The 576,716-nt window shown below is 35.4% G+C and overlaps 2 protein-coding genes, 1 non-coding gene and 1 pseudogene across 8 annotated transcripts; 2 read left to right on the top strand and 2 right to left on the bottom strand.

Annotated features, from left to right (window-relative positions):
* The first annotated feature begins 97,787 nt into the window (after nt 1–97,787).
* Nucleotides 97,788–459,011, top strand: PDE3A (phosphodiesterase 3A). The gene is given in 22 exon segments (XM_043969232.1): nt 97,788–98,603; nt 98,606–98,697; nt 98,699–98,755; nt 98,757–98,844; nt 98,847–98,942; nt 98,945–99,403; nt 99,406–99,485; nt 302,939–302,989; nt 369,531–369,788; nt 373,861–374,015; nt 380,999–381,114; nt 406,434–406,653; nt 415,169–415,254; nt 423,759–423,913; nt 429,353–429,493; nt 436,242–436,353; nt 440,831–440,944; nt 441,160–441,359; nt 444,983–445,186; nt 446,211–446,366; nt 449,589–449,841; nt 455,104–459,011. Coding segments are annotated over 22 exon segments (3,492 nt in total). The 5' UTR covers nt 97,788–98,446; the 3' UTR covers nt 455,346–459,011.
* LOC122730035 lies at nt 150,421–151,278 on the bottom strand (annotated as a pseudogene).
* Nucleotides 459,012–475,228: 16,217 nt separating the features above from the next.
* On the top strand, nt 475,229–576,496 carry SLCO1C1 (solute carrier organic anion transporter family member 1C1). Of its 6 annotated transcripts, none has more exons than XM_043968824.1 (16): nt 475,229–475,660; nt 500,125–500,251; nt 504,461–504,615; nt 506,502–506,643; nt 510,332–510,464; nt 513,080–513,201; nt 517,644–517,790; nt 522,502–522,600; nt 524,197–524,442; nt 525,108–525,272; nt 555,962–556,157; nt 566,988–567,153; nt 572,443–572,627; nt 574,012–574,076; nt 575,101–575,218; nt 575,755–576,496. In XM_043968824.1, the coding sequence occupies exons 3-16, from the start codon at nt 504,484–504,486 to the stop codon at nt 575,975–575,977; spliced, it is 2,139 nt and encodes a 712-aa protein (XP_043824759.1). In that variant the 5' UTR covers nt 475,229–475,660; nt 500,125–500,251; nt 504,461–504,483; the 3' UTR covers nt 575,978–576,496. The 6 variants fall into 6 exon arrangements, with proteins under 6 accessions (XP_043824759.1, XP_043824760.1, XP_043824761.1 ...); XM_043968825.1 differs by having other exon boundaries at nt 500,088–500,251; nt 513,086–513,201; XM_043968826.1 differs by having other exon boundaries at nt 500,088–500,251; nt 517,713–517,790.
* Nucleotides 493,436–493,542, bottom strand: LOC122730287. The gene has a single exon (XR_006353472.1). It is a non-coding gene; the product is annotated as a U6 spliceosomal RNA (small nuclear RNA).
* Nucleotides 576,497–576,716: the final 220 nt, after the last annotated feature.

Raw genomic sequence — 576,716 nt, 5'->3', positions numbered from 1 at the left:
AGGCAAGATCCCTGGAATTCTGATGAATATATATGGTATATCAAAAAAGAGCAAGCAGAGTTCATATTCTTATTTAATTAAATAACCATATGCATTCAAAAGTATAGTCAGGGTTTAAACTTTTTTAGACATTAAACTTTTTGTAGTAATTGGACGAGAGTGAAGGAGAAATGTTTTTCTTCCATACTTAAAAAAAACCAACACATAGCACTATGGAAATTCCAATACTAAAAATATCATTTAAATTAAATGTTATACATAAGTGGGTGGCATAGTGGATAGGGTGTGATCCTGGAGTCAGAAAGACTCATCTTCTTCAGTTCAAATATGACCTCAGGCACTTATTAGCTGTGTGACACTGAAGAAGTCACAACCCTATTTGCCTCAGTTCCTCATCTGTAAAATGAGATAGAGAAAGAAATGGCAAACCATTCCAGTATCATTGCCAAGAAACCCCAAATGGGGTCATGAAGAGTTGGATATGACTGAAAAAGTGACTGAACAACAACAACTATATATCCATATATACACATATATATGCATACTTATGAGAGAGACAGAGAAACAGAGAGAGACAGAGAGAAAGAGAGATTTCATATATTTATGAGCTCTCTCAACCTTGGTTTTCTCATCCAAAAAATAAAGAGTTAGGGCTTAATGACCCCTACTATGTCTTCTAGCCCTCTATATGACACCATGATCCTATGGTTCTGTGATTCTATGGAGGGGGAAGATTTTATATCATTGAAAGTAAATTCAACTTGAAACTTTAACTTAGGTATGAAAAACAGGTAGAAATAAATTATGGTATAATATCTAGAATTTTAAATAAAACATTCATAGGATAATAAATTTCAATTTGAAAGGGATATTAAAGGTAATCTAGTCCAGATAAGGGACTAAGGCCCACAGAGTTTAAATGACTTGTCCATGATCATAAAGGTAGTAAGTAGGCTAGCCCAGACTCAAACCCTAATGCTCTGACCTCAAAACCAGTGTTCTTTCTATTGTAATGAAACACCTCTTTTATTTTATTTTAGAACATTATTTAAAGGGCATTAGTTGGTTAAATTATGTTTGTTTTTCCCCCTCCATACTATGACAGTAACCCATTAGAGGAATGAAATTAATTATACCTATTTTGGCCTTGCCATAAGGTTTAAAATATATGACCTTTTTTGAATTTAATTAGTCACCTTTTTCCCCAAGTGGTTGAACCAGTGGATTTTATCTCTGGTTTTTAAACAGGATAGGTTATTACCCTTCTGTTGATTTATTCTTCCCTTTGATGTAAATATAATTCTCTCTTAATTTATTTGCTTTTAAAAAACTTTTCTCTACTAATATTCTAGAATAATAATTTGTCCCCAAGTCTTCAGAAGATAAAACTAATAGAAATATATACAAGACTGTACTCTATAAATTTCCTGTAGCTCCTGTTTAGATAATTAATTGTAATTCTAGAAATAACATTTAAAATATTTTCTCATCATTTCTGGCAACATTAAGCTTTTGCTTTATTATGAGACTTTTTCTTTATTATGAGAAATAACTAGATTTAATAGGGATATATCAGTACATGGTACAGAAAAGAGAATACTGATAGTGAAAAGATGGTGATATGAAAGGTTGTTATTTTTATTGGTATCTAGCCTTAATTTTTGAAGAATACCAAAGGCATCACAGAGTGATGTCTTGCATATGAATTGAATTTAAGTAAGGCAGTGTTACACAGAGTTGTCACCTTTATTTCTCTTCCAGAGTTATCAGTCTAGTAGCAAGAAAAAAGTCAATGACTGATAATGGCCCAGGATACCATCGATTACATTGGAATCTTTGATGTCTGACCAAGCTCTAAGTGCTCCACAGTGCCTGTTTCAGTCACGTTCATGGCCATTTTTTTTTGTTTGTTTTTCAGGGCAATGAGGGTTAAGTGACTTGCCCAGGGTCACACAGCTAGTGTCTGAGGTCGGATTTGAACTCAGGTCCTCCTGAATTCAGGGCTAGTGCCTTATCCACTGTGCCACCTAGCTGCCACATTCATGGCCATTGGAACAAAATATTCTCATACACCTTTCTTGCCAGAGGAAGTCTTCACATGCTTGGGGTAGGCAGGTTTGAGGTCTGTCAATCACTCTCAATTTGATTTAGCTTATCTACCAAGATAGTTTTACTGGAGTGTGGTCACTGTGCATGTTATAGCTTCTTGGAGCTGCAGATTAAAGTTGAGTGTCAGGTGGACACCAAAGGTGGATGAGCAGCCCTGAAAAGAGCTTGGCAAGCCCTCACACCAGAGGTGCTCAACATCCCTGAACATCCCAAAAACCCTGAAATGAAAGGTAAGGTTACAGCCGAGCATTGTTCCCCTGAATAATTCACCAGCAAATATCTTAACAGTCTCCAGATGAAGTAAAATGAAAGGAACTTTCCAGTAAGACCCACCATCCACTACATACATAAATGGATCTGAAAGTGTCCTGATAAAAGGGTCTTCCACAGTAGTCTGAAATCAGTTTGATCTTTAATAAAACAGGACTGAACACAGCTGGAATTAGGTCCCATTCTTTCAGAACCACAAGAAACAAAAGTAACTACTGGAAAAACAACAACATTAAAATTAATTTTTTTAAAAAGCACTGTGAAAAAACACAACAAACCACATAGATGACTCTGCTCTAGGCAAAGTCTAGATTTGGAGTCATCCAAGAAGTCTGAAGCAAGCCTAACTACTGATAAGAGATTCTCCAGTGAAACAGAGAGGCATTGTACCTGAAAACTATCCCTGTGTGGTGTCCAGAATCCTAAAACTGTGTGATCTCAAATATTCATTGACTGTACCAAATGATCAAAGAAACAGAAGCAGAGATTCCTCCAAATCCTCTATGAGGATTGAAGTCCTCATAATTTCCACTATTTGGTAGGGTGAGTCAGGGTCTCAGCAAAAAGAATATCAACTACCAGTTGGTGACTGTGCAAGGAGGAGAAAGAAGTAGGGCAATGACAATATCCTAAGTTGACCCAGCAGGAGCTGAAAGAAGAATCCAGGATTTGAGTCAGTGGGAAAAGGCTGATCACAGCTTTAACCTCAACTCCTTATCACTGGACAGGGCTATGAAGAAGGAAAGAAATACGAAACAACAGAAGATAATTCTGAATCCACTGGGGGAAATATATATACATACTATGGGTTAAGATAAGAGATAAACCCAGAAGAGGAGAGTAACTGCACAGTAACTTTGAGTAGCATATTGGAGGGGAAAAAAAAAGAATGGCTTGGCTATAAGGACTCCAACAGTGGATGGAAAAAATGAAGAAAATTTTTGTTTGTTTTGTTTTTGTTTTTTCTTTTTGTTGGGCAATGGGGGTTAAGTGACTTGCCTGGGGTCACACAGCTGGTAAGTGTCAAGTGTCTGAGGCCTGATTTGAACTCAGGTATTCCTGAATCCAGGGCTGGTGCTTTATCCACTGCGCCACCTAGCTGCCCCAGAAAAATGTTTTAAGATTAAATTAGAACTCTTAAGAAAAAACTTGAATGAAAATTAAATAGTTTAGAAAATATGAACCAATGAACCCTGAAAAAGAAAATGGGATACATAGAAATAGATGATTTTATCAGATAATAGCACAGTAAAAAATATAATTGACAAAAGGCATATGAAGAAAGGTTTCAAACTTAAATTGAGATCAAGTAACATAATATCTAAATTAACAGAACAAGAAACAGAGAATTTAAAAGCAGTGTGATAGAAAGAGCAATCAACCAATCAAGAGATAAACTCACCCCTCCAAAAAAACTCCCTCTAAACTAAATGGATTTTAATTGAATTCTAACAAGCATTCAAGAATAATTACTTCTAAGACTACATAAATTATCCATACAAATAGAGAAATATGAGATTTTATCAAACTTCTTCAATGAGACAGATAGGGCCCTGATATCTAAACCAGGAAGAGACAGAACAGATAAAGAAAATTTTGTATTGATATTTATAATAAACCTTGATTTTAAAAAATATGAATAAAAACCATAGGATTCAAGAGTTGGAAGGGACCTCAATGGCTATCTAGTCTACCTCATAAATGAAGGGGATACTCACAATAACTTTCCTCAAAAGTGGTTGTAGGGGCAGCTAGATGGTGCAGTGGATAGAGCACCGGCCCTGGATTCAGGAGTACCTGAGTTCAAATCCAGCCTCAGACACTTAACACTTACTAGCTGTGTGACCCTGGGAAAGTCACTTAATCCCAATTGCCTCACTAAAAAAAAAAATTAGTCCCTCTTCCACATGAAAATCTTTAAACATTAATTTTTTTTTTTTGCAGGGCAATGAGGGTTAAGTGACTTGCCCAGGGACACACAGGTAGTAAGTGTCAAGTGTCTCAGGCTGGATTTGAACTCAGGTCCTCCTGAATCCAGGGCTGGTGCTTTATCCACTGCACTACCTAACCGTCCCTAAAAATCTTTAAACATTTAAAGACATTTATTGAATACCATGAGTCTCTTTCTCCAGGATAACTGTGCCCAGTTTTTTCACATGATCCTTATTTATACTTCTTAAACTTGTGCTCAGACCTCAATATTATGCTCCAGATTTAATCTGCAGAGGGCAAAGAGACAACTGCAACATACTAAGCAGATTATACACTATGACTAGGTTGCATATTTACCAAGATTATAGAGGTCACTCAATATTAGGAAGACTATAAACATGACAAACAAAATTAATAACAAAAACAATAGAAATCATGTGTTTTATCAAGAGATTCATTAAAAGCTTTCAACTTAAAATACAGGAATAAATGAACCTTCCTTTATTGTGATGAAATACATTTATTGAAAAGTCACAGCAGGGCAGCTAGGCATCACAGTGGATAGAGCAACTGTCCCTGGAGTCAGGAGGACTTGAGTTTAAATCTAACCTCAGACATTTACTAACTGTGTGACCCTAGGCATGTCACTTAATCCTGATTGCCTCAGAGAAAAGAAAGAAAAAGAAAAGTCGCAAGTAATTATCTATAGTGCAGCAATTCTATAAGGTTTTCCATTAAGATCAGGGGTAAATCAAGTATGTTCATTGTCACTAAATTATTGGATACCATTTTAGAAATGCTAGGTAAGGCAAGATAAAATTGATAGGATAAGCAGAGGCAAAGATAAGAAAAAATTGCTGCTTTTCCAGATATGATATTTTGCTGAGTATCCAAGAAATTCAATTTAAAATTAATTTTTAAATTGACCGTCAAAGTTCAAAGAGACAAAATAAACCCATAAAAGCATCCACTTTTCTGCATATTTTAAATAAAACAAAGAAAGAAGAGTTATAAAAAAGTATTCCCATTTGAAATAACTACAAAGTGAATGAAATAACTTTGTCTACCTACCAAAACTCACATAGGACTTATACAAATACAGCAATGAAAAACTTTTTTAAAAAATAAAAGAAATACAGACAAATAATTGAAGAAATAATGGGCTGTGATAATATGATGAAAATGAAAAGGATCATGACTGTGTTATTTATTACTCATGACCATGATATGTCATATTCTTTATGTATAAAATGTTGGAATTGAATTTAATGATCTTTAAGGCCTTTTCCAACTTTAAATGTGGATCATTTACTTCTAGTTAAGAGAGAAATATGAAAGGCTTAAGCTGAGCTCAGGTCCAATGACAAACACTCCAGTAAAGATTTAAAAGGACACTTAATAAAACAATGACCAATAAAATCAAAGAAATAAGCAGAACCATGAAGATGATGGTCCTCTTACTTAGACTTCTGAAAATTTTCTTTCCTTCACTTTGGAAAGACCATACTCTCCTGGTACTTCTTTTTCTTCAATCTTACACTTCCATATGCATATATTTAACCTCCATAATAATCTTTCTATATATGTATCTATGAATGTATTTCTGTATGTCTTCAAAGGAACTAGAGCTGTTATTTCACTAGTATAGTTAACTCAGAGGTAAGGAAACTCTATTAAAGCAGGTCAACACATTCTCTTCAATTTATAGCCTTCAAGAGTTGCATAGAACAATTCGAGATTAAGTTACTTGTGTAGGATTACATAGCTAGCATAAATCAAAACCATAACTTAAACCCAGACTCTGAAGCCATCTCCCTATCCTCTTTACCCTTAGTATTCTGATACTTTGGATACAGAGGGCCAAAATCTTTAATGAGCTCTTGGAATGACAACTGGAATGGAAACAAATACTCCAAGGCACTAATCAATCAATATATAAAATTGTATTGTCTCTATTATGTTTCATGTACATGTTAGGTACTAAGAGTATAAATACAAAATGAGATAATTCTTGTCCTCAAGGATCTTGCATTCTATTAAGTGCAACCGTACAAACACACACACATATAGATATAGATTAGATATAGATAGATATATAGATATGTACAAACTAAATGAAAGGTAATTGGGTAGTGCAGGAATAATTTTTCCTAATCTCCCTAATGTGGGAGATCAGGAAAGATTTCCTGTTGAGGAGACATTGAGCTGAGCTTTGAAGGAAATTGTGGGTGCTAAAAAGTGGAATTAAGCAAAAAATTCAGACCAGGCATAGGGGACAACTTATTTAAATGTATGGGGACAGAAGATACATCATGTGAGGGTAACAGGAAGAACAGTTTGGCTAGACAGTAAGACATCCAAAGAAGACATTTTATAATGAGCCTAGAAATGCATGTGGAAGTCATGTTGTGAAGGGCCCTAGAGGCCAACAAGAGAATTCTGTATTTATTTTAGAAGTAATAGAGGGGCAGCTAGATGGCACAGTGGATAGAGCACCGGCCCTGGAGTCAGGAGTACCTGAGTTCAAATCCGGCCTCAGACACTTAACACTTACTAGCTGTGTGACCCTGGGCAAGTCACTTAACCCCAATTGCCTCACTAAAAAAAAAAAGGTAAAAAAAAAAAAAGAAGTAATAGGAAAGGAAAGAGCCAAGATGGTGGAGGAAAGACATTAAACTCATAGAACTGCTTGCACAATTACCCCCAAAACAGCAATAAAAGAACCCCTGAAGCATCAAAACCGACAAAAAGACAGGCTGAGATTATTTTCCAGCCAAAGATAGAATAAAGGGGGTCATGCTGGGCTTTAAACAGAGTCCAACCCGACAACTTCACCAACACAGACCCCAGGTATGCTGTGCCAGAAGAACTTAATCCCGAGCCTCTGAATCAGCTGCAGCACCAGTGTCTTCCAGAACTAAACTTATGGTCAGGTGAGAGGGCTGAACAGCTGGCCATGGGGGTGGGGTATGGGGTGGGAAATACAGGGATGTCTGTAGGACCCAAGGAGGAATTCGGTTATACCACCCCAGCAGGGAACCAGGAAAAAATTGTGTGTGGTGGGAGGCCCAGGTTGGGGAGGGACACAGGCTTGGCAGAAGCTAAGAACCACCATAGCACTATGCTGGCTGGTTAATTAGCAAGTTGAATTGAGGTCATCTTTGGACCAGAGAACAGGCCAGGTGAGAGGAAAAACCTGCCCTCCCTCAAACTGAAATACCTGTAACCCTCTGAAGCTTGGGACAGTGTAGCTTGGAAGTAGGGCCCCACCGTAAGAGAGACTTAAAAGTCAAGTAAAAAACAGCAAGACGAGCAAGCAAAGAAAGTTGAGGACAATAGAAAGTTTCTTTAGCAACAAGAAAAATCAAGACACACCCTCAGAAGAGGATAGCAACCTCAGGGCCCCTATATCCAAAGCTTTCAAGAAAAATATGAATTGGTCTCAAGTCATAGAGCTGCTCAAAAAGGACTTTGAAGAGAAAGTAGGAGAGATAGAAGGAAGATTTAGAGATGTGGAGGAAGGCATGGAAAGAGAAATGAGAGTAATGCAAGAGAGTCATGAGAAAAAAGTCAACAGCTTGAAAAGCCAAATAGAAAAGGAGATAAAAAAAGCTCTCTGAAGAAAATTATTGCCTAAGAATTAGGATTGAACAAATGGAAGTTATTGACTTTATGAGAAACCAAGATACAGTAAAGCAAACCCAAATGAATAGAAAAATAGAGGGCAATATGAATTATCTCCTTGGAAAAACAGGTGACCTGGAAAGTAGATCCAGGAGAGATAATTTGAAAATCATTGGACTACCTGAAAACCATGACCAAAATAAAAGTTTAGACAGTATCTTCCAAGATATTGTCAGGAAAAATTGCCCTGATATTCTAGAAGCAGAAAGTAAAATGGAAATTTAAAGAATCTACTGATCACCTCCTGAAAGAGATCCCAAAAGGAAAACCTCCAGGAATATTATAGCCAAATTCCAGAGATCACAGGTCAAGGAGAAAATATTGCAAGCAGCTAGCAAAAAGGAATTCAAATACTGTGGAGCTACAGTAAGGATAAAACAAGATCTAGCAGCATCTACATTAGAGGACCGGAGGACATGGAATATGATATTCCAGAAGGCAAAGGAACTGGAACTACAGCCAAAAATTACCTACCCAGCAAAACTGATTATAATCTTTCTGAGGGAAAAATAGGAATTCAGTGAAAAAGAGGACTTTCAGGCATTTGTGATGAAAAGACCTTAACTGAATAGAAAATATGACTTTCAAATACAAGACCCTAGAGAAACATAAAAACATAAACAGGAAAAAGAAATCATGAGGGATATTAAAAGATTAAACTGTTTACATTCCTACATGGGATACTTCTAACTCATAAGAACTTTCTAAGTATTAGGGCAGCTGAAAGGAATACATTTAGACAGAAGACACAGGTCTGAACTGAATATGAAGGGATGCTATCTGTAAAGCATTTATTTTTTGTTTATCTTTGTTTTTTGTGGGGGTAGTCAGGGTGAGGTGCTTATGTCTGGGACTGGATTTGGGCTTGGGGTCTCCTGGGTCCAGGGCTGGTTCTTTGTCCACTGTGCCAACTGGTTAACCCATGATGACATATTTAAAATAAAGTTAAGGAATAAGAGGGATGCACTGGAATAAAGGGAAAGGGAGAGGTAGACTGGGGAAAAGTAGCTCACATAAAAGAAATAGGAAAAAGCTTAAGGAGGGGAGGGGAAGAGGGGAAAGGAGTCGGGGATTCAGTGAACCTCACTATTGTCAGAATTAGCTCAAAAAAGGGAATAACATACATACTCAAGTGGATATAGTAATATATTTTGCCCTGAGGGAAAGTGGGAGGGGAAGGAGATAATGGGGAGGGGGGAAGAATAGGGGAAGGAAGGAAGGACAAATTGGGAGAGGGAGCAGTAAAAAGCAAAACACTTGAGGAAGGTGAAGATGTTCTGCATAACTGCACATGTATGACATATTGAATTGCTTGATTTCATAGGGAGGGTTGAGGAGGGAGGGAGGAAAAAAATTTAGAACACAGAATTAGCTCAAAGAGCTTAATCTTTTAAGAGTTGGCTCCAGGAGGGAATAACATACACACCCAATTGGGAGGAGTAATCTATTTAACCCTGCAGGAGAGTAGGATGGGAAGAGGATAAGGAGGGAAGGGTGAAAGAAGGGAGGGCAGAGTGGAGGAGGGGGCATTCAGAAGCAAAACACTTTTGAGGAGGAATAGGATAAAAGAAGATAAAAAATAGAGTAAATATCATGGGAAGGGAATAGGATGGAGGGAAATAGTTATGATGATTGATTATAATGGCAAAATATATGGTACCTACTTTGCTGAGCTATTGTGAAGAAAATTCTTTGTCAAGTTTAAGGTAATATATAATGGTTATGATAAACAGGAAGCTATCAGAAAAGCCTGGAAAGGCCTACATGAACTGAAGCAGAGTCAAATGTACTGTATACAAAAGAACAGCAAAGTGTAAGTTGATCTGCTGGGAAGTACGGGGTTATTTTCAGCAATGCAATGATCCCATATAACTCTGAAGGACTTCTGAAAATTGCAATCCATTTATAGAGAAAGAACTGATGGTATCTGAAAACAGATGGAAGCATTTTTTTTTGGACAATTCCTTAATCTGAAGGGTTTTTTTGTCTGTTTTCTTTTGCAACCTGGCTAATGTGGAGATGTTTTCCATGACTACTCATGTATAACTTATATTGAATTGCTTGAGTTCTTGGGGATGGGGGGTTGGAAGGGAGGGAATAAGAGAAATTGGAACACTTCGTTTTTATGTCAAAATTTGTTTTTATATGTAATTTGGAAAATAAAATTATCTTTTTCTTACCATATATATATATATATGCATATATATATGTATGTATGTATGTATTTAGAATTTTTCACCACCTTGCATGTAAAAACAAATTATAACATTGACTTTTATAACTTTGTGTTCCAAATTCTTTTCCTCCTGCCCTACCCTCCCTTAAGAACTCAAGCAATTCAACATAAGCTATATATGTACAGTCATGCCAAACATATCAGACAAAAAAGCTTTAGAAATAGGAACTAAAAACAACAAAATATAGTTCTGTTTGTATTAAGATAGCAGCATTTCTTTCTCTGTATATGAATTGCATTTTTTATTTTTAGTTTTCAACATTTGTTTTTATAAGATTTCTAGTTTCAAATTTTTCTCCCTTTTCTCCCTCCCTCTTCTCCCTCCCCCCCTCCCCAAGACAGCAAGTAATCTGATATAGGTTATATATGTACAATAACATGAAACATATTTCTGCATTAGTCATAAGAAAAGAATCAGAGCAAAAATGAAAAACCTCAAAAAAGAAAAACAGAACAAAAACAAAAACAAAATAATATGGTTCAATTTGCATCCATATTCCACAGTTCTTTTTTTTCTGCATTTGGAGAGCAGGAAAATAAAATTCTAAACAGAAAAAAGTAAATATCAACTCTTTTTTATATATAAATATGACCCACCAGAACTTTTTAAGTGCCTCAGTACTTTAAACACAAAATAATAATGACACTTATGGTAAGTAGACCACCATTTCAGCACAGTTTCCATCAAAATAGTTGTAATGGTTTGTCCCCCATAGTACTGTCTATTTAATTTACAGGGGGTGTTTTTGGTTAGCATCTCACATCCAGTCTACAATTTAACCTATCTTTGTCGACTGGCTGAATAGTATTACCAATTGTTAGAGTGTTTAACCAATCAAATCATTAAGTATTTACTATGGACCTGGTACTGTGTGACTACTTAATACTTTTCTAGTCCCATGAACTAACAAAAAGGATATAATACACAACACTCAAGAATCTTATGGTATCAATGGGAATGGAAGCTTAAATAAACTAAAACAGAGAATAAAGACTAAATTTTTTGGAATGAACTGCATTCCAATAGGAATTCAGAAAAGGGAGAAATCAGTATATTATACTATTATAGTCAGAAAGCTTTTCATGAAGAAAGTGGGATTTATGGAAGGATTTGTAAGATTGAAGGGGTGGAGGGAAATCTGCAGGCATTCTTGTAAGGAATAGCATTAAAAAAAGGCATGGGAGTGGGAATGAATTTGTAATGTATAAAGGACTGTGCAAAGATTGGCCTCAATGGAGGAGTGTTTATTAGGTACTAGTGAGAAATTTAGTTGGATAGTAAAGTGAGTTTATGGAGAGTTTTGGAACCTATGTAGAGGAGTAAAGACTATAGAGCTGCTGCTGCTGCATATAGTACCATAAGATTTGCTAAATGAAAATTGCAAAATACATCATCCCACTTGATTCTCATAACAACCCTGTGAGGGAAACGCTGAGGTATTATTAATTTTACAGATGAAGGAACTAGTATCTCTCACCCATGATCATATAGTGAATAAATGTCAGAAATAGGAAATGAATCTTGACCAAAAGTCAAGCATTTATTTAAATATACCACACTGACAGTGACATATTGAAGGTAGAATTTTTAGGAACATTAGTCTTGTGTACTATTCAAGATGTATTAGAAGGAGAGAAAATGGAAATTAGTTAATGAGGCTGCTGTAGTAATATATTTAAACAGTTTGATGATATACATTATTAAAGGGAATCAAGAAAAAAGTAAGAATCCAAGAGTCATCTTGAAAAAGGAAATGAAAAGTAATTAGCAAAAAGGGTAGAGGCAACTAACTGCTTTCCCTGATCCTACATTGTTTTCTTCATTGTCTCTCTGTGTCCTTTATCTCATTTTGATTATCTCCTGATAGCCACACCAACTCCATATTCCATTCAATTTTTGCAGTTGCTGTCCCTTTTTTAACTCTCACTCCTATAAATTGTGCTGGAAGCAAGTTGGAGATCTGCAGCATTACATTTTCCCTCATGCCAGTCTATGGCTATCTTGAGACTTTAGTTGGCTATAAAGAGTAAACTGCAACAATTTAATTTGGATAAACAAATTTTGTGCACGGGCTCTCTCCTTTTCCCTTTCCAAGCATAAATGCTGATTTATGAAGAAAAACAATAACAAAAAATCATTTAAAGTGTCATTTGATTAAAATGTAGAAATTTAAATTGATAAGAGAACCTGATCATTTCCTCTTTTCATTTTAAGAAAAAAACTAAATTCTAGAAAATTGATACTAACATACATTACAGTGCATTAAGCATTGGGCCTAGAATCAAGAACACCTAAGTTCAAATCCAGTTTCAGACATTAATAGTTGTGTCACCTTGGGTAAACCACTTAACTTTCACCAGCCTCAGTTTCCTTAACTATAAAATAAGGATTATAATATACTTACCTCCCAGGGTTGTTGTGAGGGTTAAATGAAACATTTATAAATCATTCAGCACTTTGCCTGGCACATAGTAGATGCTCAATAAATGCTTGCTTACTTGCTTGCTTGCTTCCTTCCTTCTTTATTTCCCTCCTTCCTCCCTTGCCTTCCTTCCATTTAAATCACAGTATACATTGATTTATAAAAATAATAGTACTCCAAGAACTACCTACATTTTATAGCATTATTTTTATGGGAAAATGTATTCCAATTTTCATTAGTCTGAATAATAAAATTTCTCTTTGTGTCAGGATGGGAGAAGGATGTGGAATACTGGGAGATTTTCTAGTATTATTGCTCTTGAGCCACAATGTGGTATGTTGACTCCTTACCAATTGCAAGTTAGTATCTCCTGACTGAATGGGTGTTACCTCAGATAAACAAAGAAGTGGGAAAGACCTTAGTTTAAAAAGGCCAAAATCTTCCACTGCATCTTGGGTAATCTCTAGTCATCCTGTTCTATGTCTTTTTTTTTTTTGCAGGCAATGGGGGTTAAGTGACTTGCCCAGGGCCACACAGCTAGTAAGTGTCAAGTGTCTGAGGCCAGATTTGAACTCAGGTACTCCTGAATCCAGGGCCGGTGCTTTAACCACTGTGCCATCTAGCTGCCCCTTGTTCTATGTCTTTTCACTGGACTTAGATAACTCTGGAGGAAAGAGTGAGTCTGCTGACTGCACAGCTCTGCCTCAATTAAAACCAATTCACTTACAAGTCAAGCCATCACCCTCCTGATGTCATTGGTTCTATTCAAGAATGAAGGACAAACAACAACAACGACAACAACAACAGCAATCTTCCCAATATATTTTCAACAATAATTATCAAATGGCTTTTGAAAAGTCATATTTAAACGAAAAGGTACAGCTAGGACTGAAGTACAAAACTTCCTCTCACATGAGGGTGCATTCTTCCCTCTATATATCTCAGCTCTTGGGGAGAGTGGACTTGAACTCAAAGCAGATACCACAAAATATTCCTACCCATCCAACCCAGGAAAGAGACTTCATCTCTTTAAGTATTTTGTATGCACATTCACTTTTGGCTCAATAGCCAATTGAAAGGCTTTTCATCCACATGTAGTAGCTAATAGGAACTTGTCATTGCTTTGAAGTGTGTGTGTGTGTGTGTGTGTGTGTGTGTGTGTGTGTGTGTGTGTGGTGTGTAGGGGCAGGTCCCCTCTATTATGCATGAGAAAAGTAGACTCACAAATTCTCACCATGTCTTGGTCCTGTGCAGAACCTATTGCATATTCTCTAATGACAGTGGCCCCTTGGACAGTTCTCACTACATCATAAGTATGTAGGATAGCTATCCTAGATGAGACTAAATCTATTTTACTGACTAGTAGACAAATCAAAAGGGCAACACTAAATTCATAATTATGAATTATCCAGATAAAAAGTGATAAATTCAGTCACAAAATTTTGGGAGAGTCATATAATATACCATACCTGGATATGTTAAAAACAATCCTGAATGGTTGAATTGTCACATAGATGTTTAGTACCTTGTAGACATAAAGAAGAAATGGAGAAGGGATGGGGAAAAGTAGAAAAAAGAAAGACTATACAGAGCAAATAGGGAGAGTCCATGAATTATAATTCTGAGTTCTCCTCTGCTGTAAGGCAATTTTCATAATTTTATTTTAACCTTATATTCAAGATGTATTTAATAACACTTATTTTGTGTAATGAGGCAGCATGGTGCAGGAAATAGAGTGTGAAGTTTGGAGATGAGAAGATTTTAGTGTCATAGTCTCTCCTTAACACATCAGTGTAACCATGGACAACTTATCTTCTATGTGTATTAAACAATTCCCCAGTACATATATGTATTGATAGAGGGAATTTACTACACATCAGTGAGGGAATCACATTTCTTTCCTTTATGGCTATGTTCAACATATTGTGCTAGGCACAAAGATTTTATTTCCTTATTTTTATTTTCTTAGGGGAAAAGATACAGTGAAAAGTGATTTCATTAGTGTATGGTACTTTTGGTGTGTAAACTCCTACTACTGATATGTCATCACTTCATTTGAAATCTATATTCTCAGAGTTGCCAGACACAATACCTAATTAGTTAAATCATTTTTTCTTTCTTCAACACAACTTTGTTTTTTTGGGGGGGGGGCAGTTGGGGTTAAGTGACTTGCCCAGGGTCACATAGCTAGTAAGTGTTAAGTGTCTGAGGTCAGATTTGAACTCAGGTCCTCCTGAATCCAGGGCCGGTGCTCTATCCACTGCACCACCTAGCTACCCCTTCAAGATAACTTTTGACCTCTTACCTACTCATGATTTTTATATCAGCAAAAAGTTGATTTTGAAGATAGGCTATGTAGACATAAATTAAGAATGGGCTATTCAGAAGAATAATAGCGGGGCAGCTAGGTGACAAAGTGGATAAAGCACCAGCCCTGTATTCAGGAGTACCTGAGTTAAAATCAGGCCTCAGACACTTGACACTTACTAGCTGTGTGACCCTGGGCAAGTCACTTAACTCCCATAGCCCCTAAAAAAAAACCAACCAAACAAACAACAACAACAACAAAAACCAGAAGAATAATAGCTAGCATTTATATTGCACTTTATGGTTTGCAAAATACTTTGCATATGTTAACTCATTTGATCCTCAAAACAACTCTGTCAGGAAGGTGTTATTATTACATTTTACAGATGAGGAAACTGAGGCACACAGGTTGTGTGGAGTCACATAATGTAGTTAGTGTCTGAGGTGGAATTTAAACTCAGGTTTTCACTTGCTGTCTGGCAGTCTATCCATTGCACTACTTATATACTCAAAGAATACCATGAAAAGTAAAAACAACACAAATATCCCCAAAACCTGAACACCATAATTTAGGAAATAATGCAAGAAAACTGGCTAGAATTTCTGAAAATAGAAAACAGGTCCCAATAAAAATAAATTAGAAATTACCTCTAAGAGAAAACAAAAACTCCCCCAAATCAGCCAACCTACCAACAACCAACCAACCAAACAGACAAACATTCAATGCACTTTTTTTTTTTTTTTTTTTGCAGGGTAATGAGGGTTAAGTGACTTGCCCAGGATCACACAGCTAGTGTCAAGTGTCTGAGGCTGGATTTCCTCCTGAATCCAGGGCCAATCCTTTATCCACTGCACCATCTACCTGCTCCCTCAATGCACTTTTAAAGATGACCAATGGACTCCTAATTGCCAAGTCTAATGATATTTGTTATAGTCCTCACTATCCATGTCTGTCTAAACCTAGACATAGGAAGTTTTAGAATACCAAGGTCCAGTACAAAATAATAAGGAGCTCACAACAAGAAAATGAAGTAAGCCAACATGGACTTTTGGAGCCTTTCCCTTCCTTGGTTTCAGGGACACTACCATTTCCTGGTTTTATTCATATCCCTCTGTGATAGGAGTGATATCCTAACTGCTCTTTCAATGCATGTTAGGCAAGTTAGTATTGAAATCATCCATAAGCCTTGGTTGGCTTAGGGTATTAACAGCTCAGTGTGTGGTCATCAATTTTGGTCACCAGAGTTCAAAACAGTTTTAAGTACCTCTCTGGTGTTGATTGGTGTTTCACAATGATCATTCAAGAAAAAGGAACTTTGCTTACCTGAATCAAATCATTGTGTCCCCAGTGCTTTTGTTGAATATTCTCCTATGCTTAATTAAATTTCCTTTTGCTAAGTATTGAATAACCTACAAGTGTCTCACTTGTTCCAATATCAAGCCTAAACCACAAAGAGATTGACCTGAGTTAGGCCCAGCTTGGGATATTGCCAAAGTGCTTCTTTTCCATATACTTCACTGGTTTGTTCTCTTCATGATAGCTTTTGGTACATGTTTCCCAAAGAACAGACATCAATATGGACTTTATGGCTGAACAATTAACTTCCAAAACAAGATGACCAAAGGAGTCTAGGAGGCACCTCAACTAAAAACATCTGATCTCTTTGCCAAGCAAGTTATATGGAAGCCAAGGGCAACAACAGTTTAGAACATAAACTCATTTATAAAATATTACAAGAGAATGTCAGAAGATTATGAACAATAGTTACCTCATAAAATATCAAGAAACAGCAGAGGGAAAACATGTTTATAGAAAGCTTGGCAAGAGACCTAGTTAAGCAAAAGCATCCCAAGTACATTTGAAAGGATGAAACTAGATGGAGAAGACAACGAAAAGACCAAAAATGGAAAAGAGTTGTAAAGTTTTTTTTTTACCATTAATGAAGTAGAACCACACATTTGGAATCAAATATTATAGTCTCAGGTATGCTGTTATGACAAAACAGAAATGTCATTAAAGAAAACAAATGGACTACAGAGAGTAGATCCATTTCCAGCAATATCTCCAACAGTTTCATTTTTTTTGGGGGGGGGGTCTACTTTGCCAGTCTAATGGATTTGAGGTAGAATATCAGAGTTACTTTCATTTTCATTTCTATAGTTTTTAGGGATTTAGAGTATTTTTCCATATGGATGATGATAGCTTGTTTTTATTCCCTTGAAAAATGCCTTTTCACTTCTTTTAACCTTTCATCAGTTGTGGAATGTAATTTCTGTTTTTATTTCTTCCTGCTGGACTTTGTTGATTATAGATAGAAATGTTGCTGATTTAGATTTATTTAGTTTATATGCTACAACTTTGTTAAAATTATTTAAATTTAATATAGTTCATTCTTTGGGGTTCTTTATATAGACCCTCCTATTATCTGCAAAAGTGATAATTTTGTTTCTTCTTTGCCTGTCATTACCCTCATTTTTTTCTTGTCTCAGTGCTATAGCTATAATTTCTAATAGTATGTTGAATTGTAATGGCATTAATGACATCCTTGCTTTACCCCATTCTTGTTGGAAAGATCTATATCCTTTTTCCACTACATATAATGCTGGCTTATTTCTTTAGATAGTAGTATTTATAATGATGAGGAAAAGTTTTTATTTTTATGCTTTCTAATCTTTTTCTTTTTTAACAAAATAGGTATAGGATTTAGTCAAAAGCTTTTTCAGCATTGATTATTATAACCACGTGATTTTTTATTATTTTTTTGTTAATGTGCTCTGTTATGACTATTATTTTTCTGATATTGGACCAACCCTGAATTCCTTGAGTAAAGGCAACTTTGATATAATGCATACACTTTTTATTGTCATAGCTTATTTGCTAATATTTTATTTAAAATTTTTGTCAATATTGAAGATTCTGAACAATGTAATGACACTCCATCATTCTAGAGTCCTGATGATACAGTATGTTATCTGTCTTCTTTCAGATAAGTGATGGATTTGGGTGTGGAATAAGATCTATATTTTTCTAATATAGCCACTGAGGGAATTTGTTTTGGTTGATTATACATATTTGTTACAAAGAATTTGTTTTTCTTTCTTTTCCTATTGTTACAGTAGGTAAAAGAGAAAATTAACCATTAATTAAAAAAATAAAATTTAATTCTTTAAAGGAACATATTTATATCATAGAAAGAGTTTAGAAAAGACCCTATTTATCTTATTTTACAGCCAGTTTATGCAATATTGTAATTAATTATTTTTTTAATGTTTGATAGAATCTGATTTTATCTTAGGTCAGGATCTTTTTAAAAATTCAGAGTGCATTTGTTATTTAATTTCCTTCCTTGATAATGAGATATAAAGTTTAGTGTCATATAATTGGGGAAACTTGCTAATTTCCTTTATTTCTTCAATTTTTGTGAAATTTCTTAATTTTTCATATGAACAATTGATATTCCTTCTCTTTTTTAAAATCAGAGTAGCTAAATGTAAAATGTTTATCTATTTTGTTAGTTTGAAAAAATAGCTCCCCATTTTATTTGCCATTTCAATGACTTTTATTTTATTTTATATACTTTAAAATTTTTTTAATCAGGTATATTTTCAGAATTTCAGGGGTGATTTCAGATTTTTATTGAGTGGTATTGGGATTTTTTTTTTGTAGTTGCATGTCTATTTCAATGTCTTCTTTCTTTTTAATGCTGATGAAAATGTTTAGAAGTATAAATTTCCTCTTAAATACTGTTTTGGATGCATCCCACAAATTTATGGATAATTGTCCCATTGTTGTCATTTATATTAAAAGATTTTTTTTTTTTACCATTTCTATGATCTTTCTTTGACCTACAGGTCCTTTAGGATTGACTTACTTACTATTCAATTGCATTTAATTATTTCTTCAAAGGCTACTCAATATAAATTTTATTGAATTAGCAAATGATGAATGATGTGCTTAGTATTTCTGCTTTTGTTCATTTTTGTGTTATTTTTATGCACCGATATGTGTCCAATTTTTTTCAAGGTACCATTCATGACTATTAATTTTATAAAATTTTTTCAGTTCCAGTATGTAATTGCCAGATATCTATCATCTTTAACTTTTCTAAAGTTCTAGTTAGAGTTTACTTAAATTTTGGTTAAATATGTATGTTAGAAAGGGAAATATTAAGATCCTCCACTAGTTTTACTGTTTAATTTCCTTACAACTTGATAGCTTTTTGTTTAACTATTTAGGCTCAATGTTATTCATTATCTTTAGTGTCTTTAAGTATAATGTTATTTGCTGCTTATTTCTTTTATGATGTTTATTTTTACCACAGTTTTATATGACATTTGATTACTACCCCCCCCTCCCTTTTTAGTTGACCAGCAACAAGAAGAGTTTTTGGTTCAATTCCTCAGTTTAAATCTATGTGAGTATATTTCTTGTAAACAATCTATTGATGCCTTCTGCTTTTTGATCTATTTTGCAATCCTTTTCCATTTTATGGGTGGGTTCATCCCATTCACATTCATGGTCATTATAATTTATTATGTATTTCTTTCCATCCTGTCCTATGGACTTTTCCTTCTCTTTACTCTTATTCCCCCCCTCCCCCATGCAAAGAAGGTAGAAAAAGAGGAATTTGGCTAATACTTGTGATATATGTGTAAGGGGCTTTCCCTAAACATAGCCATATCATCTAACATGGAGGCATCCCCTGTACCTTGCATTTTCCTATGAGGTGGAGGGGGGAAGGGAGGATAGCCTCCTTGGAATGGCTGCATAATCAGAGCTAGCTACATCTTTAAAATGGACAAATGGGGATAATGTCACCCTCTTTCTTGTTCTTTCCTGTCACTGCTTTTCAGCAGGTGAAAATAATTCTCACACACAGTATATGATCACAGCACCATGACCTGAGCAGGGGGTGAGAAGATTTAGGGATACCTTTTACCCCTTAATCTAGCTCCAAGAAATGGGCCTGAGGTCTCTAACTGTTCTTTTTCCTTTGTCTTTATCAGTTTCAGGTGGCAGCCTCTGAGTGATCCCCATCAGAATGAGGTGTTTGATATATGAGGGCCTTAGAGCTAGTATTCTTGGTGGATGTTGCAGTCAACTAGTCAAAGAGAGAAGCTCCAAGAAGCCAGGGTGCATGTGATTCCAGAATGAAGTGAGGTATTGGACTTGGAATTTGGAACTGTTCTCTACAAGAACTGAGTTAAGCTGTGATACTAATCACCTTCCCCTCCCCAGAGGTTGAGTTAGTATGTGGAAGGGAATTGATTATACCTCCTATGTTTTATGGAGTAAATTTCTGTGTTTGTTATTATACCTTTGAAGTAAATATCTATTTTTAAAAATTTAATATAATTGTTAAGGGGTTAATGGAACTGGAGTTTAGGGCATCACCCTCGACAATCAAGGGACACCTTTGGAATGAGCTGAAATCATTTGCAATGAGCTCAGCTTACCCAAATCTTACTTACAGCAAATATACCCAATAACCTTTAGGGTACCCAAGAACCCTGGGGGAAGATTAAGACAACCTGTTCTTCCCAGGAAGTGGAGGATAATGTTGGTCAGTGATACATCTAAGGCCTTGTCTGATATAAAATCGGGCCCTTTGCTTTTGTGGAAACCCATGGAAATAGTCTTTGCCCAGGAGTTTTAATTCTAGCTACCCTAGACTGTGAAATCCTAGAGAGATTTGGCAAAAAAAAAAAAAAAGAGGATATAAACATATAATTGATTGTTTTCCTTGTGTGTGTTCCCTCACTTCAGTACCTTTGATATAATTTTACATGCTTTTCATTTGTTGATCACTTGGCTATTTAAATACACAGTAATGGGAGGATGAGACTAGCACTTTGGGAATCAGGAAAGACCTCTTTAAAAAATATGGCATTGGGGCAGCTAGGTGGCACAGTGGATAGAGCACCGGCCCTGGAGTCAGGAGAACCTGAGTTCAAATCCTGCCTCAGACACTTGACACGTACTAGCTGTGTGACCCTGGGCAAGTTACTTAACCCCAATTGCCTCACTGAAAAAAAAATATGGCATTTGAGCTAAGAAGTGAAGGATCATATTCATTCCAAACATGATGACCAGTCTGTGCAAAGTCATGAAAGCTGGATATGGATAATAATTTTCTGGTATCCTAAGTAGGGCAATTTTTCTGGTGTATAGTGAGGCTAAAGGTTAGTGATGTGTAAAACCCATTTAACAAATCAGAGAAGGCTTCCTCTTGTGACTTCATTAACATATGAAGGTCCCAGATAAGGAAACTCCCTCTGTTGGGGTAGGTAGGCATCTTCTTTTCAATTTATATTCTTAGAGATTTGCCTAGGGCATTGAGAGGTTCAGTGACTTGCCCAAGATCTCAAGTCTTCTGGCTCTAAGGTCAGCTCACTATCCATTATTTCACACTTCCTCTCTATATGACAAGGTATTATTTTTTAAGCCTTGACATGGCAATAACAATAGATACAATTTATTATTCCTGAAACTATATAGAAATTTTAAAAGGGAATAAAATTTCTCACGTCTTTTTTTGGGCATAACTTTGACATTGCCAATGTTGACCAATTGCCTGTAGGTTCTGCTGCACTACACAAAGAAAGATTATTCTTGTGGAGCTTAAAGCATGCAACCTAAAAAGGAAGCATTGCCAGAGGAAGGGAAAAGATAGGAAAGAGAGTTCATTTGTCTGACGTGTTCCAGATCATCCTGGTATGTTCTGAAAATCTAGAAGCAATTATAATTGTTTACTTTATTCATCTTTTTTACATAATACAAAGTAGGATAACTTTCATTATGGTTTCATGTTATATCTTTTGGATGGAGCATTGACTGTAGAAATAAAACATGAGTTCAAATCCCACTTGTCATACTCACTCACCATGTGACTATGGGCAAATCCCTTTACTTATCTGAACCTTAATTTCCCTATCTACAAAATAGGAATAGCACCTACCAATAATGTATTTTTTCCCCAATCATGTCTGGAGTTTTATTGGTAGACATAATGGAATGGTTTGCCATTTCCTTCCACAGCTGGATGAGGAACCAAGGTAAACAAATTTCAGTGACTTGCCCAGGATTGCAGTTTATAAATGTCTGAAACCAGATGGAAACTCAGGACAAGGAGTCTTACTGAGGGCAAGCCCAGCAATATCCACTATGCCACTTAGCTGCCCTAAAAAGGAACTCATCTTCCTGAGTTCAAATCTGGTCTCAGATACTTACTAGTTGTATGACTCTGGACAAATCACTTAACCCTGTTTGCCTCTGCTTCCCTATCTGTAAATGAGCTGGCAAAAGAAAAGGCAAACCATCCTGGTATGTTCACCAATAAAAAATCCCCAGATGAGGTCATGAAGAATTGGATACAACTGAAAATACCGAATGACAACAAACAAGGTTTTTGTGAGGATCAAATGAGGTAAGGCATTTAAAGTTCTTAGCAAATCTTAAAGCACTATTTAAATATCAGATACTTTTGTTATTTGCTTGTTTCTATTTTAAATTTATCATAAATATACTCACTTTCCCAGATGAAAGAAATAAAGCCACAAAAATGACATTATCAGTGTTTACTTAATTGTGTTTATTTGAAGAAATCATCATACCAAATAACTAAAGAATATTCCTACTGATGTGATTTCAACTAAATAGAATTATTAAAATTTTTAATATCCATTCTGATAGATGATAATACATTATTGTAGAAACATATTGTTTTTCTTTCATTTTAACAATTTTTGAGGTTAAACTGCTTAATCATTAAACACAAATCAGCAAAGCCAATGATGTCTGTCTGTTTATTTCTTCTCTCTCTGGTTTACTTTCCCTTCCATTAGTTATTTATATAGAGCTTATCACTACAGTATTTATGCCTCATTAGCACAAGCCAAGAGAGAAAGGCATGTATTGAGAAATAATATACTCTGATGACTCATTTAAAAGAATATTACAATACATGGGGTCAGTTTTAAACTGTACGTAGAAAGTTCTAACTTATTTCTATTTCTTAAAAATTTCCATGATATGATCAGGATCTACTAAATGTGAATAAGTAGGTTTTAATTATAATTATAGTTACTGAATTACTGTCAAACATGATTTTGAGAGCAATGGATAGATTATCCCCTCTATTAAAGATGTACCATTTAAAGGATAGTATTCCAAGTTCATCTTATAACTACTAATTCTTTTACCTTTTTTATATGTGCATTGAGATTACTGATAATGCTACGATGAAGGAAAGTGCAGGCTTTCACAAATTATATTTCCCAATAGACTGTATCATTACCATCACACAACTGACTGAATTATACAGAGAATACCACATCTTAGTATGCTACTTGGTGACTATAAACAAACAAACAAAAACCAAAACATTTTATGTGATAAAGCAAATTTACTCTTTGAACAAGATTTCACTTATAAAGCATATAGCACTAAAGCTTTTGCGATGTTATAAAATTTAAGAATTTATATGTAAGCAGTGTCCTTGGTCTGGTATTATCAACCTCTGGATTCCATTGACTCAAAGATCATATCAAAAGAGGAAGTATACTCAATTTAAAAAAAAAAAACCTGTGGACTGTTAAATAGATCATTGGGAGAAATATCTCTTTATTATTCAAATGGAAAGAAGATGTGTCCCTTAGTTAATCAAGGATAAGATCAAAAGTAATGTCCCTTTTTATTTTCCATAGATCTAACCAGATGAGGAGACTGTTACTTTTCTGGGAATGCAGATATTGTCCAATGATATGTAGTGGCATTAATGTTGACCTCATTTTTAGTAACCCTAAATTAATCCATATACTATATTTAGTCATTGAAGTGGAATTTATTCATCTTTTGCTTTATTATTAGTACATTATTTGGAGCTGCTTGAGGAGGGAGGGTTTTTGTAAGTTAGTAAGAGGAATTATTTTGGTCAGAATTCTATCTCTTCAAGTGGACAGTTCATGCATTAATAGAAATGTGACAGGTTTGGCTATGGTTTTTTTTTTTTCTTTCCACAAACCTCTGCATGTGTCATGAAAGATACAAAAATAGAAATAATCCTGTTCAACAAGTCTCTCATCATTAATAACAAGTGAAGCATTGCACCATAACTTGTATGCTTACCAAAGGTTCTTCTTTTTTGTTGTTTTGGTTTTTTTTGTTTCTTTGGTGGGGCAATGAGGATTAAGTGACTTGCCCAGAGTCAAACAGCTAGTAAGTGTTAAATGTCTGAGGTTGGATTTGAACTCAGGTCCTCCTGAATCCAGGGCCAGTGCTTTATCCACTGTGCCACCTAGCTTTCCCCTTACCAAAGCTTCTCACAAAAATCAGGAAGGAATTCAGATTCCATGTCAAAGAACTCCTTATATATAAGAGGTTCTTAAACTGCAGCATGTAAACTCATTATATAAATATATGTGTGTGTATATATATGTATATATATATATATATGCTTTTCAATCTAATTGTTGCTTTTGTAATCTTATTTAATATTATGCTTTCAAAAACAAATTATCAAAAGGGGCATCAGACTGCCAAAGGGGGCCAAAAATGATTAAGAACCCCCTGGTATAGATAGCAAGACCTTTCAGATGTTTGTGGGTGACAATGCCTTTGTATAAAATACGAGAACATTTAAAGGCCTCAAAAACAAGATATATATTCTTTTTCAACATTTATTCCCATAAGATTTCCAGTTTCAAATTTTTCTCTCTCCCTCCCCTCCCTCCCCCCTCCCCAAGACAGCAAGCAATCTGAAATAGGTTATATATGTACAATCACATTAAGCATATTTCTGCATTGGTCATGCTGTGCTAGAAGAATCAGAGCAAAAGGGAAAAAACTCAAAAAACAAAAACAAAAAAAAATAGAAATAGTATGGTTCAATCTGCATCTAGATTCTATAGTTCTTTTTTTCTGGATTTGGAGAGCATTTTCCATCATGAGTCCTTTGGAGCTATCTTGGACCATTGTACTGCTGAGAAGAGTCAAGTCTATCAATTGATCAACACACAATGTTGTTGATACTGTGAGAGTTGGAATGAAGCCCCTGCTGGGAGGAACATTGTGAGCTCTGGCCTGAGGGGAGACCAGGTGGCTTGGAAGGTCAGTTCTTCTGTGTCAGGAAGTGATGTTTGCTTGTGGGTGCTTTCGATCAAAGTTGCCAGCCAATTAGCTTGGGGCTGTGAGTGTGGATGGCCCTGTTTCAGGTTTAGAGGGAAGCTTCGGGCGTAGTGCGGGAGGAGAGGTCTCTCTTTCGTCCAGGACCTTGTATGGAATGGAGCAAAGAGACTGGCTCCCTTAGATAGATAAATGTAGGCATCTTGGCCTTTTTCTCTCTGATCACTAGATTCTAATGCACCTTAATAAAATGTTTAAAAGTCTAAACTCTTGCTAAAGCTTCTAATTTGGGGTGACCACTCATTAGATTTTAGACATCATAGCTAGAATTTTAGCCCTCACAATACTGTGTACAATGTTATCCTGGTTCTGCTCATCTCACTCATTATCAGTTCATGTATGTCCTTCCAGGTTAAAAATAAGATATATATTAAACAAAAAGAATTTGGCCTAACTATCCACAGAGGAAAAATTAAATGGATAAAGAATGCCTCCTCTCTCATCTCTGATATGAGGTTAGATGGAAAACCTATAGAGTTCATTCTTTAGTACATATGTTTACACATCTATATGTATACACATATAAGTGTCAAGTGTCTGAGGCTGGATTTGAACTCAGGACCTCCTGAATCCAGGGCCCATGCTTTATCCACTGCGCCACCTAGCTGCCCCAAAGATTACTTTAATAGTGTCAGAGAGGCATGTGGAAGGGACCATTCTGTAATACATTGCAAAAATGAATTATAGAATAAAGCACTGGCCCTGGATTCAGGAGGACCTGAGTTCAAATCTGGTCTCAGACACCTGACACTTATTAGCTATGTGACCCTGGGCAAGTCACTTAACCCTCATTGCCACACACAAAAAAGCAATTATGGAGGTGAAGTTGTATAAAGGATATCATCAAATGATTGTATGATAAAATCCAGACTGCTAATACAAAGGGATATATATCCAGTGGTGCTCCATTGTTATCATCACTGTATCAAGGAAGGCTCCTAGTATGTTGAATGCTAACTCTATGGTGAACTTATGGGAGGGAGGTCATGTATGGCAGAAGCATAGAATGGGGAGGAATGATTAGATTGTGAATAATATTGTTAGGGAGAACAACTGTGTCAATGAGACTTCAAATCCAATGGCATATTGGTGTATTGATATATTTGAAGTTTAGCTTTCAGATTCAGTGTATAACTCTTTATCCTGATCATTTGGGGAACTTAAATGGTCATTTTCAGATCTTGAATGTAAATCAGAACACATTTTTCTAGTTTCCTAATTTTAAAATTAATATTTTTTAAAAATTAACATTTACTCCCCAAGGAATCTATGATGTCTATGAATATTCTCTCTATAAGTAAAGACTGCAATCCATGTTTCTTACTCAATGAAATTTTTGTCTACATTCTTGCATAGATCCTCAACAGAAGATTTACACAATTTCCTGGAGGCAAGAAATGTGTTTTTACATTTCAAAGGTACATGTGTATCACTTCAGATCATAACACTATCAAATGATACATTTCCTTAATGATATTCTTGCAACATTTCTTGAACATGGTAATTTATTGTAAATCTGGTCCAGTTTACTTGTGCCCACCATGTGCTTTGTAATTATAATTCTTTGCATATTATAGCACCCTTCAATTAACCACCATAGACCATCATTTGGAGAGGATTTGCATTGCCACTGTCTCTCCACTCAACTCTCACTGGATAGCATTTGGGAAGTATAAAAACACTGTATAGTTTCCCAAATAAATTTTACCCTACTCTCCTATTTGATTCAGTTCTGTGCCCAAATTATTGTTAGATAGTAAACCTTAAAAATTTCAAAGGAATTAAGGTCTTTGAGCTAATTCTGTATTCTAAATTTTCTTCCTCCCTCCCTCCTCAACTCTCCCTATGAAATCAAGCAATTCAATATGTCATACTTGTGCAGTAATGCAGAACATCTTCACCTTCCTCGAAGGTGTTTTGCTTTTTACTGCTCTCTCCCCCAATCTGCCCTTCCCTCCTTCCCCTCTTCACCCCCCTCCCCCTTATCTCCCTCCCCTCCCTCAGGGCAAAAATATATTACTATACCTACTTGAGTATGTATGGTAATCCTTCTTTGAGCCAATTCTGATGATATTATGGTTTACTCACTTCCCAATTCCTTCACCCTTTTCCCCTCCCCTCCATAAGCTTTTTTCTTATTTTCTTCAAGTGAACTACCTCTCCCCAGGCCATCTCTCCTCTTTCCCCTCCCCCAGTCTATTCCTCCTACACTTAGATATCATCATGGGTTAGCTAGGTAGCACCGTGGACAATGCACCAGCCCTGGACCTAGGAGGCCTCAAGCCCAAATCCGGCCCCAGACATGAGACACCCCACCCTGTCTGCCCCCAAAGAACAAAACATAAATGCTTTACAGATATCATCCCTTCATATTCAGTTCAGACCTGTGTCCTCTGTGAATTCCTTACTGAGATAGTTCTTATAGGGAGGGTTGATGAGGGAGGGAGGAAGAAAATTTATAACATTGAATTAGCTCAAAGACCTTAATCTCATCAGAGTGGCCTCATGGAGAGAATAACATTCACACCCAATTGGGAGGAGTAATCTATTTAACCCTACTGGAAAGTAGGAGGGGAAGAGGATAAGGAAGGAAGGGTGAAAAAAAGGGAGTGCAGAGCGGGGGAGGGGACAGTCAGAAGTAAAACACTTCTAAGGAGGAATAGGTTAAAAGAAGATAGAAAATATAGTAAATATCATGGGAAGGGAATAGGATGGAGGGAAATAGCTATGGTGATTGATTATAATGGCAAAAGGTATGATACCTATCTTCCTGGGCTATTATGAAGAAAATTCTCTGTCAAGTTTAAGGTACTATATTCAGGTTATGATGAACAAGATACTATCAGAAAAACCTGGAAAGACCACATGAACTGAAGCAGAGTGAAATGTATTGTATACAAAATAACTTCTATAGTGTAAGATGATCTGCTGGGAAGCATGTGTTTATTTTCAGCGAGGCAATGATCCAGTATAACCCTGAAGGACTTATGAAAATGGCAACCCATCTACAGAGAAAGAACTGAAAGTATCTGAAAACAGATGGAAACACATTTTTTCCCATTTTTTTTTATTCCTCTTTGACAATTCCTCAATCTGAAGTTTAGGGTTTTTTGACTGTTTTCTCTCACAACCTTGCTAATGTGGGAATGTTTTCCATGACTACTCATGTATAACTTATTTTGAAATGCTTGAGTTCTAGTGTGTGTGTGTGTGGGGGGTGCAAATGGAGGAAGAAGAGAAGTTGGAACACAAAGTTTTAAAAAATTGATGTTAAATTTTGTTTTTACTTATATTTTAGAAAATAAAATTCTATTCAATAGAAAATAATTTTCAATGGAATAATCATAATTAGAGTTATTTCTTTGAATACCTTACCCATGCAGGAGCCACAGCAGTCTGAGTAGTGTAATTATATATGCTGGACTACTTTGTGTTCTCTAGAAGAACTTCCTAGATCTCAGATTAAAGTATATACAAGATAGAACATTTATTAAAACATTTTTTTTTCTGATTCTGTTTTTTAATCAATGGAGTAAAAGGAATTTTAGATGTTGAGGATGTTAGTAATTAATTTTAAAACTACTAAAAGAAATTATAATTTATGTGTAGCTGCTATGTTAATACATGATGAAAAACTCATTGGACTCTTCTGTGTGGTCAGGTTTAATGTGGATCTAGAGTCTGACCACATTCACTTGCAGTTACCTAAACTCAATTTGCCACTCGACTCATTGCTATATATTTAATTCCATCCTTCTGAGCTCTATGGTGATCTAGGGCTATGCTGTTTTAATTTATTTCTCAGTACCATAATTTTAATATTTACTTGAAGTTCTTCTTATTATTAGTTCAAGCTCCTTCTCCAATTTGTCATATACTATTTAATAAACTAGTGAAACCTTTCTCAATAGTAATTATGTCTTTTTCTATAATTAGACAGCAGAGTAAACTCCCTCCCCACCCTCAACCAGCAATTTTGGATGAACATCAAGTCTATCCAATAAGCAACAGCTCTTGAAGATTTGACTAGCCATGATTGTTTATTCACTTAAAGACAAAAATATACAATATGCAATGCCAGTTCAACAATTCCACAATACTTTAAAGTATACCACGATACTTCAAAGACATACTCAATGTCAGTGCAACACAATTATACACTGGTTTCTTGAACAGATTTGCCTATATTTCTTCTAGTACCTGCTCTGAAGAAAAGAAAAAAACAACCTAGCTACCAAAATAGAGTTGTTTTTTACAAAAAGAGAAAAAAAAACTCCATGGTTTCCTAACTTAGAGAATATGGATAAGAATCATGCATGATGTTATATAGATGGGTTTAAATCTGTAACAGTGTAAAGAATAGCCACATTAATTATTCATATATTTGCAATAATCATGGTAGTGAAAAGAACAGTGGAGTTTAGCTCAAATCTGTACTCTCCTATTTTTACCTTTGTGTCCATGGCTAAGTCACATAATGGCTCTAGGTCTCAGTTTCCTCATTTGAAAAGTTAATGTCCAGAACACAGTGTGTCATAATGGATAGAGAACTGGTTTGGGGATTGACAAAATTTTAGTCCAAATCCATTTTCTGTCACATATTGACTGTGTCTTTGCCCAAATCATTTAATCTCTCAGAATCTCAAGCAACTTTCTAAGATTTTAAGCTGCAAAGTAGATACAAAATTGTATTGGTAGAGGGAGTTTCTTCACTGGAAGTTCCAATACAATCTCAGGTGCAGTAAAAAAAATAGAGATCAAAACTAAGTAATATTTGAGGACTTTTCCAACTCAAAATCTATGATCTTATGATTTTAGATTAATTGTTGGCTCATTAGAAAGCTGATTTATTGCTGATTTTTTTCTATCTGATAAAACCCATGGAGAAGTGGAAATTACCCTTTGGGCTAATAGGCTACCACTAAGATCATTTCTACATGATTCTGCAACATCTAGATGAAAACAAACAGATTTAATTTCTTAAACGTTTGTCCAAATGATATACAACACATTTGTCATCTCTAAAATAAAACATTTAATTTGAAATAGTGTTTAGTTAATTTTAAGTTCATACCATAAGTCTTTTATTGTTGATGCTGGTCTTTCCTTTTATGTCTGCCACCCCCAACTCCCAACTTCTCTCTCCATTGACGTAATAAACTACTGAATGGTTTCCAACTATCTATCTCTTCCCTTCTACATATCTCAAACTTCTCCCCCAAATTCCTTTTCGAAAACCACTCCACCTCTTCTGGCATTGAAAAATGCCTTATCCAGAGGAGAAGAGTTTTCCCAACATGCCAGTTCAAATCAAGGGAAGGGAGATAGCCTGGCATCAAGCCCAGTGAATATTTTATCCAAGTCACATGAAACTCTAAGTATACAGAACTATTATAGTGCTGAAAGCTGCTTATCATAGTGTACAGATTGAGAAACATAAAGAAAAAAAGCTGCAACTGTGAACAAGTAAAATGTCTAATACTAATTTACATTGATTTTAGGGGGAAACATTACTTACTACTGTATGTGGATGGCAATATATGGGATGTCCAATGATGGAAAAATCTCTTCAGAAATGTTTGCATGATTTCATAAAAAGGCATTGAAATGTAAGGATCATATGAATTAGGTAAAACTAAGGAAGTATTATATCTCAGACTATAATAGCACAAAGAGTTCTCAAACTGAGTGACAAATGAGAAGAGAATATCCATTTTTCAAGTAATCAAGCCCAATTAAGTAATTACAAAATTTTTATGGGGGCACTTTGACTTATTTTTATGTGTATAAGGTTTTTCTTCTTAAAACACATGGTACTTGACTCTCTCAGATGTGACAAGCATAGGAAAGCTTAGATGGATAACACTTTATTTTTGTTTTGTTTCGTGTTTTTTGTTTTTGCAGGACAATGAGGGTTAAGTGACTTGCCCAGGGTCACACAGGTAAAGGTAACACTTTTTCAAAAAATTTTTTCAGTGATGCAAGAAATACTTTAAGAATAATAAAAACAATGAGCATAATCAACAATATAAACAATAAAAAACCAAAAGGATTTTCTTTTTTGGCCAAAGAAACAGATATTCTTGTATTTTTGCTGTGGTTTCAGAAAGCCTAAATCCCAGTTTCCAACACCACCTTCTCAATCAGCTAGTAGTTAATTTTTTTATATCCTATTTTCTCATGTAAGGTTCTTACCTTAAGAAGGCAATAATATATCTTTTAGTGTCCTATCCAGGACTTCTTAGCCCCTAGAAATTCTTTAAGAAGGAGAAAACAGCACCTTTTAACATTTTTTTATCAGTCATTTCAAACGCATGTCCACCCTATGCATTCAACCTCTCTTGTCAAGAAGGAAGGACATAAGCACTTTTTTGGGGGCCAGTGATGGTTAAGTAACTTGCCCAGGGTCATGCAGCTAGTAAGTGTCAAGTGTCTGAGGCCGCATTTGAACTTAGGTTCTCCTGAATCCAGGGCTGCTGCTCTATCCACTGCGCTGCCTAGCTGCCCCATAAGCATTTTTTTAAGCTCCTATTTTGTGCCAGGAAGCAAAATAATCCAACCAAAATAACCACTGCAGAGAACACATCTCACAGCATACACAACATTTTGTCTAGCAGTTCTCCATCTCTGCCACTAGGAATGAGATGCTTTTGTTTATGTATCCATTTATCATTAGTTCATCCACCTATGTCTTTTTACTAAAGCACGTCACTTAACTATTTGCAAAAACTTTTCTAGCCCTTTTTAGTTGCTGTTTGTACATGAAAGCAATAAAACATTATTCCTTTTAAAATAAAATTACACACACACACACACATACTATTTCCAGAAATAAGACATATCATTTTGGTCTTTACACATCAACATCTTTCCACATGAACAAATGTTTTCTGAAATCCAAATCTGCCTGACCTTCAGTAGATTAGCATTTACTGAGCACTGACCATGGGCTAGGTACTATACTAGGATCTGAGGAGGCAAGGGCAAAAATGAAGCCATGCCTGTCCTCCAGGGGTTTACATTCTAGATGATGGATCCTGAAACTATGATGATATAGAAATTTCCAGAGGAAAGTTTCAGTGGCAGCTAGGTGGCATAGGATAGAGCACCGGTCCTGGATTCAGGAGGACCTGAGTTCAAATTCGGCCTCAGACACTTAACACTTACTAGTTGTGTGACCCTGGGCAAGTCACTTAACCCTAATTGCCTCACCAAAAAAAAAAAAATCATAGTTTCAAATCATAGATTTAGTTAACAAGTTTTGCCAGAACTGCTACTCAAAGGAGAAGTCAAATGGCATGTGTGATGCCTTTGTTCCACCAAATGTACCCCCAAATTCCTAGTACTAGGAAGGGAATTCTGGCTTGGGATTCAGCAAAGGTCCATAGCTAGTTATGGGATATATCTGCTTTCAGAAATTAGTCTGGTAGTTAGAGAGAGAAGAATATAACCTTCCTTTACTCCCATGTAACATTCAAATTTTACAAGGCAAACAAGATTATTTCCCTAAGTGTGATCTATAGATCCTGGATGTCCCTGATATCCTTTCAGAGTGTTCAAAAGGTCAAAACTATTTTCATAATATTCAGATGTTCTAATTTCTAATAGAGTAAACATCACAAGAAATAACCTACATTAACAAAAGCTTTTGGTGGTGCTCAATAATATTTATGAGTATAAAAGGGCCTGCAGATTAAAAAATTATTGATTCAAAATGTAAACCAAAATTGGAAAAAAAAAGGACCAGTAGGTAAAGTGCATCTCTCACCTCGGCCTATATGAGGTTGGTCTTAAGAATACTGAGAGAAGGGATGCCTGCTAAACATCTTGACTTAGAAGGGTGGAGTTGCAGGCATTTCTGCTAATCAAGAGAAACCCAATTCAATAAAATTTCCAGAAGCCATTAAGACTAGGATCTATAATGCCACCGATTCAGAAGAAGAAAAGTGTTTACCATATACAAACATACACACATACACATGTATTGATTAGGTTTCTGTTAAGTGTGGGGATATGGAGGTTTCATCAAGGATACCTTACCTTTAGGTAGAGTTGACCTGAGCTTCTAGATACCTAGTCCTTTGAAGGAGTAACCAGGTGAGTAGTAATTGACTCATCCATCGACTTAGCAACATCTCTTAGTTATGCTTGTTACCCATGGTGTCTAGAATTGAACAGGATTTGGGCTTTTTTGCATTATTTTATAAACTGGGGATCTCATTTTCATGAAGTGGGTCAAAGAGAACTCTGTCAGAGAACCAGAGAGAGAACAACCATTTCTTTGAGGTAGTACTAATGAGGCTCATGATCCTTAGCCTCCATTTGTATCTGTCCAGAGTTCTGATATGCACACAAAGTACCAGCCCTAGACAATGTCATTTTTAAGTTGGCAGTAAACTTGCTAAAATTCTCTCTTTTGGCTTGTGACATATAGAATATGAAAGCTATAGGCTCTGACAAATTTCTCTTCTATGAAACATTTCTTCAAATATTTTATGACATTCATCGTGTTTCAGCAAATATTCTTTATATGTTTTGTATATACTGTTTTCTCCTACCTCATACAAAATAAGTTCCTTGAGGGTAGAGATTAATATTTTTTGTCTTTGTATCTCCAGAAGCTAGCATAGTGCAGGCACACACAATAGTTGCCTTATAAGTACTTGATTGATTAATTCCTATCTTCCCAACATATCTATTACTCTTGAAGCTACTAATATTTTCCTGGTTACCCAGGCTTTACATCCCAAATTTATCCTCAACTCCTCACTCAAACTTACCACCCATATCCAATATGTCTTCAAGTTTTGACTTCAAATTTCAACATTCACAACATCTCATAGGTTTCCTTTCCCTTCACACATCTGCCACTGTATTGTGGGCACTCATCATCTCATGCCAGGCCTATAGCAATAGCCTCTTGGTTACTTTTTTCTGTTTCATGTTTCTTTCCACTTCAACCCAACTTTGACCCAGATCCCAAAGTGATTTTTCTAATGTGAAGACCTGACCATGTCATACCTTGCCCCTTGCCATCTCCCTACTCATCAAACTCTAAGAACTTCCTATTACCTCCAGGATCAAATATAAAATGCTCTGTTTGGCATTTAAATACCTCCTCAGCCTGTCCCCTACCTATCTTTCAGGTGTAATACTTTATTCCCTTCCATATACTCTAGAATTCAACTATACTGGCCCACTTGCTGTTTCACCCACACAACTCTCTATATCTTTTTACCTTATACACTTGTACTGTTTGTCCCCCATGTCTTGATGTTCTCTCTCCTTGTCTCTATCTCTGGCTTTCTTAAAGACTCAGCTCAAATCTAACCTTTTACAAGAGGCCTTTCCTAACCACCCCCTCCAACCCTCCCTCCAATCACTAGCACTCTCCATGATGACCTTCCATTTATACTGTATATACCATCTATGTACCTAGTTATTTGGTACTGCCTCCCTCACTAGAAAGTGAGGTGCATGAGAACAGAAACTTTGATTTCGGCTTTCTTTCTTTTTCTCCCCAGTGCTTAGCATAGTGCTTGGTACATAATAAGAGCTTAATAAATCCTTTTTTTTTTCTTTTGGTGAGACAATTGGGGTTAAGTGACTTGCCCAGGGTCACACAGCTAGTAAGTGTCAAGTGTCTGAGGCCGGATTTGAACTCAGGTCCTCCTGACTCCAGGGCCGGTGCTCTATCCACTGTACCACCTAGCTGCCCCTTAATAAATCCTTCTTGACCAACTGACTGACAATTTCTTCAATTAATTTGTCTGTGACAGAGTTTTTGCTTTCTTTAGTATCGTGGTTTCGCTCATCCAGACACAGTGCAATTTGTCAATATCTTTCCTAAAATATGGCAACCAAAATTACATATGATGATCCTTTGTCTGGATAGTGTAAAGTATACCTCTCTTTTTGTGGATAATATCATAACCTGTGTTCAAAATAGGAAAGGCTGTGTGGCATAATGGATGAAAAGACTGCAACATATTCAGGCAGACCTCACTTTGTTTTATATCTGACACACCAAATCTCAGCATGGCCCATCCCAAGTAACTTACACTTTCAGACAAGTCAACAGTTGCTGATCTGCATGGATATAGAACCTTTCCTTATGGGGAGTTTGAGTTCCCTATTTTCACAAGTCTAGATAAGGAAAAAACACATTCATTATATTATTTTTTTAATGTTTTCCTCACCACAGTACATTGTTAATTCATTTTGAGCTTGTCTCATTCTTTCTTATATAATTTTGACATCTCATATATTTATCATTGTTATGGGGGAAATTGGTTGGTGTGGGGGTATTTAGGAATTCCTCTTTAAAGAATTATACCCTCATGCACAAATCCAATTGGAATAAAATAATATAATATTTCATTTAAGCACTAGAGAAAGGAAACCTTGAGAACTGTTTCATGGGGAGATAGATCCAGAGACATGGTTCTCTGAGAAAACTATCTCCTTGATAAGGAGAAAGGCAAAAACTTTTAAAGAGGATGGATGGTGGAGGGACTGATAGGGTGATCATCTGACTGTGTAAAGTTCCCTTATTGGGGGTGATCACCCTAAGGTGGGATGCTCCCCCACTGGTAGTGGGCTGGTAGAAGTTGGGCGAGAGGCAGTTCTGATCTCTCAAGCCATCTCCATCCCACTGGTGACACTCAGGCAGCAGCCTCACCCAATGGACTTATCTCTCTTGCTTCAAAGTGTGCCTGTCTTCTCAAGGAGAAAATCTGTGTCAGCTGGCCAGTTTAAACTTTAATAGTCCTAACCCCATAACAATCATCATTCAAATTATTCTTCAACCAAAAGAAAGAACTTTACATTTATCTTTAGTAAATTTCATCTTATTAGATCTATCTCACTGGTCCAGGCTGTTGAGATCTTTTGATGCATCATTTCTGTTATCTGGATTAGTTCTATCTATCTCTCCTAACCTCATGTCATCTTCAAATTTAATAAGTATGCTATCTTTGCCTTCCTTTTTATGTTTTATTGACCTTATTGTACCATTGTTACTTCACAATAACCCCAAGCACAATTCCCACAGGCTCCACACTTCTAATGAAAAAAAACAAAACAAAACAATGAAGCAAAACCATCACTGTGACTGTATTGGAGCGAAAATGTCACATTATGCACTGGTGACCTGACCTCTGAGGGAAGGAATGTTTGTTTTGCCCTCTGTTCTGCAGAACAGATTTTTTTCATAACAATTTATCAGAATTAAGTTGACTTTCAGTATTCCTTCCTTTTATACCACTGAAGTCATTATGTACATTGTTTTCTTGGCTCTGCTTTCTAATTCTCTCTTAATTCATAAATGCTTCCCCATGTTTCTCTAAGTTACTAATTTCCATAATTTCTTATGATGTAATATTTTTCATTACTTTCATATACAATAATTTGTTCTGCCATTTCCCTAATCAATAGGTACCTACCTCGTTTCCTGTTCTTTGATATCACAAAAATGTTGTTAAGGAGATTTTGGTGCATATGGGATCTTTCAGCTTTTGACCTCCCTGGGGTATATATATATATGCAGTAGTTGAAGTATTAAATAAAAGTGCATAAAAACAAATGATCCTCCTTGTATAACTCCAAATTGTTTTCCAGAGCATATTTGGACTAATTAAAAACCCTACCAATGGAAACCTGTAAGGACTTACATGAACTGATGCTGAATGAGATGAGTAGAACCAGGAGAATGTTGTACACAGTATAAACAACATTGTGTGTTGATCAACTGTGATAGACATTTATTGCTAGCATTTCTAGCAATAAATGAAGTAATAGTGGAAATAATGGATACCAACTTCTCAGCAATACAATGGCCCAAGATAGTTCCAAAGGACTCATGATGGAAAATGCTCTCCAAATCTAGAAAAAAAGGAACTATGGAATCTAGATGCAGATCGAACCATACTATCTCTATTTTTTTTTTGAGGTTTTTCCTTTTTGCTCTGATTCTTCTAGCACAGCCTGACTAATGCAGAAATATGTTGAATGCAATTGTACATATATAAACTATATCAGATTGCTTACTGTCTTGGGGAGGGGGGAGGGAGGGAGAAAAATTTGAAACTAGAAATCTTATAAAAACAAATGTTGCAAACTACCTCTACATGTAACTGGAAAATAATACTTTTATGGAAAAAAAAACCCTCTACCAATGGTCTCTTAGTGTGCCTTTATTACCACAATTTCAAGCATTTTTCAAATAGTTGAATAAATGAATGAAAAAGCTTTTATTGAGCATCCATTCTATGCCAGACATGTATTAGTTTCCAAGGAATGTGAATAAAAAAATGAAACAATTCCTATCCCCAAGGAGTTTACATTCTAATAGGGAGAGACAAAACATATAAAGTGGCAGCTAGAAGCCTGAGTTTTGCTCTGGAGACTCACAAGGATTAAGAGCAATGGATTGTAATACCCTTTCCAGAAGCAGTGGTAGTATTGTTTTAATTTTTCCAGAGGAAGAAGTAAGGAAGAGGATGATGTGTGTGTGTGTGTGTGTGTGTGTGTGTGTGTGTGTGTGTGTGTGTATGTAAACAGGGCAGATGGCAAGATCGGTGGCTGAATGGGATGTGAAAAATGGTTTTCTGTTGGTTAGTGGATTAAACGAGATTGCAATCATTCTCTCACTAAGCAAGAAAAAGTCCCAGATCACAATAAGGATTAGCTAGAGTGAGAATTTTGATCTCCAGGAAGGACGAATGGAACAATAGCAGGTGAGATTGCATATTGCCCACAAATGGCTAATGTGATGATTGTTTATAGTTGTGATTTCATATTTTAAAACTTCATGTCTTTTTATTCCTCTTTTGGAGAATAGAACTTGGTCTTACATTTTTTTTAATCTCCTGTATATTTAGAGTATCTAAAATACAATGAAAAGGGTTTAGGTGTGTGTGTGTGTGTGTGTGTGTGTGTGATTTAAATTGAGTAATTTTAATTTCTAACTTGAATGGAATAATGCTCTGTGAATTCATTTTATTCCACAATATCATCTTTTTATATTAGTATAGCCTAACAATGAAAAAGGATGCTTCTTATTATGCTATATCTAGTTCTTTAAAGGCTATTTTAGCGGTATTTATATGGCTAGAATATATTTGTTTTGATTAGCATATTCTATATATTGTATAAATATTGAATGAAATCTCTTTTTTCCCTCTTAGCTTTTATTAGTAGCCTACATAAAGTCTAATGATTTTAAATCCTGTTATGTTACTTCAGCTACTATTTTCATCTTTAAAAATTGAATCTGTGGAGTTGCTAAGTAAATCATGTTATTATCTAAATGTGAAGAAATTGTTATCTCTTCTTTACTTTGGTTATAACATATCTTGTCATAGTTAGCATTTCTAGCAATAAATGAAGTAATAGTGGAAATAATGGATACCACAGCTTTACCATTGGTTTTTATTGAGACGGTTCCTAATGCTCGATTTTTAATAATAATTTTTCCTGTATTAAAGAACATCTTATTTCTAAGTTCAGAATTTCTAAACATATTTTTCTCCCAGCAATTCAGTTAATTACAGTCTAAGAGCCTTATTTGGGGGCACTGAAAGGGTAAATTACTCAGGATGGGCCACACTGAGATTTGGTCTTTCAGATATGAGACTTGAAACCAGGTCTGTCTTTCTGTCAGGAATGACCAAACAAATTATTGTATGTGAATGTAATGAAATAATATTGCAACATAAGAAATAATGGAAATTAGTAACTTAGAGAAACATGGGGAAGTATTTATGAATTAATAGAGAATAACAAAGCAGAACCAAGAGAACAATGTGCTTAATGACTTCAATGTTATTAAAAAAAGGAATACTGAAAGTAAACTTAATTTTGATAAATTGTTATGAAAAAATCTCCATTCTGCACAACAGAGGGCAAAACAAACATTCCTTCTCTCAGAGGTCAGGTCACCAGTGCAAAAGTGTCCTATTGAAGGCATTTTCTAAATCTTTTGAGATAATCATGATTTATTATTTTTATTCTTTTTAATTAATTAACTAAGCTACAAACTTGGTAAATACTTGACTTCTTAAAGACCCCCAGGTAGCCTTCAAAGACAATTAATTGCAAAGCAGTTGTTAGTCTGTGTTGCTGGGGAGAATTTACTCATTGGGAATTTTCCACACCAATGAAATCACAGGTCTGCTATAAGATTTTTTATTTTTATCACTCTTTTCCCTTTTCGTTTTTTTTTTTTACCTTATTGGCATGACTTCAATTTAGGCGAAAAAAATAATTTTTGAATATGTTGCTGCAGATGGTTAATATTTTATTCAGTATTTTACATCAATATCCATCAGTGATATTGGTTTGTAATTTTCTTTCTGCTTTATGTTTTCCTGGTTAGAATATAAAGACTATATTTGTCTCATATTTTCTTACAGAGGACATTTTTTGAAGTACAGGGGTTATTTGTTCTTAAGGTCCCAGGTTCACTTGTTTGTTTTTCATTTAGAAGTTCATTTGTTGTTCAGTTACTATTTCTGAGATTCGTTTGTGTAGACATAATGAAAACTCCCCTATATATTAAAATATTCATAATAGCACTTATATAGTATTGATAACCCAGAAAATGTATATGCCTCTAAATTTGTGAATGGCTGAACAAAATGATGTATATGGATATAAAGGAAGACTCTTGTACTGTAAGAAATAATGAATATGAGGAATTAAAAATAAATTGAGATTTGTATGGAAAAGTTATGTGAGAAAACAATTGAGACCCAGATTTAGTCCCTTTTTCTCCCTCCATTTAAGAAAGTCCAATTCTTTACTAGAATCTCATTTGGGTTGAACTCAATGGTACACTAGGAATGGAGACAGATACTTTTGTCTAACTCATTGAAGGACTGATCAGATTAAACCACAACCTAGATAATGGACTTTGCCTTGAGCAACATAGGGGATGTTGTTTTTTTTGTTTTGTTTTGTTTTGTTTTGTTTTGTTTTGCACACTTCCCCCTTATGTCACCTGGTGGAGTTCATTTTAATTCTGACCACCCTCAAGTCATGTGAACCAATGGAATTGAATGATGCTAACCAATTAGTTTTGATCAATGTATAATGACCTGCCTCTATCAAAAGATGATAAAAATCCTTGATCACTCTTGTGCTCTTGGCTAAAAATTCTGTCACTTGGTGTGCGCTCTCCTCTTAGGACAGTGTAGGTAATGTAGGTCTTCTGAACACTCCTTGAGATCATGTACTATTGCTCTGAGAGACAGTATGGATCCTCTGTGGCTATTCTACTTGTTCTAACTGCCATGCAGTCAATTCTTTACTAATATATAATATTAATTAATAATAAATGCTTTCTGCCAAAATGGGTGCAATAGCCATTAATTTATAAGTAGCAATAATTTTTAAAAGTACAATTTAGCAAAATAATTTAAATAACACAGTAATCAGGGCATGAGAAAATATATCCTTTTTTACAATAATGTAAGAAATAACAGTCAATTAAACTAAAATTAAATGTAATTTTCAATCTATCACAGAGGAAAGAATGTGAAATATATTTCTTTCAGTAGAGAGGCAGTGCACTAAAACAATATAATTTTTCATAGGCTTTTAGACATGAGTCAGATGTAGTTAATTGTTTTTATTGTCACAGGAGGTATTTCATTGAAGGGAATAGGTGGGTACTTAAATAGTAAGGTTTCCTTCAGAAAGTGATTGGTGTATACCTCTTCTAGTAGAGCAGTTTTTGCCTCTTATGATTTCATGAAGTATGATGTCCAGAGTTTTTTTTTTATCATAGTTTTTGGATCTTAGTGCAATGACTTTTAATTACTTCATGTAAGTTTTTTGATGAGAGGTGCCTTAAATTTTTCATTTTTTTCAATCTTTTGACTATTCTGATATGTCTTCTTGTCTCATGGATACATTGACTTCTGATTAGTTATTAAAATTTTCAAAGACTCTATTACTTGGCTAAGTTATTTTTAAATTTCTTGTGCTTAGCTATTCTTCCAAGTTTTTTCTCCTGAGCTCCCATATCTTTTTCAATTCTTTCCTCTATTCCTTTAATTAAAAAAAAATTCTTTCTAAAACTCTTGTGTCATTGCTTCTAGGAATTCTAATTGACCTTATGGTCAAACTGTGTTTTTCTTTGAGGTTTTGTTTTTAGATTTTTTTTAGTTATTCCCTTCTTTTGGGCTTTTGTTTTAGAGAGGGGAGGTCCATAATAATTCCAAAATAGCTCTTTATCATTGCAATCCCTTTTGGTTTACACATTCTTCTAGCTTATTTCTAAGATTGTGTTAGGTCCAGGTTATACTTACTTCTAGAGGGAACAAATGCCAGGGACTTATTTGGCCCTAATTTGCAGTCTCATCAGTTCCACTGCTGTTTTCTCTGGGTATTGAATATTGTGTTTTTCAAAGATCATTGGGTCAAGTAGGGCCAGGGAGCTGTCAACTTTCAGTAAGCCCTAAGTGGTCTAATGTAGGATACATCCTGGTCATTGTCCTCCTGGACTTCTGAGGATCCAGAACCTGCTTTAGGTCTAGGGAACACAACTATACACTTGTCTCCCAATAGTGCTCCAGTAAACAGTTGATGTTCCCAACCCTTGCCAACTTGCTGCATATAACCATCCTATAACTGTACTCCCTTCCTCAGTCAAATGCCTGGAAATAGTTGACCATAGTTGCTACCATTTTCTTATATCAACCCCTCAATTTAGCATCTGATCTCATCACTCAGCTGAAAATTATTTCTCTAAAGTTACCAGCGATATCTTCATTGCCAAATCAAGTGGACTTTTCTCAGTCCTTCACTTTTCTCAAGCACTTGATGCTATTTATTACTTTGCATCCTCCCTGGGTTTTTATGACATTGCTTTGTACTGGTTCTCTGCCTTCTAGCTCTATGAAAAAGAATTATTTGTAGTTTGATTGGTATGGGACTGAATAAGTAAATTAATTTAGGTACAATTGTCATTTTTATTATATTAGCATGGCTTACCCATGAGCAATTGATATTTTTCATTTGTTTAGATCTGATTTTACTTGTGAAAAAAGTATTTTGTAATTGTGCTCATAGGTTTCCTAGGTTTACCTTGGCAGGTAGACTTCTGAGTGTTTTATATTATATAGAGTTATATTAAATAGTACTTTCTTATCTGTTGCTTCTGGACTTTGTTGGTCACATATAGAAATGCTGTTGATTTATGTGGGTTTGTTTTATATCTTGAAACTTTGCTAAAGTTCTTAATTGTCTTGAGGAGTTTTTTAGTTAATTCTTTATTAAAGAATGACAGTTTTGTTTTTTCTTTGCCTATTCTAATTCCTTCAATTTCTTTTTCTTCTCTTATTTCTAAGGCTAACATTTCTAGTACAATATTGAACAATAGTGGTGATAATGGACATCACTGTTTCACCCCTGATCTTATTTGGAACACTTCTAACTTATACCCATTATATATAATGCTAACCAATGGTTTTAGATACTATTTATCATCTGAAGGAAAGCTCCATTCATTCTAGTGTTTTTAATAGGAATGGGTATTATATTTTGTCAAAATCTTTCTTCGCATCTATTGAGATAATCATGATTTTGGTTAGTTTTCTTATTGAAATTATGTCAATTATGTTGATAGTTTTCCTAATATTGAACCAGACCTGCATTCCTGATATAAATCCCACCTGGTCATAATGTATTATCCTGGTCATACATTGTTATAATCTCCTTGCTAATATTCTATTTAAATTTCTTGCATTTATATTCATTAGGGAGATTGGTCTATAATTTTCTTTCTATGATTTTGCTCTTCCTGGCTTAGGTATCAGTGCTATATTTGTCTCAAAAAAGGAATTTGATGGGAGCCCTTCTTCACCTATTTTTTCAAGTAGTTTGTGTAGTATTGGAATTAATTGTTCCTTAAATGTTTGGTAGAACTCACTTGTAAACCCATCTAGCCATGGAGACTTTTTCTTAGGGAGTTATATAAGGATATTCTTTCCTCTTCTGTTAATCTGGGCAATTTATATTTTTTAAAAACATTCATCCATTTCATTTAGATTGTCTAATTCATTGGCATATAGTTGGACAAAATAACTTCTAAATATTGCTTAAATTTCCTCTTCATTGGTATTGAGTTCACTCTTTTCATTTTTGATACTGGTAATTTGGTTTTCTTTTTTTGAATCAAATTAAGCAAAGGTTTATCTGTTTTATTTTTTTCCGTAGAACCAGCTCTTAGTTTTATTTATTAATTTTATAGTTTTCTTACTTTCAATTTTTATTAATCTTTCCTTTAATTTTCAGTATTCTAATTTGGTATTTAATTGGAGATTTTAAATTTGTTCTTTTTCTAGCTTTTTTAGTTGCATGCCCAATTCATTGATCTCTTTTTTCTATTTTATTTATGTAGTCATTTAGAAATATAAGATTTCCCCTAAGAACTGCTTTGGCTGCATCTAATAAGTTTTGGTATGTTGTCTCATTATTGTCATTCTCTTGCATGAAGTTATTGATTGTTTCTATGATTTGTTGTTTGACCCACTCATTCTTTAGGATGAGATTATTTAGTTTCCAATTAATTTTAGGTTTATCTTTCTATGGCCCTTTATTACACATAATTTTTATTGCATCATGATCTGACAAGGATGTATTTACAATGTCTGCTTTTCTGCATTTGACTGTGAGGTTTTCATGCCCTAATATATGGTCACTTTTTGTGTAGGTACCATGTACCACTGAGAAAAAGATATATTTCTTTCTATCCCCATTCAGTTTTCTCCAGAGGGCTATCATATCTAATTTTTGTAAAATTCTATTCACCTCCTTAGCTTCTTTCTTATTAATATTGTGGTTATATTTATCTAGTTCTGAGAGGAGGAGGTTGAGTTCCCCCACTAATATATTTTCACTCTTGTTCTTTCTGTAGCTCAGTTAACTTCTTTAAGAATTTGGATGCTGTAACACTTGGTGCATATGTGTATAATATTGATATTACTTCATTGTCTATGGTATTTTTTAGCAAGATATAGTTTCCTTCCTCATCTCTTTTTTTTTTTTTTTTTTTTTTTTTAGTGAGGCAATTGGGGTTAAGTGACTTGCCCAGGGTCACACAGCTAGTAAGTGTCAAGTGTCCGAGGTCGGATTTGAACCCAGGTACTCCTGACTCCAGGGCCGGTGCTCTATCCTCTGCACCACCTAGCTGCCCCCTTCCTCATCTCTTTTAACTAGGTCTATTTTGCTTTTGCTTTATATCAGAATATAAAGATTTCTACCCCTGATTTTTTAAAACTTCAGATGAAGCACAACATATTCTGCTCCAGCCTTTCACCATAACTCTGTGTGCATCTTTCTGCTTCAAATGTTTTTCTTATAAACAACATATTGTAGGAGTCTGTTTTTTAACCCACTCTGCTATCTGCTTCCATTTTATGGGAGAGTTCATCCAATTCACATTTACAGTTATGATTACTGTGTATTTCCCTGCATCCTATTTCCCCCCTTGTTTATAGTTTTCTCTTTCCTTTCCCCTGTCCCTTCTCACCAGTATTTTGCTTCTGACCATCACACCTACATCAATGTGCTCTGCCTTCTATCAGTCCCACATTCTTTTTGTCCTTTTCCCTTTTGTGTCCTAGCTTTGCCCCGCCTTCTGTCAGCCTCACTTCCCTTTTTCTTTCAGCTTTTGCATATGAGTTTTACTTTCCCTTCTATTAGCACCCCACCATTTTCTTTCCCATTTCCCCTCTTTCTTCTCTATAGGGGAAGAAAAAACAAGTAAGTGTGTATATCATTCCCTTTTTAAGCCAAATCATGTGAGAGTAAGGTTGAAATAATGGTCTCCCCTCTATTCTTTCCCTCTATTGTAATAGGTCTTTTGTTCATCTTCATGTGATGTGATTAACCCCATTCTGCCTTACCTTTCCTCTTCCAGTATAATCCTTTTTGTAACCCATTAAATTTTTTTAATATCATCAAATCAAAATCAACTTATATCCATACCCTCTATTTATGTATACTCCTCCTATCTTTCCCAATAAAGAGACAGTTCTCAAAAGTTACAAGTATCTTCTTCTATTTAAACCTTATTGAATAACATGCTTTACATTTTATTGTTTATCTGTAGCCTTCTATCTGTAGATTGAATTTTCTGTTCTATTTTAGTCATTAGGAAGGTTTTTAAGTCCCCTATTTCATTGAATGTCCATCATCTCCCCTGAAAGATTATAATTAATTTGCAGGATAGTACATTCCTAGTTGTAATCCCAGTTCCTTTGCCCTCCGGAATATCATATTACGAGCCCTCTGATCCTTTAATGTTGAAGTTTCCAGGTCCTGTGTGATCCTGATTGTTGCTCCTTGATATTTAAATTGTTTCTTTCTGGCTGCTTGCCAGGGGCAAGGGAGAGCAGTATTTTCACCTTCATATGATAATTATGGAGTTGGCTATGATATTCCTTGGAGTTTTCCTTTTAGAGTCTCTTTCAGGAGGTGATTTGTGGATTCTTTCAATAAAAACTTTTTCCTCTGGTTGTAAGATATTGGGGCAGTTCTTTCTGATAATGTCATGAAATATGCTTTCGAGACTTTTTTTTTTGACCATGGTAATCATGTAGTCCAATTATTCATAAATTGTCCCTCCTGGATCTATTTTCCAGGTCTGTTGTTTTTCTTGAGATATTTTACATTTTCTTCTACTTTTATATTCTTTTGATTCTGCTTTACTTCTTCCTGTTATCTCATTGAATCATTAGCTTCCATCTCCCTAATCCTAATTCTTAAGGAATTATTTTCGCTAGTGAGGTTTTGCATGTCCTTTTCCACTTGGCAAATTGCATTTTTTTAATGAGTTGTTTTCCTCAGTCAATTTTTGTCCTTTTTACAAACTATTCTCTCTTGCATAACTCTCATTTCTTTTCCAAATTTTTCTTCTACCTCTTTTATTTGGTTTATAAAATCTTTTTTTTTTTTGAGCTCTTCCAAGAGGGCTTTTTGGTCTTGAGACCAATTTTTCTTCCCCTTTATGACTTCATATGTAGGCATTTTGACATTGTTGTCCTCCTCTGAGTTTATGTTTTGATCTTCCAAATCACCATAGTAATTGTCAGTAGTGAGGGTTCTTTTCTGTTTCTTTTTTTGTTTGTTTTTGTTTTTGTGGGGCAATGAGGGTTAAGTGATTTGCCCAAGGTCACACAGCTAGTAAGTGTCAAGTGTCAGGCCAGGTTTGAACTCATGTCCTCCTGAATCCAGCCTGGTGCTTTATCCACTGCACCACCTAGCTGCCCTCCTTTTCTGTTTCTTATTCATATTTTATTCTTATTTATGCCTTTTAAGTTTGACTTCTACTAGTAGGGTACATCACACACTGTCCCAGGCTCCTTTTGCTGGGGGTTAGGGGCTCAGTCACTGACTTTCTGCTATGAGATCTCAGCTTCCTGCAGCTTGCTCAATGCATTTGAATGGCCCATCCTAGTTGTGCATGTTGGGGAGCAAATACCCCAGCTGGCAAATTTCCTTCTGTGTTGGGGATGGGATCCTCACAATTGGCCTGCTGTGACCCTTGCTTGCTGAGCTAGGACTGAGGGTACTTAGCTACTGACCTATGCTGTGGCTGAGTCTTTTGATGGCTTGCCCAGACACCCTCTGTACTGAGCTATGCTCCCCTTTTACACGGATGAGACAGATCTTTCCTGAAGACCTTCTAGGTTATCTTAAGACAGAAGACTGTTTCACTCTGTCTCTTTGCAGGTTTTATAGCTCCAGAATCCATTGAGTGGCTTAATTTGATGCTGTTTCTGAGGGAAATTTGACAGAGCTCAGGCAGCTTCTTGGCTTCAGTCTGACATCTTTTATCTGCCTTGGTTGCTATGACTTCTTAACTCTACCTTTGAAGTCAATCCCCTTCTCTCCACTAATATGATTACTACACATCATTTTGTATTCCTCAAATATATTCTCCTAATTGGTCTTCATGCTTCTAGCCTTTGCCCTCTTTGATCTATTCTTTTTTTTTCTTCAGTTTTTCAAGTTTTATTGCAATGCTGTGGGGGACCACAGGGAGAGAACCAGAATATTGGAAAGGTATCTCTCAAATAAGGAAAGGAAAGACACTTATATTTATAGTATGGATAAATTGATTATCAGTCTCATTATAATAGTCTCCACCTTGGAGAGGTACAGGGGAGGACCTGTCCTTCTCATTATAATATTCTCCACCTAGGGGTGTTACAAGGGAGGGCTTATCATAATTTGGAATTCCTAAAACAACCGCCGAGGCAGGTACCTTTTTCAATGGAGGTGTGTTTTGGGGGTTTATATGTCATAAGGTGAATCTGGGGACAAATTTGTCCTTTCCTGTGCATGTCTCTCTCTGATTCCCATGGCTAGTTTCAAAACATATTCATTTTTCATTAGAATTCCTATAGGTTGGGGGCAGCTGGGTGGCACAGTGGATAAAGCACCGGCCCTGGATTCAAGAGTACCTGAGTTCAAATCCGGCCTCAGACACTTGACACTTACTAGCTGTGTGACCCTGGGCAAGTCACTTAACCCCCATTGCCCTGCAAAAAAAAGCAAAAAACAACAGAAAAAACAAACAAACAAAAAAGAATTCCTATAGGTTGTCTTTTTCCTTTATTGTTATTTTGACCTGACCCGCTCTGGTCTGTTATGGATGTTGTTCACTATGGGTACGAGAACCTAACACAAGTTATTCATTAACTGAGATCTAACTCCCTTATAGAGCTAATATCTGAATTAGAGCTTGGGTCTTGGGTTTTTTCTATTAACCCTTTTTTGCCTCCTACATCATTCACCCCTTTTCATATACCCTGGGAAAAAGGACAAAGATCATCTCTTCTGTTACTGCTTCCTGCTGGGTGGGGGCAAAGTAGGGACCCACTGTGGCTTTATGAATTGAGGGAGATGTAGGAACCAGTGTTACAAATGCAAGAACCACAACACAAAACACAAATGATTTACAAACAGACCAAGGGGCAACAGGGACACTAATACAGAATAAATCTAAGAGTTCCATGAAAAACTGGACAAAGCAAGTAGTTGTGAACAGTTTCAGCCATCCAGGTAATCTCTGTATGGCAGCTCAAACTTCAGGAGGTGTTCTGAACCATACAGACTCCACCTCAGTCCAGGACCACATTTGCTAGAGCGTTAAAGCACTCTTCCAATTCTTGTAACCCTAATGCAGTAAAATTAGAAATTTATTACATTACCAAAGTTAAATTTGTAAGCATAGCTTCATGTTCAAGTTACCAACGAAAGGAATAGTAAGGGCAGCAGTTTTCCAGACCCACCAAAGAAAATTATCCCAGGTTCCTCTTCTGACTTTAATATGAGAAGAGGCAGTAGCATTTTTACTCTATAATCCAAATAGCCCAAGATAACATATGGGTTTAAGCAGTTGGTAGTTAACCCTAAAGACTTGTAATCTCCAACTTGTTATAGGAAGAGGAAATACCTTTGGGGAACAATAGGATGCAAGGGGACCAGGGCTAGAGTTGACAAGTGATTGGATTTAGCAACTAATCTGGCAGCAAGGTCTGCCCTGTAATTCCCTTTTGCTATGGAGTTGGTAGCTTGGTACCTTTGGCAGTAAATAACAGAGATCTGACTGGGCAGATTTATGATAAAACCTGAAATGCATAACTATGTTTCCTAGTTACCACCCTCCCTCATCTGCAATGGGAAAGAATTTCACTTTCTTCTAAACCAGAAAAATACCCAGTTAATTTAACCTTATCATAATACCATGTAAGCATTAGCAGGCAGATGACAAACCTGAATATAAATATACCTTGTTGTTTGGCATAAAAAGTGACCACACATTTAAACTGAAAACAGTAAGATCTTATATACTTGCATTGTGCTCGTTTCTTCTACTGACTACTTGCTCTGATTATAGAAATCTGCTATAAAAGAAAAAGCAGGGACGTGATTATAAGGCCAGGATAAAACATCCTTAGCTCTGTTTGATTTCAGGTAAAAGTTACAAGTGATCACCAGTCATACAGTAACAGCCAAATTCAGGGATAGCCAAGTGGGGAAACTTTCCCTATTCAGTAGGAACACAATGAGCCAGAAGGAGCCTACCTCAGATTGAGTCTGAAAATTATCCTCGGCTTTTTCCCAGATACTTCCACCTGTAAGCAACACAATTCCTCTTGTGGCATTGATTTGTGGCATTCTCTCCAGTACTTGGATTACTGGCTTAACCATCCAAACAATTATACCTGAATTCAAAACTCAAAAGAATATAAATTACTGTCCCAAAAATATTTTATCTTAAATAAGAAACCTCTATTCTCATGAAATTGCAATGAGAAAAAAAGATTTACCAGGACACACACACATGTTGCTTGTTTTTTTTCCTTCTTCTTAGGTTTAAACTTTATCCTGGTGTAAAGATCAATTATTAGAAATTACTTCTATGCTATTAGCAACCTTATAAACCCTCAGCAAAACCATTCCTTGTAACCAACAAGCTTACAAATTAAAAAAAAAGTCTAGAAGATCCTTTTCTATGTTATGATTTACCAGCTTCCAATGCTTTCCCCTGTCTTAGAGGAAACAACTAATATACCTATTTTTGTTAAAACCATCAATTGCTTTGTTTCCAATTTTAACAAAATTGCAAATTTAACACAATTTTAACACATATATATCAATTTAAAAATAACTTTAAAACTTTAACAGTACTCTTTGGTTTCTTCCAGAATTCACAAACCTTGAAATGGCAGGTGAACACTTAAAGTGGCAGTGCACCTTAAATATACTCCCCTTTTTTCCTTTTTCAAGATTCCCAATTCTTTGAACAGTCAGTACAAAATGACACCGTTTTCTTTCTATTTTCTTTTACCAATAATTTAAAATACCCTGGATAGTTTTTTAAGATTTTCTAAACATTCTCTCTCACCCACCACTCCGCTCCAGTGCTGCACAGCCAGCCAGCCAGCACCTGAAAAGGGGGGGGGGGAAGAAAGCAGTGGCACAAGTCATGCTTCACTAACTTCTTTAAAACTCTTACACATTACAAATAGTTCCTGATTTTTAACCATTCCACTACAAAAGATTTCAAAGTAGCAGCATTTTTCAAACCACCTTTTACAATGTTCATCTAAGGCTATGAATGCCTAGCAAAGAAGTTACATCCCAATTCTAAATTCAAACTCTTAAGTAGACACACACCTGTACAGATATCCAGAAGTCAGAGACTTCCCTTCCCTCACCTTCAGAGCCTGGCCATCACTCTGAAAGGCTACAGGGGTACAACCAAAAATTCCCCACAGGTTGTATACAACACAATTACAACATTTGACAGACATAAATGCACAAGACAACAAGCAGGCTAGCAGCTGCACAGAGACAAGCAAACAAACAGCCATACCTTAAATCTTTCTCTTGCAAATAAGTCCTTTTCACCCATGTCCAATTTTTTCCCTTTTTCCAAATTTGTAAGGATACACCCAAGGGGTCATGCAGAATGTTCTCTCTCCCTTTCCCTTTAAGGTGGGTTGGGCTAAGACCACACCTGTGAAAAATCCTACCTCAGACCTTGGGGGCCCACCCAATGTGACTGAGGTTTCTGAGGCAACAGAGGGGAAAAACACAATGCATACTCCATCCCAAGGAACACAAGAGCAGAATGAGGGGTTTGCTGTGGTCAGACAGTATTGCAATAAAACACCACCTGCTTTCTTTCTCAGGTCAGTGCTATCAGACTTGTCCCAATTTGTCCCTTAATTTTCCTTTCTCTTAAAGTCATTTGCTTCTTTTTGGCTACATACAATTTTCTCCTTACTCCCTTTTCCCAATTTGTCAAAATTTCCTGACCCATCTGTAACCTCATGGTGGTTACCAACACGTACCTGCGTCTACATGGGTGTCCATTAAAACAGCAAAGAACCCAATCCAGGGCATCCCACAGACTGCTGGGTCTTGCCAACAGGGCAATTCCTTTCTTCACTTTTCAGGAAAAAAAAGAAATCCCTCAGGGTAAATCGCTTGATTCTGGATCAACAAGAAATACCCCCACTCACTTTGGTGAGCAAGCTGGAACTCCCAAATGAGCCCAAAAACATGGTTGCAGGAGTTAAAGATAGATCCCAAATTTACCTTAACAAGATCTCAGCCCACTGAGTCTGGGACTTGAAGTCACAAGGGGCACCAATTGATGTGGGCTAGAATTTAGGGGTCAAATTGATAGCGAGTCGTCCCAAAAGAATTACAAGACTCAGTGACTCAGTTTTCCAAGTTTTATTGCAATGCTGTGGGTGACCACAGGGAGAGAACCAGAATATTGGAAAGGTATCTCTCCAATCTATTCTTCACACAGCTGCCAAACTGATATTCTTAAAGCTCAAACTAACCATGTTTGGGAAGCTCCAGTAACTCACATTTACCTTTAAGATAAAATAAGAGCTCCTCTATTAGGCATGTAAATCCCTTCATAGTCTTGCTCTAATCTATTTCTCCAAACTTATTTAACATTTCTTTTCTTCATATATGGCAGCTAGGTGGTGCTGCAGATAGAACACTGCACCTGGAGTCAGGAAAGGCCTGAGTTCAAATCTGAGGGTAAATGCCTTTTAGCTATGTGATCCTGGGCAGGTCACTTAACTTTTGTTTGCTTCAGTTATGCATTCTGAAAAACAGAGATAACAATAGCATCTACCTCCCAGGGTTATTGTGAAGATTAAATAAACTAATAATTGTAAATTGCTTAGCTCAGTGCCTAGCACATAGTAAGTTATACATAAATGTTAGGTAGTATTATCATTATTTCATACACACTATATTCCATTCAACCTTGTCTACTTTCTGTTCTTTATAAATTACATTACTTCTCTTATTTTTATGCTTTACATAGCCTCCCATTTCCTATTATTGGAATGTACTTTCTCCTTACCTCTGTTTCATAAAATCTGTAGCCTTCTTAAAAGCTTATTTCAGTTATTCCTTTTATGATACAAATGTGATCTGGAAGCTTGAACAAAAGGGAGATAAAGCAGAGAAGAAATGCATTCCAATTTCATTAATCAATATGATCACAAGGACTAAATAAAATCTAAGCAGAGAAACTATGATATATGTATATATAATGTTAACTATGACTGATTTGAATTTATATTAGGATGCAAGGATGAATCAACATTAGGAAAATAATTATCACAATTAATCATATAGACAGCAAAAAGCACATGATTATAAAAATAGATGCAGAACAAAACTTTCAAAAAGGCAACATTCATTTATATTTTAAAACTCTTTAAAATAGGCATGAAAAGGCCCTACTTTAATTGATCAAAAATACATATCTAAAATTAAACATTAGGGTTATTTTCAGTAGAAAAGCATTGCTCTAATATTTGTGATATAGACACCATGTTTTTGTATAGTCGGTAAGCTTGGGACCTCCCTAATTTTTTTTTTTGAGGCAATTGGGGTTAAGTGACTTGCCCAGAGTCACACAGCTAGTAAGTGTTAAGTGTCTGAGGCCAGATTTGAACTCAGGAACTCCTGACTCCAGGGCCAGTGCTCTATCCACTGTACCACCTAGCTGTCCCTGGACCTCCCTAATTCTTATTCTTATTCCATATTTTCCAACATATCTCCTGCTCCTCATTGCCCATCTTTTATTTGAAATCATCAGTCCTCAAAAAGTATATGTCAACTTAAGACAGATTAAATTGCATTCTTTAGAGAATTTCTTTATCTTCTCATCCTGAGCAACAAATGTTGAACAATCATCAATTGTGTTGATGGTGGCCATTCCCCCCACCCCTAAATCCTTATCATAAGCACTACAAGGCCAAATATCCCATGAGATTATTTTTCTTATTGTCTTTGAATGTCTGAGAAAAACCAACTCTGCCAATTCCTTTATTTATCTTCCCAAGGAGAATGTGTGAGTCATTTTACCATTTAGCTGTAACTTCCTTTTGTCTTCTGACTTCAGTTATAGTGAGTATGTCAACATAGAGATGACTTAGCTCCTCTTATAGTAAGCCCAATTTCTGGTCAATGGACACAGATCTCACATTTAGAATACAAATACAAGTTATTATTTAGAGATGGTCTAAAATCTGTAATTATTAACACCTTTTCCCCAGCCTGATACCATAACTGAAGAAGTAGAAGGGGCCACACTAGACCTATTGCCATTTTGCTTAATTACTTGTTTCATTATTTGTTATAGCAAAGGATTCCAAGTGTCTATGTACTTAGCCCAGTTTCTTCGCAGAAAAAGACATGTACTATTGATGAGACTGTATGCTAAGTTTTTCTTACATGGTAAAACCCAGCATGTGCTCTTCTGGTACAAGCTTTGAAAAGAGAGAATCCTTTGTTCCATTTTCACATGGCAATGAACCATCAGGTTATAAGGTATAGAATGGCTAAAACTCCAAAAATCATCAATAAAATTTGGAAAATAATTATTTAGTCATTTTGCAAATTGCTTTATCTTCTGATAAAGTTTAAATATCATACTCCAAAAATTATGACAACCATTCTAAGTTATAAAATACTGTTTTAAATTTGTCTTGGTCAAAAGCATTTGTATTAGTGTTATATGTTTGTCATTCTTTTCGTTTGTAGAAAAAAACCCTACCTAATCTGTACTTGATTTATATTGTTAATTTTCTCTTTTTTACACTGAACTCCACTTATTAGAAAAAAACATATTTGAACCGTAATTTGATTTACTATAATCAAAATGAACCCCACAGTGCTGGGATAGGAAATTGAATGAGCTGAAAACTAGAACAGGAAGCCTAAATCTTCATCAGGGATGAATTTGATGTTGACTATTACCAGAAGACTTTTACAAGAATGGACAAGAAGTCACAAAGGTCAGTATTTATTAATATTACTTTTTCTTTCTTTCTTTTTTCTTTCTTTCTTTGTTTCTTTCTTTCTTTCTTTCTTTCTTTCTTTCTTTCTTCTTCTTTCTTTCTTTCTTTCTTTCTTTCTTCTTTCTTTCTTTTTTTACAGGATAATGCCTTATACCAATGAAATGACCATTTGACATTGTGCCAGTTAATCTTTTAACTAACCATTTAAAATTGATTAATGTCTCATTCTTATGAAAAAATAAGACATTAATTTTGATGACTAACAGTCATTTCAAGTAATACATTGTTTGAAATGGATCAATGAAATTATTAACACTACATATTAAAAATAATTGTTGATTTAATGAAGTATTTCTTAAATAATTTTTTTTTTGGAAATGATAAATACTGATTTTTTCTTTGCAGAGACAAACTCTATCCTTTAAACATCAGTGTTCTCCTTGTGTTGATGTATGGCTAAAGATCATGGAGTATGATAGAGTCTACAACAGAATTTAAGCAAAAGGGAGGCACATAGTTAGTATAAGGAGACTGTGACATATAACTAACAATGAATTGCATTGTAGAAATTATGACATTTGTGTTATTCAAATTAAGTGGTAGACAACTTTTTTTTGAGGTTAGGGAGTTGTGTTTGCTAAATTATTGGGGGACTAGGTTGGGTTTCCTAAAATATTACTAAATTATATATTAATGGCTATTACAGCAGTTTTAGCAGCAAGCATTTATTATTAATTAATATCACATATTATTAAAGTATTGACCATGTGGCATTTAACACAAGCTGAACCCCTCCCCCAGTTCCATATTTCTAAGAGAGAGAGTACATGTTATAACAGCATACCCTATATTAAGAAGGGAGTGCTCACCAACTGAACAGCATGTCTAGACCAAGAGTTGTGATCCAAAGTGGCACTGACCCAGAGCCTCGTGTGTTCTTTCCTTTTATCCTCTTTTGATAGAAGTGTGGCACTACACACTGATCAAAACTAATTGGCTAGCATCATTCAATTCTATTGGTTGGCATTACTTGAGTGTGGTCCATATTAAAATAAGCTCTACCATGACCTCAAGGCCTAATAGGAGAGACTCCCTGAGGGGCAAAGTCAAAGTCCAGATAGGTACAGCTTAATCCTGTCAGTTCACTGAGCTAGTCAAAGAGTCTGTTTTCCACTCCTATTGTACTCACCCTAAACAGGAGTAAGCCCTAAAAGAGATTAGATTCTGAAGTGGGGGGGTGTGGGAGGTAAAAACTGGGTTCCTGTGTCCCCAAGAAATTGGCCATTAATAATCATTTTTTCATACATTCATGAAATATTGGGGGTGATGGCAGAGCCAAGATGGCAGATTAGAAGTAGCAATCTAGCCAAACTCTCCCAACATTTTCCTCCAAATAATTTTAAAACAATACTTCAAATAAAATTTGGAGTGGCAGAACCAACAAAAGCTCAGGGCAAGACATTTTTTTTCAGCCTAAGACAACTTGGAAGGTTGACAGGAGAAGTCTATGATATAAGTGTAGGGATGGCTCAGAGCCCACATGGAGCAGCACCATCAGTGGGTCTTGGAGGGGGTTGCAATACTAGCAGCAGCAGCTTAGAGCCCAGAGATAGTAAGGGGATCTGAAAGCTGTTCAGAAAGATATTACAGAGGACTCTTTGCTGGCACTCAATGTACCTGACACTGAACGAGAACCCTATTGCTTATATATAGTTCTGTGTGACAGTTCCAGGGCAGAGAGGAGTGCTTGTCATCAGTCACAAGGGAGCAGGGACCATGGTCACAGTTCCAAGATAGAGAGGAGTGCCAGTGCTTGTAGCTGCAGGAGAGAAAGAAACCTGGTCATAGTTCCAGGTTCAGGAGGAGTGTTAGTGTTTGTGACTGCAAGGGAACAGGGGTCCTTCCTGGGTAAGGATCAGAGCACAGACCAGCAGAAAAGTGACTACATATCTCACTGGATCACATGACCTTAGAGGCACTGAAAACTTTTAGACCCTCAGAACTTGCTTTGAAAACTGAAGCACAAAAAGCCTTAAGCTCGGGAGAGTTCCTCTCCATCTCCAGGGGAGCAGAACCCCACTTTAACATAAAGTTCAAAGTGAAGAAACAGGTGGGAAAAATGACCAAACAAAAGCAAATAATTTTACAGTAAAAAACTACTATGGTGGCAGAGAAGATCAAGATATAAATTTGGAAGAAGACAACAATGTGAAAACATTTACAAGCAAAGTCTCAAAGAAAAAAATGCTAATTAAACCCAAGCTGAGCAAGAATTCCTGGAAGAGTTAAGAAAATAAAAGAAGTTAGGAAGAGAAATGAGAGTGATGTAAGAAAATTATGAAAGTAGAATGAACATTTTGGTTAAAAAGAAAGGAAAGCACATTAAAAACCCTTTAAAACAGAGTTAGCATAATACTAAAAGAGTCACAAAAAATCATTGAAGAAAAGAATTCCTTAAAAAACAGAATTGTCAAAATGGCAAAAGTATAGAAGCTAACTAAACACAGTAATTCCATAAACTTGGAATTGGGAAAGTGGAAGGTAATGACTTCATGAGACATCAAGAAACAATAAAACAAAATTACAGGAATGAAAAAGAAGAAAATATGAAATATCTCATGAGAAAAACAACTAACCCAAGAAAAAGATCAAGGAGAATCATTTAAGAATTGTTGGACTCTCCAAAAAACTTCAAATAATGCCATAAGACAATTCCTGGAGCAGCAGAAACCACAAAGGATGAATTCAGACCATTTTCCAGTCAAAGCCATGATCAAAGAAAGAGCTTAGAAATCATCTTCCAAAAGTTTTTCAGGGAAAATTGCTCTGATATTCTAGAAACAGAAGGTAAAATAGAAATTGAAAGAATCCACTGATCACCCTCCTGAAAGAGATCTCAAAATGAAACTTCTAGGAATATTATAGCCAAATTCCAGAGCTTACTTTGCTGGGCTATTGTGAAGAACATTCTTTGTCAGGTACAACATACTATCTAATATATCTATTACTGTTGTTTCAATAATCAGCCTCATGGGTGTATTGTAAAGAAATCTCTCTTTAATGTACTATATAAATTTAGTTATTATAAAAAACGATGAGCAGGATGCTATCAGAAAGACCTGGAAGGACCTGCATGAGCTGATGCAAAATGAAATGTAGTGCATACAAAATAACAACAATATTATGAGATGTTCTGCTTTTAATGACTCAGTTATTTTCAGCAATGCAATGATCCAACACAACTCTGAAGGTCTTATGAAAAATGTGATCCATCTACAGAGAGAGAACTGATGGCATCTGAATACAGATTGAATCATAATTTTTTTTTTAGTTCCTTTATCTGAAGTTTTGTTGTTGTGTTTTCTTTCACAACCTGGCTAATGTGGACTGCTCATGTATAACATATTGAATTGTTTGAGTTCTTGGGGGGGGGGGTGAGGAGGAATGGAGAAAGGGAATTTGCAACACAAAGTTTTTAAAAAAATGTATTTTGCATGTAATTTGGGGAAATAAAATTCTAAATATAAAATTAAAAAAAAAAGAATTGTTGGATTACCTGAAATATTTTTTTTTTGTTTTTTTTTTTTTTTGTGAGGCAATGAGGGTTAAGTGACTTGCCCGAGGTCACACAGCTAGTAAGTGTCAAGTGTCTGAGGCCAGATTTGAACTCAGGTCCTCCTGAATCCAGGGCAGGTGCTTTATCCACTGTGCCACCTAGCTGCCCTCTGACTACCTAACAGTTATAATAAAAATAGATCATTTTTCAAGAAGTTTATTAAGGAGAAAATGTCCTGATATCTAAGATCAAGAGGGTAAGAAAGGCATTTTTTTTAAACGACAATAACTTCCTGAATGAGATCCCCAAATGAAAACTCCCAGCAATATTATACCAAGTTCCAGATCTCCCAGGTCAAGTAAAATTATTTGCAAGTATCCAGGAAAAAAATATTCGAAGATCATGAAGACACTGTCGGGATCACATAAGATTTCACAGCTTCCATGTTTAAAGGAGTGGAGGGCTTAGAATATGAATTCTGAAATGCAAAGTAGCTAGGATTACAACCAAGATAACCTACTTTACCAAAACTAAGTTTAATCCTTCAAGGAAAAGAAGAATATTTAACAAAATAGAGGACTTTCAGACATTCCTGAAGAAAAGACCAGACTGAATAGAAAATTTGACTTTCAAACACAAGACTCAAGAGAAGCATAAAAAGGTAAATATGAAAGAAAAAATCATGAGACCCAATAAAGTTTAAACTATTTACATTACTATTTACATTCCTATATATGAAGATGATACATGTAATTCCTAATAACTTTATCATTATTAGGGAAGTTAGAAACAGTCTACATAGAGGGCACAAGTCAGAGTTGATTTTATTGAAATGACCTAAAAAAAAATTAAAACTGAGAAAAAGGGTTGTACTTGGAGGTGGGGGAAGGGAGAGGTAAAATGGGAGAAATTATATCACATAAAACAGGAGCATAAGGAAGAAGTTTTCCATTAGAGGGGGAATGATGTGGGGTAAGGTGTGGTGGGCAATGCTTGAACCTCATTCTCATTGTAATTGGTTCAAAGAGGGAAGTATATGTGTGTGTGTGTGTGTCTATACACACATACATACACATGTACATATACATACATACACCAAGCAAAAGAGATTTGAAGTGGGACAGGATAAAAAGAGAGAAGGATAAACAGAAGAAAATAGAATAGTGTGAAATACACAGTTGGTAATCATAACTGTGAATGTGAACCAGACAAACTTACCCATAAAATGGAACTGGATAGCAGAATAACTAGAAATCAGATTCAAAATGTTTTCAAGGGCCACAGTTGAAATAGAAAGACACAGACAAATATAAAGTTAAATAAGATGTTTGTAGATTTTTTTTCTTAACTTGGAAGCTCTGAAGTTTGGTTATGACATTCCTAGGTGTTTTCCATTTGGCTGGGTCCTCTACTTGTTTACAATTTTCTGCTTTCCTCTGTCAATTATGATTGGACAAGTTCAATCTCTCCTCCCAAGTAAAAGATAGAGGCAAAGATGAGACTGGATAGGTTTCTGGAGAGGAACTTGGAAGGGCAAAGACAGAACTCACTGATGTTGAAGTTACAAAAAGGTGATCCTAGTAAGATGGTAATGCTGATAGGTCTACATTAGGGTAATGGTTCATAATAGAGCTTCAGTTATTTTTCTCTATTAAGAATTATATTATAGGGAAGTATTTCCTTTCTTTTCTGTTATACCTTTCATACCTTATATGGTACATTTCTTTTGTTTTGAGGTAGAAGGATAATGTTAGATTGAGTCACAGTTTTCTTTTCCCACTACTCCTGATTTTTTAAAAATTATTTTCCTCTTACAGGCTACCTATTATGAACAATATGAATAAAATTTATTCCAGAGACAGGTTGATGAGAGTGAGAAGGGGAAAAAACCATGACCTTGGTTGTGGAGAACCTCAGTTTGGTATATTTTGGCAAACCATACATGAAATATTTCAGCTGACTGGATAAAATCCTTTCTTTTAGCCAACTGCACCATGCCAGAGGATTGCTTACTCTGGGAATAAAAACACTTACATAGCTTTCCCCCCACCCACAATAGTCAATAAACATCTATGAAGCATGTGCTTAGTATGTGCAGTACTGAGGATACAAAGGAAACAAAGAAGCAAAAGACAATCTCTGCCTTCAAGGAGCTCACAATCTGATAGAGGAAATAACAAACAAGCTTTGTAAGGATAAATAGGAAATAATTAAAAGAGAGAAGGCAGTACAAGTAAGAAGAGTTGGGGAAAGATGTCTATAAAAGATTGGATTTTAGTTGGGAGTTAAAGGAAGCCAGTAGCAGGAAATGAAGAGTGAGAGCTTCTAGGCATAAGCAACTACTAGAGAAAATGCCCTGAGTAGAGAGATGGAGTGCCTCATTCAAGGAACAGCCAGGAGGCAGTGTCACTGGATAGAAGATCATGTGGTAGAGAATGAAGGGGTAAGAAGACCAGAAACAGATGAAGGACTTTGAATGCCAAACTGGATTTCATGTCCTGATCCTGGAAATAATAGGGAGCCATTGGAATTGATTAAGTAGGGGGTGACATGATCAGAAATCACTCTGATGGCTGAATAAAGGATGGTTGGAGAGGAGAGAGACCCACCAACAGGCTATTGCAATAATCCAGGCATGAGGTGATGAAGGCCTGCATCAGAGTAGGGGAAAGTGTTAGAAGAAGAGATGACTTTTTCAAGAGATAAAATTGCAAAGGTGAAAATACATACACACATTTTCTTTTTATATTTTTTTTCAAAACTACTTCTGTGTTTTTTTGTCAAGAGTCCATGTTCCTGGATTTCCTTATATTGGTATGCTAGTTATAATTATTTCCACAATATATTTCCACATTATAATTTAAATATAATGATACTTATAAACTGCCTTTGGCCACATGCAAAGGAGCAAAGAAACTTGGGAGAAGAGACTGACTCATTTAGCAGTTCCTGATGAGTTTTGAATGAAAAGTAGGTTACTTGGTGTGTTTGTTTCTTCCCTTCTGTCTACCAACTGGATTTAATTCAAAGCCCTAATTTCCTGCTGGAGGAAAGGAGAGTTATTGCTCCCCTTTCTGGTCAGTAGGGAAAGAAGGAAAGATGGAGACAAGTCTATCCTGGACTGCCAGGAAAACAACTAGTGCTCACAGTTTTGTTTATCTTGTGTAATGGAATTAATATGCCTACAATATATATTAGAAGGCAAGCTTTCTCCTTTTCTCCATCAATAGTGATTAGCTTTCCTCCAAAAGAAAACAAAGCAGTCCCTGGGACTTGATCAACCTTCATTTCCTTGACACAACCTCTGTCAATTGAAAAGTATAAAAAGTCCATAACCATGAAGAGAAACTAGGGATGCCACATGTGTATTATTGTTGTTGTTACCAACATTGTTATTATACCTGGAACTCCCTTTCACAGGAGCACTCTTTTTAAACGTATGTGCATATTATAGGTCTAACTCAGCCTAAACTGCTTTTACAAATGAAAGTTCTCTCACCTAGGCATATAGCTGAGTTGCTCATCTACATTATACATAGGAGTAGTACCAAGAAGCAATGCTATATACCAACAACTCAATTTGTTAAGAAATCTATCTAAATTATTTAGTCATGTTTCATCAGTGTAGAGCAAAGAGTTCCACTGAAGCTAAATCTTTATTTCAAGATATATGGTTACATGGACGATATCTCTTCAATGTATTATTATTCAATTGCTTTCAAACATGTACATATTATAATTTATAGTCCTTAATCACATTTCTGATATTTTTTCACTTTGTATAAAGTCGTACTCTGATACTTCATCATGGTATGAAGGTGATATTGAGCTCCTGAAGACTCTTCAGTTAAGCTCCAAAATTGGTAGTTTCAACAAAACTGCAAAAGCTTCAGCTGTGACCCCAACAACTAGACAGATGAGGACATGGCATGTAAGAATTAGCCTAAATTAGAAAGGCTCATCATCAGAGGGTTGGACATAAGGCAGTGGTCACAACAACAATTAAAACATGGAAAGGGTTTTTTTTTCTGCATTGGTGGAGGCAATAGTCATACAAATTAGATCAGGGATCCTGAAATCTTGAAGAAGTATATAATCTGGGCAGCTGGGTGGCACAGTGGATAGAGCACTGGCCCTGGATTCAGGAGGAACTGAGTTCAAATCCGGACTCAGACACTTGACACTTACTACTTGTGTGACCCTGGGCAAGTCACTTAACCCCAATTACCTCACACACACACACGCACACACACACACACAAGTTTATAATCTGAAGATGCATTAGAGAAACAAAATCGGTTTTTTTCCTTCATCTTATGTAAGATTTTTCTACTTAAATCTAGGTCTTCCTCTCCTGGAAACTGTCACATAAATTAAGATAACAAAAATTTGCATGCCCTCCTTATGAAGCTTTTTCTGACCCTAGAATTCAAATAAAAACTCTTTGGTATTAATGGAGCATAAGACTTGGATCAGGAAGAGCTGAATTCAATTCCTCCTGCAGAAACTTATTATTTGTGTGACCCTGAGCTGGTCTCTTAATCTCTCTGTGCCTCTTTTCCCCTCTCTATAAAATGGCAATAATAATAGCACCTATTTCAAAGAGCTGTTGTGAGAGTTCTATGAGGCAATATATGCAAAATACCATGTGTTATTGTATTTAACTTACAAAAGCATTGTAATTTAACTTAGAAATGAAGAGGCAAAATTTGTAAAAAAAAATACAATTTTTTTTCCGTAAAAGGGCTAATATTCATTGCTATTTAATGCTTACTATATCTTTATGTAGGTTGGTTGTTATTCTGTTTTAATAAATTGTTCAAATATAGAGAAAAGTCATGCATTTATTTTCTAGTGCTTATTTCATCTGATACTGTGCTCATGTTTCAAGTATGGTGACTTCTTGGGAATTATGAAGCACTACCTTTATAGGATGATTAATTTCAGAATGAAAGGAACAAAAACTCTTTAAAATGATCACAACGGATAATGTTAATTGATGAAGCACTGATATCCTTGTGGCATATCACGTAATTTTCAAAGAGGGTTAAGTAAATTATATCTAGATGTCATGATTATTTTAATAAAAATGTAATTATTTTAAGAAATTGAGAATTAGTATTAGATTATATTGCTTTATTATGTGTGACAAATATGGAAATAATAAAGTGGCCAAAACACATTTAAACTTCTTAAAATGATTCTAACAAAGGTCAGTAGATTTTCACCAGCTAATTAATAGAAAGATTCTACTACATCAAGACCCATTCTTTGGTGTATATTAAAACAACAGAAACTGAAACCATTATACTGCTGGGTTGGCTATATTACAAAATTCACCTCAAAAAGAGGAGGCTGAAACTCAGTGAGGCTGAATCTCATAGCACATTTCCAAAAGCTTAATATCACTTCCTCTACAAAATATGTAGATTTGTAGACTTGGACCGAAGCTGCCTCAGAAATAGGAGTGTTGTAGGGCAGGGTGAGAGTCCACTCATCACAACTGGAAAAGTCAAAGTACTTACCCGTATGATGATTTAGTATCATTTCTGGGTACAAGACCAAGATAATAAATGGAACTATAAGATTGATAGACATCACCAGCACCTTGAAAGCAGTTTTAATACCAGACTTATACCTAAGATGTGTGCATATTGAGTACACACATATTCTGTACTGCTTAATTTGGATATATTAATACATATCACAGGCATATCACATGTATACCTATATCTATATGTACAAATACATAACATATATTAATAGTATATTCAAATTGTAAGAAGTTACCAACAGATGAAAGTTTGTTATATGGTTACATATATCACCATGAAACTTTTTTTTAAATGAATCACTATTTTCCTTTTTCTAAATGCATTTTACTGTACTTATAGTGGTCCTAACATTAGGGTTACATGTGTAATGAACCTAGTGGTATACTTAGCAATCTTTGGTTCCAAAGTGAACATTTCAACCAAGTATCTACTTTTCTAAATTGCAGACAAAATTCTGTCCAATCTACATGCCCTGCAGAGGGTTATTCTGGTGGGATTTATGTCTATGGAAAGAAACAAATGGGAACAATTTCCCAGGGGGCTTTCTCCCAGCTTAGATTCCCATTTCATCATTATTCCTTTGAACTTATATTTAGCAAGCAGCAAATTCTTGATAATTCAAGTGATTTAGATGAATTGAACATTTATGAAATCTTAAGGGTGTCGTGATACACTCTGTTTTCATTAAAAGCAATAGATAGAGCGTACTGTGACTTTTGAGCTTGTTTTCTAGTGGGTCTGTCAGGCTTTGGGACCATATACCACACCAGTGCTTATCTTTAACAAGATGGCAAACAACTAAATGAGCTGCTGGTCCCATACAGCCTGCTAGCTAATGTTAAAAAAAAACAGATCATTGACATGGATTAGTGTGAGGAATATTTCTACACTGCCACATATTTACTTTAAAAATATGGTTTAGCTGTTTGCCTCAGTATGCCACACTGACCAACATTATGTGATCTTGAAATGAAAATCCTTGCCCGGGTATTAGGGCTCTGCCCTCCCAAAATTATCCATGGGCCTTCCTAGTGCGACCATACTGGGAAAGATGAAAAAAAATTGTCCTTAGAGCAAGCTGGCTTGTATTCATGACCTGCTATAGAAAAGTAGAACTCCTAATTCATTATTTAGTGAAAAGGTTCAACACCTCTATCTTAATTAATCAACACACATAGGTTTTGAAAATATATAAACAGGATTGTCTTCACATTGTGATTCCTTCATCAAGTATGAACTCCTCTTTAATTTAGTCAAGAAAGGACAGTATGATTTTATTAACCAAACAAATGAACCATGCCACAGAGTGCTTTAAATAGTGGAGGAACTTCAGAAGTCAGCAGTCAAGTTTATTTCCCATGTCAGTAGTGGAGAATTTCATGTGGAAGATTACAGGTGTTATCAGTAAAAACTGGATCAGTAGTAGATACAAAGCATTAGATCAAGAGCAACATGGACACAGGTAGATATAGAAAGTGAGCCACTTAAGGAAGGAATCACTTTCAAACAATATGTTTCTTTTCACTAGAGAAAAAAACACTGCTATTTTAGCTGAAAAGTGTCTTTTCAGTAATTAAAAGTTGTGAACTTACCTATGTTCATTACATATGTATATCATCACCATCATACTCCAAATCTAAGCCCATTGCTCTTTGGAATCTGTGTGCATAAATGGAGATTGTGCTCAGGTGAATAGTGCTGTTATTTTCATCTGGGTATACACATATCTATACATATTGGTAGAGGAAAAGGGTTCCTAGTAGAACTTGAAATTGAATAATATTTTTTAAAAAGTTCTCACTCTTATTTCTTTTCCCAACAGCACTTGAACTCTGCTCTTGGGACCCTGGCCTCTGATAAATCCTCCTCTCCCTACTTCTAGTTACCTTTTTATTGTTCTGTTTTTCTCCATGAGAATATAAATTACTGGGGGCATCTAGGTGGTGTAGTGGATAGAGGCTCCAGCCTTGGAATCAGGAGGATCTGAGTTCAAATCTGGCTTCAGACACTTAAACACTTACTAGCTGTGTGACCCTGGGCAAGTCACTTAACCCCAATTGCCTCACTATATAATATAGTTATTACTTGAGAGCAGGGATTATCTTGTTTCCTTGTCTTTGAATAAGCAGCACTTAATTCTGTTCCTAAGACATAGTTAGGCATTTAGCAAATGCTTTTCATTCCTTCATTCGACAGCATCTGAAGTACTAGTTGGGTCAAAGTACATATAGTTTGGTCTTATCTAAACTCACATTTTTAGATAGTTTCAAATCATTACCATGGCAGTTACAGCTACTTTTATTTGGTGACCTACTAGTCTTGATTTTATTTTCCAGAAATAGATGTTCCAGTTACTTAGCACCAGAAACAGAGATGAAGTGATAAAGGTAGCCACACCACCACATATATCGACACATATGCAATGTATGTATGTTTAGTATATATATAGATAATAGCATTACAATGCTATTATATGTTTACTATGCATCATGTTATTATATAGAACATTATTATGTTATTATGTTTGGGATGAAAATAACTATGTATATACAAGATATATACAATGACATTTGAAGGTCATTTTAGAGGGAAGAATGAAGCAGTGTGGGGACAAGAAAGTTATCCTACTCAAAGTGGAAACTGAGTGAATCTGAAGGAAACTGTGGATGTTAGGAGGCAGAGGAGAGAAAGGATAGCAATTAAGGCATACAGGACAGCCAATGAAAATGCATAGAGTAAGAAGAAGGAATGCCATGTGTGACGAATAGTAAGTTATGCTAATGGCACGGAATGAAGAGTTCATGGATGGAAGTAAAGTTTAAGAAGACTGGAAAGTAGGTAAAGGCAGGTTGGCTTTAAAAGATAGAGGGTTTTATAATTTATCCTGGAAGTAAATAGGGAGCGACTAGGATCTATTGAGAATGGAGGGATGTTACATGGTCACACTTGTGCTTTAGGAAGATCATTGAGGACAGCGATTAGGTTATTACAATAGTTTCAGGAGAGATGTGATGAAATCCTATATAAGCGGGGAGCCTAGGTGAGAAGAGAGTAGAGGATGCATATAAGTGCAGGTTGTGAAGGTATAAACAACAACATTAGCAAGAGATAGGCATTATGGGGTGACTGAGACTGAAGAATCAAGAATAATATTAGAGGGGGCAGTTGGGTGGTGCAGTGCATAAAGCACCATCCCTGTATTCAGGAGGACCTGAGTTTCAGATGTGGTCTCAGACACTTGACACTTACTAGCTGTGTGAACCTGGGCAAGTCACTTAACTCTCATTGCCACCTCTCCCCCTAAAAATGATATTAGAGTTGTGAGCTTAGGTGACTAGCAGATGGTAGTTTACTTAATAGTAACAGAGAAGTTTGGAAGAGAGGAGGGATTTAGAGGGAAGTATAATAATGACTTCTGTTCTGGTTATATTGAGTTCAATGTGTCATGGAACGTTCAGTTAGATATCTTGAATAGGAAAATTGGTGAATACAAGACTGGAACTTAAAAGAGAGATTAAGATGAGATATATAGATCTGGAGTCAATCTGTGTGGAGTCAATCAGTGAACATATAGGAGATAATGAGATCACCAAACAAAATAGTACAGAGGAAAAAAGAAAAGAGAGTTGAGGAAAGAACCCGAGGAACACTCAGTGGGTGTGATTTTGGATGAGAATATAGCAAGGAGAGTGAAGAGAGGTCAGGCAGGTAGGAGGAGAACCAAGAGAGAACAATGTCATGGAAACCCCGAAAGGAGTGATTATTCAGGGGGGCATGTTTGCCAAATCTGCAAAAGACAAAAAGCTGAATGGTTTTCCAACATACTGGATTACAAAGTCAAAATAAAAAAATCAACACTTAGAACAATGGACTGAATCTAATAGAATGATACTTTACTTGGGATAAATGTTAAGTTTTACACCTAGGTTCCAAAAATCTAGGTCACAAGTACAAGACAGAAGCCAAATCTAGGATTGTAAATACAATATGAGATCAACAGAGTGATGAAAAGAGCCAAGAAGAATAACAAGAATTTAAGCTTCATTAAAAAAGACAGACCAACCAGAAAAAAAGATCATCTTTCTCTATTTTGTCTGATTCAGCTCTTCACAGAATATTCTGGATGATTCTGAGAGTTGATAAGCTAGAGGATGTCTCCAGAAGGGCAATCAAGGATGGGTGAAGAATCTCAAATTCATGCCATATGAAGATTGTTGAAGAAATGAGAGATATTTAGTCTGGAGGGAGAAATGATTTGGCAAGGGACAGTGATAATTTTCATCAAGTACTTAAAGGACTTCAAAAAAGAAAGTTATTCTCATTTTGCTTGGCATCGGAACAAAGAGGAATGGATAGAAGTTTCAGAAGAAGCCAATTTAGACCAATCCAAAAGTTAATTGGGCTCTCCAAGGAGGTTGTATGTTCCCCCTGAACTGTAGGTCTGGCAACAAAAACTATATTGTGTATGAGATCCTTTTTTCAGGTATTTACACAGAAAGAGATGTGCTACTCACTTAGCCACCAGAAACTGAGATGGGATATAAAAGAAGGAGTGAAAATAACTATGTAATTCCATGTATATACAATATGAATTGGAGGTAATCTTAGAGAGAAGGACATGGGCAGCATGGGTAAATGATAAAGGTAGTCCTGCTAAGAAGTCTAGGATAGTTAATTTGTGAAGTGGATAGTACCAAGCTGTAGAGTCATAAAGGCCTGAGTTAAAATTTGGGCCTCAGACATTAACTAGCTGTGTGACCCTGGGCAAGTCACTTAACTCTGTTTGCCTCATTCTTTATCTGTAAAATGAGACAGAGAAAGAAATGGCAAAACCACTCCAGTATTCTGTTTGCCAGAAAATCCTAAATTAGTTCATGAAGAGTCAAAAATCACTGAAATGACTGAATAACAACAACAGCTGAAAGTCCAGCCTATGAAGATAGCCTTGCAAAGCTTGTGATTCTGATTTACTGGATATGGATATTTTTGTATATGGATATATATGTGTGTATATATATATATATATGGATAATTCTGTGTGATATAGGGTATTTATAGACTATATTTCAAAAATGACATCTCCATTTTTAATAATAATGTAAATATCTTAAGTACTTGACTTTTTATGTCTGCACCATACTACTCACAGTTCAGTGATTATCTTTTTTTTTTTTTTTTTTTTTTTTTTTTTAAGTGAGGCAATTGGGGTTAAGTGACTTGCCCAGGGTCACACAGCCAGGTAAGGGTAAGTGTCTGAGGACCGGATTTGAACTCAGGTACTCCTGAATCCAGGGCCAGTGCTTTACCACTCTGCGCCATCTAGCTGCCCCTCAGTGATTTTCTTTATCTGTCCACCATCACAACTTTGAATTGTACCCCTGAGTTCCCTAGGTTTTAATGGATGAGATCTTTATCTTTCAGACAGCCAAGACTCCATGCCATTTTCAGGATATTTCTACCTCATGCCCACATGCATATCATTGCTTTCTATCTGCCCTTGAAGGTTCTCTTCCTTTATTGGAATGTAAGCTCTTTGAGGGCAGGGATTGATTTGTTCATTTTATTTTGTATTGTAAGAACTTAGAAGAATGGCTGAAACATGATAACTACTCAAAAGCTTTATCTTTCTACATTTAAATAAAAGGATCATAGAGTTAGCAACTGGAAAGAAATTTAGGTCATTTAGTTCATTTTAAAATCTCATTTTGAGTTCCTCTCCTTGTTGACAGTTAAGGTGAATGATGTAATGGGGAAAGCACTACATTAAGAACCAAAATTTAATCCCATTTCTGTTGTAAATAATCTATATGACTATTGGCAAGTCCCTTAATCTCTCATGCAAAAATAAGTAGTGTAATATATCCACTTTAGTCCTTCAAGTTTCTAAAATTGTTGATATTGCTTAGTGTACTAGGTTTTATGTCTTTATATACTATCTAAATTTTTGGTAGGGTAGTAGAGATGAGAAAACATCTTTCTAAAGAATCCATAGACTATAATACAATAGAATATATGTTCTCTTCAATTAGACGTAGTTATTTTGCTATCATCATTGACCATTAGACCTCAAAGAATACTACTACTTGAAAAGAAGAGACATTAAAAAAGTACCTTGTTATCTACCTCATGCAAGTCAAGACTACAACTGCAAAAGGTCCATGACGGATTGTTGGTAATTTTTTGAAAGTAATATACATTTTTATTTACAGTTTTGAGTTTCCAATTTTCATCCCTCCTTCCCTACTCCCTTCCCCTTTCTCTGAGGTGATGATCAATCAGATATGGGTTATACATGTACAATTAAGTAAAACATTAGATATTAGTCATTTTATACAAAGAAAACTTGAATTGTAAGAAAAAAAACAACAGAAGAAAAAGGGAAAAATAGCATGCTTCATTCTATGTTTCCATCAACATCAGTTCTTTCTTAGGAGGTGGATAGTATATTTCATCAATAGTCCTTTGGGATTGTCTTGGATCATTGTATGGTTGAGAATAATTGTCACTCACAGTTCTTCATAAAATTATTGCTGTCACTATACTGTGCACAACATTCTCTTGATTCTGCTCACATCACTATACATCAGTTCATACAAGTCTTTCTAGCTTTTCTAAAATCATCCTGCTTGTCATTTCTTATAGCACAATAATATTCCATCACCATCATATACCATTAACTTGTTTTAGCCATTACCCAGTTGATGAGCATTCCTTTGATTTCCAATTTTTGGCCACCACAAAAAGAACTACTATAAATATTTTTGTACAAATAGGTATTTTTCTCTTTTTGGAGATATCTTTGGGCTGTAAACCAAGCAGTGGTATTGCTGGATCAAAGGGTACACACAGTTCTATATACCTTTGGGCATAGTTCCAAATTGTTCTCCACAATGTTTGGACCTTTTCATAAGTACATCAACAGTGGATGCTAGTCCTAGCTTTCCCATATCCCTCCAACATCTAATATTGTCCATTTTTGTTATGGTTGCCACTCTGACAGGGGTGAGGTGATTCCTCAGAGTTGTTTTAATTTGCATTTCTCTGATCAGTAGTGATATAAAGCATTTTTTTTTTGCGGGGGCAATGACAGTTAAGTGATTTGCCCAGGGTCACACAGCTAGTAAGTGTCAAGTGTCTGAGTTCAAATTTGAACTCAGGTCCTCCTGAATCCAAGGCTGTGCTTTATTCACTGCATTACCTAGCTACCCCCTAGAGCATTTTTTTCATATGATTATAGATAACTTTGATTTATTCATCTGAAAACTGCCTATTCATATCCTTTGCCCATTTATCAGTTGGGGAATGACTTATATTTTTATAAATTTGACTCAGTTTTCTATAAAATTGAGAAATGGGTCCTTTATCAGAGATATTTGTTTCAAAAATTCCAGTTTTCTGCTTCTCTCGTAATCTTGGTTGCCTTAGTTTTGCTTGTGCAAAAACTTTTAAATTTTATATAATCAAAATGATCTATTTTACATTTTGTTTTACTCTCTATATCTTGCTTTGGTCCTAAGTTCTTCCTCTGCCCCTACATATAACATAGATAAATGATTCTTAATTTGCTTGTGGTATTATCCTTTACGTGTAAATCATGTCCATATTTTGACCATATTTTAGTATACAGTGTGACATGTTCTATAACTAGTTTCTATCATACTGTTTTTCCAATTTTCACAGCAGTTTTTGTCAATTAATGAGTTTTTTCCCCAAAATATTGAATTTTGGGGATTATCAGATACCTACTTACTATAGTAATTTACCACAGTGTAATTTGTACCTATTCTATTGCACTGATAACACCTTTCTATTTCCAGTCCAGTACCAGATAGATGTAGGTAATTAATATGTGATTAGAAAGAGAAAAATAGAGACAGAGACAGAGAAAGAAAGACAGAGAGAGACAGACAGGGACAGAGAGAGATTATTGGTATATGGAATAAGGTTTACTAGACCTTTTTAATACACAGGATAGTGCTTTATATGTGAACTCAGAGGACCCAATCATTACTAATTACCAATCAAAATGATATAATTGAATTGTAAAAAAATTCCATTTTGTTTACTCCCCAAGTATATCTAGAAACAAAGAGCAAACAAAAATTTCCTCTAATATGCGGACCAGTACTCTAGCCCAGGAAGTGATGGGGAAATACAAAGGAAAATAGATACTATTTATCAATCAACAGACATTTATTAAATGCTGATATATTCAAGCACTGTGCCACTCTTAGGGAGTTTATTGTATATAATAAAGTAACATGAGGCAAAATTGATGAAAATATAAGTAAAATAGAAAAATAGCTATAATATAGGGGTGGCTCACAGTAATGGCACACCTTTGGGGTGGAATCTTTGTCCTTCTAGATGTCTTACTGGACCATAATAACAGTGCTTTGAGACACTAGGCACTCAGTAGTAGGTCATGTGACCTCTGTGTTAGGGTATCACTGTATGCCATATAAATATATGCAACATACATGAGGGAGGTATACACTTTGCTTGTGTCTCTCTAATAGGGGGTCAGTGTAGAGGAAGATGGTGGACAGTGATTCAGAATATCTGGCAGTCCAGATCCCTCCCTGAGATTCTGGGCTTCTGATTGATGAGCTTTCACCATATTTAGCCCTTACTCAAACTTACCATGCTGCTCTCTGACACTTCTGAATTGAGCAGAATTTAATATTTCAATTGTTTAGTCATTTTTCAGTCATGTCTGACTCCTTGTGACCCCACTTGGAGTTTCCTTGGCAAAGATATTGGAGTGGTTTACCATTCCCTTCTCCAGATCCAGATGAGGAAAACTGAGGCAAACAGGGTTAAGGGACTTGCAAGTATGTGTCTGAGGTCAGATTTTTTTTTCTGTCATAAAAGTATTTTATTATTTTTTATTACACGTAGAGATAGTTTTTAACATTTGCTTTTATAATATTTCTAGTTCAAATTTTTCTCCCTCCTCCTCCCCAAGACAGCAAGCATTCTGATACAGGTTATACGTGTACAATCACATTAAACATATTTCTGCATTAGTCATGCTTTGAAAGAAGAATCAGAGCAAAATAGAAAAACCTCAAAAAAGAAAAAAAATAGAAATAACATGTTATGGTTCAACCTGCATCTAGATTCCATAGTTCTTTTTTCTGGATTTGGAGAGCATTTTCTATCATGAGTCCTATGGAACTATCTTGGACCATTGTATTGCTGAGAAGAGTCAAGTCTATCACAGCTGATCAACACACAAATGTTGTTGATACTGTGTACAATGTTCTCCTGGTTCTGCTCATCTCACTCAGCATCAGTTCATGTAAGTTCTTCCAGGTTTCTCTGAACTCCTCCTGCTCATCATTTCTTATAACACAATAGTATTCCACTATACTCATATGCCACAACTTGTTCAGCCATTCCCCAATTGAGGGCATCCCCTCAATTTCCAATTCCTGCCACCACAAAAAGAGCAGCTATAAATATTTTTGTACATGTGGGTTATTTTCCCCTTTTTTATGATCTCTTTGGGAAAAAGACCCCAAAATGGTATTGCTGGGTCAAAGGGTATACACAGCTTTATAGCCCTTTGGGCATAATTCCAAATTGCTCTCCAGAATGGTTTGGATCAATTCACAACTCCACCAACAATGCATTAGTGTTCCAATTTTTCCACGGCTTTTCCCAACATTTATTATTTTCCTTTTTATCATATTAGACAATCTGATAGGTGCTTGACCATGATTCCAATGTAGTAATGTATAATTCTAATGCCTGAGGAACATGAACTCAAACCCCTTCACTATCCCTGGTTGATCTTGAGGTACTCTCTAGTTTTGTTAATGCCATTCTTTATATCATGACTCCAGAAATAAACAAAATTCTGTAGATTCTGAGTGGATCAGAGTACAGCAGGACAATAACCTCTTATTCCTGGATGTTATTTTTTTTGATTAATGAAGCATAAGTTTTCATTACTTCTATATCACACTTTTGACTCATGTTAAGTCACTCTAAGCTCATTTTTACCCGAATTGCTGCTTAGAATTTTCTTGATCTCTCACTGCTGAAGTTAGTCTTTTGAACCCTAATGTATAACTTTCCATCTTTACCTATTAAATGACTTTCCTATTAGATGTGGCCTAATATTCTAGACAAGGTCTTGGCAAACAACAGTCCAAGGATGAAATCCAGCCCACCACTTGCTTCTATACAAACCACAAACTATGAATAGTTTACATTTTAAAATAGAGTTTTGTATCTAAAATTATTTTGAAATAAGTATTATTGCACTGTATTTTAGCTATAGTTTACCAACCCCTCTTCTAACCTGTTGTCTTTTTATTGCTGACTTTTTTATATAGTATGTTGTCTAAAGCTATAAGTGTTCTGTCATCCAAAAACTTGAGAAACATATTAATGGTTTTACCCAAGTCATTGACCCCAGTGTGGATCTGTGGGGGAACTCTACTACACAGCTTTTGTCAAGTCAACAGTGAAGAATTCTTTGAATTTGAGTATTCAAATACAAGTAATTATACTATCATCTAGCTCACAGCATTCATTATTTCCCACAAAAATAGCCAAATAGACTTTGTCAAATGCCTTCCCTAAAATCTAGGCACAGTATATCTACAACATTTCCTTTATATAATAGTTTAACAACCCTATCAAAAAGGAAATAATATATTTTACTGCAATGACTTGCTTCTTTTTTTGTAGGGCAATAAGGGTAAGTGCCCAGGGTCACACAGCTAGTAAGCGTCAAGTGTCTGAAGCCAGATTTGAACTCAGGTCCTCCTGAATCAAGGGCTGGTGCTTTATCCACTGCACGACCTAGCTGCCTCCACATAGACTTGCTTCTTTCTGATGAAGCTATGCTGGCTCTTTTAATCACCACTAAATGTTCACTAGATATTTATCTATATCTTTTGGATACTTCCAAGATTTGAAATCAATATTATTAGCCTATTACTTATAGAATGTTTTGTCTTGAAATTTAAGAAAATCTAAACAATATTTGCTCTCCTGAATATTTTAATTTCAATCTTATTCTTCACAATTTTCAGTATTGTATACATTGCCATGGTCTTCATCTCTGCCAGTTCTTTGATAACCCTGGGATGGAACTTATCAAGGGCAGTCACTGTCTTACTGACTCCTTACTTATCTGGGATATAAACTTTCTAATAGTAATTTCCCCCCTATTACTGCTAATCAAAACATCATTTTTTCTTAGGGAATATTGGCTTATTCAGTATTCTCTTTCTGAGATTAGGTATTTGTACCATATTTCCTTTTTTAAATTCTCACCTTTAATTGATTATATTTGGTTATAGTCGTTTCTAAAATTTTCTTCACTCTTCAATATTCATTGTGAACTTGTCTCTTCAATTTGGCAACTTGGTTTTCAAAATTTTTTTTCTCTTTTCAATACTGAATGCTAATGGTTATTGATTGTGTTAATCTTTGGAAAATAGCTCTTTGTTTTGTTCATCAGTTCAATAATTTTTTTGTATTGCGTTTTTTTTCAATTTTATAAATTCTAACTATAGTCTTGTTGGAAATAATAATTTGTTACTTTTCTAGTTGTCATATTTCAATATTCAGTTCAGTATCTCTTTTATTAGTACTATCAGCAATACAAATTTTCCTCTAAGAACTGATTGAGGAGGCAGCTGCTGCACTGGATTAAACACTGGTCCTCGATTCAGGAGGACCTGAGTTCAAATCCAGCCTCAGACATTTGACACTTAATAGCTGTTTGACCCTGGGCAAGTCACTTAACCTTCATTGCCGGCCCCCTCCAAAAAAAAAAAGAAAGAAAAAAATAGAAATGATTGACCTGTTCCCCATATGTATTCATATTATCTTACTGTAATCATACTTTTTAAAAAATTCCCATTTTTCTCTATATCTCTGAAACATTCATTATTTAGCCCATCACTATTTGGTCTCCCCTTAGATCCACATTCTTTGTTAGTGTTTCCTTTATTAACCATTTTTGTTATGATCTATAAAAGATATATTTTATTTGCTGCTTCTGCCTTTCTACATTGTGAGCGTATTACATAATCAAATTTTGTAAAGGTACCATGAGACAGAATCCATCTGAATGTTTGTTTGTTTGTTTTTTGCAGGGCAATGAGGGTTAAGTGATTTGCCCAGGGTCACACAGCTAGTGTCAAGTGTCTGAGGCAGGATTGAACTCAGGTCCTCCTGAACACATGGCCAGTGCTTTATCCACTGTGCCACTTACCTGCCCTAAAGTATTAATTTTGATAATTTTTTCTGTCTTTAAAATTCAACTCAACAAAAGTTACTGTGCTATCATTCAGTTTGAAATCTTAAGCATAAACCAAAAATGTTTCCCAAGTATAACCTGATTCAGGACCTCTGAAATTTAAGCACCAGGACTTTATAGATAGGAAAGGACCACTGTCCACTCAGGCTTAATATACTCATTTTCCACAATCAAGGCGCAATTGAAATAGAACTGTTCAGAATGCCCTTGTTCCCACTAGTGGGGAGGCCACATTGGCCCAACCACATTGGAACAACTACTACTATTTTCATTCAGAAGCAGCAGAGGAAATGTATCCCCAAGCTTCCCCCTTATGATTTCTGGCAAAAACATGTCCTTTCATTCACTAATTATTAGGGAAAGTTTTTGTGTGTGTGTGTGAGGATAAGAAGTTATGAGAATTTTTTGAAAATAAATTTCTACCTCCATCATCGGGGTGTTATAAAGATTACTGTCTGTGGCAAAAACCAAAAAATCTATAGACTGATTTGAAATCCCCATTGGAAAGGGTGCTTTAGAAATCCAAGTCATAAAAATTTAATAACAATTCTGATTTTGACAAATAAAAATAAGAAGATAGAAATGTAAAATGTGAAAGAGAAGGCTATAATGCTGTGATCCCTTCAGAAATTTTGAATTTTAACAGGGGTGGGCCTAGTAAGCTCTTGGACGAAAGGTGCTGCAGGATGTGGTGTTGGTGATTCAGCGGGTGGCACTCTTCCATCCCAAGATGGTAATGAGCCAACTGCCAGCAGTGGATTATGGAAGCTCTGTACAGCAGGAGAGGCCATCTTTTGGACGAAATGTAAAACTGAGGTTCTGACCACTTCTGCTCATTAAAAATTCCAGGGCATTTTTTACAAGGTTAAAGATGTACCCTAGTGTTCTAGAATCTAGGTCCAATTGTGAAACTACATTGACCTCATAAGTAAGGACCAGATGAAGTGAGGATATGGAGATAGATGGAAAGTTTATAATGATGATTGTTTGAAATACTTTTATATTTCTTTACTACAAATATGAACACATCAATTTAATTTTTTCTCTGTAGCTGTATTTTACTCTGAAGCTTAATCAAGTCTCTTTGAGTAATTTCCTTTGTTGAATAAGGAGTATATACTTGGGTATTGAAGTGACTGCTTGCCTTCACCCCTGATTTAAAAATTAATTGAATAAATATTAACTTACAGGACTTCTCTAAGGTTTCCTTTAGTTCATTCTTGTTTCATTTAATTTAATGAATATGACATATTTTCAGTATATCTTTTTATTTCCTTCATTTTCTTATGTTACATTGCACTATTCATAGAAATGAATGAACTCTTGTCTCTTCTCTTTTTTCCTCTTCCTGTATCATCACCTAAAATTACCTGGGATCTGTTACCTCCTTGTATTTGTTTATAGTGTGTTATGAAAATAATAACAGTTCTTAATATTATAGATATACTTTGTGGTTTCAACAGAAATAAATACAAATATGTTAAGTCAGGATTTCTCAGGTAACAAATAGGGTAAAGGAGTGATGACTGGTAAGCAAAAGAAATTTTCATGTTTTAATTTACCTCTTCTCTGATACTGAAGGGACTACATTTATTTGACCTCTGAGGTTACATTTGAAAGAGAAAATGGTTCCCTTATAAACTAACAGTACATGTGGGTTTTGAATATTTCTCTACAGGGGTAAGGGACCACAACAATGTTTACATAGACTACCTGCTGCCTTCTTCCACATAATAATAGCTAAAATTTATATAGTGCTTCTATGTGCTAGACACTGTGCATTCTATCTGCACTCAGATGATATAGTTCTTTTTTTGGGTGTGGAGACCATCTTCCACCATGAGTAATTTTGGCATTGTCTTGGATCATAGTATTTCTGAGAAGAATTAGGTCTATAACATCACACATACTGTGATACAATGTTTTCTTGGTTCTGCTCATTTAACTCAGCATTCAACTCATATAAGTCTTTGCAGGTTTTTCTGAAATCAATCTGCTTATCATTTCTCACAGCATATAGTATTCTATTACATTAATATACCACAACTTGTTTAGCCATCACTCAATTGATGGGCATTCCCTTAATTTCTAATTATTTGCTACCACAAAAAAGAGCAGTTATAAATATTTTTGTACATATGGGTGCTTTTCCTTTTTTTTGATCTCTTTGGAATATAGACCTAGTAGTGGTATTGCTGGTCAAAAGGGTATGCACAATTTTAAAGCCTTTTGGCATGGTTCCAAATTGCTCTCCATAATGGTTGGATCAGTTCACAGCTCCACCAATAGTGCATTAGTGTTACAATTTTCCCACATCTTCTTCAACATCTAGCATTTTCCTTTTTTCATATAAGCCAATTGGATAGATGTGAAGTGGTACCTCAGAATAATTTTAATTTGCATTTCTCTAATCAGTACTGATTGAAGCATTTTTTTCATATGGCTGTAGATAGCTTTACTTTTATCATCTGAAAAATACCGGCTCATATCCTTTGGCCATTTCTCAATTGGGGAATGATCTTGTATTCTTATATATGTATTCAGTTTCTATATATTTTAAATATGAGACTTCCTCAGAGACATGGCTGTGAAAATTGTTTCCCAGCTTTCTGCTTTCCTTCTAATATTGTTTGCATGGGTTTTTGTTTGTGCAAAAGCTTTTTAATTTATGTAGTTAAAAAGATCCACTATGCATTTGATAATGTTCTCTATATCATTTTGGTCATAAATTATCTTCCATAGATCTGACAAGGTAAACGATTCCTTCGTTTTCTAATTTGCTTATGGTATCTCCTTTATATCTAGATCTTGTAACCATTTTGGCTTTACTTGGTGTATGGCATAAGATTTTCATCTATGGTCTGGTTTCTGCCATACTATTTTCCACTTTTCCCAGCAGTTATGTCAAATAGTGAGTTCTTATCCTGGAGGCTAGAGTCTTTGGGTTTATCAAACAGGAGATATACATTTTACTGCTGTGTTTTTTGCTCCAAACATATTGTACTGATCTATACTCTATTTCTTAGCCAGTACCAAATAGTTTTGATGATTACTTCTTTAAAATATAGTTTTAGATCTGGTACAGCCAGGTCACCTTACTTTGTATTATTTTATTTATTAATTCCTGATATTCTTGACCTTTTGTCTCTTCCAAATGAATTTCATTGTATTTTTCTAGCTCTATGAAAAATTATTGGTAGTTTGGTATGTTCTGACTAAGTAAATTAATTTATGTAGAATTGTCATTTTTATTATATTAACACAGCCTATCCCTGACCAATTTATATTTTCCATTTGTTTAGATCTGATTTTATTTGTGTGACAAGTGTTTTTTAATTGTGTTAATAGAGTTCCTAGGTTTGCCTTGGCAGGTAGACTCCTGAGTGTTTTAATATTGTCTACAGTTATATTAAATGGAATTTCTCTCTCTGTTGCTGCTGAACTTTGTTGGTCACATATAGAAATGTTAATGATTTATGTGGGTTTGTTTTATATCCTTCAACTTTGCTAAAGTTGTAAATTGTTTCAAGTAGTATTTTTAATTGATTCTTTAGTATTCTCTAAGTATTCTATCATTTCATCTGAAAAAAGTGATAGTGTTGTTTTTCTCCTTGCCTATTCGAATTCCTTCAATTTCTTTTCCTTCTCTTACTGCTAATGCATAACATTTCTAGTACAATATTGAATAATAGTAATGATAATGGACATTCCTGTTCCACCCCTGATTTATTGGGAATGCCTCTAACTTAAACCCCATTGCATACAATGCTTGCTGATGGTTTAAAACAGAGATTGTTTTTCATCATAAAAAATGATCCATTTATTCCTATGGTCTCTAGTGTTTATAATAGGAATGGATGCTGTATTTTGTCAAAAGCTATTCCTGCATGTATGGAGATAATCATATGATTTGGTTAGTTTTTGTTATTGATGTGGTTAATTATGTTGATAGTTTTCCTAAATTGAACCAGCCCTGCATTACTGGTATAAATCCACCTGGTCACAGTGTATTATCCTCGGAATAAATTGTTGTAATCTCCTTTGCTAATATTCTATTTATTTTTTCCATCAATATTCATTAAGGAGATTGGTATATAATTTTATTCTCTGTTTATGCTCTTCCTTCTTAGATATCTGCACCATGCGGAGCAGCTAGGTGGTGCAGTGGATAGACCACCAGCCCTGGAGTCAGGAGTATCTGAGTTTCAAATCCGGCCTCAGACACTTAACACTTACCTAGATGTGTGACACTGGGCAAATCACTTAGCCACATTTGCATCACTAAAAAAGAAAAAAAAGATATCTGCACCATTTTTGTCTCAATAAAAGAATTTTGTAGGATTCCTTCACAATTTTTCCAAATAATTCATATAGTATTAGAATTAATTGTTCTTTGAATATTTGGCAGAATTCACCTTGTAAACCCATCTGGCCCCTGGAGATTTTTCTTAGGGAGTTCACTGATGGCTTGTTCAATTTCTTTTTCTAAAATGGATTTATTTAAGGATTTTTTTTCCTCTTCTGTTAATTTGGGCAGTTTTATATTTTATTTATATTATATTGGGCAGTTTAACATTCATTTAGATTGCCAAAATTTATTGGCATATTGTTGGGAAAAAAATAGCTTCTAGTGATTGCTTTAAGTTCCTCTTTGTTGGTATTGAGTCCACCCTTCTCATTTTTGATACTGGTAATTTGGTTTTCTTTCTTTTTTAAATCAAATTAACCAAAGGTTTATGTATTTTATTATTTTTTCATAGAACCAGCTCTTAGTTTTACTTATTAATTTTACAGTTTTCTTATTTTGAATTTTATTAATCACTCCTTTAAGTTTCAGAATTTCTAATTTGCTGTTTAATTGTGGATTTTTATTTGTTCTTTTTCTAGCTTTTTTAGTTGCATGTCCAATTCATTGATGTCCTCTTTAGCTATTTTATTCATGTAGGAATTTAGAGTTAAAAAATTCTTCCTAAGAACTGCTTCGGCTGCATCCCATAAGTTTTGGTATGTTGTCTTATTATTGTCATTCTCTTGCATGAAGTTATTGATTATTTCTATAATTTGTTGTTTGACCCACTCATTCTTTAGGGTGAGATTATTTAGTTTCCAATTAATTTTAGGTATATCTTTTCATGGCCCTTTATTACAGATAATTTTTATTGCAGCATGATCTGAAAAGTATTCATTTACAATTTCTGCCTTTCTGCATTTGACTGTGAGGTTTTTTATGCCCTAATACATGGTCAATTTTTGTGTAGGTGCTATATACAACTGAGAAAAATGTATATTCTTTTCTATCCCCATTCAGTTTTCTCCAGAGTTCTATCATATTTATTTTTTCTAAAATGCTATTCACCCCCTTAACTTCTTTCTTATTAATTTTGTGATTAAATGTATTTAGTTCTGAGAGGGGAAAGTTGAGGTCCCCACTAATATAGTTTTGCCATCTGTTTCTTCCAGTAACTCACTTAACTTCTCTAAAAATTTGGATACTGTACCACTTGCTGCATACATGTTTAGTATTGATATTATTTCAATGTCTATGATACTTTTTAATAAGATGTAGTTTCCTACCTTATCTCTTCTAATTAGGCAATTTTTATTTTGTGTTATCTAAGATAAGGATTGCCTACCCCTGGTGGGGTTTTTTGTTTTGTTTTTTACTTCAGCTAAAGTGTAATATAATTCTGCTCCCACCTTTTACCTTTATCCTGTGTGTTTCTCTCTACTTCAAATGTGTTTCTTGTAAACAACATATTTTAGGATTTTGGTTTTTAATTCACTCTGCTGTCTGCTTCCATTTAGAGGAGAGTCCCATCCCTTCATATGACAGTTATGATTACTGTGTATTTCTATCATCCTATTTCCCCCCTCATTTGTACTTTTTTCTTTCCTTTCTCCATGTGCCCTTCTCATTAGTGTTTTGTTTCTGGCCACTTTGGTCTACCCTCCCTTCTATCATCCCCACTTCCTTTTTGTCTTTTCCCCTTTCCCTTCTAGTTTTACCCTCCCTTCTACTAGCACCCAACCCTTTTCTTCCCTTTCTCGTTTTTATTCCGTATAGGGTAAGATAAAACTCTATACCCAATTGAGAGTTTATGTTATTCCCTCTTTGAGTCAAATTAGATGAGAGTAAGGTCAAAACAATACTCACTCCTCCTTTCCCTCTGTCTATTGTAATAGGTCTTTTGTGCCTCTCATGTGATGTGATTTACTCCATTCTGCCTTACTTTTCCTTTTCTCCAAGTATATCCTTTTTGTTACCCCTTAAGTTTTTTTTTAATATCATCACATCAGATCATCTTATATCCACACCTTCTTTCTGTTTTTATTCCTCCTATCTTCCTTAATAAAGATACATTCTCAAGGGTTACAAGTACCTTCTTCCTGTGTAGGGATGCAAATATTTTAACCTTATTAAGTAACATGTTCCCCCTTCCCCTACTTTGTACCTTTTCATGTATCACTTGAGTTTTTAATTTCTAGATTAAATTTTCTGTTCAGTAATGAGATTTTCATTAGGAAAGTTTTAAAACCCCCAATTTCATTGAATGCCCATCTTTTCCCCTGAAAGATTATACTTAATTTTGCTGGGTAGTAAATTCTTAGTTGTAATCCCACATTTTGCTGGGTAGTAAATTCTTGGTTGTAATCCCAGTTCCTTTGCCCTCCAGAATATCATATTCCAAGCCCTCTGATTCTTTCATGTTGAAGCTGCCAGGTTCTTTGTAATTCTGATTGTTGTTCCTTGATATTTAAACTGTTTCTTTCTGGCTGCTTGCAGTATGTTCTCCTTTATTTGTTAATCTTGGAATTTAGCTATGATATTCCTTGGAATGTTCCTTTTGGAATCTCTTTCAGGGGGTGATTTGTGGATTCTTTCAATGACTACTTTTTCCTCTGGTTGTAAGACATTGGGGTAGTTCTCCTTGATAATGTCATGAAATATTCTGTCTAGGCTTTTTTTTTTTTTTGATCATGGTAATCAGGTAGCCAAATTATTTGTAAATTGTCCCTCCTGGATCTATTTTCAAGATCTGTTGTTTTTTTCAAGAGGCATTTTACATTTTCTTCTACTTTTATATTCTTTAGATTCTGCTTTACTTCTTCATGTTGTCTCATTGAATCATTAGCTTCCATCTGCCCAATTCTAATTCTTCTTCTTCTTCTTCTTTTTATTTTTGGGTGAGGCAATTGGGGTTAAGTGACTTGCCCAGGGCCACACAGCTAGTAAGTGTCAAGTGTCTGAGGCCGCATTTGAACTCAGGTCCTTCTGAATCCAGGGCTGGTGCTCTATCCACTGTGCCACCTAGCTGCCCCCACCCCCCAATTCTATTTCTAAAGGAATCTTTTCCCCAGCCAACTTTTGCACTTCCTTTTCCATTTGGCCAGTTGCATTGTTAATGGGTTGTTTTCCTCAGTCAGTTTTTGTCCTTCTTTTCTAAGATATTTCCTCTGTCTTGCATAACTTTCATCCCCCCCCTCCATTTTTTCTACCTTTCTTATTTGGCTTATAAAATTCTTCTTGAGCTCTTCCAATAGGGCTTTTTGGGCTTGAGAACAATTTTTCTTTTCCTTTAAGCCTTCACACGTAGGTGTTTTTATCATTGCTGTCCTCCTCTGAGTTTATGTTTTGATCCTCCCTGTCACCATAGTAATTGTCAATGGTAAATGTTCTTTTTGTTCTTATTAATATTTTAGCCTCTTTTGTGCCTTTTAAGGTTAGGTTCTGCTCCTGTGGTACAGAATATACTATCCCAAGATTATTTTGCTGTGGACCAGGGGCTGGGTCACCAGCTTTCTATTCTGAGGTGTCAGCAGCTTGCAGCTGTTCACTGCACTGGGTGGCCCAGCCTTGTTGGGACTGTGGGAAGTGATAACCCAGATGGCAGATTCCCTTCTGTGTTGGGACTAGAGATCTCTCAACTGGACTGCTCTGCCACTAGCTTGCTCAGCTAGGATCGTGGGTCCTCAGCTACTGATCTGTGCTGTGACTAAGAGTCTTTGGCTCACTTGCTTCAGATACCCTCTGTGCTGAGCTGTTCTCCCCTTTTACTCAGATAAAGCAGACCTATCCTGAAGATTTTCTAGATTATCTTAAGTCAGAAGATGTTTTCTTATTGAGTTCTGAGTGTTTTGCCCTTCTCAATAGAAATGTTTCCTTTGTTTATTCAGAATTTTTTTCTTGAGAGTTTCCCATCTATACTGGGCTTATTCCCTATATAAATTTGATATATGTGCTCCAAACTATTTTCCTTTAAATTCTCCTTTCCCAAATCTAAGGTCAATATCAGACTATGCCACTTGTCTCTCCTCTATTATAAATCCTAGGAGAGGGTTTTCATTTCTCCTTAAGGTTTTATAATTTCCTCCCCAACAACTAGTTTCTCCCTGTTGGGGAAGATCATATCTAGAACACAAATTCCAATTATTAGTTCTTGCACTTTTTAAGGATGAAATTATCATTAAAGTGAGTAAAAATATTGTTAGGTGAACTGCTGAAAGAAAAAGAGAGACAGAGACAGAGAGAGAGTCAGTCTCTGCTCTCCAGGATCTAAACTCCCCTCCTTCCTTCCTTCCTTCCTTCCTTCCTTCCTTCCTTCCTTCCTTCCTTCCTTCCTTCCTTCCTTCCTTCCTTCTTTCCTTCCTTCCTCAGTGCTTAACACAGTACTGCCACATAGTAGGTGATTAATAAATGTTTATTGACTCTTTCTTTTTCACACATATATAAATATACGTGAAGATGCACATAAACACACACAGATACATACATATTTAAAGAAATCTTTCATTCACATTGTCTCCTCCATTATATTGTGGGCTCCTTGAGAGAAGGGGTTGTCCATTTGTCTCCCCAGTGCATAGCACAGTACTTTCAACATAGTGAGCACTTAATACATTCTTAATACATTTAATTCAGGAAGGACTTCTTTTTGACAAAAATGCTAGAAAATGGGGAAACAGTTTGGATACACACACACACACACACACACACACACACACACACATGTTTTCCCTTCCCTCATACTTTTTTTTAGTTTAAAGCTTTATGGTTTGATGTGTAAGACACTAGGTAAAAAAAAAAAATTCTTACCAATCTGTGTTAACTACATTGCATTTCTGCCAAGAATATGTAATTTCTATATTTTTTAACTGTGGTTCAAAAATCCAACTCTCATTGTCAGGCAGCTTTTTAGTTAGCTATCTGTTACTTCTCAAATAGTTTTTTCCCTATTCTAAATCCCTTTCTTTCTTCTGTTTTTTTAATCCCTTTCTTTCAATGGTCAGCAATGAAAGAAGAACTGCTGTTTACCTTCTTCTCCTCTTTGTCCTTCTTTTTCTTTTCCATCAAATGCTTCTTTATATCACTCCTATTTTAGCTCAAGTTATTCTCTTCCAGTTTGTTCTTAAATTCTCTAAAATTTTTCATTCTTGTATTCAATCACTGGCTTTCTCAGGGGCAATTCATGGTAGGTAGAATGGATAGAGCACCGGGCCTAGAATTAGGAGGAACCACATTTAAATCCAACTTAGACACTTAATGGCTCTATGATCCTGGAAATTCACTTAAACTTTGTCTAAGTTTCCTCAACTATAAAATGGGGATGATACCTACTTCCTGGCGTTGTTGTGAAGATAAAAAAGTAATATTTGTTTTTTAAAAAGTGCTTAGTAGGGGGCAGCTAGGTGGTGCAGTGGATAGAGCACTGGCCCTGGAGTCAGGAGTACCTGAGTTCAAATCCAGCCTCAAACACTACTTAACACTTACTAGCTGTGTGACCCTGGGCAAGTCACTTAACCCCAATTGCCTCACTAAAAAAAAAAAAGTGCTTAGTATAGTGTTTGGTGTATAGTAGGCATTATACAAATGATTTTTCCCTTTCCTTTCACAATTTACATGAAATCATCTTTATGAGTCTCCTTCTTCTTCAGCTCAAGTCCTTGCCTCTTTTTCTGTCCACTTCTCCTAATACCTACTTTTATAGAAGTTAGAAGTAGAATATGTTTTTTAACATGAATCTAGAAGGGCAAATGATAGTAATCAATAAGAAAAAAAATTGAGGCAAAAACAGAAGTTAAGAGATAAAACCATCATTTTTACGTTGCATGATGATTTTATTAGAAACTCCAGAGAATAAACAAAGACAATTGCTAGCTTCAGTGGAGTCATAAGTTACAAAATAACTCTACAATATATCATCATAACACTAGCCAAAACCAATTTACAAAAGCAGAATAGCAAGAGAAATGTCATTCAAAATAACATTAACTTACAAAAAAACCTGTGAGTCAACATAAATACAATTATGAAAGACTACACAAATCAAGAAAAATAATAGAGCAATATTCATTGCTCATGGTTGGCTGTACAAATAAAATAAAATGACTATACTACTGAAATTAATTTACAGATTTAGTGTTCTATCAACTAAACTGCCATGGGATTAATTTATAGAACAATATTAAATAAATATATGGAATATACTAGATAATAAGAATCAGGAACAATTAAACTTAGAAGACAAGTATGAGCTAAGCCCAAGAACAGAAACTACTTCAAAAAACTTTCCATGTGCATTGTCTCCCTCATTAGAATGTGGGCTTCTAGAGAACTGGGGTTATTTTACTTTTTTTGTATTCTCAGTGCATTGAACAGTGTTTTTAATGTAGCAGGAATTTAATAAATAATTATTCATTCACTGATTCAAGAAGCAATGACTTATTTGACAAAAAAAAATCCTGGAAAAGGGGGAAAGCAGTTCTGAAATAATAGATTTATAATAGACAGCATTTTATAGCACATACCATAAAAAGTTTCAAATATATGCTCCATCTAAATATAAAATGTCAAAACAGGAAAAAATAGACAGGAAATGGGAGGATTAAAGGAGATAACTTTCACAACTGTAGTGAAGAGGAAAAGTCTTAACCTAAATATGGATAGAGATTATTGCAAAAGATAAAAATAAATAATTTTGAGTATATTACTTTGAAACACTTTTTTTTTTGTGAGGCAAGTGTGGTTAAGTGACTTGTCCAGGGTCACACAGCTAGTAAGTGTTAAGTGTCTGAGGCCAGATTTGAACTCAGGTCCTCCTGAATCCAGGACTGGTTGCTCTATCCACTGCACCACCTAGCCACCCCTTGAAACACTTTGAATGAACAAAATCATGTGGGTAGTATAAGAAGGGAAACTTTCAGGTGTAGGGAATTTACATATCTTTGATAATGATGGGCTAGCCATGATATAGATGAGTATAACACAAATGCATTTATGTTGTATTCCTTATGTAGTCAAATGATTTAAACAACCGGTTTTCAAAGAACAATAAAACTTTAATAACAATATGAAAGGCATCAATTAAATCCCATCACCTTTCACATTACACCCTGCAAACTGGGGGAGAAGACAACGAGATAGAAATAATACATTTTGGAGAGACTACAGTAAGACAGCACAGTTAGTGGAGGTATAAATTGGTTCATATCTTCCAGAAAACAGTTTGAGATTATGCAACTGAAATTATTAAACTGTCCATATCCTTTGACCCAGAAATTCCCTTGTTAGATAAATACCTCAAGAAGGCAAAAATCAAAGAGAAAGGTTCCAAGTATAGCAAACACACCAAAAAAATACCCATCTCACAATAATACTTTCTGAGGTAGCAAAGAACTAGAAATAGAGTGCTCATTGATTCAGAAAGGGCTAAACAAATTGTCATATATGAATATAATGGTACATTACCATTCCATAAGAAATAACAGATAGGAGGAATTAAAACAACTTATATGAATCAATGCAATGTAAATTAAACATAACAAGGAAAACAATATGTAGACTATACAAGGTACATAAAAAGAATGATATGATGAATCTGAATCATCATGACCAGTCCTAATTTATGGAAGAGTATAGGAAAACACATCCTCCTTTCATAAAAAAGTTGAGGACCATGGCTATGGAATGTTGCCCATGTTTTCAGACTTGGTCACCATGTCAGTTGCTTTTTCTTATCATTTTTTTCCCTTCATGTTTACAAGGGAAGTGTTATGGTCAGGTGGGGAGGGGATGCTGAGGAGATCAGTGAGATATATCTATAAATTACTGTAAAAACAAAAGGGATCAATTAAACTTACAAAATTACAACAAAATAAACAAGAGACTACTAGCAAGATATTTCTGGAACCAGATAGGAAAAACTAGGTTTTCAGCAAGCAATTCATGTGAAAAATTTGAGGATACAGTTTAGTTTACTTTGGTCCTTCCTAAAGTACTCATGCTGTGGAGGTGACCCTGGATTCTCAAAGTCTTTCCAGCTGGGTACAAGTACTATCAAACTTGAAAAGCTTGGGTCTGAGCCTGGATTATATGGATGGATTATATGCCTATACCCTAAAGACTGAAGCCTGTAGATATTTAGAGAGGTGCATCACCAGGATTGCTGCAAAATGATAATTTTTTTTTTTGGTGATGGAAATTTATCAAAACCACCTACTAGGTTATAGAGGAGTTGTAATCTGCATTGGTAACACTGGCAATCTATAAATCCTTGAAATTTTGAAATACAATTAGAACTCAGACCAATTATGACTTTAGATGTCTGAGAGAGTAAATGCCTCATGCCTCTTTGCAAAATGATGATGGAATGGGGCAGCTAGATGGCGCAGTGGATAGAGTACCGGCCCTGGAGTCAGGAGGACCTGAGTTCAAATCCGGACTCAGACACTTAACACTTACTAGCTGTGTGACCCTGGGCAAGTCACTTAACCCCAATTGCCTCACTAAAAAAAAAATGATGATGGAATGACTTTTAGTACCAAGAGGCATATGTTTGCACACAATGTGTTGACTTATTTTGTTTGCTTGGTCTGTCTTATAAGGAAGGGTTTGGTTAAATGGTGAAATAGCAACAACATAAAGAAGAAAAGAGCATTAATAAAACATTTAAAAGAAAAAACCATGTAAAGTACAAGTCAAATCTGAGCAAATAGTGTGATGTAGCTTAAAATAATTCTAGGGGACAGCTAGGTGGCTCAGTGGATAGAGCATCAGCTCTAGATTCAGGAGGACCTGAGTTCAAAGTAGGCTTCAGACACTTGACACTTACCATCTATGTGACCTTGGGCAAGTCACTTATCCCTCATTGCCCTTCAAGAAAAATAATAATTCTAACACCACATTAAATTACAATGATATAGTATCTTGATCAAGAAAGTTTACTTGAGTTTTGTATTGTTTAGAACTTTTCTTAAACATTGGGTTCACCTTGCGGACCACATTTTAATACTAACTAAAATGAGTTTAGAATTAGGATAGTTTGAAGTCTATGAAGACCAGATAAGGGAAATGGGACATGAGGATGTTGAATTGAACTGTATTGCCTGGTGGGACACTTATTCAATTCACAGTGTGAGACTCCAAGACAAGGAATAACAAGTTTGAGTTTCCTCTATGGGTCCTCAATACATTTAAAACTATAGCTCATGAACCCTCATCTATGTTTTTCTCTTTGTAGATCAGTGAGATGGAACAAGTAGTTTAAAGTAAGGAAATTTCATGACATTGTGTGGTACCAAATGTAAAGATAAATTATATCCCTTTAAACTTGGAATACATTTTACCAATAATACACACAACATTATTAGGAAGAGCCAATGCACATGTGGAAGATATGTGGCCTTGGCACACATGGAAAGGCAACACATAACATAAAATGTCTTTTGGAGATGCCATCATGCTGTACCCTATAGAAGAAATATTTTAAAACTACATGTACTGTGAGTTTAGGGGAACCATTTCTCTTTCAAAACTAACCTCAGAGGTCAAACAAATGCAGTCTGAAAGGTCATTTAAATATAGATTCCCTGTCTTATTCCACTACACTTCAGGACTCACCCAGACATTCTGATGAGAATAACTAGAGCTACTGCCCTACCAAGATGGTCTGATGAGATTATTTATAGGGAAACATCTTTGCAACAACAGTCCTGATTTTGGGGAGACACCAAGTTTACCCCAATATTAAAATATTTCCTTCCTGTTCTTTTTACTCAGCCTCCCAAAAAAGTGGCTAAACAGTCTCACCTGATAGTCTCCTTTTGCCTTTTTACAAAGCCCAAAGATTTGTAAAACTATAAATGTGTTTGGAGAGGATGTGGGAAAACTGCGATGCTAATTCACTGTTGGTGGAATTGTGAATGGATCCAATCATTCTGAAGAGCAATTTGGAATTGTACCTAAAGGGCTATAAAACTGCATACCCTTTGCTCCAGCAATACCACTGCTGGGTTTCTATCCCAAAGACATCCCCCAAAAGAGAGAAAGACCTATTTGTACAAAAATATTTCTAGCAGCTTTTGTGGTAGCTAAGAATTGGAAATCAAAGGAATGCTCATCAATTGGGGAATGGCTAAACAAGCTGTAGTATATTATTTTAATGGAATATTATTGTGCTATAGGAAATGACGAACAGGATGATTGCAGAAAGGCCTGGAAAGACTTGTATGAACTAATGTATAGTGAAGAGAGCAGAACCAAGAGAACTGTGCACAGAGACAGTAATATTGTTTGATGAAGAATTATGAAAGATTTAACTATTCTCAGCATACAATAATCCAAGACAATCCCAAAGGACTATTGATGAAACATACTATCCAACTCCAAAGAAAGAACTGATATTGATGGAACACAGACATGCTATTTTTCACTTTCTTTCATTTTTTTTCTTTTATTCAAGTTTTCTTATACAAAATGACTAATATGTTAATGTTTTACATAATTATAAGGCATAACCCATATCTTTCCTTTTTTGATCAAATTAACCAATAGTTTATCTATTTTATAGTTTTTTCATAAACCAGCTTATAATTTTATTAGTTCAATGGTTTTCTTACATTAAATTTTATTAATTTCTCCTTTGATTTTCAGAATTTTCAATTTGGTGTTTAATTGGGGATTTTTCATTTGTTCATTTTCTAGTTCTTTTATTTGCATGCCAAATTCATTGATGAAAGCAGTTAGAGGTATAAATCTTCCACTTTGGCTGCATTCCATTAATTTTGATTGTTGTCTCATCATTATCATTTTCTTTCATGAATCATTGATTGTTTTTATGATTTGTTCTTTGACCCACTTGTTTTTAGGATCCCATTATTTAATTTCCAATTAATTTTTGATCTCTCAATCATCCATTATTGAATATAATTTTATCGTATTATAACTGAAAAGGATGTGTTTACTATTTATGCTTTTCTGCATTTGATTGTGAGGGTTTTTATGTCCTAATACATGGTCAGTTTTTGTGTAGGTCCCATGTACTGCTGAGAAGGTATATTTCTTTATATTTCCATTCAGTTTTCTCTAGAGTCTATCATATCTAACTTTTCCAGAATTTTTTTTGATTTCCTTAATTTTTCTTGTTTTATTTTTTGGATTATTCTCAGAAGAGATGGTTAGGATCTCCCACTAGTATAGTTCTATTGTATATTCCTCCTGTAACATTCAACTTTTAAAAAAATTTGATGCTGTACCATTTGGTTCATCTATGTTAAGTATTTATATGACTTCTTTGTTTATGGTACCTTTCAGGAAGATAGTTTCCTCCTTTATCTATTTTAATTAGATCTATTTTTGCTTTTGCTTTGTCTGAAATCATGATTACTAACCTTTTCTTTGCTTCAGCTGAAACATAATAGATTCTGTTACAGCCCCTTATGTCTAACCTGTGTATACATTTCTGCTTCAAATGTATTTCTTGTAAACAACATATTGTACAATTTTGGTTTTAAATATATTCTGCTATCTTCTTCTATTTAATTGGTGAGTTCATCCCATTCATAGTTATAGTATTATAACTGTTTATTTCTCTCCATGCTATTTTTTGCTTGTTTATCCCCCTCCCACTCTTAGCCTCCATCTTTCCCTCCTCACAAGTATTTTACTTCTGATCACAGGGTTAAACTTAATCATGACAGTTATTCAGCATTTGCTTTCTTTTTTAATATTTCTATTTACACTGATGTAGTTTCAGTGTAGTTAATTTACACTATATATATATATGTATATATATGTGTATATATATATATATATATATATATACACACCCATATGTGTGCATGTGGATAGTTTCTATTTCTCTTTACTTTGCACCAGTACAAATAAGGTCTCTCATTATTTTCTGAGTTCCTCTTAATCATAATTTCTTACACAGCACTAATATTCCATTACATTCAGGCACAATCAGTGGATAGCTTTTTTTTTCCATTTTTTTTTTGCTATCACAAATATTGATGCTATAAAGATATATAATGTCTGTTTTTAACCTTCTTAGAGTACATGCTCAAAGTGTGGTCTCTGATTCAAATGGCTTGAAATCTTGACTTTTTTTAAAAGCATAATTCCAGATTGCTTTCCAGGTATTCCTGACTTCACAGACTCTCCAGTATTTGCTTATTTCTTTCTCTTTATTAGCCCTTTGAGTGAAAGGTAAGAAGTCAGACCTATTTTGATGTACATTGATATAGTTATTAGAAACTGATAAACTTTTAATAAGGTTATAAAGAGTGATATTTCTTTTGATTGTTGAAAAATAGTTTTCAAAAGAGGATTTGGAAGATGGTGAAGAAGAGAAGCACTCAGGTAAATTCTCCCAATGATTCTCTCCAAACAATTTTAAAATAATGCATTAAATAAAATTCTGGAATAGCAGAGCCAACAAAAGGTGTGAGTGAGACATTCTTCTAGCCTAAGACAACATAGGGGGTTAGAAAGAAAGATTTATAACATCAAGCAGGGGCTAGTCCAGAGTTAGTGGATGAAATGCCAGCGGTGGGACTAGGAATGGAGAGAGAAACAGCAGTAGCTTCAGGAGCTCCTAAACCAGAGATAATCATACCACCTCGGAAGCACTGAAAACTTCCAAAACCCCAGAACTAGGTCTGAAAAACAGGAGTGCAAAAATGCCTGAAGCTTGAGACAGAGTTTCCCACCCACCACTGGGAACCACAACATTAACATAAAACCCCAAATCATAAAACAGGGTGGACAACTGAGCAAACAACAAAAGAACCTGACCATAAAAAGCTACTGTGGTGACAAGAAAGATCAAGACACAAAGTCAGAAGAAGACAGTGAAGGCAAAACAAAAACAAGCAATGCCCAAAGGGGAAAAAAAAGTGTGAATTGGACATAAGTCCGACAAGAATTCCTGGAAAGAGCTAAAAGCTGATTTTCAAAATCAAATAAGGGTGGTTGAGGAAAAAATTATACAAAGAAATGAAAGCGAAGGAAGAAAATATAAAAAAGACAATAACAGTCTGGTACAAGAGGTACCTTAAAAACAAATTGGTCAAATAGAAAAAAAGTTACAAAAATTGAATGATGAAAAGAACTCTTTAAAAAGCAGAATTTTTCCAGGTGTAAAAAAAGGTAGAGAAGTTCATCAAAGAAAATAGCTACTTAAAAATCAGGAATTGGGAAAGTGGAAGCTCCATGAGACAAAAGAAAAAAGAAAAAAAGTAGTAAGTCTGAAAAAAATAGAAGAAAATATAAAATATCTCATCAGAAAAACAATTGGCCTGGAAAAGAAATTGTTTAGAAATAATTTAAGAATTATTGGATTACCAGAAGGCCCTGATCAAATCATCATATTTCAAGAAATTATGAAAGAAAATTGCCCCAATATCCTAGAACCAGAGGGTAAAATAGAAAATAAAAGAATCCAATAATTACCCCCCTGAAATAGATTCCAAAATGAAAACTACCAGGAAAATTAAAGCTAAATTCCAGAGCTCCCAAGTCAAAGAGAAAATACTTCAAAGCATGACAGAAGAAACCATTCAAATGTTGTGGAGCCACAGATAGGATCACATAAGATTTAGCAGCTACAATGTTAGAGGAATATAGGGTTTGAAATATGATATAGCAGAAGGTAAAAGAGCCAGGATTACAACCATATTAAGAAAACTAGCAGCATAATTGGCCACGTCAGTAATAATAACAACAAAAGTAATTTATGACCATATCAAAAGATGCAGAAAAATCTTTTGACAAAATAAAGCACCTATTCATTATTTAAAAGTACTAGAAAGCATAGGAATTAATGCAAATTTTCTTAAAATGATAAGTACCATTTCTCTGAAACCAAGAGTAAGCAAGTATGTAGTGAGGAATAACCAGTCTTTTCAATAATATTAAGAGTGAAGCAAGAATGTCTATCATCACCACTATTATTCAATATTCTACTAGAAGTGAAAGGTACAGCAATAAGAGAAGAAAAAGAAGTTGAAATAAAAATAGGCAATGAGGAACCACAACTATCACTCTTTGTAGATAATATGATGATATAGAGAACCTAGAGAATCAACTAAAAAGTACTTGAAACAATTAATAACTTTAGCAAAGTTGGAGGTTATAAAAATAAACCTACATAAATCATGAGCATTCCTATATACAAGCAACACAACCCAGCAGGAAGCAATAGAAAGAGAAATTCCTTTTACAATAATTGCAGATAATATGAAATACTTGGGACTCTGTCTGCCAAGACAAAGCCAGTAGCTATATGAACACAAATTATCTGACACATTTAACACAATAAAGACAGACCAACAATTGGAGAAATAGTAATTGCTCATGTATAGGCCAAGCCAATACAATTCAAACGACAATTCTACCTAAATTTATTTATTTATTCAGTGCCATACCAATCAAACTACCAAGAATGATTTTATGGAGCTAGAAAAAATAGTAACATGTGAGGTGCATTCAGAGTACCTAGAAGGTAGTTTTAGAGGGGAAAGTTCTAGTAACTGGGGGCCCAGGCAAATGTTCTTGTAGAATTTGCCTTTGAACTCAAAGCTTCTTGAAGGAAGCCAGTGATTTTAAGAGGTAAGGAGGGAGAGCATCCCAGGTACTGGGGACAGGAAGTCTGAAGACATAGAAATGGACAGCAAGGAAGCCTGAATTGATGGATCAGAGAATATATGGAGGGAAGTCAAATATCAAAAGACTAGAAATGAAGGAAGGGGCCAGACTGTGAAAAAGTTTTAAATGCTTGTTGTTGTCATAATTGTTAAATAGACTTTATATTTATCCTGGAGGAATAAGGAGCTACTAAAGTTTATTAGAAAAAGCTTTTGACATGGTCAAAAGGGAGAAACTTGAGGCAGGGAGATCAACTAGAAAGCTATTCTAATAGTCCAGTTGAGAGGTGATAAGGGCCTGAAGTGAAGTGGTGGCTTTAAGAGAAGGAATTTAGGAGAGATATTGTAAAGGTGGAAAAGACAATTCAGCAAAAGGTGGGTTTATCATTGGATTGGATATGTGGAGTGAATGCTAGTAAAGAGTCAAGGATGACATCAAGGTTGCAAGCCTGTGTGGCTAGGAGGGTGGTAGTGCCCTTAACAATAACAGAGAAGTTCAGAAGTAAGAGGGATTAAGGGAAAGAAGAGTGTTTTTTTTGGACATGAGTAGTTGTGGAGAATCAGACTGCCTGAGTAATTTTTTTGAGGAGTACACATGCTTCCAAGTGAGAAGAGATGCCTCAGGTGTTAAATGTTTCCTTTCCCACATTAGGAAACTTATCCTCCATCTCTGAAAAATTCAGTTAGATAATTACTAATTTCCTTTTTTTTTTTTTTTGCCTAGGGTCACACAGCTAGTAAGTGTCAAGTGTCTGAGGATGGATTTGACCATAACTACTTTTTTATGCTTTTGTTACCAACCTTAAAACTTGCCCATAACATGGAATATTCTTAACATTTAAATGTCTCCATTTTTGGGGGGGTGCCCAAATGCCTATTATTTGATATTGTTTTTCCTTACTAAATCCCAGGTGGGTAGCATCTGAACGAAGCATATACAATGGAAACCTACAAATATGTGTGTGCATGATAGGGGGCTCATTTGTCTTTGGCAAGGACATTATTGCTCCTGTTACCTTAATTATTAAACAGATGGTACCTCCCTTCATTGACGAGCTGCCCTGGTTGTTCGCCACATGACATGAGTTCTGCATTTCTGGCTGAGACCAGTTGTAATGTCACTGATTCTAACATCTATGTGTGCCATTATCATTATAAACTCTGACTAATAGCAAAAAGGTGTATAAAGCATATAAGGGAACCATTCGTTCAATAAGTTCATATTTAAAGTTCTAATTTCACTTTTGTTTGCAAATCTATACGTCTAAATCAGAATAAACATGGAGTAATGAAGCAATTACCCAGATCCTGCTGACTAAACATACTTTCACCTGAAATATGAATTTAATTAGGCAAAAGTCATGTATTCATTATTGCCATCATTGTTCCTGTGGGGTTGAGTTCAATCAAAGAACATGGGAATGTTTTAGAATTGCATTCAAGTGCCCTTGCTTTGTCTATCAATGAAAGCCTCAGCAGCAGAAGGGACTACTGAGGGTCTGGCACACACTCACTTAGTAGCTTATTTGTGTTGTTGTCATAACTGTTAATCATCATAACCAGTACTTGGTTTTATTTAGAAATTGCCATTAGTTTCTAAAACACCTTGTCATTTTTGTATGACATCATTGCCACCCCTTCAAATCACAGATGTGATTACAGTACTGATTGATTTATTACAAGGTTTTTGGTGTCAATGTGAAACATCTTTTTACAGGGATAGCAATTTGTTTGACATGGTCCAGTCTACCCTGTGGAGGAACTGATTGTTTAGAACAACTCTAAACTCCTTAACCTGAAAAATCTAACCTCAAAACCTAGTTTTGCTTTCAATAGTCAATAGTCAATGTATAAGGTATTTTATTTTTTCCGTTACATGTAAAGATAGTTCTCAACTTTTGTTCATACATGCTTTACAATTTCAGATTTTTCTCCCTCCCTCCCCTCCCTCCCCCCCTCCCTAGACAGCAGGGTAATCTGATATAGGTTATATCTATATATCTCTATACATATAGATATAGATATATATATACACACACATATATATACACATAATAACATTAATCCTATTTCTGCATTAATCCTGTTACAAGAGAAAAAATCAGAGCAGTGATGCAAAACCTCAAAATAGAAAAAAAAAACAACAGCACCCAAAACAAAGAAATAATATGGTTCAATCAGCATCTATACTCCACGGTTCTTTCTTTCTTTTTTTTTTTTTCTTGGATTTGGAGATCCTCTTCTATCATGAGTTCCCTGGAACTCTTCTGTACCATTGCATTGGTGAGAAGAATATAGTCCATCACAGTAGGTCAACACTCAATGTTGATGATACCGTGTACAATGTTCTTCTGGTTCTGCTCATCTCACTCACAAGGAATACTCTTGACTCAGAAAATCTTTGTTTTGTTTGTGACAAAATTTCAAAAGGAAAGGAAATAATACTTCCAGGAAAACAAGCCTTCATCTTCACAACGATGATGATAATGGCCCTTCTAACTTGTGAGATTGTCCATCATTTATACCAAGGACCACAAAAAGTTTTCTGTTAAAAAACAAAAGAAAACAAAACAAAACTTTTTTTCCCTTTAAAGCAGGTTCAATTAGAAGTGCTTCTTGAATTTGGTTTGCTGCTTAAACTGATTTGTGAATGAATGTATGGTACTTCTTCAAAAGAGTGAAATTGTGGTTGATTTCTTAATTTCAAATGACAGAAGGGAGTGAGTTGGCTATCCAGCGCCCTCCCTTCTTTTAGGGAGCGAAGCAGCATTCCTTCCTCCAAACGCACCTAAAAGTTAATACCAACGGGAAAGCAAGCCATTTGATCCCACGTTTCTGAACTAAAATATTTATTGGTTGTGAACAGAGTTCAGCGTAGCGGCTTCTGCGCGTTTATTGCGTAGGTCCCAGTCAAGGGGTGAGGAGCAATACAGAATTAGCGCCAAGAGCAGCGCCTCCTCGGGGGTAGTGGTGAACACTGGGAGGAAGTCTGTTTTTCAGAATTGCCTTTTTAAAAAGAGGGGGAAAGGGAAAGAAGGAGAAATAAAGGCGAATAAGAGACCGCTAATTTCTGGCTTTTTGGTTATAGGATTACTTTGCTAACGGATTGCCTTGATCGAAGTGTGCCTTTCCTCAGGCGCCTGCATCCGCTTAGTTTACAAAACTGCAAATCCCGGGACCAACACTGCACCAAAAAGCAAAAAAGCACATCCCATTTTCCCTCTTACCCTCCCTTCCTCTTTTCCTTTCTCCCTTCCTCCTTCCCTCTAGCTGTTTTTGTCTGGAAGGTTCTGTTTCTCTGACTGTGTTTAGCAACTTCCTAATTATTATCGCATCCATCCATCCTCCTCCCCTTTCTTCTTCCTCTCCCGTCCTCTCTCCACTTTTCAATTTCTTCCCCCCCCTCCCCCCAACTGAGACCTGAACTGGCGCCCCCCACCCCCATCCCACAGCCCAGCTTTCCTCCTCAGCTTGGGGGAATGGCGATTCGTGTCTGGCGGTGGTGCTGGAAGGGACTATAGCGGGAGAGGAAAGAGTGATAGAGAAAGGGCAGGGAGAAGAAAGAGAAGGGAGGGGGGGGCTCCATCTGTTTCTGGAGCTCAGCTAACGGCTGGGGCCAGTACCAGAGTGAGCTGCAAGGAGATGGCCTAGAGATTAACTAGCACTTTTGACTTGTCCCTCTACGGCTCCTGCTGCTGCTGCTGCTGCCGCTGCTGCTGTTGCGGTTGCTGCTGGGGCTTTGACTCCCGCCCTCCACTACTACGCGAAGGATGCGTTTCACAGTTTTAAAAGATCTCGAGTAAGAAGCTACCCGGGAGGATGTGTATGGGTGAGGGAAGAGACTTTGGAGGGTGGTTGTTTAAAAGCTCAAGAAAAGAGAAGTCGCGTCGTTTTCGCCCATGTCAGCTTTGAACTTTCAAGAGCCCTTTTGGTAGCATCGCCTACTCCCACCCCCTCCCCATCTTTCCCCTCCTCCACCTCTAGTAGCAATTAATTGCTCATCGTGGAGCTGCAACTTAAGGCGATTTGGGGAGGGGGATGTAAAAGAAGAAGAAATCAAGGCAGTAGGAGCTGGTACCCCCATTTGGCGCTTTGGTTAGTAAGGCTAACCAAATAATGGCCCCGACCGGAGAGGTTGCATCTGATGTCAGGGATGAACCCAGCAGTGGCAGGGAGGCTCAGCGTCAGATCCCAGGGTCCGACTGCAACGGTTACTCTTGTAAAGCCAAGCATTTGCCCCTGCGCCCTGCCAGTCCCTCGAGACCGCTCCGGGACCGGGCTGCCAGGTCAGCTGGAGAGACTTGGTCTTGAACAAGCTCCGGAGCTCCCGGAAACTTTCTTCTGCGCTCTGCGCTGGCTCGCTCTCTTTTCCTGCTGGCGGTGGTGGTGAGACTGGTCCGAGGCGAGATCAGCTGTGACCTGGAGGGAGAGTCAGGAGGAGGCGGAGGCAGCGGCGGCGGCGGCGGCGGCCGCAGCAGCGGAGGAGGAAGCTAGCAGCAGCAGCAGCAGCAGCAGCTGAAGGGGGGCGTCTTAAATCTGCCTCGGGGAGGTCGCTGAGCGGGCGGCTGGCAGCTCAGCGCTGGGCTGCAGCCCGCGGCGCTGCTCTTCGGTTTCTGTGCGCCTTCTTTTGGATGGGCTTGTACTTGCTCCGCTCTGGGGTCCGACTGCCTCTCGCACTCTTGCTGTTGGCCGCCTGCTGCGGGGGGGAAGCAATTGTCCACATCGGGCTGGGAGTCCACGAGGATCACTTGCTCTCTCTCCCTGCCACCGGGGTGGTGCTCAGCTGCTTGGCTGCCGCGACATGGCTGGTGCTGAAGCTGAGACAGGGTGTCCTCATGATCTTCTTGATTAGTGCGGTCAGGACCGCGTCCCTGATTTCCTTAGAGAGGGTCAAGGTCGCCTGGAGGCCGTACCTGGCTTACTCAGCCGGGCTGGTGGGGCTGCTTCTAGCCAGGTACCCGGAAAAAATCTTGCCCCAATCGAGAGAAGAGGCCCGGAGAAAGGATTTTGGCACCCCGCTGGTTGTAGGGACTAAAGAAGAGGTCTCGGTGTTTAAGAGGAGGAGGCGGTCCAGCTCATGATCTCCGCCGAGATGTCCGGCTGCGGCAGCAAGTCTCATCGCAGGACCTCTCTTCCCTGCATACCTAGGGAACAGGTAAGGACTCACTTCTCTCGCGTCTGAAACTCGGCTGGGAGGTTGGGGGGAAGAATCATAGGCAGGGCGGAGAGAATTGGAGCGCTGTGAGCCACAGAAATAAATAAATGGTAGTTGCAGCAGGAAGGGACAGAGACTAGGAAAAAGAGACACATCTTAAAGACTTGCAGATGGGCATCGGTTTCTCTGACCCCGAGTACCTTGTCACTTAAACAGCCACCAAAATGGATTCAGATCAAAAGAGATGATCTCTAAAGGGTTACTCACAGATGTTGCAACTTTTAAAATTTCCTGCACCTGGCTAAGTCACCCACTCTCAAACTCTTTAAAATGTGTTGACTTCCCTTCCTTATTCTGAAGTAATATTTTGAACTAATGAAGTTTGGCTTTAAGTGGTGGACGTTCTTTTCAAAACGTGGCCTGTATTTCTTTCATTTTTCTTATACAGTGACATGGGTGGAATGACTACGACAAGGCTTGTTTGAATTAGTGCTGTCAATATAAGATTAGGGAACTTTTTGCAGTTGTTTTACTGTGAAAAGAGGATATCTGAGGTTGGCCAATAGGTTATAACTATTTTGGAAATTGGATTTTATTTGGGGGGGGGGAGGGAGTAGATATTGTGTAAGCTGACACTAATTAACACTCATTTGGGTAATCTTGCATTTGTGAGTTGTAGCATTTTGGAAACAGATCAATTGTTAATATAGTTTTATGGACAGTTTGATAATGTATCCAAAGACTGGATTAAAACATTTTGTGCATCTTTGCAAACTATGTACCATAGGTTAGAGGAAATGTTTGTCCAGGATTGCATTTAATAGAATATATAAATTCCTTTTAAGTTTAAAAATCGCACAGCAATTAGCTTCCGTAGATCAGTGAACCAGGAATGTTCTTGGAGCACTTGAAAACTGAACTGTATAACCTTATTTAGGAAAAAAAAACTTTTAAAAGTAATTTAATTAGGAAATGATTGTGCATGCTTTTGTGTAAATGTCATTCTGACAACCTCTGAAATTATGAGTAGTTGAGGACAAAATTAAAATCATTAGGTGCTTCTTGGGGGCCAGTGTCTTCATTGTAGTTCTAAAGAATACAGCAAACATTTCCTGTAACTTGAAAAGAAACAAACTTAATTTTAAATTGTGATTGTTTAAAAGCAGTGGTTATTTCAATATTCAGTATTGCATTTTGAACAGGTTTGATGCAGTGTCAAAAAGGGAAAAAAGGATAAAATAGGGAATTCTATTTTTCAACTTTTAAGACTAAATGATAGTTAATGTTTGGTTGACTATTGACTGATAGATTATTCTAAAATGTGAAAAAATAATACCCCACCTCCCCTTACTATCTAGTTGTTCAAGTAATTAAGCATTTTCTGAGTAGTGGAAAGTCACCATATGGTGCAGTTAGCTAGTTTTGATTCTGGAAATGAATTGATATGTAGATATATTTGTGATTGTTTATATTGTTATTTGGAAGAATAGTTAAAAATTTTGCACTTCATGTTTGTTTTAACATTAAGCATACTTATTTAACATATTGTCTAAATAAAATAACTATTACTCTATGAAAGTAAGTTCTAAGACTGTGGTACTACAACCCAAACTGACCCTTTCATTCTTAAAATGAATTACTGAAATCCAAAGGGAAGATTAAGACAATTAGATAAGGGGAAGACTAGCATCATTTTTTTTTTACAGGCACATGGAAGTATATCTTCCTACCTCTGGCATAACTGTCTAGCATATATGCTCCTTTCATTTATCAGATATTTGGAGATGAACAGCATATAAACAAGCCATATATTTCTTTGATTTCATCATACACATTTCCTCTCCAATGCATTTCATTTAGATATTAAATTTAAATTCAAGAGGTTTCATGTTTCCATTTAGAGGTCAAAGTTCTATTTTTCTCTACATAAGATATTGAGTGGATTTAAGATAAGTAATGTGTCTGAGTAAATTGTGGTAAATTTTTCATTACTTTTTTTTCTTGTTTTTATATTTACATTGATAGGTGAACAATTTCAGTCTTATTTGGAGAAAATTGTTGAGTTTTAAGGCTTTTAAAAAATGTTGATTCTTGGAAAGAGTATTATGCAATTCTTGTCATGTAGAATGAGTAATTAAATCATTCCAAATTGTTAACCTTATTTGGTTACTATTTTAAACTGTATTTTTGGTAAAAAAAAATGATTGTGTGCAACTTTATCAATGATGGTTCATAACAAAACAAGGATTGCATTTAAGTGAAATTCAGATCCTTGAACAGTATAAGAAACTTTGATAAATGTAAGAATCCATGTTTTTCTTTTCAAAGAGAATATAAGTTGCTTAAGTAGAACTATGTATGTATATATACATATAAAATTAATAAAATACAGTGTGCTTCATAAACAGTGCTAGAATATTCTATCAGCATAGGATTTAACCTCTACCAATGAAATTTTGGGTCCAAACATTCCCCCACCCTCAAAAAAATTGCCCAAAGATTTGGAGTTGATGAGGAAGCACATAATAAATGACATGCACAGAAGGCAAACATATGATTTATGGTGCAAAGTGTACTACTGTCTTTGACACTTTTTTATAAAACCAGTAATTGGCCCTTCCAAATAGGCCTCTTCTTGTTAACTATTAATAATTCACTTCTGGAACAAAATTTCTAACATTCAAACTTGAAAAGGATCACAAAACATCAAGTAATAAATTGGACTTAGCCAGGAACTTTCAATGACAGTATATAGGAAAGCAGAGTCCTATGATAAACTTGATAAGTTATTTGGACCTTGACCATCATAAGTTGTAAGAGTTAAGGTGAGTTACAGCATACTCTTCTCCATATAACTTAAAGTGATCTTGCAGTTCCTTACAAAATCTCCCTGCCTTCCTGCCTGCCTGCCTGCCTGCCTGCCTTCCCTCCTTCCTTCCTTCTTTCCTTCCTTCCTTCCCTCCTTCCTTCCTTCCTGCCTGCCTGCCTTCCTTCCCTCATTCCTTCCTTCCTTCCTTCCTTCCTTCCTTCCTTCCTTCCTTCCTTCCTTCCTTCCTTCCTTCCTTCCTTCCTTCCTTCCTTCCTTCCTTCCTTCCTTCCTTCCTGCTTGCCTGCCTGCCTGCCTGCCTGCCTTTCTGCCTGCCTTCCTGCCTTCCTGCCTTCCTTCCTTCCTGCTTTCCTGCCTTCCTGCTTTCCTGCCTTCCTGCCTTCCTTCCTGCCTGCCTTCCTGCCTGCCTTCCTGCCTTCCTTCATGCCTTGCTTTCTTCCTTCCCTCTCTCCCTCCTCTCCTATCTTCCCTTCCTCTGTCCCTCCCTCCCTTCCTACCTTCCTTCTCTCCCCAACTGTCCTAAGCCTTTAAAGAACTAGGAGACTTTAAGACAAAAGTCATAGCCATCAATTTAAAGGGTTAAGGGCTTTTTAGGAAGTATAATGCAATGGAAAGTGTGCTGAATTTCAATTCAGAGGATGTGGTCACAGATCCTACCTCTGATGTTCATTACAATTTTGGGCCTCAGTTGTCTCAGCTGTTAAATGAAAGAGTTGGACAACTGATGCTTGAGGTTTCTTCCTGCCCTAAATCTGTGATCCTATGGTGATGATCTGGGACCACTTTTCATTTTTCCAGATAATGGAATCTGGGGCCTCGACAAGTTTAAGTGGCTTGTCCAAGGTCACAGAAGGAATAAGTGTTCAGAGCCAGGCCTCTAACACGGGTTTTTAGATTCTCAATCCAGATCACCTTTGACTGTACCATACTGCTACCTTTTTCTTATAGCAGAAACCAATGGTAGATTATATGGCATGCAGAACAGTGCCTTGGCATGTAGCTTTTAAGAAAGTTTGTGTTTTTCCATCAAACAATGTCTTTATTTATTTGGCATATAGCATAGTTGCATTTGAAAGGAAATTTCCTTGATTCACTTAAGCACTAAAACCACAAAGGTTTTGAAATTACATGTGTATACATACATGATACACACATATATGTGTATTTATAGCTGTAAAGCTATAAAATATTTTGATAAATTGAACATTCGGTCAAATTCTTATGCATGAGCTATAAACAAATAGTACATCTTATGTTTTAATTGTAAATCTTTTATTGATGCATTCCTTTAGCATTTGGACTTTGTGTGTGAAGTAGGGTATCCCTTTTGTCTTTACACATCAAAGAAATGATTTACCAGTAGATCACTGATTACCATGAACACTTTGTATTCATTAGAAATACTATTGATTTTCTTGAAATTGTGATTTTTGACAGAAATGTATATTGTAAGTGACAGACATGTGCCCCCTTTCCATTTTCTGTATGTATGTACACTTTTTTTCATATGCACAGGAGGATGAATTTGTCATTGAACTTGGATTAAAAATATATCATGATGGACATTTAGGTAAAAAAAAAACTTTAAAAGTTCAAATTGTTTATACTTCTTATTAGCTTGTAAATTTTTATTTAAAAAATCCTTGGGAAAGGTGATGGTGATGGAGTTAAATTAAAAGTTGATCAAAACTTGGAAACATTTGAAGCAAGTATGTAAATTGTTGAAGCAGAAATAGCTGGAAATTTTTCTAGTAGAAAGAGGAGGGATACAGGATTGGCTGAACAGATGATATCCTCTTGCAGTTAGTGTTTTTGAAATTAACCTACGCAATGGTCCTAATTTTTATTTCTCAAGGAAAAGAACTGTAATGGTAATATTCTCTGTTTATATTCACATGTATGATTTTATTTCAATCATAATTTAGGAGATATTGTAGTACTAGGTTGTTTGTAGTGGTACAGTAGTAGTGATGAGCTTATTTAACCTTGGTGACAAAATGAAATATGAATGTCAGTGTCATTAATGCCAACTCTTGAAAACAAAAAGGTAGAAATCCATTTTTTTTCCTAGCAGAAGTAAAGAAGAAAACGTTTTTTTTCCTTTCTTTCTCTTTTATTGGTCACATATTTTATAATTTCACTTTCTGAATTTAGATGTTTAAAGTGTGATTTAAAAAAGTTTTTACTGACAAGTTAGTGAATCTATATAAACTTATAGAGTATGGAAGTAGTCAAAACAAGAAATTTGTTCATCTGTAGTGAAACTAAAGTGTAAAAAGTGAAAAGCTATGTTACTGAAAGAAATTCTGTGTATGCTGGGCTGTCATGTTTAATTAAATAAACAGGCCAGAACAGTGACTCTGTGTATGAAATACATTTTGAAAAGCCTAGGGGGCTTTGAAAAGCTAGGGAAGCGAGAGGGAGCAATATTAGCATGAAAAAATATTCCTTACATTTGTAATGAGTGGCATTTGTGTGAATTTGTCAATATTAGCTATTAAAGAATATAGTCTGTAAAAAGAATGGTTGATGAAATCCACTTTATAAAATTAAAAATTCTTTTCTTGTTCTAAAGGTAAGGCACTAAGAACTTTAAATCTTGCCTCAAACTTTTTGCCCCTGGGAAAGTCTCTTAAACTTTGAGCCTCAGTTTCCTTATCTATAAAATGGGGATGTTAATAACACTTATCTAAAATCATGTGAGATAATGTTTGATAATTTTTTACTGACTTTAAAGCTATATAAATGTGATCTATTATTATCATGTTATTGACAGAGGCAATATTGTAGAACAGTATCTTTGTGTTACCTTTCTGAGAGGTTTGTACTAAGATGCCTTCCAGTTCTAATAACTTGATCTTATGACATTTCAACATATGACATAACAGGTATAGAAATTATCTCTTTGAATCCCTTCATTTTACAGATGAGGAAACTGAGGCCCAGAGAGGGTGATTTATCCCGAAGAAAGGTAGTAACAGGTCTAGGATTTGAACACAGATTCTATGACACGTACTTCAAAGTTCTTTCCATTAAATCATACAACATCCTTCTTAGTTTTCATCAAAAACAAATTGCATCGACTGAAATTTGTTCTGCATTTATTTTTATTAAGTAATAATTACTTATTTGTTGGAGTCTGAAAAATCTTGAGAAAATAGGGAGCATGTTAAAGAAACTAAAATCAAACCAATATGGAATTTTATTTTGCGTAAGTTATCCAAATTTTATTTGATAGAACAAGATAATAACAGAATCTGAGGGGAAATAACTTAAAAAAAGTAATGCAAGAGACTTAGCATCCCCTTGAGACTGGTGAAAAAATAGAAATGGACCTGTGTCTGATTCATCGCCTTCGAGTATTTGCTGTCTTCAAATGTGTGTGTGTGTGCATGCACGCATGTGTGTGATTTTAACAATGCTTTTTTGCTTTCTGATCAATAATACAATTGTATTTTAGGTTTCATATGATCTTTTTTCTTAGTCCTTTATTTTACTTTACTATTTGCAAGAGAATATGAAAAAGTCAATGCTAGAATTGTAGCATGTCATTTTTTGTAGAGCAAGAATGTTTTTTTCTCTAACATTTGTGAATAGTGATACTCTAAAAATTTGAATATTCACCATTTGCATGAAACAGTGGTATCTGTCTGTCTCTTCTTAAGGTGCTCTTTAGTTTCTAGGTTAACTTTAAAAATAATAATTTCCTAAGTTTTTACAGATGATTTTTAAATTACACCACAATCACAAATACTGTCCCTTTCATCCCAACCTTCTGACAACAAAAATTTTTTAAAAGTAGTTTAGTAAAACCAATTGACACACTTACCATATCCTGAGAGTATCCAGCCTTCCTCATGCATGGTCTCCCTTTTTTTTTTTATTAAGAAGGTGTCAAGAATCATGATCCACTTTCCATTATCAAGGTTGAGCATTATAACCATTGAGTTCACATGCCTTTTATTATACATTTAAAAATTTAGATTATTGTAGCATATTATTATTTTTATTCTTTCCCATGTTTCTCCAAATACCTCATATTTTCCATTGCTTATCATGCAGTAATATTCTATGACACTCATGTACCACAATTTATTCAGAGATCCTCCAATTGATAGGTACCCTCTTTGTTTCTAGGGTTTATGGCCACAAAAAGTACTGCTATGAATATTTTGGTATATATGGGATGTTTCTTTCTGCCTTTTGATGTCTTTGGGCTGTGTGCCCAGTAGTGGAATTGCAGGGCAAAAGGGTATGAACAGTTTAGTGACTTTTCTCACATAGTTCCAAATTGTTGTCCAGAACAGTTGGACTGGTTCCCAGTTCCATCAACAGTAGATTTGTGTGACTGTCTTCCCACCCTTCCCCAACATTGCCTACTTCTGTCTTTTATCCTCTTTGCCAGCTTGAATGTGAGGTGAAACTTTAGAGTTATTTTAATTTGTACTTCCTTTATTAGTAATTCAGAACACTTTTTCATATGGTTATTGATAGTTTGCATTTCTTCTTTTAAAAACTAAGCATTTATATATTGGAGAATGTTCTTTGGTCTTATAATTTTATAAATTCTCTTTAATCTTGGATAGCAGACATTTATTAGAGATATCTAAGATATCTCTATTAATATCTATAAAATAGCTATATATTTTATGTTCACTTAAGAGGTTCTTTTCTTAATGCAGCTGTAAGGATTTTTTTCATTCAAAATCATTTTAATGTAATATAAATTAAATATTATATTTTATCATTTATGATCAATTCTATCCTGGATTTGGTTAAAAGTTCAGTCCCTATTATCAGAATTGTTTAAAGTATCTACTTCTGTCTTCATCTTGCTCCCTTCAACTTGTCTAATATGAAAAACACCTACTTGGTCCAAGAGCCTGGGTGATTGTGTCCATTCCCTTCTCCATTAAGAGGCCCCTCTGATCTGGACTGGGTTTAGTCCTGGGAGAGACTGACTGCTAATGAAAGGAATTAGGCTGCCTTTTCTCACACTCTCTGACTCATGTCTTCTACCCTGGTGCCCCAGAGAAGATATACATACAGCTAGGCTGTGGTTCATATTTAGGGTCTCTGAAAGTATAAAGTGGAAAGATACTACACATACAATATGTATCATGTGTCAGACAAGTATTTGTTTCCTACACATAAAAGAAGTATCAAAGGACACAAAGCTTCGCAGTGCACATGGACAGGGTGACTTAAAACAGTATCCAGTAACATCATCTCTCAGGAAGTTGATTGTTTTAAAAAAAAAAATATATATATATATATATATATATATATATATATATATATATATATATATATATATTTTTAGTGAGGCAATTGGGGTTAAGTGACTTGCCCAGGGTCACACAGCTAGTAAGTGTTAAGTGTCTGAGGCCGGATTTGAACTCAGGTACTCCTGACTCCAGGGCCGGTGCTCTATCCACTGTACCACCTAGCTGCCCCTAAAATATATTTTTTAATGATAGGTTTTGTTTTTACATCATGTAGATTTTTGTCTGCATCCTTTTCACCTTCCTCCCTTTCTTTGTTTGTTTCCTTGTTTCCTTTCTTTCCTTCTCTCTCTCTTTCTACCAAATGGGGTTAATGACTTGCCCAGGGTCACACAGCAAATAAGTGTCAAGTGTCTGAGGCTGGATTTGAACTCAGGTCCCCCTGACTCCAGGGCTGGTGCTTTATCCACTGTGCGACCTAGCTTCCCACACACCTCCCTCTTTCTTGAGAGCTATCCCTTAGAACAAAGAATTTTCCTTTAAAAACAAAGGAAGAGAAAAAAAAATCAGCAAAACCAATCAATACATTGAAGGAATCTCACATTATATGAGAAGTTTCATACCTCTGCTACCCCTCCTCCACTCCTTGCAAAGGATGTCTGCAAAGGATATTCTCATATCTCTTTGAGACCAGGGTTATTCACTAAAATTTTGCCACATTAATTTTTCATTTTTCTGTGGATTGTTCTTTCCATTTCCATTGTTGTCAATGTATATATTGTTTGACTGCATCTTCTTTACTTTGTATTATTTCATGTAAATCTTTCCATGCATCTGTGTAATTCGTCATATTCAATGTTTCTTACAGAAACATCATATTTGAGTGCGTTCATGTACCACAACTTTTTTTTAGCCATTCCTCAGTTAATGGGCGTCTACTTTGCTTATAGGCATGTACTATATTTTTAGTTCTTTGCTACCACACAAAATACGGCTATTATTATTTTGGGAGTATATGAATCTTTTCTATTTCTCAGTGATCACTTTGGATTACATAAAAAGTGTAATTCTTAAGCCTCATCTGAACATATAATAGTTTGTGGGTCCAACAAATAGGTAGTCCTCATTTTATCAAAACTCTGCACTGCCCAAACAACTTCTAGCTCACTGAGGAGCAGATTTGATAGAGGGTAGGGAATGAGTGGAGAAGTGTGTGTTCCCACACCTTCCCCACCCCCCTCACCCCGGAAATCTAGCAGCAAAAAGGCTTTTTTTCTCCATGGGAGAGTCAATGAACTAGATAGCTTGAAGCTGTCTCCTTTTTATTTATTTACTTATTTATTTACTTATTTATTTATCTATCTATCTATTTGTTTGTTTGCTTATTTATCTATCTATCTATCTACCTATTTATTTATTTATGTGTGTATGTATTTATTTCAATTAATTAATTAATTAATCAATTAATCAATCAATTAATTTATTTTATTTTATTTTATTTTTTGTGGGGCAATTGGGGTTAATAGACTTGCCCATGGTCACACAGCTAGTAAGTATTAAGTGTCTGGGGCCGGAATTGAATTAAGGTCCTCTTGAATCCAGGGCTGGTGCTCTATCCACTGCGACACCTAACTGCCCCATGTCTCCTTTTTAAAAGATGCAGTACCCTCCTCTGTCTGTCTCCCAATGCTCCTCTCATAAAGTGAGCGTGAGGAACAAAGGGCTACCCAAGGTTTTCAATACCATATCAATGCTCCAAGTCTTCTCAGAGCTGAGTATCATTTGTAAATGACTGAAAGAAACCAGGAGCTTATCATCCCCAAAGTGGCAAGCCCTCTTACCTCTGAATAACAGACATGTGATTGGCTGGAGGCCTGTTCAGTGTAACTCCCTGTTACATTGGAATCACTTTCTTCTTTGTAGTGTATTTCTTTTTATGCTGTATGGTGTAAAATTCTGTACTTAGATAATTTCACTAAACTTTTCTAATTGTCCAAGGTAATCCAGGCTTTCCCCTCCTGTATAGTGGTAGCTTCTATATATTACCTGGATTTTGGCTATAATGCTCCTGTGATTTTTAGTTTTTAAATTTCTTTCAGGAAGAGAGTGGTGGATTCTTTCTATTTTTCTCTTAATTCTATGAACTCTGTGCAGTTTTCTTTTAAGATTTCTTGAAATATGATATCTAGGGGCCTTTTTTTCTTTCAGGGAGTCCAGTGATTCTTAAAGGATCCCTTTGGTCTATTTTCCAAGTCAGTTATCATTGCTATGAGATACATTACATGTTACTTTATTTTTCAGTCTTTTGAATTCATTTTAATATTTCTCATTGTCTCATGGAATCATTTCATTGACTTCTATTGGGTCCATTTGGATTTTTAGTGAGTTTATTTATGGGGAAGTTTTGTATTTTTTGTACCAATTTTAAAATTTCCTTTAAAATTCTTTCTTCTATAGCAATCGTTTCATCTCCATTTTTTCTCGTGTTCTTATTTCATTTACATAAAATGTTTTAACTCTTTAAAAAATCCTTGCTTCATCTCTTCCAGAAATTTGAGTAGAACTTGTGCCCAAACTATGTTTTTCTTTGAGGCTTTATTTGTCATTATTTTTCTATCCAGTCTCCCCTTATGGGTTTTTGTCTTGAGTGTCCCTGTCATCATCGTAGCCTTAATTTTTTTTAAGTTTTTATTGATATTTTCTGTTTCTTACATCACTATAGTATCCCATGATTCTCTTCTTCTAGACAGCCATCCCACAGGACAAATAATATTTTTAAGAGAAAAAAGTCAACATTTGATAAATATGTTGAAAAAGTCTAAAACATGTAATGTGTAACACCTGTAAAACTCCTATTTCCACAATTGGGTAGGTTAGGGGGATGTCTTCTCAAATTTTTATTCAAGTCCTTTTTGAGCTTTATAATTTTGTTATATTTACTTTTGATTTTTTTGGTGGTAGTGTTCTTTCCACTTGGGTTTTTGTAGTTATTGTGTTTCTTTGTTTCTTTTTTTTTTCAGGGCAATGAGGGTTAAGTGACTTGCCCAGGGCCACACAACTAGTAAGTGCCAAGTGTCTGAGGTCGGATTTGAACTCAAATCCTCCTGAATCCAGGGCCGGTGCTTTATCCACTGTGCCACCTAACTGCCCCCTTTTGGGATTTTTGTTTCTTTTTTTGTAGTTATTGTGTAAATTCGTTTCTTGGTTCTGCTTTCTTCACTCTGCATTAGTTTACATAGATCTGTCTATACTTTTCTATATGCATCACACACACATCACAACTTACTGAATTGTAATATTCTATGGCATTCAAGCACCACAATTTGTTTAACCATTCCCCGATTGATGGACTTCCACATTGTTTCCAATTCTTAGCTAAATAATAACCATTTAACCAGGGATTAGTTTCTTATATGTCTGCTCATTCTTTCAGTTTTATTTCTGACTTAATGAATGTATGCTATGACCATGCTTTATACACTTTTGGAGGAAATGTCTGGATAGGTCCTGCTCCTGCTGTCTAGGTAATCCCCACCTTTTCCTGCTTACTCCCATTTCCCAGTGTCCATTTCTTCTCCCTGTGCCAACCTGGGTGAGCAAATAGATTCATTGTGACTTTTTTAAAAAACAATTTCTGTGGGGAAGCTAGGTAGTGCAGTGGATAGAGCACCGGCCCTGGATTTAGGAGGACCTGAGTTCAAATCCGACCTCAGACACTTTACACTTACTAGCTGTGTGACCCGGGGCAAGTCACTTAACCCCAATTGCCTCACCAAAAAAAAGAATCAATTTCTGTATTAGGATGCAATCTAGTACAATTTTTATACCTATTTGAAGGAAGTATGAGCATGTTCTAGACTTTTTAAAACATAATTTTCTGCTCAAGTTATTGATCCTTTAAAAATTTTCTTTATATTATCCATTTAAAATTTTGTTTATATTTTTCCTTTGTTAAAAAAAAAAGATACAACTAAAATCTCATTGAGGCAGCTAGGTGGCGCAGTAGACAAAGCACTGGACCTGGATTCAGGAGTACCTGAATTCAAATCTGACCTCAGACACTTGACACTTACTAGGTGTGTGACACTGGGCGGTCGAGTCACTTAACCCTCATTGCCCCACTAAAAAAAAAAAAAAGATACAACTATATTTTTCCTATGTTGCTTCTCTCAGATTTTATAGTATTCCTTTTTGTTGTCATTTACTTTACATATATAGTTTGCTTCTGTGACTTTCTTTTTTGACCCATCTATTCTTTGTCCACAAAGCACTTAGTTTTCACTTAATTCCATATCTTTTAATGTCCTCTATATTCCTATTTTAGTGTTTTGTGAGATTTAAAGGGAATAATGAATCATTTTGCATTTTTAAATATATCAATTTCTTAGCTCATGCATGATCCATTCTTTTCTTTTCTTTTTTTTTTTTTTTTTTTGGCAGGGCAATGAGAGTTAAGTGACTTGCCCAGAGTCACACAGCTAGTAAGTGTCAAGTGTCTGAGGCTGGATTTGAACTCAAGTCCTCCTGAATCCAAGGCCAGCACTTTATCCACTGTGCCACCTAGCTGCCCCTTTGTTGTTGTTGTTGTTGTTGTTGCTGTTGTTGTTTTTTTGTCGGGGCAATGAGGGTTACGTGACTTGCCCAGGGTCACACAGCTAGTAAATCTCAAGTGTCCAAGGCTAGATTTGAACTCAGGTCTTCCTGAATCCAGGGCTGGTGCTTTATCCACTGCACCACCTAGCTGCCCCATGATCCATTATTTTTATTTTAATACATATCATGAGAGGCTATAGTCTTTAATTTTCTAATATAGAAGATGCTATCTTTCAAATTCAATCTTCCTGGAAATCTATTTAGCTCTTAATTTTTCCCTTTTAATTTTTTCTTTATTATCTGATTTCATTAGTTACCTACAATTATCATTAATATACTTTGGGGTAAGTAATTTAAATTTTCCTTTATGAATTTAGTCAGTAACTTAGTGGGCAGACATGACTTAGGTTGATTTGGAGATTTACTTTTAATTGTTGCCATATTTGGAGTCATGCTTGCCAATCTTACTTTTTTGACTATTTCCTACAACCTAACAAACTTTCTTTTCATACCTTCAGTGATGGCTTTATCTTTTGGGGGAGCACTTTTACTCAATGTGTCTCTCTTGGTTTTCTTACCTTTCTCCTTTCTTTTATGTTCCAGTTACTTTTCATATGAGGTCCTATCTTACATCTTTCCCCCTCATCCTTTACTGTTTGGACTCTCCTAGTGATTTTCAGTTGCACAAATAGTCACCTGAAATAAACTTTGAGACACAGATCTTTTGGGGTGTCAATGGCCTTGGGGCCATTCTTCACATAGGCTTCTGCTGTCGTTTAAGAAGGTTTTTATTATTTCAGGTGGAAGGTCTTCTTTGTTCCCCTCTCCCAAGTAATTACTATATTTTGCACTTTTGGGGAATGTTTTATAGTGGTTAGGGTAGCATTTATGATGTGAGCTCCTCATTCTTCTGTCTTTACAGAAATATTCCTCCATAGAGATTGATAATTTTATTTCTCATATTTCTACAGTGTAAGCCAACATTAATGTTTTCCTTTCTGGTTTCTTTCCCACATTTTGCATTTAGAATAATGAGTTTGAATGATATCCCTGATTTTTGGGGGGAATTTAATTGTTCCAATTAGAATGTAAGATGTTTTTAGAGAAGGGGAAAATATGGACCCCAACAAAATAATGTAATGATTGTTTGAGTTGCTATATCAGTTATTTAGACTGTGAGTATGCTGTCATATGGACAAGTAATAAAATTATTCCTTCAATATATTCATCTTAAATAATACTACAGATGAGTCCACATTTGAACATAAAAGAATTTGCTGAACTTTTTTACCTTTGGGAAATTGTTTTGGGCTTTTTCTGAGTCTCTTTAAACAAAGGCCTGATTGATGGTCTCTATTACTCTCTTCACAACTTCTGTCCAACTCTTGTATTTTTTCTTTTCTTTTCTCTTTCTTCTTTTTCCACTTCTCTTTCAAAAGAGGACCTCACCTAGTAATTTTCTGAGAAAATTGAAGCCATCTTTCATGAATTCTTGATTCAGGATGGACTTTTCCCCCCTATTTTCTCTAGTCTTTGAGAGGAGGCATTTTTCTTTTTAAAATTTTTTTCTTTTCTTTTATTATTATAAAAGTATTTTATTATTTTCTAGTTACATGTAGAGCTAGTTTTCAACATGTGTTTTTATGAGATTTCTAGTTTCAAATTTTTCTTCCTCCCTTTCCCTCCCCAAGACAGCAAGCAATTTGATATAGGTTATATATGTACAATCACATTAAACATATCTCAGCATGTCATGCCGTGAAAAAAGAAACAGAGCAAAAGGGAAAAACGTCAGGAAATAAAAAGAAAAAAAGTAGAAATAGTATGGTTCAATCTGCATCTAGTTTCCACAGTTCTTTTTTTCTGGATTTGGAGAGCATTTTTCATCATGAGTCCTTTGGAACTGTCTTGGACCGTTGTATTTCGGAGAAGAGTCAAGTCTATTACAGTTAATCAACGCACAATGTTGTTGATACTGTATACAGTGTTTTCCTAGTTCGGCTCATCTCACTCAGCATCTGTTCATGCAAGTCTTTCCATGTTTCTTCACTTGCTTATCGTTTCTTACAGCAGAGAAGGTATTTTTCTTACCAGAGTTTCCGACTCCCATCAATCCTCCCTTCCCCATCTTCACTCCTTTTATTTATTGGATCCTCTCTTACTGCCTACATGCCCAAGTTTTACCCAACCTTTAACCTTCAATTGAGATACATTTCCTCAATGTATCTCTGTTCATTGCCTCTAGTTTTTCATTGTCAAATTCTCAGTCCATTGAAATTTGATGTCAAATCCCATCATTTGACAAAAGTGTGTTCTCTCCAAGGTTACCAATGGTCTCAGTATGTGACACTTTCAGCTACTCCTTTGAGCTTCACTTCACTAACAAAAATTTTCATCCTTCATAAATTTTTCCATTTGTCATTGTCTTTGTAGCTTACCAGTTTTCTAGGATGTTTTCTTTTTATATATTCACTTTTGGGGACTTCAGCATCTGCAATGTGTTAAAATATCATTTGTATGGACATGACTCTCAAATCAACATATCTCTCCCATATCTACTAAAGATATCTGTTGCATTTCTTTGCCTGGTTGTCCCATAGACATCTCAAACACAATGTGTTTAAAACAGAAGGCATTATTTTTTCTCAATAAACTGCTGTTTAAGCCAAACTTCCTTGTTTCTATTGTGGTTACCATCAACCTTTGAGTTATCCAAGCTAACAATCCCATAATAATCTTTCAGCCTTCATTCTCATTTATAGCCCATAACCCATGAGTTTTCAGGTTTTATTGATTCTATTTCTGCAGCTCACTTCTCTATCTTCTTCTTTCTATAAACATTATAATCACCACCCTAGTTCAAGTCCTTGTCACCTGTACAGTTCCAATATGATCCCAGTTTCTTTCCTCTCTAATCCATACTCATACAAGTTTCCAAATTACTGTTCTTAAAGCTTGTCTACCTATGTTTTCCTCTTGTTCAAAAAAACTTTAGTAACTTCCTATTGTTGTTGTTATTCAGTTCTTTCCAACTCTCCTTGACTCCATTTGGGTTTTGTTTTTTTTTGGCAAAGATAAGGGAGTGTTTTGTCATTTCCTTCTCCAGGTCATTTTACAATTGAGGAAACTGAGGTAAACATGGTTAAGTGACTTGCTCAGGGTGACACAGATCTAGACTTAGGAAGATGAGTCTTCATGACTCCAGGGCTGGCACTATATCCACTGTGACACCTAGCTGCTTCAACTTCCTATTAGCTATAGGATAAAAAGCAAACATTTTTGAGATTTAAAGCTTTTCTTTATTGTTCCCTACCCTCTTTAAATTTTTTTCTATCTTCCCCTCATTTTACATTATAGTTAATGTAACTTAATTTCTATTTCCCGTGCAAGTATTTTTTTACCTGTCTCAGTGCCTTTGTACAGGCTGTCTGTATCTTCTACTTCTACTTCTTGTAATCTCTTGCCCCATTCAAGATTCAATTAAAGTACCCTCTCTTCCAAGAATGCCTGTCTGAAAAAAATTCCCTGGCTTTCCAGTTAATACTTCTCTCTCAAAATTACTTTGTCTTTAATTTATTTGTATTCTAGGTTACCTTTTAATGATGTCTTTCCATCTCTCCCTTAACATATAAGTTTGATAAGGAGAGATGTGTTAATTTTGTTTTTGTATCCCTAGTTCTTATAATGTGGAAGATGCTTAATAAATATTTAAATTGAATTGAATTTTACTTTTTTTTTTGGTGGGCCAATGAAGGTTAAGTGACATGCCCAAGGTCACACAGCTTTAAGTGTCAAGTGTCTAAGACCGGATTTGAACTTGGGTCCTCCTGGATACAGGGCCGGTGCTTTATCTATTGCACCACTTAGCTGCCCCCTGAATTGCATTTTTAACAGTGGTATTTTCCTAGTAATGTCATATTACTACAAGTCATAGACAGTCACAGTCTAGGATGAATTAAGGTTGATGGTCATCTAAATGGCAATGGTGTATATCAGGTCATGGTATGTATTAAGTTGAAACATATCATTGTTTAAAAGAAATGATACAAAGTTCCCCAACAGAGAGGGGAGCAGGATAAAGGCTATAGGGGGGTTCCTTTGTGTAAGATTTGCTAGAGGACGTGAATGGAAAAAATAATAATAGTATTATTATCAAGCATTTTACATAATGCTTTAAGATTTGCAAAGTACTTTAAAAATGTCATTTGATCTAAACAACAACCTTCTGAAGTAAGTGATATTATTATCCCCATGTTACAGATGAGAAAACTGAAGCAAAAAGAGGTTAAGTGACTCTCCCAGAATCACACAGATAGTAAATTTCTGAGGATTTGAACTTGGGTCTTCCTGACCAGAGGTCCAGTGCTCTATGTATTGCACCATTAAAAGTAATTCACCTTTATGAAAAGGTATGGGTAGATAGTGATCTATGTCCATGAAGGGACACACCCACATTAAGACTATAGATCTTTTGATAGATTTATTACTACCATAAAGTATTAGACACATTTTATACCTTGGCATGGTTGCTTAAAAAAATAGGGGTCGCATTTAAACAAAACAGACTTTAAGTAATGCTAACTTTGGAAAACTAAGAATTTAACAACAAATTAAGGAGTAGAGTTCTACAACTGTTATTGTTACTGAGACAAAAACCTGTACTGTAGAAAAGTTATAGTTGAGTGATAGGGATGTGTTTTTTTTTTGTTTGTTTGTTTTTTTAGTGAGGCAATTGGGGTTAAGTGACTTGCCCAGGGTCACACAGCTAGTAAGTGTTAAGTGTCTGAGGCCAGATTTGAACTCAGGTACTCCTGACTCCAGGGCCGGTGCTCTATCCACTGCGCCACCTAGCAGCCCCAATGTGTTTTGTTTTGTATTACTTGTGAAAGCTTTTCAAAGACTATGAATTTTATGTTCTATTGTTACAAGGATTTTGCTATTCTGACTCCCCATAAGTTCTTTTAAAAGATGATCTTGGGGCAGCTGGGTGGCGCAGTGGATAGAGCACCAGCCCTGGAGTCAGGAGTACCTGAGTTCAAATCTGGCCTCAGACACTTAACACTTACTAGCTGTGTGACCCTGGGCAAGTCACTTAACCCCAATTGCCTCACTAAAAAAAAAAATGATCTCCCCTGATGATTTCCACAGGAAAAACTTAGATGGTCACCTATCCATTTTCCCTTATAGAATCACTTCAGACATAACGCTTTTAAAAATTCATTTTAAAAAGTACCCAATGTGTGTAGAACAATTTTGTATGGACTTGGCAAGATATACTTTCTCTTAATTTTTTAAACATGTACTGCACATGTTGACTATAAATACTTGGGTTAGATCTCTGCTGTTCAGCAATATATGGATAGGGGTTCTCAGATAGAATTTTGATTGCAGTATAACAATATTTTTCCATGCTGCCAAAATGTTATAAAATGGGCTCAAAAAAGGTTTACTTTCTTCTTCTTTTATCTTAAATTCTTAAAGGTATTTTCTGAGCCTGGCACTACCTCATATTCCTCCTTCCTTTTCACATGGGCTTGGTCATTATATATATACATACACACAAACATATATAAAGTATTGTTTAAAATTGGTTCGTGAAACATAGTCTTGAGGAATTGGATTCTGATTTGTCACTATACCAACAATCAAATTAACAACTATCTGACGAATACCTATCATGTGCCAAAGCGCTATTGCTGATATAAACAAATAGAAGACAGGATTCCTATCCTTGCAAGTTGACATTGGTTCATTCTTTGTGTTTTAATGCACAGTGTCTGGCACATAGTAGGCTCTTGATAAATGCTTGTTAATTGATTTCTGCCGTTTAGTAACCTGCCACTTAGCAGTAGGTAGATGAGATATAGGCAAGTGCCAATAAAATAAAAGATTTAGAAAACATTACATGATACTTCATTGCTAATAGGCGGACAGATATTTTATTTATCAGAACTAGAGATAATGGCAAAATAGCACTTATTTGATATTGAATATAATGAACCATGAATGCATGTTTAATGTTTTGTCTTGCTATCTTTATGCACCATTTTTGAGACAGCTTAAAGCCAGATGTAAAATTATTTTAAGTGTTTAATTAAACCATCTGATGTAAGTAGAGAGCTAGTAGTCATCCTGACATTTTCTTCTTCCTTGAGGAATGAAATTGAAGGACAACTAAACTTTTGCTGTAGTGTGATAGCTTACATTTATGTAGTACACCCTACCGAATTTGATCTTCATAAGCTCATGAAGGTGGGCAGCATGAATACTTTTATCTATTTAAATTAAGAGAAAGCTGGGGGGCTCCCGAAGGTTAAATTAGATGCCCAGAGTCAGTAAGTGGTAGTTTATGTGATTTTGAACCAGCAGTGACCATCAGGAGAGTCTAGTTCCAGTTTCTCATTTTAAAGATGAGGAAACTGAGCCCCAAAGAAGTTAAATAACTTGCCCAAGGTTTCAAAGATAATAAGTAGTAAAAGTAGGCCTTGAACCCATGTCTTCTGACACATCTGGCACTGATTCTGTTAGAGCATTTGGCCTACTTCCAATTATCTTCCTGGACTTTGATATGCTGCTGGAGTAAAGTGAGATAGGAAGAAATTCAGGCTAGTTTTGCTCAAGTGCGAAGTCTGGATCCTCAGTTAGAGGTAAAGGACAGAAGACAGTGCCAATTTGAGAGATGGATGTCATTAGATTGCCTTAAAAAAACCAACCTCCAGCAGTATATCCTCCTTTCATCAGATTGTACCTTGGTAACCTCTGGAATGTATGATTTTTTTGAACTTTAGTTCTTTACATAAAATAAATGTTAATTGCATTCCAAAGTCTAGCTTCATGCTGATCAATCAGATAAAGACTAAGCAGAATATTAAATCCCTGTCTAAAGAATCATAATCATTTCATTTTAGCCTTTTACAACAAACTAAGCTTGTGTCAATTATCAAAACAATTGAGGGAGAAAAATCTTTCCTCTCCAAAATTACTTTTCAGATGCAAGTACAAAAATAGCCTTGGGTGTATTTGTTCATCTAAATCATCTTATTGACTATTGATGCATTCCTGAGTGAATTGCCAGCATATGATGCAATATTAATATAGTTTCTAATAAATCTTACCACTTAGAAGCTTGAAAGCTTAACTTTAAGAAATTATGAAGCAACTTTCCTCTTGTAGTTTGTTACGTACTGAAAAGTTTTGAAGTGTGTGTTTTTTCAGGTGTGTAAGCTAAAATGCATCATTTATGTGGAAGTTCTCTCCCGTAGTGCAGATTGCAACAATCCAGGCTTGCCCCATCTCTGTGACTTTTTTCCATGAATTCACCATAAGATGTCCCCTTAATGTGCAAGGGACCTTCTAAACTTCTTTGTGACACGTAAAATAACAGTGGGACCCATGGCTTGTCCAAAATTATCATTTACTCTTGCTTCATGACTAGCTCATCTTTTTTCTTTTAAACTCAGACTTTTTTGCACAACTTTTCCTATGGTTCTTTATAGTTCCTTATTTATTTGGTGAGAATGGCTGCAACGCATAATATGTATTTCTCCATTGACCTCTGATTGCTGATACCCATTCTAACTCTATAGGATATTGTGGGGCAGCTAGGTGGCACGCTAGATAGAGCACTGGCCCTGGAGTCATGAGGAGATGAGTTCAAATCTAGCCTCAGATATGACACTTATTAGTTGTGTGACCCTGGACAAGTCACTTAACTCCAATTGCTTCAAACATCTGGGATCATCTCCAATTGTTCTGATGTATATCTTGCCACTCCACTGGTCCCAGATGACTCTGGAGATAAGAGTGAGGATGCTGACTTTGCACAGCCCTCCCTCCCTTAAATCTAATTCACTACAAGTCATGACATCACTTCCTGATGTTATGATCCTATTCAAGAATGGAGGACAAACAACAACAACAGGATATTGTTCCAGCACATTCATCTATATTACATTACTTACTAGTATAATAATGGTATTTAAAAGATGTACCTTAATTTTGGGGAAAAGTTTGAGATAATTTAAGGAAGCCAGTGAGTCAGCTATACTATTCCTATTTAATTCTGGACTTGATTTGTCCCATTTTCATTGTCTGTTCAAGGTATATATACTGATTGGCATGTTTTATAGGTTGTACATCTAACTATATGTCTCACACTGGAAAATCAACATTCTTTTTTTTTTTTTTTTTTTGCTTTTCCTGCACGGATGGTTGAATCAAACTCTAAATGCTTCTGGATTTCTTCCAGGTGACTCAGAAACATTATGTGACTTGATTCAACAACAACTACAAATAGGAACATCTAGAGAATCTAATAATCTGTAGGGAATTTTTCTTTAACTTGGACTGTACTCTGTCTCCTCCATAGGATTGATGAACACTTTTGGCAAATATATATTTCCCTATTTTATGCCTTGTCTGATGTTAATGATCAGAAAGTTGTTGAATAAAGTTCTCTCTTTTCTTTAAAGAAATATAACATGGTTTGGAGAGACTTTAGACAAGTATTTAATATTAATTATTTTAATAACATTTAATAAACAAATAAATTAATGAATAATCACTTAATATTTTAATATTTAATAACCATATGAATTGTGATCTTTTGTGGAATATCATTGCAAAATTCTATCTACTCCCCAATAATACCCTCATCAGGGATGCCATTGATAAACACACATATATGTTCCCATAAAAATTTATATAGGTGAGAAAAATAAACATCGAAATTAGATAGTGGTGGTTTTTGTAGCTTTTCCCTTCTTCCCCCCCCTTTTAAATTAAAAAAAGCCACCCCCATGCATTTGGGATCTTACAATTGTGTCACATTCTCACAGTTATTTGGCTTTTCTATAGAGTTCTGCTCTATGTATATTTGGTGAGCTTCAGTGTCAAATATTTTGCATCTTTGTTCTCTTAAATGCCATTTCTACCTCTTCGCTTACCATATACAGGATTATGACACTACTTCATATTTTAACTCCTTTGAGAGTGAAAAGAGTTCTTTATAAAAGTATTTTTTTCAATTTTTTCCTACCTTTCTTCTCTGCCTCCTTCCATCTTTACCTTCAAGTTTCCTCAAAATGGGTTTTCTTAAGTTGAATCTCTCATCAGGATTTCTTTAAAATTGATCTTGCCTTCCACTGCTTCTTTCCCTCTAATGCTAGTCTTCTCCCATAATTCACTGTCTTCTATATTTGTACTAATGTTAATCTTTTATTTTTTTGAAAAGTCTGACTGTACATAGACAGGTGATTAAGGAATGGCTACTTCAGTAATGAGTTGTTTCCTGTCCATTATATTTAATTTCATCTTTGTTCTCTCTTCATGCCTATGGATTCAGTTTCTTTTCTAAAAAATGTGGTTAATGATGTATAGGTATGAGACTTTGGTGCAGTATATTAATATTGGGTCCATAGAATTTTTATTCTTTTTTTGTTTGTTTTTTGTTTTGTTTTGTTTTGTTTTTTGGTGAGGCAATTGGGGTTAAGTGACTTGCCCAGGGTCACACAGCTAGTAAGTGTTAAGTGTCTGAGGTCGAATTTGAACTCAGGTCCTCCTGACTAAAGGGCTGGTGCTCTATCCACTGCACCATTTAGCTGCCCCAGAATTGTTTATTCTTTATCCACATCTTCCACCATTTTTTTCTGCCTTCATGTATTTATTCTTCTCTTTGTTTTGAAGTTGTAGAATATTATGTTGGCTTAATTTGCACAGTCTTTTCAGTTCTTTATAGACTTATATACCTTCCCATTCTCTTCAACAGATGCTGGTACATGAGCCACAATTATTTTCATTTTAGGTTTTCTGCAAATATTTATTATTAGTATTGCAATATAAAATTACCAGATATCCTATGAAGTAACACTGCTGTTAGATGCATAATAAAACCAATAGCTCAACTCCTTTATTTGACTTTCTAAAGGGATTGTATGAGCCATTCTTCCATTTAGCTGTCCCTTCTTTCTGTCTCCTGGTTTTGTGTAGTGAAGATGTCAAGATTTCTGACTCATTTCCTATAGTTGTGTGTTCATTCATTTGGTCACCAGAGAAGTATCTTTCGCTATCAGAGTATTGGTAACTAAATTGAAATTAATGCCTTTCTAAAAAGTTCCTGGTTTTTAAGACCTTGTTTGCCCTTTTCTATCACCCTAAGAGTTGAAGGAGGTTGAATGAAAATAAAGCAACTTATGCACTTTCCTTTGTATAGACAAAGACTCAGACTATATGGCCAACATGCTGGTGATGAACCTTTATATACTTAGCTAGACTTGTTCTTGGAAAGCACACCCAGACTACTGGCAGGAGTCTGCTTGAAGCCTTTCCAGCATGGTAAAACTGGCCAAACCTTTTACATAGTTTTGGAGAGCCCAGAGTCACCTCCATGCTATGGTGAAACACCACACAGGAGTTTCTTGAGGTAAACTAACTTTCCATGAATTTTTAAAAATTAAGTTTTGAAAACATGACAACTTTTGTGCCTACTACATATATCTCTAGTTCTTACGACAGTGTGTTGTACTTATCAGGGCACACACATTTTTTCCCTCTTATTGTTTAGCAGTAGCATAAACATACATATTCCTCTCATGAAAGAACTATAATTGATATGATAGAAAAGGGAATGATGTTGTCATCTCTGAAAAGTTTTAATGACTACTAGGAAATTTCTTTTTGTCATTTCTGTGGAGTACAATAGTACCTATTAGCTACTTCATGATGAAATTGACACTGGAACATTATTTACGTTAAAGAAATTTGAGAGAATATACAGTCCTTTTGGCCCTTTCAGTTTTAAGGCAAGTTCAATTTAGATCTTTATCACAAGATTTCTGTGTGCAAGGTGCTATGCTAAGAGATGGATAAAGTAATCTAAAACAATGTCTACTCTTAAGGACAGACTAATGGATTTTTTTTTTTACCACTAATACTGACTTTAAGAATCAAAGTTGATTTTCATAGATAATATTTATAAATTTCTCTATTTCCCCAAAATTCTGGTTGGAACCTAGAGAATGCATTTGTAGCAGAGTCTCTAACCCACAAGCAAAATAGAATCTCACATTACTAGAGTGAGGAAGGCTATATATCCACCTTTGGAAGTGGATAGTATGCTTCATCATTACTCCCTTGGGATTGTCTTGAATCCCTGTATTGCTGAGAACAGTTGTCATTCATAGTTCTTCATCAAACAGTATTGCTGTCTCTGTGCACAATGTTCTCTTGGTTCTGCTAACATTAGTTCATACAAGTCTTTCCAGGCCTTTTTGAAGTTATCCTGCTTCTCATTTTTTATAGCACAATAATATTCCATCACCATCATATACCACAGTTTGTTTAGCCATTCTCCAATTGATGTGTATTCCTTTGATTTCCAATTCTTAGCCATCACAAAAAGAGCTGCTAGAAATATTTTTGTAAAAATAGGTCTTTTTCTATTTTGGGGGATGTCTTTGGGATATAATCCTTTGGGCATAGTTCCAAATTGTTCTCCAGAATGGTTGGGTCTTTTCATGACTCTACCAACAGTGGATGCTAGTCCTAGATTTCCCACATTCCCTCCAACATCCAATATTTTCCATTTTTGTTATACTTGCCACTCTAATACGTATGAAGTGATACCTCAGAGTTGTTTTAATTTACATTTCTCTGACCAACTAGAGCATTTTTCATATGATTATAGGTATCTTTGATTTCTTTGTCTGAAAACTACCTGTTCATATCTTTTGCCCATTTACCAATTGGGGAATGACTCGTATTTTTATAAATTTGACTCAGTTCACTATGTAATTGAGAAATGAGGCCTTTATCAGAGATATTTGTTTAAAAAATTCTCAACTAGTGTTTTCTACAGAGAAAGTCATGTAAAACAACTTTGTCTTCTTCCCACTCTTCTTAAGGGCCCCCTTTTCAAAGCCTATCAACCCTAGACATATTTCCATTTTTATAACTGAACATTAATGAAAAACAGGTTTTGGTATACTTAATTTTGTTTTAGATTCAGCTTTCCCAGAATCACTTTATTACCTAACTATAAGATATATGTCTGTAAAAGTCTGTGCTGGGGGGCTGCTAGATGGTGCAGTGGATGGAGCGCCGGCCCTGGAGTCAGGAGTACCTGAGTTCAGATCCGGCCTCAGACACTTAACACTTGCTAGCTGTGTGACCCTGGGCAAGTCACTTGACCCCAGTTGCCTCACTTAAAAAAAAAAGTCTGTGCTGACCTAGTGCCCTCATTTTTGTGTCTTGTAAATCTTATTCTTTCATTATTCAAAATGTTTATCTTTGCATTCCACAGTGAAAACTGTGATATGCCCAGAATTTTTTTTGTTTCATTTAGAGAAAAAGAAGTATAAGGCTTTAAGATCACAGAATTAAAACAAAACTAAGATAAAACAAAACTGAGCCAAAGTTGTTGAGTAATGAAACTATCTTAACATTTTAAAGTCTAGATAACTAAAATAATAAAATTTAATTAACATGCATTAAACTTAAAGAAGTATCAATTTTAATCATTGCTGCAAAATATGAATTTTGTTGACTAGAATGAGCCATTTTCCTTAGATTAATTTTTTGAATCATGAATTCTCTTGCTCTTGCCTTTTTCTTCTTTTTCTCTACATTTTAAATATATTTATTCAGACACCTCCCCCACGTGACAACGCTAAATTGAACTCAGCATTGAATACATGCCAGGAGTTTGTGCTTTTACCTTAACCGACTTTTAATTATAAGGGGCACTTCATCCCCGAAAGCTTCTGCTGAGTGAAGCATGTGATGCTTTTAGGTTAGGGGATGGACAGTAGCAGCACATCTAATAAGAAGTTGGATATTACTCTCCTGAGGAATGAGGGGTGGGACATTTCAACCGAGAGCAGAAACAGGAGAGAAGAAAAGAAAATGGGAGCTATATACCTCGAGTTCCATCATTCTGAGGAGACTTGAGTGATGACTCTTGCAAGAAGCAGCACTCATGATCTGCTTGGAATTTCAGTTATGTTTGGTTGCTACTGCACCCAGAAGCCTGTCTTCCTAGGTTATAGCTTTGCTGTAAAGCCACAACTTCCAAGATTATTGCTGCTGTGTTGATAGGCAGGTAGGTGACTGAGCAGAGAGGCTATTCTTCACATTGATGTTTTTTTTAAAGACCTATCCATGAGTACTGGTATTTTGTTCCTATTGTGTGTTAGTGGAGGTTGTTTGGGGGGGATAGGGGAATTGATGAAGTGGTTATATTCTGATTTTAATTTTTTAATTTACCTTGGCTCTTATGTTAAAGGAAATGTACATTTTGATTTGTAATGATTTCACATAATTTATTCTATCTTATAGGGTGTGATTGTGTGAGAGTAGAGATGCAGAAGAAAAAACAAAACAAAACATTGAATGATGTGTGAGCAAGCACTTAAATAGATGTTGAACTCAAAGTTGTCCTAAGAGCAAGATTGTGACTGAGTAAACATTTCTTTCTGTATTTGGTGTAACTGACTTAAGGAAATGCATCACATAGTCGTTTGAATAGAATATGTTTATGAAAAGAATATGTTTAAGGAAATTATTTGTTTAAATTACTGATTCCCATGTTGGTGTGTTCACAAGCACTCAAGACTCCTTGAAGTAAATAGTGGGAGTTTCAGATACCAAAGTTAATAAGTGTTGTAAACTCCCTTAAGAAGTAGCATTCTTTATGTTAGCCTGAAGAGTTACCTAGAAGGTTGTAAAACTTCATGACCTTTGCCTTCCGAAGGTGCCTGTTTTTAAAAGAATTTTCAGCTTAGTATATCTTTCAATTCAATAAGCATTTTAAAAACCTACTATGTATTTATCTTCAAGGCCTATCAAAGAAGAAAAATGTCATAATTCTTATCACCAAGGCATTTGCAAGCATAAGCTGGTGTACAATGATAAGGAATGTAGTAAGTAGGAGAAATCAGAGAAGGACAAAACATGACAGAGGGATCCCTTCTAACTAAAAGGGACTTGAGATCAGGGAGGGAGCAAAGAACGCTTCATGGAGAAGAAAGTACTGATAGAGCCTGGACACAAAGAGAAGGATTTCAATATGTGAGGATATGAAGGGACTTTGTTCTGAGTATGAAGGCAGCATATGAAAGTGTATAGATTTGGGACAGAAAAGAATAGGCTGGAGACAGACCACAATACACAGAAACCCAGGCTATGAGACTTTATGTTTGGTTTTGGTTTTTAATTTATAAAATTATGTATCTAAGAGAGACTTTGGTTTCTTTGGTTATGTATCCTATTAGGAAAGGTCCTGCTGATGTTCCTGTGTCCCTCCTGGAGGATTTGCTTTGTAGCTTAGTAGTTTGACAAAATTCATTTACAGATTGATTGAAACTTACCTATGGGGAAATTGAACTTTGGCCTTTCCCTGCTTCAGGTGAGATTATTTCTCTTTAAGACTATAGGGATGATAAAACCAAACCAAAACAAAACCAAAACAAACAAACAAAAAACCTTTTAACATACTGGAGATGAAGAGTCCTTAAAAGTCATCTAGTCCAACTCCCTCATATATTTTCTCCTGTATGGAACAAAAAGTGAAATAACTTTCCCAAGGTCACAAGAGGACTGAGTTGTACAGTTGGATCTTAAATCTATGTCTTCCAATATAAACTCTATGGTTGATTCTATTATTACTGCCTTTGAGGATTTTATTTCCCTTCTAACCCGGTATAAATAACAATTAGGATAGCTAACATTTATTTAGCACTTTCACAACAACACTGAAATAGGTGTTATTATTTTCTCCTCTTTCAGAAGGGGAAACTGAGGCTGAGAGAAATTAAGTGACTAAATAAGTGTCTTTCTGAAATAGGATTTGAACTCAGAATTTTATGACTCCCAAATCCAGTATTCTATATGTCCATTATACTACATAACTATTTAGATAGGATGAAAAGGAAAGAAAAATAAGTTTCTGACATAAGTTAAATAGGAAATGGAACTTTTATTTTTAGATCATCTTTTCCTCATCTGGTGATTTAAAAGTCTGAATAATGTCCTTGAAATTAAACCTGCAGAATATTTTTAATTAAAATCTGATTTTTAGAAAAACTAGTATTTGCCTCTCCCTATTGATTTTATTTATGTAGTTCTCCTCAGATGTGTTTGTACTTTTGTCTCTGTTTTCCTCATTTAGAATCACTTCACACTTCATGTAAGTTTTCCAATAGTTCTCTGAATTTTTCCGATTTTGTGATACCTTAAGGAGCTGTAACAATGATATTCACATATCATAATGGGTGTGGTTATTCCCCCAATCACTGGGAACATATTTTATTTCTAGGGTGTTTTTTGTCTGTATGTTAGAAATAATGCTGCTATCAACATATATATTTTTTTTGCATATGTCCATCTTTTCTTGCTCACTACTTCCTGAGCATACAGCCTCAGGAAGAAGGAATTTTTTTTTTTGTTTTTTGGGTTTTTTGGTGAGGCAATTGGGGCTAAGTGACTTGCCCAAGGTCACACAGCTAGTAAGTGTTAGGTGTCTGAGGCCGCATTTGAACTCAGGTACTCCTGACTCCAGGGCCGGTTCTCTATCCACTGCACTACCTAGCTGTCCCAAGAAGGAATTTTTAATGAGACAAATATAAAGTTTTAATTCATAAATACTAAAATTGTGCTTGGTAGCTTATGAGCCTATGGTTGTCTTATTCATTTGCTTGTCCTGTTTATTTCCAACTTTAGAAAGGATACATACATAATATTGGCCTTGTCCAGAATAAACTTCAGTATGGACAATTTCATTACTCCCTCAACCCCATGAATTAATTTAGGTATGCTTAACATCATGAATCTTGAATTGTAAGAGACCTCAACCATTTAGTCCACTTCCTTAATTTTACAGTTTGAGGGAACTGAGACCCTGGAAAACTAAGTGACTCAGTTGAGATAACAGGGACTAGGTTTTACAGGCAGGATCTGAATCCAGGTGCTATACATACAAAGCAGTTCAATTCTTACTATTTTTAGGTGCTCATTGAGTGTTGTACAAGCTTACTAAACTGATAATAACAAAGTAAAAAGAAATTATGTGATTACCTGAAATCATGATTTTCACATTAATTTAAGAAGTAGTATAGTCCTGCATGTTTTTTGTTTTTGTTTTTTGTTTTTTGGTGAGGCAATTGGGGTTAAGTGACTTGCCCAGGGTCACACAGCTAGTAAGTGTCAAGTGTCTCAGGCTGGATTTGAACTCAGGTACTCCTGACTCCAGGGCCCGTGCTCTAGCCACTGCACCACCTAGCTGCCCCCTGTGTGTTTTAAAGAGATATGTTAGTTGAACTTTTCAAAATGCCAGTATCTTGTCTTTCAGCATTCTGTAGGGCTTTACCAGTTTTTCAGTCTGGTTCTTTAAGAAAAAAGAGCCATGACAAATCCATGATCCATGATAAAAGAGACACCTAGAGTGTGGTAAAAATCCTCATTCATTGAAAGTTTTATTTCTGTTTTTGGTTTCTAATTCATCTAGTTTTAAATGCATTGATTCTAATTAACATTTTTCCTTTGTTCTAATTCTTCTATTATTAGCAATCTTCTTCTTCTTTTTTTTTTTTTTGGCTTGGCCTGCACTCTTAAATCCCAACTGTTAGTAGTCTTGAATGGCCACTCAATTTATATTTCTAATCCTTGTTTTCTTGTTCTGCTTTGCACTGTTAACTGAAACTTTCTTGACTCCTCCTCTTCTTCTAACAAGTATATATAAGAAATTTCTCCATTTCCCATATATTTTTAAAATAAATCAAATGCTTTTTCCAAGTATACATTTGAATAGTTTCTCTCATTCTTGAGCAAAGTATATATTGACCTTACCTAATGAGAAATAAGAAAGTGGTAAACTTAGAAGGCTCTGTGTGTGTGTGTGTGTGTGTGTGTGTGGTTATCTTGTATTTTTATTCCATTACTTGAATACTTCATTTTCCAGATAAGAACAATTTCATTTTGAGTCTACTATTGACGTCAGTTAAATGGGAAAATTCAAATAAAACTGGATTAGATTTTTTTTCTGATGTTAATTAACAATATGAGCTTTTTGCAGATGTCTTATTGAACAGGACTGCCATATATTAATACTATGGTAATTAAAATTAATCTGGCATTTTGGTTTTAAGGTAGGTTTTCCCCTTTTTTTAGATTAAGAAAACAAACAAACAAATACATCATTCATTTTAGCTTCTTGGGAGGGTTAGCACAGATGGTTTTTGATGAATAAACTATGGCATGCTTCTGTTTTGTGAGATATAATGATATGCCTGGGTACAGATGCTGGGAAGAGTTCCTAGTACTCATATACCTTTCTACATTTTCTTATGGAAAGATGTTGACAGTCTATAATACTGCATTGTTTACATCTCATTTTGCTAGTAATAGTCTTCACAAAATCATAAGGTTGGGAAATACCAGCCCTTGCCTTATTTTCATAGACTGTACTGTCACAGAAAATGGAACTAGTCAGGAACCCTATCTTCAGCTCTCCATTTCTACCAGTTATCTTTTTTTCCTTTTTTTTTGTGAGGCCAATTGAGGTTAAGTGACTTTCCCAGAGTCACATAACTAGTGAATGTTAAGTGTCTGATGCCGGATTTGAACTCAGGTACTTCTGACTCCAGGGTCGGTGCTCTATCCACTGTGCCACCTAGCTGCCCCTCTACCAGTTATCTTAAAGTATTTTTTTAAGTGACTTGTTAATCCCTAATCCCAATTACCTGTAGAAGTGAGCAAGAATGCAAAAAAAAAATCAGTTCTGAATGGAGCAGAATAAAAAACAAGAACAAATTGAACGTTTTTGCTCAAGCAGGTGGTGGACTGGATTTAATCCATAGGCATAGTTTGTCAATTCCTAGTTTAAACCAAAGATGTGATCTGCTGTAGAATATTATGTGTGAAAATCTTAAATCTTTATCAAGGTTATTTTTTCCTCGTTAGATTTTAGACATTTTGAGGATAGAGACAGTCTTTTCTATTTTTTGTATCTCCATAACTTAATACAGTGCTTGACACATAGTAGGTCCTTAATAACTGTTTATTGAATTGTATTGTCTTCACTGCATGTGTAGGACATGATGATAAAGATTTAATAACCATGGAAAATGGGCATATGGTTTGGTAGTTATTGATATCCTCTTCAATGCCTTTTTGATAATAAAAGATTATTTTTTCCACTAGTTCCTGAAATCCTTCTTTTTATATATTGATTCCTCCTTGGTATACTCAAAATCAAGTCATTTCTAGCATAGACATCTTCTTTGAAATCTTGGTATGTGCTTTTTCCATCGTGTGTGTGTGTGTGTTTGTGTGTGTGTGTGTGTCTACTTACATTTCTAGTTACTAATGCATTTCACTGGGGAACATGATGTTAGATTCTAAATGTAATGACTGCAGTGTCCTTGATAAAGAAAATGTTTTGTTATGGAACTGTTGCCAAATCTTTTCAGTTATTGGGTTTGTTTATTATCCTTCCATTTTACTCTTTGGAATGATCTGGTTTTGTTGAGCCACTTATCATGCTTTCTCTAAATCTACTTTTTTACTCCATGGATTATTATTTTATGAGGTGATAGTGCCTCTAGTCTTCCACAATTCTCTCCCTAAAAAGAAGTGGCAGGTCATAGTGTGTTGAATGCTGAACTTGGAGTCAGGAACACATGGGTTTAACCATTAGAGAGCTACTATTTGACCCTGGACAACTCACTTAACACTTCTCAGCCTCATCTTCCTCATATGGAAGATGGAAATGATAATAGTACCCACCATCATAGGACTTTTCTTGGGAGCAAATGATATCATATTTGCAAAGTACTTTGCAAGCCTTAGCTTACTATGCAATTGTCAATTACTTTACAAAGTTGTATTTTGAGCCTGTGTTGCCCTTATTTGACACATCTTTGTGAACAGAAGGGAGATCACATTTTTATTTCCTGGAGCAGTTTTTTGGGTTTCTGCTTTGTGGAAAGAATTTGTGTCAGTTAAACTTGCTTAGGGAACTGATCGTGTTGGTCTATTCTTTTATTCTTGCCCCATTTATCATTAGTAGATATATCTTGTTTAAATAGGTCAATTTGGAGTTTCCTAAAATGCTTACCATATGTTCTCATTGTATTCTTCCAGTATAATAGTGATTTTGGTCTTTGCTTTAACAAGTCAGTGGTCTAATTATGTACACAGGCAGTTGATTTGGAAACGACTCCAAGGCAACGTGATACACCAGAAACAAAGCTGTATTAGAAATCAGAGAACCTGAGTTCTTATTCTATTGCTCTTACTACTATGTGACCTTAAGCAAGTCACTTGATCTCTGTGGGCTTTAATTTACTAGATAGATGGTTTATGAAGTCTCTTGAAATTTTAAATCTATGATCAAATTGTCCCCTGATTGATAGGAAATCATTCTGTTCAATAGATAGAGGGTGAGTAGAAGATATGGTTTTGTACTTAGAGTCAAGGAGACAGTCCAAATACCCCTTCAGATACTTAGTAACTGCATGGCTTTAGAGAAATTACTTACCCTCTAAGCCTAAGCCTAAGCCTCAATTTCCTTACCTGTAACTGAGGATAATATTAACATCTACCTCACAGAGCTTTTATGTGGATTAAATAGGGATATATATATATATATATACAATATACATGTGTATATGTATCTATATATGCATAAATATACACCTTCATAAATGTGAATTGATATAATTTCCTCCCAAACTTTCTTATGTAATTTGTTTTTATGATGCTTCTTGGTGCTCACTATGCCTTCTGACTCTCCTCTTAGGTTAAAAAAAGTATTTATGGTAAATTCATGTGAGGCTTCTATATCATCTATAATTCTTTTAGCCTCTCATTTCTTACCTGTGAATCATGTTTTCCAAATCTTCCCCTCCCTACTGTATTCCCTAAGCAAAGGCATTGATGTCACTGAGTATTAAAGCATGTTTTGATTTAATTTGAAGGGTTTATCCAGCTCTTAATTTTTCTCTCTCCTTATCCTCTGCAACAGATGTTTGAACATAAACCCTCATTATTTTCCTGGTGATTTTGCAAATGTGAATCACTGAAAACTACAATAGGATATGACCAAGTGCTCCAGGAAATGATTTCTTGTTGCCTTTTGACACACCATAAAACTGCCTCCAATTCTCTTATTTGCCTCTCCAAGAAGAACCTGTGAGCCATTTTTTTTCTTGATTTCATCTATTTAAAAATATCTTATCTCATATATATTGAAAATACCAAGGTTGTTATGATGTGGTTCCTCTACTAGTATGCATATTTGTTTGTCACTGGGAAAGACATCTCACAATTAAAATACTGACAGTGAAACTAGTGTTTATAGATTGTCTAAGAAATGGATGATTCACAGAATTCTTCATTAAGGTAAATGAGTAGCCACTCTATTTCTGGCATGGGCAAGATTAGGGAAGTCATTTTTTTTTCCTTTCATCAAAGTATTTTATTATTTTCCAGTTACATGTAGAGATAGTTTTCAACATTTGTCTTGTAAGATTTATAGTTTCAATTTTTCTCCCTCCATGCCCTCCCTTCCCCCTCCCCAAGACAGCAAGCAGTCTGATATAGGTTTTATATGTACTATCACATTAAACATATTTCTGCATTAGTCTTGCTCTGAAAGAAGAATCAGAGCAAAAGGAAAAACCTGAAAAAACAAAAATGAAAAAAGTATGGTTCAAGCTGCATCTAGATTCCAGAGTTCTTTTTTCTGGATTCGGAGAGCATTTTCCATCATGAGTCTTTTGGAACTATCTTGGACCATTGTATTTCTGAGAAGAGTTAGTTCTATCAAAGTTGATCAACACACAATGTTGTTGTTACTGTGTACAATGTTCTCCTGGTTCTGCTCATCTCACTCAGCATCAGTTCATGTAACTCCTTCCAGGTTTCTCTAAAATCCATCTGCTCATCATTTCTTACAGCACAATAGTATTCAATTACATTGATATACCACAACTTGTTCAGTCATTCCCCAATTGATGGGCATCCCCTCAATTTCCAATTCCTTGACACCACAAAGAGAGTAGCTATAAATATTTTTGTACATGTGGGTTATTTTCCCTTTTTATGATCTCTTTAGGAAAAAGACCTAATAGTGGTATTGCTGGGTCAAAGGGTATGCACAGCTTTATAGCCCTTTGGGCATAGTTCCAAATTGCTCTCCAGAATGGTTGGATCAGTTCACAACTCCACTACCAATGCATTAAGTGTTCCAATTTTTCCACAGGGGAAGTCATTCTTTAAAAAAAAGACATCAGACAATTTGCCCTTCATAGCCTGGCTGGGCCTCCTATAGTATATGATCTGTTTGAATAACTTTCAGGAACCTAGGGTCACCCTCATGTCACAGTGGGATATTAGAGTAATGTTATGTATAAATTTAAGGCATTTGGATGCATTTTTATTTTTTTGGCCTTAGATTTGTTTTGCTAGTAAATGCTTATTTAATAATTATTCATGGCTTTTAGAAAATGCTATCTAAGAACAGATGATATAGTTCTTGACTTTAGGTATAATATAGTTTGTGTATATCTACACACTTGGGATTCCCTTTTACTCTTATTACTAGATTATAAAAAGCACACATACTTAAAACAATAATATCTTTTGTTTGAATACTAATCATATAACACCCCCACACACACACACACCAATTTCCATCATAGCAAAGGAAAAAGCAGTTAAGGAAAAGCAACTTAAAAGGGATTAAGGGTAAAAGATACCACTGGGAGCAAGATAAATCAGATTATAATCATATTTGGGTGACCATTATGTGGTATAGTATCATAAGGAAGTTTGGGGATTTTTAAAAATTTTGTCTCAAGGGACGTGTTTGTTAAGAATTTTTTAAATAATAAACATTTTTAAAAGTTTTGAATTCCAATTTTTATCTGTATTTCTTCCCTCCCCTTCCCCTCCCTGAAGTGGTAAGCAATCAGATATAAGTTATAGGTTATAGATGTGCAATTATGTAAAACATTACCATATTAGTCATTTTATATAAGGAAACTTGAATAAAAGGAAAAAATGAAAGAAAGTGAAATATAGCATCCTTCAATGTGTGTTCCATCAATATCAGTTCTTTCTTTGGACATGGATGGTATCTTCATCATTAGTCCTTTGGGACTATCTTTGACCATTATATTGCTGAGAATAGTTAAGTCATTCACAGTTCTTCATCAAACAAGATTGCTATCACTGTGCACAATATTCTTCCTGTTCTACTCATTTCACTATACATCAGTTCATACAAGTCATCCCAGGCCTTCCTGAAATCATCCTGCTTTTCATTTCCTAGAGCACAATAATATTCCATCACTATCGTATAGCACAGTATAAGAATTTTAGTGACAATATTTTACATTTTCTAAGCTTTTTACCAATTAATTTATATCTCTAATCATAATTTGTATTCTATCTTATGTAATAATGGCTATGCTAACTTTATGGATATAGCATTTTATAATTTTAAAAGTGCACCCCCCCCATATCTCCCGTACACACCTTGTCTTCCACTAGACAATTCTTCCAGAGGTGGGGTGGTGCTTTATTCATCTGTCAATAAATAGTTGAGTACGTTAAGGATACAATGGGTGAACAAAATGCATTGAAGACGCAAGAAGGGAAAGCTATAAATGAGTTATATCTACAGATATCTTGATGACATTACTTTTAATAAATTCATTCTGGCATAATTATATCCACTTATCCACAATAATTGTATCCCTTTAATTATATTTCACTTATCTGCTTTTTTCAAAGTGGTTGAATGCATACCTGGGCGACCTTGTATGAATCATAGAAACTTTTTGGGGCAAGCATTTCTTCTTCTGGAAAATGACTAACTTTATACTATTTAGCCCAAATTCTCCTCATATATCTCCATTTTTAAAAATCACAGTTAAAACTTTTCAACTAACAAAAATCTATTTTCTCTCCCACTTTCCTTCATCCTATTGAAAAGAAAAATAATATAACAAATCCCTTGTAACAATTATACAAAGTGAAACAAATTCTCACAGTCTAATATGTGTATATGTTTGTAAGCATATGTGTGTGTACATGTATACATGCATGCTTTATCAAAAGTCCTTGACTCTCATTATTGTACTGATGAGAGTTCTTAATATTTTTTTTTTGCGATTTTTTTTTCGGGGCAATGAGGGTTAAGTGCCTTGCCCAGCGTCACACAGATAGTAAGTGTCAAGTGTCTGAGGCTGGATTTGAACTCAGATCTTCCTGAATCTAGGGATGGTGCTTTACCTACTGCACCACCTAGCTGACCCAATTAAATCTTTTTAAATTGCTTGTTATTAATATGTTGTTAATATAAAGACTGTTTTCCTTTAACTAATTTTACTCTGCATCTCTTCATATAAGTCTTCCCATGTTTCTCTGAAACAGCCCTCATCATTCTTATAGAAAAATAGTATTTCATTATATTTACATATTGTAATTTGTTAAGCCATTCCCAGTTCTTGGACATACCCTCAATTTACATCACAAAAGAACTACTATTAATAGCTTTTTAAAAAAGGGTCATATCTTCTATTATTTGATCCTTAGTATGTAGTCATAGCAATGGTGTCACTAGATCAAAGGGTATATATGTACAATTTAATGACTTTTTCAGTTTAGTTCAGAGTGGCTAGATCCAAAGCTCTGTTTTTCAGAGAAAATAGGCAATGGCTGGCGAATGGCCTCCCCGCCCTTTTATTTTATTTTATTTTTTAAAGCATTTAAGATTAAGTGATTTGTCCAAAGTCACACAACCAGTAAGTGTCTTGAGGTTGATTTGAACTCAGTCCCTCCTGACTTGAGAGCTGGTGCTCTATTCTCTGTGCCAACCAGGTGCCCTTGAACAACAGACCTTCTTAACAACTACTTGTGGCCCAGAAAAGTTATTCTGTTATTTACTACTTGAAGTCACTTAGTTGACATGCTTAAAGGGTGTTTTTGTAGTAATGGGAAGGAAATAGGCAAAAGCATGCAACCTATATTTTACAGCAGTCTGTTAACATCCTTATAGTCACACAATTGGTGGGGATATATAAGGAATGCAAGATTATACTATACTTATTGGCTACAAAAAATGAATTCAGGAAAACAAAATGTTGCCTTAAAGGCTTTCTTCCATTTTGGTGTATCTCATACATACCTCAAAATCTATGTTATTCCTTGACAGGTGTGATAATAGAGATTACTTTGTTCAATGACCCACTCAATATCACATTCCTTTAATACATATTTATTAAACACTCTGTATGTATTTATATATTTATCTGTTTCTATATGTATACATAATATATACTTACATTTTAATGTAGAATGAGTTTCATAAAGAAGCACACTTTAAATATGATACCAAATTCTTTATTAAAATTAATTACATATTTTCTGCTTCTACTCATGAGTGACTTCCTTTTGAATTGGTTTGTACTGTCCTACTAGAATCCTAGTTGATATGTAGGTTAAATTCAAAGTCCTTAATCTGGAGTTGGTGAACTTTAAAAAAACAACAACAACATTTTGGTAACTATTTAAAAAGAATTGATTTTCTTTGTAATCTTATTCATTTAAATATATTATTCTGAGAAGGAGGTCATAAGCTTTTCCAGAGAAGCCCATAACACAAAAAAGGTGAGACCCCTTAATCTAGGAAAAGAAAAAAGCTGAGCTCAATACAAATATTAGTGTTGTTCAATAGTTTCAGTCGTGTCTGACTCTTCATGATCCCATTTGAGGTTTTCTTGGTAAAGATACTGGAGTGGTTTGATATTTCCTTCTCCAGCTCATTTTACAAATGAGGAAACAGAGGCTAACAGGGTTAAGTGACTTGCCCAGAGTCACACAGCTAGTAATTGTCTGATGGCGTACTTGAACTCATGAAGATGAGTCTTCCTGATTCCAAATCTAATGATTTATACCTGGCTACCCATAAATATTAGTGATACACTGGAATTCAGCATAACTATAAATTCAACTAAACTTGATCTTCTTGGTTTAAATGGAAGATAGAAGTTATATGGGCTATTCCACAGCCATAATATACTCTATTGTTTTGTCTTCCCTTTTGATACATCAGTAATCACCCTTAGAACCACAATATGTGTATTAGAAAGAGAAAGTGATTGAAATAGGTAGAGTTTGGTAATTTATTATAGTGTATTGTACCAAATCAAAATAAAAAGCAGAACAATAAAATAGAGAACTTCTTACATATCTTCTTTATTTAATTTTAGAACTGGAAAGTTAAGGAAATTTCTGTTCTTAAATAACCTTTAGGTACAATACAACAAAATATTACAGAAACTGAAGCACTCAAAACACCTTGAGGTAGCAACATAATAATTATAATAATAACAATTAATAATAATAATAATAATGACTAGCATTTTATAAAGCACTTTAAGGTTTGCAAAATGCTTTATAGTGATCTAATTTTATCCTCACAGTAACCCTGGAAGGAAGATTCTTTTAACAATACAATTTTACAGATGAGAAAAATGAAGCATACAGAGAAATATGAAGAAGGAATGTAACTCTTGATGACTTATAACAAGTGAGTTCCCCAGGGTCACATAGTTATTATGTATTTGAGGCTTGATTTAAACTCAGATCTTCTTAATTCTAAGTTCTATGCCACTTAGCCAAGCACATCCTTATCCTGTTAAGTTCCTTAAGTATAAGTCAGAATATACTTAGCTTATATACTTATGCAGAAAATGTACTTAAAATTAGCTTATGTGCTTATACAGAAAATAAGTATATATATTTATACATAAGATACCCTAGAGGAAGTCAATTTATTTACATTTATGTTATGTGGAAAATGGATAACATTTAGCATCTCTGACAGTAGTACATGTATATTTGATGAATTTTGAAATTTAACCCATAGGAAATAGCCATTTATCAGAAGTTATAAATTTTCCTTCCTTTTTATTATTCCCTTGTAAGCAAATACAAAATACATTGTATTCTTCGATAAGTCATATGCATATGTTTGGGGCAGCTAGTTGGCTTAGTGTATAAAGTGCTGGGCATGGAGTCATGAAGACTTTTTTCCTGAATTTCTGTCTGGCCTCAGATACTTACTAGCTGTGTTACCCTGGGCATTTTCAGGGTCTTGCCTCAGTTTCCTCATCAGTAAAATGAACTGGAGATGGAAATGAAAAACCACTCCATTATCTTTGCCAAGAAAGTCCCACATGGGGTCGTAGTCATACACAACTTAAAAATGATTGGATCGAATACATATGTTTGGGCATGCACATGTGACTACTTAATAACTTATCCTGAAGCCAATTTAGTCTTTTCATTTGAAAAAGGTTTGTACAAATGCTTGTGTTACTGCTGATTCATTTTCATCTCCTTCCTTGTTGTCCATCATAGCAATATACTCTCAAATAATAAAATCAGTAGCATGATAATCTATAGCTTCTGGCATATTTTTCTGAGAATTTTGTAAAAACAAATTAATTAATTCTAGCATATTTGTACTTCAGTTTATTCTTCCTCTTTTTCCATTTTGCCAGAGTTGGTAGGTGTACCATATTATTGCAATAAAAACATACTTTTTTCTAGAGAGTAGAATTTATTCAGTTAAATAGTTTTCACTCTATAATAGCCTCATTCAAGAGGAATGTGAGGAAGGAATGTGACCCCTGACAGCTTATGATCAATCAATTTTGTATTTTTTTCATAGTGTTTTAGAACAATTTATGTTTTAATTATCTTTAGTCTAATCCCCCACAGCCAACTTATGATGGAATTTACTTGTCTTAAAAAAATAAACAGTAAATTGAAGATTTCTAAAAATGTGAAGTGAGCAAAATGATATGATTAATCTGAGTTTAACAGGAGCGATCATGGAATCCCCTATCAGACAGTTCAAACTGAATATCCTATATTTCATGCCCAAAACACAATTACTCTACTTCTACCTCCCTCTTCTAAATCTCCTTATTTTTTTTCAGGGCAATTGGGGTTAAGTGACTTGCCCAGGGTCACACAGCTAGTAAGTGTTAAGTGTCTGGGGCTGCATTTGAACTCAGGTCCTCCTGACTCCAGGGCCGGTGCTCTATCCACTGCACCACCTAACTGCCCCTCCTTATTACTTTTGAGGGCACTATTATCTTTCCAACCACCTAAATTTGCAACTTCAGTATTGTGCTTGAGTCCTCACTTTCACTTATGTGTTATGATGAAGGTTATTTCATAGAATCATGGGATTTTAAGTTTTCAGGGACCTCAGAGTTCATACAATCCAACCTGCAACATTCTTTTTAAATCGCTGTCACTCTGCAACTTGAAGACCTCTGCTGATGGGGGCTTGCTGCTTTCCAAGGAAGCCTATTACATTATTTGCCAGCCTTATTTGTTAGGAAATTTATTCTTTTCTAGAATTGAAATCTGCCTCCGCAGACTCCACCCATTGTTCTCTTCTTCTGAGGTCAGATTGAATTTAAGTCTGATTCTTCTTCCATGCAAAAATCCACATATTTAAATATATAAATTATTGTTTGCCCACATTTTCTCATCTCTAGCCTAAATATTAAATTTAAGTCAAATACCATTTATTGAGTACACCACATTGCTAGGGGCTGGGGATGCAAAAAGAAAAATGACATTGATGAGATCTTGTTTATGAGGGTAGATCTGAACTTGTTTCAGGCAGATCAAGGAATAAAAAGTTGTATATTTTAATTCTAGTTACAATACTGAAGGCCCATGCATTGAAATAGAAACTTTTAATTATACTTAAAATAACATGCAAAGAATAGACAAACTTTTATTCTCTCTTGAGAAGTTCCTGAAGGGCAATTTAAACTTGTCCACTTATAAGTAGTGATAAATTAGCATTCCAGTTAGAGTTTTATTTGGAGTCAAGCAATTATTCATTACTGAATAGTAGTAGCAAAGAATTGGAAACAAAGGTATGTATGATTGTGGAGTAGTTCGATAAATTGTGGTATGTGAACTAATATTTTTGACAATAAGAAATTATGACTATGAAGAATTCATGTAAACAAAGGAAGACTTATGTGAACTGATTCAGAGTGAAGCAGAACCAGGAAAGCAATATACATAGTGAATAGAATAACAAAATAAAATTTACACCTACGTAATTATCTTGACCAAGTTTGGCCTTTGAGGACAGAAGAGAAAAGGTGCCTCTTTCCCTTCATTATGGAGGTAGGGGTCTATTGATATGGAATATTGTGCATACTATTAGACTTCCCTGATGTACTGGATTTGCTGACTTTTTTTTTAAACTTTGCAGTTACAGAAGTCTTGCTTCTATGGAAGGGAAGTCATGGAGAGACATTCAGGAATGGATATAAAGTGAAAACAAAATGTATTAGTAAATTTTAAAAAATGTAAATGAGATAATGAAAACTTTTAAAGGACTGGAATGCTATTCCAGCAGTAGATTTTTCAACTTGACATATTGTAGAAGTAGCAATTTGGCTTCTTCTTCTCAAATTGCTTTACCACTTCTAACTTTACTTCCAAGTTAATTCTTCTGCTTATTTGGCACCTTTCCTATCCTTTCAAGTAACCCACTGGCTAGTTTCCAGAAAATTCTAGCTATCAGTATTTATACAGTTTTATTATGGTATCCATGAACAGGAAGAAGTAACAGGAAAAGCTTGAGAATGAAATAGCTAATTTGTGCACTGAACTATCCCACAAACTGACTTGTGTCTGGCAATGATTTACTCCCCCACTTAAGAATAATAATAGCTCACATTTCTATGATGTTTTAAGATTTATAAAGTTCTTCTGCATAGTAATCCTGTAAGGTAGGCAGTGCAAATATTATTATGCATATTTTATAGGTAAAGAGATAAGACTCTCAAAGGTTAACGCATGGCCATACAGCTAGTAAGTTTCAACCCCATGCCACCTTACTCTGAAGTTAGTAGCATGGCCTCATATGTAGTCTACCACATTCACTCAAGACTCCTTTGCTGGACCTCTAAGACCTCTGTTGCCTGCCTTTATCCTGTCTTTCTCCAATCTCATTTCCTAATATAAAATACTTTAAATTATTCCAGCCTCTACTTAAGTTTGATTTCTTCTTTTAGAAATATCTTTGCTTTCCTGGACACTGTAGTGTGCAGAACCACTCAAAGATGAGGAAGAGAGAATTAATTTGCTTTCTGAAAGCTAATGAACAATGCCAATTGTACACTCTTCTTCTAAATCTCTGCATACTTGTCTGTCAAAGCATAGCTTGAGTATAAATGTATCCGCAAAACGTTTCACCATATTTCCCCCATAAGTGTTTTTCCCTCTTTGTTATTTTCCCTCCCTCCTTCTTTCTTTCTTTCTTTCTTTCTTTCTTTCTTTCTTTCTTTCTTTCTTTCTTTCTTTCTTTCTTTCTTTCTTTCTTTCTTTCTTTCTTTCTTTCTTTCTTCTTTCTTTCTTTCTTTCTTTCTTTCTTTCTTTCTTTCTTTCTTTCTTCTTTTCCTTCCCTCTTTACCCCACTGCCTCCCTTTCCCTCCCTTCCTTCCATCCTTCTTTTCTTCTTCTCTTCCTCCCTTTCTTTCCCCATCCTCCCTTTTCCTTCCTCTCTTCCTCCCTTTCTTCCTTCCCCTATGTGATTGCTCTTTTAACATTTAGTATAATCATTTGTATTTATGTACGTGTTTTTCCTCTATTAATAGTAATCAGTTTAAAAACATTGGTCCTGTCTAATCAACATTTTAACATCCTGGCCTTAGTGTAATACTTTTTCATAGTTACTATTTTTTTTGCAGGGCAATGAGGGTTAAGTGACTTGCCCAGGATCACACATCTAGTAAGTGTCAAGTGTCTAAGGCCAGATTTAAACTCAGGTCCTCCTGAATCCAGGGCTGGTGCTTTATCTACTATGCCACCTAGCTGCCCCAGGCTAATACCTTTTACTATTATACCTTCATAAATGTTTGTTGGTTTGAATTAAATTGATAGACTTATGAGCTGTGGAAGAGCTGGGAAACCAGCCACCCAGAGTGGAATAAGCAATTCATATTTCATACAGCTGTCCAAATAATCTTCCTAGTGTATAGGTCTGCCGTTTCACAGTGTTCAAAAACCTTCATTTAACAAGTATTTCTTAAATCTCTACTCTGTTGAAAAAGATAAGCTGCTTTGAAAAAGATTCTATTCTATGTGGTGGTGGTAGAGATACAACCTGAACACAGATAAATAAATATAGTTTGTTTATATGCACATGCATATGTGTGTTTGTGTTTGTATTATATTTATAAGGGAAAAGGTAGTATTAGCAGCTGGTGTGGGAGTGGAGAACAGGCCATGTGTGGAAATGGTTATGTGCCTATACCTTGATGGAAGGTAGTGATTTTGTAATTCAGAGGTGGGGAGGAGATACAGACTAGGCTTTGGGGAGAACCTGTGCAGAGGCATGGGAACCAGAGATGGAATATTGTTTATAAGACACAGTGAGGAAGCCAGCTTAGCTGGAGTGTAGATTGTATGAAGGAAAGGAATATTAAATAAATCTGGAAAGATGTCTTGGAGCCAATTTATGAAGGACTTCAAATGAGTAACAACAGTTAACATTTTTTTTTTTTTGCCTAGGGACACTGGAGATTCTTTAGGATTTTGTCAGGCCTATGCTTTAGAAATATCTATGTAGAAATTATGCAAATGATGAAATGGGCAGGGAAGAGATAATAAGGGTGGTGCCCATGTGGGCAAAGAGAAAAAGATAAATGTGAGAGATGCTAAGGAGGGAGAATCATCAAGATTTGTCAACTAATTGGTCTCGGTCAAGAAAGAGTTAAGGATGATATTGAGTTTGTGAACATAAGTGACCAGAAGAATGGTAGTGCCCTTGACTGGAAGTTTGGAGAAAATTAATTACCAGGTTGTTGGGTAGCCTACGTCAAAAGATGTCTATTTCAGTCCATTTATCTTTATTGTACAGATAACCTCTGATTTATGAGTACAAAATGGATCCTGGAATTTGCTTTAAAATTACCCATTTTTATATGTTTAAACTTCCTCTAATTTTGGCATTGCAATGTCTTCATACTTTATCTGTAACAAATCATTAGTATAGGAGTTCTGTTCCAAAGTTCCAAAATAATAGTTTGTTGGTAGTGGGAAAATTGGTGGTGGTAAAAATAATGATAGCTCATGTTTACATACTGTGTTAGAGCATCCAAGAGGTTTTCTTCACAATAGCCCTGAGGGCAGGTAACACTTATCTTTGCTTTATAGATCAAGAAATAGAAAGATGAAGTGACTTATCTACTGGGTTCACATAGTAACAACGCAGAGACTTGAAGATGGGTTGTATTGTGCTAGGATTTTACCAAGTATTGGAGGAATAGGACTGGAGGGAAAAATAGGATAGTTTTCCTTTTGTCTCTTTAGAAAAACCTAGTGGACTTTCTCTAGCCCATTGGGAGAAATTGTGCTTACATTGCAATGTGAACAGACATAGGGAATACCCATATGAATAAGACAGAGAGCCATTAAAGTTTTGAATAGAAACTAAAATGGACTAGAAGGAACCTTAGAAGTCAGCCAGTACAACTCCTTTATATTATAGAAGAAACGGAGTCCCAGAGAGGTGAAGGGACTTATTTAAGGTTTTGTTGGTAGGAAGTAGTACAGCTGGGATTTAAATCTCGATATTTCATCCCCAAGTCTAGCTTTCCCCACTATACCATGCTGCTTCCTCTATGCTATTGTGAATACCTATTTTCTAAAATCATCGGACAAGAACTGAAGACATCATTCACTTTGTCCCCTCCCCCCAACCCCTCCATTATACAGATGAAGAAAACAAGGCCCTTTATACAGTTGAGGAAAATGAGGCAAACCAAGTGATTTGCCTTAGCTCAAATAGCTGGATAAACCAGGACTAAAATTGGTTTCCCAAATGCCTATCCATATGTTCTTTCTATTATATCCCATTGCCTCTTTTTGGTCTCTTGTCTGTATTGGGTTGTAAATCCTCAAGGAATAAGGATTCAGTCTTTTTATATTATGTATACCAATAAGCAAGTCAAATAAAGTGTCAAGTATTCATTGTTAATTGTATTGAATTAAAGCATATTTCCCCTAAATTAAAAAAATATTTTTGTAAAATGGCAATCATTCCTGTCTCTTTAATTTTTTTTAATTAAAAAAATTAAAAATTAGGTCTCTCCATCTCATTCATGCAGAAGTGGAAGGGCTACTTATGGGCCTGATCCCACTACCAGTCAGCAAGAAAACTTGGACCTACTCTATGTTCTGACTTAGGTCAGTTCATCCCTCTTTAGGCTAACTGTTGAGCTCTTTTTCTTGGGGTTCACAATACTGATACCAAACTTTGTGAGGACACTTGATCAGTATAAGCTATCTCAGCTCGGAATCATAAACTGAAAAATATGCTAGCCTTAATTTTTGTGGTGACTGGGATTTGCCCATAGCCATCCTTTTCTCTTTTGAATTTTTCCAACAATTTCCCCTGCAACATACAGAACTATCCTTTCTTTGTCCTTTTCTTTGCCTCCTGCTTCTTTTTTATTTTTGTTTTTGTTTTTTGGTGAGGCAGTTGGGGTTAAGTGACTTGCCCAGGTTCACACAGCTAGTGTCTGAGGCTGGATTTGAACTCAGGTCCTCCTGAATCCTGGGCCAGTGGGCTATACATTGTGCCACCTAGCTGCCCCTTGCCTCCTGCTTCTTCACAAAAAGTTTAGAATTAGGAAATATGTGAAAATACAGGGTGACTTTTTTAAAATAAGGAATTTATGAAGAAGTGAAAAATGATTCTATCTCAACAGTACTGGAACCACTGAACAATAATCCATGTTTCTTAATACCTAAAAGAACTTTTATTTTAAATAATAAGAACTTGAAGAAATATATACAGAATGACTAATATGGTTAATGTCCCTGTGATGGCCTTTCCTTACCTCAAATCAATATCTTTTCATTAGAATCTTAGAATTTATAAATAGTTATGTACTGTTTGTGTCCTTAAAATAATCCTATAGACATTTCCTTCTTACCCTAACTCACATACTTACCTCACACTTTGTATGTGTATATGTGTATCTTTTTTTGTCATTCCTAACTCTCTGCTCGTGTGACAAAACATGAGAATGATTTGTTGTTATTGCCAAGCCACCCTTCATCAGAATTTTTCTCCTATAATTCCAAATGCAAGGTGATTGTTTTGCATTAAATGTACCTTACAATTTAAATAAGCCACCAGACTCCTTGATATACTTCTCTTTCTTCTCTGCCCTATAGAATGCTAAAAGCACAAGAAACATATTAAGGATAAGAAAGCAATGAAAGAATAGTTCTTTTCACTAAATTACAAAGCAGTGATCAGCACTACGTGGTACTAGACATCAAGTCAGGGGTATATGGCTTCAAATCTTTCCTCTCTCTCTCTCTCTCTCTCTCTCTCTCTCTCTCTCTCTCTCTCTCTCTCTCTCTCTCTCTCTCTCTCTCTATATATATATATATATATATATATATATGTGTGTGTGTGTGTGTGTGTGTGTGTGTGTGTGTATGTGTGTGTGTGTATGTGTGTATGTGAGACCACGGGTAAGCATGAGTCTCAGTCAACTCTCTAAGACTATGGGGTGTAGACAGGTTCCATTTGCCTCACTAAGGGAGATTCCTATGTATAAAATCACCAGATCATATATTTAGAACTGGAAGGAATCTCAGAGGTAATGAAAACTCTAACCTTTTCATTTTACAGTTGAATCAACTGTGGCCCATGTCCTTGATCTATTTATTGATATAAATTTTGAAGATTCACCATTGACTTAATAGGGCCTGTATTCAATTAGGACTCTAAGATTCCCAATGCTAATATTTGAAAGAAAGGTCAAGGGAAGAAAGTTGAAGGGATAGGTGGAGAAGGAATGATGAGTGGAAGTTAATAAAGGCTAATAAACCACTCACTCTCAGTGTATAGTAGATTGTATTGTAGATGATAAAAACTCAATCAGGGTTTCCTTTGCCATATCACAATAATAATTGACATTTAAATGTTGATTTACAGTTTAAAAAGTACTTTACTTACGTTATCTAATTCAGTCCTACTGATTATCTTGTGAGGTAAGTGTTTTTATTCCCATTTTCCTAGCTCAGAGTTGTTAAGTGACTTGGAGAAGGTCACAAAAATACTAAATGACACAGCCAGAACTTTACTCAGGTCTGGTGTCTTGATCTCTTTGACTTTATCTGTCTGTCTCTGCCATTGTCTCTCTCTGTCTCTCACCGACTGACATAAATTCAAGCTCTTTCCTGCTTAGAGTAAGATGTCTGAGATATGAAAGGATTTCAGATATTAACCACCAAGCTTCTGAGAACCTCAAACTCATCAGGCTTTATGGTTGTAAGTTCCTAACTTCTCTTTCCTGGAAAATTGTTAGACACCTGGGAAGAGGACCATCTAGTACATGAATGCTGTACTGAAATAATCAATTCTGAATGAGATCAGAATTATATTTCACAATCTTTGGCCATAAACAGATAAAAACCCAGGATGACAAGAAAGAAACCAAAAGTGCTTTTGACAGACTACAGAATAATATTTTTTTGTCATTCAACTACCAAACAAATATTAATTAAGCATACACCATTGTGGTAGGCCTTAGGAGAAATACAAATTGTGGAAAAATAGTTACTTTCCTAATTATGTATTGTCCCCCACATGTCCTGTAAGCTCAAATGCAAGACCATAAAACACTATCATATCACACAGTAAGTGTTCTAGTATGGGAAAGCAAAATACTAAAGTGAGAGGCCATTAACAATCTAGGGGAAGGAAGAAGAGAGTCAGTTATGATCTAACTAATGCCAAGGCTATTGCCATAGTCTTCTGGTTGGTATCCCTGCCTCAAGTCTCTCCCCACTCCAATTTGTCCTCCATTCAGCTGCCAAAAGGACTTTCATTAAATTCAATTCTTACCCTCTCACCCTCCTGTTCACTAAACTCCAGTGACAGGTAATAAGTTACCTATAGGATCAAATATATAGCAACTCCTCTATTTAGCATTTTACACTCTTCATAACCTGACATCTTACATTTGTACTCTGATTACACATTACTCCTCTTTATATGCTCTAGGATTGTCCAGGTAAGACTGGCTTATTTGTGGCTCCTTGAACATTTCACCTTATATCCCATCTTTGTGCTTTTGCACTGGCTGTGCCTGATGGCTAGAATGCTTTGCCCCAGCTCCTTTCTCTTTTGATTTCCCTTCCTTCATCCTTCAAGATTCAGCTCAACTCCCACTGTCTGCAAGATGCTGTTTCTAATCCACCCCCAGATGCTAGTGGCTCACTCTCTAAGAACTTCCATCTACTCTCCATATAGTTTGTTCTTATCTATTTACATGTTGTCTCTTCCCATGAGAATATGTTCTTGGAGGGCAGGAACTCTTTTTGCCTTTCTTTGCGTCTCCATAATTTAGCATAGTGCTTGCACATGGAAAGCATTCAGTAAATGACTGTTGACTGACTGACTAGTACTGACTGGTTGATTTACCAAGAAAAATGATCCTTGGTCTATACAAACCAGAAGATAAATAGCTAATATGGAAGCACACTGAGACCTAATTACCCTTAATGAGTTCCTCACCTGGCCAAGATGAATTAAATGCTAAGTTAATGAAAGAGCTGTCAGATTCAAGAAAAGGAGAATTGTAGAAAGGTAAATGTTGGCCTAGTTTTCAAAAAGCGGAAGAGAACAGTCTGCAAACTTATTTTTTATTCTTAGTAATTCTAGAAAGTGATTTTTTTTCAAGCCAAAGTCTGCCACACACAATTTATTAATTTATAAATATTCCTTCCTGGAGAGAGGTCCAAATGGGCAGAATTTCTCCTACTAACTGGAATCTATCACCCAAGCAATTGATTAAAAAAACCAAAACTATTTTTCTTGATATGATCTTGATAACTAGCAATAAACATGGGCATTTCTGTATACAAAGAGCAACAGAAATCTATGAAACTCTGAATCTCTATTATATATAGCTTGTATTTTTAAAAATATATAACTTAAAAACTTCATTTTAAAGGTATATGGCTTGTCCCTTACTGCTCGTCTTCTGTTTTCTTTTCTGTATTAAAAATGCTTCAGTGACACTTATCTTTCTTTTTTGGAGTGGCTATTATTAGTGTTGTTATCTCCTCTGCAAAACAAACAAACAAACCCAACAAACACCAAATAAACAAAAAACCCCAAATAAACAAAAACAAAAAAACACAAGTCAACAAAAGTAAGGATCTTTTTTTGGGGGGGGGGGGCGGCAGGGCTATGGGGGTTAAGTGACTTGCCCAGGGTCACACAGCTAGTAAGTGTCAAGTGTCTGAGGCCGGACTTGAACTCAGGTACTCCTGAATCCAGGGCCGGTGCTTTATCCACTGTACCACCTAGCTGCCCCCAGGATTTTTTTTTTTTTAACAACTAAATATAGTCAAGTAAAACATATCTGTTTAACCATGTCTGAAAATGTAGTTCTCACTCTGTACCGCCAGTTCATCAGTTGATGGGTGGTGGTGAGGAAGTGCTTTATCACTGGGTATCTGGAGCTGTAGTTCTTCATTGTATCAATCAATTATTGTCTTTTAAAGTTGCTTTTCTTTACAGTATTGTAGTCAATGTATAATTGTTCTATGGTTTTCTTCGCTTTATTCAGTTTTACTCAGTAGCATTTAGCAATTTTCCTAAGTTACTCTGAATCTATCCCTTTCATTATTGAAGACATGATATTCTATTCTATTAATATGCTATAATTTGTTCAGCCATTCACCTATTATTGGATACCATTTACCTCAATTTTTAATTATCTATTACAATAAAAGTATTTTTGTGATTTTTTTTTTTTACATATGGGACCTTTATTTTTCTTTGATCTTTTGGGAGTATGTACTTAGTAGTGGCTACACTGGGTGAAAAGGTATATGCAGTTTGGTGATGTGTATAGTTTCAGAATTATTTCTATAATAGCTGTACTAATTCACTGCTTTACAGACGTTATTTTAATGTACCTGTTCTCATATGCCTTTCAACAACTGTTATCTTTGCTAACCTGAGTATGAAGTAAGTACTCAGAGTTGTTTTAATTTGTATTTTCTAAGCATTTATTTGGAGCATTTTGAAAAATTATGATAGCTCTAATTTCTTCTCTTGAGAACTGCCTGTTCATAATCGATGATTAGATGCTAGGGAATGGTTATTTTTAAGTATTATTTTTATTTTAATAAATATTTCCCAATTCCATGGAAAACATTTTTAACAATTGTTATATATATATATATATATATATATATTTGGCGGGGCAATGGGGGTTAAGTGACTTGCCCAGGGTCACACAGCCAGTAAGTGTCAAGTGTCAAGTGTCAAGTGTCTGAGGCTGGATTTGAACTCAGGAACTCCTGAATCCAGGGTTGGTGCTTTATCTATTGTGCCACCTAGCGGCCCCCAACAATTGTTTTTTAAACTTTTGAATTCCAAATTATTTTCTTCCTTCCCACTCTTTGGAAAAGCAAGCACCTTGATTTTGATTGCACATGTGAGACCCTGTGAAACATATTTCCATATTAACAATATTATAAAGAAAACACAAGCAAAACAAAAAAATAAAGTTAAAAAAGTATGTTTTAATCTTCAATGCATTCAGAGTTCATAATTTTACTCTTTGTTTTCCACTTTTCCAAGCAGTTTCTGTTAATTTTGAATTCTAGCCTCCAAAGCTTTCATATTTAGGTTTCCTATGACCATTTACTACTGTGTATTGTGTACCTAATCTATGCCACTGATCCACCACTCTATTTCTTATTCAATACCAGATTGTTTTGATGATTACCACTTTGTAATATAGTTTAAAATCTGGAACTGCTAGGCTGCCTTCTTCACATTTTTTTTCATTGATTCCCTTGACATTTTTGACCTTTTGTTCTTCCAGATGACTTTGGTTACTATTTTTCTAGCTCTATAAAACATTATTTTGTAGTTTAATTGGTATGGCACTGAGTAAGTAAATTAATTAATGTGGAATTGTCAATTTATTATATTGCCTTAGCTTACTCATGAGAAATTCACATTTCTCCAATTGTTTATATCTGTCTATATTTGTATGAAAAGTGTTTTCTAATTGTGTTCATATAATCCTGGAGTTTGTCTTGGCAGGTAGACTCAAGTATTTTATCTCATATGCATTTATTTAATTTTTTTTTGTTATTTCAAATATTTTAATAAGAGTTCTCTGACAGGCATTTAAAACGCCAGTTTGTGTGGATAGACTCCGCTGGAGAGAGAGAATACAGAACGCAGGTAGCCACGTAGCTGAGGAATCTTCTTGATTTGGGGCAGGATCTGAGAGTCCACTGCTTTCTGGTCAGCCTTGTGCTGCTCTGTAATCTCATATTTCTCTTTTTCTGTGTCAAAAATCTCTCCTTCTTTGTGTCTAGGTTTACAGAGCCTCTTCTTTTTGAAGTAAGCATCAGTAAGATGATTTGGAATTTTCACACCTGAAAGGTTAACCCTGGTAGAAGTGGAAATGACAAATTTCTGATGGGTTCTTCACAGAGGAACACGGTTAATGGTCAGAGGTCCAGTCACCAGTAACAAGCCACTAGCCAGCTGCTTTAGGAAAACTACTCGCTTGCCCTTGTGGTGGCCAGTGAGCATGATCAGAACCGTGCCTGGGGTGATGCTAGATGGGAGTCTCCTCACGTGCTGGCTGAAGGGCTTTTTGCCATGACTGAGCAGCTTTCTAGGCACATCCTTAGTAGGGTAATACGTAGGCATTTTGCGGATCTTCACCACTCGGTTTCCTCCATTCTTATCCTCACCAACTGGCTTTGAGATGGTAGCAGGTACCTTCTCTTTCTTTTTCCTTTCAATCCGGGTTTTGGGTGCAGTGTACTTGCGTTTGTACATGGCCCGCCGGGAATACAAGGCAGACCTTGAGTATCTGCGGATCCCTCTGGCCAGGACTGGGTTGTGGCTGCAATGCTTTCGAGGCTTTTTCTCCACCTTCTCAGCAGCATCTTTCTTTTGGGTCTTCTTTTCCTTTTTTTCTTTTTTGACCTTTTTTTCCTTTAGCTCCTTTGGGGGGTTTTGGTCCGCCATTTTGAGAGACGGGAAAGAGCATGCATTTATTTTAAAGGGAATTTCCCTTTCCATTACTTCCTGCTAGTATTTTTTTTTTTTTGCTAGTATGGAAATGCTGATGATTTCTGTGGGTTTATTTAATATCATGCAATTTTGCTGAAGTTGTTAATTGTTTCAAATAGTTTTTTAGTTGGTACCCTGGGGTTCTCTATGTATGCCAGCATATCACATGCAAAGAGTGATAATTTTGTTTTGTCATTTTCCGTTTTCACTGTAGGTAGCATTTCTAGTGCAATATTGAATAATAACGGTAATAATGAACATCATTGCTTCACTCTTGATCTTATTGGAAAGACTTCAAATTTTACCCCATTACAGATAATGCTTGCTCAAATTGTTTTAGATAGACCCTATTTATTACTTTAAGAAAGGCTTCAATGATTCCTATGCTTCTTTTTCTTTCTTTCTTTCTTTCTTTCTTTTTTTTTTTTGGTAAGGCAGTTGGGGTTGTGACTTGCCCAGAGTCACAGAGCTAGTGTCAAGTGTCTGAGGTCAAATTTGAACTCAGGTCCTCCTGAATCCAAGGCCGGTGCTTTATTCACTGTGCCACCTAGCTGCCCCTATTCCTATGCTTCTAGTGTTTTAAAAGGAATGTGTGTTGTATTTTGTGAAGGGCTTTTTCTGCATCTAGTCATATAATCATATTATTTGTGTTGTTATTTTTATTAATTATGCTGAAAGTTTTCCTAATATTCCTGGTATAAATACCATATGGCCATAGTGTATTATCTTTGTGAAATATTGCTGTAGTCTCTTTGCTAGTATTTTATTTCAAACTTTTGCATTGATATTCCTTAAGGAAACTGGTCTATACTTCTCTTTCTGTTTTTGTTTTCCATCGTTTAGGTATCAAAAATATATTAGTTTCATAAAAAGAATTTGGTAGGACTCCTTTATCTATTTTTTCAATTAGTTTATGTAGTATTGGGATTAATTATTTCTTAAATGTTTGGTAGAATTCACTTGTCAATCCATCTGGTCCTGGGGATTTTTTCTTAGGGAGCCCATTTATGACTTGTCCAATTTCTTTTTTCTGAGATAGGGTTATTTAAGTATTGTGTTTCCTCTTCTGTTAATCTGAGCAGTTTTTAAAAAATATTTATCCATTTCACTTAGATTGTCAGGGTTTTTTTTTTTTTTGTTTTGTTTTGTTTTGTTTTGTTTTGTTTTGTTTTGTGGGGCAATGAGGGATAAGTGACTTGCCCAGGGTCACACAGCTAGTAAGTGTCAAATGTCTGAAGCCAGATTTGAAGTCAGGTACTCCTGAATCCAGGGCTGGTGCTTTATTCACTGCACCACCTAGCTGTCCAGATTGTCAGTTTTAATAGCATATAATTGGACAAATTAATTGCTACTAATTGCTTTAATTTCATCTTCATTGGTGGTATATTGACTCTTTTCAACTTACATATTGGTAATTTGGTTTTCTTTTTAAAAATTAAAATTAACCAATGGTTTATCAATTTTATTGCTTTTCTTAAAACCAGCCCTTGGTTTTATAAATTTAATGGTTTTTATTTACTTTTATTAATCTCTTCTTTGATTTTCAGAATTTCCACTTTGCTTTTTAATTGGGCATTTTAAATTTGTTATTCTAGGTATTTTTAGCTGTAAATCGAATTCATTGATCTCTCTTTTATTGATTTACATATTTAGATTTATACATTTTCTCCTAAGTAATGCTTTGGCTCTATCCCACACATTTTGTAATGTTGTCTTATTTTGTCATTCTCTTTAATGAAATAATCAATTGTTTCTGTGATTTTTTTTCCTTTGGCCCACTCATTCTTTAGGATTAGGTTATTTAACTTCCAATTGTTTTTTGTTTTTGTTTTGTGAGGCAATTGGGGTTAAGTGACTTGCCCAGGGTTACACAACCAGTAAGTGTTAAGTGTCTGAGGCCGAATTTGAACTCAGGTCCTCCTGACTCCAGGGTCGATGCTCTATCCACTATGCCACCTAACAGCCCCGCAATTGGTTTTTAATCTCTGCTTCCATAGCCCTTCAATAAATGTATTTTATTGCATTATGGTCTATTTTTGCTTTTCTGCAGTTGGTTGTGAGGTTTTAATACCCTAAAACATGGTCAGTTCTTGTGAAGGGACCACTTACAAGGTGAGAAAAAGATATGCTCCTGTCTATTCCCATTAAGTTTTCTTCAGAGGTATATCATATTCAAGTTTTCTAAGATTCTATTCATTTTTTAACATCTTTCTTATTTATTTTATGGTTAAATTTATCTACTATGAGAGGGTAACATTGAGGTTCCCAAACTTGTATAGTTTTAGTATCTATTTCCTCCTGTTATTCAATCATTTAAACCTTATGCTTTTTGGTGCATATATGTTTAGTTTTGATATGAATTCATTGTCCAAGGTTCCTTTTTACAAAAATGCAGTTTCCCAACTTGTCCCTTTTAGTTAGGTCTATTTTTGCCTTTGTTTTGTTTGAGATTGTGATTGCTACCCCTGCCTTTTTTACTTCAGCTGAAGCATAATAGGTCCTGCTCCAGTCTCTTATTTTAACTCTGTGTGTATCTCTATTTCAAGTAATTTTTTTGTAAACTACATAATGTGGATTTCTGGTTTCTAATGAATTCTGGTATTCACTTCTATTTTATGATTAAATTCATCCCATTCAATTTCATAGTTATAATTGGTAATTCCCTCCATCTTATTTTGTTCTGTTTATCTTTCTTTTTATCCTGTCCCTTCTCTAAAGTTTGTTTTGCTTCTGACCACTGCCTTCTATTATCTTCCCTCCCTTTTATTATTTCCCCTTTCTGTCCTACTTTCCTCTTGGCTAAAATAGATTTCTCTTACCAATTTTGCATGTACGTGTTTTCTTTTTGAACCAATTTAGATGTGTGTGAGGTTCAAGTATTGCTTATCCCTCCCACCATTTTCCCTTCCACTGTAAAAACATCCTTTTTTGCCTCTTTCATGTAACATAATTTCCCCTATTTTTTGTTTCTTCCCTTCTCCCAGGATATCCCTCTTTCTTATCTATTCATGTTATTCAATAAGGTCAAAATATTTGAATCCCTACATAGGAAGAAGATACTTGTAACTCTTGAGAACTATATCTTTATTAAGGCATATAGGAGGAGTACACACAGACAGAAGGTGTAGGTATAAGTGGATTCTGATGCAATGACTCTTATTTTATTTTGAAAATCATTTTTAGTTCTCCAAGGAATTCTTGTTGGGTTTGTGTACAATTCACATTAAAAAAATATTTTCCCCCATTAGACATAAAAATTTAACATTTTCTTTCATTTGTTTTGGAATTCCAAATTCTCTCCCCCCTCTCTCCCTGAGATAATAAGCAATAAGATATAGGCTATAAATCGCAATTTTTTTTCCCTTCAAGGCTTTGCTTGTGCTCCTTTGAGATCATTGTCTTCTTCTGAGTTTATAAATTGATCTTCCCTGTCACCAGGTTACCTTTTAATGGTCAAATTCTTTGTTCTTGTTTCATCATTTTTTCTACCCTATTTCTTGATTTAAAACTTTGTTATCGTTGGGTTCTGTTCCCAGAGTTGGTGGCAGAGGGGTTCTGCTTCAGACTTAAGGGTTTTTTTTCCCCACTGCTGTTTTCAGATCTAGTTCTGGAGACTTGGATGTTTTTGGTGCTTTCAAGGTGGTATAATCTGGGATGAGATACCATCATCGGTATTTTTGTCTTTTTTCTGGTCCTTATTCATAAAGGAAACCTGATCCTTTGGGATTGCAGTTGATACTGCTCCTCAGGGCTCCTCCTCCCTTAGGACAGGAAATGATTCTATTTCTCAGTGTCTTTGATCCTTTAAGACTGGAAGTGATGCTGCCCCTCAGGGCTTCCACTACTCTTGAACAAAAATACTCTACTCTGCCCTTGACCTGTGACCCAGAAGGTTTAGGCCATGGCACTACCAAACAGTTGTACTTCAGAGCTCCCTCTCTCTCTTGACTAAAAGTGGTTCTCTCTGCACTTGAATTATGACCTAGAGGTGGGAATATGCAATGGTGTTGCCAAACAGAATTTGTGTCCAGCCCTAGCACAGGGGTACTCTGTAATCTTTCTAACCAGTTGCCAGGTCCCCTATTGAAACTGCTGCTACTGGAGGCAGCTAGGTAGCACAGTGGATAAAGCACGGGCCCTGGATTCAGGAGGACCTGAGTTCAAATTCGGCCTCAGATACTTGACACTTACTAGCTGTGTGACTCTGGGCAAGTCACTTAACCCTCATTGTCCCACAAAACAAAAAACAAACAAACAACAAGCAAACAAAAGAAACTGCTGTTACTTCTCTCTCTGCCAACTAATCCCACCACTGGTATTTCATCCATGTGGTCTCTGGACCAGAAAAGGTAGGCTTTGTGTCCATTTGACATTGATTGTAGTAGGTGATGTGAGAAAATTGTTTTAAATTTAATTTCTTCTAGATTGGTTTCCAGTTTTCTTAGCAATCTTTGTCAAAGTCTTTGCTCAGAAGTGACTTTAGTGTCTTATGTACCTACTTTGTTCCAATGATCAGCTTTTCTTCTTTTTAATCTTCTTTGGTAATCCAAAGAGTTGCATATTATAGTATAGTTTGATGTCTGGTTGTGCTAAGTCTTCTTGTTTCCTCCTTCTTTCCTTGAGATTCTTTATCTTGCGTTTCCTCAGGTAAATTTCATTTTATCTAGTTTTACATGGCAATCATTTGATAAATCGATTGATATGTCAGTGAAGAAATGAATTGATTTAAGAAATATGGTCATTTCCATTATATTGTCACTTTCTATGAGTCATATGAATTCCTTTACATTTATGCCAATCTATTTTATGTAATAAATATTTTTATAGAAAAATGGAGAAAAGAGTAAAATTTGATGGATTTGAAATTCATTAAATAACTGGACTATAAGGGTAGCCATTAATGTTTCAATTAGCTTGGAACAAGAAAACTTTGGGTGGGACAAATATGTTTTGAATAAAAATATCTGCTGTTATAAATAATGGTATACTGAGGATGCTTCAGCAGCAAGCTTGTGTCATTTTGGGTTTGTTTTGCCTGCTAGGTGCTTTTTTAACGTGATAAGTTTGTACCAGGATATTGTACAATCAGTGTAATTCTGGTACATAATGCTGGTACCTCTAAATGTATAGTCTCTGTCCAGTGAGATGATAGGTGGTGGAAAGTAATGTCTGGTGATTCAGAAAGAACTATGAAATTAATTTCCATTTAGGTATTAATCTATAGTATTTTTACATCTGTGTTTGTAGTTACTTGTGGGGAAAATAAATATCTCAATTTCTCTCAGCAGAGGGGTATGTCCTAAAATAGATCTTCTTGTTCTTTTTGTTAGGTTTTTATTAAGAATAGAAATACTATATATAGACCTAATTGGCAAAGAAAAGCAGAGGTTTTGAGGAGTTATTAGACTAACTCCATATATAGTGTTCTTATGAGGACCTAGGTTTATCCTGACTCCACGGCTTTATATGATTAAGAATCTAGAACTGGAAAGGGACCTCAGAGGTCATAGAATTGAACTCCCTCATTTCATAGATGAGTCATGTGAGGCCTAAGAAGGTTAAATAACTCGACCAAAGACACCTGGCTAGTAAATGTTAAGAGCAGGGTTTGAATCCTTTGACTCTAAAGCCAGTGCTCTTTCCATTATATCATACATCTCCCCTTTCCCCAATACATACACTTAATAGCTTTGTAATCTTGGGCAGGTAATTTTCCCTTTCTGTGCTTTAGTTTCTTTATATAAGTGAGATGAAAAAAATCTATGTTCCTTTTCAGACCTAATTTTTACCATTGGATCAAGTGCAATTTTTAACCATATGAAAATAGGTGAATGTATAGTATGCTTATCTTTTAAGCAAAATGTAAAAATAAACATGAAGCCTTCAAGTTAATGCCAAATACAAGATCTGTGGACTATAGTAAGAACTTAGATTTTAAAAAATTGAAGCAAAAGAAACAATTTTGCCATGGTAGGGTCATCAAAAATGCATTTTGGATGACTCCATTTACTGGTTTCTAAGAGAGGATTTAAAAGAATGAAGAAAGTCATTGTTTTTTCTGAAATATTTTTTAAAAAACTCACTGAAGAGTTTTGTAAAAAATTTTAACTTGGTAAGGATCATCCTAAAAAAATGAACTTGTAATTTTTTTTTAAATATACATCTAATAATAGACTGCCGGTTCTCAAAGAACTCAAAGGTTTATAGGCTACAAAGAATCTTCCTCCCCCACCCCCCAAATATCATGAATACTTTTAAAAGAAAAGTCAGGATGGGCAGCTAGGTGTTGCAATGGATAAAGCACTGGCCCTGGATTCAGGAGGACCTGAGTTCAAATCTGGCCCCAGATACTTGACATTTATAGCTGTGTGGCCTTGGGCAAGTCACTTAACCCTCATTGCCCCACCAAAAAAAAAAAAAAAGAAAGAAAGAAAAGTCAGGAAACATTGAACATGGCAATTACTGAACAACACCATAAAAAGGTAATGTTTTATATCTTAGTAATCATTAACCAGCATTTATATAGCGCTTTAAGGATTGCAAAGTGCTTTACATATATTCAGTCATTTTATCTTCACAATAAATTAGTGAGAAAGGTGCAATTATTCATATTCATATATATACATACACACACACACACACACACACACATATATATATATGTGTATGTATGTATATAGTAACTGAAGTGCATAGAGGTTAAGTGACTTGCCCAGGGTAATATAGCTAGTAAATGTCTGAGCCAGGATTTGACCTTGGGGTTTTCTGACTCCAAGACATTTATATAAGAAAGTAGAAATAGATCTAAAGAAAACAATTATGACTAAAACGGGTGGAGCAGACTAAGTATTCATAGGAGAGATCTGTTCTTGAAGACAAATGTTTTTTCCTATTAGTTTTAGAAAAAAAATTGATCCATTTTTGGTTGTATATTACTATTACTTCTGAATTTATGTCTCTCCTGTCAATCATGAAGTGAACCATCCTTTGTGACAAAGAGAAAGGCAAGGTAAGCAAAACTATACATCAGAATAACTGAGTCTAATGGTATATACAATTTTCTTTATACTCAAAAACTTCTATCTTTGCAAAGAAGAGAGATACATTTTCTCAACTCTTCTCGAGGATCAAGATTGGTTACTGTGTTTATACAGTGTTTAGTTGCCTTTTGTTATTCTTTTCATTGACATTATTGTAGTCTTTACATATGTTATTATGTATGTTGTTTTCCTGGTTCTGCTTATGTAACATAGTTAATCAAAGAATTTCTGATTTGGGGGACTGGAGCTATGTATTAACTTTCTTCCCTTGCTAAGGGATATCTGCCTGACCGGCATAATACAACTCCCAGTTGGTCCCTGACGTAAAAGAAGAGTAAGAACTGCAAAAGCAACCCAATGCAGAAGGGTCCAAAAGAAAATTCCCACAGTATCCTCAAAGCTTTAGTATAGTTTTTAGATTTAATAGCTTGATAACTTTAATGATTTGAGAAAATAAAAGACTTGTGGAAATTGCATATTGAAGAAATCCTTCATAAAAATATGAGAAGGGAAGAGACTGGCTTTTGGATATGATACTCTAAGAACCACATCTTTGTAGTTAGGCAATTCATTGAAAAATGCAAAGAACACAAGATCCTGCTGAGTTTGTTTGCTGACTGTAAAAAATACACATTTGATTTATTAGAATAAAATGCAACTTAAAGTCCACCTTTCAACAACGTCTTCTATCATTATGTTAAATTTAAACAAGGACAAGACCATATAAAAGTGACAAAATCTCAGCACCTTCAAAAGTGGAAGGGATCTTAGAGTGTATTTTGTTTAGAATGTTGCTGAACAAGACTTTACTTTATACTTCTCATGTATCTGACTTTTACTTTAAAAGTTTCCCTCAGAGGAATGCACTATTTAGCAAGGCAGGTCATTGCACTTTAGGAAGCCCCCCCCCCCCCATTTCCTTAAACCTCTTTTTGCTTCTTTAAGTCTTCTCATACCATTTGTTCATAACTCTGCCCTCTGTGGCTAAGCAGAATGGCTGAATCTTTCCATGTGCCAGTCCTTCAGATACACAAAGACAACTATAACATCCAATTTAAATTTTCTCTTTTTTCTAGGCTAGACCATTCCATTTCCTTCAACTGATTTTCATCACTAACTCAGTTAACATTGGGATGCTTTCAAGGTCATCAATGTCAATCATAAATATGAGGTCTAGGACTGAAGGAAATAACCAAGATATAATCTCACTAGGGCAGAGTATAGTAAGACTCTCACCTCTCTTGTCCTGGATACTGTGATTCTCTAATGAAGCTTAAGACTTGTAACATTGGGTTTTAAAAAAATATTTTAAAATTATTCATTTTTAATATTATATTTTAAAATGAATTTCAAATCCTCTCTCCCTTAAACTCCTCCTCCCACCCATCAAAAAGGTAACTAATATATCAAGTATATATATATATGTATATATATATGTGAAATCATATAAAACATTTCCATATTAGTCATGTTTTTAAAAATAGCAAGAAAGCAAATAAAAAGAAAATCTACTTCAATTTTCAATCAATTCAGTCATTCTTTGTCTGAAGGTAGGTAGCATTTAAAAACCAATGCAGGCAGCTAGGTGGCACAGTGGATAAAGCACTGGCCTTGGATTCAGGAGGACCTGAATTCAAATCCAGCCTCAGACACTTGACACTAGCTGTGTTACCCTGAGCAAGTCACTTAACCCTCACTGCCCTGAAAAAAAAAGAATAAAAAATAATGATCAGGGACTTCTGGGGGTGGAGCCAAGACAACTGAGGAAAGACATTAAACACAGAGAACTCATGATACAATTACTCCTAAAACAGCAATAAAACAACCCCTGGATTAGCAAAAACCACAAAAAGACAGGCTGAGATTATTTTCCAGTCAAAGATAGATTAAAGGGGCCCTTGCTTGGCTGTAAACAGAGTTCAACCCCTCAATTGCACTGACATAGACCACAGGCACGCTGTGCCAGAGGAACTAACCCCTGAACCTCCGAATCAGTTATAGTACCAGTGTCTTCTGGAACTAAGCTAATGGTCAGGTGAGAAGGCTGAATGGCTGGCTGGGTGGGGTGGGATACAGAGGTGTCTGCAGGACCTAAGGAGGAATTTAGCTATCCCACCCCAGCAGGGAAACAGGAAGAAATGTTGACCAGTGGGAGGCCCTGGTTGGAGGGGCACAGGCTTGTCAGTGATAAGAAGCACCACAGCTCAAAAAGTTTTGCTGGCTGGTTAATTAGCAAATTGGCTTGAACTTATCTTCAGACCAGAAAACAGGCCAGGTGAATGAAAAACCTGCCATCCCTTTAACTGAAATACCTGGCACCCTCTGAAGCTTAGGACAGTATAGCTTGGAAGTAGGGGCACACTGTAAGAGGGAGTTCAAAGTCAAGTAAAAGATGGCAAGATGAGTAAGCAAAGAAAGTTGAGAACTATAGAAAGTTTCTTTAGCAACAAGGAAGATCAAGGTGCACCCTCAGAAAAGCATAACAACCTCAGGGCTCCTACATCCAAAGCTTCCAAGAAAAATATGAATTGGGCTCAGGCCATGGAAGTGTTCAAAAGGGACTTTGAAGAGAAAGTAGGAGAGATTAGAAGGAAGATTTAGAGAGGTGGAGGAGAGAATGGAAAGAGAAATTATAACAATGCAGGAGAGCCATGAGAAAAATGTGAACAGCTTGAAAAGCCAAATGGAAAAGGAGATACAAAAACTCTCAGAAGAAAATAATTGCCTAAGAATTTAGGATTGAACAAATGGAGGCTAGCAACTTTATGAGAAACTAAGAAACAGTAGAGCAAATCTAAATGCATAAAAAATAGAGGACAATATAAAATATCTCCTTGGAAAAAACAGCTGACCTGGAAAATAGATCCAAGAGAGATAATTTGAAAATCACTGGACTACCTGAACAAAATAAGAGTTTAGATAGCATCTTCCAAGAGATTGACAGGGAATATTTCCCTGATATTCTAGAAGTAGAAGGTAAAATAGAAATTGAAAGAATCCACCAATCACCTCCTGAAAGAGATCTCAAAAGGAAAACCTCCAGGAATATTATAGCTAAATTCCAGAGCTCCCAGGTCAAGGAGAAAATATTACAAGCAGCTAGAAAAAAAAAGAATTAAAATACTGTGGAGCTCCAATAAGGGTAAAACAAGATCTAGAAGCATCTACATTAAAGGACCATAGTGCATGGAATATGATATTCCAGAGGGCAGAGGAAATGGGACTGCAGCCAAAAATCACATACCCAGCAAAACTGATTATAATATTTCAGAGGAAAAAATGAGAATTCAGTGGAAAAAGGGGAATTTCAGGCATTTGTGATGAAAAGACCTGAGCTGAATAGAAAATTTGACTTTCAAATACAAGACCCTAGAGAAGCATAAAAAGGTAAACAGGAAATAGAAATCATGAAGTATATTAAAAGATTAAACTTTTTACATTCCAACATGGGAAGACAATACTTCAAACTCCTAAGAACTTTCTCAGAAAGGAATTCACAGAGGACACAGGTCTGAACTGAATATGAAGGGATGCTATCTGTAAAGCATTTATTTTTTGTTTATCCTTGTTCTTTGTGGGGCAAGCAGGGTGGGGTGTCTTATGTCTGGGGCTGGATATGGGCTCAGGGCCTCCTGGGTCCAGGGCTAATGCTTTGTCCACTGTGCCACCTAGCTAACCAGATGTTGATGGGTAGGAGAAATGCACTGGGGGAGAGTGAAGGGGATAGGTGGATTGGGGAGAAGTAGCTCACATGAAGGAAACAAGAAAAAAGGTTATGGAGGGGAGGGGAAGAGGGGGAAGGAATGGAGGAGTGAGTGAACCTTACTATCATCAGAATTGGCTCAAAGAGGGAATAACATACATACTCAAGTAGGTATAGGAATATATTTTTGCCCTGAGGGAAAGAGAAAAGGGAAGGAGATAAGGAAGTGGGGGAGAAGAGGGGAAAGAGGGACGGGCAGATTGGGAGAGGGAGCTGTAAAAAGCAAAACACTTTTGAGGAAGGTGAAGATGTTTTGCATAACTGCACGTGTATGACATATTGAATTGCTTGATTTCATAGGGAGGGTTGAGGAGGGAGGGAGGAAGAAAAATTTAGAACACAGAATTAGCTCAAGGAAGGAATAACATACACACCCAATTGGGAAGAATAATCTATTTAACCCTACAGGAAAGTAGGAGGGGAAGAGGATAAGGAGGGAAGGGTGAAAGAAGGGAGGGCAGAGTGGGGGAGAGGGCAGTCAGAAGTAAAACACTTTGGAGGAGGAATAGGATAAAAGAAGATTAAAAATAGAGTAAATATCATGGGAAGGGAATAGGATGGAGGGAAAGAATTATGATGATTGACTGTAATGGCAAAATGTATGGTACCTACTTTGTCGAGCTATTGTGAAGAAAATTCTTTGTCAAGTATAAGGTACTATATAATCCTGATGTACAGGATGCTATCAGAAAAACCTGGAAAGACCTACATGAACTGAACCAGAGTGAAATGTACTGTATACAAAAGAACAGCCATAGTGTAAGATGATCTGCTAGGAAGCACCTGGTTATTTTCAGCAAGGCAATGATCCAATATAACTCTGAAGGACTTAGGAAAATTGCAGTCCATGTACAGAGAAAGAACTGATGGTATGTGAAAACAGATTGAAAGAAATTTTCTTTTGAAAATTCCTAAATCTGAAGTTTTGTTTTTATCTGTTTCCTCTCACAACCTAGCTAATGTGGAGATGTTTTCCATAACTGCTCATGTATAACTTATATTGAATTGCTTGAGTTTTGGGGGGGTGGGAGTAGGGAGGGAGGAAGAGAAGTTAGAACACTGTTATTGTTGTTCTGCTCACTTTATTTTACATCAGTTCCTATGTCTTCCTGAGCTTTTTTTTCAACCATTCTACTTTTCATTCTTATAGCACAATAGTATTCCATCACATTCACATACCAAAACTTGTTCAGCCATTCTGCAATTGATGAGCATCCTCCTCAATTTCCAATTCTTTGCTACCACAAAAAGGGGTGCTATAGATATATGTACATATAGTTCTTCTTCCCTTTTCTTTTCCTCCTCTCTCTCCCCATGCACTTGGAGATGACTGTCACATAGTCATTTATATTAGAATTGGAACATGAACTGAGATGTTCTTCAATCTGAGACCAGTTCTTTATGCCATGGTTTCTCTTATCTATTAATGTCTATGTATTTATCCAGGTCATTGGTTAAAATTGTGAAATAATACAGAACCAAGCTTGGATCTCTCCATGAAACATCAGTGGTGCACTCTGCTGTAGATCTACTTTTAAGCTGACATGCAACTATTAATCAATTAACAGACATCTATTGGATACCTATTGGATACCTATTGGGACTCAAATACAAAGAAGAGAAGAGTCAACTCAAATCAATAAGCATTTACATTCTATTTGCCCGGCATTGTACTAAACACCATTAATACAAAGAAAAGTAGTCCTTCCTCTCAAGGAACTTATATTCTAATTATTTAGTCTAGCCACTAAACCAATTTTGGATTGACTAACTGTATTAGTCTTAGTAAATTGCTGTATCCTCCTATCCAAAATGTTATTACTTTTTGTACAGTATTCTAGTGAACAACCCGTCTCCAAGCTAGTAATACCATGATACAAGTATAAAGTATTTTTGCAGCCATCTATCTGAAACCTGTATAGCTTGGAAGGACCTGCTATACAACTTGCTTTAAAGTGTAAAGTTGGTTTAAAGTACCCAGATTTTCTGTCATGAGGGATAGGAGTAGTAATGAAGGTCAAGGTCTTCAGAGTGTTACTCAGGCTTTGGAATTTACTTCTGAATTCAGTTTTATTCTTTATTTTATCTTCCTATCTTCAGTTTTCATTCAGGTACTGGTTGAGGTTACCAAACTTCGGCCATGTTTCCCCTTTTCCACCCATATCTTTTATTTGGCAAACATTTTAAGTTCTCTTTATATTGATTTAAGTATTTTTTTAATGTTGCAGAATTTTAAATGTACTTAGAACATAATGTCATTAATTTTTACAATCACAATTCTGTATTTAAGTAGAATCTTAGGAAGTATTTTTATCCATTCAATTTTTATCCTTTTTTCTTTTTATGTGTGACTTTAATGTCTGTTTGTTTCTGTTAGCTCTATGCTGATCATCAGGAGAGTTGCTATTTTTTCTTCTGTAAATGCCATTCCTGAATGAAAAATCTATGTTTGTACCATATAATACAAGGGAGGAGCTATAAATGCTCTATGTAGTAAGAAGTTTATTGTTTTAATTGCAACCAGGATGATTTGTAGTATTTAACAATTCTGGTGCCATTTATCTTGCATGTTTATAACTCTGGGACTGAATAAGCAAATAGATTATAACTCTGTACCTGAATGCACTACTCCTCAGTTTTATTGGTAATAAAAATGAATGCTGACTCTTTTGGGAACTGATTCTGTTTTTACCTTCACTATTGCTGAGAGGGAGATGAAATGAAGCTTGTTTTTCATGGCTCTGTAGCTCCTACTCAGTATTCCTTTGGGCAGCATATTTGGTTTTCTTTTCTTTCTACACTATTGGTTCTTTGGATAGCTGCTCTTCAAGACACAAATAATCTAGAAGTTGGTGGCAGTGCAATGAGTATGTGCAATTGGTAAATAAAGATAACAGTATGAAATAGTCAAGTCACCACTTTCACTCTATCACCTGACTTGAACCTAGAAGGAAGCTAGGGTTTCCAAGAGGTGAGGTTGAAGAGAGAGTGATTTCCTAGCATGAGAGACAGCTTGTGTCAGACTGAAGAGTTTGCCTTGAGTCAATCAGGAGCCAAATGAGGGAGAGGAGTGATGTGTCTAATCAACACAACAGCCATTTATTTATCACCTCCTGTGTTCTTGGTACTGGGCATAACAAAAACAAAAAAAATTAACTACTCCTGCCCTCATTGAACTTATTTTCTATTAGCGGAGAAAAAATTTACACCTATAAGTATATACAAAATATGGGTTTTTTAGGAGAAACACTGGCAACTAGGGGAATCAGGAAAAGCCTTGTGTAGGTGGCATTTTATTTGAACCCTAAAGGAAACCACAGATTCTAAGAGATGTAAGTGAAAGGGGAATGCTTTGTAGTTATGGGGAAATAATCTATTCAAAGGAATGTTCTATGTATAGAACATCAACAGGGCTAATAATCTATGACTTTAGGAAGGGGAGCAATGTCCATTATGACTGGAAAGAGTGGTTGGAACTAGGTTGTAAATGATTTTAAATGCCAAATGCTGGAGTTCATGTTTAATCTTAAAAGTGATATGGAGGTGGCACAGTGGATAAAGCACTGACCCTGGATTCAGGAGGACCTGAGTTCAAATATGGCCTGAGACACTTGACACTAGCTGTGTGACCCTGGGCAAGTCACTCAACCCTCGTTGCCCTACAAAACAAAACAAAAAAACCACAAAAGTGATAGGGAGCCACTGCAATTTTATTGAACAGGGTAGTGATGTGGTTATACTTTTGGTTATGATGTGGTTATACTCTGACCCTTTAGGAATATCACTTTGCTATTTGTGTGGGAACCTATTTCAATACCCCAGACCAAAGGTGTTGAGAATCTGTATAAGTAGACAGAAAGGTGAGAAATGCTAGAGAAGTTGTACAACTGTGGATAATTATAAGGTTGTAAACCTAGGTGACTGTAAACATTAAAGTATACTCAGGAGAAACATGGAAGTTTGGTGGAAAGGTGATTTTGGAAGGAAATAAATTTTGGACACATTGAGTTCCAGATGGCTATGGGAAGTATGAGTGGAGTGGTCTAGTAGTAAACTTTTGACTGAGATGGTCTGGAGTGCAGTGCTGGAAATAGAGAACTGGTAGCAATCTGGAAAGAGGTGATAATTGAAGTCCAAGGAAGTGCTGAAATTACCCAGAGAGAGTAAATAAAAGAGAAGAGTGTCCTAGACAAGTCTTGGGGGATATTTGATCCTAAGGAATGGGGAAATAGATGAAGATTCGGCAAAAGGCATTAAGAAATAGTTATCAGGCACTTAGGAAAGACAAGAAAGATCAGTCATGGGAAGAAAGGAAGCTAGGATTAAGCATCAGGCCTGGAGTCAGGAAGACCTGAGTTCAAATATGACATGGAAGTTAGCCATTGAAAGATCACTGATGACCTTGTAGAAAGCAGATTCATTGAAGTGGGTTTGTAAGTCAGATTGTAAGGGTGTAGAGACCTTGTCCCATCCCAGACAACCATTTTTACTGCTTTAAGCAAAATGTCCCTAACCCTTCAAATATGCAATTAACATAACTAACAAAATATTCTCTGCCCTGATAAGAGGGAAATACATCTCTGAATTATAGAATTAATCAACGAAAGGTATGAATTAGGTGTATGTTAAATAAAGGTAGATGGCTTCTACATGGAAAATGTCTTGTGGTTAGTTGAAGAGAATCAGCCATTCCTTATATGACTTGAATAAAACTTTAAGCCAGTTTGATACCTCTATTCCAATTGTGGGCCAGCCTACTATTTATTCATCTCAGCTGGCAGGCTCAGTTCCAGCTAAGCCAGTGAGTGGCAATTACCTGGAGGCAGAGGTAGGGTGGTGACAATGGGGACGTGGGCATGATTGAGCCTAATTCCCTTCCTAAATACCCAGAGAATGACCTTTAGGTGATTTGGGCTTCCCACCAATGTTGGATAGTTGAGATTTACAGAAGTGTTTGCTTTGGGAACTGAGGACAAACTAGTCAGACTGATGACAAGTGTCAGGACTTTATAAGATCATTGATCTTTGCAGCCTAGAAGAAAAGCTGCATGCACTGTAGGGGAAATTCCTGAGGAATCCACAAAAAGAAGAAAAGAACTTCCAAAAACCAGGACCTGTGAGTTACCTTTTGGCCATGTGTACTCTCCAAATTTGAGGTACCCAGGTACCTTGGTTATGCAAGGGGAGAATGTGGCATTGACTCTTGAAGAGATGTTTTTATACCAACTCTTCTTACTATACCATCTCAATAAATATGTCTTTCTAAAAGCCAATTAAGTGTAACAGTTGTCAGCTACTCTCTATGGACCTAGCCAGCCAATACAAATGGTAGTTGGGAGAATGAGCCCATAAAGGATGTTGTGTGACAAAGAATAGATAATGGGTAATGGAAGGAACAAAACAATTCAATAAAACTAACTAATATATCATCTGGATTGGACATTCTGCCCCCTGTCTCTAACATCTAAGAAAAGAGGGAGGTATTATAATTTCATAGTAGTTGATCTTCATTTGTTTGTTCTTTCTGTTTACATTGCTGTATTGTTTGACTATTTTGTTTTCCTCCCCCTACTTACTTTTTATGTCTCTGATGGTTTTTAAAATTAAATTAGGAATAGTGCAAGGGAAAAAGCACACTTCAGAAAATTTCCCTTAATTTATTACATCCATATCTCTGACCTTTAAATAATTGATCTTTTGAAATAAAAGTAATACCTCTTCCCTGAAAACCTTTTATATGCTATAAAGGTTACTAAAAGTGACATTAGTTAGAAAATCTCCTGATTTTCTAGCTTTAATGATATTTAAATACTTTAACATACATACACATACATACACACACATATATACATATACATACATGCATATACACACATATATACAATACATATATACACATATATACATATACACATATATATAAATATAAAAGAAATCTATCTTGATGATCTGAGTTTATACAGCATGAAATGATATACAGTTCTCTTACGAATATTTCTGTATTTAAATTTATTGAATATACATAGGCTTAAAATAGAAATCTATGAATTTAAGTTTGGGTATTTGTGGATATTAAATGAAATTTATAGAATTAACTGTAAATGTTAGTAAAACCAAATTGTATATTTAAGTAAAATTGTATATTTCTACACAATAATTAATCGATTTTCATCAGATGTTTTTTGAGATATGTTATTGGTAGACTTTTTCCTCAAAAACATTAATCCACAGTAAACTTTGTAATTATTTCAGATTAAGTTTGATAATGGCTATGGTTATATTTTTTATTCATATTCAGTTAGTGCTTTTGAGGCTCTTTTCCTGAAACAGAAACAAATAACCTTTGGTAAAGCAAAAGTTTTTGTTGAAGAACATTATTTTGTAAAAATATTGACTGAGAATTCAGTTGGCCCTTTCACATGGGGTCTCATAGAAACTTATCTGTATGTGATTCTGATAATCCTTTCCATCCCTATGCTGAGGAGGTGTAGTACAACACTGTGGACAGTTGCTGGTCTTGTAGTCAAGCCATCTATGACCCTGTAGTCACTGTGTAACTACAGTCATGACAATTAACCTCAGAATACCTCAAATAGATCCCTAGAACTTATTCACCAAAACATAGACCTTGGTGATCACTTAATTGAGGGAGCTACTCATCCTGTAGAAATCAAATATCTTTTCAGGATTCCTGAAGCCAAACTACACTGCCCTTGTACAGTAAGCTAGTAAGTATTTACCAAGTGCCTACAGTATGCCAGACATGGCAAAAAACAGCTCTGGCTCTTAAGGAGATCATAGTCTAATGGAAGAGACAGAATGAAAATCACTATGTAAAAACAACCTAGGTACAGGATAAATGGGAAACAGTGAACAAAGGAAGGGCACCAGAATTAAATGAGATCAGGAAAGGCTTCTCCTAAAAAGGTGGGATTTTAAGTGAAGCCTAAAGGAAGCCAGGAAGAAATGAGGAGGGGGAAAGTATTCCAGGCATGGGAGATAGCTAATGAAAATGCCTAGAGTTGGGAGATGGAGTTTCTTGGATTGAAGAGTATATTGGGTGGAGTTGGGGAGTAAATGTAAGAAGAGAGGAAAGGTAAAAAGGAACTAGGTTGTGAGAGGCTTTGGATACTAAACAGAGGGTTTTGTATTTGATCCTGGAAATGATAGGAAGGTACTAGAGTTTATTAAGTTGAAAAGAGTGGGGAGGAGTGGTATGAGAAGGTTAGATATAAGCTTTAGGAAGAATAATTTGACAGCTAAATGAAAGATGGACTGGAGTTAGGGGGGGTGATGAGGCAGGTTCTCATCGAGCCTGCTTCTGGAGAAATAGAACACAGATTCCCAAACAGCTACTATGCAACATCAATATAATTTCATAGTTTCATATTTAGTAAGAGAAGAAAATATAAATTCTTGCAACTGGCTTTAGAAAATGAAGTGGTAAGGATACAATGGGGGAAGGCTATATTCAGACACCATTTAGAGTAACAGGACCTATTCTGGGTACTGTGTGTTTTTTGTTTGTTTGTTTTTGCAGGGTAATGATGGTTAAGTGACTTGCCCAGGGTCATACAGCTAGTAAGTTTCAAGTGTCTGAGGTGATTTGGACTCAGGTCCTCCTGAATCCAGGGCTGGTGCATTATCCACTGTGTCACCTAGTTGCACCCCCGCCACACACACACACACACTGTGTTTTAGAAAAGTCATTGCCAAATGGGAGGATGGCAAAGAAGGTGAATGTACCAAAAACCATGTGAATTTTTTTTTGGTGTTAATCCAGGGCCCATGCTCTGTCTACTGTGCCACCTAGCTGCCCCTTTAAAACATTCTAAAATTAAATACTAAATATAAACATTTACATATATCAAGCAGAACAGAGAAAGAGGATTATACTTAAAACTAAATGTAACAAGTTTTCCCTTTTCGGTGTAGATGTATAATGGATTCACCACATATTTCTTAAAACTATTATTTATGTCTTCTTCTGTTTGCTTCGTTTTTTAAAAACAAAAATGCTTCAATTACCCAATTTTATTTTTCTTCTTTTTTGGCAGCCTCATCTTCTCTCTTACATCTCTCCTGCTCCTCATCTCTCATTCCTCACCTCAATTTTTTGGAAAAAAAAGAAAACAAAATATTTGTAAGAAATATGCATAATCAAAACAAATTTCTACATTACTCATGCCCCAAAATGCCTCATTTTGCACCTTGGATCCTGAACCATCACCTCTCTGTCAGGAGATGGGTGTATATTATACATCTTTGGTCATTGCACTAATCACAGTTCATAAGCCTTTCAAAGTTTGTGTGTGTGTGTGTGTGTGTGTGTGTGTGTGTGTATTTGGACTATGTTGCTTATATATAAGTTGTTCTTCTGATTTTGCTCACTTCAGTCTGAAGTAGTTCATATAAGATTTCCCAAGTATCTTTTTTTTTTTTTTTGCGGGGCAAATGGGGGTTAAATGACTTGTCCAGGGTCACACAGCTAGTGTCAGTTGTCTGAGGCTGGATTCGAACTCAGGTCCTCCTGAATCCAGAGCCAGTGCTTTATCCACTGTGCCACCTAGCTGCCCCTCCCAAGTATCTTTGAAAACATCCCTTCCCCTTTTTTTCTTATGGCATCATCAGCATTATCATAATGATAACTAACATTTATATAGTGCTTACTATATGCTAGGCACTATGATAAGCAGTTCAAAAATATTATCTCATTCGATCTTCAGAACAACCCTGGGAGGTAGGAATTATCTCCATTTTTAGATGAGGAAACTGAGGCAAACAGAGATTAAGTGACTTGCCCAGGGTCACACAGTTATTAAGTGTCTGAGACAGATTTGAACACAGTTTTTCCTGATTCCAGGCCAAGGACTCTATCCACCATAGTACCCAGCTGCCTACATAGCATAATTTGGTCATCTATTCACCAATTTATGGATGCCACCCTTTCTTTTAAGTTCCTAGCAATAATAAAAAAGAACTTCTATAAATATATTTGTGCATAAGGGTCTTTTTCTACTTGGCCTAGTAATGTAATATCTAGGTCGAAAAGTTTGCACAATTAAGAGGAGTATGTTGACTCTGTTTGACTTGACGTTTTGGCCATGGTGGCAAATTGTTTACCATAATGGCTAGAACAACTCACAGTCCCAACACCGGTTCATTAATGTGCCTCCTTTGGCCCTGCCCTGGCCTTGGTCTGTCCCTGTCTCCTTGTCGCTCTTGTGAGTCTTGTGGTTCTGCAGGGCTCCCTGGACTTTAGTCTATCTCTTTCTTGGCCTTCTCTCCTGTTTCAGATGGGCAGGGGGCTCCCTGGGTGCTGTGCTCTCTGTATGCTCTGGCTTGTCTTTATGAAGACACAGGTTTTCAGAAGGAAGCCTATTGCCAGTTTATGTTGACTTTCATTTTCATTGTTCCTTCTGGTTCATTATAAGTGTTACTTATTTATCGAGGATCTGGGCTCCTTGGGATCTTACCATGGTGCCATTTTAGCTAGAATTGTCCATGTGAGAAGTCATAGAGAGATAAAGTGGTTTTTATTTCAGAGAAGAAAGAAAAAGATTAGAGGGGGCATGCTGGTTATCCTCAAATATGTGAAGTTTTTTTTAAAATGAGAAGTTAGGTATGTTTTGCTTAGTTTTAGTGATCATAGATAAAACAAATGGATTTAAGTTATGACCAAAAAACAATGAACAAGTATTTAGTGCCTACTCTATCAGTCATTGTCATGAGGAACAGCTATACAAAGAATGCCATAATCTCTACATAAATCGGCCCTTACATTACAATGAGGGATATAAGTAAATTTATAAACACACATAGCAAAAATATGAAGTGAATAAAATGTATACACACAGATAGGAGTTAAATACTAGATAATTTCAGAGTCAGGGCAATAGTAGTTGGGGGACTAAGAAAGGCTTCATGAAGAAGATAGTTCTTGAGCTGTGTTTTAAAGGGGGAGAAGGGAGCTAGGTGACACAGTGGATAGAACACTACCCTTGAAGTTGGGAGGACATAAATTCAATCTCACCTCAGACACTAGTTGTGTGACCCTAGGCAAGTCATTTAACCCCAATTGACTTAAACATCCAGGGCCATCTCCAGTAGTCCTGATATATATCTTGCCACTGGACCCAGATGGCTCTGGAGGAAAGAGTGAGGCTGATGACTTTGTACAGCCCTCCTTCAATTAAATTCAATACACTGCAAGTCATGATATCACCTCCCAATGTCATGGTCCTCAACAAGAACAACAACAAAGGAGGAGAGGAATTCTCTGAAATGGAAGTAAAGAAGGAATGCATTCCAGGTATGTTGGAGAGCCAGTGCTAAGGCAAGGTGAGAAGAGATGGAGTCTTTTGCATAAGGAGCAGAGAGAAGGCCAGTTTAACTAGATTATAGAATGTGGGGTGGGAGTTAGAGATACTGCTCACTAAGTAGGAAAAGATAGGTTGGGTCCAGGTTGTGAAGGGCTTTAAAAGCAAAATAAAGAACTTTATATTTTCCCTAGAGGCACTAGGAAGCCACCAGAGATGATTGAGAAGGGGAAATCACCTGATCAGGCTTCTGCTAAGAAAGGAAGATTATTGGCATCATCAACAAATGGAAAGAGTCCTCAAAGAGAGGATGGTTACTTGTCAGAGATGCTTTAGTGGGGATCCATGTTTTAGGTGGAAATCACTAGGATTAATGATCTCTGAGATACCATTCAACTCTGAACTTGTGATTCTAACTATTTGTAATCTACTGGTTGTTCATGGTACATGACTGTCTATTATGAAACATGGTAAATGACTATTAAGGTGATGCACACTTTTATCTGAGCAGATCATCTGACAAGTGGGACAACAACAAAGCCTATAGAAAGGGCAGGTTGCACAGTAGTAACACAGCTGGAAATGGCCAGAGTGCTATGGACCCCCTGGGCTTAGTGTATGAGTAGAAAAGTGACAGAATCAAAAAGGGGTAATAAAATACTGATGTCCCCAGTGAACAGATGATAGAGTGCTGTGCTAAATCTTGGAGAAACAGAAATATCAATTAAAATAGGCTTGTCTAGTTCACAGCCTAGTAGACTTGTCCCGTTTTGTTCCAGGAGGTACAACCAGTGGCTAGAATGAAAGTCATAGGAATTACAATATCTTGACTCAAATTTGAAAAATCTAATAACAGAATTTTTCTTCCATGGATTTTGAGGGCCTTGTGAGATAATCATGTAGCCTCTGTTTTCTTGAAGGCATGTTATAAAATTGATTCCTGTACAGGATCAGTTTTATAGATACTGCTATAGTCTGTTTCATGTATAAGAATTTACTGTAGGATTCTGATGCCATTATGAAATTGCCATTAGTAAGTGTGAATGAAAAGAAATTAATTGAAATATTTGACTACTATTTGAAAATATTTGTTGTTGTTGTTAGTCATTTCAGTTACATCCAACTCTTTTTTGATCCCATTTAGGGTTTTTATGAGCACAGGTACTGGAGTGGTTTGCCATTTCCTTCTCCAGCTCATTTTACAGATGAGGAAACTGAGGGAAACAGGGTTGCGACTTGCTCAGGGTCACAGAGATAGTGTCCAAGACCAAATTTAAACTCAGGAAGATATTTTCCTCCCTCCAGATTGAGCACTGAGCAACCTAGCTGCTATGTATTTAAATAAATGACTTTATTAATATGGTCAAATTAGTCTCAATTATTTCCTATCACCAGAAGAGTTAATAGGAAAAATTCTCAGTTTTCCACAGTTTCATTTTGTTACTGTATTTTTATGTGTTGTGATTGAAAGTCCTCTACTTTAACAAATAAAGTTAAAATTAAGTTATTTAACAACATTAAGTTTTAAATGTATAACATTTGTAGAGTTTTCTTTAAAGAGAACTACTTAAACCTAATTCTGAATCATAGTATTCATTGCCTACTATGTAGAGAACACTGGATTATTTTTATTTTCTGATAGGTAAATGTGAGGTAGACTTTTATGTCAGACATGCAGGGTTAACATAGCATATGCAGCTTTCAAGGCAATAAATTGTAGGTGAAATTAAATGCATCTGAGGGATGCAAAAAGAAAATAAGTGCAGAGAAAAGTAGAATGGATATATAATGATCTTTAGTCCTCTTCCTTACCACTTAAATGGTCAGTACCGTGGTTTAGGTCCTCATCTCTTCTTTCTAATTGGTAATCTTCCCTTAACTTTCTCCTCTTTCCAATTCAGTCAGGCTGTAAGTATTTATTAGGCTCCTACTATGTGCCAGGGAATGTGTTAAGCACTGAGGATACAAAAAGAGGAAAAAGTCCCTGCCTGCCCAGAACTCACAGTTCCATTCTGCATAGTTTCCAAGGTGCTATCCCTATAGCATAGGACAGATCATGTCACTCCCTCGCTCTTTAAACACCAGTGGCTTCCTATTATGATTGTGAGATAATAGATCTAGAGTTGAAATCTTAAAATTCACCTGTCCCAAGTTCCCTATTTTATAGCTACATAAACTATATTGTAAATTCCTCTGTTGCCCTTTAAAAACCTTCACAACTTGGTTCCCGCTACTACTTCCCCTTCCAAACTTTATGGTTCAGTCAAACTGGCCTTTTGCTGTTCCTCATGAGACATCCCTTGTACTGTCTCTGTCCCTTTCAACAGCCTGTCCCCTTGCCTGGAATGCTCCTTTCTAAACTTCATCTCTTAGAATCCTTAGATTCCTTTGAAGTTCAGCTCAGATATCACCTATTAATGAGTCCTTTTCCATTTCCCCTGCTCTCCTTGCCCTGCCATGTCAAATTACAATGCATTTATTGTATATATACTTTTTTTTGGTAAGGCAATTGGCATTAAGTGACTTGTCCAGGGTCACACAGCTAGTAAGTGTCAAGTGTCTGAGGCCGGATTTGAACTCAGGTCCTCCTGATGTCAGGGCCAGTGCTTTATCCACTGCGCCATCTAGCTGCCCCTATTTTATATATACTTTTATGTGTATGTGTTATGTTCCCCAGTAGAATGTATGCTCCTGAAAGGCAGAGACTTGTTATTTTTATCTCCATATCACTAGTGTTCAGCATACACATAGGACCTGGTATATAGCAGCAAATAGATATTTATTGATGGAGTAGTATAAATTAGGTTGTCCTACATTAGGGCTTCTTGACTTGGGGGGCATAATTTTTAACATTTGGGTAACTATTTCAATAAAATTGTTTCTCTTTATAATTCTATACATTCAATTTAATTTTATTCATTTAATAGCATTTTTCTAATAGAAGTTCCTGATATACCAAAAGTTAAGACTCCCTGGCTTAGAGCCATGGCCCTTTGAGTACAGATCCACTTTCTGAAAACTATACTATATTTAGATAGAACATTTTCAATTAATGTGAGTACGTGTTTTATTGTCATTACTGCTGTTATCACATAGTATCATGGATTCAGAGCTGGATGGGACCTCAGAAGACATCTAATCCTGAATCACTCATTTGGTAGAAAAGGAAACTCAGGCCTAGAGAAGTTAGGTAATTTTGTCCAATGTCAGACAAGTAACAAATGACAGAGGAAGGATTGAAAAAAAAAGTGTCTTCTGTTTCCAAATCCAGTATTTCTTCCATTGTACTATTATTATTGCTTTGTTTTCCTTTTTTTGAAAAAAAAATTGTTGTGGGGTGGACTGTATTTATACATTTGATTTTATATGGTAGTATTGGTCTATTACTATTTTTCATATCAACTTTAATAGCCTAATAAATCCATAGGATTATGAGACAGAATGAGGGAGTATAAAGTTGTTGTTTTTCAGTTGTTTCAGTCATGTCCGACTCTTTGTGACCACATTTGGGGTTTTCTTGGCAGAGATACTGGAGTGGTTTGCCATTTCCTTCTCCAATTCCTTTACAGATGAGAAAACAGAGGTAAATGGATGAAGTGACTTGTCCAGGGTCACGCATTTAGTAAGTGTCTCAGGCCACATTTGCACTTGGAAGATGAATTTTCCTGCTCCAGGCTTAGCACTCTATCCTCTGTGCCACTTAGCTGCCCAAGTATTAAGATGAGTGATCTAAGTTCACAATAATTGAAAGCACATGTCCGTCCAGTTCATGTTTTCTGGCTGTGGAGTGTTCTATGAAGAAATCCCAATGTAGCCAAAGCTTCTATTCCATCAAACTATTCAAATATATGAGTTTTTCCTTCTCTTTCCTGGAACAGAGAAATGGGTGTATTCTCAGGGGTCATTCTTTCAGTCCCATTTACATTGTAATACTTGGCTAGGATGCACCTGCTGTTATTCTAAAGTCTAGATTCTTCGAGTTTGATTCAGCAGCATGCTCTCTGCTATGGATCTTTCAGTGTTAGAGTAAGAATCAGTAAAGAAATGTCACAGAAGCAATCTTCAGTATGTATTGAAGGTACATTATTTGGTGTTTCTCAGGTCAGTCATAATAAAGACATTTAAACTGTCAAAGTAGGCAGAGAAGAGAAATTAGGATTTCTCCACATTTTTTATGTATAATAATACAACTTTTTCCAGTACACTACATACTGTTAGGACAATACTGGGTGTGTTGCAAGTAACATTGAAATTAAACTGGAAGCCTGAGCTGAATCATGTTTAATGGCTCTGCTTATGACCTTGTTGGAAACTCATTTTAACAAGCTTCTTTGCATTTCCCTCAGTATGTAAGGTGGGTTTGTCTTGGACTCTATAAAAGGCAGTATAATTACTGACTCTTCAAAAAGGATTCTGCTCTTAAGTTAGTCTTTCCAATAAGGCTGAAAGGATCCAGAGACCTTGTGGGAAAACAGGACAATTGTAAATTGTGACTATAAAGAAATAAAAGTGTTATATTTCTTTTAACCTATGGATTTTGGGAGTAGTCTTTTTCCTACTAGGTCACATTCCATTTGGATGTCTGAAAGGTGATACTGCTTATCTTATCAAATAATGGCATATGAATATTGTAGTAAATATTTCTGTGTTTCCCAAGCTTCTGACATCTTAGGGACCTAGACTAATAAGAACAAGTACCACCACCCTAATAGTTTCTGTGACTGGGGGAAGACTTCAGTCTCCTGAATTTCTTGCCAACTTTTCTTACGATTTGATCTTCAGTTTTGTTTAAATTAGGTAGGTTCCATTACATGTGTCAGTTTTTCAAGGAGGTTAATATTTTAGCATAAGACTTGATGCTTCATCATGCTCATGTGAGTAATATTTTGAAAGTGCAACACTGCTGTTTGGCGGATGTTTGCACTTATCATTTAAAAAAAAATACATCGGAGAGCAGATGTGATTGGGGGAGGGACACTTGAGGGTATTATTACCAGCCAAAAGCAATTCTAATTCAGCTGAGTGAACAGTCATAAGGAATTTTGTCTGCTCAGTTCGGAAACAAATTTCAATTAAATTTTTTTTTGAAGATTGTTATGTGTAAGACACTGCAGAGTTCAGTGGGATAGCATATAGATAGAGCATAGACATTTAGAAAATTAGTAGAGAGTGCAGCCTCTGTGAAGGGCTTGATTTCCTTTTAATTTTTCCTTCTATTCCAAAGCAGAAATCTGAACTGCATGTTGTATACATGCTACGCTGACTCTTTTATGTCATTTTGGCAGTCACCCAGCACCCAAGCACCAACATCTGCTGTATTCAGCCTCCTAGTTGAAAAGGGCTTGCACTCTGAAATGCCCCCAAATGTTTCTGAAATTTATTTGTGTAGATTTTCAAAATAGCCTCGCTTTGAGTTTTCAGTTTTATGTGAACTGTAGTTAAACTCCTTTTTTTCCATGACTTGGAGCATATGGTATTTAACTATTTGTTAGTATCATTTTTCTGAATAAACACACTTGTAGAAAGGCCTTTCAAGCTATTTACAAGAACTTTACCAAGGTGCTTTTGTTTAAACCCAAGTTTCACTTATGGCTTGCATTTTTAATTAAATTTTATATACTTTGGGTTTCCGCCTCCCCCCCTGTTTTGGGGCTTGAAAGTATGGCACATTTTAAGTTTCAAAACAAAATAATACTTAAACTTTGCATCCTATAAACTCTACCAATGATAGAGGAAGAATCCAATTTGAAAATTACCTCAGACATCGTTTGGTACAACCTATACCTGAAAAATAATTCCTTTTTGCTCCATATATTCCAGGTGCGAGGCAGCTCATTCCAGTTATGGATATCTCTAATTGATGGAAAGCATTTCCTTAAAAATGTGCCTCTTTGTAACATCCACCTATTGCTCTTAGTTATGGGGTCTAGGGGCAAGTAGAAAAAATAGAATTCCTCTTCTAAGAAATAACCCTTCAAATGTCTGAAAGCAGCTCTTATGTCCCCACTGAGTTCAGGCTAAATTATCTACAGTTCCTTGAACTGATCCTCATCTAGAATGCACTTGAGGTCTTTTACAATCCTAATTGCCTTACTCTGGACTCCTAATAAAATGAGTAAACATTTTGGGTCTCTGAAACCAAATTTTGTATTTCTTTAAGTTAAACTTGGACAGCTAGTGGTGCAATGTATAAAATGCTTGGCCTATAGTCAGGAAGACTTGAGTTCAGCGCTAGCGTCAGACACTTACTAGCTGTGTGACCCTAGGCAAGTCACTTAACCCTGTTTGCCTCAGTTTCCTCATCTGTAAAATGAGCTTGGCATACTACTCCAGAATCTTTGCTAAGGAAACTGCAAATATGGTCATTAATAGTCAAATATGACTGAAATGACTGAAGAAGGACAACAAAACTAAACTTATGGTAGTGTTGGATCTTTGCAAGAAACTAGGGTGATAGCATATGACAAAAGGGCTTCCAAAAATAAGTTCTGTACTCTATTCCTGCCATGAACTACTGATCAACCAAATTACTCACATCTTTGGATCTCTAGTACCTCAAGTCTAAAATGAGGTTAGGTCAGAGGATCTTTAAAATCCTTTCCTTAAAGTTCTAAGCATATCTTTAGTAAGGTTTAGAAGTGGTTTGAGGTGATATAGTTTATATTACACCCCATAAAGCCAAGAATAATGAAAACTCTTAATTGTATCTGTCAGAAGGTGGTTGTATTGAATGGAGCTCTTAGGTGCTTTCCTGATATGGAAAGGGAAAAATAAGATAAAATTGTCAAGAAATAAAGAAGTCAGAAGATTACTGAGTTTGTCCTAAAAGATTGAGGCATTATGCTGTAATGGAAAGAGTGTGGGACTTAAAGGTACAAAATCATTAAACGAGAGCTGGAAAAACCTCAGATGCCAGTCCATTTTCTACCCTTATTTTCAGAAGTGAAGTGGATTCTAGTCCTGCCCCAGATATTTACTGGCTGTGTGATCATAGATGGGTCACTAAGCTCCTCTGAGTCTTAGTCTTCTTGTCTGTAAATCAGGGATATCTCTAATACTAAATAAAGCTGTTGTAATAATGAATGTAAAATGCTTAAGAAAGCTTAAACCATTATGAAAAGTCAGCTACTGTGATTGTTTTTAGGTATTCTACCCATAGGGAAGACTCAATGCTAAACACAACAGCTTATTCATCTAGTTGGTTTATGTCCTTCATTGCCAAGAGGATCAAAATAATATCACTATGTCAGGGTCAAGGTACTGCATGTCCAACCGTGGTTGATTAGAACAATATGAGCTTGGACAGGCTGTATCATAGGTTGGGCACAAATGGTCCATATGGAAATTTGGAGTGGCGATTTCTCTAAATTTGCACACAGTTATTCATCTAGAGAAGCAACAAAACACCTCCCTTTTGTATATCATTTTGTATCTTCCAAAGGATGTCCAAACAGTGTTAGGGCAGTTTTAAGCTTTAATATGTGAAATATCATGCCTAAATATGCTTTCTTGTAACTTCTACCAGTTGTTCCTAGTTATGACACCTGGGACCAGCAGAAAAAAAGTAGAATTCTACTTCTAGGGGAGAGTCCTTCAAATGAGAGTTATAATAGCTTACAAGTATATTAAGACTTTGGGGGCACACTGTATGCCATTTTGAGGCCAATCAATTGAAGACATATAGAAAATTACTGATATAGTTAGTGTGTCTAAGAGATGTGAATCATACTGGTTATTTTACAAGATGAAATAATGACTACTTTTTGGCAGAAATGGTAATGGAGATGATCAATTGGTTAACTGCAGAATCACTTGACATCCATTTCTCCTCTACTTTTTAGAATAATGAATTTTGGGGAGGAAAATTATTTAGAAGAGGGGAACTTGTTTTGATTACATAGATCCTCTCTTATCAGTGCTCAGTGAATAGCCAAATCAGGAAAGCTCCTCATTGGTTTTCATATCATACTTCCTGAACTGTGTTCTCTCTTGCTCATTTTCTAAATTCACTAGTTCTAGTCTTTTGTTTCCTTAATACTGATAATCAGTAGGAATGGTTGGAATCTGGACTCTCTCTGTGATAGTGTGTTGATAATGGAGTTTGAGTGTATGGAGGAGGGAAGAGTTTAGTGTTTGCTTTGAATTCTGACCAAACAATTGATGGACCTAACTGTGTGGTAGATGAGAGAACATCAGTGAGTGTATGAGCCATTGTTTTGGGGTTTTTTTTTTTGGGGGGGGGTGCATGTAGCAGGTCATGGAAATCTGGATAATTTACAGGTGCATTTCAGCCTTCCAGGTGCAACACTTCAGTGAGCTTGGGGAATGTGAAGAGAGGGCATGATAGGAATGGGAGAAGCTGAATTGCTCTGTTGGTACATTTTAGGATATAGAGAGGCTTTAGGAGTTATTTAATCTAGTCGAAAGTGAATGCACATGAGAATTTAGTGGTGGACATGGGTGAAAAGAAAACAAGAATTTATTAAGTGCCTACTATTGCTAAGTGCTGTTCAAATATCTTATTTGATTCTCATAACAACACCTTGTGATAGGTGCTATTATTTCTCCCATTTCACAGAGAAATCGAGGCAAAAAGCAGCTAAGTGACTTGCGCAAGGTCACAAAGGTAATAAATGTCTTAGGCTTTATATGAATTCAGTTCTTCCTGACTCCAGGCTCAGCACTGTATCATATTGAAACACCAAGCTTCCTAGGACCTTAGTAGCAGTAAGTGACAAAGAAATGAGTGCATGTGTCGAATGGGTAACTCGGTGCTGGAACCAATTTTCTCCCATTCATGGGGGATGAGGAGAGTTCAAGAAGTTCCACTTGAGCTTGGTGAATCTGTGTCCATAGGCCCTTGGCTGGCTTATGTAAATCTCGGCACAATTTTGAGCCCTTATCAGTTGCCCTTGAGAAAACAGTTATCAGGCTTCCACAAGTAGAGGAAAGAGTTGTGTTTTGAGGGAGGGGGTTCTATGTGAATGAAGTAGATGGTGCTTCCTCACTAGGAATTCACTCTATCAATTCATCCCCACCCCTTTGGTAGCACACAAGTTCCCTTGGGCTGTTTATATGTCAGCCTGCTCCTATCACACTATTACTAATTAAGAACAGATTCTTCTGACTTGTTATCATAAAATCAGTATTATAATATTAATAATAACTAAGATAGGGAATAACTAATTCCTTTTCTATATAACCACATAAAATGTTTAAATATTTTCATAAATGTACATATATACATATATATGTGCACATATAGATTTATATCCATTATATTTTTATATATTTATATTATATATGTACATTTATATACATATATATACCTATACACAATACACATATATATTATATATATGAAAATTGCTTCTGGATCATAATATCATTTAACATTTCTTTGCAGTCTAATCCATATTTTTTCCTTATGGCTTCAAATAGTTTGTCCTAAATCTATTTCTCTATCTTGTTTCCTAACTCTACAGAAATGTAAATTAAATAACAACAGCAACCTCCACCCACCATTTCCACCACCTTCCATAAACATCACCACCACCAACATCAAGGAAAGAGTGGGCACAAAACCATCTTACCCCATTATGGATTCCAGAAATTGATGCCAAATATGGTTCACCTGCTCACCCCTTAGGAAGAACCACATTAAGGGGTGGGGAGGAGAAATCTCTACTTCAGCCTTCATTTTTGCTGGAGGATTTAGGATTTCCCATCTTCCCATTGAAGCCTTAGTGGCATCCCTACATCAGATGATGGCATTGGGTGCATTGAAAATGAGACAGACACAGATTCACTTCTAGGGGACCTCCCATGAATGGGGAAAAATGAGTTCCTTCTCTGGATCGCCCCTTTGACACATTCACTGATTAAGCTTGAGTTTATATTCCCCTAGACTCAGTATGTACTTGTGGGAGAGGATATTATAGACTTTTCGGGGGGTATTTTATACCCAGTATTTATATTATACCATGTTATACCCAAGACTGGCCTGCTAAATTGACTCTCAACTGATGAACTTGAGGGGAAATACACAAATGGAATTTGGAGCCAATGGCATTAGAGCAAACTACCTCAGTACCTCTAGAACCCCAATGGGACACATAGCTTTTCTGGCTCTGGCAACTCACATCATCAGTGGGAGTATATGCTGAGATAAGGTTCATTGGAACTTTCTTGGGATATATTAGCTGAGGCTTATATAATACTTAAAAGTTTGTAAAGTCAGTCCATAAGTGTTAAGCACTTACAATATATCAGGCACTGTGCTAAGTGCTGGAGACATAAATAAAAACAAGTACTTGGTCTAGGACCTCCAATAATTCACATTCCCATGGTAGAAACTACATGGAAACGATTATGTACATGTAAAATATATAACCTGTAAATTGACAGTAGGGCACCTAGGTGGCACAGTGCATAGCATGCCAGGTCTGGAGGCAGGAAGATTCGTGTTCCTGAGTTCAAATCTGACCCCAGACATTTATTAGTTGTGTGACCCTCAGTTTCTTCATCTGTAAAATGAGCTGGGGAAGGAAATGACAAACCACTCCAATATTTTTGCCAAGAAAACCCCAAATGGGGTCACAAAGAGTTGGATGTGACTGAAGAATAACAAAACAGGCAGCAATCTCAGAGAGGGAAGCCTTAGAAATGAAGGGGGTGAAAAAGGCCTCTTTTAAAAAATTGGGATTTGAACATATTCCAGGAAACAGATGCTAGGAGTGATAGTATTTTTGGCATAAGGACATGGCAAAAGAGATGGGAGATGGACTGTCCTGTTTGAACAGCAAAGATGTCAGTGTTGCTGGATCATAGACTATGCAGAATGAAGTATGGTGTAGGAAGAGTAGAAAAGCAGTGGAGGGTCAGGTTGTGATGCCTCTAAAAGTTAAACGGAGGATTTTATTTTGATTCTGAAGGCAATAGGGAGCTATTGGTTTTTAGGGGAGGGGGAAAGGGAGCAGGATGTGTGTGTGTGTGTGTGTGTGTGTGTGTGTGTGTGTGTGAGTGAGAGAGAGAGAGAGAGAGAGTGTGTGTGTGTGTGTGTGTGAGAGAGAGAGAGAGAGAGAGAGAGAGAGAGAGAGAGAGAGAGAGAGAGAGAGAGAGAGAGTGAGACTGTCAGACCTGTGCTTTTGAGAGATCTCTTTGGCAGCTGAGTGAAAGATAAACTGGAGTGAAGGGAGAATCGAGACATGGGGACCAACTAGAAATTATTACAATAGTTAAAGTATGTGGTGATAAAGGCTTTCCTCAGGATGGTGGCTGTGTAAGCTTCTATTCTTGGCTATGTTGGTTTAATTTATACAATAAAATTTAAAATAATCGAAATCATCCATTTTACCTTTCAACAATGAAAGAGAGAAGGACCTTTAAGAGACATGCTGTGAAGGTAGAAACAGCAAGGCTTGGCAACAGATTGGGGCAAGTGGAGTGAGTGTAAATAAAGAGTCCTGGATGCCACCAGGTTGTGAGCCTGGGTGACTAGGAAGGTACTGGTGCTCTTAACAGTAAGAAGGGGGCAGGTAGGTGGCACAGTGGAAGAGCGCCGGCCCTGGATTCAGGAGGACCTGAGTTCAAATCTGGCCTCAGACCCTTGACACTTACTAGCTATGTGACCCTGGGCAAGTCACTTAACCCCCATTGCCTCACCAAAAACAAAAAACAAAAAACAAAACCAACAGTAAGAAGGAAATTCCGAAGAAGGGAGGGTTTGGGGAAAAAGATAATAAACTTATTTTTGGACATGTTGATTTTGAGATGTCTATGGAATATGTAGTTTGAAATGTGATACGAGCCTGGAGGTTAGCACTAGATAAATATATCTGAGAATCATTTGCATCAAGATGATAATAGAACCCATGGGAACTTATAAGCTCATCCAGTGAGATGGTACAGGAGAAGAGGGCCAAGGGATGACCCAAATCTCTTTATTATAGTTTGTCATTTGATCCTCACAAATACTCTGTGAGTTATGTGTTTTTATTACTTTCATTTTGCGGATGAGGAAACTGAGGCTGAGTGAGTTTTAAGTCACTTGCTTAGTGTTACAAACTGGACCAAGGTAGGATTTGAATGCGGTTGTTCCTGGCTCTAAGCCCAATGGTTACACAACCATCTAGGATTATTTTTTTTTTTTTTTTTGGTTAGGCAGTTGGGGTTAAATGACTTGCCCAAAGTCACACAGCTAGTAAGTGTTAAGTATCTGAGGTCAGATTTGAACTCAGATCCTCCTGACTCAAGGGCTGGTGCTCTATCCACTGCACCACCTAGCTGCTCCTCCAGGATTTTTATATCATATTCTCCTTCATGTACTGTAGGAGTCTAGCCAAAGTAGCCTTCATGCTGTTTCTCACGCATAGTATCTCATCCCTTGTCTCTGTACCTTTGTATAGGCTGACTTTATGTACTACCTTCTCTCACCTCTGCTTTTTGTAACCTCTACTTTCTTTCAAAGAGCAGCTAGTTGCCTCATTGGATAGCATGACCACCTTGGAGTCAGAAGGACCGGAATTTAAATCTGGCCTCAGACTTAACCCTGTTGGCCTCAGTTTCTTCATGTATAAAATGAGCTGGAGAAGGAAATGTCAAACTACTCCAGTATCTTTGCCAAGAAAAACACAAATGGGGTCACAGAGAATCAGTCATGACTGAAATGATTCAACAATGCCAACAACTTTCTTTCAAGGTCCCTGGGCCTAGATGTTAGCATCCCTCACCCTTCTAAAAATAACTTTATTTATTTTACATATATATACATACATTATATATACACATTATATATAATTATATATTATGTTATCCATGACATATGTGATCTTATATATTATATGTATATATTGTGCCTGATAAATACTATGCTCTTAATAAATGATTATTGATTGATTTAATAGATTTACTTAAATCATACAGTTGACCTGCAATTATGCAATTATAAGGCAGGATACATGACTCTAATAGCTTGTGATGATGGAGGTGCTCTTTACCTTCCAGTGTCTGATTTTGCTTGTAAAACAAGGCATATGCTTTTCTTAAAGGATCATTCAAATATTTGGGGACAAAAACTATGGGAAGGACCCATTTTACTTAGACAATACTAGGCATAATCTTCACAACTAGTTGCAGTTATTCAATGTTCCAGCACCAAGGGAAGGTGAGCAACTTTTTATAACAGTAGACCAACAATGTGCTTCAGCCTTATTTTCCATTGACAATCCCTTGAGGCCACCAGTGTCCAAAAACATGTTACCCTAAGATTTATGTGGTGCTGAAGTCAGATTCTCTATCTTTATCATAACAACAAGAGACCAAAAATAATAATTACTGGTATCTAGTATTATAGGTTGCTAGGGATTGGGGTAGAGGAAGGAGGAGGGATTTAGTCAGAAGACCCAAGACTTTATCAAGGCATTCATTATTTCATAGTTAGCTGCCAGTTGTACTATTTGAACAGTTCAAGATGCTTTGATAAAAATGTTTTAATCCTATTCTGATATAAAGGATAAATGGATAGGGAAATTGAGATATAGAGGGGTTTAAAGACTTAAAGCTAACACAGTTATTGAATCTTAGAATTTGAAAATGGGATTTTAAATCCTTAACAAGGTTAAAAGAATTAAACCTGAGATTGTGTATAACAGTAAACAGACCGCAGAGAACAAATACAATTGTAACTGGAACTAATTAACATCCTTTTTCCAGTTTTACTAGATAGGTGCAGGACTGACAGAACCAGGAAAATTGTATAAGCAAAAGGAAATAGGATTCTTTTGAATAATGAATCATTATGATAGGTCTATACTACAACTTTAGATTTTATGTTTATTATACTGACAGATTTTATGTTTTCAGTCTCCTGTACCCTTTGCTTAAATGCTAAACTGAGGGTTTGGGATGTTAGTATTAATTATATTAGACTGAACTACTAGAGACTTGATATTGACAGGGTAGTTATGTACCTGACAATGTTTGTATGTTGTGACAGATGGCTTTTCCTCTTCACAAGACCATGGCAAGAGCTATTGCTGGTGTTTCGGCTACTGTTTTCTGATCTATTTGATCATAGAAAAAGATAAGATGGCAGGTAGACAGTTACCAATTTTATTTTGAGACTTTAAGATAAATGTTTCCTGAGACTTCAGCAAACTGAATGTCAGGAAGATCTGAGTTCAAATCTCTCCTCAGATAATTACTAAATGGAGGACCCTGGGCAAGTCACTTAACCCAGTTGCCTCAGTTTCCTCATCTGTAAAATAAGTTAGAGAAGGAAATGGCAAAACACTCCAGGATCTTTGCCAAGAAAATCCCAAAAGGGGTCACGAAGAGTTGGACATGGCTGAAAAATGACTAAACAACAACAATAGGTACTAGATCTTTTGATATACATATGAAAAACTATGATTTTTGGTCTTTATGGATTTTTGATTTATAATTCAGTAGATCATTATTTGGTGTTAGCAACTTGTTTCTCATGTTAAAGCTTTCCCCCCACCATTAACTCAGCACATTCTAATTAAATTAATATTTTAATGAGTTTAACAAGAAAATTAGATAATCATTTCCTGCACCCAAGTTGGAACCTTACAAAGCATTAAGCAGCTTTAAAAAAGACAAACATTTTAATTTTAGAGAGCATAGAGGTCTCCTTAGCTTTCTCTGGTTAGTCTGGCTCCTCCTGAGATGAAAGCTCTTCTATTTAGGAAAAGAAGAGTGAAACATGTCTGTTCTTTTAAACAGCATCATGTTTGATGTTGAATTGCAAAGATACTCAGGATAGCCATATGAAACAGCAAAATTGTGCCAAGGATTAACTGAAAGTGAAACAAAGGCTTAATTTTCTTCCATTAATTTCACACATTGATATTATTAGAGCATCCTATTAAAAGAAGTAACTCAAGTATATTTGACTTCCTTAATATCCCTTTGAGCTTTAATAGTACAAGAATTTTTATTACCATTTTCCAAGTAAAAGGGAAGTTGATCAGGGGAGTTCATCAAATGATTAGGTAAGTTTACAGGACAGTCATCCTTTGTTTGGGACTTTTAAAAACACATCTCTCTATTGAGTATTTATTCACCTGTCCACTGACAATACTTTATGGGCACAGAAATGTCTGGGGTAATGTCAAAATTAATTTGTTGTTTTTGTGTTACCCTTTGTTGTATCCGACAGGATGGATTTCAGGGATGGAAGCTGCCCTTTGGGTGAATTGGGTGTTTCAGAATCTTGGAATGGCATATTCTTTTGGGAGTAGTCACCCCTTTTTGTTGACACATAGAAATGAGTTGGTATATAGAAATGAGAAATGACATGCTCCTGCTCCTGCCTTCCTTTTTTTTTTGTTTTTTGTTTTTTAATATTTTCCCATTTTATTTTGTCAGAAAATTCCATGAAGTGATAGAGTTAATAACAGATCTAGGTTCTACAGGGAGGTGGGAGGAAGGGGGAACTTTTTGCTTTTTAGCAGTCTTCCCCCCCACCCCCACCCTTATTGGGATTGAAGCTTGTGGAAGATGTATGTTCTCACCTATGAAGTCCTAGTAGTTCTCAAGAGTAGACTTGCCTAGTCAAGAGATTGTCGCAGCCAGCACATGGGACCCAAATATGCTTACCTCCATGGCTGAGGAAAAATCACAATGTTCCTGAATCCCTGGTATGATAGAGATAAGGGAGGAATTTTGAATATTATAGTTGAAAAGGAAGGTTTTCTTTCTTTCTTTCTTTCTTTCTTTCTTTCTTTCTTTCTTTCTTTCTTTCTTTCTTTCTTTCTTTCTTTCTTTCTTTCTTTCTTTCTTTCTTTCTTTCTTTCTTTCTTTCTTTCTTCCCTCCCTCCCTCCCTCCCTCCCTCCTTTCTTTCTTTCTTTCTTTCTTTCTTTCTTTCTTTCTTTCTTTCTTTCTTTCTTTCTTTCTTTCTTTCTTTCTTTCTTTCTTTCTTTCTTTCTTTCTTTCTTTCTTTCTTTCTTCCCTCCCTTCCTCCCTCCCTCCCTTCTTTCTTTCTTTCTTTCTTTCTTTCTTTCTTTCTTTCTTTCTTTCTTTCTTTCTTTCTTTCTTTCTTTCTTTCTTTCTTTCTTTCTTTCTTTCTTTCTTTCTTTCTTTCTTTCTTTCTTTGGATAGTCTACCTTTGAGGGTTTTTGGGAGAATAATCTTTGCTCAAAAGTTTAGAGAGGCAGCCTTCCAGAGAAAAATGGGAGATCCTGAGTAATATATCTCTTAGAGAGAAAAGCTAAGTTTCTCTGTGGCCTTTGTACATAGAGGATCATGAAGAAACTAAAGCTCTCTGAGAGTGGTCATCTTGCACTGCTCCTCACCTTCCTCTCCACCTTCCCCACCCCCAATTAATGGAAACTATTCAGTCATACTGGTCTGATAGGAGGAATTTGGTATTTCAGTGTCCATCTGTCCTAAAGTACGAGCCTAGGTTTGAATTCCAGCTCTTTTTCCTTTTACATGTGTGAATTTGGGAAAGTCACAACTTCATTTTTAAAATGAATGTCTTTTGCAGGATCCCTAATGACCCTTCCTGTTCTAGATATTATGGGGAGAAAAAGAACAAAGAGGATAGACTGTGTGCTTTTATGTGCAAACATCTCCACTATTTCTGAATCATTTAAAATACTCATCATTGGATTGTTGTAGTAAGGTTTCTCTCATAATATTGAACTCTTTGAGGACAGAGGTGTATCATTCATTTTATTTTATCCCTTATAATGTACCTTATGGATGGTAGTTACTTAAATATTTTTTAAAATATCAAATGAATGAGTTACAACATGGGAAACTAAAGTCCATCCCAGAGAAGTTATGGTCTTTGCAACCCATTAGTGCCTGAATCTTCATTAAAGACTGTATAGCCCCTGACTCTTTAATCCTTAGTATGCTGCCTCAAAGTAGAAGAAACTATGAAACTATGTCATGGCAGAAAATGTAATTCAGCTGTAATAAAACACTACAGAGCAACAACGATTCCTAATCCATGAAATCATAACCCTTCTGTCTCTCTGAGATGGAGTGATTACTGGCTGGATTATGAAGTTCTGCAAGTCAGAATGGAATTCTACTTGCTTTGGAGGGCAGAAATCTTGGGAACTGCAAGGACTCTCCACAATAGTGTGGGAAGTTGTGTTTTCATTTTAGGTTTGTGAGGAACTGGACAGATATGGGGGTAGTGCTGCGGGGAAGCATTTGCTGTTGCTCTCATGATTTAGGGAGCTATTTCAGAGAGAGACTGTGATTGCTTGAGTCTGCTGAGGGCTATGTCTCTTTACATGTCTCTTTACATACCCTCCTAGGGAAAGAATGAGTTCATGTTCCAAAGACTGTTTTCCTGTCCTTGAAAGTTCATTTATGCTTTCTGTTTTAATTAGCACTGGTGTTGGCTTATACTACATCAAGATTTGACCAAGAATAACTGTTCTTGTTTGCATGCCTTATTATTTTTGAATGAGGAATTACAAAAAAAAGTCAGATCAGGGGCTGACAACTTTTGCATGACTAGAGGATGGATTTTCTCAGAATTACTTGAGTGGAAGGAGTTTTCCTGCCTCTTTCCTCTTCCCCTTTTCTGAACATGTGGGGTTCCCCTGACCTATGAGAAAGAATCCTATGTGTATATAGTATATGTGTGTAAATGTGTATATACAAATATATACACACATATTTAACTATAGTGTATGTCATTGTATGTCCTTTGTTCTCTCAGAGGACCATGACATCAAGGCAATGTCATGACTTTCAGTGAATTGGATTTAAGTGAGGGAGGGCTGTGCAAGGTCTCCAACCTCACATTCTCCTCCAGAGCCATCATCTGGGTCCAGTGGCAAGATTATATTTATATGTGTGTGTGTGTGTGTGTGTGTGTGTATCAGCTTTATAGTGAAGTGAGCAGAACCAAAAGAATGTTGTGTGCAGTAACAACAGTATCGTTTGATGAAGAAGTGTGAATGACTTAACTATCTTCAGCAATAAAATGATCCAAGATAATCCGAAAGGACTAATAACGAAGCATGCTATTCACCTCCAAAAGAAAGAACTGATATTAATGGAACACAGACTGAAGCATGCTGTTTTTCACTGTCTTTAACTTTTTTCTTTTATTCACATGTTCTTATATAAAATGATTATTATGATAATGTTTTACATAATTGTACACGTATAATCCATATCTGATTGCTTACTGCCTCAAAGAGGGGGGAGGAGAGGGAGGAAAAGAAGGATAAAATTTGGAATTCAAAACTTCAAATAAAAATGTTTATTATTTAGAAAAAATACACATACACACATATATGTTTATATATGTATATATATGTATATATCAGGATGACTTGGAGATGGCATGTGGAGGTGTATATGGTATATGTACACGCACATATATATGCATATAGTCACACAGGTTTCTATAAATACTGAAGTGGTCTAAAGGCTTTATCTAGAGTTTCTTCAAAGGCAAATTTCAAAATGAATACAGTTTGGCTGCCTTGAGGGGTTGGGAATGGCTGGGCTGGGGACTCATGATGCCTTTCCCATGGTCACAAATGCTCAGAGGATTCACTCTTTAAGGGTTGAGTACTGAGTAGCACCTAGTAGGTCTTTATAGCCCCAGGAAAAGGTGGTTGGCTAAAAATGACTGTTAATGCCCACGTTTTAAAGGGTGGTGGACAGAAGAATGGGTTAACCCCAGACAAAAGATTTTAAATTAAGACTGGAGGGATTTAGAAAGACTTGTTTTGAAGGATTAGGATGAGTAGAAGTATGGAAAGCTCTCTCAGGAAATCATTACATTGCCATTACTTTTATACATGTTCATAATTGCCTATCTCCCATATTCCTTATTTTCTTTGTCAATAAAATTGTGGAAATTAGCATTTAACATATTTAAAATATGGAGAAAAATGATTTTTTCATTATGACCCATGAAGTGTGTAATTTGCCATATTTGTTATACTTTATAGAAGAAAACCATGAGGTTTTTTTTCTTCTTCTAAACAAGTATAGTATAATTTAAAGTTTTCTCTCTCTGGCTTATAATTTATGGTATTTGAAAAAAAAGACTGGAACAGTATTTTGAATTTTCACTGACTACTTATCTTTAAAAGCCAGACTATTTGGATTTTACAGTACTGGAAATGCCGTGGGAAGAGGTGACTTTTCTCTATTTTTTACTACCAAATGTGTATCTCTGTCTTCATCATGTAACTTTGCAATACATACTTCAAAACTATTTTCAGAGTGCAGGAAGTTTATTATATTTTTGTAACTATCTGTTTCGAATTATATGTTTAAGAAGAAAATGGGACAAGCTCTCCCCTTTACCCTAGAGACAAATTTTCCATGACAGAATACATTTGAACATCAGGATATTGCATAAGTCAGTCTGGGAAAAATAGGAACAGACATCTAGAACTACCTAATACAGTTTTGCCTTGGAGATTTTTTTTTATTAAGAATCATACATAAAGTAGATATAAATTGCCTGCATATTTAGAAAGAAAATTGTTAAATTATTGTTTTTGTTTTGTTTTTAATGCTTTTCATTTGTTTTGAAAATGTAGGCAATTGGGTGCAACTAAGCTAGATAATGCTAATTAGACATAATTAAAGAAAGCCTTGAGTGCTAAAATAAAAACTACTCTTTTTGAGAAGATGCTTGGAGTAGTGGATAAAGAACTAACTGGCTTTCGGGTCAAAAAAGACCTAAGTTTAAAGCCTGCCTCAGGCATATACTAGCTTTGTGACCCTGGACAAGTCCCTTAAGTTTTCAATGCTCTAGGCAAGTGTCAAACTCAAATAGAAATGTGGGCCACTACATTTTACATAAAGATGCTTGCAGGCCACATATTGACTTAGATTTAAAATGTAATATTATCTACATTATGTTGCACTGTAAATAGATTATTAAATATAAATACATAGATGATAATTTTTCTAATTTACATTTTATTCTGATTTAGGCTGCACTCAACACTGTTATGGGCAATTTGAAGCCAGGTACTTAGTGTTTGACACCTCTTCTCTAGGCCACTCTCTCTAAGAATATGTTACAGAGAAGGTAACAGACTGCGTTGATATCGATCAATCTATCAATTAAATGGTCCTCATCAATTGGCTGTCCTAAATCCCTAAAGAAAGCATTGAATGGACTAAGATGAAACCTTTCTTTGACTAGTTTGGAAACTCTTAAAATCTGAGTTATTGAAGTTTGAAATATTTTTTATTTTTACCATATAGACTGGTTGGCTTTTGCCATTCCATGGCATTTAGAGGGAGTATTCTGGAAAGGACTAGGGCAGAAAATTTCTGTAGGAAGGACAAAGATCAAGACTTGGCCTCCTGGCCTAGCTGAATTGAGAGAATCATAGCAAGTAGGGAATACTCTTCTAGATGTGACTTCTTTCTATCATATTATTTGTTTTCCTTGTCTTGCCGGAAAAGGCCTGAACAAAAGAGACACATAACCTCTGTGTGTGTGTGTGTGTGTGTGTGTGTGTGTGTGTTTTTCACAGGTTTACAGAGATTATACTCTAGGGCTCAGTTGACTTTGAAGTGCAGATCTGTTTCTTAGTAAACGAATACACTTAAGACAACTCATACTGTAACTGCTTATTTACTGAGCTGCAGACAATGGGTATCAGGAAACACTTGGTTTACCAGGGGGTCAGAATTGGGGAGAAAACATAGTTTTTCAGCAGACAGTTGTTTATTTGGAGTTTTATCTGCCTTGTGACGTCTTTATAGTGGTTGTAGTGAAGAATGTTATCTGACAAATTGTGAGAGATTAGATTTCTTCCTCCCCCCACTCCCCAGCCCAGTCAGGAATGAGAGTAAATGTGAGCTTTGTGTTAGGGATTGTTAAACTTGGCTTCAGGCTCTGTCACTGATTTATTGTGCTATTATGGACAAATCACTAGGCTTATCTGGATCTGTTATTTCTTATCTATAAAAACCTGGGAAAAGAACCCCCAATTTACTAAACCCATAAGTTGTGAGGATTGGGGGGGGTGCAACTAAAATCCTGTCTCTTAGTGCTGGTTTTCTTTTACATTTTAAGGTGTTTGGGGATGATTTTTAACTGATCACAAAAGAAACAAAACCTCTCTGAATTTAAAAATTGTTTTAATGTAGTTGGGGGAAAATATATTAAAATTAAAAAATAAGAAGAAATTAATTTAGTTTTATGTCTGAAAAAATATAGGTAACAGACTTTCCCCTAGGATCTGTGTGTGTGTGTGTGTGTGTGTGTGTGTGTGTGTGTGTAAGCTATTAAGTAATACTTCCTTGTTATCGAATCCACTTTAATGAGGTATCTTGGAGAACATTTCTTTGTAGAGCAGTTGACATAACTACATAGTCTGTTCAGTGGGGGTTATTGTTTTAATGATAAATTCACAATCTTTGCAGTAGCTTTAGTTGATACAGAATTAAATACTGTTCTTTGGGAACAGAAGCCAGTATTTGACAACAGCAACTGGGGGCAGCTAGGTGGTGCAGTGGATAAAGCACTGGCCCTGGATTCAGGAGGATCTGAGTTCAAATCCAGCCTCAGATACTTGACACTTACTAACTGTGTGACCCTGGGCAAGTCACTTAACACCCCATTGACTTGCCAAAAAAAAAAAAAAATTGAAAAAAAATAAGAATGAAGACACATATCTTAAAAAAAGGGGGGGCAGCTAGGTGGTGCAGTGGATAAAGCAACAGCCCTGTATTCAGGAGGACTGGAATTCAAATACGGCCTCAGACACTTGACACTTAACTAGCTGTGTGACCCTGGGCCAGTCACTTAACCCCCATTGCCCCCCCCCCCCCGCCCCAAATACCCAAAACCAAAAAAACAAGACAATAGCAGCTAACATTTCTTTTTCTTTTCTTTTCTTTTTTTTTAAAGTAAAGTTTTGGGTCCAGATAGTCTGTTGAGCTTTTCTTTTAAATTCTCTTTTAGTTGATGTCTTTGTGTGACACCTATTTTCCCACCTTTCCTAGTTGGTTTATATTTGGAAAATGGCATTTTATTGATGAAAGTATTTTTATTTGAAGGAATAGAAATTAATTTATTTGAAATGTGGTAAGTAAAGAATTGAATTATAGCCTAAAGAATTCTATTTAAAGAAATTAATACACTAAAATAATAAAATACTTTTACTCAAAAGAGAAAAAAGAAACTAATACACTGTTATTAATGGTATATTTTTTATTTATTAATATTGTTACATTAATGTCATTTGTTATTTTTATTAATGCAGAGATTGTGGGTAGGTCAACCATTTTGGGAAATAAATGAAAAGCTATTTTTTTTTAACTTTTAGTGATGTTTGAACAAAAATGCCCATTTACAATATAACTAGAACTCTGTTAAGTACCAAAGGAATGCGAATTTATTCTCTTTTCTAGATATATGTATTATTGAAATGAACAACATTTTGAATTTTTATTTTCAGAATCCCATTTTTAACACATGGTCAATTGTGAATGAACTGGTGTTTTGAATTTTCCTTTTCAAATTAATGTGTTAAAAAAATCAGAAAATGCTGCCATTTATTTTGGTTTGTAAGATAAAGAAGACAAAACATGAACTCCATAATGCAGCTTTTAGGGTTTCACATTCTTGAATTGTTTAAAAAATGTGCAGTGGAAATTTTTTTTTTTGAAATCTAGTTGTAAAACTTCTACGCAGCTAGAGTTTAAATGCTGGGTTAAGATATGAGGTGAGATTTTTACACTCGTTTATCTTACCCCTGTAACTAAGGGTTGATCCAGAACCTTTGGAAAGGTACCCTCTCTGATTCCAACTAACCACTGTATGTTTAGTGATTGGGCCTTTTGAGAACAAAAAAAATCCTGCTGCTTCTTAATATTAGTAAATGAGGATTTAAATACTCTCGGACTTTGAGATGACAAAACATCTCTTTTTTATCCCTGATTAGAAAAAACTGATGACCATGTGGACCTTTAGAAAGGCAATGAGTGAATCTGCCCTAAGAGGCTAGCAGTGCTCTTTGAATAGACTTCTCCTGAGAGGGTATGTAGAATTTATTTTCTCTACCCTGGGCCATGTGATGACTGCTTCCAAGAGACAGCTAGAGGAAGTGGATTCGATCAGGAAAGCTTGAGCTTGGTTTCCATGCTCCCTTTTATGCTTGATGTTCCCTTTCTTGAGTAGGTTAAATATCAATCCTGAGTTAGACAGATATAGGCATGGATGCAGCTCTGTGAATTTCTTGGGTCCATTGGATGGGACCAACTGGTTGTTGAGGAAGTTTCTGCATCAGAGAAGATTTCCACTGACAATAGGAGAGGTCCAAGTCTTGGCCTGGCTTTCTAGTAGGCATGAACTTTGAGGGAAAAGCACATAGGCAAGGGGAAATGTAACAGTACCTATTCAGGAGGCCTGAAAAACTACTTTATGTTCTGATGAGGTTTAAGTATCAACCTTTAGGAATGTATAACTGTTATAAGCTAATCCTTTAAAAAATCTTTTTGTTAATGAGTGCTCATGAATCTTTTATGTTGCACATTTCTTTATTTTTGTGAGAAGTAAATAGCTGTCCCATATCTCATTCATATTACACAGTGAGAATATCTTTCCACTCCCCCCTTTGGGTAGATCCTAGACACAAGCCAAAATCTAAGATTTAAACAATTTTTCCTTGGTGTACTGAATTGGGGAATGCAACAGGCCAAAACGTGTGAGAAAATGGAGTCGAAATTTTATAGTAGACTCGGTCTCCCTAGGACTGAATTCAACCTGGACTGAATGCCAGCGACCCAAAGAGAAGTTCAATTAGAGGAGATGGAGATGGCATCACACACTTGAATATATTCAAACTAAACCTGCCCAAACAGAAGAAAACAACTTGCTTCCCAGTTTCTTGTCTGAGAAGAAATTGAGCCAGTTAGGAAAATAGGATGGCCTCCATTATAAAATTTACCATGTAAAAAAACCACTCTGACCCAGTAAAAATACAGAATCTGTCTTAATTGAGGAGTGCAGGTTAAGGTCAGAATTAGACAGTTAATTTACCTGACATTTGGGAAGGCATTTTAAGGATTTTTACTTGCTACCTCTGTGTTCATCCCCTATTTAACTTTTGCAAAACTTGATCGCTCCCAGACTTGATCTATATTTATGCTAAAATCTAGTAAAAAGAAAGTCAATTTCAGCTTTTTTATCTATGTGCTAGTGGTTTTTTTTTGTTTCATTCATTCACTCACACTCATTTATTCGTTTACTTGCTTGTCTATCTACTTATTTTATATATATATATGTGTATATATATATATATATATATATTATGTCAGTCATGTTCCCTGAACTACTCTGTCTTCTTGACTCTTTCCTTGTAAAAAGACAATATTTAAGAAGAAACAATTACCCCAGTTACTGGGTTTGCCAATGCATACATGGTTAAACACCTTTCTATGAAAGAGATAAATGTGTTTCCTGATTTAGTTCTTCAGGATTGTTCATTACAATTCATTAGAATTTGGCTGCTTATTAGTGCTGCTTAACATTATTGTCAAAGTTTATATTCTCTCAGTTCTGTTTTGTTTAATCTATGTCATGTCACTTCCTTTTTCTGAATTTTTTTCCTATGGAGTAAGAGTATTTCATTTTATTCATATGCAATAATTACTTATTTCACAATGACAGATTACTAATTTATAAAATAGTTTGAGATTTGGTAATACTATGGTGTTCTCTTTATTTGCAGTAAAGACCTTTTTTCATTTAAGTTTCTTCTGCTTAGGTAAATTTACCACAGATCACTAATTCAAGGTTTCTTTCACAGAAAGATGTATCAGCAGGTGGGGGAAATTGTGAATGCTTGAGAGCATTTTAAGATTCAGGTCAGTTTCTTGTGCAGAAAATTTCTTACCTGAAGTAGTTTCATTACAAAAATGGGCTAATGCTTATTTATTCAGACTACATCGGGTTAAATGAGATAAACCTAAACTGTGGAATTATTCACTACTGTAATTGACATCATAAGATCACATTTATTACAAGTCTTTTTTTATCACCTACCCTGCCATCTTGTGAAACTTTGGTAATTTGCTAGTGAAACGGGATGAAAGCCTTTATAAACAGGGGGTTTGGATGCAATTAAAATGGGAGAAGATGCTATTAAGTTATTTAGGAAATAACTCCTTACTTTCCAGAAATATTGATTACTAACAGTGCAATCAAGTAAACAGAAAAATAATTTAAAATGGGTAGCTTTTAGATTTAAAAAATATTTATTTGATACTTGTGACCAGGATATAACATTATACACTTGAGGCAGAGCAGAAATGTAATTATACTCGATTAGCTCATAGACTACTTTTCTTAATCTCCAATAGAAAGGCAATGTGTCCCATAAGTCTCTACTCTTCCACATTCACAGGACAAAGGCACCTAACTCACTGTTACCACATAGTTTACTGAGTATAACAAAAATGAGCCTTGGTTGTAGCCTTTGCCTTTAGTTATCTTTTGAAACAATCCCCCATGTCCATGGGTCATGGACAAAAAGGTAAAAGAACTTACCTAGAACCTTTGCAAATGGTTCTGGATGATAACATGGTGGAGGAGAGGTCTCTGACTTTCCATCTTCACTAGTTGATAGGATTTTCAATGGCATACAGTCCTAATAGCCCCTGTCACTCCAGTTTCTCCTCTATTCCAATAATCTCTTAGGTATTGGTCTCTTGGTACAGGTCACGGTCTCACTTCCTCTCCAGCTGATCACAACAGCCAGCAAAAATAGCCTTGGTTTGTGCTAGTTTCTGGTGGTAGCCACAGTTTGGTAGTCTCCTATCTCAAGTTGAAATACAGCTTACTCTAGTTATTTCCATGACTAATAGGAGTTGTGAACCCCAGGGGCTTTGTGTGCCTTATTGAGATAGCTTTTGCTTCCTTTGCCATGAATGGCATGCAGAAAATGTCTCTTAAAAGCAACAAAAAGAAAAGGGAAATTCTTCCACCTGTATACCTTCCTGTAGGTCTCTCACAAATTTTATTTCCTCTGTGGAGGGACTTTTAGGGCCTCATCACTCTATAGAGATACAGTCAAACTGTAGAAATTTTCACTAAAATAGTAATTAATTGGAAAGCTGTTTGTATGTAATTATTTGGGTTAAAATATAGCACTTCCCACCTTCAATAATAGCTGATACTCTAAAATGAATTTTTTTTTAAGTGAGGCAATTGGAGTTAAGTGACTTGCCCAGGGTCACACAGCTAGTAAGTGTTAAGTGTCTGAGGCCAGATTTGAACTCAGGTACTCCTGACTCCAGGGCCAGTGCTCTATCCACTGCGCCACCTAGCTGCCCCTAAAATGAAATTTTTGAAAGGAGCACTAATTATGGTCTTCCGTTGTTGTTGTTTAGTCGTTTCAGTTGTTCCTAACTCCTTGTGACCCCATTTGGGGTTTTCTTGGCAAAAATACTTGGAGTAGTTTGTCATTTTCTTCTTCATCTCATTTTACAAGTGAGGAACTAAGGCACACAGGGTTAAGTTATTCTCCCAGGGTCACAAAGCTAGTAAGTATTTGAGGCTGGATTTGAACTCACAAAGATGAGTCATCTTGACTCCAGACCTGGTGCTCTATCCAGACTATACCACCTAGCTTCTCAGTTTTAGTGACTAAGGTTTGGTGACAAAATTGCATGCCTAGATTCACAAAAATACTTTACTGGAGAGTAAAAATTAAAACAGCATACTTCATTTCTTATGTCTGGGTTGAATAGGTTCTGAACAGGATCCTGGACAGATTTTTGGATTTGTAAGAGATGAAGCAGGATGAGTTGAAAATTAAATGTATAAAATATATTATTACTTATCCAGTAAAGTAATAATGAATAGTTTCTCTATTCTATTATTTTCCATTTAAGTGCTTTACTTACAGAAAAATAAAATGTTTCCTTGTCTCTCATAAATCTTAATTTATTTGCATCTTTGAAAAATTTCATTGGACAATATCTTCAAATCTTAAATATGTATACATTAATTTCCTATATATGAAGAAAATTTCATATATACATACAGAAACATACATATACACATATGAGAAAGATGTTGACAAATGCTTTAATTGAACAGGAAGAAATGGAGGAGTTGATTTCAATGGAGAGGTATACAGAGCAGCTTGGAACCAGAAAACTTGGTCTCTGCCATTCATCAACATTGTAACTTTGGACCAAAGTCCATTAAGTGAGGATAATATTGGTTTTTGGTTTCATTTTTTACTTCACAAAGTTAGTATGTGATCATCAAATAAAATTATAAAACCAGAGCTGGAATTTACCTTACATATCATCAAGTTTAGTCCCTTATTTCACAGATGAAGATTGAAATGTAGAGAGGTTTTGTCTTACTTTAAGACACCTGTGTAATAAGGTCTGAGCCAGGATTTGGCCCCAAGTCCTCTAATTACAAATACAGCATTTTTTTCCATCATAAAGTTCTTTGTAATCTCTAACAAAATTCTGTTAGAAAAAAATTAATTGGCAAAGTCAGGAAAAGAAAAGAATAAAGGGAGAAAAACCAATAATACTAATTCTGGAGAGAAAAGTGAAGTAGAAGGGCCCGATTTGCCTTTGCATTTTTTAAAACTAATTTTTATTGATATATTTTTGTCACCTATATTTTTCCCTATGTCTCTTCCCTGCCTCCTCCTAGAGAGCTATCCTGTATATCAAAGATTTTTAAAAAGAAAAATAGGAAGAAGAGAAAAAAAACAACAAAAGAAATTAATATATTGAAAAATCGGACAATATCTGCAATACCTGTAGACTTTTCCTATCCCCCACTTTTCCATGGGCATTGGGGGGATGTGTCTTCTCATATTTGTTCTTTGGAACTTTCTTTTCTGTTTTAATCATACTACTCATTTCTTGCAGCACAATGTCCCTTTATATTTGTTTAGCCAAACTATGTTGACAGGAATATACTTGCTTTCCAATTCTTTGTTCCTACCAAAAGTGCTGTGTATGAGTCCTTTATTTTTATCATTGACTTCCTTGTGGTACATACCTAGTACTGGAATATCTGGGTCAAGGGGTATGGACATATTAGTCACTTTACATCATTTCAAATTGTTTTCCACCAATAGTGAATTAGTATCATTAAGTCACCAAACATTTTATTAAGCACCTACCACTGTGAGAAGTATTGAGGATACAGAGAAAGGAAAACAATTTTTTGCTCTCAAGAAACTCACAGTCTAATGAGGGAGAAAACATACCAACAAGTGTGTACAAACAAGCTATATGTAGAATAAATTGGACATAATTAATAGACGGAAGTTAGAAGCATTAAGGGAGATCAGAAAAGGCTTCCTGTAGAAAATGCAATTTTAGTTGGAAATTGAAGGAAATTAGTGAGGCCAGGGGTCAGAGATGAGGAGGGAGAGCATTCCAGGCACAGGGGGACAATCAGTGAAAATACCTGAAGTGTGGAAATAGTGTGTCAGGAGGACCTGAGTTCAAATCCGGCCTCGGATACGTGACACTTACTAGCTGTGTGATGCTGGGCAAGTCACTTAACCCCAACTGCCTCACTAAAAAAGAAAAAAAAAAGAAAAAGAAGGTGACGTGGGAAGATCTGATCTTTCAGAAGATTTATTTGACAGTCAAGTGGAGGATCGACTAGATTGTGGAGAGATTTGTGGCAGGGAGACCAATCATCCAACTGTTGCAAATCCAGGCATAGCCATTTTACATAATTCCAAATTATTTTGGATGATAAGGGTCTGCACTAGGGTGGTGTCAGTGACAGAGGAAATTATCTATCTCTATCTAAATGTATATCTAACTTTAAATGTATATCTAAATCTCTCTCTCTCCCCATACATATATACATGCACACATATGTGTGTGTGTACACACACACACACACATATGAGCTTATGAAGGTTACATTTTGCATCATAATGGACATGGCAGGAGAGAGGGAGAGAGAGAGAGAGAGAGAGAGAGAGAGAGAGAGAGAGAGAAAGAGAGAGAGAGAGAGATCGATCGATTGATTCTAGGATGACTCAGGTTGTGTGAGTCTTAGGGATGACAAGAATAGGGAAATTTGGAAGCAGGGAGGTTTTTGAGGGAAAGACAGTGACTTCAGTTTTGGACATGCTGATTCTGTAGGTATGATAGGCAGTTGGATATGTGAGACTGGAGTTCAGGAGAGGTTAGGGCCAGACAATGAATTTGAGATTCATCTGCATGAAGATAATAGTTGAAAGCACAGGAGCTGATGAGACCACCAAGTGAAATAGTATAGATGGAGACGAGGGCCAGAACAGAGGCTTGGAGAATATTCACAATTATTGGGTAGCATGAGGATAAAGATTCAGCAAAGAGACTGAGAAGGAATGGATACACAAGTAGGAGGGGAAACAGGGACAAAAATGTACAGAAAAGGGAGCATCAAAGAGAAGAGTGTGATTGACAGAATCAAAGGTTGAAGAGAGATCAAGAAAAATGAGGATTGAGAATAGGTCATTAGATTTGGCTATTAAGAGATCATTGGCAGGGGAAGCTAGGTGTCACAGTAGATAAAGCACCAGCCCTGGATTCAGGAGGACCTGAGTTCAAAATCCAGCCTCAGACACTTGACACTTACTCGTTGTGTGACCTTGGGCAGGTCACTTAACCCTCATTGCCCTACCAAAATAAATAAATAAATAAAATAAAAAGAGATCACTGGTAACTTTGGAGAGGACAGTTTCAGTTGAATTAAAGTGAAATGGGAAGCCAGACCTTAGAGAGTTGAAATAGAAGCCCTGATGGTCTTTTCAAGGACTTTAGCCCAAAAAGAGAAGAGATATTGAACAATAGCTAGTGGGGATCAATGTATTAAGTAAGGGTTTTTTTTTGTTTGTTTTTGTTTTGTTTTGAGGAGGGAAGATACATGGACATGTAGGTAGCAGGAAAGCAGCCAGTAGAAAAGGAGAAATTGAAGATAAGTCAGAGGGTAGAATGATGGAAAGGACAATCTGCTGGAGAAGATGGCATGTAATGAGATAATTTTACACATAAAGGGGTCTGCCTTGGTAAGGAGAAAGGCCACATCTCCATGTAATACTGGGATAAAGGAGGAGATAGTAGCAGAAAGCATCTTGGTGATGCAGAATGAGGAATGGAGAAAGAGGAGCTATTGGTAAATAGCCTCTTTTTTTAAGTAAAATATCAAGCAAGTTTTTCAGCTGAGAAGGCAGGTAGTCGTGAAGATTTGAGGATGAAAAAGTTCAGAATAGGTGTTCTGTTGAGGGGGATAATAAAATATGATGATTATGATTGTTAAGTATTAGTTGTTGTTGTTGTTCAGTCATTTCAGTCGTGCCTGACACTTCGTGACCCAATTTTGCATTTTCTTGGCAAAGATACTGCAATGGCTTGTCATTTCCTTCTCTGACTCATTTTATAGGAACTGAGTCTAACAGGGTTAAGTGACATGTAGCTAGTAAGTGTCCAAGGTCAGATTTTATTTCGGATCTTCCCGAATCCAAGCACAGCACTCTCTCTACTATGCCACCTAGTTGTCCCAGTAAATTATTTAGGGAGGTGTGCCTTGCCATAGTGAGGGCCCATTTTGAGTTTGTGACAGAATTGTAGTGGATCCAGTCAGCAGTTTCATGATTTTCTCCAGTATCATTCAGCAGAATGTATGTAAAAGTGAATATAGTGGATGGTGGAATTGATCCTAGGTTGAGACTTTATAGAACAAGACTGTGTTATGATAAGGAGGCAAGGGCTAGAGTAGAATGGAGGAGTAGGTTATGTGTCATGAGTGAGTTGAAGAACTGTGAGATAAGGGTGTTTGAAGGGATATTGGTGTATATATTGAATTCCCCTAGTATGAGAGTAGAAGTTGAGGAACCCTGAAGACCCTGAACTCCTTGATGACAGAAGAAAAGTATCATAGAGGCTGGCAGACAATAGGTACCAGAACTTTGATTTGTTGGTAAACCTTAAAGGAGGAGAAGTGTCAGTGGGGAGCAAGGAGTTTTCAAAGTTCCCCCACCTTCCCTGTATGGTGGGGAATGAAGGAAAGGGCAAACAGTGCTGGAAAGGGAGGTAATGGAAGGTGTGTCTTCAGGGGGGAGTCAGAAGATGGAAGGAGTAGGAAAGGGGAAAAATGAAGGTAAAATCAAGTTAGTTGGGGGGGAAGCTAGGTGGCGTAGTGGATAAAGCACTGACTCTGGTTTCAGGAGGACCTGAGTTCAAATTCGGCCTCAGACACTTGACACTTACTAGCTGTGTGACCTTGGGCAAGTCACTTAACCTTCATTGCCCCCCCCCCCGCCCCACATACACGCACAAAAATTAAAAGCAAGTTAGTTGCCTATGGAGCAGGTATTTCAGAGCACAGTGGAAGGGAAGGGGATCTTGGGGCCAGTAGGAATGCTGAAAGTGTCAAATCACAGGGATGTGGACGATATGATCAGGTGGGAGTTCGTTCATCATTGGGGAAAAAATTCTTTCATAAGTAGATTTAGTTGTTCATAGAGGTTTGGCGTTAGGCCTTTCAGGTGAGGGGACTGGTGCTGGGAGCTGAAGAAATGGTATTATTCACCTTCCTCAAAGGGAAGACTGGAGCCTTGAAGGAATGACTCTTTGTTTTCTCCCAGGAAGGGAGAAATCTGGCAATTGATGGAATGGCATTTCTCCTCTTCTCTAGAAAGGCACAGGGTAGCTTTATTGAATGTCCTTTTCTTCTTTTACCCACAACCTCACCAACAATAACTGTTCCTAACCTAAAAGCTGTGTTCTTCATGGAGCATCTTCTGCTCCACAGGTAGCACCACTCACCCAGTTACACTGCTCCTAAGCAATTATTTATTATGATAGTTATGCTTAGCCCTAGTACAGTGCTCTTTCCACACTACCTGCCTCCTGCAACTGAGTTTAAGCTCGTTAAAATGTTTCTCAAAAGTGCAATTTTGGGTTCAAATAGCTACAGATAAAAGCCAACTGTGAGCATGTTATAAAGTCTGTGTTAAAATGTGAATGACAGTGCCTTTGACTTCAAACCATAATGCTTCATATCAAAGATATGAATTAAATAAATGTAAATTTCTTTAAAAGTTAAATTTCTGGAAATGATCAAGAAAAATCTGATCTTTGATTTGTCCTCTTCTATTTTTAAGCCTATAAATTATTTCCTTCCTTTGTTTGTTGTTTCAACATGATATTTGAATACTCAGCCCATGGAGAATATATTCCCCCCACCCCATGTAGATAGAAATAGAGTGATGACGCCTTATGTTCCCTGAAGTCATGCATCATTCATACCTTACTCCTTTCTAGGTCATGCAGCTTTTCACAAAATCAGCAGCAGTAGCATCATGTGAGAAGATGAATGTGACCCCCTTGCTTTTACCTCAAAGCAGGGCCTTTGATCAGAGGCAGTGATGGATAAAAATATAAAATTCATATGGTCTGTTGGTATTGTTAACTATTGTTCTAGCTATTGTTAACTAGATAATAGATATTCTAAACAAATAATTTTAATGATGATTGAGGACTATTTCCTTTACCATCTCTTTTCTGCATGTCCCACGCAGGACAGAAGTATAGCTAGAAATATCTTTCTTGTATATGAGCTGACTGTCCTCTACACTTCTCTGATAAATAGATTCAAAGCATTGGAAATAGATTGTTCTTCCTACCTTTCCACAAAAATTTTAAAAAAGAACCAAATTTCTAGTCAGTTAACATTGAATATCCATTCATCCTTGCTCCTTCCCTCCCTTCTTTCCTCATGAGAGTAATTGCTATTAAAATATGAGGACACAAACACAATATAAAAGTAGTCCACAGTATAGCATACAAAATAGAGTATAAAAAATATTCATTCTTTCACAAACAGTAGCTTGAAGCTCTTTGCATCATGAGGTTTTTGGCTTGACTACAAAGGACAGCAAACTCTGCTTTTTATAAAATTGATACTATAATGTTATTGGATGCTAAAAATTGAAGCAATAGAGTGTGAGCATGTGAGGCAAAAATAATTCAGTTTTAGGCTAAATATGAGTTCATGTTATCTAAAAACATTGAATGACACTCTTAGTTGTAAACTACACATTCACAAAGATGTTTTAATTATTTTCAGAAATAATATAGATGGTATTGTGGAATTAAATTGAGATGACATAATTCCCAGTTTTTATCTTCCAAATATTCAACTTATCTTTTTTGTGTTCCTTTTTCACATTTGCCTCTTAATTTTCAGATTTTGAAATAAACCTTCACAATAGATCATCTTCCAACTTTAAGTTATTCCATTAGTACAAAAAATAAAGCAGTGCATTTGAGAGTTATTCATGGGATCCAGTACGTGGTGGGGGGAAGTTTTTTGAATTAAATAAAGCAAAGTAGCTAAGTAAATCTAACATTTTGTTGGTTATTAAATAAGAACTTCCAACTTTTGATTAAATGTTATGTATGCAAGGTTGATTAATTATGCTGGCATTCTGGGAAGGTTCTAGTTCATCATTTTCTGACACATGTCATTTATTATACAGCAGTTTAAATTCTATGTCAAATTCAAGGCCCCAGAGTAAATAATTTAGCTCTTAGGAGCTCAGTAATGCCTCAGTGTTTTAAAAAATGTATCTAGATTATATAAGCATTAAATCAGTACTACTGAAATATATACCTTGTGATTTCTGATAGATATATCTTATTTCAAATTAACTGAATGGCAGAAATATTTATTAAGGAGGTCTTCAACCATATTGAATTTTTATGGAAAAATATTGCTTATTTTTGGCATTATTCTGCTTCAAGTTTGTAATAAAAATCTTTTCACTTAGGTAACCAGATTAGGATACCAGGATTCCACACACTACAGTTAGTTTTCCTATTAGGTATTTTGTAAATTAGGGAAAACCTTAGCATTTTCTAAATTAAATACAACATAATTTAGAATTATTAAACTCTAAACTCTGGGGGAAAAATTGGATGCTGCCTTGGGAGGATAGAAAGTGTATCTGGCAAGAATTGTTGGTCCTTTATTCACTAGTCCTTTTAGGCATCTAGGTGGCAAAGTACATTGAGTGCTGAGATTGGAATTACTTAGTAATACCTCACTTTGAATTATACGTTAGACACTTACTAGTTGTTGACCCTCAGTGGGTCACTTAACCTTTCTATACCTCACTTCCCTCATTTGTTAAATTGGGATAATAACAGGACCTACATCTGTCCCAGAATTATTGTAAGGATCAAATGAGATAACATATGTGAACTTTAAAGGGCTATATAAATGCTTATCGTCATCATCATAGATCATCCATCATCATCAATAAACTACCTTTTTTTTTTTTTTTTTTTTTTTTTAGTGAGGCAATTGGGGTTAAGTGACTTGCCCAGTGTCACACAGCTTCTAAGTGTCAAGTGTCTGAGGCTGGATTTGAACCCAGGTCCTCCTGAATCCAGGACTGGTGCTTTATCCACTGCGCCACCTAGCTGCCCCCAATCAAATACCTTTTTGCCATTATTTCTACTTACAGAAAAGGGAGATAAGCAGAGAGACCCCAAGACTTTATAAGTAGGTCTTGTTCCTAATGTACCTCTCCCTATGCTTTGTTCCTTTTGTACACACAGAAGCAAAGAATTTCTGCCACTTCTACTGTGGTTTCCCTTTGCTTTGTAGGCTAAGCAAAACAAGAGTTTCTAGGAAGAGTGCTCTTGATAATGTATAGTTCTTATCCTGTTTGCTCAGTCTGGGTAGATTTCTCATTTTTATGGCAATATTTATGTATCACTGTATTATCCTTTGAATTCTTTTTTCTGTCAAGTTATTCCTATGAAAAGGTTTGGTTTAACTTTAGTAAACTAACATCCCCAAAGAATGTTTTATTTAGGATTTTGAATGTTGCCTTGTGAGTTAGTAGGTTATTCCTCATTGGAAACCTTTAAGAAGACACTTGATTCTTATAGCGAGAAGTCTTTCATACATACACACACACATATACATATATGTATATGAAATTTATAGAGGGATGCATATATATATGTATATACACATACACATGTACAGACATGCACACATACTGATATATACATATACAAATATACACATTTACACATACACACAAACACACACACACACACACACACACACACACACATATATATATATATATAACATAAGTTGGATTATGTGGCTTCAGAAGACCCTTTCAAGTGGCAAACCAGTCTAGAAGAAACGGCATGATACACCAAAGAAGAGACAGCAGGCAGAATTTGCCAGGCAAATCAAATCATTGCTGTTATCTTGATCACCATCACACCCTTAAGCCCTGCTAGAGACAATCCAGGATTCTGGACCTGAGTCTTTGGAACAGCAATACCTTCAGCAAGACATTCTGGAAAGCAATCCCTACGGAAATGTAGTTTCCCTATTGTGTATTCCAAATATGTATTTTCTTTCCTGGCAACTACTTCTGTAATTGTTATAGCCACCTCTTTTGAAGACCCAGAAAAGAACTCTTTGGCACTGTGAAATGATTCTGTACCATAAACTTATATGATTTTGTCAGTGGAAATAACTTTGAAGGGGCATCACCATCTTTTGCTTCTGTTCCCTGAGGACCATTAAACCTTTCCGTTTGACTTGCATCTGAAATCTTCCATATGAGTTGTCTCCCCCATTACAATATGAGTTCTTTGAGAAAAAGAACTCACATTACTCTTCTGTTTCTCCTTCCACTGCTTTCTACAGAATAGAATATCTGATGCTATTTTCAGGCTGTCATCAGTTGCCTACTTCCATGTCACATTTAGATTTCTTCTCCCCAAAGTGTACCATATTCCAAAATTACTTAATTCCTTTCTCTTCGCATTTGGGTTTAAGAGGAAACCAATTCTTATTTGTTATTTGCAAAAGAGTGGACCTGGTCTTTTTCTTCTCAGTCTTACCTAATTTTGTATGTGACCCTGGACCTGAATTGAGTTGGAAATAATAATTGTTGTTCATGACTACATCAGAGGAATTTAATGAGAATGGATAATTAGTGAAAACACTTTGTATATAAAATATTATTTAAACCAAAGACATTATCTTCCATGGATTTATGATGTTATCATAAATTATTGTTACTCCTGCTATCACAACCCACCCAAATCTCATTCTGTGTAACTCTTGTCTCTGTTCTCCCATAAATCTACCACAGAGTGGATGCACTCTATGCTTTGGGTGTGAGCTTGACATTGTGTGAATAGTTGTGCCATGTGTTTACTACTTGACAAGCCATATTTCTCCTTGATGTTCCAAGTCAATGTAATGATGCAGGATTAATATTTATTGCTCATATAAATTTGGTCTTAAAACAGTGTGAGTTGGTTTTATTAGCCAAATATATTTAGATTATCCTTTCTATGCATATCATCTGCTGATATGACAAATACCCCAAAGTATTGCTTCCTGAATTGATACAATATGATATAGTATCTCCAGTTAGAGATGTATAATTAGTGTGCATCCCCAGCCTATAAAATGACTTTATATTGATGGTTTTCTCCACATTTGTTTTCACTTCTTTGCTAGAATCACATAGATGTCTTTTTCTTTTTCTTGTTTTGTTGTTGTTTTGTTTTTTTGCCAGGCAATGAGGGTTAAGTGACTTGCCCAAGGTCACACAGCTAGTACATGTCAAGTGTCTGAAGCTGGATTTGAACTCGGGTCAATTCAGGTCCTCCTGAATTCAGGGCCGGTGCTTTATCCACTGTGCCACCTAGCTGCCCCCATAAATGTCTTTTCCACATAAATATTGATGCACATACAATTGTTTTAGTACACCAGTGTATCTGAATAATATATACTCAGGAGAATTGAAAGTGAATATATTACATAGGAGACAAAAGAGAAGTACATGGTAGGTATGAGAAAACTGCAACACATTACAAACAAGGAATTAAGAAGGAGAAGCAGGATAAATAATTTTATTAAAGAAATATATGAGGGGGCAGAAGAGAAACTGATCATGTATTGAGCATGAGGATAGTGTGGATAGGCTCTGTTATTTTCATGATAGCAAGAGAAAACAAAACTTCTACTTGATTGAGTGAATCCCCTGTAATGAACTTAGCTTTTGAGGTTCTTTCTAGGTCTATGATCCTAGGGTTATATTAAATAGTATATTCATAGTTTGAAATCATTTACACACTCCAAAAGTACAGTATATATTCAGATAGCTGCTTCTTCATTAACTGACCTAGCATTTGACAGGGGAAGTAGTAAATGCATGATGCTTTTAGTTCTTAGCATCAAGTATATTTATTTGAAGCAACTCAGTTACCCCTAACTCTTCTAATTCTCATGTAGATGTCCCCCCCCACACACCAGCTGCACAAGTTCAAGGTACTTTATATGTATCTAACCTCAAAACCATAGTTTTTGAGTCTCTACCAATATATTTATTTTTATAAACCAGCCAAACGGCATGATTATTTCAAAGAAAAGACATTTGATGAAATAATATGATAACAAAAGTAGCAATAGAATTTTTTCCTGTAAATTTGAGATATACTCAAGCGGAAAGAGGGGGAAACATGGAGAAAAGGATGCGCACATGACAGGTAATGTCTTCTTACTCCTCCTGTTGGTCTTGCATGGTGTGAGGTCTCTGTTAGCCAGTTAGTCAGCTGATGTTTGTCTTTTGGAGTCACTGTTCTATTAGTTCCGTGGTCACGACTAGTGACTGCTAGCTGTGGCTTTTCTGCTTTCACTTCCATAAATAGTATTTTGACAACCCTCAAAGCCATAGCAGTGACACACACTTCCTTTCCAAAAGGAGAATACCATCCAGAAGCTTGTTGGAATGTATAATGGATAAGTGATGTCTGCCAGCATCAAGTTTGTTTTTAACCTGCTCACAAAAGAAAGTGTCGCTGAGTTAATGATAGAAAGTCACTATGAACTCCCTACTTAATGTCCATTTGTCAAACTATACCTATACAACAGCATTTTAGAGGTAGCTTTTCCAACTAGCTACTAAAAGGCAAATCAAGACAAGTGCCTAAGTAGAACTTCTTTCATTTATACTTTGTTTCAAATTCTTACCTGTACGTGGCCAATCTCAAATTTTGCTATGTTTTGAATGAATCACACTTCACATTTTTTTCTGGTTAGTTACTTTGGGCAAACATAAAATGATGTATATATAAAGCACCTTAAAAATAAAATTATATTTAAATGTAAGTTGTTATTGTCATCATGATCATTCTTGTCAAGGTTATAGTGATAAGAGAGTTAGTGGTAATATAAAGAAATCTAAGACTTACAAAGGTAATTTAAAATATCTGTAACATTAAATTTAAACTTACTGACCAAAGCAGGATTACTTTCAGAACCTATTTTCTTCATTTCTAAACTTTTGCTACTTTTCATGAGTAGACATGTGTGTGATGAGAGTTTTCTTTCCACTTGAAAACACAGAAGTGCAAACAAATAATCAGGCAAAGAATTACTTGGCATATATGGCTATAGATATTTTTGTAGAGTGTGATTATTTCTGACCTGGTTGACTTTTCATGGATTATAAATGCCTAAACTCCTTGTGAGGAGGGATGCTTAGCATAGTTCTTAGAACATAGTAGGGGCTTAATAAATACATGTTGATTGGTTGACTTTTTTGCAGGGCAATGAGGGTTAATGCCCAGTGTCACACTGCTAGTAAGTGTCAAGTGTCTGAGGTCAGATCTGAACTCAGGTCCTCCTGAATCCAGGGCCAGTGCTTTATTCACTGCACCACCTAGCTGCACCAATTGGTTGACTTTTAAAGCACTATGTTCTGCTATGCTAAATGAAGATTTTTTTTCAAGAAAATGTTTTATGTTTTCACTCCATTAGCTATATCTCATCTATGTTTTCACCCTGTCTGATTTTATATTGAGTGGTTTCTTAAGAAGTATTTATTTCGTGCTTGTGATGTGCCATACAAAGAAACAAAAGTGAAAAAAGTCCCTACTCTAAAGGAGTTTAGACATACACACACACACACACACACACACACTATATATATATATATATATATATACACATATATATATACACACACACACATATATATATACACACACATATATATAAATATGTGTGTATATTATATGCATATACACACACACATATATATATAAATATGTGTGTGTGTATATGCATATAATATTCCTAGTTACCTAGTTATTGACATATTTTCTCCCCCATTATGATATAAGCTCCTTCAGGGCAGTGACTACTTTTTTTCTTTAATTTGTTGTATTTTACATACTAAGCACTTAATAAATGATTATTGACTACTCAACATACACATGCATGCATATATATACATGCACATACATACACACATGAATATATACATATATACATACAGTAGATGGAAGGTAATGCATTAGAGGGGAAGGCATTAGTGATAGAATCTTGAAGGAATCCAGGGCAGTTAACAAGTAGAGGTAGAGAAGGAAAGCATTCTACACTTGGCAGATAGGTTATACCAAGGCACAGAGACTGGAGATGGAATGTAATTTGTGAAAAACCCCAATAAGGCCAGTGTACCTGAATCATAGAGTGTGCAGAGAGGAATAAAATGTAAGAAGACTGAAATCATGAGAGGACAGGTTGTGAAGAGCTTGAAATCTAAGCTAAGCAGAGGACTTTTCTATTTGGTCCTGGAGGTATAAGGAAGCCCCTTAAAGTTCATTAGAGTGGAGGAATAAGGTGGTTAGACTTATACATTAAGAAAATGACTTTGGCAGGTAAATGAGGGGTGAATTGCTGTGGATAGACTTGAGACAGGAGATCAATTCAAAAGCTATTGTAGTAGTCCAGTAGACCTTGAACTTGGGTGGTGGTGATATGAATAGAGAGAAGGGGTCCTATTTGGGAGTTGGGAAAGTTGATATTATGACACCAAATGATAATGTTTGACAAATATATATGGAGAAAGTGAATTGAGGATGACAGTTTCTTACACGTAATTGAGTGAGAGAATTGTGGTACACTCAATAGCAGTAGAGAAATTCAGAAGAAAGGAGAGTTTTTTGGGAAAGACAATATTTGTCTAGAAAGGGGAAGAACATTAAAAGGTTTCTCCCTATGACAAAATGACCCAAAGAGGCAACCTAGTATGAGAAAAGCATCCTGGTGCAGTGGACTGTTTTAAGTGCAGGTTTTTCCACATATTCTGAGTGACCTTTATCATTTAACTGCTCTAAGGATCCTCGTAGCAGTTAAGTAACAGTGAACAGATTGCTGGTCTTGAAGTCAGGAAGAATCATCTTTCTGTGTTCAAATCTTTCCTTAGTCACTTACAAGCTTTGTGCAAGTCACCTCACCCTATTTGCCTCAGTTTCTTCATCTGTAAAATAAGCTGAAGAAGAAAATGGCAAAATAATCTTGTATCTTTGCCAAGAACATTCAATTGCTCAGTAACAAAAAAGGTCCTCTGTTTCCCTTAGGCTAAAGGGAGAAAATAAAACCTTTCCTGCTTACCCCAAATCATAAGTTTGTTGAGAGAAACAAATGAGTTAATATCTATAAAATGATTTGTAAATTTAAAGTGTCATAGATATGAAATTTACTGTGTTACTTCAGGACATCCTGGAGGGCAGTTCAGAAGTTCTTGAAACAGAATTGCATAAAAAAGAAAAACTTGCAGTATAATGAGATTGTTAAATCATAGATAAGATTTTTTAAAAAGGATATACATGAAGGCATAAAAAAACAACAAAATAATTCTGAAAAAAAATGATAATCTCACCCTTGCTAAAGGATCCTTCTTAGTGCTCCCTGACTTACTTGCTTAGTGACATCTCAGACTGTCAAACAAAATATAAAGTTGAATTTGCCTTAGGTAAATCTATATTTTTTGAAAGTTATGACTAGAAGGCAGTATTGTGTTTGTGAAATTAGAACAGTGAAAAGTTTTTTGGCTTCATTTCAGTATGTCTATTTATGTGCATGAAACATACCCATGCCCACACATGCATACACATGCATACACACTGTGAGAATATTATTACCAGGGACCCCCTGCTGAGAGAGCATGGGTTGACCTTTTAGTTTTACCCATCACAACACATATGTATATACACACACATACACACATACACACACATACAATATTGTACATCCAAAGAGATGCATTCCCTTTCAAGGCAGCTGTGTATCACTTCATGCATCTCTGAATGCAAAACTCCCAAGGCTTTTACTCCTGACAGCCCAGCCTTCCCCAGGAAAATCATGATCTGAATAAACTATGGTATTTTACTGTGTTAACAATTAAAAATGGCTTGCAAAATATTTGGCAAAGTTCCAGAGCATCCTCTATGCCATATGAATGATTGCAGCACAAATGCCCAAAGTGTTGGAACTCTGTAACCCCCTTCCCCATATTTTTTTTTTCCTCCCAGCAGAGAACAGATGGTTTCTGGTCTTTGGTGGTTGACAGATTAAATCTTAAGGGATTTTTTAGTTGAAGAAAGCATTATAATACTGGAAATTACTTTGCCCCCAAAATGTTATTCAACTTTTACATAGCCATTTTGGCTTTGTGGATCAATATGAATCTATGTTTAAATCACAAGTGGCAGTATCTATTGCTTAAGGTGATTAGATATTGAAGTAAAGCAGCAGGTTAAAAACTAACAGTGAATCCTATTTAGTTTCCTATTTTAAAGGTTTTTTCTCCCCCTTACAATCCCTTTCTAATGCATGTGTTCTAGAAATTTATGCAAATGGATTCTAGAGGTTTTGAGTTCCGCCCTTTTGTACACCATTATGCAATATGGAAATTACTGACAGTCCATTTACCTGGCTGCTCCTTTGCTGGAGTTAAAATTTCACAGAAAAAATGGGGACTCCACAAACTGGGAGTATGGTGGTATCTTTGACAGAATTAGGGAAGTTTGGAAGAGAAGGAGGGTTCAGGGGGAAAGATAATGGCTTCATTTTTGATTATGTTAATTTGGAGCGTCCCGGAAAATCCAGTTTGAAATGTCTAATAGGCAATCGGTGATGTAGGATTAAAGCTCAGGGTGTGTGTGTGTGTGTGTGTGTGTGTGTGTGTGTGTGTGTGTGTAAGAGAGAGACAGAGAGAGAGAGAGAGAGAGAGAGAGAGAGAGAGAGAGAGAGAGAGAATCTGCCTACAAATAGTTAAACCAATGGGAATTGATAAAGTTGCAGAGAGAGAGTATAGAGTCACAAGAGAAAAGGGCCAAAGAAAGAAATTTGGGGAACATCCACAGTTAGGGAACCTGATATAAATGATGAATTGGCAAAACAGAATGAAAAAAAGTGGTCAGAGGGATAGGAGAACCAAAGCAGAGTAGAAAGGTTAAAAAAAAAGTCCTTGCTTTCAAAAAACTTCTAGTCTAATGAGAGAGACAACATACAAAGAAAGCATATGAAGGGTGAATTCTGTCCAATTTCAGAGGGAAGGCACTAAGATTAAGAAGGGCCAAGAAGGCTTCTTGCAGAAAATGAGTCTTTAGCTGAGACTTGAAGGAAGCCAAAGAAGCCAGGAGGCAGAATTGAGGAGGGAGAGTACCTTAGGCATGGAAGACAGTGAAAATGCTTGGAGTTGGGAAATGGCAGTGTCACATGAATGGAAGCAAAAGAAGCCAATATCATTGGTTCCGAATACATGGAGGGGGGAGTAAGCTGATAAAAAAAATAAAGGACACATTGGGCATGTCTGAAAAGATATGTTTCATTCTATACCTATAATCCATCATCTCTCTTTTTTTCCTTTGGTATTGTGGTCATGGTATAAATTGATCTCTCTCTCTGTGTCTCTGTGTCTCTGTCTCTGTCTCTCTCTCTCTTTTGCTTACCTCTTTCAGCACCACTTCATACAAATTTTTCTTCTGTTTTCCCCAAATGCCTTATATTGGTAATTTTTTCTAGAATATTAATATTTCATTAAATTTATGTTAGATTATTTTGAGCCAGTCCTCAATCTATGGGCATCCACTTGTCTTCCAGTTCTTTGTTGCCATAAAATAGACATCTCTAAATATTCTTCCTGTGTTTTTCATTTTCCTCTAGCTTTGATACTTTTGAGCGATGCACTCCATGATGGGAAGTATGGGATAGTGAGTAGAGCTAAGAGGGAGTGGATTGTTAATTCAGTTTTTTATTCAGTTTTTCCCCCAGTAAGAAATATCTTTGGCAGAAGTATTTTTTCTTGTCTTGTTATAATTTTTACCACTTGATGCGTGTCTTATTTTTTTGAGGTTCTGAGGGTGGGAGCGAAGCTGCCACATAGTCTTTCTTTCTGCCATGTCTCTGGAAGTCTGTTTAGTTTTCAAAGAAGCAAGATTTTTCAGATACAATTGAGCTGTGCTAATTAAGTTTATTACTGGCCTGAAATGCTCAGTTACTTGATTCATTATGGCATTTCTTTTTTTATTTGCAATCAATTTGCATGTCTGTTTTTAAAAATTACACCTTAAGCTTTTTATGAATTTTGCATTTATTATTTCACTTTAAACAATGTGTCATAGGAACAATCACAACCACCTATTTTCTACAATTTCTCTTCATTACTGTTGTTCCTTTTTGACAGTGCCACTGAGAGGCATCTTGTTGAAAAGAGTATAAAGATTCTACGAGAATATGAATTTCACTGATGAGGAAGGCATGTCAGTGTTTTAGGTCACTCTGATCATGTCTGCTCATTTTCCCCTCTTGCTGTTTGGCAGTTTCAGGCATACCAGACTTAGGAGAATTACTTCACGGTTGTTTTTATGACTTTTGACCTAACTACTGGTGAGAAGAATTAAGAAGGAACATTTAGGAAGTGGTTGTATTTTTCATGTTAGTGGTGGGTTGGCAAGAGTTGTAATTTGATTTTCAGAAACTTGTTTTTGTTGTCAAGATCAACTTCTGCAGACAAGGAATTGACTGGATATTCTTTCAGGAAGTTATAAAATCAGGAATAGTCACGTCAGGCAAGAATATTGCTTTATCAGGTTTTTTCCCTTTTTTTTTTCTTAAAACAGGGTAGAGTTTGAATCATATAGTTTTGCTGAATTAGTCCATGGCTATTATCTTTTGCTCTCTCAGTTTAGGAAGTCTAAAGGCAGCATGTAATCACTTTCTGCCTCCATTGCTTGAACTGTCACATTAACCTTGTTGAAAAACAAAACAAAAACCTCCAGACCTGTTTATAAGTCCCTTCTACACTCAGCAGCAGCACCAGTCTATCATATGTCCTAGAAGTGAGTATTTAAAAATAACAACAATAAAAATAATTGTAGGAAAGTAAATTACAGAATAAAATCTTTATCAATCACTACACTTCTCTTTTTGTCCGGCATTGGTGACTACGTGTTTATGTGAATGGCCTCCCAGATACTCAGAATCTTAAAGCTGACAAGGACTTTAGAAGTCACTCATCCTAACCTCCAATCCTATGCAGGAATTCCTGCTATGCAATCCCTGACAGTCAGAGTTCATATGAGAATAAACAGGGAAGGCCACACCAATTTTGTATTTCTATATTCTCCCTTCTCAAGTGGAAAATATTTGTAAAGCATTTAGCACAGTGTGAAGCATGTCAGAGGTGCTTAATAAATGCTTGTTCCTTTTCCTTCCCACCTTCCCTTCTATTCCCTTTTCCTTGTCTAGTATTCCTTCTGCCTAACCTTCTTTCCATATCAAAGTAAAAGATTTGAAAACATTTAAGCTTAAATTCATTCATACAAATGTTGAAGTTATTTGTATTTTTTAGGATTTTATCTTTTATTGTAGAGTTAGCCTAGTATATGAAAAATAGGGAAGTGATAATCCCACTATACTTTCTCCTGCTCAAAGCAAACCTTTAGTATTGTATTTAATTCTGAGCACCACATTTTATGAGCAATGCTGATTGAAAAGCTGAAGAATGTTTGTAAGGGTGAACAGGATAGTGATTAGAAGAGAAACCTTTCCATATAAGGATTGGTTAAAAAAGTTGGGGAATGTTTAATTTGGATAAGAAAGGACTGAAGAAAGAATATGATAGTTATCTTTAAGTACTTAAAGGGCTGTTATGTAGAAGAGATGCTAGAATTGTTTTGCTTGGAAGCAGAAAGCAGAACTGGCAACGGTGGGTGGAAACAGTCATTGATGGTTCTATATCATCTTGGAGGGATGTCTCTAATGGAATGTCCAAGGGATAGATTTTAGGCCCTGTGCTTTTAAAATGTTCAGGGCAGCTAGGTGGTGCAGTGGAGAGAGTGCTGGGCCTGCTGTAAAGTAGTTTCCTGGATTCAAATCTGGCCTCACATGCTTACTAGCTGTGTGACTGACCCAATCACTTAACTCTGTTTGCCTCTGTTTCCCCATGTGTAAAATGGGCTGGAGAAGGAAATAGCAAACCGTTCTAGGATCTTTGCCAAGAAAACTCCAAATGGAGTTAAAACGAGTCTGAAATGACTGAACAACAAAACTTTTTAAAAAGTTTTATGAATAAGTTGGATGAACCATAAATAGCATGCTTGACAATCTTCAGATGACACTAAGCTACAATTGATGTTCACCTAGCACAAACATAGGCACTTGATAAATACCTGTTGGTTGATTGGCTTTGTGTGAACATGAATCATTGGTTAGATATGGCAAACATGAAAATTAATTTTATAATAAACCTCTTTGAGAGGCACTGTATTCAGGACTAGATCAGATACAGTCCTCCTATACTGTGGCCTGGTCAATCCAAACCCGGAATATTATTTTTAGGTATGTACACAAGATTTTGGGAATGACATGGATATATTCCAAATACTGTATCTCATAATAGTTTTCTTTCCTTTAATTTGATTGACCACATTTCAACAGAATAATGAATTCAAAATTTGCAATGCACATATATTTCAGCTTTTTTTCTGTATGTTTCTTAGACTTTTCCCCATTTTTCTATAACAATAAATGATTTCCATAATGCACGTATAACCCTAATCCATATTATCATAATCTGTAATAGATTTGATAAATACTAAATATCTTTTAGCTAACCGTTTTCCTTTAAATTCTTTCAGTGTTTATTTTAAAATAAAATGTCTACCACTTGATGTAGTAGTTTTATTATGGCAACTTTTGGGAAATGTAGCTTTTGCAGATTCTTGCTTTGCCTCTCCCTTCATTTCTACAAACGCTACAACATCCAATCATTAAGAAACGTTTGGAAACTATGAGACAGAAAGAAAAACTAGAATTTTTCCAAAGGTAAAACCACATTGTTGGTTTTTTAACTCTTGTGCATTTGAGTTCTTACTTCACTCTTGTTCTACTTAACACAGATTCTTGAAGTAAATTACACTGACCATTTTCCTATGATAATATCAATATATTTTATACCATTTCTTCAGAAACATAAATAACATGACTAGTAAATAAGTTTTGAAAAGTTGTTTTATTTTAACTTATGGTTTTTGCTTCTATTGCAGTGGAGAGTTGAAATGGATGTATTATAGTCATGTTTAGAGAATTCTAAAATTGTTATACTTAAAGGATAATATTTTGAACAACAAAATATTTATAAAGCATCTTTCAAGTATGGGCTTTCAGAAATACTTTTTTTTTTTTTTGTGGGGGCAATGAGAGTTAAGTGACTTGCCCAGTCACACAGCTAGTAAGTGTCAAGTGTCTGAGTCTGCATTTGAACTCAGGTCCTCCTGAATGTAGGGTCTGTGCTTTATCCACTGTGCCAGCTAGCTGCCCCAAAAACACTCTTTAAGGAATTCCTTTACATCTTCTAATGTAAGGTATAATAGGGAGAACATGTATGAAATTGATCTTGATCTATCTCAACATGAATCTATAGTACTTTTTTAGAACTGGATAAGTATTAGAGTAAAATTTGATGGATAGAATATATATGCAGCAGATGAATCTGTGACATTTTAAATAGCCTATTGTTGAATATAGACTTCTTCATCAAATAGATTTAACTAATAAGTGATGGTATTATTACCTCTGTGATAGAAGTCTATGGAAGATATATGAAAGATAATGAAGCAAGATATACTTGAATGCTCTCAGATGTTTATTTTTTTTCTTTTTGAAAGGAATGACCTGCTTTTGAAAATTCTTTACATCTTTTGGTTCTCCAGCAGCACACCCACTCATTTGACTAGTGAAAAAACTCTAAGCAGTAAACATAAACCATATCTAGTATTTCAAAGGGAAAAAGGAAATTCCTTTGATTTTGTTTTGAAATATATTACTTAGACAATGACATGTGTATATGTATATGTGCATGCATATATGTATGCACATGAACATACAACACATGTATAGACACACGTGCATGCATGCACACATGTGTCTATACACATGCACACAGCTTATACATGTGTGTAGGCACATGTATACACATGTTTGTGTGCGTATATGCATATGTATATATCTTTCTAAAGAGATGGGGGCACAGGAGAGCAAAAATTCTTACTTGAAAGAAGAAACTCAGTGGGAATTAAAGGAAGCTGATGTCAGGCAAGTATGAAGGCAAACATTTGTAGTAAAGGAAATCAGCCTGAAAGACATAGGTAAGAGAAAATTATTTCAATATTTAAAATCTGTCTTTTTGTTCATTCTAGGGATTATTGATTTTATAAATCATGGCTTTTAGTATTTAAAAATGCCATAGACATTTTTGCAGATAGTTGAAGCCATCTGTTGTTTTGTTTTGTTTTGTTTTTGGCTAGTCTTTCAAGTTAATCATTTGGCTAATCTAGTATTTAGTTTTTGTTATTGATTTTGTTATTGATTGAGGATAACAAAGAAAAGTACAGTATTGCTATTGATTTTCTAAAAATATTTTATTTTTAATCTATGGAATAAAACAAGCATTTATATAATGTAGTATAATAAAAAAGGTGATTGCACATGAAACTACAAATCTCCTGTGTACAACTTGCTATTCCTTTGAAACATACAACAAAATTATCTTATGAATTTGTTTTCCATTTTTTCTTCCCTAGCCCCCATCTTAGAGATGCCTACCATTAGATACAAATAGGTATTTGTAAAATTATTCTATACATATTTCTATTGATCAGTTCTTTCTTTGGATACAGATAGTGTCTTTCCTCATATGTCCTTTATAGTTAATTGTTGCTATTATTTTAAAAGTCTATAAACACAAGCAACTTATTATATATTTCTATTATAATTTATTTTAAAATCTGAATATTGCAAAATTCCTGTGATCTAATAAAACCTGCAAGGTAATTAAGAAAAAAACATATATATATATGATCATCATTTGTAGGTCAGAGCTTTATTTTTGCCCTTGAAGAATAAATTTGATGGCTGTCACTACATTAATAAATTGAATTTGATGGTTGGCATATTTTGAACATTTAATATTATTTTTAAAATTGTCCTAAGTAACAAATGTGAAAGCACATGGTTAAAATTTCAAGAATCTTGCTATAGGCACTTGGATTTCATGTAAATGTTGAAAATCAAAAATTTATAGGTAAATGAAACCTTATAGAATGTAGGTCAACTTTCTCATTTGCAGATGAAGACACTGAGACCTAGAAAGGTTGGTACTTGACCAAAGTAATACATCTAGTTAGTGGGAGAGCTTTCTCCATCTTGGGCCTTCTGTCTCCTGGTCTATTGCTCTTTCTCCTGTACATTATGTGGGTCTCTGCTGAGTATTCATTAGCTATATCATGCTTTATCCTTTGCCCTTGTTATAGGAGGATGTAGTTGGTATTGAGAGAGTAGTTGTTAAATCTGATCATCTAAACCCTTTAGGTTTGGCTATAGAGCTATAAGCATATGCTCACATCCACAAGGATTCTAACCAAAGCCTTGAGGTTTGGCTGAAGAGTCCTTTTCCCTATGAGCAAAAAGATATGTCAACAAAATTATATCCCTTGTTAAATTACATCAAGTTCTTTCAAATCTGAGGGCTGAACATGTCAGTACTTTTTAAGCTAGACATTGAAAATAATTAAACCATATTATTTGTGAAGGTCCCTTATTCATAGCTGTCATTAGTGATGAATTGGTTAGCTGAGCCTTCGTTGTTGAAAGAAAGTGCAAATAATAAACAAAAAGGAACATCATTTTTATTTCCTAGAAAAGCCATAACCTTGGAGATTTAGAACAAAATTCTACTTATCCTTTCTCAGCTAAATGATGTTTTTGGGGTTCTAGGTATGTTGGGTAGCTTTTATAGGGGTCTTAGGAGAAAAGTGTTTCTAAATTCACATTTATAGATTTTTCATTGCATCCTAGAGGTGCAGGCATTGGCTCATGATTTGGTCTTCTTAACCCAAATATTCTCTTCCACAAATCTTAAATTTGTTCTATAAAATAAGGTGAGGAGTTAGAGCAAGTGAATTCTACCTTTCTGGTTAGGGCTGGTATAAATATACCATTGTTAAGCATAGTTCATTTTTTCCACTTCTTCTAAAAAGGTCCCTATTGTTTTCTTCTGAATCTTCCATTAGGTACCAAAGCAATGGAAAATATGGGACTGAGTAGCTTGAGGGAATTATGGTAAATGGAATGAGAGGTCATATAAGATGTTATATAAAATAGAATCTTTTTAAAAGCACTTTGAATTTCCATCCAACTATTAGGACTTTCTCCCTTTTTCTCAGAGAGTGCTGTCTCACTGTTCTAGGTATCTGAGTTTTGTACTAGTTGTTGTGTTGTTGTTGTTGTTGTTGTTTGTCCTTTGTCTCAAAGAGGTCCATGACAGTGGGGGTGATGTCATGACTTGCACTGCATTGTATTTAAATGAGGGAGGGCTGTGTAAGATCACCAAATGATTGAGGATATGAATAGAAGGAAACTGTCTAGCATAAGATAGAACTGAGCAGCAGACACCCTTCAGACTTGACAAGGATTCTGTTGACTGGAAATAGGCGGGTGGGCAGCATAGCATCAGCAATTATACCTCATAAGGAAACTCGGGGAAAGACGTGATTGTGAATCTTTAGCAGACTTACCTTTTTGTGGCTAGGAGTTCTGGTAGTATTTTATAATAGGAAGGCCTGACTCAGGCTAGGCCCCTGTTAGTTTAGGTTCAGGGTTGGAATGAAATGAGACACTCAGGTAATTCAAAAGTTAAAAAAGCAGAATTTTATTTTGACGTGAAAGCATATTTAATAAGGATAAATTAGTACTTAGCAAGGCAGGGGAAATGACATAGAGGGCTTCAGCTCCATGAGGGTGGCCATTTCAAGCTCTTAAGCAACCAGGAAGGCACATCAGTTTGGCTAGAGGCTACCAAGAAGGGATACAATTCCTAAGCTGTAGCTGGACTGATCAAGTCTCAGTGACAGCTTTGTCACCTTTAAGAAGGAAAGACAAAACAAAACTGCTAAACCAAATCTTGCCTTATCAACATTGCAGGGACAGCCTTGGTAGGGAATGAACCTATGACACTGCTCTTACAATAATAGCCAGTCAGTAAGAGTGAAGTGTGGCAAGCTGAGGAAATTCATTTTATACCCTTTACTTTTGAGACCAAAATGATCAGAGGGAGATTGGACCCTACCAATATAGTCTTTGTAACTGTAAAATACTAGTAGAAAAAGATGAGAAAGTAGGGGAAAGAGAGGTTCCTCTCAGAATTTTAACTATATACTCTGTATAGTAACTATATACTTTTTTTTTCTATTTCAGTGTAATAAAACCTATATCTGTATTTGAATGAGTAATCCTCTTAGGGTCATTGAAGGTTAGGAAAATGATTAAAATTGTGGAAATTGGAATGAATGGCATATTCAGAAATTATGATTTATTGTCAGAAATATTCATAACCTTAGATTAGAGGAAAGTTCAGGAAGACCCTAGAAGGTAAAATACTAAGGAGGTAGGCTCAAGCAGATCTAGTTCATCCATGGTTAGTCAGTAGTGATTAGACAGAGGAGCTATCCATGCATATGTGGTTATGAGTCAGTAGTTCATGGATTGAAATGCCATCTGGTGGCTTGCCCAGATAGTTATAATGGTAAGTTATGTTGGCACATGCACAGTGGAAGCGAACTGGAGCTGATTGATCTTAGACCACCACCTGGTGGCATGCATAGATATTGCCCTCTCAATAGCTTTCCCAACCATACACTCTTCCTGCCAGTGTACAGTGGTACCCTAATGTGTGTGGGTACATCATATGTCTTTACATAGGCAAACACTTTTCTATTCTTGTAACCTCAGAGACATCATTGACAATTTATCTTCCTTATTCCCCATATAACATCTCAGACTCCTTGCTCATCACTCCCCCCACCCATTCTATTCATTTACCTTATCTTGTTGATTCTGCTTCTGTGCTTTTGGTGTATCCTTACCCATTCCTCTACTCATAACTGCTCTAGTTCAATCCCTTATCACCTCTCAGCTGGATAAATGCAACAGCCTTCTAATTGGACTCCTATCTTCGAGATTCTCTTGTTTACAGTCTATTCTCCACAGAGCTGTCCAAAACATCCTTTTTAAAGCATGTCTAACCATGTCATTTTTGTTTGAAAAGCTTCAATTATTCCACACAGCATTTACGGTAAAGTACAAATTCCTCTATTTGACATTTCAAGCTCTTTGCAACTAGGTTGTAGTCTCCTTTTTCCAAGCTGATGACTGATTTTCCCTTTCCCCATGCATTATTTTTGCCATGCACTCTTTAAAAAATAAATTTATATTTATTGATGTATTTTGCTTGTATTTCATCTATATTTCACCACTATATTCCTTTATAATTATGCTACATTCAGTTTTTATTGTTTTCTGGTGGGTTTTCTATTTCTATTAACTATAGCATCATGTATACTGCATTTTGTGCTTCTGCTTACCTCCTTTAATATCAGTTCATATAAAAATCATTCCATACTTCTACATATTCATAATATTCACTGTTTCTTACAAGTTTCTAATCCATTCTCCACTCAATAGACATCTGCTTTGTTTCCAGTTCTTTGTTATCACAAAAATTCTGTTATGAATATTTTGTTGTATATGGAGCCTTCTTTTTGTCATCAACCTTTTTTGGGGCAGCAGTGGGCTCTGTGGATAAAAGAGCATCAACATATTTAGTCACTATCTTTGCATAATTGTAGATTGTAATCTGGACTGATTGCACCATTTTGCAAGGTATTCAGGTAGTAAGGCCCAGCTCACTGACATGTGTAAGAGAGCAGAAGGAAGTTTAGCAGATGATAGTTATGACCAAGAGAAGTTTGAAAGAAACATAAAGGGTGGAACCTTCATGATACATCATGAATGGAAAGGGTAAAAATGAAGAAACATGGAACAAAATATAGTATGTCAATACAATGAAGAAAGTTTATGGATTGATAGAACCTTATTATAAAAAAACAATTTTGGAAAAAAATAAATAGAAGCCTAGGAAAGAGGACTGTTCAGCCACGACGACTTAAAAGATTAAATAAAAGAGAGAGGAGATAAATATAGAACTTGTTATTACATTGGTGTAAGGAACATCTGCACGGGAACTTTCTCTCTCAATGTGGTATTAGACTTCTCCATGACACTAGAACATTGAGAGGTTTTATGACTTGCCTGAAGTCACACAGCCATTACTGTCAGAGGAAAGAGCACCCAGGACATGAGAAAGGACTTAGCTGGAGAATACATGGTCCAGAATTGAAGCTTGAAAAACATAGACAAAATAGTAGTTACCAAGAGAAATAGAACGAAGGAACTAGAAACACAAACACACATACACACACACATTCCAAAACAAAACAAAATCTTGATAATTAAAAAAGAAATATTAGAGTAAAATCAAATTACTCCCCAATTCCTTCTCCCCCCAAATGGAAGATAATATGAGATTTTGTTGTCGTGTTCAGCCATTTTCAGTTGTCTGACTTTCCATGCCCCATTTGGGGTTTTCTTAGGAAAGATACTGCAGTGTTTTACTGTTTCTTTTTCAAACTCATTTCACAGATAAGGAAACTGAGGCAAACAGGGTTAAATGAGTTGCTCAGGGTCACCCAGCTAGTAAGTATCTGGGTTCAGATTTTAATTCACTCAGCATAATTACCCTAGAAAATAAACGTGAAGAAAGAATATTAAGGATCTAATGTTCCTTAAAACTTATTAAAACTTATTAAATTCCTACCCAGGATGTATAAGGTAACTTGAAGGTTGGATGAAAGGGGATACAATAAATAAAAGCCAGTCCCTGCAGTGAAGCAGTTTAACCTCCACTTGGAAAAGGGAAGCAGTCATTGTATTCTAGAAGAAAGGAGATTCATTAAAAGAATCCTTTTACAACTCAAACCTAAGAAGTAAAGTGTTACAAAGAGTAAAAAGTATCATGCAGACCGATACAAGTACTATTAAAGATTTAAGATAGACAGGTCTTGCTAGCTGTTTCAGTATTCTTTCCTCTCCAAACTCCTTTCAACTAGAAGAATATATCAAACTTCCCATGGCTTTCTCTCTCCCCACCTTCTCCCTTAAGAATCTTGCCTCAAAATGGATGATTTTGATTACATTAAATTAAAAAGGTTTTGTACAAACAGAAGCAATGCATCCAGAATTAGAAGGGATGCAGAAAGCTGGGAAACAATTTTTATGGCCAGTACTTCTGATAAAGGCCTCATTTCTAAAATATATAGGGAACTAAATCAAATTTATAAGAATCCAAGTCATTTTCCAATTGAGAAATGGTCAAAGGATATGAACAAGCAGCTTTCTGATTAAAAAATCAAAGTTATCTATCCCTATATGAAAAAATGCTCTAAATCACTATTGATTAGAGAGATGCAAATTAAAACAACTCTGAGGTACCACTGACACCTATCAGATTGGCTAATGTGACAAAAAAGGAAAATAACAAATGTTGGAAAAGCTGTGGAAAAATTGGAATACTAATGCATTGTTGATGGAGCTGTGAACTGATCCTATCATTCTGGAGAGCAATTTGGAATTATGCCTAAAGGGCTATAAAGCTGTGCATACCCTTTGACCCAGCAATACCACTTTTGGGTCTTTTTCCCAAGGAGATCATCAAAAAGGGTAAAGGACCCACATGTTCAAAAATATTTATAGCTGCTCTTTTTGTGGAGGCAAGGAATTATTATACTAGAGGACCAATGATGAAAAATGCAGGAAGAGTTGAGTCCAAATATGGCCTTAAATGTGTGACCCTGGGCAAGTCATTTAATCTCAGTTTCCTCATCTGGAAAAGGGATAATAATAGCACCTACCTGTTATGGCTGTTGTGAGGATCAAATGGGATAAGAATTGTAAAATTCTTAGCACAGGGCCTGGCACATATTAAGCACTATATGGTATTAGATTCTTCTAATTATTAATCTATTATGCTACTCATCTCCTCAGGAGAGAAGTAATGGATTTAGGAAGCAGAATGAGACATATTTTTGAATATATACAAAATGGTAATATTTTTTGCTGACTATTCATATTTTTCAAGGGTTTTTGTTTACTTTTCCTCTCCAATAGGGGAAAGCAGGTGGGAAGGAGAAAAAAAAATGCTTATTTGGAAAAAATAAAATTGAGTAATTTTTTTTAATTAAAAGGTAGCTGATGTTAGGCAACCATTTTAAAACACTTACCTGGAGTCTGATATAAGTGAGTTACCACATTAATTATCATGGGGACCAAATGTGAATAGTCAATAAATACTAAAATTCTACCTACTATAGAATAACACTGAATCTTACTTGCACCTAAGGCCTGATTTTTTTATATCTAAATATCCTATGTCTTGTTGTCTGTTATACTGTGAACAAACTCATTTCTCTACTCTTGAAGGTCATTGTTTTAGGGGTAACAGTATCTTCCTGGTTTGCTCTATACCCAATTTATGTATTGTAGCTATCAGGATGTATGGGGAGAAAGTATAAGTGGAGAAAAAGGATTTTTAGTTGTTCATCATGTTTAAATAGTTTCTAGGTCCTTGGAGCTTGTGTCCAAATGTGAGCACATTTTGTAAAATGTGTATTTTTTGGCTTGTATGGCACATTTTGTGGTTGGAAGGGGATTCAAATGACAGTGAGATAGCTTGGACAAGAGGCTATAGCAGCTGGAATTACTTAGTAGATTCTCACCACTGCTGTTTCCTTTTGAAAATTTCTGCATACTAATAGTAGAACATCAGATAACACAATATTAAACCAATTTTATAAACATTGAAACTAAAGCAGTTGAAGACTGAAAAAGGGGAGAGACCAATAAGTTTAAAACCCTAAAAACCTCAAGCAATTGAATGATGAATATCCTGGGATAGGCAAGATTTAATTATTAACAAATGAACAAAAAGGCACTTCTTAAGTGTGCAAAGCACTGTGGAAAGAACCAGGCATCCAACTAATTTGGGAGCTCACATTTTAATCAGGAAGACAGTCTATGTAGGAAGTCTTAGCTGCAAGTCAGATGGAAAAGTCCAGTTTTCCTTAGGATATATTGGCAAAGTAAATAGTAATGTATCTTTCTTTAATGTCATTTCCACTGATAAAACTATATCTATCTGATGTTAAATAATTTGCAATTGCCAAGGATTTTTGTGGGAACAACTCCCTAAGAATCCCTCTCCCAGTCCCCACCCCCATTCTCCCTTCATCCCTCCCAAATGTATACACAACATTTTAGTACTGGCATTGATAAATTAGAGGGATGTCTGAGGTGAGCTGGATGGTAAAAGGCCTTGAGATCATGCTTTTGAAAGAACTGGGAAGATATAGAACTGTCTAAGTATTTGAAGAGGTGTAATATAGAAGTTTGTTTGTCACATTCACTTTGTTCTTGTTCCCAGAGGACGGAACTCAGAACAAGGCGGGGAGTTAGTTACAAGAAAGCAGATTCTGGTTTGATGTAAGGAAAAAATAAACAACTTCCCACTAATTAGAGCTGTTAACCTATCTCAGGATGGAGAGGACTCCCTCTCTGTACAAACTGTCATACAAAAATTGTCTGGTAATAGATCTTTTAGAAGGGAACTTCTTTAGGCATGGGTTGGATTAGATGGGTTCTGATGTCCTTTCCAACTTGGATATTTTTTGAGTTTTGTGAGTTGACCTGCCAAAGGAGCTTTTGCTCTTGCTTCCTGGCCCAAGTAGACAGCAGTTGTGCCAGACCCCTGACTATCTTTCCAAGGAACATGTTGGTTCTTTCTGAAGGTTGGGGAGAGGTGAGCAGAATCAGTAGACAATTTATAAAACAGATGATGTAATTTGTGATATGGTTATAAAATGACACATGTAAAATAATCAAAATATAGAACTCCAGCCCTATATCTCCAATAGATGTCTCACTAACCCCTGAAATTCCACACATGGAGAGTTGATCTCTTACCATCATCTCCTTTCCTCCAAAGCGAAAAAAGGAAAAGAACAACAAAATGCTTACCCATCCTCCTTACATTATGTCTATCAATGTTGTCAGCTTAAACCATTTACCAAGGTTAAAAGTCTTGTAGTCATCTTCACCTTCTCCCTTTTTCTCATCTCCCCCTTCTTTTAGGGAGGAAGGGTAGTATGTGGCTGAAAAGTAACAGCATGGTGAGTCTCAGTTGGGCTTAATTGGGCTACTTATGGTAAACACCAATCAGAAGCCCAGGCTTACATGGCAGCTGGAGTGACAGGTTAGAGGTGGAGGCTGGAGCATGGAATGATGCTGGTAATAAAGTGTTTAAAAAACAAATATAGAAGAGCTTACATATATATTCACAGATTCATGATTTATAGCCCTCCTGGTTCACTGATTCAATATGTTCATCACAAATACTACAAAGTGCAACAACAAACTTTTACTAAGTACTTATTGTTTACAGAGAAAGGTGCTAGGCACTGAAGTTATGTACACAATTTAGATAAGGCAGTTGAGATTTCAAAATCAATCTATTTGCAGAGCTATAACTAGCATAGGGAGATCAGGATTGTGGTTCAGGCTGCTGACATTGGGACAATGTTGGGGGGGGGGCAGCATGCTGAGAAGTGGAGACATATCTTCTCTCAGAGAGTGCATGCTTCTTGCCTGTGGCAACTGACTCACCATGAAGTTGTCTGGCTAGTTTGCAGCACAATTGCCTTCTGGTTGCCATCGCTTGTTTTGCCATCCAGTCACCATGACATCTCTGTCTGTCTTCCTCCCCCACTCCTGGGGGGCACAGATTGGACTCCCTGGGAAAAGGCCACCTCCTCTCCCAGGAAGACCATGTCTGAACCTGAATTTGGACTTCCACCACCTCTTTTCTGCTAACTGAATTTGCCTGAGGGAAGAGCATTCCTAGTTAGAGTTCTGTCTACTTTCAAAGGTGAAGAAAGAAAGGTGTTGACTTTTTGCATGGTACCGTTTAATCCTCTAGATACAAAGAACGATATAACAGATCTTGGGATCAAAGAGCTTACAGAATATAATAAGAGCATAAGAAAGATCTGGGCAATGAACTATGGAATTTTTAAAATTAGACTTTGCTTTCATGATTCTGTAGTTGGGAAAGCATCATAGAGGAGGTGGACCTGGAGGAGTTTTACCTGAAAGAAATGGAAAAGGCTTGAACAAATGGATGTGATATGTGATGGTGGGTTTAGCCAGGAGGAGCACATCCCAGACATTATGGGCATAATAAGGAAAGGCACCAAGACTGAATTAAGGAATTTGAGACTTGGGAAGGTCCTCAGCAGACATCTAGCCTAATTCATACCAAAAAGACATACCCACAATTATATATTTGAAGTCTTGCCTCATTTGAAGATTTTCAAAAAGGGGGAGCCCACTGCCTCTTGAGCTGGGTGATTCCATTTCTGGATCCCACCACTATAATTGTTAGTTTTTCCTAGCATCAAACCAAGATTTCCTTCTTCGCAACTTCTTTCTGCCCATTGTTCTCCTTTGGCCCTAGGCCAAAAAGGACAAGTGTCTTCCTTCTTCCATGACAGCCTTTCAGATATTTGAAGACAGCTATCATTTTTTCCACCTGAGTCTACTTTTCTCTAGGCTAAACATACCCACTTGAACAAATCCTCATATGCTTAGCATAGTGTAACTGCTTAATAAATGTCTTTTTGTTTATTCATATGCCCATTGCACTCAAAGTGCTTTATCAACCTAATTGACCTCCTTTGGATACTCTGACTTATCAGTATCCTTTTTTTTTTAATAAAAGTATTTCATTATTTTCCAGTTACATGTAGAGATAGTTTTCAACATTTATTTATATGATTTCCAATTTCAAATTTTTCTCCCTCCCTTCCCTCCCTCCTCCCCTCCCCCAGATAGCAGGCAATATGATATAGGTTATGTATATGTATATATGATAATATTAAACATATTTCTGCATTAGTCATGTTATAAGAGAGGAATTAGAGCAAAAAGAAAAAAAAACTCAAATAAGAAAAACAACAGCACCAAAACCAAAATAAATAGTATGGACAAATCAGCATCCATATTCCACAGTTCTTTTTTTTTTATGGATTTGGAGAGCCTTTTCCATCATGAGTCCTTTGGAACTTTCTTGTACCATTGGATTGGTGAGAAGAATCTAGTCTATCACAGTAGATCACATAATGTTGATGATACTGTGTATAATGTTCTCCTGATTCTGCTTATCTCACTCATCATCAGTTCATGCAAGCTCTCCAGGTTTCTTTGAACTCCTCCTGCTAATCATTTCTTACAGCACAATGGAATTCCATTACATTCATATACCACAACTTGTTCAGCCATTTCCCAGTCAACAGGCAACCACTCAATTTCCAATTCCTTGCCACCACAAAAAGAGTTCATGTGGGTCCTTTTCCCTTTTTTATGATCTCTTTGGGAAAAAGACCCAAAAGTGGTATTGCTGGGTCACAGGTTATGCACAGCTTTATAGTCCTTTGGGCATAATTCCAAATTGCTCTCTAGAATGGTTGGATCAGTTCACCGCTCCACCAACAATGCATTAGTGTTCCAATTTTTCCACAGCTTCTCCAACATTTATTATTTTCCTTTTTTGTCATATTAGCCAATCTGATAGGTGTCAGTGGTACCTCAGAGTTCTTTTAATTTGCATCTCTCTAATCAATATTGATTTAGAGCATTTTTTCATAGAGGAATAGAAAGCTTTGATTTTTTCATCAGAAAACTGCCTGTTCATATCGTTTGACCATTTCTCAGTTGGGGAATGACTCGGATTCTTATAAATTTGATTTAATTCCCTATATATTTTAGAAATGAGGCCTTTATAAGAAGGCCATAAAAATTGTTTCCCATCAGTGTCTTGTTAAAACCATGATGGAACAGGAAGAAACTGAGAATAGAGAATGGTCTCCTTTAGGGAGAATTTAAAACATACAAAAGGGAATGGTCTGAATTAAAGTTTGAAAGGTAGGTTGGGACAGTTAAAAAGGACCCTGAATGCCAGGGTAGGGACTTCATACCTAATTTGGTATGTGACGGGGGAGTCATTGAAGATGTTGAGTAGAGAAGTAACATAATGAGAATTGTGCAGGAAGATTAATTACTTGGTCAGCAGTATGGAGAATAAGTTGGTGAAAGTATCAACTTAAAGCAGGAAGAATAGTTAGGAATTACCTCTTAAACTTTGAAGGAACCTATTTAATAGTGTTGGTAAGAAGATGCAAACAGCTGATCTAGGGCAGTGTAGTATCTGTGTAAAGGAATATAGATAGATGTGAGAGTTAATTGCAGAGAGCATCAATGGGACATAATTACCATTGGGATTTGAGCAGGGGATGAAGCAGAAAGGTTACAAATCTTAGAGATTAGTACTGCCATCAAATGAAATACAGGCATTCAGAAGGGTAGCAGATTTTGAACAGGACCTTGTAGGGCTTGCATATTTTTGATATGTAGGCTCTTTGATACATTTTTATTAATATAGTATTTTATTCTTTTCTAGTTACATGTAGAGATAGTTTTCGACATTTGTTTCTATAAGATTTCTAGTTTCAAATCTTTCTCCCTCCCCCATTCCCAAGAGAGCATGCAATCTGATATAGGTTATATATGCACAATCACATTAAACATATTTCTCCATTAGTCATGCTGTGAAAGAAGAATCAGAGCAAAAGGGAAAACCCTCATAAAAGAAAAAAAGTAGAAATAGTATGGTGCAATCTGCATCCATATTCCACATTTCTTTTTTTTCTGGATTTGGAGAGCATTTTCCCTCATGAGTCCTTTGAAACTATCTTGGACCATTGTGTTGCTGAGAAGAATCAAATCTATCACGATTGATCAACACACAATATTGTTGATACTGTGTACATTGTTCTCCTGGTTCTGCTCATCTTGCTCAGCATCAATTCATGTAAGTTCCTTCCATGATTCTCTGAAATCCACCAGCTCATCGTTTCTTTACATTCATTTAAAAAAAACAAACCTTTGTGTTCAAAGTTTTCTTCCTCCCTTCCTCCTCAACCCTCCCTATGGAATCAAGCAATTCAATATAAGTCGTACCAAGCATCTTCACATTTCTCAAGTTGTGAAAGAAAATAGACAGAATAACTTTTACAAGAGGAACTGTTGTGGGGTCGGATCCGGAGACGATAGAGAAAGAAATAATCAGGGACAAATCTTACAAGCAAGGAGGCATATTTTATTGGCAGCCGCCTGCTCCACAACCAGCGTGGGCCTATCTATCCCATGATCAGAGTTCATCATTAGCTCCTAGAGAAGTGCTCTGTTATCCTCCAAAACTGACAGTATTTGAATACAGATTAAAGTATAATTTTATTTGTTGTACTTCAATGTGTATTGAAATACCATCAGTTCTTTCTTTGTTGATGGTTTGCATTTTTCATATGTCCTTCTGATAGCATCCTGCTCATTATTTCTTTCACAGTTGCTATTGCTAACTGTATTACCCTTCATCCTATTCCCTCCCTTTGATATTTACTCTATTTTTTAACTTCTTTCTCCCTATCCCTCCTCAAAAGTGTTTTGATTTTTACTTCCCCCTCCCCCAATCTGTCCTCCCTTCCTTCACCTCTCCCTCCTTTTCTCCTTCACCATCCAACTTTCCCTTAGGGAAAAATATATTACTATACCCACTTGAGTGTTTGTTATTCCCTGTTTGAGTCAATTCTGATGAAATTAAGGCTCACTCACTCCCCTGCTCCTTCCCCATTTTCCTCTCCACTCCACAAGCTTTTTCTTGTTTCTTTTATTTTAATTACTTTACATCCTTGCACGTCTCCCTTTCCCTTTCTTCCAGTGCATTCCTCTTACCCCTTAACTTTATTTTGAAGATGTCATCATGGATCAGCACAGTGGACAAAGCATGAGTCCTGAACCCAGGAGGCCCCAAGCCCAAATCCAGCCCCAGATATAAGCCACCCACCTGCCTGCCCTACAAAAAACAAGGATAAATGCTTTACATATATCATCCCTTCATATCCAATTATTCAATTCACACCTGTGCCCTCTAAGTATATTCTTTTCAGCTGCCCTAATACTGAGAAAGTTCTAATGAGTTGGAAGTATTATCTTCTCATGTACAAATGTAAACAGTTTATCTTTTTAATGTCCCTCATGATTTCTTTTTCCTGTTTATCTCTTTATGCTTCTCTAGGGTCTTGTATTTGAAAGTCAAATTTTCTATTTAGTTAAGGTCTTTTCATCACAAATGCCTGAAAGTCCTCTTTTTCATTGAAGTCCCATTCGCCCCCCCTCCCGTAAAGATTATAATGAGTTTTGCTGGGTAAGTGATTTTAGGTTTTAGTCCCAGTTCCTTTGCCCTCCAGAATATAATATTCCATGCCCTCCAGTCTTTTAATGTAGAAGTTGCTAGATCTTATGTTATCCTGACTGGCTCCACACTCTTTCATACATTTTTTTTTTTAGTGAGGCAATTGGGGTTAAGTGACTTGCCCAGGGTCACACAGCTAGTAAGTGTTAAGTGCCTGAGATTGGATTTGAACTCAGGTCCTCCTGACTCCAAGGCTGGTGCTCTATCCACTGCACCACCTAGCTGCCCCTCTTTGGTACATTTTTACAAGCTTATTATATGATTTTTGTTAATGATAATTATCTCAAATTTCAATCAAGGTATAAATTTCATTGAAGGGAAGGTAGAAAAGTGTTGATATTAACACAACTCTCTATTGTGACAAAAGTTTTGTCTAATTTTTTCCTCAAGAGGAGATAATTATTTAACTTTTCTTTATGAAAATTGAAAAGTATAGTAATTACATTTTTGTAGGCCCTTTACTTTTTGTACCCCCCCAATCCCCCTAACATAGAACCTACTGCATATATTATATTGGTATTAGTTTAGAGGAGAGGAAGATTATGAAGAATAGTTTGATATGTGTAAAGCTTTAAGTCAATTCAATCAATTCAATTCTGTTTTTTTCTCATTATAAGATTAAGTAAAACATTACCATGTAGACATTCTATAACTTAGGCGATTCATTTGAAGATATTTTAAAAATCAAGGTCTTCTTGTGGGGAAGAAGGTCAAGGAGGATTTAATTTGCAACATAGTGTGGAATACCTTTAACTTATTATCAGAATATCTGTTATTTTGGTCCCTGAACTATTATCTTTAGTTCTCCTGTTATTTTAAAGGGGACACTAACAATCTTGAGCCCTTCCAGGAAAGAATAAATAGGACCTGTAATGGGAAGTAAAAATGGTGGTGCATAATGCAGAGTTAAAGGAATTAAGGGGTTAGCAAGGTAAAGGGATGAGTTACTAGAGGTACAACCATCTTCAAATTACAAAACAAAGTATATAGAGTTAACATGACAAGAGTAGTACTCACCATAAATTCAAGGTACAGTGAAACATAGCAATTCAATTTATAAAGGGATTAGAGGGTAGAAAATAAACCAAAATCAAGTGGATAGAGCACTGGCCCTGGAGTCAAGAGGACCTGAGTTCAAATCCGGAATCACACATTTGACACTTACTAGCTATGTGACCCTGGGCAAGTCACTTAACCCCAATTGCCTCACCCCAAAACAAAAACAAAAACAACAAAAAAAGAAAATAAACCAAAATTTTCTTCCAAAATTGAACTTTGGGAAAAATCTATAAACTTCAAAGAATCATAGGTAAGATTCTCTTAGTTATATTTTTTAAAAATCAATACCAATGGGGCGGCTAGGTGGCGCAGTGGATAAAGCACCGGCCCTGGATTCAGGAGTACCTGAGTTCAAATCCGGCCTCAGACACTTGACACTAGCTGTGTGACCCTGGGCAAGTCACTTAACCCCCATTGCCCTGCAAAACAAACAAACAAACCCCCCCAAAAAATCAATACCAAAAGTTAGCTTCAACATTTAACTTGTTAATGGGCAGTAATAACTTCTGCCCTATATCCTATTCATCAATAAGAATCAGAGCCTTGTCCAGGCATTGTACCCTACAATAGGGGTGGAAGATGGAGGGATAGGCATAGGGCACAGAGGGAATGTGCATTTATATTGTGTCTGCCATGTGCCAGGCACTTTATTAATCACTTTTTAAAAATAAATATTTAATTTGATCAAGGGGTGCTGGGGAAAAATGCTAAACTACTTATGGTCCTCTGAACGCTATTTCACATCTCTTAGTTCTGACAGTACTTGCTTCTTTAGGATAGGGATGTGCACTGTAGATATCTATCCAATTAGGAGATTGCTAGAGCCTGTCATCCTCCTCCCTTCATGCTGTATTTCTTTTTTTTTTTATGTATGAGGTATTTTATTTTTTCCGTTACATGTAAAGATAGTTCTCAACTTTTGTTTATACAAGCTTTACAATTTCAGATTTTTCTCCCTCCCTCCCCTCCCTCCCCCCCTCCCCTAGACAGCAGGTAATCTGATATAGGTTATATCTATATATCTCTATACATATACATATAGATATATATATATACACACACACATATATATATATACACATAATAACATTAATCCTATTTCTGCATTAATCCTGTTACAAGAGAAAGAATCAGAGCAGTGATGCAAAACCTCAAAATAGGAAAAAAAAAACAACAGCACCCAAAACAAAAGAAATAATATGGTTCAATCAGCATCTATACTCCACAGTTCTTTCTTTCTTTTTTTTTTCTTGGATTTGGAGATCCTCTTCTATCATGAGTTCCCTGGAACTCTTCTGTACCATTGCATTGGTGAGAAGAATATAGTCCATCACAGTAGGTCAACACTCAATGTTGATGATACTGTGTACAATGTTCTTCTGGTTCTGCTCATCTCACTCATCATCAGCTCACGTAAGACCCTCCAGGTTTCTCTGAACTCTTCCTGCTCATCATTTCTTACAGCACAATAGTATTCCATTGTATTCATATACCACAACTTGTCCAGCCATTCCCCAATTGATGGGCACCCCCTCAACTTCCAATTCCTTGCTACCACGTAAAGAGCAGCTATAAATATTTTTGTACATGTGGGTCCCTTTCCCCCTTCCATGATTTCTTTGGGCAAAAGACCTAAAAGTGGGATTGCTGGGTCAAAGGGTATGCACAGCTTTATTGCCCTTTGGGCATAATTCCAAATTGCTCTCCAGAATGGTTGGATCAGCTCACAGCTCCACCAACAATGCATTAGTGTTCCAATTTTCCCACAGCCTCTCCAACATTTATTATCTTCCTTTTTTGTCATTTTAGCCAATCTGATAGGTGTCAGGTGGTACCTCAGAGTTGTTTTAATTTGCATCTCTCTAATCATTAGAGATTTAGAGCATTTTTTCATATGGGAATAGATAGCTTTGGTTTCTTCATCAGAAAACTGCCTGTTCATATCCTTTGACCATTTCTCAATCCTTCATGCTGTATTTCAATGGAGCTTACACACCTGGGCATTGCATAATGGTTAATATAACAAAATCCTGGTTTTACTCTATAGGGTCTTTACTGGGACCCATAGACTCAATAGTAATGAAGTAAACATATATTAAAACTATCACACAGGGCTCATGCCTGAAGGTCCTCTCAGAGTAAACTAGTCTGTTCGCATGTCTCAAACCCACAATCCCATGACACAGTTCATTCACTTGACTATTCCCATCCAATCTAGCATACAGTCATTTTTTAGGTATTTGAAAGTATTCATGGTATAGGAATGAGGTTATCCTGCCTTCTCCAAACTGTGGAGGGACAGAAAAGTGTTTACAGTTCTTGATGCTCAGAGCAAAGCTCTGGTTCCTCTACTCTTTTTACAACTCTGAACAACAATATGTTTCCGGTGACATTTTTATGGCTGAAAATCATTGCATACCACAGCTTCTAAGGAAGTAATTCAAGGTTGCAGGTCATCCAGAGGTCAATTAAAAATGTACAGTGAGCATAAATAGGGTACAGCACATTACCATTGATGAATTAGACTTCTAGGGTGGTCAGAAAGGTATCATCCTAGAACTCTACTACTGGAAAAGGTAATTCAGTTACATAATGAAAATGGTAGACTCCATTCCTAGCTCCACATGATGTCAACAGAACTAGAGGAAATCCCCTTGTATTTTGGGGTCACTCAATTTGAAGGATGTATAGGAACACATAGGCAAAAATTTCAGAGGATAAAAGTCTTTTCCTTTGTAGGAAATGATCACACTGATAAAATCAAAGATTCATTTGTAGTAGTGATATTATGGCAAATTTAAGGGATGTAAGGGGTATATTCTCACACACAGATGTAGCAAAGTATAAAAAAAACAATGTTTTTGAAGACAAGTTTATATCATCAAATACTTAGAGTTGGAAGATACTTAAAAGGCTATCTTGTCCAACCTAATTTTCCAGATAAGGAAAGGGAAGCCTTGGGAGGTTAAATAACTTAGCCAAGTTCATATGTGTAGTTAAGTATCAGAAGTGGGATTAAAGCCCAGGTCCTCTCACTCCAGCGACATTGATTATTTTACTGTATGAGGCTACTTCTTACATTTATTAATATAGCCACAAAAATCTTTACTCTATTTGAAAGGGTTATAGGATTTTGGCCATTGTATAAAAGAAAGATGAAGATACATGGGAAATCAGTTGAGAAAATCAAGTTACACCTCTTGGACCAGCTAAAAAAATTAGTACACCAGTTGAGAGCTGGACCTCCAAGCACTAAGCCTGTTTAATGGTAGAGGGGTTCTAGTTCAAGAGATTCCAGTTTAAGTAGAGACCAAGTTCCTGGGAAAGAATTGCCTTTAGCAGCAGAAGGAGGAGGGGGTCTCTCTGTTTATCTCTGTTCCCCTTTTTTTCCTCTTTTTCCCATTCTTATACTCTACCACTGACTGACCCTATTATCAGAAAGATGGAACTATAGCAGATAAAGCGATAATCTTGGAGCGATAACTAATTAGAAATAATTTTCATAGGCTTTGTAGTTGATAGGAAACTTAAATCTTCCTGCTTTGCTCATTCATTCAATTATCTGTTCATTTATTTTTTATTCATTCATTCATTCACTCATTTTTTCACTCATTTGTTTATTTATGCATTCATCCATTCATTCATTTAGCTATTTATTTACTTTTAATTGATTTTATTTTTATTAAGGTTGGGGAATCACATGAAAGACTGTACGATTACATAGATATTTTATAATGAGGAGCTGATTGGTATCTTGTTGAGTCATTTTTCAGTCATGCCTAACTCTTTGTGAACCGTTTTGGAAGTTTTCTTGGCAAAAATCCTGCAGCAGTTTGCCATTTTCTTCTTCTGCTCATTTTACAGTTGAGAAATCTGAGTTGCCCAGCTTCACACAGCTAGTAAGTGTCTGAGGCCAGATTTGAACTTGGGAAAATGAGTACTCCTGCCTCGAGGCCCCACATTCTATACACTATGCAACCTCACTGCCCCAAAGGATACTTTATCCTGGGCTTTAATGAAGGAAGAAAAAGAGAGCTTAAGTGAATGGTGAATGGGAGATGGAGAAAGAAGAACCCATTTCTGGCACACACAGCACAATGTAATTTTTTTTTTCCTTTTGCAAAATAAATTAATATGGATATATTTTAATCCCTTACATATTTCTGACCTCTTTCCCTCTCAGAGATCCATCCTTCAAGATAAAGATTAAAAAGAGGAAAAAAATCAAACATAACCAGATGTCGCATGCAGTGTTTTACACAAAGAACTTTTTATTACAATCTCAGTTCTACCCATTCAGGAGTAGCATCAATATGGAATGGATAGTGAGCCTATCAATCCTGCCTCTCACTTATACAGGCAGTGTGACCATGAACAGGTCCCCAAACTTCTTGTCCCAGGCAAATTTTACTATTATAATTTGCAGAATAGAAGGTGATCTGCATAGGTAGAGGAAGCTTGCTCGCTGTGTGATATCTGCACTGAGGTACTCACAAAGCCAGGGGAACTTACTCTTTTTGTTTCTCAGGCTAGCTGTGTCCCACTGACTCTAATATTCAAGCTAGCCTCAATATGAATGATTCAGATCAAGATATGATGCAAATGGAATCTCTTCGGGCAAAACTGGTACAGAATTTGTGACAATCAAAAAATATTTCTCTGCTTCTGGTGTAAAAAGAGAAGTGAGAGTTTATATGATGGAATGTGTTCAAGACCCATATAGAGCTAATATCCACTGAATCAAATGTCACTGTTTTTGAATGTTTTGTTGTTTGATGCAAAGAATGTACTTTTAGTTCTTCAGCAGCTGCTCTTTTAAATGTGTGCAGCTGTATTACAGATTTAATTGGCAGCTACTGCCTAATTTTTAGGGCGTTGCTTCCACTCCTTCCATGTGGTTGAAAAGGGAAAGCCTTTTTTTTCCTAGAAAGTGAAAAAAGATATTGTGAAGTAGAAGTTCGGTAAACTAAGGTCTAGGATTGATTTTATAATCCACAAATGGTATCCTACCTTCCTAGATCATTCCTTTCATTTTTTCCTCTCTTTTCCTTTGTATTTCATTTTAATAAATGGCATTGGGTATTTTATATCTCAACATGCTTATATTAAAATATAAAACACATTTAATCTTTTCCTTATCTCTAAATTACTCTGAGTGGTCCATTTATTTCTAAATCTCTTCAACTGTTATGGAAAGCTCTTTTTCCCCTAAATGTCTTTGATTTAGCTGCTTTTTTAAAAATAGTAAACAACAAAAAAAATTAACACTTAAGAGACATATACTACCATAAATTGGAGCTATTAGACATATCCTTGGTCTTCTCATTCTCTCTCCTCCTATCCCTAAAGCAAAACTGCAAGTACAATTGCAGTGGAATTAAAACAAAATAAAATAAATCTTGGAAAGACCTCAACTCTTTCTTTATTTGAGACTTCAAAACATCTCAAGGGAACTCTGAATTTTTAGGCATGGTAATTGAAATCTCCCAGGTCTTATCTGTTCTTTTACTCTTTTCATTCCCATACTTGACTCATAGTTTAGTTATGAGTACTGCCTTTAGTTCTGCCTTCCTTTTCTGTGCTTCTGTTCTTTTCCCACACATTTCCTAACATATACCAGAGCCTTGCTAACTCCATGGTGCTTCCTGTCATTTCCCCATAGCATTAACTGACAGATCAAATTCTATAACTACATTTAAAAGTCAGCCACTCTTTTCACCTTCTACCCCTACTCACATTTTCTGGTTGTTGCTCCACACTTTGATGAGTTTGGATTGCATGATTTTAATGACTTTAAGTGCTGGAATATAATAGAATTCTTGTGAATATCATAGAAATTAAATTTCATATTTATTTTTCTGCTTGCTTTTCTAAAGATGTATGTAGTATATAGTATATATAGTATGTATATATTATAAGGTGGCATATTATACACACATATATACACACATGCATACACACAGTTCATTTTTTCTGATGTCTTTGTCTAACAGTAATTCTCTTCTCATTTACATATAAACAATTGTTTTATTGAAGTTATAATTTGTTTATTTTTAAATAACACATTCACTTTTCCACTGTAATATCCTATCTTATATGAAACAACAGCTAAGAAAATGAGCTAAGCAAAACTGACCAATACCAGGACTGACCATATATATCATTCCACACCTGTACCACATCCACTTTCCCAAGAAGGAAGTGTGTTCTCACAGCAGTCTTCTGCAATCAACTTTGGTCATTGCATGAAGCATATTTGTTGTCTTTTAGTCTTGCCTTCTTTTATATTATTAAAGTTGCATCATTGTCCTCCTCAATTGTGCTTTTGTCATTTTATATCAGTTCATAACATCTCGTGTTTTTCCTTGATTTCTTCATAGTTATCATCTCTTTTGGCACAAAAGTCCATAATTTTAATACTCTGCAGTTTGTTTAATCTCCCAGTTTCCTAACCATGTCACAGTGAACTCATAGGGGTGTGGCCGGATGTTTTAAATTTTCAAAGGAAACCTTTTCAAATCCTGTAGGACACTGCAATTTCAACATTAGATTGTACAACATTCCTTTCAACGCTGTTCTTAGATGTTTGAGATATGTTTTTGTTTAATTGTACTTTTGGCTAAAACATTAATTTCTCACACTTTCTTGTTTATGGCATATCTTTGCAAAGCTATTCTTTTTCTGGGAAGGCTGCTGTGATTAAAAAGTAAGTTCTGTTTAAAAATTAATGTGGTGGGGGCAGCTAGATGGTGCAGTGGATAAAGCACTGGCCTTGGATTCAGGAGGACCTGAGTTCAAATCCAGCCTCAGACACTTGACACTTAACTAGCTGTGTGACTCTGGGCAAGTCACTTAACCCTCATTGCCCTGCAAAAACAAAACTAAACTAAAAATTAATGTGGAACAAAAATTGAGGGTGGTGTTCATTATGTGTCAGATACTTTGCAAAGTGCTAGGGATACAAGGAAAGGCAAAAACTAGTCTCTTCCCTCAAGACTCATATTCTTTTTTTTTCTTTTGAAATTTTTTTTAATAATAAACATTTTTATTTATAGTTTTGGGTTCCAATTTTTATCCTTCCTTCCCTCCCTTTCCTCCCCCCTCCCTGAGGCAAGAAATCAGATATACATTATACATTTGCCATTATGTATATTATTTTTTAAATTAATTGACTTGTTAGAATATAAATACATATTAAGGTGTTTGGACCTAAATTGTTAGGTACTTATTTTGGTCTAAGGGCACAACAAAATAAGTTACTGAGACAAGAGGGCTCTGTAAACTATGAAAGTTAGTCTGTTTAATCATTTCTAAAGCAATAGGTGCCTAACATAGTTAGTTTCTACTACAAAAGTGCTGATGTGAATATTTCATTATACATAGCACCTTTTGTCTTATATCTTTTTGAGGCATATGTCAAATGTTGAGAAAGCTGAATGAAAGGATATGAATCATTTAACTTTGTAAAATTCTAAATCATTTCACTTTTCATGATATTGATTTATGATCTGTTTTCTGCTTTCTCACTGTTTTCTAATACATTGATATTTTCAAAATTAACATTTTCACAATACTTTGTTATTATCAATGACAATAATAAATGTAAATATATAAATATAAGTGCTTTTGTTTGAAGAAGAGATTTGGCATCTTTAAAAACATTGAAGTTCTCAAAAGCAATCCAGCTCACCACTCCTGTTCAAATTTGGGCCAAATTCAATGTCCATATATGTTGCCTTTCCAAGATCCATCTACTGGGGGCAGCTAGATGGTGCAGTGGATAAAGCACCGGCCCTGGATTCAGGAGGACCTGAGTTCAAATCTGGCCTCAGACACTTGACACTTACTAGCTGTGTGACACTGGGCAAGTCACCTAACCCTCATTGTGCTGAAAAAAAAAATAAGCAGATCATCCATTGAGAATTTAAAGACAAAACTAGGACAGCTAATGAATGCAAAATGGGAAAAGGATTTGTTAAAGTTTTTATATCATTTCCCCCCACTCCATCAGGAATGACAGAGCTATCTCATTTTGACCCTAGCACCATAGTACCTAGTATGTTAGGTGAAGAAGTAGACATCACAAAAACAAAACAAAGAAGCAAGGAGCAGCTGGATCAGATCAATTATAGACATAATGAGTTCTATGTGGGAGGTGATAAAAATCTGAGGGCATTGAGGGATTAATTTTCAAGATATCTCAAAGAGGGGAGGGCACCAAACTTTTTTTTAATCCAGAAGCCTTACTTAGACCAAAAATAGATGATCAAGAACATCTCAATAATTATGGCTCCAGATGACTACTTTTCTGTCTATAAAAATAATTAATATACACACATTGATTTTTTGGTGGGGAGGAAACAAAAATTTGCACAATGTTCTACAATAGATTACATTTTATTTTTATCATTTCAATTAACTGAAAGGTATAGAAATTTACAAGATCCTACTCTTGTTATTATTTGTTGACAATTAACAAACATTGATTTGATATAATAAAATGTCTCCTTAAAATTGCTTTTCTAGCCTTGTGTTTCCCATAGGACATAGGGAATATTCTCACAGGTAGAGCTTTCTTGAAAGAATTAATAGTTTTCTTTCACAAGTGATATCACTACTAAGCAGATGCCTTTAAGAGGTCAAAGAAACAAGGAACATAATCCATATTTGCAAAATTATTTATAGCAGTATTTTGTTGTTGATGTCATGAGAATGGGAAACTGAGTGGGGGCCTTTGCAGAATGTTTTAACAAATTGTGGCATGAGAATGCAGTGGAACATTATATTACACACAAAAAGAAATAGTGAATGTGATAGATTTAGAGAAAATCATCTAGACATGTATGAATTGATATAGGATGAAATGAACAGAACTAGGAGGACAATTTACATGATGACTCCAATAATTCAAAGGAAAACCTCTTTGCTACCATCAAAGGAATGACTAACATAGAGTACAAAATGAAGAGATTACCTATAGTTGGTGAGATCCTATAAGTACTAGTATTTACTTATGACATTTGTGCTTATTGTAGTGATCTCTGGATTTTTTCATAGCCACCAAAATGGAATCCATAATTGCCCAAGGGACCTTCTTCTAACTATACTCAGACAAAAACACAGTGACTGAAGATTGCCTTTTGTCTAGACTATGATATGCAGTTGTGTGGTTAATCCATAGAGGTGATCTATCAGAATTTCTCTTTTGAATAGAGCCTTCAAAAACCCGGTATTAAACAGGAAAATATGAGCGGGTTTGATTGACTTTGGGAAATTATGCAGTGCTTTAAAAAAATTGAAGAGTTTTATTTAAAGTTTTGAGTTCCAGATTCTCCATCCCTTTCCTTCCTGCTCCTTGAGACAGTAAGCACTCAGAAATAGGTTATACATGTACAATTATGTAAAATATTTTCATATTAGTCACGTGAAAGAAAATGAAAAATACAATGTTTCTTTTTCTTTTTCTTTTTTTTTTTTTGGTGGAGCAATGAGGGTTAATTGACTTCCCCAGGGTCACACAGCTAGTAAGTGTCAAGTGTCTGTGACCAGATTTAAACTCAGGTCATTCTGAATCCAGGACTGACACTTTTATCCACTGTGCCACCTAGCTGCCCCTCCCCCCATGTTTCAATATGTATTCAGATAATATCAGTTCTTTCTCTGGAGGTGGATAGTATGCTTCATCATTAGTCCTTTGGGATTATCTTGGATTCTTGTATTGCTGAGAATAGCTAAATCATTCATAGTTCTTCAATACTGCTGTTACTGTATACAGTGTTCTCCTGGTTCTGTTCACTTCATCATGCATAAGTTTATGTTAGTGTTTCCAGTTTTTTTTTCTGAAATCATCCTGTTCCTCATTTCTTATAGCACAATAATATTGCATTACAATCATATACCACAGCTTATTTAGCCATTCCCCAGCTGATGGGCATGCCTTTGATTTCTAATTCTTAGCCACCACAGAAAGCTACTATAAATATTATTTGTACAAACAGGTTCTTTTCCCTTTTTTCGGATGTCTTTGGGATATACACCTAGCAGTGGTATTGCTGGATCAAAGGGTATACATAGCTTTATAGATCTTTGGGCATAGTTCCAAATATGCAGTGCTTTTAATGGCCCCAAACTGTTCCTTAAAACAAAATTCTATCTTTTTATTGACACTATTCTTCCAGTGATGCTGTATTACAGCAAGTCAGAATACCAAAATGTCTTAAGAATTAGTCAAGGATCACCAAAATGCCAGTGGAAAGGTTTATTATGGTGACCTCTTCTGTGACTTTTCACTGACTGTCCCTTCCAGGATTGTGCTATTATTCTTCTTTACCTCTGCCTCCTGACTTTCCCAACCTTGTTTGAGACTGAGCTCAAATTCTACCTTTTGCAAGAGGCCTTTCCTTATTCTTTTCCCTCATCCCTTTCCCTATGTCATTACCCTTTATATCTTGTATATGCAGTTATTTGCTTATTCTGGGCAGCTGGGTGGCACAGTTGGGCCTGTCGTCAGGAAAATCTGAATTTAAATTTGACTCTAGATACTTAATTTCTGTGGACCCTGGACAAGTTAATTAGCCTTGATGTGCCTCAGTCTTCTCAGTTATAGAATGGGAATAATAATAACACCTAGTTTACAAATTATAATGAGAATCAAGTGAGATATTTATATATATACTCAGAAAATTATTATTTCTTTCCTCTTCCCTTGCTATTGTTAATACCCCATTAGCATGTGAGTTTCTTTTGGACTGGGCTATGTATTTGCCGTTCTTCATATCCCTAACACTTAGCACAATATCTGGCATACGGTAAGGGCTTAACTAGAGAAGGAAATGGCAAACCACTCTAGTATCTTTGCCAAAAGAAACCCCAAATGTGGTCATGCAGAGTAGGCCATGATTGAAATGACAGAACAACAAAAGGACTTAATAAATGCTTGTTGACTGATTTGTGGGCATGAATAGACTGCAACATATTACCAATGAAAGATCGTTTGAGGGAAGTGGCATAAAAATACCAGTGGAAAAGGAGGTGGGTTGGTCATATAACAATAGTGATGGATATCAAGTATAGAGCCAATAGCACCATTAGTATCCATTAAATGTTGAGAGATCTAGAGGAAGAATCTTAGCAAGTTGGTTGGATCTTCTGTGGGATAATTTGAGGAAGGACATGGACAAATTACACAGGTAAAGGTTTATGTGAGTGGTGAGCAACATCCCCAAAGAAAGTACTCATATTGATGAAATCACAGGTCCATCAAAGTGTAGTATTTCTGTCTGCAGCAAAATGAACTGAAATTCTGTGTTGAAATTATTCATTCAGAAAATATTAAATAATGCCTCTATGTATCACACTGTCCAGGGAGCTTTTTACCTTATTCTTGTCTTCAATGTCATGATATGGTATTGGTATTATATGAAAAACAAGAATTGAAAGTAATTTTGCTCATCTGAACAGATTAATTACTAATTTAAATAATATGCATATCAAAAATCACTCAAGATATTTCTTTGTTTTCTTTTTTGTTTTCTAACTAATAAGCACAGTGATTTCCAGTTTACTAGCTATGGCTTCAAAGTAGGCTCTTTCTTTGTTCCTTCCTTCCTTCCTTCCTTCTTCTTTCCTTCCTTCTCTCTCTCTCTTTCTCATTTAGGTTAAGAACCTTTTATTTATTTATTTTTTAAATTACAGGTAAAATCAACTTTTTGACTTTTGTATTTAAAATTTTTGATTTCCAGATTCTATTCTTCCTTTTCATTCTCCTTACTGAAATGGTAAGCACTTTGATATAGGCTATACTTCTGGAATCATGCAAAATGTATTCCCATATTAGTCATTTTGTGAAAGAAAACATAAACTAAAAAAATCTCAATAAAATAAAGTAAAAAATGTTTTGATCTGCATTCAGACTTCATCATTGTTCTCTGGAGACTGATAGCATTTTTATTTTACTTTATTATTTTTTTTTTGCGAGGCAGTTGGGGTTAAGTGACTTGCCCAGGGTCACACAGCTAGTACTTGTCAAGTGTCTGAGGCTGGATTTGAACTCGGGTCTTCCTGACTTCAGGACTGGTGCTCTATCCATTGTGCCAACTAGTTACCCCAGGTATAGCATTTTTAAACATATGTCTTTTGGAATTGTCCTAGATCATTGTATAGATAAGTCACTCACAATTGATCATCATACAATATTGCTTTTATTATATAAAAAAGTCTCCTGGTTCTGCTCACTTCAGTTTGTATCAGTTCATGTAGATCTTTCCATGTATTTTGGAAAGCATCCTGCTTGTCATTTCTTATTAGCACACTATTCTATCATAGTCATATATGACTTTGCATGGCTCTGCCTCACTTAAATCCAATTCACTGCAATACAAGACATCACTTCCTGATGTCTTTGGTTCTCTTTGAGAAGGAAGGATGAAAAAGAACAACACAACTTGTTTAGCCATTCCCCAATTAATGGACATCCCCTCAAGTTCCAATTAGTTACCACCACAAAAATAACTGCTATAAATATTTTGTATAAATATATATGTTTCTTTTCCTTTTAAAAAAATCTTTGGGATACAGATCTAGTTGTAGTTTTGTTGGGTCAAAGGGTATGCACAGTTTTATAGTTCTTTGGGAATTGTTCCAAACTGCTCCCCAAAATATTTTGATCAATTCACAACTTCACCAATAGTGGATTAGTGTCCCAATTTTCCCACATACCTTCTAACATTTTTTCTTTTCTGTCATATTAGTCAATCTGATAGGTGTATGGTGTTACCTCAGAATTGTTTTCTTTTTCCTTTAATAAACATTTTCATTGAAAGTTTTGACTTCCAAATTCTATCCCTCCATCCCTCCCCCTCTCCCTTCAATCCCCAATTATATATAGGTTATGCATTTTATATTCCATAATGTACTCTATTTCTTATTTGGTCATAAATTCTTCCCTTAGCTACTAGTAAACTATTCCTTGCTCCCCTGATTTGCTTATGGCATCACCCTTTATGTTTAAATCATGTAATCTATTCTGCTATTCATTTCCATTTTATGACTGAGTTCATACCATTCACATTCACAGTTATAATTGCTGTGCATTTTCCTCCATCTTACTTCTCCCTCTCATTTATCCTTCTCTCTCTCCTTGCTTCTGATCAGTGCCTCCTTCCATCTGTCCTTCTTTCTACCACTCCCCTTTTCTCTTATGCCTCCTCCCATTGTATTTACCTGTAGGGTAGGATAATTTCTATACCCAACTGATTCTGTATGTTATTTCCTCTTTAAGATAATTCTAATGAGAGTAAGGGTCCAGCATTGCCTGCTGTCACCCTATTTTCACCTCAATTGTAAAATCTCTTTTACAAATCTTTTATGTGAGATAATTTGCCCCATTCTCCCTCTCATTTTCCCCTTCTCCCAGTGCATTTTTTATCACTTCATTTTATTTATTTAGAATTTTTTCCCAAGTGACATGTAAAAAATAATATTTTACACATTGATTTCTTTTTTATTTTCAACAAACATTTATTTTATTTTCCAGTTACATATAAGGGTAGTTTTCAACATTCATTTTCTTTTTTTTTTAAGTGAGGCAATTGGGGTTAAGTGACTTTCCCCAGGGTCACACAGCTAATAAGTGTTAAATGTCTGAGGTCGGATTTGAACTCAGGTACCACTGACTCCAGGGCCGGTGGTCTATCCACTGCACCACCTAGCTGCCCTCAGCATCTATTTTCATAAGATTTAGAGTTCCAAATTTTTCTCCCTCCCTCCCTCCCTTTCCTCCCCCCTCCACAAAAACTTAACCAGGTTATATATGTACAATCCACAAGTGTTCTTTTTATCAGTTCTTTCTATAGGGGTGTATAGTAAGCTTCCTCATTAGTTCCTTGGGATTATCTTGGATCATTGCACAGCGGAGTAACTCATTCACAATTGCTCATTGAACAATACTGCTGTTACTATGCACAATGTCCTTCCAGCTCTACAGGAAATGACAAACAGGATGATCCCCCAAAAACCTGGAAAGGTTTTTGGGGGATCATCCTGTTTGTCATTTCCTGTAGCACAAGACCATTCCACTACAATCATATAGTGCAGCTTTTTCCATCATTCTTCAATTGATGGACATTCCCTTGATTCTCAATTCTTAGCCTCCGCCAAGAGTTGCTATAAATAATTTTTGTACAATTTTTCCCTCTTTTCTCTTTTTCATGATTACTATTGTTACCTGTTTCCCTTCCATCCTATTCCCTTCCCCATGATATTTATTCTATTATCCATCTTCTTTCATCCTATCACTCTTCAAAAGGGATTTGCTTCTGTCTGTCCCCTCCCCCACTCTGCCCTTCCTTCTTTTGCCCCTCTCTCTTTATCCCCTTCCCTTCCTATTTTCCTGCAGGGTTAGAGAGATTACTCCAACCAATTGAGTGTGTACATTATTCCCTCCTTGAGCCAATTCTAATGAGATTGAGGTCTTTGAGCCAATTCTGATGAGTGTTATGCTCATTTACTGCCCAGATTAAACAAATTACTACACCCAGTTGGGTGTGTCTGTTAGTCCCTCCTTGAGGCAGCTCTGATGAGTTTAAGGTCTTTGAGTTTATTGTCCACACTGTTTTTGCCCTTTAGAAGGATAAAAGTCTGTGACCACTTTTGGTACTATTTGAACACCTTCTGAACTATACCATCTCTTCTGACCTGGATCCCTATGGAGTACTGTCCAGACTCACATCCTCTGTGATGGTTCTGCTATGACATCATCTATGGGGCTTTGTAGTTAGTCCTTGGATATTTAACCTGTGAGGATTTTAGCTTCTGCCCCTGGCTGGATAGGTTAGAAGAGGATCAAGGTTATGTGTTATTGCTTTTGTTGATTTTATAAAAAGAGTAAAGGACAACATTTGTTGTTGTTTTACCTAAAAGGGAATCAAGGCAAACAGGGTTAAGTGACTTGCCCAGGGTTCCACAGCTAGTAAGTATCAGAGACTATATTTGAATTCAAGTCTTCCTGACTCCAGGGTGGGCACTATATCCACCGTACCCCCTAGATGCCCATTATCCCCTTTTATGGAAAGGCAATTCTGTTATTTCAAGGTGATAGATAGAAGGTTCAATAAAATATAAGAAATGGTGATTATAATCTTAAGTATAATTAGAAGTTTTAAGGAAAATGTTATTAACCTCCACAAATTTTGTAGGTTTTGTAAAAAAAATTAAACTATTGTAACCAGATGTTGCCTTACAAAATTAAATGCTTGTTTCTTCTTTTATGGAACACTAGTAATAGAATATTGTACAAGGGGAAGTTGGATTCAGGAGGACCTGAGTTCAAATCCAGCCTCAGACACTTTATACTTACTAGCTGTGTGACTTTGGGCAATCATAACCCTCATTGCCCTGCAAAAATAATAATAATAATAAAAAATAAATAAAAAGACACTTAAAATAGAATATTGTACATATTTATTCTCTCATTTTAATCTAGTAACCTTTTATTTTTGGAGGGAGGAGTATACATAATGCTTTTTCCAATCAGGATTTAGAGTGTTAGAGTACCATAGGGTCTAGGAGATCATTCTGATTGAATAAATATGGACTGATTGTTACCATTTAAATAAATGGATTTGTGCTGCCCCTGTTCTAAAGGGAGGTGAGCTAGGAAATGGAAGGTTTCTGAGACAGAAGCACTTTGAGAACCATTTGGCATTCCTCAAGTACTTTCATTCACTGGGTGGAAGGACTATATTCCCTATGGTGAGCATGGGACTTGCCCAGCAGTGATCCTTCCTCTTTGACTGGAATGTGCTTAGTGGCAATAAGCAATACACTGGTGAAATAGGAATGTCTTGACATAGAAAATCAAAATTATAATTAATCCACATTTTGCGCAAGTACAAATTTACAGAATTTATTATTTCACTTCAAATTACATTCATTTGACTAATTTTCAAATAGAGATAAAAGCATCAATTTTCAGTGCAATAATGACAGAATGATTTTACAGTTGAGTCAAAACACTGCAGTTTAATTATATTTTAATATTAAATAAAATAATAAAGTACAGGAATATCCTTTTAATGGCAGTGTCCATAGAATCTCTTCTTATCTCCTCTTTCCCCTTATTTTATAATTGCTATATAAAAGAAACACATAGACTTTTTTCTTTGTCTAGAAAATTTGGAATGCTTAACGAATAGTACAAACTGATGGGAAAAACTATAGAAAGGTTGTTGTTAGTCCCAATTAAACCAGATCATACTGAGAGTATTTAAAGAGGAAAATGGAAGACAATAAATTTAAAAAGTTTACTTCTACTAAAATGTAACTCATAATGAAAAATGTAACTTGGAATGTAACTTATAAGGTAATAAATCCCTTTGATAAAATAAGTGGCAGTGGAGGCACACAAAATTGTAACTTGGTAGGGATGTTGTTCTATTTTTAAAATATACTGGACAGGTATGGATTTCATTGCCCTTAAGTTGTCACTTCTTCATGATAGGATCCACAATTTAAAACTATAAGCATCTTCTCTTTTTCTTTTAAAGCCTTTCATTACCTTGACCCTTCCTACTTTTTATTCTTCTTAGAACTTACACCCCTTGTAACATTTTGATCTGGCTACACCGTTCTCCTTGCCCCCACTTCATTTCCTGACTCTAGATATTTTCCTTCGTTGTTCAGTGTTCCTAGAACTCTTTCCCTCTTTTTCTCCATCTCCTGGCTTCTTTGAAGTCTCAACTAAAATTCCACTTTTTGCAAGGTCCTTCTTCATCTTAATGCTTTCACTCAGAGACCATCTCTAAATCATCCTGTCTGGATCTTGTTTGTATATATTTGTTAGCATGCTGTCTCCCTCATCAGACTATGAGCTCCTTGAGAACTGAGACTGTTGTTGCTGTTTTCTTTTTCACTCTCTTTCTTTGTATCCCCAGCTTATTAGTACAACGCCTGCCTCATAATAGGCCCTTAACTGTTGCTTGCCATTGTTTGTTGAATTGACTTATGGGAAGTAACACAAGGTATACCCCATACTAGATAAATTTGCATGGTTGGGGATGAGGCAGAGAGGAGGAAGTTATGGTTAGGTGAGGAGCAGTGGGAGGGAAGTAGTTGAGCAGAAATAACATTACGTATGTGAGAAAGAACCATTAATTTTTTTTTAATGAACTGATATTCTGTGTTTTGTATTACAAGTATTATATAAAAGAAGAAACAGCTAGCTGTGTGACCCTGGGCAAGTCACTTAACCCCAATTGCCTAACCAAAAAAAAAAAAGAATAAAAAAAAAGAAACAGAAACATTTTCTTTAAATTATTTATTCATTTATTCCTTTATTATTTATTTATTTGCTTATTTATTTATTTGCAATGCAATAGGGGTTAAGTGACTTGCCTAGGGTCACATAGTGTAAGGATTGGAATGATGCCACCTGTTGGAGACTTTCTGTAGAAAAGCTCTGCCATGAGGAGAAGGCCTCTGAGTGCAAGCCATGCTGTTAGGGTCCTTAGCGTCAGGAAGTGTCGTTTGCTTGTGGGTACTGTCTATCAAGGCTATCAGCCAATCAACTTGAGGAGCCTCCCATTTCTGGGAGGAGGACAAATAGGAAGGGTCCACTGGCGGAGAAGTTCGTTCTCTTTTTGGTTTCTGACCTCTCCATGGTGGGTCGGATAATAGGGTCTCTTAGAAATAGTTCGATTTTTACCTTTCTCTCTGATCCTAATGCTCTTTAATAAATACTTAAACATTTAAATACTCTTGCTAATGCTTATAATTTATTGGTGACCACTCATTAGATTTTAGATAGTTTAGCTAGAATTTTAGCCCCTTACAATAGCTAGTAAGTGTCATGTGTCTGAGGCAGAATTTGAACTCAGGTTGTCCTGTATCCAGAGCTGGTGTTCTATTCACTGCACCATCTAGCTGCCCACAACATTTTTTTTTCTTTGCAGGGCAATGAGAGTTAAGTGACTTGCCCAGAGTCACACAGCTAGTAAGTGTCAAGTGTCTGAGCCTGGATTTGAACTCAGGTCCTCCTGAATCCAGGGCCAGTGCTTTATCCACTGCACCACCCAGCTGCCCCACCACCACATTTTATTTTTTAAAAAAGATGGAAAGGGAAAACATCTGGTCATAATAGTCTGGCATTGATTAGAAAAAAAAATCCTCTAATCTTTGTTGAGGTTAGTAAAATTTACCTCAAAATGTCTAATTATACCAAAGATTGCAATCAATAATGCCTACCATTTGGACATCACTATATGCTAAAGACAATGTCTTAGCTGAAAAGTAATGTCTTTTAAAATAAAACTACATATTCTTTCAGAGCATAAACTTTTAAAAGAGAAAAGCCCGTGCAAGCTCTTCTTAGCTTATTTTTCTGGATTAGTTTGCTTTCCCAATTCCAGTTCTATTTTTATTAATTTTTTTTTCTTTGTTAAGGATGATGAGCCACTAACAGCATTTCAGCAGTCTAGTTTGGATGTTGTTGGGAGGTATACATGCTTCCTAAGGTTTAACGCTCAAGCATCTTTAATTGGAAAGCATTATGAAATTAACTAGAAAGAGTTTTTGAATTTGGATATCCTTATTTTCATTGTCCTGTGTCAGAAGCAAACATGGTTAAATTACATGACTTTTTTTTTTGAGGGGGGGGGCAATGAGGGTTAAGTGACTTGCCCAGGGTCACACAGCTAGTGAGTGTCAAGTGTCTGAGGCTGCATTTGAACTCAGGTCCTCCTGAATCCAGGGCTGGTGCTTTATCCACTGTGCCACCTAGCTGCCCCCAATTACATGACTTTTAAAGAAGAAGAGGAAGGCATATTATGTTGATAGTGAGGTTCATATGTTTATCTCTATCATTGACCCTCCTCTGAAGACCTTCAATTCAAGTTTTCCTATATTTTTTACTACTTCCTGATAGAAATATTCAGGATCAATATCATCTATGCTATATTAATAACTGTATGGTTGTTTTATCCTATAACTTCTCCAGACACCATCCCAAAGCTTTATGTAAAATTTATCTGACTTCTAATTAATAAGTACATGATTTAACCTTGATTTTTAGTTTCCACCGCTCCTATTCTATCACATATAATATAGTTCTTTTTGTTTTGTTTTGTTTTGTTTTCTTGAGTTTTTTTTTTTTATGAGTGCAGAGAAAGGGTCAAAGGAGAGAAAATTTTGGTCATTTTTTTTCATGATTACTATAGAAAAGTTTCACTGAAACATCGAGCCTTACTGTGATTCTTTGAGTCAAAGTAACATAACTAGCAATGTTGGCAGTCAACCTCATAGCAATATGAGCTTCCCCCGAGGGGGCCTGAAGAATGACTCTCTTTGCTTGTGCCAGAACCTTACTACCAAGCTGAGAATGAAGCTGCTCTTTGGTTTAATGGGAATTAAACTATTCCAGCCTTGAAAGTGTGTATTCCTAGTATGTGATTATATTGAGAATATAAGTTTATCTTGCAACCATTTACTGCTTTTAAAAAGGAAAAAGAAGCCCACAGCTAAAATTCTATACGTTTATTAATGTAAACCTGAACTTTCCCCCCCATGTCCCAAAGATAAGAAAAAAAAATTAAATGTGGTTTTATATTTATTTCCTACTTCCTCATTCACATACTAACTAAATGGAATAAACCCCCCAACTAAATAGCTTAAATCCTAAGAAACAAGAATGAAAATGATACACACAGATTGAGATGGTAATGGCAGATGGCCCTTATTCAAGGCTAACTAACATGTATGACATGGAGGCACCGGTGGTTAGTATTTATATTCTAGTAATGTCTGACCTGGCTTTTTCCCCACATGTTTTGGAAATCCAGGACTATGGAGGCATTGATACCATTGACAGTGGAAACTTTGATTTAGACTGTATACTTTTTCTGGCTAGCCTTTATTAGTAAATTAGTTTCCTGTGCCCTGTAGCCATTTCTATCACCTCAGGAAGAGAGAAATCAATAATTACAGTGACATTTAGAGATTTTCTTTTCTTCAGGGTCAAAAGTGTGTGTGTGTGTGTGTGTGTGTGTGTGTGTGTGTGTGTGTGTCTATGTGTCTGTGCACATGCGTGCGTGCACTCACATGTGTCTCGACTTTTGGGTTTGTTTTTTAGAAAATAACCTTTGTTATTGGCAAATTAACAATTCTAGGTCAGGAAACATAGAATACAGATAAATACGATATGATTCATAGAGAAGAAAGTTTTAAAGTAAATTACCCTATCAGTGAACTTAAAACTTCTCCATAACAGTGAAAGAAAAGTTACATAGCTGAAATCTATGCATTTGAATTGTATGCCATCTTTTATACTGATTTAACTAGTTAAATATTAGTGTCTTTTAATGTACCCTTCCTGAGATCAAGGATACATTACTACATCTCTTACAGTGTTTCCCATGTGCTATATATATATTTTTTTTTTTTTTTGCTGGGCAATGGGGGTTAAGCAACTTGCTTAGTTAAGCAACTAGCACAGCTAGTAAGTGTTAAGTGTCTGAGGCCGGATTTGAACTCAGGTACTCCTGAATCCAGGGCCAATGCTTTAACCACTGCGCCATCTAGCTGCCCCCCCCATGTGCTATATTTTTAATAAGTGTCTAATTTAAGTTGGGTCTTTAAAAACTTCTTAAACTATATATCCTTAAAGGAGATCCTATTTCTAAATTAGCTATCTCAAATGGAAAGAGAGATTCCCTTTACCTGTGAAGGGAACATGTGAATTAGAGAAGGGATTTCCACTCTCTTCATTTTTTCCTCTCTTCCCTGCCCCCAATAACAATTGATGAATTGATTGAGGTCCAGAATGTAATCACAAGATAATAAAGTTTTAAACTTTGGTTTATGTTCTAATCCCTTGAAGAGCTACTAAAACCCTTCATACTGATTCAGGAAGACAACAGTGATTAGTTGAACAAATTAGCCATGCACCTGAAGTCTTGAAATAGTTAAAAGCTGGATGAATTGTAGCTAGGAGAAAGTGGGAGAGATTATAGACCAGTAGCTGACTGGAGCTGGACATGACTGTAGAAAGATAGTTTCTCCTGGTAGCAGCAAAGTAGTTGGCCAGTGGTGAGTAGACCCTTGGAACTTAGCCGAGTAACCTGCCCAGCAGAGACTGAACCTAAGGGGAGTTGTGTGAGAACTCTGTGAAGAGAGAGCACACTTCCAGGAGCTGAGTTGCTTTAGTTACAGCTGTATCCTATATATATGCCTCATCACTATGGTACTTAAAGTTGGAGAATACTTTTCTCATGGCTATGTGTATGTATTCTTGGGAGTGTGCATCCTAGGTTTTTTGGGAGGAGTGCCAATAATGACTAACTGTTCAACAGTAAGATTTTGTGTTAGGAGTATTCACCCAGAGTCTGAGGTAGCAGTTGTCTTACAGGGCACCTAGTACAAGTTGGAGGATTATTCCAACAAGGGATGCTAATATGTGTGTGTATAGGTATGGGTATGTATAGGCATGTGTATACATGTATGTATAAGTATGTGTATGTATGTATAGGTGTGTGCATGCATAGGTATGTGTATGTATATAGGTATGTGTATTTATGTGTGTATGCATGCAAAGGTATGTGTGTATATATGCATATACACACATATATGTTTACTGTTCAATAGATAAAATTAAGACATTTTAGTAAACTTAGTTCTTAAGCAAAATTCTGTGTTATACTGTATTTTTCTGTTATGTCTCTTGTAAAATAAGTCATGTGCATGATAATATGAAGGGAGTTGGGTGGAGTGAGCACTATTTGGAAAGAGAGAAAAGTACAGAGACTTCTCACTGTGGTTGAGTCATGGGGTGAATTAAAGGAGCAGTATCTTCTTGCTTTATATCTGCTGAAGCATTGTTTAACAAAGTCACTTCTGTGGTTGCATCAGTCATGGAATCTTTGGGATCATGAGAAGCAACTTTTTTTTTCTTTTAAGAAGGGTCCCCAGGGCAGTGATTTACTTCATGAAGCCAAGTTTTTGTGTGTGCAATCAACTGCATTCTTCATACTTCTTTACCTCCTCTTATGCTGTTCTCTATTCTTGGTAACTATTTTGCATCCTTCCTCCAATATCACCTCCATCCCCTTTACCTTTTGAATGAATGAAGAATTATTTATTAAATGCTGATTATGTACAAAGCACTATACTTGATTCTGGGCATACAAAGAGAAAAGTAAAACACTTCATTTCCCTTCTCAAGGAACTGGATTTTGATAATGGGAGACAACAAAAAAGAGCTTTAATTCTAATGAAAAGAGACAAAAGAGGTTTCAGTTACAAGCCAGATGGAAAGGCCTATTGGTCCTTAGGGTGAAATGTCAAAGCAGATAGAAATAATCGGTCTTAGGGTAATTTCTATTAATAAAATCATAAAAGATTCTGATATTGAATCATTTGGTTCTGAGGTCTTTGGCAATAATACCATTCTTTTCTGGGACTACTGTGGATGTTGAGAAGGTAGGGGCTGGAACACCTGCAGAAGTTGTTGGCCTAATATATACCGTTTCTAGCCTAACACACCACCTCTTACCTGGAGCCTACTCTTCTCCTTCTGCTCAGTAATGATTTTCTCTCTTTATCCTCTGTTTTGCAGGTGTCAAATATACCTTTGTAAGATAATTATCTGGTGGTTGTTTGTTTGTTTGTTTTTTGGGGGGTGACAACCTAATATTAGACTTACATGAGAACAGAAACATTTTGAATTTTATATTTCTATGCACACCCAATGCTATTTTCTGAACAAATGAAAGCTGAATAAATATTGATTACTTGAATGTATGAAGAAAAAAATTATTAATTATTCATGACTTCCAAAACATTTGAAGGGGAGACTTGTGTACAGGTAGGTAAGGACTCTCTGGAATACTTCCCAGAAGGTAAAGACTATGTTCATTTAAAAAAGGATCCCAAATGGACTTTTCAGGGAACTTTACATGAGGCACATGCCATGAAGCCTTTTTTTAAAAAAGAACTGAATGGCCTAGAGGAAGAGAAAAGATCTAGAAATGTTTGGGGGGAAGTTGTCTTTCAAAGACCTTTCCTATGAATTCAAATGTTTGAGACCTATTCTTCATAGAAGTGATAGAGATAGGCAGGCAGTCTGGGAGCAAGTGAAAATATTCTGCAAAACAGTGGATGTATCAATCATTTCCCATTGCTAGTTAAGGCCCCAGGAATTGCAGCATGGGTTTTTGTGATCCTCATTGAGGAATTTAACTACTTTCTCCGCCTTCCCCAGACAGAATTTGGAGAGCTCAAGATAAGGGGAAGGCAACAAAACTGCTTGCATTCATTCCTTATTTCATGAATGCAGAATGAGGAAAGTGGAGGAATTGAGATTTCAGCTGGGATTGAAGAATGCACTTTGGTATTAAAGTTAAAGTTTTCTATAGTTTGCTTCTTGATGCTTTATATTTCAAAATAAGTTGTTCTTTTTGCATGAGCCAAGAAGTCATGTGATCCAATGGCAAAGTGTCTAAAAAGGGATATTTTGAGGGTAGGGATTCTGGGCCATTATTGTGAATAGTTTTGAATCTAAAAACAGGTAGCTTTTTAGGACATCAGGTTAGGGCACTGTGATATTAATAAGTTGCATAAGTTAAGTAAGACAAGACACTCTTGTGTCATCTAGTACAATGATTGATACTAATTTTAATTACTCATGGAACAATAGCATATTAGTGCTAGAAAGGAATTTAGAGATGAACAGTTTTGCATGGTTGGAAAATGGCAAGGTTAGTAGTCAGGAGAGACCTGAATTTAAGAGACCTGAATTTAAAATCTGCCTCAAATACTGTGAGAACAGAACAAGTCACTTAACTTCTTGCATGGTTGGAAAATGGCAAGGTTAGTAGTCAGGAGAGACCTGAATTTAAAATCTGCCTCAAATACTGTGAGAACAGAACAAGTCACTTAACTTCTATAAAATGAAGATAATAATAGTTGTAGTATCTACTTCCTAGCCTTGTGAGGGTGCAGTGAGATAATGTAAGTACAGTGTTTTGCAAATACTGTGCTACATAAATTTCAGTAATTTATCTTCTCCTTTGAAATCTGCTTAATTGTCTTCTTCATTTCCTTTTCATTATTATTATAATTTAGTCCATTCACCCTGGCCATTTTACTTTTTATTATACAGTGGAGGAAGTTGAGGCTTAAATGAGTTGTGACTTGTTTAGGTAACATTAGTACTAGGACCATGTCTCTTTTTTTTCTTTTTTTGGTGAGGCAATTGGGGTTAAGTGACTTGCCCAGGGTCACACAGCTAGTAATTGTCAAGTGTCTGAGGCCGGATCCGAACCCAGGTCCTCCTGATTCCAGGGCCGGTGCTTTTATCCACTGTGCCATCTAGCTGTCCCTGGACCATGTCTCTTAACTTCCATTTTCTCAGGGATACTTCAGATGACAACAGCAGCAAAGAATAGATGTGTTTCTCCTTCCTATTTCAGCACTCCAGAATGTCAGAAACCAGTCTTGCTCCAAAGATAAGCCTAGATGAATATATCAGCATAGTATCATATCTGTTCAGGGGTTAGAGGAGTCGAGATAAAGTCAGTAGGAAATCTCGTCTGAAGTTTTCATTTCTTTGCATAAAATCTCCTGATCCCTAGATGCATTTGTATTTACAATCTACCACATATAGAATAGATTCTTGTTCAAGTCTGTGCCTGTTGAAATTTTTTTCCATTCTAGATTGTTTATGTTCAAGGGTTTATCAAATATTAGACTACTGTTTTTAGCTGCTTCTGTTTCTTATCTAGTCTATTCCAGTTATCTACTTTTCTGCTTTTCTAAACAGTACTAAATAGTTCTGATGACTACTGTATTATAGTATGGTTTGCGATCTGGTAATGCCATACTTTCTTCATGTGTACTTTTCCATCATAAATTCCCTTGAGAGTTTAAATCTTTTCTTCTAAGTATATTTTATTGTTGTTTTGTCTAGTTTTATTATATCACCATGACAATTTCATTTGTGTAGCACTCAACATATAAAAAAATAGGATTGTCATTTCTTATTTTATTGGAACAGCCTAACCATGAACATTGAATCTCTCCTTCATTTCAACATATAGCATTTCTAGTTATATTTATAGAAAATTTGTATGTGTCCTACTTGACTGATTCCCATATATTACACATTTTATAGCTATATTAAATTGATTTTTTTCTTATTACTCTCTAGCTTTTGTAAGTACTATATAGAAATGCTGTTTTTAAAAAATTTATCTGTATCCTGCTTAATTGTCTCAATTTTTTTTTTCACTGAATGTTTTTTTTGTTTTTTTGTTTTTGTTTGTTTGTTTGTTTTTGTGGGGCAATGAGGGTTAAGCGACTTGCCCAGGGTCACACAGCTAGTAAGTGTCAAGTGTTTGTGGCCATATTTGAACTCAGGTACTCCTGAATCCAAGGCCAGTGCTTTATCCACTGTGCCACCTAGCTGTGCCCAAATGTTTTTTTTTTTTAAGATATGCCATCATAGTATTTGCAATAGTGTGACTTCTATCTAATTTTCACTAGTACTTATAGCTTTCATTTTATATTCTTGCCTTTTTGCTATAGCTAGCATTTCTAGAACTCTGTGAAGTAACAATGAAGGTACCTTTGTATTTGTCCCTTTTGGTACTGGGCAAGCCTCTGGTGGGTAAACAATACTAGCTCTTGGTTGCTTTTATAATGATGATAGCAAGCATATATATAATATTAAGGTTTGCAAAGTTCCGTACAAATATTATGCCATTTTATCCTGAAAACAGTGCTATGATCATCCCAGTTGTATAGATGAGACAAGCCGGTTAAGTGACTTGTCCAGAGTCACAAAGTTAACGTGTCTGAGGTGGATTATCTTGTATTCAGCTACCTTACTGAACTTATTAGTTATTTAATTTATTTTCTTTGCTGATTCTATGCCGATCATATGATGGTTTACTTAGAAGTGCCAAATAGGGATGATTTCATCTTTTTTTTTTCTGAGGTTTATTCCTTTGATTTTTTTCTCTTCTCTTACAAATATCATTAGCATTTATAGAAGAATGTTAAATAGTAGTGGGGAGAGGAAACATTTTTGTTTTATTTCTGTATTTGCTGCAAGAAACTTCTAGTATTTTTCTATCATAAATAATAGGTTTGGGGTTTAGATATATTGTTAAGCATGTTGAAAAATGGTCCTTCTAGGGGCAGCTAGGTGGTGCAGTGGATAAAGCACTGGCCCTGGATTCAGGAGGACCTGAGTTCAAATCTGGCCTCAGACACTTAACACTTACTAGCTGTGTAACCCTGGGCAAGTCACTTAACCCCAATTGCTTCACCAAAAAAAAAAGAAAAATGGTCTTTCTGTAATCCTATGATTTAAAGGGACTTTTAAGTGAGGGGCATAAAGAAGTGTTATATTTTATGAGATTTTTTTCTAAAGTATTGATATAATTATATAATTTTGGTTCCTTTGATTCTTACACTTATGTTCCTTATTGAGTGAGAGGTAATATTGAGTAATATATAGAGAACTACTCTTGGAGGCAGAGAGATCTAGGTTTGTCTTGCTATACTTGCTATATAGCAGGGCTGCTCAATTCTTATTTTTGCTCCTTTTTTCACAAAGAAGAATGATTTCTGGACTTGAAAGGACATAACCAAAATAGTTGAGGGAGTTTTAATAGTCAGAATATGTAATGTGATAGGAAGTATCTACTTTTTGACTATAATTACTTCGTCACTGGCCCAAATCAATCAATAAACATTTATTAAGCACCAGCTACTAAGTGTTTAATGTGGTACTATGTGCTAGGTACCATGCTAAGTGCTGGATGTGCAGCTGTACCAAGCGAAACCTAATCAAGTCAGATGAACTTAATCACTGGGTGAAAATAAATAATTTAAAAATAAACTGGTTTGGGGCAGCTAGATGGTGCAGTGGATAGAGCAATGGCCCTGGAGTCAGGAGTACCTGAGTTCAAATCCGGCCTCAGACACTTAACACTTACTAGCTGTGTGACCCTGGGCAAGTCACTTAACCCCAATTGCCTCACTAAAAAAAAAAAATAAATAAAAATAAACTGGTTTATTTGATTTCTAGGGTTTTGTCAATGATATCTGAAAAAGAGCCAGTCCACAGCATTGGTGAAGGGAATTTATTGCACCAAGATTCAGAAAAGGGAGGAGAATACAGACTCCAAGAGCAGTGAACTTGACTACAATTCATAATGTCCTCTCCTCCCCTGCCATGATAGGATTGTGGGGGCACCATGGATAAGCTACCCATGATAGATCAGTGACAAGTTAGTTTTGTGAGATTTAAAATTGGATATTAGATCATAAATCTCCCCTACTTAACCTTTCCCTTAATTTATCTCCCAAACTAGTAAATGGAAGCAGGTTTTGGTTTTCTAGATAGACCTTTTTATTTATAGTTATGATAGTCACAAGGTGATGTTGGTTAGAAGGATAGGAAAGTAGAAACACAATACAAATCGTCTTAAGTCTAAGATTAGTCTATATTCCTTATAACAACTCACCAAACCGACAAGGCCACCAACCGACAAGGCCACCAACCGACAAGGCCTCCTTTGGAGAGAGAGAGTCCGTGCCGCGCCGTCAGGAGTCCCGCCAAGCAGGCAAAAAGGCCTCTCTCCTTTTCTCCACCCCGGAAGTAAAAAAAAAACCCGGCAGGCAGTCTGACATGCGCAGCAGGCGCACTGTACCTGGCAGGCAGTCAAACTTTCATATTTTACCACAGTTTCATTCTGCATTATAAAAGTAATCATCATTATTTGTGAACTCATTAATGTGCTCTTAATTAGAGCTATCTAAAGGGGAATGGGCTACTTTATGAGATAATGGTTTCTTATTGATTGAAAGTCATATTGCAGGAAGTAGTTCTTTTATCAGACATGTTGGCCCTTGAGGTCCCTTTCAGCTCTAGAGTTCTCTTATGCTCAGAATATTATTGCAAATCACTTTTAGCCTCTTATAAAGCTAAGGGTAATACAGAATATTTTTCTAGGCTGTCCTGGTGAAGCCTCATGTGTATTGTTATGTTCATTTCTGGGCATCACATATGAGGAAGGGCTTTGACTACTTGTTGGATCCATTTGTGAGCTTACTGGATCCAGCTTGAACCAGTGGTCAAGAGCCAATTATTAAATTTTCATTTTGAATATATACAACTCAGATTGTCAAATGCTCTAAATCAGGGTTTGTTATTGTGTTGTTGATTGTCCAAACTAAAGAAAGTGATAAATAAAATGTTAATAATGCAGATTAAATTTAAGTGTGGTGTGCATACATTTTGTTGTTGTTGTTGTTTTCCCAGAAAGCCATTTGTTAGATATTTTCTAGTACACCACTAACCAGTAGATGTATTGTGGTGGGGATTCTTTTCTGTATATGGTTTATTCCAAATGTTTGCTGGTGTTGCTTTCAGCACTGAAATTCTGTGATCAGTGATTTAACTGTATATTAAAATAGAGTAACTTTTTCAGTAAATAATATAAGCTGCATTTTGGGTTTTTTCCCCAGGTAGCTTTTAACATGTGACACCAATCTTCATACCTTTTAAGTGTCCATTGAGTAAAGTTGAATTCATTGCCTTAATAATTAATACTAAATCCTTGACTATACCATCTTCTTCTTCTCTCACAACATTATATATATGAGACAATTGATCATTTAAGTACACACATTCTTGAATTATTTATTATTGTGAATATTTGGCTTATTTAGCCTTTCTTCCCAATAAGACCAAGTTGATTGAAGGTATATATTATATAGTTTATACTTTTCTATCCCCATGTATCATCTAGTAAAACACATACCAAACATTCAGTAATAATTCAGTAACCCCAAACCAATACTATAGTATTTATGGAAAGGTAGGCTAATGGTGGAAACAAAACATGACCCCACAGAATAATAGATTTAGGACTAGAAGAAACCTTGAAGATTGAGTTCAACCCCTTCATTTTACAAATAAGGAAATGGTAACACCCAATATATTCTTGTTGAATAAACAATCTTTTATAAATACATATCACTTAACAGATGACCCTAGAGAATTCCCTAACTAAAAAGTACTTAGTATTATTAAGGCAATGAATTCAAGTTTATTCAATGAACACTTAAAAGGTGTGAAGATTGGTGTCATTTATGTTAAAAGCCACCCCCATACACCTAAACATATATACATATTGAGTTTGTCATTATTGTAGAGGAAAGGAAGGTAGGAAGGAAACAAGTCTTTTTTTTTTTTTTGGCAGGGCAATGGGAGTTAAGTGACTTGCCCAAGGTCACACAGCTAGTAAGTGTCAAGTGTCCGAGGCCGGATTTGAACTCAGGTACTCCTGAATCCAGGGCCGGTGCTTTATCCACTGCGCCACCTAGCTGCACCAGGAAACAAGTCTTAATTAAGGGCCTGGTATGTGTCAGACTCTGCTAGGAAAGTAAGTAATGGGAAACACTTGCAAAGGTGAGATTGGGTGTTTTAGGTACTTGAAATTACTTGATTGAGGGCCCCATATGTCAGTCTCATTAAGTAGGAATTCTGAAGTCCTCCAAGTTCATGCCCTGAACCCGGAAAGAATCATTCTTGGGTCTGGAGAATAAAAGTACCTGCCCTTTCTCTAGTATAAAACCAGATAGCAGCATCTTAAAAAATGTTTGAGCCTCTACAGAGATTACATGAACACTAGTGCATACTTTACCTTTGAACCTTTGTCCACCCCTTTCAAACTCTAGGCCCATAAAACTCCCCACTGTGGCTCTAATCAGATTAAAATATAATTGTAAGGGGTAGCTAAGTGGTGCAGTGGAGAAAGCACCAGCCCTGGATTCAGGAGGACCTGTGTTCAAATTTGGCCTCAGACGCTTGACACTTAACTAGATGTGTGATCCTGGGCAAGTCACTTAACCCTCATTGTCCCATGAAAAAAAATAATAATAATTGGGAATTGTTTAATAAATTAAATAAAAATGTAATATAACATAGATAATATTGATTTGTGTTTGTCAATATGCTGACTGAGGGATCCATTTATATTTTATTTTGACACCCCTGGTGTAGTAGAGCACTGGATTTAGCATCGAGAAACCCTGAGTTGAAATCCTGCTTCAAATACTTACTGATTGCACAACCCTGACCAAGTTATGCAACCTCTTTTGGCCTCAACTTCCTCATCTACAAAACGAGAATGAAAATAGTACCTACTTCACACAGTTTTTATGAGTATGAAACTAGGAAATATACATACACAGACACAGACACACACATATATATTTATAACACTTTGCATATCTTAAAAATGTTATATCAGCCTTAGTGATCTGATGAATTTCATATGTTGACTCAATATTATTTTCTTTGACATATTTTGTTTCTGTTTCTTTTTTACCCACCAGTTTTGATAGGTTATTAAATCTCTCTTTAGGTCTGCAAATTTTACTTGTCTTCTCTATTGTCAATATTATTATTTTTTGCTTTATAGATCATAAAAAGGATGAGTTTAGTATTCTGGGTTTTTTTTTACATTTAGCTATAATTTTTATACATTAGCACGTGGCCTGTTTTTGTAAAGATATAATATGGTTCTGAGAAATATGTATATCCTTTCATACTCCCATTCAGAAGATATTATAATTCTTTTTGATATAACTTCTCTATTAACATGTTCAATTTTATGTTTGCATTTTTATCTTTCTATTAGGATTATTAGAGAGGAATATTGTCATAATCATTTTGTTACCCTTTATAATTTTACAATTTTATTTTCCTTTATGAATTTTGATGCTATGCTATTTCTATCACTGTCTAGTGCTTGGCACATGGTTGGTACTTAGTAAATTTTTAAAATAAACTTTGTGCACATATATTGAGAGCTAATACTGGTTCATTGTCTATAGTTCCTTTAAGTTCACTATAGTTTTCCTGTTTTTTTTCCTTTCTCTTGATATTTATTAATTTATTTTTTATATTCTCTGCATGATTTCAAAGCCTAATTTTTATAATCACCTGTTGCATAGTAAATTGTATTCTAGCCTTTCATTTTTCATTCATATCATTTTAAATGTATTTCTTGTGTATAAAAGATTGTTGGCTTCTTGTTTTCTTATCCATTCTGCTATTCTTTCAATTTATTGGCATGTTTAATTCATTCTCATTTTAAGTTACACTTGTTAGGCTGCTTCTATTAAGTCAGTTATTTATCCCTGATATTAGTTTTGCTTAGACTAATGCTACTCGGTTTGTACCAAATGTTTCTCCTTGCCTATTTCTATTTGCCTGCCTTTATCCTATCTTTGAATTTACTTAAACTGCTATCTTTTTGTTTTTATTTGTTTCCTTTTCTCTCTGTCTCTGGCCATCTGTCTTTTGACCCCTATCTTTTCATGCCCAGTTATACAAATAGTTGATAATAATCCCACTCACCCCATTTCTTTCAACATCTCATTTCAACTAATTTTCTAGTGCTAACCTCTTTTCCCAGAAGTTTTCCTTTGCTTTTTCTTGCTTATTAATTCTCATCCTGTCTGGTCTATTAGAATTAGTAGATCTTGGGCAATTCTCATTCTTTTGCTCTTCCCTTTTCAACTGCTGCAAGGTCCTCTGAGGCTGAGGTGCTAAGTGTATTCAGTGTCTTCTACCTGAAAAATATTGGGGTCAACATAGATGCCCCAAGTAACCACTGAAAGGAGAGAGAGCTGGCTTCAGCTGGGGTTCCAGTTTTGTGTTCCTCAGGTGTGATGCTGGCTCCCTTCTAGGTTGTGACTTTGAGTGTTTCATCTCTCCCTCCTCAAATTTCTGCCCCTTTCCTTTTTTTCTTCTTCTTACTATTGCTAGACAGAATCAGTGTTCATTGCTTCTTACAAGGTGTGGGGTTAGGGAGGTCACTGTCATGAAGGGATCTCTATAACTGTACCCTGTGTCACAAATCTAACAGTGTTCTTGTGCTCACTTGTTGCAGAAAACTATTCTAGTCGCAGAATCTTTCTCCACATGTATAAAGAGATTGATGGGTTAGTGGAATTGACCATACATTTGATTTTTGGAATGGCCTTAAGAGGATTCTCTGTTATTTATAAATTGGACTAGCTTTGTTTCTTTCTAGCACTGAGATTATATGTTGTAAATAATATTTTTAAACTAGAAAATTTTGCTTGTTATTAGGTTTCACTGAGCATATTTCTAAGTATTCAATAAAAAACTGGAAACATTTTGTATCTGTGATACAAAGGATTTCTGGAAGATTTTTAGTCTATATCACCTCCTTCTCAGTATTTAGCCAACTCTCTAAGACTATAAGTTGCAGAGAAGTGGCCAACCTTTATTGCTGTAAGGAGTGTACTCATCTAGGAGCAACCCACATGAGGGAAATCACAGGTCCAGAACCTATTCCCCATCCTATTAATTCTCTCAGGCAATTATATAACATATAGTAAATTACTACTCTACTTAAGATTGATCTTTGAGTCAGAAAATCTGAGTTTAGTTTTTCATTCTGCCAATTGCTGGCAATAATGTGCTTTGAAACCTCTTCTTTCTCTAATGTAAAGTAGGAAATCAAATGAGATAATGGAAATGGAAACAATTTGTGAATTATTGAGCACTATATAAATGTAAGATGATTATTTTTATTGCTACTTCAATATCTTAAGAAAAAATAAAGACTCATTGTTGGTGGAGTGAGTGTTGGTGGTAGTGGTGGTGGTGGTGGTGGTACTGGTAGTTGTAATAGTAGTAGTTTACATATTGTGCTTTCTATGTGCCAGGCACGTTCCTCATTTGATCTTCACAACCATCCTAGAAGGTAGGTGCTATTATTATGCTCATTTTCCAGATGAAGAAACTAAATAAAAAAGAGATGAAATGACTTACCCAAGGTCATACAGTTACTAAGTGTCTGAGACCAATTATACCCAATAATATGGGAACTGATCATTGGGAGAATCTGGGTCCATATGTATTAATATCATAACATTTTATAATAGTCATAGTTTATACATATAAAGAATATATACACATATATATGTATGAATATGTTCATATAAGTATCTTTCTATATATTCACTATCATTATTAGTTTATGCAGAATTACTGTTTAATGAAAAGAACCAATGATACCCCATGGATTTTATCAAATTAATCCACCTTTAAATTCCATATAGTCACTTTTCCATGGAGACTATTAGATACAAACTCTAGGACAACGTGAATAGTATCTACCTTCATAAGTTTTACAATGCTTAAAGGTGTCCCTTAAGTCTTCTAATCCCATGAATTGTTAAGAACTTCTAAAGGGGTAAAGAACTTCATCTCTTCTTCTCAGTAGTGTTCTATAAAGTCACAGATACAGCTCAGAATGCTGAATTGATAAAATGTATATTTGAGTATTGATGTTTGGAACTCATTACTAGATAATATCACCTACAGTGGCATTTATTTCCTCAGTTTACTACTGCTTCAATACAAATAAAATTTCCATCCTCGATCATGTCCCACTCTGACCCATTTCATCAAACCACTTGCAATAGCAAGTTGAATTCTCAGAAGGATGGTTATTACTCTTACTCAAGGTTATAGGGTTAATGCTGAGGGGCTTTACACTTAATACTATAACTCTTGAGCCTTCACTGGTGTTCTACCCATCAGCAATCATCACTTGATTCGATTAGTTTTTAGAAAAGGGATTTATGGGAATTGCTGCCTGGGTGTTTCCCTTCCTTTATGTCCTATCTCCAATAACCTCCTAGCACACCATCTATAAGGAGTAAAGCCTGAGGCAGATGCAGCCTATGGGTTCATGGGGAAGAGGTAATAGCAGAGTTTAATGACCCTAATAATGTCTGAAGACAAAGGAATTTATGCCTTCCCAGAGTCTGAGCATCTCTTCAAATGTATTGGGATCATCACATTGGACAGTTGAGACAGTATATAAAGAACTGAGGTGCAAGTCATCCCTGCAGTTCCCCACTGGCAATCCACATAATGCTTCCAATTTGAAGTCTGTCACCCTTATTTGCTTTTTACTGACTCATTGTGGATACCCCTGGCAGTGTCTGTTTGGACAAACTCAAGGACAAGTAGTCAACTGTATTGGATGTCAAGACTATTCCACTATCTACCCAGAGCCTACTGGGAGAATCCAACATTGAAAGCTCAGCTCATTAAAGATACCCACTGTTGAGCTCTGGACAAAACCTGCAGTCTTCAAAATGTACCTGTTGGAAACCTAAAGAAAACAGATGACTAGCCAAGAGTTCTGATCTTGTCTTCCCAGCCTCAGTTCCTTTCATCTTTTCCCGTTCCCATGACCTGTCTTATTCCTCTTCTCTCTTCTGTACAGAATTCTGTGTAAAGACCATTTTCATTTCCTTGGGTCTCTTTCTTTTTTTCTTCCTCTTCAAGAAGTCTCTAAAAAAAGTCCCTGGGGCAGCTAGGTGGCACAGTGGATAGAGCACTGGACCTGGATTCAGGAGGACCTGAGTTCAAATCCGGCCTTAGACACTTAACACTTACTGGCTGTGTGACCCTGGGCAAGTCACTTAACCCCAGTTGCCTAAAAAAAAAAAAAAAACCTAAAAAAAAAGTCCCTAAGTCGTCCTTGTTAATGTATAAACCAAGGAGTATACATATATACATACACATACTTATACACATATACACATACATGCACATGTACAAATGTACATACATGCCTATATACATAAATATGTACATACATATATACATACATACACACATTAACTCTGGGAAGAGAGAGCTTAAAATTAAGGTATTATGGTAATGAGAAACATATGTAGAGAACATATGAGGCAGAGAGTATCTCCCACATCTTACCCCTGGAAGACCTTTTTTTTTTTTCCTGGAAGTTTCTTTTCCCAAGAAGGGGCTGAATCTGAGATAATAAGCATTATATCCTTGTCAAGTATACTTTCTTTGCTATGGCCAAATCTTTTATTAACCGTTGAATGACCTATAAGTTTCATTTCAATCTGATACTATACTTTACAATCAGATTAACCTGTATCACACTGCTTGAATTAAAACTAGGCTGGGAATATCTGTACATGCTACATGGACTGGCCCTTGTGGGCCAGTCTATCCCTATTACACATGGAATATTCTTAGATTATTTCCTTTCCCCCTAAAGCATAATATTGATTCTGGTAACCACAAAGTATTTAAAAGTTCCCCTGCTCTCTTTCATAAGGTATGGTAACTCTAGAACTTATATAAAATACATTGAAAATGAGGAGTGTTAAAGCTTTGAACAAGTGACGTGGTTTTATTTCAGGAAACTAAAGGGTGTTTTTTGTTTGTTTTAATGTTTTTTGCCCACCATCCTTTAATTGGTAGTGTTTTTTAATTCTAAAAATGCATCTATTCTGTTTTTAGCAATGAACATATAAAGACTTGTGGTATCAGAGCAAAGGCCTCAACATTTTCTATTCCTCCAGAGATTTTTATATTTTGGCTTCCTGAGTAGCTGTAACTTCTGCTTATTTTATATGTAGATTTCTTATTTTTATCAATATTCAATTGCCCTGTTTGAACCAATTGTTAATTTAACAGACTGTAGGATCTGTATGAATATCCACTGAATATATCTTGTATGGCTCTAGATATGAAAGCATACCTTATATTGATTTCTTATCTGTGTCAATATATGCAAAAATATTGTAGAATGGCATGTTTGTTTTAAATTCCCTCATGGACTCTGTAGATTAGAGTTAATGACTCATATGCATGTTCCACTGAAATTTTGTTTTAGAAATATCCAAGGGGCAGTTAGGTGGCACAGTGGCCCTGGATTCAGGAGATCCTGAGTACAAATCTGGCCTCAGACCCTTGACACTTACTAGCTGTGTGACCCTGGGCAAGTCACTTAACCATCATTGTCCTGCAAAATAAATGAATGAATAAACAAATAAATGAATAAGTAAATAAATAGACAAACAAATAAATAGAATAAAAGAAAATAATAAAATAAAAGATATTTGAAAATAGTTATTAAAAAAAGAAATATCCAAACATGTTGTATCAACATGAGACTATTCAACAGTTATAGAATTTCAGTAGTATGTGAATAAAGTGATATGAAGGAAAATCCCTCAGTTATGTTAATGTAAGTATATATTTCACCACTATTTTATATTTTGAAAAGTCATCTGTTACCAAGTAAAAATTGCTGTCAGTTCTTTTAAATTTTTTTTTCAGAATTGCCACTTTTTCTTCTCCCTCTGGAGTTTTTCATGAAGAATTATAGTGAAATTGAGAGGTTTTGTATCATTGCAGTGAAAAGTTAGAATTATCAGAAGCTAACCTGGTCTAAAAATAACATCCGAATATAAGCTCCTTGAGGGGAGAGACTACTCATTATTTATATTTGTTTCCTCAGTGCCTAGCACAATATCTGGCACATGGGAGGTGCTTGATAAATGCTTGTTAATTAATTGAATAGTAATATTTTACTCTACTTCCTAGTGGATAAGGTTTTAGATCAGTACCATATAACTATCTAATTTTCACTCAAGGTCAAAAGAAAAAAGAAGAAAAAAAACCTTTGTCCTATCCTAAGGGCATTATGACCTTGAGCTAGTTAAGCTGAATTTTCCATATTGTTCTGTGCTTATCCCCTTTGTATACCTAAGGCTCCATTTGACCACACTTGTTATGACTGACTCCAAATCCAGCCATCTCTATACTAAAACATCTTCAAGGATCCAGTATTGAATCCGAATTCTGTTACCAGATCACCATATAATTTTTCTCAAGCTAAGCTTTATTTGGGGGGGGGGAAGACTCAATTTCTCCATTTATAAAAACAAATTAAAGGGATTGGGCTAGATCTCCAAATCCCCTTCTATTTCTAACCTTTCTAATCTAAAAACGGTTGCTAAGGAGTTATAGATTCCCTTCCCAAAGTAGTTTGAGAAATAAACACGATTTCCATGAAATTTCCCAACTTCTGCAGACCATAACATAATTTTTATTATGTTATATTAGTAATATGGGGAAAAGAAGCAAAAATGAAGACCTAAATTGAGATTTAGTAGTGATATTCTAAAAAATAAGTGGACCAGAGAAGAAATCATGCAAACAATTAATTATCATTAAGAGAATGAACATACCAAATATAACAACAACTCTAGGATGTTTCTAAAGAAGTGTTCAAAGTCCCTCAGGTCATATATTAATATTAATAGAAAAATGGAGCATTAATGAACTGAATATGTAATTTTTAAAAATTAGGAACTCAACAAAAAATTGGCAGAGAAGAGGAAATTGTGAGTTAAAGAATTAGCAAAATTCAAAAACAAAAGTCTATAAAACTGATAAAACTAAAAATGTTTAAAATGAAGAGTGTACAATTAAAACAGATGAAATAATTCATAGACTTACTATGCATACTTACATGCCCTAAACTGAGAATTTAAAAATAGAGGGTCATCTTCAAAAAATAAACTATCCACATTAAGAAGAAATGGAAATCTTAATACAATTTCAGAAAAGAAAATTGAATTAGCTGGAAAGAAACTATCAAAGGGCTTTGGAGAGACAAAACAAAATAACAACCTTGGCCCAGATGGATTTACAGGAGAATTATTTCAGTTTTAAAAAACAATTAATACCTATAAGTTACATATTATTTTCAAAAATTGAGAAAGAATATACCAAACTACTTTTTGTACAAATCTTTCCCCATCCTCATTCCCCTCTTCTTCCTCCTTCCCCTCTTCATCTTTCCCCTCTTCTTTCTCATTTTTCCTTCTTTCTTTCTTCTTCTGCCTCCTTTCCTCTTCCTGTTGGTCACCAGTCTCTTTTTGGTTTCCAAGGTTTATAACCTTGCAGTTCTTCTGGGCACCTCATTCTCTCTCACCTCAGAAATTCAATCATTGCCAAAGCTTGACATTTCTATCTTCATAACATTTTTGCAACTAAATCCTTCCTTCTGCTCATACAACAGACACTCTAATTCAGGTCTTCATCACCTCTCACTAAAATTTTACAGCATCCCACGTGTTGGTCTTCCAGTCTCATGTCTTAAACCTCTCTAATACATCCTATACAATGCTGCCAAAGTGATTTTCCTTTTGTTTAGAACTATGTCACTTTCCAACTGGAAGAATCCTTGTAGCTTTCTACTGCCTCTAAGATAAAATATAAACTTCTCTCTATAGCTTTGAAAGGCACAACATGGCCCCAAACTATCTCTCTAGACTTATTGGCCATTCTTCCCTCTCCCCTCCTCTGCAGTCTGTCCAAACTGGCCTTCTCTTTGTTTATCACACATATCACTCCATTTCTTTCATTGTTCATCTCACATAACTAGAACACACTGCCTCCTTATCTTTGCTTAACAAAATCCCTGTCTTCCTTTAAGACACAGCTCAAGTAACCATCTTCTGCATAAAGTGTTTCGTGGTCCTTTCAACTGTTAGTGCCCTTTCTCCCACTGTTCTCTGTATTTAACTACTTTGATTTTATTTATATATTCACTTTTTATTTATGCTGTATATTTATTTTATATGTACTTGTCACCTCCCCCATTAGATAACACTAATCCTTTTGAAAGCATTCCTCCATCTACTCACAGCTGCCTAAAAGCATACTCTCCTTTCCCTGTTTCTCCTTTAAACAAAAAACTATCTCTCTTCCCCAAACACCTCAGTAACTTGGGTGACTATGTTTCTGCTTCCCCTCCCTGTGTTGATGTGTACACTTCTTCACTTGCAGGCTTAGGAGATATTTCCTTGCCTAACCCTTGGCTAGTCCAAAGCACTTTTTCCCTCTCTGTGGGTTGGGCGAGGATCCAAGTGCTGAATATGAGCATCAGGTGAGCGGGCGGGTCTCTGGGAGTCAGGGTAGGAAGAGAACAGGCAGACATGGTTCAAACTGCACACATTATACAGAGCTATGAGCAGCTGCAAAGCCTACCTCAGGTGCAACAGCTGCTTGTGGGAGGCGTTAGGAACAGCAGCATTAAAAATAGAGGAATGTCAATATTTCCCATGAAATAGACTGAGGAACTTTAGAAAGTATTCATAGAAGGTCAGGAACAGATGCTGATTTATGTTGTACTTGAAGTTGATTAGCTAAATAGCTTTTAATAAATGATTTATTTTATATTAATGTTTATTAATTTTATATTAATATTATTAATTGTTATATTAATGCTTATTAATGCTTAACTTGAAGGTTTGTAGAATTTTGATTACTCAATAAACACTTATTAAGCCTGAGCTTAATAAGGCAGCTGGTGGTGCAGTGAATAAAACACTGGGTCTAGAGTCAGAAAAACGAGTTTAAATTCAGCCTCAGATTCTTGCCAGCTGTGTGACCCTGGGCAAGTCAATGTCATTTAGTGGTCCTAAATGTTTTCAAAGTGAGTGATATATTGCATCTGCAGAGTATTGGGTTTTATGTATGGAAGGTACTGTGGTTTACTGGAAAGGGTACTAGGCTTATAGTCAAAAGAGACCTGGATTTGAATTTTGCTTCCGAATATTATTAGATTTTTTTGTTGTTGTAATTTGGATTTTTTAGTTTTGTTTTTGCAGGGCAATGGGGGTTAAGTAACTTTCTCAGGGTCACACAGATAGTAAGTGCCAAGTGTCTAAGGCCAGACTTGAACTCAGGTCCTCCTGAATCCAGAGCAGGTGCTTTTTCCACTGAGCCACCTAGCTGCCCCCTGAGTATTATTAGTTTTGTGACCGTGGGCTCTAAAACATTTAAATTCAGCATTTTGGTGCCTCACTTTGCTCACCTATAACAATACTACTTTTAATATTTACATTACAATGTTGAAAAGAATTGCAGTCTTAAGAGTTGTAAAACACACACACACACACACACACACACACACAATGATCATCCAGCTTTGGCATAAAGACTTCTATTTAGTCAAAGTTGCTGTAAGGCTTTTTTTTCCTTTAATTTACCTTTTCCCTAGTTTTACTACCCCAAACCAAACAGAACAAATCTAGTCATTCTTCCACTCTTATCTCTCAATTACTTGAATACAGCTACTGTGTCCCCAATATGGTTCTGACCCACAGCTTTCTCCTCTCAAGTCTAATCACGCTCATTTCATTCATGCAGTTCTATAGCTAGACTCAAGGCCCTTTAGCATTCTGTTTGCCTCCAACTTGACACTCTCCATCTTACCTATGTCCTTCCTTAAATGTACTGATGATAAGAGAATTTCTGGTTCAGCTTTATTACCACTATGTACTTAAGACTAGCAAGTCATGTAACTAACTAGGGTCTACATCATCAAGCTAAGATGTCAAACTGTTAACAGTTTGCAAGTTCAATCTATATCCTCTGCGTTTACTGACTACTGTTTTACCTGATATAAATCTATCATGTGTAATGAATTACTTTTCCTGTCTTCTATAAAATTACATTGTATCCCTCCTGCCTACGTAACTAAAACCTTTATAACAGTTGTTGAAACTGTTATTTAGGACTCACTGATTTTGGTAAAAAGTGAGCCCATGCTCTGAGTATATAATAAGCCATTTCCCCATATTTCTTATGGTTGATACTTATGATTGGCAGCAGTACCTATCCCACAAATTGCTGGACGATTTCTTTCATGTACCTATAACTGGACATAGTCCTCCAGATGTAGTATTAATAGGACAGAGTATAGCTGGATGATTACCTCCTTATTCTTCGAAGCTATTTTCCTCAATATAGCATAAAATTATATTCTTGGGTGGCTGCCAGATCATTCTGTTGACTAACTTAGAGATCACTAAAAACATTCCATCTTTTTTTCAGAAAAATAAAAAACAAAACTGCTCTCTAACCAGAACACCCCTTCCCATCTTAAACTTGTGAAATAGTTAATTTGATTCCCAAGAGCAAGAATTTATATTGGTTCCTAAGAAATGGTTCAGATTAGCAATGTTAATTAACGTTTTGTTTAATATTTATATATGTATATATGCATATGTGGTAATATATGTAATTCTCTATATGTCTTAGATATCATACTTTCCTTGGGGATGTTTAATTCAAAAATAATTTTTCTTCTTCCTCCCCAGGAAGTAGTAGTTCTCCTTTCATTGGAGCTCTTCAAACAAAGACTGGGGGACCACTTGGTTGAATATATTGTAGAATACTTTCTGAGTCAACTTCTGGGTTCAGTGGATGATTGCCGATATAGCTTCCAACTAGTGAAATAAAAGTATGCAATTCAACAGATTTATTTGTAGAGATGAAATGCAAGCTATGTTCAACCACATAAAAATGTTGCTAATCACCATTATTAAGATATGATAAATTACAATACATTTCACCTTATATCTATCATATTATTCAGACTACCAGAGATATACATTCTAAAAGTTCTCCCAGTGAATTAAATGAGGCAAACTTTGAGTGAAAAAAATGCTTAGTCCTATAGTCAAACTTTTTCTTCATCTAGTTCCATAGGATCAATGTAACAAACAGGTGCCTGGTCCCACAGTGATACAGTTGGATGTAACTATTACTTATCATTAGTGACTATTATTATACATGTTCATTTGACTCAATCATAATGCATTTTGTTCATTGTTCACATAACAGTTCATATACTATAGAATTTCTGGTCCAAGTGGAGGCTTGACATAAGTACAGATAATCAAAACATGTACTACATTTTCTTGAAAAATTATGTTGGCCGCAGCAATGTTGCTCAGAGTTTGCCTATATTTATTTTTCAAATTTCTGAAATTCTGCTACCCCTGTAAAGGAACATATGATCTACAGATGGCATTCAAATTGATAGTGTTATGAATAATATCCTGCATGTGGCATGTTAAGGTTTTCAAAACACCTTAAATATATCACCATATTTCATGCTCACAATGACCCTGTAAAGTATTATTGTCCCACTTTTATAGATGAGGAAATTGAGGCTCATGAAAATGAGGTATTTGTCCAAAGATATAAAATCAAATAATGGTAGAGATGGAATTCAAACTAGATTTCCTATGACTTCAAGTTCAGTACTCTTCTTCTTCCAACTAACTGGGAGCATTTTTATTTTTTGTTACTTAAAACAACTGACAGAACAATTGCTTGTGTGTGTGTGTGTGTGTGTGTGTGTGTGTGTGTGTATGAGTACAGTTTGTAGCTGAATTCAGTGATGCCTGGAAATTGGTTTGAGCTTACTACTCTTGGCTTCCTTTAAAATGATACCATTTTAGGAAATGAGTACTTTTAAAGAAGAACAAAATGATAATTTACCTTGGCATGAAAAAGCATAAATGAGTAGCTAAAGTAGAGTATGTTCTGAATCCACAAAATTGACTTTTTATATCTTTATTTCCAAAGACTATTCTTACACTCCCATTTCCACAACACCCTCCTTTTTAGAGCCAAACTTCTTGAAAAAGTCTATGCTCATAGCCTCTGCTTCCACTTCCTAACCTCCCACTCTCTGAATTTCTAATCTAGCTTCTGACCCCACCCTTTGCAGACATTGGTCTTTCTCGCTGGGGTTGGTTTATTAATTGTTAAATATGATGATACTCTCTCTCTCTCTCTCTCTCTCTCTCACACACACACACACACACACACACACACACACACACACACACACTAATGAATAGCTTTTGATGTCATATACCTTCCTTTCTTGGATTTTTGTGGTATGACCTTCTGCTATTTTTCCCCTGTCTTACTACTCAGTCTTCTTCACTGAAGCAACTATATTCTGACCTCTAAATAAACTAGGAGTGCTTCTAAAACTCACACCTGGAATTCATTTCCTCTTCACTTCTGCTTTGAGGCTAGGACCCATTATCTTGTCTGGCAGAATTGAACAGATTTGACTTTATAACTCTTGCCCTAGGGACCTAATGTTCAGACTGACAAGTGCTTGATAATAATAGCTAACATTTTCAATAATGCTTATTATATGCCATACACTGTGGTAAGCATTTCACAGTTATAATCTTATTTGAACCTCACCACAACCTTGGGAGGCAGGTGCTGTTATCTCTATTTTACAGATGAGGAAACAGAGGGAAACTGAGGTTAAGTGAATTGCCCAGGGCCACACAGCAAGGATCTGAGACCAACTTTTCACTGGGCCTTCCTGACTCCAGACCAGTGCTCTATCCATACCATGTTTCCTAGAACATGCTGTCTCAACCCAGTCTAACTCTATACATGCTTTATATTACTCCTCTCCTATCTTGCTATATGCCTATTCTCTGCACCTTCACCCCTTGTAGTATTATGTGCATAGTTAAACAAAGACTGCCATTTCTACTGGAAAGGGCCTCTCAGTGAACTCTTCTATGCCTCCATTCACTATTCTTCTAACTTTCCAAGACAAAATCCTCCTCCTGCCAGCTGCCACTCCCCTTTATATGTTGTTTCCCCTTATTATATTATAAGCTTCAAGAGAACAGGAATTATCTTTATTTTTGTATATATTTTCCCAGCACTTGCTGGGTACAAGGGTAATGATTAACAAATTCTTAAATGCTTAAATGCTTAATAATTTCATTCCTTCATAGAATTCCAATTCCTCACTTCCTTTAAGATTCACCTTAAAATATGTTGAAATTACATGGTCAGAAATGGTCAGAAAGTATTTATGCATGTGCTTAGCTATCTGTTTTTCTAAGGAATGAGAGGAGAAAAGTGAGGAAGAATTATCTTGCCCACTGTTGAAAAACTTTTAAAATCCACATACATCTTTATGGTCACTGTCCACTGAATGATTTCATATGCATACATACATGCTTCCACAAAAACATGTTCACATATATGTATTTATTGATTTATGTGTATATTTTTCTGTGCATATATGTGCACAGTGCATGAGTTGTAAAGTATATGTTTGCGATGTGGGTATATGTCATACACATGCATATATGCATGTATGCATTGTGTATGTATATATATATATATATACATTCACTATTCTTGTGAATATAACATTTGTGAAAATTAAAATGCATATGTGTGTGCACATACACATATAATCATATTACATATGTGTGGATGCATGTGTATATACATGCATATATACATGTATGTGTGGAACAGATTACATATATAATGCATATTACAAATAGACTAAATTATTGAGAGTTGACTTTTAAAATTTCCCCCAGTAAAAACTTTGCTTCTGATATTAAGTGTGCGAAGACTAAGCACAACAGCTATGAGTTTAATATACACTTTCCTGTTCTTTAGTCTGTGTTCTGTCCCCTACCCAACCTCCATTTCTTGGCTTCCTCTAGCTGTTCATTTGTTGGAACTCTGATGTAAATGACTCATAGTGAGTGACCCCCATAGCAAACCTGTAAAATATTATACAGTATGAATAAGAAGTTTCTTATTAGATCCACAGCTGGTTGGATGCAGACATATGGCAGCAGGGATGTTTTGGAAGAAAGGCATTGCTTGACAAAGAACCCAGTCTTTTGAATAAAGGTTTATACTGGCACCTTTCTGTATTTATAATATCCAATGCCAGGGGCAAGTTTTTTTATTATATTGTTATTTTACTATTTAAACGCAATCATTTCACATGTTGAAATGTAGAAACAGAAGTTGTATATATGTATGTGCATACATATGTATGCGTGTGTATGTAACTTAAAGAAAAATAAGACAGCTCTTTCTCAGGCTGGGTCTACGCAGCTGGAAGTATTTGAAGGCCCAGACTCAGATTTAAAATGAATGAATGTGCCAGAATGGACCAAATACTGCAAAGGTAGGATTAAAAATGATAAGGTCATGTTGTTTCTATAATATTCTGACTACTTTAATGCTGTTTTTTAGAGGTTGTTCTTTGTACCAGGGATCAGTAACTTTCTTTAGGGACTAAAATTTTAAATTGAAAATAAAATTGTTACATTGATATACATTACACTTGTATTCACAATTTCTTTCCTTCCTCCCTGCCCCCCCCCTAATTTTTCATTCTTATTTATAATTTTATGTGGAATGTGGTAATGTTTGGTAGCTCTGGGTTTCTCTATGTAGACTTGTATTTCATTTTCCATATTATGTTCTGTAATGATATGACCACAACACAGTGGTAACTCCATGAAGAAAAATATGATTTTGAAATTCTTGGACCAACATAGGATCAGAAGTGTTAAATTTATTTTAAAGGTTAATGCTTCCCAACTAAAACTTCAGCTTTTGCTGGGAACCTTCCTCAACTGCTCTTAATTTTAGTGCCTTCCCCCATTAATTATTTTCTGCTTATCCCATATAAAGGTTGCTTTGAATTTATATGTTGCATGTTGACTCTTACATTAAATTGCAAGCTCCTTGAGGGCAGGGACTGCTTGTTGCTTCTTTTAGTATCCTCCATACTTATATAGCATCTGGGTAAATATAGGTGCTTAATAAATGTTGATTGATTGGCTAAACTAAAACTATTTTGTTCTTTGTATCTTCAACCCCTAGCAATGCTAGCAACATGGGTACACACAATAGGCACTTAACAAATATTTGCTGGTTGACTGACTCATTGAAGTATAAACTATGTGAAATGGTTCTAGATACCATGTATTTTGTCAATATCTTTGTATCCTACAGAATGACAGCATATAGTAGATGCTTAATAAATATCTGTGTGGTTAATAGGTAGGATACAAATTACTGAGCTTGTGTCCTAAAAGCTAATAAAATGGTATACCATCCAGAACATAATAGAATTATAGAATGAAAGGATTTATGTATGATAGACTTATATTTTGAGATAGTAAAGGAGAAATTTGTGGAAGTTATTTTGAATATGGTATTTGAAAGAATTGTATTCCACAGTGGTTCTTTTCCTTTTTTAATCTTTATATCAATTAGTATTCCTACTGGTTGCATATTGACTTAGTTTTAAAGTATAATATTATTCAGGTTTTATTGTATCTCCATTAATTCATTCATTTATTCATCCATTTGTTTATTTATTCATTCATTCATCTATCTGTTCCTTCCTTTGTTCATTTATTTATTTATTCTTTCATTTGTTTGCTTGTTTATTCCTTCCTTTGTTTATTTGTTTATTTATTTAAATATTGCCCAATTATATCTTAATCTGGTTCTAACTGTGCTTGGGAATGTTTGAGGTATGCAGCAGCTGGGCTTTTGAAAATTCTGGTTTAAAGTCCCCAGTCTGGGGGACAAATCAAGATATGCCAGTAGATCTCCTTCCTCTTGTTCCCTCCCCTTCTTGTTCTTTCCCTCCATTCCTGGCTGCTTTTACAAAAGAATATTTCCTTTCAATATATGGCAAGAACAAAAGTAAAAATATCCCCTTACCATAATACATATATCCTGCCTCTATGCCCCAAGTAGCAGGAACACATTTTCCCTTATATCACTTTCATCTCTAGGGAGAGTGGGCAATCATAGCTTATTGTATATATCTTTGTTTCCAACACCTTCCCATCCAAATACAATACCCTGGGGTCTAGTAGATAGATAGCTTCCAAGCTACTCAGGGCATTGATGCTAAGCAAATAATAATAGCTAAGATTTATAAAGTACTTACTATGTGCCATGAACTGTGTTAAGAACTGTACAATTATTATCTTATTTGATCCTCACAACAACCCTAGGAGGTAGGTGCTATTATCGTTCCAATTTTATGTACGGTAAAACTGAGTCAAACAAGGTTAAGTGACTTGCACAGCAATTAAGAGTCCGAGACCTGATTTGAACTAAGATTTTCCTGACTACAAGCCAGACAGACACTCCATCCATTGGGCCACCAAACTATTGTTTTGCTGGAGTCAAAACATGATATGGACCAGACTCGAACTCCTAGACTTCAGGTACTTAGAACTCTTAACCCCTTGAAACTCACAAGGCCATAACTTCCAGTCCCTTCATCTAAAATTAAAAAAAAAAAAAGCTAAGGTAAGCAAAGACAGGCTACACATCATCCTGGGAGAGAAGGGGAACTTGGAGTTTCTTACTTTACAGAAATAATTCTCACCAGAAGCTATCAGCTACAAAGAAGTCACGTGAAGAATAGGGATCAAACCAAGCCCCATTAGATACTAAAGCCTTAGGTGTTATGTCTACTTTATGATTGCTTCTTCCTCCTCCTGGAGGTTTTTAAGAATTTTCTGTAGAGAGGTGGTTCAAGCCAGTGGTGATACCCCAATCAAGACTTAGCAACTTTTCTTTCAGTGTCTATCTTTCTTCCCTACAGTAACTTTAAGATTTCATGGAAATTAAATAGTTGGTACATTTTAGGGTTGAGGAGTCTAGGGGCTAGGTAGATAGGTAGTGACAGAGCTCTGATCAGAATTAGCACTCTTGATATCCAGCTTAGCTCCCTTTTTTCTACCTCTTATTGTTTCATTAAATGCTTTATGAAGCTTTTCTATTAGATACATTTTGTTAAATTGTGAAAAATGACTCATATTTTAAACATGTTGCATTATTTCCTGTTTTCATCTACATTTTTGCTTAGGATGAATTCCAGGAAACTTTATATTGCTTGTTGCCAAGATTGCCTAAGTGAAAGAAGCATTACTGGAAAGGTAGGGGTGATGTTGCTAATCAATTTGATGAAGTTCTGAATCACTAAACTAATGGTTAGTGATGAGCCTGGAGTCAGGAAAACCTGAGTTGAAATCTAGCCAGATGACCTTGGCCAAGTCACCAATCTCAATTTGCCTCTGTCCTCATCTGCAAAAGAGGGACACCACCTTCCTCCAAGACCTGTTGTAAGGACCAAATCATTGTAAAATGCTTAGCAGAGTGCCTGCCATATAATAAGCACTATATACATGTTAGCTGTTATTTGTGTTGTCCTTGTCAAAAGAATTTTCCTTTCTTTGTTGGTGTCCAAGGGCCACCTCCCCATGGACTTTACTAGTGGTGCCTGGATGAGAGAAGGCACAGGAAATTCTTAATGACTGGGGTTGCTGGCAGTCAGGAGGATGGACTGGTGCTGGAAGAATCCCCCTTATTCCTCTCAGTGGTTTATAAAAGTGAGCTGGTACATCAGCTTACTCTTTTGGACTTCCTTTGAACTTGCCCCTTTTCAGAATGTAGACCAATACACTATGGAGTATACCTGGTCCGGATGGGAAAGCAATTTCTACGCATTTTATCCTTCCTCTTCCCAGTTTCTCCCCATGAACACATTTCTGAGCATTAGAAATGCCTGCCTTGTAGGGGTAAGAAGTAAAACGTCTGTGAGGAGGAATAGGGTGAAAGAGGGGCAAGGGGAAGTACAAAGGGGATAAATAGAATGGAGGGGAATAGACAGTCAGTAATAATAACTGTGAATGTGAATGGGATGAACTCTTCTATAAAATGGAAGCGAATTGCAGAGTGAATTAAAAACCAGAATCCTACAATATGCTGTTTACAAGAAACACATTTGAAGCAGAGAGATACACACAGAGTAAAGATACAAGACTGGAGTAGAATATATTATGCTTCAGCTAAAGTAAAAAAAGCAGGGGTACCAATCCTTATCTCAGACAAAGCGCAGGCAAAAAATAGATCTCATTAAAAGAGATAAGGAAGGAAATTACATCTTGCTTAAAGGTACTATAGATAATGAAGTAATATCAATATTGAATATGTATGCCCCAAGTGGGTATAGCATCCAAGTTCTTAAAGGAGAAGTTAAATGAGTTACAAGAGGAATTAGACAGTAATACTATACTAGTGGGGGATCTGAATCTCCCCCTCTCAGAATTAGATAAATCTAGCCAAAAAATAAATAAGAAAGAAGTGAAAGAGGTGAATAGATTATTAGAAAAGTTAGACATGATAGATGTCTGGAGAATATTGAATGGGGATAGAAAGGAATATACCTTTTTCTCAGCAGTACATGGCACATTTTCAAAAATTGACCATGTATTAGGGCACAAACACATCATAGTTAAATGTAGAAAGGCAGAAATAGTAAATGCATCCTTTTCAGATCATGATGCAATAAAAATTACATGTAAGAAAGAGCCAGGGAAAAGTAGAATGAAAATCAATTGGAAACTAAATAATTTCATTCTAAAGAATGAATGGGCCAAACAACAAATCATAGAAACAATCAATAATTATATCCAAGAGAATGACAATAATGAGACAACATACCAAAATCTATGGGATGCAGCCAAAGCAGTGCTTAGGGGAAAATTTATAGCTCTAAATGCTTACAAGAATAAAAAAGAGAAAGAGGAGATTAATGAATTGGGCATGCAACTTAAAAAGCTAGAAAAAGAACAAATTAGAAATCCCCAATTAGATAGTAAACTAGAGATCCTGAAAATCAAAGGAGAAATTCATAAGACTGAAAGCAAAAAAACTATAGAATTAATCAATAAAACTAAGAGCTGGTTTTATGAACAAACCAATTAAATAGATAAAATATTCGTTAATTTGATTAAAAAAAAGAAAGAAGAAAACCAAGTAACCAGTATCAAAAATGAAAAGGGTGATGTTACCACCAATGAAGTGGACATTGAATCAATAATTAGGAATTATTTTGCCCAATTGTATGCCAATAAATTTGAAAATCTAAATGAAATGGATGAATATTTACAAAAATACAAACTGCCCACGTTAACTGAAGAGGAAATAAAATCCTTAAATAAACCCATATTAGAAAAAGAAACTGAACAAGCCATTAATGAAGTCCCTAAGAAAAAATCCCCAGGGCCAGATGGGTTTACAGGTGAATTTTACCAAACATTTAAAGAACAATTAATTCCAATATTATACAAATTATTTGGAAAAATAGGTGAAAGAGTTCTACCAAATTTGTTTTATGACACAAATATGGTGGTGATACCAAAACCAAGCAAAGCAAAAACAGAGAAAGAAAATTATAGACCAATTTCCCTAATGAATATTGATGCTAAAATCTTAAATAAGATATTAGCAAGGAGATTACAGCAAGTGATCACCAGGATAATACACTATGACCAGGTGGGATTTACACCAGGAATGCAGGGCTGGTTCAACATTAGGAAAACTATTAACATAATCAACCACATCAATAAGAAAACCAACCAAAATCATATGATTATCTCAATAGATGCAGAGAAAGCTTTTGACAAAATACAACATCCATTCCTAATAAAAACACTGGAGAGTTTAGGAATAGGGGGAGCTTTCCTTAAAATAATAAACAGTATCTACCTAAAGCCATCAGCAAGTATTATATGCAATGAAGATAAATTAGAGGCCTTCCCAATAAGATCAGGGGTGAAACACGGATGTCCATTATCGCCCCTATTATTTAATATTGTCCTAGAAATGTTAGCTTTAGCAATCAGAGAAGAGAAAGGAATTCAAGGAATTAGAATAGGCAAGGAGGAAACAAAACTATCACGCTTTGCAGATGATATGATGGTATACTTAAGGAATCCTAGAGAATCAACTCAAAAATTACTTGAAACAATTAACAACTTTAGCAAAGTAGCAGGATATAAAATAAATGCACATAAATCATCAGCATTTCTATACATGACCAACAAAGTCCAGCAGCAAGAGATAGAAAGAGAAATTCCATTTAAAGTAACAGTAGATAATTTAAAATACTTGGGAGTCTACTTGCTAAGACAAACCCAGGAACTCTATGAACACAACTGCCAAACACTCTTCACACAAATCAAATCAGATCTAAATAATTGGAAAGATATCAATTGCTCATGGATAGGCAGAGCTAATATAGTAAAAATGAAAATACTGCCTAAAATAATTTACTTATTCAGTGCCATACCAATCAGACTACCTAAAAATTATTTTATAGAGCTAGAAAGAATAATAACAAAATTCATTGGGAAAAACAAAAAATCAAGAATATCCAGGGAAATAATGAAAAAAAAAATTCACAGGAAGGTGGGTTAGCAGTACCAAACCTGGAGCTCTACTATAAAGTGGCAGTCATCAAAACTATCTGGTACTGGCTAAAAAATAGAGTAGTAGATCAATGGAATAGGCTAGGCTCAGGAAATGCAGTAGTAAATGACATTAGTAATGTAGTGTTTGATAAACCCAAAGACTCCAGCTTCTGGGATAGGAACTCAGTATTTGACAAAAACTGCTGGGAAAACTGGAAGATAGTATGGCAGAAATTAGGCATAGACTAACATCTTACACCTTATACTAAAATAAGGTCAAAATGGATACACGATTTAGACATAAGAGGTGATACCATAGGTAAATTAGGAGAGAAAGGAATAGTCTACCTATCAGATCTTTGGAAAGGAAAACAGTTTTTGACCAAACAAGAGATAGAGTATATTATAAAATGCAAAATGGATGATTTTGATTACATTAAATTAAAAAATTTTTGTACAAACAGAAGCAATGCATCCAAAATTAGAAGGGAGGCAGAAAGCTGGGAAACAATTTTTGAGGCCAGTACTTCTGATAGAGGCCTCATCTCTAAAATATATAGGGAACTAAATCAAATTGATAAGAATCCAAGTCATTCCCCAATTGAGAAATGGTCAAAGGATATGAACAGGCAGTTTTCTGATGAAGAAACCAAAGCTATCTATTCCCATATGAAAAAATGCTCTAAATCTCTAATGATTAAAGAGATGCAAATTAAAACAACTCTGAGGTACCACCTGACACCTATCAGATTGGCTAAAATGACAAAAAAGGAAGATAATAAATGTTGGAGAGGCTGTGGGAAAATTGGAACACTAATGCATTGTTGGTGGAGCTGTGAACTGATCCAACCATTCTGGAGAGCAATTTGGAATTATGCCCAAAGGGCGATAAAGCTGTGCATACCTTTTTACCCAGCAATACCACTATTGGGTCTTTTTCCCAAAGAAATCATGGAAAGAGGAAAGGGACCCACATGTACAAAAATATTTATAGCTGCTCTTTATGTGGTAGCAAGGAATTGGAAGTTGAGGGGGTGCCCATCAATTGGGGAATGGCTGGACAAGTTGTGGTATATGAATACAATGGAATACTATTGTGCTGTAAGAAATGATGAGCAGGAGTTCAGAGAAACCTGGAGGGTCTTGCGTGGGCTGATGATGAGTGAGATGAGCAGAACCAGAAGAACATTGTACAAAGTATCAACAGCATTGAGTGTTTATCTACTGCGATAGACTATATTCTTCTCACCAATGCAATGGTATAGAAGAGTTCCAGGGAACTCATGATAGAAGAGGATCTCCAAATCCAAGAAAAAAAAAAAAGAACAGTGAAGTATAGATGCTGAATGAACCATACTATTTCTTTTGTTTTTGGTGCTGTTGTTTTTTCTATTTTGAGGTTTTTCATCATTGCTCTGATTTTTCTCTTATAACATGACTAATGTAGAAATAGGATTAATGGTATTATGTGTGTATATATATGTATATATATATATATATATATAATCTATATCAGATTACCTGCTGTCTAGGGGAGGGGGGAGGGAAGGGAGGGAGGTTGAAAAATCTGAAATTGGAAAGCTTGTATAAACAAAAGTTGAGAACTGTCTTTACATGTAATGGGAAAAAAATAAAATACTTTTATTAATTTTTAAAAAAAGAAAGAAAGAGTATTACTTGTTCAGCATCCCCAAGGTGATTTTATTTTCCTTATGGGAGAAATCTAAGTATTGGTTAAACACTACAGTCCTGTGATGGACTGTGTAGTACACTATGACAGGGCTAGGGATCAACTAGGTATGTCAAAAAGTTGCCCTTCTAACAAGCCTAAGTTCAGGTCCCTTTCAAAGAGAGTTGATGGATTTTCTGAGAGCCATATGTATTTCTACATCTGTTAGAATGGCTCTTTTGAGTCTTTTTTCAAATTTTGAATTTTCTGTGGAGTGAAATAAAGGTTGAATTACTCATATACACTATGTCCCAGTGCAGGTATGTGACTTAGGATTCAGTTACCCACACTTGGGGAAAACTAGATTCAAGCCAAATGTAAGCCATATTAAAAGATTTTCTTGGAGTAAGTTGAGGTGAGGGCAATGAACCAAAAGAAGAAAATTATATTTAAGGGTCAGCCCAGAGATCAGATCCCATTCTGTGTCTCTGTGTGACCAAGAGTCCTTAGGCAAGGGGTATTCGGGCCAAGCTTATATCTTGGGGCTTGTTCAGAATGTAAGGATTTTTTTTTCCAATCAGTGTCAAGTGCCTAATTCTGTTTTCTAGTCCCTCTCCTCCATCTTTGGGGCTCATCAGTGTTTATTTTGGCTATAACAAATCTAAAGATAGAAAGAGATTTTAGAGTCCACCTTGTACAACCTGCTCATTTTGCAGATGAGGAAAATGAGCCACAAGAAGTACTTAAGTGACTTGCTCAAGGTCATAAAGGTAGGAAGCCCCAGAAATGGGATTTCAGTGACTCCTCTTTGACTCCAAAGCTAACGCTTTCTTTGCACAGTACTATGCTGTTTCCTTTTAAAAAAATTTTTTTTGAGATATCTGCATGTATACAACTTACCTAGTATCTTTCTATACTCAGAATTAATTGGAAGGGGATTGTCTGATGGCCTAAAAACCATAAATGATTTTCCCTTTTTTGAAGAAGTTTTTTTGTTGTTGTTTATTTTGTTTTGTTTTGGTGGGGCAATGAGGGTTAAGTGACTTGCCAAAGGTCACACAGCCAGTATGTGTCAAGTGTCTGAGATCGGATTTGAACTCAGGTCCTCCTGAATCCAGGACCGGTGCTTTATCCACTGCACCACCTAGCTGCCCCTGAAGCTTTTTTTTTAATCTGAGGGTAAAAAGGTAACTTCCAATTCAACCCCAATTTACAAATCTCTGTTGGGAGAGCATTACATGCATTTGGGAATAATCATTCCTCTCTAAGATGAGAAGTTTCCCTTGCCTCCCCATGCCTCTCTTTTCTTTTATCATTTTGTACATTAATATTTATTGTAATGCATTATGTTTTTCCATTTCCTAATTATTTTGGGTTAGTGATGCCCCTTAGGAGAAACCAAGGCAGGCATTTCTTCTTTTTTTTAAATTAATAAAGTATTTTTTTTTCCATTACATGTAAAGATAGTTCTCAACCTTTGTTTATACAAGCTTTACAATTTCAGATTTTCTCCCTCCCTCCCCTCCCCTCCCCCCTCCCCTAGACAGCAGGTAATCTGATATAGGTTATATATATATACACACACATAATAACAGTAATCCTATTTCTGTATTAGTCAGGTTATAAGAGAAAAAAAATCAGAGCAATGATGGAAAACCTCAAAATAGAAATAAAAAAAAGAACAGCATCAAAAACAAAAGAAATAGTATGGTTCATTTAGCATCTATACTCCGCAGTTCTTCTTCTTTCTTTTTCCCCCTGGATTTAGAGATCCTCTTCCATCACAAGTTTCCTGGAACTCTTCTGTGCCATTGCATTGGTGAGAAGAATATAGTCCATCACAGTAGAACAACACTCAATGTTGTTAGAAAGGTATATTCCTTTCTATCCCCATTCAATTTTCTCCAGACATCTATCATGTCTAACTTTTCTAGTAATCTATTCACCTCTTTCACTTCTTTCTTATTTATTTTTTGGCTAGATTTATCTAATTCTGAGAGGGGGAGATTCAGATCCCCCACTAGTATAATATTACTGTCTAATTCCTCTTGTAACTCATTTAACTTCTCCTTTAAGAACTTGGATGCTATACCCACTTGGGGCATACATATTCAATATTGATATTACTTCATTATCTATAGTACCTTTAAGCAAGATGTAATTTCCTTCCTTATCTCTTTTAATGAGATCTATTTTTTGCCTGCGCTTTGTCTGAGATAAGGATTGGTACCCCTGCTTTTTTTACTTTAGCTGAAGATAATATATTTCTACTCCAGTCTTGTATCTTTACTCTGTGTGTATCTCTCTGCTTCAAATGTGTTTCTTGTAAACAGCATATTGTAGGATTCTGGTTTTTAATTCACTCTGCAATTCGCTTCCATTTTATAGAAGAGTTCATCCCATTCACATTCACAGTTATTATTACTGACTGTCTATTCCCCTCCATTCTATTTACCCCCTTTGTACTTTCCCCCTTTCTTTCATCCTATTCCTCCTCACCAATGTTTTACTTCTTACCCCTGCCTCCCCCAATCTCCCCTCCCTTTTTAATCACCCTCCTCTCTTTTATTTACCCTTTTCTCCCTTGTTTTTGTCCTCTCTTCTATCAGTCCCCCGCTTTCCCTTCCCCTTTTGCTTCCCTAAAGAATGAGCTAAGTTTCTTTATCCCAATGAATGTATATGTTATTCCCTCTTTGAATCAAATCTAATGAGAGTAGGGTTGAAACAATGTTCACCCCTCCTTTCTTTCCCTCTATTGTAATAGGTTTTTTTTTCACCTCTTCATATGATATAATTCATCCCATTCCACCTCCCCTTTCCTCTCCTCCCCATAGACTCCCTTTTTAACCCCTTAGTTTTCTTTGTATCATCACATCAAAGACAATTTATATTTATACCTTCTGTGTAATGTCCTTCTCTCTGCCCAAATACATTTGCAGTTCTTAAGAGTTATGAGTATTATCTCCCCGTGTTGAGATATAAACAGTTTAACCTAATGGAGTAACCTTTCTTTTTCCCCCTCTGTTTACCTTTTTAAACTTCTCTTGAGTCTTATATGTTAAGATCGAATTTTCTATTCAGTTCTGGTCTTTTCACCAGGAAAAATTGAAAGTCCCCAATGTCATTAAATGTCCATCTTTTCCCCTAAAAGAGAATGCACATTTTTGCTGCACATTCTTGGCTGCAATCAAAGCTCCTTTGCCTTCCGGAATATCATATGCCAAGCCTTGCAGTCCTTTAATGTTGAAGCTGCCAGGTCCTGAGCAATCCTGACTGTAGCTCCATGATATTTAAATTGCTTCTTTCTGGCTGCTTGGAGTATTTTCTCCTTCACCTGATAATTCTGGAATTTGGCTACAATATTCCTTGGAGTTTTCCTTTTGGGGTCTCTTTCCGGAGGTGATCAGTGGATTCTTCCAATGATGATTTTATCCTCTGATTCTGTGATATCAGGGCAGTTCTCCTTAATAATTTCCTGGAATATGGTGTCTAGATTCTTTTTCTGGTCATGGCTTTCAGGCAGTCCAATGATTCTCACATTGTCTCTCCTGGATCTGTTTTCCAGATCAGTTGTCTTTCCAATGAGGTATTTCACATTTTCTTCTATTTTTTCATTCTTTTGATTCTGATTGACTGATTACTGGTGTCTCATGGATTCCTTATCTTCCAACAGTGCAATTTTAATTTTTAAGGCATTGTTTTCTTCAGTGAGATTATGCACCTTTTTTCTATTTGGCCAAATGAATTTTTTAAGGCATTGTTTTCTTCAGTGAGATTATGCACCTTTTTTTTTCCATTTGGCCAGCTGAATTTTTTAAGTAATTGTTTTCTGCAGTCAATCTTTGTGCTTCCTTTTCCAAGCTGCTGATTCTTTTTTCATAGTTTTCTTGTTTTGCTTTCATTTCTCTCCCCATTTTTTCTTCTACCTCTCTCAACTGATTTTTAAAATCCTTTTTTAGCTCTTCCAGGAAGGCTTTTTGTTCTTGAAACCAATTCACCTTCCCTCATGCGGCTTCACATGTAGGCAATTTGAGGGTATTATCCTCATCTAAGTTTGTGTTTGCTTCTTCCCTATTGATACAGAAGCTCTCAATGGAGAGGGCTCTTTTTTGCTTCTTACTCATTATTGCAGCTTATTTATTTATTTTTTAAGTTGAGGTCTGCTCTGGGGGCACCAAGGTCCCTGTTTTGGGCTTCTTGTGCAGGCATATAGGTGCTGTGTGACCGGCTTTTCACTCTGAGGCCTTTATAGTGGGTGCAGTTAGCCCCCCTGCACTTCTTGTCTAAGTGCCCTGCGTCTGTGTGCCAGGTCGCGCCTATCCTGTTCATGGCCCTACTGCTGGCAACTTGCCCTCTCGGCTCGTGCGGGTAGGTTTTTCCACTGTCCTTCTTGGCCACCATATTTTTTGAACCAGGTTCCAGGGGCCTCAGTTCTTCGGCTGTGGCCCACAGGGCACTGGGCTGCTGCCCTGAGGTGGGCCTCCCTTTTGCCCAAGTCAGACTGACCTTTTCCTGAAGTCTTCTAAATTATCTCTGGTTGGAAGACTGTGTCTCTCTGTCTCTTTGCAGGTTCTGTAGTTTCAGAATCTGTCCAGAGGCTTGATTTAATGTTCTTTTTGAGGGAACAGAAGGAGAGCTCAGGCAGCTTGCTGTTTCCTCTCTGCCATCTTCACAAGTAATACTCTTTCAAAAGAGTGTATGTTTGAACAACTCACAAGCTTTACTCTCCAAGTAGAACTGATTCTATTCAGACACTGTGAGGATAATTGTCTTTCTCCAAGGTGCTTGCTGTATTTAAACAAAGAAATTAATCATCTGTGAAGAAATCTCCACATCTAGCATATACTTCTTGGGCCAAATGGGCACCCACATGTCTGTTTTTTACAAAAGAGGAAATGAGGGAGGAGACATGAGGGATATGAGAAAGGTGAGAAGGGTATGAGAGACTTGCTTTCATTAACTCTGGAGAAGAGCATATGCTTTGATGAGTCCATCCTCCTGAGTCTTAGAAATCAGTTATTAGTTGATTGTGTCCATACCCACATTCTCTATTGGGAGGTAATCAGAAACATCCCAACAGAGGAACATTGCTTGTAACCTCATTACATTGATTGGGGGAATAAATGAATAAATGAAAATAATATGTACTCAGTACTGGGGATACTAACAAAAAAAGTGAGAAAGTCCCTACTCAAAGTATTCCCATTCTGATATGGGAGCCAAAACAAATAGAAGAATTCAATTAGATGGTGAATAGAAAGTTCTGATGGGCCATAAAATCCCAAAGCAGGGTAGAAGGCAAATCCCAGGGGTCATTCAGGGTCAATGGCAATGCCCATACATCTAGAGGGCATGGTGATTGATCAGATAGAAAGACCTGGTAGGAAACTCCCCTGATCAATCCCTGCCTCCTTTATATATAGAAGACCAATTTTGATTAGGCAAGAAGAGTTACTTGAATTTATTCAAGGTAATAAGGTATTTTTTGATGATTCCTGTTTCAGCTATAAATTCTAGAGAATAAGTATAATCATTCCTGTTTAGCATAAATCTTTTATATATTTATTACAAAGGGCAGCATTTTGTTTTGTTTTTATGAGTGATGATCAAACATTTATCAGGGATTCGGGACAAATTTGAACAGGGAAACTGTAACTACATATGGTATGTATCTGTATATGATGCAGCTAGTTGGCCCAGTGAATATAGCACTGAGCCTGGAAGACCTGATTTCAAATCCTGCCTTATGTATTTACTACCTGTGTAACCCTTTTCAAAGTTACTTAATCCTCTCTGCTTCAATTTCCTCAACTGTAAAATAGAAATAATAATAGGAGCATCATTGTGAAGATTAAATCGGGTTGCTCATGATAGGTAGTTAATAAACATGGGTTCCTTTCTCATCTCCAATTTTTCACTTTCATTAGGCAATTTAAAAAGAAGCAGATTGAAAGGGAGGTGATTTTGAGGTATGATTTATCAGTGAATACATTTTCAGATTTGAATGACCCCACATTATTTGTTAGGGATTATATTTTATTTTAATTGTATTTTTTGTGACAGAAATTCAAAAGAAAGAGAATTCATAAAAATATTTTAAAATACAGGAAAAAAGAGAGATGTATAAGAGATCAAAGTTTATAGGAAATTTTGATTTCATATAATTCCCTCTTCATATTTTGAGTTAGAATTCATGATTATATTCAAAGGAATTCTACACACAAATCATAAATATTTTGTATTTCCTGCAACACATCAAGTACTTCCTCTGCCCCCCATGCTTTGTTCATTTATATACATTGATTATATCCATCTTCTATGCTATTTGTTGTTGTTTTTATAGTTGTTTTTTAAAGGTCAAGATTTTGAAATGCTGACAGATCTCTAGGTTATGTTTGTACTTCATGTGAAGATTTTATATAATAAACCAGAATTGTAACCCAGAGGAGGAAAAGACATTTCATGTTGCCTTGTTCACATTCCTTCCAAGATAAGCATAGGCTCCTTTGTGTATTCAGAGGTGTAGTCCAGACTAAATGTCATACATGGTCAGGCTTCTGTAATACCTTGTGAACTAACTTTGATTTCCTCTTCTTAGTTTCATTTGATCACTCCTAACCCTACTCATTTTGGATGCCCTTAGTAATTCTTTTCCTTTCCTTTTCTATAACTCTCATATACCATTGTTCCTCTTGTTAGAATGAAAACTTTTATCATCTCACTCAATACTCAATAATATTTGCTTGTGTATGCTTTAGGCAAACAGGGTTACACTTCTCATAGGTATCTGAAACTAGATTTGAACTCATATCTTTCTCTCTCTAGGCCCATTGATCTATCCACTATACCACCTAGCTGTTCATTTGAGTTTCTGAGGTCATTTAAAACATTTTGTCTTTTGTGGAGGCAAAGAACTGGAAATTTCAGGCATGCCCATGAATTTGGGAATGGTTGAATATGTGGTATGTTATTATCATGAAATACTACTATGTTATAAAAATGATGAGCTCAGTGATTTTAGAAAAACATGGAAAGACTTGCATGAAATAATAAAGAGTGAAAGGAGAAGAACCAAGAGAACATTGTATACAGTAACAGCAGTATTGTTTTAAAAACAACTTTGTGTGAATAAGTCATTTTGACTATCATAAATATCCAAATTAGCTACAAAAAATATATGAAGAAAGATACCACCTGCATCCAGAGATAGAATTGATAAATAGAAGTATGTATAAAATAATTTTGCGCACACACACACAAACACGTGCACACACAATTTGTGCCTAATTGGAGACATCTCTAGGGTGGGAGGGAGGGAAGAAAAAATTTACAAGACAATTTTGTTGTATATTTGAAAGGTGTAGCAAATTGTGCATAGTAGATTTGCAGTTTCATGTCCAATCATCTTTTTTGTTGTACTTTGATATGGAAATGCTTGTTTTATTCCATAAGTTAAACATTTTTTTCAAAAAAACATAAATATTTTAATTGTCTTTTAATTATGTTGTAGTTTGGATAGAAGACACCACTTATCACTAAGACTCTATTCAAAGCTTTTCCAGCATGGTAGAATCTGCCAGAGTTTGTATTCTACTGGCATAGTCTTTGAGAACCAGGATCATTACAATCACTGTACTTTGGTGGAGTGAAAGATATTTTTGAGGCAATACAAATGTGTTTGTACTTGTAAGTATCTTTTTTTGCCCAACTTGTGACCAGAGTCTTTATGAATGCCAGAGGATTCAAGGAGTAAGAGATTTTGTGAACATACTGTTAGAAGTTCTGTGTCATATTACAATTAATGAGTTTTAGAACTGGAAGAGACACTAAAGGGAATGTTGTCTAATTGCCTCCTTTTATAAATCAGGCTGCTTTGGTTCTGAGGATGAGTACTTGCCATCTCCCAGTCTTGTAATCACGACTGCCAGGCCTGTAAAATAATTTGGACACTTAGGATACGGACACCTTATGTAATTTTATCTGTCACTGTCAGAGGTGAGGCTCTAATGCCATCACCCTTTTATTTTAAGTTTGATGTTTGTACAAAATGAGGTAAGCCCACATCCTTGAACTTTTAAAATAACTAGGCTTACTTTGTCCAATATAATAACCTTAGGCAACAAGGATTCAATGGCTCTTAGCTCTTCTGGATACAGATACCCTTATTTCTGTATGGAGATCCATCTGGACAGCAGGGCCAAAGATGATTATTTACATGGGTTTTAGATATCCACCAAGTCTAAGTGGCCTATATTCCATGTGGAGAAGATTTTTTATACCTTTAGATGATCACGAAGTCACTAACATTCCAGGGTGTCCTGGGCCTTCCCTCTGAGGGGGAGGTGAAGAAGGAAGCTGTGTTAAAAAAAAAAAAAAGCTGGGCTAAGGGCAGCTAGGTGGAGCAGTGGATAAAGTACTGGCCCTAGATTCAGGAGGACCTGAGTTCAAATTCGGTCTCAGACACTTGATGCTTACTAGCTGTGTGACCCTGGGCAAGTCACTTAACCCTCATTACCCCAGGGGTTGCGGGGCGGGGGGGAGAGAAGCTCGTCTGATCATATAAGCCAACCAGGTCTTGGGGGCAGCTTGATTTTCTTTTAGATGAAGCCTCCCTATGGACGTGAGAGCAAAGGAGCAATATCAGGGAAATGCTGGTCCTATCATAGCCACTTAGTGTTACCCAGCCAAGGAAAGTGGTAAGTGTAAGCCCTAAATCCAACTTAACTCTTTTCTTTTAGGGACATAATATCTATTGAACTCCACTCCGAAGCACATGAAGATATCCTCACACATTTTCTTTTTCCCAGCATCCAAATATAATTGAACTCTCAGTGGGTAAATGACTTTTTTTCTCTACTCTATCTTCCTGATTCTTTAGCACCTATCTTTGGACATGGAAAACTTCCTTATGCTATGAGGTTTTATATTTTTTTACCTCTTTACAGCATCTTTGCAGTGGTCTCATCTCCTTCTATTGTTGGACTTTTGGTGCCCTGCTTAGTACCTGTTCAGACTCAATTTACCTTTAGGGCAATTTCTTTATCAAAAGTGGAATTTTTAGTCAAACAAAGAAACACTGTTTTTAAAATCTTTAAGCTTGGGGCAGCTAGATGGCACAGTGGTAAAGCACCGGCCCTGGATTCAGGAGTACCTGAGTTGAGATCCGGCCTCAGACACTTAACACTTACTAGCTGTGTGACCCTGGGCAAGTCACTTAACCCCAATTGCCTCACTAAAAAAAAAAAAAAATCTGTAAGCTTAATATTCTATAATCAGCTATCTCTCAACCAACTCCTGTGATTTTCTTATCTTTTAGGAGAGAGTTCCTTATGAAAATCCTGCTGTGCTATTATGAGGTTAGAATATACTGTTGGGGGGGCAGCTAGGTGGCGCAGTGGATAGAGCACCGGCCCTGGAGTCAGGAGTACCTGAGTTCAAATCCGGCCTCAGACACATAACACTTACTAGCTGTGTGACCCTGGGCAAGTCACTTAACCCCAATTGCCTCACTAAAAAAAAAAAAAAGAATATACTGTTGGCATTATATTCAGTGGTCAGCATTAAAAACAGAGCAGGAGGAAGGTCATGCTGGAATCCTTTGGAACTATGTAGCGTCTGGAAGAGATCCCAAACACGCACCGTAGCAAAAGCCTCATCTCTTTAACACCAGTATTAATTTAGTGATATCATATGGTCTGGTGCCTTATTCTACTTTTCTTAAGACTTTGGTCTTTAAAGGGAATATGAGGAGCACAACAAGGGACAATTACTACTTACCACTTTTCAAAAATATTATGTTCAGTGATGACATATTGATATTATTTGGGGCTTAAATTTCACTTCTCTTTAGTGTCCTTTACTCTTGGATATGGAGATATTCTTCCTTAGAAAACTAATTTCTTTCAGATAAAACAAACTTCAAAAATTCGATGATGATGATGATGGATGATTGATTGATGGATGATGATGATGATGATGGTGGATGACATGTATATACACAGCCAGGCAATGGGGTGGCATAGTGAATAAAGCACCAGGCCTGGAGTCAGGAAGACCTGAATTCAAATCTGGCTTCAAATACTAACTGTGTGACCCTGGGCAAGGGTCACTTAACCCTGTTTGACCAAGTTCCTTCATCTGTAAAATGAACTGGAGAAGGAAATGGCAAAACATACCAGTATCATTGCCAAGAAAACCCCAAATGCTCTTATGAAGAGTTGGACATGACTGAAGTGACTGAACACCAAAGATTTACACATCACTTCAAAGAAATAATGATATTTGATCTTTACAACATCCTGTGAAGTAGGTGCTATCATCATGCCTACTTTACACATGAGGAAACAGTTCAAATGACTTTTCCTGGGTTGCACAGTATCTGAGGAAGGATTTAAACTCAGGTCTTCTTGACTCCAAGTGTAGCCCTCTAACCACTATGCTGCCAAAAAAAAAAAAGCAAAAAATACAATAAATATTTTTGAAATTCGTGGTGAGAAAATATTTTACCTACAGAAACATACTTTTAATTTTCTTAATTTCTCATAGTATTATTAAAATATTTGTGCTTGGAAAAGCCCTTTTGTTTCCATTACAACATTTTGTTTATCCCATGAACTTTTTTTAATCCTATGTTTGGCAACAATTTTGTTTTCCTTGGAAGTGAGTCCAGTGTAACATACTATGAGCCAAAGGCTGTAGTGTAGAATTTTATTAAGAAGAAGAATTTATTCTATAAGGATGGCTAGGCCTTGGATAGTGGCAATAAAGTTACAAATTAAAAAGTAGTTGCATTTTAGATGAACTGAAATAAAATACTGTTGTTTCTTGAGATGCGTATTTCATCTCAAAGAAAGATTACTATATATCAAGTATTCTTTCACCTGGACCTGGGAAGGGAAAAGGGATTTCCTGTATAAGAAAATTATTTCAAACCCCTGGAAGCATTTTCCCTCATTTGTGGCAAATGCTTTATATCCTGTCTCTTCTGTGATATATTGTAAAAATATCTTTATAGCAAGCAGGTATTAATAGCTAAGCACTCAAATGAATATATTTGTTGGTCTGAAGAGAGTGGTGATGGAATGGCTATGGGATAAGTATATTTCACTTTGAATCAAGGCTTGTGATGTTGTAAAATGTGAATGTTAATTCATAAAACTTTGGTTATTGAGAGAAGGCTGTTATACTAATGTTAAAAAAGTAATCGATAAAACTTTTTTTAAAGTTTTATCTTAGGATATGCATTTTTGAGAGGTGGTCAATCTTCATTGGCAGAGAGAATTTCCTCACCTGAGAGTTGCCTATAGCAATTAAATCACAGGTCCAGTTCCTACCTCTTTACTTAAAAACTTCTTTGATCATGTTTGAGCTTATACAGTTTCTAATATAAATACACTGAAAGATCAATGTCAATAAACTTTCTTATTTAGAACTATTTGATATGCTGTTACACGTCTTTTGTGTTTATTGATTGAAAATAGGTCAATCCTGGGGATTCTTAACTGTATTGTACATACATAACTCAATACATTGATTTAGAAATCTTCTGGTTTTCTTAATATCTTGGTGTTACCAGTATACCAATTGGTTTGTTAATCTGTTGTTTCCCATTCTTATATGTCTAGCCAATACTTTTTTCCCAGGCTTGTATGTTCTTGATAATGTCTCTTGTTATTTTTAATTAACTAGTAATTATTGTTATTGCATTACAACCTACTTGTCTACCATAAATCATTATTAGCTTTTAGTTTATTTCTAATTATAATTTTTCTTAGATTATGGTATTCTAGAACTCAGCCATTTGTCATTGCTAAGATATTGCTGGCATTGAAGATATAGATTTTTGTATATATATATATACAGCTTTGGATTTTTAAAATCACATCAATATTTCCCACAAGTTTAATTTTCTTTATCTTTCCTCTCAAAGACTCTCCCCCCACCCCCCACGCCATAGCCCCAGGCACCAGCCCTGGATTCAGGAGGACCTGAGATCAAATCTGGCCTCAGTTACTTGACACTTACTAGCTGTGTGACCCTAGGCAAGCCACTTAACCCTCACTGCCCAGTACACACACAAAAAAGATTGAGGACCCCAAAGACTCTCCCCCCACCCCCGCCTGCCTTTTTGTCTTCCTTTTTCTAAGTCCCCACTATCCTTCAAGGCTCTCAAGTTCGTAACTTCAGAATTTTCCTTGACTTCTCATTCTCCCTCACCCCACATATCTGGTAATTTGCCAAATCTTCCTGTTTCTACCATTATAATATCTGTTGCATCAACCCTTTTTCTCCACTCATACAACCGACACCTTAGTTTAGGCCCTCACTATTTTTTGCCTAGGTTATTGTACCAGATTCCCAACTGGTCTCTGTGCTCCAAGTCTGTCACCACTTTAGTCCATCTTCCACATTATTGCCAATGTGTTATTTTCTGAAGACGTGATTTGACAATGTGACTCCTCTATTCAACCAACTCTAGTGAATTTCTATTTTCTCTAGAATAAAATATAAATTTTGTTTAGCTGTTTAAACCTTTAACAACCTACTTATCTCTCCAGACTCACTGTGTATAACTCCCCCTTCTATACTCTTCAATCTAGCCAAACTTGGCTTCTCTTTATTCCTCACACAATCCTTCATTAACCATTTCCATGATTTGTACTGACCATCCCATATGCTTGTAGGGTCCTCCCATCTTATATCCAACTCATAGAATTCCTATCTTATTTTAAGATGCAGCTCAAGTATCATCTTTTGGATGAAACCTTTACTGTTTCTTCTAATCAATAGTGCTTTCCCCCCAAAACCTACCTTGTTTCCAAGTAATTTGTATATATTTACATTTATTCTGCGTCACCAGCTCCCATATCTCACAATGAATTCTAAAGTTCCTCAGAGAGACCTTGAAAGTGTCTTTATAATGCTTCTTCTGACCTCTGTGTGAGAGCTTGTGTTATGTGAGTTCTCTGTAAAATAATCTTTTAAGTAAACATACATTTGGCATTCGAACAATGTGGCCAGCCCATCAGAGTTGTGTTCAGTTTGAATGCTTGGCAGTTTAGATCAAAAAAGGACCTCAGTGTCCAGTACCTTATCTTGCCAGGTGATCTTCAGAATCTTCCTAAGACAATTAAAATTAAAGAAATTCAATTGCCTGGCATGTTTCTCGTATACTGCACAGGTTTCACAGGCTTACAACATGAAAGTCAGCACAACTTCTGTATACCATTTTTTAAATTTAGAATGTCTATTCTAATATATTACATGTAAAAACAAATTTTGACAACAATTTTTAAAACTTTGTGTTCCAAATGCTCTTCCTCCCTCTCCAGCCCCCCCCCCAAAGACTCAAGCCATTCAATATAAGTTATACATAAGTATTCATACAAAACATTTCCACATCAGCCAAGTTGTGAAAGAAAATAGACAAAAACAAAACTTAAGATAAAGGAACTAACAAAAAATCCTTCAATTTGTATTCAGATGACATGATTGCATTTTATAAGTCCTTCAAAGTTGCCTTGGATCGTTGCTTTGCTGAAAATAACCAAGACAATCACAAGCAGATCATCTTACCATATTGCTGTTATTTTGTTTACAATACATATTTCTCATTACACTCAGCTCCTGTAGGTCTTTCCAGGTTGTTCTGATAGCATCCTGCTCATCATTTTTTATAGTAAACTACATCTATATAGTACTTCAAAGAGAGATTTCCTGAAAATTAAACCTATGAGGTTCATTATTGAAACAACAGTAATAGATAACATTTTATATAGAGCCTAATGCCTCTTTTCTCCCACACTTTGCTCTGGAGTTTCCCAAGACTGAGCTCGCTCTGGCAATGCATGATCAACCTCATAATCTATATGTATGTCCCTGGAAAGTATATTGCCAAGTTAAGTGAATTTATCCATAGTGCCTCTAAACAATGGTTTCATGTATGGACGGTATAGTGCTGCCTGGTGGAGAACCTGTTTTCTTGGTGTTAGTTGTCAGGACAGAATTAACACAAGTGGCAGAGAATTGATCCATACTCTTTTGTATTTCATTAAGTATACAATTATCTGCAAACAAATGTTGCATACCAATCCTCCCCCGCACCCCCGCACTTTAACTTGGCATGTAGGCCTTTAAGTTTATACTTTCTAAGTAGTAATTGCTAAGTACTAATTAAAGTATTACATATTGATAATAGTTATAATATTTTGTGCTGTTTGATCTCCAACAGGAGTTTCTGCATTAAAAAAGGTTGGAAAAGTTTAGACTTTAGTAACCTTAAAATACTGATACACAAGGGCAATAATTTACCTTTTCTTGAATGGTGGTATACAGCATGGCAATTGTGATATCAATGAAAAATAACAATTTAGGAGCAAGATGTTAAGGAGGTGTTTATCTTTAGAAAGACTTCAAAATAATTTGATTAATGTGGTTTGCTTTAACATCTATATACACAGAACACACATTTGCACACATGAAATACCATATAAATGAAATATGAACACATATACATAATCAAATGCTTTCTTTTAAGGCAAATAATCTATTACATTAAATTATTTCAATAATCAGTTGTATAGTAGACATATATTAGGGTTTTTTGTTTGTTTTGGTTTTTTTTGAGAGGCAATGAGGGTTAAGTGACTTGCCCAGAGTCATACAGCTAGTAAGTGTTAAGTGTCTGAGGTCAGATTTGAACTCAGGTACTCCTGACTCCAGGGCCAGTGCTCTATCCACTGCGCCATCTAGCTGCCCCTCATAAATTAGCTTTTACTGGCATGTCATAGTGAAAGCATATTGCCATTCAATCCTTGGTATTTTTCAACCTGATAGTGGAATTTTTATAACTTATGCTTCAGTATTGAACTGTGATCTCATTGACATGGGTATTGCCAGCCATGCCTTCTCATCCTTCTACTGTCTATCTAATAGGAATGCATTTGTTCTGATATATTTGTGTTAATTAGGTATATGTCTTTGATGTCACTTATTCAATAATTGTTAGCAAACATATTTTCTCAACAAATGACTTCTTTTTTATTATAATTCCATTGGTGTTGTATGTACAAAAGATTTTGAATATTGTGCAATTGAAATTTTCTATCTTGCCCTTTCCAATGTCCTCTGTTTTTTGGTTAAGAATCTTGAAGATCAATACATGATTAATTTTTTGAAAAAATAATGTATCTTAGAAATATCATCTAATATTTAATTTACAACAGCCTTTTTGCCCTTTCAGCTCATGGGACATTCTGAATGGGACCACAAACGAGGGTACAGAGGGTCACAGGTCAGTCATTGATATTTCTTTCTTTTCTTATATTTTCTTAACATTGTAGTTGTAGGTGGTGTTTTCCTAATGCTCAAAGATTAACTTTTCTTGCAACTAGAGTTTAAAGGAAAAAAATAGGAAGCATTACAACATCCCGTGGTAGACAAAATATATTAATAATAAGAGTGTTGTGGTACTCATAATGGATATGACTACATTTCTTAATCATCCTGGTGTCAGTCAACCCAAAGTGAAGTGACTATACTTAGGCTAATAACCCCCAATCTTCTCTTTCTTTAAAAAGAGGCATTTTATTGATGCCTGTTTAAATGTATAACACAATCATTTCAAGGCCAGTAATCCTCTATAACCCTATAATTCTATATTGAATCCTTCTACATGACAATTAAGCAAATAGATTTGAAACAGTAAACATTTGAGAGTGTATATTATATTTTGTTCTGATAGTCCCCAGCTTCTCTGTCATCCACAAGGAATTCCATCAGCTTTTTAATCACGTCAGCATTGATTTCTTTATAGTGGTTTTCTCACTTATACTTTTTGCTGTCATCCATATTATGTTGGTTCTGCTTTTTTTTTTTTTGCTCTACATCAGTTTGTACAGATTTCCCCATCTTTTTCTCAATTCTTCATTCCATTGCATTTATATGCCATCATTTTTAGCCTCCTCCAAATGAACAGGTAAAAAAGCATGCTATACTATGAAGATTCTGGTATATATTGCATTGTTTCTTTGTTTATTTCTTTGCCTTCCTGGGCCTATATAATCAATAGTAGAGACATACTTCCTCTTTTAACTTTATCAGTAATTGGCAGTTTATCAAACTATATTTTTTAGTCTTATTGGTTTGAGTCAAAAGTATTAAAAGACAAATTCATAGGGGCAGCTGGGTGGCACAGTGGATAGAGCACTGACCCGGAATCAAGAGGACCTAAGTTCAAATCTGGCCTCAGACAATTGACACTTACTAGCTGTGTGACCCTGAGCAAGTCATTTAACACCAATTGCCTCACCAAAACCAAAAAACAAATGCATAATCCCCTAAATTAATTAGTCTGTCCTAAGTTAATTATTAATGGAACAGAGAGATGGAAAAGGATCCTATTATCAAAAAAGAAAATTTTCTACCTTACTGAGTTATTTTCATTGTTTTGTTTTACAACCTAACCAAGAGGAAAAAAAACAAACACAAAAGAAAACCAAATACAAAATTTATGACATATTTTTGCTTTTTAATAACCTGATTTTGAAAAAAATTAAAAAGGTTTCATTTTACTTTTATAAGTATTTGACATAAGACAATCAAGGTTCTGTTTTAAGTAGAGGGACATTTGATCATTTCTGTTTCTTATATTAATTGTTCAAAATATTTATTTTTGAAATGATAGACCAAATAAAATTATGCCAGTAAAGGCACCCCAGAAGGGATGGGAAACTCTCAAAAATCATAAAAATTAAATCTTTAAAAAAACAGAGAGAAACCATAAAACTAAGGATAAGAAAAGTATATATTTTTTCTTTTGATATATGCCATATTTAGGTGTGTGCTGGATTGTTATATTTTTTAGTGTGAGCATTTGCACCTTGGAAATTGGCAAATGCTACAAATGAAGGCTTGATATATTGCTTGTTTAGACTTAAGAAAGTAATGGAGATAATGTTAATAATGTAGGTTAAATTTAAAAGTGTCACAATACATCCCACCCTATCCCCCACCCCCACCCTGAGAGCCTGTTATTCAAACATTTACCACTCCATCCCTGGATATATTGGAGATAAATGAAAGGAAGGAACAAAAAACCTACTCAGACTTAGGAAAAGGAGAACTTATGATATAACTCATAGATGCTGAGTTCTTATTCTTTTCTTTTCTTTTCTTTTTCAAAGAAAATTACTTTTAGAGTGCAATGAAAGAACCAACAAAAATGACTAATGGGTGACTTGTTAGCCAAGATGAATATGAAAGTATTAGCTACCCCTTTTGCTTTTGAGTCACCTGGCCCTGATGAACTACATTCTCTGTTACTGAAAGAACTAGAAACTAATAATTCAGTTATTGTCCATGAAATTTATACATTTATGTAAAATTTGAAAGGTCTACAGGATTAGAAAAAGGAAAATGTGGACCTGATTTTGGAAAAAATAAAGGAAGACAATGACATATGCAAGCTAAAGCCTAATGAGTTTGATTTTGGTGCTTAGAAAAAATTAGATAATGTACCATTACCAAGATAGTTAATGAACATCTGGAAAAATAAATGGTGATCGTAGTGATTTGCCATGTGTAAACATTTCATCTGTTATGCTTATTTGGAAAACACAAATTTGTTCCTATGCAATTGATGTATTAGGGAACAATTTGAGCATTACTTGAATTTTGTGTTTGCTTATGTGTGTGCATATATTCAAGAAACATTGAGAATGCAGAAAATGGTACCATTTCATATAAGTGGAAACTGTCCCAAAGACCCCTTCCACAAGCAATTTCAGGTATTTTTTCAAGGTAAAGTACCACATATTTATTGTATATCTCCTGGTGCAGTAGGAGTTGTAGGCAGAGGAGGGACAAACTTCATCAATGCAGTCCACCTCCACTCCTACCCTCTACCTTGGCCACATGCCCTACCAAGGCTGTCCTCATTGACTTTGCTAGCCTGGTCAATGGAAAGGAACCAGGACACAGGCTGGCAAAGGAGTGCAAGGTTGAAGCATGTAAGGGCCTAAAATTCTAGTTATGATGTCTAAAATCTAATGAGTGGTTGTCTTAAATTAGAAAAGTAGAGCACCAATCTTTCGGCATTAAGTATTTATTAAAGTATATTAGGGGTTAGTAAAGAGAAACACGTGGATAAAGAATTAGATCTGGGGGCAGCTAGGTGGCGCAGTGGATAGAGCACTGGCCCTGGAGTCAGGAGGACCTGAGTTCAAAGCCAGCCTCAGACACTTAACACTTACTAGCTGTGTGACCTTGGGCAAGTCACTTAACCCCAATTGCCTCACCAAAAAAAAAATAAAAGAATTAGATCTGCCTGCTCTCCCTAATCTGCCTCCCCTGCTCCCAAACCGAAGTCTCCAACCCTCAAAAGATCAACGCTTCAGTGGTTTCTCCCGAAGCCTCCTGAGAAACCGGATACAGGGCCATCCACACACACAGCTCCTAGCTAATTGGCCAGTAGGTCTGATTGACAGGTCCCACAGATGGTTCTATAGATGTAACTTCTGGATGCCGGACAACTTCCAGAATGCCGGGTAACTTCTGGACTCTAAAGTCACATGATTTCTAAATCACATGCTTTCTCCTCATGGCAGAGCTTCCCTGCATTATCTTTCCCAGCAGGGGGTGTCATTCCAATTCTCACAAGCACCAACAGTATTTATTATAGTATTTATATATTTCTTAACAATTTAACATGTATAAACTGTGCTATCATTGTTACTAGGTTCCTATCCTTTTTTATGTGTCATTGACTAAGTTTTTCAATGTTGCTCTCCTAACCCCATTTTCCCCATAAGCCCTGTGGCTTTTGTTGTGCCATTTTGCACAGCAGAGGTGACTCTATTTAGATCATGCCAGACTAACCTCCTAAACTCATTTTCTTTTTTGGCAAGGTTATTAAACTGAAATATGAGTTGAATGCTGTAGATTGGGTTTAGCTAAATTCTGTGTAGCTCAGATAGTTCTATGTAGAAGGATTTCTATAGCGCATTGCCCAAGGAATTTGTCTTCAACAGTGTGCTGTTTCATACCCTTATCATTTGATTTGTCACATATTAAGATGATATAAAGCTAGAAGGGATAGATAATAGAGAATGACAATTGAAATTCCAAAAGATCTTGACCATCTAGAACAATAGATCTAATCAAATGAGATGAAATTTAATGGAGCTGAATATGTATTTGGTTAACTTGGGCTTAGAAGATTTATTTCATAAGTACATTGACCCTCATACCAATTATATTTGGGGCATTTTACCACATATAGTTCATACTGAGTATATCTAAAACAGGAACTTATCTGTCCTCCAAATTCTATTCTTCTTCCTGACTTCCCTATTTCTGTTGAAGGAACCACTCTTCAACCTAGTCACCCAGTATTGTATCCAGAGAGCTAGGCCTGACCCTTTACATCCAGGCATTTTCCCTAGCTGTGCCCCATATGTAGAATGTTCTCTTTCTTCATCTCTGCTTATTACCTTCCCTGAAATTTTTCAAGTCCCAGCTAAAATCTCACCTTCTGCAGAAAGACTTTTTCAATCCCCCTCAATGCTAATGACTCCCCTGTATTAATTATTTACAATTTATCTTACATATAGTTCATTTGTACATCATTATTTATATATTGTCTTTTTCGATACACTATAATCTCCTTGATAGGAAGGATCATCTTTTGTCTTTCATTGTATCCCAAGCACATATCACAGTGCTTGCTGCAACATAAATACTTAATTTGGGAACTGACTTACATTAAATTCAGTCAGATTGCAAAACTTGTTGAATCTATGGCCATGATATCCTTTGCATCCCTCTCCTTCTTTCTACTTAGATGCCCAAGCATTATCCTCCATCCCCAGCCTGGGGCTTATTTTCTAAAAAATATACAAAATATCTATGTAGGTTAAATAATGTTTTCTTTTATATAGGCCTATAAACATAGCTGATTCTTTCAAGCAACCCACAGTGTTTCCTGTATAGTGTTAATTGTCTTCATCCTATTGTTAAATGCCCTAGGAAAATTCCTTACAACTTCATACTTTGTCATTATGTTCTGGGTCCTCTGCGACTACCTTAAATAGACAGGGAAATTGCTCCATTCCCTTTTCAGTTGTATCTTTTGAGCTTCATTGCCCATTCATAGTTTATACATAATAAATGCTTATTGAATTAAACTAAATCTCAAACTATTTATGGAATGAGGATAGGAACTTTTAACTTTATCTTTAATAACAGCAATTTGCATACAATAAATGTTTAATAAAAGTTTTTTGAATTAAATTTTTTGAATTAACTGAACTCGGACATGAACTTAGGTCAAATATCTTTCTTCTTCAGGTCAAAATAATGGAGGGAGACCAAGTTTGATCATTCAGTAGACCTGATTGCTTGTGTCTGGGGAGTTTCTAAACTTAACCCTGAAGACAGCAATGTAGTCTCATACAATAAGATGACAAATCTTCCACTTCATTCTTGTCAGCCTCTGCTTTTTACTGTTATTTCAAAATTGGCATGATCAAGATTTATCTTTTAGTCTTTCTTTGCTGCCATGTAACCCATTTTTGAGTTATCTTAGTATCTGATTGTTCTTTACTCTCTTGCTGTCCAGTCATATGTACTGATAACAATGCCACATGGGGAAGTAAAAAATTGGTTTGATTACAACTACCATTTCACCTTTTTTCCTAGGATATATTTCATAATTTTGCAAAACACAGACTTTTTGGGAAATGATATACCACATGAGTTAAAAATAAATGTTTCATCTCTGTTACCTGTATGTTATACATGCTTATATTCCATGTACCATTAATGTAAAGGAAATCACCAAGAGGTAGAATAAGGAGAATAATACAGAGAAACAATTTTTGGGATGAATTCTTTCACTAAGGGGAAGAAAGAAGGAAGAAAAAGTGAGTTAGGAAAAAAAGGTAGGAAGGTACATAAAGAACATGGATAATGTAGAGATGACATCAGTTGTGGGACATGTTAGCAAAATCACAGCAAAAGGGATATGGGAAACACCGAAGATAAATATTACCTACTTTATATTTTTGTTTAGTACCTAAGGCCACGGGGTTGATTCAATGTGTGATTATGAGGTCATTTTCAATTGGCAGGAAACTTAGTTAAGGTAGGATGATATGAGAAATGTAGTTAAAGAGCCTTAGCTCCTCATCCATTTCTACTTATACTTTTCCCCCCATTTATTTAGAATTTTATTTTTTCCCAAATTACATGTAAAAACAAATTTTGCATCCATTTTAAAAACTTTGTGTTCCAAATTCTCTTCCTCCCTCCCTCTGTACCCCTTCCAAGAACTCAAGCAATTCAATTTAAGTTATACATGTGTAGTCATGCAAAACATTTCCACATTCATCAAGTTGTGAAAGAAGAGATAAAAAACCTTTAGAAAAATGAACTAAAAAATATGCTTCAATCTGTATTCAGACACCATTAGTTCTTCCTCTGGAGATATATTGCATTTTTCATAAGTCCTTCAGTGTTTTCTTGGATCATTGTATTGCTGAAAATAACTAAGTCATTCATAGCAGATCATCTTACAATATTGCTGTTATTTTGTATACAGTACATTTCACTTTGCATCAGCTCATGTATGTCTTTCCAGGTTTTTCTGATTGCATCCTGATTATTATTTCTTATAGCACATAGTGTTCCATCATAATCTCATCCCACAATTTGTTCAGCTATTCCCCAATAGATGGGCATCTCCTCAATTTTGAATTCAACATTTTTTTAATCTCTTTTTTGTATACCAAACTAATAGTGGTATTGCTAGGTCAAAGAGTATACATGGTTTTATAGCCCTTTGGCTATAAAATTCCAAGTTTTTGGCTATAAAGTTCCAAATTGCTTTACAGAATGTTTGAATCAGTTTACAACTTTAACGAGAGTGTAATAATGTCTCATTTTCTCCATATCTCCCTCAACATTTGTCATTTTCCTCTGCTGTCCTATTATCCAATCTAATAGGTATGAGGTAGTCCCCCAGAATTGTTTTGACCTGCATCTCTCCAATCAATAGTGAGTTAGAGCATTGTTTTCATATGGCTATAGGTAGCTTTGATTATTTCATCTAAAAGCATATATTTTGATCATCTGTCAAATGGGGAATGGCTCTTATTTTGACAAATTTGGCTCAGTTCTCTATGTGTTTGAGAATTGAGGCCTTGTCAGACAAACTTGCTTCTAATTTTTTTCAATTACTATTGGTAACTGTATTTCCATCCTATTCCCTCCCCATGACTTTACTCTATTTTCTATCTCCTTTCACCTAATGCCTCCTCAAAGTGTTTTGCCTCTGACTGCACCCTCCCCAAATCTGCCCTCCCTTTCACACACACCCATTCCCTTCCCCTCCTACTTTCCTGCAGTGTAAGATAGATTACTATACCCAGTTGAGTATGTATGTTATTCCCTCTTTGAGTCAATTGTTATGAGAGTAAGGCTCACTCACTCCCCTGCACCTCCCCCATCTTCCCCTCCGTTCCACAAGCTTTTTCTTGCTTTTTTATGTGAGATACTTTACCCCATTCCACCTCTTCCTTTCCCATTCTTATGGTGCATTCCTCTCAACACTTAATTTTATTTTTTTAAGATACTATTCCTTCATATTCAACTCACGCCTATGCCTTCTGTCTAAATATACTCCACCCAACTGCCCTAATAATGAGAAAAGCCTTATGAGTTACAAGTATCATCTTCCCATGTAGGAATGTAAACAGTTTAACCTTTTAACATTCTATCCACTGCACCACCGTAATAAAAATGAATGCAGTTGATATGACACTTTGGTCACTAAAGCACTTTCATATAGTCAACAGCTCTGTGAATAAAGTACTGCAAATATAATGCCCAGAAGAGAAAACCAAGATTTAGAAAGATTATGACTTTCCCGTGGTCACATGGATAGTGGGCACCAGGGTTGTAATTTTTTTTTTTTAACGAGGCAATTGGGGTTAAGTGACTTGCCCAGGGTCACACAGCTAGTAAGTGTTAAGTGTCTGAGGCTGGATTTGAACTCAGGTACTCCTGACTCCAGGGCTGGTGCTCTATACACTCAGCGTTGTAATTTGAACTCTGATCTTTTCTGATTCCAAAGTTTAATCCTTTCTCCAGGGTACTTTGGTTCCTCCAAGATAATGCCATATAAGAAGTTAAGAAATACATCGAGAGACATAGCATTGAGCTGTTTCTTTGTTACGTGTAATTTATGTGGAAAAGCACACACTATACTTTTTTGCTTTTCATAAAAAAATTCTTGATGTCTACTTATATGTAGACATTAATTGTACATTCTTGGCAGCAGCACCGTCTGCATATTTGCCTGTCATATTTGCCAGTTCATTTTCAACTTCCTGGCTGTTTGATTTGTTTTCTTACTTATGGGGAAAAAGTTCCATGCTATGTTCCCAGCAGTAATTGACCATCAAAATATTGAACAAGGAAACAATACTACAGAAACACATAGAACTTCTCCATATATAACATTTGTCCCAAAGGTACAGGATAAAATAGTAAGGAGAGGAGGAGAAATCTAAGCAATAGATTCTAATTCTTAAAAATTATGAGGTAGTAATAACTACAGAGGATGCTCAAGTGGATACTGGTGCTTTGTGTGTGTGTGTGTATGTGTGCTTAATTCTTTTTTCTTTCTTTTCTTTTCTTTTGTTTGTTTGTTTGTTTGTTTGTTTTTGCAGGGCAATGAGGGTTAAGTGACCTGCCCAGGTTCACACAGCTAGTAAGTGTCAAGTGTCTGAGGCCGATTTTGAACTCAGGTCCTCTTGAATCCAGGGCCGTTGTTTTATCTACTGCACCACCTAGCTGCCCCGGTGCATAATTCTTAAAAGCAAACAGTGATAGTTGTAATTTAGAGGAATCTGTAATTCCCTTCATACTCTGTTGTTAGGTCCTTGCTTATATTAGCTGTCCTTGAAAATAACTAGCTAATAGCTATTCAGTCAGGGGCATAAAACTTTGTCCAGAAGAGTGGCAACTAGGTGACACAGTATATACAATGCTGGACTTTAAGTCAAGAACACTTGAGTTTAAATCTTGTTTTTGATGCTTATTAGCTGTGTGACCCTGGGTAAATCACTTACTTTCCCTGACCCATAGGTTTCTTTTATGTAATAATAGCACCAACATCTCAGAATTGTCATGAGGATTAAAAAAGATAACATGTAAAACTCTTTGTAAATCTTAAAATTTATTATTAATATTGTCATTGTTATCATCAACAGTATATCTTAGGAATGAATGGTCCTCTATCTTTAGGTTGATCAGATTGAGGAAATGACTCTCTGTCATTAATTAAAATCTTCCGGATTCTAAACTGACACCTCCCTTGGAAAAGCGGTTTGGGGAGTAGCGTCAGAAATCATCTAATCTTCATATATAACAGATCAAAAAAAAAAAATTAGCTATTCCTTCCAGGTCTCAAGAGGGCAGAGCTGAGCAGGCCTAGATCTGAAGATGTGACCTCATTTAACTAAAAGTAGAGGGTAGTGCTTTAACATACAGGTCCTATGATCTGTCTTTTATATATTCTATTCCTTTATCTTCTTTTCTCTCTCTCTGCCTCCTGGGCAAAGGAGCATTGCTTGGTCCTTTTTTGTTTTCTTTCAAAAGTCTATGGCAAGCACTCTTAGGCCTAGGACAGGTATTAATTGCTAATTCATTATCATCTTCCTTTCTGAAATGATTGTCCGTCTCACATGATTGAAATTATTGTTAAGAATTCTTTTATTATACAGAAATTAAAAAAAATATTTTTGGACTGAACTAGAAATTTCCTATTGAGAGCCCTTTTGCTTGTTAGTCGTCATTAAATACCACTCTCTCAAGCAAAATTGTTTATTTAATAAGAGTGAATTAGTATTCAGCCTACTGGGTGGTTTGTTAACCATTGCCAACAAAGGTCTCTAGGTCAAAAGAATACTGGGCTTTAATAGCATGTTAACTTTTTTTTTTTTTGGTGGAAGAGTGTAAATAGGCAAGAAACTAGACAAAGAAATTAGGGAGTCTTAATAGCTGATTATACAAGTAGGAAAGAAAGTTCCTAAGTTTACAAGCTTATACATTTTTATTCTATTAATTGTTGATTGGTTCACATTCTGATATGCAGTTGGGTAAGCAGCACATAGACTGAGGAACATTAGGAACTCCAAAGGGACCTAGAACTGAGCAGTGAGTGGGGAACAATTCGGATTGCCTTTGGGAAATTATACAGTGTCTTGAAAAGCCCCAATCTTCTCTTTGAAACAAAGGTTCTTTATTTTAATACCAGTATTATTCTGGCTATTCTATATTTGTTTGAGTGCATGAATACCAGTATTTAAAGAATTAAAGTTGAAGGTCACATAAAGAACAATAGAAAGGTGCATTATATATATTCAGCAATTTAGTAGAAAAGAGTCAGATGAAGTTTCTTAGTTGATATGGTCAGAGATCTATAACTGAAGGAAAAAGGTAAGGCACCCTACCTTTTCTATTGACATCCATTCAATGGCAAGAGTACTAAAAGAGTCCCCAACCCAAGTAACTTGGATGATAACCATGTGGGGGTTTTCCAAGCTTATATAGGCAAGTCAGACAGCTATCATATGTTGCCATCTTCATCACAGGAAGAAGTCCCCACATTGCTGAGACCACAAATTCCCTTAAGTAGCATTTTAGTGCATTAGGAACCAGGTATTAATGACCAATATTAAGAAACTGTCATGGTCTCTAAATTGTAAATATATTTGTTCTTAATTTGTTATCTTGACATCAGTTGCATCTAGACCCTATCCATGTCAGTCATTCCTTATTTTATCTAAATGTTATCACCCTAGTGCCCAACTCAGTGCTCTCCTTATAATGTAGGCACTTAATTCATGTTTGTCGTATTGTATTTGCTTGCTGGATAAAAATAGGATTTTAGAGGTAGGAAGACATCAGATAATTTAACCCAATTTCCTTATATAGAGGAGGAAATTATGAGAGACATTGTAAATTGTCCATGTCCAGGATGGGGACTTATATCTGAGTCTGTGAAAACTAATCCACTTAACCTGTTATATTTGCTGCCTAGGCACCAGATGCTACCCAAGCATTATATCCCATGAAGATGTCCATACAGGCCATTTTATCATTTTTCTACCTTGTTCTTTCACACCAGACCTACACCCTGGACCTTCATACCTAGGTCTCCCTGAATCCATGTCCCAGTCCTTGGAAAAATCATTCCACTCATCTTTGGGGCTCCTGCCTCAAGATTTGACCTAGTTGCTCTGATCTATGACTGAGTGTGTACAAACCAACCCAATTAGCTAACTATAATTACTGGCTGGCCTAGATATCACACAGTACTTTTGATTTATATCTCTTCCAGACCTCCAGATACCCACCCTTTTTACTCTCCTAAAACTTTCTTTACCCTAGAATAAAACTTTCTTTTCTGGTCCCCTCATCCCTAATATTGGCTTTCTTCCCCTATCAGAAAATAAATCCTGGAGGACAGTCATAATGTCTTTCTGTCTCTGTCTCTGTTTCTGTCTCTGTCTCTGTCTCTGTTTTTTTCACATCTTTGTCTTACCAGTGTTTGGCACATAGTAAGCACTTAATAAATGTTTCTCATTCATTCCCAGAACTAAGTGATAGAGCCTGTATTCCAAGAAATGGTTTCCCAAAATATACAGATAGTCAGATGAAAATTGAAGTCATTTATATTCCTTAGGCATCCAGTTTACTGGATCATGAATTGTGACCTGCCCACTGATATATGTCTCATATTTTTGCACATAACTGGAATTCTAAAATTGCAAAAATTCTATAATAAGCATCTGAGAAGTCCAGTTAACTTTTTGAGCATTATTTTAAGCCTGAAGGAGGATTATTGATGGGAAGTCCTTTTTCTTGACTCTCCTGTCTACTTAGGAATCTATTCAAGGAAAATGTGTTCATTAATAATAGTTACTGAAGATTATTTCTCTAAACACATGCTTAGTAATATTCTGAGCTGGTGACAGATTAAGATTTTCTGAGATGAGTAATTCTTATTTGATTATGTATAGTGGGGAGTTATTTAAATTCTTCAGAATTTTTCTTCTTCCAGGCTTACTTATAAATTCATTGAAGTGTCCTTTTTAAATACATTTTTAAAGAAGAGATAGAAGGAAAAAACAGATTTTCCCAGGGCTTTATTCCATGGGATTAATTTGGTCATTTTGAGGGTTCAAATCTATTAAGCTCCTGACATTCCGAAGGATTAATTTAGGCCCTTAGAGAGGCTGGCTTTGTGACTCACTTTTTTTCCAGGAGTAATGTCTTTTCCTTGCTTTTCCTCTCCTGTTAAAAATATTTTCAAACATCATTTCATATAAAACAATTAACATTTTTCCTAGAAATTTTTCTAAATTATTATTTCAATTTTGGTGTCTATCAATGGATTTTTTTAAAATTATGAAAATATTTTATTATTTTCCAGTTACATGTAGAGGTAGTTTTTGACATTTGTTTTTATAGGATTTCTAGTTTCCGATTATTTTCCCTCCCTCCCCCCTCCCCAAGATGGCAAGTAATCTGATATAGGTTATATATATACAATAACATTCAACATATTAGTCATGTTATAAGAGAAGAATCAGAGCAAAAAGGAAAACATCAAAAAAGAAAAAAACAGCAGCACCAAAAACAAAAGAAATAGTATGGTTCAATCTGCATCCATATTCCACAGGTTTTTTTCTGGATTTGGAGAGCCTTTTCCATCATGACTACTTTGGAACTATTTTGTACAGTTGTATTGCTGAGAAGAATCAAGTCTATCACAGTTGATCAACACATAATGCTGATGATACTTTGTACAATGTTCTTATTTCTGCTCATCTCACTCATCATCAGTTCATGCAACTCCTTCCAGGTTTCTCTGAAATCCACCTGCTCATTCTTCTTACAGCACAATAGAATTCCATTACACTCATATACCACAACTTGTTCAGACATTCCCCAATTGATGGGCATCCCCCCAATTTCCAAATCCTTGCCACTACAAAAAGAATAGCTATAAACATTTTTGTACATGTGGGTCCTTTTCCCTTTTCTATGATCTTCTTAGGAAAAAGACCCCAAAATGGTATTGGTGGGTCAAAGAGTATGCACAGCTTTATAGCCGGTTGGGCATAATTCCAAATTGCTCTCCAGAATGGTTGAATCAGTTCACAGGTCCACCAACAATGCAATGGTGTTTCAATTTTTCCACAGCTTCTCCAACACTTATTATTTTCCTTTTTTGTCATATTAGCCAATCTGATAGGTCTCAGGTGGTACCTCAGAGTTGTTTTAATTTGCATTTCTCTAATCAGTTATGATTTAGAGCATTTTTTTTCATGTAGCAATAGATAGCTTTGATTTCTTCATCTTAAAACTGCCTGTTCATATCCTTTGACCATTTCTCAATTGGGGAATGTTTTGGATTCTTATAAATTGATTTAGTTTCCTATATATTTTAGAAACGAGGCCTTTATCAGAACTACTGGCTATAAAAATTGTTTCCCAGCTTTCTGCCTCCCTTCTAATTTTGGGTGCATTGCTTCTGTTTGAACAAACCCTTTTTAATTTAATGTAATCAAAACCATCCAAACCAAACCATTTCATATTATTCTCTATCTCTTGTTTGGTCATAAACTGTTCTCCTTTCCCAAAATCTGAGAGATAAACCATTCCTTCCTCTCCTAATTTACCTATGGTATCAACTTTTATTTCTAAATCATGTACCCATTTTGACCTTATTTTAATATAAGGTGTAAGATGTTGATCTATGACTAATTTCTGCTATGCTATATTCCAGTTTTCCCAGCAGTTTTTGTCAAATACTGAGTTGCTATCCCAGAAGCTGGAGTCTTTGGGTTATCAAATAGTATATTACTAAAGTAATTTGCTACTGTGTCTCATGTGCCTAGCCTATTCCATTGATCCCCCACTGTATTTCTTAGCCAGTACCAAATAGTTTTGATGACTGCTGCTTTAAAGTAAAGCTTCAGATTTGGTACAGCTAGCCCACTTTCCTGTGCATTTTTCCATTGTTTCCCTTGGTATTCTTGACCTTTTACTTTTTCAGATGAATTTTGTTATTATTTTTTCTAGCTTTATAGAAGAATTTTTAGATTATATGAATGGTATGACACTAAATAAGTAAATTAATTTAGGTAGAATTGTCATTTTTATTATATTAGCTCAGCCTTTCCATGAACAGTTGGTATTTTTCCAGTTATTCAGATCTGATTTGATTTGTGTGAAAACTGTTTTGTAATTGTGTTCATAACGTTCCTGGGATTGTCTTGGCAAGTAGACTCCCAAGTATTTTATATTGTCTCCCGTTAACTTGAAATGGAATTTCTCTTTCTATCTCTTGCTGCTGGACTTTGTTGGTCATGTATAGAAATGCTGATGATTTATGTGGATTTATTTTATATCCTGCTACTTTGCTAAAGTTGCTAATTGTTTCAAGTAATTTTTGAGTTGATTCTCTAGGATTCTCTAAGTATACCATCATATCATCTGCAAAGCGTGATAGTTTTGTTTCCTCCTTGCCTATTCTAATTCCTTGAATTCCTTTCTCTTCTCTGATTGCTAAAGCTAACATTTCTAGTAGGCTATTAAATAATAGAGGTGATAATGGACAACCCTGTTTCACCCCTGAACTTATTGGGAAGGCCTCTAACTAATCTCTATTACATATAATGCTTGCTGATGGTTTTATGTAGATACTGCTTATTATTTTAAGGAAAGTACCACCTATTCCTAAGCTCTTTAGTGTTTTGATTAGAAATGCTTGATGTATTTTGTCAAAAGCTTTCTCTGCATCTATTGAGATAATTATATGATTTTGGTTGGTTTTCTTATTGATGTGGTTGATTATGTTAATAATTTTTCTAATGCTGAACCAGCCCTGCATTTCTGGTATAAATTCCACCTGGTCATAGTGTAATATCCTGGTGATCACTTGCTGTAATCTCCTTGCTAATATCTTATTTAAGATTTTTGCATCAATATTCATTAGGGAAATTGGTCTATAATTTTCTTTCTCTATTTTGCACTGCCTGGTTTTGGTATCAACACCATATTTGTGTCATAAAAGGAATTTGGTATAACTCCTTATTTACCTATTTTCCAAATTATTTGAATAATATTGGAATTAATTGTCCTTTAAATTTTTGGTAGAATTCACTTGGAAACCCATCTGGCCCTGGAGATTTTTTCTTAGGGAGTTCATTAAAGGCATGTTCAATTTCTTTTCCTGATATGGGCTTATTTAAGGATTTTATTTCCTCTTCACTTAACCTGGGTAGTTTGTATTTTTGTAAATATTTATTCATTTTATTTAGATTGTCAAATTTATTGGTATACAGTTGGGAAAAATAGTTCCTAATTATTGCTTTAATTTCCACTCCATTGGTGGTCAAATCACTCCTTTCATTTTCGATACTGGTAATGAATGAAAAAATAGCAGAATATGTGAAATACCTCATTGGAAAGACAACTGACCTGCAAAACAGATCCAGGAGAGACAGTGTGAGAATCATTGAACTTCCTGAAAATCATGATCAGAAAAAAGAGTCTGGACACCACATTCCAGGAAATTATCTTGGAAATTATTAAGGAGAACTGCCCTGATATTATAGAATCAGAGCATAAAATCATCATTGAAACAATCCACCAATCACTTCCAAAAGGAAAACTCCAAGGAATATTGTAGCCAAATACCAGAATTATCAGGTAAAGGAGAAAATACTCCAAACAACGAGAAAGAAGCAATTTAAATATCATGGAGGCATAGTCAGGTTTGCTCAGGACCTGACAGCTTCAACAAGTTGGGGGGCAGCTAGGTGGTGCAGTGGATAGAGCACCGGCCCTGGAGTCAGGAGTACCTGAGTTCAAATCCGGCCTCAGACACTTAACACTTACTAACTGTGTGACCCTGGGCAAGTCACTTAACCCCAATTGCCTCACTAAGAAACAAAAAAACATTAAAGCATCACAAGGCTTGGAATATGATATTCCAGAAGGCAAAGGAGCTGGGACTGCAGCCAAGAATACCCAGCAAAACTCAGTGTTCTTTAGCTCAATCCTAATGGACATTCAATGAAATAGGGGACTTTCAGGGTTTCCTGATAAAAAGGCCAGAACTGAATAGAAAATTCGATCTTAACATACAAGACTTGAGAAGTTTAAAAAGGTAAACTAGGGGAAAAAAGTTATTCAATAAGGTTAAACTGTTTACATTCCTACATGAGAAAATAATACCTATACTTCTTGAAAATATATACCTATATATATTTGGGCAGACAAAAGGATTATACACAGAGGGTATAAATAGAAATTGTCTTTTATGTGATTATATAAAGAAAATCAAGGGGTTAAAACCTATTACAATAGAGGGAAATAAGGGAGGGGGGAACATTGTTTCAACCTTACTCTCACTAGATTTGATTCAAAGAGGGAATAATATATACATTCATTTACATAAAGAAACAGCATATTCTTGAAGGAAGTAAAAGGGAAAGGGGTAAAGGAGGGATGATAAAAGGGAGGGCACATTGGGGGAGGAAGGGGTAAGAAGAAAAACATTGGTGAGGAGGAATAGGGTGAAACAAGCGGGGGGGGTAGTACAAAGCGGATAAATAGAATGGAGGGAAATAGACAGCTAGTAATAATAACTGTAAATGGGAATGGGATGAACTCTGCCATAAAATGGAATTGAATAGCAGAGTAGATTAAAAACCAGAATCCTACAATATGTTGTTTACAAGAAAGACATTTGAAGCAGAGAGATACACACAGAGTAAAGTTAAAAGTTTGGAGCAAAATATGTTATGCTTCAGCTGAATTTAAAAAAACAGGGGTAGCAATCCTTATCTCAGACAAAGCGCAGGCAAAAATAGATCTTATTAAAAGAGATAAGGAAGGAAACTACATCTTGCTAAAAGGTACTATAGAAAATGAAGAAATATCAATACTAAAAATGCATGTACCAAGTGGTAAAGCATCCAAATTCTTAGAGGAGAAGTTAAATGAGTACTTGAATTGTTTCTTTCTGGCTGCTTGCAATATTTTCTCCTTGGCCTGGGAGCTCTGGAATTTGGCTACAATATTCCTGAAAGTTTTTATTTTGGGATCTCTTTCAGGGGGTTATTGGTGGATTCTTCCAATTTCTATTTTGCCTTCTGTATTTAGAATATCAGGGCATTTTTCCCTGACAATTTCCTGGAAGATGATGTCTAAGGTCTTTCTTTGATCATGGTTTTCAGGTTGTCCAATAAATTTCAAATTATCTATCTTGGATCTATTTTCAAGGTCAGTTGTTTTTCAAGGAGATATTTTACATTGCTTTCCATATTTTTTATTCATTTGGATTTGCTTTTTTGTGTCTTAATTTCTCATAAAGTCATTTGCTTCTATTTGCTCAATCCTAATTTTTAAGTAATGATTTTCTATAGAGAACTTTTGTACCTCCTTTTCCATTTGGCCAATTTGGCTTTTCAAGATGTTGCCTTTTTTATGATTCTCCTTTATCACTCTCACTTCTCTTTCCATTTTTTCCCTCTATCTCTCTTGCTTTTCCCTCTACCTCTCTTACTTTATCTTCAAAGGCCATTTTTAGTGCTTCTATGACCTGAGACCAATTCATATTTTTCTTGGAAGCTTTGGATGTAGGAGCCCTGATGTTGCTATCATCTTCTGTGGATACACTTCAGTCTTCCTTTTCAGTAAAGAAACTTTCTATGGTTTGCATCTTTCTCTATCTGCTCATCTTGCCTGTCTTTTACTTGACTTTTAACTCCTTCTTAAAATGGGGCACTACCAGGATGTATTCTCCAAAGCTTCAGGGGTTCTAAAGTGGAACAGTTTAAGGAGGGGCAGGTTCTTTACTTACCTGGCCTGTTCTCTTGCCTGTATGTAACCCCTGGCCAACTTGACAATTTACCAGCTAGCAAAACTTTGTGTGTTGTGGTAGTTAGCTCTGAAGTGCCTGCACCCTTTCCCCGACCTGGTCCATCACCATTCAAGCCTACTTCCTGGTTCCCAGCAGGGGTAAAACACCCAAGTTCTGCCTCAGCACCAGCGGAGACCCCTGTAATCTCCCCCCAGCCAACCATGCAGCTCTCTCACCAGACTGTGAAATTAGTTCCAGATGACACTGTCACTGCAGCTGATTCAGAGGCTCTGTGGTTCTCCTTCTCTGGCTCAGCCTTCCTGGGACTAGATCTGTGTCAGCATGACCATGGGGTAGGGCTCCACTCCCACTGTGCACAGAAGCCTCTTCCTGCTGACCTTCTAAGTTGTCTTTGCCTGGAAAATGGTCTCAGCCCATTCTTTTGTGGGTTCTCCTAACCAAGGAATTGTCCTATGGCATTATTTGGAGGATTTTTGGAGCAATCAAATCATGAGTTCTGAGAACTTACTGCCTATCCTCCACCATCTTGGCCCTGCCCCAGAAATCCACAATCATTACTACTTTAAAATAAATTTATATATTATATATATACAAATATGTATGTATAGAAACAATGACTATTAACCATTTAAAGCATGACAGTTATTCAAATGTAATTTCACCATGATTTCAGTATAATTTAATTTTACTACCTTAAATTCACTATCATTTCATAAATAATTTCACTTTAGTTAGAGTCATTTAGAAATGCAAATAATAATGCAACAATGCATATTGTTATTTATTGTCTTAAGATTCTGATAAGGTTATGTTAATCCAGGTAATGTTTCTATAAATTTTCATTTGCATTTATGGTGTACAAAATCAGCAAAAACAAGGTGGAAACATGAGGTTTAAATTCCAGTTGGATGAATTTATAGATAAGGACTGGACATACGATTTCACCTGAGGACTCCTTAACAAGGAAAATTCCTATGCCAATGCAAGTCACACTTCTCTGAAACTTCAAGTCTCAGGGAGTCATCTGAAATGTTGAGATATTAGGTTGACTTACCCAGGATTGCATAGTCAACATAGGGCAGGAGGAACTGCACGTGGGTCTTCCTCAAATGCTAGCACTCTATCCACTCCACTCTACTGTCTCTAAACTAGAAAACAAACAAATACTTGGTGCCCAAAAAGTATCTGATTCTCATGCAAAAAATCCTTCACAATATTGATGAAAAATCCAAAAGGCCTCATTTAGGTAAAAATAGCAGCAGTTAACCTGATAATTGGCTAGAGGTAACAGATCTGTTTTTCTTCTTTGAACATTTTAGCATTTCTCAAGGTAAATAGTCAGTGAAAATGAAATTATTTTTTGTTCTCATAGTAAGATAACTGTAAATCAAAAATAATCAGGGGCAGCTAGGTGGTGAAATGGATATAAAGCACCAGCCCTTGATTCAGGAGGACCCGAATTCAGATTCGGCCTCAGACACTTAACACTTACTAGCTGTGTGACCCTGGGCAAGTCACTTAACCCCAATTGCCTCACTAAAAAAAAAAATAAATAATAATCAATAGCCTGTTCGATAGAAAGCAACATTAAAGTAGTATGTTTGGGTATGTATTTATAAATATATTCAGTTGTAATGATAATAAGTACCTTCTTTCTTCTTTCTCCTCCTCCTCCTCCTCCTTCTTCTTCTTCCATGCAAGCTAGTAAGTGTCAAGTGTCTGTGGCCGAATCTGAATTCGGGTCCTCCTGAATCAAGGGCTGGTGCTTTATATCCATTTCACCACCTAGCTGCCCCCGATAATAATTACTTTCATGGAACAAAGGGAAAATTTTATACATTGGGAATTTCTAGAACCTGAGATTCACATAAGGCAACTAGCTCCCTGGGATTCTTGTCTTTAAGCAAGTAATCAGAAAACATTTATTAGGTACCTAGAGTACCAGGCACTTTCCTTGTTCTTTGTGATAAAAAACAAATGAAGTCATTGTTGCTTTTAAGGAGCCTATATTCTCAGAGAAGACATTTATAAAGATATTAACATAAATATATTATGAGGTTCAAATATTTCTCATAATTGCATTCTATAAAGGCCATGTTTTATCTAAATCTAAAGTATTTGATAAACTTGTCATATTATTCAGTCTTTGCTGACAGATGTAAATTTCACATATAATTTAATTAAGCAAAATTATTAAACTCAGATTCCATGTGTATAGCACTCAAATCTAGAATCAACAATTTGGTCAATGTATGTACCATTATAGCATCTGTCTTGTGCTCCATTTATGGAAGATTTCTTAGACATTGTAATATAATTTCCTTATATGTAGAATTTGCGGTTCTCCCAAGTATATCATATTGCCAACGAAACCGTATTTCATATTTATGATGACTCACAACAAACCCTGGCCAGTGAGAATGTATCTATAACTTTCCTAAACATTAAAGGAGCAATTTCAAAGGCAAGTGGTGTTTATATTTAATATGTAGACAGGGAATTCTGAATAGAACACAGAAAATTCACTTTGCTCAATATCTGAAAATTAGTTTGTACATAACAATCCTAGTACAGACATCAATTTTACATCAAATGTCATGCTTCCAGATTCAAAGTTGCAAGGTATAAATTCTTCTCTAAAGAAGGCCAACTTGCAAAGGATGCTGTTAAAAATTCTGCCCTTTCCCATTTTCCTTTCATATTTCCATTTTTTTTTCATTTTCCTTCCCCTCCCCTCCCCAATCCTCTCCTCTCCTCTCCTCTTCCCTCATCCTCTTATCTGGAATATAGCAATTAGAGATTGCTGTAACTTTCAGCCAACTTGCTTCTTCCTCAAACAACTAGCAACTACATTTCACATAACTACTTTGGAAGAGAGAACTTTTAGTTGTGTTTCTACATGTTTGCTTTCTGGGTTTGCATCCCTGACTTATCTAGGGCTTGTGCATTTCACTTATTATTAATCAGATTGCTTGGCATGTTTTTACCTTACCTGTTTCTCCAGCAGTTCATGTTCATCCTGTCACTGTCTATGAGCCTTATTGATTTACCTCTCCTAAAGTCATTAATTTATAAAGCATTTAACCATATTAGATAAAAGTTGATAGCTCAAATATTATCTGTATGCAATATAGGTATAGAATAAATATTTCTTGAATCCAGACCCTCTGAAAGGTGGAAACTTTTTCCAGGTTGGAATCAATTCCTTAACCCTAGTTGCCACTACTTGCACTAATCCCTGGGTCATGGGACATTAAGGATTGATATGTCTCCTAACTACCTCAGATCCCAATTAAACCAAAGCTGAATGTGTGCAATTAACATCACTAAGATAAAAGACTATAGAAACTATGGTTGTCTTTCTTCATTGTGATTGCATTGAAAGGTGAGACTGCAAGGGCCCTTACCTCTTTCTCTTCACCTTATTCTTACTTTATTCCATTTAGTCCTGGAATAGAATTTGATGTGTTTCTCCATGGAAAAGCAGCTCTATTTGTTACTATCATCCTTTCAAAAGCAAATGACCTAAGGAAGAAATGTGAACTGCCACATATAGGGGTAGCTAGGTGATATAGTGGATAGAGTGCTAGCCCTAAAGTTGGGAAGACCTGAGTTCAAATTTGACCTCAGACACTTACTAGCTGTGTGACCTTGGGTAACTCACAGCCCCAATTGCCTTAAGCATATAAGGCCATCTTTAGTTGTCCTGATATAGATCTTGCCACTGGACACAGATGGCTCTGGAGGAGAGAGTGGGGTTAATGACTATGCACAACCTTCCCTCACTTGAATCCAATTCACTGCAAGTGATGACATCACCCCAATGTCATGGTCCTCCTTGAGAATGAAGGATAAACAACAACAACATAACTGACAATATTTTTCTCTCAATCTCCTTGGAAAGTCGGTACCCCAGGGATGTTTTATGCATCTGTTATTCTCTGTGATGTGCATAGAACCAGATGATTCAAACCACGTTTGTTATATCCCTCATTCATAGGACCAATGATGAGATGTTTCCAGATAATATAGTATTTAAAATATAATATTTATGGCCTCGAAATGGCCATAAGGGCAAGATAAAATTATAAAATCTGAATTATATCAATAATGAGTAACATTGCCTTCTATCGCACACTCTAAAAACACCTATTTATTTGAAATAAGTTTATTTTTTTAAAGATTCTAATGATCAGACATTTCATATTTCCAGAAACTGTTTTTTGAATATTTGATATGGCTTTTTCAAAGAGATGATGCCCTTGTCCCAAGAGAACCTGAAAAAGTCTCTTAGGAAAAAACAGATGTTTGTACCCTAGTAGTCAGTGCCCAAGATGTTCAAAGCAGCAGAACAGCCTGCATAAGATGTTATCAAGAGATTTCCCAGGGTCATCATCAAGAGCTAGAAGCTTACAAAAAGGACTCAATGTCATGCTAAATATGGTTGTCATCTCTCTTTTTTTGAGAGGGAAAAAAGCAAATGAAGTATGCTTCAATATCTATTAAAAGTCTAAAGAAATTATACCTTTGCTAATGCCTATAAATTTTGTTTTGTTTTATTTTGTTTTGTTTTTGTTTTTTGGAAATCACAAGTATTCTGTCAAAATAAGTAGAACTTAGAGTAATTTCCTTGCTAACTCTGCTGGGGTGATATTTTTGTTTGTATGTTTGTTTATGTTTTTGTTTTTGTCTGTCTGTCTGTCTGTTTGTAAAACGTTTCTCTACCCAAGTTTATCAATAGGTTTTCTGTGGTGATGCCTAATATTCAGCATTTGTCAAAGGACATCCAAAGTTCAGTGTATGCAGTATGCCTGTTAAAATTCATTTGAATTTGTCAAAAGATCATCAATTTAGAGATAAAAAAGACTTTAAATAGCTAATCCAGGATTTCATTTTGCATGAAGCCCAGAAAAGTTTGAGTTACCCATTGTACCCCAGAAACAAAAGAGCCAGCATTCAAACTCAGATTATTGGACTTCCATTCTAGTTCCTTTTCCTTATATTGCAATCCCTCAGTATCTTTATCTTCCTAGATTAGAATGCAAGATTCCCCTGGGCAGAGCCTATGCCTTACTCATTGTCTTTTCCTATGCTCTTGTGCTCCTTATTAGACACTTATTCCATATGTGATTCTTTTAACTTGCCTTTTCTATAAAATATTTTTAAATTTTAAGTATCACAGTTATTTCAACAAGTCACAAATCAATGAACTAAGGAATTGAAACCCTAATGAACATATCCAGAATTTTCATTTTTTAAAAGAATCTAAACTTTGACAAAATAATAATTTGGTTTTGCCATACTGTATGGATACTTACAAAGTTTTGTTGTCTTATTCAATCATTCTTTTACATTCTTGAATCTGTAATTTAAGAGTACTTCATGGAGAATCTGGTTTCTAGGCAAGTTCCTTTATAGGAATGGATTTTAATGATTTTTCTAATCATTGAATGATCTTCCAGAAAGTCCAGAAAGTCACATTATTTAGACATATTACGTATCCAAATAAAAACAGAGAAATTGAACTTTGCATTTTATCTTGGATCTGGTTAGGCAGCCATACTAATGCTTATTAGATTCATCTCATCTGAGAAATGAAAACTTAAAACACCGGATCTATCTGGCCATAAAAACAAAGAAAGATCTTACGCCCTTAAGTAGCTATTAATTTAATCACTTTTGTTTTCTTCACAAAATATAACCATTTCTGAGCACTTGAATATCAACTGGAAAAGAGTTAATTTGGTGAAACCAATGTGACAGGAGGACTTATTTCTTCACAGCACAATGAAAGCACCTGAGTACATCTTTGCACAGAAAATACAATTCTGTCTGTTAATAAATGATAAAAATGAAAAAACAGCATCTCTTGTGTTGTATTCTCCACACCAGAGGTTTGTTTCATAACACTGCATTGCTCAAGTACAAATTCCTGGGTAACAGCATTAGTGGAATAATGTCAGATTCTCTAGAAAATCTGGAGATTACCAAATCAATGTCAGGATTGTTTCATTTCCAAATTCTGTGTTCTTGTCATCATATGTTCATTATTAACAGTTCCTAGAACTAGAAAAAATAGTTCAATAATAAATGCTTATAACAAATGTTCTTTTCATATCGATTTAATAGTGAAAACCTAGAAAATTCCTTCCTTAGTATAAATAATAGTGAAACAAATTTTAAAAAGCAATAAAAATAATGAGTTTAATGGATAACCTTAAATCTTTCATGGTTGAAGACAAACAAATGAAATTGAATTTTCATGGACAAACATGGGAGCCACCAATTCTTTGAATCGCTACTGGATTGATTAAAGAGAAATATTAGTAGCATTTATATGGTGTTTTAAGGTTTATGAAGAACTTTATAAATAATTTTATCATTTCATCCTCTCAACTACCTTGAAGGTAGATTCTATTATTATCCCCATCTTTTGGATGCTGAAATTGAAGCAAATAGTGAATAAGTGACTTTCAAGGATCACAGATAGTGAATGTCTATGGTCAGATTTGATCTTGGACCTAACTCCAGGACCAAAGCTCTATCTACAGTGCTATGTGAAGAAACAATATTGCAAAGGATAATCATGAAGTCTATGAGTGGCAATCATATAAAGTAAAGATGGGAGTATAGCCATTTGTATACCACACTACCTGTATGATATGAAGACAGACTAGATCTGGTTTTTATGATTCATGGATTATGACTTTAGGTTGACAATTAAGGGCCACATTATCATAACTTGATACCTTATTATGTTGATGAGCCTCTTTCCCCCTTCCCAACAGCCTACGTAGTACAGTTTAAGTTGATTTGACTAATGTTAATTAATCATCATCCAGGTTAAAGTTACCAGGGATACAAAGACAAAATTGAAACATCTGTTAACTTGAAAGACATTAGATTATATTATACCAGGGTAAAGGAGGCAGATGATACAATCAGTAGATAAATAAGTAAGAAATGGGCTTTAAAAAGCTTTAAACAGTTATATAAATATTTGACAGTTTTCATATTTCTACAAGATAAATTGACAGGAAGAGAGCATTGGCAACTGGAGGAATAACAAAAATTATTGTATTAAAGAAAGAAGTTAAAATGAGTCTTGAAAACAGGCATTCTGAAAAACTTGCAGAGTCCAACACATTTATAGCCTGTGCAAAGAAACAGAGGAAGGATATGAAATAGCAAGTTTAGGGAAAAGCTAGTGGTCTAATTTTGATGAAACTAAGACTGTGTGAAAAGGAGTAATGTAGAAGAAGAATGGAGAGACAGATTGGGCTGGGTGTTTGTAACATATTCTAAAGGCAATAGAGAACCTCTGAAGATGCGCGAGTATGATGGTTGTACAGTCAGAACTGGAGTTTTTGGGGGTTTTTTGTTCTGTTTTTTTTTTTGGTGAGGCAATTGGGGTTGAGTGACTTGCCCAGGGTCACACAGTTCATAAGTGTCAAGTGTCTGGGGCAGGATTTGAACTCAGGTCCTCCTGAATCCAAGTCCAGTGCTTTATCCATTGTGCCCCCTAGCTGTCCCTGACCTGGAGATTTTTAAAGAGATTAGAACTGAATATATACAGTTGGTAGTTACCTATGCAAGATGAAACTATATAGAGAGTAAAGAAGAGGACCTAGGATAGTCATTTAGAGAGACAGAAGATAATTGCAGATCTGGCATGGGGGGGGTAGTAAGGGAATAAGCATTTATTAAGTACCTTCTATGCCATTTCCTTCTCCAATGGATTAAGGCAGTTTCCTCATCTGCAAAATGATCTTGAGAAGGAAGTGGCAAACCACTCCAGTATTTTTGTCAAGAAAACTCCAAATGGGGTTCTTGGAGAGTCAGACACAACTGAAATGACTGAATGACAACAAAAAGGGCAAACAAGTTAAATGACTTGCTTAGCATCACACAGTAAGAGTCTGAGGCAGGATTTGAACTCAGGTGTTCATGACTCCAGGTCCAGTGATCCATCCAATGAACCACCTAGCTGCCATATATACATTTTTATATATGCATATATGTGTGTGTATATATATATATATATGTTTGTGTGCACATATACATGTAGTAGTGACCAATTAAATATTTTAATGGTTTTGTTTGATTTAGACCTGTGATTTCATTGATAATCCTTAGTAAGCCTCCTTTTACCTATCAGTTACAGATCAGGAGTTTCTCTGAAATTTAGTCTTTGAAAGTCTCCTGGAGTGATAACAAGATTAATTGACTTGCCCAGTAATGTTAGTATGTGTGGGCACCAGAATTGAGGGAGATGGGCCTTGAACACATGTTCTCTGTCTTCTCGCCTGGTTCTATCTATTAGCACACACTGGCTTTTACTATTTAGTGTGTTATTTATAGTGGTGAAATTTAAGAACTTAACAGTTTTAATATTTTTAAATAGTTATACAGGTACTCTTTCTATTTATGTCATGAAATGTTTGGAAATGTTAATTTCTAGAATATAAAATAAAAGGACTGTGAGGAACAATTTTTCTCCATCATGCTTTCAAACATTACCATTTCTAAATCATCCCATTATAATGAGACACTACACTTAAAAAAAAAAAAAAAGAAAAGAAAGGCCATGAAGATATTCTCGGTAACTCATATCTCTATAGCCTTTGTTGTTGTTCAGTTGCTCAATCATATCTGCCTCTTTATGACCCCCACAGACCATAGCATGCAAGGCTCTTCTGTCCTCCACTGTCTCCTGAAACCTGTTTCAGCTCATGTTCATTGCTTCCATGACACTATCTATCCATCTTATCCTCTGCCATCCCCTTTTCCTTTTGCTTTCAATATTTCCTAACACCACTGTCTTTTTCATTGAATTCTGTCTTCTCATTACGTGGCCAAAAGATTTAAGCTTCAGCTCCAGTATTTGTTCCTTCCAATGAATAGTCAGAGTTAATTTCTTTAAGTATTGATTCATTTGATCTCCAAAGGACTATCAGAATTCCTGCATCCCTTCTCCATCACCTCAATTTGAAATCATAGGTTCTGCAGTACTCAGCTTTCCTTATTGTCCAGCTTTCACAGTCATATGTTGCTACTGGAAAAAAAAAAAACTAGAACACTGAGTTTAACATACCTTTGTCAGCAAGGTGGAATCTCTGTTTCTTAGTATACTGTCCAGATTTGCCATAGTTTTCCTTTCAAGGAGCAAATATATTTTAATTTCATGTCTGTGATCGGTCACAGTCTGAGGTCAAGAATCTAAAATCTGATATTGTTTCCATTTTTTTCTCCCTCTCTTTTCCAGGAAGTGATGGGGCTAGTTGCCAAAATTTTAGTGTTTTGTTTTGTTTTGTTTTGTTTTGTTTTTTCGATGGCAAGCTTCAAACCAGCATTTACACTCTCCTCTTTCATCCTCATCAATAGGCTTCTTAATTCTTTTTTCATTTTCTGCCATCATAATGGTATCAGCTGAATATCTGAGATTGTGGATATTTCTCTTGGCAATCTTAATTCCATCTTTTAATTCATCTAGCCTGGCATTTTGCATGATGTATTTTGCATGTAAGTTAAATAAATAAGGTAAAAAATATAGAGCCTTGTTGTACTCCTTTTCTAATCTTAAACCAATCAGTTGTTCTATGTTCAGTTCTAACTGTTGCATCTTGGCCTGCATACAGGCTCCTCAGGAGACAAGTAAGATGATCTGGTACTCCTATCTCTTTGTGGACTTGTCACATTTTGTTGTCATCCATACAAAGACTTTAGTGTAATAAATGAAGCAAAAGTTGATATTTTTGAGAACTCCCAGCACATATTGGTAACTTGGCCTCTAGTTTCTCTGCCTCTTTGCCTGATCTTTTGGTAATTCTCCATTCACATATTCCTGAAGCCTAGCTTGTAGAATATTAAGCATAACCTTACTGGTGTGTGAAATGAGTACAATTATTCAGTAATTTGAATATTCTTTGGTTTTGCCCTTCTTTAGTCTCGGGACTTAAACTGATCTTTTCCAATCCAGTGACTACTGTTGAGTTTTCCAAATTTGCTGACAAATTGAGTACATCACTTTAATACCATCTTTTTTTTTAGGATTTTAAGTAGCTCAGCTGGAATTCTGTCACCTCTATTATTCTCATTGTTAACAATGCTTCCAAAGACCCACTTGACTATATTCTTCAGGATATCTGGCTCTAGCATACTATCATAGTTATCAGTGATGTTAAGCTTTTCTTGTGTAGTTCTTCTCGCCACTTCCTCTTAATCTCTTCTACTACTATTTTTGTTTTTTATCATGCCATTTTTGGATGTAATGTTCTCTTGTTTTCTGTAATTTTCTTGAATAGATCTCATCTTTTCCATTCTATTGTTTTCTTCTATGTTTTGCCTGTTCATTTAAGAAAACCTTCTTTCCTTCTTTCTATTCTCTGGAAGTCTGCCCTCAATTGGGCATATCTTTCCCTTTCTCCTTTTACTTTTTGCTTTCTTGCCTTGGCTAGTTTTAAAGCCTCACTAGAGCCATTTTGCTTTCTTGCTCTTTTTTCCATTGGATTTTCTGGATGGCATCATATATAATATTGTAAACCTCTGTCCACAGTTCTTTAGGCATTCTATCTACCAGATCTTTATCCCTCAAATCTATCTGTTACTTCCCCTTCATATTCATAAGGGATGTTATTTAGGTCATAACTATATGGTCTGATGTTTTTCCATACTTTCCTTAAGTTAAATCTGAATTTTGCCATGAGAAGCTCATGATCTGAATCACAGCCAGTGCTCTCTGCAATCAGTAACAAAGGATATACTCAATCAGGCAGCTAGGTGGCACATTGGATAGAGATCCAGGCCTAGAGTTAGGAAGACCAGATTCAAATCTGGATTTACTAGCTGTGTGACCTTGGGCAAGTAACTTAATCCTGTTTGCCTCAGTTTCCTCAACTGTAAATGAACTGGAAAAAATAAATGGTAAATGCCAAGAAAACCCCAAACAGGGTCATGAAGTGTCAAACCCAATTGAAATGACTTAACAATAACAACATATAATCAATCTGATTTCATTGTTGACTATATGGTGATGTCAATGGGTAGAGTCACCTTTCAAGTTGTTGAAAGAGTGTTTGCTATGACTGATGAGTTATCTTGACAAAAGTCTATTAGTCTCTGCCCTGCTTCAACTCCAAGGCCAGACTTATCTGTTATTCCATTTATCTTTTGTTTTCCTACTTTAGCATTCCAATCTCCTATCATAAATGTGACATTGGTTTTATTTCTAAGTGTTGTAGGTTTTCATAGAATTGATCATCTTTAGCCTCTGCATCATCAGTGGTTGGAACATAGATTTGTATTACTCTGTTGATAAACAATTTGTCTTGGATTCAAATAACTATCATTCTGTCAATTTTGAGACTATACCCTAGTCCTACTTATAGTTGTCCTTTGCTCTTCCCCAGTAATGTGTTGGACACCTGCTGAACTGAAAAAATCTTCTTCTGGTGTTATATTTTTTTTTATTTTTTTGTGGGGCAATGAGGGTTAAGTGACTTGCCCAGGGTCACACAGCTAGTAAGTGTCAAGTGTCTGAGGCTGGATTTGAACTCAGGTCCTCTTGACTCCAGGGCCGGTGCTTTATCCACTACACCTCCTAGCTGCCCCACCGTGGTGTTATAACTTTTATCATTTTAATACAATCCATGGGGTTTCCTTGGCAAAAATACTGGAATGACTTGCCACTTCCTCCAGTGGATCACCTTTTATCAGAACTCTCCATGATGCGCTGTCCATCTTGGATAATCCTGCATGGCATAGCTCCTAGTTTCATTGAGCTATGCAAGCTCCTTTGCCATGCCAAGGCAGTGATCCAGGAGGGAATCAAAACCTTTATTGCAGGGAATATCTTCATTTGTTAGTGTCAAATGTATTTTTATTAAGCAAATTACTAATACATTCATTGAATTTAAGAATAGAAAAATGTGTGTGTGTGTGTGTGTGTGTGTGTGTGTGTGTGTCTGTATGTGAAATTAGGTTTCCAGGACCACAAGGAGAGAAGAACTTGACTCAGGAGATAGCTTCTTTCTTCTGCTGGCTTCCGCCACTCACTACCAGTAAATAGTTACATTTTAAACTCAAGAGAAATTTTGTCTCACGGAACTGAAACAGCTGAACTTTATATTAGTATTTTAATAGAAACGTATGACACATGATGTGAATGAGATTTTCATTATATTTTGCTATTTATTTGGCTTAAAACCAGTGGAACAAACTGAACTTGGCATTACTATTTCTGTTCAAAAAAGATGAAAAATATATCATCTCATTTTTTCATACAGTTTGGCCTTGGCACTGTAATTCTGTTTATGGGAAAATAGAGTAGCAAAACATTATGAAATGATAAATATTAATATAATATGATATATGTCATAATATACTATATTATAATATAATGGATAGCATAGTGTGACATAACATAGCAAGCTGGTGGCTAGAGAGTTAATCTTGAAATCAGGAGAACCTTGAATTAAATCCTGCCTCTAACACATTCTGTATGTTCTGTGACTTCAGAAAGTCATTTAACCTCTTAATGCCCTATGGCAACTTTCTAAGACTCTATGTAAGTTTGAGGAGAGTTACTCATCTTCATTGATACAAAGTTAATTTCCTCAACAAGAAGTTCTCAACCACAGTTACAACCACAGGTCCAGATCAGATAACATACACACATATTATATAAATATATAGGGGTGTATGTCTGTATAATGAATACAGATAAAAATTAATCCATGTCTGTCAAACCTAAGTGACTCCTCTCCCCATAAGGTCACCACAGATTTCATTTAATATGTTGGGAGCATCTGTCACTTTATCTGGACATCACTAAGGTGCTAAGAGAACACATAGCAAATGTGTCAACACTCAACTATCTTTTTTTAAAATTAATTTCCCTCATCACATAGTTTACTCCAGTTTTCATCCTCTCCTCCTCCTCTTCTCCTTCTCCTCCTTTTTCTCCTCCTCCTCCTTCTTCTCTACCTCCTCCTTCTCTTCTTTGTCCTATTCTCCTCTTCCTCCTCCCACCCCCTTCCCTTTCCTCCTCTTCTTCCTTGTACTTCCCTTTCTCCTCCTCCTCCTCCTCCTCCTCCTCCTTCTTCTTCTCCTTCTCTCTCTCTCAGGTATAGCCTGCTTACATCATATACCATGTACTTCTTTGCTACATAGTCAACAATATTCTTTCATCTTAATTTTTCAGAAACTGTACTAGGAGTTCCAAACATACATATCATCAGTGGAATATTGGTATTTGAAATATGGGCTTTTGCTGCTTATAGAAATAATGGATTATTCTGGAGTTTTTTGGAATTTTCCAGAGGCAATCCATTTCACTGTCTTTCTATTCTTTTGAAATTCTGGGTCTAATTTATTGTCAGATTTTGGTGTCTATCTAATATAGTCTGTTGGATTACCTCTGTAAATTATCCATCTAATTGCATGTTGTGGTCTGGGCAAGAGATATTCTTCATCCACTTATTTTTTTCCTGTATCCTTAGTGACCCAATTTTTTCTTTGTTGCTTGGTTTATTTGTGGGTCTAGACATTATCCAGGAGTCTTTGTAGTGTTCTAGAATTTACTACAACCAACATCCCTAAGTAGGAGTGTCTGGAGACTCTACTCTTACCATCTCTAGGGGAATCTTTCTTCAACTTGAATTTTGCACTGGAACTCCTCAATGACAGTGACGGACTTTTTTGGGTTCATGTCTCTTCATTTTATGGCATCCTTGAATTAACCATCACAGGGCTATTGAACATAGGGCACCTCTGTTATTATATTTTAAAGACAATATTTAATAATATTGATGTGTGAAAGGGAGACAACGCTTTGGAAAAGAGCTTTTAAGACAGAGTTTTGCTTTACCAAATGCAATGTTTTAATAGTCAACTAATATTATTGACAGTGTAATCTTGTATTTTCTAAACCTTTCAGTCAATTGTGTAATACTAAGAATGTGGAATACTCTGGAATATCACTTGCAAAAGCCTTGCCTGTTTCCTGCTTGTACTCTCATCAAGGATGTCTTTGATTTGAACATAAGTGATTCTAATCAGTTTTCCGTATGTGGAAAAGTAAGCTTTTAGCTTGTAGTTGCTGATATCTTCTTAGTTACCCTTCCCCCACTTTTATTGGAATCAATAAGGGCTTGATTTTTTTCAAGTCTTTAGTATCTTTCTTTTCATGAAATACTTTGTGAGTCAATCCGTCAATGCTCTTACAATTGTATTGATTCCTTCTTGTGTCTCCTCTATGTAAACTTTGGCTAATCTAGATGCTTTTCCCATCTTCTTTCTACCTTCTACCTATTTTAGCAAATCTAAGACTGTGATGTGAGGCTCTAAGTATGCTAGTGCTACTCTCCTTGATAGTAAAAGGATATGTTATAAAAATTTTTGCAATCTTTTTCATCTTTTCTTATGTTATTCTGTTTTCATTTGTGTCCTTAAATGCCCTTAGGGATGACTGCTCAGTTGGTTCTCTCAAATATATTCTTTAAAATGTTTTTCTTTCCTCTGCTATTTTTTGTTTTGTGAAAATATAATGGGGCAGCTAGGTGGCGCAGTGGATAGAGCACCAGTCCTGGATTCAGGAGGACCTGAGCTCAAATCCAGCCTCAGACACTTAACACTTACTAGCTGTGTGACCCTGGGCAAGTCACTTAACCCCAATTGCCTCACCAAAAAAAAAAAATTAAAAATTAAAAAAAAGAAAAGATAATGATCATAATGTTCTAGCCTTCTTTCTCTGTGTACTGTATCTACAAACTAAGGTGATTTTAAGCTCAGTTGACAACTATGTTATGAAAATTAATGTACATCAGTGAAACTTCTGGATGATGATGTAGTTGATACCAGTTCTTTTCTTATTTCCACATACCATTTTCACTATCATAAGCATGTTTAACTAGGAGTTATTTTAATTCGTGATATTTTTATCACTTAATTTTTTTAGCTTTGAACTAAATTTGATCTTTTCTCTGAATAAGTCAGTAGTCTGATTACACAAAATTAGAAGATACAGTAGTGACTCTCACATCAGTAACATGTTATTTCCTGACTGTTAAATAGCATTAATATTATTTTCGTAGTGCTATTTGGTCCTTACCATGTCTAGCATCTTCTGATTCCTTTCCTGAAAGAAGTCTTCATAATCTAGAAGCATGAGGCTTCTCTTTTGTACAAGTAGCCTGATACATATTTAGCATCAAAGTTGTGTGGTATCATAGTGGATTTTTATTTCATTCGGAGGGTTTTATTAAGGTCTTTGTAAGATTTCTCTAACCTGGGGCAGCTAGATGGTGCAGTGGATAAAGCAAGAGCCCTGGATTCAGGAGGACCTAAGTTCAAATCTGGTCTCAGACACTTGCAACTTACTAGCTGTGTGACCTTGGGCACGTTACTTAACCCTCATTGCCCTGGGGGAAAAAAAAAGATTTCTCTAACTTTTTATCCTATGTAACAGTTATTTGTTCTCAAATACCATTTATTTTCATGGTAGTCTTTTCATAAATATGAGTATGATGAGTATAGCAATAAAATGAGTATAATAAAATTATGAATGTAGTAATAAAATGAATCAATATCCTATAAATTATGTTTAATGTTGCACATATTAAAATTAACACTGCCAATTTCTTTGTCTCTTTCTTTGATAAGAACCCATAAGCCATCTTTCCCTTTAGTTCCTATTTTCTTGTTTTGTTTATACTGAAGATATCAAGATTATATTTTTAAGTTCCTCTAGTAGTATGTCCACTTCGTCATTAGAAAAGAATCTCATATTGAAATTTTAAAGCAAAGTACATTTCTCAAACTCTAATTCTAAGTACACAGGGCATACTTACTCCCCTTTAATGCCTTTCTGCCTGAAAAATATGGAAAACTTTAAAAAACCCAAGTCCATTTTGTATTTTGAAATAGTTTTCATTGTTTCATGGCTTTCTATGACTATGGAATTCATCACTAAACACTGAAAGGATGAATCTGTATTTATGTAGAGTAGTCCTCAGAAAGTAGACATCATATATTGGCAGGGCTATATATGAAATCCTTCCAATATGATGGAACCTGCCAGAGTTTGCATTTTGTTAGAATAACCTTTGAGAACCTAGAGTCATCTTCATGCCTCCATGAGGCTCTGGAATAGGATTTTGTAGTAGATGGATCTTTAAGGAGCACCCCAAAACAGGTTTGTTAGACTATCACAATAATAACTTCATAGTGGTAATAGTATCAAGAGTGGTTTCTTTGCATATGAAAAATTTAAATTCTTTTTCTTTAAAAAGTAAAATTTTTAGACTAGTTGGAATAAGATAAAGCTTCATCAAATTGCTCATCTAATTCTTTCAATAATGAGTTTTTCCATCTCTAATAGCTTTATGAGTGAAGCATAATAATGCCCAAAAGTTTCTTTGTAAACTTCTTCAATCATTAGTTATTTTGGCCACTTTTCATGTGATTATTGAAGGGTTCCCCACAGTGAAAATATTACAGGATTTCACATATTTGTGTTATTTTTATAATTTTCCTAATGTTGAACCACACTTGCTTTGTTCCAAAACGAATCATCCCATACTACTTTAAATATGGTACTGTATGTACATCATAGCTCTAGAAGTATTTGAAAAGCTGTCTCATGTGGGAGATGTCATACACTTGTTCTGCTTGGTTCCAGAAGTGTCAGTCTCAGATTTTGGATTGGTGTAAGGAAAAAGCTTTCTAACAATTAGTATGGTTAAAAAATATTATTGTTGGGCAGCTAGGTGGCACAGTGGATAAAGCACTAGCCCTGGATTCAGGAGGACCTGAGTTCAAATCTGGACTCAGACACTTGACACTTACTAGCTGTGTGACTCTGGGCAAGTGACTTAACCCCAATAGCCTCACGAAAAAAAAAGATATTAGTATCTCAAGAGCATATGTATTTTTCTTCACTAAAAGTCCTAAAGAGGTTTGTATAACTGCAATTCAGTTAAATTGTAGAGTGGATTTTTGTTCAATTATAGGTTTTAATAGATGGCCTCTATAATATATACCAGTTCTGAGATTCTCTGAAAATGACTTCAGAACTATCTCATATGAAACGCTACTTATTATTTCTGAAACACAGTAATATGGGGATCCTAGTAGCAAAAAATAGTAATTCTTGATTATAAATAGGGGGCAAGACTTGAACACAGGTCTTCCTCATTGGGAGGCCAAATCTCTCTCCTTTCTACTATGCTACCTCACACTTGAAGAGATAATTATGAGATTCAGCTGTCAAAGTAAGCACTTATCCATATATTCAGGACAAATGAAACTCAATGGAATGAGCCTAAAAGAAAGTTAATGCCACTTTATTTTCATTTGCTGCATTATTCTTTGTTTACTAGTCATGGAATCTATTTATGAACAAATTGAATCTATTGGGAGGTTGCCTATGTTTTCTTAGGAGAAATTCAGAGTATTGAGAGTAAATTACATGCAAAAGATGGCATAATTTTGTGAGAAGTGGGCCATAATTCAGGCTTTTCTGACTGAATGCTTTTGATACTCATAACTTGTTCTATCCTTGCTAAACTTTTTAATGTTTTAAATAATTAGAAATCCTCAGGTGAAAGCAGGGCTTGAGACAAGAGGAAATATTAGGACTAAAATATAGTACCTAATTCCTCTCAAAAACCCTGATTATGTACATGTGGTATGTACAGAATATTAATTTAGAAAAATGAAATAGAAAAGGAATTCTGAAGTCATTTGCAACTGTTCAGAAATAAGGAGTTACACTAAAGCTTCTTGAAATGCTTGAGTGAAAGACCTATCACCTAGTTATCCTTTGCCTCAACTTTTGGGGCAAGGAGGAAAAGCAATAAATTCAGCTGGTAATGATTGAGCATTTACTATGGGCTCAATATAATGCCAGATGCTATGAGCAATACACAGAATTGCAGTTTTGGGAGCAGAAGGTAAGGAATTGGGAGACCTGAACTCTAGAATTAACTTGATTAATAGGAAGCTTGATATCTTTCTCTCAAATGTTCTATTTGTAAAATGAGAAATTTGGAATAAATCATTCCATTTGCAGGTCTAAAATTATATAATGCACTAAGATGTGGTCCCTTCTTTTAAACACACTACAATTCCTATTTGAAGATAAAACTAACATATGAAATTATTCATAGGACATATAATAAAGATATCAAGTGGACTAGCATCTGTAAAACAAGCTATGTTTGGTGGGTACATGAATAGCTGATTTGATCTCGTGGGCCAGGGCAAAATACTATCGTTATATACACTAAATTAGGTATCACTAATGTTGTATGAATACTAAATAACATTGTAATATTTAATGTGTAGATATTTTAAAAGTTCCTCTTCCAGTTTTGTAATTTGAGTATTTCAGTCAAAGGTGCTGATTGGTGGTACGTGCCTATAATATCTGGTACTGCTGAGGTTGAGGCTGGTGAATATCTTGAACTCTGGAGTTCGGAGGTGCAGTAAGGCTAAAAGTTGGTTTGGTGTTCATGCTAATTCTGCCACCAATATGGTGAGTCCCCAGCAGCAAGGTGGAATTAGTTGGCTTAGATCCAGTTTCATAAAAAAGAGAGGGAATCCCAGTTTCATAAAAAAAAAAGTTAGACAAAGTTATTAATTTCACAATTCTGGCTCTCCTTTTTAATTTTAAAAGGTTATTGGGGGGGGGGAGAAGCTAGGTGGTGCAGTGGATAAAGCACCTTCACTGGATTCAGAAGGACCTGAGTTCATATCTGGCCTCAGACACTTGACATTTCCTAATTGTGTGACCCTGGGCAAATCACTTACCCCTCATTGCCCCACAAAAAAGGTTATAAGTATTAAAATAAATTAAAACCAGACATTATGTCAATGATTAAACTAAATGTTAGTTATTCACAAACTCTATCTTCCAAACCCCAACTTGATCCCATATTCCATTCGAACAAAATAAAACAATAATATCCCTGTATGTGATTCTTGGAACTGACATTTAGACCTCATATCATTACAGTTACAAATGTATGTTGTATCAGTAGTGCACATGTTGTTATTGTTGTCTTCAGTTGTTCAATTATGTCCAACTCTTTATGACCCCATGGACCATAGTACTCTAGGCTCTTCTGTCCTCCAGTAACCCCTGAAATCTGTCCAAGTTCATGTTCGTTGCTTCCATAATGCTATCTATCCATGTCATCCTCTGCCATCCCCTTCTCCTTTTGCCTACCATCTTAACCAACATCAGTCTTTTTCAATGAGTCCTATCTTCTCATTATATATCCAAAATATTGAAGCTTCTGCTTCAATATTTGTCACAGTTAATTTCCTTAAGTATAACCTCATTTGATTTCCTTGCTGTCCAAGGGACTCTCAAAAGTCTTCCCCAGCACAATTCAAAATCATCAATTCTGTAACCCTCAGCTTTCCTTATATAGTCCAACTCTTACAGTTATGTATTGCCGCAGGAAAAATCATACCTTTGCCTATATGCACCTTTTATTGGCAAGGTGATATCTCTGTTTTTTAGTATGCTGTCCATATTCGTCATAGCTTTTCTTCCAAGGATCAACGTCTTTGGATTCACCATCCACAATAATCTTTGCTACCAAGATGTAAAATCTGATACTGTTTCTATTTCTTCTCCCTTTATTTGCCAGGAAATGATGGGACCAGATACCATCATCTTAGGGTTTTTTGTTTGTTTTTAAATTTTTGCAGGGCAATGGGGGTTAAGTGACTTGCCCACGGTTACACAGCTAGCAAGTATCAAGCATCTGAGACCGGATTTGTACTCAGGTCCTCCTTAATCCAGGGCTAGTGCTTTATCCACTGTGCCACCTAGCTGCCCCTGGTTTTTTGTTTGTTTGTTTGTTTGCAGGGCAATGAGGGTTAAATGACTTGCCCAGGGTCACACAGCTAGTAAGTGTCAAGTGTCTGAGGCTGGATTTGAACTCAGGTCCTTCTGAATCCAGGGCCGGTGCTTTATCCACTGTGCCACTAGCTGTCCCCACTTCCCCTGTTTTTTGTTTTGTTTTGTTTTTTAATTTTGGGGGGTGGGGCAGTGATGATTAAGTGACTTGCCCAGGGTCACAGAGCTAGTAAGTGTCAAGTGTCTGAGGCTGGATTTGAACTCAGGTCCTCCTGAATCCAGGGCCAGTGCTTTATCTACTTGGTTTTTTTAATGTTAAGTTTCAAACCAGCTTTTCCACTCTCCACATTTACCCTCATCAAAAGGCTTCTTTGATACTTCTTCACTTTCTGCCACCAGAGTCATATTATCTGCATATTGGAAGAGATAAGTTTATATCTCAATCCTAAAGGAAGGACACTGCCAAAGAACATTGAAACTATTGAATAATTGTACTCACCCCCCAGTAATGTTATGCTTAAGATTCTTCAAGCTAGTCTTCAGCATCATGTGAACTGTGAATTATTAGAAGTTTAGGCTGGTTTTCAAAGAACTAAACTATATTGGCACCCAGGAACTATATGAAAACAATTACAAAATACTTTTCACACAAACAAAATCAGATCTAAACAAATGGGAAAATATAAATTGCTCATGGGTAGGCTGTGCTAATATAATAAAAATGACAATTCTGCCTGAATTAATTTACTTATTTAGTACCATAGCAAACTACCAATTTTTTTTTCGTAGAGCTAGAAAACAACAGTAACAAAATTCATATGGAAGAATAAAAGGTCAAGAATATCAAGGAAATTAATAAAAGAAATGCAAAGGAAGGTGGCCTAGCTGTACCAGATCTAAAACCATATTATAAAGCAGCATCCATCAAGACTATTTGGTACTGGCTAAGAAATAGAAAGGAGGATCAATGGAATAGGTTAGGCACACAAAATACAGCAGTCAATGAATATAGTAATCTCCTGTTTGATTAAACTCAAAGACTCTAGCCTCCAGGAAAAAAACTCACTATTTGACAAAAACTGCTGGGAAAAACTGGAAAATTGTATGGCAGAAGCTAGGCATAGACCAACGTATTATACCATACACCAAAGTCAAGTCAAAATTGGTGCAAGATCTAGACATAAAGAGTGATACCATAGGCAAATTACAAAAGAAAGGAATAATTTACTTGTCAGAACTATGGAGAAGGGAAGAATTTTTGACTGAAGATGAGATAAAGAACATTATGAGATGCAGAGTGGATCATTTTGACTACATTAAATTAAAAAGGTTTTGCACAAATGAAACCAATGCAAACAAGATTAGAATTTCTGGAAAGCAGAAAGCTGGGAAACAATTTTATAGAGAATATTTCTGATAAAGACCTCATATCTAAAATATATGCAGAACCAAATCAAATATATAAGAATACAAGTCATTCCCCAAATGAGAAGTGGCCAAAGGATATGAACAGGCAGTTTTCAGATGATGAAATGAAAATTCTCTTCAACTGTATGGAAAAAATGTTCTCAATCACTACTTATTAGAGAAATGCAAATTAAAACAACTCTGAGGTACCACCTCATCCCTATCCAATTGGCTAATATGACAGAAATGGTAAATGATAAATATTGGAATAGATATTGGAAGATTGGAATACTGATGCACTGTTGGTGGAGCTGTGAACTGATCTAACCATTCTGGAGAGCAGTTTGGAACCATGCCCACAAGGCTTCAAAACTGTGCATACCCTTTGAACCAACAATATCACCACTAGGTATATATCCCAAAGAGATCATAGAAAAAGGGAAAAGGAGACACATGTACAAAAATATTTATAGCTGCTCTTTTGTGGTAGCAAAGAATTAGAAATTATGGGGATGTCATCAATTGGGGAATGGCTAAACAAACTGTGGTATATGAATGTAATGGAATTCTATTGTGCTGTAAGAAATGATAAGCAGATGGATTTCAGAAAAAACCTGGGAAGACTTACATGAATTGATGCTGAGTGAAATGAGCAGAAACATGACCATATGTTACACAGCATCAACAACATTTGTGGAATCATCAACTATGATACACTTAATTCTTTTCAGCAATACAATGATCCAAGACAATGCCAAAAGACTTATTGTGGAAAATACTCTTCGCATTCAGAGAAATAGCCGTGGAGTCTGAATGCAGACTGAAGCATACTGTTTTCATTTTTGTTGTTGCTTTTTTGTTCTTGTTCTTGTTTCTTGTTTCTTGTTTCTTGCCTTTTCCCTTTTGTTCTGAGTAATATGGAAATATATTTAACATTATTGTAACATATAAGCTATGTCAGATTGCTTTGCTGGCCTTGGGAGGGGGGAAAGAATGGAGAGTAGGAGAAAAAAATTGTAATTCAAAAAATATCATTACATGTAATTGAGAAAAAATAAAAATAAAAATTTAAATTTATAAAACCCTCTTCTTTTTGGCAGTGGCTCTGAGGTCAAAATGAAGTTCAGTCCTTTTATGACATCTGACCTGGGCAAGAAGTACAAGAGGCACTGCAATGCCCTTTTGCACATACAGAGGAAGATTATATCTTCTCCTCTTTTGAAGGAACTGAGGCAGAAGTACAATGTCTGTTCCATGCCCATTTGAAAAGATGATGAAGTCCAAGTAGTTCAAAGACACTACAAAGGACAGCAGATTGGCAAGGTAGTCGAGGTTTACAGAAAGAACTATGTGATCTGCATTGAGCATGTGCAGTGGGAGAAGGCTAATGGCACAACTGTCCATGTGGGCATTCATCCCTGCAAGGTCTTTATCACAAGGCTAAAACTGGACAAAGATCGCAAAAGGATCCTTGAACAGAAAGCCAAGTCTCACCAATTAGGAAAGGAAAAGGGCAAATATAAGGAAGAAATGATTGAGAAAATGCAAAAGTAAAAATTACATGGCTGTAATTAAATCTCTAGAATGGACAAACCCCTCCCCCCACAAAATTGGCAATATTTGCTGGATTATGGAGAAAGCAAGGGAGTCCCAGAAAATATCTACTTCTGTTTCATTGACTACACTAAAACCTTTGACTTTGATTATAACAAATTATGGAAAGTCCTTAAAGAGAACGGAGTTCCTGAGGAACCTGCATATGAATCAAGAACCAACAGTTAAGACCAAACATGTAAAAAATGATTGGTTCAATATTGGGAAAGAAGAGGGAAAAGAACCAAAATGGTGGAGAAAAGGCAAGGATTTGCCTGAACTCTGTCGATTGCCCTTCCACACAACTTTAAAACAAATCCCCAAAATAAATTCTGTAGTGGCAGAAGCAACAAAAGGATGGGCCTAAACAATTTTCCAGCTGAAGACAACCTAGGTCAGCAGGAAGTGTCTATCTCAACAGGGTGAGATTAGAATTCAGTTCATCATAGGTAATGTCCCAACAATATAGCAGCAGACCACAGCTCAGGAAGTCAGTAGTAGGCTTTGGGGGCAACTGTATCTCTAGCAGTGGCTTCTGGAGTACTCAGCCTGCAGATGGGAAAGGGATCATATAGCTGGTCAGAAAGAGATTGAAGGGATCCCTTTGCTGGCATGGGGTGTAGGACTCTGTTGCATTGCTGGGTCTCAGTCCTGGGTCTGCGTTCCTAGGAGACAAGAGGCACTAGAATAGCAGAGCTTGTGGTCACAGGGAAACCAGGACCCTGATTACAGTCCCAGGGCAGAAAAGAGTGCTTTTGGTCACTCACAGATCAGAACACAGGCCAGGAGATGAGTAAACAAGCCTCTCCTTTAGTCATACCACCTTGGAAGAACTGGCAACTTATAGACACCCAGACCTAACTCAGAAAACAACTGCACAAAAAATCTAAAGCTTGTGGGCAGTGCCCTCTCTAGACCAGGAGTAGAACCCAACTCTAACATAAAGGTAAAAGTCAAGAAATAGGCTGGGAAAATTAGCAAAGGAAGAGGAGGAGGAGGAGAAAACAGCTTTTATATTGTTCATCTAAGGTTATGAATGCCTAGCAGAGAATTTACATTACAATGCCAAATTCAAATGTTGAGCTTTCCCCACCTTCCCAGCCTGGCCTCAGCTCAGGAAGGCTAAGGGGTTAAGAATCAGTTTTATGTCTTAGAACCAAAAATTTTAATAGCTTGTACACACAATTACAACATTTGACAGACATAAATGCACATAAGACACATATAAGACATAAAAAAAGTAACAACTGTGAGATAGTGGAAATTAATTCTTTCTGTCTAGCCCATTCTGAGTGTGGTAGGAGCTGATCAGGAGGCCTGTCACCTTAATTCTCCTCTTTCCTGCAAATAATGGACATTTGGTTTTGCAATAGAAAATCATTTGTTCTTTTCGCCTAAGTCCAATTTTTCCCAATTTTTTAAGGATACACCCAAGGGTTGAAGGTACATGAAATGCTCTTTTCTTGTCCTTTCATGGTGGGTTGGGCTAGACTGAACCAAAAGATGACTGCACTTTTGTCCAAGTGGGTGGTGACAAAAACCCAAGGAGGAGGAGCATTTCTCTAGGTCAGGATGTCTCCTGACTATAGAGAAACAAAGATCTGGACATAGAGTCTGAACTCAGACATGGGAGCCCACCCAGCTCTGTCAACCTGCTGATCACCTAATCCCAACTCATTGTCACACAATTTCTTGTTCAGTAGAATTTTAAATCCTTCACTTCTCATTTCTACATGCATTCTTCTCTCTCTCCTTTCAAAAAACAGAGAAAAAATAGGAACAGAAACCAATCTTACAAATAATTTTCAACATTGTATAAAGCTCTCAAAAATCCTACTTTGCGGTTTCAACTTTAAGTTTAATACAATTTCCATTGGTAAATCATAAAGATGAGGGTGGAGGTAGGAATTGGTAGGGTGAAACTGTGACAAAATTTTGACTTTTCTTTGAATGTAAATGCACTTTTGTATTTCCCACTAAAATAGGGTCAGTTGGAATAATAGGTGAATATGAATATGTGGTCTTTTGGTTTAGTATCTCATAAAAAGGACATCAGTAACCTATACAAATATAAGGGAGACATTAACATGTATAATTTGATAGTTCCTATGATTTGTTACTTTATTAACTGATTAGACTTTGTAGGGTCTTTATGATGCTATTTATTCAAGGTTTGTATTATGAAATTTACATGCTGCTTTCTGAAATTGGAAAGATGAGAGGAAAGGAACAAAAGATCCTTGAGTGTCCTTCGAGGTGGTTATGAAGTTAAGATAAAAATAATTAGACATCTGTATTTTAAAAACAAGAAACAAAGTATAGGGATAAGTAGGATGTCACTTGAGAAATAAAGTTAGGGTGAAGGATCCTCCAGGGATCAGTGCCAAGAATAGACTTCTTTGACATTTTCCATAAATGATCTAGAAGAATGTGAATTCCTCCAAGTTTGCTGATGCCTTTAATCAGCTCTTTCCAGAAGTGACATGCCATGTTGAAAAAGATATATTTCATGAAACTATCACAAACTTATAGATAGCACAATGTAAGGGAAAGCTTATAAAGAAAAATTAAAATCCAGGAAAATGAATACTGAATTTTCTTAGGGATAATTTAAAAATGTAGTTTCCAGGGTTCATCATAATGTGTCAATGACTTCAGGTTTTCTTTGGTTTTCTCTCAATGGACTTCAAAATAAAAATAATGTAACTAGGAATGATCTAAAAATGAGTAAAAATATGATACTGGTTTATGTCTGACTCCTCAGTCTATAAGATAGGGCTAAGAAGAAGAAAAAAAATTACTCATGAGTATTTTGTTGTTATTTACTACCTATCTAATTCCATGTTATTAGAACTTAGAAAAACATTGTAAAATTTCAAGTAAGTAATCTTAATAAAAATAAAATGCAGTGCAGTAAACCTGCTTCCAATATTATAATTCAGTATTTCTCAATAGAGTACTTTTTTTTTTTTAGCAACAAACATTTATTTTATTTTCCACTAGTTTTTCCCTCCCTTTCCTCCCCCCTCCACAAGATCATAATCAGGTTATATATGTACAATCCACAAGTGTTCTTTTTATCAGTTCTTTCTATAGGGGAGCATAGTAAGCTTCCTCATTAGTTCCTTGGGATTGTCTTGGATCATTGCACTGCTGAGAGTAGTTAAGTCATTCACAATTGCTCATTGAACAATACTGCTGTCACTATGCACAATATCCTCTCAGCTCTGCTCACTTCACTATACATCGATGTTCATTAATCTTTCAAGGTTTTTCAGGGATCATCCTGTTTGTCATTTTCTATAGCACAAGACCATTCCACTACAATCGTATAACACAGCTTTTTCCCTCATTCCTCAATTGGTGGACATTTTCTTGATTCTCAATTCTTAGCCTCCACCATGAGTTGCTACAAATATTTTTTGTACAATTTTTCCCCCTTTTCTCTTTTTCATGATTACTATTGTTAACTGTTTCCCTTCCATCCTATTGCCTTCCCCATGATATTTATTCTATCATCCATCTTCTTTCATCCTATCACTCTTCAAAGGGGATTTGCTTCTGTCTGTCCCCTCCCCCACTCTGCCCTTCCTTCTTTTGCCCCTCTCTTTTCATCCTCTTCCCCTCCTATTTTCCTACAGGGTTAGAGAGATTACTCCACCCAATTGATTGTGTACATTTTCCCCTCCTTGAGCCAATTCTAATGAGATTGAGGTCTTTGAGCCAATTCTGATGAGTGTTATGCTCGTTTACTGCCCAGATTAAATAGATTACTCCACCTAGTTGGGTGTGTCTGTTAGTCCCTCCTCGAAGCAGCTCTGATGAGTTTAAGATCTTTGAGACTTTTCTGATGAGTGTAAAATTCATTTACTGCCCTGCTCCTCTCCCATCTCTTCCCCCACTCTATAAGCCTTTTCCTGTTACTTTCATGTAGGATTTCACTTCTGTCCTTCCCCCTCCCCCAGTGAATTCCCTTCACCCCTCAATTTAACCCTAAACATGTTATCATCTAGCTAAATGACACAATGGATAAATCATCACCCCTGGACCCAGGGGGATCCCAGCCAAAACCTGGCCTCAGACACAAGACAGTTGCCCACTGTACGACCCCAGGTATATCCCCCAGCTCCAATTATTTTATGGTTCTCTAGGGTCTTGCATTTGAAAGTCAAATTTGCCATTCAGTTCAGGTCTTTTCATCACAAATATCTAAAAGTCTTCTTTTTCATCAAAGTCCCTTTTTTTCTGCTGAAAGATAATGCTGAGTTTTGCTGGGTAGGTGATTCTTGGTTGTAATCCCGTTTCCTTTGCCCTTTGGAGTATCATATTCCATGATCTCCAGTCCTTTAATATAGAAGCTGCTAGATCTTGTGCTATCCTGACTGGAGCTCCACAGTACTTGAATTCTTTCTTTTTGGCAGCTGTTAATATTTTCTCCTTGACTGAGAGCTCTGGAATTTGGCTATTAATATTCCTAGGAGTTTTCTTTTTGGGAATCTCTTTCTGGAGGTGATCAGTGGATTCTTTCAATTTCTATTTTTTAGCTTCTTCTTCTTGATTTCAGAGCAATTTTCCCTGACAATATCTTGGAAGATGGTGTCTAAGCCCTTTCCTTGATCATGGTTTTCAGGTTAGACCAATAATTTTCAAATTATCTCTCCTGGGACCCTTTTTTTTCAGGTCGGCAGTTTTCCCAGAAGATATTTCACAATGCCCTCTATTTTTTTATTCATTTGGATTGCATTTATTGTGTCTTGGTTTCTCATAAAGTCACTGGCTTCCATTTGTAAAATCCTAATTCTTAGGCAATTATTTTCATCAGAGAGCTTTTGTACCTCCTTTTCCATTTGACTTTTCAAGTTGTTGACTTTTTTCTCATGTCTTTCCTGCATCACCCTCATTTCTCTTTCCATTTTTTCCTCTACCTCTCTAACTTTATCTTCAAAGTCCTTTTTGAGCACCTCTATGGCCTGAGAAACTTTAGATAAAGGTGCCCTGATGTTGACATCTTCCTCTGAGGGTACCCCTTGGTCTTTCTTGTTACTGAAGAAACTTTCTATGGTCCTCACCTTTCTCTATCAGATCATCTTGCCTTTCTTTTACTTGACTTTTAGCTCCTTAAAGTGGGGCACTGTTTCCAGGCTGCAGTATCCCAAGCTTAAGAAGTCCCAGGTGGTATGATTTAAGGAGAATCAGGTTCTTCACTCACCTGGCCTGTTCCCTAGTCCTTAGATGACCCCAGACCAACTTGCTAATCAACCAGCTCTGTGTGTTGTGGTTGTTAGTTTTGACAAGCCTGTGCCCCTCCCCCACCTTGGCCACTGCTACTCGAGCCTACCTCCTGGTTCTCAGCAGGGGTGTAAAATCTAAGTTCTGCCTTAGCACCAGCATAGACCCCTGTAGTCTCTCCCCTGCCCAGGGTTCAGTCCACTCACCAGACTGTGAGCTTCATTCCAGACAACACTGGCGCTTCAGCTGATTCAGAGGCTCTGGGGGTCTCCTTCTCTGGTGAGGCCTTCCTGGGACCGGATCTATGTCAGGATGACTGTGGGGTTGGACTCAACTCCTGTATCCACACAGCAGCTCCCTCCTTCTGACATTCCAAGCCATTCTTGGTTAGAAGATGATTTCAGCACATTCTTCTGTGAGTTTTGCACTAGAGTACTTCTTAACAGATAGTCAATTCAGTTAGCTCTTAGCCATTTGAATAAATAATTTTTCTTACCAAGAACAGTCCTTATCTACCAGTTTTCCACAAAATGTGAAACATGCTCTCCCAGAAAAGCACATAGTCTCAGGGGTCATAATTGGCAAAAACATAATGTGAAATTATAGTGAGGCACATAGATAGAGAGGACATCGATATCTTTTCTCTGAAAAATACTCGTCAAGTTAACTACAAAGTAGGGAATCAGTGTCAGTGATGGAAAAGTTGTTCCACTACTTAGCTAGGCTTGCTTCTCACAGGGTATATTGCATTTCAGTTGAAGAGGTCAGTCTCCTGGAATCCATGGGCTAGCCTTTCAATGGACAGTTGCAGTCTTCAGTACCTCTAGCCTTAAACTTGGCTGGGCACTATGGTGCACTTTCATAAAGGGCAGAGACTCTAAGAATGGCAGAAGCCTCTCTAGATTTGCCCCCCTCAGGGTCTTGGCCAGTCAAGGATAGGAGATGTATGGCCTCTCTTATTCCTTAACTCTTCTCGATATTAAGTTGAGATTCATCACTGAACAACCACATCCACAAACTTCATGGTTATGACAGTACATTTCTGAAATTTCTATTGTTCTTTGTAAATGGTCTATGGCTCTGCAGGTTCTTTTGAGCTATCAGTCCCACTACACATTTTTATGCTTCATTTACACCAAGAAGGGCCTTACCATTTCTTCTGATTGTGGTTGGGGAAATGAGCAAGGACAAATTCTTAGACTAGATGCTTTGCCAACATTATAAAAATTTTTCTAAAATATAGTTGTTCGTTCATCTGCTTTAGAAAGTACAATTTAAGACTCTGCAAACCTTAAAGTGCTATATAAATGCCAAACGTTGGTTAAAAACCAAACAAAACAAAATTGATCTTATTCTATTTCAAAATTTCAGAACCTTAAAACATAAAAGACCCTTTTAGCCTAGATGATACTTGAATAATAATTTTTTTTAATCCCAGTGTTGAATGCTCAAAGGACTCCACTAGTGGGAAATGTACTCCTTTTTTTTTTTTTTTTTTTTTTGTGGGGCAATGGAGGTTAAGTGACTTGCCCAGGGTCACACAGCTAGTAAGTGTCAAGTGTCTGAGGCTGGATTTGAACTCAGGTACTCCTGAATCCAGGGCCGGTGCTTTATCCACTGCGCCACCTAGCCACCCCCAATGTACTTCTTTCTAATAAACCGTATTCTGTTTTTTGGAAAACTAAAATAGTTAGGAAAATTTTCTTTATTATTAATCTAAATATACATCTCTAAAATCTCTGCCCATTGCTTTCACTTTTCTGTGAGGTCAAATAGAACACAAACCTGTTTCTTTTCTTTTCTTTTTAATAGAAGAAATATTTTCTTAGATATCATTGAAGAACTTAACCACTATTATCATAACTCCCTTCAATCTTATTTCTCCAGGTTAGCCAATCTTTATTTTTAAAATCATATGGCATGACCTGCTGTCCTTTTACCATTCTGGTTACTTTCATATGGGTGCACATTAGAATTTCAATGTTCATTCTAAAACAGAATGTCCAATAATGTGATAAAGTACTCCAAGTGTGATCTAACTAATGGAGAGTATCATGGGTCTTGTACATTGTTGGACACTGTTTCCTTTAATGTTGCCCAATATATTATAAGCTTTTTGGTTTTCTTTTCAAACTATTGATTCGTACCTAAGTTTGAAATATGTTAAAATCTGCAAATATTTTTCTCTTATCTAACTATATCTCCACCATACAATATTTATTCAGTTTTTTAAGCCTAAGTATAGTTTTTTTTTATCACATTACTAGTAATATCAAATTAAATCTTTTTTGATTCAGTTTAGCATTCCAACCTGACAGGATTTTCTTATATGTATACTTTGTCATCCAATATGCTGCCCCATATTTTTAATTTCACTTGTCTTCTAGAGATATAGATATAAAAAATGAAGTCTGGATCAAAAGTTAAATGTATAATATAAATGATTTGGGGTAATAATCTATCTGACCTTGTAAAATAGTTTTTGTGTACTTTATTTCACTGAACTGAAAATTATTTAAGGACAGGGACTGTATCTTATTTGCATATCCTTCATAGTACGTAGAACAGGGCTTTTCATATAATAGGTGCTCAATAAATAAAGCAATTGCCATTCTTAAAAATGGAGGCAAAACAACAGTTACTTCCAGTAAAGATTTACCATATAGATTGTCCCTGAATTATAATATTTCAATTTCTTCAAATGTTTTATTCGATAAAAAAATCTTTTAATTAATTAAAGGAAAGCATTTATTTAGCAACTACTATATGTACGACTGTCATAGTTCCTAGGATTACAAAAGATTTTAAATAGGATAGGTCTGCTCTTAAGGAATTTACAGCCACTGAGAAATATAAAGAGATCTAGAAAAATTTTAGAAAAGAGAGACTACTTTTAGGTATGGAAAATCAGTGAAAGCTTTATAAAGGAGGTGACACCTGAGGTGAGTATTGAGGAAAGAGGAGTATTAGAAAAAAAAGCAGAGATAAGGAAATTGTAAATTATAGGTACTGAGAACAGCTTATGTGACATGAAACTGGGTGGGATACTGGCCATATTGAGTTTGAGAAACACAATACCTTTGTCTAGCAAATAAAGAATGTGAACTTGAAGTAATGTGAAAGGAAAAGTATGTTACCCCTCTGTAACATACGGATTGTGGAGGATCTGGAAAACCAAGTTAATAGAACTGGATATCATTCTTTTGGCCATAAGGAGCCATTGATTTTTTTTTTTAAGTATTCAAGTGATATGATTAGATTTGTATTTTAAGACAATTATTTTTCCAGCCCTAGGAATGATGAATTAAAGAAAGACTGACAGCAAGAAGATCTAATATTAAGTTAATAAAAAAAAATAAGTAAGATGTCCTAAGAAACTTAATTATGTAGTTAGTAACTCTGTTAGTATAGAGCAAGGTTTCTTAAACTTTTTCCACTCAAGACTCCTTTTCATCTGAGAAATTTTTACACAATGCTTGGTATACTTGGTTTTTGTTGTTGCTGTTTGTTCACTCCAACCTTGCCACTGAGGTGATGTCATGACTTGCAGTGAATCGAATTTAAGTGAGGGAGGGCTATGCAAAGTCACCAGCCTCATTCTCTCCTCCAGAGCCATCTGGGTCCAGTGGCAAGATATATGTCAGAAAGACTGGAGATGGTCCTGAATGTTTAAGGCAAATGTGGTTAAGTGACTTGCCCAGGGTCACACAGCTATTGTGTTTGAGGTAAGATTTGAATTCAGGTCTTCCCAACATCAGGGCCTGTGCTCTATTCACTGAGCCACTTAGCTGCTTTATGTTACAGGCACAGTTCTAAGCCCTCAGGGTACAAATAAGAAAAAGACAGCCCTTGCCCTCAAGGAGCATACAATCTAATGGAGGATGACAACACTCAAAAGGAACCTTAAAAACAGGGGATTAATAGACTCCAGAACCAAGCAGAACTGCAGATGGAGAATGAGTGAGGTGAAACCTAATTTCTCCCCTCTATAAAGGAAGACCTTGGGAGAACTTTAGTCCTCTACTTTCTAGCCCTCTAATTAGAGAGATGAAGATGTTGAAGGAGGTGGAAAGTTGGATGAGTACCAAGGCTCAGTTAACAGAACAGAGATAAAATTAGAAGTGATTGGTTTATCCTGGGTGGAAGTCTTATACTATACTTTTGACATCAAGGAGAGCTACAGATTGAGAATGGAAGAGGAGTAAGTTGAGGTAGGTTTAAATAAGTTTTGTTTTGGTTCTGTTGAGTTTGAGGAAGCCAAGAGATGATGTGCCTTCTAAAGTGAATCAAGTTTCAATAAATATCAGAAGATGGAAGAAGTATAGGAGGAAAAAAATCTAAGCTAAAGGGAGTATAAGAATGGAGTGAGAGAGAGATACTTGAGGGCAGGGCACAGTGTGGCCAGAAGAGCAAAGGAACTGGGGCAAAGGAGGGCTTTCTTAGAGAAACTCAGTGTGTCAGAAGCTCAGGTAATAAACACTTCATTTGAAAGGTGAAACAAAAACTGAAGCACAAAGAGCTAAGGTTATTTGCCCACATCCACAGAGCAATGTTAGAGCCAAGAGCCCAAACTTAACTTTGTACTTAGAATACAATCCTTTTCCCCACTATCCTATAATGCCTTTCTGTATTATGAGGGGTGAAATTTTTATTTTATCTCCCTATTCCTCATAAAATTCTCACATTTTAGTTTTCCAAAACTTAACTCTGCTTTAATACTGAAACTTTTACTACAAGACTGGAAGGTGACATTTCTGTTTTCTTTTCCCTAGCCTTTCCTACTCACAATGGATTACCCAGCTATCCTTGGTAGAGGGAAATAGGAAACATACATCAGAATATGGGTGTATGTTGGGGTAGAAGATAGTTTATTCCTAATTGGAATAGTTTCATAGAAATGTTCTTATGATAGTGACACTAACTTTAATATTAACAATATTTGGCAGTGATACAATTATGTCTATCTAAATATATCTCATTAATTACCACCAAACTCTTAAGAAGTAATCAATGACTTTGTTGATAGAAAAATCAGTAGCTCAGAGAGAATATGTGCCTTGTTGAATGTCATGCAAAAGTTTAGAAGCCAAGCCTCTGCTCCTGACTCGCTAAAATTTTCTACCATGCCCAGGCTAGGCTTCTCCACATCCCCTCATGCCCATTTTGAAGGCAGGTATTGAATTTCTACTGATATTTGCATTCCTAAGGCATAGCATAGGATTTGGAACATAGGAAGCTAAATAAATGCTTGACCTACCTTGGACTCAGTTTGTATTCTATTAAATAAAGAGGTTTAATAAGTTATCTCATAATTTGCCAGTTTTAAATTTCTTTAAGGATGGGACTCAACCAAATATTTGTTGATCACATGCTATAAGTGCGTTTTGTACTTATGAAGAATACAAAAAATATATCGAAGCCAAGTTGACAAGACTTTCCCAATATACATGGAATCTTCCAAAAGACCAAAAAGAAATGTATATTATAACTTTATTATATATTTAAAAAGAATAGCAAGTAGTATATAATAGATTTGCAGGTACATGTACAATTATCTGTTTTTATTACACTATATTATAGAAATGCTTTTTATTACAAAAATTAAGAAAAAAGTAAATAAAATTAAAACAATTTGAGGTGGCTAGGTGGTCTAGTGGATAGAGCCTGGCACTTAGTAGGTGTATAATCAGTGTAGGCTGGTCAAGTAAGAAAGTACAAAAATCTAGGCCTTCTGTTTTCCTTTCCATATGATACTACATCGGGTGATGTGTGTAAACTTTTTAGATATTTTTCATGTGTATTCAGTTTTTCTCTGTGTTTAGGTACATAGGTGAGATTGCACACATAGTTATATGATATTGCCCTTTGGCCGCTGTACTGTTTCCTACTGAGAATATATTCATGTTTGTTTGTTTTCTGCTGTCAGCTCCAACACATAGCTTCCCTTTGTGGTATAAATATTCCATTTTTGTTTCTGTTTTTATACTGAAGATTAGGATATAAAACCTGCTGGAGCAATATAGGGAGAATAGGGAAAGAGTGAGGGACTGGAAATTATAGTGGTAATAATTTTTGTAATTGTTTTGTAATATCTTCAGTTATTAAAAAGAATCATCTTAAAAACACTCTTTTGTGTATTTTTCTTTTCTTTGTTTATGTTCTTTTGAAGAGAGGGAATTCCCAATCTTCTTATAGGATAAAATGTTTTTGTTTGTTTTGTTTTGGTTTGTTTTTGTTTTGGTGAGGTAACTGGGGTTAAGTGACTTGCCCAGGGTCACACAGCTAGTAACTGTCTAGTGTCTGAAGTCAGATTTGAACTCAGGTCCTCCTGAATACAGGGCTGGTATTCTATCCACTGTGTCACCTAGTTGCCCGGATAAATGTTATTAATGAGCAAAGAGAATTGCTTCTCCTTTCAAAAAGATATAGTCATTGATAGCATAAGCATAAAGAAGGACAATAAAAAATCTTTATGCTTACAAACATTCCCTTTCTGGATTTGTGCATTGAACTCTTTAAAGTTTGATTCTTTGAGGGAAATTCAGTAAAGGAAACAATTTAGACTTTATCACGATAGCATATTTGAATAAATTTTTTTTATATTGCTTCAGTCTGAATGAGTTTCATTTCTTACACTAAAACTGAAAAAGTATCTCCCTTTGATTTATTCTCAGTTCAATACAATATAGATACTTTTCAAAGATGACAGTCTTTCCTTAAATAGAGGAATATCAAAATAATTTGTGATTGCCTTTAATGTAGGCGTCACCTGGTTTGGGAACTTTCCCCAACTAAATGAATCTCAACTGGTCCAAGACTTAGCAGACACATCTTAGTACACTCCCCAAAGCACATAAAAAGTGACTTTCCCATTGACACAGCTATTTTCAGGGAAAGAATTTGAACCCAGATCATCCTAACTAGAAGCCCTGTAATCTGTCCACTGTGCTATGTTGTTCAGTTGTTTCAGTCATGGTGGCCTGTTCATGACCCCATTTGGGGTTTTCTTGGCAGAGATAATAGAGTAGTTTGCCATTTTCTCTTCTAGCTCATTTGACAGATGAGGAAACTGAGGCAAATTGGGTTAAATGGTTTGCTCAGGATCACACAGCTAATAAGTATCTGAGGTCAGATTTGAACTCAGGTTGATGAGACTTTTTGACACAAGGTTCAGCACTTTATCCACTGCATCACATGGCTGCCCACTATGTTATACTGAACCCTTTATTTGTAATTAGTGTTAACAATGTATAGTAAAATTACAGCATCATAGAATCAGAATTTCAGAAGTAGAAGGGATCTCAGCAGACAAAGAAGAATCCTTACCACAACTTGTCCAATGAGGGGTAGCCTGCTCCTGCCGAAAGTAGCTTATTTCATTTTTCAATTGCTCTAAACTTTAGGAAGTTTTTCCTTTCATCAGGCCTATGTTTGGCTCTACAATTCCACCCCTTCTTCCTGGTTCTCCTCTCTGGGCCTAAGCAAAGCAAATCTAATGCCTTTTTCATATGACAGGCTTTAAAATACTCGAAGACAGCTTTTATGCCTCCCACGAGTCTTCTTTTCTCCAGGCAAAATACTTCCAGCCCCTTCAACTATTCCTCATATGGCATTGACTCAGTGCCCTTCACTGTCCTAGCTGCTCTTCTCCAGATGTTCCCGAGCTTCCTATGCAGTGCCATCTGGAACTGAACACAATACTTTGGATGGCCAAGGAAGGGTACAGAAGGATTATAACTCTCTTACTCCTGGAGGGAATGCTTCTTAATGAAGCCCCACATTGTATTAGCTCTTTTAGCTTCCATGTCACACTGTTGACCCTTATTCATCTTGCAAGTCCACTAAAAACAGAATTTTAAAAAAATGTTTTGTTATTAGTATTCCCCTATCTTGTACATTTGAATTCAATTTTTTTTTTAAGTCAGATCTTTTTGGATCCTGTCACTGTCATCCAGTGTGTTATTCTTCCCAGCTTTATATCATCTATACATATGCCATCTGTATCATTATCTAAGTCATCGGTAACAATGGTAAACAGCACAGGGCAAAGCAAAGATGCCTTTGACTTTCCACTAGAGACTACTTAAGTGAAATTGGAATCAGTAGAACAACAAGAATTTATTAAGTGTCTATTTTATGCTAGACATTCTACTAGCCACTGAGGAAAACCAATACAAAAAATGAAACAATCTCTATTATCAAAAATCTTACATTCTGTTGGGGGAGATATGTACAAATATATACATACTTAAGTATATGCAAAATTAATGGGCAAGGGCATGGTAAAGGGATTAAGCATTTGCATAGAATCTGCTATATTCTGGATACTGTGAGAAGCATTTTACAAATAATACCAAATAAATACATGGTTAGTTAGGTAGAGAAAACACTAGCAGTAATAGGGTTCAGGAAAGGCCTAATGAAGTAAAAAGTTCTTGTGTTGTATCTTGAAGGCAGAAGTGTGGAAGGAAAGCTTTCTAAGACTGAGAGTAGTCCTGTCAAAGGCATAGAGACAGGATGTGATATACAGATTGAATTGTGGAGTGTAAAGAAGCGGAGTATTACATAATGAGGCTGGAAAGATAGATTTGAAGGGCTTTAAAGCCAATCAGTAGAGTACCAGAAGAGTTTATTAAATAGGAAAGTAACATGGTCAGATCTGTGCTTAAGGAAAATAACATTTGGCATTAATAGAACTGTTAATTACTATTCTTTGAACCTATCCCCTCAACCAGTTCTAAATCTATCCAGTTGCATTATCACCTAGCTTAGATGATCCCTTTGGATTTTTATATCACAAGCATTTTTTGAAATATCCACCCTCCCTACATACTCTAGAATGAATGCTCCCTTGTAGAAAGAAAAAAAAAAAATAGGGGGACCCAATAAAACCTATCTGAAAAAAGCATGCAACATTATTGCCTAGTACTCTCCTTCTTCTCTTCCTTGAATTCTTTGTTTCTGTTTCAGTACCTGTTCTACCTAATCATTATTTTTTTCTAGTTACTTTGTTCTGTTTCCTTTTAGTTTTCTTTTTATTCACATTGTTATGCTCACTATATATACATATATATATATATACACACATACATACACACACACACACACACACACACACACACACACATATATATATATATATATATATACTAGGAATGGCTCTTGGTTTTACATATTGATGTCACTTCCTTATATAGTTTGGAACTCTGACACTTATCAGTGAAACTTGTTACACATTTTTTCTGCAATAAATAATTCTTTTTCTTATCTTAGCCACAATTTATTTATTTATTAATATTTATAAGTTTTAATTAATTTATATTAATATTTATTAACATTAATTTTATTAATATTTATTAATGTTAATAGCATTTTTAAAAATTTATGTAGTCAAATTATCTGTTGTATCTGTTTTATAATTTGGCACAGTGGATAGAGCACCGGCCCTGGAGTCAGGAGGACCTGAGTTCAAATATGGCCTCAGACACTTGACACTCACTAGCTGTGTCACCCTGGGCAAGTCACTTAACCCCAATTGCCTCACAAAAACAAAAACAAACAAAAAACAAAACAAAACAAAAAGAATTTTTCCCCTAGCCAGTGTTGTGAAAGGTACCTGATTTTTTTCTTTTCTATTGTTTTTAAAGGTATGAGTCTATATTCAGGTTGCTCATCCATTTTGAGTTTTTTGGCCCATGTTATATGACATTAGTCTCATCTGTGACAAACTATTTTCCATTTTTTCCAACAATGGGAAAACTCTTACCAAATGGTGGTCTTCTCAGAATATATGTTCTTGGGTATATCAAACACCAGGTCACTATTATAGATTGTTTCTGATTCTTTTTTATCTAGCTTGTTCTACAGATCTCCAGTGCTTCTGTTGTATTTTTGACTAACACCAAATAATTTTGATGATGACTGCTTTATAGTGTATTTTGAAGCCTGGTAATCTTATGTCCTTTTCATGTCTATTTGTATTATTACTTCCATTAAGATTCTGATTTTTTTGTTCTTTTAAATGAATTTGTGATTGCTTTGTCTATTCTAAAAAGCATTTCTTTTATAATGTGTTTCATATAACACTAAATTATTACATCCCTTTAAGAAGCATTAAAAAAGAAGCATTTTTATGTTTTATTAGCATGGGCCAACCATTAACACTGAATGTCTTCCTTTATTTTCATAATATATTTGACAGTTGTCTTTACATAAGTATGGTGTGTATTATTTTACTAACTTGCAAGTGTTTTATGCATTTTCAAGTTATATAGAATGCAATCAGTTTCTTTGATAAACTGGGGTTTTCTAAGAATACAATCATATCCTCTCTAAACAAGGATAATTTTGTTTTCTCTTTGCAGATATTTATAACTTTTATTTTATTCTCTTGGTTTATAACTTGTTAGTATCTCTAGAACTATGTCAAATAATAATGGGGACAAGGAGTATTCTTGCTTTTACTTCTATTATTCTGTTATTTACTTCTGCTATTAGAAAATCTTTCTGCATTTCTTTATTGCAAGTAACTTTGGCTTTGGGTTTTTCATCATAATAAATAAGTCTCCTTTTTATAATAGTGAAATAGCTGATGCAAATGAAAAAAATAATAAATTAGTAGTTTGTCCAAAGGGTTTTCTATATCCATATGAGTTTTGAACCATCCTCACATCCCATACCTAGTATTAATGCAACTAGGACATTGTGAATTATTTTCTGGAAATTATTTTCTGAATTATCCCTGAAAGGAATTTATTTAAAGTTGTATATCATTTTTTTTCCTAGTGAAAATGTTTTTTCTTTTCTCTCCTTTATTTCTCCTTGTTTGGGGTATCAGAATAAAATTTATCACATTAGACTGTGGTAAAGTATTTTTTTCTCAGTATTTTTAGTACTATATTTCTTTTGAATGTTTGCCTTTGTTGGAATATAAACATATGTGCTTGTTTATATTGATTCATCATTAGAATTCCCATTTTCATTTTATTTTCTCTTGATCATGTTAGCTACCTTAAAAATTGTTAGTTTTTTTAAAAAACCATACTTTTTCTTACTTCTTTTAAAGTCTATTCAAATTTTTCCATTTTCCTCTAATTTCCAAGATTTTTTCGTATATTTGGGTCATTAATTTGTTCACTTACTGATTTTTTTAAAAGATAGATCATCAGTTCACTGATCCTCTTTTTTCTATTTTTCTAACATAAGTTTTCAGATAAATTTTCACCTGAGGATTGCTTTTACTACATCCTATGAATAACAATATGTTGTCTCTATGTTGTTATTTTAATTAACATTATTGTTTATTATTTACTTTTTTAAAGGCTTCTAGTTTCTTTTGTTTCTTAAATATTTTTATGTGATTACAGACAGTTGATAACGTGAGTTTCACTCTTTGCTCCTTTGTTGGTTTTGGTCTCCTGTGAACTGTTTGAATTTCTAAAATATTATTCTTCTTTATTGCAGCTATTCTCTATGGTACTTAGCGTAATTATGTCTTTAAAAAAGACATAAAGCCCTTTTAACAAGATATCCAAGATACTGGGCAAACATATTCTTACCAGTATGACCCCAGGATATTAAACTTAGAGCTGAAGGGAAACTTGTATATCTTCACATTCTATAAATAGTCTTTATATCATTATATACAAGAGGTAGGACAGCTAAGTGGTACAATGGATAGAGTATTGGGTCTGACATCAGAAAGACTCATCTTTCCAAGCTCAAATCTGGCCTTGGGCACTTATTAGCTGTGTGACCCTGGGGAAGTTATTTAACCCTGCTAGCCTCATTTGTAAAATGAACTGGTAAAGAAAATGACAAAACACTCCAGTATTTTTGCCAAGAAACCACAAATGGGGTCACAAAGACTTAGACACAATTGAAACAACTGAACAGCAATAACAATCCAAGAGGAGGGTGGACCCTCTTATTTTACAGAAGAAGAAACTAATGCCCATAGAAGTTTAATGACTTTGTACAATCCACACAGGTAATATATCCAGATGAGTTAGGTTTTAAGCTCAGGTCCCTTGTTACCAACTGCAGGGCTCTTTGTATTGTATCATGTTTCCCTTTTCAGTTATTATCACTGTTTGTTTCACATGAGCATAGGAAGAAGGTAAATCCTGCATGTAAAATAGATGACCATAACCCAATTGTGTGTTCAATGAAAGTATATTCATTCACTTATGATTCTTTAGAAAAGAAGAATACTGCCATCTGTTGTTAATAGAAATTGTTTTCATACCAACTAAACTGAATTCAAGAACACTCCAAAAATGTAACCATACCAGTGACTAAACAAAGTTCATAACTTTTTTCAGCTAATAATTAATTTCATATTTTCTTATGTAAAAGACACGTCATTAAAGGGGAGAGTGAGAGCAAGAGAGAGAAAAGAGAGAGAGAGAGAAAAGAAGAAAGAGAAACACGAGAGAGGAGAGAGACACAGAGACAAAAAGAGACAGAAGAAGGAAGACAGAGGTAGAGAGAAACAGAGACAAACAGCAAGACACACACTTAGGTGGAGATGAGTTTTACTGTAAAAACAAAAGAAAATCACATGAAACTGAGGAGACTCATAAACATTGCTGAGAGATTGAAGGGTAAAACAATGTCATACTGCAGGTGAAGGAAAGAAGAAAGAACACAGCATTCTTGAAGCAAAGACTCATAGATGAGGCATTTCCCAAAGAGAAAGAAGCTGTACAATCTAAAAAGGAAGTAGCTGTTTATACTCCACTGATGATAATTCTTGTTTATATAGTGCTTTTAAGGTTTGTAAAGGGCTTCATGTATATTATCTCTTAATGAAGATATTTATGTACTTTGAGGTAAAAGATTGTTCATTAAGGAATCATGATTGAAAGAGAATAAGAGTAGTAGTGGTCATTGACTCATTTCTGACAGAATTGAGGCAGTACAGTTTTCCCATAACAAGTGTCCAAGATGACTGAGCTTCCTAAGAATTGTCAAACTGGATGACTGCTACCCAATTTTAATGATTCATGTGGGTACACATTATATTGGAGGAAGGAAAATATTACTAAAAATTATGCAGCATTGGCCAAGAAAAAGATCTTAGGATCATCAGTGGTGTTTTCATTTCACCATTTCCCATCTAAGGCAAGGTAATCAATCAGAAGAGAAAAGCAGATTTGGTAAGTAAACAGTTTTGCCAAGAAGAGTTGGTGTTGAAAAATCGCATTAGGATTTCCAGAATATGACTTAACTTACAGGAAAACAGACTTACGGTGAACCAAACCAGGCTTAGTAAGAAAGTATTTTTCTTGGGTCTAAGAAATCTGATTTTAAAATTACTTTACATTAAAAAGGGATGTGGGGTTGGGGTATGGTTAATACACTTTTCTTCTCATATGTACTAAGGTAGTTGCCAGAGATAATAGCAACATAGAGACACCTATATGTTCAAACCTTTTAAAATATGAGAAAGGAAGTGCATATTCTCATATATCTATTTATCAGTGTTAAGGGACATACAATAAGCAAGAATGCAAAATGCAACAAGGTGAATTTGACCTAGATATCACTGATAATAGATGGGATGAGACCTTTGTGTTTTATACTGCAAATTTTTAATAAAGGGAAATATTTAATAACAACAAAAAGATAATTGAGAATAATATTATGTATTTAAATGATATACTCATGTGACTAGTTAGATAGATAAATAGATAAATATCTATCTATTTATTTATTTGTTTAATGTTGTTGTTTAGTTTCAGGCATGTCCAATTTTATGTAACCCGTATTTGGGGTTTTCTTGGCAGAGATTCTGGAATGGTTTGCTATTTCCTTCTCCGTTTCATTTTGCAGATGAGGTTCTGAAGCAAGGACAGTTAAGTGATTTGCCCAGTGTCAAACAGCTAATAAGTGTCTGAGGTCACATTTGAACTTGGGTCTTCCTAACTGAAAGGATGACATTCTATCCATTGTACCACTTAACTACCCACATATAGACACGCATATATGTACTACACACATATGCATGTGCATGTGTACATATATATATATACTCACATATACTTGTACAAATACACATACACAAATACACATATCAGTTCCAGACATTTCAGCAATTAGAGAAGTTACATGTGGATGAAGATTACCAAAGGCAGAAATAGCAGGAATATTGTTATAAGAGAATACTATAAACCACTAGGGAAAGAAAAGGAAAAGGATGAAGAATTGAGGGAGCCGACTCCAAGCCTAAAACAGAGTTATAATAGAATAGTGATAGATTTCATTTATCTAGTTATCTGCTGGAGTTCTGTCTGCCAAAAGTAAAGCAGCTAAACATTTCTTGAATTGCTTTCATGATGATATCATTCTTCAAATGGTGGAGAAACGAAAAAGGATAGATTCTGTGACAGATTTAATTCTCTCTAGTAGAGTTTCACAAAAAGGAACGTTGGGAATATTTTTGTAATGTGTACAGTCTAACTTGGAAAGTACATCAGGAATCTATAGCACATTAGATTTTAAAAGATGATTTTGAAGGGTTCAAATAAGGGATAGGTATAATCGTGTTGATTAAAATTATATAGAAAAATCAGTCAACAAGGAATAGGAATTTCTAGAGAATAAAATTCCAAAGACAAAAAAAATTCCAATGCAAAAGAAAATCAAGAATTGCTTAATGGGATGGATATAGTTGCATAAGAAACTTAAGATTATCAGTTTAAATTTTACAATTTATATGAAAAATGAGGCAAAGGTAGGAACTGAGGATAAATCCCAAAGTGTGTCATTTATCCTTCAATAGCACTGAGCCTCCCAGGGAAATCTAAGGATTAAAAATAAAATATTAAAGTCCTCTTAAGTAGCACCAAAGGATCAAAGAAAGGATAAAACCACTATGTGGAATAGATGGGAAGCAATAATTTTCAATGGAGAAGGCAAAGCTGTTCAAATCCTATTTTGATTCCATTTTCTCTGCTAAAAAGAATGATCTTTGAACTGGAAAAGGTAGACAAAAGTCACTAATAAGGAGTTGGTATCCAATGTAAATGGGCAGAAACTTAGCTATGGATTCAAGTCAAAAAGATTCAGATTCTGGAATGAGAGGATATAGGTTCAAATCTCATCTCTGTTACCTATTACTTTTAGAGCCTTGAAAATTTCATTTAATCACTCTGGGCATCTGTTTTCTAATTTCCACAATGAGGAAGTTGCATTCAAATGCCTCTAAAATCCTTCCCAGCTCTAACTCTATGATCCTCTCTGAATTAGCCCCTAGGATGTGGAAAGAATTGGTGTATTTTTTGCTTGAATACTATCAAGAGTTAAGTGAAAGATTCCTGAGAACAAGAAGGAGGGGTTAGAGAAGAGAAAAAGGCCAATGGAAGAGAATATAATTTGCAAATTTTAGGATAATCAACTTAACTCTGGTAATAATAATAATAATAATAATAATACAGAATTTTATAATATATTATTAAAGGAAAGAATTTTCACACAGCTAGTAAATTACATAGGTGAGAGTTGAACCCAGATATTTCTAACTCCAAGTCCATTGTTGATGTCATTTCAGACACATCTGACTTTTTGTGACCCCATTTGGGGTTTTCTTGGCAAAGATACTGCAATGGTTTGCCATTTCCTCCTTCAGCTCATTTTACATATTACAAACTGAGGCAAAGAGGTTAAATGACTTGCCCAGAGTCACACAACTAGTAAGTGTCTGAGGCCAAATTTGAACTCACAAAGAGGAGCCTTCCTGACTCCAGGCCAGGCATTCTATTTATTGTATCACCTAACTCCAAGTCTAGCTTCTCTATAGATAGCAATCCTTCTGAAAAAAAAATTAATAAACATAAAAACAAAATGAACTAGGGATTTTAAGTGGACTACAAGTTAGTAATAGGATATAGCAATCAAAATGGATCCTTTAAAACCATCATTACTTTCAGAAAAAGAAAGGTGATTATTCTACTGTACTCAGCCCTCATCCAACCTGATCTAGATAGAGTGTACAATACTTTTGTTCTGGACACTAAGGTTTAAAAATTACATGAATAAGCTGGAGGTTGTCCTGAGGCAAGCAACCAGGATGGTGAAGGGCCTTAAGTCCACATCACATGATAATGAGTTGAAAGAGCCAGGCTTGTTTATAGCATGTCAAACAGAAAACTGGAGCTGGATATCAGGGTTGAGGAGGGCACATTATAACTATTTCAAGACTGTGAAGGGCTGTCATGTGGAAGAGGGGTTAGCTTTGTTATTTTTGCCTTTAGAGGGCTCAGTTTCCCCAGCTATAAAACAAGTATAATTAATACAAACTTATTCTACAACTACTATTATAGAACTGTGGTAGAGATCAAATGAGATATTAAAATATATTCCCATCTGGTAAAATATCAAACAAATATGAGATGTTATTACTAAAATAGAAGCTGTATGTCATGGTGGATCAAGGGTTGAACTTAGAGTAAGACTGGGGTTCAAATCCCACTTTTGATACTTTTTAGCTTTGTGACCATGGGCAAGTCATTTTATCCTATCTAATCTTCAATTTTCTCATCTATAACACAGGGATACTAATAAGTGTAATTTTTACATTGCAGGAATGTGGTGATATTCAAATCAGATTATATTTACACAATGTCTCGTAAATTTTGAAATATCACAAATTTCAGTTATTTATTGAGAAAAGTACATTTATTTATAATCAATGCAGACCACTTCATAATAAAACCATAAAACCACATCAGCAAGTGTGACAAGGATATCATAGCAAGGACGATACCATGCAGTGGCCTTTAACTAGCAAGTTGTCTACTTTCCCACATTTTTAATACTTCCAAAATTGTCTCCATTGGAAAGTGAAAAGATTACAAACCATAGTGACCTAGATTGAGACATGGAAGAGATCTCAACAGTCATTTAGGGTAATACCCTCATTGTTCAATTGAGAAAACTGAAGCCACAAAGTGAAGTGACTCACTTAAGGTCACACAAGTAGTAAGTGTTAGAACCAGGATGCCAGAAAAGGTCTTCTGATTCCAGCGTTCCTTTCACTGCATCATAACACTCCTCACCTATTTCTATTTGGCATCAAACTTCATTTTCCAACATGCTCATTCAGATTTGAATTCCAGATTTTCTATTTTAAGGTGGCAGTCTGTATTTGGTTGTCTCCTTAAATAGTATCCAGGAAATCATATTTACATTCTCTTAAAAGTAAAACATAAATGTTTCTATTATCTGAAGAGCCTGTAATGTTTATAGTCCATGGTCATATTACCTTTTTATAGAGAGTGTTTGATCCTGGAAACCATAAAAAGACAATTCTGGTATTTTGTTTAGTATAGCTCTACTTCTTACAAAATGTACTTTAAGAGACTTTAAGTGTGGGTCCATTATTTAGAAGTTAGCTTTCATTTTCAAATTTTACCTTCCTGTTATCCTGACTTGTTGAATATTTCAAGGTACCATTTAAAGTTTCATTAATTAAATGAAAAATGTGTCTGACATATGTTATATAACTAAAATTTTAATTTTTTTCTTCTGAATCTGACTTCATCAAGGTAGGAAGTACCTAGTGAGAGCTCACTATAGCTATATGAATAGGCATAAGTCAGTTCTGCAACCCTCAGTCTTCAAGAGCTGCTTGTTAAATAGCTTGTCAAGAACAAGCCAGCCTGCATGTGGAGATGGGGCTTGAAATCAGTATGTCCTGAACTTAACGACGTCCTCCATCTCCTACACCAGCAGTTCTAAATCTGGTTTTGCTTACACATCCCAATATCTTTGGTCATGAGGAATCATAGCACACTGAACATTTAAGTTGGCCACACTGGAAGAGTATTAGTAACCCTCTGAGGCATGAAGTTTTAATTCAACAAGAGCAGGCATTTTCTTGGGTTCTTTGTGACTTCAAGATCTGCCCTATTTAGAGGTTAGCTAATTTGAATAACAGGCAAGTTTTGTTTATAAAATTCACCTACCAAATGCTGATTAAGTAAATTTATGTTAAACAGCGTAATTATAAATTGTCTTTTATCTGCCGTAACATAATATCCAAAATTGTATGTCACAATGTCACTGGAGTCATGACACACATTTCAAGAACTGTGGCCTTATATCATAGAGTCTCTTGTGTGAATTTCAAGGTGACAAGTAAACATTTATTTTATTTTGCATACAAACAACTTTGTATATATTAATATATTCATACAGCTGATATATATGAATATATTGAATGGGTATATGTTAATATGTATTCATACACATGAACTACATACATATATATATGTGTACCTCCTATACACACAAATATATCTATCTATCATCTATCTATCTATCTATCTATCTATCTATCTATCTATCTATCTATCTATCTATCTATCTAACTAACATATACTGAGTTGTCTGTTCTGTTCTTTTGTGCAAAAATAACAAAATCTAAGGCCTTAAGAAAAAATAATCTGTCTAGTAGTTGGTTCTTCTCTGGTTCACTTGACCATGTTGCATTTTGTAAAATTACATATTACCACCTTTTTTCTCTTCTATTCCTCTGAGCCTTACTACCACCTTGAATGTTGCTATAGACAGTAGCTAAAACAATCTTCCAGCCCTCAGGCATTTAAATTATGATGAATCCTATTTTTGGCAAAAAGCCTAGAGTTGTCGGCCCTCAGATTTCATACCTCATTGACATTTTTGGCTTAGTTTGGACCTGAAAGTTGTGGTGAAGCTCTTCCCTAATGTGATTCAACTTTTAATTTCAACAAAATTGTATAGTTAAACATTATAAAATGGAAAAACAAAGGTCCTGACTACAAAAAGGCATTAAAGGAGCGAATAATATGATATTTTTTCTCTCAGTGAAAACATATAAGCATTGGCCCTTTCAACAATTCCTAACTTGGGTAACAGACTATTTTTTATTTGACTCTTGGTTTTTTCTTCATGTGAAGACTACAGCTTCACAAAATCAGGAGAAAGAAACCCTTTGGACATATAAAGACTATGTTTTTTTGAAATATTATACACTGCCCATGAAGAGCATTTTCAGTTGGTATTTATTTTTAAGATTTATTATGTAAACTTCTGTTGTCAATTTATAACTCTAATTTTGAACAGAAGGGAAAATTTTCCCCCCTACATTTAGGGTCATAGGATTTAGACTTGAAAGGAAACTTTGAAATAATCAGTTTTGACATTTTACACTTAAGTGACTTTTCCAAGGTCACACATGGGGTAAGTTACAGAGCCAGGATTTATACAAAGACTTCTAGACTTCAAATCTAGCCATCTTTACATTTCACTGGCATTGGCCAACTTTCTAGGAAAATTTTGGGAATAAATACCATGCCTGTATACATACATATGTATATAATATATGCGTGTATATATATATATATATATATATATATATATAAAATATAACCTTTAATAATAATAGGCATGGGTACTCAATGTGGCTTTCACCTTTACAGAATAATTTATTTGCTGCTATCTATACCATATGTGTGTGTGTGTATATGTGTATATGTGTATATGTATATGTATGTGTATGCATGTAAAGGTGTTATATTTATATACATACATGCACATAGAAATATAATATTATGCAATAATTATATAATAACACCTCTCTATATATTGTAGTAATGAAAAAAGAATCAGGATGGAATTATTTTAATAATTGGAATTTTGAGGCTTTTATATCAACTAAATTGTTTAGCTTTAAATTTTCAAAATTTCATAAAAGTTGTCTGGTTTTACTGATACTTTGTTTTTCCAACTTTTGGGGGAAAATTAGTTAAGAATGACAAAAATTACTGTTTTATATTCTTGTCCAGTTTCCCAGAAGTATATCTAATCATCATAGAAGCACATAATGGTACCTGTTTCTAAAAGGAGTAATATTAAATCTAGTTATGAATAATAATAAAAATAAAATACAAAATGTAGTTGTGTGTACAGTAATCATGGCCAGAAAAAAAAGATAGTTCATTTTGATTCAAAATTTAAGTCATAGTTCTTTAAATTATGTTTATAAGGAAAATTTAAATATCAGTACATCTAAAAATAAATATGATCTCCCTTTCCTTACATTATGAAAGGGAACATACTTTCATCTAACTTTGGTAAAAAAGACATGCACAATTCTTAGAAAATTGAGTATAGAATTATAAGTGTATGTAAAATTTATTGCCAAAATGGTTTAGCACATCTTTAATAATAGATATGTAACTTTTACCTTTACAGAATAATTTATGTGTACTGGGATCCATCTGTACCCTATATCTGAACAGATTTTTAAAATTCAGTCATGCATTATTTGGGTAATTATATTTTATGAATTATCAATATTTTTGTTCCTTTGGAATTCACTTTATATTTACTCATTTTTTTTGCTATATTTACTATTTTCAAGCTTCCTTTCCATTTAGGGGTAAAAGTTCCCCTTCTCCAAATCTTTTTGATACTCATTCTTTGCTTACAACAAGGTTTGGGAAAACTCTTTGTATCATTTTTTTGTTTGTTTTTTGGTTGTTAATGGCACATGAGCAAATAAATCTGAGGTTGAAAGGTATTCTGGCAGATTATCATAAGTTTTGAATTTGCTAAAGAATGTGTAGTTTTCTTTTATTTTTCTTTTCTTTTTTAGTAATAACCTGTATATGTACTCTTGCTTCTGGAAAGATACAACTTAGATAACTTGTAGGTGAAAATGTTAAGTTCAATAAAGTGTGATTATGGTGTTAAGCAGTCTTTTGTTTTTTGTTTATTTTTCAGTCCTCAGGTACAAGTATTACTGTTGATATTGCTGTCATGGGAGAAGCACATGGCCTTATTACGGACCTTCTGGCAGATCCTTCTTTGCCACCAAATGTGTGTACCTCCTTGAGGGCTGTGAGTAATTTGCTTAGCACACAGCTGACTTTCCAATCAATTCACAAGCAAAGAGTGAGTCCTCTGGTTTCCTTCAGTGAAAATTATACCTGTTCTGACTCAGAAGAAAGCTCTGAAAAAGAGAAACTGGCTATTCCCAAGGTAGGTGCTTATTATAAGCTCCTTAGGGTATTTTCTTATACTTCCCTCCAGGACCTCAATGATTCCAGAAATACTTGTAGATTTATGGTTACAGCTTTATGAACACTTAAATCTATCCATCAACAAGCATATATTAGTGCCTGCCACATTCCACTTATTATGTGAGGACATAGGGTGAGGGTGATTGCTGAGTGATAGAGACACCTATACACCCATAGGGTGAAATGTTATAACTGAGTGATGGCAGCAAAGATTTGGAAGTGGAAGTGTGAGTAATGAATATCCTCACCCCCTTTCCTAAACATCAGGGAGTGTGAGAGAATGCTTATCCAGTGCTAAAGAATATGGACAGGGTTGCAATGTCTTCTTGGGAAGCCAATTCTCATTGACACTTTGTAGAAGGAGTATGAGAGGAAGTGGTCCAGAAAAAAGGAAAGTGTGTTCTTTATGAAACAGGGATTCCAGATGAACAGTGCAAATGGTAGGCAAACTTGATTTGGGACATAGCTAGGGTAGACTTGGGGAAAAAATATATGTATGTGTATATACATATATATATATATGTATATATATATATATATATGTGTGTGTGTGTGTGTGTGTGTGTGTGTGTGTGTGTGTAATGATAACCATCTCCATAGATACTCATACACAAAAATCATCCTATAGATACTCCTATTTGTCAGTTCTTTCTCTGAATGAAGATAGTACCTTCCTTCACATGTCCTTTGTAGTTAATTTGGGTATTTATAATACTCAAAATGAGTATTATAAAAATCTTCAGGGTGGGGGGAGGGAAAAAGAGGAAAAAATAAATTTAAATGATACATTTATTATATATTTCAAAACAATATCAAATTGTGCATGATAAATTTGCAGGTTCATTTGGTCATATATGTTATGAAAATACTTATTTTATCCCATAAATTAAAAATAAAATAAATAAAAAATTAACCAATAAAAATCTAAAAAAGGGAAAAGAATGGAGATAAGGAAATGGGAAAGGAAATTAGATATTGCTTAATCCTTGGCAATAGTGAGTGGCAGATAAATCATAATCTCCAGATAAATCACAGTCTCCACAGGTAGTGTTTAGGGACAAAGGTCGGGGTCAGTGGTCTTTGATCAATGGCTATCCCTCCAGTCTGGATTAGAAGCCAGGTATTGGTAGAGAGACAGAAATAAACATTTGATCTAATAGAGGGATGCTGGGCCTTGGTTGCCCCACCAGTTAATCTGGCTTGTGTGGAGAGGCCTTGTGAGCATGTTTCAGGAGGTAGGAAGAGGGCTTCTGGTTCTAATGACCTGCAACTGAGCCCCACGTGTTCCTCTGTTATTATATTATATCATACAATATATCATAGTTTCTTTACTTTTTGTAGAGACTTTTTTTAAAGTCACACAATTCAAGTTGATACTCCATGTTTATTTATACTAAAACTCCTTTGGGCCTTACTGACTGCATGATGTTAAACAATATCATGGTGCCTGCATGTGTCAAAACCTAACTAGCACAAGAAACTCAGATTGAAAATAATTTGCCCTAAAGAATAATAGCCATAAGAATTTAATTGAAAATTATCAAAAATCCATGGTGCTATATAAAGCACTTGTCCAGTATTGAACTGGACAAGTGGCAAGGTCTATTGCTGCAACAAATAGTCCTTCACTCACACACACACACACACACACACACACACACACACACACACACACACGCCAGTCAATGCTTAAAACAATAAGCTCTTTTATTTGGTGAATTTAGAAGACTTAAAACAGAGGGCTGCATGACTTAGTTAGAGATACCTAAGGGAGTAACAGGCAGTGAGAACAAGGGTACTAGGGCATCACACTGTTCTTCACAGGGCAGCTCTAACTGACACCTCCAAATCAGAAATGGGAAAGGATATAACCATGTGTATCTCTAGAGGACCTCAGACGTAACACTTTAGGTAGCAGAAGGAAGGAGTTTATGATGGTCTTAGGAGTAGCTGCTCTCAGAACACAGTATGTTGTTGCATCCAGTTTTTCTTGGACTCCTGAGTACATTGATTCAGGGTAGCACAAGCGGCAACAAGGTCAGGGTAACTTCAGGGTTAGGACTAATTGGGTGTTTCATAGGAATAAAAGGGTTAAGGATGTTTACATGGTTCTGATTGGTTTCATATCCCTGAAGTCACAGGCAGAGTGATACCAATCTATACTAATAATGCTAACATTTATATAATTCTTACCACATAACTTATACTGTGCTGTGTTTTATAATTATAATCTCATTAGATTTTTATAAGAACTCTGTTTCAGGGGTGTTGTGATTATCTCCATTTTAAAGATGAGGAAACTGAGGCAAACAGGTTAAGTGACTTGTTCAGCATCACACAGCTAGTGTCAGATTTAAAATGAGGTGTTCTTAGGGGCAGCTAGATGGCGCAGTGGTTAAAGCACCTGCCCTGGATTCAGGAGTACCTGAATTCAAATCCGGCCTCAGACACTTGACACTTACTAGCTGTGTGACCCTGGGCAAGTCACTTAACCCCCATTGCCTGCAAAAAAAAAAAAAAAAAAAAAAGAGGTGTTCTTGACTCCAGGACTGATGCTTTGTCTATTGTGCCACTTAAACAACTAGGAAACTGTAGAATTCCAGTCTGGGCTAGCAGATTTCAGATATGGAGAATTCAAAGAAGAGAAGGATAGAAAGACTAGGGCACCAGACAAGAAGAAGGACTACAGCTAGGAAATAGCTAACTAGGGCAGAGAAAAAACAGAGGGTTTTTTTTACAGAGGATGACAACAAATAACCTCTGTGAGTTGGTCATCAATGACTTTTAACCTTACTCTAAGAAGGACTATGTTATAGTTGTTTTAAGATGTAGATCTAAGTTCCTGACCACTATTCACCAATCTGACATCTTTATAGCATCCTTCAAATATTGTATACTTCTATTTGGGGTAGGCACAGGTAGATATAAAGATTGAGTAACATCAAGAGTCCCATGAAACATATGAGCTCATTAACAAACAGTAAGTACCTACTGTATGTCAGCACTGTTCTAGATGCTGAAGATACAAATACAATGAATGTAATAATTCTCATTCTCAAGAAGCTTGTATTCAAAAGGGGGAGATCAGGGGGCAGACAGGTGGTACAGTGGATAGAGCACCAGCCCTGGAGTCAGGAGGACATGAGTTCAAATCCAGCCTTAGACACTTGACACTTACTAGCTGTGTGACCTTGGGCAAGTGACTTAGCCCCAATTGACTCTCCAAAAAAACCCCCAAAAAACAAACAAAAAAAGGGGAGATGAGAAGTTCATATATAAGTATATACTAATTAAAAATGAAGAAAACCACAATTAAATAAAACACTGTAGTTTAAGGGAGAAGGCACTACCAGATGGGGCATAAGGAAAGTCTTGAGCAATGTGTTGAAGGAAAAGAGGAATTCTATGGGCCAGAAGTGAAGAGGAAACACATTCCAGGCATAAGGGATTGCCAGTATATAGACGTGGAGTTGATGGATGGGATATGTAGTGTGGAAAACAGAGAAAAAGCTAATTTGTCTGTGGTCATAGATGGTTTGATAGGGAGCAGTGTACAATGAAGCTGGGGCCAGGTTATGTATGGTTGAAGAAAGAAAGGGAGGGAGGGAGGGGGAGAGAGAGAGAGAGAGAGAGAGAGAGAGAGAGAGAGAGAGAGAGAGAGAGAAGGAGGGAGGGAATAAGCAAAGTAGAAAAGGGGGAGGGAAAAGGAGAAAGGAAGAACAAGCAGTCTGATAGGGAAACAACATGCAAACAGCTATGTATGTGCAAACAAGCTATACACAGGATAAATAGGAAGTAATGAACAGAGGTCAAGTTCTGGAATTAAAAGAGATTGGGAAAGCCTTCATGTAGAAAATGGGGTTTTAGCTGGGACTTGAAATTAAAGTGAACATCCTCTGCTATAGGCTTGTGAGTAACAAATGCCTCTAACTATGTTTATTTTTAATAAACTCCCTGAACTATTGTCCCTATGATAAGATAAAATTTTGATGCAGAAGAATATTTAATAATAATTATAATCCTCCTTTTAGCGCCTGAGAAGGAGTTTGCCACCAGGATTGTTGAGACGGGTTTCATCCACTTGGACAACCACCACCTCAGCCACCGGCTTGCCAACACTGGAGCCTGCACCAGTGAGGAGAGACCGGGCTGGCAGCAGTAAATCTCATGAAGCACCGTCCTCCAGGTTAGAACACTTAACTTTTTCTTATACCTTGGGATAATTTTGAACTTCTGATTCCTCCCAACAATGGAGATTTAATGAAGCAGTGAATGCTTTCCAGTTTGGTAGGATGCTAGATAAGGAGGAATTAAGGACTAAAGTTTAATTGTGTTTTTTTTTTCCAACCTGAAGAAATCTTGAAGAATGAAGCCAGATGATTGTTTCTCTTCCATGGGGCTAATTGGCATTGAGAGCCAAAAGGTTTAATAGCCTCAAAAGAGCAATCTAGCACATCAGATGGAGATTCGAGGTTTTTGAGAGCTTCCACTGTTGGTTTGTTTATTTTATGCTTTTCTTTTTATCCTCAGTGCTTAACAATGTCTTGTAGATTGTGAGTACTTAACAAATGCATATTGACTGATGGACTCTGAGTCAGGAGGATCTGGGTTCAAATGCTGCCTCAGACACCTGCTAGTCATGGATCCCTGGATATGTCACTTAACCTCTCTCAGGCTCAGATTCCTTATTTATAAAATGGAGATATTTGTCTCCCAGAATTATTTTTAAAATCAAACGAGATATATAAAATGCTTTGCAAACCATAAAACATCACCTAAGTACTAATTATTATTTTTGTTATTATTTTTACCTTACTCAGTATACCCTAATTTGAGAAGACTGAAGGCCAAGAACAATGGTAGCCTCAATTTCAGCTAGACAGTAGCTGTAAACACTGAAGCTTATATCCCCAATTGCTTAGATATTGTCCTTGTGAGATAGTGGAAACAACCCTTTTATCTTCATGGTAGTAAGGCAGCATGAAAAGGAGGAAGAGAAGGAAGAAGCATTTGTTATATTATATATAGTGCTTACTATGTACCAGATACCATTTAAGGGCTTTACAGGTACCTCTTTTGATTCCTCAACAACCTTGGGAGGTTGGTGCTATTATCATCTCAATTTTACAATTGAGGAAACTGAGGCAGACACTCTATTAAGGGACTTGCCCAGAGTTACACAGCTACTAAGTGTCTGAGGCTAGAAATGAGCTCAGCTCTTCTTAACCTCAGGCCAGTGGTCTGGTAGATCTTGGATTGCAAGAGTTTAAAAGCATGTTATAGTTTTTTATCTAATCCAATCACCACATTTTATAAATGAAGGGACTGAGGCCCCAGAGAAGGGAATTCACTTGCCTAAGGTCTCACAGCAAGTGAAAAACAGAGCTCGTGCTTGAACCAGTCATATGATTACAAATCCAGGAAAGAATACAATACTCCCCCACAGTATTAATTAATTAAGGAGTTTTCTTATTAAAATGCTGCATCAAAAATTAGATGCCCCCCCGTCATAGAATTTTGTGTAGAGAATTTAATCATCTTATGAAGCAAATGTCATGGTGTCCTTGTAGAGAAAATGGTTTTCAAAAATTAAATCTAAAAAGTGAGGAAAGGGATTTCTATGGTCTAGAAGATGCATTTGGAAGAGGTCATGGAGATGAAAGACTTCAATGAAACCTAGTTTTGTTTTTTTTCCTTTTCTTTCTATTTGAACTCAGAGAAACCTGGATTTGAGTCCTGCCTCTGTCACATTGTGCCTCTTTGACTGTAGGGAAAGTTCTTAACTTCTCTGAATCCCAGGCAATTTTCCAAGACTGCATTACTAATGGGCTGCTAATCTGTCTCAGTCAGTCAAGCAAACATTTTTCAAACAACTCTTATGTACCCAGAACTGTGCCAAGTTTCAGGGATACTGAGACCAAAGTAAAACAGTCTTCCCTCAAGAAGATTATAGTCTAACATGGAAGTAAATACTTACATATATAAGTATATAAATGACAAATAAACTGAATAAAAAGTAGTTTGGGGACGAAGGGCACTATCAGCTGGGATATGGGCAGGGTGGGGGAGAGTCAGCAAAGGGGAACTGGCCTCAAAACCAGGAAGATTTGGGTTTGAGTTCTGCCATGACACACATTGGCTGCATAACTTTGGAAAAGCCACCTAAACTTTCAGTACTCTAGGGAACTCTTTAAGGCTATAAACGGCAAAGAAAATGACATCATGCGTTTGTAAAGGTTGCTTAATCACCTGGAAGTTCCCTATGCCAATGAGGTCACAAATCTTATCCCTACCCCTTACTTTAAAAGCACTTAGCACTGTCATTGCATGGTAGATAGTAGGCACTTAATACATGCTTGTTGACTAACTGCCTGAAAGCATTTTTCTTGGTGTTTTCTTCTTTCCAAGGTATTATCCACATTGACTATAGTGATAAAACAGAGATACACATATATTTGAAGTCATGTATCATATAATAGCATGTCTGGGAGAAACAGTCTCCTGATCATAACTTAGAATATAAAAATAGCATTGGCAAATTTGTAGAGACAATGATTTTGATGACTATGCCCTTATAATATAAATTGTTCAGCTGTTTTTTACTAATGATGACTAACCACTTGAGGTTTAATGGAATTAGAGTAAGATATGGAAACTCACAACATGCCTACCATTTCAGAAAACTTAATTTTTATTTCCAAAAATTTCCATAAAACAATTTGTCCAATATGTTTTTAAACATGTTTCCTGAAGGTTAAAATATCGGGTCTCTAATATTTAACTTGAAAATTTAAGTATATCTTTCCCCTTCATGCTCTTATTTAAACAGTCAAAACTGCTGTATTATTATAACCAATATTCTCAGAAACACTCAATTTACATGGCACACCTTGCTCTTCTAATATCAGCTTCTTAAGGTCCTAATGATGATCAAGATATTTTGTTGCTCTTTGTCCGTTGAAAAGCAAATAAACCAAATTATTTTGCCCTTACTAATGTGTTTTAATTTTATGAATCAACCAGTAGATACAATTAGTTTCAAAGAAAAGGCTTTTTAGTGAATTAACATATGGTAAGAAAAGTGGTCACATGAATCTGGAGTACTCTTACATCTAGGGAGTACTTGTGAACAGGCAAAAATGTAGGACATGTGCAGCCAGGAGAAACTCATGGAGGGGAAACAGAAAATATGTAGCCAAGTCATATATAAAGAGGGGAAACTCATATGATTGCCTATATAACTCTCATGTCTTCTCTAATGTCTTCACCCTTCTATTAGACCTTCCCTCCTCATGGGCCTCCCAAGAAAAGCGTCCGCAAAGCACTGATCTGCTGGTAATCTTGAAGGACTTTTCTCTATTTCCAGATTGTGGGCTTCAGGCAGAGTTTTCAGGTCTACCTAGGTGGTGTAGTGCCTAAATTATGGGTCCCAAGTCCATATAGGATTGCTTAAATGAATGTGGGGGGGTCACAAAAAGTTTGGCAACAGTAAAAGGTCATGTGTACCTATTTTATATACCTATATACCTTGAGGTCACATAAAAATTTCTCAGGCAAAAAGGGGTCATGTGTGGAAAAAGTTTAATAAACCCTGGTGTAGTGGATAGAATGCTGGGCCTAGAGTCAGGAAGACTTGGGTTCAAATCTGACTCAGATACCTACTACCTGCAATGACCTGGGCAAATCACTTAACCTTTGGTTGCCTCAGTTTCCTCACATATAAAATGAAAATAATAATAGTACATATCTCCCAGGGTTGTTATGATAATCAAATGAGATAATTACTGTAAAGAATTTAGCAAATTGCCTGGCATATAGTAAGCACTACATAAATTAATTATTGTTATTATTACTTGAACACCAATTTTAACTTCAGTCGGCTAGATTATGGTCACTAAAAGGCCTCTCTCTCCTTGAAAAGAGTAATCTAGCTGCATTTTAGTCACAGCCAAAGGCTATTTATTTATCTCCATATCGAGCTACCATTATCCCTCTAAGGTTAGAAACTTCCTGGATGTTTTATGATTTTTCTTGAAAAGAAACTCAACCTGGAAGAAGAGCTAACAGATAAGGACAAAAGAACTGTGCTCCAACTTCCAATTCACATGACTGCTTTTATTATTTTAAGTGGCCAGCAGCAAGTCTCCTGGGCTTTCAGGGACCTTACCAAAAGCAAAGCAAGTTTAGATTGAAGGTGTCAATCTGGGAAAGGAAGAGGATTTCAAGATAATCTATAAATCTTTCTTGCAACGGCCCTATGTAGAAACACTTATTTACAAATGTTGGAAGTTGATTTACTACTTTTACTTTTCTTCTCAGAAGGTTCAATGTTCATGGAAGAGTAAGAAAAATCCAATTTGCTGGGTTTTTTGTTTTTGTTTTTTGGTGGGGACGGGATAAGACAGTATTTATTCAGATATGTAACATCACTTACTCATCTGGCTATGTCATTTTGCCATCATAGAGAAGGATCAGCCTGGTGTAGTGGTTAGAACTGGGTTCAACTTCCGTTTATGACAGATACTGAATGTATGAGCCAGGGCAACTGGTTTGACCTCTAAATGTTCCAGGAAATTCTCTAACACTATAAGTAGCAGAAAGGAGGCTGATTTACATTGACAGAGTTGATTTCCTCAACTGAAGGTTCTTTTAACCTATAAAATAACAGGTCCAGTCTCTATCTATACGTTATACGGGATTATAAGACATCATAAAAAATCTAGTGCAAACCCTTTCATTTTCCGGCTGAGGAAACTTAGGAAGCTCATAGTAATTTGTCTTAAGATCACAGAATAAGCAGCAAAACAGTGATTTGCTTTATCAACACAGGTCCAATGGCTGTGAATTTAGAATCTTTTTCATATGCTACACTGCCCCCTTCTGTCCCTATTACAAATCTCTAACTCATAGTAATGAAGCAAAGGTTAAACATTCTTTTGAGAAAAAAATTTAATCTCTTTAAAGATAGATTGTACTTAAACACATGGTAAAATTATTGTCATTAATTAAAATAATTTATAGTTACCTTTGAAATATTTTTGGTATTAGGGAAAATAGCCTCTAAACCCAATTTCATTCAGTCTCTTTGATCTTCAATCTCTTCCCCTACCAAGTTTGGTTTGTTTTTTCACTTTTCTCTTCCCATAACTACCCCCTGTCAATGCTTTGATCAAACCATAAGTAAATACTTATTAATTGACTTCTGTGAAACATACACAGTGCTATGCCCTCGAGACACAAAGATAACTAAGAAATAGCTCCTGCCTTCAAGGAGCTTAAATTCATTTGGGAACTTGTATTCCATTCACATGAGAGATGAATTTTCCAAAAGAAATAGAATCTAAGGGCATAGATAATTTATAATTTAGAAAAATAGTCCCTGGTGAGTTGTGAGACTGCATTAAATGTCTAAACTTCAATGTATCCTAAAAGCATGAGTCTCCTAAATATTATAAGAGCAGCAAAAATAACAATAAAAACAATGGTGATCAATAGTTGATATTGTTATAATACTTTGAGGCTTGCAAATAATTTTATATAGATCATCATGTTTGATCCTTACAACAATCCTATTAAGTACATATTTATTATTATCCCCATTTTTACATATAAGGCAACTAGGGCTTAGAAAGATCGATTGTTTTGTGCTTAGTCACACACCAAGTGCCAGGGTTGGGATTGAACTCAGGTATTCCTTATTTCAGGTTCATCACTTTATCTTCTATGCTATCATTTTTATTATTCTTATTTTTTTGTTGCTCTTACCCCAAAGTCAAATTTTTTAAAGCATATCTACATTTTAAATACATTGAACTATGTAAATTTGAAGAGGGAGGAGTCATATTAGGTTTCAGAATTAACTTATTTGTGTTTCTGGACTGTGAAAGAATTCTGTTAATAAATCTGTGGTCCTATCTATGGCAAAAGCTGTGGTTAAAACTGTATCTATATATCTATATACATGAAGATACATGAGGAGAACAAGATCTTCTGCTCAACTATAAGTTAGATGAACATTCTTGGCAATAAATTTTGAGCCAAATGATAGAAAAATTGAAATGACAAAAAATGCTGTATGGATATATTTGGAGTAGTTATCTCCATTTCAAAAGAATCTCTGATTCTGTTGATTCCCAAATTCCAAGCATAAGTAAAATGCATAATACTAGATTTATAGAAGACAAAATTATACCAACTGTAGCTGTTTCTCTGAGAGATTGGCCAGTGGAAAGAATGCTCGATTTTGTCTCAGAGGGCTTGGGTTCCTATCGTGGCTTTGCCATTTACTTCATGTATGACTTTCATTTAACCTCAGTTTTCTTCCCTGTAAGACGAGAGAGTTGGACTGCATGCTCTTCAAAGCACCTTCCAGCCCAACATTTATACTATTATCTCATTCTATAACTGTTTATGCTACTTTTTCAATATGTGTTATATAGGTTTCTGTCTTGTTCTGTTGATTATTTTTAGTTTTATCAAAACTCTACCTTTGCTATTGGCAATAATGGTACTTTTTTTCAAGGAGGAAAATGAGCAAGTACATAGCTTAAAATTGAATAATGTCTTTGAAAATTAAAAGGAGAAACAAGAAGTTATATTATGTTGATCCACAAATTATTGAATCATTATAAATATTTTGAATAAGATGGTAAGCATAATATTTAATAAAGCATTTAATATTTTTAAATGATAAAAAAGAGTCCCATAAGAACAGCCAGTAACAAAGTTGATGAAAAGGTATTTGGGAATTGACAATTGATATGAGTTGGTCAGTGGCAAAGTGTTCCATGACAGGACAGTGTTATCCTTTTTTTCAAATGTGTTTCTTTCAGGTCTTCTTTAAATGACTTAATTATTAAGATGATGGAAAAAGAGATATAACATTTTTCTAATCTCCAGAGAAAATGCTTACCCATAAAATAACTTACCTTTTTAATCAACTCAATGTATGTGTGTGTTTTTTATGACTGCACTATGGTTTCTAAAGTAGAAATTGAACCTGCAACCATTTGTATTTGAGGGTGTTATATAAGATATTTCTATCAGCAACCTGTATCCTGACTGACATAGAAGCCAGCCCATTGGATGAATTATAGTCTTATTCCAAAAGGAAGTCTGCAGTAATAGCTATTTAATGATGTTTCTTTTTATATATTTTTTCCCAAACAGTGCTGTTAGTCCTGATTCTTGGAATTTAATGACCATGACCAAAAGCAGGTCCTTTTCTACTTCCTATGCTGTCTCTGCAACTAATCATGTGAATTCTAAAAAGCAAAGTCGCCAAGGTAAGCAAATCATTGATCAGAATGGTCGCCATTGAATATGTTTTCATTCAGGTAGTAGTACCATGTAGCAAATTAAGAGAAAAGATCATTCATTGTACAACGAAGTATTGACACATTTTCAGAGTTGACGAAAAAATCCTGACATGATATTTTGGGTTCTAATTTGGCAGTTAACAGAAAAAAGTCATACCATCCCAATACATTATGACTATCCATTTAAAATTCCTCATTCAGTGATGCTATGTGTTGTACATTTTACAAGATTCCATATTCTAATACCCATAGGACAAATTGCAGTCAGCGTTCAAGGTAAAGATTACCTTGAATAGCATCATCTTCTAACATAAAGAACATGATTTACAAATAATCTACTGAGGCCAGTTTGTATTCTTTAAAAAAAACAACATTCTTTTATACATTCCTACATACATACACACGTGTACACACACACACTATGTTTAGAAGTGGGTTTTTTTGGGGGGTGAGGCAATTGGGGTTAAGTGATTTGCCCAGGGTCACACAGCTAGTAAGTGTCAAGTGTCTGAGGCCAGATTTGAACTCAGGTCCTTCTGAATCCAGGGCTGGTGCTCTATCCACTGCACCACCTAGCTGCCCCCCCCCAACATAATGTATTTTTAAGGGGAAAACATTGTTCTTTCTCTTTATAACTTGCTTCCATGACAGACAAAACAAGAAACTTGCTATCATTCAATTCAGTACTACTTCTGTAATTTTGGCAGAAGGGGCAGATCAGAAAACTTGGTCTCAAGTTCTGCCTCTGAAGTAATTTGAACCATTTCAGCCTCATTTTTTCCACTACATAAATGAGGGGGATGGACCAGATCTTCTCTGATATCTTTGCCCTCTCTCTTTTTTTTATTAATAAAGTATTTTATTTTTTTCCTGCTACATGTAAAGATAGTTCTCAACTTTTGTTTATACAAGCTTTCCAATTTCAGATTTTTCTCCCTCCCTCCCCCCTCCCCTAGACAGCAGGTAAACTGATATAGGTTATATATATATATATAACATTAAACATATTTCTGCATTAGTCATGTTATAAGAGAAAAATCATCGCAATGACGAAAAACCTCAAAATAGAAAAACAACAGCACCAAAAACAAAAGAAATAGTATGGTTCATTCAGCATCTATACTCCACAGTTTTTTTTTTCCCCTGGATTTGGAGATCCTCTTCTGTTGTGAGTTCCCCGGAACTCTTCTGTACCATTGCAGTGGTGAGAAGAATATATTCCATCACAGTAGATCAACACATAATGTTGATGATACTGTGTACAATGTTCTTCTGGTTCTGCTCATCTCACTCATCATCAGTTCATGTAAGACCCTCCAGGTTTCTCTGAACTCTTCCTGCTCATTGTTTCTTACAGCACAATAGTATTCCATTGTATTCATATACCACAACTTGTCCAGCCATTCCCCAATTGATGGGCATCCTCTCAACTAACAATTCCTTGCCACCATGTACAGAGCAGCTATAAATATTTTTGTACATGTGGGTCCCTCTCCCCTTTCCATGATCTCTTTGGGAAAAAGACCCCAAAGTGGTATTGCTGAATCAAAGGGTATGCACAGCTATATCACCCTTTGGGCATAATTCCAAATTGCTCTCCAGAATGGTTGGATCAGTTCACAGCTCCACCAACAATGCATTAGTGTTCCAATTTTTCCACAACTTCTCCAACATTTATTGTTTTCCTTTTTTGTCATTTTAGCCAATCTGATATGTGTCAGGTGGTACCTCGGAGTTGTTTCAATTCACATCTCTCTAATCATTAGAGATTTAGAGCATTTTTCCTTAGGCAATAGATAGCTTTGATTTCTTCATCAGAAAACTGCCTGTTCATATCCTTTGACCATTTCTCAATTGGGAAATGACTTGGATTCTTATAAATTTGATTTAGTTCCCTTTATATTTTAGAAATGAGGCCTTTATCAGAAGTACTGGCCATAAAAATTATTTCCCAGCTTTCTGCCTCCCTTCTAATTTTGGATGCATTGTTTCTGTTTGTACAAATTTTTTTAATTTAATGTAATCAAAATCATCCATTTTGCATTTTATAATATTCTCTATCTCTTGTTTGGTCATAAACTATTTTCCTTTTCAAAGATCTGATAGGTAGACTATTCCTTTCTCTCCTAATTTACCTATGGTATCACCTCTTATGTCTAAATCATGTATCCATTTTGACCTTATTTTAGTATAAGGTGTAAGATGTTGGTCTATGCCTAATTTCTGCCATACTATCTTCCAGTTTTCCCAGCAGTTTTTGTCAAATACTGAGTTCCTATCCCAGAAGCTGGAGTCTTTGGGTTTATCAAACACTACATTACTAGTGTCATTTACTATTGTGTTTCCTGTGCCTAGCCTATTCCATTGATCCTCCACTCTGTTTCTTAGCCAGTACCAGATAGTTTTGATGACTGCCACTTTATAGTAAAGCTCCAGGTTTGGTACCACTAACCCACCTTCCTGTGAATTTTTTGTCATTATTTCCCTGGATATTCTTGATTTTTTGTTTTTCTAGATAAATTTTGTTATTATTTTTTCTAGCTCTATAAAATAATTTTTAGGTAGTCTGATTGGTATGGCACTGAATAAGTAAATTAATTTAGGTAGTATTGTCATTTTTACTATATTAGCTCTGCCTATCCATGAACAATTGATATCTTTCCAATTATTTAGATCTGATTTGATTTGTGTGAAGAGTGTTTGGTAGTTGTGTTCATAGAGTTCCTGGGTTTGTATTGGCAAGTAGAATCCCAAGTATTTTATATCTATCTATGTTAAGATCAAATTTTCTATTCAGTTCTGGGCTTTTCATCAGGAAATATTGAAAGTCCCCAATGTCATTGAATGTCCATCTTTTCCTCTGAAAGAGAATGTACATTTTTGCTGGGTAATAGATTCTTGGCTGCAATCCAAGCTCCTTTGCCTTCCGGAATATCATATTCCAAGCCTTGCAGTCCTTTAATGTTGAAGCTGCCAGGTCCTGAGCAATCCTGCCTTTGGCTCCATGATATTTACATTGCTTCTTTCTGGCTGCTTGGAGTATTTTTTCCTTCACCTGATAATACTGGAATTTGGCTACAATATTCCTTGGAGTTTTCATTTTGGGGTCTCTTTCCGGAGGTGATCAGTGGATTCTTCCAATGATGATTTTATCCTCTGATTCTATGATATCAGGGCAGTTCTCCTTAATAATTTCCTGGAATATGGTGACTAGATTCTTTTTCTGGTCATGGCTTTCAGGCAGTCCAATGATTCTCACATTGTCTCTCCTGGATCTGTTTTCCAGATCAGTTGTCTTTCCAATGAGGTATTTCACATTTTCTTCTATTTTTTCATTCTTTTGATTCTGCTTGACTGATTCCTGGTGTCTCATGGATTCCTTATCTTCCAACTGTCCAATTTTAATTTTTAAGGCTTTGTTTTTTTCAGTGACATTATGTACCTCTTTTTTCCATTTGGCCAGATGAATTTTTTAAGGCATTGTTTTCTTCAATGAGATTATGTACCTTTTTTTCCATTTGACCAGATGAATTTTTTTTTTAAGTGAGGCAATTGGGGTTAAGTGACTTGCCCAGGGTCACACAGCTAGTAAGTGTTAAGTGTCTGAGGCCAGATTTGAATTCAGGTACTCCTGAATCCAGGGCTCGTGCTCTATCCACTGTGCCACCTAGCTGCCCCCAGATGAATTTTTTAAGGAATTATTTTCTGCAGTCAATCTTTGTGCTTCTTTTTCCAAGCTGCTGATTCTTTTTTCATAGTTTTCTTGTTTTGCTTTCATTTTTCTCCCCATTTTTTCTTCTACCTCTCTCAACTGATTTTTAAAATCCTTTTTGAGCTCTTCCAGGAAGACTTTTTGTTCTTGAGACCAATTCACCTTCCCTCGTGCAGCTTCACACGTAGGCAATTTGAGCTTATTGTCCTCATCTGAGTTTGTGTTTGCTTCTTCCCTATTGATACAGAAGCTCTCAATGGAGAGGGCTCTTTTTTGCTTCTTACTCATTATTACAGCTTATTTATTGATATTTTAAGTTGGGGTCTGCTCTGGGGGCACCAGGGTCCCTGTTTTGGGCTTCTTGTGCAGGGGTATAGGTGCTGTGTGACCGGCTTTTTACTCTGAGGCCTTTATGGTGTGTGCTGTTCGTCTCCCTGCACTTCCTGTCTGAGTGCGCTAGGTCAGTGTGCCTAGTCGCGCCTGTCCTGTTTGTGGCCCTACAGCTGGCAACTTGCCCTCTTGGCTGGTGCAGGTTGGATTTTCCACTGTCCTACTGGGCCATCAGAATTTTGAGCCAGGTTCCAGGGGCCTCAGTTGTTCGGCTGTGGCCCACAGCTTCCTGCTGACTTGCCCCAACCCCCTCAGTGCTGGGCTGCTGCCCTGCCCTGCGCCTCCCTTTTGCCTGAGTCAGACTGACCTTTTCCTGAAGTCTTCTAAATTATCTCTGGTTGGAAGACTGTGTCTCTCTGTCTCTTTGCAGGTTCTGTAGTTTCATAATCCGTCCAGAGGCTTGATTTAATGTTCTTTTTGAGGGAACAGAAGGACAGCTCAGGCAGCTTGGTGATTCCTCTCTGCCATCTTGGCTCCGCCCCTCTTTGCCCTCTCTTGATGGTAACCCTAGCACAATAGGTAGAGGGAAGTTTCTTTAATTTCAGGACCTTTTGATGGACAACAGGGTTGTAGAAAGAACTTAGTAATTAGTTCTTACCTCTGGAATCCTTTCTACATCCATTTCAAGAAAATATTCTTAAACGGAGAGCAAATGCTTATAATGTATTATTTTTTAATAACATTTTATTTAAAGTTTTGAGTTCCAGGGGGCAGCTAGGTGGCTCAGTGGATAAAGCACCGGCCTTGGATTCAGGAGGACTTGAGTTCAAATCCAACCTTGCACACATGACACTTACTAGCTGTGTGACCCTGGGCAAGTCACTTAACCCCCATTGCCCTGCAAAAACAAAAACCAAAGTTTTGAGTTCCAAATTCTATCCCTCCCCTACTTTCCCTCCTTCCTCCCTGATGTAGTAAACAATCAGATATAGGTTATGCATGTACAATTATATAAAACCTTTCCATATTTGTCATTTTGTATAAGAAGACTTTCTAAAAGAAAGAAAAGAAAAGAAAATTAAAATAGCATACTTCAGTCTGTATTCAATCAATATAAGTTCTTTCTCTGGAATTGGATAATATACATAATCATTAGTCCTTTAGGATTGTCTTGGATCATTGTATTACTGAAAATAGCTAAATCATTCACAGTTCTTCATTAAATAATATTGCGGTCACTGTGTACAACATTTTCCAGATTCTGTTCACTCCACTATATATCAGTTCATTTAAGTCCTTTGAGGTATTCTTGAAATCATCATGATTGTCATTATTCATAACACAATAATATTCCATTACAATTATATACCACATCTTACTTAGCCATTACCCAATTGATGGACACCCCTCTGATTTCCAAATCTTATCCACCACAAAAAGAACTGCTATAAAGATTTTTTTTTTGTGCAAATTGGTCCTTTCCATTTTTTTGCATGTCTTTGGGATAAAAACCTAACAGTGACATTGCTGAGTATACACAGTTTTATAGCATTGTTCTAAATTTTTCTCCAGAATGGTTGGATTAGTTCAAAACTCCATCAAAAGTAGATTAGCGGGGGCAGCTAGGTGGCAGAATGGATAAAGCACCGGTCCTGGATTCAGGAGGACCTGAGTTCAAATCTGGCCTCAGACACTTGACACTTACTAGCTGTGTCACCCTGGGCAAGTCCCTTGACCCTCATTGTCCTACAAAAAAACAAACAAACAAACAAACAAAAGTAGATTAGCATCCCAGTTTTCCCATATCCCCTCCTACATCCAACATTTCCTTGTCATATTAACCATTCTTATGTTATGTCCATGTGAGTTTGTACCTCAGAGTTGTTTAAATTTGCATTTCTCTGATCGATAGTGATTTAGAACATTTTTATACAATTATTGATAGCTTTTATTTCTTTGTCTCAAAATATCCTATTCATATCCTTTGGCCATTTATCAGTTGGGGAATTACATCTATTACAAATTTGACTCAGTTCTCTATATATTAGAAAAATTAGGCCATTATCAGAGATATTTGTTTCAAAAAATTTCCCCCAGTTTTCTGCTTTCCTTTTGATTTTGGTTGCATTGGTTTTGTTTGTGTAAAAGCTTTTTTAATTTTATAAAAACAAAATCATTTATTTTATATTTTCTAATATTCTCTGTCTTCTTTTGTCCTAAATTCTTCCCCTATCCATAAATCTGACTGATAATCTATTCCATGCTCTCTTAATTTGCTTATGTTATCACCTTTTATGTGTACCCATTTTGAACTTTTTTAATAAATGTTGTGAAATGTTCATCTATACCTAGTTTGTGCCATACTGTTTTCCAGTTTTCTCATCAGTTTTTGTCAAATACGAATTTTTGTTCCAAAAGTTTGGATCTTTGGATTTATCATAAACTAGATTACTATGGTCATTTACTGTAACATAATCTGTACCTGTTTTATTGCACTGATCCATCCTATTTATTAGCCAGTGTGAGATTGTTTGATAATTAATATTTTATAATACAGTTTGAGATCTGGTATGGCAAGACAACCGTCTTCAACATTTTTCCCTTGATATTCTTAAGCTTTTTTTCTTCCATATGAATTTTGTTATTATTTTAATTTATTATTAATAATCATTATAATTCTCCCCTAAGGTTGGTAATTTGTACAGCAGTTTTCATAGAACACTACATTTGCATCTAATATACATTTCAGTGAAACTTGTAGCACATAGCACTTGATGCTTAATTACTTCTCTCATATAAAGTTAGACTTATAATACTTAGGGTTTCCTGGGAGACAATTTAGAGTCAGAGTAAGATAGAGTTTTTTGCTCTCCAAGTAACCCTGCCCATCATAATCATTGGAGATCTATTAGTTTTCAATTATCACTACAAAAAAAGGTTTATTTTTTTTTTCATTGGAGGGATGGGAAAGGAAGAAAATAAGTGATCATTGAAAAATAAAATTACAAAAAATTTTATTTTTGCAGTCAACAAATAGTATTTTGGGGGGCAATGAGGGTTAAGTGACTTGCCCAGGGTCACACAGCTAGTAAGTGTCAAGTGTCTGAGGCCGGATTTGAACTCTGGTCCTCCTGAATCCAGGGACAGTGCTCTATCCACTGCGCCACCTAGGTGCCCCCAACAAATAGCATTTCTGAAGTTTTGCTCGGGGCTTAGAAAGTTCTTCCTGTAACATAAAATAAAAGTCTGTTTGGGTCAATAAGATGTATCTGCCAAAGAATTAATCCCATTAGATTATAAAGTCTTCAAGGGTGTGGGCTGTCTTTTGCCTCTTTTCATATTCCTAGCACTTAAAACTGCCTAGTAGGTACTTAATAAATGCTTATTGCTTAATTATTTTTATTGAATCAACCATTTATTAGCTCCTGTTTTATTCCAGGTACTGTACACATGAGTGCAGCAGTTCACCTTCCCTTCTGTTCCTTGCCTCCCCCTTTTGCTCTCCCTTCTTGGTAGCCTACTACTTGGTACTATAATGTGTCTTTAACCATGTATTCTTAATTATACTCCTTAGCCTCATTCTACATACCCATCTTTTAGAAATACCACTCCTAGGATGGGAAAAAGCTTTTTTGTAGGCATATACTTTCTAATTTAGAGGGATAATACAACAGAACTCACCTGCTCTTAAGAGCAAGCAACTTTTCCTCTGAGGCTGTCAATCTATTCTAAAGAAGAGCAAGTCCTGTTCTCAAGAAGTAGCCAAAAAAAATTAGACTAACCAAAAAAAAAAGTTAAAACAAAAACAATCATTTCAGGTCACCTGCACTATGATACAAAGACTAGTAGATTTGCAATCAGAGGATCTGTATTTGAATGTCTGCTCTGCTCCTTGATATCTGTGTGACCTTGGACAAGTGAATTTTCTTTTCTGAGCCTGAAATACCTTGTCTTTAAAATCAAGCAATTGGATTTGGTGATGTCTAAGTTTTTTGTTTTTTTTTTTAACTTTAGATTTTATAATCCTAAAAAGTAAATTTAAAAGGCATTCAATTCCTACTGGTTAAATAACACACACACGCAAAAATGTTTTCCTTGTGAAAAAACGCCTTTTCCTAGCTTTGTCAAAGAATGATAAATATTCCCTTTTATTTGTCTTTTTTTTGTATATTTCTGTCCTAGGGAAAGGTATCATAATTAGAGCATAAGAGTCTAATGTAAGAGATCAGGTGAAAAATGTGTATTGGCATAGCATAAACTTTATTATTAAGACACATTGGCACCCAAAAGAATTTCCCTATGGTGCATGTCAATTGGGAACCAATGATAATCACTATTTTTTTAAAAAAGAAATTTTATTTGTTTTTTTACTACATAGCCAATATTTTTCGCAGTATTGCTTCCCCCTCTCCTCCTTCAGAGAGCCATCCCATATAAGTAGCAAAAAGTTTTTAAAAATCAGTGAAATTAATCAATATATTAGAAAAATATGAAAATATATGCAACATTGCACACCTATAGACATCCCATATCTGCAAAGGAGTTGAGGGAGAATTGTCTTCTCATATATCTTCTTTTTTTTTTTTTTTTTTTAGTGAGGCAATTGGGGTTAAGTGACTTGCCCAGGGTCACACAGCTAGTAAGTGTTAAGTGTCTGAGGCTGAATTTGAACTCAGGTACTCCTGACTCCAGGGCTGGTGCTCTATCCACTGCGCCACCTAGTTGCCCCTCATATATCTTCTTTAGGATCATGCTTATTCTCTGTAATTTTGAAACATTCACTTCTGATTGTTTTGTGCTTGTTGTTTTTCTTCAGTCACTATTGTAACTAACATTGTGTATATTGGTTTTCTTAGCTCTACTTCTCTGTATCATTTGATCAGCTCACATAATCTTGCCAAACTTCACTATTCATTATATTGTGACAAGAATATTCCATTACGGTTATCTAACAATATTTGTTTGGCTGTTCCTCAGTCAATGAGCCTATATTTGTTTCAAGTTCTTTGTTACCACTAAACATTTTGCTTTAAATGCTTTGGTGTATATGGAGATTTTCTTCTTATCAATGACTAGCCTAGTAGTGAAATCTCTGGAAAAAAGGGTTATGAACATTTTAGTTAGTGTTTGTTTTTCTGGCAAAATTGCTTTCCAAAATAGTTGAAGATTTTCTCCCCACCCCCACCCCCTTTTTTTTTGTTTTGGTGAGGCAATTGGGGTTAAGTTAATTGCCAGGGTCACACAGCTAGTAAGTATTAAGTGTCTGAGGCCAGATTTTAACTCCGGACCTCCTGAGTTCTTAAGGCTGGTGCTCTATCCACTGTGCCACCTAGCTGCCCCCCCCCTTTTTTTATCTAGACATTCCATTTAATGAATTCTCTCTTCTTTGAATGAATATTTCTTCTGGCTAGATATAGTGAAAGAGAAAAACAAAGGTAGGGGCTTATGAACTGAAGTTTTGAAGAAACACCAACCAATGTCTTATCTCTAACTTTGATTTAGCTTTCATGGTCCCAAGTTTTAGGGGAGTTGCATGTATCTAAATTGATAGGGAAAAGGAATAAATAAGAAAGAAAGCTATATATAGTAGTGGAATAAGCATAGAAGTAAGTACAACTAAAAAATAGACAGGCAAAAAAAAATAGACTTGCTAAAGAGTAAAGTAAGGAAAAAAAACAAACAAACCAGAAATAGTAAATGGCCTTAAAGTAAAAAATAAAAGCACTAATAGGTAAAGGGAAAGGTTCCAGAATGGGAAGGTACTCAATCTGTTATTTGTTGCTGTTTTTCTGTCATTCTTGAAGAAGAGCATGGCATCAAGGAGTTGATGTCATGACTTGCAGTAAAATAGGTTTAAGTAGCTTTTCCAGTTCCTGCTGCATGCTGCTGCCTCCTCTGTGTAGGGGGAGTGGTCTGGCAGCTGCCAGGCCTAAAAAATAACTGCTGGAGGTTGGGAGGTGGCCTTCGCGACCTCGCCATGACAGCGGAAGAAGCTGTGGCCACACGACTGTTCATTCTGGGTCCCTATTCTAGCGCCTCGTGGGCCCCAGTGATAACAAGATTCTCTATGACTAATTCTTTGAATAGAGCAAATTATAGTCAAGAATAGTCTGAACCAACCAACCAAGCACTTAAGAAGCCCAAGTTACCACAAGGGCGGTTTGATGCTCCGGAAGATTCCAATTTAAAACAAGAGCCATTAGAAAGTTTCTGCAAATGTAAGATCATTCTCTCCCACAGAAACTTAGTACATTGGTGGGACAGTGAAAACCCAGATTCATAATTTCCAGATGATATCAATCCTCTTATAAAAGAAAAGGGTGACCCCAAAGGCCCTGAACCTACTCAATATGGAGATTGAGAACGAAAAGGACGCTGTGTGGATTTTTAGTAGTCCGACTCTTGATAAAGTGGTCACTTCTTCTGAACGTAGTATATATAATTTAAGTTCTGAAAAAAAATAGATTTAAGTAAGACAGGGCTATGCAAATTCAACAGCCTCGGGGCAGCTAGGTGGTGCAGTGGATAGAGCACTGGCCCTGGAGTCAGGAGTACCTGAGTTCAAATCCGGCCTCAGACACTTAACACTTACTAGCTGTGTGACCCTGGGCAAGTCACTTAACCCCAATTGCCTCACTAAAAAAAACAAAAAAACAAACAAACAAAAAAACAATCAACAGCCTCACTCTCTCCTCTGGAGTCATCTGGTTCCAGTGGCAAAATACAAATCAGGACAACTGGAGTTGGCCCTGGATATAGTGGGAGACCTTCGCCAAAAGATTCGGCTTCTGGTTCAAGCAATCTGCATTAAGTGTTTTTACTACCTTGCCTTTCAAGGAACTATGATACAGCCACTTGTAAGCTAGCCACAAATGTAAGAGGAATGAAACAGGAACTGTAAGAACCTTTTTGATTAAAGCATAGAAATCATTCTTTTGAACATCTATTTTCATTTTGTTCTTATGTGCAAATCGCTGAATATATTGGTCTACCATTAAGTCATAGAACTTTTAAAACTTTTAAAAATCATCTTTATCTCATTTGCAGTAGTCATTTCCTGAACTCTTATAAATTGGTTCCACCTATTGGCAAACATTACAATTATCTCCCCTCCCAAAAGTTAAACTTAGTTTTCCGCATTAAAATGCTGAATTGTGAGATGATTTCCTAAATCTTAAGAAAAAATTAATATTTTGATATTTCACTTTTTCATATATATATATATATATATATATATATATATATATAGAGAGAGAGAGAGAGAGAGAGAGAGAGAGAGAGAGAGAGAGAGAGAGAGAGCAAGTGAGCCTGAGGGCTAGCCAAACCATTTTCTTGTGAAAATATAACAGAAACGTTTATTTATCAGAACTTCTGATTTCTTTTTTGTTCAATTAAACTTGGACTGAGAAAGTTTTTACAGCAAAAAAAAAAAACACAAAAAAACATATGGAGTTGCTTAAATAATTTCCCTCCAGAATTGTTTATCTTCTTTTGATTGCTCAAAGTTACTTGTGTCATGCCACACATTTTCTCATGCTCTCATAAATAAGGAATTAAGGACTGCATTACTCAAAGGAGTTGGAATTTACTATTTCTCTAGTTGCATTCTTTAAAATATTTTCATTTTATATATATTTTCCTGCAAGATGCCTTGAATCATACAAAGATCATATTTTGTTGGCTATTGTTTTCCACAAAGCTTATTTTACATCAGCATATGCATCAAATAAAGATAGAGATTGAGCCTGTAATTCTTTTGGTATAAGTAATTCCCAAATGAGGAAACTCTCTCTTCCAAGGCAGGTTGGAAACTTCCCTGAAAATTTTAGTCTTCGAGAGCTGCCTGGAATACTGAAAAGTTAAATATTTGTTCCAGGATAGTACTGCTGTTATTTATTCCAGGCAGGACTTGAACCCCTGTCTTCCTAGATTTGAGGCCAGCACTATATCTAGCATGTCACATTGCCATTATAAATCTGTATCTCTACATTTATATGTGTCATACTTCTGATAAGACTAAAAGGGAGCTTAGGAAGACATATAAGTCATCCTTCCAACCTCAAACAGAACATACTTTTAGGGATAGGGATGGGCAATTAGACATATGATTTCATTATTGCGGGGTTGGGGGAAGGTTCCAGTAAGAAACTCATTCTACCAATACAGGTTGGCACTTCCTTAACAATTTATACTCTGTCATCTAGAACTCTAGGAAATTAAATGAGTTTTCTGTGATCATAGTGTCAGTGTGTCAGAGGAAGGGCTTAAACAGAAGGCTTCCTGGCTTTGAGGTTTCTATTTATACTACAGTATGTCTCTTCATACTTAAGGCATCTCCAAGAGATAGGAATGTGCCTTATTTGTGAAGGGGAGTTTTTTGTACAGTTTTCCTTTATAAATCTAGTTTCTGATGCCAATTTTTAGATTTATGACCTTATTCTTCATCTGTCATTATTATAATTAGAACTGATGCAGTACTTTAAGGTTTACAATACGCTTTACAAATGTTATCTCATTTTATCCTAAGAGGTAGGTGCTATTATTATCCACATTTTACATATAAGGAAAGAGAGATCAACTGCTGTTAAGATTAAATGACTTGCTCAGGGTCACAAAGCTATTAAATGTCTGGATTTGAATTCAGGTCTTCCTGACTCCCATGTCTGGTGCTCTATCCATTGGGCCACCTAGCTGCCTTAGCTATTGTCACTTGAAAGAATCCTTTCTAGAAGAATAGTATATATAATATATAATATATTTTCATTTTAGAAATAGTAGTTTTAAATGTAGCATTCCTCATGCTTTCTAATTTAAATACTTAAAATGACATCCTGAAACAAAAGCAGAGTACTTTTCAAAATAAAAATAGCAAAACACCTTTACATAGTGATCATAGAAACTTTTTTTACTTTGGACAAATGAATTCATTCATCTATATCTTGGTCTCTTTTTCTAAAAAATTAAAATACTGTTTCTTTTCATAGTGTTGTCAGGATCAAAGTTTGTTAAAATGTTTGAAATATCCAGACAAATAGCATGACCAACAGACAGAGGAGCAAAGCTATTCCATCTGGCACAATGTTTGTTTTAATTTTAGTCCTAGGAGGCAACTTTCTGGAGACTTGAAGTCTGCTTATTTGTTTAAGTTTAGTTAATACACCAGCTCCAAGTACTGTAAGAGACTTTTAAAAATGTTATAAGAACTAGTAACATTTCTCTAAGGACATGAGCTGGCAGCTACTAAAAATTAGTAGAGATAAGATGACTGCAAATACTAATTGACTTGAGAAATTACACAATATCAGAATAGCACTAGAGAACATTCTTTCAGGCTGTGAACTTCATTTTTGTCAAAGGTGGCAGGAAATTATTTTCCAAAACAACAAATTAACAACCAAATATTAGAGATTTAGTTGAAGCTTTGCGTATCTAAGATGTTTAAAGCATTGAAGGGGAGGGGCAGTATTTGAGATGACATCGTTCTAGTTACCCTTTGCTTAGTAATCTCTGGACCAAATTTTATCAAACTGGCATAGCAAGATAAATGTTTCCCTGGCAACCTGGAGTCTCTGTCTGGATAAATATAACTTATTTTGTAGGGGTACTCTCTGCCTTAAGATTCTAGACTGTGAAAGGATGCCTAAAGAGAAGGCAGATTAAACATTATTAACTTTAAATTGAAATCAGATAGAATTCAAGTATAAATTGTTTTCTGATAACATGTGAATCATGAAGAGCAAGATAAATGTGGAAAATAATGTAACAAAAATAAATAGGCGTTGTACCAGGAGCCAGTAGACTTGGATTAAAGTCTCTTCCATTTATTTGTTTTATGATGTGGACTAGTCTGAGTCTTGGTTGCCTCATCTAAATGGAAATAGTATTTTACTATTACTTTGCACTAGAAAAAGAGGACTGGATTGGATGATCTCTTGAAGTCCCTTCTCATTCTCTAATTTAGTAATGTAGATGGCTACAGAATAATTGAAGGAAGTTGCTATTATTCCTAATTGTTTAATAAATAAGATAAAAGAACATAATCCTTTAGGTTCTCAGCCTTCATTAAATTCATGCAGAAGGAGCTGAAAGGGGCATGTATTCTTTTTTAGTGTGTTAAGACCAGACAAAGGAAACAAAGCCAGCCCAAGCCCATTTTTTTCTCATGGGACCATAAAACTTTTGAGAACAGTGAAACGTGAGAAAGCTGGCATATCTTTGAACAACATTGTGTTTTAATCCAGCTGTCAACTAACCACATACTTTGTTAGACACAAGCCTCATCACTTTTAATTTTTATTTGTAACATATATTTTCTTTAGCTTCATGTTTTGTCATTCAATTACTCCAAAAAGATATATGGATAAATTGTCATCTCTATATTTTTCTTTTTAAGGAGATCTATAAGTCTCCTTCACATTCTTTAAAGTCACTTTAGGATGAAAGTTTGAAAGATCCTTTTTCTAAAGTTGGGCTTCTTAAATTTGGATCCCTAAATTTTTATTGTTTTTTTTAGTATTTTATATTTCATTTTCTTTCAAATTTCAGGGTTTTTTTCATATTTCAGTGTAACTGTTTTCCTTTTGAGTAGGAGCAATATTCTGAAGCTTGCCCTCATCCAAGTTAGACTAGTTTTTACTTAAAAGGTATTAAGACCATTTCCAAAAATTGACTATTTCAGGGGACTAAAGGTTTAGGGTATTGACATAAAGTTCTGGTCAGTTGAATTCAAAGTAGGTACAAAGAATTCCAGGTACTCTTTGATGCTTGGCTATTGGAAAACTGTGAACAGCTCAGGCAAGGGAGCTTTGCTGAGATGAATCAACTTGGAGTGTCCTCTATTCCCATCCTTGTTGGATATCTTTCTTCTACAATAGCTCAGTAAATATTTTGTTTACTGTTGAATGAACTATGACTGTCATTATTTTCTGATATCTAACCAAAACTTCTGAAGGACTGACTTGAATCAGTCCCAGCATTGAATATCCAGAGAGAAGAAAATATGGCATAGATTTGAGAAATGAGAATCCATAGTTTGGAAGATGTCTCATATCTCAATATTATTACTTTCTTTCAAAAGAGAATAGAAGTTTCTGAATATGATGGGCACAAATATGATATCACAAAAATAAAGTGAAATATGTCTTAACAAGACAAGAAACAACTGGTTTCTTACATGTAATGAATGAATAAAAAAAGCATTAAGCATTCACTTTAGCCAAATACTGTGCTAACTGCTAAAGAAACAAAATAAGTCAGTCCCTACACTCAAAGAACCTCACATTCTAATTGGGGGAGAAAGTATATGTAGTAAGGTCCTGCTGGAGAGCAGATGAAAAGGCCTGGTTTTACTTAGGCTGCTGTGACAAACTGTTGGCAAGACTCAGATCTTTAGGATACTTCATTAGGTCAGCTGGATTTGGAGGGTATAGCAACAAAGCAAATGGTAAGATTTTGTGTGATAAATATTGTTGTGGCATTGCAGATGGAAGAGGACTGATTGGAGTTGTTGTCTCCCTATACATTTAAATGCTGTGAGAAGCTATGTGCTCCATGAATGGACATTAGTGCACTTAGAGGGATTTGTGACCACTGGGGAGGGAGGGAATGGACCCAAGGGTTATAGTGGAGTCAGTGTTCTGGGTTACTTTTCATGGTGGTGGATGATGATCGGAAAGTGGAGTCAGCATACATTTAGAAAGGGGAAAAACAAATTGACAAGAAGTCTGGGGGATGAAAATCTCCTTGCAGTGAATTCTCTTTCTGGGACTGCCAAAAAGACCCTAGCTAAAGGTCACATTAGAAGCAGCTGATAACATCAGACTCTTAAATAGTGAAAAAAGAGGTCAAATTGAACATCAAATTATTACAAAGTCTCAAAGTGAGAACATAATGTAAACCATTGTCACAATATCAATGTGATCTATTTAAATAACCACTCATGCCAAAAAGAAAATTGGAAAAAATATAGATGTTGACATTGATAACCTCAATTTCCATTTCCAGTCAACTGGGAAAAAACAGTCAACCCATCAAGAAGTGCAAAGGCAGTCAGAAACTACTTCATGCCAACAAATACTTGATCTTATTGCCAAGTAGAAGGATGTGGCATGCAGGGGCACACAAATTAAAATATACACCAATTTTTAAAACATTATGTTGAAGGATGGCATACGATTACAAGTAAAATCACCTCTTAAAAGAGTGAAAAGCATTAGAAGCCAAAATAAGTCTATCCAAAGCTTGGCATATGATATGATCTCACATCATTTTAATGTATTCATAGACAAAACTGACTAGAAAAAAAACAAATAAACATCACCCAGAATAAATTTGTCATCATCTTTTTATGTCTTTTTCATTATTAGTGACAGAGAAAACTTTTTTTTTTTTGGAACTTTCAGTCTCTGCTGTGTTATAAAGTAGAAATGTCTCTTTAAAAGATGAAATTGAGAAAAGCCACTGGAACAGACAAGTTCATATACAATAAATCTATACCAAAGACAACACAATCTTAAAAGCCTTTGGGAATCAGTCACCTTGCCTTTATCAAGTACTGAGGACACAAAGATGTGTGTGTGTGTGTGTGTGTGTGTGTGTGTGTGTATTTCCTACTCTCAAGGAGCTTACAGCCTAATTGGGGAGAAAACATACAAATGAGTATACGCAAAAACAAGATACACACAAAAATTGGGAATCATCTCAAAGAAAAGCCACTAAGGTTATGGAGGACTGGAATAATTTTCTTTCAGAAAATGGGACCATTTTACATGATATGTTGGGGTGATGAAAATGTGGTGAAAATTGAAAAAAATCCATATACAATTCTCTACAAAGCAAGTCAAGAGAACATTAATAATTGCTTGCCCATGTACCTAATTTCTCATCTTTGTAAATTCATTGTGAAAATAATCAATGTGTATTTTCAGGATATATTAATGAAAATAGGAGATGCTAATGGGCAGGCTTTTGTAAATGATCCCTACAACTGACCATACCTTTATAATAACACAATTGATTTAAAGATGTGAAGAATTCAAAATACTATTAAATTTATGTATTATTACCTGACAAAACTTTATTTAAGGATGGATTTGAATTATGTAACTTTAGAGTTTATAGCTTTAAAAATAAATAACTTCCTTTTTTCCTTTTTTAAATAGTATTTTATTTTTTCCAATTACATGTAAAGATAGTATTCAACAATCATTTTATAAGATTTTGAGTTCCAAATAATAATTTCCAATAAGAACTTTCCTTTTTTAAAATAATAAATATTTTTATTTATGGTTTTGAGTTCCAAATTGTATCCCTCCTTCTCTCCCTCCTCTACTCCCTCTCTGAAGCAGTAATCAATCAGATATGGGTTATACATGTGCACTTATGTAAAAAATTGCCACGTTAGTCATTTTGTACAAGAACACTTGAATAAAAGAAAAAAATGAAAGGAATTGAAAAATAGCATGCTTCAGTCTATGTTCAATCAATATCAGTTCTTTCTTTAGAGGTGGGCAGTATGTTTCATCATTAGTCCTTTGTGATTGTCTTGGATCATTGTATTGCTGAGAATAGTTGTCATTCCCAGTTCTTCATCAAAAAATATTGCTGTCTCTGTGAACAATGGTTTTTTTTGGTTCTGCTCACTTCACTATACATTAGTTCATATAAGTCTTTCCAGACCTTTCTGAAATCATCCTTCTTGTCATTTTCAATAAGAAATTTCTAATGCTTATTTTAAAATCACATGGATTTCTTTGATAAATTTAGACACAGAAAACATTTTGTTCCATAACCCACCAATCATTAAAATCAAATAAGTCAAGCCTAGAAGAGTATCCTCAAGGGGTTTACCATGGTCAAGAAGGATATACTATACAAGGTCCAGAGGGACTGCTTACAGATGATAATGTATATCAAATGATCCCGTTTTCAGTGGCATTGTGCTAATGACACCAAGCCTCAGAATATCTCAAAATTATCTATAATTACTTAAGAAAAAAATAGCCCAACAATCATATGGGGAAAAAATAAGTGGATGAAAAATGCCCATTGTTCAGAGTACAACATGGAATGAAATAGCTAGTCTACTGAGCTAGTACATATGTACAAAAATCTATAACAAACACTAAAGACAGAAAAGTTTTGTTCCTAATAAGATAGCAACAGAGTAGGTTTCATTCCTTCTGTATAATTTGTGTAATGATTTTAATGTTAACAAACGGTTCTCTAGCACAAAGATCCTATTTTTTAAATTTTGTTATTTATTTTAAATATTCTTTACTTTTTAAATTTTGGGTTACATATTCTGCCTCTTGTTCCCTTCCCCACCCACTGATAAAGCAAGCAACATATCAGTTATGCATGTGAAATCATGCAAAACACATTTCCATATTAGCCATAGAGCAAAAATAAAATAAAGAAAGCAAGAAAATTATACTTACATTTGCACTCAGCATTCATCAGTTCTCCTTCTGAAGGTGGATAGCATTTTTCACCATGAGTGCTTTGTAATAGTCTTGGGTCATTATATGGATCATAGTAGCCAAGTCTTTCAGAGATGATCATCATTACATTATTGCTATTCTTATACACAATGATCTCTCAGTTCTTTTCACTTCACTTTGCATCACATCACATATGTCTTGACAAGTTTTTCTGAAACCATCCTCCTTGTCATTTCTTGTAGTACAATAATACTTCATCATCTGTTGTTTAAAATCTAAATTGTGGGTTCTAATCTGCCTCCCCCCAGTCTTGGGGGGAAGCTGGCTAAAATCCCTGATAAATTCAATAAGAGTTTAGGCTTTTAAAGATTTATTAAAATATATATTATAAGTTAGTGAAGAGAGAAATTGAAAATAGATCCCTTATAGCATGGAAATCCTAGCTCAGATCTAATTCGGGATAGCCAGAGAGAAGGAAAGCAATTTCCTTTCTTAGTAGTCCATGTGAAATCTCTCACCACCACACTGGTGTCCGAACAACTAAGAGACCACCCACCCCCACCCCCTGTTTTCCATCTGCTTCCATGCTCATTTCCAGGACGGAAAGAGAGTTCTTCTATGAGTGAGCGTCAACTTCCTCATTCCTCTCTCCCAGAAACCTCCTCTGGAACAGGAAATAGGGCAGTCCACACAGACACACACACACACACACACACACATACACACACACAGTTCCAAGCTAATTGGCTGGTAGCTCTGATTGACAAGTCCCACATGTGGTTCTATAGATGTAACTTCTGTATGCTAAAGTCACATGGTCTCTAAATCACATGCTTTTTCCTCATGGCAGAGCTTCCCTAAAGTATCTCTCCAGCACGGGTGCCATTCCAATTCTCACAGTCATAATCATATGCCATGACTTGTTCAACTATTCCCCAAATGATGGGCATCCCCTCAATTTCTAATTCTTTACCACCACAAAAAGAGCTGTTATAAATATTTTTGTACATAGAGGTAATTTCCTTTTTCTTTGATGTCCTTTTTATACAGACTTAGTAGTGGTATTGCTGGATCAAATAGCACTCATAGTTTTTAAATCCTTTGGGCATTGTTACAGATTATTCTTCAGAATTGTTAGACTAGTTCACAACTCCACCAATAGTTCTACCTATGTTCCCTTATGTCCTCCAGAATTTATCGTTTCTGATAGGTTTGAAGTGATACCTCAGAGTTGTTTTAATTTGTCTTTCTCTAATCTTTAATGATTTAGAACATTTTTAATATAGCTATAGATAGCTTTGCTTTCTTCTGAAAACTGCCTGTTCATATTCTTTGACTATTTATCAATTGAGGAATAGCTTTTATTTTTATAAACTTGATTCATTTCCCTATATATTTGAGAAATTAAGTCTTTATCAGATAAATGTGCGATAAATTTTCCTTTTTATATCATATCATTGTCTATTATACATTTGAGTAAAATGTAGTTTCACTGTTAGTCTCTTTTAACTAGGTCTTTTTGCTTTTGCTTTGTCTGAAATCATGATGCTATGACTGCCTTTTTTACTTCAACTGAAGTGTAATAGATTCTGCTCCACTATTTTATTTTAATCCCATATCTATCCTTCTGTTTCAAGTGTGTCTGTTGTACACAACATGTACTTTGATTTTAGTTTCTATTCCACAATCTGCTTCTGTTTTATGGATGAGCTCATCACAGTCACATTCACTGTAATGATTACTAACTGTTCATTTTCCTCTATTTTATTTTCTCCTGTTTATTCTCTCTCTGTTTTTATCCTGTCCCTCCTCAAAAGTCTATTTTGCTTCTGAACACTTCCTACTCCTCCCTTTTATCATCTTCCCTACTCTTATCTTTTATCCTTTTCCACTCCTATTTCCCTATTGGGTAAGATCTATTTCTAGATATGTGTGTATGTGTGTGTATGTGTATTGTTATTTCTGTGAACCATCCCAAATACCCCATTATCCTTGCCTCTATTAAAGCTCTTTCTTGCCTGCCTCTTTTATGTGAAAAAACCCTCTATTCTACATTTCCCTTCCACCTTCTCCCTTCATCCCTCTTTTTAACCCCTACATTTTTTTTATCATTCCAAAAGAAACAACTCACATCAGTGCCCTCCATCTATCTAAACTCCTTCTAACTCTCCTAACAATGATAAAGGTTTTAGGAGTGTAAATAGTTTGACTTTATTAAGTTTCTTATGATTACTCTTTCATGTTTACCTTTTTATGAATCTCTTGAGACTTCTTTTTAACTTAAATTTCCTAATCAGTCCTGGTCTATTAATCAGGAATGCTTGGAAGGACTCTATTTTGTTAAATATCCATTTTTCTCCTGAAGGATTTTACTTATTTTTCTAGGTAGGTTCTTCTTTTTCATAACCTTAGCTCCTTTGCCTTACAGAATATCAGATTTCAGGCTCTCTGCTTCTTTACCATGCTTTGTGCTTTGGTCTTTACCCAGGAAGGGCCCCTGGTCCCCTGAAGTCACAAGTAATTTCATTAAAGAGAATGACAACAATGATACAGCATAACAAATTTTTTGGAATGCAGCCAAAATAGTACTTAGGAGAAAATTTATATTACATTACATATCTATCAAAACTAGGGAGGAAAGCAGATGAATTAATTGGCCATGCAATGAAAAAACTAGAAAATTTAAAATTCTCAATTAAAACAAATTAAAAATCAAATTAAATTAATTAAATTAAAAGTCAAATGAGAGATAATAAAATTGAAAGTAAGAAAACCATTCAACTGATAAGCAAAATGAGAAACTGGTTTTATGGCGGGTGGGGAAAACAATAAAATACATAAAGAGTTTGTTAATTTGATTTTAAAAAAAGAAAACCAAATTACCTGTATCAAAAATGAAAAGAGGTGGTGGTAGCTGTAAAGCCAAAATGATAGGGAAAAGACAGGGGCTTGCCTATGCTCTCCCAATTTCTCTCCAAATACCTTTAAATAATGCCCCCAAACAAATTTTGGAGTGCCAGAACTCACAAAAGGATGGGGTACAACTATTTTCCAGCCCAAGAAAACTTAGAAGGTAAGTGGAAAAGGTCTGTCACATCAAAATGAAAGTGAAATACAGTCCAGTGCAGGCTGTCCCAGCACAGACCAGGCCCCAGCAAATCAGGGGCAGATCTTGGGATCAACTGAATCATCATTATCAATGATGCTTCTGGCTGCTTCTGGAGCTCTCAGCCTACAGAAATTAAATGGGTCAGAAAACTGCTCAGAAGGAAATGACAAAGGTCCCATTACTAGCAGGACTCTTGCATTGCCCATACTTGGATCTGGGTCTCAGTCCTGAATGGCAGTCCCAGAAAAGGAGGAGCACTAGCACACCACATCTTGTGACTGCTGAAGAGCTGGGTCCCTGGTCACAGTTCCACAGCAGAAAAGGGTGCTTATAGTCACTCACAAATCAGATCATAGGCCAGGAGATAAGTAAACACACCTCTCCCTAAGTCATACCAATTTGGAAGAACTTAAAACTTATAGCTCCTCAGATTTAGCTCAGAATACAATGACACAAAAGCCTTGAAGCTTAGGAAAATATCCCTGCACTATGGAAAGAGAACCCCATTTTAGTACAGAGTTAAAGGTCAAGAAATAGACTTGGAAAAATAAACAAACAACAGAAAAATTCTGACTATAGAAAGTTACTATGGTGAAAGGGAAGATCAAAACATACATTCAAAAGAAAACAAAGTCAAAATTACCACATCCAAAGCCTCAAAGAAAAAAAAATTATTCATTCTCAGGCTATGGAAGAGTTTAAAAAGTATTTTTAAAAACAAGTAAGAGAGGTAGAGGGAAAATTAGGAAGAGAAATGAGAGTGAGGAAAGAAAATCATGAAAAAAGATTCAACATCTTGCTAATGGAGGCCAAAAAATTATTGAAGAAAATAACCTTAAAAACAGAATAGCACAAATAATAAAAGATGAACAAAAATCCAATGAGGAGAAGAAAACATTAAAAGCATAATTAGCCTAATGGAAAATGAAGTGCAAAAATTTACTGAAAAAAAATCCTTAAAAAATTAGAATTGGACAATTGGAAGCTAGTAACTCCATAATCCATCAAGAAACAATAACGTAAGAATCGGAAGAAGGGAAAGTAGAGGAAAATGTGAAATATATCTTTTTAAAAAACAACTGACCTTGAAAATAGATTGAGGAGCAATAATTATAAAATTATTGGATTATCTGAAAACCACGATTAAAAAAAAAAGGAGCCTAGATATCATTTCATGAAATTATCAAAGAATACTGCCCTGATATTCTAGAGCCATGGGTAAAATAGAAAATGAAAGAATCCATAGAACATATCCTGAAAAAGATTTTTAAAATGTAAACACCCAGGAATATTATAGCCAAATTCCAGAGCTTGCAGGTCAAGGAGAAAATATTGGAATCAGCCAGAAAGAAATAATTTAAATACCATGCAGTCATAATCAGAATAACAGAAAATTTAGCATTTTCTACATTAAAGGATCAGAGGGATTGAAATATAATATTCTGGAAAGTAAAGGACCAAGGATTACAACCAAGAATTGCCTACCCAGCAAATCTAAATATAACCCTTCAGAGGAAAAATAGACATCTAATTTAATAAAAGAACTTTAAGCATTCCTGATGAAAAGATGAGAGCTGAATAGATATTTTGACTTCCAAATATAAAACTTAAAGGAAGAATAAAAACTGAAAAAAGGTCCTTTTAAGACACAAGTATGGTACTATTACCAAAACCAGGGAGAACAAAATCAGAGAAATAAAACTATAGACCAATTTCCTAATGAATATTGATACAAAAAATTGTAAATAAAATACTGGCAAGGAGATTACAGCAATATATCACAAAGATTATATACTACGAGCAGGTGATATTTGTACCAGCAATGTAAGGCTGGTTCAATATTAGGAAAACTATCACCATAATTGACCACATCAATAAGAATAATACACATATTTGATCATATCAAAAGATGCAGAAAAAACCTTTGAGAAAACACAACAGCAATTCCTATTTAAAATGCTAGAAAGTATAGGAATAAATGGAACTTTCCTTAAAATGATGAGGCGTATCTATCTAAATTCATCAGCAATAATTATGTTATAGAGATAAGCTAGAAGCCTTTCCAATAAGGTCAGGGGTAAAGCAAGAGTGCTACATTGATTTTGTTTGAACAAAACCTTTTACATTTCTCAGAATCAAAATTGTTCATTTTTCTTTTCCTTCTGTGATATTCTCTCATCTTTTACTTGGTCATGAACTATTTCCCTATGTATTTTATATACTCTATAGTTATTTTAAATGCATTTTCTCTTTCTAGCTCTTCCTGCTGGGTTTTATTGGAAAGATATAGAAATATTGATGTTATCTAAGAATTATAACTTTGATGAAGTTATTGTTTCAGTTAGTTTTTAGTTGCTACTCTAGTGAACCATCATTTCAGTTGTAAAAAGCTGTAATTTTATTTCCTTTTTGTTTATACTCATTCTTTTTATTTTCTTATATTATTGTTTTATCTGGAATTTCTAGTATTATATCAATTTATCCTTGCTTTCCCTCATATTACAAAAAATACTTCCTATTATAGTGAGGAAATGTCCATTTATTCCCCTTTTTTCTCGTATTTTTAACAGGAATGCATATGGTATCTTGTCAAAAGCATCTTATGCATTTGTTTATATAATAGTATAATTTTGTCATGGTTTATTTTGTTTGATACTTTCTGTAATATTAAATGGACTCTGAATTCCTGGTATTAATTCAACCTGAACATAATGTTTTGTTATCTTGCTGTAGTTTATTTCCAATGTTATTTAATATTTTCTCATCAGTGTTCATTAAGGTTATTGTGGGGATAGTATTAAAACATTTAAACTATATTTGGTTACAAATGTAATGTAAAATATAAATGTCAATGTAATATGAAATATACATAGAATTACAAATTTTATGAGTTTTAAAACATTTATAGCTTCTTATATACATATATTAATGTGGATATATATATATTGCATATATATGAGTTGTATATATGCAAATGTATGCCTGTAGGATTACCATTGTAACCTAAGACAAGGAAAAAATAAAGGGGTACACAGGTGATCTAGTGCAACCACCTCAGAACATATATGCATACACACTTATGGACAGATATACATATGTGTTTATGTGTGTATATGTGTATACATATATACACATATACATATGTTAATCAGTATGTAATGACAAAAAGATGAAGAGAGATATTGGATGTTTTGAAGCTCCACTATATGCTCTGGTCACATGTTCCTCTTCAAGAGTCATGCTACAATGTAAAAAACAGTGACTCTGCTCTCTACTGCCTAAGTGATCATGGGCAAGTCACTTAAACCCCTTTGACCACAGTTTCCTCATTTTTAAGCTGAGGTGGTTGTACTAGATGACCTGTGAAGTTCTTCTAATTCTAAACCTATGATTCTAATTAAGTCCTCATTCATTTTTTTCATAATATTGTATTTCTTGAGTCTATGCATTATGCAAAAAATTATTTTACCCACCCATTCTGGTTTCAGGGCATGTTTTATGTTGTTAGGTTGTTGTTAGGATAGTTATCTCAGATCAGATTCTAATTCATTACCAAAAAGAGAGCCTCAAGTACTTTATTAATGAGCTAGCAGGATTCTTTGCATTCTGGTAATTATTGTATCAAAGTAGAAGAATTGTGATTTTGAACCATCATCAAGTTCTCTTAATGAAATAATTCTTGTTTTATTTTCAGGTGTCCTAGCTAAAATTTCACCTCTTTCATCCCCAAGTCCTTCACCTATTCAAGGGAGCCCAGCCAATAGTCCTATCAGCAAAGTTTCTGCAATACAATTTCCAGAATCTGCAGAAGTAACTCCCAAACAAGGCCTAAGCTCTCACAGAATCTTAACATATACTCAAAGTGCACCAGATCTTTCTCCACAGATATTCACCCCACCTGTTATATGTACAAGGTAAGAAGATTGGCATATCCCAGAATATTATTTTACCTTTTAACTGAATGAATGACCGGGACCAAATTATGGTGAATTCTGAAGGTCTGAATTAATGAGATTTTACCTTATATGTACTATTATTTGGAAGTCAGAAAGATTTGGGTTTGAGACCTGGTTTTGTAACCCCAGGCAAATTGCTTAATCTCTCTGTGCTTTGGGTAACTATTATCATAAGCTTCAGAAAAAAGTGCCAATATGAATTGGTAGACGGAATTTTCTTGTCTATGAATTGGCTATACAATAAAATCGCAGATCTAGTTCCTTTCACCTTGATGTAAAAAAATCATGTCTTTGATGATTATATATGTATAGATATGTGTGTGTACATATATGTATGTATATGTGTGTTTGTATATATATATTTTATATATCACATACACATATAGTTTCAAAGAAAATAGTAACAATAGCTGATTTTATATGATTCTTTAAAGTTTACATAGCACTTTGTATTCATTACCTCATTTTTAGTATACAACTACTACTTAAAATGAAATATAGAAAGTAATTAAAAGTGAGGAAAGCCTTAAAGTTTATGAGATCAGTGATCATTTCAGAGAGATAAATTGTCCTATGTACATTCTAGTACATAGCAATGACTATCCTTGTATTCTGACCCCAGATTTCCATACTGATACTAGGTCTCATAATGAGGTGTTTTTAGACTTATAGCATAGTTTAATTTATTCTTTTATTTCCTCAGAAGCTCTGCAACATAAAATAATATTTTATCTGTTTTTAAATTTTCTATTTGACCTCAGTTCTTTTTCAGATATTTTAGAAAAACAAAAGCATCATCACATTAGAAAAGTTGGAAAGGAAAAACAGAAATTAATTCTACTATTCACTCTTCCATCTTTAATGTATAACTCCCAAAACAAGCATAAGTTATTCTGGAAGTTTCAGACAGCTAAAAACCCAGATAATTTGGGAAGGACAAGTAGCATGCATGCATGTGTGTGTGTGTGTGTGTGTGTGTGTGTGTGTGTGTATACTCTGTAATAAGTTGATTTCAGGCAAATATTTAAGTATAAAAATTATATATATATACACATATATAAGTATAAATGATTTTTAAAGTATCTTTTACTTGGAAATTTAAGCATAAAAGACAAAAGTAAAAACTACTACCAAGTTCTCTCAGTCAGATATATCTGATATAAGGCTAAAGCATCCAATAAATTTATCTCCATTAACATCCTTTCTTCAATGCTTCAAAATTACATATATATTGAAATTGACCTCAGACACTTAATACTTACTAGCTGTGTGACCCTGGGCAAGTCACTTAACCCCAATTGCCTCACTAAAAAAAACCAAACCAAAACAAACAAACAAACAAAAAAAGAAATTGAAGAGCAGGTAGGTGGTGCAGTGGATAAAGCACCAACCCTGGATTCAGGAGGACCTGAGTTCAAATCTGGCCACAGACACTCGACACTTACTAGATGTGTGACCCTGGGCAAGTAATTTAAGCCCCATTGCCCCACAAAAGGAAAAGAAGAAGAAAAGAAATTGAAGAGCTTAATTACTGAGTTACGTAATATTTTTTTTTCCATTTGCTTCTGGAGTTTCAAAAAGATTATTTAGTATTAGTTCCCCTGGATTGGATACCATTCCATTGGAAAATGCAATTCCCTTTGGTGTACACAATTTGTCATATAATTTATGCAAAAAATTAAAACCATCAACTGAGTTCTTATTTTGGAGTGGGAGAATTGGAGTGTGGAGAGAGAACACCTCTAGCAAAGTCCCCTTAATGTAGTGATAGTGTGCTGTTTGGAAAGAGAATGAAAGACTGTAGTAGCACAATCTCCAAGCAAAACCCAACTGATGAATATGAGATATTCATAGAATTCTGAGAAGAAATGTATGAGTAATCTCAAATAAAATCAACTCAGGATCTATCTAAGGTCAGTTATATCCAACAATAAATCAACCCTAGGGACCTAAGCTATTGAACTATAAATTGTCCATCTTGGGATCATGCTGTGATCTTTGAGATCTAATCTCCAAGAAAATAACCATCAACAGAGAGGAAAGGATCAGCAAGTCAGAAGACTGAGATCACCAATGATCTTAGGAAAAAGAAAACCTGAAGAGTTGAATATAAGTAGATAAATCAGCAGGGAAAAAATAACAACATAAGTTAATAAGGCTTCCAGATCTAGGAAACAAGTTCAGGCATCAATGAATAAGTACTATAAAACAAAGAAAAATTATTCATCAATCAACTAGAAAGAAGATCTGATGGAATGTGAGCAGAACATAGAACTACAACATATTGCTACTGAGTAGTTAAAAAACAAATGAGAATTTTGAGGGAATAATCTATGATCTAAACATTAGAAATAATGGTCAGAATTGAAAAAACTGGAAACAGAAGAGAAAACAATAGATTGGGAATGCAGATGTAAAGAACTGAGGATAATCTAGAAGAAGAGAAACAAAAGCCAGTGATAGCAAAAGAAAATATGCTCGCTATGCCAGCAAAACATACTCATCTTGGAGACAGAATATGTAGAGAAAAACCTAAGGATCACAGGTCTTAAAACAGAACACAACACTACAAAAAAAACAAAAAACAAAAAAGAACAAAAACAAAACAAAACAAAAAAACTCAACATCAAAATACAAGAAATAATAGAAGAGAGCTGTCCAGGATTTCTGAACATAAAAACTGAAATACCAATTGAAATAATTCATAGATCATTTCTAGAAAAAAATATTCCAAGATACATTATGATTTAAATTCATCCATCAATTCAGAAATAACAAATTCTTCAATCAGAAGAGAGACTATGAAATACAAAGGAAAGGAAATTCTAATAATGCAAGACATTTTGTACCACCCAGAAAAAACAGAAAGGAATATGGAAGAATATATTCCAAAGAAAAGTGGAGTTCAGAATGTAGCTCAGGGTGACCTACCCTGCAAATCTGAGCTTAATAATATTTTTTTAACAAATGGTCACCAAAAAAAGGAGTGTTTGAAACTTTTTCAGATATAAAACTAGAAATTACAAGATTATTTGCTTCTCAAACAGCAGAAATGCAGAAGTAAAGGCAGCACCCAGGATCAGCAACAGCAACAACAACAACAACAGCAACAGCAACAGCAACAGTAGCAGTAACAGAGTAATAGCAGAGAGGCTTCTTTCTAAATGTACACAAGGAGAGAAAGGTGAAAGCACAAGTCCAGCAGAGGTAACAGTGAAGAAACAGGCCTGAAATATTATGGACATAACTTGTTAAACCCAGCCTACATATGAATTAATTATTCTTGTGGAACTTACATTACAATATGGGATGGTACATGAAAGTGGGGAAGGGAAACCAGCGGGACAGAAAAGAGTGTGAAGTGCAGGAATCAAATCAAGGGCTATCAATGAAAGGAAGGTGACCCATGTAGTCTTGCAAGAAGAGCCTTTAGGGGAGTGGGTAAAGAGGAAAGGGGAAGGATTAAAAGTGTGTTGGGGGCATTAAGAAGGTCTTGATTTGGTAATGGGAAGAAGGGGTTCTACTGACAAATGTGCCTATGGATGAAGAGAGATGGTCTGTTAAAGGAGATGAGGACATCCTATGCATGTAATCTGGAGGATTGATGCTTGAAAAGTCTATTCATCCTACCTTGGGGCAGAAGGAAGTTGGAACTCCTGGGAACAATTGGCACCTGGGGAAGAGGAAGAACATGAACCCAGGGAGGAGATTTTCTGGTAAATGGGTAAAAGGTGTAAGCAGGAGAGATTATTGACCAGTGGCATGCTGCTTAATCAGATGTGGTGGGGAGGGAAAGGGGGAATACATGAGAAGAACTCTATAAGACAACTGCAGAAACCACCTTCCCTAGATTACAGGGGTCATAAATCAGAAAATGATGGTTTAAAGTAGATAGAAAGGAAGGCTAGATAGTGAAGAGAGTTAGAAAAATCAGTTTTGTAAAGGGGAGCAAAAATACAATTTAAAAAACAGGACTAGTTGAAGGCAGCAGAGAGAGAAAAGGGAAATTTATTGACTATGAGGCAAAAGAAGGGGTGGGGGGGAAGCCTGATAACCAGATAAAATCAGGAGAAAAAAGTAATTAGCAAAACTCAAAAAGGAAAGGAATAACAAATGAAAAGAGAGAATCAGGGACAAGGGAAAGAGAGTCAATGGGAATAGTGCCACATTAAAGATAAAGATTAAGGTGAAAAGGGGCAGCTAGATGGCGCAGTGGATAGAGCACCGGCCCTGGAATCAGGAGTACCTGAGTTCAAATCCGGCCTCAGACACTTAACACTTAACTAGCTGTGTGACCCTGGGCAAGTCACTTAACCCCAATTGCCTCACTAAAAAAAAAAAAAAAAAAAAAAAAAAAAAAAAAAAGATTAAGGTGAAAAGTTAAAGATAAATTAACTGAAAGACAATAGTACTGGGGGCGGCTAGGTGGCACAGTGGATAAAGCACTGGCCATGGATTCAGGAGGACCTGAGTTCAAATCCGGCCTCAGACACTTGACACTTACTAGCTGTGTGACCCTGGGCAAGTTACTTAACGCCCATTGCCCCGCAAAAAAAAAAAAAAAAAAAAAAAAAAAGACAATAGTACTGTGTTCACAAAAGAACAGGGGAAAATCAATTTTAGGGAAAAAACCAGCCCAGAATTAGAAACAAATAGAAGAAACTATAGACCTAGCACTCATAAGTATAAATGTGAATGGATCAAACAATCCAATAAAATGAAAACAAAACTCTATAATCTGTTGATTGCATGAAATACATTTTAAAACAAAGATATACACAAAATAAAATTGAAATGATAAAACAGGACTGTGTATCAGGGGCAGCTAGGTGGTACAGTGGATAAAGCACCAATCCTGGATTGAGGAGGACCTGAGTTCAAATCCAGGCTCAGACACTTAACACTTAGTAGCTGTGTGACCCTGGGAAAGTCAACCCCAATTGCCGCACAAAAAAAAAAAAAAAGTACTGTGTATCAAGTGAATTGAAAAAAACAAAAGTTTCAATCATGTTCTCTGGCAAAGCAAAAACAATCATTCAAATAATAAGGGATAAACTAGGAAATTACATCATGCTAAAATAAACATAGACAAGAAAGCAATATGTACAATAAACGTATGATCCAAATGCCTTAGCATCCAGTGTCATCAAGGGAAACATTATCTGATCATCAAGAAGACACAGACAGTAACACGATATTCCAGGAGACTTCAATATCCTTCTTTAAGTTTTGGATAAGTCTAACAGAAAGATAAACAAAAGAGAAGTTATAGAATTGAACACATTCCTAGAGAAACTAAATTTAAAAGATTTGTGACATTTTCTAAATGGGATTGTATAAGAATATACATATTCCTCAATACAACATGAAACTGGGGGCAGCTAGGTAGCACAGTGGATAGAGCACTGGCCCTGGATTCAGGAGGACCTGAGTTCAAATCCGGCCTCAGACACTTAACACTTACTAGCTGTGTGACCGTGGGCAAGTCATTTAACCCCAATTGTCTCACCAAAAAACAAATAAACAAAAAAATACAACATGAAACTTTGGCAAAAAATGACCATGTACTAGGCAACCATACAACTATTGCAAACAAGTGTGAAAAGGCAGAAATAATTAATAAAATCATTACATGTCATAACACAATGAACGTAGTAATTGGTTCAAGAACCACAAACAAAAGAAACACCCAAATGGAGACTCCCCAATGAAATCCTAAATAGAGTGTATCAAATAACAAATCATAGAAAAAATGACTATAAAAAAGGGTAATGCTGAAACAACATACCAGGATTTCTAGGATATAGCTAAAGAAGTCTTCAGGAGGAAAATCATATTCCTTACAAGCATATACTAAAAAAAATAGTAAAAGAAAGGATTAATTAACTGAATAATCATTTTCTAAAATTTATAAAACTAACAAATAAACAAACTTAAATATAAGCACAAGAGAGGCAATGTTAAAAATTCAAGAAAACATAGACATTTTGGAAACAAAAAAGCATAGAAAATGATAAATTAAACAGTTCTTTTTCTTGAAAAGACTAATAAAATTGACAAACCTTTAACTAACCTGATTTTAAAGAGAGAGAAGGAAATCAAATCACTAAAATAAGAAAAAAGCAAGATGAAATTACAAAAAAGGAGAAATTTTAAAATGATCAGAATATATTAAGAATATATGTTAACAAAAGAGAATTGCAAAGTATTCACAACCACATGAAAGAGTGTTCCAAAATCACTAAAGTAATAAGAGAAACACAAATCAAAATAACCCTGAGGTTTCTTTTCACACTGCAAATTGGAGAAAAAATGACAAAAATGGCAAGAATTAATATTGGAGGGGTTGTGGAATGTCAGGCAAAGTAATTCATTTTCAGTGGAACTGGGAATAAGTAAAACCATTTTGGAAAGCAATTTTGCAATTATGAAAATAAAATGATCAAAATGTCCATAGTCCTTGAATTCTTATTCATAGAAACTTCATAGAAACTATTGAAAAGACTCTTTATGCACAAAATGCAAGACATTTTGTACCACCCAGAAAAAACAGAAATATCTATAGCAGTGTTTTTTTGTGATATGATAGAATTAGAAACAATGTAGATGACCATCAATTAGGGAATAACTAAACATATTGTGATATATGTATACAATCGAATATTACTGTGATGTAAGGAATGATATGTGATGAATACAGAGAAGCATGCATATGAAATTATGCAGAGTGAAATAAGAAGAGCTAAAAAAGCAACTGCAAAAATATAAATGGAAAGAACAACTACATACCAAAAAAAGTCAAAAAGTGAATGTAACAAATTATGAAAATCAAACAGGACTGAAAGATATATTCATTCCTTCACGCAGGTGGGACATCCATAGGTGCACCACATGGTACATGGTTTCAAACTTTTTCAATATATTGGTCTATTATACTAATTTTTCCCGCCTAAAAATATTTTTTTATGTGAGAAGCTTCTTGGGGAGGTATATTTGGGCTAGTTTGATGTAAGAAACAGAAATTATTAGCAAAAACTTATTTTAAAAAATTAAAGTCATCAATAAGATTACTTAAAAAAAATTGGTGTCCTAAAAAATTTAATGAGGGAAGAATTAGTGACAGTGCTTATTCACTCATTTCTAGATCTTATTTATGGTTCTTTCATATAACTCAGCAGCTCTCGAATCTAGATGAATTTTTCAGTGGAACAAATTCATTAATATCTCTAACTTCTTTCATACTGCCCATCTGGCTCCCAGAGCTCTAATGCCTCGTGTTTCCACATACCTTTTTTTATACAAAAGTATAAAAGTATACAAATACTTTAGATATTCTCTAAATTTCCATCCAATTTTACTACTTATCTGTTCCATCCCTTTTATTAGGTAACTTTGATGGCTGATTTGGTAAACTAAATTATGCCATGTTACTTATTGACAGTGTATTAATGTGTTGCTGCTCCAAGGTAACATCTTTCATTTTTTTAATGGAATTTTCTGGAGATATATTAACTTCATCCAAAAGAGTAATCCATTTTCAGACAGATTGGTGGCCACCTCTCTAATCATAGCCTATAAGCAGCAACCTTCTTTACTTAACACCCTGAAATCAAACAATGATCTTTTGCTAGTAGTTTTATATCAACTGCAGACAAGACTCAAGATAAATCTTGACAAGAGTTACTGAAAAGCCTCATTCACCAAGAAGCCCAGGTTTCTTTTTCTTTTCAGATACAAAATTGGGTGCTGTTAAAGTTAATAATCTATGTATAATGAAATTGTTTGTATTTACAAATATATAGTTGTTTGCATGTTATCTCCTCCACTAGATTGTGAGCTTTTAGCAAAAACTGTTTTTGCCTTTTTTTAATCCTCCAGCACCTGAAATATAGTAGGCATTTAATAAATGCTTCTTGACTTCACTTGATTAGATAACACACAAAAGGCAAACATATTTCTTGCTTATCTTCTTTCTAGTAGACTTTTGAAAAGACAAACTAATGATTTTGGAAGACACGGTCTATTTGTGAAACTCATAGTACTACTCCCTGTCTGCAAGGATTTTTTTTAAAACATTTTGAGGACAGAAACAAAAAAAAAACACACAACTATTTGTATGCTGCTGAACTTTACATTTTGATATTTAAAGTACCTAAAAGGAAACCTTTAGTAATATTTAAGCTGATTTACTACTGAGGAGAAATCCCATAATTAGTAAAATTAATGAGTTTCATTACTTAGTAAAAAGTGAAGATACTAAAATCTTAAGTTTTGGGGTTGTGTTTCTATTTTAGCAACTAAAACTTGCCACTTTTTCAAATTAAAAACTGCAAAAGATATTTAATGTCACCAGTGTATTAAAATTTTTAAATAAATAAGATTTTTAAATGCGTGGATAAAGAGAATATGAAAGTGTTCTTTGAAACATGTTAAAAATGCATACTTATAGCCTGCTTCATTTGATGTTTCTCAGCTGTGGCAGACCATATAATCAAGGGAACTCTGCTGATGGGGCATTGGGGAGTGGCAATGCAGCTACACAATCACCAAACAGAACAGGTAATTCTTTTGCATTATTAAAAATAAAACCATGCGAATATAAGATACAAGTAAGAGCTACCTGTCTTACCTTACTGCTTCCTGAAAATCTTCAATGTAAGCAAGCATCCAAGAAGAATCCTTCATAGCTCTTACACTGATTAATTGCCCATTGTGTACCAGGCACTGAACTAGACTTTCATAGCTAGTAGAAAAGGATGAAAAGGATCTTTGTGATGTAGCCTAGGTAATTCTACATATTGGTGCTATTAATGCCCAGGAACAACTACTCTACTTCCATCAAGCAGTTCTTAAGCATATTAAATATCATATAAGTATGCTATCTGGCCACCTAGAGTGGCAATTCAGGATGCTTTGCCCATGATATTTCATTGGTAGTTTCATATGACATATCTATTTTCAAAATAAGAAACAAGTTGATTTCTTTCAATATTTTCTATTTTAAACATTATAACTCTTTCCAAAAATGCTTTTATTGATAATTTTTTTTCTGAAGACGGTTTTATGGTCACTTGTTAAGAACAAAATTGGGGGTCAGCTAGGTGGTACAGTGGATAGAGTACCAGCCCTGGAATCAGAAGGACTGGAGTTCAGATCTGGCCTCAGACACTTAATACTTACTAGCTGTGTGACCCTGGGCAAGTCACTTAACCCCAATTGCCTCACCAAAAAAAAAAAAAGAAGAACAAAATTGGGCCTTTAAATATCATAGTTTTATATTTATATTTAGGTAGGCTGCTCAAAGTAGAAGCATATTTTAAACTAAAGAAAAAATTCTGTGTGTGTGTATATGTGTATTTGTGTGTTTGTTGAGAATAGTTTATGAAAACTGATCCCCATTATCTTAGAAAGATATCTTGTTTATTCCTATTTCACTCCTATTGCTACATGGATTATTTTAATCCCTTTCCCTGTGGCCACTATGTTCCCTTGTTCAATGCTTGCTACTTTTTGTTTGTTTGCTTTAATAAGTATTTATTAAATATCTACTATGTGCTAGACACAGTGCTAAGCATTGGGATTACAAAGACAAATATAGAACAGTCTCTGCCCTCAGGGAACCTAGATTCTCTCAGTTGAGGAAGCATGCCAAAATTGGAGTATATACTGTGTAAATAAAAGATATACAAGATAGTTTGGGGAAGGAGGACCCTAGCATCTGGGCATGGGAAATGAGCAAGAGCTTCATGTGTAACATAAAGCTTATGTCTGTAAAAAAAAAATATTATTTACTATAACTAACCTGGGAAAATTATATAACTGGATTTATGAAAAATAAGTATATGAAAAATGATAAGTTTATGAAAATTATAGGTTTAGGAAAATTTTAATTGGGCTGTAAGTCCTGCCGCGGTTGCCATTCCAATGTAAAAATATTTTATGAACTAGGGCTAATTTGGGGGGGGCTATTCTGACTGGGGTGACTAATCTTTCTGAGTGGACTTTTGACTATTTGGTTATCTGACTGTGTTTAATTTAATATGGGCCGTTTATAAAGTTCCACCACACTGCTCCACTCCCAAATTGATAAGCAAAATATTAAGAAGCCTCTTAACTAAATAATCAAAGCAGAGTTTATTTATGAGATACTATTTAAAATTAAGAATACAGGGAAATAAAATGTACAACCTGACTGCTTCCCCCTGCTGCCCCTGGAATTTTTTCAATACAATAAGGGCCTTAGCCACCTCTTGCCTCAGGGTATGTTACACTTTCCCTGCTCAGCTAGTTTCTTCTAACTCCTCTTAATCTTCACTTTCTCCAACCTGTACCCTGTACTGACCACTTCTGTGCTCTCCGCTGCTTCTTGGTCAGTCTGTCTGTCTGTCTGCTCCATCAGTCTGCCCTCTGCTGCCTTTGCCACCCCTCTAATCTTGTCCGCCGGCCTTTCCTCCTTGCTCCTAGTCCTGCATTACTGTTCGTCTCATCCCCCTTGTCTCCTTGTCCGAACCTCTTCTCAGCCTCTCTTGTCCCTCCTTGTCCAACCCCCTGAGTCTAACCCCCAGGTCTATATATACCTTTTCTTCTCTCCACTCAAATCTCGGGGCTTTTTGCACCCACACACCAAGCTAATCCACCAGTCCCGGCTGTGGCTGGGGCTGAAGGGATGCTCCAGCATCACAGGCCTCAGCACAGGCTAGGCTGGACAAGCCCAGGATCTCTCGGATTCCTCCGCTCAGGTCGGAGGGGTCTTTTTCCCCCCAGCTGTCTGATCTGGCATCTTGTACAGCCTACGGGGCTTTTTGGCTCAGCTGAAGCAGAGGCGGAGGGGCACCAGCACCTCCCACACAGAAGAGACCCTGAGGGCCTAAGGCTTTCTAATCTCAGCCCAAAGGTAGGGTCCCCAAATCAAAATAAATTTCCACAGTCCCTCCTTTGCTTCGACAGAAACACATAGTGTTTCCTTGATGAAGCAGCAAAACAAAATACCATAACCTATGCTAGGACATGATGTCAATAACAACACAGGAAAAGAAAATTGTCCAGAGGGGCAATCCCTCATGGACTCACGCTTTGACAATGTCCACAGAGGGAAGGCCTCTGCAGAAAATATACATTACAGATGGTGTATTTAGGAAGAAACAAAAGTGTCCATTTAAAGTCTTTTAAATCTTGTCTTTGAAGGAGGGTTGAGATGTCATCTAGGGAACAGGACTCTGGTCTGGATACTGCTGGCTGTCTCTGGATACTGCTGGTTGTCTCTGGATACTGCTGGTTGTCTCTGGATATTGCTAGCTGTCTTCAGATACTGCTTAGCTTTCACTAGTCTTTAGTATAGCATTGTCCAAAATTGTTCAATTTAAATAGTGAAAGTTCTTCAAAAAGCAGTGAAAGTTCTTTAAAATGTACAAAACAAATCTGAACTTTATACATATATAACATAGGAGTCCCCCCTTTTGGAAGATCTTTATATCCATAAGCAATAGAAAATAGAGACAATACATCAATAACACTTTTTACCATTATATGTCTGAATCAAGGCCAAATTTAGTAATGTGTCTGTAATGACCCTTGAAAATGTTATGGAAAGGTTACCATACCACATCATGTGGAGCAAAGAGAAGGTGGTATAGATATCTGAAGAGTACATCCTTTCAAAAATAAAAGGTTTTTCTTTTTCTTCCTTTTTTGGCCAAATACAAGGAAAGTGTAGTGTATATGCAGATAGTAATTTTTACAAATCTCTCTTTCCTTACCATGTCATAGGATAAAATGCCAAGTTCTCCGGTTAGCATTGAAAGCCCTTCTAAATCTTGTTTTTGTTTTGTTGTTGTTGATGTTGTTGTTTTGGTGGGCAATGAGGGTTAAGTGACTTGCACAGGGTCACACGGCTAGTAAGTGTCAAGTGTCTGAGGGCAGATTTGAACTCAGGTACTCCTGAATCCCGGGCTGGTGCTTTATCCACTGTGCCACTTAGCTGCCCCCTAGCGCTTCTTTTTTTTTTTTTTTTTTTTTAGTGAGGCAATTGGGGTTAAGTGACTTGCCCAGGGTCACACAGCTAGTAAATGTTAAGTGTCTGAGGCCGGATTTGAACTCAGGTACTCCTGACTCCAGGGCCGGTGCTCTATCCACTGCGCCATCTAGCTGCCCCTCCCCTAGCGCTTCTAAATCTTACTCCAGCCTTTTTTCTCCGGTGTTATTCTCCTTCATGCATGTACTCAATGTTTTTTTTTTTTTTTGAAAGTGATCTATTGACTGCTCCTTGAACTTGTGTGAGAAATGATTATTTCACTCTGGTATTAGTAACTATTCAGTCAGAACCAAGGTTTCTCCCCTTTTCTAATTCCTCATCCAGAAATCAACAAGTGTGGGGAATATTTCTGAAACATTTGCACAGGCCAAAATCTCATCAGAGACTAAGAAAAATTCTAAGTTTTGATTAATGGATGCATTCCTGATCCTTTTGTTTGCTCAGACAGGTCTGGGAAGAATTGATGCTATTTTTTGTCAAACAGATGATATAGAAATTGATGAGTTTCTTTGACCAAGATTTGGGTGATCCAAGTCACATACCCTAAGACTGTCATTGTAATATAGCTCACCCTCTCATTGTAATATTTATCCTTTCATTAATTGTTAACCAGAGTTGATTGCCACCTTCAGGAATGCCTACTCTTGAAAGTGCAGAGCCAAGATGGTGGAGGAAAGACATTAAATGTACAAAGCTTCTGATACAATCACCCCCAAAAATAGCAATAAAAGAAACCTTGGAGCAGAAAAACGCACAAAAATATGGGCTGAGAGTTTTCTCCAGCTATAGATAGATTTCAGGGGGCTGTTCTGGGCCATGAATAAAGCCTAATCCCGCAATTGGGCGGACACACCAGACACCCACCCGAGGAATTTGCCCCAGTGCCTCTGAATCGGCTGCAGCACCAGCCTCTTCTGGAACCGAGCTTGCAGTCAGGTTGAATGGCTGGCTCGGGACGGGGGGTGGGGGGAAGTGCAAGGGTACCAGTAGACTGGGGGGAAGGATTCGACTGTCCCACCACAGCTGGAAACCAGGAAGTAATCCTAAGCAGCAGGAGACCCAAGTGGGGGAGGGGAGCAGGGGAGCAGACTCATTGGAAGCTGAGAACCACACCACAGAAAGCTTTGCTGGTTGGTTAGTAAGTAGGCTTGAGGTTATCTCTGGACCAGAGAATAGGCCAGGTGAGATTACAACCTGCCCCCCCCCCCCGCCCAAACCAAAACACTTGGGACCCTCTGAAGCTGAAAACAGGAAAAGAGCTGAGAAGCAGCCTCCCCAACCGCCCTACCCCCAAGTGGAGAGTTTAAAATCAAATAAAAGTGAAGCTGGGCAGACTGAGAAGAAGCCCACTCATCCCCTGTGCAATACTGTAGCTTTAACAGTGTGTCCTGGAAGCAGCACCACACTTTAAGAAAGAGTTAAAAGTCAAGAAATAGTAAGCCAGGATGAGTAGGCAGAGAAAGCAGAAGACCATTGAAAATTTCTTTGGGGGTAAAGTAGACCACAATACAACCTCAGAAGAAGAGGATAATAACAGGGTCAAAGCTCCAACATCCAAAGCTTCCAAGAAAAATATGAACTAGTCTCAGGCCATGGAAGCTCTCAAAAGGGACTTTGAAGAGAAAGTAGGAGAAATAGAAAGAAGATGTAGAGAAAGGGAGGAAAGAATGGAAAGAGAAATGAGAGTGATGCAGGAGAGTCATGAGAAAAAAGTAAACAGTTTGAAAAGCCAAATGAAAAGGGAGATTAAAAAACTGTCTGAAGAAAATAACTGCCTAAGAATTAGGATGGAACAAATGGAAGCTAGTGACCTTATGAGAAACCAAGACACAGGAAAGCAAATTCAATTGAATGAAAATATAGAATACAATGAGAAATATCTTCTTGGAAAAACAGCTGACCTGGAAAATAAATATAGGAGAGATAATTTGAAAATCATTGGACTACCTGAAAACCATGTCCAAAACAAAAGCTTAGACACAATCCTCCAAGAGATTGTGAAGGAAAATTGCCCTAATATTCTAGAAGCAGAAGCTAAAATAGAAATCAAAAGAATACACCGATCACCTCCTGAAAGAGATCCCAAAAGGAAAACCTCCAGGAATATTATAGCCAAATTCCAGAACTCCCAGGTCAAGGAGAAAATATTGCAAGCAGCTAGAAAAAAGGAATTTAAATACTGTGGAGCCCCAATAAAGATAAAGCAAGATCTAGCAGCTTCTACATTAAAGGACCAAAGGGCATGGAATATGATATTCCAGAGGGCAAAGGAACTGGGACTACAGCCAAAAATAACGTACCCAGCAAAAGTGAGTATAATCTTTCAGAGGAAAAATTTGGATTTCAATGAGAAAGAGGTCTTTCAGGCATTTGTGGTGAAAAGACATGAACTGAATAGAAAATTTGACTTTCAAATACAAGAGCCTGGAGAAGAATAAAAAGGTAAACAGGAAAGAAGACTTCTTGAGGGATATTAAAAGATCAAACTGGTTACATTCCTACATGGGAAGAAAATACTTCAAAATCATAAGAACTATCTCAGTAAGGAATTCACAGAAGACACAGGTCTGAACTGAATATGAAGGGATGATATCTGTAAAGCATTTATGTTTTGTTATTTGTGGGGTAGACAGGGTGGGGTGTCTTATGTCTGGGGCCAGATTTGGGCTTGGGGCCTCCTGGTTCCAAGGCTGGTGCTTTCTCCACTGTGCCACCTAACTAACCCATGATGACATCATTGAAATAGGGTTGAGGTGTAGGAGGAATAGACTGGGGGAGGGAGAAGGGGAGAGATGGTCTGGGGAGAGGTAGTTCACATGAAAGAAACAAGGTAAAAGGTTATGGAGGGAAGGAGAAGCGGGGAAGGAGTTGGGGAGTGAGTGGACCTTAATATCATCAGAATTGGCTCAAAGAAGGACTAACATACATACTCAAGTAGGTATAGTAATATATTTTTGCCCTGAGGGAGGGGAGGGAGAAAAGGGGGGGAGGGAAGATTGGGGGAGAGAGCAGTAAAAAACAAAACACTTTCAAGGAAGATGAAGATGTTCTGCATTACTGCACAAGTATGACATATTGAATTGCTTGATCTCATAGGGAGGGTTGAGGAGGGAGGGAGGAAGAAAAATTTAGAACACAGAATTAGCTCAGGGACCTCAATCTCATCATAGTGGGCTCATAGAAGGAACAGCTTTCATATGCAGTTGGGAGGAATAATCTATTTAACCCTGTAGAAAAGTAGAAGGGAAGGAGGATAAGGAAGGAAGGGTGAAAAAAGGGAATGCAGAGGGGGGAGAGGATAGTCAGAAGTAAAACACTTTTGAGGAGGAATAGGTAAAAAGAAGTTAGAGTAAATGTCATGGGAAGGGAGGGAAATAGTAATTATGATTGATTATAATGGCAAAACTTATGGTACCTATTTTCCTGGGCTTTTATGAAGAAAATTCTCTGTCAAGCTTAAGGTACTATAGACGGTTATGATGAACAGCACTCTCAGAAAAACCTGGAAAGACCTACATGAACTGAAGCAGAGTGAAATGTAATGTATACAAAATAACAGCAATAGTGGGAGATGATATGCTGGGAAGCATGTGGTTATTTTCAGCAAGGCAATGATCAAATATAACCCTGAAGGACTTATGGAGATTGCAGCCCATCTGCAGAGAAAGAACTGATAGTATCTGAAAACAGATGGAAACACATTTAAAAATTTTTTCTTTTCTTTTCCTTTTTGACAATTCCTTAATCTGAAGTTTGGGCTTTTTTTGACTGTTTTCTCTCACAACTAGCTAATATGGGAATTTTTCCATGACTACTCATGTATAACATTTTGAATTGCTTGAGTTCTTGTGGGTGGGGGGTGGGAATGGAGGGAGGAAGAGAAGTTGGAACACAAAGTTTTAAAAAATTGATGTTAAAATTTGTTTTTACATATATTTTGGAAAATAAAATTCTATTCAAAGTAGAAAGTGCATATAAACTGTGAGTCCACCACTATATTAGGGGTCTTTGGTCTGAGAGAGACAGCCAAGTGATCATCCTATAATTAATAAACATGCTGGCCTTATTAATAAAATTATTAAATTACCCAGCAATTATGTTTCTTTGAACTTTTTTGTAAATGTCACACTTGACATTCCTATCTCTTCTCTGTCTTTAAACAGGCATAACCCCAATGTTTAGAATGTACTCTTTCCTCATCTTTCCCTCTAAGAATCTCTAGCTTCCTGCAAGGCTAAGCAAAAGGGCAATATTTTTAAAGAAGGATATCCCAGTTGTATTAATTTCCTTCTCACATACATTGTTAGATCACCCCCTCCCCGCATTACTTTATATTTGTTTTGTACATATTTGTTAATTACTTTTCTGTGCACTTTTGTACACATTAAAGAATACAAGCTCTTTAAAGGCAGAAATAATTTGGTAAAAACTATCTTCAGACGGGGATAAAGCACTAGCCCTGCATTCAGGAGGACCTGAGTTCAAATCTGGCCTCAGACACTTGACACTTACTAGCTGTATGACCCTGGGCAAGTCACTTAACCCTCATTGCCCCACAAAAAACAAAAACATAAACGAAACAAAAAAGCACCAATCATCTGTACCTGGCACATAGGAGGTATTAAAAGCTTTTTTTTGAATGAATGAATGATTTAAAAGGTTTGAGAAAACCACTCTGGTGAGTATGAATCAATTAGAAGTCAGTAAGAAAAAATAAAAGAAATTTAAAATTATAAAAATTTTAAATCATAAAATTATAGAGGTCATTTTTAAAAAACTGGAACTGACAGATAAATCAACTAATCTTTATAGAGTTTAAAAATATTTGTTGATAAATATGGAAATTTGTGACTGTTCTCTTTTCTAAGGTTCTGATCCCTGGCTTTTTCTTATAATGTTCATGCATGAATTCTTTAAGAAAGTATTATTTTGGCATTTAAAGTTGCTATTTGACCTTGAGGGAAAATATATATATTAAGTGAGAACCAGTATTTCATTGTTATTAAAATAAGCAGTTCTTCCACTGTTGCAGATGACACCACTCAAGTGACTTCAGACTATGAAACCAATAATAACAGTGACAGCAGTGATATTGTCCAGAATGAAGATGAACAAGAGTGCTCTAAAGATTCACTGAGGAAAGAATCTCAACACAGCACGTATACTCCTGAAACCATCGTATTTATGGTAGCTTCATATAACATCATTTGTTTGTTTGTATTTCTTCATTTTGCTTTGTAACTCTAATTTAGAATTTAGGAAATAATACATAATTTAGAGGCAGACTGGAAAATAAATTAAAAAATAATTCATACTATAAAATTATATTGTACTTTACAACAATTTTGTCTAAGAAATGAAAGATTTTCCTAACAGTTGGTTAAGAGTAGAAACATCTATCCCTATCAAATGCTTTGGGTAATCTTTCCTTCCCTATTTTTTGAAGTACAAATACCTCCGGGAAAATCTAATTTTTTAAAAATGTTTTATTGATTCTTAAAAAAAAATTCTTGCTGTTAGACCAGTTAGGTGACACAGTGGATAGAGCACTGGCCCTAGAGTCAGGAGGACATGAATTCAAATCTGGCCTCAGGCACTGACTAGCTGTGTGACCCTGGGCAAGTCTCTTGACATCAGTTGCCTCCAAAAAAATCTTTCTGTCACTTCCTAGTGACTCCTACACCTCTATAACCCTATCTTGAAACAAATAATTACAACTGAGTAAAAGAAATCAATACACATATCATGTTTGACAGTGTATTCCTGTTTCCATACCTGGGCTTGGAGTAAGTATGCTTCACAAATAATTCACTGAAATTATGATTAGTCAATCCACTGATAGAATTCTGGTGTTGTTTTATATTACATGAATATGGTCATTATGTAAATTGTCTTCTTGGTTCTGCTCAATGTACTTTGAATCATTTCATACAAATCCTCCATAGTTTCCTGCATCTTTTAAATTTTATTATTTCTTAGAGCATAGTAATATCCTATTAGATTCTTATGCAACTGTTCAGATCTTTCTCAATAAATGGACACACACTTTGTTTAAAATAAAAAGTGCTGAAAATAACATTTTTTGTATATGTAGCACTTTCTCTTTTACCTCTTTGGCCGTATATACCTAGTAATAATATTTCTGTGTATTGACAGTTTAGTGACTTTTCTGGTTTTAATGACAAATTATTATTCTGGAATGGTTCAAATGATTCACAGCTCAACCAACAATTTATTCAAGTGTCTCAATAAATAGTTTTAAATGAAACAAAAAGAATTGGGAGGAGAGGTGAAACATCAACCTTCTTTAGGTCTTCTGCTTTTCTTTTCATTAGAACAGTATCAATTTTTGTCCAACATTAGACATTTGGAAAAACATTTTCTTTCATGACTACAACAATCCATATTCATATTGTCATTTTCTGTAATACATTGTTACATTCCCTACTTGTTAGTACATATCCCAAATACCTCTAAAATTATAATAACTTTTCTTACTGGAGTTATAGTTCAACAAAATAAAGAATAACATACTTGAGGCAGTGTGGCATAGCAAAAAGAATAGACTAATGGACTAGGAATTAGGAGACAATAGTTCTAGTCCAAATTCAGCCAATACTTAGCTGTTTGACCTAGGTTCTTTAATTTTTCTTTGTTTCCATTCAGTATTTAAATGAGATGAGGGAAAGACAGTGTAAAAGGCTAAGGGATCTCTAATGTCTCCTCCAGCTCTAACATTCTGTAATAATTTTTGTTGAATGATTGATTATGTTTTTCCCCTTCATCTTTCTACTTAACAACATTTAATGTCATATTAACAAGATATTCACTTTACTTGACGAGTCAAATATTTTTTTTTTACTTTATCCTTTTTTTGGACCACACTTTAAATATAGGAATGATAGCCCTGGTCAAGGATGGAATGTATCCATTCTGATAAGAATTCATTTGTATAGTGTCTTATAAATTTAAGGAAATAGCTTTTTAAACTGAAAAGGATGAGAAAGGAGAAAATTGCCAAAGTATCTACAAACTTAGATACCATAGGAAGAAGCTACAATGTAGGAAAAATTCCTTTTGAGACATTAACAAGCTCACAGAGAAAAAATACAAGAAAGTAGCCAAAAGTGAAAACTAATGTAAAAAAAAATACATGTATACAAATTCCCAAAATTTAGGTAGTAAACTAAAGATTTTAAGGTAAATCTGACCTTATACAATAGGTAACATTAATATTTGATGGCATGAGGTTCATAATTGAAATATACCTCTGCATAGGTTACACTTTATAAAAACAAATGAAATAGGTGAAAGAGTATATGGAGTTATTATAAATTAAGAAAGTGTATTCATGAGAAAATCCAAGAACGAAAGTTGTTAAAATGTGATTGAGAGTATTAGGATGAAGATTAGTGAAGGGACAAGCAAAAAAGATTGTTATCATCAGAACATATTATAGCTGACCTATGCAGTAAGAGGAAATAGTTGAAGAAAATAGTATTTGTAGACTCAAAACTTTTCACTTCTTTTGAAGATTAGTGCAGTCTTTTTTCTTTGATCATGTAGCACCTATCCCATTCTCTCTGGTCTTTCAAACAGCATCAATTTTGTCTTTAGCAGCCACATCTGCCAATGCTCTCAGGACCCTTGAATATGTGGGCCTTGAAACTAAGATGCACCAAGGACAATGAGGCTTTTTTTCATTATCTCCTTGCTTATTTTGAATTCTGATTTCCTAATAACAATTTTTTTCTGTATCTTCTAGTTAAAAGATTGTTTCTCTTCAGAAGAGAAAATAGAAACAAAATAAAAGTTAATGAAAAGGCAGAGCTATTTATTGGTTGTCACTGGTAAATCTGCTGACTACAGTGGTCGTATCCCACTGATCCTTCTCTTTTTCACTGTACAACTTAAAAATACCCTATATTGTCTTGATCCTTCATTGTCTTCAATTAATTCAAAACTTTAATGTCCTGACAATTACTTTAAAGGACAATAGTGTGCTATTCCAGTACCATTTGCACTCTTTCATCATTACCTACTCTGATTCTTCTATATGGTATAAAATGTTATGTTAGATAACAATACTAGATCTGTATCCCAGAGTAATTTTTTTCAAAGGAACTATTTGTATAAAAAATATTTATTGGAGCTCTTTTTCTGCGATGGCAAATAATTGGAAATAGAGGAGATGCAGGTCAGTTGGCAAATGGGCTGCAAAAGTGGTATATGATTGTAATGAAATCCTATTGTGCTATAAGAAATGATGAGCAAGGGGCAGCTAGGTCGAGCAATGGATAGAGCACCGGGCCTGGATTCAGGAGGACCTGAGTTCAAATCTGCCCTCAGACACTTGACACTTACTGGCTGTGTGACCCTGGACAAGTCACTTAACCCCAATTACCTCACCAAAAAAAAAAAAAGAAAGAAAGAAGGAAAGAAAGAAAGAAAGAGAAAGAAAGAAAGAAAGAAAGAAAGAAAGAAAGAAAGAAAGAAAGAAAGAAAGAAAGAAAGAAAGAAAGAAAGAAAGAAAGAAAGAAAGAAAGAAAAAGAAATGATGAGCAGGATGATTTTGGAAAAACCTAGAAAGACTTACATGAATTGATGCAGAGTGAAATGAGCAGAACCAGGAAAACATTGTACATAGTAACAGCAATATTGTATGTTGATCAATTATGAATAAGTTAGCTATCCTCAGCAATACAGTGATCCAAGACAGTTCCAAAGGACACATGATAGAAAATGCTATACATATCCAGAGAAATAACTGATGAAGTCTGAATGCAGATCAAAGCATACTATTTTTTTTTACTTTTGTGTGTGTATTCTTTGTGTGTGTTTTCTTTCACAACATGACTATTATGGAAATATGTTTTGCATGATTCCACTTGTAAAATCTATATTAAATTGTTTGCTGTCTTGGTGGGGGGGGTTATAGAAAGGGAGGGATGGAATTTGAAAACCAATTTTTTAAAAGAATGCTAAAAATTGGTTTTACATGCAATTGGGAAAAATTAAATATTATTTAAAAATGAATTTTTGTTTTTCAATAAACTCCCAGTGTATCGATGAAAGTTTCTTCAGAAAACTCTCCATTCCTCCAATGCCAGAATTATTTTTTTCTTTGTGTTTCACTCTTTAGAGATTCCTAAACCTTCTTAGATGGTTTCTCTTGTTGAATATTACACATTGGGATTTTATTGATCTTTTCTACAAATGCTTTGGAATATGGCTTCCAGAAATCTAAGATGAAGTGATCATTCATCCACAAGCTTCATTATTGTATCAGAATAATGTACAAAAATAACATTTCCCTTCTTTGTTTTCACTACCATTTAAAGAATGGAATTATATTTAAGGCAAGCCAAGAAATTTTAGCTTCTCTCCTTTTGGCAGGTAGAGAAACCAATATCATACTTCAATGGTAGGATGTTTCTGGAATTTCTCATCTATATTTCCTTTCTTCTCAGGTGCTCTTTAGAATATTCAGATGCTTTTGTTTCTGTGTCCATTGATATTAAGCCAGATTCTCTTTAGTCAGTGTGTTTCTTCCAGTATCCATCTGGTTCCTGCATTGTCACAGGGGTGCATCTTTTTAATATGTAATGCTATTCTGCTCTCTCTTTTGTTTATCATATCTCTAATAATTTTCCCAAACATTTAGCATTTATTAATCATCTGCTTTGTGCTATATACCATTCTGGGCAATTGAATATACTAAGACTGAAATAAAACAGTCTCTGTCTTCATGAAACTTATATTGTATAAGAGAATGAATATGTCCTTCCAGAGACATATTTCACCTCTAAGTTCCATAACAGATAGTCACAAAATTACCTATGAGGTAAATATATCACTCTGTATCAGGAGCTTTAGTTCACGGTGCTTGTCACCTTACCTTTATAAACTTTCATCTCTGAATCAATGGATTTTATCCTTCATTCATTTCTTGGGTTTTGTATTTTGTAAAGTTTTAGGCCTTTCTAATACTTTTTTCTTATTTCTGCATTGTTGTTATTGTCTATGTCTCTGTGTCACCTAGCATGGTAGAAGTACATTGGCAGGTTTTACCCTTCAATTTCATTTAAAACCCTTTTTGAAAAAATGATAGTAAAGTATTACAAAACAGTTGATTCTATCCTTGGGCAAGAGTTCTATCATTGCTTTAATTTGTGATCTAGAAAACTCATTCTTAAATCAGTTGTATATAGATACCATCCAAGGAATAATTATTGTCTATTATTATTCCCATTTTACAGATAGAAAAGCACTTGCAAATAGAGAAGCATTAATGTAAATTCGAACATTCAGATTAAAATGCAGTGGCATCATCATCTTATAAAGGGAATATTTATTATGTGTCTATATAAGTCTGGCATAGCACTAGGTACTATGTAAAACAAGTTTAAAAATGTCTGCCTATAGGGTTCATCTGATTATAATACTTGTTATTAATATTCTTAGTTTGGTTGTCTTAGTGTTTTAAATGATGAGTTGAAGACTTTGGAATTTTGAATCATCATTTTAATAAATGTACCTTCATCTTTTAAATACTGACATAACACACAAGGTTTTTTTTTATTAGAACTACATGCCAATAAAATTTTTTTTCTCTGATCTTTATAGCCAGATAAGCCTATTCTTGCTCCAGAGCCTCTTGTCATGGATAACTTGGACTCAATAATGGAAAAACTAAATACTTGGAATTTCCCAATCTTTGATTTGCTGGAAAAAATTGGGAAAAAATGTGGCCGAATTCTGAGTCAGGTAAGAATATAATAGCTAGCATTTATATGATACTTTAAGGTTTTCAAAAATCTTTATGTATGCTCTATTATGTGGTCCTCACAACAACTCTGTGAGGTAGGTGCTTTTATTGTCCCCATTTCATAGATGAGGAATCTGAGGTAGAGAAAGATTTGTCACTTACCCAGAGTCACACAGCTAGTAAGTGTCTATGACAGAATTTGTTACAGATCTACCTAACCCCAAGTCCTCCCACCCACCTGCCTCATTTGTAGATATGGTTTTATGTTCATCCCTCAAAATATACAGTATCCTAAAGGCATGAAATCTTATCAAATAACTGTTCATTGAAGGAATGGATTTTTTTTTTGAGGAGACCCCAAATCTTCTCACTCCACCTTTAACAGATAACAGCAAGTTCTTTCAATGTTACAAGACATACAAATAATGTAAGAAACACCACATTTAAGAAGTATTTACATTATGACTCTCAAATTGATGTATAGCAATTTCTTTCATAGAGCTGAAACCTGAGTTTTCAGGAATCTTGATTTTGTGGAGTGAAGAATATTATGATGACCTCCTAGTATTCCTAGTGTTTCATAACATGCCATATAGAATTCCTATGACCACCTGGTTCAATTCAGTTCAACAATTTATTTCAGGTCTGTATACTATGTGTAATGCACTATGTTACTACAATATAACAATTTGCTATTGTTGTACACCTGGGATTTCAGGTGTATAGAGAAAGTCTGGTGTAGAAAGTATTTATGCAGACCTGCGTGGAGCACTGAGAGATTAAATGACATGTCCTAAGTCACAACTACTCTGTATATATCAGAATGTGTATATATATATGCATGTACATCTAGTATCTCTGTACCTCCATGTAATAGCCAGTATATTAATAAATTCAGTAATTTTCATTATGGTGGAACTAACAAAGGAAATTAGAAAGCTCAAGTGATTATTTTGGCTCTCTTTTTACAATTACAGTGTTTTGTAGTTTTCCAAATATTTTTATTTTCTTTTTATACTTTCTACGAGTAGCACAAATTAACCATACCTGTCATGGAATTTTTAAAATGTAACAAAAAGCTGGTATGCACCTACAAAGTAAGCAGAAATTACTTCAAATATTTAATGTCTTAATCCCTTTATCAATGTGCTCAATATGTCTATTCTTTAGCTTTTGAACATTAAACTAAATCATTATGTGATTTAAAAAATAATTTGCTGACTTGTTAGTTTTCTTTGAGAATGCCGCAAGAAAGAGACACTGAAAGACATTTTAAGTTATCAAATCAATTTTTTTTGTAGTCAACAAACAATAATTACAATAAGGTACTGTAATTTTCTATATCTTTCGATTAATTATGTAATGGTAAAGATAAGGCCTCCTGTGGAATATCACATTATGAAGGCCTTATTCCTTACTAATAATTTCATAATGCATGACTTTGATGTATGTGTAGATTATTCTCAGAAAAATTCAATGTAGATCAGAAACTAAATATTCAAGTCTGTAGTGTTGAAGTTTTCCCAGTCATCATTTCTGGTAATTAAAAAGGTCTGAGATTTTTTTCAATTCCTTTGGCATCTTTACCTTCCTTCAGATTCCTTATGAATTAATTTCTAAATATCCTCACAGTTATGGCCTCAGTAAAATTCTCTATGTACATAGTCTCTAATCCAATCACTTTTTTATATTTTGTTCTTAATAATGTCTTTTCTCCCTGATGTATGAGTGTTTCCGAGACTAAGAAATTAAAATCAAAATGTGGTGGCTCCATTGTCCTTGAAAGCAATAACATTCTAATCAAAAACTCAGATCCTTTCCATCTTTCTCTTGTTTAATGCCACCCTTCAGGTTTATACTTACATCCTCTCAGGATGATTTTGCTTAATTGGGTCTTTTGCCAGACTTTCTTTAATATAGTTTTATCCTCTACTATTTCTTTCTGTTTTATGAGGTAATATTGTTCATAATAGCCCATAATCTTTCTCTATAAAATTTTTGTTTTACTATAAACTTTAATTATACAAAACTTGCAATTTAAGTCATTGTTTCCCTCTTTTGTCATAGCTTTGTTCTTGGAAAGAGTCACAGTAATTGCCAATTAAAGCTGTTTGTAGGCTTTTTTTAAAAACTTTTATTTATGTTATGAAATTTAGTTTATATTTTAATTGGTTTCTTTGTCCTTTCTTCTATCTGTATCCTATTTTTGTATCAATAATTTGCATAAGCAACTAAAGTTGGAGTTGTTTCAATTGCATTGCAGATCTCTTAATAATTTTTATTTTTCTAGCTTAGTATCAAACATGATCTTTGCTCTGAGTCAGTGATCTAACTGTATCCAAACAGCTTATTCAGGAATGCTTCCGTCATCAGTAATAAATTATCTCCTATCCATTAAAATACAATTAATTTTATTTTTGAAGTTATTTAATGCTTGCCATTCCCAGCATCTCCTAATTTTTTAAAGATAATTCTCATGATATATAAACTTGAGGTTTCTGCAGTCTCTAAAACTCTAGACTCTCATTCTTTACTCCTGATAAACTTTTCTGTGCTAAATTTTTCCATTTTCTTATAATCCCATCTTTGCATTGAAGTCAAATCAGTTTCTATACATGTGTATACATATATATTTGTATGTATATATTTAGCTTGACAAACACAATAAAAGAAAAATAGTAATTCTGTAGGGAATTTGGGATTGTATACATAAGTATGCTCTTTTGTTTGAGCTATGAAGTGGTCCAAATGTTTTCACATACAATTTGGAATTATTCTAAAAAGCTGTTAAATTCTACATGCCCTTTGGAACAGTAACATGATTAGTCATAGACACTAAAGAGATCAAATATAGAGAAGAATATTTATAAGAATATTTTCCATGGAACAAAAATAGATGCCCATAGATTAGGGAATGACTGAGCAAATTGTGGTATATGGATTAATAGAATATTATTAGACCGTAAAATATGAATATGAATAAATCAGTGCAATTTGAAAACATTTGTGAGAACTACAGAGAGCAGTAGAACCAGAAGGACATTTTACATTAAGACCACAATAATGTAAAGGAAAAACAACCCTGAAAGACATCAAAACTCTCATAGATGTGGTAAATTCAGATGTCTCAGAGGTGAAGCATGCCTTCCTCTGTTTGGAGGAGCAAGAGTACTACAAGTATGGAATGAGATATTTGTTGTCAAATGTGGCCAATATATTAGATTGTTGTACCTAAGGGCATGTAGAGAGGGAACATAGTACAATGAATCACTGGGAAGTGACATATGTCTATTTTTTTTGGTTTTGTTTTTGGCGGGACAACAAGGGGTTAAGTGACTTGCCCAGGGTCACACAGCTAGCAAGTGTCAAATGTCTAATACCAGATTTGAACTCAGGTTTTCCTGAATCTGGGACCAGTGTTTTATCCACTGCGCCACCTAGCTGCCCTGATATATGTCTTTTTTAAAGAGTACTAAACAAACTTTTTAAAAAGTTTGTGAGAACCAACTAAGCAACAGCATTCTATGGGAATTTAAAGATGAAGTGTGGAAAACAAAGAAATAGATGGAAAACATGGAAAGGATTTATGAAGATTTTTATAACAAACTCTTTTTGCCATCACTGACAGAGGAGTCACCACTTTTGGAATCTAACATCACAGTCACCAATGTGCTGCATGAAAAAGGTGGAAATAGTATTGAAGAATTGCAAAGATGGGAGAAACAGCTGAACTAGACCATGAATACACAGAAGAGGCCCATGCTGGAGAAAGCACAATTTTGAGGGCATTGAGGGATCAACTTTCAAGGTAACCAAAAGATGGGAGTATACCAAAGACCTGGAAAAAACACTAGAACCATTTTATTTGCCAAAAAAGAAGCCTAATGAGAGAATATCAATGACTACAGATCTATATGTCGTTTTCTCATCTCTCCAAAAATTTTATGAAAATAATATACATATATCAAGGGCATCTTTGATGGACATTTAAGAAAATAAATTCCCACAAATGATATTCTATATCAATCCACATCTTTGCAGTCATATACTGGACTGAAAGGTGAAAATGACACAAAATTGAATTGTGAGTATTCTTTCTTAACTATAAAGAAACATTTGTGAAAAAGAAGCATTTGATATGGTAGAACAAGATGCTGACTTACAGCTTATCCTGTAGAATGACATCTTCCATGCACATTTCAAAATTATTAAGATTTGCTCAAAAATAGAATACAAGAAAAATTTGTTCAACCTTATCATTAGTTATCAAGTAAAACACAAAATTGATAGCCAGTACAGAGTACAAATTGAACCATTTCTCTACAAATGGTGAAGTCATACAGAAGCTCTATTTATGAGATGGTATTGTGCCAATTACGTCAAAGAACATTGCAGAGGATTCTAACTGAAATCCACAATCACTCAAAGAGTTCAACCTATCTACAAAGGAAAAACTGAAAGAATGAAGAATGTTATCCTCATTATGCTATGAAGTCTGATGAATAACTCATAGAGCTATTTCATTTCTATGTGTATATGTATGGATACATATACATACTGTCTCAGGCAGACACCATGAATGGACACTTAGAAGGATGAGAACAACTTGTATTGCTTTGGGAAGTTGTGCCAATGATAAGCTTCTCTGTGAAAGAGAGACTTCTTTTTTAAATAAAAAAACCAATATTCTTAGGATCCTGCAAAGCACAGAATACTACAATTTCTGAAGAATTAAAAGTCAAGATAATTCAAATGTCGATTAAAGAGACATGGTAAAAGAAAATACTGGGGAGGTTAGGGAAGGGTTCCTGGAGCATTTGACATCCAAACTGAATCTTGTAGGTAGAAGAGTATTCCAACTAGTTATGTTAAGAAGAAAGTACATCAAAAACATGGATGGTGACTTGTATGATTCATAAAAGCAAGGGTATGAATGATGAGAAGTGGCATATTCAAGACCTGTGCAGAGGGAAGATATATTTGACAGTTGTGTGTTGGATGGACTGGAACTTTAGGTGGGAGAAGTGAGGTTAGGGACAGAACCACTGAGGATTATTTTACAAATAGTCCATGTTAGAATGGTCAATGTCTTGAATTAAGACGAATATAGAGGAAAAAATGGAAGTGAAAGGAAGAAGTTGAGGAGGTAGAATCAACAGACCCTAGACACTAATTAGATGTGGAGGGTGAAAAAGAAGGGAACAGTAAATATGGTTCCAAGATTTCAAGGTTGGGTGACTAGGAGGATGAAACTACCATTAAAAGAAATGGGGAAGTTGGTAGAAAGCACAAGTGTTGTTTTTTTGTTTTGTTTTGTTTTTTGAGGTGTGGGGTTGAGGAAGATGATGAGTTCTATTTGATACATTTTAAGTGTGAGGTATTAAAATGTAAAGATGGAACTTTACAAAGTCAGTTTTTTGATCTGCAAATGAACATATGTGTGTGTTCAGTCATTTTTCAGTTGTATCTGAGTTTCTTTGACCCCATTTGGGGTTTTCTTGGCAAAAATACTAAATATACATATGTATATTCACATATAAACACACAAAAATACCATTATTCAGTGGAATAGACTTGGTTCTGGGAAGGTAGTTGGAGGAGTAGAAATCCTGTCTTCCCTCCAGGAAATAGAAGTGGCTTCCTCAGGGCAGAGGCATATGGGAATTCTGTGTGCCTGTACTGGCTTGAGAGGAGAGAAACAGAGAGCAGATTTTTTCAGCTAAAGAAATATTGTCAGAGATATTGAAAGAACTTCTACAGAGGCTCCCCAAATAAGCAGACATGTACATCACCAATAGACTTAGGATAGACATCCCAGCTTTCAAGTTTGTCTCAGGAGTAAATATGAATTGAGTAATTCCCAAGTTCAGAGGTTACAGGGTTTGGGGAATCAGGACTGCTACAGAAAGGAGATTTCCTGATTCAACACTATTTCTTGGAAAAAGAACATCCCCAGTTTCTTTCCTAGTTGGATGGAAAAGTCAGTTGATTTATCTAGATTGTGTGAGTCTGCTGGAAAAGGGGCTTTCCTATTTAACTTCCTCAAACATGCTTCCTGTCTGAGGGGAACCAAAGGGTGACATATGAGCCAAAGATAAAATGCAATCTTCCTTAAGATTCACCCTAAGATTGGAACTGATCCATCAGGATGCAGGTTTTTGTGGAGGACCCCTGAGCCATAGATTAACTAGAGAAAAAAAAAATTCTCAACAGCCAGGGTTATCCAAAAGTCGAATGAGCTACCTCTAGCTAGAGGTAAGGCATTTCTAGAAGCCTTTGAGCTCAGACTGGATGGCTGCTTTTGTTGACATGCTATAGAGGGAATCAGTGGTCAGGTACATCTTAAATCCCTCCCAAATTTGGGATGCTATGCCTCTGTGAGACAGCAGTAAACAATTCAATCCTCTAAATTCACAACGTAGTAGTTTACTATATCAGCAAATACTAACACTAGTATTTGCTATATAGTAATAACACTATTCACTAGTGGTGGTCTATGTTTCCTCCCTGAATAGACTAGAAGTTCCTTATATTCAGAGACTGTATCCAACTCCTTTTGAAACTCATAGGGCCTCAAACAATGCTAACTAGATAATAGGTACCCACCCAAACCCTAATTGATCCTGTTAATGAATCCTGTGGTGGCAATGAATTAAAGTGTTTGGTGATATATGCCTATTTCCATTTCTAATTTTACACCTGTGTTATGAGATTATTTTTATAGCATTTTGACTTTCCTTTCTTTAGGTATCATACAGACTTTTTGAAGACATGGGACTCTTTGAAGCTTTTAAAATTCCTATAAGGGAATTTATGAATTATTTTCATGCCTTGGAGAATGGATATCGAGATATTCCTTGTAAGTACATCTAGTTATGATGGCTGAAAGTAAGATTTTTAATTTCCAACTGTTAAGTTTGAAAATATTAATAATTAATGCTGATAAAACATAGTAGCTTGTTCCTTAGTAACAACAGTACGAGAATATTTAAAGGCTCTGTGACTTCACCTATAAAAGGACCTCTAAATGTGGGTATTTCCTCCAAGAATGTCACTCAAAAACTCTATGATTTGGTAGATTAGATCTAGTGTGTTTTCTTAGAAATACAGAGGTTAGTCCCTGTATCAATCAGGCCTTCTTTTTTCAAAATTGTTTTTCTTTAGAATGTTGTTACTATATGAATTAGAACCCTTGATTTCATAATTAGCCTTTTCTTTTGTAAAATACTGCTTAAAGTTTTGTTTTGGATTATATCTGGGAAAATGTTATAAAAAACTCAAAATAAATAAAGGAGGGAGATAAAAATAAAGAAGGTTGGCCAGGCTGATCAGCCATTGCTGATATCTGAGTGAAGTTGAACATAGAACTGTTGTAGGCATTACATTAAAAATAGTAATAAGATGCTGCACTTCTCTTTAATTATTCAAAATCAATTTTTGAAGACAGTATTGCTACATAAAAAACCGTGAATAGGGTTTTACAAAGTAATATTGAAACATGTCCATATAGTAGGAAACAAGTATAAAAGTACTTTTGAAGAATTGTGGTGAATATGGATTATCAGAGAAGGCTGATAAAGCATTGCAAAGAGTGGGTATGGCACATGTCATGTCAATGTGGAAATAAGAAAATAGATGGCAGAGTCAGTTACTGCTTTTCTCTGCCTCGTTATATCATGTCCCGTCAAAAGTTCAAGAAATAGACCAAGGAAAGTAATTACAATTACAAAAAGAAAAAAAGTAAAGACATGGATGTTATATCTAAAAGAAAAGATTATTGCAACTATAAAAAGAGAAATTTCACATTAGTCTCATGCCTAAGAGAAAACTATAGAGACAGAGGATCTAACAAGTTAAAAAGAGACTGAAGGAGGAATGGAAGAATTATTGAATTTGGGAGGGAAGAGTGAGCTATATTCTTTTTTTGAAAAAATAATATTTTATTTTACCCAATTATATGTAAAACAATTTTAACATTTTTTCAAAGATTGAATTTCAAATTCTCTCCCTCTCTCTCCTCTTCCCCCCTCCAATGAGAAGACATGCAATTTGACATAGGTTATACATGTGTAGTAATGCAAAACAAATTTCCATGTAAGTCATGCTGTGAAAGAAATCACAGACAAAACAAAACACAAGAATAAGAAAGAAAAAGGGTCTTCAATCAGTGTTCAAACTCTACCAGTTTTTTTCTCTGAAAATGGATGGTACCTTTCATCATACATCCTTCAGAATTGTCTTGGATCATTGCATTGCTGAGAATAGCTAAGTAATTTAGAGTAGATCACCATACTATATTGTTACTATATAGAATGTTTTCCTGGTTCTGCTCATTTCACTTTACATCAGTTCCTGTAAGTCTTTCTAGATTTTTCTGAGAGCATCCTGCTCATCTTTTTTTTTTTTTTTTATCAGTGCAACAAACATTTATTTTATTTTTTCCAGTTATATGTAAGGGTAGCTTTCAACATTCATTTTCATAAGATTTAGAGTTCAAATTTTTCTCCCTCCCTCCCTTTCTTCCCCCCTCCACAAGACATCAACCAATCTCATATAGGTTATAAATGTACAATCGGGGTGGCTAGGTGGCGCAGTGGATAAAGCCCTGGTCCTGGATTCAGGAGTACCTGAGTTCAAATCTGCCCTCAGACACTTAACACTTACTAGTTGTGTTACCCTGGGCAAGTCACTTAACCCCAATTGCCTCACTAAAAAAAAAAAAAAAATTTAAATAAATGTACAATCCACATGTGCTCTTTTTTTCAGTTCTTTCTATGGGGGCGGATAGCATACTTCCTCATTAGTCCCTTGGGATTGTAAAGCACGACCCCTGTGTGGTCAAGGGGTTTTATCCTCTTTCTTTCTTTTTTTTTGATAAGGCAATTGGGGTCACGTGACTTGCCCAGGATCATACAACTAGTAATTGTCAAGTGTCTGAGGCCAGATTTGAACTCAGGTCCTCCTGATTCCAGGGCCAGTGCTCTATCCACTGCACAACCTAGCTGCCCCTGCTCATTATTTTTATAGCATAATAGTAAGCCTTCACAAAAATTGCTCAGCTATTCCTCCAATTTCCAATTCTTTGCCAGCATTAAAAAACTGCTATAAATATTTTGTGTGTGTGTGTATATATATATATATATATATATATATATATATATATATATATATATACACATCTACATACAAAAAACAAAAAGGAAAATTATTTATATTATATATATATGTATATATATATATATATATATATATACACATATACACCAAAAAACAAAAAGGAAAAGCATATGTGTGTGTGTGTGTGTTTGTGTGTGTGTGTATTGTTGTTGCTCATTCTTCCTTCTCAAAGAGGACTAAAGACATCAGGAGGGTGATGACTTGATTTGCAAGTGAATTGGATTTAAGTGAGGCAGAGCAGTGCAAAGTCACCAGCCTGTCTTTCTCCTCCAGAGCCATCTAGGTCCAGTGGCATGACATAGATCAGGATAACTGGAGGTGTCCCTGGATGCAGTGGGAGATCTTAGCCTTTCATTAATTTATTTGTTTGTTTGTTTGTTTATTTATTTTCTCACGCTTAATGGTATGTTTTTCCAATTACATATAGATATTTTTCAACATCCATTTTTGAAAGACTTTGAGCTACAAATTTTTCTCCCTCCTTCTCTTCCCTTGCTCCTCCCAACCTTGGCCTTTTTAAGCTAAGATCTTTCCTAGGTGCACTTTTTCTGAGGCAACCCTCACTCAGTGATTTAAGGCTAGTTAAGAATTGAGACAAAAGATGGCCTAGTTTGCCCACTCAAAAGAATCAGTCGTAGAAGGGAAGATCCTTAGAGAGGTAGAGGTGAGGAGGGACTCCATCACAGGTTTAGGAAATAGCCTATTGCATAAGATGTGTTACAAACAGATAATGATTGCATCCTGGCCTAGGAAAAAGGGTTAGGGTGTGTCTGAACTCCTTGGGATACCCAGTATAGAAGGTGGGTGGAGAATGTGACGATATACATCCAGAATTATGACATTTTGGTCTAGAGATGTGCTTGTGATGAAATCAGAAGATTGAACTAGAACCAGTTCATGTAATATGATATGGAGTGACTTCTCCCTCACCCTACCACCTATAATAAATTGGGAAAACTATATAGAAAGAGCCCTGAATTTAAAGTTAAGTCCTCACCTTGACATTTACTAATCATTTACCTGAGCAGGTCATCTATAGTAGCTTCTTGATCTTGGTTTTTATTTCTATAAATGGAGATAATAATGCATCACCTACTTCACTGGGTTGTTGTGAGGATCAGATGAGGTCATGTATATAAAATATTGTGTAAACCTTAAAAAATCAAAATGACAAATATTGTTTATAATATTTACTGATAACACACTAATTATCAAGGATTAATAGCTAATCATAGGTTAGTTTTCAGGTGCTTTTATTATGATAGATACTTATAGAGTATGCTGAGACAAGGTGTAACATAGGTAGCCGTTGATAGGGAAAGTGAGTGAAAAAATGAATTTTAGCTTAGAAAAGTGACTGGTACAAATTTGGGTAGAGTATATCTTAGTAAAGAATCCTGGATAGACTCAGAGGGTCCTAATTATTTTTTTCTATTAAAATAAATAAAAATCCTTAAGCAAGCAAATAATAATCTTAAATATATATGCAAATTTTTGTCATATTGTACTTAACTTATGAGAGTACTGGAGGAGTCTTGCATGCTCCCAAAATCATGTGTTGACCCTCTGCTCTGAGCACTTTTAAAAAGTGGCCTGGAAAGGGCTTTTGAAAGCAGGTGCGGTATGTCTTCTCTCAGAGCTTCATCTTTCTCATCTGTTAAATTAAATTAAATAAACAAAGGAATTGGGCTAAAAATTTCAAAGGGACAATCTATCCCTAAATCCTATAATTTTATGATGTAACTGTAGCATTTCTTATATTTTTATGTTATTTCTAATCTGTGCTTTCTGTAAGAACATGTAAACAATGAAGAATAAAAATTCTGTCCATAGGCAGAGTTTCAAATATGGTTATATATACATAGATTACTTTGGTACTTTTATTCTTGTCTATCAAGAATTTTTTATACCTACCCTTATAATCAGTATTGTGGGGACTGGTCATTTTTGTTGTGGATCATATAAAATGATATTCCACTAATCAATGCATTTGTCTATTTTGTGTTGTCTGATTTTTAATCAGACTTGAATTATTTATCCAGTAGATGTCACTCTTGGTCCTTGGATGAAAACATCATTAGGTCAACATCTATTTATTTGCCCTGGCTTCAGATCTAATGAGATAGTAAGTGTTTATAACTTTTTTTTTTCTTTTACAGATCACAACAGAGTCCATGCCACTGATGTTTTACATGCTGTTTGGTATCTTACTACTCAGCCTATTCCAGGCCTCTCCACTGTGATTAATGACCATGGATCAGCAAGTGATTCAGGTATTTGTTTTCTCCCACAAGTAACTTGCATCTTAGTTGAAAACCTAGGCAAAATGCAAATATTGCTGTTACTTGGGGATTTAAGGACTCTTCAGTTGGGTTTTAAGAGCCAGATTAGATTGTTGGTTCAAAATCAGAGCAAAGACAAATGCTATCTTTTATTGTGCACTGGATGATGACTTTTAAATGATGCCTTTTAAAATATCTCTTCTCAGATTCTGACAGTGGAATCACACATGGACACCTGGGATATGTATTTTCAAAAATGTATTCAGCAGCAGATGATAAATATGGATGCCTGGCTGGCAATATCCCTGCCCTAGAGTTGATGGCTCTCTATGTGGCTGCAGCCATGCACGATTATGATCACCCAGGAAGGACAAATGCTTTTCTGGTTGCAACTAGTGCACCTCAGGTAAATGTCAGGCTGAAAAGTAGAATCATTCCATGACTTAAGAGATTCTTTTGAATATCTGCTCCTTTAATATTGCCTATTTGTCTTGGGAACCAGGTTAATATTCACCATAATATCTTCACTGCTATAGTTATAATCTCACGTTATGGCTATAGAAAAGTTCTTATTATCCTATATAACAAGAAGAAATGTTAGCAGTTGTCAAACCTGACACTTTTATTTTATAATGGTTAAAATTTGTTTTTTTTTATGTGAATGTACCTACTTTCAAATTAAGGTTTTACAGATGAGCACCTGCAGCTGTCAGTATTTCCCTTTACATTCCCTTTTAGTTGCTCAGCATCTTTCCAATGAAGAATAAAAAGTCCAAATAAATCTTAGAGACATGTAGGGTTCTTTTCTACATCAACAATTCTCAAAAGTGCCTTTCAAGGAAGATTAGAAAAAAATATATATGTTCACTTAAATATCTTGTAGTTCATCTATAATATAATTTTAGAGAATAGCCTGAGACATAAAGAGATCGTTTGACACCTGTAATCACATAATTGGTAAATGTCAGTAGTGAAATTTGAACCCAAATCTTCTTGCCTCCAAGCAAAAAATCTATTATACCATGTTTCTTCTATTATCTTTCTTTGTAAAATGTATATCTTCCCTCTGAAAAGTCCTCACTCAGAATAACTTCCTTCATAATTAATCATATGTAAAATGCATGTGTGCCTATGTACATATACATGTCTATGTGGCTTGTATATATGTGGCTTTTTTGAGAGATATTGAAAGATATATCTGGAATTTTGCCTCTGTTCAAAGGAGACTATGATTCCTGACTTGAAGAAAGCAAAAAGTGGCCATGAGACTAGCCACTCTTCTCTTCAATCTCTGAGAAGGTTCTTATCATGGAATTGTATCTATCCTTCTAAATATTCCTGGTCTTTGGGACACTATTTTGCTTCAAAACAAAATGATACTTCTATGGTCCCTCATATGAGGTCAGGTTTACTCCAAGATTACATTCACAGATTTAATTCCTTCCTGCCCAATTCCAGTTATCTAAAAGTCCATTACAAATAGTGAATAGTGAGTAAGCCATTTACCCAAGCAAAGTGATATTGGAATTATACAGCTTAGAATTTGCCCGAAAAAATACATGAGAGTGAATGAGAAAAAAAGTGTGAATGAGCTCTTTAGATGCAAGTGAGATATCAGCTCAACTAAGAAATAGAAGGGTTTCATCCAAAGGGAAAGTCTCTAAGGAGGCAAACTGGCAATTAATGTGTTATCATCTTTGTGCCTTGGTTTGTACCAAAATAGCCTTTACTGGTCTTTTTCTGCTTCCTACCTTGCCTTCCTTCAATACATCTTTCACATGCCATTAAGAATTTTCTTCCATAAGCACAAACGAGAAAATTGTTCCAGGTTTCCTTCTCTATTTGGGTATTTTGGCCCTTCACATCTATATCAATTTCTTATAGCTAGTTTTCTCCTTATTCCTATCCTTCTACCATGCACTCAAAGGCAACAAAAACATTGTAGGATAAAGAGTTCGAAACTACTATGAAGGCCTTGAGAAAAGCCTCCAAGCCAAGACTACAGATATTTTGATATTCAGTGACTTTAATGTAGATTTAGCCAAAAAACAAACAAAAACAAAAATGTTGGAAAATATTGCTCGGATTTAAGAAATCAAAGAATGTAAAGATTTACAGACTCCTAAGATGCCTCATAGTATTGAAAGTCACAAGATATGCCTTGTATCAAATGCTATAAAGAATAAATTCCCTTTATCTAAATAAACCAGGAACAACTCATTTTATTATTGAAATCATATTAAATTTAGCTAGCTTTATGTACATTCATCTAGCCCATCAACTAATTAAAACAGATTACAATAAATATGGAATTAAAAGAAAGATTGAAGTTGAGAAGACTGAAAATTGCATCAGTTTCAACTGACCTAGTCAAACAAGTATCTGGTGCCTAAAAAATGGGAAGTGGAAAATGACATATATTTTGACCTTGATTATCATAATTTCCTTGTGAAATTGAAGTGATTTAAAACAGTTGCCACAACAAGAAAACCATAAGATCTCAGAAATTGCATTGGCCAAAAAGCACTTAATTTCCTTGCCAAGCAAAGAAAGAGAGAGCAGCCAAGAACAACTCTGGCTTAGAATATAAACTAATTTGTAAAACGTTGTGGTGGAGGATGGCAGAACATAATAAGCATATGACCTTTTAAGATAGTGAATAGTACTGCACATGAAAACAAGTATTCAGAAATCTTGTCATGAGTTAGAAATGAGCCATAACATCCCAAGAACATTGATGGGTAAAGCTAGAAGGTCAACAAACAGACAGCACAAAACAAATTTATCAACATTTCTACACAATTCTATTTCCATTATTGACAATGGATGAACCACTACATTTGGACCCTAAAACTTCAGGTTCTAAAATACTACCTGAAGAAGTACAAATGGCATTAATTTGAGGAGATTGACAGGACCAGACTAAGTATACATTAAGGAAATTCTTGCTTAGGAAATATAATTTTGAAAGCATTAAAGGACTATGCTGTAAAGGTGTCTCAGGGAGGAAAAGAAATCAATATAAAGGAAAAAGTCGAAATGTAGTAATAACTTCAAAAGGCAAACAAAAATATCAGTAATTGTCAAAAAGTTGTAAATAGAGCATTGAACTTGAACTCAGGAAAACCTGGGTTATAATTACATCTTAGACACTTAGCTGGTTGACCCTGGGAAAGTAATTTAACCTCACTCTGGGCTTGATTTTCTTAATATATAAAATGAAGAGGTTGGTCTTGATGACTTCTAAAGTTCCTGCCAACTCAAAATCTAGCAAACACTTTAATGATATGACTTAGTGGGAGAAAAGCAAAGTTAGGAAAAAATACATACAATGGTTAAGATATAAATGAAAAGAATAATAAAACAATACTGAATGCTCAATACTTGGAATGAACAATCTTGGCCCATTCAAAGAGAAAAATAAAGAAAACCTTTCTATTTGGTGGAGCTGGGGGCATAGAGAATGATGCAGAATGTTATATGTAGAAAAATTGTCAGATAATTGTATGCCTATTTTTTCCTTTATTTTAAGGGAGAGTGCATATAAGGTATAGTGAGAAATAAGTATGACATAAAAACAGAACTCATCAATAATATATTGAAGCTTAGCCAAAGATAATCAAATCATTTCATTTGTTGTACATGGGGAAACATTTTTCCCACAGTAGGTCCTTCTTGCAACCCGAAATATGATAGGATTGTTGAAAATCTGTTTGGAAAGTCAAGGACTGTGAGAGGTTACAGAGATAGTCCATAAAAGAGACTCCAATGCCTTTTCCCTCCATATTTTCATTGAAATAAAAATGTTTCATGGGGCATGAGGATGAAGGAAGTTAACTAGATCAACATTAAGAATTAAGTATTTCATAATAGGGTATTTACTATGTACTATCAATCATAAACATTTATGAGAAAACACATTTCTGAAATCATTGTAAATTATATCATTTTAAATATCATTCAATAGCAGGCTAATATTCAACTGAGAACTACACACACATTAACTTTTTTTTTTTCTTTCCCTCCTAGGCGGTGCTTTATAATGACCGTTCAGTTTTAGAGAATCATCATGCAGCTGCTGCATGGAATCTCTTCATGTCCCAGCCAGAGTATAACTTCTTAGTCAATCTCGACCATGTGGAATTTAAGCATTTCCGTTTCCTTGTCATTGAAGCAATTTTGGCCACTGACCTGAAGAAACACTTTGATTTTGTAGCCAAATTCAATGCCAAGGTAACTAGAATTGTACCAGTCTGCATTTTGTGGTCAGACTGAAAGCTGTCAGGGAAGAAACATATTTAATGACCGATATCTATGTGCCATTTGTGAAAGTAGAGTAATACAGAGACATTCCAAATAGAGAAGCTAAGAATAATTGAGATGCTGTCATTCTGACCATGTAAATATTATGTTTGACTCCTTATATATATTGCATTGTGTTCTCTAATTCCATAAGAAATAGTTCCATGTGGTTTCCTTTGGCTTGCTTGTTTTAATTTGATGTTTTAACTTATTTTAAATATCTGTTAAAATGTTTGCTATTCAAGCATGCTCATACCAAAGATAAACTTTGCTAGACCTAATATAAAAGTCCCAAATGTTAACTCAACAATTGACATAATTTATCGACTTTCCCTTCTAAAAGTTCTGGATTACTTTAAGTTTGACTTAATTACTTTGAAATAATGTCTGGGAAATTTCAACATAATTCATTAAGTAACCATATTTTACCATTTGATCATTATTTTTCCCTTTTAAATTTTTTCTACTATATTGACAATTGAGCAAGCAAATAAGGGTGTTTTAAGTAATCCACTTCCAGTAATGGCTTGTTTCATTGCTTTAATATCATATGGAAGTGACCATGGATTTTTAAATGCATACTCTATAAGCCACTGGCTTACAAATGCTACCAAATTGGAAAGTCTTTTAGCATAAGCTTGGAGATATACTATGTCTTCCAAGTATTAGTCTGACTGTGTTTAGAGTCTCACCATCAGAATCTGGATACCAGAAAATGTTTTTTTCTCCTTTATGATAGCAATACACAAAGATCCTTTAGATAGCTGTGGAGAGAGTCTTCACACCCATCAAATCAAGGGATCTTTTAGCAAGTTTGCTGAGCCATTGCATGGTAGAGAAAGTCTGTGATCTGAAGATAGATAATAGATGCTCAGCCACTGTTGTTCTGTTCTTAAATCTTGTTTGATATTGTTTCACTGAAGCAAAATAAATATTCTATTTGTATTTTATACAGGTAAATGATGATGTTGGCATAGATTGGACTAATGAAAATGATCGTTTATTAGTTTGTCAAATGTGCATAAAGTTGGCTGACATCAATGGACCAGCCAAATGTAAAGACCTTCACTTACAATGGACAGATGGTATTGTCAATGAGTTTTATGAACAGGTAATGAACTATAATTTAATATATGTTGCCATTAGCTTCTCATTTAACAATATGGAATACTTATGTTAATTGTGCTCTTGTGTTCCCCCTTTCACAGTTTTGTCTCTTGTATATCAGTAGCATAGAGAGTTGACAACTGATTTTGAAGGACATGCTTTAAGTTTTTATTACACATTTTTTTCCACCGAATACTTCAATATATCTGGTTGGAAGACAAAAGTTTCAAAAGCTCTTTATGCTATCATAATTATAGAATAATTTGAGGACTGATATAAATGCAATTTGAGTCTGACTTCTCTCTAACTTCTTTCTATTTTCTAGCCCATTTTTGTAAGGAGACAGAAATTACTATTGGAAAGTTATAGAGTGTGGAGAAAGGCAGTGTTTTTCCTTGATTTGAGGGTAGAGCAACTCTACTGATTCACCACTTTTTCAGAATAAAAATAGTTTTGGAAAAATGTATAACCCTGACCTCATGTTCTAAGTGATGAGGAGTATTTGAATCAAAGGAAAGACTATCAGAATTATTTTATACCTATCTTTTAAAATCAGCAATGTGTCTGATTTCTCATTCAATAGGAATTTATGAAGCTAAATATCTACTATGTTTAAGCACTGGACTACATGCTTCGTACACAAAGACAGTTTTTTTGGTGAGGCAATGAGGGTTGAGTGACTTGCCCAGGGTCAAACAGCTAGTAAGTGTCAAGCGTCTGAGGCTGGATTTGAACTCAGATCCTCCTGAATCCAGGGCCAGCACTTTATCCACCTAGCTGCCCCCAGCAAAGACAATTTTTTTAAAAGTTCAATGGATCAGTGAGTTCAATGAGGAGAGCAATGGGGTTAGTCTGATGATCGAGGTTAAAATCCATTTCTGAATCAGTGAATAACTTATTTTTATAAATGTGACTCAGTTGCCATTGTATGTGTATGTGTATATATATGTATATGCATATGTGTATGTATATAGGTATATGTCTATGTGTATAAGTATATGTATAGATATATGTAAAGGTATAGGTGTAGGAATAGTTATATGTATGTGTGTGTATATATATGTGTGTGTATGTATGTATATGTATGTATATATATACATATATATATACATATATATATGAATGAAAAATGAAACATTTAACAGAGAAATTTACCCTAAAGGTTAGATTGGCTAATATGACAAAACAATTTTTACAGCCAGTATTTCTGATAAAGGCCTCATTTCTAAAATATATAGGCAACTAAATCAAATTTATAAGCATGCAAATCATTTCCCAATTGAGAAATAGTCAAAGGATATGAACAGGCAGTTTTCTGATGAAGAAATCAAAACTATCTATTGCCATATGAAAAAATGCTCTAAATCTCTAATGATTAGAGTTGTTTTAATTTGCATTTCTCTAATCAAGAGTTATTTAGAGCATTTCTTTAGAGCATATATGTGTGTGTGTGTGTGTGTGTGTGTATAAATTCTGGATAATTTACATGTTTTTTATTTTTCTAATTACTTACTGCTGACCCATTTTCCAATTTAGTTTTGACCACCTTCCCCCATATCCCTTTTTCTACCAAGTATTCTTTTTCATTTAATTAGAAAGATCATATAAGATTCTTTATATAATTTTTACCCCCTCATCTTCAACAACAAATGTTGGTATATGAGCTCAAATTATTATCACAGTAGTCTTTTTGTGAATGATGTCCTGAAATAACAAAAGACTGTGTTTTCAGGGCAGCTAGGTACACAGTGAATGAAGCACTGGCCCTGGATTTAGGAGGACCTGAGTTAAAATCCAGCCTCAGACACATGACACTTACTAGCTGTGTGACCCTGGGCAAGTCATTGCCCTGCCAAAAAAACAAAAAAACACCATGTTTGTCCTGAAAGTGTTTCTTGTTGCTCCTAGGCTATTATATAACTCACAGATTTTCCTCGGAATTGCAAAAAAAGTCAGTGGAATTTATTTTATCATATATTGAAGAACAATCCTCAAATGAAATTATATTTCTAGAGATACTAGTACTCATCATTCTTCCCCTCTCTGTAGTATTTGAAACTGCCAACAGTCTTCTCTACCCAGATATACTCCAGTTGTTTATTTCCATGATACTGTTTTTTCCTAATTCTCCTCCCTCCTTTTGGCCATTCCTTCCTAATCACATTTGCTAATCATAATTCATATCTTTCCCTCACCCTCACCCTTATATATGAGCATACCAAGATACTCTTTTGAGGATTCTTCTCTCTCTCTCTGTTCTTTCAGTGTTATCTTTGGATCCCATGGTTTCATTGATCATCTCTAACTAAACAATTTATAGATCTATATATCCAGCCCCAGTCTCCCTTCTGAATTCTAGGCCCACATGACCAATTTTCTATTGTACATTTCATTCTGAGTATTCTGTAATCATCTCAAACTTAAAATGTCCAAAATGGAACTTATTATCTTTCCTTCAAAAGCCTCAATTCTTCCTAAATTTCCAATGTTGCTAGAGAATATCACCCATTCACTCAGGTTTTCAAATTCAACAAATTATCTCTTTCCCTTATTCCCATAACAAATCAATTGCCAATCCACATTAATTCTGCCTCCATAATATATCTTCCTTACATTTGTCTCTTCTGCACTTGCACATTCACTAATTAATTCATGCATCTGTTATTTAATCCCTGAACTATTACAAGTACCTTTTAATTTGTCCCCATGCTTTCCATCACAATTTTAAAATTCTTAACTTCATTGTTTCAATTCTACTTCACACCTGAACTTCATTCAGAAAATTTTGTGCATTTTTCCATTGTGAACAAAGATTGTTAATATTGACAATGATCAAAGATTAATTGCTAAAATTAAGTACTATAAGATAATGCTTTTGAAAATGGTTAGGGTTTAAAAATAATCTGGGCTGGGGCAGCTAGGTGGCGCAGTGGATAGAACACTGGCCCTGGAGTCAGGAGGACCTGAGTTCAAATCTGACCTCAGACACTTAACACTTACTAGCTGTGTGACTCTGGGCAATTCACTTAACCCCAATTGCCTCACCAAAATAAATAATTAAATGAATGAATGAATGAATGAATGAATGAATGAATAAAAATAATCTGAGCTGACAGAAAATGACTATTGAGTATAATTGAAATATTTCTTACTGACTTGACTTCATTTTAATTGCCCTATTTCACTTAACTCTGTAAAAGAGTAAATGAAATGTTTTAATTTCTAGGGTGATGAAGAGGCCAGCCTTGGGCTTCCCATAAGCCCTTTTATGGACCGTTCTGCTCCTCAATTGGCAAATCTTCAGGAATCTTTCATCTCTCATATCGTGGGGCCATTGTGCAACAGCTATGACTCTGCAGGACTAATGCCTGGGAAATGGGTGGAAGACAGTGATGAATCAGGAGGAGACACAGATGACCCGGAAGAAGTAGAACAACCAGCAACTGAAGAGGAAACTTGTGAAAATGCTGAATCCACAGGTAAGTTAAGCATCTGTTTCTGTTTATGTTTTCCCAAAGGCAATTCACAAAACAAATCAAATTAAGCATCAACTTCTTGATTATTATACATTATGACTTAAACATAAACATTTCTTCCAGGTTTGCTTCTAGATATTCCTACCCAAACAATGACAGCAGATGGGATTTACTGTGAATTCTAGAGCATATGCAATATGTTATAATAATAACAGGGGGAGACAAGGGAATAGGCATTTATGTAGTGCCACTCAGTGCCAAGCACTTTAAAATACTATTATCTCTTTTGATACTCACAACAACCCTGAGAGGTAAATCACATTCTTATGATCATTTTTACAGTAGGGAAAACTGAGAAAAAGTGGTTAAGCAACTTCCCCTGGGTCACACAGCTAATAAGAGTCAGAAATCAGATTTGAGCTCAGGTCTTCCTGATACCAGGTCCACTGTTTATCCACTGCATCACCTAGCTTCCTGATAATCAACCAGTTAGTCAATAAACATTTCTTAAGACCTCACCATTTGTCAGGCAGTATTCTAAGTGGTAGGAATACAAAGAGAGGCAAAAGATAATCCCTGACCTTAAAGAGCTCACAATCTAATGGAGGGAGTGGGGTGCAAAAAAACAAATACATACAGTCAAGCTATGTAGCAGATAAATAGAAACTAACAGAGGGAAAACACAAAAATTAAGAGGGATTGGCAATGGCTTCCCAATTTATTATGATGTCTGTATATAGTAGTTCATAAACTTAAGTACATATTCATAGTAGTTAAGTTAGAGACATGGGTACCTGAAACAAAGCAATAAATTTGAAATACCTTCAGCATCACTCTTTCAAACAAATAAACCTGTTCTCCAGTTCAGAAAGAAATGTACTTTTTATCTCTTTGAATAAAGGTTGTCATCTGTATATGACAGTTGAGGTTTCTCGCTCAACATTTCATCTTCCTTAAACATGAAGACCTGTCTTTTCTGTGTCTGGAAGCTAAAGTTTAAAATGTTTGTGAATTAAGAAATAACAGTGGGGCCAAAGAAATTTCCATACTCAAGTCAACATCCATCTACTGCCCACTTATGTTCCATGTCCCCTTGTGATATTCCCTTTTTCTTATTTTTATTCTCCTTCACTCCCCCAAGGGTAAGTAAACATTTATCTGTTCAGTGTAAACTAGCATATGTCATACGTTTTCTAGGAGTCAACAAAAAGTATCAGTGAGTGGTCTCCCCTTCTTAAAAAATAACATCACCTATTCTACCTAAACTCTGAAAGCCAGATTTCTCTATTCTTCCTACCCTTAATCCAGTAAATCATTAGAGCATCTTCTTTCTGCACTGATATTTTACATGTCCTGTTCCTGTGAAAATAGCTCCCTTATAACCCATTCAGAAATGAAGAAAGCATTGACTCAACAGAGTTCAAGAAAATCCCTATGGCCATAAGTTACAGGTGAGCTGACGATCTGGATCTGGGGAGGAGTTCCCCAAACCAATGAAATCATTGGTGCAGACCGAAGGAGAGGGAACATCAGGTAATTGAGAGCATGGGCCTTTGAATCAGGAGACTTGTTTCCAAAATTGCACTAGTCATATGATATCTATCCACAAGTTTGTTTTTTCCCTTCTCCAAGGTTCAGTTTCCTCCTTTATAAGATAAAGATAATAATTCTCATATGATTCTCTGCTGGAAGGTGTAGAATAAAGCCCGATATAAATGTGAAGTTTCCTAGTTCTTAGCATTATACATCACAAATAGTAGGTGCTTAGTAAGTGTCTGTTGAAAGGAATTGACAAATCAATAAAATGTAATCTTTCCAGTCTCATTCTGCTTCAGAAGTTAGTCATAATTCATTCAGAAAATATGTCCCCTGGCCCATTTTGTTAATCTGGAATTTTTAATAGATATCATAATCATTCCCATTGCTATTAATGAAGAATACATATTTGTAGCATTTTACTACATCTAAGAAGACTGTTAAAATATTTAATGCAATCTAGCCATGAAGAATTCTGGGGCTGCTATGGATCTCTGAAGGCCATGTAGTTCTGCCTCCTTATTTTATAGATAAAGAAACTAAGACTTTGGGAAAGAATACTAAAGATTTTAAAGAGGCTATTCCCCTTTATTTGATTATTTTATTTTTCTCTTATTTCAGAATTGGTATTGAAATCAATTAATAACTTTTTGATCTAGTTTGTTATTTGGATTCAAGTACAGTTGCAAACCTCAAATATGCTCTGGTATCTACTTGGGTTTAAAAAATTTGGGTGTTTCCCAGGAAACACAGGATTACATGTTTTAATATGCTATTCTGAGGAAAGAGAGGCTTTTAAAAATTCTCATAATTAAATCTGAAAGATTCCTGCAGGGGCCTAAGAACTTTCTAATGAAGTACTAAGCTGGGTTTAGGCTTGCAACATTGAAAAGCTCTTTGTTCACAGTTCAGAAGCTTCCAGTAGTAAATAACTTGGTCTTTTAGACCACCTGCAGACTCAAATCTATGCACATTTTGGGGTACAAACATTCTTGTATATTACCTTATTAAGTAAAATTTACAGAGAGGTTTATTGCTGAAGTTTTACATCAGTAACAAGGACACTATTCCTGTCTTAAGTATGCTTCCTGGAAACGAAAAAAGAGCATTTGAGCTTGGTGTAAATAAATTAATCATCAGAAATCTATTTCCAAAACATTAATAGATCAAATTGACATCTTTAGTAGCAGAATATTTCCTACAGTTGTGACTGTATGTATGTAGGTAGAGCAAAGAATTTACTTTTATTCCTTCTTTGACCAGGGAATGATCTGAATTCAGCTATATTATATTGTATCAGCCATGTCTCACACTAAACATGAAATCACTTTGAAAAGAAAACATACATGCACACACACAGAAAAATAGCACTAATTACAGGCCATAACTCAGGTGTTATTCAAGGCAAATTATGGATGATGTGAGGTAAATAATAATTGGGCCAATATATGAGAATTTGGTCTTCATAATATAACAAAACATATTGGAGGAAAGTATAGAAGCATATAATTCTGATCAGTAAAGGACTTTAGAGATCTAGACCAACCACCTCATTTTATAAATCAGGAAATAGTGAAACCCAGAAAAGGGAAATGACTCGGAAGCTATAACTCCTGTAGTTTTCTTGGTTTTGATTTTTTTCTGTAACCTTTATATATCAATGCTTTCTTAGAAAGATTTAACTGTAGTGCTTTGAAAATTTGCCTTGTAAATGATTGATTGACATTTGTTCTTGATTACTGTCAACAATTAAAAATTTATTAAGCACTGACTGTACTGGATACTGTGCTTAGCACTGAGGCTACAAAGAAAGGGGGAACAGCCTGTGCTCTTAAGGAGCTCACAATTGAACTGGGGAGACCTTATGCAAACAACGATGTACATACAAGACACATACAGGATAAAATGAGGGTAGTCTTAGGAGGAAGGCACTATGATTAAGAGGGACTAAGCAAAGCTTCTTGCAGAAGGCGAAACTTTAACTAACTGAAACTTAAAGTTAGGAGGCAGAGTTGAAATGGGCAGAGCATTCCAGGCATAGCAAGAATGAGAAGATGGAATATTAATGTGTGAGAAACATCAAGGAAGCCAGGGTCACTGGATCACAAAGTACAAGGTGGGGAATACAGTACAAGATAGAAAAGATAGGAAGGGGACATGTTATGAGGGAATTCCAGAACCAAACATAAGATTTCATAGTGAAGGTAAAAGAGAGTCACTTGCATTTATTGAAAGAGGGTTTGGGGGAAAATATGTTCAAACCTATGCTTTAGGAAGATCAATTTGACAGTGTAATAGATGATAGACTGGAGGGGAGAAAGACTTGAGGCAAGAAACTAAAAGGCTATTGTAGTAGTCCAGGCATGAAGTGATGAGTTTTGCACTAGAGTGGTCGCAGTGTCAAAGGAAAAAAGAAAGCATATTTAAGAGATATTATGAAGATAGAAACAACAGGACTGGACAACTGATTGGATATGGTGGGGGCAGGGTATGACGCTCAAATCTATGCACATTTTTGAAGTAGACCCATTCTTGTATATCACCTTTTTAAATAAACATTGCAGAGAGGTTTATTGCTGAAGTTTTACATCAGTAATAAGGAAACCATTCCTGTCTAAGTATGCTTCCTGGAAAAGAAAAACAAAAGCATGACATCTAGGTTGTAAGCCCAGGAGATTGGGAGGATAGTGATACATTGCCAATAATAGGTGAGGTTAGGAAGGTCAGAATGTTTTGAGGAATGAGGTAAAGAAGAAAGGTAATGAGTTCAGTTCCAAACATGTTTAACTTAAGATATCTATAGGATATCCAATTCAAGATATCTAATAAGCAGTTACTTTACTACTATATCTATTCCTGTCATCCTAGCAATTTTCACTTGTTTGATTATAGTTTCTTCATTAAATAAGAATTTCTTGTTATATTTTTGAATATATAGGCTATATGAAATTCTTATATTTAGAATATGGAAGGGCAAATTTTCTTAAAGAGGGGGTTATCTCATATTCAGTAGAGTTTGGATATGAGAGTCATGAACTAAAATGTGCCAAGGTAAGTAAAGTATTTGGCTGCTAATTACTATTATTTAAAATATTCTATCCAATTTGAAAAGAATAGCATCATTGCATATTTGGAAAACTAAAAAGGCACTTGTTACAGGTTTTACAATAATCTGTTCAAATGTGATTGGAGTAAAAGGTGTAACTGCCTTACTTAGCCAAATTTTAAAGATAACCAGGTTTTTAAAACTGGACTTAGTTACATTTCCTAATGTGGACATAGAAAATATCCTCTCTGGGGCAGCTAGGTGGCGCAGTGGATAGAGCACCGGCCCTGGAGTCAGGAGTATCTGAGTTCAAATCTGACCTCAGACACTTAACACTTACTAACTGTGTGACCCTGGGCAAGTCACTTAACCCCAATTGCCTCACTAAAAATAAAAATTAAAAAAAAGAAAATATCCTCTCTGATATTTCTATACAGAAACTTTCAAACCATAAAATATACAAAATTTCAAATATGTGCATATTAGAATTTTGTAACTAGATAATTGTCCCCAAATGGAATGTTCTCTTCCATATCTGGAACATGCAAACCTGAATTAAGCATCAAAAACCCCATATAACTAGACAGTACTAAAGTCTTGTCAGCAAACTAAATGAAAGATAGTGATAATGAATATTATTTTTAATCTTCTTCAAACCCCAAATTGGTCTTAATATTTTTCAGGACAACAAAAGTTCAAAAGGAGGAAAATCTACTGCCAAATAACTCAGCACCTTCTTCAAAACCACAAAATGTGGAAAAAAGTCATCGAAGATGAGCAACGACTAGGCAGCGGGATGGAAAAGCTAAGTCTAGAAAAATCCACCCTGCATCAATCCTCAGAGCAAATACAGGCAATCCAGGAAGAAGAAGAAGATAAAAGGAAACCCAAAGGAGAGAACACAACTACAAATCCAACCCAATGACAATTCACCAAGCATTGCTTTAAGCCAGATTGACTTATGCACAGACTCCTTGCAAGCCAGCACAACGTTTAGACACAACACTGTAGAAATGTGGGATAACACACCAATGGCTGTTTCACTTGGAATGTTTTTGTCGGGATTTTATGTTTTGTTTGTGTTTGAGTTGTTTTTTTGTTTTTCTGGTTTCTTTTTTTTTTACAGTGAGGTACATTGCTTAAACTCATATGCTCAGAGAAGTTTTCTCACTGCAACACTGGCTTCCACAATGTTTTTTTTTTTAATTTAAAGAAGAAATATATGCACACGTGTGTTTGAACACACACGTGCAACACCCAGACACAGACACACATATAATCACACAGAGCCAGAGTTATTGTCTGTACACTTCTGCAACATTCATATAAAACATATAATGGTCACTTATAGTATGTCATAAAAGGGAATTGTGCTACATGACACATTTGTGTGTGTGCAGGTACATACACGCGTGCATGGGAGTAGAAGTTGAGAAGGGGTGTGCTTGAGTGTGTGTGTAGGGGAGAGAGTGATCATTGAGAATTTTATAGATTAGCTGTAGCTTATGATTCAGCACATGTGAACAAACACAAGGGCCAGTCTTAAGAAAGTTACATCCGTAGTGATGGAAAGCAGAATCTATAATAGATGTTCTCTTTTGAGAGGCAATAAAATCTCCCCTTGCAGTAGAAGGTGCATCCAGTGCTGTCTTTTTGCCAGGGCCATGTGACTGACAATACTGCTCTTGTACCTCTCAGAGGCATGCTGTGACCAACCTCAAACCCATGGGAACACAGGTGCTTTACATAGAGTTAGCCAAATGAACATAGGGAAAAAAGGAGTGCGTGCATGTACTCCACTTACCAAGGGTTAAGGCGACAGATGAAGGCAACATAACATTCTTTATTATCTAAGGAAGGATGTGTAATCAAATCATCTAATCGGGTTATTATTCTAGCCACATGCAAAAGAATGGTGGGATAACCAGTAGGCTAGAAAAGTAATTCCATCCTTACAATTATTCTCCTGTGACTTCCATACTTGTAAAGGATATACATTTCAAAGCATGTGTTAGAACATGGCTACAGAACAATGTAATGTTTCCAACTGGTTACATGGTATTGTTGAATAACAATGGAAGTTTTATTTCTTGGTAACTAATAAAGATTGGCTTATTAGAGGGGCCAGAGATAACTGCAACTACCCAGCATGAAAGAGTAGCATTACGCCTGCTGTGTGACATGGGTTACCTAGCTTCAGTTTCCAGGCTTTGGGTACACCATTGTATTATTTTTAACAAAGAAGGAAATTGTATAGAGATTGGGCCTGAAATCAAGATATTTTTGTTCTTATTGTTGTTGTTTCCACACTTGTTTATGCTGTGAGCCAAACCCCTTTTTAAAATTAATACTCACTTTTGATATATTTTATTTCATAAAATATTATATTTGTCAATAATTAGTTATTATGGTGTAAATATGAAGATTTTTTTTGTCCTGTAGATAGTATACTCTTAAAAAAACAAAAGGGGAAAAGGGACACATTTTTATAAAGTTATTTTTTTATCACCAGTTTTATACATTGTAACCATCTCCAACCCGTGATAAAATTGTGCATAGTTAGCATACAGCTCTGTGGCCACACACTGATCTTTGTATCCTAATTTAGTATCAAAGACATGAGAAGTTTATGCCAGTTATACTGATATTGACTGAAAATTTGCCAGTAATTTTTGCCCACTAAAAGAATTAGGTTTCTGTATTTTCTAAGGTAGAAGACAATTAGGTATTAGTCAAATCATTTAACGGTAATTTCCCTAAGAAGTCCTGTCTTCTATCATTTTTTGTTTATCATATAATGCTTTCTGTAGACCTGCTGACAATGCAAAACAGAAAATAGAATTTGTTTTCTTATAAGTGCATTTATTTGTCTCTTCTTTTCCCATTATTCATAGAAGCAAATATTTGCATAAAATATCTTCATTTCTCATAAACTGATCTTTTTTCCTCAACCAATGATTTTGCAATAACCTATGGTGTTTTTGTAAATAGGCAATGAAATAACTAGCAAAAAATACTGTTTCTGTACTATTTTGAAATTATAAGAGGAGGAATGGAAGAAACCAGATGTGAAGCAAATGTCTATCTAAAGCACTAGAAAAGCTTTCAAGTATCTTTCAGTATCTTTTTTTTTTAATTATAAACATGTCTTTTCTATTGAAGTGTATCATTTTGATTCTCCTTGACATGATGGCCAAATGGTTTTATTTTTTTTCACAAATCATTCTGAGTTCAATACACTTCTTATAGGGACTTGAATCATTTAACTGTTCTTTGGGCCAGGTAGATTTTTTAAAAATGTTGTTTCCCAGCCATTGCTTCTGATACTGTACTAAAATTTACTTTTTGGGTCTGTTTTCTAAACTGAAAATGAAGCCAACAGGTATAGTCTAGGAATGTAGTACATTAGGCAAATACACAGGGAGATGGTCTCATCAAAAGTACATAGTTGCTTCTTAAAAATGTCAGATGACAGACAGGTAGCCAATCAGTGGTCTTCATCTTCCAAATGCCTATATATTTAAGAAGTTCATTAATCATGGGAAGGTATCATGATAAATGGGGATTGAATATAGTCCTTCACCATATTTTACTACAGCTCTAAGCAGAATAATTATATTTAGAAGTTATTTTGAAAGAAAAAAAAACAGTTCTTTTACAAAGGAAGAAATTAGCTGGGAAATAGAGTAAACACCAATGTGGCTATATGGTTTTCAGACTAATACAATGAACTCCAAATTTGTCCTTAGGGATATTGTCTAATTATATTTTCTTTGATGACAAAGCAATACTGATGTATATTTCCATTTCCCTCAGCTATTTCCTATGGCGCCAGTATATCTATTGCAATCAATTATGTTTTCATAGGGATCTATTTGTAGGTATGGTTAGACAAACTCAGGTCTTATTAATGAAGGAACTTCTAATCAGCTTACGTAAAAAGCTCATTCTGTATATCAATTCTTTAAAAAAGGAACAGATTAAGTTTATGCTAATTGATTGCATTAAACTAAGTAAAAAAAAAAATTCACTTCCAGGGTGCTATTAGGACCTCTTTTCAATCACTATCTACTGTAACTGATCTACATGAATGAGGAATTTTAGGACCTTTGGAAAGTGGTTTCTACCTTGAAACAATTATAAAAATTTTTCCATGACTAGAATTTCAGCTGTAAACAATCTCTTTTGTTTATTTTCATAATTAATGTATAAAATGGTTTTAATGTGAGTAAAATATGAAAACATTAGCTTTGTTCAGAAATTTGTATATGGCAGTCTTCATCAGATAACAAGAAACATCCAATATCAGGCAACAAAAATTGGATACACTTTTCTGAATGAAGATTATTTGATTCTTCTTATTATCTTTTACTTGTTATCCTAAATTTACCCCACAAAAGCCCAGCCAGTGAAGTCATGTTCCCCCCAAAAGATTTGTATTTCATCTACAGTGTTCATATTGAAACCCAGAAATAGAAAATGTTGGTTTGAAATTACCACATGTAATATATGCCTTATAATGAATTTTCACTATACTCCTATATGTTCCCATTGTCTCAGCCTTAAAAGTCCACTTCAGTGTAAAAGTCATGCAGGGGGGTGGAGGGTGGGGGGTGAGACTTAGTACTTGTTTAAATAATAATTTAAAAAAAAGAAATTTAAAATATTTTCTAAGTAATAAATTTATATAAATTTTCATTCTGAATAAAGGTTAAGGTTTAAAATGATTAATAGAGACTTTGATTGTTATGTAGTCAACTCTCAATTACTATTAATTACTGAAGAGAAGCAAATGGTAAAAATTCAAAAAAATTACATTTTACTTTAGAAAGTGTTTTATGCTTAATTTTAGACATGTATATCCAGTGTTTGCAAAATCCACATTATTTCAAACAATAATGAAAACAAACTATAAAAGTCTGATTGTCTTGATTATATATCCTTCCCTTCTTCATCTCATATGCCGATCTCCATTCCATTATGATAGCAGATATCATCATTGTAACTGGCTCAAGAAAATAGCTTAAAACATATTTCTGTGAAAGTGTTAATTTACACCTAGATTTAAGTAATGCAGAATTGGTTTCTTATTATTACAGCAAAGTATTTTTTGTATAGCACAGATGAAAATATCCATAATTATTTGAAGGGAGGCGGACACACTTTCAGATAGTTGAGGATTGACTATATTCTGAAATGAAATTGTGCTTCTTTTATCTATCTTTTCTTAATGAATTCATTATCAATTAGATTCCTTTTCAAATAAGTTCATGTCACCAGACCTGAACAGACTGAGGACTAAACTTAAAATAAAGTCAACAGTTATAGTCTACAAATGTAGTACATTAGGCAATTAGTAACCCAAGTCCTGGAGGGCGGGGAGGGGGGGAACTGGTGGAGTATGATTGCTGAGCCACAGCCAATAATTGAACAATCATGGAAAATTGGAGGTGTCACATACTAGAGGATAAATGTTATTCTGCCTTTCAAAAAGAGGGAAAAGAGGGAAGTCTACAAACTATAAGCTCAACTTTGAACCCTCACAAAATTCTAGATGTATTTTTAAAGGAATGATTATTGAATATTTAGAAAAGGAAAGTGATTACAAAATATCAGACAACATCACTCCATCAAGGAGAGATCATGAAAGATTAATGTCATTTCTTTTTTTTGAAGGGTTTACTAAACTTTTAGAAGATGAAAAGAGCAGAGAGGTAATTATTCTTAATATTAACAAAACACTTAACAGAATCCCTTGTTATTCTTGTGAACGAATGAAAATTTGGGGATAGAAAATTAAATGTATTAAGAATTGTTACAGAATAGTCATTAATCCTGCCATATCATGTTAGAAGGAAGTTTCCAGTGGAGCTCTCCAGGTTTAATTGTAGTTTTACTTTTTTAGTAGATGAAACACGTGTCCAATTTTCAGACAACTAAAATCCTAACATGCCAAATGACAGTCAGGATCCCATATGATCTCAAAAGTTTCAATTGCTGAATTGTTGAAAGGAGTGCATCTGAAAAAAGTTTTGGGTATTTTAGTAGACATGAACCTTAATAACAGTCAACAATCTGTTATGGCCACCAAAATAACATTCTACATTGAGAAAGTGCCAGAGGCTAGAAATGTTATGCTATACCTTCACATTGCCCTGGTCAAATTATATCTGGAGTATGTTTAATTCCAAGTATTACATCTCAGGAAGGACAATAAAAAGCATCCCAAAGAGGCCAAACAGAAAATGAAATGCCTAAAGATCATGTTGGTTGAAAGAAATAGAAGCAGAAGAGAAGACTTTAAGGTAGAGTGGAGAGGAGATATTGATGTCTTCATGAAGGGCTGTAATATGGAAGAGGAATCGGATGCTTTTTGGTTTGGCCCCAAACAAAACTAGGATCAATGAGTAGAAGTTGCAAAAGAGGCATGTTTAGACTTCATATGAGGAAAACTTTCTGAAAAATATAGATATACAGAGGTGGAAAGCAATGCTTTAGACAATAATTGACTCCACCATGCTAGAGATCTTAAAGGAAAGCCAACCACTTAATAGCTGTGTCATAGATTGGATTCTTATTTAGGCTTCCCTTCTAACACTAATAGACTGTGATTTTGGCATCTTTTTATTAATTTTGTGAGCCACTATTTATCTTTGCTGTGCTGAACAGAAGTAGTCACCTGTATTTTTGTCTTGTCAGGGATCTTAAGCAATTTTTCTCCTGATGACATTTTGACCATTATCTCATCTGTGGTCACCTGAATCTCACATTCTTTTTCATTTTGCAGTTATGAAAGCATTTTTGTTTTGAGTAATTCTTTTTCCAGCCTATTGGAGAGTAATAATAAATTTTGGACTTCAAGACTGCAGAAATTATCTCTTGGGCATGAACAGTGTCCACAAATGATATCATAGGACTTTAAGAAGACATTATTCCAATTTCAGTTGCTATGTTCAAACTTTTTTTTTACTTCCAAAAAAATCAACTCAAACTATTTGTTGAAATTTTGTAGATGTTAATAAGTGAAACTATAATTTTAATTTACTTAAAAGACTTAAAACTGAAATATGCATGAGAAATTTTGCATTAATAATTTGAGTTAATATGGTATAGCATTTTCTAGTCTTTACTGGTGTCATTTTATTTGATATGTCTAATAACATACAGTTTGTGGTATTAGCCAACAAATTTCATTTTGAGGATAAAAATAATGCTAGGATAATGCAGGATGCTATTTGTTTACCTTACCTATTAACTTTTCCTCAGAAATTTTTACTACATGTTGATACTGCGATTAAAGAAACAAATTGAGAGTTGGGTACTGCAAATGATTAAAGATGGTGCAGTACAGATGAGGAACTGATTAGGATCCTAAGGCCTTGACCTTTTAAATAACTTTCTTGCCCTACAGTCTTAATAAGGAAGCCTTTTGAAGATTTTAAAGTCAACAAAACCTATTTCAGTTTAAACATTGAACACAAATAATAACTTGGAAATTGTAGTAACATAGAATGGAAATAATTTTTAAATGGATTCAGTATGTGCACAAAGTCCCTGCTAGAACTGAATTACTCTGCTTTTGGACCAGGAAGGGCCTCCCACTATCGTATCCCTAAAGTTAATTTGTGAGTATCTTGAAATTTTGGGCTGGTACACAGAGCATATAATGAACTCTTATTGATGTCAAGAGTTTCTGTGTGGTTTCACAGAGAAAAGTAATAGGTTTTATTGTTCACTTTCTCAGATTTCCTTTTTAATCCCCCCCCAGTCTGACATTGTGTTAAAAAAACATTAATAGTGCACATGAGCATCACTAGCACTATTTTCAGAGAATTGGAAAATATTAGAGCTGAAAGGGAACATAGTGCAACACACTTATTTTACAGATAAGGAAACAGAGAGGTTAAATTACTTTCCTCAAGTCAAAGAGCTAGAAAATCAGCAAAGAAATAACATTCCTATCACTACACCGTTTTTCATTTGTAATCATCTTTCTTGAAATAAATTCATGCTGAATTAGCTACATTTTCTCGGTTGAAATAAAAAACACAATTATATCTATTCAAATTATTTTGTACACTTAAGTCTGAAAGAAAGAAAGGAAGGGAGGAAGGAAGGCAGGAAGGCAGGAAGGAAGGAAGGCAGGAAGGAAGGAAGGCAGGAAAGGGAGGAGGGGGAAGAAAAAGAAGAGAAAGGAAAAGAAGAAAACTAGGTGAACAAATTGAAAATAAGTTGTTGAGAATATTTTGGCACTGTCATGCCTACTTCAGAAAAAAAATGGAGAAAAGACCTATGGATATTTAAGATGTATAAGGAAATTGTATTAGTCCAAAGATCTGAACCTGAGTAAGCATAATAAGTAGTAGGTGACCTAAAGAAAGCATATGTTCTGAAGGAAATTCATCCTTATAATGACCAAGACTTCTTTATAAAATGCTATGCCCATTTAATTATAATACTCTTGGATTCTTAGTTACATTCACTTATTTAAGAATCATTAATATTAATCCTGATTTTAACGGGTGATCAACCAATTTTTCATTACATGTAGTGTGGAGTTTTTCTTCTGCCTAATTTATTCTTCATTCATTTGTAAAATGTATTAACAAATGACAATATTATAGATTAAAGTTCTGCAGCACATTTTGGATAACATCAACATCAATATCAATGCTGTACTCATGCTTTACCTTTGTGGTCAATGAGATATTGTAGAACTGAATTTGATTAATCTGCTTTAAACAGCCAAGAAACTTTTTAAAAGAAAAAGATCTCATTTTGAATATGGTCTTTGATTGCAGATGCAAAGTTATAATTGGGCAAACAAGTGCAAAGCAAAAATTACTAATCACAAAACTAACATAATCAAATATCATTTTTCTGTTCATACTTACCTTTGCCACTTACTTAGAAGGCCTTGCAAATGAGAAGCAAGAACATATTTTCAGAGGTGTGGAAGAAAGAGAAGCAATGTGATAGGTATAAAGCTATGAATTAGGATGAAAGCTACAAAGAATTTGGAGGAAACTCTCAGCACAAATTGTTCTGCCATTTTGTCATCAAACTTAGTCTATGCTACTCTCAATCAAATGGGCTTAAAGTTTCTATATTTCAACATTGTCCTCCCTTACTACAGTAAACCATTACAAAGTAATGTGAATTAGCCATTACATCTTGAATTCTTGGAAGTACATATAGAATTAGGGTTTCTTTGTCATTCTAATAGTTTTGTTCCTCATCTGTTAACATTCCACCTATCTCTTTAATGTAAAAATATAAGAAAGTGCTTAATGGGATGTATATAATACATTTGATGGTAGGATGCACACTTTCCTCTAATTAAAATTCTAAGCTTGTCCATTTTTATGATGTAAGATGACATTTTATTATAGGAATTTCGTTTTAATAATTGAATAAAGTAATCCATTACCAAAAATGTTATATTTAAAGGAAAAATGGCATTTATAACCTATCTGTATCACAGATGTATATATAACATATACATGGTTTATATATACATATCAGTTGTACTCTTACACATTTGACTTCAATATATATTTGGTCATTATCAAAACTTAAAACTTTTATAATCAGTATAAGATATTTGCATGGCTGTTATATATATATTTTTGTCTTTGTGATCCTTTTTCTCACTGATGGTTCGCAACATTTTTAGAGATTTTTACAAGATACTGAATAATATATTTTAATTTCAAATTTAATTTCAAAAAAATATATTTTACCAAACACTTAAAATAAAATAAAAATCATTTCTCTGCCCACGTAGATATTCCCTACTTTCTATAGGTGATCAGAAGTAGGCCAGAGTAGAAAGCAAACTGGATTTGGAGTCAGACGACCTGAATTCAACTCTCAGCTTTGTAATTACCTGTGCTAATGAGGCACAGCAGTTTCTTACCTTTAAATTCAGAGAATGGGCTAAAAGACCTTGAGGGTCCCTTCCACTTCTACATTTATAATCCTATGATATTTTCCTGGAATTCCAACAGCAATAACATCCAAACAGACAAGAGGCAGCAGAACTCTGCAATCAGTGTTGTTTTTTGTCAGAGTTTTTTCTATTTTCATATTAAAGATGTTTTCCTGTTTTCAGGTATTTCTAGCCAATGTACTAGCCTTCATGAAACTATCAGTCTGTCACTCAAAGTTGCCAATGAATTCACATTAAGAATTTAACTTGGGGGGCAGCTAGATGGCGCAGTGGTTAAAACACCGGCCCCGGATTCAGGAGTACCTGAGTTCAAATCCAGCCTCAGACACTTGACGCTTACTAGCTGTGTGACCCTGGGCAAGTCACTTAACCCCCATTGCCTGCAAAAACAAAAACCAAAAAAAGGAAGAAAGAATTTAACTTGGGAAGCTTTTCTATAGCCCAGAGTTCTATTTGAAAAGGATGTGGTATGGCTTCATTTGGAGTTCCCAAAAGGTGACATTTTTGTGAACCTGTTCATCAGAGTAACAATTCACAGTGCATACATTTTAAAGACAGTGTTTTTTTGTTCATTTATATTCTTAGAGCCAAATCTCTCTACCTTTAGAAACTCTCCAAAAACAAATTGTGCATATTTTAGTGATTTTTACAGGTGAAATAGGCATTTTCCTGTCACTTGTAAATAGCACTGAATACATGTAATCATATTTAATATATTCCATTCACAAATAGTTGTTAAGTGATTTAGTTGTTTTGTACAAAATAGAACAGCTGTACAGAAAAAAATCTTTTAGATAAACATTATTTATTTTTGTGGTTTTATAACCTAAACACTATACAGAAGGTACCCTTTTGCCAGAATTATTGGAAGTGCCTCTTGGTAATATGTATAATGTAATAAATATGTATTCAAGTTTATTAAAAATATTTGTCACAAATTAAAAATGGGTGTTGCAATGTGAAGATAGATGTACAACATAAATATAATTCTATGATATCATGATTACTGTAGTTGTTCTTTTGATTGTTCTTTCTTTCTTTTTTTGTGTGTGTTTGTTTTTTGGCCAGGCAATGAGGGTTAAGTGACTTGCCCAGGGTCACACAGCTAGTAAGTGTCAAGTGTCTGCAGCAAAATTTGAACTCAGGTCCTCCTGAATCTAGGGCCAGTGCTTTATCCGCTGCACCACCTAGCTGCCCCCTGTTCTTTCTTTCTTGTTGCCCAGATTGTAGTGATAGCTAGATTTTCCATGATTCAAAGTTTTGAATTACATGGCTCATGGATATTTTTATAAACATACCCTACATAAAATTGCTGGTCAATATTATTGTAAAATAAATTTATCATACCATTCAACTGAACTCTATCTTAAAGTTGGAAAACTCCACTATAATCTTCTATGTCCCATCTCCTAAAAGATGGTTACTTTCCAAAAGTAGTTTCTTCTTATGTCTTCCTCTGCTCTTTTTTCTCTTTAGTCTCTCTTCTCTTTTGAATTCTTTCTCTCTTTTTATCCAAAACTATCAAGTTCTTCTAGGCATTGATAATAAATGATCTTAACTTATTTAACACCAAAATAGATTTTCAACAAAAAGAAGTATCTTTAATTATTCCAAAAGAATCCAGAAATAAGCAAATTATTTGACAAGCAAACACATCAAATAAGAAAAACAACAAAGAAAAAGCAAAACAAAAGGCACTTAAAGATGGTTTACAAGAAAAGCCTAAATAATGAAACAGTTCTCTGTTTCATCTAGAGCAAGAAAAGATTATTTGATTTTGTTTTTGTTTTCCATTTTGTGGAGCAATGAAGGTTAAGTGACTTGCCCAGTGTCACACGGCTAGGAAGTGTCAAGTATTTGAGGTTAGATTTGAACTCAGGTCCTCCTGAATCCAGAGCAAGTGCTTTATCCACTGTGCCACCTAGCTGTCCCCTAGATGTCCCTGTCTTTAAGGAGAGAGGGAGTGAGAAGTCTTATAGGCACAGTCCAAAGGTTGTAGGGGCATCATTGTGCCTTCAGTGACAGCTTTAATCCTAGAAGAGATTAAAGAAGTGACAGTATTACGAATACAAAGTCCATACAGCAAGATGCATGCAATGATCAAAATTATAGGTATGAAAACAACCATGAAGCCCAGAATGTAGAGCTGGAGAACAATTGGCTGTCAGTGTCTGCCATGATATACATGCAGCACAAAGTGCATTACTCCACCTTCAGCAGCAAGTAAATAGCCTAGGGCTATCCTATTGTCCATTACTACATTAGCCAAAGAATCTAGGGACTCTTGGATATCTTCAAGGCCCAAAACAGTTTCATTAGAAATCTTTTCAATTGCTAAGGTCAAATTAGTCAGGATTGTCTCATGGTCTAAGTACCCCACCAAATGAATGGCAAAGGCCAGTTTTACAGATACACCACAGGAGTTTGTCCCAAGACGCCCTTTTGCCCTATGACTCTCCTCAGGATGGAGAGGGTTCAGAGGGTTCTAATATAGGGATACATTCAGATCCACAAAATGCAAGGTGCCCTGACCTTAATTGATGTAGGGGCTTAGGTAAGAAGTGGTTAAAACCATGGACATAAAAGCTTTCTTAGGAGACCATTCTGGTGCAAAGAATGGTGTCTCTGCCAGAGATGCCAGTGGTGTTGTATAATGACCACAACTGAGTAACATTATTTCCCCATTAAGAAGAATTTTTGCAAGAGACAATCATACCAGGTCTGAAGCCTGCCTGTGATAGGGTGTTTCCTTGAAATTTTAGGAATTTAGCCCGGAAGCATTAAGGTCAAGAGAGTTCTCTTCTGCTCTGTGGGTGTCTCTTTACCTACCCAGCAGTCAAAAGGGCCTGCCTTAGTTACTGCTTCTCCTAACTGAATGAGGGACTTATCACTCCAGTTAGCAGAGAGTGCATAATTCAAAAGATATGGGAGTGCCCAGAGGATTATGGTGAGGTGGGATGGTTCAGTCCCTGAAACAGTAGGCAGTGTAAGGACACATAGGCTCAAGGAGCAGAAGGGTCAAAAGTAACAAATGAGGGTAAAAAGGAGAAGGAACTCTCATTCCAGGGGGTCTGTTGGCAGACCCTCCACCAGTTCACAGTAATATATATTCTTTTTTTTTCTACTTTTTGATTCTGAGGGGACAAAGAGTTTAATTCAAGGAACATGAGTCCATGTATTCCGCCCCTTAAGCTTTACAGCAATGGGTGTTGAGAGGAAGATTTGATGGGGACCTTCCCATCAAGGCACTAGTTGGTTCTGTACCTCAGTTCTCCCAAGTTTTCATAAATATTTGATCCCCTGGCTGGGCTGGGTGTTGGGGTTACTGTCAATCCTCCAGTTAAGGTTTAGGAATGGTTTGATTTACATAAGTCCAAGTTATTTAGAGATGGAAGTAGGGCCTTCTGGAGTGATTTGAGAAGGCCGGAGCTAGGAATTATTTCATTGAGAAGGGCTTTTGTTACATCCTGCCCTTTTTTCTGTTTGACTTGGAAAGACATCTACCCATCCAGTAAATATCTACAAAAACTAAAAGTACTCTTTTACAAGGTCTCTGCAAATCATCCCCTGGTAATTCCCCTGTTTTTGGACTGGCTTTAAGGAGACAGGGTTTGAAGGTTGAGTCAGTGGTGTGTTTGGATGCAGAGGGCACAGGAATTGCAGACATCTCAGATGGTCTTAGAGATGCCCTTGCTCATAGAGGCTTTACTAACGTGATTAGAGTTCGCTGCCCAGGTGAGTGGAATTGTGGAGGTCCACTGCAAATTTCCATGTCATATTCCTGGGGAAAAAGCATCAAACCAAAAAGAAAGCACCAAATAACCTGTATCCTCAGGAACAAAACCTTGAATTTTAGCCTGTTTGGTCTCCTCCTTGGTATAGGAAGGGGAGATACTTTGGAGCACAGTATGGTGCTACTGTGGATGAATGGATCTGGCAACTGATCTAGAAGCAAGGTCTACCCTGTGATGCCCTTGTGCTATGGAATTGATAACTTGGTGCCCTTGGTAGTACATTACAGAAACCTGTGTGGTAAAAAGTTTTATACTAGTCGGTTAGTGAATACGGAAAGATGCCAGTTTTTTAAAGGACCACCCTTTCGTGGAGGAGACCAACGGCCGTGCATGGGCTACGCATGCCAGCCCGGCTGCTAAGCACTCCACTTCCGGGGTGTGAGCTTAAAAGGCAAGGAGAGAACGGAAGTGAGATCTCTTGCTGGCTCTCCTGGTCCGAGGACTGGCGCGACACACAGACGCTGACTGGAGTCGGACACGGCCCGGCTCGCTGTTAGCAGCATGTGCCTGACCCAGCTCTCCTCCCCAAAGGTGGCCTTGGGCTTTTGGTGAGTTTTATATGGAATATAGACTAAGCTTAGACTTAAGACTATTTGTTTTGTATTTCTACTTTCCTATCTCTCTAATCAACATCACCTGGTAACTACCACACAATAAAAGCTCTAACTATAGACCAGAAGCTTCTTCCATTTACTAGTCTGGGAGATAAATTAAGGGAAAGGTTAAAGAGGGGAAATTAATGCTCTAGTATCCAATTTTAAATCTCACACCTGACTGGGCAGGTTCTAGGGGTGGGTGGGTCACACAGAATGCTCTCTCCTTGTCATGGTGGGTTCAGCTATACCATACGAAAAGCTACCACACTTGCATCCAAGTGGGTACCTACAAGAATGTGAATAGCATTTCTCTAAGTCAAGATGTCTCCAGACTAAGGGAAATGAGAATTGGGAAGTAGCCTGGCTATTCTGACCTCAGACTTTGGGTACTTCCGCAAAGTGACTGAGGTTCCTGACAGAGGAGAAAAGCACAGTGCACACCCCTCCCAAGGAATCCAAGAGCCATATGAACAGTTTACTTTTTACCTGTCTGACGACTTTTCCTTCCCTGGGTTTTGGCATCAGAAGTGTTTGGGGGAGACTTGCAACCTGGAACAGAGATCTAGCTCACCCAAAGAATTGGAGGCTTACCACAAATCTTGTAAAATAAAAAGAGATTTATTAGGAAAAAGAATTATAGCTGGGGAACAGATCACCTTGGTGATTGTCCCTTAACAAGGCATTTGAAATGATCTTCCACATTACTAATAATAAGAAAAACCAAAATCAAAACAATCTTTAAGTTCACATCACAGCCAGAAAATTGGCAAAATTTCCAAAATATGGAAACAGTTAATGTGGGAGTATTATAAGATAGGCACATTGTTGGTGGAGGTAAGAATGAGCACCACTTTTTTTGGAAAGCAATATGAAATTATGCAAATAAACATTATACTTTGACCTAGATATTGTACTAGTAAGCTTATACTCTAACATGTTCATGGATAAGTTCACATATATACCCTTGAAAGTCCAAAATATACCAAAATATTTATAGTAGCACTTTTTGTGGCAGCAAAGAACTAGAAACACAGTAGATATCCATCAATAGAGGACAATCCAAGCAAAAATAAATGCTTAAAGAATTGATGGATATGATCATAAGTAGAGCCAAGATGGCAGAGGAAAGGCATTAAGTGTTTAGAGCTCCTAACACAATTATTCCAAAAAGCTACAGACTCAGCCATAAGACAACCCCTGGAGCAGCAGAACCTACAAAAAATGGACTGAGATTATTTTCTAGCCAAAGACAGCTTAGAAGTTTGGCAGGAGGGGGTACCTGGTTGGTAGTGGAGTCCAAGATCTGACACATATATGGCTCCAGGCAGGCTGTACCAGACAAACTTACCTCCGAGCCAGTTGCAGCACTGATATCTTCTGGAAGTAAGCTCATGGTTGGGTGAGAGGGCTGAATGGCAGTGGGAGTTGGGGGAAGGGGAGAGGTGGGTGTGGGGAGAATACAGGGGTGTCCACAGGAGCTGAGGAGGAATTCGTTAATCCTACCCCAGCAGGGAACCAGGAAGAAATCTTGAGTGGCAGAGACCCAGGTGCTCATGTAAGCTAACAGCCACAGCAAACAAAATTTTGTTATCTGATTAATTAGCAAGTAGGCTTGGGCTTATCTTTGGACCAGACAACAGGCCAGGTGATTATAGAACCTGCCCCTTCTTAGTTAAAATGTATCAGCTGGGATCCCCTGAAACTTGGGACAGTATAGCTTGGAAACAGGGCCCCACTGTAAGAAGGAGTTAAAAGTCAAGTAAAATAAGGGCAAGATGAGCAAGCAGAGAAAGTTGCAAACCATAGAAAGTTTCTTTAGTGACAAGGAAGATCAAGGTGCACCCTCAGAAGAGGATAGCAACGTCAGGGTTCCTATATCCAAAGCTTCAAAGAAAAATATGAATTGGTCTTAGGCCATAGAGATGCTCAAAAAGGACTTTGAAGATAAAGTAAGAGAGGTAGAGGGGAAAATGGAAAGGGAAATGAGAGCGATGCAGGAAAGTCATGGGAAAAAAGTCAACAGCTTGAAAAACCAAATACAAAAGGAGATACAAAAGCTCTCTGAAGAAAATAATTGCCTAATAATTAGGATTGAACATATAGAAGCTAGTGACTTTATGAGAAACCAAGACACAATAAAGCAAATCCAAATGAATTTTAAAAATAGAAGGCAATGTGAAGTATCTTCTTGGACAAACTGCTGACCTAGAAAATAGATCCAGGAGAGATAATTTTAAAAGTATTGGGATACCTGAAAACCATGATCAAAATAAGGGTTGAGACATCATCTTTCAAGAGATTGTCTGGGAAAATTGCCCTGATATTCTAGAAACAGAAGGTAAAATAGAAATTGAAAGAATCCACCAAGCACCTCCTGAAAGAGATCCCAAAATGAAAATTCCCAGGAATATTATAACCAAATACCAGAGCACCCAGGTCAAGGAGAAAATATTGCAAGGATCCAGAAAGAAACAATTCAAATACTGTGGAGCCATAGTCAGGATAGCACAGGACCTAGCAGCTTGTACATTAAAGTATCAGAGGGCATGGAATGTGATATTCCAGAGAGAAAAGGAATTGGGATTACAACCAAAAATCACCTAACCAGCAAAACTAAGTATAATCTTTCTGGGGAAAAGTAGGACTTCAGTGCAAAAGATGAGTTTCAGGTATTCATGATGCAAAGAACTGAACTGACCAGAAAAAAAATGACTTTCAAATGTAAGACCCTAGAGAAGCGTAAAAAGGTAAACAGGAAAAGAAATCATGATAGATGTTAAAAGGTTCAACTGTTTACTCTCCAACATGGGAAGATGATATGTCTAAATCATAAGAGCTTTCTGAGTATTAGGGCAGATGATAGGAATAAATTAAGACAGAGGGCAGAGATGCAAATTGAATATGAAGGGATAATATCTGTAAAGCATTTATTTTTTGTTTATTTAATGGGGGGCAGTTAGAGTTGGTGAGTGTCTTGTGTCTGAGGCCATATTTGGGCTTCGGTCCTCCCAGGTCGAGGGAAGGTGCTTTGTCCACTGTGTCACCTAGCTGCCCCATGTTGACTTCTTCAGGGTAAAATTGCGGGAAGAGGGGAATGCACTGGGGGAGGAAGAGGGGGAGAGGTAGAATGGGGTGACATGAAAAAAGCAGAAAATGGTTTATGGAGTGGGGGGAGACATGGAGGAGGAGTGGGGAAGCGAATGAGCCTTACACTCATCAGAATTAGGTCAAAGATCTTAATCTCATCATGGTTGGCTCAAGGAGGGAATAACATACATGCTCAATTGGGTGGATTGTTTTATCTAACCCTGCAGGAAAGTAGGAGGGGAAGGGGATAAGGAGGGAAGGGTGAAAGAAGGGAAGGCAGAGCAGGGGAAGGGACAGTCAGAAGCAAAATACTTTTGAGAAGGGATAGGTTAAAAGAAGATAGAGTGAATATCATGGGAAGGGAATAGGATGGGTTTTTTTATTTGTTTTTTTTTTAAAGATTTTCTTTCTTTCCTTTTTTTTTTGGATGGGGCTATGAAGGTTAAGTGACTTGCCCAGGTAACAAAGCTAGTAAATGTCAAGTGGCTGAGATCGGATTTGAACTCAGATCCTCCTGAATCCAGGGCTGATACTTTATCCACTGCACCACCTAGCTGCCCCTGGGAAGGGAATAGGATGGAGGGAAACAGTTAACAATAGTAGTTGTGAAAAAAATTTTGAAGCAGAGGCAAGAGTAATGTAAGATGATGATCATGATGATAGATTGATGGATGGACTGATAATGATGATGGAAACATGTATGGTACTTTGCTGGGCTATTATGAAGAAAATTATCAATTTTAAGGTACTCTATAAAAGTAATCTATTACTATTGTTGCAATAATCAAACATGGGTTCAATGTCAATAAAAAATGATAAGCACGATACTATCAGAAATACCTGGAGGGACCTGCATGAGCTGATGCAAAGTGAAATCTACTGTATACAAAATAACCATAATATTGTGAGATGATCTGCTGTGAATGACTCGGTTATTTTCAGCAATACAATTATCCAAGACAACTCTGAAGGTCTTATGCAATCCATGTACAGAGAGAGAACTGATGGTACTTGAATACTGATTGAAACATATTTTTTTTTTGTTAGCTACTTTATCAGAAACAAATAAAAATAATGAAGAGCTGGATACTATCAGAAAAACCTGGAACAACCTTCATGAACTAATGCATAGTGAAATGTACTGTATAAAAATGTACTGTATAAAAAAAATGACAGCAATAGTGTAAGATGATCTGCTGTGAATGACTTGGTTATTTCCAGCAATGCAATGATCCAAGATAACTCTGAAAGACTTATGAAAATTGTAATCCATCTACAGAAAAATGATTGATGGTATCTGAAAACAGATTGAAGCATAACTTTTTTTGATAGTTCCTTAATTTGAAGTTGTGTTTTTGTCTGTTTTCTTTGACACCTTAGCTAATGTGGAGATGTTTTGCATGACTACTCATGTATAACTTATATTGAATTGCTTGAGTTCTTGGAGGGTGGGATGGGGAAGGAAGGAGGAAGAGAAGTTGGAAAACAAAGTTTTAAAAAAATGATGTCAAAATTTGTATTTACATGTAATTTGGAAAATTCTAAATAGACTTTAAAAAGAAATGCTGGATATGATAAACATTAAAAAGCATGGCAATATTTACATGATATATTGCAGAGAGAAGTATGAGGAACCAACAGACAACAAATAAAAGTAATAGAAAAAAGAGCTTCAAAACTATCAAAATTGTTGTAAAATTGAAAATAAAAAGATTGGCTCTGAAGAAGAGATATAGGAAAACACCTACAGTCTACCAATTGGTGAAGATGGGAAGTTCATAAGTTTTATTAACCTTTGAAATATGCTGACCAATTTTGCTTAATTTTTCTCATTTTTTTCTTTATAAATATCATTTCTTATATGTACTTGCTCTCTGATATTGGGGGAAAATTTATTTGTAAACAAAAAAAATCAATAAAAACTTATAAATTTCTATAACATTTCAGAAAGGATATTTCAGAAAGTTTTCAAATTGGGATGAAAGTCCATGAAAATGTCTTCTGTCTTAATCACTTTAGATCTAGCTTTTGTCTCAGGAATTTGGTAGAATTCACAACCTAGTTTCCTTGTGCTCAAAAGTAATCCCAGGAAGTAAAATTCAGATATGAGTCATACTTGAGGCCAGGGTAGGTCAAGGAATGGATAAACATTGAAGTTCATCTTAAACTGGGTCTAGAAATCTGGTTCAGTTCTTAATGCCTCAGAAGTGGATGTGAAATCCCAGTTCTATTTTGGAACTGCCCTTGGATTCCAGAAATTATCTGAATTAAAACAACCCAGGACTGATCAGATTTTCCAGGACAAAATTACATCAAAGGCAAGACTTGAAGACAGGTATTCCTGATTCCCAGGCCAGTTCTCTCATCTATTATACTCCTTCTACTCTTGTGGGAGTAACTATATTAAACATGAGCTGAAGCCTGATGTAGTGGGAAAGGGACTGGACTTGCAGTCCAAAGACTGGGTTCAAATCTGATTTTTGCCACACTCTAGCTGTGTGATGATGGGCAAAGCATTTCCAAACTCTGGGCCCTAGGTTCTTTCCCTCTTTTATTGTAATAGATAAGAGAGCTGGGGTGAACATTCTCTCATATCAATTAAAGTTTATTAACCTGAGTCTTTCAAAGCAAAGCTGAGCATTTGACTCCAAGTAGAAGAATAATAGTTTTTTAATCCCAAATAGTTAGGAAGTTCTAAGGAGAAAATTTCCATCTGTGGTCCTTATAAGGCCCAGATGAACTGAACTTGCTTTTTTTTCCTATTATTTGATAACATAAATACCTGGAAAATAAATCTTCTCTCCCCATGCCTCTGACAATGTGAAACACAGTTCCATTATACATTAAACCTGTGGCTTGAACAACAAAGCCCTTCAACCTTCAGTTGTACTCAATCAGTCCTGGGCATTATTTAAAACCCACTAAACTTCTTTTCTCAGAAAAGGGATTTTCCTAGAACCAGAGTCATTCATTTCTCTGTAGAAACAGCTTTCTTGGACCAGGTTTGAGGTTCAGTGCCAGGGTTTCAAAACTTCTGTTCTGAGTGTGAATGATTCAGCATGTCTCAGAGAACTATTTTTCTGACTGTGTAGGGAGAGCATAACCAGAATGCATCTGAAATGGTGTATTGTCTCTACAGGTGCTGGAATGCCCCTTATCATAGTATCATGCAGGGATTTAACCCAATAACCCTATTTTAAATCAAAAGATTTCAGTAATGTTTCTCAAAGGGAGTTTGGCAACCCCCAAAAAAAAATCCTTGGGAAGCAAAGGGATTTCTGCATTTTCTCCCCTCCTCCTGTTTCTCTCTCTCTCTCTCTCTCTCTCTCTCTCTCTCTCTCTCTCTCTCTCTCTCTCTCTCTCTCTCTCTCCTCACATTAACACACACACACACACACTCACAGACACACACAACCACACACAACCACACACAAAGAAAGCTTTATCACGTGTAGCCTTAGGCTTACAGCAAGTTGCAAAGAAATGGCTCAAAGGCTTGAACTGTTTCTGTTCTCAGGAAGCTGAGATGCCGTCAGCGCCTTTGCCAATGTGGCTTGGGTACTGCAAGCTTCAAGTGGAGAGGGACCGTGAGAAGAGAGAAAGGAGAGCAGACTGCCCAAGGGGGGCGGGAGGGTGGAAACTTCATCTTTCATCCCTCTTTTCCCCTTATCTGCTCCATCTGAGCCTGTCTCACCTCCCCACCCAGGACAGCTTTGGATAAATCTCTTCTCTAACTTTATCCTGAGGACTGTGACTCCAGTCTACTACAGCTTATTGAGAGGTATCAGCTGGCTTTGATTTCCACTTCCAGGTAAGATTTGATTCTTCTGCCTTATTTTGTGAATGTTTCTAATCCAGAAGTGCCATGAATTCAATCTTAATTTCCCATTCTTAGTGGCCTATCACACAACCAAAGTGGGGCTTTGAAAGTAGATGTGCCCCTTGTGGAGATGGCCGAACATAAGAAGAAAAGTATGAGAGGGAAAGGAGACAGGATGGAAATAGCTTCCATTTCTTCTTGTTTCTGTGTGAATATATATATATATATATATATATATATATATATTTCTAGTAAATATACATATATTATGATAATTTCACATTAATCCTTAGACTCCATTATCCAGTACGCTATGTATATTTTTTGATCCACTTCAGGTATCTCATGTGGCAAGATAAAAGAATAACATTGATATAAGTAATGCACCATAAAATGTGATAACCAGAAATGGGGTGGTATATATGTATGTGTATTTGCATATCTATTTATATAAATGTATATAACATATCATATATGCTAATTATGACAAATATACGTATAAACATAAAATCATAGATTCATGTTACCGTCATCATCTCTAGACACCCCATTCCAGGTCATACCACTTGGCATATGTCAACGTTATCTTACAGGCTATCCCCAAAGGATTCTGTTGTCTTGCTATATGGGAGGCCTTAGCTGGAGGAAAAAATAGTGAAGCATTCTGAATAACTGGGTTTAGAGATAAACGGGATGTCCATAACTATTTTAACTCTTGTCTCTATGTGGAAAGAGTATGAAGTACCATATGGGTTCCAAATAAGTATATCAAAAATATATTAATTATATAGCAAAGGTTAAAATCTGTACATTTTATTTGACATCATAATAGACCAGCTGATGATAAAAGGGTTTAATCTCAAAGAATGGTATGAAATGAAAGAGGATTTATTTTTTGTATTTTTACTGTCACCTTATGTTTTTGCCCATTGTTTTCCCTTCAACCCTTCTCCCTTTTAACTCTTCATTGTAACAACACCACAATAACAACAGCAGTATTTGTCAACTGATATAACATACACACCTGATCATACATACCACATGGCACAGGTATAGTTCCAACTAAAAGACCTTTAATAATGGGCCAGAAACTCCTTTCTATTTTATATTTGAATCATGTGTGATGCAAATATTACCAAATGTCTTTCAAATCTCAAAATTTTCTTTCCAAATGGTAGAACCTTGATTAAGTTCAGCCAAATGTAAAAATATTTTAAATAAATGTGTACCTCAGTTATGGACTGGAAATCAAGATGAAAAGAATAGACCTACAAGGCCCTAAGACTCTTTAGTCTTAACATCAACTTAATGTCATTTAGCATTCTAGCATACTTTATCTGAAAGACCATGGTGAGGACTCTAAACCTGTAGCTTTAGTGTGAGATCCCTTAGGTAATTTTCAGGGTTCTAATTCCAGAAGTAATTTTATTCTTAGAAAAATATCCTATATTAGATGTTTCTTAGTATTGGGTGCCGTTTTGCTCAAATATGACATCAATGAATATGACTAGAGTTCTTTTATTACTGATAACTAAATTATTTCTGCACTTATATTAAATAGATTCATTCCAATCCTTCCAAAATTGGTATGAATTAATGTACTTTCAATACATCCCTTTAATTTAAGTTTTTAATACTGTTGCTACCATGCTATTTTCATATAAATTAATGCAATTCTACAAGTACCATGTTTTTATTTATATGTTTAGTTTTAATGATAGCATCTTTGTACAAATATTTCTAAACATAAGCATTAACTCAGGTAACTTCAAAACAATAATTTGCCAACTGAAATCCCTAAGTGCCAATGTGCTTATTTGAGATAGACAGATATAGATATATAGATATAATCCTGTAAATAATAGTAATGCATTAATTTTAGCAAGAAATAACAGAGTGGGGCAGCTATAACAGAGTGGCACAGTGGATAAAACACTGGCCCTGGATTCAGAAAGACCTGAGTTCAAATTTGGCCTCAGACATTTGGCACTTACTAGCTGTGTGAACCTGGTCAAGTCACTGCCCCACCAGAAAGAAAGAAAGAAAGAAAGAAAGAAAGAAAGAAAGAAAGAAAGAAAGAAAGAAAGAAAGAAAGAAAGAAAGAAAGAAAGAAAGAAAGAAGGAAAGAAGTGAATTATCATGGCTACTGAAGTTGCCCCTATTTGTGGCCTTGAAAGAGTAACAAATTTACCAGAGAAAGGAAAAAGAAATGACAAAGGGGTAAAAGTAAGAAAGCAGAAGAAAAAGGAAAGAAATCATTACAGGTAAAATAATTAAGAAGAAAGGAAACATTTATTAGCACCCAAAATGTGCCAGATACTACACTAACCTATATTCTCATTTTTCCTCACAACAACCCTTAGTGACAGGTCTTATTATTATTCCTATTATACAGTTAAAAACACTAAAGTAGGCAGAGATTGTGACTTGCCCAGGGTTAAAAAGCTAGTCAGTGTTGAAGGCTTAATTTGAACCCAAGTCTTCCTAACTTTAGGCCCAACACTCTGTGTACTGCACCACCTAGCTGCCTCTAGAGAATATAATGATGGAGGAAAATGAGTAAACAAAAAAATCCAAAACAATTAGTTAATATCATGTCATAAATGAAAATGAATTGAGGTAACCAGAATATATCTATACACACATATGTATATATATATATATATATGTATATATGTGTGTGTGTATGTGTGTATACATATGTTATATGTATACACAAACACATATATTATGTCTGTATTCACATACATATATACATATATATGTATATAGAAATAAAACTAGATCTATTGCAGAAATCTGCAGAAAATCTTCAAGTCAAGAATTTAAGGAAGACCTGGCATCTAAAATTGAAATCAGTGGAAGCAAAAAAAAGTTGAACAGGAAAATCAATAACTTGTAACATTTGTTAAACAGTGAGACCTGGATTTGTGAAAATGGCAGAACAATTAACAAAACTATATGATAAAATAGCACACCTGGAATATTTGAGATCACTAGTAATTGAAAAAGATCGGTCAGATGATTTTAGAATTCATGATATAGTTGAAATAGTAGTCTCAATATGACCAATAATTTGAAGGACTAGACATTTCCTGTAATCTTCCTGAACTTTCAATACTCCCTGAAATAAAAATTATGCATGAGATAAAGTAATTGTAGCTATCTTCATAGGCAAAGCTACCATGAAATTAAAGGAGGTTAACAATATAATATATTAACCCAAAAGAAGGCTAATTCCTAATATCTAACATACTCATTCAACAATCCATACAACTCCAGTCTCTATACTCCAGAAGGGCAGCAAAATATGACCTATAGGCTCACACTCCTGGATCTTCCCAGCAATTTCCTCATTGTTGCAATAATCTTTGCAATCATATACTTTCTCTGTCCATACCCATTATGTAGCAACCAACCATGAAAATCAACTTTGCCCAACCTTTCATCCCCCTTCTGAATAGGTAGACATATGAGAAAATGGAAGAGTTCTTGGAGTAGGGTGGCTCTATAGCAGCACACTAAAGAAGATAGGAAAAAAGGACAGTGAGTGTGTGTGTGTGTGTGTGTGTGTGTGTATGTGTGTGTATGGATGGGGAGCCATGAGCCTTCACTAAGCTGAAGGGAAAGTGTACTGAAATCGATAGAAAGAAAGAAAGATAGATAGATAGATAGATAGATAGATAGATAGATAGATAGATAGATAGATAGATAGATAGATAGAGATAGAGAGAGAGAGAGATGGGTGGATGGGTGGATGGGTGGATGAATTGATGGATGGATGGATGGATGGATGGATGGATGGATGGATGGATGGATGGATGGATGGACAGATAGATGGGTCCAGAAGTCACATGGGGCAAGGGCTGAAGCCAATGAAAAGTAAATTCAGTAATGTGGGAGGAGGAAGACCTCAAAGAGACAACTTAAAGATCATACTTCTTCCAGAAAAAAAAGCAAAACAAAAAACATGGAAGTCTCCCCTTCCAAAAAAAAAAACCCACCCTGAAAACTAGAAAGCAAGAAAATTATTCAAGGAAATTACACAGAAGTTTTGAATACAGAAAAAAGCACTATCAAAAGAATCCACAGTTCACCCCAAGAAAAACACCACACAACAAAACAAACAACCCTACCCTGCAAACTCCAAGAAACATAATGATTAATTTTAACAATTTTAATAACAACAGATTCTGCAAATGACCAAGAAAAATACCTTTAAATATAAATGAATGAAAATTCAAATAACAGATTATTCTGAACCCATTATAAACCACACAATGTAATGAAAAAAAATGTTTCCTAAAGCGCTAAGAAGCACACGGTACAATCCATGGTGATATACCCTGAAAATCTTAGCCTGATTATCATGGCAAAGATGTGGCACAGTGGATAATATGCTGAATGTTGAATCAAGAAGACAAGTTTAAATTTGGCCTCATTTGCTTATTAGCTGTGTGATGATAGGTAAGCAATAATCACTGTCTACCTCAACTTCTTCATCTATAAAATGAGTATTACTGTAAATTTTACCTACCATGGTTTTTGTGAGGATAAAGTGAGATAATATTTGCAAAGTAATTTGTACATGCTATATAAATATGATTATTATATCAATGAAAAATGACAAATTTTCCATAAAAGTGATCTGATGCACTTGTATAGAAAACAACAACACACACATAAATACAAGCAAATTATCTGCTGGGTAAGCACCACTGAAAACAGAATAGTGAATTACAAGTTTATATATGTATATATATATGTGTGTGTGTGTGTGTGTGTGTGTACCCCAGAAAAGGGGTGAAAACCTATAAATTGAAAAAACACCTATAGAGTTAACATTAAGAGAATTCATTATAATAGTACCCAACAAGAAAAAGATGAAAACAGATGGCCAAAGATTAGTTCAGATTGTCAAAGAATGCCTGAGAAAACATTGACTAAATTTCACAACACTACACTACAAGTGTCAGTGTTTTATGAGACTAAATAGCAGAATGGAAGAGCATATAAATGGGGAAATGAGAAAAAGAAGACACCTGGAAATGTGTGATATTCCCTACCAGGTCAATGGTAAACAATGAAGAAAAAATAACTTATGTAGTCTCAGGAAGAAAAGAGGCTATAGGATAATGGGTGAGATGGGAAATGGAGGGATTGTTCAATGGTGGGAGGGAATCCCAAAGAAGATTACTGCCTTGGGAATGAGATATATTCGATAATATTACATGAGGATCTTAAATGGATGAAATCTATAGGGATATGATGCTCAGAAAGAGCACTACATCTGAGTTGTTGTGTCTCCAAGGACAGCATTCTGCTTCAAATTGAGGGTAACTGGGAGCAACTGATATCTAAAAATGGTAGAACATGGAATCAGTGAGATAACTTCATGGTATATGGGAAATAAAATTATTGTAGGAAGAGAAAAATCCAGTAACAAATGTGCCTAATCAGGAATACAGGAAAAAATTTACCACAGGGAACACACACACACACACACACACACACACCATATTCTTCAGAAATAAAAAGGAAAGAACAAGATATATAAATCAGTAACAGAGGAACTGTTTAGAAGATATTCAAAATAGGTGCCCTAGAAGCTCTAATTCCATATAGAATAAACAGATTGTGGTTTTATAAATATCAAAACCATGAGTCACATAATAAAAAGGTAGGATAAAAATGGAAGAGAATTAATGAGTGTTTGGAGGGAAATGGGTTCAGAAAATGAAAATAAAACTGACAAATAAAGGATGCTGAAGGGGAGAAGTATGATTTTTCTTCAATGTAGGTGAGCTAAAAAAGAGGGCACAATTAGAAAATTAGATAAAAGCAGGAAATAAAAATTAATAAATAAGTAAAGTAAAACAAAAACTAGAAAAAGGAATGACAAATGGACAGGGACAGGGTAGATGAGGATAAGGAAAGAACCTTTGGGAACAAAGTTGACTTAAAATAGAAAAGTAACTGAAGAAAAAAAATGTTGTCCTTAAAGAGAAAGAAGAAATATACTAGAATTTACAAAATTCATATTAAAGATAAAAGGATGAAAGTATAAACTTAAGCCTCATAACTTGAAAAGTGAAGGAATTAATTAAGCCCATAAAATGAGAGAGATTGGAGAAGAAAACAAAACATCACAATTTGTCAATTACAAGAAATATACCTGAAATTTAAGACATACACAGAATAAAAATGGTTTAGAACAAGTTTTACCATTCATCAGGAGAATCTAGAGAAGCACAATTTGCAGTCATGCTATCAGATGGGGCAAAAACAAAATTCAGCAATATAAAAAGAAATAAACAAGGAAAATACATTATACTGAAAAGAGTCAGAGACAACAGTCCAACATCAATATTAAACATATATGCTTCAAATGCTTCAACACTCAAATTCATAAAGAAGTAACTAAATGAAGACAAAACTAAAAGAAAGATAAACAAAAGGGGAAAATAAAGTACCAAACAAATTGATAGAGAAACTGGATATTAAAGACTTATGGTGTCTTCTAAATGTGAATGTTATACAATATGCATATCCTCAGCAGAACATGGAATAAATATTAATCATGTACCAGGAAACAGACATTGCAAATGATTGTAGAAAGGAAAATAAGAAGAAATTTGAAGAACATAATACAATTATTTATGTTTAGGGAACATAAAAAATGATATAAACCCAATGGACAATTGACAATTAAATCCTAAAAAAAGATTTGTTGGACTGAAAAACAAATCATAGAACAATTAATAACTATGTAAAATAAAACTATGATGATGAAACAATAAACCCAAATTTCTGGGATGCAGCTAAAGTGTTACTCCAGGAGAAGTCCTACAAATGTATATTAACAATTAAAAAAAACAACAAGAGCATTGATGAGCTGAATATGCATTTTTAAAATAAGAAAGCCAGGAAATTGGTAAATGCAAAATAAGAAAGGATGAGAAACTGAAAATTCAAAGAGAAATAAATAAATCAGAATCTAGAAATGACTATAAAAATTACAACCAAAATTAAAAGCCAGTCCTTTGAGAACACTAGCAAAATTGATAATCCATCAGCCAATCTGATTAAATAAAAGATGGCAGAAAATCAAATCAACAAAAAAGTCAAAGAAAAAAGGTAAAATCACCAAAAAGAATTATAAGAACCTATTATGCACATTTATAGGCTAAGAAAATTAATAACAGAAAAGAAATAAAATATTTACAAAAATATTTTATACTTAATCAAACAGAATAAAAAATGGAATTAGTTGTAAATGAACTATCAAAACAAAGGGAAAAAAAAAACTTCTGGCCCTGACAAATTCACAAAAGAATTATGTCAAAATTATAAATAACAATTGGTATAAGTACTACTCAAATTATATAATTTAATAATGCTTAATGCATAAATGAGAGAAGTATAAAACAAAGAAGTATAAATTAATATAAATGTATATAAATTTTAAAAATGTAAATAAAATCCTATCAAATAGGCTTCAGAAATTCATCCTAGAATTCATTACAGTGAGGGTTGATTTATATAAGGGATGTAAGGATGGTTCAACATTAGAAAAACAATTTAATTTATTGTATGGAAGATGAAAATATCCAAAACCATATTGTTTTCTCAATAGAAACACTGAAGTTTTTGGCAAATACAACACTCATTTATGTTTAAGACATTTACAAAATATGAGTGTAGTGGAACCTGTTTAACATAATAATAAGTATCCATCTAAACTGAAAAGAATGCATTATATACAATTGGTGTGTACAAGAATATTTCATAATAAATTCAGGGATAAAACAAGCAAGTCAACTCTCAATGTTATTATTTAGCATAGTCCTAGAAATGCTAACAATGGACAAAAAGAAAAGAAATTAATTGTATGAAATAGGCAACAAGGATATAAAGCAGTTACTATATGTTGATAACCTGTTAGTTTAATTATAAATTACTAGGGAATCAGCAAAGTTAGTCAGTAAACATTTATTAAGTGAATACTATATGCTGGGCATGTACTAAGGATAATAACTGAGACAAAACTTTGGCAACATTGTAAGCTAAAAAATATACCCCCCAAATAAAGACTATGTCTATACAATAATAAAATCCAAGAAGTAGTAGAAAACTCAATTCCAAATAACTATAAAATGCATAAAACATACTTGAGAATCAATTTACCAAAACACACAAAGTATTTGTATAGATTAAATTACGAAGTGCTTCTGAAAGAAATAAAGAAACAATTAAATAGCTAGAAGAATATTCAGTGTTCATGGCTGAGCTATGCCAACATAATAAAAATTATATTACCAATTTTACTCAACAGTTTTAATTATCTCTATCAATAAAACTATCAAAGGGATAGTTTATAATACTGGATATAATAATAACAAAATTAATTTGGAAAAACAAAAGACCTAGAATATATAGGTAAATAATTTTTAAAAGATCATGATAATGAGGGAATAGCAAATTCATGCCTCTATATAATAAAAAAGAAATTTTAGAATCCATTTAGTATTTGTTTTAAAATTGAAGAATAGTTATCACCATTATAAGTTCATTCTTGTATTAGAAATACTAAGGGGGCAGCTAGGTGGCACAGTGGATAGAGCACCAGCCCTGGAGTCAGAAGGACCTGAGTTCAAATCTGGCCTCAGACACTTAACACTTACTATCTGTGTGACCCTAGGCAAGTCACTTAACCCCAATTGCCTCACCAAAAAAAAAAAAAGGAAGAAATAAAGAAAGAAATACTAAGGACAATAAGACAAAGAAAAGAAATTGAAGGAATAATAGGCAACAAGGTAACAAAACTACCACTTATTTTGTAGATATTTTGATATTATGCTTTGAGAATCCTAGAGAATCAATTTTTTAAAACACCTAATCAACCAACAACTTTAGCAAAGCTACAAGATATAGAATGTATTTATACAAATCATCAGCATTTCTACATATTACTAAAAACAAATAAACAGCAGAATGAGATCAATAAACATCACTTAAATAACAGTAGAAAGTAAAAATTATTTGGGAGGCTACCTGCCAGAATACATAAGACCTTTATGAATACAATTACAAGCCACTCTTTGTACAAATAAAGACAGTTCCAACCAGATGATTAAATATTAACTGTTCATAGATATGCAATGCTAATATAATGAAGATGGCAATTCCACTTAAATTTATTCAGTTACATACCATGTAAACTGCCAAATAATTACTTAATTGAGCTAGTAAAAAATAATAAAGAAGTTTATATATAGGAACAAAAGATTAACTATCAAGGAAATTGATGAAAAGAAGTGAAGGAAGAGACCCTAACAGTACCAGGTCTCATAGTATAATACAAATTGATAATTATCAAAACAATTTGCTATTGGATAAGAAAGAATGTTTAATCAAAGGAATATATTAGATACACAATATATAGAAGTAAATGAATACAGTAACCTTGTGTTCGATAAAATCAAAGATCCCATTTATTGGGGAAATAACTCACTATTTGACAAAGACCATTGGGAAAAAATGGTACATGTCTGGCAAATACCAGGTATAGAGCAATATGTCACACAGTATACAAAGATTAACTCAAAATGGGTGCATTGTCTATGCATAAAGGGTGATACCATAAACAAATTAGGGGACCATAGAAGAATTATCTGTCAGATGTATGAATGGGAAAATTTCATGACCAAACAAATGATAAGGTGGATAATTAGAGATAAATTGGATCATTTGGCTTATATTAAATTAAAAAGGTTCTTCATAAACAAAAGCAATGTTTTCAAAATTAGAAGAAAAGCAGAAAACTGAGGGAAAAGATGTAGCAAGTTTTTCTCATAAAGGTATAATTTCTCAAATATATAGGGAATTGAGCCAAATTTACAAAAAATAAGAGCCATTTCTCAATTAGTAAATGGTCAAAGGATATGAACAAGCAGTTTTTAGAACAAACTAAAACTATCAACAGTCATGAAAAATGCCCCAAATCGTGAAAAATTATAAATATTCAAATTCAAACAATTCTGAGGTATCATCTCATACCCATTAGGTTGCATAACATGAAAGAGGAAAAATGACAAATGCTAGGAGAGATGTGTAAAAATAGGTACACTAAAACATTGTTGATGGAGTTGTGAGCTGGTCCAGTCATTCTGTAAGAATATTTGAAACTATTCCAAAGGGGTATAAATTTGTGCATACCCTTTGACCCAGTAATTCCACTATTAGGTCTTGAACCCAAAGAAATAAAGGAAAAAGAAAAAGGATCCATTTATGAAAAAATACTTTTAGCATCTCTTTTGGAGGTGACAAAGAATTTGAAACTGAGGAAATATCTATCAACCATTAATGACTGAAGAAGACATAATAGATGGTTGTGAAGAAATACTATTGTGTTACAAGAAATGATGAATGGGACAAATTCTTTTTTTTCTTTTTTAAACTTTTTATTATAGCAACAAACATTTATTTTATTTTTTCCAGTTACATATATTTTTTAGCATTTTTTTTGTGGGGCAATGGGGGTTAAGTGACTTGCCCAGGGTCACACAGCTAGTAAGTGTCAAGTGCCTGAAGCTGGATTTGAACTCAAGTCCTCCTGAATGCAACCTAGCTGCCCTGGGACGATTTCAGAAAACCTGAGATTTATAGGAACTGATGCAAAATAATGTTTAAACCAGAAGTAAAACTAGGAGAACATTGTACACAGTACCAGCAATATTGCAATGATAAGAAACTGTCAATGATTTAGCAACTATATGTGTGTGTGTATGCATATTACCCAATAGGTAAGCAGTCAAATGATATGAGCAAAGAATTATGAAAAGAAAAATTCAACCTATTAACAACAACATGGAAGAAATAAGTCAACAAGCATTTTTAGGTGCCCACAATGTATTGGGTACTATTCTAAACACTGATAATACAAAGAATGGCAAAAGCCATCCATTCTTTCAGTGCTTTCAAGAAGCTCACAATAGATTTTAGATAGATAGATAGATAGATGGATAGATAGATGATAGATTTATTGATTTTATATATATATAATAGATTTTATATATATACACGCATACACACACACACACACACACACACACACACACACATATATATAAACTATGTACAAACAGAAGATAAAGTTTGAGAGCAGGCATTACCATTAAGGAAGATCAGAAAATGCATAAGGTGGGATTTTAGATGAGACTTGAAGGAAGTCAGGTAAGGCAGAAGGCAGAGACGAGGAAGAAAATAATTCCAGGCAATTTGGAGGTGAAAAAAAATACTCCAGAATCTGAAAAGCAGTACATTATGGGAAGAACACCAAGGAAATCATCTTTACTTGATCACAGAGTACATGGAGTGAAGAAAGGTATAAGAAGACTGGCAGGGGTTAGATTACAGATTACTTTAAAACACAGAGGATTTTATATTTGACCCTGGAGTAATAGAGAGCCACTGGAGCTTATTGAATAGAGAGTGACACTGTCAGACTTCAACTTTAGAAAAAAAAATTTTTGACAGTTGATCGAAGGTCTGGAATGGGAAGTTATTTGGGGTAGGGAAACTAACCAGCAGGCAATTGTTATATTCCAAATTGGAGTTGATGAAGACTATACCAAACTCAACATATCCACAACTAAAGTCATTATCTTTCTACCCAAACTCTCCTTCCAAATTTTCCTATTACTGTCAAAGGCATTACCATTCTCTCAGCTTAAAACTTAGTGTATATCTTCAACTCATTACAATTGCTCATTTCCCATATCTAATCTGTTGCCAAGGCCTGTGGATCTCACCTTTTCAACATTTATCCAATATGCTTATTCTCTTCTCTGATACTGCCACCTCATGCCTGGACTATCACAATAGCCTACTGATGGATCTGACCCCCACAAGTCTCTTCCCTCTCCAGTTCATCCTCTGTGGCTTTCCTAAGGCACAAGTCTGACCATGTTACAACACCACTCCCACCACCACTCAATAAACTCTAGCATCTCCCAGTCATCCCCAAGATCAAATATAAAATCCTGACTGGCATTCAAATCCCTTCATAATGCAGTCTCTCACCCACAACCTTACCCTTTTCCATTTGCTTATACTTTATGCCCCACCAAGTTAATACAGTTACAATGGCCTCCTTGCTGTTCTCCAAATAAGATCATTGATCTCTTGGCTCTGTGCATTTTTCCCATCTATTCCCCATTTCTGGAATGCTCTCCCTTTTCATCTCTACTTCATGGTGTCGCTGGATTTCTCAATGTCACAGCTATCATCCCATCTTCTACAAAAATCTTTCCTATACTCTGTTAATTCTACTGCTATTCTTTAATTATTTCTAATTTATCATGTATAAAGCTTGCTTGTACATAGTTTTTTGCATGTTGTCTCTCCTTTTAGAGTGCAAGCTTCTCAAGGGAAGGGACTATCATAGCACAATGCCTGCCACATAGAAGGCACTTAATAAAGTGCCTTTATTAAGGAGAGAAGAAGAACAAGCATGAGAGATGTTGTGTGGGTAAAAGTGACATATTTGGCAACTGATTGAATGAATGAGAGTAAAGAGTTGGTTGTGAGGGGTGGCTAGGTGGCACAGTGGATAGAGCACCAGCCCTGGAGTCAGGAGTACCTCAGTTCAAATCCGGCCTCAGACACTTAACACTTACTAGTTGTGTGACATTGGGCAAATCACTTAATCCCAATTGTCTCACTAAAAAAAAAAATAATAATAAATTTTTAAAAAAGAGTTGGTTGTGAGTCTAGATATATCAGAAGATGGAGGTGCCCTTAACTGGAATAAGGGTATAAGGAAGGGAATTGGTTTTGGAGGAAAAGAAAATGTTCAGTTGTGAACATGTTGAGTTTGAGGTGTATATGCAACCTTCTTTGTGAGATGCCCAATTAGCAGCTGGAGATGGGAGGCAGCAGATCAAGAAAGAGGTTAAGTAAATATCCTCAGTGGTAGGGTAAATACGGTGTACACAAAAATGATAATTGAATCCCTGGGAACTGATGATATCTAAAAATAAAATAGTATAGAGGGGGAAGGGAGAAGGAAAGAGAAGGGAGAAAGTCCCAGAAGGGAAGGGAGAAAGTCCCAGAAAGGAGCCTTATGTGGGATGCCCAGAGTTAGTGGGCATGGAATCAATGAAAACTCAGTAAATGAAATGAAACTTTTAAAAATTATTAATATTACAAAACATAAGAGAAATGCATTCAAAATAACTCTAAGGTTTCACCAACACATTTACAAAGATAACAAAAAAGGGGAATGTTGGAGGGATCATTGAAATAAGCATTGTGAAGCTATGAAACATTACAACCTTTTTAAAAAGCCATTTGTAATTATGCAAAGAAAGTGACTAAATGCTGATAGCCTTTGACCTAGAAATTCAATTACTAGAAATATACCTCCAGGAAGTCATTGATAAGAAAAAAGCCCCACTGATGCCAAAATATTTTAGTAAAATGTATTGTGTTAGAAAAGAACTGGAAATATAGTAAATGTCCCTCAATCGAGGAATAGATAAACACACTGTAGTACATGAATAATGAAATATTATGTGTTGTAATAAAGCACAAATATAATGAATGCTGAGAAGCATGGAAATATTTACAAAATCGGACACAGAGAGAAGTATGAGGAGCCAAAAAATATATATACATAATGCCTAAAATGATGTTGACAAAAAGAAAGGTATTCCCTTCCCCCACCCCCCCCCAAAAAATCAAAGTTGAATTCACAAATTTTTTATGGTTCCAGGGAAGATACATGAGGAGGAATCCTAATCCCACTCCTTTGCAGAAGTGGGAAGGCCATGGGTCTGGAAGACTGATACATTTTATGTTTCCTTCTCTTTACTCTTTTCCTCTTTTTTCTTTAAGTATATATGTTGTATAAGATAACTCCCTGTTAGGTTAAGGTAAAGGAATAGTAAGTGAAATCCTGGTGTAAGAATTAAAAGATGTCAACACTTATGTAGTTAATTTTTTAATTTTTTTTTTGCGGGGGAATGGGGGTTAAGTGACTTGCTCAGTGTCACACAGCTAGTAAGTGTCAAGTGTCTGAGGCCGGATTTGAACTCAGGAACTCCTTGAATCGAGAGCCGGTGCTTTATCCACTGTGCCACCTAGCTGCCCCTCGACACTTATGTAGTTAAAAAAAAAACAAAAAACAAAAAACAAAGCTAAGTTTGAAGTCAAAGGGACTAGGTTTAAAACCTGGTTCTGGTATTTATTACCTTTTTGACCTTGGAAAAGTCAATTCACTACCCTGTGCCCCAGTTTTCTCATTTGTAAAATAAAGAGGTTTGAGTGGATAATCCTGAAGGTTGCTTTCAGCTCTAAGACTGTGACTAGAAGTCAATGACTAGAAAAATATGAAGAGATAACATCTGAATACCGTGTTTTAGCAAATCATATTGGAAAATTTGAAAACAGAGAAAAAGATGAGAATTAAGAGAATCTACAAGATACCAATAAAACCCTCAATTTAACTCATACAGAAATGTGGTTGGCAAACTTCTGAGCTTTAATATCAAATACAAATTTTTTATCAATTTTAAAGTTAAAAATGAATCTTTAAGTTACAAGTGAGTGACTGATCTGCAACAGAAGAGAGGTGTCTACCCTGAGAGCATCTAAACTAATGAAATCACAGGTTTGGACAAAGAAAACCTTTCCGTTTCAGAGAGGGGAAAGTTTCTTAATCAGCAATGAAATTGATGGAATTATGTCAGAAAAAATACAGTCTTTTGATCATAGAGAAATAAAAAAGCTTTTTATACAAAAACTAATATAGTAATTCTGCTAAGATGGCTGCATGAGCTACAACAATAATCCAAATAGCAGCATCTCCCCCCCCCATCCACAATATAAATATCAGTGGATGTTCATTTTTTTTTCAGCCTAAATAATCTGGATTAGTGAAACTGGGTGGGAGTATATGAGGAAGAAAGGCAATAATGCTCGCCAGGTCTCATTTCTTCTAGGAAGATGACAGAAAGGTAGGTTGTAAGTCCAGCCCTTTTTCTGCACCTGGAAACCTAAAGGTACAAAGTTCTCTCAAAACACAACAACAACCAGAAAGGAGACAGGTAGGTGTCTTATGCTATGATGTCTGCATATGAGGTTTTTACCAAGACCTTGCCATCCATCATATCAAAGTAGCAAGAAACGTACCAACTAAAACAAAAGAATAATACCAATCAAGGAGACACACTACAAGAAAAACCTGTAAGAAAAAGCAGCAAAGAAGTTGTTTTTAAAGTGAATAATTAATATAGGATTCAGTACACTTGATTTATATGTTATTGTGAAAAAACTCAGCTCAAAATCCACCAATTAAAAAATCCAAAAGTACTTGAGTGTTTTGAATGATAACTAAAGTACAAGAACATTCAGTTTAGACTAAACAGTACTGAGTAATGTCAATATAAAAATGATTACATTATCTAAATAATATAATATATACATATATCTTTATACATAAAGATATATAAACATATATACATAGGCACATATATGTATATGTACATATAAATGTGTTTATTGTAATTTTTCTGTCAGCTTACTAAGAGGTTACTTATTGAAAAGACAAAATAATATAATTCATTAAAAGGAATAAAAGGTTAAAGAGCTGGTAGAATTGTCTTTTTTTTAAAGCAGCAATAACAAAACTAATTATTACTGGTTTAAAAATGTTAAGTGGAATAGATTAGATAATAAAGACCTAAAAATTTCCAAATATAAAAATGCAGTGTTGCATAAACTATAGAATACAAAGTAGACTGGGAAGGATTCCCTATTAGATAAAAATTGGAATGGGAAATTAGAAAGTGGTTTGGTATAAAAAAGGTTTATGTCAACCTGTTACATAAATAATATGATAAACTTCAAACTGAAGTAAACACGGTTATTTTGGAAAAAAGGGTACTAGCATCTGAGGAGATAAAAAGAGGCTTCATATAGAAGGGAGTACTTCAGTTCATTTTCAAAGTAAACATGGAAAGAAAAGAAGTGAAGATATAGAGAGAAGGCATTTAAGTTATATGTACCAAACACACAGAGGCATGCAAACAAGAAATGGAATGTCTGGGGTAAGGAACAATAAGAAAGCCAATTCTGCAGAGACAAAGAAAAGAATTAATGTAGAAAAGGTAGTTTAGGGCCAGGATATAAAGGGCTTTAAAAGTCAAACAGAAGTTTAAATTTTATCCTAAAGTCAAAAGGAAATCATTATAGCTCTTTGAGTAGGGGGATGATTTTTTAAGACTTCTTCAGGAAAATCAGTTCAGCTTCTAGCTGCCCCTCTGTCTTCATTTCTTGAAGTACCTTTTGGTACTCTATATCTGCCCCACAGTTTATTTTCCTGTGGTATGGGGTCAGAAAAGATTTGATTTTTAAAAATTGTTTCAGGGCAGCTAGGTGGTGCAGTGGATAGAGTACCAGCCCTGGAGTCAGGAGGACCTGAGTTCAAATCCGACCTCAGACACTTAACACTTACTAGCTGTGTGACCCCGGGCAAGTCGCTTAACCCCAATTGTCTCACTAAAAAAAAAAAAATTGTTTCACTATTTTGCTAATCACAAGAACTTTCAGTGCCAAAAGAGGCTACCCTTTTATCATAGAGGTAATAGGGAGCCCCTAGAGGGTTTTGAGAAGGAGAGTGACAATGTTGATGCTATGCTTCAGATCTATCTCTTTGGCAATGGTCTAAAAGATATTTTAGAAGATGGGAGGGAAGGTAGATTTGAAACAGGGAGAGAAATTAAGAGGCTTCTACCATAGCTGCTGAAGGCCTGAACTACAGTGGTAATATTGTAAATAGAGATGAGTACAAGTTTAAAGACCAGTGGGAATTAGTAGGTCATACTTAAGTAGGTCACTAGCTACTTGTGTTTATTAAAAATTATTTGCTACTACTGTATTTTATAAATTACTTTATTGCTTTTTATATATTAATTGCTATTGTGCCCATTTTGGCAGTAAGCATTTATTATTAATTAATATCAGTGAAGTATGTCTCCCTAACTTCTCATAGTCTCAGTCTTTCATACCTACATAGTCCTAAGAGCAAGAGCATGCACCAAGAGACAGCATTCCAAGCCAAGGGAATAGGTCAAGAGGAGGCCAAGAGAGCTACCCTCATATGGCCAAGGGTTTTATCCTCTTTTGATACAGGCAGGTCATTATACATAGAACAAAGCTAATTTGATTAGTATCATTCAATTTCATTGGTTGACTTGACTTGAGGGTGGTCTAAATTAAAATGAACTCTAACATGACATAAGAGAAGAGATCCTCACTGAAGGGCAAAGGCAAATTCTAGTATCTAGGTGTGGTTTAATCCCATCAGTTCACTGAGCCAGTCAAAAGAATCAATCTACATTTTTTTTGTTCCCTTAGGCTTGTCCCAGACAAGAACTGAAATTCCTGGACTTTCTGGAGTGGGAGGGGAGAAAGGACTGAAACTGAACTCTGTGATCCCCACAAATTACATTATTAATAACTATTTTTTTCACATACTTGATCTATCTACTCTGCTCTGCAAGACTGATAATGGTTCTGCTAAAGCTTTAGCATAGTAAACTTAACTTGGTATGAATTATTTGTCTAAGAACTGCTATGCAAATACATTGGTGGATGCATAATTTCACTGTTATGTACTTTTCTTTCATTTATGCCAATCAATTCTCTACCCTTTCTGATGCTTGTATATTGTATTCTGATTCTTGTATTTCTTTTTTTTTTTTAAATATGGAACTCTTCACGAATTTGCGTGTCATCCTTGTGCAGGGGCCATGCTAATCTTCTCTGTATCGTTCCAATTTTAGTATACGTGCTGCCAAAGTGAGCACTGATTCTTGTATTTCTTATTATGTACCATCCATAGGGGATTCACACAAAGAATTAGAAATTTTTCTATATTAATTGTTGCATTGTTAATTATCTTAGGGTTACTAATGTATCACTTAGGTTGCCTATCTACTGTATCTTCTCACTCTGTGAGAGGTCACCTAATTTTCCAGTCATGTACATTGTTGAGTATGTCTTTTGTATAATTTTTTCATGTACAAGATGTTAGTAATATAGAATGCCCATACCCTACAATGCATGTTTATATTGTCTTTTGGGTAGCTCACAATTTATGACTTCTGGGATTGTGTTTTTCAGAATCACAGAATCACAATATTTCAAAGTTGGAAAGGACCTCAAATGACATCATGCCTAAATCCTATCTAAACAAATATTTCATACATTTCCCCAAAGTGGTCATCCAACCTTTGGTCTTTTAAGACCTTGAGCATGATATAACTCCAACCTCAGAAAATTCTGAATTATGCAACTCTTAGAAGGTTCTAATTATTGGGAAATTTTATTTATATTCAACCTAAATTTGTCTATTGGTAACTTTTAACAGAATCTCTTAGTTCTGTCCTCTGGGGCATGGTAGCCAAATTTAATTATTTCTTCATGCAAAAGCTCTTCAAATAATAGATAAGGATAAAGGAACCCTTGGTAATTCTCTTTGCCAGCTGAAACAAGACCAATTCCTTTAATCTTCATATAGCACATCCTTCAGTTACTTTATAACTATTCTAGTGATTCACTGAAATCTTTCCAGGTAGAAGACATGGCTAGATAGTTTTGTACAGAGTACTAGAATTAGAATCAGAGGCGCTGGTTTTGAATTTGAACTCTGCTTCTTACTACCAATATGACCTTAGACATGGGCAGATAGGTGGTGCAGTGGATAGTCAGGAAAGCTTAGAGTCAGGAACACTCATCTTTCTGAGTTCAAATCTTACCCTAGACACTTACTAGCTGTGTGATACTATTAAAGTCACAGAACCTTGTTTGCCTTAGTTTCTTATATGTAGAAGATAGAAGCTAGGTGGCATAGTGGATAAAGCACCCGCCCTGGATTCAGGAGAACCTGAGTTCAAATCCGGCCTCAGACACTCAACTCTTCCTAGCTGTGTGACCCCAACTTCCTCACCAAAAAAAAAAGAAAGAAAAGGAAAAGAAAGTAAAAAAAAGAAAGAAAAAAGAAAAAAACTTCAAAAAAAATGAAGATAGAAGATAGAGTAAATATCATGGGGAAGAAATAGGATGGAGGAAAACACAGTTAGCAATAGTAACTGTGAAAAAAATTTTGAAGCAGAAGCAAGAGCAATGTAACATGATGATGAGGAAGAGGAGGACTGACTGATGGATTGATGATAATTGGATGTAGACTAGGATTGATTGATGAGAATTGATTGATTGATGATTATGATAAAATGTATGGTACTTATGTTGCTGGGCTATTGTGAAGAAAATTCTTTGTCAGGTATAACATACTATATAAATGTTATCTATTACTGTTGTTGCACTAATCAACCCAATGGGTTTATTGTAAGGAAATTTCTCTTTAAAGTACTATATAAATGCATTTTACTATAACAAAATGATGAGTAGAATGCTATCAGAAAAACCTAGAAAGACATACATGAACTAATACAAAGTGAAATGTACTATATACAAAATAACAGCAATATTGTAAGATGAACTGCTATGAATGACTTGGTTATTTTCAGCAATGTAATGATCCAAGACAACTCTGAAGGACTTATGAAAAATGCAATGTATGCACAGAGAAAGAACTGATGGTATCTGAATACAGATTAAAGCATTTTTTTTGTTAGTTCCTTTATCTAAAGTTTTGTTTTTGTCTGTTTTCCTTCACAACCTGGCTAATGTGGAAATGTTTTGCATGACTAGTCATATCTAATTTATATTGAATTGCTTGAGTTCTTGGGGGGGAGAAGGAGAAGAAAATTTGGAACATAAAGTTTTAAAAAATTGATGTCAAAATTTGTTTTGGCATGTAATTTTGGAAAATAAAAATTCTAAATAGTAAAACAAAAAAGAATGAAGGATGAGCAACAGATGACATAAAGACAAAAGATAACAATCAAAAAAGCTAAATAAATAATCTATTTTGCTATCTACTTCTTTTTTTACATGTAAATTCATGTCATATATATTCACAGTTATGATTACTAAATGTGCATTTTCCTCCATCATTTTGTCTTCTGTTTATCCCTCTCTAGTTTTATCCTGTCCCTCCTCTGAAATTTGTTTTACTTCTGACCACTGCTTTCCTTTATTCACCCTCCCTTTTATCATTCCCCCTTTCCCTTACACCCTTCCACTCCTACTTCCCTGTTGGGTAAGATTGATTTCTATACCCTCTTGAGGGTGTGTGTATGTGTGTGTATGTGTGTGTGTGTGTGTGTGTGTATGTGTGTGTGTGTGTGTGTGTGTGTGTGTTAAAATATTCCCTTTTTGAATCAATTTAGATGAGAATGAGGTTCAAGCATTGCCTGGATCCCCCATTCATTCCCTTCTACCCCCACCCCCTGCCACTATAAAAGCTCTTCCTTGTGTGCTCTTTTGAATGAGATAATTTGCCTGCATTCTGTCCTTCCCTCCCCCCTTCTTCTAGGGTATCCTTTTTTGCCCATCTACTTTTGGGGGTCATTCCACCAAAAATACACAGGTGGGTGGCAATACCTATAGGAGGCCCTTCCTGATCTCCCTAGTTGTTAATACTTACCTCTTCCTATGCAAGATTTTTTTTGTGTATTTATTCTTTATATATACTTATTTGTGCAAATGTTGTTTCCTAAAAGTAAAATGTAAACTTCTTGAAGGCAAGAAATATTTAATTTTTCTCTTTGGGTTCTCATCAATTAGCACAATCTCTGGTACATAATAGGTCTTTATAAATTTTTCTTGAATTGAAATAAATAGGAAAAATTCAATTTGAAAGACATGCTGCATTGGTACTATTATAGAATGGTATAACATATAGAGAAAATATTAATACCTCTCAGAATCACATAATATTCCACCAAAAAATTAGCATGTGCTAAGTCACAAAGATCATAATTATATGTAAAAAGATAGACATGCTAATCATATCCTTTATAGTTCACAACTAAACATGAGCAAACAATATAGGGAACATAATCAAAGAATAAAGGATTAAATGAAAACTCAGTTACTACATCCTACTTAATGAGTGAGCAGAAAAATAAATCATATAAACAATAAATAACTATATTGAAAGGAATGATCACAATGATACAACATAGTAATATTTGGAAAATGCAGATGTAGCAGTCCTTCCAGGGAAAAAAAGTCTATAAAAATAGATATTAACAAAATAAAATATTAAAGAATTGAATTTGTGATTGAAAAACAAAAGAAAAGCACTGGAATTATGAAGCCCCAAACAAACAAAAATACTGAAAGTGAGTGCAAAATCTACAATAAAATACAATAAAGGTGACAAAAGTAGCAAGCAGTTTAAAAATTAATAAAATTGATTCGCCATTGGCTAGTATTTTTAAAGAAGGAAAAAGTAAAACTACAGAAAAAAAAATGAGTGGGAAAATTAGCAATGCTTCAACTATCCACATCAAGTTAAGGTATCATCTGGACCCAATCCAGGACCACAGACTCAAACAGAGAAATAAGTAGAAAGAAAGAAAGAAAGAAAGAAAGAAAGAAAGAAAGAAAGAAAGAAAGAAAGAAAGAAAGAAAGAAAGAAAGAAAGGAAGGAAGGAAGGAAGGAAGGAAGGAAGGAAGGAAGGAAGGAAGGAAGGAAGGAAGGAAGGAAGGAAGGAAGGAAGGAAGGAAGGAAGGAAGGAAGGAAGGAAGGAAGGAAGGAAGGAAGGAAGGAAGAAAAGTTGTGCCCCAGAATCCAACTATCAACAAAATAGTGTCTCAGAAAGAGCTGACACTTGGAAAGAGAAAATCTACAATGTCACACCCCTAGAGACCATTGAAATACCAGGCACAAGGTCTGTTATCATTTAGGCCTAGAAAATCAGGCTCAGCTACAGAGGTTCAACATTGAGCTATCCTCAGAGCAGCCTCTCCTTCCTCTGTCCTTCCCTTCAATTGTGCACTCTTTTTTTTTTGGTGAGGCAATTGGGGTTAAGTGACTTGCCTAGGGTCACACAGCTAGTAAGTGTTAAGTGTCTGAGGCCGGCTTTGAACTCAGGTCCTCCTGACTCCACGACTGGTGCTCTATCCACCTAGCTGCCCCTATTGTGCACTCTTGAATCTCATTATTCCACTGTTAAAAATATTTCTCTTTGCATTAGAGATATGCATATGCATATATATATGGCATTCCACCAGTAATCCTGTCAAAAAATGATTATGGTTAATGTATTTTCTCATGTCATCATTATTGATTATTTAGTAATCATTTCTTGGGTTTTGGGTTTTGGGGGGGTGGTTTTTGGTTGGGTTTTTTGGGGGGGGCCAATGAGGGTTAAGTGACTTACCCAGGGTCATATAGCTAGTGTAAGGGCCAAATTTAATAATGGGAAAAGTTAATTGGGTGGCTCACCTTAATATTGGTGTAAGAAAGGAAACAGCCTCTTTCAAAAACAAAACACGTTTATTAATGAGAACAAGTTTAAAACACTATCTGAATCACACAAGTGAGATTAATAGAACTAGAAACAATGTATAAATCTCTGGGTTAAAAAGGCCCCAGGCACCCGAACCTGCCTCTAGCCCAGGTAGCTCCAAAGAGCTTTGCCTAAAAAAAACACAAAGTCACCACACCTGAAAGCTGTAGCTTTAAGGAGAATCAGCTATTCAGTCTTCTCTTTTTGTCTGAAGGTCAAACACCAGCAGCTCCTCTAAAAATGTCTGCCTTCCTTCCCCATTTCCTTCAGAACCCTCTCGTAGTAACTGCTTTTTAACTTCTTCTCCCTCCTCCTCACTCCCTCTGACTGAATCTCATTTTTTCAGTCTGACCATAATGAAGCAAAGATAGGGTTATGAAAACCCCAAATCAAAATTAATTCCTTACACTAATAAGTGTCAAATGTCTGAGGTCATATTTGAACTCAGGTCCTTCTGAAGACAGTGTGATGCTTTATCCACTGTGCCACCTAGCTGCCCCAATCAGTTCTTTTTATATCCATACTTTTAAGATGTGTATTTTGAGTTATTTGAAAATGATTACCTTTCTCCTAAATTTACTTTAATTCTCAAAATCCTTATCTCAGTGTCTGTCTAAGCACACTGTGTTTAAGAATTTAGGTTTACAGACTTAATTGTAATGCAGCAACTGTTCCAGGAATTAATTTACACGAGAACTCCTCTTCCTTGTTTTGAGTCTTACTTAGGCTGGGAAATCCTCAACCTTGCAAAATTCTGTTTCATCTGTTAATATGAATGTATGAATCACCTAGATTTGATAGAGCTGCCTTATTATCCAAAAAATATTTTATGAAACCCTGGATTAATAGGAGCAAAATACTTTCTCACCGAATTCCAAACTGAACACAGATAGCTAGCAGATAAGTCCCTATCTGGTGGCTTTTTTCCCCAGGAGAGCAAGTCCCTATCTTGTGGAGACATCTAGGAGTCTTCATCCTTGCCAAACCCTTTGTTTGGAATCATGTAATCTTATCATAGTGTTTCTGTATTTCCTCCATACTTGTTATAACTGAAATAGTGAAACTGCTTTGCTTTACATCCATTCTTTTTTTTTCTTTTTTTTTTGCTGGGCAACGTGGGTTATGTGACTTGCCCAGGGTCACACAGCTAGTAAGTGTCAAGTGTCTGAGGCCGGATTTGAACTCAGCTACTCCTGAATCCAGGGCCAGTGTTTTATCCACTGCACTACCTCGCTGCCCCTCTACATCCATTCTTAATTTAAATTTTATTCTGAATAGAATTTTATTTTCCAAAATATATGTAAAAACAAAATTTTAACATCAATTTTTAAAAAACTTTGTGTTCCAACTTCTCTTCTTCCCTCCATTCCCATCCACAACCCACAAGAATTCAATCAATTCTACATCCATTCCTGTAGGAGTATTGGCTTTTGGGTTGATCTGTATCATGCTAATGAAATTGATAACACCCCATAACTAGTGAGCAAAGAAACCTTATATACCCTCAAAAAGAGGGAGTCTTCAATGTTCCTTCTTTAGAAGGGGTCTCAGGCAGCTAGGTGCCACAGTGGATAGAGCACCAGCTCTGGAGTCAGGAGGACCTGAGTTCAAATCCGGCCTCAGACACTTAACACTTACTAGGTGAGTGACCCTAGGCAAGTCACTTAATCCCAAATGCCTCACCAAAAAAAGGAAAAAAAAAAAAGAAGGGGTCTCCACATGAATGATGCTTGCTTGTTATTGGGATGAAATAAATCCGTGTTTAATTTTCCTACAATTCTCTGATCTGGTTTTCTGTGAGGTGCTTACTTCTTGTAGGAGAGGCAGGGATGGCCTTATCTGATCTGTTTACATGACTTCCTGTAGAGAGGTGGGAATGGCCTTCTCTGATCTGTCTATGTGAGTTTCTGGTTTTGTTTATTTTGTAGGAGGATAGGTATGAAAACTACATTGAATTTTTGACAGGAAATTTGGTGCTGTGACTCAGATTTGACTGGAAATTGGATGTGGAATACACCTTGGAACACAGATCTTGGCAGGTGTCTCAAGGAGATTTTTTATTCTCCCAAAGCTACACACTTTGGCTTGCAAGGTAAGAATTCCATTCCAATTATATCTCAAATCCCAAACTCTTGTTATTTGATTGAGTTCATTCTCCCATTAACAAGCTCTAGAGCTCTTGCTGAGTAATAATTATCACAAGCTCAAAGAAAAGAAATAGGGCATACAAATTTCAAATTATCTAATTTGGCCAAGTCCCCTTAATAGATATGTTGCATCACAAATGGTTAAGAAACATATTTCTGATGTGTACAAATATTGCTTTTAAAATGATTAGAATTGACTAAAGATAATGACAAACTAAATTAGCCTATTGGAACTCGTTCGACTTAAATTAGTTTAAATCAGGTTATCTTAAAGAAAAGTTAAAAAGCAAAGAAAGTTTTCTCTTTCTCTCTTCTCTCTCCCTTCTCTTCTTCCCTGACAAGGGAATGTCAGTGGGGAATATAAAAGGACTAAGAAAGGAAGATTAAAGGAAATAGAAATTGTTCAGGATTGTGTTTCATGTATATCTATGTAGCTGATGTGAAATTGTGTCTCCTGTATCTGTGTGAATGATGTGGGATGGTATCATGTTTGTTCAAGTTTCCATTGAAAATGTAATTTTGCACATGGTATTTAGAAGGCAAGTTTTGTTAACTTGTTTCATAAAGCTACCCTCAAGCTGTGGCTAGGTTAAAGAAGTGGGGAAAGGGCAGAAAGAAACTTGCTGCTTTAACAGTATCTTATAAACCAATTAGAAAACTGAATGTATGTACACAGTATCATCAACATTGTGTGTTGATCTACTGTGATGGACTATATTCTTCTCACCAATCCAATGGTACAGAAGAGTTCCAGGGAACTCATGATAGAAGAGGATCTCCAAATCCAGGGGAAAAAAAAACTGTGCAGTATAGATGCTGAATGAACCATACTATTTCTTTTCTTTTTGGTGCTGTTTTGAGGTTTTTCATCATTGCTCTGATTTTTCTCTTATACCATGACTAATGCAGAAATGTTTAATGTTATTATGTGTGTGTGTATGTATGTGTGTGTATACACACACACACACATATATATATATGTATATATATATGTATATATATGTATATATATATATGTGTGTATATATATATATATATATATATATATATATATATATATATATATATATATATATATATATAACCTATATCAGATTACCTGCTATCTAGGGAAGGGGGGAGAGAGGGGAGGGAGGGAGAAAAATCTGAAATTGGAAAGCTTGTATAAGCAAATGCTGAGAACTATCTTTACATGTAACAGGAAAAAAATAAAATACTTTATTAATTAAAAAAAAGAAAACTGAATGTAGCATTAAAATATTAATTTAAATTTTTTCCAGCTAGAAAAAGAAATCTTTTTTAGTGGAATAGTTAAAAAAACAAACAGGAAACTATGAAATGCTTGGAATAAATGATTAAAGTGTGAAATAATAATAAAATGAAATTATCAATTGAGGTTCTATATTATATCATTTGGAAAATAGATTCAGGTGTAATTGAATCAATTCTGGTCTCATTTTAAGTGAAATTTATCATTATGATGCTGTATCAGGAAATTTGTATAGTTTTAAGCTGTTTCCTCAGTTATGTGATTTGTAATACATAAAAGAAATGTGCCCAACAGTTGAATAGTTCACTGTATTAGAGATAGAATCAGGATGTGGATTCTTAAAATTATTTTGGGTTATGGATTTAATTGTTAAAAGACTGCTGTAGGGGGCAGCTAGGTGGCACAGTGGATAGAACACTGGCACTGGATCCAGGAGGACCTGAGTTTCAAATCTGACCTCAGACACTTGACACTTACTAGCTGTGTGACCCTGGGCAAGTCACTTAATCTTCATTGCCCTGCCCCCCCCCCAAAAGACTATTGTAATAGTAATAACAGTTTTCTGTGAGGGGGGCATACTAAGAACCTTTTAGAATATCTTCAGGTGTATTTTAAGGCTTTAAGATCTAACCAGATGCTCAGTAAAGTACAGCGATTTGTTTTTTGGTAAGAGATAGAAAACACAAAGAAAATATTTTTATTAAAAAAAAAATCAGTTTTTAACCATTGGGCCATACTGTCCCAAGAATGACTTACAGACTTTGTCTTCAGTTTCCAACTAGTAAGGTTAGATGATCATCTACTTAATCATTTTTAAGATAAATCTCTAGAAAGACATTATATCTAATGTTACAAAAGTATTGAATATGGTAAAAATATTGTTATTGGTTAATGTACTTATTATATGGAATCTTAAATATCTCCTTGTGCTATCCAAATTGAGAATTATATAACTCCTGTGAAATGGGCCATGCCATTCAGTGTTTAGCCAAATTCTCTAAGTCCCTTTGCCTGCAGGCCACATAAGCCTTGGGACAGAAAAGCCACTGTAACAGAAGAGAAAAAGCCAGCACATTTTAACTTCAATCTGATAAGTTTCAGAGTTCCTAGTTCCTTAGAGAGAAGGAGGAAACAAATTTTTACATAGCAGGAAAATAGTCACTATGTGCCTTTCACAAAGGTATTATAAAAAATTTATGATGGCATGGTGGATAAAGCACTGGCCCTAGATTCAGGAGGACCTGATTTCAAATCCGGCCTCAGACACTTGACACTAGCTGTGTTACCCTGGGCAAGGCACTTAACCCCAATTGCCTCACCCCCCCCCAAAAAAATAGGAATGATAATACGTTTTTTTTACAAACACAGAGTATTAGACCATAGAAATTTAAATGTTGCCATTAGTTATCATAATCCACAGTTGATTTGATTTAAGCCAAAATCTTCCCTAAAGGAAATAACATGGTCTGAATGTTTGCTCTCCTATCAGGATTACTATGGTTAATTAGGACTTAACATTAAAAAGATTTGGCATTAAGAAATTAGCAACACTCCAGATCAAATTAAGGTATTATCTATACTCAGATTTGCCCCTCAACTGAATGCCAAACTGAACACAGATAGCTAGCAGATAAGTCCCTATCTGGTGACTTCTTTCCCCAGGAGAGCAAGTCCCTATCTTGTGGAGACATCTAGGAGTCTTCATCCTTGCCAAACCCTTTGTTTGGAATCATTTAATCTTATCATAGTGTTTCTGCATTTCCTCCATACTTGTTATAACTGAAATAGTGAAACTGCTTTGCTTTACATCCATTCTTGTTGCAATATTGACTTTTGGGTTTATCTGTATCATGCTAATGAAATTCATAACACCTTATAATTAGCAAGCAAAGAAACCTTATATACCCCCAGAATGTGTGAGTCTTCAATGTTCCTTCTTTGGAAGGGGTCTCCACATGAATCATGCTCACTTGTTATTGGGATAAAATAAATCTGTGCTTCATTTTCCTACAATTCTCTGATCTGGTTTTCTGTGAGGTGCTTACTTCTTGTAGGAGAAGCAGGGATGGCCTTCTCTGATCTTTCTATGTGAGTTTTTGCTTTTGTTTATTTTGTAGGATAGGTACAAAAACTATATTTAATTTCTGACACATCAAACATTACAACAGCAACCTTTTCATTTGTCTTTTGATATGACAAAACAGAAAACAGAGGAAGCAATTACAAATATGGGCTGAATGATCTCAATGATAACATTACTCAATAAAACAATGGAAAAACTTAATTAGAAAGTTTCCCAATTCATACCTAGTTAATAGTAAGCAAATAGACTCACATAATAATTCAAAGTATACAAGAAAGCTGCAGAATACATTGTACAGTCCCCTGATTTTACTAAGGATCAAAGGGAAGGGATGAAATGCCTACAGGTTATAGAGTAAGTTACTAGATATTATGTCTTCTGAATTATAATCCAGTGCCATTTCTCTTATGCCCTTTCATTCCTTCAAGTGGTTGTTTACAAATTCACACAATACAATTGCTTGTTTTGCATGACAGATAATGTTAGACTTTGGGGATGTGTTGGATAGTTTTACCAAATTGTTGTTCCCCTTCTTTTTTATTCTTTGTGGTATGGGATAGCTGTCATGAAGGGTGAGGTAGAAGGTACATATTGGAAAATATAGATGACATAACAATAAAATATAAAATTACTTTTCAAATAAAATATATTTTAAAAGAACCTTATGCTCTTGCTATAAAATTATTTATAGTTCTTCCCTGAACATGCAATGCATATTGTTATATTTCTTTTATATGGGAAGTCTTATTTAATGAATTTTCATAACAGATTTAAGTACTTTTAAAAATTCAACTTCAACAGAATCACAGTGAAGGATCATTTTTATGATGGAAAATTCACCCAAAGAAAATACCCAGCTATTCTTCTCCAAATCTGAACGACCCAAGGACAGGGCTACTTTGAAATCAGAGTCATCTATTGCAGAAGGAAAACAGCCTTGTTGTGGAGAATTAAAGGTAGGGTGGCATAAAGGAATTCAATGGAATAAATGATATTTGTTCCTTGATCATGTTTCTTTCATTGTAGTTAAAGAAGATGTTTGTCTTTAATAATTATATCTAGCTATCCTGACACACTTGCAGTTCTTTAAAAAACCCCCCTCTAGCTTCCCTCTCTGTGTCTTTGTACTGTCTGTCCCTTATTTCTGGAATGTTCTACACCTTCATTTCTCCCTTTTTATTTCTTTCAAGAGTCAGCTCAAGTCCCATCTTCTGCATGAGATCTTTTCTAGTCCCCCTCTCCCCACTCTCATTTCTTAGTGCTTTCTCCTCAGATTGCCTTCTACCTACTTTACATACATGTTGTACATAATTAGTTATTTATATATTCTCTCCTCTATTAGAATGTACGTTCCATGAAAACAGAGAATGTTATTGCCTTTCTTAACACATTTAAGTTAACTGAACACAATGCCTCATATGTAATAAATGTTTAATAAATGGTGGTTGACTGCCTGACTATGTAGTAAAACCATACCTTTCAAAGCAGTGTTATGTCCAATGTGAACATGATAGGCCTTTGGAATATTCAGGTAATAGTGCATGTAAATAATTTATTAAATTTCATACCTCATTGCCATGAGTTTTAATATTTATCAATGCCTCCTTCCTTCATCTCTCACTGCCCCTCTTAAATATTTCACTCAGACCTGGTCATCAGAGCTGAGAAATTACATTTGTGTGCTAGACAAAGTTCGAAAATTGTGCCCACATTTTCTCGGTTATTTTCACTGGATGTTTGGGGCCTTCTAATATAACAATCCTTATCAGAGTTCCCAGCACATATTAATAGCTTAATACATACTTTTTGACTTGACTGAATATTTACAATTTGGATTCTCATAAAATAAATGTATAAAGGCTGAGAGAAATAGAATATTCTGTCATTTAAAAATTTTTTTAGCATTTCTAGAAAGTAGCACTGAAATCCCTCTACTTACAAAATCCTCTCTCCATCACTGTAATATTGCAGTTTTCTATACCTTAGCCCTGCTACTACTTGTTGCTTACTTAACTCATATAATCTGACCCAATATTACATGTTTTAGGTTTGTGGACTTAAAAGGCCATCATTTTTATATGAAAAAGATAAAAATATTCAATGAACAAAGGGAAGTAAGAAAAAATATAAAAGAAACTTGGTTATAGCTGATAAGGATAAAAGAAAAAGAGAAAAAATAAGTCACATCCATTATGAACACTTCTTCAGAATACTAAGTTGTCGTCCCTATTTTCATGTCCAATGTTGCTGTGACATATTTGTAATATGGCCTGATGGAAATGTCATAGACTGGTAAGCATTTAGTCTCATGCATTGCATATGTGTGTATCTCTTTTTGTGAATCAAAAGATACAATCGCTTCTAGTATAAGCAGTTAGAAAATGCATAGATCCAGAGGAGAGCAAAAGTAGAGGTCTCACTTTTTGTTTTTGATAAAGTCCATGTATGACCCTACAGATCCCCATATTAAAAAAAATAGGGGGCAGCTAAGTGGCACAGTGGATAGAGCACCGGCCCTGGAGTCAGGAGTACCTGAGTTCAAATTTGACCTCAGACACTTAACACTTACTAGCTGCATGATCCTGGGCAAGTCACTTAACCCCAATTGCCTCACTAAAATAAATAAATAAATAAAAGTTTGATCATGTGGATCATATATGAAAGCATTTACTTGGAGAAGATAAGCCCAAATAGATAAACACCTGCTGAAGATTTTCTTCTACAAAGACATCCCTTTCACTTATTTCATTAAGCATTGATTTAATGTAGTTCTAATTCTTTGAAGTCTCTAAATTTGTGTGATTCATAAAATCAGACTATTTTTCTCTCTGCCCATTTATAGGTGTTTCTCTGTGCATTATCTTTTGTTTATTTTTCCAAAGCCTTATCAGAAGGCTATCTGAAGAGCACAATCACGCAGATAGAAAGACGATTTGAAATTCCTACTTCTCTGGTTGGAGTTATTGATGGCAGCTTTGAAATTGGTAGGTACTATGGAAAATAACCTGGGCTTTTGGAATTATATCTAGCACAATGTATTTAGTACTTGATAGGTTGAGAATAGATCACAAGATGACATTCTCTCCACATTGAAAAAATTCTTAGGCATTTCTATAGATTCATGATCTCATTGATAGATATTCCTTTCATTAGTGCAGATGAAACTTTCACCATATTTTCTCATATTATGTGATTCTCCATGTATTTATTTTTAAAAATGTTTGGTGCTTAAAAAAAAAGCATTACAGCCATTTCTCAGTATTTCCCACTCCCTCACTCAAATAGAATGTGTAGCAGGCAAGAAAACAACAAAGTACACTGACCACATCTGACAACATGTACTTCATTTCTCAACTATAGTTCATACCCTCTCTATAAAGAGGAGAGATGTCTCATTTTCAGATCTCTGGAGTCCAGACTGGTAAACGTATTGATAAGTGTTCTGATGCCCGTTAGTGGGTTTTTTTCTCCCTTTACTATGGGAATTGTAGGCATTTTTCTCTTGATCCTATTTACTTCACTCAGTATCAGTTCATACAAATCTTCCCAAGTTTATCTGAGTTTTTCACCTTTGCTATTCCATATAGTGCTATAGTACCACAATTTAATCAAGTATTCTTCCAGTCAGTGGGCACATAGTTTATTTCTAGGTCCTTGTTGCTACTGATATTTTTTGAGTCTTTCTCACTACATTTTATGTTTTTTGGGAAATAAATGTCTAGAAGTAGCATCATTGTGTCAAAGGGCTTAAGCACTCTATGTCTTTCCCAAAATCTGAAATTATCACATGGTGCATAAAATAATGAAACTAATACATAGGAGACACTCATGTAAAGTGTTTGCCAACATCATGTATGATGTCCTGTGCAGACTCCAAATAGAACCAATCAATTGTCATGCATTTATTAAGCACTTACCATGTGCCAGGCACTATGTTAGGCACTGAGGGCATAAGTACAGAGAATAAACCAAGTCTTACTCACAAGATTCTAACAGGAGAGATAGGTATATCCATAAAATACAACCATAAAATGAACATCTAGATAGATAGATACAAAATAGGAAAATACAAGATAGTTTGGGAGGGAACGCACTAGCTACTGTTAAAATCAGGAAAGGCTTCATATAGAAGATGAAGGTAAAGAAGGAATTAATTTCTTCAAAATAGAAGGATCTATTTGATTGATTCTATCAGGCTATGGAATATAATAAAGTTTCCTCAATGAAATCCAAAGCAATCATTTACACTGGAAAGTGGATGAAAATGCATATTGTGTACAGAGGTGCAAAATTTATAACCTTTCAAGTAAGGAACCTAGTTAAAACATAAATGGGAAATTCTTAACAAAATAAAATTACATTATATTAATAAAATGTTACTTTGCTATTTTCTAAGTCGATATGTCATCTTTAGAGTTCCATTTCTATTTGAGTTGGACCCCATTGATTCAGACACTACTGCCGCAATGTTTAAAGGTCAGCCCATTCTACACACACACACACACACACACACACACACACACACACACACACACACACACACATACACACACACGGTGTCCCTAAAGACTTATAGAAGTTCATTGCTTAAAATGTTCCCTGTAGGGACAGCTAGGTGGCACTGCAGTGGATAGAGCACCTGCCCTGGAGTCAGCAGGACCTGAGTTCAAATCCGGCCTCAGACACTTAACCTTACTAGCTATGTGACCCTGGGCAAGTCACTTAACCCTCATTGCCCTGCAAAAAACAAACAAACAAACAGAAATATTCCCTGTGGGGGCAGCTAGGTGGTGCAGTGGATAAAGCACTGGCCCTGAATTCAGGAGAACCTGAGTTCAAATTTGACCTCAGACACTTGACACTTACTAGCTGTGTGACCTTGGGCAAGTCACTTAACCCTCATTGCCATATATATTTCCCTGTAAATAGAAGCATTTGGATTAGGAATTTTCTATTTGTGCCTGTTTTAAGCTAAAAACTGCACTAACTTTTGAAACAGCCTGTATGTATTCTGAACAGTTCCTACAGATAGAAAATTATTTCAACCCAACATCAAATAGGAGGAGGAAGAGATCATTCAGGATCACATTTGGAAAACCAGAAATTGCTTTCATGAACCTGAAGTGTGTGTTGATAAAAAGCCTGACTTCTTCAATAACAATATATTTCTAGTAATGCTCCACAGTTGCAAGAGGAATTTTCTGTGTGATAATACATAGGAATATTTATTGTAAACTAAAAAGTGCAATATAAATATCAGTTATATAATTAATAATATGATTTCAACTTTTTGCTATGGTATAGTTCTATTCTAAGAAACTTCTTTTAATAATATCTGCCATAGCTCATCCTCCTTAGATGTGATTTACCCACTTGGAGGACTGTGATAATTGCTGAGACTTTTGACATAGGCATCATTTGGTCCTCAAAAATGCTATCTTATTTATAAAGATTTATAAAGATACTCAATCCTGTACCAATGTTTTTATCTTAACATTGGAGATAACCAGAATACGGATAATATATCACATTTATATGGTACTTTAAGGTCTCCTAACTGTTGCTTCAAAAAAACTCCATGAGGAAGTAGTGCCAGTGTTATTATCCTCCATCTAAAGTTGGGAGAACAAGAACTTGACTAAAGGCAAACTAATGAGTGGTAAACTAAACATTTTCAATGAAGTCTTCTAAACGCAAGTCTAGCATTCTTTCCATTAAATCACAGTGCCTCATACTGTTTTTGCAAATTAACACATCAAGCAATGTTTTCCTTTGGGAAAGGATGACATGTTGATAGTATTTCAGATGGTGTTTTAGCTTGGCTTTTGGGAAAATAGGGAGTATTTAGGGAAGAAGAATTATTCTTTATCTTCTTCCCTCTGTGCATCAGCTAATTAATTTTACTATGGAAAATAGCAATTCTGGCAGGAAGGGTACTAAGAAGTAAGGACCCAGGGAATGTGGACCAACATGTCTTTTGCTAATTATTTAAATGCTATCTGGATGACAAATCATGGTCTTAATTCAGATAGTTCAAATATAAAAAGAAAAAGAAATTAATATTGATTCATGGTTCACCAGAGAGGAGCAAAAGATTTATCAAGGACACCAACATTAAAATTAACTAATAGAATCAGGCCGGCAGGAAACATACCTATGCCATGCACTGTGATAAATATTATCTCATTTTATCCTCAAAACAACCCTGAAATGTAGGTACTATTTATCATCCCCATTTTATAGTTGAAGACAGACAAACAAATGTTAAGCAACTTGTCCAGTGTCACTACTAGTATATGAAGCCAGATTTAAACTCAAGTCTTCCTGACTCCAGATGCAGTACTCCATCCACTAAACCACCTAGCTGTCTGAGAGATCTAATATAATGAGATCACTAGAAATCAAGTTCCTGGGTTGAATCATTGAGACAATTTAAGGAAAGAATTCCATATGAAGCACTGGGCAAGAAAGTTACATTGAACAACTCAGAACTGAAGAAGGGAAAGATCAAAAGAAGGAAATCTGGGAAGGAGACAGTAAGGGAATTAAGTTTAGAACTGTCCTAAACTTAAGACAAATTACTCATTTGGTGTTGTGAGATTAACATAGTTTCTTTAATTTTGCTTTACATAATTAACTAATTTATAAATATTCCTTTTTCCCTCAAAAAAGGGAATCTTTTAGTCATAACCTTTGTTAGCTACTTTGGAGCTAAACTTCATAAACCGAAGATAATTGGAACTGGATGCCTAATTATGGGAATTGGAACATTGCTTATTGCAATGCCTCACTTCTTCATGGGACAGTAAGTCTAAAAAATTATTCTAATATGCATAGAAGATGGAATTTTATTCATGTTAATCAACAAATATTTACGTTAATGGAATAATATAGTAGGTTAAGGTGACGATGTTACGTAATATTTGTAGCAATCCTTATACATTTGCAAAAACTGAAGACGGTTTAAGGGCATTGTTAAGAAGATTAGTCATTACTTATTTCTTGTCTCCTATTTATAAGACATTATCTTTGATATTCTGGGTGATATGTCATATAAAACTTGGACTCTGGCTTCAAGAAGCTTATTCATAAGTTGGGGAGGTGAGAAATACCTACAAAAATTTACCTAACAATGAAAATCAATTTATATAACATCCAAGAACATTCTACTAAATTTCCTAGGAAAGAGAGCCCCTAATATCCTGGCCAGAGAAGTATTCGTGGAAGGATTATTGAATGTCTATGTGTACAAGGAATTGTGCTAGTTGGCAAAGAAAGAAAGATGTTTTCCCCAAATCACTCAAGGAGGAGGCATAGAATTTGAAGACCTGAAGATCAGAGTTGAACTCTTGGCTTAAAGGAGCTGATGAAAGTCACTTCATTTCCCCACGTCTCAGCTTCTTTGTTTTGTTTTGTTTTGTTTTGTTTTTGTGGGGCATCGAGGGTTAAGTAACTTGCCCAGGGTCACACAGCTAGTGTCAAGTGTCTGAGGTCAGATTTGAACTCAGGTCCTCCTGAATCCAAGGCCAGTATTCTATCCAATGTGCCACCTAGCTGCCCCCAAGTCTCAACTTCTTTGTAAATGAAAGAGTTGTAACTAGAAAACCTTTAAAATGCCTTCCAATGGTCTGATTTTCAGAGTTCCAGAAAACAAGACAAAACTTTCACCTGCAAAGATTTTCTAATTAAATATACATATAATACTAGGTAGAACTTGGTAAGAATAAATTAAAGAATGAAGAAAATATGATAAGGAACTTGAATAGGAATAGAACATATGCAGTTGGGAAAGATTTGGTCAAAAATCCACAAGGAACAAATAGCTAAGGTGAGAGCAAAATGAAGTGAAAACATTCATCCAACTTATTGTTGAACAGAATCTAGGTCTTTGAACTCTATGTCTAAATATAAACTGTTAACCTATAGATAGCCCACGGCATGTAGGTTTCTCAGCTCTAAGGTATACTTGGGGAAGGAAGTCAACAGAGGATTTTGTGATAATATATTGTTAGTCAAATATTTCTGTTTTAGTATTTTATAAGATTGTCAATTTTGATGGTATTAATAAAATAATAATAAAAGCTTTGAGCCCCCAGACCAGACTTGAAATCTGATCATTAGAACAGTTTTGACTCCTTTGATCTATTTTTATTTCTCTGTAAATTTCTTTTAGCCAGTAGCATTTCCTGTTAATTTCCCACTTTATTCTGTTCTGCACCAATATACAAATATGCAATGCCTTTTCTCTACGTTTACTTTCCTGGCTGTAGTAATATCAATGATAGTAGCATTACATTTACATAGCCCATGTCAAAGGCCTTTCACATCCATTATCTAAAATAAGACCAACTGAACTGAGGTTTTTATTATTATTCCATCTTGCTGATGAGGAAACTAAAGCTCAGAGAATTTATATAATTTTCCATGGGTCATATATCTAATATGTGGCAGAGCTGGGATTGAAGCCCAAGGTTTTCTGTTTATAAGTCCAGAGATGTTTCCTACTCTACTATTTGCCATCTTTCTTTGCTGTGATAATAAAGTTATTTATTCTAAAAGATTAGAATTCTGTCTTCTTGTTGCCTCTCATAAATGCTGATACACGCTGTTGTAATGGAGTAGTAAATTTAGAGCACAAAAACAGCTCTATTGGGTTATTAATGTTTAGAGATAATCTTGCTACTCCTTTATCCCCCAATCACTGGGGCATGATACTTTGGAACATGGGAAAGAATAGTTGCATGCATCCAATATCTCCTTATTTCACAACCAAATCATGGGTTCGATCTATTAAGCACAGAACAAAACTAAAAGAATAGGTGATTAAGTTACCATTCTTTCTTTTAGCCCAAATGGAACAGTTGTCCCTATTTTGACATCATGGCTATTTTAATATAGCACTGGATTGAATTTATAAGATGTATTTTTATCAATCACATAATTATAAAGAGCTAGGGCTAGAAGGTACCTAAAAGATAATTTAGTCCAACTTCCTCATTTTAAAAATGGGCACATTGTGGTCCAGAGTGATTATATGATCTTCCAAAAGTCACACAGTGATGAAACTGAGATTTGAATACTTTCCTTATGAATGAATTTAGCACTTCAAGGTCAGTGCACTTTCGATAGCAAACAATAGAAAAAATTGTCTTCTATAAAAAAAACTTTAATTTTCTTCTCATTTATCCACATCATTGATTAAAATGTAGTTCTCAAGTTTTATTATTTTATAAAATGGCATTCTTTGGAGTCCACATATAGAATCTGTTGTGCAATTTTTAGTTAAAAATCTGATGATTTCAACATTGTGTCAGGTCCATAAATATCCAAAACATAGAATCTATGACCTATTCCTAATGAGAATATGGTGTACATTGCTTTTGTTTGATTGAGTGTTGTGTGAAAATTCTCTTTATTCAGTTACAGGTATGACAAATTTTCTCCTTCCAATTCTACCATCGCCATCTCTCCATGCTTACAGGACTTCAACAAAAAAATACCACTTTCAGTTATGGAAAGATCTCAATCAAAAGTAAATATAGGTAAGACTATTTCTTTAAATCTGAAAAACCAATCAGGTATTTGATACCAGATTGGCACCAATCTCCCACTCCAATATTCTTTTTCCTCTACCTTGATTGAAGTAGGCTGCAAGACTGTGAGAATGAAAATCCCTCCTAAATTATTAGCATAGATTATGCACACTAGGAGAAATCAGCCAATAGACCTTTCTGAATCTCAAGGATTTGTGAAATTCTCTAGACAAGCTGAACTCCTTGTTAATAAGGTTAATAGGATGACCTTTTTGCTGGCATTGATATTAAGATATGAATTTCCTTAACAATATTTGTAGATATTACTGCTCAGTCACTTTATGGAGGCAGGGAAAGGATGGGGGCAAAGGGGCTAAAGATAAGAATTTTAATTGAGTAAAACTATAATGATCTACTCATCTCTAGATAATGAATTATCATTCTCCCACTAAGAGAGGTATAGCTGAGGGAAAGAATGTTGCTGACTTGCTGAGATCATAGATGGCTTGCCAAGTTCTTATCCTGAGGGAGGATACACAGTACCACCAGGCTGAGCATGGAACCCAGCTTGAAGTCATTATGTTGAAAATAATCAGCATTTCCTGGTGGTAAAATTGCCTTTATGTCTTTTTTGTTTAAATATAAAATATTTATTCATTTAAGAATTATTTAAATATAAAATAATATTTAAATATAAAATGACAAATCATTTCATATTCAGCTATTCGTGGCTACATTTTAAAAGTGGCTAATGCCTGTTTTTATGGAGTTTAAACTATGTAAGAGGACAATGATAGATACACAAATACAAAATATTATGATGGTTTTATCATAAATAAAGCAATTAAACTACTATGTAAGTCTGGAGGAAGTAGGAAAAGGTCATTTGTGACCAAGAGATCCAGAAAAACTTCCTAAAATAGGCCAGAAATTTCAGTTGATTTTTTTTAAGTTATACATGTGCAGTCAAGCAAAGCATAGCAGACAAATCTTTAGAAAAAGAAACTAACAACAACAACAACAACAACAACAACAACAATAAAGTATACTTGCATCTGTATTCAGGTACCATGAGTTCTTTCTTTGTAGATGGATTACATTTTTCATAAGTCCTTCAGAGTTGTCTTGGATCATTTCATTGCTAAAAATAACTAAGTCATTTGCAGCAGATCATCTTACATTATTGATGTTATTTTGTATACAGTACATTTAACTTTGCATCAGCAAAGTCTGATATGTCTTTTCAGGTTTTTCTTTTAGCATCCTGCTCATTATTTTTTATGGTAAACTATATTTATATAGTATTTTAAAGGAATATTTCCTTACAAAACACCCATGAGGTTGATTATTGAAACAACAATAATAGCTAACATTTATATAGGACCTTATACCTGGCAAAGACTTTTCTTCACAATAGCCCAGCAAAGTAAGTACCACCACCACCACCATCTTCTTCTTCTTCATCTTACATTGCTCTTCCCTCTGCTTCAAATTTTTTCCCATTACTATGGCTTTGTTTCCCTCCATCCTATTCACTGCTCATGATATTTACTCTATTTCCTATATGCTTTTACCCTATCTCTCCTTAAAAGTGTTTTGCTTCTGACTGTTCCTCCTCCAATATGCCCCCCTTCCTTCACCCCTCCCCCCTTAACCCCTTCCCTTCCCACTTCCCTGAAGGGCAAAATATATTACTATACCCACTTGAGTATGTATGTTATTCCCTCTTTGAATCAATCTGATGACAGTGAGGCTCATTCACTCCTCCCCCATCTTCCCCTCCACTCCATAAGCTTTTTCTTGATTTGTTTATGTGAGATACTTTGCCCCATTCCAACTCTCCCTTTCCCTTTCTCCCAGTGCAGTCCTCTCACCCCTTAATTTTATTTTAAAGATGCCATCATGGGGCAGCTAGGTGACATAGTGGACAAAGCACCTGCCCTAGACCCAAGAGGACCTGAGCCCAAATCCAGCCTCAAATAAAGGACACTCCCCAAGTGTGTGACCTGGGCATGCCCCCAACCCCAACTTCCCTAGAGAAAAAGATAAACAAACAATAAATGCTTTACAGATATCATCCCTTCATAATTAATTCCCACTTGTGCCCTATGTCCGAATTTATTCCTTTCAGCTGCCCTAATAATGAGAAAGTTCTTATGAGTTAGAAGTATCATCTTCCCATGTAGGAATGCAAACTGTTTAACCTTTTAACATCCCTCATAATTTCTTTTTCCTGTTTACCTTTTTATGCTTCTTGAGGGTCTTGTATTTGAAAGCCAGATTTTCTATTCAGTTCAGGTCTTTTCATCAAGAATGCCTGAAAGTCCTCTTTTTCATTGAAGTCCTGTTTTCTCCCTGAAAGATTATATTCAGTTTTACTGGATTGTAACCCCTATTCCTTTGGCCTCCAGAATATCATATTCCATGCCCTCTGATCCTTTAATGTAGAAGCTGTTAGATCTTGTGATGTCCTGACTGTAGCTCCATAGTACTTGAATTGTTTCTTTCTGACTGCTTGCAATATTTTCTCCTTGACCGGGCAGTTCTGGAATTTGCCTATAATATTCTTGGGAGTTTTCATTTTGGGATCTCTTTCAGGAAGTGATTGGTGGATTCTTTCTATGTCATCTTTGACTGGGAAATGATCTCACCCTCTCCTTTTGTGGGTTCTGCTGCTCCAAGAATTGTCTTATGGCATTATTTGGACATTTTTTTGGAGTAATTGTGGGGGGAGAGCCTAGAGATTACTACCTTTCCTCCTCCATCTTGGCTCTTGGCTCCCAGCCTTTTTGTCTTAATACAATTCTAATGAATTTGTAGTTCTTGTAAAATCTAGGAGAGTGAACAAGGGACACTGGATTTTTAATTTTCATGTTTGCTTGTATTAAACACTACATGTTAACCTGCAGAAACTAGCGAGAAGTTTCAGAGCTCTCAAGTAGATTCCAGAAAACTTACTAATTTTTGGAGATATTAGTTCATTCCTATTGCTATCATATGATTTTCATAAATTATTCTTAAATTATTTGCTGAAAATATGTTCAAGTTAAAATTTAAGAGAGAAAAGACTTTGGTAGAAGTTTTTAAAATTATTTTCTTGAAAGAATAAGGAAAGGAAAAAAGCACTTATTAAGCCTCACTGTATGCCAAGCACTGAGTACTAGGGATGCAAATCACAACAATCCCTTCCCTCATGGAATTTTAATACTAATAGGGGAGACAATATGAATGAGTTGTAGCCATTCAGGTATGTGTTGACTTGGGAAGTCACAGAAATAGTGAATGGAGCCATTTTCCTATAGCAGTGGCTTAACTGATTTTATTATAGCTCCTGAACTTGAAAGTAGATTGAAGTATAGGAGGTGGGGGAGAAACATGTACAGTGGCTGGACAGATGGAAAAAATGTAGCCAGGGTTTGGAGTGTGTCTGGGGACTGCTAGATAGAGGGGAGCATCTGACACATTCACCCTTCAGGACAGCTTGGAGGAAGAGCAGAAGTTCAGTTACACAGAGGGTTAAGCGCTTTAGGGCTTGGACTCTGTTCTGGAAAGTGCAGAAGACAGTAGAATGACTGAGGTACAACATCACAAACTGGAATTTCCACAAGGTAGGAAATAATTTTTATATCATTAAAATATAATATAGTCAGTAGTTTAAGCAACATTCTTGAGAATTGAGGTAGCAAGCGAATACAGTTGTCACTGTAAACTGAGGCAAAAACTCAAGGGAATTTGGATCTCTTGTTCCCCAAAGGGGAAGACCAGAGAACACAAAGTCCAGTCTTCCAAAGAACAAGAAGTCCAGTTCTCAAGACTTAAATCCCCTTCTTTTCCCAAAATGGAAGGAAACCAAAGGAAGACAAATGCTTGTGAAATTAAAAGAAAGGTTTTATTAAGCAGAGAAGAAAATTTAACATGGACATGGGTACAATCCAGTCTATTCCTGAATAGGACACCAGGTAACAGATTGCAGAGGTTTATATACAATTTAAACAAAGGCAGTTAAGGAATTTGGAGGGAAAGGTGGCCTTAGAAAGGAATGAGTCAGTGGGTCCCATTCCCAAGGGGAAGGGGGAGAGGAATTCCAGTGACCTTTGATACACAAATCAATAGCCATCCATAGTCTTATATCCTGCAGTCAGATAAGTCTTTGATTGGCTTCAGAATTACAGATTCCCTGCAAGTCCAGCTAGGTTTACTCTCAGTCACAGAGAGGACTGTTGGCATGTCAACCAATGCATCCAGTCCTCATACCTTTGTTCTTCTTACCTTGATAATTGGGGGACTCAAGCAAATCAAGGTATCCATTTTCATACCACTAAAGGATTAGATTCTACTTACTACTTATTTCATTTTTTTCAATTATTCTTTGAGTGGTGCCAAAGAAAACCTCTGCAGTTGGATAATGGTCAAATTTTAACTCTCTTATGCCATTTTAAAATTCTATTAAGGATGTGAATCAGAAACTCATACCTCCATGTGGGTTTATGTTTTTCTGGGAAACCTCCTCCGTGGAATAGGAGAAACTCCCATTCAGCCTCTGGGGATTACTTACATTGATGACCATGCCACTGAGAACAACGCTGCATTCTATATTGGTAATGATTGCTTCTTTAATTTTCTCAGAAATAAATGCCTGTGTATTTAGACATGAAATAATTTTTCTATGTGAAATAGGGCAGAGAGCCCTAAAGTTAAAGTCACATAACTAGCTTCAATTTTAGGCTCTGTAACATTCTAGATATGTACCTTGGACAGGACCCACCTAGCTGCCCTCTGAGCCTTCAGTTACTCATTTGTAAAAAAAAGGGGATGATAATATTTACATGCATTAGCTTACAGAGCTATTGGGAACATCAAATTTAATAAAGTATATATAATTATTTTAACTATAAGGTGTTATATAGATATGAGTTATTATTTAGTATGAGGATGTAGGGTCTGGATATATAATTTCCTTGCTAAAAGGAATTCCCTAGATAAGAAAAATCCTTCTTCCAAAGAACAGTAAAGTACCTTCTCTATAATTTATATAATTTATATTTGATTATATATTATTTATATTTGATTATATTTATTATAATTTATATTATTACAGAGTTACCTAGAACACTTAGAGGTTAAGAGGCTTGTCCAGGTTCACATGGGCAGTATGTGTCAGAGGCTGTATTTGCCCTTTCTCTCATTGATATTGTTTCTATTATTATTATTATTATTATTACTATGACATTGACTTGGATCTATGAGGCAGATTTATAAAATAGGGTAGGCATTCATGTAGTATTCTGAACTTAGAGTTATAGTCATAAAATGACTCATACTTATGCTCCAAGTTAAAGAATAAAACTAACAATGGGCTTGGGCGGGGAGAGGGGGGTGGTGCGTAGAATCTCAACCAAATGCTAGAAAAGATGTTCTCTCCTATGTGAATCATTCTCCACCTTCATGCCCCAAACAAACAAACAACCCCCCCCAAAAGAGTCAACCACAAGCATTTATGAGAAATACTATTAATTATGGCAAATGTATTCTTTAACATAATTAATTTAAGAAAAACACAAAGATAATTAACTTTGAGGCAGGGTAGGTCCTGCCCATTCCTCTTGGGGATGTTTGTTTCTTTCAGAACCCTTGCAACTAGGGTAAACAACCAGGATAAGATACACACAGCCACATGTTCCCTCCAATATGTCCATTTAAATAGACATCATCCCTCATTTTCTTTTAAAAAAAAAAAGGCACATGTAGATGTGGCACATTCCAACCGTTGTCATGGAATACCTCTCTTCTCATGCCTCCATCTGCCCCAGAGAGTCCCAAATTCCAGCGATTGTAAAACCTTCCTCTACATCCTCCCCTTTCCAGGACTGATCTCTTCTTTGTTTCTTCTCTTTTCAAATTGATAACAACTAAAAATCCCAGGTAGTTTAATTGGTCAGTCAAAGCCTTTGCCAGGGGTTGTTACATCATTAAGGATTATTAAAATTAATAATAGCTCATAGCAACATGATGTCATTTTCATTATAGTGTCAAGACACCTGTTTTACCTATGTCATTTTAATTAGCATAAAGGAATCAGTTCATAAAGGGATGAGGGCATATAACAAAATTATATTAGATTGTACATAATTTTTATAAAGGTTTTTGTAGAGTTCTAGGAAATGATTGACATTTTTCAAGTCCTGAGTTCAGAGAACCTCCTTTGCTCCTTCCAGTCCAACATTTTCTTTTTGCATCTCTCCTCTCAAATTATCAAAGGGATGGTTGAGCAGATTAGCCATTTTGTCTCAAAATTGCCAAAGGAGTAAGTGAAAAGAGACTTTATTTAGCAAAAGGGTTATCTTTAACTTCATTCTAAGTAGACAAGAAAAGTATCCTATGCCTGACAACTTTGTAAGAAAAGTAAAATTCTTTATAAAGTATAGCATTGTTTTCTCCTGCTTGCACTAACTGCCATGCTGAATCTCTCTCCCTGCTTTTTCTACAACATAGCCTGAGACCATGAAAAGTTAGGAAGACTTGAGGTCAATCCTTTACTGGCATATAATATTAATAAATAAACATACATTTACCCCAAACTAATATATACCAATAGCAATTAATTTTATAAAAGACATACACAAATAGAAAACATAAAGTAAGGAGGAAAGAATTTTGGTAAAACAAAGGGAGATTACTAACAATTGAGACCATCAGGAAAGGTTCTATGATGGTATCACAGCTAAACTTTAAAGGACCAAATGATTCCAAGAGGCAGAGGTGGGAAGGAAGAGTATTTCGTCCCAACATGGGAGATGCAAGGACATAAATGTAAGAAAAGCTGAAAGGAAAAAGATCTATAATCACTGCCTTGAATGCTTTGCTCTATATTGTCTGGCCAATCTTTTATCAGCTATAAATCATTAGGATAAGAAATAATTGCCTTTTTCTGGGGCAATGAGGGTTAAGTGACTTGCCCAAGGTCACACTGCTAGTAAGTGTCAAGTGTCTGAGGCCAGATTTGAACTCAGGTCCTTCTGAATCCAGGGCCAGTGCTATTACTGGCTTTTATAGTTTGAACAGAGTCCCAGTTGAAAACAAACAAACAAAAAACAACAACAACAAAAAACAACCTTGTGTGTAACCAAACTATCATGTAGTCCCAGGGAAATTCCTCTGTTAAAATCAGAAGTGTAACTAAATCATTATAAAGTGTGTATCTTAAGTATATGACCATGATAATCATAACTATATATTAATCTTCATATTAAAATAAGAAAATAAGAAAGTCCTGTAAAGAGCTCTTGAGGCATCAAAGGGCTAATTGCAACATCATGCAAAGTACAAAGTTGGGATGTCACAAAGTTAGGACATTCATGCAATCTTGCATGAATCAACTTCTAGAGGACATTGTTGCATCATACATGAATGAAGTGACCTATAAATAACTGTGAATTCTGTATCTCAGGGTTTCATACTATACTAGGTAGACTGTGAACCCCACCTTTGTTTCTCTTAACAAAGGTTGGTTTCTTTGCCCAGAAAAAAATAAGATAAAGTATACCATTCACTTTTGTTGGCCTCCTTTTGTCCCTCAAAGTTTCTAACAATTTCTCCTTCTGGTGTCAGATGCTAATTTCCAGTCCCCTTATTAATGCTGTTAGGGCTAAAATTTTAGCTATACTGTCTAAAATATCGAATGAGTGGTTGCCAATAAATTATAAGCTTTAGGAAGAGTTAGACTTTTAAGCATTTATTAAGGAGAATAAGAATTTGGTAAAGAGAAAGAGAAAGGCCTAGATTCCTCTATCTATTAAAGGGAGAGAGCATTCCTAGCTCTGCTCCCTGCCAGAGTTCACAGGAAAGAGTGAGTCAGAGCTCCCCCTTCTTCCTCCCACAACCAAACATCACTTCCTGATGCCAAAGAAAAGACGCATGGTCTTGCTCTCAGAGACTTTCACCTCATGGCGGAGATTTTCTACAGTAAGTCTCCAGCAGGTGGCATCATTCCAATCATTACAATGCCTACATAGAGAAAAAGAATTGATGCCAGTCACACCTTAGTGTAAATTCAAGCTAGGCAACTAGGTACCTATAGTGCTCAATGGAATTGGTGTCAGGGAGACCTGAGTTGAATCCTACCTCACATTTAATAGGTGTGTGACCCTAGGCAAGTCAATTAACTTTCTGTGTCACTGCTTCCTCATCTGTAAAGTAGGGATAATAATATTGCCTACCTCTCACAGTTGTTGTGAGGATCAAAGGAGATAATATATGTAAAGTACTTTGTAAACCTTAAAGTGCTATATAAATGTTTAGTGGTAGTGGTGGTGGTGGTGGTGGTGGTGGTAGTAGTAGTAGAAAGAGGAGGAGGAGTAATAGCAACAGTCTTACCTCTTCCAGAATATTTTCGTTTTAAGATTGTTATTTGTGAAATGAAAGATTTTATCTTCTGGAAAAGGATTTTCAGGTATCAGTGAAAATTTGTTGTGGTGATTGGGCAGGGGGTTAATTTGGGGTTATAGGGAAACTTTTCTGGCCCTCTGGAATAATATAAAATAAAGGAATATTTTTCTGTTTACTGGCAAAAAGCATTTTGGAAAACTATATCATGTAGTTCTCCCCCATCATCAGAGTTTTTGTGAAACCAAGTACAATATTGTCTCCTTTAACAGTGGTGAGAGGGGGCAGCTAGGTAGCACAGTGGATAGGGCACCGGCCCTGGAGTCAGGAGTATCTGAGTTCAGATCTGGCCTCAGACACTTAACACTTACTAGCTGTGTGAACCTGGGCAAGTCACTTAACCCCAATTGCCTCAATAAAACAAAACAAAACAAAACAAAAAACCAGTGGTGAGAAAGCCCAGATTAAAGCAAAAAAAAAAAAATCTAGGTATTTTAATACCTTAAAAATATTTCCTTCTGATCAACTGTAGAAAGGACCTAGGGGACCACCAACCCATATATAAACCAAAATATGAAGCATGCTCTATTGACAAAATCATTAACTGAACTGACATTTATTAGATGGTGGGGGGGTGGGGGTTGTTGTTTTTTTGTTGGGTTTTTTTTCTGTTTAGAATTTTATTTTCCAAAATACATGTAAAAACTAATTTTGACATTGATTTTAAAAAAAAACTTTGTGTTCCAACTCCTCTTCCTCCCTTCCTTCCTACTCCCCACTCCCAAGTACTCAAGTAATTCATTATAAGTTATACATGAGTAGTCATGGAAAACATCTCCACATTAGCTAGGTTGACTGACATTTATTATTGAAGTATTTCTGCATTTTTAACAGTATATACAAAGAGAATTTTTATTTTCTTTTTAGGGTGTGTACAGACAGTTGCAATCATTGGACCAATATTTGGATTTCTTTTAGGCTCACTGTGTGCCAAACTATATGTTGACATTGGCTTTGTAAACCTAGGTAAGGGTTCTTTCAAAGAGATCATATGAGTAATAATCATGAAACTCAGAGGATAAATGTTAATGAAGTGATTAATTGAAAAAACAATCCTTATTATATTATTTTTCATGTGTATTAATAAATAGAATGTATCACCTTTCTGGGTCTCAAGTTCAAATGCATTCCAGGGCAAGGAAGCCTGAAAGCTTTGGTCACTCCCTGACTTTCAGGAATTCCAGGTGTGTCAACATTTATTACAGCCATAGCTATTGACAATGTAATTGGGAATTTCAGCAAAGACATGAAGGCCTGACAGTCTTCTGGAAATCAAATTCTTTTTACTCTACAAAATTATCCGTGGGTTATGTCTTGAGGACTGCTGTGGGGAAGCCTTGGTTTTCCACTTCAGGATTTTGCTCATGCATTGAGTAAGCCAAGTATTTCTCAGTATCACACTTGCCCTTTTCTGTGATAGCTATGTTTATAAGAGAGAGCTATTTTCTTTCTTTAGAATCAGAAGCCCAGGAAAAGGGTAATGAGATAATAAGGCCACTTTTTAAAATTGAGAATTAAAATTTGAAGCTATGAGAAAAAGTGAAATCCACTGGCATATGTGAAATTCTACAATTCCTGATAGTTCTTTTATTCAAGTCCAATATAAATCCAAAGATGAGCATATAAAGTATAGGTTTTATTGCATAGTAACCAATTAACTCATTCACCTGGTGAATATTTTAAAGTTTAAAGAAATGATTGGGAAAAGAGACATTTCAAAGGGGCTGGTTTGAGGCAGCTCATCAAATTAGTGATCAATTTCTAAAATGCTAGAGATTTTTATATTGAGAGATAACAAAATAAGAGGTTTATGAAGGAAAGAGATACTCAAACATGTTAATGTATTTTTTAGGGTGACAGATTAAGAACTGAAAGAGATCTCAGAAGTCATCTAGGGCAAACCATCATTTTACAGATGAGAAAGCCAATCTCAGGAGATGTTACATACTTTTTCTGAGGTTCTTCAGCTAGTAAACAGAAAAGTCAAGATCTGAACCCAGATAATCTGACTCCACACCTAATCCACTATACTACTTCAAGATTATATAGCAAAAATAGAACTGAGGTTACTTTGCAGGAATAGAAAGTTTATATTTCAGAGAAAAGGTTGCAGTGAAGAAATGAAACAAAGTTTGAAACATTGAAATGTAGCGGAAAAGATCACTGGACCTTGGTTGTAGCTCTTGGACTATCATTAACTAGTTGTGTGACTTTGGGCAAGCTATGTAATGCTTTTTGTGTCCCAGTTTCTTCATCAGTAAACTGAGAATTGATTCTCTCTCTCTCTGTCTTTATATCCTTAGTACCTAGCATAGTACTAGCATAGAGTAGGTGTTAATTAGCACGTGTTAAATTAAAATGCACTGAACATGATCCAAATAGTTCTTAATTCTATTCAACAGAAAAAGTAGCAAAAGAAAGAAATGGTCGCCTTAGAAATCAATGTGGGAAAATTAAGCCTGTTTGGCTAATGATAAATTTGGTGGTGGTGCTGGTGAAAGTGGTGGTATTTTAAATAAATTTTGTTATGTGAACAACTCAACTATCTTCTTTCTCTTTTAGATAACCTAGCTATTACTCCAAAGGACACACAATGGGTAGGTGCCTGGTGGCTAGGTTATTTAATAGCAGGTGCCTTAAGTCTTATTGCAGCTGTGCCTTTCTGGTTCTTGCCAAAGAGTCTCATGAAACCTGAGAACAGGAAAGATTCCATTTCCTCTTCTGAAAAATCAAAGTTTATTAAAAAAAACCAAAAGGAATATCACATACACTGTCAAGAGAAAGTGACGATGTTAGAAATGGCAAGAGGTGAGTAAAAACCCTATATTTTTCTGTTAGATACTTTACACATTGGCCAAAATGAAAGGTGGTGTTGTGTGGAGGAGAACATTGAGTCTAGAAAGAAAAGAAAAGCTTCAATAAGAGGAGGTGGGAGGACGTTTTAGATACGGGACATAGCATGGACAAATAAACAAAGGGCTAGAGAGGTAAGAACAAGATCAGAAAACAGTTTAATATAGGATATCAGGAAAAATATTCATATGAAGGAAGGCTGGATTGGTTGAGTGGATACAGAATGTAAAACAGCTTTGAAATCTAGGTTAAGGACTTTGTAATGTACCCTGTATACATTAACAAGCACTCACTAACAGTTTTTTAATTAGGGGGAAGAAACATGATATAGTGAGACTTTTATATTGGAAAGATAATTTTGTTAACTGTAGATTGAAGAAGGAAGAGATTGGAAAGAAACCAGTCAGGAGGCCATTACATAAGGTTGAACTAAGATAGGGTGCATGTGAGTAGGAGAAAAAGATATATAAGAAAGTTATTTTAGCCTTGACAGGATTGGCAACCAAATGAATTCATCAGGTGAGGGAGAAGGAAAAGTTATAGATGACTGAGGATGATAGAGAGCAGAAAAATTGATCAAAGCCTATTTTTTAAATGGCCCATGTCATTTTTACCTTTAGATTTTCTGCCTTCACTAAAGAGACTATTTGGAAATCCAGTGTACTTTTTATACTTGTGTGCAAGCACTGTTCAGTTTAATTCTTTATTTGGAATGGTCACATATAAACCCAAGTATATCGAACAACAATATGGACAATCATCTTCGAAGACAAATTTTGTTATAGGTATGCTTCCCTTGCATTCTAGGTATTTTCAAAACTAAATTTTCTTTTAGGTTATCTTGTTCCCTCAGAAACTGAGGAAGGAAAATGTCTCAAAATTTAGTCTGCTGATGTTAATGTAAAATGGAAGTCTCAATGTGAGAGAAGCTCTAACAGGATCATGTATATAATATTTTCTGCCTGACTTGTAGCAAGAATTGCTTACTGAATATAAGGCAGCCGTAAGAAGGAGTAAACAGGAGAGAGGTCATAGGTTATAGACATACACCTGAAAGGGAACTTACAAATGAAGAAACTGAAGGGCAAAGGGGTTAAGTGACTTTTGTCCAAAGTCACCCAGGTGAGTGGTAGAGCCCATATTCTAATTCAGATCCTGTGATTCCAAGTCCAGTTTTCTTTTCTCTGCACCATTCTGAGATAGTCATCTTCAAGTAAAAAAATGAGATATCAAATAGTTCTTCTTTAATAGCAGCTTTTTTATATAGGGATTAATATTTTTATATGCAGCCAAAAATCTCGTCATTGCTGATTTTTTTCTCAGCAGCATTAGGACCAATGAGTATTACAAAAAAGCACAAGCCCTTATTGATTTAGTCTAAGCTATCCTTTTTTCAGATGAAGTTGTAAATGTCTCAGGAATCTGAGACATGGAAAGGTTAAATGACATAATTAAGTAGCAGAGCTGCATTTCCATCCAATTTCCACTAATCCAAATCCAGGGTTTGTTGTAGTATTTCACAGCAGTACAGTTAATGACAAAATGAGTCCCATAAGCAACCAGTAGCATACAGAAGTGCATGGAAACAAGCCAGAAACTTCAAACTTGTAAACAACTTCTTTGGAATAAGTGGAACACTTTAGAAAACTGAATGAACTCTTGTGGTCCCCGAGGGTCTGCTTTACTAAACTATGGTTGCAGTACATGAATGTTTTTTCTAACTTGTTCACCCTCAAAATGAGAGAATGCAGCATAGAAAGATTTCCTATTCTTACCAAGAAATGGTAAAATAAGATTATTTGGGTGACAATATTAGAATTGAAAGAAACCTGGGGAAAGTAAGAGTACTTCAGCAGGACATCTGTTACTATCAGATCATCACCTTGCCTCATTTATCCCTCTCTCAAAGAATCTAGAAGTCAATGATAGACTATTAATAAGGCTAGATTTCTAGCTAATATAATTGTTATTACTATAATTCAGTACTTAAATGATCTGTGACATTGTTGTTGGGTCAATGATCTCCAAAATGTACTTTGACTGAAGAATTTAATATAATCTGACCAACTCAATAATGAGTATCTCCAAATATAGTTAAACTGGTCTTCAGATTTAAAAAAGAAGCAATAAAAGTGACATTCATATAAGAAATTTTTCTAGCTCAATGGGAACTAACTAAAAGATGTTTTGTTTCTTAAGTATAACTTTAAATCCATTCATTAATTCACTCATTCAACAAGAATTTATTGAGCTACAACAATGTACAAGGCATAATGCTTGGCACTTGTGATACATGGACAAAAGTGAATAGTCTTTGTCCTCAAGGAACTTCAAAGGAGATTAAAAAGATTTTTTAAAATATAAAGGAGACTCTAAACTTCTCCCTGAAATAAAGACCCATTTTTTTACACTAATACTCTGGTGATTACTATATGGCTGTGAATTATAGAATTCCACAGTGCCTCTTGAGTAATTAAGGCTGAAAATCACTTAAAGAGCTGTTGACATCTATGGTGAGTGTGGAAGGACTGAAGCATGTTATCAGTGAAGAATTGGGCACCAGAAGCATCACAAAATGTATCATAAAGATATATGAACCACTACAGAGAGTAGTGAAATCAGTCATTTGACAAGAATGAAAGACAGAAGATAGGCATCCCAAGCATTCCCTTACTACCCATTTTAATGTCCAGAAATTTAGAGGAATGGTTCTAATGCATTAGATGGTCCCCAAATGAAGAGTTTATGGTATGAAATGAACAAGAATTGTATAGGATGAGAATATGAGGGTGGTTGCAATCTGAACCATTAGATGTATTCATAATAGTGAGGTCACAGATCTATCCAAGTGATGAAAAAAGCAGGATATTCATGTTATTGTTTAGTCATTCAGTCATGTCTGACTCTTCATGACCCTGTAAGAGTTTCTTGGCAAAGATACTGGAGTCATTTGCCATTTTTTTCTAGTGGATTAAGACAAACAGAAGTTAAGTGACTTGCCCACTATCATACAGCTAGTGAATGTCTGAAGCCAGATTTGAAATCATCTTTCTGACTCCAAGTTCAGTGCTTTATCTACTGAACCACCTAGCTATTTCAGGATATTTATAGCTATCCTCAATTATCTAAAGGATTTTTATGTTGAAAGGGGATTTGATACACTCATTTTGGCCTACAAATTATAGGAGAAATGAATAAAAATTAAAGAGGGCAAAGAAAATGTGCCACTATAAGGAAAAACTTTCAAACAATTTATAAAAATGTCCAATGGTCAAAAATTGATATGTTCTGCCCCAAGATGTAGCAAGTTCTCTATCATTGTAATTTTTTTTGGCAGGGCAATGCGGGTTAAGTGACTTGCCCAGGGTAACACAGCTAGTAAGTGTCAAATGTCTGAGTCCAGATTTGAACTCAGGTCCTCCTGAATCCAGGGCCAGTGATTTATCCACTGCACCACCTAGCTGCCCCCAGTTCTCTATCATTGTAGGTCAGCCAATCTAGGCCATTTGCTGGGCACATTATATAGACATTTCTGTTCAAGAGTGAGTTAGAATGAATGACTAACAGCTTCCATTCTAACTCTTAAATATTGTGATTTCAAAGAGGCAAAGGGAATGCAATATAGGAGTAAGAAACAGTACTTTGCCAGCATTTCTATATCACCATATTCCTTCTAAGTTGGGAATCATATTTAAACAAATGTGAAAATATAGACTCAGGAATCTCATGCTTTGAAATAGTAAGAAAATGTCTCAGGTTTCCCCTCTCCTTTTCTGAAACATTCATAGACTTTGCCTTAAAAATAAGTAGAGGGGGCAGCTAAGTGGCGCAGTGGATAAATCACTGGTCCTGGATTCAGAGGACCTGAGTTGAAAAGTGGCTTCAGACCCTTGACAATTATTAGCTCTGTGATCCTGGGCAAGTCATTTAACCCCAATTGCCTCACCAAAAAGAAAAAAAAAAGAAAGAAAGAAAGAAAGAAAAGAAAAGAAAAGAAAAAAAGTAAAAATTCTCAAATTCTAAGACGACTTTTCTGCCTTTATTATTTCTAGACTATCTGAACAAAGGAATTTATGCACCAAATTTTTATAATTTTTTAAAATATCCCTATTGTTTTTAGATTTAAAAAAGTTTTAAAAGACATCTTGACTTTTTTGGACGGGGGTGAGGCAATTGGGGTTAAGTGACTTGCCCAGGGTCACACAGCTAGTAAGTGTTAAGTGTCTGAGGCCGGATTTGAACTCAGGTCCTCCTGAATACAGGGCCGGTGCTCTATCCACTGCACCACCTAGCTGCCCCCAGCTTGACTTCTTAATATTTTTCAGTCTATCCCTTCACTAATCCTAATATGGTCATATTGTCCAGACTGTGATAGTTGGATAGAGAACTTATAGTGATATAAGAATAAAGAAAATGACAATAACAGTAAAAATAATAGAATAGGCATTTTTAGAGTGCAAAAAGATTTACAAAATGCATTACAAGTATCATCTTAATTGATCCTCACAACAACCCTAGAAGGCAGGTGCTATCATTCTCATTTTACAGTTGAGGAAACTGAGGCAGAGAGAGTTTAAAAGTGACTTGCCCAGAGTCACACAGCTAATTATTATCTAAAGAAAGAATCAAACTCAGGTCTTAATGACTGCAAATCCAAAACTTTATCCACTGCACTATGGACTTCCCACAAATATAGGGGGTCTGTCATACAAAAAACTTTTGTTGTTGCAAAAAACTGAATGGCAAATATTTCTGTGTAATCATAGCCCATTACAAAAGTTCTGACATTACAGATTGGAATATATATATATGTATACACACACACACACACACACACACACACACACACACATATATATGTATATGTGTATGTATGTGTATATGTATATGTATATATAATAGATAAATATGTATATTTAAAATTGTGACCAACATAGTGAGCATGCTTGACATTTAATAGAATTTTCTCCATCCATATTCCCTGACCTTTTTACCAAAAGAAGGTAAATGTATTTCCTTATGTCTACCTAAATGAAACATTGCAGTAACTCAATATCAAACTTCATTTTAGCATTCATTTAATTTACATTGTTGTTGTCATTATGGGTATTGCTTTCCTGGATTGAACATATTATCTTCTGTTTCAATTCATAAAAATCTTCCTTTTTGATGAGTTCTTTATATTTGTTATTTCATTTAGAACAATTTTTCATTTCATATAATTTCATCATTCCTATGCCACAATGTAAAATATTTAGCCATTCCTCACTTTATGGACATTCATGCTCTTTCTCTTGTTTTTACTATCTCAAAATGTGGTGTTTTGAATATTTTAGTGTATGTGGGACCTTTCTTTGTGTCTTTGATCTGCATAGGGTCAAATAGTATGACCTCTGGGTCAAAGAGCATGATAATGTAATGATTTTTCTTGAATAATTTGGCCCATTCTTTTCCAAAATAGTTGGACCAATTCATAGCTTCAACAGTGTATTAGTTTGTTTATCTTCCTGCAGTCTCTCAGCTTTTACACTTTCCATTTTTTGTTATCTTTTCTAGTTTTTTTTAATTGAGGTGAAACTTCCGAGTTTTTAAATTTTTATTTCTTTTATTATTTATGATGTGGTATGATCTTTTATTTGGCCATTAATAGTTTGCAACTCTTCTAAAATTATTAATTTCTGTTGACCATTATCCATTAGGAAATAACTCTTTGTCATATATTTATGGTAATTCCTTAATCTATATTTGTGATCAGATTTTGATCAAGGATATTTGATAAAAATATTTTCCCCCACTTGATAGTTTCACTTCTTATAAATCAATACATTTTTATCCATTGCTGAATCTGTACTAGGCACTAAACCATGTGCTGGGTATATAAAGCTGGAAATGAAAACAACCCTTTCCCTCAAGAAGCTTATGATCAGAATATGATAATATAATTCACCCTGCATGATTTTGTTTACATAAAATATTTTAACTTTGTGTAATCAAAATCGTCCTTTTTTCCACTTAAGATTATTTTTAAGCATTGCTTGGTTAAGAATTAACCCCCTAGGGGCGGCTAGGTGGTGCAGTGGATAAAGCACTGGCCCTGGATTCAGGAGTGAACCTGAGTTCAAATCCAGCCTCAGACACTTGACACTTACTAGCTGTGTGACCCTGGGCAAGTCACTTAACCCCCACTGCCTCGCAAAAAAACAAAAAAAAGAAAAAGAAAGAAAAAGAATTAACCCCCTAGCTGTGAATACTGCCAGTTTCCATTTCTTTTCTTTTTTATGATAAAATATTTTATATTTAGGTCATGTATCCATTTGGGATTCATTACATTCTGAAGTATAAGATGCTGGTTAAAATTTCCAACTTTTCTACCTGTTCTTATCAAATAGGGATTCCTTAGGCCAATTTTAAATGCCCTGGAATGTATAAAGCACTAACTACTAAGACTATTTTGTACAACTTGCTAGTCCTTTAAAATATATAATAAATTTATTACATGAATTTCTTTTTCCCTCCTCCTGTCCCAGAGATAACTACATTAGACAAAAATATGTATATATGTAAAATCATTCTATACATGCTTCTATTTATCAGTTCTGTTTCTGGATGTAAATGTCTTCCTTCATATGACCTTTGTAATTAATTTGGGTATTTAAAAAAAAGAAACTGGGAAACGTCTCTGAGCAAAGAAATTAGCCTTTATTAAAGAAACAAAGATTTGGTCTACAGTCCACCCAGTACGGTCTGTGACTACACGTTACAAAATTCACAGTTATTTATAGACATGTATGGTGCAATGATGTAAGTCCTAGTCATGCCCTGATCAAGCACCAGTCATGATGTCTGCAGGTCATGATGTCCCAATAGCCCTGTACTGTCCTAGTACAAGTTCAGTACATTTTGCAGGACTTTGTTCTAACAATACACAATACATTCCAGAGGGTGCCCTGTGCATTCTAGAAGGCTTTCTTTTCTTCATTATTTTAATATAAAGACTAATATGCAGATATGATCACATACTTAAGATACAAACTTTATAGTGATTATAGTCACACTCCTAAGGTTAACTAACACAGGTATTTCCCTGGGACTACATTATAGTTTCAGTTACACAGTTTTTCACCTAGGACTATACTCACTATAAATCACACAGTTACTTCTATTAAAATGGTTGTAGCTGGTAAATGATTAAAAAGCAAAGCAATCAATGCATTGATCACTGATCTTTCTCATTACAAAGTTTGGATTGATTGCAGACTAAACATAGCATATAGTCCTACAGAGGGCATTCCTCTATATTGTACAGGGCTTGTACAGGACACATACAGGGCATGTATTGGGCTTGCACAGGGCTTATTGGGCCACAGAAAGATCTATAAAGAAGTAAAGATTTTGTAACTCATGGTCTCAGACTGTATTGGGAAAACTACAGACTACCACTTTTGTTTCTTTAAGAAAGGTGGTTTTCTTTGTCCAGAGAGGTTTTCCTGTTCATTTTCCCCCCATTTGAATGGCCAAAATGATGGTCTCTCAGTTGTTCTTAAAACAATATTCTTGTTATTGTGTACAATAATCTCTTTGTGCTGCTTACTTTATTCTTCATTATTTTGTGAAGTCTATCCATGTTTTTTTCTAAAATCAATGATCTCATAATTTCTTATGCTACATGCTATCTTTCTTATGTTATTCCATAACAATCATATGCCACAACTTGTTCAGTCATTCCCCAATTGATGGGCATCCCTACAATTTCCAGTTCTCTGCCACTACAAAGAGAAAAAAATAATAAGAAAATTAATTTGGAAGTGCAAAAAGTCAAGAATATCATAGGAACTAATAAGAAATATAAAGGAAGGAGGTTTAGTATTACCAGATTTTAAACCATATCATAAGGCAGTAATTATTAAAACTATCTTCTATCTGGTACTAAGAAAGGAAGATCAATGGAACAGAGTAGACAAAAATTTACAGCAGCAAATAAATATAGTAACTTTGTATTTGAGAAGTCTATAGAGACTTAAATTTGGGGGATAAGAATTCATTATTTGGCAAAAAAATTTGTTGGGAAAATAGGAAAGAAATATGGAAGAAGTTGGCATAGACCAATATATCCCATTGATATTCATTTCTATTTTTTGGATCAATACCAAATATTTTTCATATTGGATGCATTGTAATACAATATGAGATCCAAAAAGGATTTTCCTTATTCATTTCCAATTTTTGACCCCTTCAGATTCTAGAAGTTTTGTTTATGTTTTGTTTTGTTTTGTTTTTTGTGAGGCAATTGGGGTTAAGTGACTTGCCCAGGTTCACACAGCTAGTAAGTGTTAAGTGTCTGAGGCCAGATTTGAACTCAGGCTCTCCTGACTCCAGGGCCAGTGCTCTATCCACTGTGCCACCTAGCTGCCCCTAAAAGTTTTTTTAACAAATAAATTGTATTGATTTTTATGTAGTTTAATAAAGTAACCCATTGGTACTTTTGTGGTTATCAAATATGCAAATTCAAATAAGTACTATCAAATTTTTAATTAAATTGGTGTGGTCTAGCAATAACAGATCAATATTGGTTTGATCTTTATATTCCTTTATTTCTTATGAAGAATGTTTTAAAATTGTATTTAATATTATATATTGAGAATGTCTTCTTAAGGTTATCCTTACAAAAAAAAAAGGTTATCCTTGCTTTTTGTTACTACTGTGTAAAAATGGTAATGATTTCTGTTCTATTCTTTTCTATTTTGGTACTTTAATGACACATAGATTGGTTTGAAAACTTTCTTTTCTGATTTGCTGGGGTTTTCTAAGTAAGACATCATGATTTATTCAAAGAGATTTAATCTCTTTCTTTGCTGATATTTATACCTTTATTTTATTGTTCATACCTTATTAGTAGTAGTAATGTTTCTTGAACTGTGTCAAAAACAGTAGGGATATACTTTTTTCATTCATATATTGGAAAAGCTACTATTTCTCCATTCCAAATAATGTTACTTTTTTGTATTAGTTATGTAACTGATCAAATTACATAAGAGCTCCTCGATGCTTATGCTTTTTAGGGTTCTCAGCATAAATTATATATTTTTGTCAAAGCCCTTTTCCATATCTATGAACATAAAAGAAGGTATATTTTTTGTTTGTTTTCTCACTTGTACTATCAATGTCACTAATAGTTCTCCTAATGTTTACCCATCCAACATGGTCACAGTGTTTATTTTTTGAGGTAAAACACTTCTATAGTTCTTTTGCAGTGGTTTTATTTTTAAAATTTAGTGTGTACATTAAATTCTGCCTTCCCCCTTCCCTTAGCCCCTAATTAAGAAGGCAAGCATTATAGATTGTATATGGGAAGTTAGGCAAAACATATTTCCATATTATGCATGTTGTAAAAGAAAACAAAGACAAGGAATAAACAGTAAATATAAATTAGAAAAAAAAGTTTGTTTAGATCTGTATTCAGTTTCTATCAGTTCTTTCTCTGGAAAGATAGCATTCTTCATCACAAACAAGTCCTTTGTAATTGCCTTGGATCATTGCATTGATCAGAATAGCTAAATCATTCACAGTTGAACACCCTTAAAATACTGCAGTTACTCGGTACAATGTTGTCCTGGATCTGGTTACTTTATTTTGCATGAGTTCATATAAGTCATCCCAGGTTTTTTCTGAAAGCATCCTGCTCATCATTTCTTATAGTACAATACTATTCCATCACATATGCCACTTCTTTAATCATTCTCTAATTGATAGCCATTCTCTCTATTCCAATTCTTAGGCACCACAAAAATATTTATACATGTAGGTCCTTTTTCTTTTTTTTTTTATTCTGAAAACTGCCTTTTCAAATACTTTGACCAGTTATTAATTAGGAAATGATATATTTTTATAAATTCAGTTTTGTTCTCTATAATTTTGAGAAATGAGGCCTGTATCAGAGAAGTTTGCTGGAAAATTCCCCAACCCCCTTCCCCAGTTTCCTGCTTTCCTTCTAATCTTGGCTGGATTGGTTTTGTTTGTGGAAAAGCTTTTTAATTTAATGTAACAAAAATTATTGATTTGACATCCTTAATGCTCTTTCTTTTGTTTGGTCATAAATTCTTCCCTTATCTATAGACCTGGGAGGTAAAATATTCCATACTCTTTTAATTTGCTTATGATGTAACTCTTTATATTAAATAATGTACCCTTTTAATCTTGGTATATGGTGTGAGACGTAGGTCTATATCCTTTTAGTTTTCCAAACAATTTTGGTCAAATATTGAATTCTTGTCATGAAAGCTTGCATCTTTGTATTTATCAGATGCTAGATTATTAGGGTCATTTATTACTGTGTATCATGTACATAATCAAATTCACTGATCCACCACTCTATTTCTTAGCCAGTACCAGATTATTTTGATGATTCCTGATTTCTAATACATTTTGAGATCAACTAGGCCACCTTTCTTCACATTTTTTCATTGATTCCATTAATATTCTTGAGCTCTTACTGTCCTAGATAAATTGTGTTATTATTTTTTCTAGCTCTATAAAATAATTTTGGTAGTTTAGCTGATATAGCACTGAATAAATAAATTAATTTAGGTAGAATTGGAATTTTTATTATATTGGCTCAGGCTATTCATGAGCAATGAATATTCCTCCAGTTATTTAGATCTTACTTTACTTATGTAAAAAATGTGTTGCAACTGTGTTTATATAGCTCCTTCATATGACTTGGCTTGTAGACAACCAAAATATTTTATATTGTCTGCAGTTATTCTAAATGGAATTTCTCTTCCTATCTTTTCCTGCTTAACTTGGTTGGTAATATGTAAAAATGCTGATGATTTCTATGGGTATATTCAATATCCTGCAACTTTGCTGAAGTTATTGTTTCAATTAGTTTTTAGATGATTCTCTAGTATGCTCCAAGTATATCATTTTGCTTTTGTTTCCTCATTGTCTATTTTTATTCCTTCAATTTCTTTTTCTTCTCTTATTGTTACAACAAGCATTTCTAGCATTATATTTAACAATAGTGGTGGTAACAGGCAGCATTTCTTTACTCCTGATATCATTGGGAAGGCTTTTAGCTTATCCTCATTACACATAATGCTTGCTCTCAGTTTTAGATTGATAGTACATAAGTACTATCATTTGTAAGAAAAGATCCATTGATTCCTATGCTTTCTAGTGTTTTTAATAGGAATGAGTATTATATTTTGTCACAAGCTTTTTTCCATCTATTGATATAATCAAATGATTTTCATTGTTTTTGTTATTGTAGTGGCCAATTAAACTGATAATTTTCATAAAATCAAACTGGGCCTGAATTCCTGATATAAATCACATCTGGTCATAGCATATGATAATTTTGATATATTGCTGTAATCTCCTTGCTCTTATATTATTTTCATTTATTTATTTATTTGTTTGTTTGTTTGTTTAATTTTTTTGCAGGGCAATGAGAGTTAAGTGACTTCCCCAGGGTCACACAGCTAGTAAGTATCACGTATCTGAGTCCAGATTTGAACGCAGGTCCTCCTGAATCCAGGGAAGATGCTTTATTCACTGTGCCACCTAGCTGCCCCCTCGTATTATTTTTAAAATTTGCATCAGTATTCATTAGGGAAATTGGTCAATATTTTTCTTTCTCTCTTTTTGCTCTCCCTACTTTACGTATCAAACCATCTTTGTTTCATAAATGCAATTACCTAATTTTTCTGAATAGTTTATATAGTATTTTTTCTAAATAGTTTATATACTATTAGAATTAGTTGTTCTTTAAAAGTTACTTAGGGGGCAGCTAGGTGGCGCAGTGGATAATGCTCTGGCCCTAGATTCAGGAGGACCTGAGTTCAAATCTGGCATCAGACACTTGAAACTTGCTAGCTGTGTGACTATGGGCAAGTCACTTAACCCTCATTGCCCTGAAAAATAAAAAGTTATTTAGAATTGACTTGTGAATCCATCTCTTCCTGAGGATTTTTTTCTTACTTAGCTCATTTATAGGTTGTTCAAATTCTTTTTCTAAGGTAGGGTTACTTAAGTACTATCTTCTGTTAAGCTCAGCCATTTTGTTTAAAGTATTCATTCATTTCACTTAGATTGTTGGATTTATTGGCATATAATTGTGTAAAATACCTCAAAATAATTACTTTGATTTTATCTTCATTGGTGGTGAATTCACCCTTTCTATTGTTTTATGGTCTGAGAAAGATGCATTTAATGTTTCTGTTTTTCTGCATTTGGTTGTGAGGTTTTTGTGCCCCAAAATGTGATCAATTTTTTGTGAAAGTACAACTATGTACAACTGAAAAAACAAGGCATGCTCCTTTTTACTCCCATTCAATGTATTCCAGAGTTCTAGCATAATTAACTTTTCTATGATTCTATTCATTTCTTTAACATCTTTCTAATTAATTTTATGGTTCAAATTTATGTACTTCTGGGAGAGGAAATTTGAGATTTCCCCACTAGAATTGTTTTATTCTATTTCCTCCTATAACTCATTTAACTCTTCCTTTAAGGATTTAGATAGAGGCAGTTAGGTGGTGCAGTGGATAAAGCACTGGATTCAGGAAGACCTGAGTTCAAATCCATCTTCAGACACTTGACACTAACTGTGTGACCCTGGGCAAGTAACATAACCCTCATTGCCCTGCAAAAACAAAACAAAACAAATTAATTTAGATGTTACATAACTCCTGGTTGCTGAGCCAAAACAGGGGAGTAGAGGAAGCCCTTATCTAAGCCATCCCAACATTCCCCTCCAAATAACTTTACAATAATACCACACATTGAATTCTGGAGTGGCAGAGCCAAAAAAAAATATGTCAGAGTGAAACATTATTTTAGCCCCAGACAACAATGGAGTTCTTAAAGAGAAATCTGTGACATGGTGGTAGAGACTAACCCAGAGATCAAGTGGATAAAATACCAATGATAGGACTAAGTAATGGTGACATAGGCAGCAACAGCTTTAGTAGCTCCAAAACCAAAGATGGTAAGGGTACCTGGCAAATTATCAGAAAGGGATTATAGGAGATCACCAATGTAATAGCACTGGACACAGGACCAGACTTTGTCTGGGTCATAGTTCAAGGGCAGGGAAGAGCACTTTCATTCAAAAAGGAGTGGACATCTGAGGAGCAGTATGAATTCCAGTCCCAAGATATCAAGGACTGCTCCTAAGTAAAGACCAGAGTATAGATCAAGATAGCAGTTACAATACCTCTCTCAAGGTCAAACCATCTTGGGAGTACCAAAAATTTCTGAACCCCCAGAAGTAGTTCTGAAAACATCAGTGCAAAAACATTGAAGTTGGAGACAGTGCCCTCTCCTCACACACACACACACACACACACACACACCTGGAAAAAAGTTTAACTTTAACATAAAATTCCTAATCATTAAATAGGGTGGGGAATAAGCAAATTTTAAAAAATCTCATAAAAACTGTAATGGTAAAGGGGAAGATCTACACACAGTCAGAAGTCAACAGAGTTTAAATAGCTATAAGCAAATCTTCAAAGAAAAATGTGAATTGGAAACAAGCTTAACAGGAATTCCTGAAACATTAAAATGATTTTTCAAAATTAAGGAAGAGATGAAGAGAAAAATTAGGCAAAAAAAAAAAAGTTAAGGTAGGAAATCATGAAAAAAACAAAAGCTCAGTAAAAGAGGCATGAACTGGAAGAAAATAGCTTTAAAAAAGAATTGGACAAAAAAATAAGACAAGGTGGGGCAGCTAGGTGGTGCAGTGGATAAAGCACCAGACCTGGATTCTGGAGGACATGAGTTCAAATCTGACCTCAGACACTTGACACTTACTAGCTGTTTTGTGTGACCCTGGGCAAGTCACTTAACCCTCATTGCCCAATGCAAAAATTGAAAAAAAAAAGAATTGGCCAAATGAAAAAGAGAAATACAAAAATTCTCCAATGAAAATAACTCCTTACAAAGCAGAATTAGTCAAATGGGGAAAAGGTATGAAAGCTTACTGAAAAATAATTCCATAAAATTAGAATTGGGTGAATGGAAGACAATATCTCAATAAGATATTAAGAAACAGTAAAACAAAGTCAAAAGAATAATCAAATAAAGACCCTAGACAGCATATTTGAAGAAACTGTCAGGAAAGTCTGCAAGACATCCTCAAAAAAAAAAAAAGGCAATATAGAAATTGAAGTAATCTATGTATAACCACCTGAAAAAGATGCCAAAATGAAAAATCCCCAGCAATATTACAGCCAAATTCTGAAGTTACCAGGTCAAAAAGAAAATACTTCAAGCAACCAGAAATAAACTCTTCAAATATCATGGAGTCACAGTCAGGATTACACAAGATTTAGAAGCTAACATATTAAAGGACTGAAGGGCTTGCAATATGATATTCCAAAAGGCAAAGGAGCTATGATTACAACCAAGAATAACCTACCAAATAAAACTAAGGATCATGCTTTGGGGAGGAAGGGAATGAATATTTAATAAAATACAAGACTTTCAATTATCTCTAATGAAAAGCCAAAAGCAAAATAGTATATTTGATTTTCAAAAAATAAGACTCAAGAGAAGCATAAAAAGGCATGCATGAAAGAAAAATCATAAATGCTCAGTAAAGTTCAACTATTTACCTCTATTTATGGGAAATGATACATTTATATTATAAGAGCTTTACAATGAAGGAGCAGGAAACAATTGAACCTCACATATCTAAGCTGGTTCAAAGATAGATACTCAATAATAGAAATCTGTCTTACTCAACAGAGAAGAGGAGAAGGAAATAAAACAACGGGGGGTGATAAAAGGGAGAACAGATAAGGCAGTGGTGAGAAGCAAAACATACTTTAGAGGAAGAACAGGATTAAAAAAAAGAAAAGAATGATTTTTTTTCAGTTGTTTCAGTCATGTCCAATTCCTCATGATCCAATTTAGGGTTTTCTTAGCAAAGATACAGGAGTAGTTTGTCATTTTCTTTTCCAGCTCATTTTTTACAAATGAGGACACTGAGGCAAAATTAAGTGACTTTCCCAAGGTCACACAGCTAGTAAGTGTCTGAGGCTGGATTTTAATTCAGGTCTTATTCATCCTAGGCCTGGCACTCTATCCATCGCACCATATAGATAAACAGAAGAAAATACGATGAAGGGAAATTCAGTTAGTAAATAAATACTGAGAATGTGAATAAAATGAACTCATTCATAAAATATAATAGATAAAAAAATGAATCTGAAACCACAATCTAACAATATGTTGTTTACAAGAAACACACTTGAAACAGAGACACACAGACTTAATATATCAGGCTAGAGTAGAATCTACTATGCTTTAGCTGAGGTTAAAAAGGCAGGAGGAGGCAGCTAGGTAGTTCAGTGGATAAAGTACCAGCCCTGGATTCAGGAGGACCTGAGTTCAAATTTGGCCTCAGACACTTGATACTTACTAGCTATGTGACCATGGGCAAGTCGTTTAACCCTTATTGCCCCACAAAAACAAAAACAAAACAAAAACACATAAAAAAAGGCAGCACCAGAAATCATGATCTCAGATAAAGTAGAAAACAAAAATAGACCTAATTAAAAGTAGCTTGGAAAAACTTTTTTCTAAAAGGAACCATATACAATGAAATAATATGAATACTAAACATAAAAGCCTAAAATGGCATAAAATCTTAATTCTTCAAGGAAAAAATTAATTAATTATAGGAAGAAATAAACACTATAACTATACTAGTGGGAGACCTTAACTTTTCCCTCTCAGAGCTAGATAAATCTAACCATACAAATAAGAAAGACATCAATGAAATGAATAGAATCATTGAAAAGTTAGATATGATTGACCTCTGGAGAAAACTGAAGGTTACTAGAAAGGTGTACAAATTTTCTCAGCTTTATAAGTCACATTCATCAAAATTGATCATGTATCATGGAATAAAAAAATTCACACCAAAATACAGAAAAGCAAAATATTTAATAGAGGACCACGGAAGCAGAAATTAAATGTTAATTGAAACTAAATCATGTCGACCTAAAGAATGAGCAAGTCAAAGTATAAATCATAGAAAAAATTATTTCATTAAAAAGAATGACAATAATGAGACAACATTCCAAAATTTGTGGGATATAGCCAAAGTACACTTAGGAGGAAATTTATATGTTTATTTATATCTTTTTTATTTATATGTTTATTTATATCTTTTTTTTTTTTTGGTGAGGCAATTGGGGTTAAGTGACTTGCCCAGGGTCTCACAGTTAGTAAATGTTGTGTCTGAGGCTGGATTTGAACTCAGATCCTCGTGAATCAAGGGTAGGTGCTCTATCCACTGCGCCACCTAGCTGCCCTGGAAATTTATATCTCTTAATGCATACATCAATACAAGGGAGAAAGAACAGATCAATGAATTGAGCGTACAAGTAAAAAAACCAACTAGAAACAGAAAAAATATCTACAATGAACCACCAAAATGAAAATCCTGAAAATCAGAAGAGGTGCCCAAATTATTTGCCAATATATCTAATAACCTAAGTGAAATAGATGAATGTTTTTTAAAAAATATTTTTTCAAGATTAATAAATAAAAAAATGTAATATTTAATTAACTCTATCTTAGAAAAAGAATTTGAAATACCCATAAATGAGCTACTAAGAAAAAATCCTGAGAACCAGGTAGATTTACATGTGAATTTTACAAAACATTTAAAGAACAATTAATAACAATATTATATAAACTATTTGAATGAATATGCAAAGAAGTAATCCTACCAAATTAACTTTGCAACACAAATATGGTTTTGATAAACCATGGAGAACAAAAACAGAAATACACATACATACACCAATTTCCCTAATGAATATTGATGCAAAAATTTTAAATAAAATACTAGCAAGGAGAATACAACAATATATCACAATAATCATGCACTATGATCAGATGGGATTTATACCAGAAATTCAGGGCTGGTTCAATATTTCTTCCTATAAATGACCAGATCAATATAAAAAACAAGAAAAATCTTATGATTACATTAATAGGTGCAGAAAAACCTTTGAAAAAATGCAATTCCCATTCCTATTAAAAAAAAATACTAGGAAGCATAGAAATCAATGGAACCTTTCTTAGAAGTAATAATAGTATCTAAAACCAGTAGGAATAATTTTCAGTAATGGAGATAAACTTGAAACCTTTCTAATAATCAGAAGTGAAGCATGAAGGTCCATTATCAGCACTATTATTCAGTATTGTTCTAGAATTGCAAACTATAGACATAAGACAAGGAAAAGTAATGCAACAAATAAAAATAGGCAGTGAGGAAACACAACTATCACCTTTTGTAGATGATATGGTGAGATACTTAGAAAACCCTAGAGAATCATTGAATAAACCTTGTTGAAACAATGAACAATTTCAGCAAAAATGCAGGATATGAAATAAACCCACATAAAGCATTCACATTTCTATATACTACCAACAAAAGACAAAGGAAAAGAAATTGCCTTTAAAATAATGGCTGACAATATAAAATACTTTGGAATCTACCTCCCATTACAAAAGGATTATATGAACACAATTACATAACACTTTTCATGCAAATAAAGATAGATCTAAACAATTGGAGAAATATAAATTTCTTATGGATATACTGAATCAATATAATAAAAATGATAATTCTTTCTAAATTAATTTCCTTATTCATACCAACCAAAATACCAAATAATTATTTTATAGAGCTAGGAAAAAAGTACCAAAATTCATTTAGAACAACAAGAAGTTGAGAATATCAAGGGAATTTTTAAAAAGTCTTCAATTTTCTCTTATAAAGGTCTCATTTATCAAATATAAAAATAACTAAGCCAAAATTATAAAATTAAGAGCCATTTCACAGTCAATAAATAGTCAAAGGATATGAAAAGGCAATTTTCAGAAGAAAAAATAAAGTTATCAATAGTCAAATAAAAATGTTCTAAATAGCTATTGATTAGAGAAATCCAAATTAAACAACTCTGAGATACTACCTTACTCCTATCAGATTGGCTAATGACAGAATTGGACAATGATGTGTGCTGGAGGAGGTGTGGAAAAATTGGGACACATTCACTGCTGGTGGAGTTGTGAACTAGTCCAACTATTCTGGAAAATAATTTGGAACTACACCCAAAGGGCTATAAAACTGTGTATACCCTTTGACTCAGCAATACCACAAAATCTGTACCCCCAAATGATAAAAGAATAGGGAAAAGAACCTATTTGTACAAAAGTATTAATAGCAGCCCGGCAGCTAGTTGCCATAGGGGATAAATTGCCTAACCTGGAGTCAGGAAGACCTTAGTTTCAATCTGGCCTCTGACACTTTCTAGCTGTGTGACCCTTGGCAAGTCACTTAACCCTGTTTGCCTCAGTTTCCTCATCTATAAAATGATCTGTAGAAGGAAATTGCAAACCACTCCAGTATCTTTGCCAAGAAAACCCAAATGGGCTCACAAACAGTCAGACACAGTGGTCACAGTTCCAGGGTGGAGAAGAGTGCTTGTGGTCAATTACAAAGGAGTAAGAACCCTGGTATCCATTGCAAGGCAGAAAAAAGCACTAGTGATTGCAGTTTACAGGATAGCTCCAAGCACTGGTGCTCATCTCCACTGTGGAACTGTTACCTGGTATTCCATATTGGCAATGGGTCCTGCACCCAGTGCCAGCACAGGGTCCCCATGATATTTTTGACCAGTTGTACAACCCCCTTACCCTACTAAAATGTGGGTCAGGCCTTGGGCCCAGCACAGGGCACCCCATAGCAATGTCAGCAGCAGGCTTGGAGGTAACTGAAAGAATGGCCTCAACAGTTTAGAGAGCTCACAGATCGTAAGGGGGTTGGTAGAGTTTAGGCATCTTGGTTTCTCTATTGCTTCATTCTCAGCATGTAACATTGACACATACATGTCAGTTACTTTCAGGGTGGTCTTTTTTGCAAGTATTTATCATTACTGTTAAAATACAAAATGACCAAAAAGCCCTTTAAATGTTTACTGTTGCCTTTAAGTATATGATAAACTCCAGTTTTGAGTCTCCAAAAAATACATGTGAGCCATTATTTTCCAGTTAGCTGCATTTATTTTTTTCTGGTTGTTTTTATAGCAAGAATGTCAAGATTCATATGATTCACCTCCTCAAGTAGTATGTTTACCTGTTAGTCATTGGACAAGGATCTCATATTTTGAGTACTGAGTTAATTTCAAACTTATTGATGGTCTAAAAACTGTATGACTCTTAGTACCCTGTGTCCAATTATAACCAGTCTTCCATCGACATGATAAAGTGGAAGGGGGCCATATAGGGATAAAGGCCATCCAATATTTTTATCCCTCTGTTTCATGGACTTTCTTGGCCGTGAGTCTCTTAATAAGGAGCTAGGTTGCTTTTCAGAACACAGATTACATCTCTTGTTGGTCCTGAATACTAAAAGTCTGTCTTGTTTGGTAGAAGCTGGCAGAGCTTATGCTCTGCTGATATAACCTTTGAAAAGCCAGGGTGTTAGCTCCCCCATGATAAGTCATATATGTATATACATATTTGTATGTATGTATGTATATGTGTATGTACATGTATGTGTGTATATATGTGTATACATGTATATGTATATGTGTCTGTATAGTATGACCAAGAAAGAGTAGAGCAGGGCCATCTCATCCTTATTTCAGAACTGTAGGTCTGTTTTAATTCAGTTTAAGCCACCTCTTGTGACTGTTATATAATGCTACTGACTCATGTTGAATTTATAATCTACTAAAACACCTAAGTCCTTTTCAAATGAACTCCTGTCTTGTCATGGTTCACTGCTCTAGTACTTATGAAATCAATTTTTCAAAAACAACTATATTGTTGCCTCTAAATTATATCATACAATATTCAACCCAATGTGAATTCTTTAATCAAGTGTTTCAGTTTTGTGACATTTATACCTTTATCCAAGTTATTGGTGAAAATGTTAAAGATCATAGGGCTAAACACAGATCCTAATGGCAAGCCTCCCAAGTTGATGCCAAAGCATTAGTGTTTGTTCCTTAGGTCTGGCTATTCAATTTGGACTGGATTCTCTGTTCTCCTGTATATTTAGATCTATCCTACAACACTTCCATCTTTTCCACAAGAAAAAAACAAAATAAAACGAAACATGAATCTTCATCAAATGTATTGCCAAATTATAGGTCTATTACAATGACAGCAGTTCCCTAATCTACTATTTTAGGAAACCTGTCATAGAAGAGACTGTGCTTAGTTTGACTTGATTTCCTATTAACTTGGAGGAAGAATCCTAAATGACTTGGTCTAACATGCCTCTGACAAGCCTAAAGTCTTTGATTTTCACTATAAACCACTGCTTCTCAATAGCATCAGATTCTGAGGATCCAGAGAATAAAGTAAAATAAAAGCTATTTTGGAGCTGAGTTTCTTTACTCCGAGGTTTGATCAGAGAGAAAGAGTAAATGGGTTTGATTACCTGTGTAATCTTTCCCCTCATACTACTGTGGCTTATAATGCCTATGCTCCCTCTCTACCACTAGAGGGGAATAAACTACTGCCTCATACTTGATAACAGTAAGTGGGGGAGGAGGGTACTATAGGAAATCAATTATCAAACTCTAGAGTACCTGCTTTGACCAGGTGCTTGAAAATCATGTATTTGATCAGAATGCTATCTTCAAAAGAGTCTGTTAAGTTGGATTTCAGACCTACTGATCATTGAAATTTTAGACTTGCATCATGTATAGAAGAAAATATGCTGGCCTATGAATAAAGTGAAAAGGGTTTTACTCTTTGCATTGCCACTACCTTGCTGTGGGATACCACTGTATAGTCATCAAGGTTTGAACTTCTAAGTCATCTTTGACCATTTACCCTCCCTCATTTCATATATCTAATCAGTTACCAAATCTTGCAGATTCTGACTACATAACATCTTTTTGCATCTATTTTTCCCTAGTCACTACTTTAGTGAGGGTTCTTATCACCTCTTAGCAGAACTACTGTAATAGGTTTCTTTTTGTTTGTTTGTTTTTTGTTTGTTTGCAGGGCAATGAAGGTTAAGTGACTTGCCCAGGGTCACACAGCTAGTAAATGTCAAGTGTCTGAGGCCATATTTGAACTCAGGTCCTCCTCACTCCAGGGCTGGTGCTTTATCCACTGAGACACCTAGCTGCCCCCTGTAATAGGTTTCTAATTGGTTTTCCAGTCTTAAGTCTCTCCTTTCTAACCATCATACGACCAATTGCTAAAGTGATATTCATAAAACACAGGTCTGACTGTCCCACTTGACTTTAGGATCAAATACAAATTCTTCACAACCTGACTTTAGCTTACGTTTCCAGACCTAATCATGTACTCCATTTCCAACTAATTTGACTTGTTTGCTATTCTCCCTACACAACAATTCATGTCTTGTTTCTGAATTTTTTATCTTTTGCCCTCTTTCAATCATGTTCTCCTTCCCCTATTTCTTCCTCTTCAGAAACCTAGCTTCCCTGAAAGCTCAGCTCAAGCACTACTTCCTACATGAGGGCTTTTCTGATACCCCAGGTACTTTCTAATGACCCTGGAAATTACTTTTAATATGTTTTGTGTTCACTTATATAAGTGTGACTTTACTGTTTGGGTGGTTAGCAGATAGGTAGGGTTGTAAGTCACTTTATTCCTCTTACCCCTTTTTGTAGACTGGACAGCTCTTTCTTCAAGATATAACTTTCTCCCTAGCTAGTCACTCAGTCCTCTAACCTCTGTGGAATGATTTTCTTTCAAGCTAGGCCAAGGGAAATGGCAGATGTCCACCTTGATGTAAACCAGTTAATTTTCCTCAACTACATGTTACTTAATTTGATAGCTATTAAAGCCACAGTGAATGTATTCCATCTTGTTTAGGAAGTTGTTAAAATAAATGAACAGCTCTTTCCTTTGATTCCAAGCCCCCAGAAAAAGATTTTACTCTGGAAGATAAGATATTTTTGAATCTTTCTCCCTGTTGGGTTGTTTCCAATCTCTCTCTCTCTCTCTCTCTCTCTCTCTCTCTCTCTCTCTCTCTCTCTCTCTCTCTCTCTCTCTCACGCACACACACACACACACACACACACACACACACACACCCCATACTATATTTAAGCAATAGCATATGTAGTCTAGCAATTTGGTAGATCAATAGCTATGTCATCTCTGATGCCTTAAGAAATGAAGTAAACTTTTAAAAACACAAGGCTAAATGCCTTTACAAACTTTGAGAGAAATGTCATATGACTGAAGGAAGTACACTCATTATCTCAGGACACAAAAGAAAAGTTGAGAAGGAATGAAGGTCATCAACGTCAATGAGTGAATTCTAGGTCAAATTTTCTAATCAGCTTGAGTCTTTTCATCAAGAAGCCTTGAAAGTCCTCTATTCTATTAAATATCCATTCCCACCCCCAGCCCCCACCCCCGTTGCATCATACTCAGTTTTTCTGCACAGGTTATTCTTGGTTGTAATCCAAGCTACTTTGACTTTCAGAAAATCATTTTCAAAACCCTTCGCTTATTCATACTGGTAGTTGCTAAAACTTGGGTGATCCTTGACTGTGGGTCTATGTATTTTAATTATTTCTTCTTACTGCTTTCTCCTTGAACTGGGAGCTCTGAAATTTGACTATAATATTCATGGGGGCAGTTTCAGTTTTGGATCTTTTTTCAGGAGATGATCAGTGGATTATTTTCTAGTTCTAAGATTTTCCTTTATAATTTCCTTTTTGCTTACTTTTCTTCTCCTAATTTCCTTTCCCTTTATAATTTCTTGAAATGTGATATCTGGGCTGTGAGATAATAGCCTTCATGTAATCCAATTAATTTGAAATTATATCTTCTCAATCTGTTTTCCAATCACTTATTGTTGCTGAGATATTCAAATTTTTTATTCTACTTTTTTTCTTTTGACTTTGTTTTACTGTTTCTTGTGGGTTTGTTGGCTTCTACTTGACCAATATAATTTTAAAGGAGTTACTTTCTTTAATGAGATTTTCTATCCCTTTTACTATTTTGCCAACTCTGATTTTAAGGAATTATTTTCTTCAGTATTTTCTCCAATTTTGCCTTTATTCCCAGTTGTTAATTCTCTTTTCATGAATTTATATAGCTTTCATTTATTTCCCCATTTTTTTCTCTAACTCTTATTTGATTTTAAAATCATTTTACTCAAAAAGATAAAAAATCTTTTTCTTTACTTCTTCTGGGAACTCTTTTTAGTCTTGTGTCAAATATTCATTTTTCTTTGAGGCTTTCCTTATAGATGTTTTCAAGTTATTTTCTAAATTTTTGTCTTGAACTTCTTTGTCATTATAGTAGCTTTTTGTGGTCTGGCTCTTTTCTTGTTGTTTTCTCATTTTCCTAGACTTTTTAAACTTTGTACTTTATGTTAGAATTGGGTCCTGCTCAGCTCTGGGGAGGGGGAGATCTTTTATATTCGTCTGCTGGTTTCACAGCTCAGTCTGGTTGGTGATAGGTTTTTGGTGCTTCCAATTTCATGTGATCCATGGAGAAGTCTGGGCACTGACCTCCTGATCTGTTCTTTAATTCTTATATAGGTAGAGTATAGGTAGGGCTTTTGATCTCTTTTGTTTAAAACCACTTTACTCTACCCTGGAACTGTGACCCAAAATTGGATAATGGGTAATATAGTTACCCATTGGAATCTGCTCCTGATTGTAGTGCTAGTAAAAGAGTCCCCTGGGATCTTTATCTGACCAATTGTTCAGCCCCCTTATAAACACTAGGCACTGCTGCTACCCCACAACTGGTGCTACTTCCACTCATCACCAACCCCACATTAGTGTCCACAGTACTCTATTTTTGTCTTCCTAAGCTAACTTGGGCTGGGAAAATGACTCACTGTAACTGTTTCTTGACTGTCCTGCTCAGGATTCTGTTGGATACTTTCTGTTGCTATTTTCTTGGAGGGGTTTTGCAAGGAGGGTTGGCAATTGTGACTTTCACTTTACCATTTTGTTTTCAACCCCTAGACCTGAATTTCAGTGGGTGAATTCTAGCAAATGAGTGAGTGAGAAAGAAAGGTGGGGGGGAGAGAGAGAGAAAGAGATACCTATATATCCTATAATATGTGTGTGTTTATGCCTGGATGTAGACTGTATATATTTAATTTCCATAATCTTGGTTCAAATGTCTAAGCAACAGGCAACCTCACATACACTCTTCATTGTAGCAAAGCCTGTTCTGCCTCCTTAGCTTCTCCCAATTTTCCTGTCTTTTGCTCTGACCAGACACTTCATTTATAAAGTCAGGCAAAAGTCTCTGGGGAATATGAGGGGTCAAGAGAGAAGATACTGTGAAATTTCTGATCAAAGTGTCAAGCATCCATCTCTAGTGTATTGAGCTCCTTGAAAACATATAGAGGTACAGTAAAACCATCTTACTTTCCTCACCAAGGTCAGAAATTTTTCTTTCCCTTGAGAAGCCAACTGGAGTATATTTGAAATGTGTAAATATATATAAAAAAGATCAGAATAAACATAATCATTTAACAAAATAAGGATGATTAATCTTGTGTTCTAGTTATCAAATGCATATCAAAGATGCATTTAGTGGGAGTAATGAATGCAATTTTGGACTTGAAGTCCAAAAAAACAAGTTAATCCTGATTCAGTCATTTACTAGCTTCATGACCCTGAGCAGACACTTAACCTCTGTCAACTGAAGTTTCCTAATCTATTTTTATCCTCTGGGTCCATTACTAAATCTAGTAGACCCCTACAAATTTCAAGTGCAAAAACATTACATTACAATAATTTTTCATGTAAGTTATTTTGCATCTGTTCAATAGATTAATTCACATTGGTAGTATTCAATAAATCATTACACTGCACTAAAACTGACCATGTAATATGATACAATAAAAGCACAATATAAAAATGTTCTAAGTGACACACAGAAAACATGATCAAAGTAAATATACTAATTATTAGCAATGTAACCCCCCAATAGCACACAAAAATTTATTATACAGGTCAACCAAAGCATTCCAATCAAATTTATTGACACAAATATAACATTTCAAAAAATGGGTACTTATTGCATCATTATTAGTATTGAATAGCAGATCTATTTTTATATTTTTCATAGGAATGTAATAGAGGATGAGAGTAAATTAAAAAGTATTCCAAATCCCCAAAGCAATTAAAAGAGAGAAAAATAACCAACAATATGTCACTTACAATATGATAGAGACAGCCCTCAGTTACTTTACTCCCTGAGACATACATGCCTGCACAACACATACATACATACATGTATGCATACACATATACATACATGCATATATGCATATGTAAACACACCTGGTTTTGGACCAGGTTTCTCTTTTCTTGGGGTATGATTCCCTCTAGATAATCCTTAAGTCCCTCAGTGTGGTGGTAGTTTCCTTTCAAGTCTGGAAATCAGTAAATGCTGCCTGTCTAACTCAGTGGATAAAATTTCCAAAATTTCCAAAATCTTACTGACCAGAGAAACCCAGTGAATGCATTCTTTCTGCTTGTGGGGGGTGTTAAGAAAAAAAATATTCCTTTGTCAAATATTGCAATTTAAATTTTTTCTCTCCTACCAACTCATTCTCTTTCACTCCCTTCAATACTTCATTCAAAAACAATTACCCTCTGAGATAGGTGATATTATTCCCATTTAACAAATGAGAAAATTGAGGCTCAGAGAGATGTCAATACTTGTTCATGGTTGCACAGTTAATAAGTATAATTTAAGCCCAGTTCTTCTTGCTTTTGATTTAGAACTCTTTCCACTAATTGATAAATAATTAGTGAATTAACCAACTTTCGTCAAACTGGAAAGGAAATAGTTTCTCTCATATTGTTCCACCCTATTTCATTTTGCTCCTACTCTTGACTTATTTCATACATTGGCTGGTTGAACAGATAATCTCAGTAAAGATAAGACACAATTGTACAAATCGCAGTTCAACCTAAAATGCCTGAAAACCATATCCATTTTCTAAGGATCAGCCCAGTTAAATTCAGAGCTTATCTCTGGAGTTTGTCACCAGGTCATGATGTTTTGACTACAGCGAGTCTTAAAACTATTTACAAAGGTATGGTGGTGTTCCAACCTTCACCAGTGGAGGGGGGAAGTACACTGTGTTTTGATATATTAGAAGTATAAATCTTTTGTCAAATTTCTCATGCTTTCCTAAGGACTATGTCAAAAACACTTTGCTGGCAAGGTTTTGAAATGGATCCCTGATTATCAGAATTAAATGAGCAAAGTTAAATTTAGCAGATACATTTTCATCTAAAAGTATCTATCCCAGGGCCATGTCAAGTAAGGCTCAATAGCGGTATCTGTTTTTGTTTGCTTATAAAATTATATACTTATGAAAATGTTAGAATTTGTGACCAGAATTGTCCCTTATCTCTTCATTTAGGTATACATTTATTCAGAAGGTTATACCAGAACACCTATATGGACACAAACACTCAATATACTTCAACAAACATATGGACTGTGGGCTATGCTAGAGTATGAAAAGATAAAGAAAAAAATAACATAGCTCTTGCTTTCAGCTGGAGAGACAGTTTAAGTTAATATTTATATCAGTTCCTAGACTGGGAGTGGGAGTAGCCTGAAGTTCCTAGTAAGAAACTGTACAAGTTCAAGGTAAACTCCAAAAGACTTGGCCAATATATCTGTCCTTTTTTAAAAAACTGTCTTTGATACCAACTTTGTCCTTCTTTAATCTTTTTCCCAAAGATGACATCTTCTTTCCTTATTTCAGATTTTCATACATCTGGACTTTAATTCTAGACTTTTATAATTGGCATTGGGTAACACAAAAATCAATCAAAGCATTTACTTAGTGTCTACTTTGTATCAATCATTGTGCTAGGTTATGGGGGGGATACAAAAATAAAATATTTCCTGCCCTTAAATAGTTTATATTCCATTGGAAGAGAAAACATGATCACATATTTATATCTATGTAGATATATCTATATCTATATCTATATCTATATCTATATCTATATCTATATCTATATCTATATCTATATCTATATCTATATCTATACACACACACAATGTATACAATCACAAATATATAGATAAAAAATGTATACAATTGATATATAATATATATATTATATGCTGATATATACTATGTATACAATTGTATACACACATATATACAATTGTGTGTATGTGTGTATATATATGTATATGTGTGTGTGTGTGTGTATACACACACACAATTAGGTCAAGGTGATTTTTGAGAGGCAGAGTACAAGCATCTGAGGGGATTAAAAAAGTTTCATGTAGAAGATATTACTCAAGCAGGAAGGAAGCTGCAATTTCAGAAGGAGGCCCTGGTTTTTTTTTTTTTTATTAGGAAAATCTTTGAGTCATTTCCCCACATTTCTGAAGAATTTATGGACTCAAAGTTTCCTGAAAAATGGTAGTGACTCAGCATGAGTAGTTAATTGCATCAAAGTTTGTGATAAAGCAAATTGCTATCTATCGATTTTTCCTTTGATTTCATTATCAGATAGGAGATAAGTTTCTTCAGGAAAGTAAAATATCCCACTAGATTTCATAAAAAACAAACAAAAAACAATTTAAAAAACCAACTTCATGAAGAAGGATTTAATATGGTATACCCACTGGATGTAGTGGGGTAGAGAGGAAAGAATATTGACTTGAGTCAGGGAACCCAAGTTCATATCCTATCTCTAATGTTGATTACTTGTATAACCTTGGGAAAGTTACTTAATCTCCTGCTTTAGTTTCCTTGTCTGTAAAATAATGTTTAAAATATATAGCTATTTCTGAGAATCTACTATTTTTATTGTTTCCCAATCCAATCCTTCATTACAACATAGTTTTAATAAAACCTAGTACATTCTTTTGGTAAGGTAGGACCCATTGCCAAACAAAAAAGCCAATATCAAAGTCCATGAAGCTGTCCTGGGACTTCAGTAAGAAAATTAGAAGATTACAAAGTCAGTATCAAAGTTTAAAAAAAAAGAGGCCAAAAAATGTTGGCATAGTCAATGGCATTCAAAGTAGTATATTGTCAAGATACACTTGCTATGGTTTTATTGACTCTACTCTTTCATTTCTTAAAATGTTTCTTCCCGGGGTGGCGGGGGAGGCGGGGGGAAGGCAGCTAGGTGGTGCAGTGGAGAAAGCAGCAGCCCTGGATTCAGGGGAACCTGTGTTCAAATTCGGCCTCAGACACTTGACATTTACTAGCTCTGTGACCCTGGGCAAGTTACTTAACACGCATTGCCTGGCCAAAAAAAAAATAAAAAAAGAGTTCTTAACTTGGGGATCTTAGGATTTGTGGGTAGATTTCAGGGTATCCAGAAATATGGCTGGAAAAACATTACGTCCTTAAAATGTCTCTTCCCTTTCTTCTGAGTATTTATAACATCAACTACAGCAAAGAAACATGGAGCCTGAGGTATAATCTGATTATATAATACTCTACAGGTAAATCAATGTGTGTGTGTGTGGGGGTGTTTGTTTTGTTTTGTTTTTATGTAGAACTAAAGTGCAGAATAGGACAATGCATAAAAGGGGAGATGGTAGAAAAAATAGAATGGAATATGTGATGTATCTTAAATAGAAAAAAATAATAGGAAAATAATTTATTTAGTCTCTCAAAAAATAGCATATCTACAGGACAATGTGTGAAGAAGCAAATGGAAGGATTGGAACAAGAGGAAAGAAAGGTTGAAGTCTTACCTTAGTGGTGGAAGGAAGTCCTACTGAAAAATATTCTGTTGCAGATTTGGGGGAAGGAAATATTTTATATTGGAAGGTATAATAATAGGTACAATTTGCAAGGTTTTGGTGCTTACATAAAACACCACCTGTGAAAGAGTATTGTGCCTTCATAATGGTATCCTTTCATTAGAGAAGAAAAATAAGCACTCTTTGGGGCAACTGTCATGGAAAGTGTCAAGTGTCTGAGGCTAGACCTGAACTCAGGTCCTCCTAAATCCACGGCCAGTGCTCTATACACTATGCCACCTAGCTGCCCTCAGTAATTTGTATTTTTAAGAGTGAGGCACAACAATGACAAACAAAAAATTTAAGGAAAGGGTTACAAAACAATGACAGAAACTGTTTAGAAAACAATATAGGTGCCTTAGAAGTTTAAATTTCCTGAGGAATAGAGACTAAAGAAGCAATAAATGAGCATAAGAGCCACAGAATAAGAATTTAGAATAGAAAAAAAGTAAATAATAATAATAAAAATAATGAGATTGAGGGAAACAAAATTAAATTAGAAAAAATAAAACTAACAATCCAAAATAGATTGAAGGAAGAAATGGAGGAGTTACTTGATTACTTAATAAAAGAGGGGAAGAATTAGATAAGTGAATAAAAAGAAGAAAGAAAATTAATTAATTAAATTAATAAGTTGAGCAAAACTAGGGAAGGAGGTAAGAAACAGGGAGGGACCTAAGGGCAAAAGGAAGAAAACCAGGAGGAAGAGAGTTCCTTTAAAGTAGGTTAATTTAAAATAACTGAAAAGACAAACTACTTAACTGTTCTTATAGAGGAAGAGGGAAAACATTTAATAAAAAAAAAAACAGTATTAGAGACAGAAGAAAATATCAACCTCACAATTTTGAATGTAAATAGATTAAACAATCCAATAATATTAAAGTGACAGGTTGAATTAATAAAAAATTCTCCCTTCTACAATTTCTTCCTTCCACAATCTTTTCCTTATAAGAAGCACATCTAAAAAGCAAAGAGATATATAGAATAAAAAATGAAGGGATAGAAGAAAATTCACTATGCATCAGGGAAGTACGAAACTGTAGGAATCACAAAATACAATCAAACGAAAGCAAACCCAACTAAAAATCAACTGAACAACAAAAAGTGTTATGTAATGCATATAACACCAGACTGGAGGGAGGAAGTCCTCAGTTCAAACCAGAGAGCCTAAATGGCCTCTCTGAGCATGTTTCCTCATCTATAAAACTAGTCTAGGTGACCTAAACTCTTAATCTGCAGTCTCTTGGGTTCTAGCTCTCAGTCTGTTTCATAAGGAAACAGACACCTGGATGAACACTTAGGCAGAGTGTGCTATTATCTCTTCCCACATACTTTCTGAGATATCAGGAAGATCTGCTGTACAAAATAGACTCATTATCTGCTCTGTGAAGCCCCATTTTTTTTGTCAGTACTCATTCCTTTAACTTTTAATACTGTAAATTTTAATAATCAAAATGGAAATATTACTGTGAAAAGGCAAAATTTTGAACCATTTTCAATGTATAGAGTAGTGCAGTATAGTAAACCAAGTGGTACATTTGAATTCACATGATCTGGATTCAGATCCTGGCCTTGCTACTTGCATGATCTTAGGGAAGTACTTTAACTTCTGGGTCTGTTGTTTTCATCTCTGAAATGAAGAGGTTCGATTTATACTTTAGCATAAAGGAGTTTCAGATTCTTTCCTGAGACCAAGTTTTGATAAGAGGAAAGTAAAATGGTACAATGCACCTGAAGATACTAAGGAGAGGCATTGAGGGATAGGAGCTGCACAGAACTTGGAGAAGGTTAATATGGAAGATGAAACCACTCACATCATCACAATTTTGTCTATGGTCCACTCTCTTCCTAGAGTTCAAGGATTATGTTTGCTTTTGCACTGTGTATCTGTTACACTTCTTTATTTGTATTCTACATGGACAATTTGGGCTCAACCTCTGGTAGAGTCTTCTGAGCTCATGTTGGTATGATCAGACATAATCAGAAACACTGTACACTGACCCTGACATAGAGACCCCAACATTTTGTTACTCCTCAGTTATGAAGGACAAGATCCAACTGATAGATATCCATGTATTTGGTTGATGTTCAATAAATGTTTTACTGCATACCTGTCATTTGATTCAGACCTGTATCTTAGAGACCAGGTTAGAATGGGTTGAATTCTGGGGCTATATTTGTGAGGTCCCATTAACAGTTTGATGGCTCAGTGGATAGAGTGCTGGACCTGGATTCAGGAAGACTTAAGTCCAAATTTGGTCTCAGATATTCACTGGCTGTTACTCTGGGAAAGGCGTTTGACCTCTGTCTGCTTTAATCTATTGGAGAAGATAATGGCAAACTACTCCAATATCTTTGCCAAGAAAAGCACATACAGGATCATGAAAAGTTGGTCAGGTCTGAATGACTGAACAATAACAATAACAAATTGACCATTGACCTGTATATTCATAGTAGAGTCTAGATTCCTTAATTTGCACCTCTATTTCTGAGACTATAAACACAATAGAAGGTTATTATGTGCTAGTGGACATGAATTTCTATTCCCTTCATTATTAAAAAAAATAAATATTCAAGAAACATAGAGACTACTCTGCTGTGTAGAGATACTCATAAAATAGGAGTAGGACATTTGCCAATTCACTTTATAATGACTTTTTCTTTGTCTCCCTAGGACTTATCAACATTCCCGCAGTAGCCTTTGGAATATTCTCTGGGGGACTAATTATGAAAAAATTCAGGATCAGTGTGTTTGGAGCTTCAAAACTCTATCTGGGATCTTCATTCTTTGGTTACCTTCTACTGCTTTCCTTGTTTGCAATGGGTTGTGATAATTCTGACGTGGCTGGACTAACTATCTCCTACCAAGGGTAAGTTATGATTATTATGTAAATTTATAAGCAAGTGAGATTCTCATTGTTTGCCTTTCATGCTTGGGTGCGGAGGGGGGAAGTGTATGATATGTATGACATGAAAGTTACCAATCTGTTATACGTATGACTTGGAATCATTGAATCAGAGGATTTTAGAATGAAAAGGAGCTAAAATAAATCTAGTTTAACTCCCTCATTTTATAGATTAGGAAACAGAGAGCTGAAATTATTTTCTGGTCTGCACATAAATAATGCAAGAGCCATGACTAGAACCCAAGTTTCTTTGACTTATAAAATATTATGTGTAAAACACACTGCTGGGCATTGAAGAAGATGCAAAAAAATAATAAGACACTCTTCCTGTCTTCAAAGAATTTGCAATCTAATTGGAAACACATTTTATTATAATTTCTATTTGTCACCTATGAATCTGAACATTTTGCTCAGATTATTTTTAGTATCTCTTTTAAAAATATTCAGTTCGAATTTATTCTGCTCCCTAGGGAATGTATATTCCAAGAGCATAGGATGAACATTGTATAGACTATATCTAGGTCTGCAAGGGACCTCAGAGGCCCTCTGACTCAATTACTTCAATTTTCAGGCAAGAAACAAAGGTGTGGGGAATTGAAGTCAATTGCCCAAAGTTACACATGTATAGCACAAGTCCTATTCGTTCTTTTTTTTTTTTTTTTTAGTGAGGCAATTGGGGTTAAGTGACTTGCCCAGGGTCACACAGCTAGTAAGTGTTAAGTGTCTGAGGCTGGATTTGAACTCGGGTACTCCTGACTCCAGGGCCGGTGCTCTATCCACTGCGCCATCTAGCTGCCCCAAAGGGTTACTTTATTGTTTTTTGGGTTTTTGGTTGTTTTTTTTTTTTTTGGCAGGGCAATGGGGGTTAAGTGACTTGCCCAGGGTCACACAGCCAGTAAGTGTCAAGTGTCTGAGGCTGGATTTGAACTCAGGAACTCCTGAATCCAGGGCTGGTGCTTTATCCACTGTGCCACCTAGTCGCCCCCTATTCATTCTTTCTGAGGCTGAGGCCCTGGAAGTGTCCCACACTCCTAGAAAGATAGAGTATATCCATACTTCACCTGCCTGTACCTTTTGCAACCTGAGCCCTGTGGAAGTTTGGATGATGTTCTGTTGCCTCTTCCAAAAGTGGAGAGAAATGCCCAGGAAGCACAATCTATTCTTCTCTTCCACTAACAATGAGAGACAGAAAAGTTATCCCCACCCACTCAAGAGAAAAGGTTGGACTACTCCCATTATCCCCTGGAAATTCCAAGGGTTTGGACAGTATGACATTTTACTCTCCTAGGGCAGAACTAGGTAAATAAGTAGTATATATCCTATATATTGTCTCCTTCCTCCCATGTAAGCCTTTAGAAGGATCCCACATTCTTCTCAAAATACCATCTGCATGTTCTTATTGCAGCCTGGGCCTCAGTGGGTTGGGGAATATGGAGAACCTGAGCAAAGAATATATGAAGGGTGTGCTGCAGCTATGGCAGGTGAGAGGTAGGGAGAACAAAGTCATACATGGGCTGGGTGGATAATGATTGCTCACCTTTGTGTCTGCCTGTCAAAATATATACCATGCATATGGCTAGTCATCCAGCACAACCTGAACAAGATGAAGGCAGGGGAATGGATTGTTGCGGATATAGGCAGTGGCTGAAGGACGACTCTGTGTTCTTAGATCTAAGAGTATTTTGTATACCCTGTTGACTTGTCTTACATACCCCTAAAGAGTATGCACAAACTTTGGATATCACTGCCACTGATAATGAAACTACCAATGCAAATGTATGTATGTGTGTATGCATGTATGTATGTGTGTATGTATGTTTGTATGCGTGCATGCATATATGCAAATAAAACCATTCACCATCCAAATACTTAAAGGAAAAGCTAATTAAACTGCAGGAAGAACTAGAAAATAAGACAATAATTTCTATGAACAGCAGCATCCTCCTTCAAAAAGACAAATAAGAAAAACATTAAGGTCATGAATAGAATTTTAGAATAACTATATGATGTGATAAATTATTTGGTTATTAATAACTGGAAGCAATAAGAAGTATATATGCACATAGATCTTTAAAATTTGTGGGGACCCATGTTAGAATAGGATTAAAAATGGAAAGGAAGTACTGATATAGGGTGGGGTAGAAAGCAAGTCTTCCCATCAAAGGAAAAAATGGTACACCATTAAAGAACCTTCTTATGAGATAGATACGGGTGGGTGACATATGTTTGTGTTAGGAAACTTAGGGCTCATAATGGGGTTTGTCTGTAAAGAACCCACACAGCAAGAAATTATCTTTTCCAAGTAAGGTCTATGTTTCCCAGAAGTATATCTCACCTCAGGAGAGGACAACTATGAATTCCTAGGTATCACCAATAACCACGTTGGTTAGAGAGAGGGAGAGACATGGGGCTAGCAATGTGATATATTGGCCATAAGAGTGGTGATTGATCATGTTAAGGGAATGAAGTAAAGCTATATATTGTGACTTGGGATACAGAATGATTCCCACCATGTCACTGCTTTTTTCATGAGTTGTTGTTTATCCTTATTTCTCAAAAAGTACCATGATGACAACAGGAGGTGATGTCATGACTTGCAGTGAATTGGATTTAAGTGAGGGAGGGCTGTGCAAGGTCACCAAACTAACTCTCTCATCCAGAGCCATCTGGGTCTAGTGGCAAGATTTATATCAGGACGACTGGAGATGTCCCCAGATGTTTAAGACAATTAGGGTTAAGTATATGCCCAGGGTCACACAGCTAGTAAGTGTCTAAGGTGAGATTAGAATTTAGGTCCTCCCAACTTCAGGGCCAGCGCTCTATCCACTGCACCACCTAGCTAGCTCTTTGATAATTTAATGTTTCTAAGAGAGTAATATCAGAAGTCCCCCAAAACCAAAAAGAACACAAAGAAAATAACAAAGAAATAAGCAAACACACAAGCAAGAGAGACATTGTGATGAGGCCTAAAAATATATTAACATGGAAATAGAAGAGAAAAAGGAACTTAAATTTGGTATTCTGCAAAGCAACTAACTCATAAACAAAACTACTCACAGCAATGAAATACTACCTTAAAAATAAGGAAAAGAGTAAAAATCGGCACAAAAATAAATAAGTAGAGAAAAGCAAAATCTAACAATCATTAACCTTAATATAAATGAATTGACCAATTAAATAAAAGGAAAAATAGAAGATTGGATGAGAAATCAAAGACCAATGCTCTGCTACATAAAGAGACACATTTTTTAAAAGATGAATACAGAATGAAAATGAAAGCATTATTCTGGTAATGCAGGAGTTAGAGTTATGCAACCAAAGCAAAAATATAAATAATTTGAGAAATAAGAAAACTGTATTATTTTAAATGTTACCATGAATAATCAGTCAATTAATAAGAATATTAAATACCTACTATGTGTTAGAGATTGTGCTGGGATGTAGGAATATAGATTAAAAACAAAAGAGTTCTTAAATTTAAGGAGCTTACATTATATTGGAGGAAACAATGTGTACACATATAAATAGTGTAGGGGCCAAAATTTAATATGTGGAATGTTAATTGGGTGACTAGCAAAATATTGGGGTCCCGGAAATAATGAGGGACCTCTAAGTTCAAAGCTCCCTCCCCTCTGAACTGCCCTTTTAGATATTTCTCCCAGGCCAATAAGAAAGTAGCCTTACAGCTTCTTTTCCACAAAAGGCTCAGATTTTATTACTTGGGAATTAATTAAACAAGAAAAGTGAATTAATAAAAATCAAAGATAAGGAAATAGGGAAAAAGAAAAAACAGATAAATTCTCTTAACTCTAAACTAAGTCTATGCAATCCCCAGATCATTTCCAATTAAGCTAATTCAAAGGAATGCAGGGTTTTAAAAACTCACCACACCTTGGGATATCTGCTAGTTTCTCCACATCACCAAGAAGATTGTGGAGCCAGTGGGCAAGCGTGAGAGTGTTCTGGGAGAGGCTCTCCTCCCCTCAGAGTGTTCAATCTCCCTCCCCCAAAAGGGGAGGTCCTTCGAAACTGTCTATGGAGAGTTTTCCTTGTGACCTCAGTAGCATACATAACTTCAAGTGGGCCAGGTGTGGCCCCTCCCAAACGAGTCGGCTAAAACTCCAATAATTTTTACCACAATAGATATGAAAAACAGAAAATGAATAAAAGAGAAATATGAGAGAGTTAATGGAGGGAGTTACCAGCAATTAGGGAGAGGGATCTTGTGAGCCCTTATAGGAAGGAGTTTATGAATCTAGCTGGGCAAGTCATATAATCTCAGTAGCCTTAAACATCTGGAGCTATCACTAGTTGTCCTGATCTATATCTTGCCACTGAACCCAGATGGCTCTGGAGGATAGAGTGAGATAGGTGGCTTTGCACAGTCTTCCCTCATTAAATCCAATTTACTGCAAATCATGATATAACCCCCTGATGTTATGGTCCTCTTTGAGAATGAAGGACAGTAGTTAAGTCATTCACAATTGCTCATTGAACAATACTGTTGTCACTATGCACAATGTCCTCCCATCTCTGCTCACTTCAGTATACCTCAGTTCATGAGTCTTTCCAGGTTTTTCTGGGATCATCCTGTTTGTCATTTCCTATAGCACAAGACCATCCACCACAATCATATAGCACAGCTTCTTCCATCATTCCTCAATTTATGGACATTCCCTTGATTCTCAATTCTTAGCCACCACAAAAAGTTGCTATAAATATTTTTGTACAATTTTCCCCCTTTTCTCTTTTTCATGATTATTATTGTTAACTGTTTCCCTACCATCCTATTCCCTTCCCCATGATATTTATTCTATTATCCATCTTCCTTCAACCTATCCCTCTTCAACAGGGATTTGCTTCTGTCTGTCCCCTCCCCCAATCTGCCCTTAATTCTTTTGCCCCTCTCTGTTCGTCCCTTCCCTTCCTATTTTCCTGCAGGGTTAGACAGATTATTCCACCCAATTGAGTCTGTATGTTATTCTCTCCTTGAGCCAATTCTAATCAGATTAAAATCTTTAAGTCAATTCTGATGAGTGTTAGACTCACTTACTGCCCAGATTAAATAGGATTTAACTACTTTCAGCAATACAATGATCCAAGACAATTCCAAGGGACTAATGAGGACGCTTACTATCCACCCCCATAGAAAGAACTGATAAAAAGAACACTTGTGGATTATACATATATAACCTGGTTTTGATCTTGGGGGAGGGGGGGAGGAAAGGGAGGGAGGGAGAAAAAATTGGAAATCTAAATTGTATGAAAATGAATGTTGAAAACTACCCTTACATGTAACTTGAAAAAATAAAATAAACATTTGTTGATTAAAAGTCACTAAAAATAAAAATTATAATGGAAATGAGAATGAAGGACAAACATTAACTACGTGTCATGCACTGTGCTAAAAATTTATAGATATTATCTCCTTTGATTCTTATAACACCCCTGAGAAAGAGGTGCTATTATCATCTCCATTTTATAGCAGAGAGAGGTTAAGTGACTTGCCAGAGTCACACAGCTCATAAATGGCTGAGGCTGGATTAGAACTCTGGTATTCTTGACTCCAGGTCCAGAACTGAATCCCTTACTGAACAACCTATCATCCTCTAATAAGAGAAGTAGATAAAATGGAAAATAAAGTTAGTATTGAAGTGATAAAATTAAATGTTTCTTTAAAAATCAATAAACCTTTAGATAATTTGGTTAAAAAGAGAGGAAATGAAAATATCAGATCTTACCCTATATAAGTATATGTTGTCATACTGATAACTTATTGTACATAGATGATAACCTACAAAAAATATGAAATGCTCAAACTAAAAACAACAGTAATAAGAACTTCTGAAAATGAAATTGAACAAACCCTAAGGAATTACTAAAGAAAAAAAATCCTTGGTTAAAACGTAGCTTAGAGATGTATTCTGTTGGCTAGTCAAAGAGCAATTATTTAGCTCATCTTTATTCATTTTTTTTGTTCTTTTACTTTATTGAGGCATCTTAAACTCTTACAACCACTGAAACTTCCATTGCGAAAAAGAAAAACAGCAAAGTAAAACCAGTAGTGGCTTTCTTAAAAAAGCTTATGATTACTGCAAAATGAGATGACTAAATGTCCTTTTAAGTAAGACTTCTTGCTGCCCTTGAATACACGATAAAAGCACATTTACCAGTTCTTTTTTTTCCCTCTTGAGAGAATCTATGTCCCAATTACTTTTTGTCTTCTTGTTTCATTTAGAGAAGAAATTTCACATTGATATGATTCATTGCCTGAGCAGGATGATGACTCACTGGTTGTTAGATAAAAATTTCACATTTAAAGTTCCAGCAGCCAAGTTAAAGTTCATAAAAACTACCTGAGTTTAGCACTCTTTACCCTCTTTTCCACCACCATGCCACCATCACTGCAGAAAAAAGGTATCATAGACAATTTTTTTTTTCATTTATTCATGTGTAGACATGGAGTTCAAAAACTTCCAGTTTTCTAGGACTGGTCTTTCTTACTTATTATTACTTTCTTACTAGTCTATATCTACTTTAGCAAAACACTCTTCCTCCTACCCATACCATTTTTCCTCTTTTGTATTTTTTTCCATTCTGAGATCTATTAGCCTAAATATTTGGTATCTCTCTGCTGACAACATCCAAAATGGGAAACCAATCAGATGAGCCCAAAGAAGTCTTCCCCCTCAGTTTTTGCAACTATATGCATTCTTGTACCTAACTGGGGTAAATTATGAAAGTCAGTCATAAGCTGAATGTCCCATCAGGAAATTGCTTTTTAATTGATCACCAGTTCCCTTGCACCTCATACTCGAGCTCAACAATTATTTCATTTTTGATTTGAACCTACCTTACTAAGTCACAAATTCATTCTACTCCTCCTGAGATAAGGTTGTACCTTGTCTTTCTAATGATTATGAGCTGAATGTATTAATTAATTTTCTTGCCCTTTTCCCTATGCTTCCTGGTATCTCAAGCTAAGTCATGAGCCTTTATTTTTGTGCACTAATTTGTGCCAAATAAAAGCTTAAATTTAAGAATTTAATGTCCAATATGTTTATCCTTTATAATTGCCTAAGACTCCAAAAGTAAGTACAGTAGATTGAGATGTGTAACCACCTAGTAGTAAGGCAAATTGCCAATGCAGAGACTTGCTATGTTGTTGGTACCATATTTGAAAACTTTGTATTTTAGTGTTGTGGAACTGATCAGAATTTGTTGTCCATTTGTGGCCTTTCAGAACCCTGACCTTCCTCTATACCATGTAGAAGTACTGGGGTAAAACTTGTAGAGTTAAACTTCTATAGAACTTTAATATTGCCTACAATATAATTCATGAAACCATAAAAAGTGTCATTCATTACTGATAGATATTCTGAAATGGTAGAAAAAGAGGTGCATTCAAAGTTATATAAAACCTAGATTCAAGGCCCACCTTTAGGCATTTGCATATACATAGTAGGCCACATAAAAAGGATTAGACATGAAACTGCCAATCCCTATTACATATAGCTTACTTTTCTTTTTAGGTATATGATAAGATCAAGCCTGAAGCTTTCAAAACTTTTTAAGACTATAAATTGAAGAGTCAATGTTGACTTATTGAGGTGGAGAGGGTTTCCTCATCCAGGAGTTATATAAATGAAATCAAAGGTCCACCACTTATCTCTTAGTCTCTTTGACAAGAAAGGGAATCCCATTACCATCCGGATTGCTTTCCTTAAACTTCTATGAATTGATGAAATTAAGCAAGGAAAACCAAGAGAACAATGTACAACAATACAAGAGAAGTGAAAATACTAAAATTCTACCCAACTCAGAAAAATAGCCATGACTAATCTTTGCCCCAGAAAAAAGAGGGGTGAACTCACTTTGTCTTCTTGGTTTAGAGGTGAAGGATTGTGGTTATGGAATGACATTCGATCATATAATATTACTTTATTTCTTGGATTTTGCTTAAGTTTTCTTTGTCAAAAAAGAGGATTCAGTTACTGAGATATATTGCCATTTACTTCTGATAAAAAGGCATAAATAAAAGTTATTAATTAGGAGAGGAAAAACCCTTGTATTTGTCCTAAAACTGCAGATAAGACTCTTGTTTAGATAACTTGGCCTGGTCAAAGAAATGTCCTGCAAAGATTACAAATGAATTGGAGTCAGTGTGGCCTAAAGGAAAAAAATCTTTGAGAAAGAAGCATTGGGTTTTAATCTTAGCTCTGATACTCATTACAAGTCACTTGAAATGTCTGACCCTTAGTTTCTACATTTGGAAAATGCAGATAACAATATCTGCATTGTCTCTCTTAACAACAGTATTGTAAGCAAGGTACTCTGTTGACCTTAAAAATCTATAGAAATGAGTTAATGTTGTTATTGACAGGGTCAGTATTGTCCCTTCCTAGCAATTAATTTCTGATGATGCCACTATGATCTTCATCTAGTCTGGTCTTAGGACCATAAAGCTCTTGGAGTGTGAGAATATAATACTAGAACAATAGGGTTTCTAGGTGAGAAATGAAGTAGCAAAAGTCACAGAACCCAAAGACTCCACAGCTTTTAGATGGAAGAACCTGTAATATAGAGAAAACGAGAGAAGTAAGAAGAGAAAAAAGTAAAAAAAAAAAAACAATAAAACGAACTGCAAAGTAAGAGAACAATAAGAGGGGGACTGATGAAGTAGGAATATTAGATTTAGGGTCACAGGACATGTGTCCAAATCTTGCCTCTGTCACTTATTTTTCCTGTGTGAACATGAAGAAGTCATTGAACTCCACTGGGAATCAGTTTCTCTATGTAAAATGAAAAGGTTTCAGGAGATGATACTTCTGAGGCCCTTAAATCCATGATCCAATAATAAAGAATAAAAAGGAACTAGAGTAATAAAAGGTTGTGAGTGAACTAAATGAGAGTTCACAGAAAATTATTTAGGTATCCTCAAAAAATTGAGGGTATGGGGATTAATAGAGTCAGAGAAGGAAGAATTACATTCATAAAAGACAAGTGAAGGAAGAGAGGTTAGGAGTGAGAAAATGAATGGATGAAAGAACAGATGAATGTGTGAACAAAGAAGACATAGTAGACTGTGGGAAGATCAGAGAGACAACAGGGAGATGAATGAGAGAAAGGATAGAGGAGGCAAATAGACAATTGATCTGTAAAGCTATTTCTAATGTATAAATCATGCTGAAATGTATTATACCTCCTGATGAGACTGTGGGCTACTGCTAACTTATAGAAAAGGGGCAGCTTACTAAAGTCAAAGGACACTGGCCTTGGAGTCCAAAGGCCTAACTTTAATTTGTACCTATGACTCTTACTAGCTAGGTGAGACTGGTAAATTTTCTGAACTTTTCTGTGCCTCTGTTTTCCCTTCAGTAAAATAAGATAATATATCTCACACTGTTCATGTCATAGGGTTGTTGTGATGAAAGAGTTATGCAAACTTCAAAACTGATATATAAATGTAAGTTATTATGAAAATTAATAATATGATGATAAATAATAATTATGACAAATACTTTAAAAATTATTAACAAATAAATTTTGTTTGATAGATAAAATTATAAAAATAAGTTTATAACAGTAAATGTTACTTTTAATAATAAATGTTCAATAATTTAATTTAAATAAACATGAACTTGATCTGTTATCTCAGCACTTACCACAGTGCTTCATATATAATGAGTGCTTAATAAAAACCTTTTTATTCACTCAATAATTCTTAATTTCTTCAAGGCAAAGATGGTGTCATTCATCTTTATATCACCCAGGGTACCTAACACCTAGTACCTGCTGGGTGTACAGTAAATAAATGTAACAGGTACATAGTAAATATTTGTGAAATGAAATTAATAAATATGATTGCTATTTTTTGCCTCATACCACCATTCAGACACAGTTTGGTATATTGATTAGAGATCTGGCTTTGGAATCAGGAAAACATGAGTTTAAGTCCTTCCTCTGACACATGCTGCATCATCCTGGGTAACTTACCCAATCAGTGCCCCCCAGAAAACTCTTTAAGACAGTTTAGTTGCAGAATGTATGCCAATTGGCAATGACAAAAGACACTTTCTCATTGGGAATTCCATGGAAAAGTGGAAAAACTAATGACTCTGAAGTCAGAGCATCTCCAATGCTTCCCTATTGTGTGATCTTAGACAAGTTACTTATAATCCCTCAGCTTCAGTTTCCTCCCTTGTAAAATGAAGGGGTTGGACTACATGGTCTCTGGGACCTTTAAGTCACTATATCTATGTTCCTATGATCAAATGAAATTATGGGTCTCATCCAAAAAAGAGTCCTGTCAAAAACAATATCAACACCGAGACTGTAATCACAACTCTGAAAGGGAATTATCTTATAATAATCATCTGTGATCTATTGATCCATTGAACCAGTGTGCTAAATTATTTTTAAATGTGCTTGGTGCTTACTTCCCTGGCTATTTTGTGTATGTGTCACATTTGCTTAGGGACTATAGAAGCAAGTCCAAGTCAAAGTGTAACTCGATAAAAGTTATTGACCAGAAGTCAAAAGGCAGAGACTGGACTTTTTGTGTAATGGTACCTCTAAACTTAAATGCTTATATAGCCACTGGAGTACCTAAAATCATCTTTCAGAATTGAGTGATATTACCATATTTTCTTTGGCAACCATTTTTTAAATGCTCTTTACAAGTATTGTCCTCAAAAATAGTAACTCAACTAAAGGTCGTTATTTTAAAAATTCATTTTTGGGTAGGGTGCATGTGGCCTGCTAATATTGTATATTGTTTACATTTCTTTACAGAACCAGGCAAGTCTCTTATTATGAACGAACTCTCTTTTCAAATTGCAATTCAGGATGCACATGTTCAAAGACAGAATGGGATCCTATATGTGGAGAAAATGGAATCACCTATGTATCTGCTTGTCTTGCTGGTTGCCAAAGTTCCATTGGAAGTGGTAAAAACACTGTAAGGAACTCCTCATGTTAATTATGTATCCAAATTCTAATATACCTGCATAGTTGGTTAGGGACATGGGTAGACCAGAGAGGAAGAAATCACTGAACTCTGCCTTTTATCTTAGGCTCCTTTCTATGTCATTGTAACAGGGAAAATGTTGGCACAGCTGGAGAAAATTTAACATGGCCTGTCAAAGTGACTGGGGCAGAGGGCAGATCTTTATACACAAGTGGCCCATTACATTGAGATATATAGATAAGAGAAATGATCATAGAACCAAGGATGGGTGGAAATGAGGACTATAATTTATACTCTGACACCTAATGGTTTCTAACTGGAGATACCAAGCATTCCCTCTCTTAGTTCTATGTTCTGACACTGGAGTGGAAACAGCCATAAACATCATATAGAATCCTATAGGACAAAGTTTCCTTGCTGACACACTCTTGAGTCTCCCATTGGAGCCAGTGGTTTCGATCAACATCATCTAGACCAATGAATGTTTATTGGTGTAACGATTAGAATGACGCCACCTGCTGGAGACTTACTGTAGAAGAGTTCTGCCCATGAAGCGAAGGTCTTTGAGGGCAAGACCAGGAGTCTTTTCTTTGGCGGAAGTGACATGGGCTAGTGGGAGGAGGAAGGAAGAGACTGGCGCTCACTCTCACTCTCTTTTCTTTGGACTCTGGTGGAGAGCGGAGCTAGAAAGGTGCTCTCCCTTTAATAGATAGGAAACTAGGCCTTTCTCTCTCTCTTTACCAAATTCTTATTCTCCTTAATAAATGCTTAAAAGTCTAACTCTTGCTAAAGCTTATAATTTATTGGCGACCACTCATTAGATATTTTAGACAGACTAGCTAGAATTGTAGCCCTTAACATTGGACACCTAGTGTGGGTAATCTACATTATGCTAGACACAAAGGATGCAAAGAAGTATATGGCTACTGTCTTAAGAATCATACTCTGCTTTGGAGAATAAACATATAGGTAGTCAATAAATAAAAATGCAAGATAACATAGGTTGAATACCAAATGATTGTGATAGGCAATGCATTAATTTAGGGGAGAGAATGGTCACCAAGAGCTGGGGTTGTTGGGAAAGGCTCGTTAAAGGACATGGGATATGATTTAAGTCTTGTAAGAAGAGTAAGACATAAATTAGCAATGAACAAGTGCAGAACATTCCAGTTAAGAGATACAATATAAACATGCCAGGTTTAAAAAGGCCAGGGAAATGCCCTAGTTCCCAGAATTAGAAATCCGGTGTTGGTCTAGGTTTTCTGTTGTTCTTCCTGCCTATGGAAAGGTGTCAATGAGACAGAACCTTGTGTATGGAAGTTCTGTGGTTCTAGCTTCAACAATAAAAATGATTCTGAATTAGGAAGCCAAGTATATTTGGTGTGATTAGGCAATGTCAAGTAAACTATGTGAAGTTATAACTCTCTCCCAACAATTTCATCAACTCTTATTAGTTTCACATTTCACGTCTTTGCAGATGACTCTCAAATCTCTATATCATCTGACTACAAACCAAGATTCACCCCCCCACCCACCTTGTCTAACTAGTTAATGGGCATATCTTTTGGGCTTTCCTGTTTCATCTCACATTTATCATACATAAAAGCAAATTCATTATCTTAGCATCATAATAACATAGATTTATATCTGGAAGGATACCCAAAGTTTATTTTCTTCATTCCCTTAATTTTTTAGCAAATGAGGAAACTAAGAAGTCAGTTTATTAAGGCATATCAGCAGTAAGAAAAACCAGGTTTCAAACACAGGTCTTATGATTTCAAATCCATCGCCCTGTTCTCTTCACCACTTTCTTCAAAATCTGTTTCACTTCTTGACTTTCTTGTTTCTCTTCTGGAAAGCCAGGATCAAAATTTCAAAGTTATCTTTATCTTTCTCTTTCTATCTAAGCCCCAACATGCAGTGAGTACTGGCTTTGATAGCAGAAGACATGGGTTTGAACCTTTATTCTGCTACTATTGATGTCTTTGAGTATCTCATGAAGTCTCTGGGACTCAGTTTCTTCATTCAAAGAATGATAGGGTCAGACTATATTCAATTCAACCAATATTTCTTAGTGTTTACTATGCAGCAGGAATGATGCTAGATACAGGAGATACAAAGGAAAAATAAAAGAATTCAAGGCTACCTCAAGGGGCCTTAAATTCCTTTCATGTGTGTATACACCAATCCTTTCATTTTAACTTCAGAACCATAAAATAGAGTTTAAAGGAGCCTCATAGTTCATCTAGATTAACCCATACTTAGACAAGAAAGTGCTCTAAAACATAATTGATAACTGGTTTCTAAGAATTATCTTAAATAGCTCCAATGTAAATGAAATACCTTCACTCCCAGGGCAGTACAGTCTAATTTTTGGACAGCTCTAATTGTAAGGAAGCTTTTCCAACCTAAATCTATTTCTCTGCAACTACAATTATAATCCATTGTTCCTAGTTCTCTCACATGAGGTCAAATATCTATTCTAATTCCTCTATTGCATGAAAGTCAATTATATCTTTACCCAGCTTAGTGATTTTTTAAAAAGTTGTATAGTACAGGGAAAAGCACAGGTCCTTGAGACACTCTACCAGAGACTTCTTTCTAAATTGACCATTAATAGATGATTGGGCAATTAATGACTAATCTAAATGCCTCTTGGTGTCTCCTGTAGTTTATTTTTAAGTGCTCCCATACCTCCTGGAACTCTGTTCCCTATAGGATTTTACTTTATTGGGTTCCACCTGTTTCTTCTCTGAACCCTTTGAAATTTTTTCTCCCCAAATCTAAATTGCACATAAAATTATTTTTAACTTTCTTCTTCTATAACAAATTCTAAGTTGTACTGGACATTTCTCTTACCCTAACATTCCCATCAATTTCACTCCAATAACTGGTTCCTCAGTGTTGATGAAGTCCTGTGCAGTGTCATTTTAGTCTGTCTTCTCATTTCTATTTCAACCTTGACCAGTTCAATTCAATTTCTCATTATCTCTAGCCTCCCAAATGTCCTCCTACAGCCAATCTGTCATTCACCCAGTCCATCTTTCACAATCCTGCTAAAATGACAGGTAGAAGATCTAAATGGATGCCCTTTCCCACTTTCTTTCCATATTCATATTACATATATATATATATATATACATACATACATATATGTGTGTGTATGGGAATATGTATGTGCATGTATATATATGCATATTAATTACAAAGTAATAAGAGTCATTTTCATGTCTCATTATTTTGTAGTTATATATACTCATATTTACATAATTTTTCATCCTTCATTTCTCTAGCACCCTTCACCAAGGCTAGCCATTAGGCCAGTATACTCTTTTGCCCATGACAAGGGGGCTCTCTTCCTCTTGCCTCTTCCTTAGAAACAATCAAATCCATGATAAACAATGGAGATTTTCTGTGTATATTTTGTATGCATGTGTAATAACACTTAACCGTGACTCCTGCATCTTTGCTGTTCTTTCTGGTCTGGTTCACTTACCTAGCCTGCACTTCAGATGTTATGGTGGAGATTTTCCTTGACAGGGGTGGCCACAACTCAGTGTCTTTGGTTGTATGTTGGGTGGAGATATAACCTCAAGAGCCTTAATAATGTTTCCAATTCAATAAAACAGCCATTATAATAATACTAACTCTTGATAAGAAAACACACTAAGCAGAAGGCAAAGTCAAGAATAAGTAAAATACCTGTGCTATGACCTAGGACACACTCTCCCACAAATTCATATAGTATACTTTGGTGAGCATGAACACAAATTTAGATAACCATACCAAGAAGGAGCATGAGCAGGGATTGTGTATGCCTGGAGTAACTCACAGCTCTGGACTTCTGGCCTTGATGTCTTTTTGTTTCCATCAGACAGTCAACACAATTTACTTATGGGCAGGGACATTCTTCTTCTAGGCCTCTGTGCTCTCCTGCTATGTGGGGATACTTCTATGCTGCCTGTTCTTGTTCTGGACTACCCACACAGTGTTACCTTTTTTTCAGTAAAACTGCAACCCCAAATCTAGAATCTGTCAGGCCTCTCCAGTATTATAATTCCCTTCAGTGCATTCTCAAATAGCATTACACTCTTTCAGCAAAAGTCTGTTCCTTTGGATGAATGAATTCTACATGGTTTCTACCTCTCAGGAAGTAAATATCAGTCCTAGAAAAAGTAAAGTTGGAACTTTTCCTACTCAGACCACTCTGAACAACTATTTTTCTCCTCCTAATCAGCTCTTTTAAGCAAAAAAGATTTTTCCTACAATCAGCTACTTCAAGCAGCATAGATTTTTTTTTCTGCCAGTAAGCTCTTATAAGCAGTATGTTGCAGCAAACACTAAGGTCTTCCTATGTCTCTCGTCTCTTGAGGATTCTTCTCAAATCCACTCAAATGTCTGGTTTTACCTCTTTGGTGGCATGGTCTTAACCAATTCTACTACTTCAAATCAGGGTCTCTTATGTGAGTCTCACCTCTATCTTATGTTGAGAAACATAAACCCATATTTCTTCCATCCAAATCATATGTATACAATTATCTCATAGTCTCCAGTGAGTTCTAGGTATTATGGTTTCCTAGCTTTAAATCTTAAAATTCTCATGCCAATCTTACATGAATTAGATTCTAGAAAATGGGACATTTTTATTTTATATATTCTGAGTGGGGTTGTTTTTTAAATGCTTCTCACACAACCGCCTTAATGTGTGTCCTTTTTGATTGATGAAATTGTCCCAGTGAGAAAGGGTCAACACTTTTAATAGGAATAGGCATTAGTCAATCAATAAACATTTCTTAAGTGTCTTTATATGCCATACACTATACTAAGATCTGTTGATATAAAAAGAGGCAAAATATAGCCCCTACCCTAAACACATAGCGCAGAAAGGGAAGAAAGATGATAGGTTATAAAAGCAATCATAATCTTTGCTCAGGACCTATGCTATTCCATATGTCACAAAGCTAGACAAGGAAAAACTTCAGAAAGAATCTGAATTTATGTAGAGGCAAATGAAAAAATCTATTCCCCAAATTTCAGAATGGCTATTCTTATAAAGGGTAGAACTTTATGGAACAGTGATCTACTGTTTCTAAGTGAACAAATTTAGATCTATTTTTTGTTTTTTGCTCGTTGAAATCTGTCTAGATTTACCATTTGCATGATATATCTATACAAGAAAAAGAGACAGGTATTTTCCCACCCATATAAGCTACATATATACAGTAAGGTTTTAAAATTTGATATAATAATTTTTATGAAACATTTATTGTTCTATTCCAAATATTTTACAATTGCACCTGTGTAGGAGTTACAGAGTCTAAATCAGGAAATTCCTCAGGAATGGTGGGCAGATGTCAAAATGGAAATGAATGTTCAAAAATGTTTCTATATTTCCTGGTAACATCAGTCATCACTTCCTATACTTTATCTGTAGGTGGCACACCCGGTTATATATTGCTTCTGAGGTGAATACAGATACTTTTTTTTTTTTTTTAGTGAGGCAATTGGGGTTAAGTGACTTGCCCAGGGTCACAAAGCTAGTAAGTGTTAAGTGTCTGAGGTCGGATTTGAACTCAGGTCCCCCTGAATCCAGGACCGGTGCTCTATCCACTGCGCCATCTAGCTGCCCCACTGCGCCATCTAGCTGCCCTGATACTTATTTTTAATATAAAATTTGACATAATATAGAGGGGAGAGAACACATCATATCAATTTCTAACACATAAGATTATTAGCACAATCATCATAATATTAGCACAATTAGCTCAATGTTAGCACAATGAGCACTATGGTTTTATGGAATGCAAGCTAAAAATAATAGTAAATATATTCCTAACAGTTTGGGTACAAACATTTTCTTCTTTCTAATGTTTCTTTCATAATAATTAATAAAGTATATTTTATATTTAAAAACTTATTGTAAGTGATAGGGATAGTTAGTGGACCTGTGGTTTCATTGTTATAATGAAACACTGGGTCAAGAAATTATCAGTACCCTTCCAAGTTGTCATTTTCTGTAAAACATATGATTTAAAAGATTTACTTAGAGCACAGAAAGATTAAGTGACTTTCTCAAAATCACACAACTAATACTGTAGTAATAAAGTACTGGAAGAGAGGAAGAAAGACCTGAGTTTTAAACTGATCTCAAATAGTTACTACCATGGGCAAGTCATTTAACATCTATACATTTCAGTTTCCTCATCTGTAAAATGGGAATAATAATATTCCTCCACATAGGATTGTACTGTATCCTATATAACTGACAACTCCTGGGAATACTGACTAATGATTATATCCATCAAAATGGAGACTAACACACAACAAAATGAGATTCATGATTTTAAAAATGTGAGTCCCTTCAGATCCCTGAAGATAGTTTTAACAACAGCTGTTAGTCAGGATTAGTCTTTTTAGGTATGTACCATACAGCATTACCACATAATAAATCATGATAGTAATATTGATTATTAATGATGAATATGACTGATTATTCCCAAATTCTGTTGAATTTTTCCTCATGACCATAAAGATAACAATAGACTAGTTTATAAATTATTGTTGTTAATTTATCATTAATTCTCATTAATTAGTTTTTTAAATGAAATGATCTATTTCAAAACTCTATTTAGTGAATTAAAAATTTTCCCTTGTATATATCTACACTCATTTAAATATAGCAATAAGTGAAGGTTTGGATTCCATAATATATTGATGTGATTTGATGTTTATCAAACAAGTTATTGTGTTTTATATTGTTACAGTGTTGTTTTTAATGCAGAGATGTTTTAGTACTACCACTTTGGATTAATTTTGTAGTTTCATTTATTATACCTTTATTACTTTTAGATCCATTAAGCCTCACTTTAAGTCTTTTGCCCTGGGAATCTATACTTTAGCAATAAGAGTCTTTGGTAAGTAGTACTTGTACTTCATTTTTTAAAAGAATGGAAATATTTATTTAAAAAATTTTTAGTATAATTGTATTTTATATATAAGACAATATAAATGAGGAAACCCACATGTAAAATTGGTCTCTTTACTTTTTGTTTATCTCTTCCAAGGTTAGTCAACCATCTTGGTGCCCTGTATATGTCTTTTCTTTCACCTCTTCCTCTGGAAACATCAATTTGAATAAATCTACTCCATTGTCCATGGATGGAGGGTGTTAATCTACTTTTCTATGGTCCCACTCAACATCCTTTTAATTTTCTAGACTAACATGACTTTCTCTGGAGATAATTTCCTATTGTGTTTTCTGACTCTATCCTTACTTCTTTGTAACCTCAGTTTTTAGCACTGTACTGGGCACAAAACAAACACTAAATAAATAGGTCATTCATTCATTTATTTGTAAATCATCTTGAAAATTGTCAGATAAGACTAGTTCAATAGGCAAAATAAAACTTGATTTAGAGCTTAAGCAGTATATATATATATATATATGATGAATTTAAGCATATAATTGTTATCTATAGTGATAATCTAAATATAATAAAATTGATAAGAATTAGAAACTAAAGCTAAGTCATTGTGGCTGGCCCTTTGTGTGAGAATAGAAGCAACTAACTACCTAAATTTTAGATGTTTTAGAAAAAAAGTACTGTCTACTTGAATCATCTGGTCAACTGCTTCAAATTCCATATCACAGTTAAAAATCCAAAGTAACTTAAATTGTTCTTTGAGTGTTTCAGAAAGAATTTAGGCAGTTAGATTGTGTAGTGTATGGTGTGCTTGACATGGAGACAGGATGATCTTTGTTCAAATCTGGCATCAGATAATTACTTGTTCTATCACTCTGGGTGAGTCATTTAATCTCTCTGCCTCAGTTTCCTCATCTATAAGAAGGATATAATAATAACACCTACTTCCCAGAGTTTTTTTGAGGATCTAATGAAATAATATTTGTATTTTAATTTGTCATATTTTCCTTTGCAGCCGGAATCCCAGCTCCAATATACTTTGGACTGCTGATAGACACAACATGTCTTAAATGGGGACTTAAAAGGTGTGGATATCGAGGATCCTGCAGATTATATGACTCTTATGCCTTTAGGTACTAATTCTGATGAATTCATACTTTTAATAATGTCATAGCAAAATTTATTCTGTGATTTTGTCATAGATAATGTAACATTTGTTGTTTCATATGGTTTAGAGTGGTTCCATGTTCAGGAATGAATTTGCCTGATGAATATAAGTGACACGCTCGGTTTATCCTTTGAGTCATTTGTGGGTCACTGATAGCTTTGACTTTCATTATTATTTCCCAGGGTAGCCTTAATCTAAGATGAACTTGAGCTTGACCTCATGAAAGTAATTTACAACACAAATTACTTAACAAGCAACTTATGTAAAAAGTAATTTACCAGCTAAGTGTTTGGGAAATGGTAGCTGAAAATAATACTCCTAGAAGGTCATTCTATTAGTAAAGTTTCCTTCCTAGTCTTCTTCCTAGGGTCTTTACAACTACATAATTCATATTATAAATTGGAAATAAGAATTACAATGTTAGATTTATGTTCTCATAATTTCAAAATAAGCAGTCAAGGTAAAATTATAAAAAAATATTTATTTTTAAATTTCTTCTAGATACATATATCTGGGCTTAACTGTGCTACTGGGCACCATATCTATTTTCCTGAGTATTGCAGTGTTTTTTGTTTTAAAGAGGAGGTCTGTTTCTAAAACTGGAAACCTTGCAAACAGTAAAGAAGACACAATGGAATCTACAAGTAGCAAGAAAGAACATCATACTAATAGTGACCATATTTTTGAGACTCTCTATTGGCCGGGCAAGGAAACACAGCTTTAGAACAAAATGAATTCTTTGAGGGAAAATACTATTGCATTTTTGGATGTATATCTCCAGAGATTAACAAAGGGCCTGCCATTGGTATGTAATAAATGCCTGATGATTGAATAATGGATATTTGGAGACCATATCTTTCAGCATTCAAGTAATTCCACACATATGTCTACTTTGGCTGATTCATGATATGTATAATTCTCTTCAAGTCAAAATATTTTCTCTATGCATAATTATAAATGTAAATATTGATTTGGAACTTTTATGTGATACCAAATATAATAAAATTAATCTTTAGGAAATTCAGATGAGGAAATTAAAAAGTAAACTCTTTCCTCTAAAAACCTTTACTACATCAATTCTTACCCTGAGTTATCCACACTATTTGTGTTTGGTCTTATGCCTAATGCTTAATTGTGTAATTTTGAAAAGAAAATTTATTCTTACATAATAATGTCTAATTTTAACTTGTCAAGTTCTTCATTAAACTTTGCCTTGCACACAACTCTAAATAAATGTTTTTGAAATTAAAGCTAATTGAAATTTAATAAAGGTCTTGCTTTTTTAATTTTAATTTGGGGATAACAGGTACTTTATCTTCCCTTAGAAATCATTTCAATGGCTACTTCAATTCAACAAACTTAATTTGAATTTTATTCCCTTTGAAAAATTAAAAAAATAAACACAGGGGCAGCTAGGCGACACAGTGGATAAAGCCCTGGCTCTGGATTCAAGAGGACCTGAG

The sequence above is a fragment of the Dromiciops gliroides genome, chromosome 5, assembly GCF_019393635.1.
Source record: "Dromiciops gliroides isolate mDroGli1 chromosome 5, mDroGli1.pri, whole genome shotgun sequence".
NCBI classification, from domain to species: Eukaryota; Metazoa; Chordata; class Mammalia; order Microbiotheria; family Microbiotheriidae; genus Dromiciops; species Dromiciops gliroides.
This window is presented reverse-complemented; position numbering and strand designations above follow the sequence as displayed.

What these genes read in the sequence shown, in the direction of transcription:
- SLCO1C1 (XM_043968824.1), top strand. Translation starts at nt 504,484, where the DNA reads ATGATGGAAAATTCACCCAAAGAAAATACCCAGCTATTCTTCTCCAAA. An exon ending in CAACGCTGCATTCTATATTG is followed by an intron (nt 517,791 to 522,501) that starts GTAATGATTGCT and finishes TTTTCTTTTTAG; the next exon opens with GGTGTGTACAGACAGTTGCA. An exon ending in TATGACTCTTATGCCTTTAG is followed by an intron (nt 575,219 to 575,754) that starts GTACTAATTCTG and finishes AATTTCTTCTAG; the next exon opens with ATACATATATCTGGGCTTAA.